Raw genomic sequence first — 431,204 nt, 5'->3', positions numbered from 1 at the left:
AAAGGGCAATCTGCACCAAGCTCAACGCATGAATTCCAGTCTTGCTGACCTTTTTATGTTGGGGCTGGGGCTTCTTTTGTCTTCTTTCTCAGAAATATGTTTTTCTTATTTCAGCAAGATTATTCAGAAAATTCAGGTAGTATTTGTCTAGTTGCTCACTTCAGAATATGTGCATGCATAGCAAGCTCTATTGTGGATGTGCCCCCAAGGAGTTAACGCTTAGCTAGTGGTAACACCTTGTTCTAACAGTAAGCTAACAGTAAGCTGAAACCCCAAACATTTTCTGTGCAAGTCTAGCAGGTATGTCACCTGAAGGACACTGGATTTGCGCAGGGTGTCTGCTAAGCTACCAGACTATGCTGGAAACAATCCTTGAAACAAACTAGTGGGAACATACCTTTAGGTGGTTACAAATTTTAGCTGCTTCTTAATGTATCAACATAGAACATTCCCCACACTCTTAGCTGCCGCTAACCCTGTAGACTTTTCTGAAATAGACTACACATTGAGTCTCTCACTACTAATTACAAAGTTCAGTTCCCCTACCCTATCCTATCCTGTTTTGCTTTATTTTATTTTTTGATACAGGGTTTCCACTCTGCAGCCCTGGCTGGCCTGGAACTCACTAGGTAGACTCACAGAGATCCACCTGTCTCTGCTTCCCCTAGTACAGGAGTCAAAAGTATATACCAGGTCAATTGTTTTTATAGAAATATTTATATATTTATGGGATATTTTATAGAAATATTCCATTTTACTAAAAGTAATCAGGAATTTACAGCACATGCCACTTTCTTAATTCACGGATTAATTGAGGAGGATTTACTGTGACTGGGGACTCTGCTGAAGTCTTTATTTCTGAGAGCATTCTAGAAGGATGTTGTCTAGTGAGTGCAAACTTTATATCCACCCTTGATTCATACTGCTAACTGTGGGTCATGCTGTGAAAACAAAAATTAGCTTTCTTCTCCAAAATCTCTGGGCCCTCACACCCACACATAATCTAGACTCTCAGCTATTCTTTACTTGTACAGATCAACCAAGAGACAGCCAAAGCTTTAGAGATGCATTTGTTTTTCTTTCTTTTCTCTGTGTGTGTGTGGTATAAGTATGTGTTCACGTGTGTGCACATGTGTAGATACAAGTGCATGCATGTGCACTCAAGTGTATATGCTCGAGGTCAGTAGGCGCTGTCCTCAAGTGTGCTTTCCCTTATGTTGGCACATAGGGTCTCACTGGACCCACAACTCACCGTTAATTTGGCTAGATGGTCTGGCCAGCAAGCCCCAGAATCCTCCTGTCTCCTCCACTTTCCCAGGGCTGGGATTACAAGTGCACACCGCAGATCCCAGCTTTGTATGTGTGTGCTGGGGATCCAAGCTCAGGTTCTCAAGTTTCACAGCAACCGTCTTACCTACCGAGCCACCACTCAGACACCTGCCCGTGTTTCTCAGGACACACACAGGACCTCCTCACACTGCAGCTGTGAACACAGAGACTGACTCTGCTGCTCTGAGAGGATGTCTAGGAGCTGGGAGTGTCTAATGGCAGCCAGGGGAGAGGTACTTCCTTATCAAGGATCTTAGAGTCTTACTGCAGGCTCAAAGCCTTACAGACTTTGAAGTGCTAGAGGGTAGGGTTAGTTACTGTGGACTTCAAAGAGGCCTGTGATCTGTCAGAGTTAATGTGGTAAGCTCTGGAAAGGACATTCAAATGGAAACCAGCACACCTACACAACCCATTAGGTGGCTATGCAAACCTAGTAGTGCCTTTGGCCTAAGGGCTCACAGCTACTTGAGGAATGGCCTAAAATCTAGTTCCTGGATAATTGGAAGCAGGACTCCCTTCCCCGAGACTGCCAAGTCACCTTATCTCCCATATTTGACTTTTCCTACAAGACCAGGATAATATCACTTGTTACAAAGCCTATGGAATTTCAGTGACAATTAAAAGGGCCCTTGGGCTATGTACTAATTGCCAATTAGCTGCAAATGGATTCACAGTGGCAACGGAGCCCTTTCCAGTCCTACCTCATGATCACAGCTCCATGATTTTTACCTATCAGTTCTCTTGACTGACTTGCTTTCTTGGTACCGAGCCACACTACTATTTTTACAACAGGAGGGGAAAATGCATAGGCTGGACCACATGGCTCATCATGTGTGAGTGAGCACGCACCAGAGGACGCTGGGGCAGTTTGACAGCATGCGTGGAATGTTTGCAGATGTACAACAGATTTAAAAGGGAGAACAGAGGTAGGAAATACATGGTTTCTACGACAAGGATAGCTCATCCGTCAACTGATTTCTCCAATGAAAACCCCACTATGTAGGGCTGGGGAGACAGCTCAGTGATTAAGAGCACATACTGCTCTTCCTGAGGACCTGAGTTTGATTCCCAGCACCCAGATCAGGTGGCTTACAAGAGCCTGTAACCCCAGATCCAGGGGATCTGACACCTCTGACCTCTATGTACACACCCCCATAGGTATAATTAAAATAATAAAAATACATATTCAAAAAAGATGTGCACTTTCTTTTAGCGCTTTAAGACATACTTTAAGCTGTGGTTTCTGACATTGGAATTTAGATCAAATGTTAGCTGTGTTCAAGGGATAAGCTTGGGCCCTCTCGAAACACTCACATAAAGTTGGTCATGGATGTTGGCTCCATGTTTCAGCAAGGTCTCCACCACTGGCATGTGCCCATACTGACTAGCAGCCAACAGGGCAGTGCCCCCATCCTATGGAAGGAAAGGACATATACATTAGATATGGCGCAATGTGTATTTTATCAAGAACATTTTCCACATAGAATTGGAAGAGAATAGTCCCAGAGATAATAAACTCATTTTCCTTCCGTCCTTTTCCTTGTCTTTATTTTTTTAAAAGACTTATTTTATTCCTTGTTTGTACATGTGTGTCTTTGTCTCTCTGCGAGTGTATATGCCATGTGTACATGGGGGTGCCCACAGAGGTCAGAAGAGAGTGTTGGATTCCCACAGTTCCAGGAGGCTGTGAGGCACCGAGCATGGGTGCTGGACACTAACCTCTGGCCCTCTGAAGAGCAGCAAGTGCTCTTAGCGATGGAGGCATCCAGCCAGCTCTCACCTTTTCCTTATGACCATCTTGAGGACATGAGCATGCTGTACACTTGGATAACCTGCCAGGGACATAATGAAGCCATCTCACCAGTCATTATCACCACAAACCTACCAAAGGATGTACCAAAGGAGACATCATCCACTCGCCTCTCAACAGGGGAAGTGCAGTGCACGTCCAAGTATGGCGGCTCTGTCTCAGAAGCGAGGCTTCCGACCAGAGGCCCCTTTGGCAAACATCGGCTTCTGCTTTGGAGCTCTTTGGCTATAAGCCACTGAGTTAAAGGTGCTACCCATCTACAGCCATAGTTTTCATGGGACAGGTTATGCCCCCATTAAAAGAGCAGATGATGACGTCTCACTGTCTGACTCAGGGTTTTCCTTTGAACATGTGCCAGTTTGTCTGGGTCTCTTTTAAAGCACGGGGCCTAAGACTAAGCGTGCTCTAATGTGGAATGGGGCATCCCTTTGTTCCGCCAGCCCCACTTTTATCTTTGCGGTTGAAATCAGACCAAGCACTTATGCCAAGCACACTGTGCCCCTGACTCACGGAGCCATCGATGGCTTCCTCGAGCACTAGGTAAGTATCTCTTCCCACCTTGGATTTATGTTTGGTGTTCAGTGCTGTGAACTGGGATGTGGAGATTTAAGCTAATTATGAGTAGTTCAACGACATGTAACTTAACTGCAGATATTAATTATGAATATGATAGTGTAGCTTCTAATTTGGGCTTAGGTTTCTTTTTGTTGTTTGTTTGAGTGATTTTTTTTTTAATTCAAAGCAAATTCTACTTTCAGAGGGTCTGGTTCAGAAGATACTGATGAGGCCTGGAAAACAAGCCTTGAACTAGTTGAGTGGGTGTGACAGGCAAGTGACAGGTAGCCTTACCTGTAAAATCTCTGCCACAAAGCTCTGTGTTCATAGTGAAAGTGACATTGCATGTATGGCAGGAGCTCGAGAATGCACGCTGAGGGAGGGAGGGAGGGTGGAAGGGGACTTGTGGTAAGGAAAAAGGCTGAGACAGCTTTAAGAGTGGGGAATGGAGAGGAGAGGCTGAGACTGGTAGTGGCAAGACCTTGCTCAACTGCGGTAATCACTATTGCCCTTTTGAGGCTCTGTCCTGTCAACTTTCTGCTCTCTCTGCCCGATGAGGTAAGAGAATAATAAATATACTGGCCATGACAGAAGGACCAGTCTCTTTTATTAAAAACATCCTCAGGCTACAAATTTCATAACTTAATAACAAGAAGGTGATTATTAAAACCAAGTCAGTTTTGGTGACAGATTCACATTAAAACTCACAACCTCCTGATAGTCCTTTCTTCCTATGGAAAGCTCTTAGGACCCCTGCAGTTGACCTCCTGGAGTCACAGACTTACTCATCCTGGGCTCTGTGCTCTATGGAGCTGTGGGAACACAAGCGGCTGCTTGCATAAAGGCTTTGATTCAGTCATAACTTAAGCAAAAAGGAGGCTGATTTAGTTCTACGGTGTTGAGGTTGAAGTTCAGTGCACTTGCTACCTTAGTTGCGATGTACATGATGTGTGTGTGTGTATGTGTGTGTGTGTGTACATACACATGTGCATGTGCTTGTTTGGATAGCACAGCTTGTGCACAGACTCACCCATGTGGAGGCCAGAGGTCAATACCAGGACATCACCCTCTATTGTTGCCTCACTGTAGTCTTTGAGACAGTCTGTTACTGAACCTGGAGCTTATCATTTTTTTCCCTCCATATTTATTAACTTGGGTATTTGTTTCCAGGCCAACATCCCCCTAACCCCTCCCCTCCCTTTCTCTATAGGTGTTCCCCTCCCCCTCCTCCCCCTTTACCGCCCTTCCCCCAACAATCATGTTCACTGGGGGTTCAGTCTTGGCAGGACCAAGGGCTTCCCCTTCCACTGGTGATCTTACTAGGCTATTCATTGCTACCTATGAGGTTGGAGCCCAGGGTCAGTCCATGTATAGTCTTTGGGTAATGGCTTAGTCCCTGGAAGCTCTGGTTGGTTGGCATTGTTGTTCATATGGGAACTTGAGCCCCTTCAAGCTCTTTCAGTCCTTTCTCTGATTCCTTCAACAGGGGTCCCGTTCTCATTCATTGCCGTATTCTGGCTGTGTCTCTCAGGAGAGATCTACATCCGGTTCCTGTCAGCCTGCACTTCTTTGCTTCATCTATTTTATCTACATGTATGGGCCACATGTGGGGCAGGCTCTGAATGGGTGTTCCTTCTGCCTCCATTCTAAACTTTGCCTCCCTATTCCCTCGCAAGGGTATTCTTGTTCCCCTTTTAAAGGAATCTATCATTTTAACTACAATGGCTGCCTTCAGGATCCTCATGTCTCTCCTGCCCCTCACCCTCAGAACAAAGTTATGGACAAAGCATGCCATGGTCCCTGGCTTCTATGAGTGGCAAGGATGTGAACTTTGGTCTTCGTGCTTATGCGGCAAGCATTCTACTCCACTGAGCAGCCCGGGCCCTGCTATTTCAGTTTTACAATGAAAAAGATAATTAGTAAACTTATGTGTGCTTTGTATTATGTTATATTACGCTATGCTATTCTATACTGTACTATATTATATCATATCCAGTATGTTTTAAGGAATGTACATAAATGTACTAAGGGTTTTTGAGAAAGTGGAACTCTATGTAACATCTGGACCATTTGATAGTGTTTCATTAGGGAAAGACCCAATGGGAACTCCCTTGGCATCTAATTATTATATACAATCAATTAAGAAAATCTAAGATTTTCCAACATGGGCTAAAGTTCATGGAATAAAGTCCAGGAATTAATATAACAAGTAGACCTGAAATGAGCTGAAAGTGACCAGAATCTTATATCAGCTCAAAATTTCCTGTTATAAACCATAAAAAAAAATCATGTAAACACAGCACTCATCCTGTTTTGAACCATGCTTTCTTATCTGAGCATGAAAAGTGAGGATGAAAACCGCTTTAAAGGAAGAACCATAGTCCCTGCCCAGAGCTGCCTGACCCTGAGCCCTACAGTCTGACCTCATGTCTTTCTGAGGAGAGCCCATGAGTGCAGGCCGCCTGCCAGATGCCATCCCAGAGAACCCAGGCTCACTAGGACCAGGCTATCCCTCTGGTAACTCCCATCACTGTATTGGAAGGAACGCAGACAGAGTAGAACACAGAAATAGGGACTGGACTGTTAGAGAGACACCCGGTGAGCGTCCTGGTTAGCGTCCTGGTTGGAGACACCAAGCTTGGCGTCCCTGAAGAGAAATCGGATGGTGCAGGGGAGAACTTCAGGCATTCCCCTTGAAACTCTCCCAGTGCAAAGCTCGGAAGGTCTCAAAGACTGACTAACCCTGAACCACTACAAAGAACCCCGAGAAAGCCACTCCCGTAGGCTTCTGAATCTTCCAGCAGGAGAAGCACACGTCTGTGTGACAGATAACGTGAAAATGAATGGCATGATTGTCGGAGGTTCCCAACGGGGTGTGGACTCAAGACCTCGGGGGTCCCCAACGTTTGTGATTCAACTCAAGACCCAAATTCTCTTACTTTAGTCCGACATTCCGTGGATGCTCCGAAACCAAAGAGAAATCTCACAACATCATTGTGGCCTTGTTGGGCGGCGAAGAACAAGGCAGTTGTACCTGACTGAGAGAGAGAGAGAGAGAGAGAGAGAGAGAGAGAGAGAGAGAGAGAGAGAGGCGGGGAGAGGATTGCTTTAAAAAAACATTTAGCAAAATTAATTTTCAAACAAAACAGATACTTCCTAGCTCCAAGAGGGCCATATTTGATTTGCTGTAATTTTCTTTCTTTTTAAAAACTTTATATTTGTATGTGTGGTGTTTTGTCTGTGCATCTGTCTGTGCACCACATGTGTACAGTGCTTATGGAAGACAGAATAGTACATATTCTGAAATTGGAGTTACGGACCATTGTGAGCTGCCATGTGGGTGCTGGGAATTGAACCTGGGTCCTGTGGAAGAGCAGCCAGTGCCCTTTCCACTGAGGTACAACTCTAGCCCCAGGAGGCAGGAGGCTGAAGCAGCAGGAGTGAAAGTTGGAGGCCAGCCTTGGCTACAATAGTGTGCCCTATCTCAGAAATTCAAACCAAGCCAAAACAAAACAACGAAACACCACAGTGGAAATGTCTTCCTGCAGATAAATGGAGGAGTAAGCGGCACTGTCTACAATGGAAGATTGTTTTGATTATTTAGCTTAAAAGGAAGGAAAGTAAGACATACCACAGGGGTGTAAAATGTAAATGGATGGAATGTAAAGATTCGTTGCTTGATATCAGCCTGTCCCACAAGGACAAACACTGCTAGCTTCTACGATGGTGTCTGAAGAACTCAGACTCATGGCTACCGACAGTAGGGAGCCAGTTGCTAGCAGCTGGGGAGGGAGGAAGAGAGAGTCCTTGTGTAGTGAGCACAGATTCTCAGCAAGAGTTACTGAGCAAGATGGCCGCTCAGTGGTTGTGCACGCAGCTCTGAGATTGAGTGCACACCACCCTATCTATGTATTTAAAAGTGGTTAAGATGAAAACGGTTAGGACAGTAAACTTTATGTATATTTACTCCAGTAAAATAATTAAAAGAAGACTGATGAAGGGGAATATTTGACAGGAGAGGCAAAGAGACCACAGTGATGGAGAGCTGTAGCCACAGCCATGGAATGTGGTACCACCATCTCTCAAGGCAGCAGAGAAAGACAGCCACCCTGTGGGCTCTAGCAGGCATGTCCACCCTTGATACCTCAACACCATCATCTACAGAATCCATGCATGGGAGAGGTTATCCTGGGGTACGTGTGGCTCAGATGTGCCTGCAGGGGAATAAGACCTGCCTACAGTCTGAATATAGATTTCCGGCCTCCATATCTTCAAGGTAATGCATTCCTGTTGTTTTTAAGCTGTTCAGTTCATGATGATCTATAATGGGGATAGACAACAAATACACTCGGAACGGTGTTTGGGAAAATTATAAATCAAAACATGGAAGAATTCTGGAGAACTGTGGTTCCAGAACTTAGTCTCCAGAGTAGAAAGCAATTAATGAGGAGGAAAAAAAAAGAGAGAGAAAAGAAAGAAGAAAGGAATAAAAGGAAAGGAATGGAAATAATTCTCCTATAAATTATCTAACTGGCGGTCAGAGCAGAAGTGGGTATAAAATATTTCTCAAAAGTGGAAATATTAATCAGTAACTGTCTAAGTTCACATTTTCAGCCATCCCAAACATAGTATTTTTACCCTGTGTGATGGTTTGTATATGCTTGGCCCACAGAGCAGCACTATTTGGAGGTGTGGCCTTGTTGGAAGTGTATCACCGTGAGTGTGTGTTTTAAGACCCTCATCCCAGCTCCATGGAAGCCAGCCTTCTCCTGCTAGCCTTCAGAAGAAGATGTAGAACTCTCAGTTCTTCCTGCATCATGTCCACCTGGACACCGCCATGCTCCCGCCTTGATGATAACGGACTGAACCTCTGAACCTGTAAGCCAGCCCTAATTAAATGTTGTCCTTTATAAGAGTTGCCTTGGTCATGGTGTCTCTTCACAGCAGTAAAACCCTAATGAAGGCAGCACTTCAAAGTGACTTTTATAAGCCCACTCAAAGACTGGTGCCGAATCATAGGGTCACGTGAATTAAATTATCCTAGCTCAGCAGTGGGCAATGTCTGTCATTTGTATGAAGATGCTCATTATGGGAGCTAGCTGGGAAAAGGGGGTCAGCAGCAGGGATGGGAGGGGACGAGAGAGGGAGTGAATGTCATAATGATACACTGTATGAGGGATTACAGAAAGAAGGAGGAGGAGGAGGGAGGACGCAGCCCATGACTTCCACAGTCTGAGCTTTGGGTGAAATCAAGACACTTCTCCAGGCACTGTGAGACACACCCCCCACCCCCCCCCCCCCACCCCCGTTTCCACAGCTCACCTGGAACCTATGGTAATAGATTCTGACTTAGCATGAGGCTAAGGGTGGACAGCAGGTCCTGTGGACCGTACTGATCATTCTAAGGCAGGAGCATGTGGGATGGGGAAACAATGCCCACAGAGAGCTAACACCTTTGCAGAGTTAATCCTCTATCTCCAGCTGTGTAACACCACCTGGCCACTCCCAGAGCCCGCCTGGAGCCATGGGTGGTTCCCTCCCGTGATTCTCACAGATGTGAATCTGCAGTGCCTGTGCACTGTTCTCTGAAGGCTGCTAACTTCTAGAACATGTGTAAAGAGGTTTTGATGAAGAAACCTGGGCAGAGTCCAAGACTTGCTTCCAAAAAAGAAATCTAGAAAATACCCAGGATTCTTTCTGGTGTTTTCTTTATTAAGAAAAAATATTTATGGTGTTGGGGATTTAGCTCAGTGGTAGAGCGCTTGCCTAGGAAGCGCAAGGCCCTGGGTTCGATCCCCAGCTCCGAAAAAAAGAACCAAAAAAAAAAGAAAAGAAAAAATATTTATTTTTCAGTCGATTTTGATACATTAACTAAAAAATGACTATCACCGTGATTTGAGCTAATTTTTATATAGATCAGTCATGAACATGAATATAGTAATCCCTACCTAGTAGGATTTAAACTTTACTCTGAAATGTGAAATCAGTCTTCAGTGAACACTCTTTCTCTCCTGAAGCCCAGTGCTTCAGGCTAACTTCCTGGTGGTCTCCATCAGCCACGGTTCCTGGGTCTCTACCATGTCTGCTGTTCAGAACCGTTGGCCTCCAGCTGGTCTCTCTAGCAAGCTCTATGTATTTAAGAAAACAAGGTTAGGCATGTTCTAAGGAACTGTTCTGAGGCTGCAAATGGATTAACAGGGGGACACAATGTTTCAAATGGATTAACAGTGGGACACAGTGTTTCAAAGATTCCTGATGCAGGCAATACTTTGGGGCCTCCCTTTGGTTTGGTCTTTGCACTGCCCGAGGCTGGCACGGGCTGGGAAAACTGGAGGGACTGCTGAAGCTTCTGTAACATCCTCATGTGAGACACAGTTTGTGTCTGGACTGCATGTGAAATCCCCAAGGGCTATTGTTCTCAGGTCACCAAGGTTTCCATCTGCTGGCTTAGTTGAGCCACTAAATGAATGAATAAATATAAAACCACAAAGCCACACGCTAGCTAGAAACCCACAGTTTCTCTTCCTCTGCTTTTCTCAGGAAGGTTTCGGTACACCGTGGACCCACGCTTTGGGATCAGATTTTTCAATAAGCAGATCTGGGCTGAATTTTTTTTTCTTAGAGAAAATCTGCTTTTCATTTTAAAGTTACAGTAAACAAGGACTGTAGAGAGAGGAAAAGGTGAGGGTAATTTTAAAATATTCTTCTAAATGGGTTTAAATATCTTTATCCCAGATGGGAATTTTATTTCAGCTGCTGATGCGAAAAGATGGTCTGAAACAATGACCTAGTTATGCAGACTGCCCCAAAGACTGTGAGAAGACCGGTTGTGAGGTCTTCACACTGCTGTCTCAATAGTCCAGCCCCACCGAGGCTGAGGGCCATAGCCTGTGGGGTGTTCTTTCATGGTCTACAGACAGGGCCCATAAGGCTTAGAGGTAGATGAGGGATTATTGGAGGTAAGGCAGATGGCTGGATCAGGGCGGATGAAGCAAGATCAAGAGCCCACTATGGTTAGGAGCTGTCCCTAGGATGCCCAGGTTCGAGTGACCAGGGACACTTGTCTGCAAAGCTCTGTAAGACCAGGTCCTGTGTCAGCTTGGGAACATAGATGGTCTCCTCAGATAGGACTGTGTTAAAATGCCCCAGCCATCTTGCTGCTTCAAGTACCCTGACTGGACTCTGGTGTGACCACGCCCCCAGGTTCGCGCTTGTGATGAGAGCTCACATTGTGTGAGGCTCACATTTTACTTCAATGTCACCCTTCAGGACTTTTTTGGAGAACTTACTTAATACGTGGCCAGGTGGAAAACAGCTTTGTAAATGTGGTTTCATTTACAAATTGTTCATTTAAGCTTCATGAATAGGTGGCAGACAAAAAAATACAGGACATCTGGGAAATTCCTATAAATTCCATGGCATCTCACCGCAAGTGCTTTTTGTTAAAGCCAGGTGGGGAGGCTGAGGAAGGGGAATCATGAGTTCAAGGCTCCCATGGGCTACATAATGAGTCTGTGTCTCAAAAACTTTTCTAAGTTTCATTCATTTATTCACTGAATAAAAAATGTACTCATTCATGGTGGAGACAAAAATGTATGACTGTTTAAGGGTGGTGCCTGGTATGGATCAGATATGGTCTGAATGTGTCTTCCAAAGAGTCAGTGCTAGGAGCTGAGTGTCTAGTGTGGGGATACTAAGGCTTGGATCCTTTAAGACATAGGCGACAGAGCAAGGTCATTGGGTATGTCTGTGAATGTGTTCATGCTGAACTCTTAGAGTGTGTTAGTTCTCACAAGCATGGGTTGTAAGAAAGTAAGAGTGCATTGTGCCTTGTCTCTTCTGTACATGGTGCATATGCATCTCCTGAATCTTAGATATTCAGTCCTCAAAGTTATAGGTTAAATGAACCTCTACTTTAAAAAAAAATATCCAGCATCAGTTATTCTGTTATAGCAGCACAAACAGATGAATACAGCTGACAGTGGTACATTCCCAGAGCTTATTTTAGGTTAAAAACAAACAAATAAAAACAAACAAATAAAAAAACAAACTCTGCAATGGGCTCTGGTATAGGAACAAAGCAACTGCGACTTCTGTCCTCAGAAGCAATTTATTACCATAAAGTGCAAAGATCTCTTATCCCGGATATGTTTAATCCACAGGCATAGCCTGACTTACCTCTCTCTGGAGGTTGATGTCTGCTCCCTGCAGAACCAGCTCCCTCACACAGTCTATGTGGCCAGCATAGGAGGCAACCATGAGAAGTGTGGTGCCATGCTACATGGAGGAGAGAGAGGAACAGTTATGCCCTCGTGGCAGATAGGGAGCCCAAGAGGGACCGCAGAGATGCTTAGCGTCACACAAAAGATGCCCAGGTGACAAATGGCATCATCACTAGTGAGTGATGATGGGGATTGGACGGGAGCAAGCAAATGGGTAGGTGGCCAAGGTTGGAATTCGAAGGATACAAATTCACTTCCATGCATCAGCTTTAGAAACTGTCCAAGGAAAACAACACTGTTGCATTTCAGCCAGCAGAGGTACGACATTCTCATTTATGACTCACACAGAACGATCCCTGATCCAGACCGCTGCAGGATGAGTACTCTATGTTACTCTATGGTTTGGAAAATTGTTTTATTTTTGTCTTATACATTTACAACGTAAGTTGATCATTTCCACCCAGACCTTTCCCTCTCTCCCTTCAGAGTCCCATTTCCCTTCCCCACACACATCCCCTGCGGGCCCCTGCCCTCTGCCATCCCTTGTGCTGTCACTCATTGAACCCAAGCACTGCAGCCTGCTGAATGGCTCTGTGGGCTTGATTTTGTGCAGGTCTGTGCAGGTCACCACTGATGCAGTGAGCACAGGAATGCAGTAGCCACATCAGGTCCAGAAGACGCATTTGAATCTAAAAGCATCTTAAATTGTTTTCTTGCTTTTTGTTGAAGCCAGGTAGGGAGGCTGAGGAAGGGGAATCATGAGTTCAAAGCTCCCAGGGGCTACATAATGAGTCTGGGTCTCAAAAACTTTCCTAAGTTTCATTCATTTATTCATTGAAAAAGAGTTGGAATTTATTTAGAAAAGATTTTAAAGAAGATTTAAGCATGGGAGATAAGGGAAAGAGAGATTCTCAGGAAAAGAACAAATCACTCTCAACTATGGACATGGGCTTCTCAAAAAAGTCGACCAACTTCTATTTTATTTTACTTTAAAAATCTGTTTTGATGTCTTCTTTGGCCCTTCACTGTTTAGCAATGTGTTAGTTTCCATGAGATCCTGTAGCTACTGGAAATTCTTTTGCTGTTGACCTTAACTTTTATTGCATTGTGTGGTCAGATAGGGTTATTTCATTTTTTTCTGATTTTTTAAAGGTTGTTTTGTGTCTCAGAATGTGGTTTGTTTTAGAGAACTTCCATGTGCTGCTGGGTAGAATGCATATTTGATGTTTGAGTGGAATGCTTTGTAGATGTTTGGTGTGTGATGTCATTTAATGGTAGTTTCTCTATTTATTCATTTGGTCGAGCTCCTTTTCTCCACAGTCTTCAGGACCTGGTTGGCAATTTTACTATCACTATCTTCTTCTTGAATGTGGGAAACTTTTATTTAGAATGGAAATAGGGGAATCATTGGTGCTGTGGTTTGAATGTGGCCCTTCTAAATTCATGCTGGGATCTAATTCCCATTGTGGTGGTGTTAAGACAGAGGCCTTATAGAAAACGGTTGAGATGTGAGGGACTTGCCTTCCACGGGGGATTAGTGTACCTGTGAGGAGCTCAGGAGTTATGAAGAGCGGACACCAAACCCGCAAGCACCTTGGTCTTGATTTCCCAGTCTACAGGTTATGACCAACACATTTCTGCTGGGTATAATAAAATACCCAGTCCAAAGTACTTTGTTATAACACGTCAAGAGGACTCTCAGGTTAGAGCCAATTTGTGTAAACAGGCTATAACACCCTTTTACATGAGATGTAAGAAAAAATATCTCACAGGTCACACAGCTCTCAAAAAAAAAAAAAAGTCAACTATGAGCTGAAGAAAGTACCAAGTATGTACTTTGGATATTTAAAAGAGAAAAAAGAGGCTGGTGAGATGACCCAGTGTTTAAAGAAAGTATATTGCTATTACAGAAGACCCATGTTTCTATAGCTTCAGGGGACTTGACCCCACCTTTTTTTCTGGCCTTCAAGGGTATTTGCTGTCATGTACATGGAAGGAAAAATAGCCGGGTGGTGGAGACAGAGGCAGGTGGATATCTGTGAGTTCAAGGTCAATCTGATCAACAGGAGGAGTTTAGAACAACCAGGACTGTGCAGAAAAAAATCTCAAAAAACAAAACAACAACCCCAAACAGGAAAATAGCCTTAAAAATAAAATTGATCTTTAAAAGAGAAGAAAAAAGCTTTAGTTTGATCTGTTTTAAAGAAAAGATGAATAAAATAAATAATAAAAATATGCCTTTATAGATAATGTTTAATTCCATACCATGATCAATTGAAACAAAGATTGGTTCCATAGAGAAGGAGCATTAAAAGGTATAATAATACAATATACATTTCCCTTATATTTAAAACATAGACGCTTGACTGAGTTTTGGATCCTGAAATGTTGAGAGTATTTTATTCTATTGACTGAAGTTAAAAAATATATTTCAAGACTGACTTGTTTTGGACAAAGTATGTATAAATGCATGTAAAAGAAGTAAAGCTCAAAACAAAAGACAGCAAAATAAACACATTAATAAGTTTAAAAAAAGATTGCAAGAATCTTGTAAACTCAGTTAAAATCTTGGTTAAATAGTAGTGACAGCCCCCGATCAGTCACCACCAGAACAATCCTGGGATGCAGATTCCAGGCCCAGGTGTCCCAAGAGAGCAGATGCCTAGCCAGGACATTCCAAGAGGAACAAAGGCCTGCAGTGTCTCCACATATGTCTTTGTCCCCCGAAGCACTGACTGGCCTCTCAAAGCAGCAAGCGGTCTGAAGCACCATCCTTCACACGTGCTCCAAATGTTAAGAGACTGTTTTCCCAGAAACCTTCTGACTAAGTAACTACTACATTCATTTTACAATTTATCTCATTTATTGTTGTTACTCTATGTGTATGGTGTGCATGTGCTGTGGGGAGAACATCGTGGAGCACACATGTGGAGGTCAGATGACAACTTCCTGGAGTCAGTCCTTTCCTTCTGCCTTCTATGGGTACCTGGAATCAAACTCGGCCTTACAATCAGGCTTGGGTGGCAAGCACTCTTACCTGCTGAGCCATCTCACTAGAGGGGCTAATTTATCTAATTAATCTAAGAGGGATAATTTATAAACATATTCATTTAGTAGTCAAACGTCTATTCTGAATCTCACTGCAGGTACCGGGAAAGGTGGGTCTGTGAGCACAGCAGGGTGACTTTCAGCTGGAACTCAGAGGGTGTCACAGGAGTGTCTGAACAGGAATGACTTTAAAAAAAGAAAAGAAAAGAAAAAGAGGAAAAGCAGTTACCAGCATGGTCAGAGGCAAAGACCACAGGCAGCAACTAGTCCTCTACCCCATTATTCTGGTCAGTGTGGGGCAGGAATTGGTCCATTGAGACCAGAATGACAGTTCACAGATGCCCAGAGTCCTCTGTAAGTCTGGGTTCTGACAAAGAACAGATAGTAAGTATATTCACATTGGGGTAATCTGAGGGAATTTAATAAAGGAACTATTCAACAAGAAGTGGTCTGGCAGTGTAGTTCTGGGGCTCTGTGACTGGCCAGGCACAAAGTACAAAAGTAATGTAATAAATAGGTCTGACAAGTGTGAGAGCCAGCGCCAGGCTGACCGGGGAGCCCGCTGGCCTCTCCACCTTTCCACTCGCCTCCACCGCTCCACTCTCCTCCACCTTTGGCTTCCAGTGGATGCTTTATTAGCCAAACCGAAGGTCAGAGGGAGGGAGGCTTCTGGGGCATTGCTTGGGACTCAGATTCTGGACCCAGGAGCAGACAGAGGAAGAGACAGGAATGGATCGGGATGTCCCTGGTAACCCAGTGAGCAAACTGGGGCAAATCCTTCCATTTCTTTCTTGGACTGCTCGTGGGTTTCACTTGCAAATTTGTTGTCAGAGCTGAAGATGACATACCCTGCCTCAAGGAGAACAGTAAGTCTCCTTGAGAACATTTTGCTTCAAACTACAAAACCATCTCCTTATTTGAGGACCTCCTTGTCCCCAGGGATGTGGTGAAGTCTTGCTAAACACAGGGACTTGCTGGCTGGTAGCTGGGGAAGGGAAGGGACTTTTGGTGGGATGTGACCTTGGTAGTGGCCCCTGTTTTATTTCCCTTTCTAGCTCACCACTTTTTGGAAAAAGGGTATCTTCCCTTTTTCCAAAATGAAAGGACAGAAGGCTGGTAGAGGCTTCAATTTCTCAGTTTTTGTATCATGTATTAAAACCACAACTCCTACAGTCATGGGAGCCCACATGTGCTCTGAATTATCCTCATCTTTTTCTTTTTGACAGTTGTGTAGTAAACAGCCCTTTTATTCTTGGAACTCGCCAAACTGCATCTTAATGGAAGTCTCATTCACAACGCCAGAGGCCTCCTGTTCTCTTCCTCATTATGTTTTTAGGTCCACCACTGTACCTTAGGATTCTTGGAAAAGGTGAACACAAGCAAACACAAGAACAAGTGCACAAGCGAGCGAAGGAGCGTATTTGCAAGGAGCTCATGCCTGAGGAGTGCAAAGGCGTGCTCTGGGCATGCAGGTACCACGCCCTCCATACACTGTCTCTGCAATCCACGTCCACACGACCACTGTTTAATAGCAGTCTCAGCAGGGCCAGGTTTCCCCTCTTTGCTGCCCAGAATGCAGCGTTGGCAAGCGGAGTTTCCTTCTGCAAGATCGGAAAGAAACAGGATCTTAAAATAGAAGTCAGAGATCATGGCTGCTTCCATGTACACACATAACAGTGTTCTGAGGAAGGCGTTTCCAGGACGATCATCTGTAAGGCTGCCCTCCTCTCCATATATGAGGCTGTGGAATTCCAGGCTGTGAGAGGGATTTTAGTTACTGTAGATCTCTGAGCCCAAAGTTGTCTGCAGAGCAATGCTCTGACACAGCACAACCGACGCCTTACCTCCCCTAAAGTCTTGCCTTCCTGCCTCTGTTGGGTCTTTGTTCACAGTTTCCTTTAAACTTGAAATGAATTTTTCCCATCCTAGAAGGACAAAGTTCTGCCCAGATGCCATTTCCTTTCCAGAACATTCAGAATAACTCTTTCCTTGTATGTGAAGCAAAATCACTTCCTTTCCTTACCCCCAGAAGGAGATTAGTGGCACCTTCTTTGTGTTCACAACATTTTCTAGCCAATTCCAGCTATTGGGGTAGGCAATTTACTTTCTTTCCACCTAATTTTTTCCCCCCTTCAACTGGAACTTGCCAGAAGTGCTGGGTGAGAACTAGGGTCTTTGGGCAGAGAATGCTATTTTGTATCTGAGTCCAAAGTACTTGGGCTCATGGGAGTCATTGTCTCCTTTTGCTTTAGATAGAGATCAAAATACATGCCTTCAAGTTGAGGGGGGGGGAAGAGATATTGAAGTAGACTAATAAATAGGCACTACTGTTTTTTTTTCTTCTGAACTGAAACACTCTTGGAAGAAAACTCAGAAGGCTCAAGAAGTAAACAAACTTAAAGATCTCAGGAAGTTCCTAAAACTTACAAGATTCACATGACTTCTTCCCCAAGGTTTCAAGGTATACTAATTGCTGAGGAAAAGAAGCTCTCTTGCCAGCTGAGCCCCTGCCAGTCCTGCTGTTCAGGGAGCTCCAGGGAGGCAGCTTTCTAGGACTGTTGCCCATACTGGGGTGGGCTTTTCAAGGATGAAGCTGCTATTCAGTCACTCATGCTCTTATAAGCAATCCCCGTAATTCATTGGTTCACTACACTAGACCTGGGTAGAACTCTTTCTTTGGTCTGTCCTCAGTCTCCAATGTGGGATGAACATATGCAGGAAAGGTATGCAACACTACTATACCATAAATGCTAATAGTGCTCATTTTCTTTATGAAGTTAAAGTAATAAAACAAATTATATTCCAAGTTTTAGTACTATGACAGAATGCTGCTGCTCTCAGGACATTTTATGGTATTCACATTATCTAATAAAATGATTTGGGGAATGTGTAAAGAGATCACTCTGACTGCAAAAGCCCATTTAAAAATATCCTTTAAATACAGTCACATGCCGAATAACATTTTGGTCAATGACAAGCTGTTTATACCATGACAGTCTCCTAGGATTATATTGACGAATGACACTAGCTGTCTTAGTGTTCATCTTAGAACCATCTAAGACCATTTATCAAATCATCTATTCTGGGACTGTAAAAGGCAATCTGGTTCCCGGTTGAGCTAAGGCTTGAAACCCCGTGACCCTCAAGGGATGATAGGTGTTTTGCCTGACTCCCAGGAAACCAGGCTGGTCACTGGCCCACAGCTTTCCACAGATTTGTGACCATCAGTCACGTAAGGGCAATGCCCCAAGCCCCTCCACAGGTAGAGGACATGACGTAGGCACAATACAGATCTCCATTATAACGAGGTACCCAAAGGCCTGGAGGCTTAGCCAATGAACTTTCCTTCCCAGGCACCCCTCTCTGCAAAAGGTATTTAATCTCAGGCCCACTCTGAGAAGTGGGGTACGGTTTTACTCATCCACTTTCCGCCATGACAATACATGTCTTAAAACCATGGACTGCCTCTTTTCATCGGAATCCGCCATGGGGAGCCACAGGGAAGCTCTTCACTCACAGAGCTACCATCTAATCTCCCGTAGAAGACTTCCCTGCACTCCCAGCCACGCCAAGCTAAAGCCCACCACAGAAGCCAAGAACTCTCCCCATGGGACCAGCCAGAGCTCCCCTTCTTTCCCCTTCGCCCCGGACTAGATCCAGCCCCGCAGGTCCCTACTCCGTTCTCAGCAATTCTGCAGCATTCAGTGGGCACCTGGATGCCCAAGAGCCGGAGAACCCCACAGCCGCGGCCTCCTTGCAGGCCAGGGAAACCCCACTCTCCTACCCACCACCCCCACCATCTCACCTCCCACACTCCCACCCACACCGCTACCCACACCCCCACACCCCTCCCAGCCAGCTCTGACCGTATCTCATACTTCCCCACCCGCGGCTTCTCTACAGAAAGGAACTGAGCCCTGTGGTGGAGCAGACACGGGACCCACACATAACCCTACAATCTATTACTAAGTGAAGGCTAGCAGCCATGTGGTCGTCCCTCTTAGCTGTGATTTGATTGTCTGCGGTTATAGTTACCCCACAGTCAACTCTGGTATGAAGATACAAGCAACCCCTAAGTGTTAAGTAAACACTGTTTTCAGTAGTGAGCCGACGTCCGCACTCTCTTTCCTGCCCGGGATGCGCTCATTCCTTCGTCCAGTGTATCATACTGCATGTGCCAGACATTCCTGCCCTCTCTCACTTAGCCACCTCACTGGTGATTCTGACTGTGCTGTGTCTGGGCGGCTCTTACTTTACTTGGCCACAGCACCCAAAGAGCAAAGTAGTGAATTTTATTACAGTATTCCATTATAATTGTTCTACGGTATTAATTTTTGTCACTAATCTTTACTATGTCTAGTTTTAAAACTTATCGTAAACATGTATAGGAAAACAGAATATAAAGGGCTTATAATTTCTCGTGGTTATTTCTTGAGGGAGTAGTAGGTCTTGAATAAAGGCCTGGGCACCAAATTGTATTAAACACAGTGCTTCCCTAAGGTAAAAGGACAGCACCGTTACCCTAGCTCCTCGAGAGAGCCACGCGCAGTGAGCATGCAGTGATGACAGACGATGACAACGTCCGCTGGCGCAAGGGTTTCATTTGAGGCCTTTCAGTGCAGACAAGCCAGTGTGCGGTGCCAACCTGATGGAGAAGCGAAGTGGAGAGTGATAGGCAGATTACGAACATGCTTTGAATAGTTTCCTGGCTCCCTCCGGGGTTGGGGGGGGGGGCTCAGATCCCAGGCTAATCATTTGCCTTCCCTGAAGGCATACATTTGACTCTCCTGAGAGTTCAAGCTAACCTGTGCCACAGTGCTCACACCAGAGCCTCCTACATCTGCCCCATGTTGTGTCTAACTTGTTGCAGTTGCTGCTACCCTAGGGAAGCCATAGCAGGCAGGTTTGGTATGAATAACAGATCATGAGATAATGCCCTTCTAATAGAGATTGCACAAGGCCAAGGTGACGCAGGGGCGGGAGAACTGAGTGGATGCTTCAGAGCCATCATGGAGTACCTGCAGGCTTTTCCTAAAATGAGAACACACAGGCACGCACACAGGCACACACACAGGCACACACACACAAACACACACACACACAGAGGCACACACACACAGAGGCACACACACACACACATACACACATACAGGCACACACACATACAGGCACACACACACAGAGGCACACACACACACATACACACATACAGGCACATACACACATACAGGCACACACACATACAGGCACACACACAGGCATAGGCGCACACACACAGGGACACACACAGGCACACACACATATACACAGGCACACACAAAGGCACAGGCACACACACAGGCACATACACACACACATACTGGCACACACACATACAGGCACACACATAGGCACAGGCACACACACACACACACACACACACACACACACACAAGAATAACATTTTTTTGAGTGACTTTGCTGCTTCACTTGAACCATGAATACCTGGAGAAACCACCTGTAAACAGCAAATGTCTATGGTCAGAGCGAGCTTTGGGGCCAGGGCCTCTTTCTCTCTTTAGGGTGGTTTCTCTCCCTGGTTAGACTGTTCAGACTAGTTTCCAAGATGCTAGATGATGAGTTTAGTAAAAAGCTATAAACGTTTCATTCCCCACAGGGCTCGATTGTCTGAGAGGCAGAGGACGGTTGGATAGAGCAAGTGATCTGGGACAGAGGCAGAGGACGGTTGGGTAGAGCAAGTGATCTGGGACAGAGGCAGAGGACGGTTGGGTAGAGCAGGTGATCTGGGACAGGGAAGAGGACGGTTGGGTAGAGCAGGTGATCTGGGACAGGGAGGAGGATGGTTGGGTAGAGCAGGTGATCTGGGACAGGGAGGAGGAAGGTTGGGTAGAGCAGGTGATCTGGGACAGGGAAGAGGATGGTTGGGTAGAGCAGGTGATCTGGGACAGAGGCAGAGGATGGTTGGGTAGAGCAGGTGATCTGGGACAGGGAAGAGGATGGTTGGGTAGAGCAGGTGATCTGGGACAGGGAGGAGGATGGTTGGGTAGAGCAGGTGATCTGGGACAGAGGCAGAGGAAGGTTGGGTAGAGCAGGTGATCTGGGACAGGGAAGAGCTAGTTTGGCGTCTGAGCCACTTCCCAACTCTGTGTCTTAAGTGATGTCATAGAGTCTCCTGATCCCGGTAAAACGGGGGCAGAGATAACAATACAGGGCCTTTGTCCTGCCCTGGAGAACTAAATGAGACAGCACACGAATATGTACTTTGTGTGTTCAAGAAGTCCTATCTACAAGTGCACAGCTAGGGTTTGGTATGCTCGTCCAAGCAACTCCCATACTTTCTCATTAGCATGTGCCAGGGCTGGGGAGCCATCAGAAACAGAGATGCAGTGTAACATTGACCTCTGCTTACAAAGGGTTTACAGCCTCACAGGAAAATAAACCCAGGCAACAGGCCCGATCGATCGTAGAGGTTGAAGGAGGTGTGCAACTGCTCATGGTGAAAACTGGGACCAGATAATGGCCACTGCTGCCTGATGGCTGCCCCAGCATCACTCCCAAAAGGGCAGAGTGGAAGCTGTGAGGAGGACAAAAGGAAAGAGCTTATGGGGGTCAGGGGACCAGAGACCTAGGGCCAAGCACACACACAACTTAGACTGGGAGTCAAGGGTCTGTTTGGAGGTGAGAAAGATCTGCCATGCATTTAAGGAAAGTTCCAGTGACTCGTCATGGAGACTGAGTGAGGAGCTCGACGACACTGCGGTGTGGAAGGCAGGAGAGCATGCTGGGGGAATGCAACGGGGACACTGAAGACATCTTAGGAAGCAGAGTGGAGAGGGTAGTGACTCCTAGGCTTCTGGCACTGTGGCTGTCGCTTAGGAAACAGGGGAGTGACAGGTTTTGGACATGCTAAGTTCCAACTGCCTATGGCGGCATCCCAGTAGAAATGGGAGTGTGCTCCCCAGGCAGGCGCTGTGGCCGCACACTGAGTACAGGCCAGGCGTCTTGAGTGAACACTTATGAAGTACACATTCTGTCCCACACGGTATGCTGTCTGCAGAGACCCCACTTAATCCTCAGCACAGCCCAGAGAGATGGGCGCCATTACGTGCCTTTCAGACAAGGCAAGAGAGAAACGGCAAGCCAGACTTTAGCGCCCAACAGGCTGCTGCTTCTGGCTGCCCGCTTTGTGAACCACTGCACTGTTCTGCTGTCCACAACCTCTTTGGTAGACAGAAAGGAATAAGACTGCGGTGACCTCAGTGACCCTTCTACTCTCCCTCCAGTCTCCTTTATTGCCAAGGCAGAAAGTTCCCCCAACTTTCTTTTCATTGGGGAGTCTACAGAAACCACAAAGCTCGGATAAGTCCCAAATACCCTCTCTCTGCACAGAACCATGAAAGGTGTGGAGAGGGCCAGGCAAGTCCTACAGCCTTTGAGGGAGACATTGCATCTCTCGGTCTCTCTCCCCCTTCTCATCTTTCCTTTATCTCTCCTTTCTCCTTCTCCTCCTGGACTTTCCAGCCATACAACTGTACACGCATGAATCTCTATTAAAAATAAAGGAAATAAAAAGACGACACTTTAGATGGATGAATTATATGCCAGGTTAAAACACTTACTTCTGTTTATTTATTTTCCTGTGGTTTATCTATGTAATTGAAAAGTAATGGTGGGCTGGAGTTCCTTATGAGGTCATGTTTGGGGGGCTTGGATGAAGCACATGATCCCTGTGCTTCTCTAGCTTGGGCATGGCTGGCTTCAGCTATGATCATAAAACTCAGTACTGAGATATTTCATTTTCCTTGCTAAGACTCATTCAAGAAAGTTCCAGAGACTTCTACTGAGCTGGCAGTGATGTTTTCTCTAACCACAAACTTTCCTCATCCCCAGCTGAGTAAGGCTCTTAATCTCAGCCAATACTTGAGTAGTTGAAATAGAAGTTTTAAAGCTAAAAGCTGATGTACTAAAATCAACGGACCTTATTGTACACACACACACACACACACACACACACACACACACACACACACACCCTCACCACTACCACCAAGAACAATACAAAACAGTGAAAAGTCTGAGTCTTACTAGTCTTACACTGTGTCTTAGTTATCTTTCTACTGCTGTGAGAAAATACGACGACTAAAAGAAACTTGGGGAGGGGACTATTTAATCTATACTTTCAGTTAACAAGTCTGTTGTTGACAAGAGTCAGGATGGGAACTGAAGCAGAGGTCATGGAGGAGTGCCGCTTACTGGCTTGCTCCACCGGCCTTCTTATAACATCCAGGACTACTTCCCAGGAATGCTACACTCGCAACGGACTGGGCCCTCCCTCCCACATTAACCATCAGTTAAGAAAACGCCCTTCCCACAGGCTTGATGGCAGACCAGTCTGGTGGTTCCTCATCTCGATGACTCTAGCCTGTGTGTGGTTGACACAGAACTTGCCTGCACACAATGAATATATGTGTGTCTATTTCCTAGGTCAGCGCAAGTTGCCAATCACCAGTTAGGAAAGGTAGATTTCTGGAGGCAAGTTGGCACCTGAGGGGAGCGGATGTAAGTAGGGCTGGGGTGGAGCTCAGTGGGAGAGACCCTGACTACCCTATGCAAGGCCCTGCTGTGACTGCAGACAGTAGAATGGCATCATAATGGAGCTTGGAAGGGGCCCACGAGGTTCAGATGCACACAGCCACATGCAGTGATCCCAGCTCAACACCAAGGGCACAGACTGTGATGTAATGCCTTGCCCTCCCTCACGGATGCAGCCAACAATGCAGTGTGGGCTTTGGAGGCCCAGGGACCTGGTGTAGAGGGTGGTTCTGATGCTTTCATGGGGAATCTGTGTTTACTGACCCTGAAGGTCCTTGCCCCCAACTGTTTATTGACGTATCAATAAAGATACCAGTAGACAATGGCTGAGCACAGGGCAGGATACTGAGAGTTAGTGGGAAGGATGAAGGAGAATTGGGTGGACTCGAAAGAGGAAGGAGACACAGTAGAGGCAGAAGATAAAGCCATCCAGCCATGTGACTTTTCAGGTAAGCGGCCACTGGCCACTTCCCCGACTGGGCCTGGGGTAGCAGGGGAAGGTTTAAGAGTGCCCAATCATTAAGTTAGCCAACACATTTTAAGAATAACTGGTGTGTATGTGTGTTTTCGATCCTTGGATCTGAGATAGCTCCTGGGTGGGTGTGAACCTGCGACCAGTCAGGAGCACAGAGTGGTGTAGACAAAACTCCTGCAACAACTTGGGCTGAAAACAAAAAGGTTAGCCCTGGCTCCCAAGTTAAAGTTAATAGATGCTCGGTGAAGTCATTAAAGAGCACAGCGTGTTGTCAGCTGTATTCATTGCTGACTCTGGTATAATGTTAATCTCATGTGAAAATAACGTCTAGGCCTGGGGGTTCTCACCACGGTTACCGAGTGTAGATGAAAACCGTAGAAAAAGAAGCATAGTTTAAAGGTGAATTACTCACAGAAAAGAAATAGCTTAGGGTACAAATATCTTAAAAATTCCCTAAGTGTTTCAGTAAACTATCAGCAGTTATCTGAGCTGGGTGTGTCTTAACACACGTAATCTGATGGGGGTGGAGGAGGAACAGCGCTAAGATAGTCTAGACTGGCCTGACGCTTCCTTTCCTAGCAGAGTGTTCTCTCTCTCTCTCTCTCTCTCTCTCTCTCTCTCTCTCTCTCTCTCTCTCTCTCTCTCTCTCTCTCTCTCTCTGCTCTACCTCCCCTTCTTGGTAGAGGCAGGCTCTTCTCTCGCTCCTGCACAGAATGAACCCATTTGGCTTCCAGACCACTGTCCTTCCATTCAGGTGCACAGATCTCTGTTCCTTCAAGACTCTAGCATCTGCTTTTTAAAAATTATTTCTTTTTTTTTTGAGATTATAATATTCCCACGTAATTTCCTCCCACACCACCCCCTCCTTGCTCTTTGTTCTCTTTCAAATTCATGACCTCTGTTTTCATTAATCGTACAATACATAATACATAATACAGCCTGGTTTTCTGTAATGGTCTAGGTCAGGCTAGATGCTGGAGAGGATATACAGGATCTCCAGCCCACTTTATAATCCTCTACCTCACCTCACCCAGTAGCTGCCACCTAATCTGCCAGGCAGCTTCTGTGTGTGTGTGTGTGTGTGTGTGTGTGTGTGTGTGTGTATGTGTGTGTGTATGTGTGTGTACATGTGTATGCATGTGTGTGTGTATGCGTGCATATGTGCATGCCTGTACATGTGTGTGTGCGCGCATGTGCATATGCATTCATGTGTGTGCATGCATGTGTGTGTGTGTTCGTGCGTATGTGTCCTGGCTGTTATTTCTCAGATGCCATCCATCCTTTTCTTTGAGGCAGAGCCTTTCATTGGCCGGCAGCTCTCCAGGACACCTGGCTGACTGGCCAGCCACCCTCAGGGACTGCCTGTCTCTGTCTCTGCTCCCTCAGTGCTAAGATTACAAGCCTTTGCCACATGCCTGGCCGCGGATAGAACTCAGGTCCCCATGCTTGTAAGACAAGCCACCGCCCCAGCCCAGAAGCTTCCTTCTCACTTACCCCAAGTCCGGAACAACTTATTTTAGAAAACGTCATGCCATGCTCAGCTTCCTTCCAACTGGGCTTCAACTTCCCCCTTTCCGTTAGTCCCCCTGGAAGAGGCCCCATTTTTCATCCCTCGAGAGCTCTCAACCTTCCTAATGCTTCGACCCTTTACTACAGCTCCTCATGCTGGGCAGACGACCAACCACAACATTATTTCATTGATACTTCATAACTGTAATTTTACTACTCTCATGAATCATAATGCAAACAGTTTTGGAGACAGAGGTTTGTCTAAGGGGTCACAACCCACAGGTTGAGAACTGTTGGCAGCTTCATCTCTGTCTCCTGCAGAGATCACCGCGTTGCAGTTGTCCCTTTTACTTCCGCGTTGCAGTTGTCCCTTTTACTTCCATTCTGATTAAAACACAATTTGCATACTATATGATCCTCTCAAGAATGCATTATTTTTTTTTGGGTTGGGGTTGGTTGCACAGCCATCACTACTATCCATTCAGAACCTTTGATCGCTCTCCACAAGGAAACATCATACCCACTTACACAGTAGTATTCCTCCCTGCTCCTATCCCTTACAACTACTAATCTACTTGGGTCTCTATGGGCTCACCTATTCTAGACATTTCATTTACGCACAAGCACACAGTATGTCTGGCTTCTTTCACTTACCCTGCGTCCAAGTTTCCTACATTGCAGCATGCGTTAACAGCTCACTTCTTTTGATTGAATATCTGCGTTGTGCAGTTACATTTGGTGTCACTGTAACAAAACACCTGATGGAAATAACTCAAAGGAGGATTTATACTGACCTTTTAAGACAAGGAAGAAGGCCAGCCAGATGGCCAGCAGACAAAGGTGCCTGCCAAGTCTGATAACCTGAGCTTGGCCCCAGGACCCACAAGGTGGAAGGAGAGAGCTCCAACTGCAGGCTGTCCTTTGAACTCTACATGAGCATGCGTGCACCCTTCCCTACACAGCACGAAAATCAAGAGGAGAGACACCAGAGCTGTCTCTTTCTGTCCTGCGAGGCATCAGGGAGTGAGTGGCAAGCTACAAGAAAGGACAACAGCCTCACTGAACACAACTCAGCCAGCACTCCAGCACCTCGATCCCAGACTTCCCCATCTCAGCCAGCACTCCAACACCTAGATCCCAGACTTCCCCGTCTCTTAGAACTTAAGCAAAAACGTGTCTGTTGTTTAAACCTCCCAGTCTGTCATTTACAACACAAACTGTACCATCAGTCGATGGACATCTGCAGTGGTTCCAGTTTTGGCTATTACAAGCACCATTGCTATGACTGGGTATACCTGGTCTTTGAGTGGACAGATTTTCACTCCCACCGGGTACGTATCTAGGAGTGAAATTACTGGATCATGTGGTGATTCCACGTTTTAAAGTTTTAGAAGACAGACCAGACTTTTTTTTTTTGGTTCTTTTTTTTGGAGCTGGGGACCGAACCCAGGGCCTTGCGCTTCCTAGGCAAGCGCTCTACCACTGAGCTAAATCCCCAACCCCCAGACTTTTTTGAAATCACATTTGAGCAGGAAAGATGACTCAGAAGTCAAAGTGCTTGCTCTGCCGGTGTGAGGAATGACTGTCCACACACAGTTATGGCCTCGGAAAGGGGGGTCTCCCAGCAAGCTGGCTAGTAAGACTAATGAGAGTCGTGTCTGCTTGAGAGGTTTTGCTTATTGGATAAGAGGACAATGCAATCAGGTATGACTTTTGACACTGACCTTGGGCTTCCATGTACACCAGTACACATCTGCGCTCACACCCAGACACATGCCCCCCGCCCCTCCAGGGCAAACAAGCAAACACGATACGGGCACACATACAAAAAATGGGAAAACGAAGTAAACATGACACATCATATTACATCCCTCTCAGCAATGTACAAAGGTCCCGACTTCTGCACATTCTCACCAACACATTTGCTAATTAGTCATCCTAGTGGTGGTAAACAGGGTTGCAATGTGGTTTTGATTTTCGTGTCCCCAATGGTTAGTGACATCCTCAAGCCCTGCTGACATCTGGATCTGCCTGTTATCATTTAAGGATGCTCTACCATCGTAAAGCAAATAAAGAGTTTCCTGTACTTGTGGGCTCCACCTACTTTTCCCTTTGCGAGCTATGCAATCTTGCTCGGCAAGCCACCAGTGGCTGCTTTGTTATGAGATCTAGTGGTCCTTCTCACTCTTACTTCACATTCCTGGAGGTATTTAACTCCAAGGTCTTCATTTTTACTGAAAGACAAGAGCCTTGGCTTGATTAATGACACATGTTTCTGCTGTTTCTCACCCATCTCTGGTTGTTTGTTCTCAGTTTTCTGAGAATCAGGATTCTCTTATTCTGCTCATTCTAAATCATCACCATCGTCATCGCCATTGTCATCGTCATCTAATGTGTGGCATGTGTGTATGTGTGGTGCCTGTCTGCTCACAAGCTAAGTTTGGTCCCCAAAAGACGTGTGTTCACACAGCGTGCTTAGTGTGCGTGTTTCAGAGGTCAAAGGTCAATGCCACATGTCTTCTACTGCTCTCCCACTTTCTCATAGACAGGGTCTCTCAAGGAGAGACGCTCTAGCCAGTGAGCTGCTGGACTCTGCCTGCCTTTGGCCTCCCACCCTGAGCACTGAAGTTACAGCCTGAACGAGCCATTGAACCATTGAGCTGCATTCCCGGTTCCTCATTTTAAATTTTGATCTTCACAGAGTAACGGCCCTGAGTTCAGCTTGTACGTAATTCTGATCATTGCAAAATCTCATCTCCGTTGGCTAAATTCCCACTGCGGATATCATCAGCACAGACTCCCATTTGTGCTCTAGCTGTATTCCGACCAACATTTCACCACTGTCTCTCTTGCCTTGCCTACCCACGAGTAACATCGGTTACTAAGTTCTGCCACCTGAGACAAATCTTAAGTTAGTAGTCTGATTCCTTCCATTCTCCTTGCCTATACTCTGACCTGAATCCATTTCTTTCAATTTTTAAAAATTTTAATTATGTTCTTATTAATTCTCCAAGGATTTCACACAATCTATTGACTATATTACATACACCCCAACTCCTCCATCTGGACCTCCGGACCCACTAGCTAACCATAACATCCTTCTGCTGTCATGGTCTCCCTACCCTGCCTCTTCTCCAGCGGGAGCCAGTGTCTCTCTGACATGCACATCTCATTCAGTCATTCCTCTGCTCAAAGGAAGAGGCTGGGCTTTGGAGTTTGATGCACAGGGATTTTAACACCATAGCTTTATAGCTACAAATGATGAGAGGATTGTTAAGAGAGAGAAAATATAGAGAAGAAAGTAAAGGAGGAGGAGGAGGAGGAGGAGGAGGAGGAGGAGGAGGAGGAGGAGGAGGAGGAGGAGGAGGAGGAGGAGGAGAGCACATTAGAGTATCATTCCAAAGGCCTCCCTAAAGACTGGTTCAACACTAAACATTTTAAATATTCAATCCACTTGACTATTGTTTTTATTAAAAACCTTCCAGCCAGGGCAAATCGATGAATCCAACTTTCATCCTGAGTGTGGGGATTAAATGGAACGACTTTAATGAGTGAACTCTTTAAAAAGACAGGAGTCCTTTGGCCACGGAAGTCTGATGATCAAAAGTACTTCCGCCCTGCAGATGGAGAGCTCTGAGGAGGCAGCGGGTGAGGGAGGATCCTGAGGGCCTGCCTGCTTGCCTGGGGATGCTGTAGGGCAGCCCTGACCTCCACCCGCTTCTCCCCAGCCGCGGCCTGTTACTAAGGCGACAGTCCCGGCCGCCCCTCGGGGCTCACTCGACCCTGGCGGAAAGCTCGGAAAGCCGCAGCGAAGCGCGCGGTGGAGCCGCCCGAGCCTGCCCTCCCGGCCCGCGCTGTGCCGCTCACCTTGAAGGACATCCTGCACATGTCCGCGGCGACACCGCCCGCCGGTCCCCGCAATCTCGGCCTGCCCGCCCGCCCGCCCGCCGCAGAGGGGCGGCCCCGCGCGCTCCCGCGGTCGCTGACAGACAGGGCGGCGCCCGGGTACGCGCAGGGGCGGCCAGGCTGGCGCTCGCACACCGCCCCCCCCCCCCCGCCTGCCCTGGCTGACTCTCCTCAGCCCGCGGGCACACAGAACAGCCCGGGCTCCGCGTGCGAGCTCCGCGTGCACTTCCACTCTCCACACTCACGTCACGCTCCTCAGACGGCTTCCACATACAGAGTTCTCTAGACTCAGCGTCCAGAAGACTCTCCACACCAATGCCACGCTCCACAGACAGCTTCCACGTAGAGTTCTCCACGCTCCACGCCTAGGATACCGTCCACACCAATGTCATATTTCACACTGAGTTCTCCACACTTTGCACCCAGCGTGCACTCCACTCGGACATCCTATCCCCTTAACTCCCTTCCCATAAAACATGTACACACTGTGCGCATAAGCACCCAGGACAATGTCCACACTGTCTCCCACACCAGTGTCCACGCTCACACGGGATCCCCTTCACACAAGCATCACACTTCACATAGGTTTCAGAGAGTTCTTCATAGACACAGCTTCTCACGCACAAAAGTTCTCCACGTTGCATAATGTCATCCTCTACACTTGTGCCTCACGCCATTCACACAGGTCCTCCGTGCAGAGTCTGCACCCAAGATGCCCTCCCATGCACACCAACACAGCTGCTACACAGGACGTTCTCCACACTCGGGTCATACACCATCTCCTCACGTATATCCACACTCAGACACCTGCCCTACACACACACTTTCCAAATTTCCTTCACGCTGTGCTAGCCCCTCACACACAATCTCCTCAGTCGTAGCCACACATGTTAGTCCTCGGACACAACCAAGAGGAACCTTGTCTGTATGGCTGACACTCAGCCTTCATTACAGAACAAGCGTCTGTGGTATTTTAAAATGAGACTTTAGGAAGGATCGATGCACTGTTCCACCACTCTTCCAAATGGCTATTTTTATGTTCATTTTCTCCTTCTTTTTCTCCCCCCCCCCAAGATTCTGTGGGTGTCCCCCCGCCCCCTTTTGGTATTGTCGGTGGCAATGTTCTTGAAAGAAACCTTTTGATTGCATGAGTAGTGAGTGTCCTTTCTGGAGTAGAAAGACACTATTTTATTTTATTCTATTTTAATAACATTCCTTTCCTGTCCATATGCTGCACACCTGCCCACTTTGTCACGCAGACCATTGCCTCTTGGGACAATTAGCAGTAGGAGGGTCACTTTTAAAATTAAAAAAAAAATTAATGTAGAAAAGTTAGAAAAAGAAGATTCCAATGTAAAGGTAAAGGTGTCTGTCTTCCCCTATAACACTGTGGCTCACTCATTCACTCATTCATTCGTTCACTCACTCATTCATTCATCCATCTATCCATTCACTCATTCATTCATTCACTCATTCGTCCATCCATTCACTCATTCATCCATCCATTCACTCATCCATCCATTCGCTCACTCATTCATTCATCCATCCATTCACTCATTCATTCACTCATTCATCCATTCACTCACTCATCCATCCATCCATTTATTCACTCATTCACTCACTCTTCATTCATTCATTCTCTTTTGACTTGTGTATTCCTCCCTTTTCTCAATGGCATTTGTGATGAACATTCCATTTTAAACTCGTTAAAAATACAAGTACAAATAAAATTTTGAAAATTGAATTCTGAAAACGGAGACATTTATTCTCTTGGAAACTTCCATTTGTCCATTCTTGCTGTTAGTTCTTGCACTAATAGAGTCTTTTTCAGAAAGTTCTACCTCTGTCTGGTATTTTTCTCCAAACAATTCAAAGTTTCAGATTTTTGACCGATTTTGCATTGATGACATTTTATTTTATTTTTCTAAATTAAGAACGGCTCAAACTTTCCCCTCTGTCTTGTATATCTGGATAGACAAACACACTTTCACGTTGCTATGTTGCAGTATTGTGTAAAACAGGAGAGGCTGCGCCGGCACGGTTTGGACGGACCCGTGGAGAAATGCAGAACAGGCATTTAGTTCTGGAACCTAAGCACCAGCTGGTCTCCTTAGGGAAGTCCTGGGTAGTGAAGGTCTTAGGTCATCCCTTAGAGATGACCGTCAGGGCCTGAAATGGAGCGCCTTTGCTGATGGGAGATTAATTACTCCTGTTTGGCTGTAAGGACCTTTTCCCTTCCAGCACCACAGGCCTCCTGTTGACATTCTTCCCGGCAGCCTCTGGCCAGGGTGCTGATGGGTCCTTTGTCAGTCCCTGGAAAGAATGTGACTCGCAGGCAAACCATGCACCTGGCGGACGGGATTCTTCCTGTTCCAGCCCACATACCTGGCTGTGTTCATCCTCATAAAACAGTTCCCAGAGAGAACTGCCAGGCCACCATCGGGCAACCCCACCCCAGACTTTAGTAAGGACCCATGCTGAGCCTGACATGGGAGGGAGTCCGTGCTTGGCCCCCTTTCTTATCCATGTAAGTCCACTTCCTTTCTGGCCCCCAGAAGTCATGTGCTATTTTTGGAGCCTTGGGGAAAGGCCTTTCGAATATCGTTAGCTTTGGTTTTGTCAGGGATTTGTTTACCTTTCAGAGTCTCATGAACCTCACCCCTCCTTCTTGGAGAGTTTTAAAACTTAATGAACCTTAAGGAACCCACCTCTGGGATGGAATTTTTTTTAAGTGGAGGGACTCTGGTGTGTGACAGGAGGGGCGGGCTACATATCAGACACCTATACATGATAGGGCGGAGCTGAAGGTCTTTACCATAAGATTTTGTGCAGTTGGAAGAACCATGCACTTGGACTTTCCAGAACTGTGAAGCAAATAAACTTCAGCCCTTTATAAATTGCTCAGCCTTGGGTATTTTGTTATAGCAACAGAAAATGAGCAAAGGCAGGGTCCGTGCCTCTTTTTCTGCCCAAAGCTTTCTCTGGCCTTGGAACCTTGTACACATGCAGGGTTTACTTGAGGACATGGGACAGATTCTGATTTCTGAGACTCGAGGGAAGGTGTTCTGGGTGGTGTTGGTATGTGTCTATGTGGATGTACTTCTGAGTCCTTTCCTTGATTCGGAAATATGTTCAGGAAGAGATGATCCTAAGTGGATATGACACACCTGGGATTGTCACACCCTGACTTCTGACAGGTGCCACATACTGTACAAACTTAAGCATAGCACAGGGAACTCACTGAGTCTGAAACACGCAGCTATTCCCATGAGAGGTGGCAGGCAGGTGGGATAACTTCCCAGGCCCCACACCCTTTCTCCTTCTTTTTTATCTGCCCCAAATCTGTCTATTGGAAGATATGGCACAAATACAGAATGTGCCGCTTACAGAAAACCAGTGAAGAAACTCCATGGCTCTGGGGATGTCAGCTTTGCTCTCATTATCACTGTGTCCCAGTGTGTCCCAGGGGGTGCATTCCACCATGACAGATTTGGGGGCACCAATCTTTGGCAAGTTGGTTACATGACCTCGGAGTTCTTTGATGGATTTCACTTAGTAAGGAGTCTAGATGAAGTCATGCAAGTGGGGGGTCTGTCAATTGCTCCCGTGTTCAGTTCTATGTGACTGATTTACATATTTTCCCAAGTGTGGGTTAGACACTTTTTCGATGTGGTCATCATAGTGTGGATTCTTCATATCCCGGAGGGAGATTGGGACACCTAGTTGGTGCTGAAGCCTCACCAGTTTTTCAGTGTGTTCCCTCTCCTCACAGAGAAGGTACTTGGCAAAGTCTTTGAGAGTCACATCAAAGTAGCAAGACATGAATGGATACACAAAGCAGATATCCCTGTTGTCTTGCAGCAGCTGGCAGCCTTCAGGCAGTAGTTCCAGAACAGAGTTGAGGGGAGCACAATTGTCAAGTGATGGAGTCCACACCCATTCTTAAGTGGCTGCATCAGGGGTTGGAATCTGAGGCTGCCTTTCCAACAGTGTCCTCAGGGAGAAAGAATTTATATCAGGGTGCTGATCTTTAGAACCAAAGGCCACACAGGAATTTCTGCCATTACTTTTGATCATCTCGTCAATGAAAATTCTCAAGGTTGATTATATATGATATATAAACTTGGATTCAAACTGCCACATTACAGAGGGTGTCTTGTAATATCCTGAGCTGCCATTTGAAAAATTGACCCGGAGTTTTTTTCTAGTAGTGTAGCAACATAAGAGTCACATGGGTCCCACCATTTAATAAGCATGATAGTGGGCATGTTTTCCTCTGGCATTAAACACTCTTCCAACGTCTTCCTTTAAGGGGTTATATCTAAAATTGGATATATTGAACTCACAGTTCTGCCTGCCTCCTGGGAAGCCTGCTGCCACCCAGGACAACTAGGGGAGACACTTTCAATCCCCCATCTGTTGCCCCACCCCCAGCAAATTCATTCTGAGCTCTATCTTCCAGTTCACACCTCTACCCTGCAATTGTGGATCTGCACTCTATTCCCCAGCCCACAGCTCTGCCTACCTCCCATGAGGCCTGCTGCCACCCAGGATAACCAACCCTAGAGGCCTGCTACTCCCAGGTACTGCCAGGCCAGCCAACAGCAGAGACAACCAGATGGCTAAAGGCAAGTGCAAAAACACACAATCAACAAAGTCCAGTGTAGTGTAGGACCACTAGAACCCAGCTCTCCTACTACAGAAAGCCCTCAAAATCCTAACACACTCGAAGAGCAAGACTATGACTTAAATCTCATCATATGAAGATGATAGAGAACTTTAAAGAGAAAATAAATAAATCCAGAAAGGAAATACAGGAAAATACGATCAAACAGGGGAAGGAAATAAATACAATTGTTCAATACTTGAAAATGGAAATAGAAACAATAAAGAAAACACAAACAGAGGCAATCCTGGAGATAGAAAACCTGGGAAAGAGAAGAGGAACTACAGATGCAAGCATCACGAACAGAATACAAGAGATGGAAGAAAGAATCTCACGTAGAGAAGATACAATAGAAGAAATTGGTGCATTGGTCAAAGAAAATGCAAAATCTAAAATGTTTCTAATATAAAACATTCAGAAAATGTTGGACACTATGAAAAGACCAAACCCAAGAATAATAGAAATAGAAGAGGGAGAAGATTCCCAGTTAAAAGGACAAGAAAATATCTTCAACAGAATCATAGAAAAAACTTCCCAAAGAGAGAGAGGACTATAAATGTATAAGAAGTTTACAGAACATCAAGTAAATTAGGACCAGAAAAGAAACTATTGGGAGTCTCCATGTTGACCCGGATGATCAGGAGAAAGGAGGCTAGAGTTACACACCAGAGTGTTGTTTTGGTTCATTGTTTCAGAATTAGAAGTCCCTGATTGGCTGGCTCCACTTTTCCTGGGCCATGGAGAGGAAGAACATGAAAGGTAAGACTTGATGAAACCAAGTTGTTCACCTCATGATCTCCAGGGAACAGGAAGATTTAACAGGAAAAGGCCAGGGCCAAAATTCTCCTCAAGAAAGAACACACAGCACAATAACCTCTGATCCAATTGATAAGATATAATTGCCCACCTAAACATGCAAAGCCCTGTACACACCCATCCCTTAAGACTATTTATAACAACCTGTAAATACACAGAGTGGAATCTTAACGTCAGCATCCATGTTCTCTCTGCCACTTCCAGCCTCCTCCAGTTTCCCGCCCTTTCCATTCCAGTCTCCTCTTCCCTCAAACTTTTCTCCTGCCCATCCTTCCTTCTTGTCCAATGACAAGCTTTGTTCTATCTTGCACCTGCCTACACCTGAGTGATGACATCATCCCACAGGGGAGCCCTTCATATCAAATAGCAACCAAGACAATGTCCCATAGACGTGGCCACCAGCCAATTTGGGAGAGGCAATTCTGTAGTTGAGGGTCCCTCTCTTCCTAGTTGACAACCAGGATTAGCCACCACAGTGTCTCTATTCAGCCAACATTTTAGGGTCATTCTGGTCACAGTTATCCCTCTGGGGCCATGTGAGGCTGTCACTGGCCTTACATTGTTCTTTAGCTTTCCTCTGTGCCTTCTCCTATCTTCACACCCTTTATATAGCATGAAGAGAAAAAGTACTCCCTAATAAATGACTTGCATGTTAAAGTATGACCCAGAGTCTGCTTGCCAGGGAACCCAGACTACAATAGCTTCTTTCTGAAACTTGACAAATATCTCAAGTGTAGGCCTGTGTACTAGATCCACTTGCTTCAAGTTTTACTTCAAACAGAAATGACTACAGGGTTTTAAATGCTCAAATAAAGTAACTTTTATACTCCAGAGTGTAACCTGAGTCTTAATGAGATGCTTAAAATAATTTAGAAATTTTAATTTTCTTTAATAACTAAAACCAATGTCCTTTGGGAGGTGTCACAGAACAAAGGTAGCTAACATTGTGCTCCTGCGACTTGGGTGCAGGGCTGCTATACCTCTGAATGCCTTTCGATCTAAATGCAGACATAAGAAAGAGCAAATCTGGATTAGTAGGCTTTGGTGGTGGATTTTACATGTCAGCTTGCTTTGGTAATCCAACTATTTGGTTAGACAAAATTTTAGATGTTTCTGTAAAAGTCTATCTTAGATAAGACTAACATTTAAACAAGTGGACTTTTGAGCAATGCTGATGGTTTCCTGTAACGATGGGCTTCATCAATCAACAAACAGAAAGAGGTTGGCCTCCCCAGGTCTGGTGGTTTGCTAGACACCATAGACTCATGTGTGAATGCTTGGCCATAGGGAGTGGCCCAATTAGAAGGTGTGGCCTTGTTGGAGTATTGGAGGGAGTGCGTCGCTGTAGAGGAGGGCTTTGAGGTCTTTTATGTTCAAGTTACACCCAGTGTGGTGTAGTCTCCTTCTGCCGCCTAAGGATTAAGAAGGAGAACTCTTGGGATTGGGGATTTAGCTCAGTGGTAAGGGGCTTGCCCAGGAAGGGGAAGGCCCTGGGGTAGGTCCCCAGCCCCGAAAAAAAAAAGAACCAAAAAAAAAAAAAAAAAAAAGAAGGAGAACTCTCAGCTCCTCTAGCACCAAGTCTGACTGCACGCTGCCATGTTCCTTACCATGAGCATCAACAATTGAGCAACGGTTGATAAATAGACCTCATGAAACTGCAAAGCATCTGTGAGGCACAGGGCACTGCCAATAGGACAACACAGCAGCCTACAGATTGTGAAAAGCTCACGAGCAGAGGGCTAATCAAGAAAATATGTGAAGAACTCAAAAAGTCAGACACTAACAAACCAAATAACCCAATTAAAGATGGGGTAAAAAGCTAACCAGAATTTCCAACAGAGGAAAGAAGTGCCAAGAAGCACTTAAATGTTCAAAATCCTTAGTCATCAGGGAGATGCAAATCAAAACAACTCTTACACACATCAGAATGATTAAGAAATGAAAACTCAAGAGATAACACATGCTGGTGAGGATGTGGAGCAAGGGAAATACTTCTCCATTGCTGGTGGGAGTGCAAACTTATACAACCACTTTGAAAATCAATTTGATAGTTTCTCAGAAAACTGACAATAGTTCCACCTCAAGACCCAGTTATACCACTCCTGGGCATATACCAAAAAGATGCTCCAACATCCCACAAAGACATTTATTCAACTATGCTCACTACAGCTGTAATCATAATAGTCAGAAACTAGAAACAACCCAGATGTCCCTCAACTGAAGAGTGGATGAAGAAATTGTGGTACATCTATCTACACAATGGAATGCTATTCAGCTATTAAAAACAAAGACATCATGAATTTTGCAGACAAATGGATGGGACTTGAGAATATCATCCTGAGTGAGGTAACCCAGTCCCAGAATGATATCTATGGCATATGCTCACTTATAAGTGGATGTTAGCCATAAAATATAGGTACCATGCTAACTCCACAGACCCAAAGAAGCTAAACAAGAAGGAAGGCCCACAATTGAGGAAGGTTGAGTCTCACTTAGGAGGAGGAATAAACTAGTCAGGAGAGGCAGATGGAGGGAGGGGAATGGAGTTCAGGATCAGGTGTGGGGAAGGACAGGATAGATGGCCATGAAAATGAATAGAAATCTGCAACCGACAGGGGTGAGAAGGTGAGGGAGAATCTCACTTGGGATAAGGGAGGTACCCAAGAATCAATGGGTGTGACCTTAACTGTGATTCACAGATATTGAGGATATGGGACCTGAGGAGGCCACTCCCATAGCCAGGCAGAACCCTAGTGGAGCAATAGAGACACCAAGCTACCCACAAAACTTTCAACCCAAAATTTATCCTGTTTACAAGAGATGCAGGCACAAGGGAGGGAGCAGAGACTGAGGGAATGGCCAGCCAGTAACAGGCCCAACCTGAGACCCATCCCATGGGCAAGCACCAATCTCTGACACTATTAATGAAACTCTGCTATGCTTAGAGACAGGAGCATGTTGTCCTTTGAGAGGTTCCACCCAGAAGCTGACTCAGACAGATCCATACTCTTATGGAAGAATAGGAGGAAGGATTGTGAGCCCCAAGAGAATACAAACTCCACAGGGAGATCAGCAGAGTCAACCAACCTGGACCCTTGGGGTTCTCAGAGTCTGTACCACCAACCAAAGACCATACATGGGCTGGACCTAGGCATCCCTGCACATCTGTAGCAGATGTGCAGCTTGGTCTGTATGTGAGTCCTGAGCAACTGGGACAGGGGCTATCCCAAAAGCTGTTGCCTGTGCATGGGATATGTTCTTCTAGCTGGGCTGCCTTGTCTGGCCTCAGTGGGAGAGGAAGTGCCTGTGCATGGGATATGTTCTTCTAGCTGGGCTGCCTTGTCTGGCCTCAGTGGGAGAGGAAGTGCCTAGCTTTGCAGAGACTTGAAGTGTCAGGGTTGGTGGATACCCAGGAGGGTCCCACCCACTCAGAGGAGTAGGGATGACCAGGAGAGGGGCAGTGAGAGGGATGTAAAATGAATACTACTGTTACTGCTACTGCTACTGCTACTGCTACTGCTACTGCTACTACTGCTGCTGCTGCTGCTGCTGCTGCTGCTCCTCCTCCTCCTCCTCCTCCTAATAGTAATAGTAATAGTAATAGTAATAGTAATAGTAATAGTAATAGTAATAGTAATAGTAATAGTTTGCTGTAATGCGAAGATCCTCAGTGAAGGCCTACTCTGCCTCCTGGCACTCACTCCTGGCTGGACCAGGATCCTGTAGAACCCCACCTGCTCCAGACTGGTGAGAAGCAGCATCTAAGCATCCTGAGAGGGAACAATCAGAGGATGTGGAACCATACCTAGATCCTAGAATACATACCATACACCACCACTACACTCTACCACTACCAAACACCACCACCACTATACACCACCAAACACCACCACCACCAAACACACCACCACCACCAACAGCACCACTACCAACCACCAAACACCACAACCACCACCACCAAACACCACCACCACCAAACACCACCACCACCATATACCACCACCACCAAACACCAACACCACCAAACACCACCTCCAAACACCAACACCACCACCAAACACCACCACGACACAACACCAATAAACATTACTCCCAAACACTACCACCAGCAAACACCACCACCACAATACACCACCACCATACACCACCATCATACCCCACCAACAAACACCATTCCCAGACATTATCACCAAACACCAGACCCACCAAACACCAGCAGCACCAAACTCCATAGGCTAGCTGAACAGACATCATTGGAGTGTTGTTTTTCTTAACCGAACAGCAGCTACTATAGAACCCACTGGCTCAACTCACACAGAGCTGAGGACAGGGGAGGAAGCAGGACTTGTTGTGAAGTGTCCTCGAGCATGTCCAAAATGTATGGATGGCACTTAGATGGGCAGCTTTCATCAGAATAAAAGTTGTGGATTTCCAGAACTCACCCTGCCACATGCTGTGTGGAGGTGCTGAGTTTCGATCCTCTCTCCTTGTGGGTTTCCCAATATTCAGCAAGCCTTGAGATAGGGCAGTGTGAAACTGACATTTTCCCAGGTCAACATTACATGACAAGGCTGCTGGCAGGGGTGAAAATTGGGTGAATAATCAGTAACTTCAGGATTAAAGCCAATATTTACTCTCTTTAAATTTAGTTTCCCCCTCTGTAAAATGGGGTAATGCTATTGCGTTTTGGCCCATTATAATGATTAATAAGTTGCATATGAAGTGCATAGCTTACACTGTGCCTGATGTAGTTATTATTGATGTTATCATATTATGCCAACAATGTCAATCAATAAATTAGTATATGCATGAATGGACAATGATTTTTTTTTTCTTTTCTTTTTTTTTCGGGGCTGGGGATTGAACCCAGGACCTTGCGTTCCTAGGCAAGGGCTCTACCACTGAGCCAAATCCCCAACCCCGGACAATGATTTAATATCCCCACCCATCCTCAGTCTGATGAAAACAATACTTTGTAGGGCCTTTTAATCATAATTTTTGTCTAGTGGAAATACCACTTCTGATTTAGCTATTTCCCCTCTGATTACTAAATCAGTCTCTTAATAGATTTTCTTCTTTGACAATCTTTTCCTTTTATCATATAATAGATGGGTTTTGTGTGCACGGGGAGGGGTGTGTTTTAGTGTTTGTGTAGATGTGTGCACGCAATGTGGATGCTAGAGGTTGAGTTCTGGTACTTCTTCAATTTCTCTCCACCTTATTATTTTTTTTTTTTTTCGGAGCTGGGGACCGAACCCAGGGCCTTGCGCTTCCTAGGCAAGCGCTCTACCACTGAGCTAAATCCCCAGCCCCTCCACCTTATTTTTGAGACAGGGTCTCTCACTGACCTTGGAGCTTGTTGTCTGGCTAGCAGTGAACTTCAGAGATCTGCCTGCTTCCCATGAACCTGTGCTGAGATTACAGATGTCACATCCAGCTTCGTGTAGGGGCTGGGACTCTAAATTTGGATCCCCATGCTTGTGTGGCTGGTGCTTCCTGAACCATCCCCCGTCCCTCTACTATATTATTGAAAGTGCTTTTGTTAAAAATTCTGTTGGGATAACTATTTTTGTTAGTTAATAACAGTTTTATAAACCCTTGGTTGCTTGTTGAAGCAGTTTCTCTTGTTTTGAGTAGGATGTCAGAATGTCGATATCAGACAAGGTTCTCAGTTTTATGAAGTGCTAGTTCTGGTATGACTATCTATGAGAATCCTACCAGATTGGCATCCCCCGCACTCCCACACAGGGAAAAAGAAAACTACGTTTTCATAGAAGGGCTTCATAGATGGTTCAGCCATTCCCTAACTACTGAAGCTCCTAAGCTCTTTGAATTTTGATATAGTCTAGTGATTTGTATTATTCTACTAACTTTGATTTAAGTCAATGCTCAATTTAATTCACTTTAGTGGCGAGAATTAATGCTACTCCCTGCTTTGTCACATGCCTTGGAGTTTAAAATGTGAGGTATTGACTCACGGGTCCCACACAGCCGGATTCTATGAACGCTGTGACTCAGAAGAGTGAGCAGCGGGGTAGATGCCAGCCAGAGGAGCCTTGAGTTCCTGCGAGACGGCTGGATTGTGCCTGGAGTGTTTGATTTTCATCCAGACATTTGGAACTATTGTCTAGCTCTTAGCTTGCTTGCCTTTTAACTCTTGTTTAATCAGAATCCAGGTTAAAAGCTGGAAAGCACCCTATCTCTAATCTGGCCCTTGGGAATGAAAGCATTTACTATGGATGTGCCTAGCAGTGCCGCCCAAGTGAAGCTGCCTTCCGCATTCCACTGAAGTCTCCAAGTCTCCACGGAACGGCGTTACTTTTTATTGCACTAGGACCCTGAGTGTTCTCCAGAAAATCTCAGTCCCTGAATTTTACCATGTTGCCAAACCCATAAGAGGCAAAAGTCTAGCAGACATGCACAGCAAACTTAGTTTTAAGTTATTTAAGAAGTTAGTATTTGTTTTGCTTAATCTCGAGTTCGACAAACATGATTTAAGAGATGCCGAGGTCTGTCCTGTGGGACACAGGACTGGGAGACCCCGTGCTACGGAATTTCTCTCACAGCTTTACATGGGAGCAAGAAGAGGATTTAAATTTAATTTTATGGGAAAATATATTTCATCTTATTATAGGAATGCAGGATTTAATATTCTCATTGGTATTACCTTCGGGGACCTTTGCTTGATAATTATACAATAATGCACTAAACTATGCTGTAGAGAGAGTGTAACGCACGTGATGAGGAGATTCAGTCAGTCAGGGCCTTGGGGGCACTCCTACAGCCAGACCACACCTAACCTGAAACCCATGAGCTGCACAGAGCTGCACGGAGCTGCATGGAGCTGCATGGGGCTGCATGTGGCTGAGGATTTCTACAAATATAAACAAAACTGTAAACTGGCTTAAAACACCGATTTTTTTAAAAAAAATTATGAACTTAAACTTTCTTATTATTATTGTTTATTGTGTATTTGAAGCATACTCAGGTACTAAGGCATACACGAAGAGATCAAAGAACAATTTCCAGTCCTCTCAGGACCGACTTTATGGGTCCCAGGGAGCAAATTCAAGTCATCAGGCATGGTCACTGAGTCATCTCAATGGCCCTCAAGTATGAACATGATAGAGGTTGAACACACTTGGCAGAGGCAAGATGGCAGTTTAAGGTTATGGGGACTTCGGTGAGTCATTCTCTTTGCTGCTCCAATGCTAAATCCGGCTCCTTATACATGGTAGGTGTTCACTGAATACTTTTTGAATGGATTAACTAATGTTCACGGGTTACCCACAAATCCACAAATGTCTCAATTATAGAACCAGAGCTCTTGGTGCACTTTTCTCTAGTGAGGTTTGCAGCCCCTTGTTCTCAGGTTCTTCTCTCCTTTAGGAATCTAAATCATGTGACTACTAACTTGTGAGGTCACTGGGTGGGCAACAAGGAAGAATATCACGCTATTTCCACGCGACAGCTCCTGCTTGGGAAACAGCTGCCAGGGCCTCAAAAGGGAAGAACCCTTTCCCTTCAGATTTCAAGAGTACTCACCACCGTGGAACAGGAAGAGAGGGCTGGAATTGCTAAGGGGCCAGGACTCCATCTTTGTATGAGTGTGTGTGTGTGTGTGTGTGTGTGTGTGTGTGTGTGGGGTGGGTGAGGGTGGGCTCTGGAATTCTTTTTTTATAGGATATTTTATGTATTTACATTTCAAATGTTATCCCCTTTCCCAGTTCTCCCCCTCCCACTCCCCTGCCCCTGCTTCTATGAGGATGCTCCCCCTCCCATCCACCCACGCCCACTTCAACACCCTGGCATTCCCCTATACTGGGGAAATGAGCCTTCACAGGACCAAGGGCTTCTACCCCTATTGATGCTAGACGATGCCATCCTCTGCTACATATGTGGCTGGAGCCATGGGTCTCTCCATGTGTACTCTTTGGTTGGTGATTTAGTCCCTGGGAGCTCTGGGGGATCTGGTTGGTTGATATTGTTGTTCTTCCTATGGGGTTGCAAACCCCTTTAGCTCCTTCAGTCCTTTCTCTAACTCCTCCATTGGGGTCCCTGTGCTCAGTCCTATGGTTAACTGCAAGCATCCTCATCTGTATATGTAAGGCTCTGGCAGAGCCTCTCAGAAGGCATCCATCTCAGGCTCCTGTCAGCAAGCACTTCTTTGCCTCACAATAGTTTCTGGGTTTGGTGGCTGCATGTGGGATAGATCCCCTAGTGAGACAGTCTCCGGATGACTTTTCCTTCAGTCCCTGCTCCATTCTTTGTCTCTGTATTTCCTCCCATGAGTATTTTGTTCCCCCTTCTAAGAAGGACTGAAATACCCACATTTTGGTTTTCCTTCTTCTTGACCTGCATATGGTCTGTGCATTGGGTATTCCAAGCTTTTGGGCTATTATCCACTTACCAGTGAGTGCACACCATGTGTGTTCTTTTGATACTGGGTTACCTCACTCAAGATGATACTTTCTAATTCTATCCATTTGCCTGAGAATTTCATGAAGTAATTTTTTTTAATAGCTGAGTAGTATTCCATTGTGTAAATGTACCACATTTTCTGTATCCATTTCTCTGATGAAAGACATCTGGGTTCTTTCCAGCTTCTGGCTATTATAAATAAGACTGCTATGAACATAGTAGAGCATGTGTCTTTGTTGTATGTTTGAGCATCTTTTGGGCATATGCCCAGGAGTGGTATAGTTGGGTCCTCAGGTAGTACAATGTCCAATTTTCTGAGGAACCACAGACTAATTTCTAGAGTGGCAGTACCAGCTTGCAATCCCACCAACAATGGAAAAGTGTCCCTATTTCTCCACATCCTTGCCACCATCTGCTGTCACCTGAGTTTTTTATCTTAGCCATTCTGACTGGTGTGAGGTGGAATCTCAGGGTTGTTCTGATTTGCATTTCCCTGATGACTAAGGATGTTGAACATTTCTTTAGGTGCTTCTCAGTCATCCGATATTCCTCAGTACCCCATTTTTAGAAAGATTTTATATGTATACATATACATACACACACACACACACACACACACACACACACACACATATATATATATATATGATTGCACTGTATCTGTCTTCAGACATACCATCAGGCCATCAGATCTCAGTACAAATGGTTGTGAGCCACCATGTGGTTGCTGGAAATTGAACTCAGGACCTCTGGAAGAGCAGTCAGTACTCTTAACCACTGAGCCAACTCTCCAGCCTATCTGTCCCCCATTTTTTAAAATAGGATTATTTGGTTCTCTGGAGTCTAACTTCTTGTGTTCTTTGTAGATATTAGATATTAGCCCTCTATCAGATGTAGAACTGATAAAGATCTTTTTCCAATCTGTTGGTTGCCATTTTGTCCTATAAAATACCTTGATGTGATTCTAACCAAGCAAGTGAAAGATCTTTACAACAAGAACTTCAAGCCTCTGAAGAAAGAATTGAATATCTCAGAAGATGCAAAGATCTCCTATGCTCATGGATTGGCAGGATTAATATAGTAAAAATGGTCATGTTGCTGAAAGCAATCTATACATTCAATGCAATCCCCATCAAAATTTCAACTCAATTCTTTATAGAGTTAGAAAGAGCAATTTGCAAATTCATTTGGAATAACAAAAATCTCAGGATAGCAAAAACTATTCTTGACAATAAAAGAACTTCTGGGGAATCACCATCCCTGACCTCAAGCAATATTACAGAGCAATTGTGATAAAAACTGCATGGTATTGGTACAGAAACAGGCAGGTAGATCAATGGAATAAAATTGATGACCCAGAAATGAACCCACACGCCTATGGTCACTTGATCTTTGAAAAAGGAGCTAAAATCATCCAATGGGAAAAAAGATAACATTTTCCACCAACAGTGCTCTTTAACTGGTGGTCAGCATGTAGAAGAATGCAAATTGATCCATTCTTATCTCCTTGTGCAACTCTCAAGTCAAAGTTGATCAAGGACCTCCACATAAAACCAGATACACTCAAACTAATAGAAGAGTAAGTGGGGAAGACCCCCACACACATGTGCACTGGGGAAAATTTCCTGAACAGAACACCAATGGCTTATGCTCTAAGATCGAGAATCAACAAATGGAACCTCATAAAATTGCAAAGCTTCTGTAAGGCAAAGGACACTGTTGTTAGGACAAAATGGCTCTGGAATTCTTAAGCAGAACAGCAGAGTTTAGCCTCATTTAAGACAGCACAGCCACCTCCACCCCCAACTCTTCCTTCTCAAAGAAATGCAGGCTGAGCTACACTCAGGCACAGCCATTTAGGGGGCACAAGTGATTTTAATGTCTTTTGTGAGAGTGTGGGATTCTTTGGCTGAGGAGGCGACCTTAAACAACGAGTGGGAGTATCTGGGTGAGAAATCCAAGAGATCTCATTAGATGAGCAACATTAGCAAAGCTCATAGAAAAGCCATGATTGGTTGATTGACAGCTCTAGTCAAAACAGCTTATCACATTGGTCTTCGGTTGGGTCGCATGACCATGGTGTGTCAATCTCAGGATGAACTTGCCTTAATGCTCCATCGGCAAGTCCTGTCAGTGCTGGGGCTCTGAGGGTGACTCAGAAGTCAGACATGTGGCCACACCAGGGACGAGTCATGATCCTCCAGAGTTAGCAATGAAACTGGGAGCTCTGAGTAGAAAGTGGATAAGCCTACAGCTGTTTCAGTGTCCCGAAGGAGCCTGGGACAGTCAGTATGGAGTGGTCACAGCAGACCACCTGGCCAGAAAAGATGAGGGTAAGGACCTCTGGTGCTCTGAGACTCTGGCAAGGTAAAAACCGATGGGTAGCAGAGGTGATGTCTCATAAAGGAGACCCAAAGACACGTAAGAGCAAGGAAAACTTCTGGTTCTGAGAAACTGGGATTTGAAGCAGGCTTCTGGATGAACATTCAGACACAAGGGTCAGATGGATCTCTAGAGCTGCATATAGTAGGCTAGCTTTCACTGGAGGGAAATGAGGTGCTCATGTTACATCAGGGAGGATCTTGCTATGTAGCTCAGGTTGGCCTGGAACTCATGGTTAGCCTCTGGAGGACTAGGATCACAGACACATGGCATGATGCCTGTTCTCAGTCATCTGTATGCACTGTGTAATGGTCACTGCAGTGAAACCAATGAACGCATTTATGACTACTCATATTGCACTTTTGAACTCAAGAACTTGAACCCACTTATAACCTCGTGTTTACAACCTTTGACCAACATCTCCCCACCCTGATAAGCACCAACCACTGTCTTACAATTCTGTGTGTTTGACATTTTAATAATTGCATTTATAAAGCTGAAGGCGGTGTCTTATTTATTTCACTTAGATAATGTTTTCCAGTCCCATCCATGTTGTTCAACTCTTCTTTTGGTGGCTGAATAAGACTCCATCGTGTCACTATGCACTTACCACGCCGTCTTCATTCATTCTCACAGCAAGCACATGGTTTGAAGAAATGACATAAAGAGGACATGTAACATCCCTAAGTTATGGGAAAAGATGCTAGGATACTCGGGGAGGCAGGGTAGGGCTCACACTATAACATACACTTGTAACTCTATGGCCTGTGGGCCTTATTATGACAGTATGGACCAAAGGCCATGTGGGGGGACATGACAGTGACCACAGACATCAGGTCACCTAACCTGCACAATGCCCCTGATCTCACTGTCTATTTTAGGAACAACACCTGAAGCACACAGGGACTGAATGGCTGCCTAAAACCACACAGGTCTGAGGCAACTGTATATTTGATAATAAATCCCAGCACAGGGTTGCTTCCTGCTTTAATGCTTTGTGTTCCTGAATGAAACACACACACACACACACACACACACACACACACACACACACACACACACACAGTCTTTGCATTTTCATATGCCCTAAACAGCACCATAGCTGGGTGGCTGCCTAACCTCCACGCTGTTAGAATCTACCTCCCGTCGATAACTCCAAGTTATTACTAATTTCTATACTCCATCTTGGCTCCTCTGGACCCAAGTGAGCAACATCCTTGGCCCCCTTACACGGCAGCTCAGCTCCTCTCTCCTGTCCACATCTCCTTCCTCCTTCCCCGAGGTCACAAGCCTGGGAAAACTCTCTCCCCTCCCAAGCTATTGGCTGCAGTATCTTTACCAATCAAAATTAACTGGGGGCAGGGTCCCGGAAGCTACCTGCAGACCCTCTTGTGCAAACTGATTTGGGAGAACCAGTTAGCACTAGAATACAAACAGACACAGGCTAGGGCACACAGCAAAGTCAGAAGCAAGATTGTCCCAAGACTGAAGTGCCAAGGCAGTGGTTCTCAACCTGTGGGTTACGACCCCTGTGGGGGTGAACAACCCTTTCACCTGGATCACATATTTACATTATGATTCATAACAGTAACAATGAAATACGTTTACAGTTGGGGGTCACCACAACATGAGGGGCTGTATTAAAGGGAAGGTTGAGAGCCCCTGTGACCCTCCAGTCACAGGGAGAAAGGAGGGGGGAAACATCTACACCTGTCGTTCACGCTCCTTGCCAAAGCTTCCTCAGAGATTGAGCTGCAAAAGTGTCCTGGCTAGAGGACATTTTAATTTCAGTGGCAGGGACTGAGCTCAGGGTCTTGCTTTCGTTAGTAATTTTGAAGACACGCAGCGTCAGGGACTATGGCGTGTAGTACTAAATGGAGGGTGTGGGTGTCACCCGAAATAACCTAATGACACATTTGTTCTTCATAATGAGTGAGTCACGGGTTTACTTCTATCAAATTTGTATTTTTAAAGCCTCCTTATACTGTGTCTCTGTGTAGAGACAGCTAAATTAGTAGGCGCTATGGTGAGGTAGGCGAAACAGAGTTCACTTAAGCAACCGTGTCATTTCATTTGAGTTGTTTAAACTTGGGTTTAATTACTCATGCTGAGCCGAGGGACTTGGGCTCACGGGGACTTGGCTTCATGCTTTTAAAGGGGTCACACACTTGTCATTTATACAAGCTGGTGAATAGGAAAGATTTAAATTAGATATGATTTAACAAGTACTACCCAACCATTGACAAATGGTTTTAGAGCTTGTGCTCTTCCCACGCTGCCTTAGTTCTGAGGCTGGAAGGTCGTTTACTGAGGTCACTTAGACCAGTGTGTTTTTAACATCCCAGGGAGAAAGACCAATAAAAATAAGGTCCAAGTTGCTGGCGGCCAATATTTTGTAACCTACAATATACAACTGGTTATGAGAAAAGTAGCCACGTAGCTGGGTGGCAAAGGGACACTAAGTTGCTGACACGTTCACAGTTAGGTCTTGCAGGTTTCTCACTGTAACGGTTGCATGGATGGCCACAGACAGGCACAGCCTGGCTCGCTCTCGCAGGCCATGGCTGCCACCAGAACTACGAAAACCAGCTTCTCTGATGGTTGTGTAGTATCTTGCTCACTGTCTTAGTGGAGTTTCATACCTGATAATGACTTAAACAAACGTTCTGCCCAGTGGAAATGCAACAGAGCAGTACTTTCTTGGCAGACCAAAAAAAAAAAAAAAATCCCAAAAGATACGAAATAGAAGCTTAGATCCACGGTAAGACGTGACACAGCCAAGGTGAGTCTTCAAAGGAGCTCTCCAGAGGCAAAGCACATCTCCAAGATTGCCCGAGTGCTGGGTTTGCCTTGGAGAAGTTGCAGAGAAGCAGTTAAAGAAGTTTGGGGAATTGCCCTTTTTGGCGCTGTTCTTGATGCCTTGGCAGAAAGCACCAATAAGTTTTTGTGTTTTTTAAACTTGGAATGGAATTAATAGAACAGCTAGACAAGAGCAAATACAGGGCATGAGACGCAAGAGATCAAATTTTCCTTTTCCCTAGATACTTACCCAGGCAAGGCCAGAGAAGTTTAAAAAAAAAAAGATAATAATAAAAGAAAAACTCAATTTTCTTTTCCCACATGCACTATATGTGAAACATTAAAACATAAACATGGGATTCTGAGATTTTCCAGTTTCCCAGAAGAGTCTGGGAGTAAAATTCCACATTCCTCAAAGTGTTCTGTCACTTCTGATACTTTATAACTTGTGAGAACAAAGCCTACAATGATAGTAGGTGATTCTGGTAAATTCGAGTTGGGGGTTAGGAAAAAGGTAAGATTTCGTGTGTCTGGGTTATCCATGATGCACTAACTCCCCATCCACACTGGTGGCTTTTGAGGGTCGGGAGATGTTTGGTGGTTAAAGTTCTGAAATAGTGAGGATCCCAGAGCCCTCCAAATGCTCTCTCACATAGGGGCTGCCCTCTGAGGGCTTGTGGGGATCTGTGGCGTCCAAGAAGACTGCACTCCGTCACAGGAGGACTTACAACTTGGGATCAAGTTCCAAAGGGGAGGTCTTCTGGAGGACAAGAGGATCCAGAATCCAGCCATGGGGTCTCAGTGGCTGAAGCCCCACGGTCCAGGTCACGCTCGGCAGAAGAAGGAACAACACAGGGACAACATACATTCCGAGAGGCCTGGCTCACAGAGAGGCAACAATGCGATCCTCACTTCCCTTCACGGGGCCTGTGATTTAGTGAACTAGTTAAATGTCCAGCCACGGACCAAACCTTTAAACACGGGAGATCCTGGAGGCTCTTCAAGTGCAAACTCTCTCTTTATTTGGGCCTGTTTGAAAGATTCTCATCAAAATTCCTGCCCTGGAAATGATGTATTTGGCACCCAGAAATGAGTCGGTATGGGATGGTTGAGTGTGAGATGTGAGTGTTTTCACTCTGTCGGCCATATAAACTCCTCAGGAGCATTCAAACCCTAAAGCCTAGGATGACGGGAAATAGGAAAGGGCTGTAACAAGATAATTTTAGAAGCTATTTACTAATTTCACTTAAAATCTTTGGCAGATTAATTAGTGACTTCTTGTCAAGAGGAGGTGTGCCCCATTCCTTAAACGCCCCAGAAAGCCCTAGCAAGATGTCCTGATTTTCACCCATCTACATAATGAAAGTAATGGCTTCCACCCACTTGCCTAGCAGGGTAGCTCTAGGCTGGTAAGAAGAAGGTGCCGTTGTAAAGAAATGGCACTGTTACATAGGTGTAGGCTTTCTTTCATCTCAGAACTGCAGCTCTCAGTAACACACACCAAGAGTGGAAAAAAATGAACCCTCCAAATAGCAAATGTATAAAATTACCTCTTCTGCCCAAGCACATATTTTGAATAAAAGCTGAACTGGAGTGTGCAAAGCAAGGGTTGGAAGGAAAGTCATGGGATAGGAATGTGAATTCTTCACAGGACTTTTGGCAGAACTAACTACCAGGGAGTGCCCTAACGAGAGGCACCATTGTCAAGGTTCCAACCGAAGCTGGGTTCTGCCTGAAGTGAGAGAAAACACTGGGGCAACCAGGCCTAGAATTCCACTTCGTGTGCTTAGCACTGAGGATTATGGGCTCGGAAGGCTCTGGTCTATCACAGGTCACAGGTTAAATGAGGATCTCTGCTCCATAAAGCACCCTTAGGTCCAGTGCCCTGGAGTAGGGTTGCCCACACTTGAAAGGGAGCAGAGGGAGACCCCATGGCTGGATTCTGGGATGCTTTATGGTTATGAGGACTCAAATAAGTCTCCTGACTTTGACCTTCTATATACACAGACAAAAGAGCAATGCTGGATCTGTGTTTTCTGATGCCCAGTACCCAAGGGAAGTCCTTGGCTTTCAAAATGGCCAGTAACAACGCCAAGGGCTTTTCACTCACCTTCTTTGTTTGACCTGTAAGGGTTTTGGTTCGGCATAGAGAAGCAATCATTTCCCACCAGTGAAAAGTCTGCACTTACAGTTATGTAGATCTGCAGTAACTTAGAGGAGTGTTTGCTGAGAACTTCACTTGGTGAAATTCTCTTGAAATAGGTTATAGGAGAAGAGCAAAGTTTTCTACTTTAGAAAACATTGTTTGGTTTGTGTACAGAGAAATGTATGTGGCTTTTCATGCAGATGTGTCATTATATCTCATTCTCGATCCCTCTGTTGCTTTCCAAACCCTCCCTACCCCCTTACTCCACACGGTATGTTTTTGTGACACATACATTCCTTTACCCTCTCTTGTCCTTGACTCTGTTCCCCGTTTAGACCCTTCCTCTGCTTCTATAGTCGCCGTTCACAACCTCAGATGCATTAATACGTATAAGCTGAAACGTAGTCCTGTATCTGAGAGAGAATGTGATCCTTCTGATTCTTAGTTGTTTTTTTAACATAGAGACTGACGTAACTTCATTGGAGAGACTCTCTTCGGTTCAGACTCGATCTTAGAGAGCCTGACCTAAGGTTGAATTCAAGGTAACTAACCTAGCAACAGTTTCCAGGCTACCCCCCAGCAACACCTGTGTCTAGCACTAGTTTCCAGGTTACCCCACAACAAGACCTGTGTCCAGCACCAGTTTCCAGGTTATTCCTCCACAAATCTGCACCTCCAGGTCATGAGCCTGCCCCCCTATACTTCACTTCCTAACAACCACCAATCAGGAAAAGTGTAAAACACCAGCCAATTATGTTAGAGGTCATAATGGCCCTCTAGTCAGATGTGTCCCAGGCTATATACCTGCTTCTTGCCTCTATACATGCTTGTCTAAAACTAGGCTCAGGGCTCCACCTTCCTGTTGTTGGGAGCCCAAGCTCGAGCTTAAATAAAGAAACCCTAATGAGCTTGAGTCGGTATTGGCACGCTGGTGGTCTTTTTGGGTTTCCTGGCATACCACACTGAGTAAGATCGGGCTGTGTAAATGCACACAGTTCTGTGTCATCCAGTAATGGCTATCAAGGCTGGTTACAACGAGTGGTGCAGCAGTGACTAAGGGCGCACTGGTATCCTTGTGATATACATCTCAGACTCCTTTGGAGTTCAATTGCAGGGTAACTGACTTTTATTGTGACTGTATCAGCTTACATTTCCACGAGCAGCATCGGTTTCTTCTTTCTCTACATCTTTACCAACATTCCTTGTTGTTCCATTCTGCATGTGTGGGGGTGGAGGCCGGTGTCAGGTCGGAGGTCAACCACAAGTGCTGTTCCTCAGGAATCACTCTCCTTAACCCTGGGAATTCACAAGGCTCCGCTAGCTGCTAACCAGAAAGCCTCAGGATCAGCCTGTTTCCACCTCCCAGTGCTAGAATTCTAGTGCACACCATGATGCCTGCCTTGTTTTACATGGGTTCCGGGAGGGTCAAACTCAGGCCCTCACACTTGCAAAGGCAAGAACTTTACCGGCTGAGCCTTTCCTAAGCCCTGTTATCTGGACCATAGCCATTCTGGCTGGGCTGAGATGGAGTCTCAGTCTTTGTAATTTGCATTCCCTGACAGCTAAAGATGCTGAGAATCTTGTCAAGTGTTAGCCATTTGTATTTCCTCCTTTGAGGCCTGACTATTTGTCCATTTATTAACTCAATAGCATTCTTTCAGCTATTTTGCTTTTAGAGTTCTTTATAGATTCGGGATATCAATCCCATATTGATGTATAACCAACAAAGATTTTTCCCTCATACAGTTACTGGGCAGAAGCTTTTTTGGTGATCTTGAAGTATCTTTCTCTTTTGACGGCATGGTTTGCATCAGTAGGGATCCAGCCTAAAGCCTTGAGTATTGGGGCAAACATTTTACCACTGAGCTACGTCTCCAGGCTCAGGAGCTGTCATTTCATGCAAGCCCATTTTTCTGTTCTTGGGCCTTCCCCTCTGCTATTAGAAGGCATTGGAAAAGCTCTCCCTGGGACTGTGCTCACCATGCGTTGTCTGTTTTCTTTCTGTATGGCCAGAACTTTGGCTTTCATTGGTCTGATGCATTTCAACTCGGATTTAGAGCAGGCTGAGGGCGATGGATCTAGTTTCATTCTTTCATACTAGATATCCAGTTCGCTATGCGCTAGTTTTTGAACAGACTGCCTTTTACCCAAAGTATGCTTTTAACCCTGTTGTCAAAGATTAGCTACAGCTGTGTGGGCTTATTTCTGGTCAGGTGTCTGTTTCACTAGTCCGTGTGTCTGTAGTACTTTGTTGTTTTGAGACATAGTTTCAACATGTAGCCAGCCTGCCCTTGAAGTCTACATCCTCAGAAGTGCTGGGATTGCCAGCCTAGACCACTATGCTCAGCTACACTGTTTTCTTATTTTAAGAAGACCTGAAAGATGCTTTCCACCTTTGGGTTTGTGATGTAGCTTAGCGCCGGGATAGCAGCATCTGTTCATTATGGTTTCATTGTTACATTTGCCTTCTGGAGGCCACAGGTGTGTGCTCGGAACAAGGAGCAAAGCCTTCCGTGTTGCTGTTTTGTTTATATTCTTCTCCCTGCTGCTTAGCAGTGCTGCCATTGTGTTTGATGAGGGAAGGAGGCAATTTTCACAACACGTTCCTTCAGAAATCAAACCATTAGCAAGTAGCAGTTTAAGCTCCTGTTCCATAGTGTGGAAGTGTAGAAGAAGGCAAAGAAGAGAAAACCCAAGGTTCACTTACAGAGCATCTGCTATGCTACACTGTTGCCCAAATGCTAACATTCAAGGAGCCTTAACTAGTTTGATTAGACCCAGGGAGTCAGTCTCCTTCATGTCTAAGTTCTTGACCTCAGGGAAATGCTTGAGAACAATAGTACCCAGCTTCATTTCCATCTGAGTTCTGAAAGACTCAGAAGGGCCTGAATCACCTCTGACATTATCTAAGAAGCTGTTTTCCTCATATTTCCTCTCAGTTTCAGAGTTGTGGCTTTTATGTCTTTTGAGTTAATTTTTGCGTATAGTATGAGGTAGGAGTTCATCTTGGCTCTCGCAGGTGGATATCCAACTGGACAAGCACCCATTATTCACAGGATTCTTTTCTCACACGACAGCCTTGGTGTCCTGTTGAAAACTAAGTGCTCACGACTTAAAGGTTTGTTTATGGACTCAATTGTGTTCAGTTGATCTCCAAGCTCCCTTACCTGTTGCCTTGGTTACAGACACCTTGTTTTAAATTCTGAAGTCAAAAAGTGAAGCTCATACTTCGTTGTTTTCAGGATTCCTATGACCTACTGGGTCCCCTGAAGTTTCATAAGAATTTTAGGATTCTCATGTCAGTTTCTGAAAAAGGTGAGAGGGGGGGAGAGAGAGAGAGAGAGAGAGGGAGAGAGAGAGAGAGAGAGAGAGGGAGAGGGAGAGAGAGAGAGAGAGAGAGAGAGAGAGAGAGAGAGAGAGAGGGAAGGAATTTTGATAGGGATTGTGGTTCAATCTGTAGACTGCTGTGTGAACAATCACATCTTAATATTTTATATGCCAACCCATAAATATAGAACTTCACATTCACAGATATTCCCCAAATTGATGGATGATGTCTTGGTGTGATGCCAATTTTGGTTATCACCGGGACACACCTTGGAAGAGAAAGTGTTAACTGAAGAATTGCTTCAATCATTGGCCTGTGTGTATGTGTGTATTGGGCATTTTCTTGCTAACTGATGTAGGTAGGCTCAGCACACAGTGGGCAGTGCCTTCCCTCAGCAGGTGGGCCTGAACTGTACTAAAAGCTTATGAATGTGAGCTTGCTAGCAAGCCAATAAGAAATGTTCCCCCAGGTCTGCTCTTCCCGTTCCTCCCTCCATATTCCTGGCTTCAGTCAAATGATGGGCTGTTACCTATAGGATGAAAAAAACACTTTCCTTTCCACGTTGCTTTTGGTCATGGTGTTTATTCCAGGAAGAGAAAGCAGACTAGAACATTTGGCTTACCTCTCCTCCCTCCAATTTACTGACTGTACGAAAACAATACAAATTCAGCCCAAACCGTGTTCTGAGTCACAAACCCTTTCCTGAGCTACTGATCTGTAGTAAGATGTTTGCTGTTGGGCACTAGCAGCACTAGCAGCCCCTGACTCCAGTTACCCACACACCCATGTAGGTGAGACCCAGCTCTTCACTCCATTTGCTAAGCTGTGCTGCTCAGTAGGTCACATGGTCTAAGTACATTTGTGACTTATTGCCACCTTGTGATGAGTTTATAGGATGTTGCTTCCTTGTTAGTCAAGGTCCATCTGTATTAAGATCCCCTGAAATATCTTGGAAGATATCAGTTTTTATAGAACAAATATTGAACTTTTTAATTTACTTTCTCCCTAGGGCTTCTATTCTCTTTGATGCTATCATAAAAGAACTTTTTATAATTTCATTTTACTAGTGCTGGAGACAGGATTGACTTTGTGCATTTTCATATCATTTCCTTTTTGTTAGATATTGCAAATATATGTCAAAATATATTCTATACGGTTGTTCTTATGGCCTAATAACATTGAGAGGCTTATAAACATAAACAAACTAAATAGCTTCAAGGAACCATTAGGTCAAATGTTTGCCATGTCCCAGAGAATTGCAGGGCTGTAAATCTCAGGACTATAAAATGTAGAGGAACTACAGACAAATTATATATTGGAGTCATTTGCTGAGCACTGCATAAATTCCTCCCCTGTAATGTAAGATTTTTCACTTTACCAAGAGTGTGTTGATTTCATGAATTCTCTCCAACCCTCAGCTTTACACTTAATGATCTTAATCGGTTGACAAGCGAGAAATAGGCCTTACTGGTTGGTGTTTGCATCTTGGTTCCCAGGAAGAGCAGAACTCTAAACTAGCTATGTCTATTTGCTTTTACATTTTCTTTTTATTAAATTGGCTCTCTTGGGGTTGGGGATTTAGCTCAGTGGTTAGAGCGCTTGCCTAGGAAGCGCAAGGCCCTGGGTTCGATCCCCAGCTCCGAAAAAAAAAAAAAAAATTGGCTCTCTTAGCCCTGATGTTAGCCTTTCCTGTGGTTTTTTTTTTTTTTTTTTTTTTTTTTTGAGAGTTGCTTTATTTAAAGGCATTAGTCACTTGTCACTTACGGAACCCATTTTCTCCCACACGCATGTGTTTTCTGCCGGTTAAGACGCTGTCTGACATGCACATTTTCAATCAGTTCTTATGGCCTCTCTTTTATATTAGGTCCATGAATGCCTTTCCCTGCCTCCAGAACAAACAAACAGAAGATTAAATAGGTCACATAACTATTCCAGTGGGGATCTGCTAACCATTATATATAATATATATACTTTATATCAGTGAACTCTCTCGCCTTCAGCTCAGTCCTTTTGAGTTTTTGTGTTTTTGTTGTTGGTGTAGTGGGTTTTTTGTTTGTTTTGTTTTTGTTTTTTTCAACACAGGGTTTCACTGTGTAGCCCTGGCTGTCATGGAACTCGCTCTGTAGACCAGGCTGGCCTGGAACTCAGAGATCCTCCTGCCTCTGCCTGCGGAGTGCTGGGACTAAAGGCGTGCGGGGTTCATTTGAGTTTTTACAACAGAGTAAACACGAAATTGTGTGAAACCAGAACAAGGTGGCAGGTTTCCGGTGTGGCTGCTTCCTGGTTTAGACAGTCTTCACTGTACCCTTATAGAGGCGAGAACCAGCCAGCACACTCTGATCTCTTATTTTTCGTTCGTTTCTTTATTCATTTTGGTTTGAGATGGGGTTTTGTCAGCCCAGGCTGACCTTTGACACCCGATCCACCTGCCTCAGCCTTCCGTAGTGCTGGGTTGCGGGTGTGTGCCACCATGCCTTTGGGGCTCGATTACAAAGGTACTGGTCACATTCACCAGCACCACCCCCTCGATATATTTATCTGATTATTCCCTGGATATAAATCTGTGCAAGTGGAATGACTCGAAGCGAAAGCATACTGCAAAAAACTCAAAAAAAAAAAAAAAATCCTTCTTTAACTAAAAACTTCACGGTTGACCGTAGGGTTTCAGCCTATGAATCTGTTGTGGGGAGGTTCAGGGATGTTCACACCACAGCACCTCTCAAGTGTGCAAGCGCAAGTGTTCTCATCCCTGTATCCAGGCAGTGGTGTTTCTCACGTCTTGCCTCTTTCCCTCCTTCTCTAGCTTCAGTCCTGGGACACTTGGCACCCTTGAGCATGCTGGCTTCCCCATCAATAGCACCTCCTCTAATACCTTAGAGGGCCTGTGGTGAATCCAGTGTTGGAGAGTGTCCAAGTCTCAGCCTTAAGGGAGTAGTAGTACCTGGACATCTAAAGAATTTCACGCGAGGTACCTTCCCTGCGAACCACAGCGAGCATCACTGGGTTGTGGTTTGGATATGTACTTTCCACCACTGCTAACTCAGCGAGATCCTTTAATTCCAGACTCAACCCGTAGCTGTGCCGGCAAGACAGAAGAATGGGCCCACAGATCAATGCTCGACTGGGAACTGTAAATGTCTTTGACGAAAGTTCTACAGGCAGTGGCAGTTTCCTGCAAGCCTCTCAGAAACTGGAGATCTCAGTATTTGGAGAGCACACACCGGTTTGATTTCTGATCTGGCTCTTAGGACAGTCGGAGGAACACCCGGTCTCCTGGATTTGGGGAGCCTGGAAAGTTTGCAGCTCGCAATATCTATGCCTGATATTTCCTGACCCCGCCGTTGCCAGCGCAGCCGCAGGTTCCGCAACGCGGAGCCGCGCCCACGCGTCGGCCTCAGCGCGTGGACAGAGGGGCGCGGCCCGGGGCGCCGCCTACTCCTGGGGCTGCTCGGGCGCGCAGAGAGTGGCAGCCTCCTGCTCCGCGGTGCCATCCCGGGCACAAGCAGGAGACCCAGCGCCGCGGGATGGCGGTGGCTCTGGGCTGGGCACCGCGACCTTCACCACCGCTGCTCGAGCTATTGCTGCTGCTGCTGAGGATGTCGCCCTGCTGGAGCGTGGTGGCTCAGGACCCTCCGGCCGCCCGGCTCAGTCTGCACCCGCCCTACTTCAACCTGGCCCAGGCAGCGAAGATCTGGGCCACCGCCACCTGCGGGGAGCGGGGCCTGGATGTCTCAAGGCCCCGGTCTGAGCTTTTCTGCAAATTGGTGGGCGGCCCCACTGCACCGGGCAGCGGCCACACCATCCAGGTACGGTCAGTCCCGCACAGATAGAGGGTGATTGGTTTAAGAGTGGTGATTAGTTCTCTACATGGGCCAGTCACTGAGGCCAAAGGATGGATCTTCTTTTCCCAACTAGATCTAATGACCTCAAGTGAATGGGGCCGAGCTGTCCCAAGGCCAGACTGACTGGAGACCTTGTGACCTGGGCGCAGTGCTCCGTGTATGAGCCTATGACAGCACTGACCTGGCCACATGCCACTGTAGGTGGATGGGGTAGGCAAGGTGAGGGCGAGTGAAAGTTGTGATCAGTTTCCAGCTTGCAGAAGAGGAAGTCTGAGGCTTCATAGCAAAATTTCCATCCCCGACGGCACCTGGCTATCCCAGGACAGACGGTGGGCTGTCAGTGGCGGCTGTCTGCCAGACTTTTCATATTTGCAACCTTATGCCTAGGAGACTTCGGTAGTATTTCTGATTATATCCCTGGTACCTCTTCACTGTCAGCAAAAAGATTCACCTGATGGGCCAACAAGCAGTTCTGGGGGCCAGTGAGACTTTCAGTGGGCGGGAACACCGGCAGTGAACACCTGGCAGGAAAGAGGGTGCGCGGTTGCTCCAACTTAATCAGTACCTGCTGGTGTGCCAACCCTCACATCCAGGCCTCATCGTGGGCTGGGAGGCCTCAAAGGTGAAGGCCAAGAAACAACACTTGATCCTAGGATGGATGTGAGCATTTGAGTCCAGTCCTAAGTCCAAATTCTCTACTCCAAGCTATCCTTTCTCCTGGAAGTCCCACGGAGGAGAGGAAGTATTACAGGAAGTGGGAGTAATTTTGGAGCTTAAAGTGTCTGGGTTAGTGTGTTAGACAGTCTTGACTGGCACCACCATAAATGACATACAAGAACTGCTATGTGGTAGATGCAAATTTATTTATAAATTATATGTGCACGTGAACATGTTAACATACTGTGCACATTTCATTCCATGGAAAGAAAATCGAGAAGATAAATCAATGATAAAACAATTTTTATCATATAGTGTAAACATGCAAAAAGGGAACTAAAAAGACAGCCGCCACGAGGATACTTGTAATTGTCTCCAATGGGCTGCACATAGGTTTGCTTTAATTATCTGTTATTACGCGTGTACACAAAATGTAACTATGGAATTCGTTCTGACACATTTAGTTTGGTATTGCTGCTCAATGATTCCAACTTGGTTTCCAGTGGGCTCAGTGTCCTACAGGTTAAAGCAAGTTTTTCACACAAAAAATTCCGATGGTGGCAGACAGAGGAGCCCTAGCCAGTGGGTGGGTGACAGGCTTCTTGCTGTCTACACTCACTAAATCACACACTCAGAATTCACTCAGGGCTGCGCTTCCCAACCCCAACCCCAGTAAAAACTTGGCTGGTCATGGCTCCTCTTACATGCTATTGCCAACGTTTTCTACCAGGGAAAACCACGTTTTAATGTTTCAGACAATCTGTTCAAAAAGCACTGGCAGTTTTCTTTCGGAAAAAAATTAAAATACAGTAGAAAAACTTGTTTTACATTTAAGTAAGTGAAAATATAAGACTTCTAAAGTTAATGAATTTCTGGCTTTGCCACAAGAGAGGCATCCATTGCCAAACATTGTCTATCAGAATGCTTTTACCTCCGTGAGGCATGCAATTCCTTAGAAAAGTGTTGACTTTCCCACATACCATTGACATAAGACGCCTATGTTGATAAAATAGAGGGCCTGCCTTTATTGGTCTGTAAAGCAGCTCATGTCCACCAGATCCCTGCTGCACCCAGATGTCATCCCAGACAGTTTGGGATTTGGGGGAAATCCATGTAATTCTTTCAAAAAGCATTTTACTGTTGTGTATTAATTATCAAGACAATGGGCTTTAATTTTCACTCCTGCAAATCACATCCATATGTGAGCACCTTTCTTCCCTTCCCTTCCCTTCCCTTCCCTTTCCTTCCCTACCCTTCCCTTCCCTTCCCTTCCCTTCCCTTCCTTCCCTCCCTTTCCTTCCTTTCCCTCCCTCCCCAACCCCTTTCTGAATAGTTCACCTTCTACTTTCCTGACTTTTCTTAAAATTTAGATTCACGCACGAGGGAGAATGTGGGAGATTTTCTCTCTTAGTCTGGCCCGTTTTATTTATTTGTTTCCAGTCCTGTCCATTGTCCTTTGGATAATATGAGCTTTGTATTACCACCACCATCACCACCACCACCATCATATTTATTAATATTATTATTATTACTATTATTATTATTATTATCATTATTATATGGGGATCTCCCATCATGCACCCTAATCACACTCACCTCCCCGTCTCCCTATGTCCATTCTCCCTTGTTACCCTGCCCCTAAAAGGACACAAGTTCATTTTGGGGTGTCCATATACTCATTGGAGCCTGGTCAGATTCCTAGTGGCCAGCCTACCAGGAAGGATGCGTCTTTCTCCACCAACATCACCAGAAGCCATCAGCTGAGCAGAGCCATGTGGTGGCTGCTGAGGGGCAGAACCAGCTCTCCTGCCCCACACCACTGTGGTCAAATAACACGCTCTTGCAGTGGTTCTCAACCTTCCTAATGCCGTGACCCCTTAATCAGTTCCTCATGTTGTGGTGACCTCTAATCATAAAATCATTTTTGTTGCTGCTTCATAAGTAATGTTGCTACTGTTAGGACTCGTTTTGTAAATGTGTTTTCCGAGGTCTTAGGTGACCCTATGAAAGAGTTGTTCAATCCCCAAAGGGGTCACGACCCAGAGGTTGAGAACTGATTCTCTGCTGAGAATATTTACCACACTTTCTTCACCCATTCATCACCTAGGTGTTGGTGGACACCTAGGACATTCCACACCCTGGCTATTGTAAGTACGTGAACACCAACATAGATAGACGTGCAGGGCTTCCTGTCATACGCTAGCGTTTCTCCTTTGAGTATCACCCTGGGCTTATGGTGCGGTTGCACTATGAAGTAGGTTTATTTACTCCTGACTTGAGGAGCCTCCATTCCGGTTGCCACAGTGGTCACAGTGGTTTCTACTCTCACCAGCACTCAACAAGAACTTCTCATTCTAGGAGTCCTCATCAACCTATCTTGTTTCCATGGTACCCATGTTGATTGGGATGGGATGGAGTCTCAGTGAGTGTTGATTTGCATTTTCAGACAAAGGTTGTCAAACACTTTTTAAAAATCTATTTATTGGTTATTTGTCATTTGGGAGGAGAGTATCTCCTCAGTTTGTCTATTAGTTCGGGCGTTTGATTATTTATATATCCTGGATAGTAATCCTGTACTGGTTGAATTGCTGGTGGAATTTTTCTTCCATTCCGTATATGTCCCTTCGCTCCATTGACTGTTGTCTGGGATGTGTAGAAGCTTTTTAATTGTACACAATCCCATCATCACGCCAAGCTCTTACTGTCTGGCCTACTGAGGCTCATTTAGAACGTCGTGGTTTATCCCTGCACCTTATGTGCTTCTCCCTGAGTTCCTGCATCGGTTCCAAGGTCTCCAGCTTCCCAGGAGGGTCTTCGAGTCACTCGGTTTTAACTTTTATCCAGGTGAGAGCTAGGAGCTACTCACGGCGCCTACGGGTCAGCATCCAGCTCTCTCAGCACAGCGTGTCACAGCAGCTAACTGGTCTTGAAACCTGGCTGTGGTTGCATGGGTTTGTTTGGGGAATCCTTTATTTTATCCCATTAGTCTGTTTCTTTTTTGGCAATGGTTCAATAGGTTTTGATTACAATGGCTCTGTTGTATAATTTGAACTGAGGTGTTGTGGTATCTTCAGTATTGCTTTCTTTAAAAATTTGGATTGCTATGGCCATTCAGGTGTGTGTGTGTGTGTGTGTGTGTGTGTGTGTGTGTGTGTGTGTGTGTGTCTGTGTGCATGCGTGCTTTCATATACAGTTATTTCTAGTTCTGTGAAGAGATGTCTGTGGGATTTTGATAGGGATCACGCCGAATCACCAGATGGTTTATGGCAGCAGAGAAAATAGTGTTTGTTCTGCTCACCCACTAGCACGGGGTTCTCTCCGTCTTCTGGCGCCCCCTTTGGTTTCTTTCCTTGGAGCTGCATAGCTTCATTGCAAAGCTCTGTCACCTCTCTGGCTATGTTTATCCCAAGGGGCTGTGTAGGCGTCTGTGAATGAGGTTACTTTCCTGATTGATTTCTCAGTCTATTCATTATTGAGGTATAAAAAGCTACTGAGTTTTATATGTTGATTTTTTTTATACCGTTCCTTTGCTAAATTTGTTTGTCAGGTCCAGAAAGTTTTTGGTAGACTCTTCTAAGAGTAGGATCTTGTCATTTGAAAATAGAAATAATTCGACCTCTTCCTCTTTCATCGGCAGACCATTTATTTATTTATTTATTTATTTATTTATTTATTTATTACCTGTTTGTTCATTTATTAAGTACTTCATTGAGTAAAAGCGTTAACAGTGGACATCCTTGTCTTCGTCCTGACCTTAGACACCATGATTTGAGTTTCCTCCTGCGATCTGATGCTGCCTCAAGGTAATGTTAGATAGCATGTATTATGTTGCGTCACGATGCTTCTGTGTACTTCCTTCGGAAGTTGATTTTTGTCAGGCGATTTCATGCTTCTGTCTAGATCATCGTGTGCATTGTTATTAATTCTATCCGGGGCTGTGCTTTGTCGCCACTTTGCGTTTGTCGAGCCATCCTTGCATCCCTAGAATGCAACCGACCTTGTCATAGTGTGTGGTTTTATTAAGTGACTGCTGGATTTATTCTGCAAATATTTTGTTGAACTCTTTTTTTTTTTGCATACATGTTCACCAAGAACATTGGTTGACAGTTTTCTTTTGTCAACTGTCGTCCTTATTTGACTTAGGTATCAGAGTGGAAGTGGCTTCATAGTGGACACTAGAAGAGTGCTTCCCTTCCCTGCTTGATGGGAAAGAGTGGAGATTGTTGATGCTGGTTCTTTGCTAAGGCTATTGTAAGATCCAGCAGTACGTACTCTTGATCCTCACCTTCTCTTTGTTGAGAGACTTGGTATCGAACTGGTCTCATTATTTATATTATATGTTTAAGTTTTAAAAAAATCCTTCTTGGGTGTTAGAGAGATGGCCTAGCTGTTAAGCACTTACTGGTCTTCCAGAGGACCTGGGTTTGTCCCCAGAACCCACATGGTGGCTCCCAGCCATTATCACTATGACTGTGCCTGCTGTGTCTAGTGACGTTTATTTTATGAATTGGACACACCAACATTGGGTGCCTATACATTTATAGTCACCATGGGGTGACTGTGCCTCTTCTATTATTGTCTGACATCTGCTTTGATGGATATGACTGTATAGTGGCAGCTGCTTGCTTCTGCACACTGGTCGCTTGGATATAATTTTCTGTCCTTTTTCTCTGTCTGTATGTATCTTTGCTGCTATGTTTTCTGCAGGCAGCAAAGAGTTGGACCTTGGATTAGTGCAATGGCTCAGTGCTAAAAGCACTTGCTGTCAAGACTGGCACCCTGAGTTTGATCCCTGGTACTACATGGTATAAGACAGAATTAACTTTCACTAGTTGACTTCTGACTTTCATGTGTGCACTGTAGCATGTGTACCTCTCTCTACATATACAAATGAATTTAATAATTTTTTTAGAAAATGGTTGGATCACTTTTGTTAGTCCACTCAGAGGTCTATGTCTTTTTAATTTGATAATTAAGACTATTTATAATCAGAGTTAGGATGAAAATGTGTGTGCTAAATTCTCTCATTTTATTGCTTTTATGCTATTTGATTTTTTTCCTAATCCTTATTAGAGTACAGTTCATCATTGTGAGGAAGTCAGGCAGGAATTTGAAGCAGCTAGTCACATTCCAGAGTCCAGAGCAGAGAAAGAACAAATGCATGCCTACTATTATACTAGTCAGGATGGACCCTAGGGAATGGTGCTGTCCATAGTGGGCTAGGTCTTCCCACCTCAGTTACCATAATCAAAATAACCCCACAGACATGCTTACTAGATCTAGATGATGCCTCATTGAGACTGTCTTCCCAGATGATTCTAGGTTATATCGAGTTGACATTTGAGAGCTAACCGTCATAGGGACTAACATTTCCTAAAGCCACAGCTTGAAAATGGCTCTTGTTACTGCATCTGCTTTTACACTGAGACAAGCAGAGGGGTTCTTGAGGGCCATTATGCAATCTCTAAATAAGCTATAGACTTCCTTTTCTGTTTCTTTCTGTATGGGTTTCCCAGGATGCCTTCTCTTGCTCTCTTTCTGTCCCTGTGTCCCCCCACAGGCAGTCAGGCTGTGCCCTCTGTCCTATAAGCAGTCTCTGGGTCTCTCAGTGTCCCTCTGTTTACCCTTCGGTGTGTCCTTCAGTCACCAGTTTTGGTGAGAGGCTGACTTCCGGCTGTTTTGATTCAGAACTGTTGAGAGATAATGGGAAAGTGCTGTCTGCTGCTTTGGATCCGCCATCTTGACTCGTCCCCTTGAATCATTTTCAATGCTTCAGCATGAGATAACTGTGAGCTCTGCATCGTTAGGAGACATACACTCATGTTCACTTCTCACTCCAATCTGGGGTTGCATCTTCTCTGCTATTTAAGGGAGGAGAATCCATATTTTATTTGGCCAGGTTTTGTGTCATGGTCACACACTAGGCTGGTAACCCACCTTCTCTCTCAGACACTCAAAACTATTAAAAGCAAGTGATCATCTGACTTGGGGACTGGGTGAAGGCCCCTATGACAACCTGTATATTAAATAGTAGCAAAACTGAGTTTTTCACTTTAAAATAACTGTCTCCTGTAGCTTGAATATTTAATTCTTAAGGACACTAGATTGCTTGCCACGCCAGCATTGGAGAGAGTTGTTCTAGTTATGGGTAGAGCAGGCATGAAGCGAAAAATTCACCACAGAGATCCTTAACTGTGGTTCTCCCCAGATTTGCCCACAGAGAGCCACCACATGCTCCCCAAGTGGCAGTGTTAGTGATGGGCCACTTGGCCCTGTTGTGTGGCTGCCCAGAAAGGATACTTTTCCCGGGTTTGTAGGACAGGCTAATGTGCATGGGCTATGACTCCCAGAGAGTAGGAAGTGGCTTCTCAAGTTCACTCAGCAGCCTGTGGCTCTAGACCAGGGCATGACTTCATAAAGACTCCTCAGTTTGGTGATAAGCTGTACTTGGTAGTTTCCTCCTCAAAGAAAAAAATGAACTGAAGTTGCCTTCTGCTCCAACAGTTGAGGGACCCAGGAATGTAGATTACTTGTGATAGGAGAGAAGCATATTTGGAGAAGGGAGAAAAAGCTGAGCTCTAGAGGTTGGACTACTGGTCACATTTCCCCAGTGTGGGCAGAAATTCATATGGATTTGTCTTTCAGATCATGAGAGGTGGCTGCACACAGGTGGAGAAGGTAGAGAAGGACTGGGAGATTATGACCAATCTGTTGTTTGTATCTGAATGATGCTGCACTGACCCTGCTTAAGCACAGCTGGAGATTGGAAGGAGAGGGGTTAACTAACAGCTCTGTTTCTTGAACTTTCTAAAAATAAGTTTGTGAAGCCAGCCAAGATTTAGAATTTCACGCCAAAAGGCTCTGTAAAAATTAAAGTTGCAGAAGTGAGCAAAGGCCATGTCTAAAAATAGAACCTGGTCCCGTGGTAGTGGATAATTTTTGGTAGTGCATCTATAACAACAAGGCTGGTATTTTAACGGTAGCCCCGGTCAAAAGGCAGGGTGAGTAGTGTTTGTGCTCTTCCTGGCCCTGAAGATCCCATAAAGAAGGGTTCAGATTCTCACTGTTACTCAGATGTCTGAAGTTTTGTTTGGAGAGATTTCTTTGATCCAAGGGTCCTGTCCATGCTTTACCACGAAACCTGCAGTACAGCAAGAACTTAGAAGCCATTGACCATTTGATGGGGATGGCGTTAAAGGATGTCAGCAGTTAACCTGACAGGTGTATTGGCTTTGCATGGTCCCTTACCTGTGAAACCTGGGGATGTTACATACCGGACAACAACAATGACAACATGGGAATTGAAATTGAAAATATGGCCTCAAGTGCAGAGGCCGAGATAGCTCAGCCATTAAGCACACTTGATGTTTTTCCAGAGGACCCAAGTTCAATCCAGCTCCAGGTGGGTAATGCCGATAGCCACTGTGGGCACCTACACTCCTGTACATATACCCACATACAGCCATACATCCTACACATGATTGAAAAAATAATAAAACTTTTATAAGATTCTGAAGAAAATGTGACCTGAGAGTTTTAGGCTAACTTGACATAAACACTACAATGTCAGGGATGGTGTGCACAGATGTGTCAAACATCCTGAATTTGCACAGTGACAGGTCTACTTGCCTGTTATCCTTCCCTGCATCCCAGTGTGCCTCCCGCAGAGCGCTTGTGTTGACGTGGATGACAGAGACACGCGCTTGCACACATGGGCATGGGTAAGAGTGGCGGTGCTCGCTCTTTGCTACAAACCACAACTGAGTTTCAGCTGCGTGTGTAACTTGGTGCCAACGGCCATAAACAGGAAACTGAGTCACACAAGCTTCTGTTTATAGAACTATTGTGAAAGAGAATCATTTGTTAACAGGGCCTTTCCTTTCATTCACATAAAATCCTTAAGTGAGGGCTGGAAAATTTAAGACATTCACTAGGTCCTTCTTGTAACAATGATAAAATTACTTTGACAATTCGGACAAATGACCTATACATTTAAAGGTGACTGATAGCTTTAATTAATTTACTTTTTTATTTATGAGTGTTTTGCCTGCATATATGTATGTGCACCACATATATGCCCGGTGCTCACAGAGGCCAGAGCGAGCATCAGATTCTCTGAATCTGGATTTCCAGATGATCGTGAGCCACCATGGGGGGCACTAGGAATTGAGCCCCAGTGCTCTGGAAGGGCAGCAGCTCTCCAGCCCATCTTTATTTAAAAAGAATGTCCCTAATATCTTCCCGTGCTTGTCGAACTAGTCGAGTTTCAGCAGTGAAAGCCCATGCACACAGGGAAGGGACACAGAAGTGTTTTCCCTCCGTGAGTTGACTTGACGGACCCGACCAGTGGAGACACATGCTCCCACACCAGGCCAGAGCCATTTCACCTTGTTCCTGAGCAAATCTCATGGAGCTAATGCACCTTGTGGGTTGCCTAAGCTACAAGGGCCCAGTCCTTGAATGAGAAGCTTGCCTTCATGCTCTGAACTACTGTTGAGAGATGGGATTAGCGAATCTTTGGGTCACAGAGAAGATACCACTCATTGCAACCCCTCACTTGTACGATGGCGTCTACCACTGTTTCAGAATGTCAACTGAAGTGGAAGCTTATGGTTTCTTTGGAAAGTCAGTTGTGTCTGGTGGTGTTTGCTAAGGCAAACATGTGAAGGAGTGCTTTCCTGAAGCAGACACAGGCGAAGGGATGTTTTGCTAAAGCAAGCACGAGAGAGGTCATGTGACAAAGGACTCTTTGCTAATGGCAAGCATGTATTGGTTCGCCTTACATAGAGTAGCTGAACTCCATTTGTCACATTTGACACCATAGAGAAAAAAATAAACCAAAAATCTTCTGGTGGTGGTCTGGAGGCTTCTTGCCTCTTCTGTGGACTTGGGCTGATTGGCAGGGTGATGTCAGCTGGTGCACACTCATGGGGAGTTTTGCTAAGACAGACTCACGTGGTGCTTTGGGAGGACAGGCGATGTTTGCAGGGAGTATAAATTGGACTTGATGGACAGCGACAGGCTTAGCTTGCGTAGCTGGCTTCGCAATGCTTCTTTGCTTTATTTGCGAAGTGTTTGCCAGTGGAGCGAGCTGCCGCTGCTGACCTGTGAACTGAACTGCTGACTTCCTGACAACGCAGATGGGATTTGCTCCAAAGAACCATTTCCAAACAGGCCCACTGCCTGTATCCTGATAACCTTTCTTTCCCACTACCTCTGCTGGGTGGGGGGCTAGAAGGGAGGGTAAACCAGCATTAAAAGTAGGTTTGGAAAAGTGAGGTCTACAGTCGGCACTCTGTCTGGTGTCTCTACTCCACACATGAAAACTACTTCTCTTTTTTCAATTTTTGAAACACGAGTCCTTTCCCATAGTTTTAGCGAAGTGTAATTTAAATTCTATAAAATGTATCTATTACAATCCTTTAGGTCGCATCATATAAATAACTTAGCTTCAAATTCCAGTTATGCATAGGTTGCTGTGGGGTTTTGAACAGATAGGGGTTCTGAAAAAGCTGACGTTAGCAATTGCTTATTAATTCAGTGGGGGCAGGAGCAGATCCTGGGAGCCCCCCACTTCCTTGTTTCTGATGACTCCTCTGGTATCACATGCTTCAGGGAGGGTAGCCCTGGAATCAGCTGAGTCTTGCAGGTTGTATCGAATGTGACATTTGGATACCAAGGGCTGGATTTCGACTTTAACTCATCCATTCATCCACAATTATTAAATGGTTAATTATTCTGCATTCTGAGCTTGGAAAGAGACTCCAGACATACAGCTATCCTTAGATGGTTCGTCCTTGTAAGATCCAGTTTTCTTGAAACTGCAGGGAACTGCTTTGATGGGTGTGATGTCATCGCCTCTGTCATTTAGAAGCAGGTGACAGAGCAGTTCAGATGTGAGTTTATTCTAACTGCACCAGCTCCTCCTGACCTCAGAAAACCTGTGTCACTTAATATAAAACAGCATTCATAATAATAGCTCATATTTATGTGTGTGTGTGTGTGTGTGTGTGTGTGTGTGTGTGGTAAGAATATATATATGTGTGTGTGGTGTGTATGTGTCTGTGTGGTTTGTTTATAAGTGTGTGTATGTGAGTGTGTATCTGTATTTGTCTTTCTTTGTGCTGTGTGTATATGAGTGTGTATGTGTGTGTGATATGTGTGGTGTGTGTGAGTATGTATGGGGTATGTGAATGTGTGTGTGGTATGTACATGTTTGTGTCTGTGTGGTATGTCCATGTGTGTGGTATGTTTGTGTGTGTATGTGATTGCGTATGTCTGTGTGGCATGTGTGTTTATATGAGTATGTGTCTGTGTGTGTATGTGGTATATGTGTCTATGTGTGTATGTGTTGTATGTGTCTGTGTGTATGTGTCATGTGTGTTTTTGTGTTTGCATGTGTGTTATGTATGCATATATATGTATGTCTCTGTGTGGTGTATATAGTGTGTGGTATGTGTGTATATGTATACATGTGTAAGTCTGTGTGTGTGGTGTATATATGTGTGTATGCGTGTCTGTAAGTGTGTGTTTCTGTGTGTGTACATGTTGTTTTGGTGTATGCACACTTATATCACAGGAGCCTGAGGAGGTCAGATGTGACCTCTGTTGTCTTTCTTTGTCACTCTCCTCCATATTCCTTGGAGTCAGGGTCTCTCCCTGAGTCTGATGCTAGGCTGGCACCAGCAGGCATCACTGACCCTCCTGTCTCCTCTCAGCACATGCGTGAGAAGGCAGCTTCTCAGCTCTAGTCTGACCTTTTGTCAATAACGTTCAAAGATGTAGAAGTGTTTCACGAGGTGCAGAGACTGTTCTTAGGTAAGACTTCCTGACGGCAGGCTTGTTTGTCATAGAAGTCATGTAAAAGGTTTATTAAAATTCTTTTTATATTACTGTGTGTATGTGTGTCTGTGTCTGTGTCTGTGTGTGTGTCTCTCTGTGTGTGTCTGTGTGTGTGTGTGTGTGTGTGTGTGTGTCTCTGTGTGTGTGTGTGTGTGTGTGTGTGTCTCTGTGTGTGTGTGTCTATGTCTGTGTGTGTCTCTCTGTGTGTGTCTGTGTGTGTGTGTGTGTTTGTGTCTGTGTGTGTGTCTGTGTGTGTGTCTCTCTGTGTGTGTCTGTGTGTGTGTGTCTCTGTGTGTGTGTGTGTGTGTCTCTGTGTGTGTGTGTGTGTGTGTGTGTGTGTGTGTGTGTGTTTGTGTGTGTATATGTGTGTGTGTGTGTGTGTGTGTGTGTATATGTGTGTGTATGTGTGTGTGTGTGTGTGTGTGTGTGTGTGTGTGTATGTGTGTGTGTGTTTGTGTGTGTATGTTGTGTGTGTGTTTGTGTCTGTGTGTGTGTGTGTGTGTGTGTGTGTGTGTGTGTGTGTGTGTGTGTGTGTCTGTGTCTGTGTGTGTGTATGTGTGTGTGTCTGTGTCTGTGTGTCTCTCTGTGTGTGTGTCTGTGTCTGTGTGTGTCTCTCTGTTGTGTGTGTTTGTGTCTGTGTGTGTGTATGTGTGTGTGTGTGTCTGTGTGTGTCTGTGTCTGTGTGTGTGTGTGTGTGTGTGTGTGTGTGTGTCTGTGTGTGTGTGTATGTGTGTGTGTGTGTGTGTGTGTGTGTGTGTGTGTGTGTGTGTGTGTGTGTGTGTGTGTGTGTCTCTGTGTGTGTGTGTGTCTGTGTGTGTCTCTGTGTGTGTGTTTGTGTCTGTGTGTGTGTATGTGTGTGTGTCTGTGTGTGTGTGTGTGTGTGTGTGTGTGTGTGTGTGTGTGTGTGTGTGTGTGTGTGTGTGTGTGTGTGTGTGTGTGTGTGTGTGTGTGTGTGTGTGTATTGTGGTCGTCAGTTACCGTCTTCCACCATGTGAGTCCTGGGAATTAAACTCAAGATGGTCAGATTTGGTGACAATCACCTCTACTCACAAGATGGTCTGATTTGGTGACAATCCCCTCTACTCCCAGAGCCATCTTTTGCTGTCAGAATGTGCACCACTTTATGTGCTGGAGAGACTTGGTTCACTGACTCATTCCCAACAGCAAATGCTTCTGCGCCTTCTACAACACAGCAGTGTAACATTCGTTGCCTTGGAACAAGGTAATAACTAGTTCAGATACAGCTTGTATCTAAAATCTGAAGGATATATTTTGCATATGATAAAATGACATTTGAAGAATTAATTTTTAAAGCTAATTTAAGTGGCAATAATACCTTTTTCCAGCTGACGAGTTGTTTCTGGTTGTCATTTAGGTATTTCTGGGTCCATTTGCCCACTGAGGAAAGGATTTAGCAGGTGGTCCCTGAGTAGTTTAAATCAAGGTCTAACTAAAAGGGGCCTGCCTGCCTGTGTGTGCAAACTCCTGGCTGAAGACGACGATGGAGAAGCTGGAATCTACTAGGGCAGGGCTGCATCTGCAGACAGCCTTTGCCTGCTTTGCAAGAAAGGGCATCCAGGGCATGGGTTAGAACTAGAATTCTCTTGCCAACAGGGTGGGAACTGCCTAGGGGAAGCCAGCTCATTGAGTCCTGCCTGCCCTAGTTTTCAGCCTGTAACATTATAATCTCTCGGTGAGGGTCACGTGATCGGAAAACACACGTGCAATTAATGAACAGGTGCTAGTTAGAGACACGGGTTTTCAGCAATTGTCTGTGCTCACCATTCAAAGTGAGGGAGAAGCTGGTTCTGTTACTCCGATGCCATCATCTCACTGTGCAAAGTTTATATGATGGCATCAGTAAAAGGGCAGATGGGAAGGCATAGGCTGATAGTCAGGGCCTACGTAATGCAAGACTGTAATGTAACACACTCTGGTGCGGTATTTAGTGATGCCAGGCACTGGCTGAATGCACCTTGTGTGTGTGTGCGTATGCGTGTGCGTGTGTGTGTGACTGAGAATGTGTGGTAAGCATTTAGCTATGCGTGCAAACCAGCAAAACAAACACACACACGCACACACACTCCTAATGTGACACTATAGAACAGAGTTCTCTCCTTCCACCTTTACGTGAGTTCTGTGGTAGAACTTAGGCTGCCAGTTTTGCACAGGTAGCACCTCTATCTGTTAAGCTGCCCCTCTTATCATTCTGTTGACCCCTTAATCATCATAACCATTTATTGAAATCTATGAAGGAGCCTTGCCGGACATGTGCATCCTACCCAAAAGGATTCTGGAGCACAGAGAAGTTAAGCCACATGTCTAAGAGCACACAACAAGTATGCGGTAAAGCCAAGGTTCAAACCCCAGTGACTAAGGCTGGAGAGTCTGCGCGTTGCCCACTGTGCTGTGCACCTCTGTGCCGGTGATCATGCTTTCCTTGGTGCTCAGCTGAGCTTTGCACCCTCCAGCTGATTCCACAGCACCTCGGAGCCGTTTCTATTCAAATCTCCTTCCATGTTAGCTCCAGGTTCCCCGAGGGCGGGACTGTTTCTTCCTGCTCCCAACAGTCTTTCTTGTGGCAGCTTGTCTTAGGTGCAATGTTCAAAGGGCAATGCCAGCCTACAAGTTTCCTGCCAGAGCAGCACCAAGTTTCAACAAGGTGTGTGTGTGTGTGTGTGTGTGTGTGTGTGTGTGTGTGTGTGTGTGTTGTTTGGAAGGCAGATGTTTCGTGAACTTTCCCTGGAGGGCACCAATGACAGACTAAATGACTCCTCCCCAGTCTAGTTTGATGAGCCAGAGAGTTTACTGGGTCCGCTTGTAGAGCACGGGTAATGGCCCCTAAGCAAACACCCACTGCAGAGTCTCATCCTAGCAGAGGTGATGACTTCCTCGCACTGCAGAAATGGACTCCTCCATCCGTTAGCCTTCCACCTCAGTGTGGCCCCGAGGCCGCATGCAGAAGGGAGCAGTAGGAACCTGAGATGAGGGAACACCGCCAGGCCTTCTGGATTCTCACCCCACTCTCTGGAAGATGGTGATGTTGCTGGTGTGGCCTTGGTGTTGGGCTTCAAAGCAGAGAGAGGCTCCTGATACATCAGTGGAGATGGACGTCTAGGGCTGGGCTTCTGGAAGCTGGAGGAGGCACAGAAGGAACCTCTTCCTACAGGTTCAGGGGCAACACAGCTCTGTAACATCTTGAGTGTGTTCCGTTGCCGTTCCAAGCCAGCCTGTGAGTGCTTTCTATATAGCTACTGCAGCTTCAAACCACGCCTGTGGTATTTTTTTGACTGGAAAGCAAAGCTTTTGCCTTTAAGGGAGAGTGGAAGATGGGGACAGGGTGCTAAAGAGGCCCTGGGGGTGGAACGAAGGCCACTATTTTTGTTTGTTTGTTTTTAGATGTTTGTAATCGGACTACTACAGATGTGATTCTTACACGGAGTGAGGAAGGATCGTGGCTGAATAGATGCTAAGTACCATCCATATTAGGAGTCTTTCTCATAGATGAGGCGCTCACCAGACTGGCCTACTTGGACTAGTTTGGACTAGTTCACAAAAGCAGCTGTGCACCAGCCTAGGCCTCTGTCTGGAGATTGTCTGGCTGAAGCGCCTCACACACACCTCACACACACCTCACACACCCTACACACACCTCACACACACCTCACACACACCACACACACACACACACACACACCACACACACACACACACACACCCCACACACACCACACACACACCACACACACACCACACACACCCCACACACACACACCCACACACACACACACACACACCCACCACACACACCCCACACACACCCACACACACCCCACACACACACACACACACCCCACCACACACCACACACACACCACACACCCACACACACACACACACACCACACACACACACACACCACACACACCACACACCACACCCCCCACACACACACCCCACACACACACACACCCCACACACACACCACACCCACCCACACACCCCCCACACACACCCCACACACCCACCCACACCCCCACACACCCCCACACACACCCCCCACCCACACACCCCCCCCCCACCCCACACCCCACACACCCCACCCCCACACACACACCCCACCACCACACACACCCCCCACCCCACACACACCCACACACACACCCCCACACACACACACACCCCCACCCACACACACACCCACACACACACCACACACACCCCCACACACACCACACACACACACCCCCACACACCCACACACACACCACACACACACCCCACACACACACACACACACACCACCACACACACACACACACCACACACACACACCACACACACACCACACACACACCCACACACCCCACACACACCCCACACACACCTCACACACCCCTCACACACACCTCACACACACCTCTGTGAAGACTTCCTTTGTGCAGGATTAAATGAGTTTACCGAGGCTGCCAAAAGGAATCCACAGACCCGAACCTGAAACAATGCAATTTGGTTTTCCATGGTTCTGGAGGCTGGGAGTGTTGTTGGGGTGAGTTCCTCAGGCCTCGCTCTCTGGCTGTGATGTTTGGGACCCAATGTGGGTGACAAATGTCTGAGGTGAGTCGCCCCACTCCTTAGGTTTTGCTGTTGCTGCTGTTTTTTTTTTTTCCAAACCGACTTCTTAGTTTCTGTTCCTACTTTCTTCTGCTTCCCCCATGGGCCATAAGAAGGGCCATAAAAAGCCTTTTGGGAGCATCTTTGCCAGTGGGCAACTCCTCCTGCCACCTGACCTTTGCCTGGTGCTACTCCATGGAGGAGCATTGGAATTAGCACCAGAACCTTCTTTCTGTTTTAGCCTCTTGCCCACATAGTCATGGGATTGAGATAGTCATAGTGGTTAGCTTCATTGTCCCAACTGAGCACCTTAACACCTGAAGGTGGACAAGAGCTGATGATGTCTTTTGAGGTGACGCCTGTACCACAAAGATCGGTACTATCTGGCAGTAATGCTCGTGCATGCATTTATATGCACTATCCATTTGCTTCCATATTTAATAAATATTTACTGTCAACTTCTGAGAACCAGATGTGTGGGATGACCATAGGGTCAGGTAAGACATTGCAGAAGAAGGCAGAGATGGCCCCTGGACTAACATACTGGGGAGATGGTAACCAGTGAGTGAACAGAATGACCACAGGTCATCGCTGAGCTGAGGGCAGAGGAGTCCACTTAAAGGCCGATGGCAGAAACCCAGGGCACAAAGGGGAGTCAGGCGTGAGGTGAGGGAGTAAGTTCTAGGTAAAGGGGCAGCAGAGGCCTTGCAGTGGGAATGCATTCTACTTTTCCTAGGAACTCGGGATGGGATGTATTTTGAACATTATCCCGAGTGAGACTTCCCAACACTTCATCTGGCTTTGTGTGCGTTTGTATTGTTCCTGGTCTTTGGGAGAATTTGATGAATGTTGAACCTGAAGCAGGATGAGTGGGAGCATTGAGGGACTGGAGACAATGGGAACGTAAATCAGAAAAGAGTATTTTATAAGATTGGAGTAGAAACTGGAGATGGAGCAGGGAGGAGTCTGACTGTCCCCAAGGACGGTGTCAGGCTCCAAGCCGGCCAAGGGTTGGAGGTCCAGCCCAGCAAGTAGCCTACCAGGCAGATCCAATCAGGGCTTCCAGCCGAGCGATAACAAAGAAGGACCCAGGTTTGGGGCAGCAAGTGCCCAGGCCCAGGAAACCTTTTTTGACTAAAAAAAGAACTAAACAGAAAAGGTGTGTTGTAACCAGGAAATAACCAACTGTGTTTTTGTTTGTTTCTCTTTCCATTCTGATTTGGCCTTAATAAGTAAGGAAAATGTCGTAGTTTGGGCTTCCATTACTGTGAAGAGACCACCATGACTGTGGCAACTCTTATAAAGAAAAACATTTAATTGGGGCTGGCTTACAGTTCAGAGGGTCAGTCCATTATCATCACGGTGGAAAGCATGACAGCATGCAGGCAGGCATGGTGCTGGAGAAACTGAGAGTTCTACATCTGGATCCTTAGGCAGCAGGAAGAGAATGAGACACTGGGCCTGACTTGAGTATCTGAAACCTCAAAGCCCACCTCCAGTGACATACTTCCCCTAACAAGGCCACACCTTGTTACGCTCTATGAGCCAGTGGGAGCCATTTAAACCACAACAGGAAGTTAGCACCTGAGAGGTCATGGGGACCAGGGAGATCTGGGGTGAGTGTGAGAGGCACTTCCTGGCCAGAGCAGCCAGTAGAGAGGAGAGGAGAGGAGAGGAGAGGAGAGGAGAGGAGAGGAGAGGAGAGGAGAGGCCTCTGGGGAGGCACAAGAGGTGGGACAGGAAGGTTTGCACAGTGGCAGAGAAAGCAGGTCCAAAGTAGTTAGACTGCACACTCTAATAGGTGACCTTAGCAACTGGACATCTGTAAGATCTAGTCCATCCCAAATGGAAACTATCACTAAACTACAAATTAACATGTAGCTGAGTAGTGCATGTCAGTTAACTTATTAATTATGTCAATGGAGAATGAATGCTTGCCTTGTGTCAGGTACCCAATGACCTCAGGACATTTACAATCCAAGAATTATCATAGTTCTTAGAAATCTAAGTGGTTAGTGATTGAATAGGTCACAGATACGTAAGAGAGTGCAACATATGTACTCCTTACTAGGGGAAATCTCCCTGAAAGGAGTCTGATGTTGCATTCAGTGTGTTCCTTGGAGAAAGAATAGCATGTGTAAAGGCCCTGGGGCAGCAGTAGCGTCTAAGCCAATGAAGAAATAGCAAGTGCGAGGGAGGTACAGGTGTTTATGTAAAGGTTGTGAACCGGCCATAGAGATGGGATACAGCATGTGGAACACAGATGGCTTCTCCATAAGCTGTAGGAGGGAAGACAGGCATAGTGGGCTCAGCACAGCGCAGGGAGGTTATGGATTAGGACCAAAGCAAGTTAAATGGGTTCATGCACTGGGAAGAGAGAGAGCATGGGGAAGCAGGGAGGGTGTATGCTGCAATAACTCCAAGGAGGCTGAGAGGGAAGACGGGCAAAGTATCTCGGCATAGACCCCTAAGGACGCTCAGTCAGGAAATCTATTGCCAGTTAGCTGATGCCTCATCCCAAATGCATGCCCCCCTCCCCCATGGCAGACGGCGAGGTATCAACCCCAGACATCCTGTATCCTGTTGTCTTCTCTTTTCTCCCCTTCTCCAGTGCCCAGCCTGAGCCAACCCTTCCTGGGTTCCTCGTTTGGCTCCCCGACTTGAACAGACGGTTCCTTCTCTTTGTATCTCAACTACCCAGTGATTGTCTCTACCTTCCACTTTTATCTAGGAATGCAAACTATGTCTGCATAAAGCACAAGGTGTCCACCTGGCTTATAGATGCTTCCTACTGCCTTACCGTTACCAATGCAGTGGCTCTGTGACCACGGCCGTCAGATGTTCCTAGTGTACCTGTGCATCAGTCATGTTACTTCTGTGCTTTTCAGACTCATTAGCAGAAAAATGATTGGCAGTGCATTTGAACAATTCTGGTCTTTGCTCTCACCTGAGATGTTGGTTCTGTAAGGCCCGTGCAGGATGCTTGAGTCTGCATTTTCAGTGAGTACTCAATTGGTTCCCATGGTGGTGTGCTCATGTACCTAGCAAGTGCTTCGTGTATGGAACCACATCTAACCCTGATAAGCACAGCACAAGATTGGCAGGACTAACAAGCTTAAATAAAAGGGAAGCAAAGCTTATAGGGGCTAAGCAAACCCGTTAACGTTCCACAGTATTGCAAGGGTCAGGATGTGAACCCCCACCTGCTATGGTTAGATCTAAAATCCCTCTGAAGGCGTGAGATAGAGGTTTGCTGCCAGCCGATGGATTCTAGGGAGATGGTTAGGTCATGGTGGGCTATACAGAGGTGATGTTCCTGGTTTAGGACTCTGCTGACACTGACGGACAGGTTCTTAGGGTTGTGCTCTTAGGAACAGATTGTACTAGTTGCTTTTCTTGGTGCAGTTACAAAATACCAAACAAACAAACAAACAAACAAACAGAGCCTGGAGAGAGTGAAGGAGGGCTTACTTTTGCTTTAGTTTGAGGGTACAACATCATGGTGAGGAGAGAAAGCATGGTGGCAAACATGAAGTGCAGAGAGATGAGTGCTGGCCCTCAGCTTGCTTTCTCCTTTTTAATCCAGTCTAAGAGCCTGGCTCATGGAACAGTTAGAGAATATGATTTCCTGAGGAGACGAGACACAATTGTCTGTTCACCTCAGACAGGAACTGATGACAGACCAAGCAGTCATATTCCTAAAGTTTATGGTAATGAACCAATGAGTTTGCTGGAGTTGTAAGAGTATGGGTAAGGAGCCACTTACATGACCAGGGAAGCTGTGTCACTGAAGGCCCACTCTACCACAGGTGACAATCCATGTGAACTACAAACACCACCCCAATAACAGTGTGCAATTGCACCTCAGACACACCCACAGTCTTGTTGCCTAGGAGATAGAACCAGTCAAGTTGTCAATCACATTCATAAGGATTCATCTCGTTCCCAGCCATTTCTCTCTCCCTGCCATGCCTCTTGGCTTCCTGGTGACCAAGAGGTGATCAGCTTTCACTCTTGCATTCACGTGCTCCACTCCTCCTTGTCTCAGGCCCAAAGAGTTGGGACCAGGTGACCATGGACTGAGACCACCAAAATGGCGAGCGACAATGGTTTTTCTCTGGTATTTTGTCACAGCTGTAAGAAAGCTCGCTGACATACCTGTTTTACTCCAAAATATAGACCTCTGAAATGACCTAGAAAGAGCCACGCCTCCACCTTGCCTGGAATTGGGACTACATGCACAAAGCTTTTGAATTATACTTTTGCATGTACTTGTTTATTTTTTTTAAAGTTTTCCTTAAGTATTTAGAACCAACTGTGAGCCCCTTGTTTTCACTGTTATTCAAATCTCTATATCCAGGAGCCTGGCATAGCTGGGAGGTAATATCCCAGCCCCGGGTGCTGTGTGTGAATTGTGCAGAGCCACAGTATGTACTGTACAGAGTACATCATACTGTACTGTACATCATGTACTCTGTGCTGCGAAGTCACCCCTCACTCCACACTATGCAAACATTTAGGAAAATGACTCTAAGTGCTTGCCTTAACAATTGTAACCACTCCTGTGTGCTTTGGTGCCTCTCAAAGGGAACAGGATCTTTGCAAAGGGGGGAGTCTTAGACTTGGAATCGTCTCACTGCAAAATATTCTCCACTTATCTTAGTTTTGGGCCCTGGAGACACTGGAGCTTCCAGAGTCTTGGAGAATGATGGGTTGGAGTAGAGCCCTGGCAGTGTGTGTGCATGGCACGTGACGGGCTGTTGATGGATGAGTGTGGTTACATGTTCTTCTTGCCAGGCTTTCTGTGCCTGATATGAGGGTGAACGTGTAAATGCTGCCAGGCAGGTCTCCTCTCTGTGCACATCTGGTGGTGGCAGGTACTTGGAAAACAGCTTAATTGCTCTTCAGCACCGCCCCACATTCCATCCAGCTCGGAGACAGACTTCTTTGATGGAGCTGCAGATGGTTCAGTCAGGGAAGGAGTGCGCAGTCTTGGGCTGTGTGCGACATCTCCAGAGCTCTGTGCAGACCCTGGTCCCAGCACGTCCAGGCCGTGTGGCTTCAGGGAAGGCCCTGCAACTCTCGTTCCCTCCGTTTTCCCACATTCGGGGTTCATGTGCTTTGTTACAAACCCCGGAGTGCTGTGGATACCAAGCCAGTATGTTGTGGCTCTGTGCTTCAAGTCTCACACATGCTCGTGTCATCTTGCTTCTAGTGTTGTCTAGGGAAGTGTGGTGATCAAATGGCTTCTCCGGTCTCTCAGCAACTTCTTTCAAAGGCAGATCTAACCATTAGCCTTATCTCTCTGATCTTACTCCAGCTTCCAATGGTTTAGATTTTTGAGCATTTTAAATGAATTGAGCAAAGGAATCAATGTCCAAACAAACAAACAAACAACCCACAAAGTTCTGTTGGGGGTACTGCTGGAATCGGGATCGTTAGTGATTGTTTTATGTCAATGTAGAGCATGACCTACCAGAGGCTATTTAGCCTCAGACAACCAAGAGTGTTGGGTGCTAGCAGAAACTGGATTGCCATCCTGAGGAGGGAGACGCCACTGCTGAAGCAGCGTTTCGTGACTGTGGGTTTATCTCCTGGGGGCCTCCTAGGCCGAAGCACTGTACTACATGGCTACTTATCTGAACAGTCCCTCTCCTTTCTTTTAAAACAGGGATTAATTATATTGTATTTATGTGTGTGGCTCTCCCCACACTGTGTGTATGATAGTTTAATAGCACAGTCAACATGCATGAGCTTGCTACCAAAACCAAAGGTAGAGCCTAAACAGTAACCTGTGTGGCAGCATGGGCCCCCATTTCCACGTCTCCCGTCTCCAGGAAACCACCATCCTGAGTTCTTTATTATTACTTGTTTCCCTCATTTCCTTCCTTCTGTTTTGTTCTCCTTCTTGAGTCAGGGTCTCATTGGGCAGCCCAGGGTGGCCTCAAACTCACGATGCTTGTGCCACAGCCTCCAGAGCCCCGGATTACAGGCCTGGGTCCCCATTCCCACTGGCTTATTAGAAAAAGCATTTTGTTACATCCGTATATATCCCCCTAAGAATGTTGTACTTCGATATGCAGACGTCTCGTTGAACATGTCTGTTTCATGGTTTATACAGCCACCCATGATGTGACCACACCACTCTTGAATGTCCTGCTTTCCTGTATCTGCACAGGTTAGTCTCAGGAGTTTACTCTTATGAACAGGCTGCAATGCAGATCCTGACATGTGATGCCATGGGATACGAGCGAGCTGTTCCTTCCAAGTTATGAGCTCAGGGGCTGCACTGCCTGCTCTGTTCTAAGTGTGAACTTACTGTCGTAGCGATACCAAAGCAGCTGCCCAAGGCTTGACCCCAGTTCACACCCTTACTAACTCACTCACACGCTCAGTAACTCACACTCTCAGGATACCCTTTAGTACTTAATGTCACCACGTTTTAAGGCTGGGCAGGCTGAGTGTGTGTGACGTACTATTGCTTGCAGCCTGCTAGAACTGCTACCGGTGGTGACCTATTACCAAGCATTTCTTCTGTGAGAGTCCTGTTCCCATTTCTGCCCCTTTTCCTGTTGAACTATTCGCACTTCTTTTGATGCTGTGGAAGGGTTTGGTATATGTTTGGAAATTCAGGGATATTTTGTTTCCTGTTCAATTACTAATCCTGATGATGATGATATGATGATGGTGATGATGGTGATGATGGTGGTGGTGGTGGTGATGATGATGATGATGATGATGATGATGGTGATGATGGTGATAATGGTGGTGGTGGTGATGATGATGATGATATTACTCCAAAATGTGGAGGCTTAAATTGACAGTAGAAATTCTTCCCCACGAGGAGGTACCTTACTGCTCAAGTCTGGCAGCCTGGGTTTGATTCCTGGAATCTACATAAAGGTAGAGAAAACCAATTGCCTAGGGTTGTTCTGTGGCCTACACACTCGTGCACGCACTGTATATGTGTAGGCTGAAGTGACAGGCTGCAGAGCAAGCCACACACAATCTCTAGCCTCATATCCCCAAGGCGAGTTCTAGAAATGTATTTAATATTAGAAGATAAACATCTAAACACATGACTCAGCACACAGGACGGTGCAGCTGTAAGCCACCAAAGACCCCTGTTGTACACAAGGACATCTGGTGACACACCAGGGCTGAGTTTACCTTGGGAATCATTGAAAATGGCAGAATCACCACCCATTGGCTGCAGCATACCTCTGAAGAGGTGGCAAGTGCAGTTTTGCTCCCTTCCCCTCTCCTCCTTCATGCTACTTAGACTTCAGGATAACTTCCTCTGTGAGTCTATGCGGTCCATCCCTGGTCGGGAACCATAGACCTTTGACCAAGTTAACATATTATCCAAACACAAGGAAGACCAACAGGGTTGGTCTTTTGTGTTGAAAAGAATGAAGGAGAACAAAACCAGAATCAAAACAATCAGTCTGTCAAGTTGGGGGTTGGCCACTGGAACACCAGGCGCCCCCTGGGAAACAGACTACAGCTTGCCAACTGCTGTAACTGCTTCTCACTGCCGCCCTCCAGCCAGCCCTGCCCTCCCGTTGATCTATGGTGTCTTATCTCAGTACTTCAGTCAGTGTAGACGGACTGGCCCTCATTTTTGCCTCAGGTTGGTGGTTCTATTTGGAACACTCTCTTGTTTGAAGCTAAAGACTGTTTACAGGAGACCACTCTCACAGCAGCGCAAGTGTCGTCTTTTCCACTGTGGACTGTGTACTCAGCCTTCGGCTGCGACAACATTCTGTATTCTGCAGAGGCACCTGCTGTATGCTATGGCTTTCTCCGTGTTCATTTGTGCATGTGCGTCTCTACTGGGATCATGGGAGAGAATGGACTACGAAGACTTCAGTGAGCGTGTGAAGGAGAATATATCCTTGCATCCCCCGATTTGGAAGGTTCTTTGTAAAGAGTTGTGTAGGTCGAGGAAAGCAGACATAAAAGAAAACAGTAACCTGACTACAAACAGCGGACCTGGCTTCAGACTAAGTGGAGAGTGGCTTCTATGAGGGCATTGCCAGGCAGGAGTGCAACAGCCATCTCTAACTAACACAGGATGGCCTGCTTGGGCTGTTTCTTCTGCTAAACTGATGCTAAGACATTCCTTGAAAAGATTTAGAAGACCTTTTCTTCTCACCAGGGCCAGTTCTGCGACTACTGCAATTCTGAGGATTCCAGGAAGGCACATCCGGCCATCCACGCGATTGATGGGTCTGAACGCTGGTGGCAGAGCCCGCCTCTCTCCTCCGGCACACAGTACAACAAAGTCAACCTCACCTTGGATCTGGGTCAGGTGAGTGCTGCTTTTGGTTGGCCCGAGGGTATTGGTTTGGATCTCTGTTTCCATGACTTCTGACAGTCAAACACATACTTTAGTTTAATCCATTCATTGTTTTCAGTCCACGACGTAGATTTGCTCCCTGTAAGGCCCAGGCCAGCATAAGTCACAGGCAGATCCTCAGCCTTGTCCTGGCTCAGTTGGTTAAGTACTTGCTGCACAAATGTGAGAACCTGAGTTTAGTCCCCTAGAATCTACATTAAGAAGCCAGGAATGGTGGCTGTAATCCCAGTGCTATGGAGGTGGAAGCAGAGAATCCCTGGGCTTTGCTGGCCAGCCTGCCTTCTCAGCCAGCTCCAGATCCAGCGAGAGACATGGTCTCAAAATATAAGATAGAGAGTGATTAAGGAACAGCTCCAGTGTTGACCTCTGACCTCCACACACAAGAGCACATATGTGTATACACACCCTCACCCATATACCTACATGCATACACATACATGAACCCTCACAAGTCTATAATTGTGAATAGTTGCATTGTAAGAGTGTTTTTATTGTTATTTTAATTGTGGCATAATGCAAATATAAGATGTATTGTGCTTGCCATCTGAAGTGTGTTGTTCAGTGGCATTTGATAGATTGTTGTGCAAACACCATCACCACCTTCCAGAGTCTTCATCCCCACACCTATTCCCTTGTCTCCCTCACTCTGGACATCCACTGTGCTATTTTCTGGGACCAATGTCTGTAGGGATGTCATGTAAGTGACTCATATAATATTTGCCTTTTTATGGCTAACTTATGACCATTAACCTAAGTTTGTACTATATGTCAGCATTTCCCCCCTCTCCCAGGCCAAATGAATAGAATTCCGTGTATTTTTATCCACCTTTGTATGTTTCTATTGACGGACACTTGGCTCACTTCCAGCTTTGAGCTATTGTGAATAGTGCTGTCAAACATATGGGTGTGGTAATTACATTTTTGTTGCATTCACTTTCCTGGAAATCCTGATTCATGGGATATTGAATACCATAATTTGGGGCCTTATTTGGCCAACTGGTTACAGGAAGGCAAGCTTAGGTCTATTCTTCTGTGTAAGCTATGAAGGCCCCAAGATGGCTGCCTTTGCTACATACATATGGTCAATCCCCTGGCCCCTGAGAAAGGCGACATTGTGACTATTATAGATGTGACTCCATTGGATGACTAACAGTGATTTCTATGAATGCATTTATGGTTCTATAAGCTGCTAGATTCAAATGGGGAGGTTTTCTCTGATGAGAGGAGTTTCCGATGGGACTGTCCCTTCTGAGAGAAGACATTTGACTATGAGAGATTTTCCTACTAGCCAGGAAGGCGAAAGCTGTCAGGTTGTGAACTTGCCTGGAGACACCCAGAGGCAAGGATTTGAAAGTAGGCTCTGGAAGCTGAGAGCAGCCTCCAGCCAACAGCCCTCAAAGAGCAGAGCCAGCCAACAGCTTGATTGTACTTTCCATCTTGAGCAGAGAACTTGGCCCAGCCATGCTGACTCCTAAGTGGTAGTTTGATAATAAACGTGTTATTTTAAGGCATTAAACGTAAGGTACTTTGTTATGCCCAAGAAGAAAATGAATACAGCCTTTTCTACAGTTTAGTTTAGTTTAGTTTAGTTTAGTTTAGTTTTTCAAGACAGAATTTCTCTGTGCAATAGTCCTGGCTGTCCTGAAACTTGCTTTGTAGACCAGGCTGGTCTTGAACTCACAGAAATCCACCTGCCTCTGCCTCTGGAGTGCCACCATGCCTGGCTTATTCTACCTTTTAAAGAGGGGGAGCTCATACTATTCCTTTAACATGTATTTATTGCACTCCAGTAGGCACTTGGGATATATCACTAAATAATACACAGTAAGCGCAGGTAGTGTGCTTGGAGCTGAAATGAGTAGCAGAGGCCTGGAAAAGCAGAGCAGATTAAGGGCTTTGTGAGGTTCAGAGACAGCTGGACTGTAATTGGCAGCCTGTCTTCAGTTCAGAACAGAGTTTATTGAGAATGTGTGGCAGGAGCAGAGTCTTGAAGCATGAGCAGAGTCGTGAAGGACTTTGTCATGTGTGTAGTTGTCTGTCACCCAGACAAAGGGAACAGCGCTACACAGCCGATAAGCTTGTGTGAGTGCTGCATGGAGGAGGACTGAACCAGGAGGAGGTGGCAGTGGGGCCAGAGGTCAGAGAAGAGCAAACATGCCCAAGCCTTAGCAATGGCTTTGGCTTGAAAGCGAGACCAGGATCAGATACGTACCTTAAAGTCACTTTGGAGAGCTCTGTAGAGTTTGTAAAAGGAACTGGATGGGAGAGAGTTACCATAACCCATGAGAAAGATGCTGTTAGTAGCCATGGCGGTGAGCGATTGGATACCAGCTATGCTTAGATGACAGAGCCGCCATGATTTCACTGTGGGCTGCAAGTAGAATTAGCTAGAGGATTCGGGGATGATGTCTTAGGATTATGAGCACCACTGTTGACTCAGATGTCAACTGGAAGACTGCATCTAGTGCTGCTGTTTGGAATGCTGTCTCGGCGAGGAGTAGACATTGAATATGGATTCATTTAGTTTTGGCCCCTACCCCACAGCTGCTGTTGGTTTGTGCTTTTCATCAGCTCTGGATATATTTCAATTTTTTTTATTTTTTATACTTTATTTTTCTTAGCTCTGGATAGTTCAAGCCATTGTTTCATTGAGCAGTTCTCAGCATGTTTCCTTCTGGAATTCTGATAACTAATGTTAGCTTTAAAAAGTGTGTGTGTGTGTGTGTGTGTGTGTGTGTGTGTGTGTGTGTGTTGGTGCATTTACCACATATATGCTCGTGTCTGCAGAGATCAGACCCCCCCCCCTCAGGAGCTGGAGTTACAGGTTGTTGTGAGACACAGGACATGTGTGCTTGGAACTAAACTTGGGTCCCCTGGAAGAGCAGAGAGCAGTTCTAACCACTGAGCGGCCTCTAAAGCCTCCAAAGGCTCACCTTTTCCTTTCTATTCCCACCTTCTCACCTCTATCCCCCAATCTCTGGTGACATAATCATTCATATTTTCCAGTTGGCTTCTTCTCTATTTGTTCCAGATGAGGCGATCTGCACTGTTCTGTCTTCAAGCCCACAGATTATTTTGTGTTTGCCTCTGTTATCTCTCAGGTTTCGCCTCCTGTGTTTTCACTCCCCTGGTACTTGTTCTTTGTTGTATGTTTTGTTTATTCTCGGAGGGTTTTATGTCCAGAGTATTTATGTTCACTTATTGGAACGGTCTATGACTATCACCCGAAGGAATTTCTCAGATCATTCTGCTATGTCATTCATTGTCGTCTTTCCCGGTTACGATCCTTCCCTGGTGCGGTGGGGACTTTCTGCCGTATTCTAGGTCTTTGGATAATTATGTTAAGAGATTACACTGGGCTCCACTTAAACCTTATTTAGCTGAGCATCTTCACTGTGGTGTAGGTCCCATGTGCCCTTGTGAGCCATGGTTCTAGTCGTAGTCGTTTTCAGAGTTGTGCAGTGCTGCACCAGTTGGCTTCGTTCACTGGATATCAATGCCTCCTGCTTGGTGCCACTGATGTGGGGAGCAGAGTGAGTTTCTTGTTGCCCAGTTAGTAATGGGTCCAAAGCATTGGGCATTTGGGGGCACAGAGTGCTTTCTCCCAAACCTTTGTCTGAGACAATGGTAAGGAATCACGAGCATTTAGACAGTGTTCAATTCCCAAAGTGGATGAAAATCAGGAGAGAATAAACCCAAGGACTGAGTCTGCCACTCACCAACACTGCGGAGCCAGAGCAAAGGGGGGAATCCATCAAGAAGCCTAGCCTGGGCCACAGGTGATGGAGGAAGTCAAATGCGAGATGTGGTGTCCTAAAGACCGAGAAAGAATGAGACATTAGGATGATTTCAGGTCGGCAGCATGAGTCCAGTAACTAACAGGCAAAAGGACTGAATATAGTAGATGCCACTCCATAAAACACGATATAACAATGGTCAGAAAGTCTGCAAAAACAGCCTCTCAGCCTCATCAGTCGTCAGGGAAATCCAAATCAAAACCTGATAAAGGTCAGGGGAGGTGGGGTGTTGGCAAGGGAGACAGGGTGTCAGCAGGAGAGATGGGGTATTAGCAGGGGAGACAGGGTGTCCGCAGGAGATGGAGTGTTCACAGGAGAGATGGGTGTCAGCAAGAGAGTGGGGTGTCAGCAGGGGGGTGGGGTGTCTGCAGGAGAGATGGGGTGTTAGCAGGGGAGACAGGGTGTCAGCAGGAGACAGGGTGTCAGCAGGAGAGATGGGGTGTTAGCAGGGGAGACAGGGTGTCCGCAGGAGATGGGGTGTTCACAGGAGAGATGGGTGTTAGCAAGAGAGTGGGGAGATGGGGTGTTAGCAGGGGAGACAGGGTGTCCACAGGAGATGGGGTGTTCACAGGAGAGATGGGTGTTAGCAAGAGAGTGGGGAGATGGGGTGTCAGCAGGGAGATGGGGTGTCAGCAGGAGAGATAAGTCTTAGCAGGAGAGATGAGGTGTTAGCGGGAGAGATGGGGTGTTGGCAGGAGAGATGGGGTGTCAGTTAGGAACATGAATTGCTCCTCCAGAGCAGTTCTCAGCTTAGGGGATCTGCAGCTCTTTTCTAGCCTCCGTGATCACTGGTGCCAACATGCACATACCTCTTCCCACATAATTAAAAATAAAGTAAATCTAAAAACCTAACTACCACTATAATTCTTTATTCACTCACTTTATTCAGTCTCTTTATTCTGACTTAGACGGTTATAATAAAGACTTTGATAGTAGCAGTGTTAACGAGTCTGGAACCCATAGACACTGTCTGTAGAAACGCAAAATGGTGTAGCCGTTTTGGAAACTTCACAAATCTAGCACATAGTCACCATAGGACTCAGAGGTCTCACTTGTAATTTGTGCCCAAGAGAAACGAGTATGTGTGTCCACAGAAACGTTGCTCATCCGTCGTGACTGCACTACTGCTCATAACAGCTCAGAGGTGGAAGCAGCTAGAAGCTCTACCAGCCGGTGAATGAGGGAGCCAGATGCATCGCGTCACCAAGTGGGCTGTTATCTAACTCTAAGAGTTATGAGATCCCGATGAAAGCCACACAGGCAAGTCCAGAAAACACCCGGTGGGTGACGGAAGCCAGTAAGAGGCCATGTGTCCTGTGCCCCCGCTTGTGTGAAAAGGCCAGATAGACAGATCTAGAGAGAGAGAGGAATTACCTTAGCTGCCACCTGGGGCCGGGGCATCTGGAGACAACTGCAGCATGACCACTACTAGGTCAAAAACAGCTATGCCACGTGCGAAGAAAAGCAGCTCTCAGTAGCAGGCTCCTGTGCAGCCAGCAGCGAGAGTAAGGAGAGCAGCTGCTGTGGTGTGCGAATCTGTCAGGTCTCATCAACACGTGTGCAAAAAACTAACAGCGGCGATGTGCTAGTCAACGTGCTTTTGTTCCTGTTGTGTGCACAGCTCACCCAAGAAATACTGCTAGAAGTAACTAAAGATGTATACTGCGCCCTGAAAATCGGAAGGTATTTTCCTGAGGTTTCTGAAATGTTATCTTCATTCAGGTTGGGCCTAGTTTTATGGTAGAAGGGCCTCCGTGTGTTGTGGTAAGCGGGGTGGGGCCTCTCCTGACAGTACCTCACCATTGGTTTGCATGTGATTTAGTCACGGACAGATCCATCATGGGTCCAAAAGCCGTGACCCTGACTCAGTTGTGAATTAGCTTTCCTGAAGCATTTACTCAGATTCCATCAGTAGTGACCAGGGTTTGTGCACTGTGTCTATGTTTAGGAAACATCTGAGTATGTGGTCCAGAGAGCCTAGACCTCAATCCAACTGCCTTAGCCTCCCAAAGCTAGGGCTACAGCCACACAGCAGTGTAAGTCATGCAAACACCAGTGTGAGTCATTGACACTCGAGTGCAAGCCATCCACACACCAGTGCAAGTACAAACCATCCACAAACCAGTGTGAGCCATCCACACACCAGTGCAAGCCATCCATGCACCAGTGCAAGCCATCCACACACCAGTGCAAGTACAAACCATCCACAAACCACTGTGAGCCATCCACACGCCAGTACAAGCCATCCAAATGCAAGTGTGAGCCATCGACATGCAAGTGCAAGCCATCGACACACCAGTGCAAAACATCCACACTCCAGCGAAAACATCCACATGCCAGGCAAGCCATCCACATACCAGTAAAAGTAAAAATCCACCCGATGGTGCAAGCCGTCCACACACCAGTGCAAGCCATCCATGCACCAGTGCAAGCCATTCACACTCCAGTGCAAACCATCCACACACCAGTGCAAACCATCCACACACCAGTCAAGCCATCCACACACCAGTCAAGCCATCCACACACCAGTGCAAACCATCCACACAACAGTGCAAGCCATCCACACTCTAGTGCAAACCATCCACACTCCAGTGCAAGCCATCCACATACCAGTGCAAGCCATCCACACACCAGTCAAGCCATCCACACGCCAGTGCAAGCATCTACCTGTTAGTGCAAACTATCCACACACCAGTACAAACACATACTAGTGCAAGCCATCCACATGTCAGTGCAAGGCATCCACACACCAGTTCAAGCCATCCACACACCAATGCAAGTCATACACACACCAGTGCAAAACCATCCACATACCAGTGCAAGCCATCCACTCTCCAGTGCAAGTACAAATCTTCCAAATGCCAGTGTAAGCTATCCACACGCCAGTGCAAGCCATCCACACAGCAGTACAAGTACAAATCTTCCAAACCCCAGTGCAAGCCATCCACAGGTCAGTGCAAACCATCCACACACTGGTTGAAAACCATCCACACACCAGTGCAAACCATCCACACACCAGTGCAAACCATCCACACCTCAGTGCAAGCCATCCACAGGTCAGTGCAAACCATCCACACACTGGTGGAAAACCATCCACACACCAGTGCAAATCATCCACATGCAAACGCAAACCATCCACACGCCAGTGTAAGCCATCCACAGGTCAGTGAGAACCATCCACACTCCAGTGCAAGCCATCCATGCACCAGTGCAAACCATCCACACACCAGTGCAAATCATCCACACACCAGTGCAAACCATCCACACGTCAGTGCAAATACAAACCATCCAGATGCCAGTGCAACCATGTCTTTTGAGGCCCTGGGAATTGAACTTGGGGCTTTATCCACACTGTGCTAATGTCCTTCCATGGGCTCCATGCCTCTTCACTTTTTACCTGAGGCTTTCTCTCAGGAGGAATTTTAACCTATCAAAATGATTCTCACCGACATAACCATACCTGTTGTTTAAAAGGCCCTTTTAAAAAGACCTGCCTTTTAAAGCTCCCCTTTGATGTACTAAAGAAACCCTAATTAAGACACTTACGAAAACAACATAGCAACAAGTTAGAGGTTTGCAGGTGTCGGGCCGACGCCAGTCATGGAGTGCACGTTCCATGAAGGCTGCACGTCCTCCTAACTTTTGGTTGGCCAGGAGCAGCTCTGTACTGTGGGAGCTGCGTGGCCTATAGTCAGCCTTCCCTGGCCTGTGCTTCATGTCCTGCTCTCCTGCTGTGTGGCACTGAGCTGCTCTGTGCCTCAGTTTCCTCATTTGTCAACGGAGGCAATTCTCGGAAAAGCTTAAGATATGGAAAAGTAACAAATTATATCAAGCTGAACATTTTTCCTTTCTCCTTTATGTTGGAGCCATAGGGTGTTTCAGGAAGTGTGTGCTGTATGAGTCCTATTTTATGCCCCATTGATACGATGTTTTCTTAGCCATCAAAGTGCCATCAAGAGGCTGGATTCCACCATTTAAAGGTCATGTTAATATCTAAGTGCTAGGGCAGTGTGAGTTCTGATGTGTGATTGGAAAATAAAACGGCCACTGGCTTATCACAGCCAAATGGCCTTCTCTTAACTTGTGAAGTTTGACCGAGATGAACTAAGGTCGGTTTGTGTCTTAGTTAGGGTTTTGCTGCTGTGAACAGACACCATGACCAAGGCAAGTCTTATAAAATACAACATTTAATTGAGGTTGGCTCATAGGTTCAGAGGTGCAGTCCATTATCATCAAGGTGAGAGCATGGCAGCATCCAGGCAGGCATGGTGCAGGAGGAGCTGAGAGTTCTACATCTTCATCGGAGGCTGCTAGTGAAAGACTGAATTCCAGGCAGCTAGGGTGAGGGTCTTAAAGCCCACACCCACAGTGACACACCTCCAACAGGCTACACCTCCTAATAGTGCCACTTCCTGGGCCAAGCATATACAAACCAACACAGTTTGACAGCTTATGTTTTAGGTCAACGCTGATTTCTTTGTCTCCCTCTGGACTAATTGGTCATCCATTCTTCCCCCACCACCATGTGTGTATGTTTTGTTTAAACAATATTTTAAATTCTCTTGACAATTTTATATTGGCATCTGTTCACAGAACATATCTGGATTATATCCAGCTCATTCTCCCCATTGGTTGCTGTTTTTTTTTTTTAACTGTGTTTTTTGTTTGCTTGTTTTGTTTTTCTAAGTCAGTACTTGCAGGTCTGATTGTGAAGGGCAGCTTTGTCCTCCCAAGCCGACACTTCCTGGGCAGTTCTGTATTGTGGTGTTTCCTGGGGTTCTACAAGTCTGTCCCGTTGTGTGTTAATCATAGGTTTCGGGTTGTATCTTACGGGAAGCTTTGTGTTGTCTGGCCAACTACGGTCAGTTTGTTTTAAAGTTTAAAGTGAAATGTGGTGTTGGGCTATTGCAAGCAGAATCTTGGGGGCTCGGGGACACTTGCTTCTTCTGGACACCCTGGTGGACATGTCTGTGAGAAATAGGAAGGTAACATCATGGGCTTTCTCCATGAACTCCTGACACTCACTCGCCTGTACCCTCCTCTAGGCTGGGGTCAAAGGAAATATGTAGAAGACATGAGGCGTTGGCCCTCCATGCCCCTGAAACAAAGGGAGCTTGGATGTCGTCAACAATTGACTCTTCGCTGGGATGAGAGAGTGTCTAGAAACCACCGGGAGCAAGATGTCCTTGTTTTCTGGAAATTCACTTGAGGAAGGCATTTAAAGCATTTCTCTACCCATTCGTACTAAAACTATTGTCTTAGGGTTTCCATTGCTGTGAAGAGACACTATGATGAAGGCAACTCCTATGAGGACAGCTTTTAATTCAGGCTGGCGTACAGGTTCAGAGGTCCAGTCCATTATCATCAAGACCAGAATATGGCAGCATCCAGGGAGGCAAGGTATAAGCAGAGCTGAGAGTTCTACATCTTTATCTGCTAGTAGAAGGCAGACTTCCAGGCAGCTAGGATGAGGGTCTTAAGCCCACGCCCACAGTGACACACCTACTCCAACAGGGCTACACCTCCCAGTAGTGCCACTCCCTAGGCTGAGCCGAAGCATCATAGCACATGAGCTATTAGCTTTCCTCTCAGTGTGATTCTTGAGACCAACTCATAAATAAAATGTCTATCCAAGTCTTCATCTCATACTTTAGAGAGGACACAAACTGATTCGGAATAAAGGGGGCCCAAGGCCCTGAACCTTTTCCAAATGTTCACACGAGACAATGTGATCACATTTAAAAGCAGGCAAAGGATGTGGGTCTGGGAAATGGCTTAGTGGGCAAGAGCTCTTGCTCTACAGGTATGAGAGCATGAGTTTTAATATTCAGAACTGGAATTAAAACAAAACAAAACGAAACAAACAACGAAACTGCAATCAGGCACAGCTATACTGGCTTGCCAGCCTAGTGAAAACAGTAGGCTTCTGTTTTAATAAAGGATCTTGTCTCAAGCTATCTTAGTGTGGTTTTTACTGCTGTGAGTAGACACCATGACCAAGGCAACTCTTGTAAGGGTAACATTTCACTGGGGCTGGCTTACAGGTTCAGAGGTTCAGTCCACTATCATCAAGGTAGGAGCATGGCAGCATCCAGGCAGGCATGGTGCAGGAGGAGCTGAGAGTTCTACATCTTTATCCAGTGGAAGCCAGGAGCAGAATGACACCCACAAGGCTAGGAGAAGGGACTCAAAGCCCACACCCCCAGTGACACATTTCCTCCAACAAGGCCACGCCTCCTAAAGTGCTACTCCCTGGGTCAAGCACATTCAAACCACCACACAAGGCAGTGAAGTGGTACAGGAAAACACCCAGTGCCAGTCTTTGGTCTCCACATGTGCACCCTGTCCCTACCAAAGTTATCTAAGAAGCTACGATTAAGAGGGGTCCCACCTCCAGCTGAGGAGAGCTAGTGACAGTTGATTGATACTTAGAGATGGAGAGTCTGTTTTCCTTTTTTTAAGAGTAAAGGACCTAGTAGGTTAACTGTGCTTCAAGTAGATGGCCCCAGGCTCTAGAGTATACAGGCAGCATTAATTAGACTTGATTTTTTTTTTTTTTAAAAAAGAGGGCACAAAGTTAGGCAGACAGTGAAGGGAGGGTTGACTTTGGAGGAATTGGTGGAGAACAGATGAAATGGCCAAAATACACTGTATAAAATTTTCAAAGAATTAAAAGTATTTTCCAAAAGAACAAAGAAATAGTATTATAACAACTTCTAAGGAAAACCAAGTCCCGGGTCCTGTTCTATGAGCAGCACAAACCACAAAGGTTCGATGTGGGTACAGGGCCCAAGCGAGGGAGAGTGGATCAACATGGACATAGCATCTAGGATTCTTTTCTTTTGTCCTTCTCAACTTTTGTGAGACTTGGGTGAATGAATCCAAGCCATTCTTTGTCAGTCTGGAGTCTGTTGTGGGAGAGGGAAGCCTGGGTTAACGTATGAGTCTCTCTTCAGTTCGAAGATTTGAGAATTGAGGTTGCCGCAGATATTTTGACAGATGAGGTCAGTCTGAAGAAGCCAAGCTGGACCCTGCGTCACCTGAAGATCAATGGCCTCTGTTTCCACCTCATCTTTCTGGGTTCCTTATAAACTGTCCAGAATATGGCTTCAGGAAGCCAGGGACGCCATTGCTCCACTGTGCTCTTTCCTGGCCTAGCATCTTGCCCAATGGTTAGCCTAGAATAGATGCTCAATAAACCTTTGCTGAGTTTGTGCAGAGTGAACGAAGGTGACTCTGGATCAGGTGTCACTTTCTCGGTGCAGAAACAGTAGAAAAAGCAGGTTGCTGCGAGTTGAATCTCTGGACACGGGAAGGGGAGGCCCGATTTTGCTCTGCAATTGGAGGGTTGGTTCCACTAATGATGCTGGGTCTTTGTGACATCTTTTAAGAATTATGTAGCTTCAACAAAATTAGAAAGCATAGATCATATTTGGAACACCTTGCTGTTGATAAATATGCTATGAAATTGCCCACAGAGGGGGCATTTCTGCCACAGAGAAGAGCAAATACGATCAATGGCAGCTTCTGAGGGCCAGTGTCCCAGCACGGCTGTCAGTGCCCCAGGTTTCTCTATTCTCTGTCCTCAGCCACACTTGTAAATACTGCCGTTCTTTGGTCCTCAGAATGGAGTGTAGGACCTCAGAGGTGCTAGGCAAACACCCCACCACCTACTGCCATGTAGTACACCCCGGTGCCTTCCTCCCAGGCTGAGGAGGCTGGAGCTGTTTATGCAGCCGAGAATGAGTTTGAATCCAGCTGCCTCCACCTTCTGAGTGCTGGGATTACAGGTGTGGTGGGGGTTGGAGCCCGAGCGCTGTGCACAGAATGCAAAGAGTTGTATCCTCAGCCATGGCTCGCTGCTTATGGTCCCTGGGGTCTGGCTTCTTTCCGACGTTGCTGTGCTATCTTGAATTGACTCTTGATATCTTTCCACAGTGAGTTCACCAGTCTCTTAACTGATCGCCCACTGATTCTGCCCTCGGCTCACCTGATTTTGCAGTTGTCTAAAGGTCAGAATCCCAAATGGTGAGATGAGAACTCGGCCATCTTTCTAGAGTCCAACTACCAGATCCTCATGGCTTCCAGCGGGAAGTAGAGACGGGAACTCACCATCAGGCACACCTTGAATAGCATTTTCTGGCCAGTGTTTTCAGAATAAAGGGCAATTATTAAATTAATAAAGGCCAAGACTTAGGAGCCCTTCGGAGTCTAGATGCTTTCCACACAACTATAAATTCCAGCACTTCTTTATCTATTTTCTATTTGATGACATGTCTTTCTACAGTCACAGATTACTTGATTGAAAAGGTCTCTGTCTTAGGGTTTTTTTATTGTTGTGAATAGGCACCATGACCACAGCAACTCTTATAAAGAAAACATTTAACTGGGGTTGGCTTACAGTTTCAGAGGTTCAGCCCATTATCGTCATGGCCGCATATAGGCAGACGTAGTACTGGAAAGGAGCTGAGAGTTCTACATCTTGATCTAAAGGCAACTGAAGAGACTGTGAGCCACACTGGATATCATTTGAGCATGAGACCCCAAAGCCCGCCCCCCACAGTGACACACTCCCTCCATCCAACCTCTTAACAGTGCCACTCACCATCGGCCAAGCAAATAAACAGTCTACAGGACCATTCCCATTCAAACCACCACAGTGGTTCCTATAACTAGCACTACAAAAATAAGATACAACAGAAAATGGACTAAATATGTTTTCTGTCCAAACGCTCAGGGGCTCAGGGGCTGTGAGTAGGCAGCACGGGTAAAGTCTGGGCTAGGAAGAAGAAGCAGTGCTCCGGAATGAAGCACTTCCTTCTGGAATTCTCTCAGTCCTACACCGAGAAGCTGAAGTGATAAAGTGGTCACTGGAGGCCACTGTGATCTCCTTGGTGACTTCCCAGAAGGTCCTGCCTCACCCACAGTTAGGGGTCTGCATTTGGTCCCTTCGAGGACAAGGCCATTGTGAAGTCAGGATTTTTCTGCTGAGGAAAGGTGAAAGCTAGGGTGTAGTAGTACCTGGGAAGCCTGTGGTCCAGGGTGTGGCACCAGGAGGGAAGGCCCCTGGCCACGGAGTCAGCCCACATCTTACAAGGCTGCAAATGCTACGATTACAGTTCACACAGAGAAGAGAAAACCCAAGGAAAACTGCATTCTCTGTGCCATTAAAAGAGCAAATCCTACTTCTGCGTAATCGAGAGGACACACGTACACACAACTGTGTGTGTTGGGGGGGGTGGTCGGCAAGGAAGGAAATGCAGGCTTTTCACATTTACTTTTTCAAATAAAATCACTTCATTCTAACTAACTCATAAGTAAAATTATCACACAGTAGGCTTAAGGAAGCCACTTAAACACTTGCCCAGTAGCAAAACTCACTGAGTTTCCACACAGAATGGCCACACTGAAGCCTAGAGCTCTGATTAACAGATTTTATGCTTTCCCTATTAGTTACATTTTTATTGTTTTTTTTTTTTTTAAAATCATGGCAACAGAAAAACCAAAGCAACAATGCGTTTGAAACTAGCAAAAGAAGTAGTTCTATATCCCTCTCATGGCCTGTATGACTTTTGGCCTGCTTTCCTCCATTTCTGCAGCGTGGTCCTGCCCTCTCCTATGAAGAAGTTATTGTCTTCTCCCCTCCCCACCCCCTTTCCTCTTCCTCTCCTTCCCTCCCCTTACTGCCTCTCCTCTTTAAACATATTTTAAATTATATTTTTGCTTTTTTGGCGTGTGTGCGTGTGTGTGCGCACATGTGTGTATGTGTGTGTATGTGTGTGTGTGTAGGTGTGTGTGTATGTGTGTGTGTGTGTGTGTATGTGTGTGTGTGTGTGTGTGTGTGTGTGTGTGTGTGTGTGTGTGTGTGTGTGTGTGTGTGTGTGTGTGTGTGTGTGTGTGTGTGTGTGTGTGTGGGGGTGTGTGTGTGTGTGTCTGTGTGGGTGTGTGTGTGTGGGTGTGTGTGTGTGTGTGTGTGTGGGGGTGTGTGTGTGGGTGTGTGTGTGTGTGTGGGTGTGTGTGTGGGTGTGTGTGTGTGTGTGTGTGTGTGTGTGTGTGTGTGTGTGTGTGGGTGTGTGTGTGTGTGTGTGTGTGTGTGGGTGTGTGTGGGTGTGTCACGGTCAGAAAACAATCGTGGGTCAGTCCTGTCCTGCTACCACACGATCCTGGTGACCAAATTCAGCTCATTAGGATTGGAGCCAAGTTGCTGTTGCCACTGAGTCACCTTGCGAGCTTACCTTTCCTCCTTTTGAGATGGGGTCATACCTAGGCTGGCCTAGAACTCACAGTGTAGCTCAGGCTGGCCTTGAACTCCCAATCTTCTTTGTCTCAGCCTCCCCAGTGCTGGGATTAGAGAAGGAAAGTTACCATGGTTTTAGGAAGAGTCCAGGCTACTGTGCTAATGTTGGGTGTGTGGGAGTGCCTGGAGGTTGCCCTGAGGCATAAAGCTGGAGCTGGCTGGGGTCAGGGTGTCTAGGGGGCTAGTGATGCTCCTGGAGAAGGGAGGACTCACTGCCGATGGCTCGAGTCCTGTGTGTATATGCGAGTGCTCTCTGAGCAGTGTAAAGCACTGGGCGATAGAGGTAAGGAGACTACCTCCTCAAATGAGCCGAATGGTTATAAACACAGCTCACCCCACAGTTCGGGGACTCGGTGCAGACGGAGCGTCTTCCCAAACATGTAGTCTTTAAAAGGCTTATCATCCTTGGCACAGAATGGCCACTTTTAGGGATTTAGCTGCAGAAATAATTGAGATAAATACTAAAGTGTTTGATCTAGGATATTTATTCTAGCAGTGTTTGTGATAGTAAAAACTGGAGACAATCTCAATGTACAATAAAGGGCCATTCACACGCCATTTAAATGATGCCACAGAGTGGGAGCCAAGCTGCTGAGTGTATACATGTGGTACTGTAAAGAGATGGTGCAGCTCCTGGTTGACCTGCAGCAGCACAGTGCAGCCAGCTAGAGCGTTCACATCCCCCCCCCATGTCCCCTTGTCTCTCACAGTCCTCCATGCTAAGCAGGCTCACACCGTCCTCTCATCAACTGCTACCACTATGTATGGAGCTCCCAGAGACATGGATGGGGAAAGCAAAAGCAGCCAGAGCTGGGGGACTCCCTGCTTGTCCTGGTTAGGGATGTATGTAAATGGTCAGACCCAGGAGGGTTTGGGCAGCTGAAATCCAGACTGCGGCTCTGTAAAGGGTGTGAGGTAGGCAGAGTAGAACGGGGAGCATAGGAGTGGGAGTGCATATAACCTATGCATGTTCGTTCTGGGGACTGGCTCTGTAATGCCCAGCACGGCTTTATAAAAGTTGAATACACAGCTCTATTGTTTGTACATGCTCAGTACAGAGGCACCGTTCCCCCAAGATTTGATAGTTTTAATAATGGCTGATTGAATCTGCAGATGTGGAGCCATGGACACAGAGAGCCAAGCACATTTGGAATAGGTTGGTCTGGCTTCTCGCCTGGGCTGCTCAGTTTATCCTTATTGGTTACTATGACTGCAGCATAAGAGTTCCAACTTCCAAGTGAGCAAGTCTTAGTTGTAGACACAGTTCCCTTCTTTACAGCCTCCACAGGTCCCTCTGCCCAGCCTCTGGGGTCCTGGCCCCCAGGGATCTACACAAAGTAATGAGGACAAGGCATTCTGACCGTTCATTCCACTCGCTCCCTCTGCTCACCTTCTCAGCGCTTCTCAGTGCTGGCCCTGACCCCAGCTTTGTTCTGGCCACTTCATCATCAGCACCTTCGAGCCCTGGGTAGGGAATCCTGGTGTCTTCACGCTGATGGCTCCCCTTAACAAACGGGTCTGTTGATGCATTTGTAAAGTGCACTTGCTGTTTTGCTTGGTCAGGTCTTCGTGTAGAAAAACTGCGTGAGCAGCAGCAGGGAGCGTTTCTGAGTTACCTTAGGAAGCACGGTGTGAGTGCAGGGTAACACTTGAGCTGTTGGCTGACTGGAGCTTGTCGTTGGCTTGCTTCTGTGCAAGTGGGTTGCCGCAGAGGAGCCAACATTGAGTGGAATGTCTTTACGAGGAATGTGCCAGGTCAAACATTTCCTTTTACAGTCTTCAGGGGATAAAGAAGCTATTTCCATTCAGCTTTCTCTTTTTCTTTTTAAAAATGGAGTTGGTTGCGTGCTTAGCAGTGGTTCGTAGCCTGTAGGTTACAACCCTTTTGGGGGGGGGGTCACATATCAGATATCCTGTGTAGCAGATATTTATATTATGATTCATAACAGTAGCACGGTTGCAGTTATGAAGTAGCAGCGAAATAATTTCATGGACAGGTCCAGCGTTAGGAAGGCTGAGAAGCGCTGGTTAGTATGTATTAGTGTGTATTTGGTATGTAAGTGTGACTATGCATGAGGATGCCTTATGTAAGTTCTTTTTCTACACCACGGAGGTTCCAGGGAGCAAACTAAGGCTGCAGGCTTGGTGGCTGGTACCCTCGCCCACTGAGCTATCCCACCAGCACATCTCTCTTTAAGTTGATTGTTTTTTTGGGTAGCTTTTGAACTGCTTCCCAGGTATTTTTCTCTAAAATGATTCTGTTCTAGAAGCAGCAGGAGAAGGTCTGTGTCTGAAGAGATGGTAAGTATCCACACCCGTCCCTGGCGAGCACACCCTTCACAGCCAGGGGCTATCTGAGGACTCTACCAAGGGCCTCAACTCCCACCCTCTCTACCTTTAGCCTCATCAGAAATAAAAGAAACATTTTGTTCCACCTTCCCAGTTCTTTTTTGAATCTATTCATAACCAAATAGAGATTAAAGTGGTCCTTACAGATCAATTTCTTCAGAGGTCACAGAGTCTGGTTCCTGATCCAACAGTCTCTGCACATATGACACACTTTCTTTAAACCATGGAATGTTGTCCAATGCATTGCTTTGGATGCGTGTAAATGTGCTATTGTATCTAGTCTGGTGTGCGTGGGTAACATTATTAAGACCCCATCCATGTTCATCCATAGGATTCTTAATTCATGGGTTTGAAGTTTCCAGGGTTGACATTTGTGTGGCCATCAGTGAGATGACATTTCCACATTCCCATATTAAATATGGGAATTAAATATAGTGTTGCCTGGCTATAAAACATATTCAAGTATAAATGTCCTACACCAAAAGTTATACCAAGTCTTTAGAACTGGTATTGCATTTTCTAAATAGGCATCTCCTGAATAAGGATTTTCCTCTAAGCCTCAAAAGCACAGGGCCCCTGCAGTAACTCTGAGAGCCTTATATGCCATGCTTGCAAGGGGGTGGCATACACCAACATTGAGTTTTAGGAGAAATCCTTTCTTGCCTAGAGCGTTTGGGGTACAGCAACAAACACGGCACCCATAAGAAGATAGGCAGAGGGCTGAGTTTGACCCAAGAAGAGTGAGGGGATAAGGCCCTAATGTGGATGTCTGGGGCAATGAAATTTTTGGGGTTCAATAGCTCACAATAGGCCCAGACTCTTTTGCAGAATGCCTAGCTACTCGTTAATGTTTACCCGTCCTCAGATGCAGAGCTCACTCCCTGGGTAATGGGGCTGAGTTGGGTTTGCTCTATGCTGCTTGCTAGACAGACAAGGTTTCTTCCCACTCAGCCCCTTTCTCAGCCAATGAGCCGGGAGATTAAAAGCTGCTCCTACACCCACTGGGGTGCCTGGAGCTAATTATCCCCGGCTGCTGGCTCCAGTTCCCCATCTCTCCCACATCCTATGTGGTGGGTCTGTCTAGCTACCCTGCCCACCTCTTTGGCTCTTTTCTACTCTCTGGTCTCCTTCCTAAGTAGAAAGTCCCACAGCTGGATTCCAGGCAACAAAACTCAACTTCTGACCAAGGCTCAGCTGGGCATAGCCCCACTTCTTCTGCCTCCCATTTTGCTATGACCTTTCCTACCCCAGAGCTTCCTTACACTTTTCCTACACATTGTCCTGCCATGAAGAAGGCCTTACAAACTCCAGGACAGCCAGGTGGGAGCATCCAGGACACAGGTACTGTTCAGCTGTCCCCTAGGATCTCCTTATTACAGTGGAAGTGGCTTGTTTTATGCCAAATAAACAGGATCCCTAAGTCCTGGCTGCCTACCACCATTGCCCTCACCCAAATAAGAGCAGCCTGTGTCCTGGCTTAAGACTGTAGGTACCTAATGCTTCTGCTGCAGTTTGGGGGTGGGGGGGCAGGATAACCCAACACACCCCACATTCTCCAGGTGAATATTTAATTGTTTTGTGACTTTTTTTGGATTTCGCACAGCACTCTTTGAAGCACAAGAAGCAGACATTGAATCAGAGAACAAGGCAAAGTCTGAAGGTTGAGTAGAGTCAGCAGACATCTTGGGGCTTCAGTTGGGGTCGGTTTGAGTTGAGGGGGAAGTGAGGTTCTGAGGGGTTTTCTGCAGGTGTCCTACAGGGAAGCAAACCACAGAAAGAGATAAGACAAAAACTCGGTGCAGATTGACTTCATCAGGCTGGATCACACTTCAGGGAGTCTAAGAACAGGTGGTTATTCCTGATGTGTTTAAGTCCAGCATAGCTTGGAGAAAAGCTTTCTGGAGTGACGCTTTTCTCTTTGTACGAGGAGGTACAGTCACTCTGAAACTCAACTCAGGGCTTCTTTTCCTCCAGAGGAGGGGTTCTACAGATATGCTGCCTGTACTAGTGTAAGGGCCTAAGGGTCTGGCTTGGTCTCGGTCATTCAGATGACATAAAGGCCATTTGGGCTATTTTTCATCTCTGGTCCTGCTTGTGGAAGCTTAGGGGAGCCTCCAGCTCTAAGAGTCATTTAGATTACTACCTATCTCCCATCCTGGTTGTGGGAGCTGGATATGGCCTGGCCCAATGGATCACACAGATGGCCAGGCTGCTAACCACTTCCAACTCTTAGCTCTCTGGATGGAAGGACAGGGTTTTCATCTTTCCCATCGGAAGACTTATGTGCTTAGTATTCCTGGTTTCTCTGGACATCCGTGGGCACAAGGACCTCCCTGCTCTACTCTCAACAAGGCAGAGTGAGCTATCAGTAGACACCGGGCACACAGCTATAAAGTTTATGTGAGAAGTTGGCTGGAGGAAGGAGTGGTTGCCATGCTGTACTATGGAAGAGACATGGCGGGAGACAGAGAGAGAAGGGGATTGAACTGGTCCATGGCCATCTGAAGCTTCCTGGCTGGGATAGGATGGAAGGGTGGGGAAAGGAGTGTGAATGGATGGAAGGAGAGGTTTTCTCTTTTGAAATGGTAGACCCATTTGAAAGCTAATGTATGGATCCAAGAGGAGGCCAAGAGACTGAGACTAAGCATAGCAGGAGAGGAGCTTTGGAAAGGCAGGTTCTCCCTCCCTGGTCCAGAGGGAAGCAAGGCTGCTGTGCAGATGGTACTGAAATCAGATTTGTGTAAGAGAAGATGTAGGGGGGCCATATGCACGCGTGTGTGTGTGTGTGTGTGTGTGTGTGTGTGTGTGTGTGTGTGTTTGATGTTACTGGTGAGAAAGAAAAGATAGCTTTCAAGAGTGGAAGAAGCAGAGATTCCCAGGATGCTGCAAAACCAAAAGGGTCAGGACCCAGGAAGCTGCACAGCCAGCACCTCAGGCAGGAAGGCCAGCGTCCATCTTCAAGCTCACTGCTGAGGCTGGAAGCTGTTTGCTGCCACTTGTCCTGATCACTTACTTAGTCTGGGTCTGGATACTGGGCTCTGTAAGCTTCTGCTGGGATCAGGCCTTGTCCCCAGAAGCCAGACAGTGCTGCTCTCTGCCCTCCTTCTGTAAAGAATCTTTGGATCGTTTAGTGCCTCTACCCTTTTGCGTTCCTTGCTCTAGATGCAAAGTCTTAGAGGGAGACCTTCGTGCAGTGAACCTGAGGCCCAGGTCTAGGTGCCTTCCTTCCTTCCTTCCCTGCAGGGGAGCTGGGAAAAGTGGCAGATGAAGCACTTAAAGTAGGAGACACCATCTGTTCACAGAAACATTCAGGTGGCAGGAAGGACAATCAGCTTCTCAAAGTCAAACAGAGGGAAGACGAATGCCTGGAAAATGGCCCCTCCCTGGCTAGACTGGCAGTTGCTGAAAGAGCCTGTGTGGAGCCCACACCCCCGGAGGACAGCCTCCTACTCCCAGACCTTGGCTGCAGTCTTTCTCAGAGATGGCGAATGCTATTATGGCTTGCCATTGTGATGAGCATTAGGACAGTCTTGTGGCATACACCTGTAATCCTAGCACTTGGGAGGTAGAGGCAAGAGGATTAGGAGTTCAAGGCTATCCTGGACTAAATAAGAATGGAGTCCCCAAAATAAATGAACTAAATGAGTCTCCTTTATGGCATTTGAGGCTAAACCACCCCTCTCTTGGGGTTCATATTCAAGAAGTAAAGACAGTAAAGGTCGCAGGATGCTCTACGAATATTTGATCTCTAGCTGGCTGGTTTGAAGTCAGACTTCAGGTGACAGCTGGTTCTCAAAATAAACATGCTGGCTAATGAAACTGAAAATGCTGAGCTAGCCCCCAGGGCCGCCATTATGCCCTCTAGAAACACACAGCAGTTAGTCACAAAGCTCTGAAGCACTGGAGCTATCTCCAGACCGTTCATCTCCTTTGCTTATTGAGGCTCTCTGAGGGCACACCTATTCACAGTGACCACACCACTCTTGAGGAAGTGACCCATTCATCCCTTATATAATGGGAGGAGAAAGGCAGCAGCCAGAGGTGCAGAGTGGGGAAGAGGGAGACATTGCTGGAGAATGCATTGTCTCAGTTGGATAGGAAGAATAAATGGTTAGCATTTGGGGTGATGGCTGTGGATTAACTTAACTCAATAGTTCTGAATTGTAGGCTGGTGGTGTGCCCAATGGGAGGGTGCTTGTATGAAGTCCTGTCTTTAACCCTCAGCACTACAAAAAACACTGTTGCTAGCATTGCTACTGCTGCAAGTCCTACTGAGTCAAAGCTGCGTTCATTTATTATGGTATCACTTTGTATCCTATTACTAATTAAATTTGTTACTACCCAATAAAGAATAAAACTAGACAATTAGAGAAGGATTTGGAGAATTGACTGGTAGCAATTAAAGGCAGGTGGGTCTCTTTGCCTTGGTAAACAAGCCAATGCCATTTCCCTTTGTCATGGTTTGTTAGGTGCGTTCTCAGGAGCTTAGCTCAGTGCCTTTGTCAAATGTTGTACTGACTTCTTTGTAAATTAGCAAAACAGAAGGCAAGCATGAACAAATGGGGCTTCATAAGTGCCGTCAGGCTCCAAACACAATCCTACCTGACAGGTGAAAGTTGCTAGAGGGTAGGATAAAGCCCAGGGCGTACTATAGGATGGGGCTCAGAGATCCTGTGTGTGCTAGTAATGTTTGGTTGCTGTGGTAGTGTACCGTGACCAAAAGCGACTTAAGGAAATGTTTATTTTGAGTTCCAGAGAAGAAAGCTGAAACAGCACATGTCTAACCACAAATAGAAACCAAGAGCAAACCAGAAGTTCAGCAGCAGTGTAAACTCTCAAAGATAGCTGTGATGAACCTTCTGCAGTGAGGCTGCACCTGAGAAAAGTTCTACAATCTTGTAAAACAGCGCCACCAACAGGAAACAGTGTTTAACTACATGAGCCTGTGGAGGCATTTCCCATTCAAACCACTGAACTAGGTTTTATGGGTCTTCATCCAACTCAGGATCACTATCAAATCTACCTGCAAATGTTGGTTGGTGCGAAATGTTCTCAATAGCAATTTGGGCTCAAGTTTACACTTTATGGGAGTAATGACTAAATTCATAAGGACTGGAAATCCTGCTTTAAGCTGTCAGTTACCCCCATGTTTTAAAAATTTGTCAGTATGAAATATTTTTTTCTTCCTGTATGTATGTGTATATGCTCATATGTGTTTGTGTCTGTATGTGTGTATGCTCATGTATGCATGCCTTTGTGTGTGAATGTCTGAATGAGAGTATGCTCATGGTATGTGTGTTTGTGTCTGTACATGTGTATGTTCATGTGTGTATATGTATGTGAGAGTGTCTGTATGTGTGTATGTTCATCTGTGTGTGCATGTGTGTGAGAGTGTATGTTTGTATGCTTACATGTGTGTGTATGCCCATGGTGTGCGTGTTTGTGTCTGTATATGTGTATGCTCGTGTGTGTGTATGTGTGTGAGTGTCTGTATGTGTGTATGCTCATGTGTATGTATATGTGTGTGTGTCTGCTCATGGTGTGCGTGTTTGTGTTTGTATATGTGTATGCGCATGGTGTGTGTGTTTGTGTCTGTATGTGTGTATGTTCATGTGTGTGTATGTGTGTGAGAGTGTATGTGTGTATGCTCATGTGTGTATGCACACATGTACGTGTATACACTCATGGAGTACATTGGGCAATGTTGCGTGTTTTTCACTACCGTTTTTCTCTACTTCATCTTTTGAGGCAGGATCTCTCCGCGAACTCTGAGCACACTGAGTGGCTAGTCTGGCCAGTGAGAGGCAGGATCTCTCCGTGAACTCTGAGCACACTGATTGGCTAGTCTGGCCAGTGAGAGTGCTCTGGGCGCCCTCCTTTTTCTCTCTTGGCTAATGAAGCTCCTGGCCATGCCTGACTGATAGAAAGTTAGCTCTCACTGCACCCTGAGCTCACTGACTGACTGATGAGAGCTCTAGGATCCTTCTGTCTCTGCCCTCCCTTCATCCAGCTCTCGGGCTGTTGATCTGCACACACATGTACGACTCTTACACGGGTACTGGGACTCTGAATTTAGGTCCTCATCCTTGTGCAGTAGGCATTCACTGTCTGAGCTGTCTCCTCCGCTCCCCAGTATAAAGTTTAGATGTAAGGCTTCCATTTTCTTCTTGCTGATTATTTTCTTCTTGGTGACCCAAGCCTTCCCAGTTGTTTTACTGAGACATGTTCCATCTCCATTACTGGCTGGCCTCCAGCCTTCAGTGCTGCTCCTGCCTTTGCCTTCAGAGCTGGATCTGCAGGCGTGTACCACCGCGCCCAGGGACCCCTTTCTTCAGCTTTGCTTTGTGCGTGTGCTAGTAGCGGGAACTAAACTCGGAGCGTGACAGACAGGCATGTTGTCACTGAGCTGCCTGTCCACTCTGAGCCCCATGGCGTTCCTCTTCACTGGAACAGATTTGTTCTTTAATCAGAACAGCTGGAGTGTGCTTGTCTCCTCTGGAGTGGAGACCGTGGGAGTGCGGTACAGGAGACCAAGTCCCAATATTTACACTAAGTTTGGTTTAAGATTTTGATTTCTTAGGCTTTTGTGGTATTTTTCAAATTCAAACTGACACATAAAATACACACATTTCCAGATATGTGTATATATAGTCATATATATGTGCATGGATACATATACACTATACTATATTCAAGTTGGGATATACATACATATCTCAAACATCATGTCTTTATGAAACATTCAGACTGTGCCCTCCTTGTCTGTGGTCATTGTAATGTGGACCAGTCTACTAGACGTATTTATTCTAAGTACAAGTTAGTTCCCATTGCCATGTTGTCCAACCAGGACGTTATAGAATCTTAACTTTTCTCTTCTTCTAGCTTCTACCCAAATTTTGTTGTCCTGCTAATTCAAATCTGCATTGCTTAGAAGGAGTGCAGAGACCTTGGAGAGGTTTCTCTATGCTGGGCAGGTTGGCATTGTGGAATGAAAGGTAGAAGAGGACTTGTAAGAGGTTTTACCAAAACACCTAGGAAGCCTCTGGTGGCCTGCAGTCATCAGCAGTACAATGGGGTCCTCTCAAAAAGAGATGCTAGGGTTGAGCAAAAATGAAGCTTGAATAGTCCTGGAAATGATAAGTTTATGAAAATGTCCATGTTTTGGGCAGATACACGCTGAAGTATTTAGCAGCAAGCGTCATGAAGTCTGTTACTTTCAAGGAATCAGACTCCTATGCGTGTATGTCTGTGCGTGTGCATGTGTGTGTACATGTTACGTGCACATGTGTGTGTATGTATGTGTGAAATATGAACGACTCATAAACCTAAGTGAAGGACGGATGAGCGGCCCTCGCACCGTTTTTTGAAATCTTCTGTAGGTTTGCAGATGTTCAAAGTAAAGCGTCAGGGAAAGTCGTTATTAACATGCTTCTTCATGGAACAATATGCTCATTAAATTCACTTATTAAATCAGTGCATGCACTCATTAAATAAGTATCCAAGTATGCTGCTCTTGAGGCTCACTTTGTGGCTGTTTGCTTGCCAGTGTCTGCCTCCTGAACCCAGCAGCAGTAACATAGCTTTTCTTTTAATTGGTTAATACATGCCTTCATTCATATATCCATGTATTATTCTGTCCGTGGCAGATTCTATTCATTCACAGCAAATATTCAGTCCAGGAGTTGAGTTAGTGACCGACTGAGGCAAGCTGTAATTTCGGTGGCTTTGAGAAAGACAAGGCTCAGCTTCTGCCTTACCTCATCCACTCACCTTGCAATCCTCTAACGTCTACAGGCCTTTCCATTCTCTTGTCTGCTTTACCAGAGCATTGTTGAAAAGGCTATCGTGGATCTTTTTAAGTAGACAGAGCCCAGCCAGCTTTACTTCGTTGCAAAAGCATTTGGGAGGAGATTACAAGTCTCTAACTTTGCCATTTCCCTCCCAGCCCTTATCTTTGCCCATCAAATACTTGCTGGACAATGCCCTTTGCCCCCGGCTCCCCGGCCTCTCTGCCTGTGCTGTCTGCTTCTATCCATGAGTCTCAAGGCTGACCTGTGTGCTTTGAAGTAGTTTCAGTTGGGGGAGATCAAGTGGCAGGGAATAGGAGAGGAAGCTGTTTAATGGAAACAGCCAGTTAGAAGCTTATGGTATGATCAGTCTGGAGAACGCAGACCTCTTCTCCTGGCTTACCATGCCTGAGGCAGTTTGTGAGCACCCAGAGACCACTCACTGCTGGGCGACAGCAGTTGCAGGTGTGTATGTCAGAGGGGACCTGCAGCTCAGCTGCAGCACTGTGCACGTGTGGACAGCAGGCTTTCAGAGTGTTGGTGGTAGACCCACCAAGCCATGCCCGTGGACTGAGAGCCTACCTGTCACCAGGACGCTTGCACATGTGCATTAAGGAACCTCAGAATCAGGTCCCCAAACAAAAACAGAAGGGACACTTTTTAAAGTGGAATATCCTGTCTGCTTGGTGTTAAATGGTGGTGGATAGACTTAGTATGCTTGTTAAGTTAGATCCAGGTAATAAGGTCCCGGAACAAGCCAGTGGGCACCACCCTATCTGCTTACTGAGATGTCTCTCTCCTTCCCGTGCCCATCTCCTCCCCCGACCCCCAGTGTGTCTTGTGTAGCCCAGGCTGGCTTCAAACTTCATGTAGCCAAAGATGACCTTGAGCTTCTACCTCCTGGTTATGTGGCACTGGAGCTTGAAGCCATGGCTTTAGCTGTTGCTGTATGGTTTTCAGACCACCTTGTAGTTCCGGCGTTCTGAATCAGGCAGGGTTTTCCCCTGAGCAGTGGTAGACAGTTGGGTTATATGCACCGCCCAGGTAAATATTATTTCCCAAACTGCAAAGCACAAGGTGGAGGAGACAGATCAAGCTGGGACTTGGGACTTTCAGTTCCTGCTATGACGATCTTCCTTCCCTTGGAGAAATAGTAAAAGGGCCTCTTACCATGAAAGGTAGACTCTATATGGAGTGGTGTCTCTCAGAGTCGGGCGAGAGCCTGTGGGGGTACCCCTGAGCACTGGTCCTTTTGGGAGGTCCATATACCCTGAGGACCTCATTTTTACCATTAAGGATCTAACTGGGGTAAGATCTTTTTCAAGTATTTCACCCAAACCAAAACATGTCAGTAGAGATTGAATGCAGAGGCAGATACGAAAATCCATTTGTTTTCCAATCTGTTAAAGGGATTTGCAGAAACAGAGCACCGCCAATGTTCTTGCTAGAAAAGATAGTTTCTTGTAACCAAACAGCATTTGTCTTCGGCACCTCTGTGGGGACCTGACGGAGCAGGTGAGGGAGTGAAGAAGACACAGAAAAGCTGGGATCGGGCAGCTCCTCAGGTGGAGAAATGGCAGCACCCTGAAGCTTGGCATGGTCATTGTGTGGAGTGGGACAGAGACGTGGGGTCATTGCACACAGATAAATGGTGGCAGGGCTGGTGCTAGACAGCTGGACTGAGGAGGCAGGTGTGGTTACTCCAGGTAGGAGCAGTCTCTGGGGGGGAGAAGTCTTCAAGCCCTAAATACACTGGGGAAGAAAGCTATGGTGGGCGTTTCTACGCACGATCCACAACCCCACTTGGATTCCAGATGAGGGATTTGTCATTCCTCTCTGAGCCTCCGGGAGGGGCATGAGGTGGGGTAGGGTTGGGGAGGCTTTGCTCTCTGCCCGTGGGTCTGAGGTTTAGGCCTCGCCCACGTCACCAGTACATCTCCATCCAGGACCTCACTCAGAGCTTCCAATGGAGTGGGATTCCTACTTTAAATAAGTGATCACAGGGGGAACAAGAATACCCTTGGCAGGGAATAGAGAGACAAAGATTAAAACAGAGACAGAAGGAACACCCATTCAGACCCTGCCCCACATGTGGCCCATACATATACAGCCACCCAATTAGACAAGATGGATGAAGCAAAGTGCAGGCCAACAGGAACCGGATGTAGATCTCTCCTGAGAGACAGCCAGAATACAGCAAATACAGAGGTGAATGCCAGCAGCAAACCACTGAACTGAGAATAGGACCCCCATTGAAGGAATCAGAGAAAGAACTGGAAGAGCTGAAGGGGCTTGAGACCCCATATGAACAACAATGCCAAGCAACCAGAGCTTCCAGGGACTAAGCCACTACCTAAAGACTATACATGGACTGACCCTGGACTCTGACCTCATAGGTAGCAATGAATATCCTAGTAAGAGCACCAGTGGAAGGGAAGCCCTTGGTCCTGCTAAGACTGAACCCCCAGTGAACGTGATTGTTGGGGGGGAGGACAGTAAGGGGAGGAGGATGGGGAGGGGAACACCCATATAGAAGGGGAGGAGGAGGGGTTAGGGGATGTTTGCCCGGAAACCGGGAAAGGGAATAACATTCGAAATGTAAATAAGAAATACTCAAGTTAATAAAAAAAAATAAGTGATCACATATATGCCTTAAATTTCTCAACTTTAATTGTTAATATGGTATATGTCGATATATGAATCCACGTAAAAGATTTTGAGGGTCTACTATAATTTTTTTAAAGTATAAAGGAGTTTGGAGATCAAAAATATGAAAAGGTTTTGTATGAACGTTTGGGCTTCTAATTTAGAGTTTGAAATATTAATATTAGATACTATTCCTCAGACTTGAACTCACATACACACATATACAGACATATATACACATATGCTTTCTGCTATTCTATGTGGAAAGTGCTTCAAACTCTTACGGTTGTTGTTGGTTACCAGTATTTTGGTCCCAGAGACTGAGCCAAGGCCTTGCATGTGTCTTGATATTAAGTTACGGCCCAAGGTCTTCTCTCTCAGTACTTTTTCCAGGAAAGAGGACCCCACAGGGTTTGGGTCTTCTCTTCTCCCTGAGTAGATGAGTCCATTATCCTGCTGGTTTCAGTGGCCAAGCTAATGGCAGTGGGGTAGCCTGCTCAGAAAGCCACTAGGGATCTGTTCCTTGGGATGCAGTGGGGGCAGAGGGTTGGAGAACAGGGGCTGTCTTTGTTCCTTAGCATGACAGAGGATTTGTGTAAGCCTGTGTTCTGCTGTTATCTCTCAGCATCCCTGGAGTGGTTGCACTTGTTTTCCTCTGTCCTCTGTATCCCTCAGGAATGCAAGTCCCTTGAGGAGAATGCTGCACTTGACTGTAACTTACGCACATCTTCCTAATTATGTACAGATGGCTTCTACTATCTAACCTGCTGTAGGTACTTGTCATACTGCATTGCCAGGGACTACAGACAAGAATGATGCGATAGCCTCCACCCCAACGTTTCTTGATCCTTGGCTGAAATTTTGGACCCAGAATCACCAGTTTGGTGACCTGACTGTAGGACTGTAGAACTCAAGTTGCAAAGCAGATACTTTTTGAGGACGGGGAGAGGGGAATAAACTACAAGAAACACTGGCTGTTCTCGGGCTATACGTTGGAGTTTAAGGATTAGAGGTGAAGAGAGCCAGAGCCCAGCTTCATTTCCTTCTGTGTTTGTGTCATTCTGCTCATAGGCAAAGAATGAGAATAAACAGGAACATTGGTCACAGGGAGAGCAGCCAGGGAATGAGGAGGCCGTGGAGGTGGCACCAGGAAGGAGGGGCACCACTCCACAACAGCTGCATAGGTCTCAGTCTGCAGCTCTGATCTTTCCCATACCTGGAGCCACAGGCTCTGGCACTCCTAAGAGAAGTTCTGAGCTGTCCCACTGGTTCTTGGTCCACAGGGGACTTAGCACATTATTCTCAGTACTTGCCACCAGGCTTCTGATATATATAGATGCTATAAGGCCGTGCGGACTGGTTGATATTCAGTAATTAGATATGGTTAAGACGTACCAATGGTGGTGACCACATGTACTTAGAGGAGAAGGGAAAAAATGGTTGATTTTGACAATAATGAGCTAGAAAAGCCACTCCTGGGCAAAGATGTCCACCATGCAGGCAGAAGTAGACTCTGCATCTTGTAGCCTTGGAAACCAATGTCCTATGGAAATAGTCAAAGCCACAGACAAAGTGACTTTAATCTTTCCTATTTTGAAAATAGAATTTTCTATTGAACCCAGGGCCCTTTGCATGCTAGGCAAGTGCTCTACCACTGAGCTATACTCTCAGTGCAGATAAATTGTATCTCTCTTGCCTTTTTAGCTCTTCCATGTGGCTTATATCTTAATCAAGTTTGCGAACTCTCCCCGCCCTGATCTTTGGGTCCTGGAACGATCTGTAGACTTTGGAAACACCTACTCACCCTGGCAGTATTTTGCTCGTAAGTAATCTTGTCTTCTGTGCTATGAGGGGCTTTGATTATCTGAAACTGTCTAAGACTATGGATTGAGTTTTCTAAAAATAAAGGTGTCTCAGTGTGACTAGGTAGGGCTCGGACCTAAGTTGTTATCAAAACAGCCCAGTTTCTCAGTCATGTATGTGCCAATTCTAAGGCTCCCACATGCAGAATGGGGGTTGCAACTCCATTCATAATAATTTTGTTCCAACTGGTGGGAGGTGCCTTATAAGTGAGTTGCGACTTATGTTCTTCTCCTTTTATGAGGAGTTAGGAACAAAACTCCTGCCCTCGTGAATCCTGGGCTCCATGTTACTGATTTTGAACCTGTAATCTTCGCTATTGAAGTATTGTAAGTGACTCTGGACCACATGATGAATCAAGGTGGGCAGCACTTTACCTTATATGGTAACGTTGTCCACTTGAGACAGGGAGAGTCAGCTGTGGTTCCTGGAGGGCGCTTGAACTGAAACAGCAGGTACTTCTCTTTCACGAATTAAAAACTTCATCCTAAGCTTTCACCCAGACGCACAAGAGTTCTTGATCCTTCTCTTCATCTCTCTTAGGGAAACACAAGGCATTGGACGTGACCTAGCAGAAAGAGATGTGTCATTTGATAATGTCCCATTATTTCCTTTCTAGATTCTAGAGGAGATTGTCTACAACAGTTTGGGCAAGAAGCAAATATGGCTGTCACCCGGGATGACCAGGTGCTATGCGTCACAGAGTATTCTAGAATCGTACCTCTGGAAAATGGCGAGGTAAACAGCTTTGGGAGGCTGTAACACCAAAGACTCAAGAATGAGTTGAGTTGGAAGTTGTGTTTAGGGCCCTGGGTTCTCCCCAGGAAGTTAGGGTTTGGGATCCAAGGTCCAGAGGTCTCAGAATTCTCGTGACAGACTTAGAAGGAGGTTGGGTCCCTGGAAAGTGAGACCTATCCCTCCCACCTCTTGGTGCACTATTTCCAGTAAGACTGTGGGGGAGGGTTGCAGGGGTTGGGGGTGGGGTTAGGCAACAGTGCTAAGCCCACCTGGAAGTGGACATAGGTGGGGACAGTCAGGGTAGAACTCCACGGAAACTGTGAATACAGGAATATAAACAGACTTTCAAATCAACTCTCTTAAGGTGGGTGCGATCTCACTCAAGTAGCTCTATTCAGTACCATCAGCTGGTGAGCAGCTTATGTTTCAAAGCATCAAGGCTGGGCTCCCATCAGCTGAGCCATGAAATCCTTAGCCATTGTTCTTGTCCACGTTTTCAACATCATTTAGATAAGTAGTTCTCAACCTGTGGGCTGAGACCCCCTCTGGGTTGAATGACCCTTTCATAGGGTCTGTACATCAGATACTTTCCTTATGCTTCCTTTTGTATGGACAAAATTACAGTTACAAAGTAGCAATGAAAATAATTCTTTGGGTGGGGTCACCACAACATGAGGAACTGTATTAAAGGGCTGCAGCATTAGGAAGGTTGAGGACCACTGCTCTGTTGATTACGTCAGTCTTGGTTTTTTGCTGCAACTCGACAGAATCCTATCACTGTGTTTATGGACATAACGATGCTCTCCAACATTTCATAGTTCACCTCCACAGCCACCTGACAGAACAGAGGTGTAAGAAAGTAACAGCTTCTCAGAGACTAGGTTTAAATGTAGAACTAAGAACTAACAACACTGTTCTGACTTATAAACTAGATGCTAGACTACCCTGGCACATCTGGGGCTTTTTTGAGAATCAGGCACTCTGGGGTGTATGTTACTTTTAGTGTTTCATTGCTACATTTTGAGCAAAGGACTTTGCCCTTTATTTTCTTTTTTCTTCCTTCTTTCTTTTTCTTTTCTTTCTTTCTTTTTTTTTTTTAATATAGATTGTTGTATCCTTGATAAATGGTCGTCCAGGTGCAAAACATTTTGCTTTCTCTGACACCCTGAGGGAGTTTACGAAGGCAACAAACATCCGCTTGCGTTTTCTGCGAACCAACACCCTCCTCGGGCATCTTATATCCAAGGCAGAGCGAGACCCCACCGTCACGCGTCTGGTGAGTCCAAAGCGCCTAATCGTCTGGCTAATGTTGCTTGTTTTCTTGTTGAATAAGTTAAATTCTTCCAAGAGCCTTTCCCAGTCAGCGATACTTAGGCAGAGGTGTGGTTCCTGTATAAAATAGGTACAGCTATTTGCAGAAAAATCAACCAGGCCTGGTGGTGTAGGCCTGTAATCCCAGCTGCTAGAGAAACTGATGCAGAATTGCACGCACAAGGCCTGATTAGCCTGCAAAATGAGTCTGGCTAAGACCAGCCTGGGCAATTTAGCTATTAATCTAGATCAATAGTAGAAACCTGGGTTCAACTCCAAATAAAAGAAAAATTGTTATATCCGATAAATGGTTATAGTGAGTCTGATATTGGTGCACATGGGGTAATTCTTGCTGTAATCGACAGCCCCCAAATGTTGAGGCTTAAGAAAAATCAAGGTTTGTTTCTTGCTCGTGTCACCCTCTGCGGGTCAGAGGTTGGGAAGAGCACATGGTGGTGTGGCTCCTGGAAGCTGACGCTTCTGTTTTCTGGCCTGCAGTATTACTACAGCATAAAGGACATCAGTGTCGGTGGGCGGTGTGTTTGCAATGGCCATGCGGAGGCCTGCAGCGCTGACAACCCTGAAAAGCAGTAAGTGTGGCCAGACTCCTCAGCTCACTGTGAACCAGCTAATTGTTTGCATGAATATTTACACCCTGTTACAGACTCTGGGTTCTAGACTTCCACACGAATGTTTCAGAATCCACGGCAAGGTGGTGTGTGTGTGAGTGTATGAATTCCCTGTCTGCCAGCTCTTTTTTCCTTCCAGACTACCGGTGGGTCTGTGGCAGACATGACTGAACAATCATAGCACCCTATAGGTAATATGGAATGCTGTTACCAAATTCTCAACCATGCTGGACAGCCACTAACAGTTTTTACCTACAGTTTGATTTGGCATGTACCTCTTATAATTTTTAAAAATTATTATTTTTATTTTATTTTTCATTTTCTCTTGTGCATAAATGTTTTACCTGCATATATGCCCAGTGCCCGAGGAGGCCAAAAGAGAGCATTATATTCCCTGGGACTGGAGTTATAGACAGTTATCAGCCACCTGTGTGCTGGGAACTTAACCCAGGCAGGTCCTCTAAAAGAGCAGGCAGTGCTGAGCCATTTCTCTAGTTCCTGCTTTTTGAGTTTATTTAATTTGGGGTTTCTGCCATGTTTGACAGTTTCTACCTCAAGATGGGCTTGGCAGGGAAGGTGGAAATGCACGTTAGGGCTTGGCTCAGGGGCACTCACTCCACCACCACCACTTCCCTCACAGAAATGGCTTCCTGGTCTCCATGATAGAGGTGTTGACTTAGTCAGATAGCATCGGTCTCACTTAAATTCTACCAATAGAGAAGAGGTCAGCGATAATAATCTGGTGCTAAGTACTTGTGAAATCTACATGTATGAACAGGAAGCTGTCCGTCCCCTGCTTGAGGCAGCCTAGTGACTTGATGGAAGCCCATCTTGGACAGTCAGTGACACTGGTTCTAGGTAGAACAGTTTTAACCAAAAGTGTTTGCCATCCTGATCTTGCAGCATGGATAGCGAGAGGATTCTGGGCTTTCAAGCATCAAATAAACAGGGCTCTGCTCAGGTTCATGGCTGTTCTGCCATGACCTAAGCAGTCAGTTGTTTAAGAGAAAAATGACTGTAGCTATTAGGACTACATCAGATGGAGATGTTCATGAAAAGGCCTCTATCTCTCTTGACTAGGTCTGAAACATGTTTACCATAGATGCAAGGCCAAATGCCACCTTACCTTTAGACTGAGAATCAGTACCACAGGGGCTTGGGTGTGCCAGCATCAGTCAGACAGAGGCCAGGCTTCTTCCTGTGCTATGCTCAAAACTTCTCTATGAATGTATTTGGTCCTCGCGTTCCTCGGTCAGTGTCACTTAGATACTCTTTCCCACCAATGTATGCCAAGTATTTCATTGCTACTGAGCTGAGACTGTCTCTCTGCTGAGAGCCCATGGGGTCTCCTGTAGACAAAAAGTTGGTGCACCCTGTGAGGATTACCCTGTGTTATTCAGATGCTGATTTCTCTGCCCCAACATCTCACTGCAATCCAGACACACCATTGTAATGTTTATTTCAAGCATCTCCTGTTTTAAGATTGTGAAAAAACATTCTGCATTTATTCTCTGACTTGTCAATAAAACTGATCAGCCAATAGCTGAGCAAAAGAGAGAAACAGGGCTGGACTTCTGCCAGTCAGAGAAAGAGGGGGGGGGAGAGAGAGAGAGAGAGAGAGAGAGAGAGGAAAAGGAAGAAGAGGAAGAAGAAGAGGAAAAGGAGGAGAAGGAAGAGGAGGAGGAAGAGGAGGAGGAAGAGGAGGAGGAGGGAGAGGAGGAGGAAGAGGAGGAAGAGGAGGAGGAAGAGGAGGAGGAGGAAGAGGAGGAGGAGGAGGAGGAGGAGGAGGAGGAGGAGGAGGAGGAGGAGGAGGAGGAGGAGGAGGAGGAGGAGGAGGAGGAGGAGGAGGAGGAGGAAGAGGAGAAAGAGGAGGAAGAGGAGGAGGGAGGAGAGGGGAGGAGGAGGAGGAGGAGGAGGAGGAGGAGGAGGAAGAGGGGGGGGAGGAGGAGGGGAGGAAGAGGGGAGGAGGAGGAAGAGGAGGGGGGAGAGGGGAGGGAGGAAGAGGAGGAGGAGGAGGAGGAGGAGGAGGAGGGGGGGAGGGGAGGAGGGAGGAGGAGGAGGGAGGGGAGGAGGGAGGAGGAGGAGGAGGAGGAGGAGGAGGGGAGGAGGAGGAGGAGGAGGAGGAGGGGAGGAGGAGGAGGAGGAGGGGGAGGGAGGAAGGAGGAGGGAGGAGGAGGAGGAGGAAGGGAGGAGGGGAGGAGGAGGAGGAGGGGAGGAGGAGGAGGAGGAGGAGGAGGGAGGAGGAGGGAGGAGGAGGAGGAGAGAGCCATGAGGAGTTGGTCCTAGAATACTCCATGGGAAAAGCATCTGAAGCAGAGCTAAAGCATAAATATTAAAAATTAAAATTAAAACATAAACATTAAAATGCAAGTATCCTGGGTTTTTCTTTTTTTTTCTTTCTGGGAGGTAGTCAGACTAGATGAGAGGTTAGAGATTAACAACTGCTCAGCTATGTGTTATAATCATGTAATATAAAAATATAGTCTCTGTCCCAATTATTTGGGATTAGAGAAAATCTGTCACACCTTTAGAATGACTGTAACGGCCTCCAGCTATCATGCCATGCCAGTTTAATCCACGTCAGCGCCTTTGCAGACAGTGGAGCGGGAAGGATGCTACCGTCTATTTGGGGTGTGGCTCTTTGGTCATGCCACTCTCCAGCTGCCTGTCACAGCAGGGTTGTAGGGCCCTTGAGAGGCCCAGGCAGCAGCCTGTTCCACATGGGTTTGAGTCTTCCTTCAAACACAGAGGGATGATTACTCAAGGGTGGCATTCCACGCCAATGCCGAGGGCTGAGATAGTGACAGGATTGTAATTTTTAACACCTTCGCCTTGACAAACAATCTCAGCTATGTGCCCTGCATTAGAGCTGGGGCAGTGTGTGGGAGAAGCCTAGTGCTCAGAGAGCTTTCCCGTTGTCTCTCTGCCATCTCCGAGCTGGAGGATAGGCTGAGCGTCGAAACCTTAGAGATTCTTTTCCAAGGGTCGCTCCAGGTTTTGGTGAAGAAGTGATGCTCAGAGCACCCCAGGGCACTAGTACCTCTTGTTCACTTATTTCTATATCTTATTTGTTTATTCATATTGTTTATTGGCAGTCTCTTCTCGGAAGACCAGGCTAGCCTGGATCCTGTATATCCTTCAGCCTCCCTGGCGGGGTGACTATAGTTGTGAGCCATCATGCCCAGTGTGGTTCAGTTATTGTGACATAATGTGGTCGAGGAGAGAGAACTGGTGCCAAGGACGTTACTCTCTGTGCATCTTAGTTTTACCATCTGTGCAATAAAGATGATGGGGGAGGGGCTGACACAATGTATACAAGTTCCTTTGTTCTTGTATTTGCTTGTGTTCCAGGTGACCCAACAGTTGTGTATGTGTCATACATCACAGGGGTTTTGGTTTTGATTTGAGTGCCGGGGATTGAACTCATGCCTTGTGCATGCTAGACTAGCGGGAACAATGGATCCGAATAAAACCTTTACCCTGGCACTGGGGATGTAGCTCAGCTGGTAGAGTATGCACAGAGCAAGCATGAGTCTCTGGGTTGGGTCTCTAAGATCACATAAACCCAGGACCCACTATCCAGCAATGTAGCATCTACCTGTAATCCCAGCACTTGGGCGGTCGAAGCAGGAATATCGCAAGTCTTCCTCAGCTTCTGTCAGCTCGAGGTTCATCCGGGATAAATGAGGACCAAGCTCCAACAAAGCAAAACATCTAAATCAAACCAAGCCAAACTACTCTTCAACTCAGGATGCTAAGGCAGGAGGATTGCTCTGAGTTTGATGCTATACCACCACCGCCGCCACCACCACCACCACCATTTTTCAGTTACCAAAATATGCTTTGCTTTTATTCTCAGGTTCCGATGCGAATGCCAGCACCATACCTGTGGGGACACGTGTAATCGCTGCTGTGCAGGCTACAATCAGAGGCCCTGGCAGCCCGCTGCTCAGGACCAGCACAATGAGTGCGAAGGTGGGTGCTGGAGTGAAGCTGATGAGCTCTGTGTTCAGAGGAGAGCAGCCCTCTCCTCTCTACCTAAGGACTGATGGCAAGTGTGCCCTGGGTCACAAAGAGAACAGGGTCGTGTCAGCTTGAGAGACTCAGTTCTGTTGGTGATGAGGTACCCCCACCCCTTTACCCTTCTTGTATGTTTCAGACTTCCAGTGGATGCTAAGATCAGGGATAGTGGAGACCCTGGGGTGTGCTGTATGCTTTCCTACTCACACGGTTATGAGAATGCTGAATTTATAGATTGGGCACAGTAAAAGATGAACAGTGACTAATAATAAATAGCACTGTGAAGACAGCAGATTGTAATAACTGACCAGAACCGCCTTTATTAGGTAAATCAGAAGTTAACAAGAACCTAAGAAGCACTTGCATTGACCCGAAAGCTGATATCATCACCAACAGGAATCCAGACACCTCTTGGGCTGGGCACAAAGGACCATGAAAGACAGGCTTTGCCTGTGCTGTGCAGCCAACAAGACACACAGTTTGAAACACAAACTGTTTACTTCTGCGACTCTCTGCTTAACATCTGTAGACTGCAGGCAGTCATCTATGAAAATGTTATCACTGATAAGAGGGAACTGACACAAGGAAAATATCAGAAGTAAGGGGAAAGTATCCTGAGTTCAATTATAAGAAGAAAAAAAGAATTATTAATAACGTACAAGATACTTTCCTATCTGGATAGGCTGAGTGTTTTAACATGTCGGTCTTCCTTTTTAGCATTCTTTGAAGCACTATCATTGAACCCAGGACCTTGGGTGTACTAGGTAAATGCTCTGCCGCTGAGCCATTTACCCAGACGTCCTAAATGCCACGCGGCTGCCTTTGCTGTTTCTAGGGTAGCAGATGGACTGTAGTTGTCTTGAGATGAAAAAATAAGAGAGCGATGGTTAAACCTGACGCATAGTAGGGCACCAACTCAGAGTAGGAGACCGTCCTGGATTAAGTCATGTGGAAGGGGAGAGAGACCAGACAAAATGAGGAATGGCAAGAGCTGCTTTTAACAGCTGTAGTAGAACATTTTGAGAGGTGGTAGAACATTGGGAAGTGGTGATTCTGACAGACAAACCCCAGCTCATGTGCCTTAGTTACTCCTTGGGTTATTGTGATAAAAACAGCAACGAAAGCAACTTAGAAAGGAAGGCCCCTCCTTACACCTTCACATAGATAACCGAGCTCTGCCGTCAACTGTATCGTTGAGCTGTTACGAACATTTCAGTCACATAGCTCAGTGGCTGTGCTAGGCATGCTTTGACTAGTCAAGGTTAGTTTACGTCCTGATCCTTTTGACTGACGGTTTAGATATTTTTTGACATTCTTCCCCAATCACTGAATTCTTCGCTTTCACTCCTGGTGGTGTTTAGTATCATCGGTAGGAGTTCAAGTCAATACAGTGAGGGTTGGGTGAGGGCCACTGTGTGCCTAGGACCAAGTTCCATCACAAACAAAACACACACAAGCCCAACTTCACGGGATGTATAGTCGGCCAAGTGTATCGTTACCTATCTGTAATTACATATTAACCTAATTCCTAATTTTCACCATTATACATAGTCTTGAAATTAAAAGTTTGGACCAATGGCTGAGAGTGTAGAATTTGGAATCAAAGGCAGGCCTGACTTCTGGCTCTTTTGTTTATGAGCTATGGATCATCTGTAACCTTTCTTTGCCTCAGTTTTCCTATCTGTGGTATGGGGACAGTGGCACCTACCTTAGAGAGTAGATTAAATACAACAATTCACATAAATATATTTCATGATAAATAAGGAGCTGGACCATAGTTTATGGTAATAGCAGCAGCAGCAGCAGCAGCAATATTCTGCGTACCTGGATGACTGGTGTTGGAGTCATCACTGTTATAATTATACGTCTTTTTGAAAAGAGAAACCTTTCACTTACTATCAAACAGAAGCAGCTGTAAAGTACATAAAAGCATATATAATAGTCTTTGTGTAAAAAAAAAATCCCTGTAATTTTCCACAGAGTGTCCCCGGTATTTCAGAATAGACTTTATTGTGGGCCACGAGCAGAGATCCTGTCTGGGAGTTCACTGAATGTCCCGTTTGACCAAGAGTGCTTTGTTCCAGCCTGCAACTGCCATGGGCACGCCGTGGACTGTTACTATGACGAGGCTGTGGCGCGTCAGCAGGCGAGCTTAAACAGCAAAGGCGTCTACACAGGTGGAGGGGTCTGCATTGACTGCCAGGTGAGACGGCTCTTCAAGTAGACAGCAGCCTTAACGCCCATCTTCACATAGATTCTCGTGGGCGAACCAGTCCCACACTTGTGTGAAAGGATGAACTCAAAAGTACAAACACAGCCAAAGGTCCTCTCACTCCACGTGTGTAAGCCTTTGCATAAAAGGCCCTAAAACAACTAGACTTCATGTGGACAACTTAAGTCTTAATCCCTACTAGATATATAAAGTTGATTTGTTATTAAAAATGGACCTAAGGTAAAGTTAGAGCTATAATGATTTGGAAAAGAAATACAGAATCCCTGTGAGATTCAGAAGGTGAGGGAAGTGGTCCTCAGCTCATGGAAGGCTGTAATCATGAAAGAAGGAGTCAGATCTCACTAAAACTAAAAACGTCTGCTCACCAAAGACCCTGAAGAAAACAAGTGGGCAAGCTGTAGACAGGGAGAGAATATTCACAAATGGGAAGTCTATCAGACGGTCAGTAACCACAGTGAATAGAGACAGGCAACCCCCAATTACACGCAATGCTGAAACAACGGCGGCCTCTTACAAATTAAGTTTGCGAAGGACCAATAAGCTGCCAGCCAAGGCTGTGCTCCTTCAGTCAGGAGGGAAATGGCGATCAAAGCCCAGAGGTGCATCTCCACCTCTCACCCAGATGGCAATAGTTACAAAGCTCGAGATGTGAAACAGCCATGCATGCCATCCACTGTCCGTAGCAAGACAGCACGGTATACAATGGCTATGGCAAAGGCCCAAGAGCCTATAAAATACAACAAAACGTACCCCTCTCTACACTGTGATAAACCCTACTCTTAATTTATCTATAAGAAATAGAAATTTTTGTTTTCAAATCATTTAGAGCAGATAGTGTGGAAAGAGCTCCAAGTGGAAGTAGCCTTGGTCATCAGTGGTAGGATCGAGACCAGCCCTTCCTTGTTTGAGTAACAGGATACTAAGGAGCAAAGAGGACCTTGGATTGATGCTGTTACAGCACTGAGAATCTTACAAGCTTGTGTTACATGGCAGCCATTGGCATGGAATTCTGGAACGAATTAATAGGGAAAAATCAGCAGTGTGATTGGCTCTTAGGTAGGGGGGCTGCCTGTGAGGGGACGTGGGAATATTCTGAGGCCATGTGTTCTATACTAAGATAAAAACCTGAGTTTTTATTTATTTATTTATTTATTTATTTATTTATTTATTTATTTATCACATCCCAATTGCTGCCCCCCAGGGTCTTCCCCCATAGACTCCCTCCCTCCATACCCCTCCCCTTCTCCTCTGAGAGGGTGGGGTCCCCTGGTTATCCCCCAGAAACTGAGTTTTTTATTTGGGTATATTTGTCTGGACTTACTTGGTGAATGTGTTATTAAGAGTTTTGTACATATCAAATATACTATGTGATTAAAGGACAAAATCATTAGCATATATTAAAGTCCAGTTAGTTAAATCTGTGGTTCGGTGTTCAGTGGGAGGTGTTTGGTGCCTGAAGCATTTAATCTATAGGTGGGACCTGTATGTTCACTGTGAAACTATAAATTTCCATAACAACACTGAGCAGAAATGAGGAAGGAAGGGCTGAGGGAATGACTTGCTCGAGTCACCTCCTTCTTGACCTTGGTTCCTTGAGGTAACATTGATACGAATAGGGTAGCAGTAATGGCGAAGACTGCCACTTACCCACTTATCGGGGTGCGGTGTTCTTAGAAGTATTCTGTCTCTGTTAGCCAAAGTGAAGGTGAACCTTTGCTCTGAAGACAGGGCTTTCTAAGGAAGGCCTAAGCTTGTTTCCTACTTGTTCACATACATGGCGAGGTCGATAAAGTGCTGGTCTCCTGTTCTGGAACTGTCTCTCTTGCACATGTACACCTGTTAAACATAGAGACAGGATCCAGAATCAGAACACATGGTTCTATCCTGCCCCAAATCCAACACACAGAAAAGGTATTTAAAAATAAGAATGCACCTTCGTTCCAGAATCCATTATAAAATGAAAGCGAGGAAGGACTCGTGTTTGAAAAGACCAGCAATTCCAAAGGACAAGGCCAGTCAGCTTAGTGGTCAGTTTTGGGTTTGTTGGTAAAGAACACATATCCCACAGCAAATCCTGTGGCTGCTTCCCCCACTCCTGTTCCCACAAGTGGGATATGAGAATCATCTCAGAGCACACAAGAGGCTGTCCCTAGAGACCTTCACACAGTATCCGTCAGTTTGTACCACTGTAACAAAATACCTGTGACTGGGTAGCTCAGAAAGAAGAAACTTACTTTCCCACAGTTCTGAGACCATGAAGTCTAAGACCAAGATGCTAGCAGGTTGCGTTGTCTGGTGAGGCTCTGTCTTTGCATGGAAGGCAGAAGGCTAAAGTGGCCAGGTTCTGCAAAGCCTCCTTCTATTGGCCTTAATCCACTCATGAAAGATGAGCCTTTATGTCATTCACATCTCAAAGTCACTATCCCTTAACTCTATGGTTAGGGTTAGGGTTAGGGTTAGGGTTAGGGTTAGGGTTAGGGTTAGGGTTGGGGTTAGGGTTAGGGTTAGGGTTAAGGTAGGGTTAGGGTTTATTACTCTGACCACTGTATTTAAGCCCGAATTGAGATTCTTATCTTGAAGAGGAGGCAGCTACCAGATGTTCACCATTGGTATTGAACTATTTTATTTCTTGGGTTTCCCATTTGAGTTATTGGGTTAGGTTGTGACATAGTCAAAGTAAGGTGGCCAGTTTCCTGAGATCTGGGATTTCCTTGAGGCTATTGGAGTAACAGAAGGATAAAAGGAAGGAACAAGATTTCAGGGTAGCTGGAGGAGAAGTGGGCTAGGAGAGGGCCAGATCCTTCCAGAAAGGCATCAGAGTCTAGTTCATGTGGAACTCTCCTAAGGAAAATGAATTTCCTTACAACAATGGACCTTCGGCATGTGCTTGAGGTTCACAGGCATAGAAGATAATAGGGTACAGTCAGGGAATTGATTGCAAGAGACGGAGTTAGCGTTTGCCTAAAGGTCCAAACATGCTGGAAGAGCTCCCTGTGCAGGAATGGAGACCTCAGACAATCAGAGCAGAGCATGGCTTTTAGGCGAGCACCTCCACATGTCTCACCCCCCTGGGTCTGGAGATGACACAGCTGTAGTGTTTGCTGTACAGGCACAAGGACTTGGATTTGAGCTGTAAAACCCCTGTGAAAAAAGTAGGTGCTGGCTGGAAAGATGGCTCAACAGATAAAGGCGCTTGTAATTCAAGCTTGAGGACCTGAGTTCGATCCCCGGAATCCACAGTAGAAGGGAAGAACCAACTCTGGAAGGCTGTCCTCTAACCTCTCTCTGGGTTGAGGCAAAGCATTGGCTGCGGGAGGCAGACTTTTTTCTGCAGAGGATGCCATTGCACTCACCTGGTGTCTGAGAGTCTCCTCTGATGTTAAGCCTTCTGCAGGGCAAGCACAGCTTCACCCCCACCCCAATCCTCCCAGCAGGGCTACTTCCTACAGACTTCCACTAAACCTGAGAAGCCACCTTGACTCTTGACTCCTGACCTGTCTTGTTCAGCCAGGACTCTGTTGTCCATAAATGCAATAGTATGAGTTGCCCTCAGACTGTGGAGGTCCTAGAAAACCACTGTTACTCTAGCTGTAGTGTGTAGCTCTCATGAACTGGGGCAGAGAGCCAAGGCTGCCCACCTCAGAGAACACTTCTCATGACCTACTCTATTGGATTGCAAGCCAAGGTTAGCCGGAGGTCCTCTTTGGTAAGACATAGTATCTACCCTGCAGTGGAGTGGAAGGCTGATCGTCACTTGGATGGAAGACTGGGTGGGGTCCAGCTGACTCTTCTTTGCTCATAAGGTTTCTGGTGTGAACGTTGAGCTGGAGAGGTAGGTAGCCAGCATGGTTTTTGACCTCAGTGCTAAAGGGGATTCTAGCCCACAGGACAAGAGTGGTAAAAAACCAAGCGTCTGAGATTAATGAAACCCTGCTGGGAAAGGACACAGACTAGGCCTTTGTTCTCCACTGTGTTTCTGTGCAGGGTCCATGGGGGTCACATTGAATTCGGTCTTGTTGACTTTGCCCTTTTGTTCACAGCACTCCCACGTGCTTTCCCACATTAGAGGGAGACAGAACTAAGCTTGACCCATGGCTTGTATTTCTTGAAAACTGAGGGTGTGTGCTGGGTAATTGATTTTGTGGCGACTATAAGGGTTAATTAACCCTGGACTCGAAAATGCCACCCGACTCAGAACTGAGCTCTGCGCATGCGCATGTGCGTGCGCTTGCACCTCATGCCCGCATTGTCCAGTCACACAATAGAAATGTCCTGGAATTGGTTTCATGACAAAAAAACCACAGATGAAACCAGAATGAGTGCAGACAGAGATCTCTATGCCTTCCTTCTAAAGTTGGAAAAAATATTAATTCTCGTGTACATCTCATTCTTGAGCAATGCCGGGAGCGGTGGCGATCCAGTCATTGGTTCCTCTGAGCAAAGATAGCTGTCCCTGAAGCTATGGGACATGGAGGGGAATTTATTTTTTCTTGCTCATATGTCAAATTCGTTGAAGCAGTTTTGGTAGGAGAGGGGAAAGCCAGGCCTGCTCATTTATTGAACCTTTCCTTGTTTCTCTTTCCCATGTGTGCGGTGGGGAAACCAAGGCGAACTCAGTGTCCTGTGACACATTTTGGGTCCTTTTCTATGACAGAATTATTTCTGTGGTGGATTATCACAGAATAAAGAGCGTTGGGTTTCTCTGGTACTTTTCTCAATAGCACAACACTGCGGGCGTGAACTGTGAAAAGTGTGCGAAGGGTTACTTCCGGCCCCATGGAGTTCCGGTGGACGCACTGCACGGATGCACCCGTAAGTCCCTTGTCGATTTCGTGAGTATGACGGTATCACATGTATCTAGGCAAGCACTTAATTTATTGGGTTGGGCACTATTAAATCTGCAATAAATGTTGCTTCTTCGGTTTTCTACTGGTTTGACATGTTTCTATGATCGCCAGTAATTCCAACTTTGTCATAATTAGAATCAAAAACTGTAGTAATAAATCCATAAATATTCATAGTGTTTAGCTATGGTTGAGTGCTTACTATGTAGGAGAGATCGGCTGAGCCAATGGGCATTACTAAGAAGTGTGGGGCAAATCTGCTTTATGAAGCACAGTGGAGAGCTGGTCCTTTGGTGGTTTCTTTCCTCTTAGCTTGCAGCTGTGACCCTGAACGTGCAGATGACTGTGACCAGGGCTCAGGCCGCTGTCATTGTAAGCCAAACTTCTCTGGAGACTTCTGCGAGACGTGTGCAGACGGATACTATAATTTCCCCTTTTGCCTGAGTAAGTATCCAGTGTAGAAGAGAGACCTCCTTTCTGTCCCACAGTCAGCCTTCCTGTGAGAACAGTGGTGGACATGGAGGGTATGAGGAGCTAGAGACAGGACTGGTAGGTTATATTTACATGAAGGCATTTCCCTTAGTTGGGAAGACGTAGTTTAGAATTGTGTTTAGCTTGGTGTGGTACCATAGACATTGCCATTTTAATAAGTCAAAGGCCTCAGATTCTGGGAAATTCACCTTGACTGTAATCCATGAGTATGACTTAATAGACCTAGCATGTCACTCTTCCAGGGGCTGGGGGACATAAGGAGCATTTTCGCTTTTCTTGTACATCGGAGGGCAAGCAATCAGGGCCTTTGCTTCCTTTTCCCCATCCCACCCCCCGCCCACAATGATGAGAGAAAATCTTCATGAAGTGCGCGCGCGCACACACACACACACACACACACACACACACACACACACACACACGGGATGCATATATATTCTGTCTCAGAAGAAGTGTGATGCATTCTGTCTTGGAAGGAGTGGAGACTTGGGACCTGTTCCGGTCTCCATGTTGCAGTGTGTAACTGTTGGCCCAGAGCAGTCACCTTTACTGTGGGGATGTTCCTACTTTGGATAATCGAATACACTACAGGAAACAATGCCTGAAGCCAATGACGCTGTTTCAGGCCCTTACCCATTCAGGCTGTGACTGTGGGATTAGAGCAGAGCAGTAACTGCCCTGCTATTTTAGTGGGGAAAAAACAAGAAGGCACTTCAAATTATTTTTATGGAATAAGCAAAAATCCAGGGGAAAAACTTAGAAGAAAAGTTTTTTTTAAAACTACTCTCAATTTTAATTAAAAAAACAAGCAGTTAAACTTATGTTTAAAATATCTAAATTCTACTTGTGTTTAGGCAAAGCTACTCCTTGGACACAACTGTTACGAGTGACTTAGTGATTGTAAGCGTGAAACTTCATCCATGTCTGTTTGCTGATGTACAGGAGCAGCCTGGCTTTGATTAGGAGGCCTACTGGCCATAGAGTCCAGGACGGTCCTGGAATAAGTCTCTACATGTTGGATTTCACTGAGGGCGGGCTTTGTACCTGCTCAGTGTGATTCAGTGCATGCTACTAACTCCTTAATCTTTCTTTGTGTTTTAAAATAAATTGCTCTGCAGAAATTCCAGTCTTTCCTGACTACACTCTGAATCCAGAAGATCCAGTGGCTGGCAGTATAAAAGGCAAGTGGCATCGTTTTGGTTTAATGTCAATGAAAATATTATGTTCCATTCACTTTCTGGCTTCTGAGTGTACTGCCAAGCCCAGTTGAAGTTCTGGAGTTCTGCGAGGCTTTTGCAGACGTCTCCTGGCCATTCTTGATGGCAGTCTGTCTTTTGAAAGGGAACTACCTAATGCAAGAACACTGGATAGAGTTGGGATTATAGATTACAAGTTTGCTCAAAAACCTTTCATAGTAGCCTCTCTGTCCTGCTGGAACTCTCCCACCCATAGGAACTGAGTGCAAGTTCTCTATCTGGGAAGTAATACCAGGAAGGAGCAGGGCACAAGAGAGAAGGGCTGGGAGGGAGCCACCACACAGATGCATTAGCCAGGCCTGTTATGGTACCTGGGCTGCACACCCCTGGACCATATCAGGAGATGAAGCGAGACTTGCTTGGATGAAGCCTGGGAGGCAGTGAGCTTCGTTATCCATACCTGGGGGAAAGCTGCTTCCACAGTGTGGCCTGCGGAAGGCTGGGGAGCACCGCAGCCAGAAACAGGTGCCTTGGATTCAGAACAGCAGGTGTGCTTAGGAAGCATCCTTTGGGGTGGAGAAGTGAGTAGGAGCACAGGATTCGGTGCAACACACGGAATAATCATTTGTTCCACAAGTTTCCAACTGTCACTATCAAAACACCAATCTGGTTTCTAAAAGCTTATTAGTGCACCAAGAAAAATTCTCATAATTCTTAGAGCTTCTATTCCTGTGGGTTTGCTGGGATAGAGGTGGGGACTCAGACACACACACACACACACACACACACACACACACACAGAGTAAAATTACGGTTCCATTATTGTGCTAGTTTGCTTTCTGTTGCTGGACCAAGATGTCAGATAAAATCAAGTTATAAGGAGGAAAGTGCATGCTCTGTTGGCCTTGTTGTTTGGGGCATGTTGAGGCACAGTACATGATGGGAGAGGCCTGTTCACCTCAGGGCAGCCAGGAAACAAACAGGAAGAAAGAGGTGGGGTCCAATTTCTTCTTTGAGGGCACATCCCAGTGACCTCAATTCTTTTAACCCTGTCCTGCCCCTTAAATGTTCCACCACTTCTGAATGCCCAGGGGTACTGGGAAGCCTGATACCTGGTGCTCATGACACTAGGTGAGGGGTCGGAAGGCTGTGTAATCCGAGGTGTGTGAGCATCAAAGCCCCCATTCTGCATCTAGGCAGGAATTCTGCAGTCATATGGTAACGCAGGCTCTGTGGAGTGCTTTAGGGGAAAATATGTCAGAGGGTAAGGCTGGGGAAAGTGAGGTTTACAAATTGAAATAGTCTTGCAAAGAGGGAGAGCAGAGCCCTTCCTTAGGACAGGATGCCCAGTAAGCAGACAGCACATACGTGTGACATCATGGTTAGGAAAAGAAGAATGGCTGGGAAGGGAAGTGTCAGACTCTTATGGCAGCCTTTGTCAGCTATTGTGAAAAATTGGTATTTGGAATGAGATAGAGTTCTGCACAGAGAGGCCTTGCAAGTAAGGCACCTTACAGTGCTGTGCTGAGAATGAATTGCAGGGGAGAAGGGCAGTGCAGAGACCCAGTGGGAGGCTACCACAGTCATCCAGGAGAAAATGGTGGCATCTGAGACCATCATTAGAAGCATCAGTGGAGGCATCAGTGGAGATGACAGCAGAGGGGCGGGTGCTGGATGTCCCCAGAGAGAACCATGGTGGATGTCTGCCACAGAGAGAGCCGGCAGACCTTGAAGAGGGATTTCTACAGTGGGGACAGACTGTGTGACAGAGAGAAGAGTCCAGACTGGCTCCAGGGCACTGGGCTGTACACATAGAAGGGAGAAGCTGCCCTTTATTGAAATGGAAAGGCTACCAACCAAATGTGCTCTGTATGAGTGGGAGTAGCCCAGGCAGGGGCAACCACGGACACTTGTGGGAGCATTTTGTACTCTGGTAGTTTCTTGTTTGCTCTGTGAAATCAGAAGCAAATGTGTTGGAGCAGGGAATGAGGAAGGCGAAAAGGACTTGGTGTGGAGGAGGAAGGCAGGAGAGTCATCCAGGAGTGTCAGCTTAGGAAGCGTCACAGGAGTGCCAAGGTACACCAGGGGGTCGCTCAGTCAGCCTTCTACTCCACCCACTCCTGACTCCTCTGACCAAGCCAGGGAGCTGTGTGTCAGTGAGGAAGGTATTGTTTCATGCTTTGGGCATGTGGACTGGAGGTGGTGGTTACACTGGATGAGGTGTGTAATCCATTTAGTGTGGAGGGAGGGTCTGTGGCAGGATACCCATGGCAGGACTCAGCAGGCATTTCCTTAAACGTTTGTGTATTAACTAGAATGGAACTTAGAGCAGAAACACTGGGAACAAGAATGTTCAGGTCTTCCACTGATAGCCCGTTTACAGTAGTCGATTTGTTACTCAATTTCTTCTCTCAGAGGAAGCTTGTGATAACCTCAGAAAGACGGGTAATTGAACCTGGAGAGAAGCTCAGATGTCTGCCACAAAATGCAGAGAAACCTTGAAACATGGCCTGGTGGACATTGAGTGTTAGCAGTGAAGTTGGAGAATTCAAAGATACAGTGATCCACTGTGGGCTGCTGGCTTATTAGTTCATTTTAATTATTTATTTTTATGTTTATAAGTCTATATGAATTTGTGTGCATGTGTATGTTTGTGCATGCGTGTGTTTGTGTGTGTGCATGCACACATGTGTGTGTGTGTGTGTGTGTGCGTGCGTGCACACTCTCCTGTGCATGCATACCTGGAGGTTAGAGATTCACAAAGGCTGTGTGTCTTTCTCAGTTGCTCTTTACCTTACTTTGAGACAAGGTCTCTTTCTGAACCTGGAAGTCAGCAATTTGGCTAGCGTGACTGCCAGCAAGGCCCTGGGATCCTCCCATCTCATCTCCCAGCACTGGGAGTGTACGTATGTGCTTCTGTGCCTGGAAGTTTACATGGCTGCCAGGGTTCAAACTCAGCCCTCATGCTTATGTAGCACACACTTTACTGACTGATCTACCTGCCCTGTTAGTCCATTCTAAAAACACCAGGTTTGGGACTTGATTATTGGCAGAGCATATTAGAAGTACAAACATATAAGCTACTAGCACAAGCAGAGCGCTGGATGAAGCTGGGCTCCTTCTACCCCTGAGAATTCTGAAGGACTCTAGAAGAATTTGTGTTCTCATTTATAGTAGTTCTTAACCAGACATGTGCTTTAAGATCCAGTCCTTTAAAAATAGGCACACACATACACACACACACACACACACACACACACAGATACACACCCATATACCCCTCACATACACCCATGTATACACTCCCACATGCATATACCCCTCACATATACATATATACACACATACACACATATGCACACACACCCATAGCACCCCCATACACACATACTTACACATAATACACACATGCATACACCCCACATATATACACATATATGCATACACATGCATGCACCCCTCACATAAACCCATGTATAGACCCACATACACATGCATATACCCCTGCACACACACACACACACACACACACACACATACATATACATAGGCATACAAAACCATAACCCCCCACATACCCATACTTACACACATACATAATACATACACGTGCATACACCCCAATACATATGCATACACACATGCACCTCCCACATACATGCACGAGCACACACACACACACACACACACACACACACACACACACACACACACACCCTCCCCTACACTTGCAAGTTCAACATGTGATTTTCTGGGAGGAAGCTCAGGTCTGCATTTTGGAGAGTTGTGCTGACTTATGGCCTCTCCTTGTTGAGAACTACGTACTGCCTCAGTTGGGAGAAAGTCTTGTCTTAGTGGTCACTGAGCTTTGCTATGAGGGATCAGATAGGAATCTGGGCTTTGGGGCTTGATGGATTTTGTCACATGTCCTCAACTGCTGTTCTGAAGGGATCCATAGGTGATATGCAAGTGAAAGTGCTTGGCTGTGTTCTAAAAATATTTGTTTTTCTGGAACTGGGGCATATTTAGCTCTTACACAAAAGTTTACAGAGCTCCAGGACCATGATAGAATCTCTGAGAGTGCAATTCTCCCCCAAGCAGAAGTGTTCTTCTACCAGAGAATGCTGGAGTGCATTCTACCTGTACCACAGCTAAGACTGAGACAAACACACGCGACACAAGCAGTTGACCAACTGTATCATCTGCAGACCTACTGAAGATCAAAAATATACTTAAAGAATGCATCTTGCGGGATGTCTTAACGGGCAAAGTGCTTGCCATGTGAACAGGAATCTTCATGCCTGGGCCCCTGGACTCTGTAGAGCAGCACATACACTGTAATCCCAGTGTTCCTCCGGTGAGACAGGAGTGGGGTCAGTAGAACCCACAAAGCTCATGGACCAGCTTAGTACAAGCAGAGGAGATGAAGCGCTGTCTCAAAGAAGGCAGAAGGCAATGACTAACCTGAGGTTTTCCTTTAATCTCCGTACCTAGGGCAGCACAGATATACCATCCCACACAGCATGCATACACATTATATACACAGCATACACACAACATACACAGTATATATATCCCCATACAGCATGCATACACATTATATATATGTGTATATATATATATATATCATCCCACACAGCATGCATACACATTATATACACACCTCCTCACACCAATGTTATTAGAATGCATTTATATTGTTTATACAGAATTGTTGTCATTAGTTTTAATGCCTTAGAGAAGTCTATGTCTTAGGTATTTTAAGCAATCTTGCTGTCATTTAAAGTGTAGGGAGGAAATACACACATGGGTTGTATTCAAAGGCTACATATACTGTGTCATTTGAGATGAAGAACTTGAGCATCTAGGGACTTTAAACCCTCGAGGGTTGAGGGGATTCCCCCGTTGGTCCTAAGGAATGACTACACTTAACCAGTGATTCCAGACGCTGGAGAAGAGATTTCAGTCAGGGCACTCTGTGCAGATTTGACTGCTCTTAGGTTCCGTTTTATCTCACAGCTGGATATTACTAGGGTTTTCCAGATGGAGGGACATACACACTTGAGCATTATCACTAGGAAGCAGATGTGTCACAGACACTTGTCTAAGGGATCCCTTTAGAAGTGACCAAGGGAGGTCTATTATTCCCTTGGAGTGTATGCTCAAGGACCACAAGTGTACAGATATCTCTAGTCTTCCAAGAGCAAGGATCAGTGAGAAGGAAAGCCAAAGCATTCAGAGCCCACATGTCTGGGAAATCAGGGCAATCTGGGCTGACTCTAGAGCAGCTCATCAGAGCTGCAGACAGGCCCAGACCTGTTTTAGGGGAAAATTACTAGGGGAGAATTCCTAAAGAGATTATGAAAAGGTCTGCAATTCCCCATCCACTTTGTAAGAAAGAGCTGCTTGCTATTGCCAAGGTCCTAAGTCAGTCCAGTGGCTGGGGCTAGCAGGTGTGTTAAACAGGAAACACCCCCAAGGGACTGGGCAATGCCCTCTGGTTCCTGCTTTCCTGGGGGCACCCCTTTCCAGGCTGGACAGGTGGGTTGGGGCCATAACTGAGGGCTTGAGACTTGGAAGCCGTGGCTTGGAGAGAGATGGACTGTGATAGCTCTATCTGGGGGCTCTGCTGATGAAATAGAACTGAAGGAACAGTGTGTGCGAGTTAATTACAGGCTCGACTCTGCAGCAGTCTCCATTCACTCAGCTTTGATGACGTGAGGCCCACTGCACAGCCCCTGCTCCCGGGAGCTCCCCACCCACAGGAGACATGGACAGGTGGGCAGTTAGAGGAGCAGAAGCTAAGACCCGTGAGCGGGAAGAACCCAGAGCTAAGAGAGCAAGAAGGTCTCTCCTGCAGCTAGGTGGCTGGGGGGGAAGAAGGAAGGGGGAAGGGAGGGGCATGTAGGTGGGTAGGAAGTTCTGGCTTCCCCAACAGGGGGGAAGACATTTGAGGTGAGTCTTGGAGCATAAAGAACAATTGGCTAAACAGAGAAGCAGTGAAGAAGAGGCATAGCGGGTAGGGAGGGGATGACAGGAAGACCCCTGGGCTGTACTGTGGAGAGGGTGGAAGAAGTTGGGGGAGCAGGGGACTCTGAGGGGATGAGAGAAAGCTGAGTGGATGGATTCAAATATGCAATTTTGCAGTTCACAGCCAGACCTCACGGAGGGGCACCATCACTGCTAGCAAACAGATCTGTATCTTTATGATGGTAATCTCACAGCAGCTGACTAGAATGCATCTTGAGGAGATGGTGGCCTGGGATATTTTAAAAGCTCTTCTTTGTCGCAAGTATGGAGGGTTTTGGGGGTGTATCCTGAGGCTCTGTGTCACCACCACGGTACTCAACACTGGAAAGTAATTTGAAAAGTAGGAAGTCTGACAAGATTGCTAGTGGAGTAGTAGGGTGAGACGGGGTGCAGAGGCTTTGCCATGGCTCAGGGCGAAGACACTTGCTGCCAACCCCGATGACATGAGTTTGATATCTGGTTCCACAGGGCAGAAGGAGAGAACTGACTGTGTGTCTTTCACCTCTACACATAAATAATAAATAAATAGTAAGACTGAACACCGATCACTTCCTGGGTCCCCAAAATAAGACACAGAAGGATGAGGCTCTGAACTGTAAACTCTGGTAGGAGACGAGGATTCAAGGGACTTTTCTGAAAGGAAATTGCTGTGACCTAGTGGATGGGGATTTTTTTTTCTTTTCTTTTTCTGTTTTAGTTATAAATTGGGATTCCCTGAATTTGGATGCTAGGGAAACTCCAAGTTCCTCAAGTCTCCAGTGTGTAGTTTAATCCCAGGGCTGTAGTTCACAGTGAAATGTCCCCTTCATGTGACCTTCTCAGCCTGAAGAGCTGTGTCCTTGGGCTCTTATGAGATCCCAGTAAGAAGCTGGCAGGGTGGTGCTAGGTCCAGTCTCAGCTCCAAGCTTCTCTCGTCGTGAATGTGCTTTTGGTCCATCAGTTCTGCAGAGGAGGGCAAGCTTGGTTCCATCCTCCTGGACTCTGTAGTAAAGTCAGAGCTAACCCAGCACAGGCAGATTAACAGGACAACAGCGTCACATTTCAGTGTCTACACAGCCATCGACAGAAAGAACGAAGACCCAATGAAAGTGTCAGGTCCCCAGATTAGTAGAGACGCTGCACAGAGAACAACAGATTGTGGTGTCTGACAAGACTGGGAGCCTGTTCTGGGGTGGGCCTGTTCTGGGGTGGGGAGCTGTGAGGCAGCGGTGAGGAAGCACAAAGGAAGTAAAGAAAGACAGGATCGACTTCTGCAGAGTTGTTTGCTCAGATTGGCTTCCGTCAGCCTCTGGTCTCTGGCCTTGAGAATGTTCTTTCTTGGTTCAGAAGGAGTACCCTTCTCGTGGGAAGTTATCTGGCCTGCTTTAGGTAAATGAGGGAGACAGTCCGTCCTGGAGCTGTCGTCCAGAGCATTTGACTCAAAATCATCAGTGTACCAAAGTGGCATTATTTGCAGTTCCGTGTCCGCAGGGAATGCATTTCAAAACTCACCACCTCCGACACCCACATCTGCAGAAGTTTGTGCCTTATGTAAAATGACACATTATTCATGTAAGCTATACGCATCGTTCCATGTTACCACATTACTAAAAATATCTAAGACAAATGCTATTAAGTTGTTAACACTATATCAGCTGTTCTCCTCCTGTGGGTCTGAGACCCGTTTGGGGGTTGAGTAACCTTTCACACGGGTCACCTAAGACCATTGAAAAGCACAGATATTTACATTACAATTCATAACAGAATTACGGTTAAAAAAAAGCAATGAAAATGTAATGTTTGGGGGGGGTCACCGCAACACTAGGAAGGTTGAGAACCACTGATTTAGGGAATAATAGTAACATAAAGTCTGAGTATGTTCATTACAGACATGATTGCCTCCTGAGTGATTTTAATCCTTACTTGGTGGAGTCTAAAGGTATGGGGACTGCCACTACAGAGTCAGCTCCATGATCTGAACCCCCACTCCCAAAGCTCTTCTTGTCAAATTAAACAACTGTCAGCTGTAAGCACGAACAGTCAGGGGTCATGAAAATACTGTACCGTTGTTCTGATTTCCTCTCGTATTTATTTCCAATCATTACATTAGACAAATGATTCTACAAAATTGTCATTCACTTTTCATCTGAAAGGTTAAGGGTTAAGGGTTTAGGGTGAAGGAGAAGAGGGAGGGCCTAGAAAATTTGAGATCATTATCTAGTTTTAACCCTTGCAGAGAATTTTTCCATCGTACACGAGTGGTTCCTTTGTGAGGAGAAGAACTCAACTGAGTCTCTGTGTCAGCCAGTATAAATTTAGGAGTTAATAAACAGATAGATTGCAAATGTTGCTGTTTGCGGTTGACCTGGATATATACCTTAATCTAGAATAGACCCTGACATTTGCTTTCAAAATTGTTTTCCGTTTGCATCTTTAGTATAATAAAATAGAGATGTTCACTTTTGAGTCAGGCATACTTGGCCACACATACTGTCTTCCTGGCCCTGTGACCTACAGCAAGTGAGCATTTCTGAGTGTCCTTTCCTTTCCCTTTGTCCATAATTAGTATTGTGATGATTTACAAAAAAATTTTTTTCCCCAGACAACAGTGTTAAATTACTGTTGAGACCTGGAGAAGTAGGTGAGGATGTACCTGCCTTTTAGGTCTGATTCCTGATTGAGTGATTTACCCTCAGCATAGACTATTAACCCCTTCCTGTCCAGGGCACTGAGGGAAAGAGGAGGGGGCAGCAAATCTGTGTAATGCTTTGAAATGGAGTGGGGCAAACCATGAGCTGTGTCTGGCTGTGTGTCTGGCTGTGTCTGGCTGTGTCTGGCTGTGTCTGGCTATATCTGGCTGTGGCTCTGACTTCTGACCATTGGCCACATCCCCTCATTGGGGATGGAGGAATGTTTCCTAGTCAATCCTTTGCCCAGCAAGACTGGATGTGCAGAGGTTCAGACATAGGCCAGGTAGATGAAACACACCAATGTGCCTTTTTGTCCTCCTGGCTGCCCATTCCTTCAACCTACTCCAGGGACCCAGGGACCCAGGGACTGTAGCCCCACTAGTCAGAGCACATGGGGCACATGAGTGTCTGGGTTTGGACCTTCGAGACTGGAGCAAGGAACTGCAGGCCAAGGTGACCCTGCTGAGAGGGTCGCCCACACCAATTCATTGCTGGGTTCCTCAGTTCCTATGTCCCAGTGTGGACTGCCATCCATGCAGCTAAATGTTATTCTCTCTGGGTTTCTGTGTGTGCTGAGCACAGTGGGACTGTAGTACTGTCAGGGTCAGGGTAGCAGAGGACCCTAAAACATGAACCCAGACCAAAAGGGGTCAAGGGCTCTGGCTCCCCTTTCCTCCCTCTCTCCCAATATGGCCACCCACCTTGGGCCTTGTAAGGCTTTGTGATGAGTGCATGGGAACTACCTTATTCATATTCCTTTTTGGATACCCACATAGTTGGTCCATAAAGGGGGCCCCCTGCAGGGCTCTAACTGTAACCCATAGGTGCGTAGGCTGGCCAACATAATATGGGAAACAGTACTTAGCCATCTAGTCTTCTACAAAGCTAGCCTGGTCACCCCTGAATCATTGTTGATGACCACTGGCTGGTTGTCAACGATGTTATTTGACTATAGTGTGTAATACCTATCTTAAAAGGCTCGTGCTTAACTCCGTTACTCATGTATTCTCAATGGAGTCAAACAAGAAGCTCGTTTCTGAGAAGTGTCATTTCCTGGCAAATACCTGATGGCACCTGGGTCCATATGGTGGCAAAGGATCCAAGCTAACAGGGCTTTCACTCCTCTGTAATGAAAGATTGCTACGAACACAGTAGTTTAACAACCAGAGGTCTCTCCTTCAAGTCCACAACCTGCTGGCAGCTCTGCTGTGCTTGCTAAGGGTCTATGTGGGTAGAGGGATTCTCTCCATGTGACCCTCCTCCTGGAAGCAGCCTGGCTGGGTTTCTCTGTGGTGCTCTTGGGACATCCTAAGGGTGAGAGCAGAAAGCTGAAGGCCCGTGGCAACCTTGGCTCAGAGGTCTCAGGCCAATGAGCTGCCTCAGACTCCTGTTGCCTCCCAGGGAGAGAGTTCTAAAGCAAAGGGAAAGACAATCTCAGCTGAGATGGAGACTGAGAAAGCAGAGGGGGGAGGGAGGGGTTCTGTTTACACAGACGGGAAGACCTAGAGACCTTCTGAGGAGTAGGCATGCGCATAGACACTTGTAAGGTAGAAAGCTGTTGGGCAGGACACACAGGACACTCCAGACAGAGGATATTACATCTGAGCAAAGGTCCCGAGGCGGGCACGTATTATTAGGTGTACTGTCAGCAGCCTTGTGGCCTGAAAGCTTCCTGTCTGGGACGCTGTGTAAAGCAATCCCATGGAAACCCGGAAAGCCAAGTTTGGCACACTCCGAGACTGTCAGTGAATGCACAAGGACCTGTTCAGTCCCCCATAACCACACAGAGAGCTGGGTGCCGTGGCACAGGCCTGTCCTGGCTAGGGTCTCTCGCTGTGATAGAACGCCATGCCTATAAGCAACTCGGAGGAAAGGGTTTCTTTCATGTTACGTACCCAGGTACAGTAACTTGGAAGGTGTTCTCCCAGAGATGTGAGACGATCGGTTGTGGCAGGTGTCTGTGCTGCCCCGGGGTCCCCAATGTGACTTGTCCTATCCACCCCCCACTCAGTCCATGGCTGAGAAAAGGCAGTGGAGGCAGAGCTGATGCGGGAGCCACAGAGGGGTGCTGCTTACTGGCTTGCTGGGTCTGCTTTCTTACAGAACCCAGGGCCACCACCTGCCTGGTGTGGTCCCTCCCACAATAGGCTGGGCTTTCCCACATCAATCATTAATTAAGAAACACATCATGGGCTTGCTCACAGGCTGGTTTGACAGGCACTTTCTTAATTGAGGATCCATCTTCCCAAATGATTCTAGCTTATATCAGGTTGACAGAAAAGTAACTGGCTAGATGCCTATCCTCTGAGCCACAGTGAGAGAGATGGCAGGCAGGGATAGTCAGTCTGTGGAGCTTCCAGCCTGTGAGTTCAGCCTTCTTGGTGAAGTTCTAGACTAAAGACAAACTCTATCTCAAATGAAGGGTGAAGGCATCTGATAAATCTGCGTGCATGGGCACACACACACACACACACACACACACACACATACACACACATGGACACACACACATACACACTCACACACACACTCACATACACACTCACACACTCTCACACACACACTCACATACACACACACACACTCACACACACACACACACACACACACACACTCACACACACACTCACACACACACTCTCTCTCTCTCACACACACACACACACACTCTCACACACACACACACACACTCACACACACACACACTCTCACACACACACCACACACACACACTCTCACACCACACACTCACACACACACACACACACACTCACACACACACACACACACACACTCACATGCACTCATGCACACACACCACATACACACCACACACCACACACCACACACTCACATGCACTCTCACACACCACACACCCACATGCACCTCACACACACACACATACACACACACACCACCACACACCACACACTCACACACACTCATATACACTCACCACACACACACACACACCACACACACCACACACACCACACACACACCACACACACACACCCTCACACACACCACGACTCACACACACGCACCACACACACACTTACATACACACTCACACACTCACACATGCACTCACACACATTCACACACACGCACCACACACACACACTCTCACACACATACATACACACACACTTACACACTCAAACACGAACACACATAAAAGAAAATGTAAGTACATTGAATTAAAAGTTCTATTACATAGGAATCTGTTAAATGAAGTTCTTCTGTACTAGCATTTAGCTTGGGAGGAAAAGAAGCCTTTCATAGGTGTAGATGTTGAGCGACTGTGATTACTTTACAAACCCAGTTCCACCCTGGGATGTTTATAGGCGGTACCTATGACCTTTCCAATCCTTATTCTAGTTCCCTTTACAGTGATGTCTTAAGGGTTAAGGAGGCTGGCTAGCCGTAAATCTTTCAGTCTCTATTAATGGCAGTAACCTGGGAGAAGCGTGAAGTGGTCTCTCTGACAGTCTCTTTCTTTGCAGGGTGTGACTGTAACTTGGAAGGTGTTCTCCCCGAGATATGTGACGATCGTGGCAGGTGCCTGTGCCGCCCTGGGGTTGAGGGTCCCCGGTGTGACTTCTGCCGTTCGGGGTCCTATTCATTCCCAATATGCCAAGGTAAGAGGGTAAGCCACAGAGATGCTGATCACTGGTTCCCAGGGTGGACTCCTGAGGAAGCAGATAGCCTTTCTGTCAGAGCACCATAGCCCGTGGTTTAACCTGCCTTGTATACAGATGTGACATCTACTGTCCCCTGAGACCGTTCTTTTCCCACTCTGTCCTTCCTCCTCTATGGTAGTCAAGTGCCTGGGCTGGGTAGTGGTCACCTCAGGTTCAAGTCCTAGCTCTGAAGAGTCAGTGGTGCCACAGTTTAGGAACCTGCCAGGTGGACAAGAGAAGGAGACAGGACTGAGGGTGCCACCAGACTGCATGTCTCAGCAGTCCCGACCTTTGCTGAAGTCCTGGAGGATTCCTATAGAGCCATTTGTCCACACTGGAGCACGAGAAGCAGATTCTAGTATCAATGGAAGGACCAGTGTCAGAAGCCACCAGGTAGATGAGCTTTGTAGAGAATGAAGGCCAAGCCAGCAAAACCATGAGGCTTCCCCTTTCCCATGTCCTTCTATGTAGGCTGCTACCGAAGGGTAGAGCCCACGTTTAGAGTGGGTCTTCAAGGCAGTCAAGACCATCCCTTACGGACTCGAACTGTCCCCATTGTTGTGAGGGCCACATGTGCACTGATGTGCCGAGTTTCTGGTACTGAGGAGTGTCTTGTTCAAACACGGTATTCTTCCATCCTGCCTCTGCTCCCTCTTCCTCTACATCACGTAGGAGCCTGTGATCCTCTCCTAACGTGTCTGCTTGCCATGCTCCAGACCCCTCTTCTTCTCCTCACTCTGCTCATGGGCCACTCTCATTTCTCCGTCTCCATCTCTGTCAGCCACAGAGGGCCTCAGCTGTCCCTTCCTGGTTCCTGGGTTACCTGGCAGGTATGAGGAGAGGAATAAGGAGAAGGCAACCCTTTCCCTCTCTACCTTGACCTGAAGCAGATGTACACTCAGAAGTGAGAACATGAGCTTTTCCTATGGGAACACAGGTGTGCCCGTCTGAATCCCGATCCAGTGCACTCTGGGTCAAACTGCTTTTGGAGTTTGCTTGGGTAACTTTGCCCCTGTACACAGTACCAGTTTCAGAGAACCATCTCCCCAGTGGTGAAGCTTTAGAGCACGTTGCAGGCTACTTCCTCTGTTGCTTTAAGCCTCAGTACGTGAGGAGCTGAGGGGAGGGAACTTGGAGGTAAGGCTTCCGTTTCAGACGGCCAACACGGTCCCAACCTACAGGGACGTACCTGTGGTGTAGCTGAGGATGTGAGATGTTCAACTGCACCACAAGATCAAAGCTCCTAGATAGGACCACACTGCACATAAACCCTTCTTTCCTCCTTTTAAGTTGACTTGAACGTTTTGTCTCAGCAACAAAAAAACTGACTAACGCATTTTGCTAACTTAAACTGGTAAATAAGAAGATGACTGGAGTTAGTCAATCAAAGGGGCGTGGCCTTCATCCACATCATGCACAGTAACTGAATACAAGCCTAGCAATGTCTGGGGCCAACGGTGAGAACGGGTGGGTTGTTTTATCCCGTGGTCCTCTTCCAAGCGTTAGAATGGGTCTGTGATGGAGAAGTGTCCTGTAGCTGGCTGTCTCCCACTCTCCTTCCCGGAGTATGAGGTAGACAGAGAGTTCTCCAGTTACTTTTCTATAAATCCACTGGAGTACGTGGTATTCTCATTTAGTCCCCATCTTTTCAACAAAAACAAAATAGTTGGCGACTGAAACCATCTCCTCCCCTCTCTGTGCAACTCTTGTTAACTCTGGAAAATCAAAAGGCACACCCACAAAGATTTACACTAAAGAGATCAGTCCCATGGGCGTGGGATCCTGGTGGGCCAAACCTGAGTTCCCACATCCATGGAGGCAGGAATAGCATAAAACACAGCTGAGCCTCATGGGAGAAGCCAGAAGGACAGATCCCCTGAAGCAAAACTGGGTGCCACAACCAAGCAATGATAACCGTGTTAGGTCCTCAGTGGTCTGAGGAGGAGGTACAGTCCTTCTGTACCCCAAGGACTTGGCTCTAACTGTGGTGTTTTCTTCTTAAAAAGCAATGTCTGACCCTGCCATAGCCGAGCATATTAAAAATGTTGCTTATTCCTGTTTTAAGAGACTGGAGTCAGAGCTGATACATATGTAAGAATTTATCGTCCTGAGTATTTTCTATTGCACTTTGTTTGCATTCTGCTTCCAAGGCAGTGGTTCTCAAGCCATGGGTCCTGACCCCTTTGGGGGTCAAATGACCTTTTCCCAGGGGTGCCTATGACCATTGGAAAACACAGATGTTCACATTTTGTTTCATAAAGAATAGCAAAATTACAGTTATGAGGTAGCAATGAAAATAATTTTATGGTTGGTCACCACAACATGAGGAACTGTATTAAAGGGTCATAGCACTAGGAGGAAGGTTGAGAATCACCGATCTAAGGTCTTCCAAAGTCTTTGGAGCTCACTGGAAGCATCAAAATGACAAGGCTCACCGGAGGCTTTGAGGGACAGGGCTAGTGGAACACTAGCAGACGGGTCCCTGCTGTGCATGTTTGTCCTTAGCTCCTGTTGGCCCCTGACTGTGGGTCCAAGTGGAGAGAGAGAGGGGCTTACAGAGATGGGAGGTAGACTTGATGCTTTCACTCAGCCCTCTTTTCTGCTCCTTCCTCTGTTATGCTCAGAATGTGAGGGCGGAGGGGGTGTGGCTTAGACCTCAGCACTCAAGCGCCAGTCTTGATCTTGTGTTTTCTCTCAGTGGAGAGAAGTGTCTGCTCATGTGGTCCACCTTCCCAGAATCCCGCGATGCTCATTAAATAACTGTTGTTAGACTTGGATATGAAACCAGCTGTTTATTCCAGAGGTGGGATCCAAGTCTACCCTGCAGTTTGTTACCTCAAGTTTGGAACATTCTGGAAGAATCTGAGTCTACAGACATTCAGTTTCTGTCCTCTTGTGCTTGATTTCTTTTAAAAAGATAAATTTTGTATCTATCGTTAACTTGTACACATGTTTGTGCCCTGGGAGTTGGCTCTCTCCTTTCACTGTGTGGGTCCCAGGGATCAAACTCAGGCCACTGGGCTCTGTGACAGGTTCTGTGATTGACTAAGCCATTGCACTGGCTTTTTCTGTGGTGCCTGGGATTAAACACAGGCCATGAGGCTTGAGTAGCAAGTGCTTTTACCCAATGAGCCATCTTATGGGCCTTTAATGGTCTTTTTCTTTTAGAGAGAGGATTACTAAATCTATTGTGTTTCTGAATTAAATCAACATTGCCCTAAATGCTACATCACATATCTTTGCTAAAGTTGGTTCTTATGCCTTTGCCCTTTATTGCTTTAAAGATGTTAAAGAAAAAAACTTCTTTAAAGTGAATTTTAAAACAACAACAACCCCAAAAACAGAACCACTTCTAAGTTGTTCTTGAGACTGGAGACTTGGAGTTATGCTTTTCATTAAATTAATTGATTCCAGACTTTGGAAGTACGAGACCATATTGTTTTATTTTTACTTTGATTCACTCAACTACCCTGTAATTTCATTTCATGGAACCAGATCACCAATAAGAGACTGACGTACTAGACTCACACGTGTACTTGTGTTCAGTTGTGCACTCTGTCGTCAGGCACAGCACACGATGGTGACTTTCTGGGTCGGCGACAGCCGAAGGAAGGATAGCTCACCCTTTACTTTTCCTCCTCTCATTTCTGTCTCTCTTCTCCACCCTCTTCGTTTTTCTCTTTGTCTCCCTCCTTTCCTCCTCCTGTCTGAGCTTCTTTTCCTGGTTCAGTGTGGTTTGCTGGTGCAGAGGATACAGGGGTAGGGTGGAATGTGTGTGGGGACAATGGTTTTCTCTGACCATGAGCTGAAGGCCCATTGCACTGAAGCTTCCCTTAAACCTCAGCCACACCGACCTGGGACTGGCGCTCCAGAAGACCGGGGTCTGGGATGCTCAAGGGATGGCCCTTGGAAAGCTGTCAGCCACCCGGCAGCAAAACAAAGGTGCATGCTAGACCCAGAGAACCCCTGGGAGCCAAGCTTTGTGCAGCTTAACCTCAAACTGGCCCTTCATTTTATAGGCCACTTTTTCCTAAGAAATATCTAAGGTGGTTAGTTGGGAAGGCTTAGGATATCCTAAGGTTTATGTCCAGATCCAGAGAAGTGGATTGTGATATGTGTTGTGGGACCTATTGTTGGCATTGTGAATTTGACTGGTAAGGTACCAACCTATTTTCCTAAAGGAAGACCCCCAAATCCTAGGCAGTAAAAGCATTGCTTCGGTAATGAGGGGCTCTGTGTACTTGAATTTGCTTCTTGTCTGTGTTGTGCTGTGAAGGTGGAGAGGGTGGCTGCCTTAGTGGTACCATGTAAGGGTCATGATAGCACCTATCAGGAACATGTCCAGGTCAGGACTCATGCTAGGATTTCTAGGGCCATTCACATTTATTTCATAGACATCTGCTTGGCATTCTATGTGGAGTAGGACTGTCCTTGGGGCTAGGAGACAGGGGACAGCATGGTGGCCAAGCTTCCTGACCACTTGAACTTTTGTTTTTACAGGTCCGGTAGATCTAATTTGAAAGTTCAATATACTCTAAAATATACTTTGAAAATTATTATCATTGTTGTGTGTGTGTTTGATGAGTGTGTGTGTGTGTGTGTTTGATGAGTGTGTGTGTGTTTGATGTGTGTGTTTAAGTGTGTGTGTATAAGTGTGTGTGTGTGTGTGTGTGTGTGTGTGTGTGTGTGTGTGGTAGCATGCCAGGGAGTTCATGCATGCAAGGGCATTTGTATGAACATCAGGGGACAAGTTTGCAGACAACTATCTTTCTGCCTTTACATGAAGAATTGAACTCTCTGGTCTTGTGTGGCAAACACTTTATCCCTGAGCCATCTTCCTGACCCTAAATCAGAAGTTTGTTGGCCAGAAACCAAGACATTTCTGCATCAGATTTCATGTGACAGATCATAGTCAAAATAGATGTATATTACAATTTTTGTTTAAGACTTGGGCATGGGGCTACATGCTTTTTTTTTTTTTTTTTTTTTTTCTATTTTTCGAGCTGGGGACCAACCCAGGGCCTTAAGCTTGCTAAGCAAGCATTCTACCACCGAGCTAAATCTCCAGCCCCGGGGCTACATGCTTTTAATCCAGTCACTTGGGAGGCAGAGGCAGGTGAATCTCCAAGTGTTCAAGACTAACCTGGTCTACAGAAAGAGTTCCAGGCCAGACAGGACACACACACACACACACACACATACACACACACACTCAAGTCCCACCCCTAAGATGTCTCATTACGTATAAGCAAGTATCTAGGGCATTTGTGATCCAAACCACAAGGGGGACTTAGTCTGTGTTAGTTTTATATACCTTAGAAATAGAAATATTTTAGGCCTAAACAATGTTGAATAGGTGGTGGTGGGGGAGCAAATACTTCAGACCCAGACCAGAACAAAGAAGAGAATTAGACTGGTTTGAAAGCTTCACCGTGTTTCCAAGAGTGTAGTGGAAGGGCTGCCAGGGTTGGGGTTTGGAATTTGGCAGTTCTGAGGGCGGCTGGAGTAAAATGAAAAGGCACCATGGCAGATGGAATGAGTCATTTAAAATAGCCCTGTGTTGGAGGTCAAGCCTTTGTTTTCCACCGCATGGCCTGGAGCGGCCTCTGTGGCCCTAAGGGCCAGTGTCTGTGCTGTCCACGGAAAGCAGCAGAGCTCTCTGTGCTCCAGGCAGCTGCCTGACTCTTTGAAGCTTGTTTTCCTGTTTGTACTCAATCCCCTAAGGCAGGAGAAGAAGAGAAAGCCTGAACTGGCCAGGCTTCGCAACCCCAGCAACCCCAGCAACCCCAGCAACCCCAGCAACCCCAGCAACCCCAGCAACCCCAGCAACCCCAGCAACCCCAGCAACCCCAGCAACCCCAGCAACCCCAGGCGTGGGCACATTCGGAGAGATTTATTGTAAGGAATTGGCTCGGGGGACTGTGGGTACGGGAAGGGCTAAAATCCACAGGCTAGGCTGGCAGCCTGGTGCGGAGCTGGCCCCCTCTTAAGGTCAGAACACAGGTCTGGAAGAGCAGTGCCTTTCATTTAAGGAAGTGCTCTGAAGTCGTCTCCTTTACCCAAGTCTAATCTCTTCTAAAACATACCTTCCCATCACTACCTCACCTGGTACCTAGCCAGATGTCTGGGAACCATGGCATAGCCAGAGCAGCTTATAAACTGCCACAATCGGTCTCCTGTTGCCATGACACTCACATGCACGTCTCTACGCCACATCCTCTCTCTGAGTCTGCTTCCTGGACCCGTGCCTCCTGGTTGTGGGAGAAATAGCATTGTACACTGGGCACACGCAGGGCATGCATCCCAGAGGGGTGTGTCCTGCGTGAGTCCTCTTCCCACCAAGTTGACAGCTATGATTACGCTATCCCTTCCTTGATTTTTTTTTCCCTAAAGATACTTTGCAAGGCTGAGAATTCAACTTGTGTTGTAATTCTGCCAGGCTAGGCTGAAAGCTGGGTCCTCAGCAATCTGCCTGGGGAATGCGGGAGATCCAGCCTTCCTCTGGGAAAGACACAAGAATTGTGGGGCCATTTATGCTGTGTGAGCTGGGCATCAGATTCTAGAACTCTTCTGTGCTGCCTGCACAATGAGGAACAACCAGCCAAGGCCATTTTATTCATTAGCTGCAAAAGCCAAAGGGAACCAAACCCTACCTCAGTTATCAAATCCTCACTTTATACATCTTTGATCAGGAGTCCACAGGGGCAATGTGTTTGCTTCTGTGCAGTCCCATTAAGATGCGTTCATCACTGATCCCTTCACTGAAGGGTGAATGGAGTCAACAATGCTTTTATAGATAGGCTAGAAAGCCAATTCCAGAAGCCCCCAAACCAAGTCAAAGAACAGTCATCAGAGTCTGCTCCTGCAGAAAGCAAGCTAGCACTGATAACTGATGAAACCACATTGATAGTGTAGGTGATAAATTTAAAAGGAACCGAAGTCTGTATTTGATTCCAGAAAAGCAGATCCAGAAGGGACACACACACATGCACATACACACGCACACGGAGGGAGAGGTTAGTTTACACAGTCATGCTTTTTTGACTGTTAAGCCTAGGATCTGTAAAGAAAGCCAGGAGCTAGAGACTGCTATAGCTTGAATCTAAAGGCTGTCTGTAGGCAGAACACCTTTAAGAGAACCTATCTTTTTCCTCCAAGGGACTTTGACTGACTCAATGAAGTTGGTTCACATCATAGAGTCTACATTTTTGTATGATGGAAGGGGTTATGAGAGGATCAGGCTAGCCCAGAATTTACTGTATAGTCCGTGCTGAGCTGAAACTTTCATGAATTCTCCTGCCTCTGCCTCCCAGGGTGTTGTATACTCTGTCTAGAAAGTCTATCAATCAGAATGTTAATCTCATATAAAAAGTGTTTGTAATGATGTTGATACTGGTGTTTGAGCAAACATCTAGCTACCACAGCCTAGCCAAGCTGACTCACGAAAGCAACAATCACAGAGGCTGAGAACATTTCTCTAGAAACTTAATCTCTACAAACAGAGACTTGGCGGGGCCACAGGGTCAGGAAGGAACGTTGGTGGGGACATACAGTATCCATGTCCTTGTTCAGGTAGCTCCCGACAGCAGGTTGTGAGCATTAGGCAAGTTTCTCACACACAGCTCGGTGGGGAGAGGACTCTGGCTATGCATCACCGATTCTTTAGTTCCTCTTCTGGAATTTTAGCTCTTTGAGATCAGGGATGCATGTTTTTATATTTTCCCACAACACACACCTAGCTGTGCGACCATTAAATGCAGTGGAATGCCAGTTGCTGTCTGCTGGAATGATGGGGAGGAGGGGGTTGGTGGCACGTTCTCCAAGCTGTCACTATAGCCTGTTGGACTCCCAGGCCACTTGCTTATGGGGAGAGCAGCCTTGTTCACTCCCTCAGAGAGAGAGTTTGACTGCGGTGACAGCAGGCCAGACACATGTTGGGACTGTCATTCAAACTAAAAAGCCCCTTCAGAGTGAGTCCCCATGCAGCTCTGGCCACATCCTGCCAGAGAATGACAAGAGAAGGCATGGTCTCCATCTTGCTCTCTCAAGACTCTTTGCCTTAAAGTTTAGTTGTGTGTCTCCTAGATCCCAAGGCTGTCTATGTACACAACAAACATCAGACAGGGGACTCTACCTACGGCGGTTCTCAACTAGGGTGGGAATCTGGTGACCTTGCAAATGAAGTTGTCTCACACATACGCATGCACACATGCACAATTGATTTTTTAATATATATATATGTATACACACACACACACATATATATATATATATAATTAATTTTTTACTGAGCACACTGAATAAAAACTTGGCAGTCAGAAGTGCTAAGTCATCGTACCCATTTATCCAGTATGGAGTAGTCAAAGGACACATGTGGGGAGATAGAAATTGGAGTAGAGACATCAGAAGGAGCAAACATGGAAGGACTCCTCTGTGCCAATAGCTTCCCATCTTCATGGCTGATAATTCTCTAATGACTACAGGAGATAGATCTGTTATCAACTCCACTTTACAGGAGGACAGGCCGAGGTCCAGTGAGGCTAAGCAGGTCACTCACACATGAGTTTGACCCAAATGAGTGCGATCCTACGGTGGCAGGGAGGCGGGGAGGAACCCTTTGCTTCACAGACTGATTTAGTAACTTCGAGAATACCTTTTACCTTCTGAACTTTACCATGTAACTGTGGGATTCCGTGAGATTGTCTCTCCAGTTCCTTCCAGACCTTGTAAAGATGGGAGACTCTTGGCAGTAAGAAGTTAGCCAGGCCATTCCTGGCTTCCTCTCCCAGCAGTAGGGTCTACCCAGTCCAAAGGGGCGTGACACCGGGCAGCGGCAGACCTGTGAGAGACCTGTGCGTAGACCTGTGAGAGTGTAAGTGCAGACATAGGAACCTGACACAGCTGGGGTGGGGCAGGCAGAACCCCTCCTCTCTGCTCTGCTTGAGTATTTGCTCATTCAGACAGAGATGCTGCCACAGGACAAAGGACTCTGGATGGATTTCCCGACCCATTCCCCGCCCAGCCTGTGTAACCCTTTCCATGATGGTTTAACTACACTAGACCATGAGAAAATGAATATGAAGAGAAAAGGAAACTGAGGACATTCGCAAGCTGGTCCCAGTGGGATAGTTTGATCCCAGTGGGATGTGGCATTGACATCCACCCTCAAGTGACTTGTGTGTCTTGTCACCTCTTCCTCTCTTCTTCCTCCGAGTGCCATTGTTGAACATGAGCAGGGCCCCCTGAACCCCCCTTTTCCACCGTCAGTCTTGCTGAGCATGAAACTAACAACAGCAACAAAACCATTGTCCTCGTAAGTCCTGACTGTGAGGGGCGTGGTTTACCTGTCAAGTATTTAATCCTTAGACTTCAGGACCAGCCCCATGTAAGGGAGGGGAAACCGAGGCTTAGCGCAATCAACGACGTGAATCTGGAACTTGAATCTGCGTCTTTCTGGCCCTACCTGAGGGCGCCTGTCCAGGGCTCTGCCCTATGTACTCTAATGCATGCCCAAGTCTGATCCGCTCTTTCTTGCAGCTTGCCAGTGTTCAACTAGTGGATCCTATCCAGTGCCCTGTGACCCGGAGACTGGCCAGTGTGAATGCTTGCCTGGAGTAACGGGGAGGCGGTGTGACAGGTGTCTCTCCGGAGCCTACGACTTTCCCTACTGCCAAGGTAAGGAAGCCTGCGGCATGTTGGCAGCATGGTCCTCATCTGAGTGGGTGCAGCCAACCTCTTGGAGAAGCCTGATGAGTCTTCTCTACACTGACTCAAACCACCCTAAGTATTTGGTTCAGTCTTCCGTAGGCAGTGTTAGTGGAAGCACGGCCATCAACACACTCAAGCCCAGAGACAGTCAGTGCCCGAAGAGAACGACTTTAATAACCCATTCATAAAACATCTGGGCTTCTCAGTCCTCTGCATCAGCGTGGTCAATGTGACCTCACAAATTTGCCCTTGCATTGTTCGACGCCCCACCCAGCCCCTGTGCACCAAGGCTCATGCCTCTGTCCTAGTGACTCTCGGTGCTGATGTGGGCTGCATAGGATCTTTGCTGTAGGCTGAGAGGGACCAGAGCTGTGTTCTGGTCTTCTCCTAACACAGACACGAGCCACCTGCATTCCCCCAAGCTCTTTAATGTGGCAGCCCCAGGCCTGCCAATAGCTCCAGCCTGGGGATTTCAGAGATCTTTTGTGCTATGGAAGGAGGCAGTTTGTAGAAGACTGACCCAGACTTTCCATCAGAAAACTGGTCTTTGTAGGAACCCTCTGGTTCCTGGGGACACCAAGGGTGAAGCATCCAGAGCTGGGTAGGACTGGGTAGAAGAGAGGATGACATTTTCCACAACTTTCCTAATCAGAATTGTCCAGGGCAGAAAGTGTAGACAGCTACTGCAGGGCTTCCCCTGAGAAGGCCTGTGGTCCTCGTGAGGTCACCAGGTCTGTGAGTGCTGGGGCAGAGGCAGAGTAGCCATAGCTGTAACTGAGCTGGACAGTGACACAGGCCATGCCACGGGAGGAGCCCAGGGGTGTGGTCACTATGGAAGACAAAAGAAGAGAAAATGAGGTGTGGGCTGCCACAGAAAGAGGGGGGAGAGAAGGACATCATGAGAAACGGAGACAAACTTATAAAGAGGAAACAGGCAAAACGATAAGGGACAATTTGTAAGGATATATGATCCTGTTGTGTATATGTACCATGGCGAAAACTAGCCATGGAAGCAGGCTCAACCAGGTTCCTGTCAGTGCAATACCAAGACATTGCAAGTGCTCAGAGATAGCCTCTGCAGGGAAGGCAGGAAGGCACATCAGATGACATCACCAAGAACTTCAGTGCACACACGGACAGGGAGAATTAAAATTTCCCTGTTTTATGTTGACCTTCTTTTGAATGGATGTTTTAGTTATAACATTTTTTAAAAGAGGTGCAATATCGCCCTCTTCTGGACAATTCTAAAGATGCTCAAAATTTCAGTGTAACCATCACCCATTAAGAAAGGAGGTTTTGCAGGGAAGTTAGGGAAGGATCTGGGAGAAGTTGAGGGAGGAGAGAGAATATGATCAAAATATATTACATGTAATTCTCAAAGACAAATTGAAATATATATTAACAGTAAAGGGTATCAATCATTAAACACAGAAAGGAAGTTGTGTTCCTAGGCAGGGCACAGTCACTGAGTGACAAATGAGTCAGGGCAGACCCAGTATCACAAAGATCTCCTGGCTTGTCTTAGTGTGAGTTACACATGGTCTCTGTCACGTATCTCTCAAAAGCATAGATGTCAGTGCACTTTTTAAAAAAGGGGGGAATTTAACAAATGTTGCAGCATCTAGATCATCAGCCAGACTTGGTAACACTTCTGAATCTCCTGCAGGGTCCAGCAGCGTTTGCGATCCAGCTGGGACCATGGACTCCAGCTTGGTAAGTAGGGGCCTCTGTGAAAGGTCATGGCTACCCTGTGGAAACCTCCTGAAATTAACGTAAGACACAATTTGCTTAAATTGGGCAACCTCATGATTTTAAATTCAAGATGCATATGTATTTGTTATTAAAAAATAGTAAGGTTTACTTAAATTTCACATCCTGGAGTCCTGCAATTAGTTTTTCCTGGAGGCTACTTACAGAGGACTCAAGTTCAGTTCCCAACACCCACCCACATGGTGACTTACAGCCATGCTTAAGTCTAGTTCTAGGGGATCACGTGCCTGCTTCTGGCCTCCCTGGGCACCAGGCACACATATGGTGTGCATATATACATGCAGGTAAAACACTCAAATGCATCAAATAAAAATACCCCCTCTTTTTTATTACTTTTAATTTTTTTTTTTACAGTCCAGTATTTTCCCCCTCTGGGTCTGCCCTCTCATGGTTTCTCATCCCATTCTTCCTCTCCCCTGTCTATCCCTCTCCGCCCCTCCTCCTGCCAGGCCTCCCCACTCCCTGGGGCCTCGAGTCTCTCCAGGGTTAGGTGCATCTTCTCTTAGGCAGTCCCCTGCTGTATATGTGTCAGGGCCTCTTATCAGCTAGTGTACGCCGCCTGGTTGGTGGCTCAGTGTCTGTGAGATCTCGGGGTCCAGGTTACTTGAAACTGCTGGTCCTCCTATGGGGTCACCCTCCTCCTCAGTTTCTAAGAGTTTTTCCCTAATTCAACCACAGGGCCCCTGGCTTCCTTCTCTTGGTTGGGTGTAAGTATCTGCATCTGTCTAGGTCAGCTGCTTGTTGGGCCTCTCAGAGGACAGCCATGCTAGGCTCCTGTCTGTAAGCACACCATAGCATCAGTAATAGTGTCAGGCCTTGGAGCCTCCCCTTGAGATGGATCCCAATTTGGGTCAGTCACTGGACCTCCTTCCCCTCAGTCTCGTCTCCATTTTTATCTCTGCAGTTCTTTTAGACAGGAACAATTCTGGGTCAGAGTTTTTGACAGAAGCAACCCATCCCTCCACTTGATGACCTGTCTTTCCATTAGAGGTGGGCTCTACAAGTTCCCTCTTCCCACTGTAGGGCATTTCATCTAAGGTCCCTCCCTTTGATTCCTGACTATCTCTCACCTCCCAGGTCTCTGGTACATTCTAGAGAGACACCCCACTTCCCACCTCCAGAGATTGCATATTTCCATTCTTTCTGCTGGCCGTTAGGGCTTCTGTCCTGTCCCACAATACCCCATCCCAATTTCTGATCATGTTCCCCCTTTCCCCTCCATCTCTCCTCTCACACCCAGGTCCCTCCCTCCCTCCCTCCCTCCCTCCTCTGATTGCTTTCTTCTCCCAAGTGGAATTGAGGCATCCTCACTTGGGCCCTTTGACTTGTCTCCTGGGTATTCTGTACTTTTTTGACTTCTATCCACTTATTAGTGAGTACATACCATGCCTGTCCTTTGGGGTCTGAGTTACCTCACTCAGGATGATATTTTCTAGTTCATCCATTTGCCTGCAAAATTCACCATGTCCTTGTTCTTAATAGCTCAGTAGTATTCCATTGTGTAAATGAACCACATTTTCTGTATCCATTCTTCTGTTGTGGGACATCTGGGTTGTTTCCAGCTTCTGGCTATCATAAACAAGGCTGCTATGAACATAGTGGAACACACACCCCTGTGGCATCATGGAGCATCTTTTGGGTGTATTGCCCTAGAGTGGTACAGCTGGGTCTTCAGGTAGATTATTTCTAATTTTCTGAGGAACCTCCAGATTGATTTCCAGAGTGGTTTTACCAGTTTGCAACCCCACCAACAATGGAGGAGTGTTCCTCTTTCTCCACATCCTTGCCAGCATTTGCTGTCACCTGAGGTTTTGATCTTAGCCATTCTCACTGGTGTGAGGTGAAACCTCAGGGTGGTTTTGATTTGCATTTCCCCTGATTACTAAGGACTTTGAACATTTCTTTAAGTGCTTCTTGGCCATTCAAGATTCCTCTGTTGTAAATTCTCTGTTTAGCTCGATACCCCATCTTTCGATTGGGTTGTTTGGGGTTTTTTGGAGGTTAGCTTCTTGTGTTATTTATATTCTTTGGATATTAGCCCTCTCTTGGATGTAGGATTAGTAAGGATCGTTTTTTGTCCCAATCTGTAGGTTGCCAAGTTATCCTTATTGACTATGTCCTTTGCCTTATAGAACCTTTTCAGTTTCACGAGGTCCTATTTATCAATTCTTGATCTTAAAGCCTGAGCCATTGGAGTTCTGTTTAGGAAATCCTACCCCCCAATCCCATGCCAATGAGTTTGAGGCTCTTTCCTACTTTCTCTTCTATTAGGTTCAGTACATCTGGTTTTGTTTTGAGGTCCTTGATCCACTTGGGCTTTAGCTTTGTGCAAGGTAACAAATATGGAACTATTTTCATTTTTCTACATACCGACTGTCAGTTAGACCAACACCATTTATTGAAGATGCTTTCTTTTGTTCATTGCATATTTTTGGCTTCTTTGCCAAGTGTCCATAAGTGTGTAGTTTTATTTCTGGGTCTTCAATTCTATTCCGCTGATCTACCTGTCTGTCTCTATACCAATACCATGCAGTTTTTTTTTTAAATCACTATTGCTCTGCAGTAGAGCTTAAGGTCAGGGATGGTGATTCCCCCCAGACGTTTTTTATTGTTAAAAATTGTTTTTGCTATCCTAGATTTTTTTGTTTTTTCCATATGAAATTGAGAATTGCTCTTTCCATGTCTTTGAAGAATTGTGTTGCGGTTTTGATGGCTATTGCATTGAATCTGTAGATTGCTTTTGGTAGAATGGCCATTTTTACTATGTTAATCCTTCCAATCCATGAGCATGGGAGACCCCTCCATTTTCTGAGGTCTTCTTATTTCTCGAGAGACTTGACGTTCTTGTCATACATATCTTTCACTTGTTTGGTTAGAGTTACACCAAGATATTTTATATTATTTGTGACTATTGTGAAGAGTCACACTTTTCTTTCTCAGTCCATTTTTCATTTGTATAAAAGAAGGCTACTGATTTGTTTGAGTCAATTTTATATCCAGTCACTTTGCTGAAGTTATTTATCAGCTGTAGGAGTTCTCTGGTGAAATTTTTGGAGTCACTTATGTCTAATATCATATCATCTGCAAATAGTGGTATCTTGACTTCTTCCCTGCCAATTTGTATCCCATTGATCTCCTTTTGTTGTCTGATTGCTCTAACTAGAACTTTGAGTACTGTATTGAATAGATATAGGGAAAGTGTGCAGCCTTCTCTAGTTCCTAATTTTAGTGGGATTGCTTCAAGTATCTCTTCATTCAAATTTATATTGGCTATTGGTTTGCTGTATATTGCTTTTATTATGTTTAGATATGGACCTTGAATCACTGATTTTTCCGATACTTTTAACATGAAGGGATGCTGTATTTTATAAAATGCTTTTTCAGCATCTAATAAGATAATCATGTGATATTTCTTTGAATTTGTTTATATTTGTTCTCAGCTGCTTTGGAATACCACTTCCCCTCCCTTTTCAAGTTCAAAAGACTCTTTAAAGTAATCCTGGGCTTTAGTAAATCCCTTGGCTTATCTTTCATGGTCAAAATTTATTTCGCTAACAAAGCTTTGCTGAAAACACACATTTGAAACAGGTCTTGACTTCAAAATGCCAGATATCGTTTGATTTTCATTTCCAGGGTTACTGCCAGTGCAAGCTGCATGTTACAAGCCCTACATGTAGTGTCTGCAAACCACTATATTGGGATCTGGCCAAAGAAAACCCCCGTGGATGCTCAGGTAAGCTGCCCCATGTATTCTGCCATATCTTTCAGAGTCCTTGCTTCTTTATTTTTGCCTTCTCAGTAAATATATCATTCTCTCAGATAGTTTATCCCAACCAGTTCCCCTCCTCTCCCCCATTCCTTCTAGCTCCCCACCACCTCCCTCCTTTCCCAGATTCACTCCTTCTCTGTTCCCTCTTTAGAAAAGAACAGGCCTCCAAGAGATAACAGCCAAGCAGGACAAGCAAGATACAATAAGACGAGGCAAAAAGGCCCTCATATCAAGGCTGGGTAGGGCAACCCAGCATGAAGAAAAGAGTCTCAAGAGCAGGCAGAGAGTCAGAGAGACATACCTGCCCCTGCTATTCAGAGTCCCAGAAAAACACCAAGCTTATCTAAATGACATATATGCAGAGGACCTGGTGCAGACCCATGCAGGCCCCGTGTTTGCTACTTCAGTCTCTGTGAGCCCATGTGAGCCCTGCTTAGTTGGAAGTGGGGTGGAGTTTGAGCAGAAGGGATGGGTTTTGGTGGGCTATGTTAAGAGAGCTCTGTGTCAAACCAATTCGATTTGTTCAACATGTTGCTTTGGTGTCCCCCTGCCTCCATTCAGGGCAGAACTATCATTTTCAAGTAAAGATTTATCTATACTGTTTCCATTTGAATTTTGTTGTTTGGGAAGGCAGCTTCTTGATAAATACCTTTGAACTCTTTGCTTTTATAAACCACTCTTTCTGGATAAACTTTATTTTAATTTTAATGCACACAATATAACAATGACATGAGCCTACTGCATCTTCATTTTGTACAATTATTAAAGCCAGGATACCAAGTAAAAACACCTAACAAGAGGTCTAAGTGAAATGACCAATCTTTAGGGAACATCAACAATGACCTTGCCATTGGGGACATTTATAAACTCTGTGCTAGAATTGCCACAAGCTAGCCATCACTCTAGACGGATCGTGTTGATTGATCTGTCTACTGGCCCCAGAAAGCAATCCTGATCTGGGCCCAGCAGTGCAGGCGAATGTTGCTTAAGTCCACAGGAAATCCAACCACATGAGTTTTGTCGTAGGCATGTAATGTCCCTAGAGCCAGGGAACTGTCCTTGTATACCCCCTGGATCATAGATACCCTCTTTACCTTCACAGAGTGCCAATGCCATGAGGCAGGGACAGTGAGCGGGATTGGAGAGTGTGGACAGGTAACATGGGGCAGCTTTCCATGTGATGACTGTGGGTTCTGCAGTGGCTGGCTGTGGGATTGCTGGAGCATGGTACCAGACCCTGGCTAGTCGTCGTGAGCATGGGCATACTTTCCCAATCCCGGCTACCCTGCCTCCTGTTGTTTGATGAGCCCACTTCCAAGCCTGAGGGCTAGTGAATCCTGTGTATCAGATGCTGCTGACCAGGTCACTGTTCCACAGGAAGACGGTGACTGCAGCTGCAAAGCTCATGTAACTGGTGATGCTTGTGACACCTGCGCAGATGGATATTTCTCCTTGGAGAAGAGCAATTACTTTGGCTGTCAAGGTAAATACATTTGGCAGGGCTTGGGCAAGCCAAAATGCTAAAGGACAGAGGCTGTCAGAATCCCCGCCATGGCTGTCTGCAGCTGATTTTCAAGGATGGAGCTCAGACATTCTGTCTCGAGACCTTGGTGGTGACACCTGAAGGGAACCCCAAGTGGTGCTGTTTCCACTTCTCTTCTACCAGGAACACTGTTGCTTCATTTACAAACTACATATGTGGGATGGAGGGTGCGTGCTAATATTGACTAACACTGAGACTTGGTCACCTTGAAGCTATATTTCATATTAGCTAAAAAGTCAGATACTTAGATAGAGGCTTGTGTTAAATAATGAAATTCCAGAAGTGGGTGGCCTACAAGGCTACTCTTCACTTCCACGTGGGCCTCCTCATGAAAGTTATTTACAGCAATGTTGTTCCGTGTGTGAGTGAGTGAGTGTGTATGAGTGTGTGTGTGTATGTGAGTGTGAGTGTGTGTGTGTGTGTGTGTGTGTGTGTGTGTGTGTGTGTGTATTCATGTTCATATATATGTGTGCCCTGTGTAGGAGGTCCATGTCAGGTACCCCCTTCAGTTAATCTTCATTTTCTTTTTTGAAACAGTGTCTTTAGTGAACATGGGGCTTGCTAATTTGGCTATCCCTAATCAGTAGGTCCCAGGGATGCTCCTGCCTCTGCGCCATCCGTCAGCACTGAGATTACAGCGTCTGCTGTCCCTCTTTCCATGTCTGTGGGGAAGCACTTGTCTGACAGAGCTCTCCTCCCAGGCTACTTAGCCAGGCTTAGCTCTGGAGCTACCATCCCCTCTGACTGGAGAACAGTGTACCCAGCTGCTGGCCCACAGTCGCACATCTTGAAATTAGAGGTAGACCTGTGAGGAGACGGGTCACTTATGTTTGAGACATCCCTGCCTGATATAGGATCTTCACAGGAAAGACGAAGCCCAGACAGCGCTGAGAATACCAGAGTCGTTCTTCTCTTGGGGAGGGAAACATCTGTCAGGGAGACAGTTCGGTAGTAACCCCAACTGTTTCTTGACTTTCAGGGTGTCAGTGTGACATTGGCGGAGCGCTCACCACCATGTGTAGTGGGCCCTCGGGAGAATGCCAGTGCAGAGAGCACATTGAGGGGAAACAGTGCCAGAGGTGAGTCCTCTTGAAGCTTCTTACACACTCGTGTTACCAAGGCCATCTCCCCCTTTCCCGTGTGTAGTAATCCTGGGAAGGCAGATGAAGCAGTCAGTGTAATTGGAACCTTGGGCATGTGAGCTAATTAGAATAGGAGATTACAATGTTCATAGAGACCAGTTCTGTGGCCTAAACTACAAGCCCCCTGCATCCCAAAGTCCCCACGCTTCAAGTGGACAATTGGAAGAAACAAGTAAACAAGTAAATCATTACAAAAACAAAATGCAAACAGTTTGCAGTGTGCCCACTGGAGGCCGAAGCCTCTCTACAAGCCACAGCGAGGAAGGGCCAAACACAGGGGCCAGCTCCGTTTTCCCAAGGGGCATCCCACACTTTCCCAGGCTTCTAGAGCAGTGATATTCAGTTCCTGCTTGTGTCCCTCAGTGAGGGAGTAGAGACGTCAGGTGAGTTAGAATAAGGTGTGCAGGAAAAGTCTCGAAACAGAGGCTATGGAAAGGAAGCTAAGAACAAAAGCAGGAAGGGCAGAGACTGGGGGCAGGGTAGGGTATATGATATGTGACTCTGGGAGAGGTTGGGGTCTATGACAAGTGACTCTGGGTGTGATGATCCAACTGTAAGTGTTTCCTCTGTGGAAGGAAATTGAAATCCAAACTCTTTGGTTTTCAATCATATGCCAAAAACTCCAAAAAAGTGTAAAGTTCTCAAAATCTCAAGCACCCTCTCCTCCTGTTTCATCGGCAGATTAATTAAGACATTCTTTGATGTAGTTCTGAGTGCTGCCGACTGTGACTGTCCCTCAGTCTCTCTATTGGCCCTTGTGGCTGGGCCTTCCGGCCAAAGCTACATGGAGAAGCACAGGAGAAAATAAAAGAACCCAACAGAAGTGAGCTACCCACCTACAGATGAAAACAGCGATGTTTCACACTTTAGCACACAGGAGAATACCTGGAAATACTGCCAGTGCAGCCTTTGGTGTGATAGTGAGTGAAAACCACAGTACAGCGTGATAAACCAGCCAGTGGAACCCCAGCCTCTCTGTCCAGATGGGCAGACCTGTGTCCCTAGGACCCAATCTTGTCAAATATCAGCTCAGCCATATATCTGAGATTGTTTAGATTTTCTTATGTTTTGAAGGCATTCACTGTTCTCTAATTTTTATGATCATAAATGCATATTTATTTTAGAAATTTCAGTAAACTCATTCAAATAAAAAGGCAAAGATAAATCTGCACTGCCCCTCTCCAAGATAACCTTGTAAAATATTATTGGTTTGACTTTATTTACAATTAAAACTAAGCCTTTTTATGTAAATTTTAAAATCAACTTATTTAACAGTACATATCATTAGCATTTTCATAGCATTAAGAAATCCTCAAAATATTAATGCCTGCAAAGTATTTTATAACTTATTTGCTGTATAGTTTTGGCTCAATCATGTTGCTTCCACATAATGTGTTAAACATGTTTGCAGTAATTCTTTTAGAATGGATCCTGGATGAATTCTGAGGCGCTGGAGAAAAACACGCCTACGGACCTTTGCAAATGCTGGAATGCAAGCAGCTCTCACTCTGCTCACAGTGCAGGGGCGTGGCTGCCCTCGCTGCGCTCATAATGCAGGGGCGTGGCTGCCCTCGTGCAGGGGCGTGGCTGCCCTCGCTGCGCTCACAATGCAGGGGCGTGGCTGCCCTCACAGTGCAGGGGCGTGGCTGCCCGCAATGTGCTCACAGTGCGGGGGCGTGGCTGCCCTCGCTGTGCTCACAATGCGGGGGCGTGGCTGCCTTCAGTGCAGGGGTATGGCTGCCCTCACAGTGCAGGGGCGTGGCTGCCCTCGCTGTGCTCATGGTGTGGGGTCGTGGCAGCCTTCTCTGTGCTTACAGTGCAGGGGCGTGGCTGTCCTCACTGTGCTCACGGTGTGGGGGCGTGGCTGTCCTCAGTGCAGGGGCGGGGCTGCCCTCACAGTGCAGGGGCGTGGCAGCCTTCACTGTGCTCACAGTGCAGGGGCGGGGCGTCTATTTCTGTTGCCTGGTGGATCTTTTATGTCTCTAAATCCATTAAGTGTTATCCTTTTTACAGATTTGCATATTTATTGGCTTGAAGAACTCTTGAGTAGTTTGAGTGTGGAAGCCACTTAGCATTGGGTGTTTTAAAGCTTTCTTTATGACTGCTACAATTGGACTTGCCAAAGGAACTCATCCATTAACCTATAAATGATTCAGACAGAAAAGGCACTTGTTGCCAAGCCTGACCACCCGAGTGGGTCCTCAGGACCAGGACCCACTCAGTGGGAGGAGAGAACCAACCCTAGCACGTTGTCCTCCGCCCGCCACAAGTGCACATCCATGTACACGTGTGCACACATGCATGCACACAAATAAACACATAAGAATATGATAAAGTTATATATATGTTTACTAAATACAGTATTATAGCGTGATGCTTATAACAGTGCTTGCCCATAATTATTGATGTTTGTAAAGTATGTGAGTGTGGGAAGATGGAGGGAGAGAGCAGCTATTAAATTTTATTAATTGTTGGCATCCATTAGAACACAGTAGGGGTATGTTGGAGACCTCATGACTTGTGCTAAGTGACTTCCTCAATTTAGTGCTTGGGATGGGTGGGTGTTGGGTGTGCTCTGTGCCAGCATTAGAGCAGGGGTGGGGACAGCCTTCCTCTGTTCTGAGTTAATGGGCTTAGTGAGTTGGCCGTGTTCTTTTGGCAGCATCTATTAGGGAAGATATTCAGCTTACCCACAGACCTAACTCCTCATGTCCCTTTACTTGTGATTAACAAAGGCCTGAAAGTAACTACTACTTCCCGGACTTGCACCACATGAAGTATGAGGTCGAAGATGGCACTGGACCTAACAGAAGAGACCTACGGTTTGGATTTGATCCCCTGGTATTCCCTGAGTTTAGCTGGAGAGGATATGTCCCAATGACCTCCGTGCAGGTATACAGTCAGAGGGCTACAGCTCACTGCTGGACACCCATATATACCCAGAGCACTCTAGGGTCTAAGAGCCCCGCTGCCGCCAGGGCCTATTCTAGGATTCATTTTCTGTAGAGCACTGGCTAGGGTTGCCTTGGAAGCCAGGCTCGGGATTTAAGATAGGGCAATATTTTAACTAAATATGTACTTGGATTTCATAGTTACTTTAATTTGACCACTAAATCATAAAATGAAGGAACCAAAGAAAGATAGTATTTGTCTCTGGAGGCTTTTCATGGATAGAAATAAATTTCTTAAATGATATTAAACTTTACTAAAACATAGAGAACATCTTTTACTATAATGACATTTGTGGAAAACAAAAACCAAGCTGGCTTGGAGGCTTCTAAAATAGCTAGCCTCCTCCTCCTCTCCCTCCAGCAGAGGTCCACAGCGTCTAGGCCCTCAGTCCTGCTGCCTCAGCCTCCTAAGTGCATAACATCAGCAGTGATTCACCTTCCTGTGAATCACCTTCCCGCTTGGCGTTACTGGTTTGGGGCACTGCTTTTTAAAATCCTGAATTCCTCTGCGTGGGGACTGAAGTAAAGGATGAGCTTTGGTGCTGTTTGGCTTTTCCGTCTCCTTCCCTCCGCTACCCTCTGCTACTCCCATCTGTCTATCTTGCCTTAATGTAGAGTAAGAGATGTATACATTGTTCTTTACTTATAGCACTTATATAGAATGTATAGCCCTATGTGTAGAGTCACTAGGTAAGTTTTATCCTCAGAACTTCTCTTTGAGGCTGGTCTCCTAAACTGCTCTGAGGTAGATGTGAGCCGATGACTGGGACTAATGGAGTCAGAGAGAATCTGGGCCAGGCCACAGCTCTCTCGGAGACCCCATCCACCTAATGATGTTTTTGCCTGGCCAAATTCTCCCCAATGAAGTTATCTCTACCAAACAGGACTGCAAGGCCTTTCTTCCCACGCACACCAATTCAGTTTCTTCCTTTTCTTTCTGAGACAGGGTCATATTATGGAACCCTGGCTAACCTGGGGCTCACTATGCAGATCAGACTGATCTTTAATTCATAGAGCTCCGCCTGCCTGTGCTCCCTGGATTCTTTCATTAAAGAATGTGTGCATTCCCACACTGTGAACCTCCCCACCTTGGACCATAGCTGGATCTGGACATGTGGCTTGTGGTTCTGAATAAAAATAACTTATGCTGAAGAGATGGCGTGGAGGTTAAGAGCTTTCACTGCTCTTGCAGAGGACCTGAGTTCAGTTCCCAGCATCCACATGGAGGCTCACAAGAATCCCTAACTCCAGGTCCAAGGGATCTCACGCCCTCTTTTGACCTCCATGCACATACACATATGCAGGAGGAATGCTTATTAGCATACAATAAGTAAATCTGAATAAATAAATGATAATTTACTCGCATTATCTGTTCTTAGAGAGTATTGTGAAACCCCAGAGCTTGGAGACACACGAGACCTCTCTTATAGTTCAAAAGCTAACATTGTTTCTGGATAAAAGCTTGAGATAAAACTTCCTAAGGCAAAACAGGCATATTTAGTTGCATCCAGGTTTTTATCACAGATGCTCTGCTCCCCCACTATTACTGCCTGTGTCTGTGGCCATGGGATGCCCGGTGGCCTCTCTAATGTGGTGGCGTGAAATGTCATGCTTCCCTTTCCTTCTCTATCTTCTGCCTTTGGCTTTCTCAGTCAGCCATGGTTGTCCCTGTTGCTGTGATCCACCTTATATTCCAATCTATCTTCCTGGTTACAAAAATGTTGAAAGAGAACCCCGGCTGCTTCGAGGGTGCATTTCACTGTCACTAGAATTGTTAATGGTTTTGCTTTCTTGGTAGGGCTCTATTTCTACCCAATTACTAGGAATTTATTGAGTATGTATGAGTATGAATTTGTGTGTGCGTGTGCGTGTGCATGTGCATGCATGCGTTCATGTGTGTATCTCCGTGTGTCTTACAGAGCTAACAGGGAAACATAAGTCACTGTCTGCTGACACTTCTTTGCAGCCACTCCTCTACACTTCATGTTATTTTGGGGTACTTTTCAGAATGAAGTAAAGGTAAGACTGACCGTGAGGAAGGCAAGCCTCTCCTTGTTCCGGATTATTCTGAGGTACATCAATCCTGGAGTGGAAGAAGTATCCGGCCGTATCACTGTTTACTCATCCAGGGGGAAGTCAGGTAGGCAGCCTCAAGCCTCTTTTCTTACCTGTGTTGTGGTTTTGCCTTTTAGAGACAGCGTCTCAGGACATAACCCCAGAGTAGCATGAGCCTCTAAACTTGGCTTCGCCTCCTTGCAATTGAGAAAGGATGAATAGAATATTCCTCTGGTTTTTGCCAAGTCTGTCATCCTTAGAAAACATGAAGCCCATGAGAAGATCTGATTGGACAGGTCCCTTGCATGCTTTTGCTACCTTAAGTGTCTCCAGCTGTACACTGAATACTGAAAGCTAAACTGTGTAAAGCATTAGTACTGGCTTCTAGAGAGATGTCTTAAAGAGTTACTTATATTTCTGATAGATGCCTCTCAAAGCAAAGAGATCACCTTCCCCCCGAGTAAAGAGCCAGCTTTCGTCACGGTCCCGGGAAATGGCTTTGCTGACCCATTCTCCATCACACCTGGAACATGGATTGCTTGTATCCAGGTGGAAGGAGTCCTTCTGGTAAGACAGGGGTCTGAGCACTGAGGTCTTTGAATGTCCTGTTCCTGAGGACAATGCAGGGCCCACAGGAAGACCGTGCAGTGCAGGGGCCAACATCAAGATCACATGTAAAGGGATCACTGCCACGGAAACCACAACAACTTTGGCCCACAGAGGACACAAAAACTTACTGAAAGCTACGCTTTATATCCTTTCAGTCAACCACTCTTGGACAAAAATAATCTATATATCTATCTAAATGTAAACAAACTATAATCCAGGATCATTAGAATGAATGCAAACTTTTTATAAGCACATGGTCCTCCCTGCCTTTCAAATGTTGTTTAATATTTCCATTATGAAGCAGGAAGTCACCTAAAATGCTCCCCTTCCCCCAAGCCATGCAGAGTAGCATCAGAAGAACCTAGATAATGAAGAATTACTAAAGAGATTTGGGGACTGCGAAGGCAAGGGACAGGCTCCAGGAGCCAGGGCTGACCCAGCACTTCCTACTGTCTTACATCTTACCTCTCACCGAGTCAAGAGTCTTATAGCCAATTGGCAAAGGACCCCTCATTCAAGGGAAGCCAGGGGAGCCGTGAGGGGTCTCTCTGAGGACCCCCTCTTTGTCCACACACCCCTCCGGCTTGCTATAGCTTTGGTGACGTCTTTGGCACCAGTTTGATGCCATGTGCTGCTTTAGGCAGGAAACAGAGCTGGTCCTTCTTCGGCTGCTCTCACCTCCCAGCCTCCATTGCTCTTCCTGAGCAATAGGAACAGAACTTACTCCTCGCGTGTCTTCTCCAAGTATCTAACAAAAAATGAAGTGGAGTGCCACCCTTTTGCCCTTGCACCTTCTTGGCAAAGATCTTCATGTCTGAAGAAGTAAGACAGAGCACGCTTTGCAGACGTTAGAGGTGGGGGAGAGGAAAAGCCCATCAATGCCACGCCTGGGTATAGAGCTAGACAGATGGAAAGATTATTAACCTAGGGATGGGCAGATGCTATGCTGGCTAGTCTTATGTCAACTTGACATAGAGTTATCTGACAGGGGGGAACCTTAATCAAGAAAGTGCCTCCATAAGATCTGGCTGCAGGGGATTTTCTTAATTAGTTATTGATGGGGGAGGGCTCAGCCCATCGTGGGTGGTGCCACCCCTAGGCTGGTGGAGCTGAGTTCAATACGGAAGTGGACTGAGCAAGCCAGGGAAGCAAGCAGTAAGCATTACTCCTCCGTGGCCTCTGCATCAGATCCTTCCTCCAGGTTCCTGTCCTGTTTGAGTTCCTGTCCTGACTTCTTTAATTATGAACAGCAATGTGGAAGTGTCAACTGGAAAACCCTTTCTTCCCAAGTTGCTTTTTGGCCATGGTGTTTCATTGCAGGAATGGAAACCCTAAGACAGACGCGTAATGACACGTAGCTGATAGCCCCGTTCCGATTCCATTTTTACTGAGCATATGCTATACACCTTTACTGGTTTGGGACCACAGAGTAAGGAGCAATTATGGGATGAGCTCAGGGAAATAGCTTCTAGAACAATTCAAACTCATCCAACTAGGAAGGCCATCGAGTCACCTGAGTCACAATTTCCTTTTCCCCTGCTAAACATTTCTTCCTGAGGAAAGAAAATGCCTTAGAGGTCACATAGGAGTTTCCCACTCTGCCTCTTTCCCTGTGCATATATGTGGTGGGGCCACAGATCCTGAGATCACTAAGCACTATTAAGCTATCTGAGTTTGAGCTCCTAGAACTCTGCTCTTTCCTGAATGCTAGTTTGCATTTGCTGCAGGCTTCATTTGGTATGTTTGGAGGGACATGGCTACTCTTTCATTTGCTGGGACAGGCATCAGGGCCATTCCAGTCTGAGACACCAGCATCACACAGCCTCGCTTTCCCCACCATGGCCCATGCATAGGGTTGGAGCCGAAAGCCACATCAGTCATCAGTAGTTGATGTGAGGAAGACAGCCAGCATCTCTTCACAGCATCATAATGATTGGGTTCATCACCTTTGATCATTTTGGGGAAGGGATTATAAGCAACGCAGAAGAGATAGTAACATTTCCTTGGATCTGAAGATCACAAGTATACATCCTGTGGGGCACTGACCTCTCGTGTGTGTGTTTGTGTGTGTGTGTGTGTGTGTGTGTGTGTGTGTGTGTGTGTGTGTGTGTGTGTAAGACCTGGCGGGGAGGTGCACTGTGGATTCTGGCGAGCTAGAGTGAAGAACAAAAGAGTTGATCTGAAGTTGAAATTCACCAGGGACATCTCTGGGACATTATTTACTTCACAAAATCATTTCATCATTGTATCACCAAGGTAGGCCTGGTAGAAGGTGACTAACACTCCCCATGGTCTTCGTTTGCTAGGATTACCTGGTGCTGCTTCCCAGGGACTACTATGAAGCATTCGCCCTGCAAGTGCCAGTCACAGAGCCGTGTGCCCACACAGGATCTCCCCAGGACAAGTTAGTATGGGGAGGAGGGTGTAGCCTCAATGCCATCAGGCACCTCTGAATGAGCTTTGAATGTGAAGGCTCAGATGGTGGGCCTTACAATCCCAACTGTTACAGGATAGCCCTACTGATAGTTTCGTTGTGATTTGTTTGTTCTGAGTATTACTTGAGTAAGAATCCCCAAACACGTTGCATATGGGGATGCTTCAGCATACCCCAAAGTCATCTAGACGCCATGCATCTGGTGAGAGGAAGAGCTTAAAATAGAGTGCATGTTCTCAGACCTTTGTTCTTCCCTTTGTGGTGTGGAGAACTCACCACTCCATGCCGTTGATGTCCATGTACTAAGACTTGGTTGAAAGAAGGATACAAGGATGCCTAGTGGCATGACCACTGAGTCCTTGCAGCACGCCGTATCATGCTCCCGTGATAACAACTGTCTTTTGTTGTCGTTGAAGTTGTCTGCTTTACCAGCATTTACCACTGACCCGATTCTCCTGCACCCTGGCTTGTGAGGCCACACGCTTCCTGATTGATGGAGAGCGGAGACCCTTGGCAGTGAGGCAGCCCACGCCCACACTCCCAGCCATGGTGGACCTCAGTGGGACAGAGGTGGGACAACCTTTTACTTCCTATTAAAGCTGGCGCTGCCTCTCCATTTGTATCTGCTGAATGCTTAGCCAAGGTTGCTTCTCGAATCCCAGAGAGGAAGAAGGGTTTCTCAGGGATATTGACTGATGGGTATGATATGATATGAACTGGGGCTGAGTTGCCGTCCACAATGAGCTTTGCTGAGGCTTTCTTTGAGCTCCTTTAGATGTAGCAACAACCATGGGACATCACAGGGCCGTTTTGTTTACCTGACTCCCAGCAAATGCTTTCCCTTGGATGAGACTTAATCCTACAGGCCCTCAGTAGCCCTGTGAATTACCTTATAAGGAACAGCATTTCCTTGTTGCCCAACCCTGTAAGCTAAGCACTTTGTAGCAGATGAATCTGTAGAGCTTAGAACCTGGAGCTGCTCCAACCCAAGGCATCTATCTGCTCATGGCCTGGAGGACATGTTGGTACGTGCTGGGGCATCGAGTCTCCTCCTGCAGTTCTCCGAGCCACATCCGCAAACCTAAGAGTTTTGGTAACACATTGTGTGGTATATCAACAGTGAGAACACACATCACAGCGCCCAGACTGAAGATAATAAACGGTAGCCCACCCCTTCCCCACACTTTCATTAATGTTGTCTATTTTGATCTTTTGAAGAAAAGACTTCTTTGGGGTGTAAATTATGTAAAGTTAAAATATCTATGGCTCAAATTCTTCCTAAATCTTTAGATGCACACATTTTATAAAGGATGTTCTTACATTTTAAAGGTAACGGCTAAAGATACTAAGATTACTTCTTAGACTTCATTTCATTTTGTTAGACTTTTGATTTATAAAATATACTTATTGTACTAAGTAAAGCAATATAAGTAAACACAATTAAATATAATGAAAAACTGAATATTCTTCACTCTACTTCATTCTAAAATTAACTTTTTTCTGATCATACTGCATGTGCAAACACACATGTGCAAGTGTGTACTTGCATGTACATAGATGTAACATGAGAAAGAACATATATATATAGTGTTGCTTATGTGTGTGTTGATAAGACAATAGGGAGGTCTGGACAAGGTGGACCAGCGCCTAAGAAACATATAAGCTTATGTTAATTAAACTTAAGTATAACTTATCTCTCAGCTGCAACCCAGGGCCTCAGCATTCACCATGTGCAGGAACAACATGGATCATAAATTGTCTTTGTCATTGCAAAAAGACTATTGTGATGAAGTTCAAATTTATAGAGTTAGAAGGAGTACTAATGATATTTTAGTTCCTTTCCTGTGAAACAAGGAGTCCTTTTTATATTATTATCTGCAGATTTACTGGCCTTGTACATGAAACCCAAGAGTTTTTATTTAAGCTTTAGGATCACTCCCAAGGTTTTGTTTTTGTTCTGTTTTTACCTGTATTAATTACTTTGCTTCATAATGAGACCAAATACTCAACACAAAGCAACCTAGGAGAGAAAGGATTTACTCTGGGTTTGGCTTGGGTGTGTAGTCGGCCAGGGCAAGGAGCCCATGGCAGCATGGCTGTCTGGTGCCAAGTGGCTGCCGCAGCAACAGGCTAAGGCTGCTTGCTCACATTTGGACAAATCAAGAAGCAGAGATAGGACAATGACGTAAAGTCATGCTAGAATTCCCAAGTCCTGCCCTCTAGAGATTCATTTCCTGAATGAACTGGCTAGGCCCCACTGGGCCACAAGCAGGAATGGCTCAAAGAGTAATTAATAGTCCATGTCCAATCTGTAACAATTCTCACTCTATATGCAAGAATTACAAACTCAAAATGAATCCAAACTCAGGCCAAGCACTGGGGGAAGGAGTCTCATCCTGTGCTGTTATGTCGCTTGACCATCTCTGTAGTGCCTTCCCAATTAACTTACCTGCATTGCAGAAATAGTTGACCACTGGGCTGGAGAAGATGGGTCACTGGATAAATATGAGGATCTGAGTTCAGATCCACATAAAGCCAGATGTGGTAGAATACATCTGGAATCCCAGTCCTCCTACAATGAGAGACGAAATAGAAATAGGAAAACACCTCAAATCTTCCAGACCAGCTAGCCTGGTGCATACAGTTGCAAACAGCAAGAGATACCATCTCAAACAAGGTAGAGGGTAAGGACCAACACATGAGATTGGTTTCTGACATACACACACATTACAGTAACATCTTGTCTTATGATGGAGATAAAAATGTTTACATGTATTATTAGAGTGTACTTCCTACCTCCAATTGTACCATCCCACCTTGTGGCCACCTGGTCTACCTTCAGTCTCTTGATGCTGCAATACATGTGGCCTACAAGTGGGGTAGTGCTGTAGTGGGGTCTCTCACCATAGGCTCTTCCCTCTGTCTGATGCTCTTCTCTTTCTTCCAGGTATGTTTCTGTTCCTTGTCTTCCATGCTCAGCTAAGCCAATGCTTCCTCAAGGAAGCTTCCTACCATCTTCCTGACGAGCTCAGTCCTTCTGTTCCCATGGCACTTCCTGAGAGAATTTGCCACATGTGAAACACACACTGTAGCTACCTAATAATCTAGTTATCCGAGAGTAGAACTCAAGTCTGCATATGTCCTATTGGATGCTCACTACCTGGATGGTGGACTGGCCATGGCAGGTATTCAGTCACGCTTGCTGGCCAAGAAATTTGAATTCCCATCTGACAGTAGATGGTAGTTTATCCTTCTGGACTTTTACAAGCAGCAGATTGGTAATGCTTCCCTCCACACCTTTACCCAAACTTGGAACTAGCAAAGAGAAGCTGTGTGCTGCGGAACCATCTGACATTAGGTCCTTTCAAGTTCCCTGTTAAAAATACAAATAACACCATCAGCAGACAACACATTTCCATTCTTTCATTTCATCAGGAATTGGTTTTGCCATCAAATGTATTTTAAACAGAAATCAGTCCATAGGCGTCACAGTGGGATGACAGTACACACTTAGAAGAGAGCTGTGATCAATGTCACAGCCGGTGAGGACTTGTCACTGGCCTGTGTGTGCTGAGTGTTCAAGTGAGACAAAAACACTTTCATTTGGCAATGCCTGGAGAGAGAAGCTGGTAGCAACTTCTCTACCAGGGCCTGGGCAAGGCTGGACTTTCCTATGCAACAGTTAAAAGTGGGTGCCTGGTGCCCATCTTCCTCTGAGGGAAGCCTTTCATTTTATAAGCGATAGAGAAACTTGTGTGAATCTAGGAGCTGCATGGCTCAGAGCTGTTCTGAAGGAATAGTGTATATACGGTGCCTGAAGACTAGAAGGTACCCCATTTAATTAAGTGGGGGTAAAGCTTGGCTGGGCTGGAGCTTTTTGGTTGAGGTGGAGTCCACAGTGAGGGATGGATGGAGTTCTTAGAACTTAACCTGGTTAGCCTCGCTGGCCAGCCTGCTCTACGTGGGTATCTACTGTGTGTCTCCCCAGGTTGAAACTACAGGCAGGCTCACCACAACCATCTGACATTGGTGTGAGCTCTGGGGATCCCCACTCTGGTCTTCATGCATGTGCAATCGGTTCTTTACCCACCAACATCTCTCTACCTTAGAATTTTCATTTATATTATAGGTTGCTAGATGGCCATTAGGGAAATAAACTATGTATGTACGTAATGATAGAGGCACGTGAAACGCTAGGCTGGAATGGTAGCTCCGTTGGTAATGTGCTTGCCTTGGAAGCATGGGGACCTGAGTTCAGACCTCCAGGATCCATGGGAAAGAAAGTTGAATGTGGTGCCATGTACGTGTAAAACCAATACTGAGGAATAACAGACAGGTGGATTGTACCGGCCAGCCAAAGTAGCCTCCTTAGCAAACTCCAAACAAATAAGATAGCTCTCTCAAACACACACACACACACACACACACACACACACACACACACATACACACACACACACACACACATGCACACACACACACACATGCACACATGCACTCACACATGTACACACGCACCCATGCACTCCGTGGACAGCCTTTGAGGAATGATACCACGGCTGGTTTCTAGTCTCCATGTACATGTGACACAGATATATCTTTACACACACCAAGAAAAACGTAAAAATAAATAAAACAGCACACCATGAAATGCTGCTGACTGAAAAAGAACAAGTCAAGACAAAACAATCCGGTAAAGATTATAACCATCAGGGCTTCTGATGGTGTCAATCTGAGCTGTACATGCTCGCCGCACATCCATTTAGCCCTTGGAACTGTTGAGAGGAAAACTGATCTTGTCCCCGTTTTATGTAGGTCACACAGCTAGTGTAAGCTTGAGTTGGGACCACAGAAGGGCAAGTCCCACTTTCCCCAGAAAGGTCCAGAGAGCAAACATATCCTGCTCTGTGCACCCTAAGGTCTCTGTCATTACAGCCTAAAGTACCCCTGACTTTTGACTCATAATAGTTCTTCTTAAAAGTCAAAGTGGGAAGCAGTGTATTGCCCATAGAAAAAACAGGGCTTGAAAGTCTAAAAGCCAAGTGTCATCCTTCTGGGGGCAAGAGGTGTATGTGCTGCCTGTATGTGTTTTTATTTGGATAATTAGACATTTCCCTCTTGAAGTAACAGATAAGAAGTCACCAGGCAGGTGTCCACCCTCCTGCTGTCTGTTGGCTCTCCCTTTTAACTTCAAGTTTGGGAGTGTTTGTTACCTTAATACAAGCAGCAGAAGCATCCCTGAGTGGAGTCGAAGTCCTCAGATGCGGCGTTGGTAGACCTAGATAATAAAAGTACAAAACGCCTCTGACATTCCAGACAAATGGTCATGCAACATTTCTCTGGACTCAGGATTTTAACAGGGCATCCGTTCCTTCCTCTGCATTGCCTTTGGAGGACCCCATGTTTTACCATGCAGACCTATGACAGCACTCCGGGGTGTCTCCTCTTTTTTACCATTGTGTCTGCAAACATGTCCAGTGTTTCGAGCATCTGGATGACCACCTGTCTACTTGCCCTCTCTGGCAGGTGGAATTGCACCTACGTCTGCGGGTCCCACAGATTGGCCACTATGTGGTCATGTTGGAGTATGCCACGGAGGTGGACCAGCTTTTTGTGGTGGACGTGAATCTGAAGAGCCCAGAGTCTTCCTTGGCAGGCCAGGTGAACATATACAGCTGCAAGTACAGGTAATCAGCCCAGAGTCCCCAAATTCCTCCACCAGGGAAGTCTGCCTGGGACTTGAGTGATTAGTGCACTGGACTTCTGAGGCAGCCTTTGAAAACCAACAGGCAACTCGTTATAAGGTCCAACATTATCCCCAACCTGGTATTGGGAGCCTTTCTGTGGGCATCATTGTGAAACTGTATAATGGGTCACCTCTCCCTGCACGGCCACCTTCAGAATCCAGCGAATTAGTGGTTGGTGATTGCTGTGTGCAAAAGCAATGGTGGAGACTCTCAGATTTACCCTAATAAAATTTTCGCCCAAGAGTGCTAATTGGCAAGGGCTTACTGGAAACGCTTTTCTTTGCATAATATTTCAAGAGCATTCTTTAATTAAAGAATCAGCACAAAGGATATTTGCAGACGAGACTAAATATAAAATTAATGACACCGGAGCTGTAGTCCCTTGATACAGAAAGCAGAAAGCTCCAGTAAACACACCATTTTGCTGGTTTTTTTAATGTTGCTTTGTGTCAAACACAAGATAATGCGAAGAAGCTGACCATCTCCCTGGATATGAAATGAAAAAAATGTATGAGAAGAGTCGATTTTAGCAGTGAAACAAAACATGGGCACTTTTGCGAGCCTTGACCAATGCCTGCTGATTTAGTTATGCTCCTAACGATCCCAAAAAGCCATCGCTGAGTACTTTGTTTCTGGAACAAAGATCACAGGAAAGGAGTCATATTTGGATTTGTGTGTGGCGTTGAGGATCAAACCCAGTGCCATGTGCATGCTGAGCAAGCCCTGTCCCGCTAGGCCCGTATCCTCAGCTCTGTATATCATATATCAAGAGCATATATGCACCTACGAGCATACAATGGTTCTAGGGTAGTTCCTCAGAACCATTTGTCACCATCTGAAAACGCGAGTTTCGCCTACAGTTGGTATCAGTATCACTGTAAAGTGTACCCCCCAACGGGTAGGCCCTCATGTGCTGGAGTCCTGGGTGTGTCGGCCACAGGCTTCCTTCAACCTGTATCCATCCTATCTCAGCTTCTAGCTCAAATTTTAGGCCCCTTGTACCTTTCAGATCACAGTCTGAAAGATGTCACATGTCAGTCTGAAAGACATCAGGGTCACATGTGCCATCCTGCCTGGCACGGCAGAAGGATGACCAAACCAAAGAGAGAAGGGACCCTTGCAGGATGCCATGCAGGTTTTATGGTGAGCACTGAGGGAGATTGCACAATGTTCTAGTGCCATTAGCACATGATAGGAAGTAAGCACGTTCAGCAAGCCCGCCATTAGAATTCTAGGATAGCATCGCATTAGACTACCACTACCTGCTTCATACTTAGCCGCTCCCAGGAAAGTCCCGTTGTACAGTTTTACTTGGCCAAGGTATTTCCTTTTTTTATGCTTCAGTTGTCAACAGGGGTCAAGTGAAAGCGAACTGACTACAAGGGTGGGAATCGAAACTCCAGGAATTATTTCTCCCATAGAGGCCTAGTTTGAAGGAAAGGCCTGCTCAGCACTGCACTGTCTCCTGCTGAGGGTTCAACGACCCCCTGAGTGTCTCAAGTGATTTCTAACCACTTTGTTAGAAAGACCTCAGCAAAAGAGTGACAGGAGCCCCACTTTTCAGAATATTGAGGTGATAAATCAACCCTTTTCTCTGTAGTGACATGATCCTTAATGGATAAATCAGTGGCTATCTGTTTCTTAGAATTTTTAAAGGATGATGATAAAACTAAATGCAAGCAAATCCCAGGATGACGGACTGCTTCAACTGCACCTCCGTGCCCACTGTCAAGTCTCTGTATATGACCCCATCTGGGCCTGACTCTTTGCAGATTTAATCTCCTTTTAGTCATCACCCAAATACCCTTGACTAAATTATGTCATGTGTTCATTGTTACGTCATATCGTCTTCACCTGCTCCTAGTTCCATTTTATATGTGTCCAGAGGAAATGGCCCTACGCAGGCTTCCAAAAAAGCATGTTCACCACCAGAGCCAGATTCCATGTTGCAAAACTGTGACGTTTTAAGAATGGTTTCGAATTTGTCTCTCACCTGATGGAGTGGAAGGTGGGGACCAGAGGTAGAAGTGGGAAGGGACTAAGGAAGAAAACAGACTCAGACTTGCAGAAAGTCTGGCTTGCCCGTCTGTTAGTAAAGCCAGCTGTGCCCACTGATGGGTGTGGGAAGGTTGTTGGTAGCAATTTGAACGACGAATGGTCCAACAAATAAATTTCTGAGAGATCGAGGCTCCACTCTAGCCACCTTCAAAAGATCACAGTGGTGAATGCCTTCCAAAATTTGGGGGATCCTCCAAACCATAGTAGGCTGCACCCCCTTGACTTCTCATGCAGGAAAACTGACTGGTTCGCCCACTTATCAAGAAGGAAAGCAGAACGGCGGCCAGTGGCAAGGAGATGCCGATGTCAGGCTAAGAAAACTGTTCTGTTTGCAGCATTCTGTGCAGGAGCGTGGTGATTGACAGCCTGAGTCGTACAGCTGTGTATGAGCTGTTGACGGATGCAGACGTTCAGCTCAAGGTGCACGCGGCCCGTTTCCTTCTGGTATGCCTTCACCCAGCCCACCGAACTTGCAAAGCCTTCTTCTGTAAATTCAACTTCTTATCCTGAGCCTTCTTCATGTCACCTCACAAAGTTCAGCCATCATATATGAACGCATCCCACAAAAAACAAAACAAAACAAAACAAAAAAAACCAAAAAACCAAAAAAACAAAAAAAAAACAAAAACAAAAACAAAAAAACCCCCCAAAACAAAAAACAAACCCACATTTTTTTAACTTTCACTTATCACTATAGTAAATGAAGTACCATTTATCGTATTTTCTACTTTAGTTTTATTATGTCTGGGCACAGAAATGACACTATTTTTCACTTCATTTCTGTCCGTTTTACCATCCTATATAGTTTCTTGGAATGCTTGGTCAGGTGTTTAAACTTTGTAACTGGTTATGTAATAGTACCCTATGTTTCAGCATGGGTTTATTCAGCTCATTAGGTATATATCCTTAAGATTTAAATGCCAGCTGTGACAGATAAATGACATTCATGCCTACCCATGTGATGGCGGAGCTTGGCTACTGAGCGCAGTGGAATCTGCCTAGGAAAGGACTGTAAAGATTTACGTAACTATCTCAGGGGACCGAAGATTACCTAAGTGTGACGCAGCCTTCCGTTACTGCTGGCAGTGAGCATGCATCAGACTCTGGGGAATGCCAGGGGGACTGTGCTTTAAATATTTGTGCCTAACCTAGCAGGAGTAAGTAGGTAAAAGCTTCACATTTAAGGAGTAGTTTGAAATAAAACTTTAAAAAATGATTACTGTGATAGAATGGTTTTCCTTCACAAATCTAACCTCTTCACTTTTGGAAATTATGCTGGGATTCAGTTTAAGTGTGGGTTTGCCCTTTCAACAACAGCCCAAGGTCACTGAAGGTCAGGCTGACTAGAATGGGGGCTCCATGGGGGTAGGACAGTGTCCATCTCTGCCCTAGAGATGCCTGGAGTCTCAGTGATGGTTCATACATTTTTGTTGTTGTTACTACTGAGCCACCAAGCTGATAACTTGACTTTGAATGCAATAAAAGGCACTTTAATGGCTGAGTTTCTTAAGTGACCCCAAAACTAGCCACAGGGACAAATCCTTCAGCGTTGGTGTGGGCCAAGGTCTGAGACATCTTTTACTAAGAAGGGCACTTCTCCAGACAATGCCAGGTCTTTGAACAGCATGCTCCCTGGCTTCTCTGTTACTTCTGAAGCATTTCAGATATCAACCTTGAACAACAGTAGCCCCAAGTCACAGAGAAAAGAAGGTACCAAAGCCCACTGAACAGATTTGATCTTGAACATTGCTCTGACTCTGCTCTGTATCTGTGAAAACATTCCAACCATGATGTGGTCAGTGAGCCTGTGCAGTAAGAAAAGGGATTTGCTGCCTGTGGAGGTTTACATGCTTGCCATCCTGCAATTTCACTTCTTTAACGTAATAGAAATTTTCTGGATGAGTTCTTCACTTAGTAACTGCTTTTTAAGAATGTGCAGGAGCCATTAGTTTTACCAGTCACAGTTGTGTGTTTTTTACTTATTTTCTTTTTTTTTTTTTTTTTAATCTTTAATTAACTTGAGAATTTCTTATTTACATTTTGAGTGTTATTCCCTTTCCCGGTTTCCGGGCCAACATCCCCCTAACCCCTCCCCCTCTCCTTCTTTATGGGTGTTCCCCTCCCCATCCTCCCCCCATTGCCGCCCTCCCCACAACAAACACGTTCACTGGGGGTTCAGTCTTAGCAGGACCAAGGGCTTCCCCTTCCACTGGTGCTCTTACTAGGATATTCATTGCCACCTATGAGGTCAGAGTCCAGGGTCAGTCCATGTATAGTCCTTAGGTAGTGGCTTAGTCCCTGGAAGCTCTGGTTGCTTGGCATTGTTGTTCATATGGGGTCTTGAGCCCCTTCAAGCTCTTCCAGTTCTTTCTCTGATTCCTTCAATGGGGGTCCTGTTCTCAGTTCATTGGTTTGCTGCTGGCATTCGCCTCTGTATTTGCTGTATTCTGGCTGTGTCTCTCAGGAGAGATCTACATCTGGCTCCTGTCTGCCTGCACTTCTTTGCTTCATCCATCTTGTCTAATTGGGTGGCTGTATATGTATGGGCCACATGTGGGACAGGCTCTGAATTTACTTATTTTCTTGACAGCATCACATCTGCATCATACCCGCTGAAGAATTCTCAACTGAGTATTTGAGACCTCAAGTCCACTGCATTGCCAGCTACGGGCAGAGTGCCAATCCAAGGTGACGCTCTCTCTCTCTCCTTCCTTTGTCAGCACTCTGAACAATACTGCCACGTGTATAAGGCTGAAACTTTAGGCAGGCTGGGAATCCCTTCTCTGAAGTGTTAGGGACCTTGACTGTTTTGAGTTTGAGAGCATTTATAAATACATAGTAAGATATCTTGGAGGACAGACCCAAATCTGAATATAAAGTGGGTTATGTATCACGTACAGCTTTTTTCCACATCGCCTATAGGTAAGTTTACATGCTTCTGCTTGGATTATGATCGAACATGGGGTCACCAGTGGGATTTTCTACTTGGTGCTGGGGTTCCACAGTCCCCACCCCCCTACGGCTTCAGATTTTGGAGCATGTGGGGTTTGGGATTTGGGGTGTTCCACATCTGCTCAACTGTAAGGCAAGACACTAGTGTTTAATGTAGGTTATTAAAAATAGGAGAGCCACAAGCTGGAGAGTTGGCTCAGCAGTGAAGAGAGCTGGCTGTGTAACCATGGCAACCGGAGCTGTACATCCGTGTAACGAGCTGGGCTGAGCATCCTGCACACACCTGCAGGCCCAGCCCTGAGGTGGGCATCGACAGCACTGCCAGGGCTTGCGGGCTTCCAGCCAGGCCAAGAAGGTGTGAGCCCCATGGTCAGGGAGAGACCCTGCCTCCAACACAGACAAGGTGGAGGTGACACCTCATGTCCTCTTCTAGCTTCTGCTCATACATACATGCATTTACACCTTCATATGCATGTATACATGCACTCATACGCACAGATACATATATAATTTTTTTCGAAATTTTAAGAAAAAGAAGAGATGATCCAGCTAAGTCACTCTCCTCAGCTGTCAGTTTCCCACACTTCCATAATATATGTCATGGCACAGACACAGACACAGACACAGTCAGGGACCAGGGCATGGCTATGCTTCGTCCTTAGGGGGGCGGGGGAGGTCTGCCAAGTTCTATCCTGAGCACTCACCTTGTTCCGATCCTTTAATCTCTGTGTCTAGTCTCTTCTTTTGAAAAACCACAAAAATAATGACCCATCTTGGAGCTGTGATATCAGCACTGGCTAATTAGGGCTTATGTGGAGCTCTTAGGGGTGTTGTGTTGCTGTAGTTCCAAAGATAATTAAAAGGTTCATTCATGAAACCTTGTGCATATGGTTAGGGCTATGGAGCTCAGCACACTGTGCATATTTGGGACTGTGGAACCCAGCACACTGCATGGTTGGGACTGTGGAACCCAGCACACTGTGCATATTTGGGACTGTGGAACCTAGCACACTGCATGGTTGGGACTGTGGAACCCAGCACACTGCATGGTTAGGGCTGTGGAACCCAGCACACTGCATGGTTAGGGCTGTGGAACACAGCACACTGCATGGTTGGGACTGTGGAACCCAGCACACTGCATGGTTGGGACTGTGGAGCCCAGCACACTGCATGGTTAGGACTGTGGAACCCAGCACACTGCATGGTTGGGACTGTGGAACCCAGCACACTGCATGGTTAGGGCTGTGGAGCCCAGCACACTGCATGGTTAGGGCTGTGGAACCCAGCACACTGCATGGTTGGGACTGTGGAACCCAGCACACTGCATGGTTAGGGCTGTGGAGCCCAGCACACTGCATGGTTAGGGCTGTGGAACCCAGCACACTGCATGTTTGGGACTGTGGAGCCCAGCACACTGCATGTTTGGGACTGTGGAACCCAGCACACTGCATGGTTAGGGCTGTGGAACCCAGCACACTGCATGGTTAGGGCTGTGGAACCCAGCACACTGCATGATTAGGGCTGTGGAACCCAGCACACTGCATGGTTGGGGCTGTGGTACCCAGCACACTGCATGTCAGGGCTATGGAACCCAGCACACTGCATGTTTGGGACTGTGGAACCCAGCACACTGCATGGTTGGGGCTGTGGAGCCCAGCACACTGCATGGTTGGGGCTGTGGAGCCCAGCACACTGCATGTTTGGGACTGTGGAACCCAGCACACTGCATGGTTGGGGCTGTGGAACCCAGCACACTGCATGTCAGGGCTATGGAACCCAGCACACTGTGCACATTTGGGACTGTGGAACCCAGCACACTGCATGGTCAGGGCTATGGAACCCAGCACACTGCATGGTCAAGGTTGTGGAACCAAGCACACTGCATGGTTAGGGCTGTGGAGCCCAGCACACTGCCATTTAAGCTGTGAAACTAGGACACTCACATACATTTGCTTCCCGTCCCTCACATCAGCATTTGTACACAGAGAGGATGGTGTTTTTACATTGATCTCGTTTATTAACTAATTTTTGTCTGGGGAAGGAAGTGTGAAGGTTTTTTCTGTTTAACCACCTGAGTAGAGCATGTGCCTGGCATGAGCTTGGCCAGCAGGCTGCACTAACACTGTTGTACGGAGCTCTCTAGGCTCCACGCTTCCCTTGATTGCTTTGACACTTGGTGCGTGGTCAACGTCTGTTCCTTTGCCCGTGGATATTATGCAGGGGTTTGTTTTTGTTGTGGGAATAGAACCGTATTTTAAAATGTTCTGTTTTTTTTTTTTTAGTGCTTCCTGTGTTTCCCTGGCCCATGAAACTCCTCCAACAGCCTTGATTTTGGATGCTACGAGTGGGGGCCATTTCTCTCCCTTGCCTCATGAGCCTTCCTCTCCTGCAGATGTTACTAATGGAGTTACTCTGAAGGCACCACAGGTAGGAACACCCCCCAGTGTGAGACTGTGACATCCCCTCCAAGCAGTGCCCATATCCTGGGTGCTGGGACTTGTTTGGGAAGCGCATTTTCAGGTCCTGCCCCAAACCTCCTTTATCCTGGGCTCTGGAGTGGGACCAGTCGTCTGTGTTTTTACCCGCCACCTCCAAATTTGGGAACATCCACTCTCAGCTGTGGATCAAAGTAGGAGCCTGGTTAGTCCAGACTGTGACTACTCTCGCCCTCCCCTTCTCCTTCCACATGGCCACTCTGCAAGTTTTCATAGCCCTGAGGAAATGCTGGCTTTTGTTTGAAGGCCAGACTTGGGGAAAAGGGATTTCTTGGGACCAAACCATCACATACTCGGTCTGGGAGCTGAGGGCTGAGGGTAACTGAAAAAAGCCAAAATGAAGTCCTGGCTTTGTCGTCATATTAAAAAGTTGGTCTTGTAACTTGCAGTTCTCGATCAAAAGATGGATAGATTTTTTTTTTAAACCTTCAAGACCAAAGCTTTTTTTTTTTTTTTTTTTAAAGCATTGCTAATCGTCCTGTTGTCTGAGTTCCATCCCTGGGCTGTGGTAAAAGGAGGGAACAGGCCTCCACATGCATTCCATGGTACTCATGGCCCTCACCCTAGTACACAAATAAAGTGTCTGAAAGATGATGGACTCCCCAGTTGCTCCGTGCTATGCAAAAAAAAGTTTTTAAGAAATACAAATATTGGGCTGGGGATTTAGCTCAGCGGTAGAGCGCTTACCTAGGAAGCGCAAGGCCCTGGGTTGGTCCCCAGCTCCGAAAAAAAGAACCAAAAAAAAAAAAAAAAAAAAGAGGGTGTAGTCTTCAGGAGACAGAGTGTGGCTCTGGGCTCTATTGTGCTAAGGGAGACAGAGGGGAAGAAGGGTGCAGCCCAGAAAGAGGCTCCTTTCCCCATCTGCTGGAGCTTGTGTGGCTAGAACTTTCCTCCGACACCAAGGGTGAGTTTCCTTACCAGCTTGCAAACAGGACAGGGCAGTAATTGCTATAAACCATAAAGATTCACAGACTCCCGAGAAGGAAGCAACCGCAGAGGAGTTCTATTAGGACAGCCACGACCTCATAGCTTGAGATGGGGCAGCAGGCCTGCAGGCCGGAGGAAGGGCTTCCTCAGGAGAGATGGCCATGATGGATAGTATACCTGGGGGTCCCGAGGGAAGAGGACAGGCACTTCAGTTAACAGCATGCTGGGAGAGTTACAACACACCATAGGGCCTTAAAGGGAATAAAACAATCTTTGGTTCCTAGAGCCAGGGGAAGCAGTCTTGTTCTTAGAGTCTTTGGCACGTAAGTCCTGCTGCATGGGACCTGGCTGCACACTAGCAGTCAGGAAGGCACTGAGGAGAGTCTGGCTGTAACTCAGGGCAGCAGGGGATGGGGTAGCTTGGCCTGCAGCTGTACTGTGGAGGACCTCTGCTATTTAAGAACTGCAAGGCCTGAGCCGCCTTCAGCTCTCTGCAGGGACACAGAGACTGAGGCGTGTGACCTAATCTGGGGGCAGGGAGTGCAGGAAGGTTTGTCATGTGACTGAAAGCTTCCTCAGGGACGGAAGCAGACTCCTTTATACCCATGTACTGACTGAGAGGCACGGCTGGCAGCATGCTTGGATAGGCCTTTGGCAAACATAGTGTACGTTTCTGTACCCAGGCATTTAACTGCTGTGTCATGTGTTTGAGTTTGATAAATACACCAGTGTTCCAACACGATTAACCAAACCTACTTCTCTAACTCTCAATAGATGTGGGATCCATGCCTCAGTTTCTCCATTTTGCAGGGGAACATTTGTTCTGTATCTGTCTTTGGCGTGATTACAAATTAAATTATGGGTGTTCCTCTTCCCATCCTCCCCCCATTGCCGCCCTCCCCACAACAATCACGTTCACTGGGGGTTCAGTCTTAGCAGGACCCAGGGCTTCCCCTTCCACTGGTACTCTTACTAGGCCATTCATTGCTACCTATACGGTTGGAGCCCAGGGTCAGTCCATGTATAGTCTTTGGGTAGTGGCTTAGTCCCTGGAAGCTCTGGTTGGTTGGCATTGTTGTACATATGGGGTCTCGAGCCCCTTCAGCTCTTTCAGTTCTTTCTCTGATTCCTTCAACGGGGGTCCTGTTCTCAGTTCAGTGGTTTGCTGCTGGCATTCGCCTCTGTGTTTGCTGTATTCTGGCTGTGTCTCTCAGGAGAGATCTACATCCGGCTCCTGTCAGTCTGCACTTCTTTGCTTCATCCATCTTGTCTAATTGGGTGGCTGTATATGCATGGCCCACATGTGGGGCAGGCTCTGAATGGGTGTTCCTTCTGTCTCTAGTGGCTGGCATTTTAAACACATAGCTTGTTTTAGTTTTTTAACTTGTTTGTATTGTTGCTATAGCAGGATACCAGAGGCTGGGTAATTTATAAAGAGAAGATGCTTACTTAGGTCATGGTTCTGGAGGCCAGAGAGTACAAGATCAGGTAGCCATCTCTGGGAAGGACCTCTTTGCATAGCTTACCAATACTGAGGGTGCCACATGGTGGGAGCTTGCGCTGCAGTTCCAATTGGTCGCTTGTTCAGAAGAAGGGAGGCAAAGATGGCTGGTGCTCCCTAATAGCCTACTCTCTAATGACTGACCCCACCCCGGGAGGGAAGAACTCACTGTTGCAAGGCGATGTTCATGAAGGCTCTGGCCCATAATATAACTGATTCTGTTAAGTTCTGCCCATCAAGACCAGGAGACTTAGTGAGGGAGGAGGAAAGGCTGCTTCTGAGTGAGAGACAGAGAGGGGCAAAGAGTGAGAGACAAGGAGCTAGAGAGACAGTCAGAGCACGAGAGTGAGAGACAGAGAGACAGAGAGACCTAGAGACAGAGAGTCAGAGAGTGAGCCATGGTGGCAGGGACATTTTAAAGGGTGTGCATGGCACATTTAGCAGCTGGTGATGACATGGCCCCTGGTGCTGAGTCACTGAAGGCAGGGGCTGAGGTAAAGCTGCGATGCAGTCCAAGTCCAAGAGCAAGCTGCATCACTTTCTGCCGAGGCTCTTCTGGTCTGTCTGGGGCTAGGGACACGCAGGCACGGCTGGAACAGTTTGGAATGCTGGTCAACCTGGGGTTAGCCACTTTGAAGCTGTCTAGGATGCAGATTTTGAGGGAACAATAAGAGTTGGCAGGTCGGTGGAACAAATATACGTTGGGGCTGAAGATAAAGTTAAGGAGTTTAGGGGGGAATTTATTCTTAGATGTACATTTGAAACTTTTAGGCCCATGGTCCTCATAGTTGAGGGAGTGGTGTCCCAAGTCCAGGGAAAGGGGTGATGGTCATGAGGAGATCCCACCCTCAGGAATAAACAGAATATAATTATCTGGAGTCCATTTGACCCATTGAGAGGTAGATTCAAGTTGATTCGCTGAAGCTTACTAGGGTTTTTTAAGTTTACAAAAGGAGACGTTTTTAGATATGTTGGCATCACCACTGTTTGTGATCCGTGCTGAAGTCCACACTGTAGAAAAGGCAGCAGACTCACACCTTTGGGCCACAGTAGAAGCCTGGGGACCCAAAACGATTTTAGGTTAAAAGCAGGAACACTCTTACCTCTATCCAGAAGACTGTGTGTACATAGATAAGACAGATGACATTGGCACAGTGAGAAGCACTTTTAAGTCTATATTTAGAAGGCAACCAAAGGGAATTTAAAATCTTGATCGTGTGACTAGGCAGTGCTTAACACAGCTAGGTTAATAGCTTATCAAAATGGCACTGGTTAATATTACAACTCTGAATTTTTGAAGCCTTAGTGTAACAACAGCATAGAGAGGGAAGGAAATCTGGACCATTTTTCACTTTTTTATACCATAAGTCACTTTCTTATGCCTTTTAGCCACCTTAAAACATCTTCTTAGACCCTAAAACATTTTCTTAGATCCCCACAACTTAAGCTTTTACATCCTCAGATCTTACATAAACTTTATACCTTTTTTCTATCCAATTACTTTCCATGAGACATAGGGTGATCACTGAGAGCAGCTGCTGTGAAGTGAGTTCCTTTAAATGAAGAAATGGTAAAATGTGTCACTGAAATCTGTTCTGTAGGATTACCTCTTTTCAGAGTCTGGTGGCAAGGTAAACTGTGTCTAGACCTAGGAACCCGTGTCTAGACCTAGGAAACTGTGTCTAGACCTAGGAAACTGTGTCTCGACCTAGGAAACTGTATCTAGACCTAGGAACCCGTGTCTGGACCTAGGAACCCGTGTCTGGACCTAGGAACCCATGTCTAGACCTAGGAACCTCTGTGTCTAGACCTAGGAACCCGTGTCTGGACCTAGGAACCCGTGTCTGGACCTAGGAACCTCTGTGTCTAGACCTAGGAACCCGTGTCTGGACCTAGGAACCTGTGTCTAGACCTAGGAATCCGTGTCTAGACCTAGGAAGGAACCCGTGTCTAGACCTAGGAACCTGTGTCTAGACCTAGGAACCTGTGTCTAGACCTAGGAACCTGTGTCTAGACCTAGGAAACTGTGTCTAGACCTAGAAAGCTGTGTCTAGACCTAGGAACCTGTGTCTAGACCTAGGAACCTGTGTCTAGACCTAGGAAACTGTGTCTAGACCTAGAAAGCTGTGTCTAGACCTAGAAAACTGTGTCTAGACCTAGAAAGCTGTGTCTAGACCTAGGAACCCGTGTCTAGACCTAGGAAACTTGTGTCTAGACCTAGGAAACTTGTGTCTAGACCTAGGAACCTGTGTCTAGACCTAGGAACCTGTGTCTAGACCTAGAAAGCTGTGTCTACCTCTAGGAAAGAAAGTGAAGCCCGAAGCCTGACTCTTATACAGGAAGAGGACTGCAGAGGCAGCGGAAACCTTGGTTGCTGCTGTTACACTGACAAATCTGTCACTAGCCTAGTCATCAACCTCATCAGAGACCTGAGAAGGATGAACTTCACCAGGGTAAACAGGAAGTGCAGACTAAGCAGCTTCCAAACTGATTAAACCAACAGAGACTTACAGGCTGCCAGGACAGTCACCCCAGGTTCCTCTGTGGTCGTTGGGGCAGAGGTCCCAGGCAGCACGAGTCTTCAGCTGCCAGACCCAGAAGATCTGACAGACTTTCTTGTGGAGGAAGAGTTTGGTGGGACTGTCCCAGTGTCCTGCTTGTCCACAGTTTGGGCAGGGTCTTGGTGGCAGGCAGGGGGAAGGGCAGTTTTCTACCCCAGGACTGGCTTTGCCACATTTAAAGCAAGCTCCAGGTGGAGTTCTTCTGAGCCTATCATCTTCTCCAGAGGAGATCAGGGGTGCTGCTTGGCACTTCTATCACAGGGAGACTTTTTTAAATTATATATTAAATGCTCTATTTAGCAGGCCTCTGAAAAGTTTTGAGGACCATCTATCTATTAATTATACACAGACAGACAATCTTAGCTTGTTTTTAGTTACTTGTTTTAGGCTTAACTTTGAAAATATGTATGAGGCTAAATCAAGCTTATTCCTGTAATAAATTATGTTAGTCTTGGCTTGAAAGAGCACTTCTGAATGCATTAAGGACTTGATCGTTTACAAGGTGGCTGATCGCTAATTGCATGTCTTAGTTATCTTTAACAATATACAGTATAGTTTTCTAAGACCAGGACTTTGCATCACATCCCCTTTAGGTTTAGTTTTGTATCAAAGCTTTTCTAATATCAAAATAAAGCTTTCAATCATAGATGCAGTCCATAGAGAGACTGGCAAGTTTACCTGTCATTTTATGGTGCATGATTACAAAATATTGACAGGTTTTTCATGGCTTACTCATCCCGATGGCTAAAGCTTGAAGTGAGCAAAGACAAGGGGCTAGAGACATATTACTGTGACCTGAGTCACCTTAGGAGTTCATGAATCTTGACTATCAAGTATACCTTACTAATTATCAAACATATGTTGCTACTTACCTTAATTCTCTAGCATCTTAGTGTTGAAACAGTTAGCAAAGACATAAGTGTTAGGTGTAAATCTCTAAGTCAGCTTTCTGTAACCTGAATAGATCTTTATAGCCTTAAAACGTCATCGCCATATAGAAAACATTGTAAATCAGAGTTGAATTACATATATAGTATGCTGTAGCAAATATAACCTTATATTTTTATCAGCACACAAAAGTGCATACCAATCCGAAATATTTGTAGATTCCTTAGTCTAAAAGGCGAGACAAGATAAGCAGCTCATTAGGACTAAGGAGCTTCACAAGTGTTACTTTATACCATGAGGTCATCTGAAGAGGGTGGTTAAGTCACAAGGACATACTCTTTAACCTCCATATACAGGGCTCCCAGCCACGTGGCTGCTTACATCCTGATGAGGTCATTCACCAAGGTAGAGAAAAGCCACACAGCTGCTATTTAAAAACATGCTTTCCTAGTAGATCTGTCTGTCTATCTATCTATCTATCTATCTATCTATCTATCTATCTATCTATCTATCTATCATCTATCTACCTACCTACCTAGTGGATCTATCTACCTAATATTTCTATCTATAAAGATTTTTTAATGAATGAGAGTTGAATCCAAGTTAATGTACATATACACACACATCCTAAACAAGAGTTGTACCCATACATAGATTGCTAATTATAAGTCTTCTGTTATAAGTTTAAAGCCAACATTTGTTACAGACAATAGATTTTAAACCATACCCAATGAATTTACACGTCCTGACATAGAGTTTATAGCATAATCTCAAGAGATTTTTTTTCTGAGAGCAGACCACAGAGAAATTGTAAAAAACAAATGGTTTTTAAGAGTGGAAAGTAGAACCTAAGAGGTAAGAGACTTTGGTCCTTTGGTGGCAAAAGTTGTTAAATCTGAGAGAACTCGGAAATCAAGTGTCCCAAGTTTTGGCCATTGATCTTTCCTGTGGCAGAGCTGTTGTAAAAATTACACACATATGCACCCCCACACACACTCATGCACACACACACACACACACACACACACACACACTCACGCACACACATGAATCCTTGGAGGGAGGGAGAGAGAGGGAAGGAGGGGAGAGAGAGAGAGAGAGAGAGAGAGAGAGAGAGAGAGAGAGAGAGAGAGAGAGGAAATGATGCCATGTGGTGCATTCCAATTAGCTCCGAAAGAGGGCTGAAAGCTGAAGCTACAGGAGCCAGGACAGTGCAGGGGAAGGGGAGAAGGGGGAGCCAGCAAGTGTCTTTAATAGGGAGAACCATGTGTATAGAAGGCCTGAGATGTGAGAGAGTTGTCCACCTGGTAGAAGCCCCAAGAGTGTAGAAGCTGACTCAAGGAGCGAGAGACACTTACAGCATAGAGCAAGGAGAGGAACTGCTAAAAGACAAAGAAGGACAGGCAGGAACCCCACCTGTCCAGAAGCTGCTGGACTTTAGCAGGCAGCTCCTAGGAGGAGGCAAGGGATTCACAAAGTATGGACCCAGGAGGGCACAAAGGGAGACAGAGTGGGTAGCATGGAACAGGAGGAAACATGGAAGAAGGAAAGAGTTCCAAATTGCTGCCCGTGGGACTGTGGCTCCTGAGGGACACAAGAGAGGGGAGAGAGCAGGTGAGAAGGAAGAAGTCCCAGTGGGTGCTGGAGGCCAGAGGCTCAGCAGGGTGCAGAGCAGAGCCTGGAGAAGCACATCAGGTGCACAGCAGGGCAGAGGGAAGCAGCAGCAGAAGAATTAAACGCTAGAATTTGGAATTAAATTCACAAAGAAACCATCTGTACATACCTTAGGAGAGTTAGACCAGCAGCTTGGTTTGCGGTGGACACTGCAGGGGCGAACAGGTATGTGCTGGTGTGTGCATGCTGCAGCTGGCCTGCTCCTTTGCTGCTGCCTCCCCTCTCCTCAGGTCTGACTGCAGCTCCTGATTTGCAACAAACCTACAGATCCATCAACCTTAACTCAAAAGACAGGATGTTTACACAGTGTGGGGGTGGGGGTGGAGGAACAGAAAAAACAAAAGCAAAAACAAACCAGAAACAAAAACGAAAAAACAGAAACAGAAACAAAAACAGGGCTTGGTGTGGAGGATAAAGAAATAGTGAATGGGGAATTTTTCCCTGTAGGAGTCCCTAATAGTGTTGGGATCCAGGCTGCTGGGCTACCATGTTTACTGACTGAAGTGTTATTGAGGCCATCATGATTGCAAAGGCAGCTAAGTTTAGAGGCCCTCAAGTCAGGTGCTGAGTAGAGCAGTTAGAGACTCTAAGAGGCATCCTGAAGGGGAGCTGGAAGGCACAGATGACACAATTTCAATGGGTGAAGAAGAGGGGGAGGTCTAACGCCTGAAGTCCAAGTCATTCCCAGGACTCAGGGAATTACAGAGGGAAGCAATGGCATTCAATGGAATCACCTCAGCCAATAGGGCCCAGGGTAAAAGCCCAAGGAATAATGACCCCTGGTATCAGGACTTTCAAATGAAGTCAAAAGGCAGAAGCTGAGCTTTAAAAAAGAACCACAAAGCCTCATCCAAGAAAATGGTCAGAGGTGGGGGTCATCTGAGAGGGACAGGTATAGCCTTAAAGACCATGGCTGGGTTACCTCTGCCTCCAAGAATACCAGAGGGGTGGCAAACACTCAAAGGCCACTTCCTCAGATCCAAGGAAACATCTGTGCCAACCAAAGGGAAAACTTACCAAGTTCCATCGTTGGGTAGGGTGTGCAACAATAGGTGAGCCAGAAAGTGGTCCGTTCCAGGTGGGCTGGAGCATGTGATAGCTCCCAGTGTGGTTCTTGTTAGGGTCAAGACTCGCTGAAGGAGGACCCCAGACTTAGACAGAATGCAAAGACAAAGAACATTTATTTATTCTGCAGAAGATACCAGCATGCAGGGGTCAGCCACTCATCAAAATGGCAAACAACTAAGGAGCTCACAGGCCCCCTTTATGCAGGGCTAGGGGAATTTTCTGGAAGGATTAGGTAACCACTAATATGATTATTGGTAGGGGGCAAAGTGGTGGCATTAGTACAACTTTGATGGCTACTAAGTTAGTTTGTCTCTATTCGGTGAGGACTTGAAGAATTTCGGAAGCCACCTCAGTTCTGGCCTTGTTGTCTCCTCCAACCAGCTGTCCCAGAGCTGTCTCAGCTCTAGACTTGTCCTTTTCGTCCAGTGTCAGGACCATTATTGATTATTGTTCCTGGCTGCCCTGATGAACCTTGTTCATTTTCCTGGCAAACAGAAAATGTTCATTTCCAAGGTTTTTGGACCTCTCATCCAGACCCCCAAGTAGAGACTGTGTAGGTACCAAGACATCCTACCAAGTCACAGGCAATGTTGGAGTTTATGTACCACAGTACCTTGGTGGCTCAGGGCAAAAATATGCTGCAAAGAACATACCATGCAACAGATCTCACGCAAGAGATCGATTGGGCAGTGGGAGAGAAAGACCACTTCTGTGAAAGAGAGAGAGAGACAGAGAGAGAGAAAGGCAGAGAAACAGAGAAACTGAGAGAGACAGAAAGAGAGACACAGAGAGACAGAGACACAGAGAGACACAGGGAGAATGAGAGAGATGGACAGAGAGACTAGGAGACAGCGCTGTGTGACCTTGGGGATCTTTTGAAGGATATGAGGCATGTCACATTTGATGGTGGCGATGGTGGCTAATGGCGCTGAGGCGCTGAAGGCAGGTTGGGACTAACAGTGAGTTTTGGTGGAACCAACTTTAGCAACATCTCATGTCCTAATTATTCAATGCTTTTCAGTTTTTTCTCTCCCCACCCCGCCCCTTTTTCCTCGTTAGAATCAAGTAACCCTGAGAGGACTCATACCACACCTGGGCCGACACGTCTTTGTCATCCATTTTTATCAAGCCGAGCACCCGGGGTTTCCCACTGAGGTGGTTGTGGATGGAGGAAGACGGTGGTCAGGTGAGCATCCATGCGCAGGCTCCAGGATGTGTGCCTTACCATCCCAGCAGCCGCCTGACAGTGCCTCTCCCTCCCCAGGTTCCTTCCATGCCTCCTTTTGTCCCCACTTACTTGGCTGCCGGGACCAAGTGATCTCTGAGGGCCAGGTGGAGTTTGACATCTCAGAAGCAGATGTAGCTGTGACTGTGAAGATTCCAGATGGAAAGTCCTTGACATTGGTACGTTCAACTTAGCCTTCAGTTTGCTCCTTGGTCAGCCATTGCGAGTTAGGCTCCTGGCTATACTTTCTCCAAGGAATTAACTTTACTTATGGAAAAGTTGATTTGCGAGAAAGTAAGTGTGTGCGCTTTACAAACCCATAAAGGTGAAACCGTAGGACAGTCTAAGCCAGGAGGATATGAACAATAATGTAAACACACACCCATCTCCCTCCCCCCCGCTTATTCCTTGCCCCTACTAGTCCCTCTCTGAAGCTTTTACTGTCCTCACTGCTTTCTCTCACTTTCTCCTGTGTCCCATTAGTGGTTTTCCTTAACCCAGTGTCGATATGAGCTGTGCCCCAGGTTCCACTCTGAGACCCCTGTGTCATTTATCCATGGACACCATCCATGCCCAGTTCTCTGATCTGTGGGAACAGTAGCCATGTTCCTGAATTCACCCTGGATCTTGCCTGAAGTCAAGGCAGCATCTGACCACCAGGAGCCCCTCATACTCTGTCTGACCTGCTTCCGGGGCCTCTCGTGCTGTTTGTTTTATTGAACCTGCTTCACTATGGTTCAGGTGCCTTGCTGTTTTCCCTGCCTCTCCCTGGTCCATCCACCTCATTCTGGTTTATATGCCCGGTAATGTATAGAAGGAAGGGTTTATTTGGGCTTCTGGTTTCCACAGGATATATACCCATCCTGGAGAGAGGCACAGTGACAGGCAGCAGGCATGGTGGCTGGAGCCAAAAGCTTATATTGTGAACCATAATCAGGGAACAGGAAATGGAGTGGGGGAGTGTACACATAAGCTGGGTTCTCAAAGCCGACCTCCAGTGATACAAATTATCCCACAAGGTCACACCTCCTAATCTTTCCTAAATAGTGCTACACAAGTTCAAATACACGAGCTATACAGGTCATTCTCATCAAACCCTGCTGGGTCTGCAACTTCTGTTTGCTTACCTTTAAAAATACAAAGCAATGATCTCTGAAGAATGAGAGAGACCCAGCCACCCCTTATAGGCCCTGGTCAAGATGCCTTGAACCAACTGCTGCTTGACATTGCGATTCCTTATCCTAGGAGCAGGTGCTCCAAGAGCCAACTGTGTTCCGTGTTTCCTAGCGACGTGATGCTACTTCAGCCTTTACCCCGCCTCCTTTAGCCTGCCTTGGGTTTGCTGCTGCACTTCCTGCATAAGTCCCATCTTGCTGGCATTCGAAGAAACAGGAAAGGATGTGGTTCTCTCCTTCACTGTCTAGTCACAAGCGTGGCTGCTGTAAATCTAAATACAGGTGGATGGCTTTGTTTTAGGTCCGGGTTCTGGTGGTACCCGCAGAGGATTACGACTACCACACACTTCACAGAACATCAGTGGACAAGTCCTCCGAGTTCATCAGCAGTTGTGGAGGGGACAGTTTTTATATCGAGTAAGTGTCATTTTGAGGGAGGGCTCTGCTCTGGCTCTGGCTCTGGCTCTGGCTCTGGCTCTGGCTCTGGCTCTGGCTCTGGCTCTGGCATGCATGGGGCGTGCTTGCATTCCCAGCCAGAGCGAGGTCTGGAGAGAGACTGGCCTGGAGTCTGCCCTCTTCTTACCAGCTAGGAAAGTAAGAGTGAGTCTGGGATCTCAGGAAGGTGATGTGTTTCCTCTGTGCGTGCCACTCTATAAGAGACCTTGCCATGTGCCGTCTGGACAGGGAGACGGCACTCAACCCTGAATACAGTAGAGGCCTGTGCTTGACTTGGAATTAGGGACCAGTCAGGAGACTCTCTTGCCCTTCGCTCTTTGATGCTGTATATCCTCAGAGATGCCACACCAGGTGTCTTCCACTGACAGGGACATAGCCCAGACCTCCACTCACCTCTGTAGTGGGGACTGTGCCTTCTGGGTCCTGTCTTCTCTCATCCCTGAGTGCTAAGAGCAGGCTCGCCCCACACAAGCTCTGCTGTGGAACCCGGGGTCTGAGATGCTTCTACAAGGAGCCAGGGGCTCCAGAGGCCCTGAAGACAGACCGACTCCTCCTGAACAGTGACAGCAAAAGCAAAGGCCCCAGAGTCAACCCACTGTGTTCTTGTCCATACCTTACTCCTCATGCTCGGGAATATCGCCCGATAGCTACGGTGCCTCAGCTGCCTTATCTGTGAAGTGGACTATGACCCAGTTAGTCGGGTGGTCGTGAGGTTGAGGTGTAGTGGGAGCTCCCACCTTGTCCTCACTGTCTTTCCACAAGCTGTGACTCATGCACCACACAGTCCATCCCGTAGCTCTTCCACCACCGAAGCTCCCATTGGCTATTCCCATGATGTCCTCTCCTGGAGCAGATGTTGGGGGAAGGGTGGCTGTCGCTAGCCGAATCAACAATGGGGTCGTTTTACACTTCCTCCAAAGCTCAGTAATCAGTGTCACCCCAAAAGATGCTACCGGGTGGAACTGGTAGGACAGGGAAGCTGGGGGTGGACGCACTCCAGGTAATCACCATGAGTTATTTTGTTCCCACAGTCCCCAGGCAGCCTCTGGATTCTGTAAGAATTCTGCAAGGTCCTTGGTAGCCTTTTACCACAATGGTGCTGTACCCTGTGAGTGCCACCCTGCTGGGGCTGCCGTCCACCACTGTAGTCCTGAGGGTGGGCAGTGCCCCTGCCGGCCCAACGTCATCGGAAGGCAGTGCACGCGCTGTGCAACAGGCTACTATGGATTCCCACACTGCAAGCGTAAGTGAGCACCGCCAAGCTTCTGAAGACCCTTCTAGTGCTCATGCATGGCACGACTTCTCAAATGCCACCGTTTGGACACTCCCCCGGGGGCTTATGGCAAGGTCCTGATTCAAGAAACCTAGCCTGGGCCTAAAACTCTGTCTTTCTAATAAACTTGCAGGCTATCTCATGCCACATGCCTACAGACTATACTGTGAGCAGCGAGGCTCTAGGCTGTGAATGTAAACATGAACAGGAGGGTATATAGGTAGCCTGTGAGCGGCTCCTTCCTGGCAGAAGCACTTTCAGGCTGTGTGGCCCAATGAAGCCTCACTTTAGATAGGACATTCAAGGCCTCCCAGACCTATTACTCACTAACTTAGAGACCCTTGCGTTTTTACTTAAGAACTACCTGATGCCCTGGGTCTGCCCATGCAGTAAGTGGCAGTGAGAGGCACAGGCGTGCAGATCACAAGGGGACCAGTCTTCGAATAAACAGAAACAGTCTCACTACGGCACGATGTGCTGACCCTGGACCCGAGTGCTCTGGGAGGCTGGGGAGTTGCTTCACGATGTCTTGAACTTGACGCCTTCTAGAGCCTTCTGATGGACAGGAGGCCCATGATAGAGTAGGGGGGGCAGCAGCTGGTCAGTTCATGGAGTATATAACCTGCAGCCAGTTACTTCGGCTGCCCGTCAGTTGCTATGACTGGTTCAGATCACCATGGGCAATTACGTCCACACAGAAGGGAAGGAAAAACATTTCCCCAGGACTACTTGGGAACTTAGGGAAATCCCCATGGTTTGTGCAATCCAACGCTCATCCAGTGTCTCTTTATCCCTTGGCAGCTTGTAATTGTGGCAGACGCCTTTGCGAGGAAGTGACAGGGAAGTGTCTCTGCCCACCCCACACCGTCAGGCCCCAGTGTGAGGTCTGCGAGATGAATTCCTTCAACTTCCACCCTGTGGCTGGCTGTGAAGTCTGCAACTGCTCCAGGAAGGGCACCGTTGAGGCAGCCATCTCTGAGTGTGACAGGGACAGCGGGCAGTGCAGGTGAGCTATGATGTCACGGGACGCCCGGGTGCCATCTGCACACAGTAATCCTTGTCATTCTTCTCTTCCCACCTGTGCACTGTGCTGGCATCAGGGCACAGCTTCCCGGCAAGGAGAGGTTTTGGTGGGCAGGTTGGTCCATGCTGACTCAGGGCAGTAGGCAGAAGCAGCCCTACCCATATATTCCATCATGTCGTCATAGGAGGATCGTGCTGTATGCATGTGCCATGCCTCACGCTCTTCATGGTTGGCTTCGATTGTTTCTAGATGTCGAATTGTCTGGAAACGGACTTACAATGTAATCTAGACAATCCCTCTTGACTCCCTTCCCAGGTGATTGATTCTAGACTATGTCAAGTTGATAAAATTTAACCATCACAAGCCTCCAAAGCAGGATTTGTTGGGAGTAGGGAACCAGGCGGGGTTGGCCGTCCCCAGGAACCACTATGGTTCAGTGCACAATAACCAAGAATGGTGTCTGCATTAGTCATTTGTTAAAATGCCCAGCAAATGTAAGTTAAACGCGTTCTCAGTTTGGGGACACAGTTCATTATTCCAGGGAGAGCAGGGTGGATGGGTCCTGAAGTGGCTGATCCTGCATAACTGCAGTGAGATGTGTAGCGACTGACAGTCTCCACCTGCTTTCTGCCTTTTACTCAGCACTTGGGGGCAGCAGGGGCCTCACACCTCATTTAACTAGATAGCTTACACTCCACATGCCTAGGTCTCCTGAGTGACCCCAGGTCCTGTCAACTTGACAATCCACCACCAGAAGGACAAAGTTCTCCAGGAATGTTGCTGGAGGGTTTGGTCGAGAGAGCTAGGCTTCCAGTAGAGAGTGAAGACCGGTGTCACTGTTCCCAGGTGGCAAATTTAATCTCATCAGAGCTGGGAAGTAGGCACAGAGGAAAGGACTAGGATTCAGACCCCAAGAAAAGGCTGGGGGGAATTCAGTTGGGGTTTTATAGCGGGAAAATGAATGCACCCAGTGCGTAGGCCAGTCGGGGTTATGTAAGAGAGGGCAAGATCGGCAAGGAAACTGAGTCAGCCTGGACGTCTGCGATAGATGGATAGACTGAAAACACGGGTACATACACATACTAGATATCATTCAGCCATGAAGGAAAATGAGGTTATACCATTTGCAGGTACAAGGACGGAGCTGGAAAATACAATATTGGATGAGGTGACCCAGGCTCAGACAGACAAACTGCACACTTCCTCTCATGTGTGAATCCTAGCTTGTGATGTTTATGTGAGACAGACAGACAGACAGACAGATAGACAGGGTGTGGGGGTGCATGAGATGGGAAGCAAGGTACTGGGAGAGAGGAGTGGGGAGGGCAGCAGATTCCATGAGTGGCAGTGGAAAGCGATCCCTGCAGAGGGAGGGCACAAGCCGGCAGGGATTAGTGAGCGGGATAGGACTGGTGTGGGGGAGCTTCCAAAGTAATGATGAATGGAAATGCCGTAAGAATCCCTCTGTGACTTTATACATTAACTACTAATTTAACCAAAAATGTACCATCCAGCCCTCTCATCTTCACACACACATCGTGTATGGCTGGGGGTCTGGGCTGGGACAGGCTTCAGCGGCCCCAGCTTGAGGGCAGATATATTACCATCCTATGGCTGCTCTGACAGATTCTTCCTCAGACAGAGATCTGAATCCAAGGGGAAGCCCTGAGGAAGAACCTTCGCTCCTGGGGCTGCCAGCACTCCTCCAGTCTCTGTCCCATCACCAGGTGCCATTTCCCTCTTACGTCTCCCTCCATTAGGCTCTCTCCTCTCTGTGATCATACATCATCTTTATTGCTATAAGGACAGCAAGCAGGCTGGCTTCATATCCAGCAAACTCTAGGATCTTAACTACAAAGAATTATTTCAGATAACAGAACACCTGCATGCACCTTTGGTGGCCATGGTTCAGCAGGCCCTTACAGCAATGGTTCACTTTCCAAGAAAGAGCGCTTCACTGTGCCTTCAGCCGCTGCCTGGAGCCTGCCAGCTCCTTTGGGTGGGGAGACCTTGTAAGGAAGTTGAGAGGAAAACAAGTCATGAACCATCCCAAGACTTTAAAACCACAACCGTGAGTCCCGACTGAGTCAGCTAGTCAGTCAATAATCAGGCATGGGCCTCTTCAGGATGTCTGGGCTTAATCATAGGAAGCTTAGGAACTGACAATCAGTGTTCAGACAGGGAGAAAAGCCAACGTACTCACTCAAAACCTAACCGTTGGTCATAAGAGCCTTGGAGTTTCCCAGTACTGCTGACACGGTGTGGGGAGAGGAATTTGAAAACCTTAAAACCAGTTAAATCAGCATAGATGATAGATGGGTGCACCACAATATTTTAGGAAAATATCCTGAGAAATGTTAACAACCCACTCTCAGCCAGTGATCACTTAACTGACTAGGAATTTCTGAACGTAGAAGCAAGGACTGCATACTTATGTGGCAGGAACTCCACCCACCGCGCCGCCTCCCCCTCTCGTGAATAATTTCTGTATAAAACCTGGCATCAGGGAGGACTATGTTTAGCACTACCCAAAGCTCAAGCAAGAGGACGAGTTGCTGATTCCTGGGGTTTGCAGCCAAAGGGGAGAATACATCCCCAGCAATGCAAGGCTCGCTGGGAGCCCTACAAGCAGCCACAAACTACAGGGCTTAAAAGTTGGCATTTCACACTGCATTTGCTGCTGACAGACTATAACGCTTGCCTTTTCCACCAAGTCAAGCATTACAGATACTAATCTATTTTAAAATGAGTTATTAAATAATTGTAACCACTTGTAGTAGGATAATTTTTATCCCAGTATAAATAGTGTTATCATTTTAGTGAATTTAGGAATAACTTATTGGAAGCCCAAAACTGAATTTCCAACCTATTTTTATCATAGTGTCTATCACAGATAGTGAAGATATTAGCATATTATACCTAGAAGGCCTCCCGGAGTCCCGGTTCCCAGTGCATAAAATAAAATTTGGCAAAATCATCTTTGACTTTCCTTCTAAATTTATACTTATGTTGTTGTTCAATCCTTGATTGTATCAAGGCAATACTGTATCAACTCTAGGCTGATATTTTGGGCAACTGTGATAGACTGCAGTTCTGACACTGTGCTGTTTGGACACAGTTCTGTTTTTGTTTGTTTTTTTGTAGCAGTATAAAGTAGCAGATGTGTAGATTTAATGAAACACAATAGGAAGAGAAATACGTTTTTACCTGCTTTAAATCATGGAAAATGAATACTATTTGGCTCCCGAAAGGCTCCAAAGGGTTAAAATATTCTCACAAATAAGTCTGTCAATCTGTGGAAGATACAGGCAGTGGCGGTCCTGCTTTTAGGACCTGCCGTGTTGGGGATCACCTTAAGATGGATGATGGAGATGTCCCTCCAGCACAGATGATGTCCCTCTACCATGATGTCCAGTGAAGCCAGATGTCCCATGTGCTTTTCAGTCTTTCTCAGAGAAGCCTGTTAGAGTGGTGTCCACCCCAGCTGCTCCTCATAACGACCAGCCATGTGCAGGGATAAAATCCCAGGAGAGACTCGGCATTCTTGACACGAAAGGGCTTCCAGACGTGGCTAGCAACATAAGTCCCTTGATGACTAATAGAATAATAGGGGTATCAGGCAATGTTGTCACCAGGGAAGGTGGGGATCAGAGTTCTTGCACGTTCCTTCTGTTGTCCTTTATGCCCTGTGGCATCTTTTTCTGATCTCTGCAATGATCCCTCTCAGGCTGTTTCCCCATCCCCTGTCCTCAGTGAGGAACAGCGCAGTCTGAGTTTACAGCAGGGTTTGTCCTGCTTCTGCCCCTCACTGGGTGACCTTAGGCAGACTGCTCCTCCTCTCTGGCCTTCATTCTTCTGTAAAATAGGGCCCTCTAACCCACAGAGCATCCATGTATATGAGTGTATGTGTGTATAAATATATGTGTACACATACATATTTGTATATATTACATATAATTGTATATATTTATACCTGCATATATACATACACACACAATTATATATCCTGTGTAAACACCCTTAAGACAATACCTGGCATGCTGACATGCACTTAACACCCAGTGACTACAGCATCATTGGTATTGATTAGGGCCATGGTTGTCTGCTCTCTCTTTCTGTGCTCTGTTTCCCTGAGACCCATCCCTTCTCCTGCTCTTCCTTACCTCCGCTCCGGTACATACGCCCCTTCTGATCCTCACTGGCTGTCCTTCCATCTTCACACAAATTAACCCACCTCCTCGGTTCTCTGACTGACTTTCTCAGGACCAAGCCCCTCAAATTCCTAGGGCTCCTGTATTCTCCCATACATAATGAAAATATTTTAAGGGTTTCCTATTTGACTTGTTTGTGTATATGCATATGTCTGTGTATGTGTCAGCATGAGTGTGTGTACATACGTGTGTGCAGGTGTGCTCAGAGGCTAAAAGAGAGTGTTGGATCCCTTGGAGCTAGAGTTACAGTATTTGTGAACCACCTGACATGGGTGTTGGGAACAGAGCCCCAATAACTATGACTTAACAGTAAATGCTCATAACCACGGAGCCATCTCTACAATGAAGTAATAATTTTAATGATATAATGAAAGCACCTTCTTAACTGATTTTAATTCCCAAACTCTAAGTCGGTGTGACCCCCATATCATTATTGTACCTTCCAGGTTCTTTAAGCCTTCTCACCTCTTAGACTTAAAAATAATCTGCGTGACAATGGCGGCCTCTTTCTTGTCTTTAATATACTAAGATTTAAGCTTGGTTTCCCTGTATCCTGTCACATGTCACCTTCTGTCAAGGGACAGACTCTCCCCCATCTGTCTGTCCTTCCTGCTGACTATGACCCTCATTAAGTCGTTGGGGCAGCCTTGGTGCTCGCTCCTGACGGTCTCCTCCTTCCGACTCGGTTATTCACTCATCCAAGTAAGCAAGCAGCTAGCCAAGGAGTCTAGTCGGTACCATGACAACAGAGGAGAAAAGGGAAATGTTTTCTCTGAAGTCTGCTGATCATCTCTTAAACCGAGTTAGAGTCATCCTGACCTTACACATCTTTCTGGGGAGACTCTGGATCCCTAATTTAATAGAAATATGCTAATTCACAGGTTTTTTTGGATTTTAACATCTGTTTCCTTCTGAATTCTGTCACTAGTACATAATGCTGCTCATGAAACTCGAAACAGTGCTGATAAATTCAGGTTTCTGGTTCCTTTGTCTTTCAGAATCTTGAAGTTGTTGATCATACCTAACATTGTACATATTTATGCATACATTGTTTTGCACATTGTGATGTGCCTATGCTGTATATAGTGGTTGTCATGGTATATACCATAAATACCGCATTAAGCATGGTAAATTCAGATTTTTCTCTTTTTCTGGTTGCTTTGAGAAAGACATTGTTTTTTTCCCTTCTTATCTAACTCTAAATTTTACCTTGACTACCCTTCTCTCAGCCTTCCTCTCTGCCTTCTCAGCCTCCAGGAATCAGTGTTCTGTGTTCAACTTCTATGAGATCTACGATTCTAAATGCCATAGCTGAGTAAGATCATGTCGTATCTGACCTGAATGTATGGTTTAATTCACCCACCCAGTGCCCTCCTGTCCACTGTACTGTACAACTGACATGACTGGGAGGTATTCCACTCCATGTATATGCCTCGCTTTCTTTATCCTCATCCACTGAGGGGCACACAGCTGGGTTCTGGCTCTTTGGCAGTTGTAAACAGGAGTGCAGTAGCAAGGGCATGACGCTGTCTCTATGGCACACCACCACCATTTCCTTTGAGGATGAGCCTACAGTGTGGTTTTTGGTGAATGCTTATACTGGTTTTCACTGTATACATATATGTCTCTGTTTTATTGTTTGGGCTTTGTGTAAGGTTCTGTCTTGGGTACAGTGACTCAGTCACATTTACGTTCTAATGGGGAAACCTAATTTATTGTGCCAGCTCGTGGTGAGTACCACGTTGTGTATGGAATGCTTTGGTGATGTGATTCTCCACGCAGCATCAATTCCATCATACCACCCCTTCATCAAAACCTTCCTCAGCTTCCTAACCATGCAGAAGCAAGATCCAGCCATGAAGGCTAGTCTTCCAGAGCAGTCTGGTCCACACTAACTGTAACTTCCCTCCCCGCCTCTCCTGCATTTCCACCTTCTCCGTAAGCTTTCCACAAACCCACTCCTCCAGCCATGAAGGGCCTCCACTCCTCTTCTGCTGCCTTCCAATTATACATGTCCTTCAAGGATTTTTGTGCTGCAAACTGAAAACTCACAAAGAGAATGAGATCCACAAGTTACAGAGATGGCCCCACCAGTTTTAAACACAAGCAAGCGTAATACTTAGTCATCCAGTCTCTTACAATATTACTTAATTTCTTATATCTCCAGGTCTTCAGCAAAACTCTGCTGAAGACTGGCTTTGTCACCCTTGTCTCCTCCATGTCCCCGGCCCCCAGTAGAAACCATCACTAATTCTCAGATGGGTGAACGAGTGACATGCTAGACTTGGGACTGTAGATGGATGCTGGCATTGGTGGGAACTGTGGTACTGAATAACAAAAGACAGCGTTCTCCCGGTGCATCTGACTGGGCTTCCTATTATCCCTAAGGCTGCCCTGCTGTTCTCCAGCTGGTAGCAATGAATGCAATCCTCCTGCCTCTGCAGTGCAGCTTGGGTTGCAAAGAGGCTCCTTGGAGAAATGTGCAAAGCCAAGCTGACTAGAGGTTGGATGCTTAGAAGATACTCAGCCAAACTCTGGAGTTCCTTTGTTCTTCCCGGTCGTCATGGCACCACCCCAGACTTCCTTGGTTACTTGATCTTACGGAGGATTCAGAAGCTCAGTGGTGCAAACACTGTGTTGTTCTGGAACACAGAGTCTATGTTCTTCAAGTTCTGCTTAACTTGTCATCCCCATCTGGGGTGGGTGGGGACCAGGTCCTAGGCCACTGTCCCCTTTCTTACGTCTCCCCCCATTCTTGTGCTCTCAGCTGCCTTGTGCATGTGCAGGGGACACAGAACTAGGTCCGGTGTGACAGACTTGGCTGCCCATCACCCCCTCTGAGTCATCAGCTCACTGGGGTCCCAAAGTCAACAGGCTGATAGAGGGAGGGAGTTGGGGGGTCTCTACTTCAGTTTCCCTTCTGTCTTGCCTGACCCAGCCCCTCCCATAGCTATCCTGGCTGTGACCAACAAACCTAGACTATAACTAAGGCACATCCATCACCGTGCCTTCTTCTTCTAGGTCCTACCATAGGATCTTGTTGTGAGTGGAACATGAATGGACCTGCAGAATCCAATATGGCTGAGCTTTGAATGCGAAATGTACCCTGCAGGCTCATGTGTTTGCACACTTGTTTGTGAAGGTTACGGAATCTGTAGAAGACTGGGCTTCACTGGAGGAAGTAGGCAGATGGAGAAAGGCCTTGAAGCTTTATAGCCCAGCCCCACGTCTCTTGAGGTTTCTGGCATCTTTTTTGACGTGATACCATGTCTTCTCACTGTAAACCCTTTCTCCCTTAAGTTGCTTTTTGTGGAGCTGTCTTACTGTAGCAACAGGGAAAGAAACCATGGTGAGTACCAAGAGGACAGAATTCAATTCAACATACCTGACTGTGGTCTCTAGGAGCCGCAAGTGCCCACACAGGTGCACGTTTTATTGCATGATGTTTGGCTACAAGCTCCTTGGTTTCTTGTTCAGAAATACTCAACCATATCTAATCTGAGACTGAAGGCATTCACTGTATGAGTTGTTTGGCACCAGCATTAAGTTCATGTAGCCTTGGGCCAGAGCGCTGCATGTTTGCTGAAAGAAACATCCTGGACCTTAAGACAAGGTCTACTTCATAGCAACAGTGCTGCTCCTCTTCCTCACATAGTGACATGTGGATGTCAGCACCTCAGGCATAACCTCTCCCTTCTGTGGCTGTCAGCAGCCACCTCAGCCACTGTGTCTGTGTGATTGGTTCCCAGCGGTGTCTGTTCTAGCACAGTGAAGGTGGCCTTCAGAACCGTGCAGAGTGATGACAGGATTGGTTCCTCTATCCCTGTACAGGTGCAAGCCTAGAGTCACGGGGCAGCAGTGTGACAAGTGTGCTCCTGGCTTCTACCACTTCCCTGAGTGTGTCCCCTGCAGCTGTAACAGAGATGGGACTGAGCCCGGAGTATGCGACCCAGGGACTGGGGCTTGCATGTGCAAGGTGAGACAGGTCACGTGCCAGGAGTTCTTCAAGAGAACTGACCCTGATGTGTTCTGTAATGTGCTAGCATTTCATACTCATTGTCTCCTTTCATGGGGATGATTGACGGAAAGTTCTTCCTCACCCTTTGGAAAGGCCCCAGACCCCTTCCCCTCCCTATGATCATCTGTTGATGTAGATAAATCTTTTCCAGAAAAATCAAAACAAACTGTTTTCCACAGCATCCAGAAGCCCATAGCTTCCTTGTGATTTGTTCTTGGATAAGGACCTGAGGTTATCCACCCTGCTACAGGGCCCACTGGCCTATAGGTGGGGTTCACATCCTAGTGAACCCCAATTGCTCTCCTCCAGCTGTCAGCCTTTATGGCACTGTCTCTGTGCTTCCCAAAGCTGGAGAGTGTCTTACAGGACTCATTCTTCAACAGGAAAATGTGGAGGGCCCCCGGTGTCAATTTTGTCGAGAAGGATCGTTCTACCTGGACTCCGCCAACCCAGAGGGTTGTACCAGGTGCTTCTGTTTCGGAGTGAATACTGACTGTCGGAGTTCACACAAGCGAAGAGCCAAGGTACGTGGAGGTTAGTCTTTGGATATTGGTCGGTATTGGCAGGGGCTGTGGAATATTGTGTGTATTGATGGTTCACAGTACCTAAGATGACTTACATCCATCTCCCAGAGTCCTGGGCGAAGCTCTCCTTTTTTTTTTTTTTCTATCCTGAGTTCATCTATGTGACCGGTTGCCTCTGCCCAGCCCCCATGCTTCCGATCGCCTGTCTTCCCCTGGCAAATCTTCACATCTCTCACAGTTTCCCAGAATCCTCTTTCTTCCAGCCAGTGTCCCACCTCCTATTTCCTGCCTCAGCTCATTGGCCATTGGATTTTTTATTGACAGATGATGCTTGTGAGAGAGTCTCTCTATACCTCACTGCTTCTTGGCCTCAGCACGCCACAGATATCATCGCAATTGCTTCTCAGATCATCAGGTCTTTGATAAGCGCCACATGCTCAGGATGCCTTCTCTCAGCACGCCTTGTCACTGTCGATATTGCTGCGCTTGGTTTCTCCGTAGCATTTAACCCTTTGTAACAAATCATGCCTTTAACTTAAGAAATCATTCTTTCCCTCCTTAATTGGTAGAATGTGAGCTCCTTAACACATACCAGGGCCTAGGACAGGATTTGGGACATGAGAGATGCTCAGAAAATAGTCATCCAGTGATGGAATTTGTTGAATTGTAAAGATATGATAAAGTGTCCAGACGGACATCTGGATAGACAGACCTTCAGGGTGAGGGTCCACAAGCACATTAATTCTGTCACCACAAAGTGACATGCTATGTCCTTGAGCCCTCCTACACCTGAGGAGCTCTCCAAGAAATCATTTGTCTTCATAGAGTCCCCGTTATATGGGTATAATCATCATATATCATTATCATTGTCCATTACTAATTAACTGATAATTGACTTATGTGAAGATTAGGGAATTGTTCTGAAAGTTCTCCTCCACACACCTGCTGCCTTTCTGGTCTCCGGTTCCCATCCTGAGGCTAACCAGGTAGCCTGATAACCAGCATCTCGCAAGCCTACAGAGCAGGTGTTTGCACACATCTGGGTAGTGTGGACATGCTGTGTGCATGTGTAGGCCAGATGTCGATGCTGGTGCCTTCCCTTACGGTGTTTCACCATACATGTTGATGTGAGCTTTCTCTCTCTGAAACCAGAGCTTGCCGGTTCTGCTACTCTAAGCAGCCAGCTTGCTCTGGGCCGATCACATCTCTGCTTCTTGAGGCTTGGGATCACAGGTGAGCCGCCCTGCCCGCCCAGCATTTATATGGGTTCTAGGGATCAAATTCTGATCCTCACCCCTGTGCAGAAAGCACTTTAGTCTCTATGCTTCTCCTCCAGTCCCACAGAATATGTATTCATGATGGTAATAGCACTTTCTCCACGCTCTCTTTACATTCTTCCTGTTTCACATTCTTTCTCAAATGTCTTATCACATCTTAAGTTTGCTTACTCCGTGTAGTCTGTGTGTGTGTTCATGAAAGGGTGTGTGCATATGCATGCTAAAGACAGAGATTAATGTCAAATATCTTTTTCTATAATCTCCACCTCAGTTTCTGAGCTAGTCCCTCACTGGCCTGGATTTTGCTAAGGCTAGACTGACTGGTACCCTTCTGTCTTCATTTCCCAAGCACTGGGACCACAGGTGTATATCACCTTTTTATGTGGATTCTTGGAGATCAAACTCAGGTTCCCATGCCTGTGAGACCCATGCTTTACCCATGCCTATGAGACACATGCCTTACCCATGCCTATGAGACCCATGCCTTACCCATCCATGCCTATGAGACTCATGCCTTACCCATGCCTGTGAGACCCATGCCTGTGAGACCCATGCTTACCCATGCCTGTGAGACCCATGCCTTACCCATGCCTGTGAGACCCATGCCTGTGAGACCCATGTTTACCCATGCCTGTGAGACCCATGTTTACCCATGCCTGTGAGACCCATGCCTGTGAGACCCATGCTTACCCATGTCTGTGAGACCCATGCCTGTGAGAGCCATGCCTTACCCATGCCTGTGAGAGCCATGCCTTACCCATGACTGTGAGAGCCATGCCTTACCAACTGAGCCATCACTCTAGCCATCTCTGCCGCTTTTTAACTTCATAAAACTAAGACTTTTATCAACTCTATTAGTCCATGAATGAGTAGCAGCATGCGTACTGTTTTATGTGATATTGTTTTATACATTTTACTGCTTCCTGAATGGAGGTGGACTGGTAAGAAGAAAAAAATTTAGTTTGTAAATCTGTTCTATAGCCTCCCTTCTCAGCCCTTGTAAAACCAGGAAGCTTTATTCCTAAGCCATTCCTCATCTGGTCTTTGTCCCTCCAAATAGAGCTGGCTTCCTTGATGACAAACAAGGAAATGTTGTATTCTGGCTACTGTATTCCACAACACATTTAAGAAAATGCTCCTTTTTTTAAATGTTGTTCTAAACCTTTTTAAAGAACTAAGTTAATTCTTCGACAATTTTATACATGCATGGAATGAGTTCTGATTATTTCTTCCCCTACTCACCCCTTTCTTCCTGTCCCTTTCCCAGACCAATGTCCCTTGGTTTTGTTTTGTCAACCATTTAGTTTACTAGGGTCATCTGTGTGACCGTTGAATGGTAATTCCCACTGGAGCCTGACTGAGTCACCGGTGGTTACACAGCTAAAGGCAGTGACTGCCTCTTTCCATGAGTCTGTCTGTAAGAAATAGTTTATCAGGAATGGCCCCCTGCGTCCCTCCTCTATCCTTCTTTACTTATTGCTTGTGTATGTGTGTCTGTGTGTGCACCACGTGAGTGCAGAAAGGGCTACTAATAGAGATGCTGGCACTGGGCTTGCAGATGGTTGTGAGAGTGATGTAGCCAATCACGCTAAAAGCCACATTGCCGTGCTCCAGTTTGTAGACATGATGGGCTGGCGTCTGGAGACAGCAGATGGAGTTGATGTCCCCGTGTCCTTCAACCCCAGCAGCAACAGCGTGGTTGCTGATCTGCAGGAACTGCCGTCCTCAGTCCACAGCGCATCCTGGGTGGCACCTCCATCCTACCTCGGTGATAAGGTAACGACGGTCTGACATCCTCCTGGGCTCTGACCGACGGTCTGACGTGCTCCTGGGCCCTCTGTGGCCTCAGCTGCCACTTGGCACAATTGTCGTTTCCCTAGAGGGAGGAAGCATGTGGAAGTTCAGGTAATTAACGTTTAGAAATAAAGTTAGGCAAGAATGAAGAAGATGCCCTGCCTCTCGCCAGGAGGAGGGCTGAGAAAGGCCCTCGTGTGTGGTCCACATACAGTAGATCCCAGAAAGGAAGTCCTCCACATCGGGTTTTGTTTTGTTTTGTTTTATTTATTTATTTATTTTTTTTGATTTGTGCTTCCTGCCAAGGAATTCTCCTCTAGGGAAATATAAAACCATTTAAATAATGTCTGTTGTAAATGGGCCAGGTGCTTTCAAACGCTCTGCCGAGAATTCTTTGTTTTAAAGTAGAAAGGTCAGGAGAATACAAGCTAAAACGTGACCGGAGAGTATATGAAGAAGCACAGGACCTGTGGCAGTTTGGCTCACACAGCAGAGTCGGTGTATTTAACGGCGCTCTCCCAGGATCTTATGAGTGAGCCACATGCATGATCATGGCAGACCATGGCTATGATAGAGTTCAGAAGTTCAGGCCCTGCGTAAAAGCATAGGCCTCAACTTAGGCACGATAGGAGATGTGAGGAAGGGTGGGTTGAACAAAGCCCCAGTTCATGGGATGCCATTAGTTCATATTTGGTATTAAATTTCTGGTGTCTATGGAGGTTCCATTATGTAGGCAAAATTGATAAAATGTCAGCCATGGGAATTAACTCAATGTTCATGAGTTAACTCAGTATTGGCTCTAGATCTCTAATTCTGGGAGAAGAGCTGTGAGCCCTGATGGTTTCATTGCTTCTCCTGTATGACCCTCTTTGGTCATTTGCTACTGTGCAGCAGTTTAAGGGGACAAGTGACTGTGTTGTGCAGTTTCTCTGGATCAGGGATCCAGGAGTCGATGGCCCAGAGCTTCCTCTGGAGTTACAGACAGGGCTGGTCATTGTGGAGCTAAAAGGTCCACTTGCTAAAGCTCCTGCCATGCTTGCTAGTAGGCTTCTGTATCTCACTCTCTGTGCCCTCCCTAGACCAGTGGGGGAGCCTTTGTGTGTGGCTGGCTTCCACAAAGTAACCAAGGAAGGTGAGTGAGAGAGAGAGAGCTAATGAAAGAAGTCAAGACAGAAGCCATAATCTTACGAGCCAACCCTAGAAGTGGTGGAATCTCATTTCTGCTTCATTCTGCACATTGACTTATTGGAAATGAGTCACTGAGCCCACACTCAAGGAGAAATAGCAACGTTTCACTTCTGTATGAGTTCTTTTCCTGTTACTACTTTTGTGACCAAAGGAAGAGGCCATATAATGGCGGGAGGAGACATGGCAGTCCGTGGTTAGAGCTGGAAGCTGAGGGATCACATCTCCTACCACACAGAGAAAGCAGAGAGTGAGCTGGAAGTAGGCGAGGCCATGAGCTCTCCAAGCCCATGCCCAGCCATAGCATTTCCCACAGCAGCAAGCCTGCACCTCCCGAAAGTTCCCCAACTCCCCAGTAGTCATGGCAATAGAGGACCAAGCATCCTAACACACGAACCCATCAGGGACATTCCTAATTCAAGCCGCTACAGCTTCTAGGAGGATTATCAGAATTCATGCACTTATTTTAAAAGCCACCCAGCCTGTCAAAAAGACTTTGCTTAAAATCCATGAGATAAGCCTAGATGTTCCATGGAATGGGGTCTAGACCCTGTGACTACAGCTCTGGGCTGTTCTATCAGCTTGCAGGCCCTAGAAGAAGGTCCAGCCCACGGACTGGGATCCCAGAGCAGCTCCCCAGCTCTCCCTTGGAGCAGCTCTGGGATGTTGCACATGCTCAGATCACTCCCTATCCCCAGCTGACAGCAGTGGTGGGAGGGACTGGGGCAGAGGTGAAGTGGATGACAGGGAACTGTGACCATTCACTGCCACTAAGACCACACTGTGTTGACCCAGTCTTTTGTCTGAGGTAGCAGTTGACCATGGTTTCTCACTCCAGGAAATTTATAATAGCACAGGCAATAGTCACCATTTGCTTTCAAGGGATTTTTTTTTTCTGGAAAATTTATTTTTCGAGGCTTATTTTGCAACTGATATACCCATTTCTCCCAGTGAAATAATAGTCATCATGGGAGAGAGGTAAAACAAAAATATTTTCTTGTTCTAGTATGATTGCTGGTTTTTCCTTCAAATAAAAGTACATCCTTAATTCTTAAAGACTTTTATTTTTATTTTTAACTTAATTTTATTTTATGTCCATTGGTATTTTGCCTGTATGTATGTCTGCGTGAGGGTGTCAGATCCCTAGGAATTGGAGTTACAGACAGTTGTAAGCTGCCATGTGGGCGCTGGAATTGAACCTGGGTCCTCTGAGAGAGCCAGTGCTCTTAACCACTGAGCCATCTCTCCAGCCCCTACAATCTTAATTAAAAAAACAAACAAACAGACAAAAAACCATGTTCATATTAATGTTTCTCAGGAATGTAAAAATAGCATGAGGGTGGTGGCCTGTTCTCAGTCCCACCTTCTAGAGAGCACCCAGCCTTGCCAGGCATTCTGGTTAGTGCCAGCCTGGTCGTGTCCAGTGTAGATGATACTGTTCATCCAATTTCAGGTGTCCTCCTATGGCGGCTACCTCACCTACCAAGCCAAGTCCTTTGGCTTACCCGGAGACATGGTTCTTCTGGAAAAGCAGCCGGACGTGCAGCTTACTGTAGGTATTAAGGCGTGGCCCGCGCAGCAGGAAGCAGGAAGCAGTGGTCACCACTGGGCTGTGCAGAACATTAGATTGAGTTGTGTCTGAGGTTTTGAAGATGCTCACACAGAATGTTTAGAGCACATGGCACGCCTGCCCGAAGGATTCCTCCATTCCCCTTGCAACGTATTTGGCTATACTTCACTCTGGAAACTGCCCCATGTCTTACGGTTTTATCTTTCAGTTTCAGCTCAAAAAATGATTTGAGCCCATTCTTTGTGGCACCCCTGCGATACAGGACAAAGTCTGGAATGTGAGTTAGGGAGCCGTAGCCTGAAGCCGACTCTGTTTCTGCTTAATTTGGAAGCAGGGCTGCTGGAGATGGAACCCAAAGGCTCACGCTTGCTGGGCAAACCCTGGAGCTCGGTCCCCACCTCCACGTCTGCATCAGATGCTAAGCGGGCAGCTCCATAGTGGAAATTAAGCAGCAAAGATTTTAGACTTGCATAAGGAGAAACTGTTATGTGATGAGAGTGCTGTCCCAGCTGGGCGGGGTTTCTATTCTGTATTTTACAGCAACCTCGGAGCTGAAGCTTCTGCTGTAATTTTTACTGCAGAGGACTTAACTGCACACACTCTTGGAATGTGCTGGGAGGTAGTGATCAGAATCTCACCTTAAATTTACCTTCAGACATAGAAATCATTTAGGCTCACAAGTTTTTTCCTTTGTTGCTTTATTTGAAACCACTGTAATTAAGAGTCTTGTTCCTTAGATTAAGGTTTGAAATGGCCCGTGAGCCTCGATAATGTTCTGTCCTCATAAATGGACAGCCTCAGGATTTGGAACCCACACAGAACGGCTGGGCTCAGTGTGTGACTTTGAGTGGGGCTGCCGTGCAGGGCACGGACAAGCCCATGCCGTTCTGCGAAGCCTCCCATAGCCACTGAATGGGATGGGGCAGAGGCTAAGAATGGAGGCCACATCCCACATTGGTGGGCCGGAGTCCTGGGCCCCTGTCTTCATCCATAAACTTTCTCTTCTTCCGGGTGCTAAGTACACCAGCTGTAGAGCTAGGCTCTGTTAACCCTTACTCCATCCCCACCCTCCCTAGCAATCTACCACCAAAGCAAGGCCCTATTGGCAGCTATGAAACGTACTTCCTACATTTACTATAAAGAATGACTAAAATAAATACTTTCCCCACAGTTTTAACATTATCTACTCATTTAATATGTATGAGCATTTAATCCACATGTCTGTCCATGCACAAAAGAGCACACCGGTTTCCCTGGGTTTTACAGATGGTTGTGAACCGCCCTGGGGACACTAGGGGATGAACTGAGGACCTCTGGGGAAGCAGCCAGTTCTCCTGACCACTGCTCAGCTCTCTTCCCAGCTTTTATTTATTTTTCCACATTTTAAAATCACCTTTGGTCAAGACCGTTTTTGTAGTTGTGGCAATGTACCTGATCAGCTACTGTTTACTTGTTTCCGTGTCACCGGGCCTCCAGAGCTGAACTGTTCAGAGACAGTTGTTTCATAGGCTGTAGACACACGGAGGACTCTGTTCTGACATCAGTAGGAACCTCAAAGCACCCCAGCTAAGGCACTAATGTATCCCTGCTTCCCTTTATCAGGGGCAACACATGTCCATCATCCATGCGGAGTCCAGTGACCCACGGCCAGACAGGCCACATCACGGAAGAGTGCAAGTGGTTGAGGTAAAAGAGGAGAGCAAGGGGGGTTTTGATGATTCCCCCGTTCTGTGTTTTATTTCTTTCATTCGGGTTTTTATGTACACCCACATGCACACACGCACATGCACGCACAAAGCGCAAACCTCCACCACATAATCTAGAATATAATATGCCACCAAGTGTTTCGTGGTTACATGGTTTTGTCCCCCTGCCCTCCAACTCTCTGTCTCTCTCAGAGCCGGGTAGAGCACAGCCTCCGCTATAGTTCCTTAGGTGACGTTTCCCCCTTGTCTAAGAAACGCTTTCTTATTGGCTTGAAACTTGCCAGGAAGGCCGGTCAGCAAGGTTCCTCCGTCTCCAACTCTTACCTATCGATCTACTACTCGTGCCTAGAGAAAGCAGAGAGCTCATGTTTCTTAGTGTTGGAGGGGTGGTTCAGTGGTTAAGAGCGCTGTCATTTTTTCTGAGGATCTGAGTTTAGTTTGCAGTCCTCAGACCGGGTGGCTCGCAACTTCCTATAATGCCTGCTGTAGGAGGTCCAATGTTCTCTGCTCTCTCTCAATAAACAGCTTCATGCATGTGCCTGGCATGCAGACCTGCCACATACACACAAGTAAATAATTAAAATAAACCAGCAGAGATAGAGACACACCAGAGAGGTTGCTTTCTTTCAATCACGTGTGTCATCTACAAACCAGGAAGAGACCCTCCTGATGTAGCTGGTACAGCCAGCACCTTGATGTGGGGCTTGGAGCTTCTAGAACCGTGACAGACTAAATGCCTTGTTTCGTCTGGCTAACAAAGTACAAAACTCCACCACGGGATCTAGAATCTAACAGACCATAGAGTGTTTGATGCTCACACGGTTTTGTTCGTATTGTCTTTTGGAGGCAGACGTGAGTTTGAAGGAGCTCAAGTGTCCCAATGTATAATGGAGACTCCAGAAAGAGAAAGGAAAACATTTGAAGAAGCAATCGCTTCCCTAACTTGATGACAGTCACTAATGTATCAGCGCCAAACCGTCACCCCTAAATCCAATAGATGGAAGGGGGTTACACAAGCGTGTTGTAATTCACATGCAGAAGACAGAGAGCTGCACAGGCGCCATGCCATCACATGCAAGGGGTCCTTGGTAACATGAGGTATTTACCTTATGAGTGGATGAGGTATTTAAACTACTGAAGGGGGACTGAAAACAATGGCTCAGCAGGTAAAGGCATCTGCCAGCAAGCCTGAGGACCCAAGTTCGATACCAGGAATCTACATGGTGGAAGGAGAGGACCAGCTCCTGCAAGTTGTCCCCTAAGCTCCACCATAGAGAGTAGAAAATTACAAACGGAAGGGAACAGTACAACAAAGAATTGTGTGCAAACTGTGTGCACAACATTTAGCTCAGTGATCTGAGCTATGAGCAGAAAATTCATGGCTAAGTAACTGCTTGATAAGAAGTGCCTGGTCTCAAAACGCATACGGCATGTGAGTCCACTGATGTGAGATCCCCTAAGATATTCCAACTCCTAGAAAGCGGGGTGTGTCTTTCCATGGCTGGAGTTTTGGTTTCCAGCACGAGCAAGTTTTTCAGACTTGTGCCACGTTGTGCTCACCGCTCAGATGACTGTGCTGTAGGAATATAAGATTAAAATGGGTACATTTCATTCCATGTGTGCTTTTTTTAAATAATAAAATTACACACGCCTATTACAAGTCAAAAATGATCTGAGGAGTCATGGATAGTGTCTCACACTGGAAAGCTCAGCACTCGGAGGCACAGGTGAAAAGGATCATGAACTCCAGGCCAGTCTGGGCTACTTAGCAAGACTCTACAGAATAAACAAAACCCCTCCAAACAAACAAAAAAAAAAAAACAAAAACAAAAAAAAAAAACAAAAACAAAAAAAACAAAAACAAAAAACAAAAAACAAGCAAACATTAAAAAGGAAGTGAATGGGGTTGGAGATTTAGCTCAGTGGTAAAGCGCTTGCCTAGCAAGCGCAAGGTCCTGGGTTCGGTCCCCAGCTCCGAAAAAAAGTAGAAAAAAAAAAAAACAAGCAAACATTAAAAAGGAAGTGAACAAAGTAGCAATCAATAAAACAAACCTGTGGGAGAGAAGACTGCGTACTGTCCTAGTTATGACCTTAGCCAGCATTACCTGATTTAGCCGCCTTTTCTTCCTGCGTCTTCGTCACTGACTCTATTCTTCCCAAATTAAAGTACATTTACAAAGGCATAGCCCTGGTCATGGAGACCCCTTCCCGGGATTAGCCTGGTGTGGCTGTGCCAGGAAGGACACCCCCAATCTTCCTCTGAGTCTCCCCCTCACCCCCCTGCATACATGCTAGCTGTCTTGGTTTGACCTGTTCTAGGACCCTCTCTCTCGAAGAGACCTTGCCTAAGAAAGCCTCTCCATTTGCCCATGCAGGGAAACTTCAGGCACGCAGGCAACAGTGCCCCAGTGTCCCGGGAAGAGCTGATGGCTGTGCTGTCCAGCCTGGAAGGCCTCTACATCCGGGGCCTCCACTTCACGGAGACACAGCGGCTCACCCTGGGTGAGGTAGGGCTGGAGGAGGCCTCTGACACGGGAAGTGGCCCCAGGGCCCATCTTGTGGAGATGTGTACCTGTCCCCCTGACTACACCGGTGACTCATGTCAGGTAGGCAACTTCACCGGGGTGGTATTCCCCACCTCCCTGCGGCCCCGCCCGTGTCTGGCTTTTCCTGGCTGCTGTCCAGCAGCGCGGCAGTGTTGGGGTTCTCTCTATCATCATCCAAGTGTGCTGGGACAGATCTGGTATCTCCCTTAGGCTACCTTCAGGGGTTCAAAACGTTCCAAAGGCATCACAGAGTTTTGCCATTTGAAGGTGCTTTATAGATGTAGAAATCAGAGGTAGGGAGGCTGTGTTAGCCCCCTGCCTGCCACCCCGCCACCCCGGCACCCTGGTGCAGTTAAATCCTGGATTCAGAAGGCAAAATCTCATTCCCATTTTCTACCTCTTAGGTCTGAGCTTTTAAAGTCAGCCTCCCATGATTAAAGTGTACCACAAAGTGAAACTATCTTCTATCTCACCCATAAATCAATGTGTTCTTTTCCTAACAAGAAGCAGTGTTAGTAAAATTAGGAGATAGCGGTGATGTTGTTCTGTGTACCCCACAAACCAAATGTACATAAAGGAGCAAAGCTCTTCGCTCCCCTGTGTTTTTCAAGCCAAAGAATATTTCCCTTGCTTTATGGGAACTCCTTTCCTTGTGAGTTAGTTCATAGGTTATACCTTCCATCGTCTTTCTAGCTGACAAAATATAGATAGCCCAAGGAAAAGAGGAGTGGATTAGCACCCTCCTGGCCAGGGTGTGGGCCTTTGCCTTGACTCAGCCTGTGATTTACAGCTGCTCTAATGTCTGGTGCTGTCTGCAGGGCCAGGTGGGTAGAAGGTGACGTCTGCCCCACCCCCCCCAGGAATTACAGAAGACTGCACTTACCCATGGAACTCTTATGCGCTCTCTCCGTGTAGGCTGACTCATGTGTGAAGTTTAAAGGTGGGGCCCCTGCCGCAGACAGCCTTCTTTCCCTGAGTCAGGCAGGCCCGGGCACTGCAGGAAGGGCAGGTATAAGAGGAAGAACACAAAGGTTTGCACGCAGCCAGGCAGGACACCCAGGGATCAAGATGCCGCCTACAGCGAGGTGGTCGGCCTGGAGCACAGGATGTCTGTGGATCTTTGGGGCAGCTCTGGGCCAGTGCCTGGGGTATGGCTCAGAGCAGCAAAGGGTAGCATTTCCTCAGCGTCCAGGGCAAAACCATCTGCAAGCAAGTTATATGGAGCTTAGACCCAGCCAGGTAATGCTCCTTTTACATTTCGTTTTGGGGTGGGAAATGTGTCCAGCTTGGTGGCGTTTAGAGTTAGGGTTATTAAGGAGTAGATGGGTGGGCTGGGGGAAGGGCAGATGGCCTCCCAGTTGCTGTGAGTGGCAGGGTTTACTGCAGTGCCTGACAGATTGCTCTCCTGAGCATTAACCACAAACCCTATAAACTCCAGCCCACCTTGGAATTCCCAGACAGCCAAGAGCCTGGATGCTTGTGGAATATTGGTCTACCATGAAACTCTGTGCCCTTTCAGAACTGGCTCAAGCCTGGGGCAAGAGTCTATTACATGTAGGCTTGCAAGTTTCACCTGGAAAAAAAATGACCCAGGAAGTATAACATGAGAAACACTAAGAGACACGACTAAGAAAAGCGGTCAAAGTTTGGGTTGTACCTCATAGACATGGTGCAGTTTGTCAGGCAGGAAACGTTCAGGAATTCCGTGCACTCCTTACATGCCCTGGCTGCTTACAGAGAAATAGAAATGGCTGCATACTTACGAGAAATGGAGCCTGCGGCTCATGACGTGGGCCTGGAAAGTAGATGGAGCATGATTTTGTCATCTGTAATATGAATAAATTGTTACTAGAAATTTTATCCTTAAAATGGCTTTGCAAAACGTCACCACTTATAACACCTCTTGGTGGATGTAACCTATTAGGACACATTGATTTTCATCTGGACTAAGTCGTCAGTAGCCTTTGAATACGTCTGTAAAATGTGTTTGCTTGCTTTGTGGAGGCACGAAATGGTTACAATTGAGTCACTGACAAGTACTCTGAATCACATGACTAGAAATCGGGCGGGGCATCCCCCCCACCCCGCTGGTAATTAAAGCACATCAAGGTGGATGATTTTGTTTTGATCGTGATAGACTGTTCTTTCCCAAGGAAAGCTTTCTGCCCAAGCATGGTACCTTCAAACGAGACCTGTTTGTTCATTTGGATAATTTGTTCCTTACCAAATATATAATTCTGAGCAAGTAGATGGTGTTAGCGTCAGCTGGCTGGTTGCAGATACGATCATCTCCCTTCCCTGGCTGGATTTCATTCAGATGTGTCTCACAGCTGAGCCAGCAGCAAAGAACAGTCTTTAATGCTTTAATTCTCCGTTAGACAAGCCTGTTCATGTACAGCCCACAGAGAAAAATTTCCAATATATCCATTTGTCTAAACATGGTCCCTAATCTCTTAAAGGAACATTACATTAGACGTTCTGTTCTGTCGCTTGTATGGTCTTTAGGAAGGAGTTCCTGGCTGGCACCTGATTCCTATATTCTGGTTGTCCACGTGCCAGCCTTTGTGGGCCCGGGCTGTATGACTGGCCAGTTCATCTCAGCGTCCCCGTTGACTGTCATTTCAGTCTTATGGACACATATGCTGTTAAGGACAATGAGACAGGTTGAGTTATTAATTCTTCCTGTTGCTTTAAAGATGGGAATCTGGGAGCTCAGAGCAGCAAACAAGGAGAAATGCCCAGTTTTAATCTATGAATTGATTAGCTCTGCCAATATAAAGACCTTATCTACCTATTGTCCTTCCCAAATGCAGGTGGAATTCTAAATGATTTTAGTGGGCACTGTAAGAATCAAATCATTTTTTTATTTATTCGTTGGTTTTTGTTTTTGTTTTTGTTTTTTTTTTTTTTGAGATAGAGCTTTACTCTGTAGCTCTGGCTGGCCTGGAACTCACAGAGATTCCCCCTGCCTCTGTCTTCCAAGTACTGAGATTAAAAGGCTGTTGGAAAGTTCTTAACAGAGTCTTTTAAACAGGACATAAGTCCATGGGAAAACGTTAACTTTTTATTCATATAAACACCAGTAACCCGTGTTTTTAGAGTGGAAGGAGACAGTAAAGAATTGACTGATGGAATATTGACCCTAAAACAAGACCAAACCCGGGGACCGTGAGGCGGGATCTCTGTATATGTGGTAGAAATTTTTCTCAAAAGTCTTGTATGTGAGAACTCAACACCTTCCTTCTACCCAGGCTTCCTGGTGACCACTGGTTAGTAAGTGTCACTATGATGATTTCAATAACCGTACCATTTTGAGTAGAGTCCATCGAAGACTCTATGTCACTCCACCTCACCCCTCACCAGCCAGAACCCATACTTAGGGAGGGGTGGGCTATCAGGAGAATCTTGACTTGAGTTGTTTGGTTTAGTTGTCTACTCCCGTAAGGACTGCAGTCCTGATCCTCTTACCTCCTATCTGTCTACCTCCTCAACCCCTTAATGGGCACATGGAGAGGGACCCATGTGTGGACAGGGGCCATGTACAGAGAGGGGCCCATGTGTGGAGAGGGGTCCTGTGTGGAGAAGGATCCATGTGTGGAGAGGGGCCATGCCCACATCTCCTTTCTCTGCTAGCTTCCATTCCCATGGTCCCAAAGACCTAGCACAACCTGATCAAAAGCAGCAGAGTGGCCTGGTGGTTGGTATCAGAAATCCACATAAGACCGGGAGAAAGAAGGTTTTTAAAACCCCGACTTCTTCACAGTCAGAATGGTAACAAGCTTTCAAAAATAATTCTTCTCTTCTCTTTGTATCGATTGAACGTTTTTTTGTTTGTTTGAAAATAGGGCTGTCGCCCAGGATACTATCGAGACATCAAAAGCTTCCCTGCGGGAAGGTGTGTTCCCTGCAATTGCAACGGACATTCAAATAGATGCCAAGACGGCTCGGGAGTGTGCATTGTGAGTAAATTGGTTGTCCCACTGTGTTGGCAGGCAATCTGTTCCTCATGCTTTGCCTGAGACATCAATGTCCCATCTCCCATAGAACCCTAAACAGATTGCTATGGCCTTAGCTTCTGAATCACCAGGCCGACTGAGGTATTTTACACTCGACTTCTGCCTGCTTTGTAACATACACTGTCAGAGAAGAACACCTATCTGAACAGTCATGAGATACCTTAGCTCCCATTTTCTCTGCCCCATTAAATATATTAAGAGGTGGATCAAAGGGCTCAAGTCTTGCCTAGATATAGTAACTCTGAGCTGTCAGCCTAAGACTCAGTTTTGTAGGGGTGGCATGGGTTTCAGGACGGACACTTGAACAGTAGCTCAAGAAAGCTATTACAGGTGCTGAGCATGGCAGAGTGCTTACCTAGTGCTCACAGGGCCCAGCACCATATGAACCAGCCTGTAGTCCCAGCACTCTAGTGGAAGCAGGACAATCAGAAGATGCCTTAGTCACTGTTCTGTCCTGTGAAGAGACACCATGACCACGACAACTCTTATAAGAGCAGGCATTTAATTGGAATTGCTCACAGTTTCAGCGGTTTGGTCCATCATCATCACGGTAGAGAGCATGGCAGCATGTGGACAGGTGCTGAGTAGTAGCTGAGAGCTCCACAACCACAGGCAGGCAGAGAGCAACTCTGGGTCCAGTTGGGCTTTTGAAACCTCAAAGCCTCCAACAAAGCCACTTCCTCCAACAAAGCCACACCTCTTAATCCTGGAATAGTGCCGCTCCCTGATGATGAAGCATTTTCAAATACATAGCCTATGGGGGCCATTCTTGTTCAAACCACCACAGAAGTTCAAGGTCATCCTTGGCTACCTGGCAAGTTGAGGCTGTCCTGAGAGCATGAGACCTTGCCTGGAAGGGAGGAGGAGAAGAAGAAAGAAGATTAAAAAAGAAAAAAGAATTAGGGAGAAGCGGGTACTGGAAGTGACTTATGACTCACCCTGCAAATACAAGCACCTATGGTTGCCACGATAAAGTGGGGGCAGCGGAAAGGTGGGCAGGTGGATGTACCAAGGAGGAGAAGGGATGGCCTCACCTCTCCATCCTCACAGCCTCAGGTCTTCCAGCTACTGTCCAAAAGTCAGTGCTCATAGGCTAGAAAAGGGTCTTACTTTGGGATATTGTATCAAATTCTCTGTAATAATATTACAGCATGATAGCACAAGTCTTTAATTCTAGCAGAGGCAGACAGATCTCTGTGTGTTCAAGGCTAGCCTGGTCTACATAGCAAATTCCAGGTTAAAAAGGCTATGTAGTAAGACCTTTTCTCAAAAAAAAAAGTTTTTAAAAATTAGTTTGTTAAGTAATTTTCATCTCCAAAGACCCTTTTTAGATTATTTGTTTATTTATGTTTAACTGTCCTCCATTCTTCCTTCCTATGAGACTTCTCCCTGTTTGATAGCCAGGACCTCCCCTGTGAAGGCAAAGACCTTTGGAAATTCCCTCTGACTCGCTTTGTGTAACATGGCCAGTATCTGCAGGGTCCCTGGACTGGACTGAACCTGCTCCTCACATCTCACGGATCTGCTTCAGCCACTAGTTGGGGCAGGCCAGAACAGGAGAGAGCCAGAGGGCTGCCTGATGGATTCTAACCTTATATGTTCAGACAGATGAAACGGAACCAATGGCTGTTTTCTAGCTCATAAGTATTCATGAACAAAAGTCTGTTGGATACTGCCTGTGTGTGTGTGTGTGTGTGTGTGTGTGTGTGTGTGTGTGTGTATGTGTGTGTGTCTGTGTGTGTGAGTCTGTATGTGTGTGTGTCTCTGTGTGTGTGTCTCTGTGTGTGTATGTGTCTGTGTGTGTCTGTGCGTATCTCTGTATGTATCTGTGTGTGTGTGTCTGTGTCTATGTCTGCCTGTGTCTGTGTGTGTGAGTCTGCATGTGTGTATATCTGTGTGTATGAGTCTGTCTGTGTGTCTGTGTCTGTGTGTATGTCTGTATGTGTATGTGTGTGTGTTTGTCTGTTTGTATGTGTCTGTCTGTGTGTATGTGTCTGTCTCTGTGTGTGTCTCTGTGTGTGTGAGTCTGTGTGTGTGTCTGTGTGTCTGTGTATATGTCTGTGTGTATGTCTGTATGTGTATGTATGTGTGTGTCTGTATGTGTCTGTATGTGTGTGTGTCTGTCTGTGTGTATGTGTCTGTCTCTGTGTGTGTGTGTCTCTGTGTGTCTCTGTGTGTGTATATGTCTCTGTGTGTCTCTGTGTGTCTGTGTATGTGTGTGTCCGTTTGTGTGTGTCTGTGTCTGTGTGTGTCTGTGTGTGTGAGTCTGTATGTGTGTGTCTGTGTGTGTCTGTATATGTGTGTGTCTGTCTGTCTCTGTGTGTGTGTCTGTGTGTGTGTCTGTATATGTGTGTGTCTGTGTGTGTCTGTATATGTGTGTGTGTGTGTGTGTGTGTCTGTGTCAGTCTGTGTGTGTCTGTGTGTCTGTCTATGTGTGTGTATGTTTGTGTCAGTCTGTGTGTATATGTGTCTTTGTGTGTCAGTCTGTGTGTGTCTGTGTGTCTGCATATGTGTGTGTATGTGTGTCTGTCTGTCTCTGTGTGTGTGTCTGTCTGTGTGTGTGTCTGTGTGTGTGTATCTGTGTGTGTCTGTCTGTGTGTGTCTGTGTGTGTGTCTGTGTGTGTGTTGTGTGTGTGAGTCTGTATGTGTGTGTCTGTGTGTGTCTGTATATGTGTGTGTCTGTCTGTCTCTGTGTGTGTGTCTGTGTGTGTGAGTCTGTATATGTGTGTGTCTGTGTGTGTCTGTATATGTGTGTGTATGTGTGTGTGTCTGTCTGTGTCAGTCTGTGTGTGTCTGTGTGTCTGTCTATGTGTGTGTATGTATGTGTCAGTCTGTGTGTATATGTGTCTTTGTGTGTCAGTCTGTGTGTGTCTGTGTGTCTGCATATGTGTGTGTATGTGTGTGTCTGTCTGTCTCTGTGTGTGTGTCTGTCTATGTGTGTGTGTCAGTCTGTGTGTATATGTGTCTGTGTGTGTCAGTCTGTGTGTGTCTGTGTGTGTCAGTCTGTGTGTGTGTCAGTCTGTGTGTGTGTCTATGTGTGTCTGTGTGTGTGTGTGTCTGTGTGTGTCAGTCTGTGTGTGTGTCAGTCTGTGTGTGTGTCAGTCTGTGTGTGTATGTGTGTGTGTGTGTCAGTCTGTGTGTGTCTGTGTGTGTGAGTGTGTGTGTGTGTGTGTGTGTGTCAGTCTGTGTGTGTCTGTCTGTGTGTGTGTGTCTGTGTGTGTGTGTCTGTGTGTGTCTGTGTGTGTGTGTGTATGTGTCTGTGTGTGTGTCTATGTGTGTCAGTCTGTGTGTGTGTATGTCTGTATGTATATGTATGTGGCAGAAGCGTCGCCTTCATCAAGAGTGGATGTTTGTCTTACCACAGAGCCACTGCAGAGATTAAGCCTACCTTCTAAAGACTGCCAGAGAACAAAAGGGACTTTTCTAGATTCTGTATGCTTCATGGAAGGATAACTTGTGGGACTCATACTTCGTTCTTCAACCAAGCAAGGTTTTCTTTTCTACTTGCTATTTCTATAGTTTTCTCTTTGCTTGTTCTAAAGGCTGCTGGGGCTCCCCCCAGGCAGACTACTCCCAGGAAACCCTGAGAATTTGCTGTCTGGCCAGTCCTGAGATCTGGGCTGAGCTCAGAACCCCCAGATACAACCCTTCCTCTGGAGAACCTTCTTGCAATGTGTACATCCTACATCCGCCCTGCCTATCCACCAGGGCAGCAACTGTGAGGCAGAGGAGCTAACTGAGCCTGGCATGAACTCCTGAAACCCAAAGCCCCCTCCAGTGAAACATTTCCTCTAACAAAGCCACACCTCTTAATCCTTCCCAAACAGTTCCACCAACTGGGGACTAATCCTTCAAACATATGAGCCTGTGGTAGCCATTCTCATTCAAACACTACCTGACCATGCTTTATGTAATTTTTAATTCCTTACAGGTTCATAAAGCATGGATTTGTTTAACTGTGTGTCTTTTCCATTAGAGACAAGCTCTATCCTCTAGCAATTGATTTTTCCTTACTCAGTCCCAGGACTTATTTAAGTCTTTATATCCATTATCTTGCCTGGTTCAAGCACCATGGTAGCATACAGGTAACTGTCAGAACTCAATCTTATTCAAGGTCATCTTAGTTACCAAATGTCTGTAGTACAGGCAATTGTCCCCACTTCTCTCTCTGTGGCCCCCCGCCCCCTGTGTGTGTGTGTGTGTGTGTGTGTGTGTGTGTGTGTGTGCACGCTCGCATACTTGTACTTGTATGTGGGTATGTGTGTATTTGAAACTTTGTTGTGAGGATGGAAATCTGTTCTATCTTCTGTCAGGCTGGGTGGTGGCGAGTCACAGAGATGCTTCCTTGTGGAGCACCCTCGGTAAGGCATTGACTTTGACATGAGGATAATTGGATTTACACAAACACAACTCCTTAATTCTCTGGGACTTGTATTATAAGGGTCTTCTGATATGATGTAACTTTCCACTGTTTTCACAAATTCTATGTATATTTAAACCTATTTAAAGTTTATTGCCATTTAGAGTATTGTAGTGAATGAATTATGAAGTAAAATAGGGTTAGTCCCAGAGAAGACCCTTTCTAAAAGGACAGGGAGAAGCCACACTTCCCAGGGACCAAGGGCAGTTTTAAATATTTGCTTGCTTGCTTGTTTGATTTCGCCAGAGTCTCGGAATGTAACCTTGGCTGGCCTGAAATGTTTTATGTAGACTTGGAAGGCCTTGAACTCTCAGAGATCTGCTTGTCTCTGCCTTCCAAGTGCATGCATTTATTCATGCATATATATATATATATGTATATATCAGCACATGTAGCCTACCTTTTGCTTTCTAAAATGCTCTCAACAACATGGAAAGTTCTCTTCTAATGGCATATTTAAGAAAACAATGCTTATATGTAGTCGTATGACAATAAAAATTGATATAGGAAAAATATAAAACTTAGATAAATGAAGGAACTTACCCAAGAGGCACAGCTGTGAAAGTGATATTGTGGCATAGGAACAAGATGAGCTTTCTCTACTCTACCTAATAAAAAGACACTGTGAAGTGTGAATGTGTGAGAGTGCAAGAGTGTGTGAGTGTGTGTGTGTGTGTGTCTGTGTGCAGCTGGAGGAAAATGCTAGTGTGCTTCCTCAGTACCATCTACTTTTCTTCTTGTTTGTTTTTTGAGACAGGGCCCCTTGATGGCCTGGAGCTTAGTTAGTAAGGCACAGGGATCTGCCATACCCCTCTCCCCAACTTGAAGTTACAAGCATCACCACCACAACTAGCTTTTAAAATATGGCTTCTGGGGAGCAACCTCAGGTCCTTGTCATGCCAGGCAAATATAAGTACTTTACGAAGGCTGAACTCTCATTCCAGCATCCCAGTATTTTTGTGTGGTACCAACAGCAATTAAACAGGAAAAAAAATACATATGGTTAACAGAATTCATATGATCATGCAGCCAGAGGACTCGAGTTATGATTGGATGGGATTAGGGGCTAGAATTGAAGTTCAGTTGTGCCAAACTCACCAAGCATACTTGAAACTCTGAGATTAGTCTTTAGCACTGAAAAAGATCTGTAAACTGATAATGACCTAAAAATGACCCATGCAATAGACGGCTAACTCATTGTCCTGTTCATCTGTCCCTAGAACTGTCAGCACAACACAGCTGGGGAGCACTGTGAGCGTTGCCAAGAGGGTTACTATGGAAGCGCCATCCATGGATCCTGTAGGGTTTGCCCCTGTCCTCACACCAACAGGTACAGTAGAGGCTCAAAATTGCACCCTGTAGCCTGGCAGTCGCACAGAACTGAGCAGATGGGAGAGGGCTAGCGGGCTAATGCAAAGTCCCTGCTAAAGGGCTGTGAGTTTTCTTGCAGTGATAACTGTGTTCTAAAATTGACCATAATGGTGGTCACTCAAATCTGTGGCTTTACTAAGACCATGGAATGTATACTCTGTGTGGGTAAACTGTATGGTATGTGAATAATATTTCACTAAAGCTGCGGTTCGGGTATGGTTTTTTTTTTTTTTTTTTCAGAGTGGCCTTCCTAGCCGCCCTTTGATTATGAGCCTAGACTTTAACGACTGAGCCATCTACTTTTTTTTCTTAAATGGGCAGACATGAATACAAGAGAAAAACCAAAACAAAACAAAAGCAATTATCAAACAGAAACCATCTTTTAAAATTGTTCCCCTTTGCCTTTTTCCTTTTCTTTTTTTCTTTTACTGCTCACTTACTTGGTGGTTTTACAGATTTCTTGGGCACCCATGATAGAGCCAGCTCTCAGTCTGGTTTTGTACTAAGGAAGTCAATATATATGGTGGATCTGATGTCCCGAGGTTTACCTGGTGTGGGTCAGGGAAAGGAAAGGTCATTATAACTTAGTAAGTAAATGTAAAAATTAACACGCAATAGAATATCAGACAGACATGAGACTATGTGACTGCCGATGAGTATCTGTGCTAGAGAGAGTGGCCAAGAGGCCATGGAGTTGGCTGGAGAGACATTAATCAAGTAGAGACAGCCATGGCAGCATCTTGGTCCCAGAAGGGAAACCCTTGTAGCATCTGCCCTGCCCTGAGGCCAGAAGGTACAGTCGAGGCTTACAAGCTCTGTTTGTGTTCTGGCAGTTACACAGAACTGAGAGCAGATGGGGGAGGTAGCAGGTTAAAGAGCTATGTTCACAGAGAGGCAGGAGGGCCTGAAGTGCACTAAGAGGAAGTTGACCCAAGTGGGCCTCTTTATTGGATGCACAATCTGCCAATCACTGCAAGGATGAGTTTTGTGAAGAAGAAAGGCTCCTCACGAGGCAGCCAAATGCAAAGACAGGACACGGAGCAAGCCTCAGACCCATCTTCATGAGCAGGGTTTGAGACCGTTTATGGAATAAGGAAGAAGCACTACTTAAGCATGCATCAAGGTGAGATGGGAGAAGGGGATTTATGTGACGAACTTCATAGGATGCTCATCCAGGAAGTGACAGCTTTGGCCTGATATGAAGGCTGGGATTTTCTGTCCCTTGATGTCAACAATGTCACCTAGTGGACCTTTGCTCATGTCTAAGAGGAGAGTCAGTGGCTCCAACAGAAGTAGCTTTGAAGCTCTGAAAACTGGTCTGGATAATCAGTAAACCCCATGAGTCAGGGTCGTTACCTCTACGAGCTCATGGCAGTCTCAGAATACCTTATCCACACAGGCCCACATTAGTCATTTTAAAGTAAACAAAAGCAAGGGAAACAAAGGGATTGTTCAGGTTTCCTCTCAGCATCAGGAGGGCTGGACATGAGGTTAAAGGCCTCGTCAGGGCTTAGATTCTATGATTCTTAAGCTTGAAGACAGTAGCCACCATCTGGGTTTAATTCCTCATGTAATGGAAGCTTTGGGGAAGCTCTGAGCCCTTGAGTGACACAATTGTAGCTGTCATTCAGGCCTGGTGTGACTGACAGACGGCAGATAGACTGTCACCATTTCTTCTCCTGTCCTCAATGGGCCTGGCATGTGGTGTAACAGCTAACGAAGGAAAGTAGTAATGGGTATGAAAGTCAAAAAACTGCCTATGCAGTGCAGGCTCAGCAAGAAGAGTGCTAAGCAGACCAGCTGGGCGTCAAATGAACTGGCCTCATATTCCTTCTCACAAAGTCACGCACCGGAGTGCTGCTTCTGCAGAGATCCCTATGTCAAATGTCTGCCTTGCCTTTCTATCGTGTTCGATTCCCATTCAGCCTGCCCTGTCCTATAGCGTTCTTTGTGCCTGCCCAGACTTGCACAGGCAGAGGCTGACACAAGAAAAGAGCAGGCGCCCCATAGGGCACTCGGGAGCTACTCGGGCTTGGTAAAGCACGTAGCTATCCTCAAAGCCAGCTCCCAGCTTCGGTGCGGCTGGGTTGCACATAGATCTGAGTTTGTCATTGTGATCGTTTAGTACCTCTTCCTCCATCAACAGAAACACCACTGAGAGACTTCACATGGTCCCTGAGGAAAGCTCTACACCATCCGCCCCAACAAAGGAGGCTTCCCAAGCTTAACCCCTCCTACCAGCTCATTTCCTTTGGTGTGCGTCAGTGGAGTGCTCCACAAATATAGACACTTTATAAGCCTAGATGGCTTTTTCATGGCTTTGCTGGGGACAAAGAAGATTTCTCAAATATTTGTCAGTTTAGAGCTAAAAGAAAAGGAATTGGAATTTCAGAACTTGATTAGAAAATGATGTAAAGCCACCAGCAAGGGTACCTCAGAAATTCCAGGGGGACAGAAGAAACTCTGTACTGCAAAGGCCTGGCCTGACTGCTAGGAGTAGGTTTTGCATAGAAGAAACTGGCAGAAACAGGGAGAGAATATTTGAAGGGAATCAGGGCTTGCTATTCTCCCTCCTGCCTAGACTTGTATCCCCTCCTTGTTATTCCTGGGGAAATAGTGTTGTAATCATCTCTTCCAGACTGAGGTACTGTGTCTGTCTCGAGGGAAGGAATGCATTTATCCAAGCCAGAAAGAAAATGCACGCCTGCATTCTGCCCACTTAGTCAGTGTCGGCTGAAGCTATTTATCCTGCACCCCAGCGAGTCTCCAGGGGCAAAATGGTCTCCCCACACAACTTTCTTCACTCCAGATCATCCTCACAAAGCGTTTCAATTCTCACTTCATGGAACCTGGTCTTTGTGATGGGCAACAGTGGGCCCATGGGGTTCTGTTTGCACTGAGGCACCTTTTCTGTCTCCCTCTAAGCTTTGCCACTGGCTGTGCTGTGGATGGAGGAGCTGTGAGGTGTGCCTGCAAACCCGGATACACAGGAGCACAGTGTGAGAGGTAGGTTTCTCCCTGCCCCGTGTGTCCGCTGCAGGTTTGTTGGGGACTGGGATCCCACTGAGGGCTAGGAAGATCTTGGGCAAAACACAAGACTGCTCAGTTAATAGATCATTTCCTCTATGCTCATGTTTTAGAATAAGAATGAGGAGCACACAGCACATAGGCACTCACACACAGACTCATAGTCTCCATACACACATACGTCAGCATGTGCCCCGGCCACATCCTCATTCCCACATACCCTCCCCATCTCTACACATCCTCCTCCCAGCATGCACCACTACATACCAGTCCTTCCCTACATCCTTATGTGCTCTTTGCATAACTCTCATCTTCTCCATAGGTCTATATGCCACTCCTAATGACTGCTTAAATACTGCTCCCCAAAATATCTGTATACACTTTTATTCTCATAGAAACTCATTCACGCATGTGCCCACACCCAACTGACACAATTCTATATACCCTTATCCTCACCAATAGGCTTATATATGTCTGTATATATAACTTTTAGTTATAATTCTAAATACATAATCCATAGCCTTATGCATTTGTGTACCTGTGTGTGCACTTACACACACACACATACACACACGCACACATGCACGTGCGCACACATGCACACATTCTCACAGTATATTTTGAACACTTAGGAAAGCCTATTTATTTCCCAGACCCTGATGCCTATCATAATGTTGGTCATGATATGTTTAGTTAATGCTCATGAAACAAAAGAATAATAGTAAATGCTGTGGAGGGACAAGTGTCCTAGAGATACACTTCAGTTTTTCACTGACAGATTCTCTTGAGTAGCTTCTCCATACTGGATGCTGTGCAGGTTGTGTAAGGCAAAAGTAGCCTCAGGTTCTAATAACCTACCATGCCTCTTCTCAATAATCACACGCATGAAGCACACAAAGTATTTGCTCAGCCTCCAGATCTCTATCCAGCACGAAGAGTCGATGCTGGGGGATGCATGGGGCATAGTCCCAAAACTGAGCTGGGTTGGGTTGAATCTGAAGGGACAAGGATCGAGCCTCGGAGAGCAAGGGAAAGATCAGCTATATGGAGGTGGTAAGGTGTGTGGGCTGGAGAAGGAAGGCTGGGCAGTTATTCTGGGCTCTGTGACATTGAACTGGGGCTCACATCTGGGAGAGGCTCTTCCTGGTTTAACCTCCTGTGGTTCTGTACAAAAGACAGAGTCAAAGATATCGGCAGGCCCCATGAGGCACATGTTTATTTGTGCAGATGACTTGAGACATTTCTAATGAATGGTTCTCTCAGCATATGCTACACTTGGCATCTCAATGCAAGTTACGGTTTCTTGATTAGGAACATCTCCTCACAAGTGCCAGGTGGATGACAATTTTTACATTAGACATGGGTGCACACCTAGGTACCTCATGGCACTATTTGTTAAATCCTGATTGACAATTAAGAAAATCAAGGGTGAGAAGCAGGAATGTACAGTGTGGAGAAGTCTACGTGGCCTACCAACAGTAGGCACAGAGAGGTTTTCTAGCTCCTCCTGTCCCCTGCTCGCCTCTTTCCCTCAGCCCCACAGAGCCATAGGGAGATGTATTCTCTGCCCCTTATTCCTGTACTAATGCCATCTGGGAAATCAGGGAGCATCACTTCAATCTGCTGTGCTTAGCTATGAAAGGAAAATAGAGAACCAATTATTTCTTGTAACCAGTAATGTATGCTTTTCAAGAATAAGGAAGAGTTAAATGTCCCAGTTCTTTGTCTGGCCTTATAATGGGTATGTTGTACTTTTGGTCTTTTCTGTAGAAACTTTAGATGTAGGTGAGGCATGAAAATAAAATATTTTAGATTGTAGCTCTTCTGCAGAAGAATGCAGGGCTGGTCAGCATGTAAGGCCTAAGAACTAGCACTTTACTACTGTGGGGTAGACGTGGATAAGCCACCCCAACTTTATTAATGGGGAAGGGGTTCTAACTGATTTCTTAATATAAAATTTGACATGTTTTATTTTTCTTACTAACTGATTTGAGAGTTGAAGCCATATTTGAGGCATATTTAAACTTTGAGTTTAGGACTTGAGTTCTTCCTGTATTATCTAGAATTAACAGTGGCTCGTGGCTCTGCTCTGGTCGATAACTCTACCTCCTTACATACTCTACTGAGTAATTAGTGTCAGTGTAGCTTACACAGCCTTGAAATCACACATCAGAAAAAAAGAGGAAGTCTTCCTCTGTGTAAACATTTGAAACTCCTAGATTTATGTCTACGAATGCATTGGCTTTAAATTAAACAATATGTAATAAAACCAAGTGTCCTCACTTCTGTGTGGATCACACCATTTATTCTTCTGCCATTAGGCTACCAGCATCTGAGTAGTCAGGAGCACAAGCATGTGAAGGGGAGGAGTGACCTTGTCTGCCTTTGCCTCCTGTCCTTACTAGCCTCATTTGTGGGATAAAAATGATGCCTTTTGTGAGGTGTTCATTCTTGCCAGCCTGTGTCACCTTCCCTGTTACCCAGCTGTGGTGTCTCAAGTAGCGAAAATAAGGTGAGATAAATGATGGGTTACTTGAGTATTTCTTAGCCTTTCTGTGTTTTGTGTAGGTGTGCACCAGGATATTTTGGGAACCCCCAGAAATTTGGAGGTAGCTGCCAACCATGCAATTGCAACAGTAATGGCCAGTTTGGCACTTGTGACCCCCTAACTGGAGGTAAGTTCAATGCACAGCCCTGTGGACCTGCATCTTAAAGTCACTATGATACACTCTTGCCCGCATAGCATAGTCTAGAGCTCACAAACTGCCCCATCTCTTGGCAGGTCTGGGAATGTTTGTGTAATAGTGGTAGATTTGAGGAATCATTTACTTCAGTTAGTTTTCTTTTTAAGTAAATTGTTTTAAAACCCCCAATGAGCCATAGCTCAATTCACTTCAGACCGTCTTTGATGATTTTACTGAGATGTTCTTTAGACACAATAGTTTTTTTGTTTTTAACTTTATTTTAGAGTTACATGTATGTGTCTGCCTGAGACATGAATGCCAGTGTCAGTGGGGGTGGGAGGCACAGATTTCTCCCTGCCCAGAACTGGAGTTATAGTTAGTACCTGATGTGGCTGCTGGGACTTGAAGTTGGGCCCTTGGCAAAGTAGCTCTTACCCACTGGGCTGTCTCTCTACTTGCACTCTACAGTTATTTTTATATCAGCTCTTTTCATGTGAATCTGAAGAAATTAGTCTTCTTTCTTAATTAGGATGTGGTCAAGTCAGAGGTGTGACTATTACATACTGTATGAAAGACAATTTGTAACAGTTTCTGTGCATTCATTCAGAAAAACTTAGGACAAAACAGAAGAATATTCGCTTCTTTCATAGAAAACACTGATATTACATATTAGGCACAGATATACTTAGGTAAACTCTCCTAAAGCAGAAATTATTTTTCTTGGGAGGTTGCTACGCCCCTTTTTATTTCTAAATAACTATTGGGGGTTTCTAGCTCACTACTGGGTGTACAGATGCTGAGTAAAGGACACAGAAACACTACAACTTATTAATAAGCTGGAGGTACTGTGCTGGGCAGGTTCTGAACTATTCTAATCCTTCCACCTGTTAAAACCCACACAAATGCCAGTCACTTGCCAATCTGGTGTCTCCCAGGCTGCTTCTGCTCCATTGGCCTATTCTCAGGGTGCACTTCTCTTGGCCACATGCTCCTGGTCTTCCTCTTTGATTACAGCCTCCTCCTCTCCCTTCACCTGACTCTCAACCCCTCACTGCATGCCCAATCTTATCTCCTATCCATCCTCTTTGCCCAGTCATAAGCCCCACCCAGCCACTTACTGACCAGTCAGGAATTAATGGGATGCATTCTTCAGAGTACGTTGGTTAACAAAGCATCCCAGTATCAGGTTACATTCTGATCCTGGGCACAGTATTCAGCTTCTGAATACACAGCTCACAAGATGAACCTCAACACTCTCTCATATTTGAGGGCAAGTTGAAGAACTAAGCCAGGAATGAACAGATTAAGGTTTATCAGATAACTGTCCCCCAAGCAAGAGACAAGCAGGCTAATGCCAGTCCAGAATAATTACTTCAGAGATTGCCTGAGACAGTGATTTAGAAGTTCAAGGCTGGTCTGGGCAACTTCTTGATGATTCAGCAGTTCAGAGTGCTTGCTGCTCTTCCAGAGGACCACAGTTATTCCCATTCAGCAGATCAGGAAGTTCACAGCTGTAACTGGCTTCTGGGAACCTAATGCCCTCTTCTGGCCTTCACAGATACCTGCATAGATGAGACATATACACACACTTACACAAAAATAAAATGAAAATAAACCCTAAAAACAACTGAAATAACTGAAGTAACAAGAAAGACTGATGATGTAGCTCAGAGGTAGAGTGTCTGCCTGGAATGTGTGAGGCCCTAGTCAGAGGCATGGTGACTCTGGGAAAGGCAGGAAGTGATGAGTTTGTGCCTGGCAATGAACTCCTTCTAAAACAGGCTTTTCTGGAAACCAAGTTAAAGGGCAGGTGAAGAAAACATTTTAATAAATGTTTCCTTTTTGTCCCTTGATTTTAGACTGTGTAAGCCAAGAACCCAAAGATGGCAGCCCTGCAGAAGAATGTGATGGTAAGCCTAAACCCCACCCCCAGCCTTCTCCACTGGGTTGTACACATGCTGCACCCACCCAAAAGCTCTCTGGATTATCAAATGAAACACACAGACACACACACACACACACACACACACACACACACACACACACACACACATCAGATAATTGCCTTTGATATGCCTTGATTAGCTCAATGGTTGGGCACTTCTAAAACTCCCCATGTTATCAAACACTCCCCTCCAGTATTCCTGAGTTAATGTCTTTAAAAATTGCTATTTCATCTCTGCTATCCCAAACCCAATCAGGTAAGTGGCCCCTTTAAATTTAATCTTTCTGCTTCCCCATCATGGTGATTCTCTGTCTCCCCCTTCCACTCAGTCCCTTGCCTGAACAATCTAAAAGTCCTGCCCTGTCTCCCTGCCCAGCCATTGGCTGCACAGAAATTCTTCATTATAAATTGAAGTCAGCTAAGGGGAGGGACCCTCAGGTCTGGAAGCAAGGCTTTTGGGAGCCAAAAGTAAGACAAAGCATTAGAACCAATCCCCAACACAGAGAGGGACAATCTTGGCTCAAATCCTGCCCCGTCAGCTCCTAGCTGTCTACCATCAACAGACCTCCTTATTGCTCCCAGACTCAGTTTTATATGGAGGACAGACACACAACACCCACCTTATACAACTTGTGGGGACTTTCTGAAGATGTCACATCCATCACTTAACATAATCTAGTCATCTGTGTGTAATAGCACATGTCTGTAAGCACATCTCTTGAGATGCTGAGACATGAGGACCACTAATTTGATATAGATTGGGCACTTTGTGGGACCCAGTCTCAAGAACAATCAATCAATAATAATCACTAGCAGATACTCTATAAACAAAGGATAAATACTATTGTTTTCCCAGCACACAAAATAAGCAACAAACTTCTAAGAGTCCCTAGTAAAAATGCTCACACACAATACAGCAACAGTGTTCTCTGTGCCTTCTCTGGGCTCCAGCCTACAGCATATTTGCCTTTTACCCTGGCCCCTGCAGATTGTGACAGCTGTGTGATGACGCTCCTAAATGACTTGGCCTCCATGGGTGAGGAACTCCGCCTGGTGAAGTCAAGACTGCAGGGGCTGAGTGTGAGCACTGGTGCTCTGGAACAGATCCGGCATGTGGAGATGCAGGCCAAGGACCTGAGGGTAAGCCTTTAGTGGGGATCCAGACCATTGCTCAGCGAGGATGGTTGTGCCTTGCTCTCCATTGGGCCGTCAGTTCTGAGACCCTCTGTGGATTCCCAAACCTATGGGTGCTCACGTCCCTAATACAAAATGGTCTAGGATTTTCTCAAGACCTAGCTTGTAAACTTTAAATCATCTCTAGATTACTTATAATAATTGATAAGTATAAATTCCATCCAAATAACTATTCTACTGCATTAAGAAATAATGATGAAAAACATTACTTCAGGTTCAGTACAAATACATTTTTTTCTCAAAATCTTTGGACTCCACAAATGAATGTTCCTTAACCAGGAATCAGGGTACAGACGATTCCTCCACTTAAAGCTTAAGTTTTTTCTTTCTCCCCCTGATACAAATGAAGAGTTGGTTTTCACTGGTGAGAAGCACTCGCTGACACATAGGCTAACATTCGTAAGTGGGAGCTCACTGCTCACTGAACGCTCCTGGGATTCCTTTTCTCATAGTGTTCAGTTCTGTGACTCGCATTCAGGAGACTCAAACACAGCCTTGTTCAAAACTAGTATAATTCCTCTTAAAACAGTTGCTGGAACTTTCTAGGAAAGTATGTAAGGCTATGTGATCCTTAGATGGTTTGTCTTCTAATGATCAGTATACTGAATTTTTACAAATAGCATTAGACTCTATAGTTCATTTACTTCTTCATGAGTAAGAGTTGCCTGTGGATGCCTTTCAAATAATGGGTCCATTTCACCCAAATGACCAAATGTATTCACTCCAATCATTCAGAAGTCATCTTCTCTGTCTTTAAGATCTGTTAAATCTGCAATGCCTAACCCCCATCCTCACAGTTGGTATTTTTTACCTACATCTTTCTCTCAACTATCAACTTCATTGGACTTTTTTCTAGCTCATCAATTTTTTTTTGTTTTCAAAATTTCTGATGTACAGTTTTATCAGTCAAGGCAGAAACATTTACTACTACTATTTTGATATTTTATTAACTGTCTGAGAATTTCCTAGAGTGAATTTGGATCATACTGATCCTCTTAATTCCTTCAAGATCCATGTACACCTTCCCATCTCTCATAACTATGTCCTTTTTTTGTTAAAAACAACCAGCCAGTTGACTACAGTGTGTGCTACTCCTGAGTGTGTGGCCACCACTTGAACGTGGTAGACTTACTCGGAGCCACATCCTCAAATAAAATGGACTTTCCCTGGTCTGGAAGCCAACAACTGTCAACATCTCCTCACTTGTGGTTAGGGACTCATGAGCTCCTCCCCACTCCATGCTGAAGTGTTGGCTGGCTTGATCTTGATCTTGTGCTGCAGATAGCAAGATATGCAGGAGTGTGGTGGTCCTACATATCCTGAAGAGAGTTTCAGTCTGATCTTTCCTGACTGATTCTTACAGACTTCCATCCCTGTTTTCCACAGTGGTTCCTGACTTAGGGGGAGCACGGTGATATAGGCATCCCATTTGTGCCAAATATTCAACTGACACTTATTCTCAGCACTGTGATCAGTTGTGAGTTTCTACATTAACTACCAACCATTGCAAAAGAAGCCTCTCTGATGAGGTCTAAGAGCTGTTTCTTTTTTTTTTTTTTTTTTCCGGGGCTCGGGACCGAACCCAGGACCTTGCGCTTCCTAGGTAAGTGCTCTACCACTGAGCCAAATCCCCAACCCCTAAGAGCTGTTTCTGTTAAGAGATACAAATTTTGTTCAGGTCATGGAGAAATCAAGTTGGTGCTGACCAGGAAGCTTCCTCCTTGCTAAGTAGCTCTTATAGCACTGGAAGGTTCTCTGCAAGCTACTGTGGAGAAATGTCATTAACTATCTTACCCAGCTGTGACCCTTATAAACCACAGTATGACCAGCATAGTAAGATGGGTCCATGGGTACAATAGTAGCACAAATATCTTAGCGATGACCAAGTGGTTGGAGGCTCATAGCTGCTTTGCTAAATCTAGCCAAGAACCAGACTGGGAGGCTCACATGCCTCAATGGTGGACCTACTACTCTTGTTCTAATAAATGAACATCTGTACTCTTGCTCATATATTCTTGTTTTCCTTTCTACATTCTGTAAAATAATTTGCTGTTCATTATCTAGTGTCTTATGGTTAAGACTTTACTAAGTTACAAGTTACTATGTTACTAACTTAAGCATTTAATATTGTAAAGAAATGAGTCCCTTAAATACTACTTCTGCTGTTTCCCACAGACTTTATGGTATTGTGTTTTCATTCTCATTCAGTTCAAAACATTTTCCTATTTTCCTGTGACATATGAATAACCTGTGAGTAATTTAGAAATATATTGCTTAATTTCCAGATCAGAGATTTTTTTGATGACTTCTAGTGTTGATGCATAATTTAATCTTTTTTTGGTCAGAAGCAAACTATGTAATAATTTAATGCCTTTGGACAATTGTTGAGGTTTGTTCCAGAGCTGGAATATAGTCCATCTGGGTTAGCGTTCTCCTTAGAAATAAGGGGGTTAGATGGGTATTCTGACAAGTGCTGGGGCCACAGGGTCTAAGTCAAGCTCTCTACAACACTGAGGGTTATTCTTCCCATTCATGAAGGCTGAGCACAGCCCAGAAACTGCTCAGTGTTCACTGTTGGCCACAGGAGAAAAGAGGCAGGCCATAGAAAACCCATTGGTGCTGAACAATGACACCCTTAACATTGTCACAATGTATGGTGAGTCCTGAGCCATAGACCCAGGGAACAAGGTTTCTAGTAGGGGCTGTAATAGTTATGAGGTCACTGGAGATGACGAAGGGTAGAGGGGCGGGAAAGGAACTCCCAGTGACTGTGTGAGCCTGCAGTGTTCAGCAACCACATCATTCAGAATGCAATAGGTCAAATGCACATTAGAGAAGTGAAGATGACAGGACAGTCAGAATGCTTCTTATGAGAGTATCCATTGGAATTAAAGAAATGAGACGAGGAGAACCTTACTGAAAGAGAGATGAAAAGACCCAGTTGGAAAGCCAAGGGCATGAAAAGCTCTGCTTACTCGAGTACAAGACTTGAGTAGATGAAGTAAAACCAAGGCATTGTGAAAGGGGCTTTGGGTAAAGCTTCAGGAGTGTGTGTATCTGGAATGAGCCAATTTCAGTGGCTCTGTTTGAGTAGAGAGAGTTAAAGGTCAATCTAGAAGAACGGCTCCTTTTCATCCCTTAAGGGAGTCAATGCCATGCTTTATAGGTTTAATATAGAGAAGATGTAGGAAAAACCTTTGTGTTATAAGAGAAAGGGAAGCTTCATGAGTTAATTGCCTTAATGATGTGGTGCTACACTGCTCTGAACTTCTCCACACAGATGCGTGCACTGGCTTCTGTCATTAGCATCTCACTGAATCTCAAGCTATGTCTGTGAGAACTGTTTTCATCTGGCAAAGCTTAGGAGCTAAGTAAGAACAGCTGCCTAAAACCACATCCCTAGGATGTCGTGGCTCTAGAAGAATTCAAGTCGACTCCAAGTCTAAAGGCCACTCTTTGCCCACCGTCCTCTCACCCACCGCTACCGGTGATGCCCCAGCTTTCCCCTCATGAAGTTATGGTCACCCATCTCACTGCCAAGTTGTCCAGACTCTGCGGCAGCTCAGTAAAAATGAGCTGACGTCTTTGAGTACTTTTGAGTACGTGCGGACCCTGCAGATTAGAACAGATTCACCTGCTAAGACACAGACAGACCTGGGGTCTGGTTTGCTCCACGTTGTCTCTGATATACCAATGACGGCAAGAGAACGTTTGTTTGTTTGTTTGTTTGTTTGTTTGTTCTGACCTGGTGCACTGTGCAGCCTCAGGAAATGCCATCCCATTTCCGTAAGAACCCAGCCTCTCATTTGAATTTGAGGGCATCCAGCTATATCAACTCAGAATTTCTCTACAGCCGGGACCGGAGTCTTTGAATTTAAGGGTTTCGTTTGGCTTTTTGTTGTTGTTTTCAGAACAGTTAGCTATAAGTACTGCTTTTCATAGCAAGGTAACTACGGGTGTTTTAAAGTGAGTATAGTTTATAATCTGGAACTAGATATACTGGGTAAGTAGCAGTATTTTCTGTTACAAGGCAAGGATGTTAATTCACATGAAAAAAAAACTCTCTTGTGGGTTTGCTCTAGTCTGGGTCTTCAATGCCCCCAGTGCCTAGGGCTGGGAGGCCTATTCCCCCGAGTGTAGCTTTTGGTGGAGGGAGGGAAGGCAAGAGGTAAAGGTAGATGACTTAGGGTTGGGTACATGCTCTCCGGGGTGTGTGGGGTGTGGGGGGGTGGGGTTGTGTTACCCGAGCCCCTTCTCTTACCTGGTTCCATCCCCTGGCTCATAATATGCTTCTACCATGAAGTGCTGATCCCTCAGGGGCCCAAAGCAGTGGGGCCAACTGGTCATGTCTGAAACCTCTAAAACTGTGGCCAACAGTTTTTACTTTTCCAATGATTATCTTAGGTAATTATTAAGTTGATTGTGGCGGTGGAAAGAGGGCCAACTTTATTTCAGGACTGTGCCTTAATTTACATCAGAAAGTAGACTTGTCTTCTCTCAAAGAATACCATGTTTGCACCCCACCCCCGTAAGTCCAGCTTTGGTTTTGTTGAGTGGGAACTCAGCTAGCTGGGTGGCGCCTGCTCAGAAGGGAGGTTTAGCTCTGTGTCTGTTTTCAGAACCAGCTGCTTGGCTTCCGTTCCACCATCTCCAGTCACGGGTCCAAAATGGACGGCCTGGAAAAAGAACTCAGTCATTTGAACCAGGAATTCGAAACTCTGCAAGAAAAGGTGATGAACTAAGTCAATTACCTTAGCATTTTCTTCCTTTGAGGATATTTTCAGTTTCATTTTCCCTTTTAATCTAAGTCACTGGTAATGAGTTTATTTTTCATGTAGGCGCAGGTCAATTCCAGAAAAGCACAAACATTATATAACAACATCGATCAGACAATCCAAAATGCCAAAGAGTTGGACATGAAGATTAAAAACATCGTTCAGAATGTGCACAGTAAGAAAAGTTACCCAGTCCAATTAAAACTTTTATTGCATAACCTTTGTTATATATTTTTGAGAGCTCAGCCTTAAGAAAGAAGATCCCACAGTGATACTTAAAGATGACAGGCTCCTCCACAAAGCTCCCAGAGCCCTCCGTTTAATAAGCTACGTGATGTTTTCCAGTTCTCCTGAAGCAGATCGCTCGGCCAGGTGGAGAAGGAATGGACTTGCCGGTGGGCGACTGGTCCAGGGAGCTGGCGGAGGCTCAGCGCATGCTGCGGGAGCTGCGAGGCCGAGACTTTAAAAAGCACCTCCAAGAAGCAGAGGCCCAGAAAATGGAAGCCCAGCTCTGTAAGACCAGGCCCGGTTTCGCACCTCCACTCTAATTAGCTTGAAGTACCAAACTCTAAGTGTGGTCTAGAGTGCCGGGCAGCAGGAGGAAAGTCTCACATCAGCAAACCCTGATGTTAGAGGCTGCGCACCAGGAATGGGGCTTCCCCTTCTGCCCCTGCAGCCTGGTCTTTTTTCCCAGGTTTCCAAGAGGCGTGAAATCTTATCACGGTGTAAACACCCAAAAAATAATTCTAAAATTCAAATATTTGTGCTCCCTCCCCCCACACACCTCTTTTTTTCCCTGAGGTGAAGAAGTCTCACTCTTTAGCCCAGGCTGGTCTGATTCTTCCAGCCTCGGCCTTCCCCACGGTAGGATTACAGTCTTGTCTTCACTAACAAGACAACCCGGCTACTGCTCTTCGGTACTTATAGCCGAACAAGGCAGTTCATGAGTGCACGTGACAGATCTACACAGGTAGTGCTCTCCCTTCTTGTTCCTTCCAAGGGGTAAACGTCATGGACTGAGCAACAATGTAGCTCTCTTTCTCTAGTTCTGGGCCCCTAGCTTCACTAAACTCATCTCTTAGGAAAACACCATAAATTATGTGTTGCAGTACTGAACCGAATCAGGACCTGGCTGGAATCCCACCAGGTGGAGAACAACGGACTGCTAAAGAATATTCGGGATTCATTAAATGATTATGAAGCCAAACTTCAGGACCTGCGTTCCGTGCTTCAGGAGGCGGCAGCCCAGGGAAAGCAGGCTACAGGCCTCAACCACGAAAATGAGGGGGTCCTAGGAGCCATCCAGGTGAGCCACAGGCAGGAGCCTCCTGCTTTCGTTAACGGTGGGGATGAAGGGAACCAGGAGAATGACCCGGAACCTGGTGAGTTATTCTACCTCAGACCCCCAGGCATTAAATGCAGGACTGGAGTCATTTCACTTCACTGTTACCAGAAGGTTCTGAGACCACAGACAGAGCCTCACAAACTACCACAGCCTGCCCATGGCTGGAGAGTAACTGAAGAATAAATTTTGCTGAGTAGATGAGACATTGATTATGTCAGAGTTAATCCAGTGTGTTTCCTAAATTTTCAGTAACATTTTGTGTCAGATATTATAGTAGTCACCAACACAGGCGTTTGAAACAATTATCTACCTGTTTATAGGGAAGAGGCTAAAGCACGGGTCACCTGCCATTGTGATGGTAAGGATGTAGGTAGAGCTTAACATTTCAATACACACATACTGACATGCACATGACAGACAGGCAGACAGACAGACAGACAGGCAGGCAGACAGATGGAAAGGCAGGCAGACAGACAAGCAGACAGAGAGGTAGGCAGACAGACAGACAGATAGGCAGACAGGCAGGCAGACAAGAGGACAGGCAGACAAGCAGACAGACAGACAGGCAAGCAGGCAGACAGGCAAGCAGGCAGACAGATAGACAGACAGGCAGACAGATTTTCTTTCCGGCATTTGGAATCATACCCAGGTCCTCCTGCTAGATGACTGTTTTAATATCAAGCCAAACCTCCAGCCATATTGTTTATATTTTTGATGGCAAATTTTTTCTACACCAAAACAACAGCAAAAAAACTGAAGAGTTATCAGTTGACAGGCCAGAATGGAGTTTCACGGATTGGCTCCAAAAGAGGAGGGAGCTGGTAAATGCAAATCTGTGTGTCCTTAATGGGTGACAAACCCAGCTCTCAGGGCTGACGTGACCTGTGCCATCCCTGACTCAAGTACCTCCTGTGTGCTCCCTGGGACTTGTGTGCAGAGAGGCCAGTGGCCTATTTCATATATCTAGTTAAAATCCTATGTCCTGTTCTCTAAGTCAGATCCTAGTAACATGCTCACTGGTGAGTTAGCCAGGTGTATGAGGGATCTCCAGCCACCATGACAGAGGATACCACGGTAACACAGCAAAACGCAGTGAGACTCCAGCCCCATGGTTTGTAGCAGGCTAGGCTGCTGTCAGCTTGAGGAAACCACTTTCACGCTGACATATTTGCTATCGTCCTGTGAAGATGTCTGTGCGTTCTGCTAATGTGCATGGCGGTTGTGCACATGGGCTCTGTTATTCTCTCCAGAGACAAATGAAGGAAATGGATTCCCTGAAGAATGACCTCACCGAGCACCTGGCCACAGCAGACGCTTCCCTGCTGCAAACCAACAGTCTACTGCAGCGGATGGACACGAGCCAGAAGGTAGCAGAGACCTTGGGTTTTCTAGAAACATCCAAAGCCATGGAATGCTATTGTTAGGGACTGTGCAATTGGCTAAGCTGTCTCTTTTTGAGTATACTCCCTTTTGCAGCTCTCTGGAGAAGAGAACCAATTCGGGGGGCTCTTTAAGTCTATCTGCATTAGCTCATTTCCTGCAATGATCAAGTCATCTTTGCGGTCACAAAAAAAGCGTTGAGATCCTATTTTAAGAACACCAAACATGCCTTCTTAATGGAAGACATTGAAGACTTGACGAAAGCTTGGCAGACTTCTTAGCTTTATGGGCATTTCAAAAGAACCTTTCGCAGAGTCCGTCTCTGGATCCTAAGAGGCCTTTCCATTTAGCAGAGCCTCACCTTGCTGATGAGATCGCACTCTATAAAACCTAATAAAGAGGGTGCCCGTGAGAGAGAAGACAGCCAAGATAGTTGCAAAAACCTCCGACTGCTGTCAGTGCCACTAGCTGAAGTAACTAAGGATGTGTTGATACGATGAGGGGTTGGGGATTTAGTTCAGTGGTAGAGCCCTTGCCTAGCAAGCACAAGGCCCTGGGTTCAGTCCTTAGCTCTGGGGTGGGGGGAGAGACATAGTAGCATTGATATGATGAAATGACTTAGCAAAGATAACTTCTCGTTAGAAACATCATTTGTGAAGGAGTTTAAGAAAATGGCATACATGATCATTGCTTGAATTTCTGTTATGTTTGTTTATTTGGATAAAAAAACAGGACTATGAAAGCTTAGCTGCTGCTTTAAACGGAGCAAGACAGGAACTGAATGACAAAGTGCGGGAACTCTCCAGATCCGGAGGCAAAGCACCCCTGGTGGCTGAGGCAGAGAAGCACGCTCAGTCTTTACAGGAGCTGGCAAAGCAGCTGGAAGAGTGAGTGCCGGCCTACAGAGGTCCAGATGTCATCAACCGTTCCCTGGGCGGGCTAGGACCCTGGAGCAGGGAGGAGGGCTGGACAAGAGCCAAAGAAAGCCCCACCCAGAACCCATAGGCCCAGTCTACACCAGACCTGCAGTGAGGCCTGTCCCTCAGACGGACGGCACAGCATGTGCCGTGCAGTAGTCACTGGGAGGGTGGCAGCACCAGGCAGAGAAAGGATGTGGGAAGGCCTGACCCACTCTGCATTATCTTCCAGGATAAAGAGAAACACCAGCGGGGATGAGCTGGTGCGCTGTGCTGTGGATGCTGCCACTGCCTATGAGAGCATCCTCAACGCCATCAGAGCAGCAGAGGATGCAGCCGGCAAGGCCGCCAGTGCCTCAGAGTCTGCCTTCCAGGTGGGTACCTGGAGCTGCACCGGCAGCTCGCTGGACTGGCTCTGGAGACAGTGCATTTGCTGACTCTCCCATGCATGGGACAGTGTTAAAATACTATTTATTCGATATCAGAGCTTGTTGTATGCACTGGACTGGAGTTTGGTCTTGGTGTGAATCACTTCCGCATTGATTGACTATTTGATATCAGGGGTGTGATTTAAAATTTATTTATACATCTAGATAGAAAATATACTGATGTTAATCTTGAAATTAAACAGATGCTTTATCCTGCCAAAGCACTTTTATGCCTTAATTAAAACCTGATATTTACCGAGAGAAAGATTTTTGGCATCAACTGGATCACCATTTTCCCTTAGCGCTTTGGTCTTAAATCGGGGCACATCTCTGGAGGCTTTGGGATCTTTGACGCACCATATAATATCCTATATATGGCCTAGGAAGAGGGAAGATTTTCATGTTCCAAAGCTTGAAAGCCTCAAGGCAGCTAGACGATTGCAGGGGTTTTATATGGGCTTTGCCATCTGTCGCCAGGGATCAGCCCAGCTCCCCGACCGCAGGTATCTACCTAGAATCCTAACCACATCATTAGGCAACGGTGTACAACTCATCCGTCTCACATCTTGTTCTTTAAAGATGAAAGATAAGGGATTTAGGGCTAAGGTCTTACTCTAGTGTCTGATTAAGGCTGGTAAGTGTTTTGCTTCCAGACAGTGATAAAGGAAGATCTTCCGAGAAGAGCTAAAACCCTGAGTTCTGACAGCGAGGAACTGTTAAACGAGGCCAAGATGACACAGAAAAGGCTACAGCAAGGTATGAGAGGGGCAGATGGCTGGGACCCTCGGGGGTTTTAATCAACCCGTGGGCACGCATGAGCGATCTGATGCAAGAGCGGGGTTTGAATTCTGCCGTCAAGAAAGGCTACCTCTGAGCTAGGATTTGTGTTCCTGATGTAGTGCACTCACCCAGTGTCCTAATGAGCCCCTATCCGTCATGCATGAACATGATTGGGCCTTACACAGATGAAGTCTTAAGAACCATAGCCTTCCTTGGCCTGACTTTGGAGTACACTGTGATCATGGCCGTGGGAAGCCACATATGGAGGTCATTAACTCCGGATCATTACAGCAACTGCTTCAAGGTGTCTTAGGTCCTAAAATCTTAGCAACGAAAAGTACCAAGAAAGAGTCAGTGCTAACATGGGTCACGAGAACATTTTAAGCATCAGTTTCACCTTTGATAATGTTTCATCTTTTATACTCATAAAAAAAGAATCAAATTGCCTTAACATGGAATATAGGTCATGGGGCAGAAGCTTTGAGACACAGGGATGGAAACCATCTGAGACTCAGGAAGCCCCAGGCTTTGAAAATGCTGCCTCTTGAATTTTTATGGCCTCTCCCAGGAAGCCACCGCCAGGCAGGCATCTGAACTCAGTTTTTTGCTCAATTTTAGAAATCAATCCAGCTCTCAACAGCCTGCAGCAAACCCTGAAGACTGTATCGGTTCAGAAGGACCTGCTAGATGCCAATGTCACTGCTGTCCGTAATGACCTTCGTGGGATCCAGAGAGGTAATCGTCACCCTGGTCATGGTTTCTTGGGAAGACCGTCTCAGCTCCTGACATCTTCCTACTTGCGTGTGCACCAGGTGATATTGACAGTGTGGTCAGCGGAGCGAAGAGCATGGTCAGGAAAGCCAATGGGATAACGAGCGAGGTCCTGGACGGGCTCAGCCCCATCCAGACGGATTTGGGAAGGATTAAGGACAGCTATGGGAACACACGGCATGAGGACTTCAACAAAGCTCTGATTGACGCCAATAACTCAGGTATCAGTCATCCTCAGGTCAGGATGTCTTCGCTGTTATCCATTGCTAAGAATTTGATCCATTTCAGTTCCTTTCTGGTAAATTCTGACCTCAAATTAGAATATTAGAAAATATAGTTTCATGTAATATAGCACAGGTGTACTGTTAGACCAGGGAGAATATCTCATTGTATATGTGTGTTTGTCTGTGTGTGTGTGTGTGTGTGTGTGTGTGTGTGAGAGAGAGAGAGAGAGAGAGAGAGAGAGAGAGAGAGGTATGCATGTGTTTGTGTGTACATGAGTATAGAGGCCAGAAGTTCATGTTAAATATATTCTTCAATTATCTACCTACCTACCTTTCTTTCTCTCTCTCCCTCTCCCTCCCTCTTCCCCTCCCCCTCCCCTTTCCTCCCTCCCTCCCTCAAGTTTCTTTCTTTATTCCCTGGGTCAAGGTCTCAGTGTATATCCCACATATTCACAATTGCCCTGAAATATATATATATATATATATATATATATATATATATATATATATATATATATCAGGCTGCCCCTTGACTCTACCTGCCTCTGATTCCTGAGTGATAGGATTAAAAATGTGTTCCATCATATACTATGTCCTTCCAGTCTCTTTTTAAAAATGTATGTGCATGCACATGTATATGTATGTGTGTGTATGAGCACACATCCACACATGCACAATACACACACAGACACTCATAAGGCATGCTTAGAATAGCTCTGAATGTTGGTCCTTGCCTTCCACTTGAGGCAGGGTTTCTTGTTTACTGCTGTGTATGCCACACGCACTGGCCTGTGAACTTCTGGGGAGTCGCTTATCTCTGCTCCCACCTTCTGATGGACAGGTGCTCACTGCTTTCAGTTTTGATATGAGTTCTGAGGATTCAAAATCAGATCATCCTTGAACAAAGGTGATTCAACCTCAGAGCCATGTCCCCATCTCCCTCCACTTATTTTCTGAGACAGGGTGTCTCACTGAAGCCGGAGCTCAAACCTGGAGATTATACAAATTAGCTGGCTAGCATCTTACACACTGCTGGGCCAGCTTCTTACATGGGTCTGGGGATCTGAACTCAGCTCCTCAAGCTTCCATAGCAGATAATTTACCAACTAAGCCATCTCCCCAGCCCCAGACCTACAGCTCTCTCTCTCTCTCTCTCTCTCTCTCTCTCTCTCTCTCTCTCTCTCTCTCCTCTCCTTCCCCCTCCCTCCCTCCCTCCTTCCCCCTCTCTTTCTGTAGAGTGGAAGCTATCAAAGGATAAGAAAAGATATATTTTCCCCTATATTAACCAAGGAAAAGAATTTGATACATCATTACAGGAATCTATAACGACTTTAGGACAGTCTTGCCTAAGACTGTGGTCCATCTTGTTTCTAGGCTTGACAGAACGAATATTCTGTCTTTAACCTTTTCTCAATGTACTGTGTAAAATTTCCGTTCTCTCATTTCACCAACAGTAAAGAAATTAACCAAGAAGTTGCCTGATCTTTTTGTCAAGATTGAAAGCATCAATCAACAGTTGCTGCCCCTGGGAAACATCTCTGACAATGTAGACCGAATCCGAGAGCTCATTCAGCAGGCCAGAGATGCTGCAAACAAGGTGGGTGTTCCCATGTCGCCACAGCTGCTGCTGGTCAACCCGGACCCTATTCAGACAGGAAGGGGTCTTACTTATACAAGAATTGCTGTCTGTCTTCTCTGAATTCTGATTTTTAAACATGAAGTATAATGACCTTTTGTCACCTTTCAAAATGTACATGACCCCTGTCCCCTTACTGGTGCTACATCAGGCAGCTGAAGCAGTCTCCATGCTTTGAGTTCACATAGGCAGGAAGAAGGAGTTTGTCTCCAGCCTCACTTTCCAAACTCTAATCACAAGGTTGAGGGAAGACTCTATGGTCACCTTTGTATACCACAGAGTATTTCATTTTGAAAGCACTGGAGTCCATCTTTGTTGAGGATGGAGGGCACAGGATCTTCGTGCCTGTGTCCCCAACACTGTCAGGGGTAGAGACAAGAGGATCACAGGCTGGGTGACTGCTAGCCTAGCTCCAGGTTGAGAGAGGCACCCTTTCTCAAGGGAAAAAGACAAGATCTGTAGAATGGGACATCTGACATTCTCCTCTGGCCTTTGTTCATGTTCAAGCCTGTGTACTGCACATGCATGCACACATACACACACACACACACACACACACACACACACAAACACACCTACATACACATGCCCATACACATATCCATACATACACACTCATCCACACACACACACACAACACACACCATACATACACATGCCCATACACATATCCATACATACACACTCACACACACACACACACTACACAGACCTACATACACATACACATACACATATCCATACATACACACTCACACACACACACACACACACACACAAACACCCCACATACACATGCCCATACACACATCCATACACACACACTCATCCACACACACACACACAAACACACCCACATACACATGCCCATACACATATCCATACACACACTCATACACACACACACACACACACACACACACACACACACACACACACACACACACACATACACTATACAAGGAATGTTTGTTGCAATATACGTTACATAATGTTTTTAAGAAAAAGCCAACGGTTTACAGTACTATGTTCTAATGAGCTGGACTCGTGCACATCACCCAGATCAAGCTACCATATAGTGTCCAGCAAAGAAAGCCAATTATAATAAAGGTATGATCATATATATTCATATAAAATATCTAAATGTGAAAAGAGAGCCATTATAACCGATAGGTAAGTAGGAGGCTGTGGGGAGGGGAGGCTGTGGGGGAGGGGAGGCTGTGGGGGAGGGGAGGCGGTGGGGGAGGGCAGGCTGCAGGGACAAAGCTGTTGGTTTTGTCTCCTTCTTCAGGGTGTGAGCCAAACGCAGGCTGCTAGCCTCCAGCTCTTACCATATACATAATACCTTCTGAATTTAAAAAGTACAGATGAGTTCACCAGGAGACAGAGAGCAGAGGCTTGGCAGGAGGGGACTCAGATATGTGGTTGGTCTCCTGGGGGGCAGATAGGAAAGGGAGTGGAAGAGAGCTGTGATGGGAGCTCATAAAGCAGGTGAGGTCCCTGGCTTCCCCATCACCTGTGTGAGATCCCAGGAAATACTTTAGAGCGCGACATAGAGCATGTTAGCATGAGCGTCATTCCAGGACTATTGTTGTTCTGATTGCTGGCGGATATCTGTTTCCTGTGGTTAGACAGAACCTGCCCGGTCTCAGTCAGACCTGTGCTGTTGCATGATTCTAGTGGACAGTTCATAAAATCTAAGTCTGATGTTAAGACGTAATGTTTGGGGACTTACTGCTTTGAGTCACATGTGGTTGGTAGATTTCTGCTTCATATACCTTCTTTGTTTCATTTTTCTGTGATCAGGGTGGGAGAACAGGACAGGGCACCTATCGTGAACCATGTAAGATGCGCTGCATAGAGCCTTAATGGCTGAGTATGTGCTCGCACGTGTGTGAAGGCCAGAGGTGCTCCTCAGTGGCTCTCCCCCTTAGGCTTTGAGACGGTCTTTCCTGAAGTTAGAGCTTGTTAGTTCACCTAGACAGCCAGGCCAGCAACCCGGGCTCCTCCCCTGTGCTGGGGATCTAGACTCGGTTCCTCGTGCTTGCATGGCAAACCCTTCATTGACTGAGCCATCTCCTCAGCCCCAATGCATGCATTCTTAGGGACCACATGTCTGAAGTGAATACAGGCATAGTGTGTAACACGCTCATCGGCAAACAATTCTGTTTTTAAAAGGGGTGATGTGTTAAAAAGAGGTGATGGCAGGAGGGTCACAGATTCAAAACCGTTCTGAGATGTGCCTGTGTGTGACGAGGTTAAAGTTAACCCCAGCCCATCTGGAACTCAGGCGAGCCTGAGGCCAGCCTGAACTGCATAAATCCTGTCTCGGAGAAACTATTTATAATATCTTAGTGTGTTATATTTAAGCATATGCAAGCACTGTCCTAAGTGGCCCATGAACATTAACTCCTCTGCACAAATCCCTATGTGGTAGGAATTACTGTTACTGTTACTGTCACCATTGTCATCATCGTCAGCCCGCCGTGCTGCACAGAAGGCTAAATTGACTTCTTCATGGCCCTTAGCCAGTGCACATTAAAAGTAGATAGCTCTGCAGGCAACTTCAAGAACTTACAACTTGGGTCCAAGCTGGGTGTGGTGGTGCAGCCTTTAATCCCAGCACTCAGGAGGGGAGGCAAGTGGATCTCTGTGAGTTTGAGGCCAGCCTGGCTTCCAAAACAAGCTCCATATGAGTCAGGGTTAACTTTAACCTTGTCATACACACATACACATGCATATACCCATGCATGCACATGTGCGTGCATGTATGTATATGCATATATGTGTATGTATGTACATGTGTGTGTACACATACATATATGTGTGTGTATATATGTGTGTACATATATATGTGTATGTATATACATGTGTGTATGTATGTATATGTATATGTGTGTGTATGTATGTATATATGTATGTATATGTGTGCATGTATATATGTATGTATGTATTTGCGTATGTATATAAAACACAAAAGCTAACTTGGGTCCAAGAGGCATCATCTGTCCTTGTGTTGCTAAGAGGTCTGGCTACAGAACCCCTCATAGTTGTCTGACACCTCATTTTTCCATCTTACCCCTCCTCGCAGGTTGCAATTCCCATGAGGTTCAATGGTAAATCTGGTGTTGAAGTCCGTCTGCCAAATGACCTAGAAGACTTGAAGGGATACACGTCTCTGTCTTTGTTCCTCCAAAGACCGGACTTAAGAGAGAATGGAGGCACTGAGGACATGTTTGTAATGTACCTTGGAAACAAGGATGTAAGTGTGGTTAGGACATTTCCTTGCTTTACTAACAAAACGGTTTTGGGGGTGCCTTGAGACTTGTGACATAACTGTGCCACTGCTATGTATTTGCTTGTCCTACGAAGACAGCCACAAACTCCACTACCCACCACCCTCCCATCTGTGCTATGGAGGTGCCTATGAGACCTCCTGTCCATCATGGACACGAGCCACCGATGAGAAGTCTTACCCAATGGTGTAAGATATAGGCACACATGTGTGTACATGTGAATACATACATGTTTACAATGTTTTCTCCCATATCTATGAGAACTAACAGTGGTTGTTCCTCACAGAACTGTGTCCTGTTCTCTTCCTGGGAAGGCACAGCCACAGATGCCTCCCCAACTCAGAGGGGTGGGGTCCATATAGAAATGAGGCCTGAAGCAAAACAAAGCCTAAACTCTCTACCCCACCCCCACCCCTCATCCTGAACTCATTGGTTAGGCAGCCATGACTGGCTGATTTAGTTCTTAGTCCCTCCTTCTGTGTATGCTTCCTCAGTCTAAGGGAGAGATGAGTACTGTCTGGGCTGAAATAAAAGTATCTAAAACATGGGTCTTGGGCTGAGCTCTCTATCATAAATAAATGTAATAGAATATAAAATATGGTTCTTGGAATTCTCCCTAGTTGGAGAATTCTTAGTTATCAGCAGTGGACATTTTATTGAATATTCTTAGCCCAGCAATGTTGTTAATTTTAACTACCTCTTCCAGCCTGGCCTACATGAGACCCTGTTGCAAACTAAACAAAGTGAGAAAAATATTGTATCCTAAGGGTCCTGAGAAGTGCAGCACACCAAGTATCTACATTTTATTCCCATTAAATGAGGTATTATAAATAGCCTATGTTCTAGAGCCCACAGGAGTGTATGTATAGGTTACATCAGTTGCTGTGCCATTTTATATAAGTGTCTGCAAAATTAATGTTCCCAGGGGTTCTAAACTAGTCCCCTTATTGATGGAGAGGGACAACTGTCCTAATTATGTGCTATATAGTTGATGTTTACGATAAACTAAAATTTACTTCTTAAATGTCCTGAATATGTCCTGAATGCTAGTATACTCTTAAAAATGGTCAAAATGGTCAGTTTTAGTATCTATCTATCTATCTATCTATCTATCTATCTATCTATCTATCTATCTATATTTGTGTATACACACACACACACACACACACACACACACACACACGTTTCTTCCTTGGCATTCTCCCATTCTAATAGAGAAGAAACACACATTCTATGACAATGAGGAAACATCATAGCTGAGGCTGCCACAGATGCTAAGAGAACATTGCATGACACCTGGGGAAGGGAAGTGGCTCACCCTTTTTACTGATGAACTCTAATGAGCAGCCAAGTGTGCTTGCCCTGTGGTAGGTGCTGGTAAACTAGAGACTGAACAATGGGAACAATGGGGACCGACCTCAGTCCACTGAAGGATGAGAAACAGCCCTGACAAGACAACTCAAGTGTTCTGTAGACCCATTAGTAAAAAATCATTTAGGATCCTCTGGAGGTGGACGATGAGAGTTTGAACAGATCTTAGGATTCCAAGTCCTTGTCACATATGTCTGTCTGTCTGTCTGCCTGCCTGTCTGAAGGCCTCACTGTCTTAATCCTCATGCTTAAACTCTGTTTTAAAACAATTTCTTCAAGAAATCCTAATGCTATTTCGCCTTGAGCAAAAAGAGTTCTGAGGAGGCCTTTATGTCTCCAGGCCTCCAAGGACTACATCGGCATGGCGGTTGTAGATGGCCAGCTGACATGTGTCTACAACCTGGGGGACCGAGAAGCTGAAGTTCAGATCGATCAGGTCCTGACGGAGAGTGAGTCTCAGGAGGCAGTTATGGACCGGGTGAAGTTCCAGAGGTACAGTTCAGCTGACCCTCGCTGCTCGTGACTTTGATCAGCCTCAGCCAACCCCCACTGACATGTGACTCCGCTTTTGGCCTATTGGCTTTGAGTTCTTTCATTTTCTTATATTTTTATTATCTAATTTTTAACAGAATATATCAATTTGCCAAGCTTAATTACACCAAAGAAGCCACGTCCAATAAACCCAAAGCTCCCGCGGTCTATGACCTGGAGGGCGGCAGTAGCAACACGCTCCTTAATTTGGATCCCGAGGACGCCGTGTTTTATGTCGGAGGTTACCCACCGGATTTTGAAGTAAGTATCGATGTTGTCTCACTGAGTAGAATGCTTTAACATTGATGTGGTATAATGACCTCATCTCTGTGTTTTAACTAATTCTATAAAAAAAAAACCAAAAAACGAATTAACCATATACTCTCAAAGCACACCCAGTAGTAACAGCTAAGGTGTAACTTTCTTCGTCCCGTGTTTTACGCTTTAGAGCATTAATTTCATGCACTGTGTTGATAAGTATTAATCTCATCTCCATTTTACTGATGAGCACACTCAGGCAGGGAGCACTGATGGCTGCCTGAGTTTAGACAGCCCTTGGATGTCAAAGCCCTGAACCACCTTCTTTGCCCTGGTGCTAGGTTCACTGTTGAAAGTCTCAGCACTACACGGTCACTCTCCCTTCCTGCTCAACTTACGGGAGCTTTGTCTTGCTTCTCTCACAGCTTCCTAGCAGGCTGCGGTTCCCTCCATACAAAGGCTGTATCGAACTGGATGACCTCAATGAAAACGTTCTAAGCTTGTACAATTTCAAGACAACTTTCAATCTTAATACCACAGAGGTGGAGCCTTGTAGGAGGTAAATGAAGTCTGAGGGACTTTGTTCCTAGGACTGGGCTGGAGGTGCACAGCACTGCCACCTTCCAGTGGTCGGCAGGTTCTTGGCGTGACAGTGCATTGCTGGGGCCAGCACTGCTCCCCCTGTGCGCAGACAACACCCACTGCTCTCCATCCTTAAGATTTAAATAGCATGCATCTTGCCCCAGTTTATATACCGAACTAGGTTAGTAGTTTTCTCAGCTTTTAAGAGCATGAATCGTTGGGACTATGAGATAGATCCATGGGCAACAACATGCATTGTACCAGCCTAAAGACCTGATTTTGATCCTTGAGTCCATGTAAAGGTTGAAGGAGGAAACCAACTTCACCAAGTTGTCCTCTGATCTCCACGTGTACCAGTGTAGCACACTTACATTCATAACACACGTGCATGATAATAACAAATATAATTTTAAAAAACGAATCTTAAATTTTTGGTGCCTCCTAGAACAAAAGACATGCTCAATATTGGATTATTCAGCCACATAACTATGTAATTAAAATGTAAACTATGGTAGTCTACAAAGTGAGTAACTTTTTAGGTACTTTGTCTTCTGAGTCTATTTAAAACTTGCTCTGTCTTGGTCAGTGATCTATTGCTGTGAAGAGACACCATGACCACAGCAACTTTTCTAAAAGTAAGCGTTTAACTGGAACTTACATTTGAAATTTAGTCCATTATCATCATGATAGGAAGCTCACAGGCAGGCCTGGTGCTAAACAAGGCAATGGGGACAGAGGCAGAAAGTCACTAGGCCTGGCTTGGGCTTTGGAAACCCCAAAGGCCACTCCCAGGGGCCTACTTCCTCCAAAAAGACACGCTTGAACAAGACCGTGCCTCCTAAGAGTATCACTCCCTAATGACCAAACATTCAAATATTTTAGCCTCTAGGAGCTAGTCTTATTTGAACTGCAACATGCTCTCTTCTGAGCTCCTAGCCATTCCTACAATTTAAAAGACTTGGGATATTCCCATCTAAGGAGAGCAAGCATTTAATATTTAGGAGAAGGTAACACTGAGAATTAATGAGTTCTTACATTTAAATATTTTCAGCTAGTTAGTCACTTTCTCCTAAACAGACATCTCTAGAGCGTTCATTCTAGAACATCTCATTCATTCGCTCTGTCTCTCTCTGTTTCTCTGTCACTGTCTCTATCTCTCTGTCTCTGTCTCTCTGTGCCTCTGTCTGCCTCTGTCTCTAGCTCTCTGTCTCTGTCTCTCTCTGTGTCTCTCTGTGTCTGTGTCTGTCTCTCTCTGTGTGTCTCTGTGTCTCTCTTTGTTTGTATCTCTCTCTCTCTCTCTCTCTCTCTCTCTCTCTCTCTCCCTATCATGAGCATAATATAACATATGTGTGCCCAGGTAGATTCATCCATGTGTGCACACGTGGAGACAAGAACTAGACAATAGAGTTTCTCTATAACTCCCCCTTATTTTTGAGACAGGATCTCTCTCCGAACTTAGAGCTCAGTAGGCTGGCCAGAAACCCTTAGGTACACCTGCCTTCCTTCCTTCTGCCATACTCACCTTTAATCTGGGTTCTGGGTATCAAAACTTGGGGTTTTGTGCTTTTGTATGCAAGCACATTACCTCCTGAGCCGTCTCCTCAAAGCAGTGTTTGAGCGCACAGAGAAGAAAGGCTGACCGGACATATTAACAGTGTTTCCCCTTTTCCTACAAAATTGTGTCTGTGTATTTCTTGTTCTGTTGTTTAATCAGTAACTTCTGGTTGGTGTTGACAGGAGAAAGGAAGAGTCAGACAAAAATTACTTTGAAGGTACAGGCTATGCTCGCATTCCTACTCAACCAAATGCTCCCTTCCCAAACTTCATACAGACCATCCAGACTACTGTGGACAGAGGTTTACTGTTCTTCGCAGAAAACCAGGTAACTTACACCAAATGTCCAGACACTACTTGTACACCCACTGTATCTAGCAGTTTTGGGGTAAGTGAACTGTTGTAAACAACCCATCTAGATTGGAAAATTGTGGCCATATGATGTTGGCCAGTCATGATTTCTTTCTGTTGAGGTGAATTTTGACAAGGTCAAAGGCTCAGGAATGTGAAGACTTGCCCCCAAAATGAGGCATGACTGCCTCTCTAGCCTGTTCTCATGCCGGTCTTAGACTGTGACAATAGCTGTTTTAAAGCAAATGAAGACTACCTAGGGTTCCCCAAATCTTGGTAGCTGGACTTCCTGTAGCTATGAGCTTGATCTGGCTCATGGCAGACTGTGGGGACCCTGTCTCTACGAGGCTGCAGCTTGACTTCCCAAGGCAATAGAAGCTTCCATATTTTGCAGTAGCCTGGGTCAGTGGATCATTCTTTGTTTTTAATATTTTTTTATTTTTGAGGACTTTATACTGTGTACAATAAAATATGATCATATCCTCTACCCCATTTTCCTCGCTACCTCCTTCAAACCCCTCAAATGGTCCCCTCCTAACTCCATCATTTTTTTCTTAATAATTTACTAAGTCCAACTGGTGCTGCCTATATGCATGGGGCCATCCAGTGGATTCTGGGAACTCTACCAAGGCATTCAAAGGAAGATGAATTCTCCTTGCCATAGCAACCATTAGTTACCAATATCAGTAAGGGATGGGGCTGGAGAGCACCTCCCCTACCTATGCTGTAATTTTGACGTAGATGATCCCTGAGCCTTGGTACTTAGTAGTGGGTGGTGTTGTTGAGAAAGATGATCCTTTAGAACTGAGCTCTTATCTCTTGTTCTTAACACCTTGACTAGTTGTGTATTACCAGCCTTGGCAAAATGCTTCTCTGACCAAGGCTGAGAATACCTAGGACCATGGCTATAGAATGCAGTTTGACTGTCTGAGCACTTAGCAAAATAATGTGTTGGAAAAAAATGATAATAAAGTTGACCTTCCAAGTGTGGGCTTTTGATCAGGATTATATATGGTCATCAGGGAGATGCAGATTACTTCTGCATTGGTGCAGCGAACTGCAGCTCTCCATCATTCCTGTCAGAATGGCTATCCTTGGGAATGCCAGTGACAGCAGGTGCCAGGTGACGTAGCGAAAGGGGTCCACATCCTGGTTGTAGAATAAAAAAGTGCAGCCAACTGTGGCGGTGTCTCAAAAACAAAACCCGAAATGTAAAACCGCTGTGTAAGCCAGCGATCCCAGAGGGCCAATCTTACGCTTCTTAGGCTAGGAGCATGCAGTCATGGTCATGTCCAGACGTGACTGCCAGTGCCCTCTCTCGGTTCAGGGAGAGTGGAGACGAAGTTTGCTCTGGTTTTTTGCACTGGGTCTTTGTTGGTTTGACCCCCAAAACAAATCTTGTATGGTTGCTCTCACAAGTGGAGTTCCAGAAAAACATCCCAGAGGAACAGTCTGCAATGGGATACATGGTTTGAGGTTTTACCACACCCCTGTCTGCCAGGTAGGAACCAAGGCTCACCTCCACTCTTCTTTCTGAGCTTGGTCTGGTCCCTTAGCTCTGATGGTTTGAGAGGGTCGCAGTCAGCATGAAGGCTGGAGAGAGCTAAGTGGGAAGCCAGCATCTTCAAGGCACTTACATTCCACACCAGGACCCCCTTTTTCCCCAGAATGCTCGGGATGTGCATTGTTCCACATTTTGGACTGTTTTCAGTTTTAGAATATTTGCATACATAATGAGAAATCTTGAGGGTGCTCAGTGTTCAGCTTTTTCTACTCTTGCGTAGTCCAGGACCCAACACCAGGAAAAGGTACTGCCCAGGTTCAGGCTGGGTTTTCCCACACCAATTAAACCAATCGAGACAACACCACAGATGTGTCCAAAGGCCAAACCAATGTGGACAGCCAGTCCCTCATTGAGACACTCTTCCAAGGTGATTCTAGGCTCTGTCAGGTTGAATTAACGCCAACCATCCCAGGACCCACGTCTAACATGAACTCCATGTATACTTTATAAACGCACATCGTATACATGTAGGCCAAAGATAATTACATGCGATACACTTTTAACAACTTTGCACACAGAGCAAGGTTTGCGTATCCTAAACTATCAGCACTGTGGTGCTGGGCTGACGCTGGAACAAACTGTTTTAGATTTTGAAGCATTCCCATTTTGACTTTGGTGTTTGGGGATGCTCAACTTGTTTTCCATTTTGAAGTTCTTAGAGACTAAGAACCAAAAATAGTATGTAGTCTGGAGGAAACTTACATAACACCGTTGTGTAAGAGAATCCTTAGGGCCTCTGCTAAGGAGATTCATATAGCTGCTGCTACCTGGCTAAGAGTGGATGACTCTCCAGGGCAAGGTTTTAGAATTCACACTAAAAGCCTTTTGGATGAAGACTCAGGCCCCGGATCCCACAGGGAGTTCTTATCATAGGGAATTTGGTAACAGCAACCACTTATTCCATGGCCAAGAAACAGTGCTGACCCGGATGAACCAGATCCTGCCCTCTAGAGGGGAATGCTGGTATTGCACAGAGGTGCACTGCCAATCAGAGAGCCACTGCTTCCTCACAATCTGAGTAGTATAGAGGGGAAATGAAGCAGCTCAGTGTCACAGTCTTGAGTAGAAGATGCTTCCTCTGAAATCTGATGGACACTGAGAAGGTGACACTGGAAGAGGATCCAGCAGAGACAGGGAAGGGAAAGGCCTGGCAATGAGAACGTGCAGGGATAAAAGGTGGCCTATGTGGTTAGGGTGTGGCCAGTGAGGCATGATGAGAAGCAAAGTGAAGAGGTGTCCAGTGCTTCGAAGCATCTGCTGGGGGGTCTGAGTTGTCCCTGGGAACAAAGGGAGTTAGTGTGCTCACTGGCAATTGCAGAAGGCTGCCCTGGCTGTACAATGGTAGGTGATCTGTGGGGAAACAGGGAGGACCACTGCAGGAGAGCGGGGGAGGACCACTGCAGGAGAGCGGGGGAGGACCACTGCAGGAGAGCCGGGGAGGACCACTGCAGGAGAGCCGGGGAGGACCACTGCAGGAGAGCGGGGGAGGACCACTGCCGGAGAGCGGGGGAGGACCACTGCCGGAGAGCGGGGGAGGACCGCTGCAGGAGAGCGGGGGAGGACCGCTGCAGGAGAGCGGGGGAGGACCACTGCAGGAGAGCGGGGGAGGACCACTGCAGGAGAGCGGGGGAGGACCACTGCAGGAGAGCGGGGGAGGACCACTGCAGGAGAGCGGGGGAGGACTGCAGGAGAGCGGGGGAGGACCACTGCAGGAGAGCGGAGGAGGACCACTGCAGGAGAGCGGAGGAGGACCACTGCAGGAGAGCGGGGAGGGCCACTGCAGGAGAGCTGGGAGGACCACTGCAGGAGAGCAGAGGAGGACTACTGCAGGAGAGCGGGGGAGGGCCACTGCAGGAGAGCGGGGGAGGACCACTGCAGGAGAGCGGGGGAGGACCACTGCCGGAGAGCAGGGGAGGACCACTGGAAGAGGGATATGGCTGAGGTTGTGGTATGAGATAGTTAAGGGGAAATTCCAGGGTTCGATAGGACTGATTGGATGAGGAGGGAGGAGATGACTCCATGCGTGGCTCTCTGGTTCTGGTTGTGATGAAATAAAATCAGGATGCTGACTGGCATGACTGAGTTTGTCCTGAGTGCTGAGCACTGATATCTCACACTACTAATAGAAGTCAGCCATCGTCTGCCTCGTGGGTGTGAGGTCTCACAGTGCTTATCTCCCTGTTAGCTCAGGAGGCACCTGAAGCTACTGGCACCAAGAGCATCAAGAGTCACTGGGCATCAGAGCATTCCTCTTCTTCAGCCAGGCCTTCTAGTAATCTACCTTTTTCCGTACTCCAGGATAACTTCATATCTCTGAACATAGAAGACGGCAATCTCATGGTGAGATACAAACTAAATTCAGAGCCACCCAAAGAGAAGGGAATTCGAGACACCATCAACGATGGGAAAGATCATTCGGTATGGAGTCTGTTTATTTGAATTTTTGAAATTAGTCCCCCCCCCATCAAAAATAGGCAAAATGATACACAAACTCCATTACAAGATGAGTTATTGACTGTGGGTGTGCCCTTTACAGTTCTGAACATCTAGCCATGAAATTTAATAAATATAGAGTATGTGTAAATTATGTAAACCACGATAGATTTCAAATGACAACATTTCTATTACAATGAGGCCATTTCTACTATGATGTTCTTAATGCTACCGTGGTCCCAGAGGGTAGCGAGCACAGTTGAGAACCACTGTTTTAGTAACTTGGAGAGATGACTCAGATTGTGCTCAGAGCTTCTCAGAAGCTAAACAGACAAAGCTAGGTGAGGTAGACCTGTTGTCCCAGCAGTTCGTATGATACAAAGTTAGGTAGATCCCTGGTGTTCATGGGCCAGCAGTGTCAGCCAGCAAAATACCTCATCTCAAATCAGAGGTCAATGATGGCCAAGAAGCAGTACCTATGGGTGTTTTCTGGGCTCTGTACACATGTGCACACACATGGATGGACATGGAGAAACACAGACATGTAGACACACACAGATGTTTTAGTATCAAACCTTTACCACACACTGCTACTGGGCAGTCGTCTGCCCATGTGTGTAAACAAGTCCACAGGAAAAGGAAGCCGCAGTTACTCTGAGACACTAGAAATAGGTTTGTGTTTCCTTGCTGGCTGATTTGTTCCCATTCGTTTCAGATCTTAATCACAATTGGAAAACTACAAAAACGCATGTGGATAAATGTGAACGAACGCAGCGTGCGAATCGAAGGGGAAATATTTGATTTCAGCACATATTATTTGGGTGGAATTCCAATTGCAATCAGAGAAAGGTGAGGTGATGTTGTGAGGTTTATATTGGAGAGGGGAGCCACTGCACCATCCTGCCAACCTGCTGTGCTGCATTTTTATTAACGTAGAACACCTCTTATGCTGGCAGGGCTTGCTACCAATAGGTCTAGGCTCCCTTGTTTGATATTAGCCCAAACAGTAAACTTTGCAACACTAACAATATAGTCATGAAAGAAAAATGGATTGTAAAAATTGAATAATGGGACTGGCTGTCCAAAATGTGGGAAGTCGGACAAAATGTGTGGCACCTCACTATCCATTCTTGTTACTCTTAGAAGGACAGAAACCACAAAGAATCCAGCTGGGTTGATAAGGGTCAGGAAAACAGAATTTAGGCTGTTGTTTTACCCATTAAAGAAGCCAGAGGACACATACAGAATAAGGACATCCATGCAGAGAGGAAGGGGAGTGGGGGAAGGAGAAGGAAGGAGAGAAAAGGGGAGAGGGAGGGAGGAGGGGGGGAGAGGAGGGGTTGTCTGTGTGAGAGTTAGCTTCCAAACAAGAGGCTACCCCCCCCCCTTTCTAGGTAAGTTTATTTGTTTTCCTTGTTTTAATTCAAATCACAAGAGCAGAGAAATAAGCCAAGGGGACAGAAGCTGTGAAAATATTTACCTGACCTTTGGTTTCTTCAGAAATGAAATGCTAAGCAATGCTTATCTGGGCTTGGGCTGTCTTGGCTGTCTGGTAAGGGATTTGGTCATTCAGTGAGCCCCTGCAACGGTCCCTGATGTGGATCACTGGGACGGTGTGGCTTAGAGGATCTCAAGAGGCCTCTGCAGGGACAGCCACACAGCTCTTCCCAAGGAGCCCAACTTAGTGGAAGGGCCCTGAGGAGATTTGGGACTGAGACACGGTGGCGCCATGGCTGCGTTGAGCAGCTTTGCTCTGTGGAGTCAGCCTTCTGGGAATGAGGACCCAGACCTTTGAATGACTTGAGATTATAATCAGGGGTCACATATCTGCTAATCCAATCTACAAGTCCTTCCTGATAAGGCCAGGGGCCTGACACCAAGCAGGACATCTTCTCCTGGGACAGTGACAGTCAGCCTGGGATCTGATAGATGCTCAATTCAGCATCACTCTCTCCCTCATGTCTGCGGACTCCAGCCAGGGAACTGGATAAGCTTTTGTGGGAAGGTGGGCCCAGGGTATGAGCATCTCCCACGCAGGAGGTCATTGACTTAGGAGTACCTGCCCCGACATAAGGAGGTTCCTCTAGCAAGTGAGTTCCGATCGTGAGTCCTGGAGAGAATGTGGACATCTAGACCCTCAGCTGACCTAACACAGAGGGCGTGAACATATCCGTAAAGACGCCAGCCCCAGAATTTGAAATGAACTTTCCTCCTCTCCCAAGGTGCAAGATGTTTTTATAAAGTAATTAAGCCACAGTGCCAACAAGGCTGTGCTTTTCCTTTTAATGAAATTTAATTTTATGCATGTTCCTTGTAGTCTGCTGTTTATAATGAATTAGACTAAAGGCAGACACCTTTCCGCTTAGATAAATGAAGCGACCTTAGGGATTTATGATGAAATCAGGATTGGATTTTCTTAGTACATCATTTGATTAAGAAACATTAATATTTGCCTCAGTCAGTTAATGCTTTACATGAATCCAGCGCCACACAGATTAGGAAGTGAAGTCAAAGAGGCATGCCAGGGCACCACATAGGGAGATCTGTATAGAAATCGTGTTCCCTGCACAAACGTGAGAACCTGAGTTCAGTTCTCTAGCACCCATATTAACACAGAGGCTCACAACCATCTGTAAGGGAGTCTGATGCCCCCTTCTGGCCTGCAGATGTATGTGCAGCAGAGAACTCATACAATAAATAAAATTTTTAAAAAATTAAAAATAGGGGTTGGGGATTTAGCTCAGTGGTAGAGCGCTTGCCTAGCAAGCGCAAGGCCCTGGGTTCGGTCCCCAGCTCCGAAAAAAAAAAAGAAAAAAGAAAAAAATTAAAAATAAATAAAGCTAGGAATGGTAGTATTGTGCCTATAGTCCCAGTGGTAGATGTCGGAGGCAAGAGCGTCCCTCGGATTTCCTGGCTAGCCAGTCTAGCTGAGTTATTGAGCCTCAGTTTCAGTGAGAGACCTCGTCTCAAAAATGAGGTGGAGAGCAATACAGGAAGAAGACATCCATTGTTAACCTCCGCCTGCAAGAGCACATGCGTACAAACCCGTACCCACGAGAACATGTACACACACGTACATGCATGCACCACACAGCCAGAAGAGATGGCTGGGATGATGGTAACAGAGTATTCGGTAGGGGTAGCACGTGCAGGGCAAAGGCTGACGTAGCCAGCCAGTGTGTATAGCAGCACTGCTGAGCGCAGCGAGCCCTCAGGGTTCCCTAAGCGCCACTTGAGTGTGTTACATATACCAAGTTAGTCACACTGCCCACGCATGGTGCAGAAGCGCAGGTCTGCATTTATACAGAGAGGTACAGAGAGGTAAAGTTGCTGAGGCAGACGCAGAACTTGAACCCAGACAGCCTAGCTGCAGAGCCCACAGCCCTCACCCACTCCTGAAACTCTTGACACGCCTGTGTGTTCATGCCTGCATCCGACATCCTCCCCAGCTCTTTCCTCACAACGATGGCGTGCTCATGTAGCGTGGTTGGCAGGTAGCAGATGGACTCAAACCTAAGGATTAAATCAGCCCTGTTTTTCAGAATTTAATAAAACTAAAAACTAACCGTTTCTTCTGAGTTCACACGGCGAATAAAAAAAAAATAGGGCCTAAAGGTTTTCAGCACATCCCTGGCTCTCAAATCTCTGAGAATTTGTTTCTACAGCACCTGCAGTTTTCAGCCTATTCATTAGACTCTCTATCCTCTGTGAGGTACCAGAAAGCCAGCATCTCAGGGGAGCCCAGCCTCACAGGTCTCCCTTCCACTTCCTATCCTCAGGTTTAACATCTCAACGCCTGCTTTCCAAGGCTGCATGAAGAATCTGAAGAAAACCAGTGGGGTTGTCAGGTTGAACGATACTGTGGGTGTAACCAAGAAGTGCTCAGAAGACTGGAAGGTAAGCAGGATTCAGAACTGTGTGACAGATTGCGTCTCAGAGGGCTCATGGTACTGTGCCGAGCTGGCTTCATGCACTGAATATGTAAAGATTACCAGCTATACACACAAAACCTTACAGATGCTCAGTTACTGATTGTGTGGCCGAGCACAGAGGGGGTCAGTCTGAGCTGCACTAATGGTGGCCGTCATTTCCAGGGAAGGGGTGTAGTTCGAGAGGTCATATCTGGGCATCCAGGAAGTGAGTATAGTGCCAGTCAGTTCCATGCTTGCCTTTCAGCTTGTGCGAACCGCCTCGTTTTCCAGAGGAGGGCAGATGAGCTTTACAAACTTGGACGTGCCCTCGACTGACCGCTTCCAGCTCTCCTTTGGGTTTCAGACCTTTCAACCCAGCGGCACACTACTCAATCATCAGACGCGGGTAAGGCATGGTGTGCAGTGTGCTCACGGCAAGACAAAAGCCTGGCTCCACACTTTCTGCCAAAAGCAGCAGAGAGATTTTGAAGGATGAGGAGTTGGGCGTTTTATCTGCCGTCACAGTTCCTGCACGAGCAATTCTCCACCTGAGGAGATCCTGAGAGAAATCTGGCTAGATGGCACGTAATCTGTAGAGTTTGGTTTGTGTGCATTGAGCAACCCTTTCCATTCTTTACAGACACGTGTTAACATGAATTATAACAGCTATAGGTGATAATGTGGTTTAGGAAAAGATTAAGATTTCTCCTTACTATTTCTTTTTGATTACATCTTCCAGAGAAGGTTCTTCAGATTCCTTTACTGTAGCAGTTACTGCAGAGATAATATTTACCCTGGGAGAATTAGAGAAAACGGGGTCTTGTGTTCTCTCTTGCGCTGGGAGGTGGGCTTGACAAGTCAAGTGCTCACTGTGTAAATCAGAGTTGGTGTTTGGATCCCCTGTGCCCATGTGAAAACCAGTGAGCATGGCAGCCTCCCTACAATCTCAGGTCAGGGGAAGCAGACAGGGCATCCCCATAGCAATCTGGGGCTTAGCCTCCTGAGATAGAATCAGCCAAAATAGCAAGCTCCAGGTTCAGTGAGGTGGTGTCTGTGTATATAAGGTAGACAGCAGTCCAGGAAGACACCCGAAGTCAACCTGTTCCTCCACATACATGTGCACCCATCATATAGGCATGCACAAAAGAGAATCATACAGAGGGAGAGAGACAGAGAGAGAGACAGAGACAGAGACAGAGACAGAGACAGAGAGACAGACATAGAGAGACAGAGAGACAGAGACAGAGACAGACAGAGAGAGACAGAGACAGAGACAGAGAGAGACAGAGAGAGAGACAGAGACAGAGACAGACAGAGACAGAGAGACAGATAGAGACAGAGACAGAGAGACTCTGGTACTCTGTTCCACAAGAAGATGCCCTCTACAGCCTCAAAGATATGAGTCAGCTTAGAAAGCCACTGATAGGAAGAACGGAACTTTTAAATAAAAGTGCTTTTGATTTGTTTCTTTAGGCTTCGTTGCCAATCATAGCAGATACTTGGTATCAGATCTAAAAGACGGCAATGGCTAGCTCTATGGCTATGCTCAGAGCAAAATCTCTTGCCATCTGTTATCTTGTTTACCAGTCTTTGTAGATTTTTAAAACGATTCCTAAAGAGCCATGTGCCATAAGCCAGTAGAGGTCATCTATCCAAGTTGGATACTTTGACCTGGTGTTCATTCATTCTTCCCTCCTCTATCCCATATGTCTCTCTGACTTTCTGTGTCCCTCTGTCTCTGTCTCTCTGTCTCTCTGTCTCTCTTGGTGAGTGTATGGGCCAGAGGACACTTCATGTAGCATTCCTCAGGAGCCATACCTTGTTTGAGACAAGGTCTCCCACCAGCCTGGGCTCACCAAGTAGACTAAGCTAGCTAGCCAACAAATTCTACAGATCCTCCTATTCCTACCTCTTCAGGCTTGGGATGATAAGCATTCACCCTGCACCCAGCTTTTTCTATGTAGGTTCTGGGTTCTGAACCCTTTGTGGGTCAAAGGTTTGGACCTTTGTTCTTGTGTGACAAGCATTTTATTGACTGAGCCACACCCCCAGCTCTGACCTAGCACTTTTAATTCTTAACCCTTCTTTCTTCTGTCATGCATAAATACTAGCTGGTATATAGTCCACAGAATGATCAAAAGCAGTTTTAAGGATTAGATTAGCACCAAATTAGAGCAACCCAGTGCTGTAGAGGGAGTCTGGAAATATCTTAGGGACATTGCTTTCAAGTTCATAAAGAGTTAGTTAAGAAACATAGTCTATCCCATTCAACAGCAGCAGAAGCCATCACTGGCTGTAGCCATCACAGGCTCTATCTGTACTGGATAAACTTCTGCAGATGAGAGGTTAACAGAGAACCCACATCTTATGGAGAACTTAAGAAATTAGACTTGATAAAAGGAACTGAGTGGAAGTGAAATAGCAAACATTCTGATGATAGATCTAAGTTACTCATTAACTGAAAAGGTTGATCATCTTGCCAGTGTTTGGATGAGAACAGGTTGGCATGGAAAATTGGGCTTCCTAGAAATAATGACCAGAACATAAAAGATTCATGGAAATCACAGGAAAGGAGTCATCATTGTAACCCACGTAGGGGGGAAATCCTGAGGAGGATGAATCAGCTCCTTGCTGTAAAACTTATGCAGAAGAGAATGAATTCTGACAGAAACAACTTCAAAATGACAGTAAAAATAGGGAAAAATGATATGTGGTTTAAACATTCTGTGCAGCTGATTAGAAAATCAAATGGACCGAATGAAAGTAGATCTAGAAAAAGACTAATACATTCATCAGTGTTGAAGTAATTTGCATAACATTTTTATATTCACAAACAAGAAGGCAAACCATTTAACAAGCATCTTTTGATCAAAAGAGTGAAGTCAAAGCATTTGGGCCAACCCCCCTGACTGTGATGCCTAGTTTTGTCATTTGTCATCTCTAAATGCAAACTGTTGACGGTGTATTCTGGGATGCTTACAGACAAGCAGCCTGCTGGTCACCCTGGAAGATGGGCACATTGAGATGAGCACTAGGGACAGCAACATCCCAATTTTCAAGTCTCCAGGGACCTACATGGATGGTTTACTGCATCATGTATCTGTAATAAGTGACACCTCAGGGTGAGTGGTTTGTGTCTGCTGCCGGGGTCTATTCAGTTCAACGGAGTTCTCCAGTACAGCTTTGCAGAGTATCTGTTCCCGATGCTGATACTAGTTGGCTATTCTGTGTTAGCATTTCCCTAGTTCTGTACTGATTAAATCAAATCAGTTGTTAGATGTGGATGTATGGATATGTGGATATGTAGATATGTGGATAGATAAAAATTCAAAATGGACCACATGTCCTAAATGTGTGAGATACCATTATAAACCTGCACATTGAACAGTGTGGATGTGCCTCCAAAAATGTAAAGAGACGGCTCACGTAAGAGTGCTCCATTGTGATTTTTCTATCCACAAGTTTAAAAACAAATCAATTGTATGAGAATCCTGGATGCTTGTTGTTCTAGAAGATAGAAGAAAGCCAGAAGGTACAATTAGCGGGAAGAGAGGCTGAGGTACCAGACCGTGTGGTATCTTCCTGTGAATGTGAACTATATTGGTATATTCATGTTGCAAAACTTCCTTGCGGGGCTAGAGAGAAAGTGCAGTGGTTAGAGAGCACTGGCTTCCCTTTAAGAGGGCCCAGGTTCAGTTCCTAGAGTTCACATGAGGGCTCACAAGGTTTCATCACCCCAATTCCAGAGGATCCTTCTGGCTCCTAAGGCATGAGCACATATGAGGGGCACAGAAAGTCAGTCAAGGCACACATATGCATAAAAGAAAAAGAAGTAAGCCTTTGAAAATTGCTTGAGCAAACAGGTCTATTGTTTAACTAAATGATTATGTATAATATACATGAAAATACTTCTTACTCTAGGAAGTAATTTGGCTTGACTGTTGGGTGGCGTAGTTGAGTCGAAGGCAGTAGAGTGTTGCCTCAGAGAGTGGGTGCTGCTGCTCTTGTTTGCTAGAGGTCTCACCCTTGTCTTGCTTCTCTTCATTTTCAGTCTCCGCCTTCTCATCGATGACCAGGTCCTGAGAAGGAACCAAAGGCTTCCTAGCTTCTCTAACGCCCAGCAGTCGCTCCGCCTTGGAGGCGGTCATTTCGAGGGTTGTATCAGCAATGTTTTAGTCCAAAGGTGGGGGATCTTTTTGTCTGTGGTTATTGATAAGAGCCCACCCACCAACAGAGTATCATACCTACCCAGTTACTGGATCAGATTTGTCAGTGTTATGAATGGCTTTCATTCCAAGTATTTCTAAAATGCGTTAAAAATCAACAAGCCAAAGCTCCTAGCAGCTTAGGGCTTGGAAAAAGATCTAATGAAAATTAACTGTCTGATCATGGCCCATGAAAAAATATTCACACTGTTTGGTTTCACTTTAATCCATAACATTTGTTTGGGTCAGCTCCCCAAGGCTTTTAAGGTGAAAGGATTTCAAGGGTTTGTGCAATCCTGGACAGACTTTCAGTAGAGTGGTATTCAGAATTCCACTCATATAAGCTTTAAATGTTATCTCGAATTCAGAGCATGTTAGATAAGGACCCCTATCCTGTAGCGGTGGGACGTCCTGGCTCTGGCCGGGAACCTTAGGCTGGAACTTGCAGCCTCCCTAAATGACACCATTATCCCTCTGACCACCCCATCTGGCATGAGGGTCCTGGGCCAAGATGATCACAGTTCTCACTCCTAACCATTGCTGATACATGCTCTTGAGCATGTGGGCCCATGGCTAGAGCAGGGAATAAGAGGAATGGAGAAGCCAGGGAGGTGGTTAACTGTAGCTTTATCAGCAATCCCAGTCACATGGACCTTTCCATAATCCCATCCTGGTGCTACCCTGATGTTGACCATCATTTCTGTGCCATACCATATCTACCACTTGCTTCTCAGCACATTTGATTTCCATGTTCTTGTATGATGCCCATTTTAAGAAAAAAACAAACAAACAAACAAACTAGTATTCCAGCCCTGTTACACTTGAAGTCCACAGAAGTTTCCAGAGCCGATCTATCATGCAGATGCAACTTGAAAAAGTGAAAGTTTGTGTAGGACTCGTGACAGTGAGTGAGAGTGTTCCTGTAGGACTCATGACAGTGAGAGTGTTCCTGTAGGACTCATGACACTGAGTGATAGTGTTCCTGTAGGACTCATGACAGCGAGAGTGTTCCTGTAGGACTCATGACAGTGAGAGTGTTCCTGTAGGACTCATGACAGTGAGAGTGTTCCTGTAGGACTCATGACAGTGAGAGTGTTCTTGTAGGACTCATGACAGTGAGTGATAGTGTTCCTGTAGGACTCATGACACTGAGTGATAGTGTTCCTGTAGGACTCATGACAGTGAGAGTGTTCCTGTAGGACTCATGACAGTGAGTGATAGTGTTCCTGTAGGACTCATGACAGTGAGAGTGTTCCTGTAGGACTCATGACAGTGAGAGTGTTCCTGTAGGACTCATGACAGTGAGAATGTTCCTGTAGGACTCATGACAGTGAGTGAGAGTGTTCCTGTAGGACTCATGACAGTGAGAGTGTTCCTGTAGGACTTATGACACTGAGTGATAGTGTTCCTGTAGGACTCATGACAGTGAGAGTGTTCCTGTAGGACTTATGACACTGAGTGAGAGTGTTCCTGTAGGACTCATGACAGTGAGTGAGAGTGTTCCTGTAGGACTTGACACTGAGTGAGTGTTCCTGTAGGACTCATGACAGTGAGTGAGAGTGTTCCTGTAGGACTCGTGACAGTGAGAGTGTTCTTGTAGGAATCATGACAGTGAGAGAGTTCCTGGTCTCCCACCAGGCAAGAGTTTGGTCATAGCTTTCATTTTACCCTCAATCCAGGTTTTCACAGAGTCCAGAAGTCCTGGATTTGGCCAGTAAATCTACCAAGAAGGATGCATCCCTAGGAGGCTGCAGTTTAAACAAGCCACCTTTTCTTATGTTGTTTAAAAGTCCCAAGGGATTTAACAAGGGCCGGATTTTCAATGTTAATCAGGTAAGTGTCAAAGCCTTACCTTTACTTCTCCTGACCCCACCTAGAGGGAGTGATGGGAAGGGAATTAGGCCATCACTCAGTCTTTCGTGCCTCCATGAAGTGGCACCACAGGGTCATCACCAGTTTATGGGAACCAAAATGATAGAGCCAGTGCCTGGGAGGTGGCTGAGTCCATAGGGTTATACAGTCATTCTCAAGCATGAGGACCGAACTCAGATTCCCAGCATCCATGTGAAAAGCAGGGCATAGTAGCACCATCTGCAGTCCCAGCACTGAGGAGGTAAAGATCCTTGGGCTCCACTGGCCTCCACTGGCCAGCTGAACTGGTGAGCTCCAGGCTCAGTGAGAAAGCTGTCTCAAAAACCATTGTGGAAGCAATAGAGGAAGGCATGTGATGTTGACCCTTGATGTCCACATGCTCACAGATGCTCACACATGCTCACACATGCTAAAATACATACACACTAAAATATCACAAAGTGATTTTCTCTTCAACATTTATTTTGTATCTTGATAAAAATTTGGCAATTTTTGCAGTTTCCAAAGAAATGGAACTCTAACTGGACACAAGTGAGTTCATCCTGGGAGTGCAATACCAATAAGCCCCTAGTTAGGAGACAATGGGGGAAGGAAGGTGTGTTACTTGTGTCTGATAATAACATTGAGGCTCCAAAAACTAAGAAATAATGGGTCTTTGACTGGGGAAGCAGATGTCCATCACAGTAGTACCATCCTGAGCATGTGCAGTTGAACACCATGCTGCTCCTTCCTATATCCTTTGTCCAAAAATAGTAGACCGGAAATACCCTCTGTAGAGAGGACTTGCTTTATAATGAGGTCATCCTGAGAAATGCTGACTCTGGGTCACGTAGAAGAGAGGTAATATAACTCGCTGTATTAAACCAGCTCCTTGCAGTTTGCTTTACAGGGATGACCTAGTTTCATTTCTGCGGCTGTGTTAAAATACCCTGGTAAAAAGCCTCTTACGGGAGAAGGGAATATATTTCAGCCTACGATTCCAGGTTATAGTCTCGCCGTTGTTTGGAAGTTGAGGTGGGAACTTGAACAGCTAGTCATGATGCCTCTGTAGTTAAGAACAGAGAGAAATCAATGTATGCTTACTTGATTGCTTGCTTGTGATCAGCTAGATTTCTCCACTCATATATGTCAGGACTCTTTGCCTAGGGAATGTTGCCACCCACAGTAGTTTGGATCTTCCTATGTAAATTAACTTAAGAAAAATTCCCACAGTCATGTCTACAGATGGACACATTTTAGACATTAATCTCTCATTAAGACTTTTTCCATGTGATTTGGGGTTCTGTCAAATTGACATTTGAAAAATAAGCATCACAAAAGCCTTATCTGAAACAAATAGAAGCTCCAAAAGGACTCTTACAAGTATTTAAAGCTACAACATCTTACTCCCCAACCCCTACCCAAGTCAAGATGATTGGCCCTAAAACTACCTGCCTATCCGCTAACAGACCCCAGCTTAGGTTCTGTAGACAACAGCTTTTAGATACTTGTATGTATTGGTAGCAGGTCTGGTGATTTTTTTTCTAGACTGCATGGGCTATGCCCTTCGTATAGCTCCATAAATGCCACCTTTGTCCCCAGGGAAACCTCTATTTCAAGGTATCCACATTCACTCAAGCCCAGGATGGCTTACCTGGACTGCATATTTTAAACCCACAAGGAGTTTTGAAGTCACAGTGCTCAGTTAGCTCAGAGGTATCTGAAGAGTTTGCAGGAACCTTCAGGAGATTCTCATGTGCCCCCAAGACCAAAAAGAAGTGATGTTGCTAGCATGGAGGAGTGTGACCACTGTCATGAGTTAAACGCAAGCTTAGGAATTAAGGAATCACTTGCTCTGAGCTTGGTCAACAGGGTGACCTTCCTGTATCTGACCGAGGTCACAGTAAGATAAATGAGCAGCCTTGACCCCCAGGCATTGTACTAAGCCCTCGTGTGGATTTTCTTACATCACTGCTCACATTTACAGAAAAGGAGTCTCAGGCTGGGACTGGTGAGCCATATTCTACAAGCAGAAGGTAGATGGTGGAGGTGCATTCTCTTAGAGCAAGCTGCTGGGCTGCAGGAAGAGTTCTGCATTGAGTGCTTGCCTCAGTGTGGGACCCTGACTCCGTCTCCAGTAGCACTCAGCTTTGAGCATGCCCACTCCAGTGCAGTTGACATTGACCGTGTGCTGCTCACCCAGCTGTACTGCCAGCTGCACAGTGATTATTAACGGATAGTACTGAATAAGAGATAGTCTGCACTGTTTAGAAGGAGTACACTCCATGAGTGCTCAGGTTGTTATCTTACTGTGAAGCAAAGGCTGCCGCTAGAATTGTCCTTCAGAAATGAAGTCATGCATTCTGTTTGTTTTAAGCTAAGTCAGTCTGACAGCAGAGGACCTGGTGAGGAGGAAATGGACTCTACTAGTGTTCAGAAGATAGAAAACATTTAATTCAGACAATGATTTGATTTGGGGGAGAAGGGAGGGGCAGGGGACTCCTAGGGTGTCCTGTCTAGATTGCAGACTACATGGCAATGCTGCAGAGAGTTTTATGGAGACAGGAGGGCAGGTATTTGGAGAAAGAAGAAATAGAGGAGTTCGTGGCATTTTGAAGGTAGGTCTTCCAGGTAGAGACAATTGGTGGAACTGTTGGTATTTCCTAGGGGACCTAGGCAGGTAGGGTATCATGAGGGGCATTGTTCTGAGGGACATTAGTGAATGTATTACCTAACTCTTCCCTCTTCTGTGCAAGCTCCAGATGAGATATTTTATTTCTTCCTTGAATAGTCTGTCAGTGGACAGAATATAACAAAGCCTATGAGGTCTGCTGGACCCCTGGGTCAGACTGTCTGGGTTTGTGCTGGCTTTATGCACCGTCTAGGTATGATCATTGTCCCATGCGATGGACCTTTTTACTCCGTGTAAATGAAAACGAATACTGGTAAACTCTTCTGATGCCACCGTGAGGGTTAGGTGAGGTAGCACACACAACACACCTAGACGGGGCCAGATACAAAGCAAGCACGTGCACATGTGTTCCTTCTTACTGTATACAGAGTACAAAGAACCCAAATGGAAGGCCACGTTGTGCTGCAGGGCTAACAGAGCAGAGCTGTGTCAGGATGAGTGGTTGCTGGTTCTGCAGGAGCCCAGGGCTGGGAGACACAATGGACTTTGCATGAGTATCCTCTGCTCTTCCCAGGGCTTCTGCCACTTTAGCACTACTCTGCCAGCCGAAGAAAGTGGAAACTGGGCAGGCCCAGATGTTAAATTTCAGATTAGTGGGTGCGGTAGGGGGTGGTGTTGTTTCTTTAAAAGAAGCTTTTCTAAGAATCCCTGGTCAGCAAGTTATATGCCCAGAATTCTCATTAAGCATAGTGTCACCCCCAATAAATGTGTTCTCCAAGTCTCTGCTGGCTTGAAAACCTGATAAGCCCTGGGAACTATGGTAGACTAAAGAGGAGTGTGAATCTCACGCTGACGCCAGGTCAGGCTGTGACATAGCACGACTTGAGCATTTTCAGTAGTCAATATCACGCTGTTGAAAGAGCGCTTTAAGCTGCTCAGGGGGTTAAAGCGTATTAAGCTAGCAGCAGCCTGCATGATAGCATGTCACAGGAAAATTATAGACATAAGGAATCAACCTCTCTGATGGGCATGACCAAACATCTCTATTAAACAACGTGCAAGCTTGGGTTGCTTCTATTTAGTAGTCTGGTCCCTATTCCCCCAGAATCTAGTGCCCCCAGGTGTGTGTGTGTGTGTGTGTGTGTGTGTGTGTGTGTGTGTGTGTGTGTGTGTGTGTGTGCATGCACACATATGCACACACTCGCATCTGTACTGCTAGACAAGTTCCTACTTCTGGAATACTTCCCTAATCTTTCCTTTGGAGACTATGTCTTACTAAATTGCTTAGGCTGGCTCTGAACTTGCTGTCCTCCTGTCCCCTTGAGAAACAGGACTTTCAGGCCTGGCTTTGGTATATCAAGTGTACTTTCTGGGGACCATATCTGTCTGGGATGGGGTTGGAGAAAAACTCCTGATAATGAAGGAAGTTTTAGGGACGCTATTTATGATTGGTTCCAGAAAGTACCTGTGATATTTTGTCACCTGACAACTCAGAATTACCTGAGGAAAGCCTCATTGGAGGTCTGCTATCAGGTTCACCTGTGGGCACACCTGTGGCAATTGTCTTGCTTGCCTTAACTGGTGAGGGAAGAACCAACCTAAACTCGAGGGGCACCATCCCCCGGCTCGGGATCCTGGACTGCATCAGAGTGGGGTGTGCTAGGTGAGCAGTGAGCTTGCTCGTAGGCTTCTCCTGGCTGTGGGTAGGACATGATCAGCTGCTTCAAGTGCCTGCCTTGAAGGCCCCTTTCTCTCCTCAGTTGCTTTTGTCAGGGTATTTTATCACAGCAAAAGATAGGAAGCTTAGATCCCACCCAGAGGATAGCCCAGCAGTAGGTGGGACATGAAGCTTGACGCCCCATCCTCGTCCCCCTACCCTGCTTCTCTCTGCTCTGTCTCGCTTGGTTGGTTCTGAGAAACACTTGCTTGATGAATGGTGTCCATCAGGGGAAGGATGTTTTCTGCCTGGGTTTCTGTCTGTTAGGACAGCGTCTTTCTTTTATCAACTGCTCTTCCCAAACAGCACCCCCTCAAGAGTAATGACTCTAGATCGAGGGTTACAAGTTCATTCCTGAGCCAGTCCTGAGTCTTTACTTTGGCTAAGAAGATCCTCATCGAGCTCTGAGCCCTGGGGCCCAGACCTGGACTCTGCTGCAAGACAGAGGGGCAATCCGGAGACTCTCTGCTTCTTCCTCCAACTTCTCTGGGCCCATCTAGTGCTCAAAAGTTGAAAGCGTTGTCCAACACAGGACAATTTTCTATGACATCATCGATGCTGATAGCAGTGGAGACAGGTCCAGTGACCCTGTCCCTTTGCTCAGCTTAGTCTTTCACTTGCTCTGGAAGGGGAGGTGGCAGGTTTTGGCCTCCATGTCCTACTCTGGCTATAGATGCTCCATGCTGGCTGTCTGCTGAGAACATTATGGTTCTTCTGATGGTCGGTGATGGGATGGAGTACTGGGTCCCTATAGGCTGCAAATGCAGCCGTTTCCCTAAAGAGGCTGCACTTGTATAAGGCTTGAGTTACATGTATCCCCTGAAAAAGGAGGTAAGAGAAAATGGATATGAGGACTCTCCAAAGCCATGTCTTCTAACCTCATTCATAACTTCCTGAAGGAAAAGGCCCCCCAACTCACAGCCACATGGACACTGGGTTGGGTGGCTCTGCAGGAGAGTAAAGAAGCTGAGAATAAGTTCTCACCTTCTCTGTGTCTCCACACAGTAAGGCGCACTGGAAGGACTCTTGGGGGTGGAGGGACTGTCTCTTCCCACTGGGGCTATTTGCTAAGCCTTCCATTTCCTGCTGATTTCATATCTTAGACTCCAGTGAGAACTGACACTGGGCCAGGCAAGCACCATGTCCTTTGGACGGGCTCCTCACTGCCTGTCCTCTCTCTCTCACAGCTGATGCAAGATGCACCTCAGGCCACAAGGAGCGCAGAGGCTTGGCAAGATGGGAGGTCCTGCCTACCACCTCTGAACACCAAGGCCTCTCACAGAGCCCTGCAGTTTGGAGACAGCCCCACCAGCCACTTGCTATTCAAGCTTCCCCAGGAGCTGCTGAAACCTAGGTATTTCTCCTTTTCTTTTTAAAAATGTATCTTCTGGTTCCATCCAACACCGTCTGAGAACCGGCTTTCCAGTCTCTCCCAAGGAGGTCTAATCCCATGACATCATGCTCATGAAGGAGGTGTTGTCAGATTTTTGGAGACAGTCATCTGCATAAGGCAGGGGTGTGGGGGCTGTCATGTGCCCTCCCCTCCCACTACAGATGAGACAGACATGCGGCTGCTTGGCTGCTCGCTAGGCTGCCGCTGGTACTCAGGACCTAAACAATTAGCTTAGCTGGGAATTGAAGGTGTTCTAAAAATAAGGCTGTTATCCCACCCCCAAAGCTATTCATTATTTATGTGATAAATCACCTTTCTTCTCTTTAGTTCTGTACTGAATAGGAAATCATTCTCTTAGGTAGCCCTGGTGCCAGATTCCTAGAGAATGCCGTTAGATTTTTTTTTTATGCTAACGAGTTGCATCCCTGTCAGTGGGGAGGGGCTGAGCAGAAATGCTAATGATGTCAGAAGAAAGAAGGAAAGCAAGGTTTGTCCTTTTCAGGTGTCTTGAAGGAGACTTGAAGGGAAGGCTGCCAACCACTCCTTCAGACTTTCATTTTGTAAACAGAGGCAGAGGGCTCTCAGGGCAGAAAGACCAGCTTGAACTCTGTCTCTCAGCCTTGCCCAGCTATACATTGGCTGTCATATACCAGTTCAGCTTCTCTGTGATATGGGTGCCAGGATGGTTTGGTTAGGCGAGAAGTTTAATGTGGGAGAGCTTGCGAAAGGTGGTGGGGGGAGGAGCAGGCATAGGCTGAGAGAGCCTGAGACTGGGTTGGGCCATTTGTACAGAGTGGAGCCGGTCTCAGGATGCAGCATAGCCCTGAGGAAGCCATCTTATCCTGCAGGGGCCCTGAAGCAGAGACTACCTTAGAAGAGTCAGATTTGGGCATAAAAGTCTGTTTTAGTATGCCTGCCACTCTCAACCGACCCAAGGGGACCCAACCTGGGGACCCCTCTGTGTCCCTGCAGCAGGCCTTCTTGAAACGAGCACATCTTGGTCACCTTTGTACTCAGTGTATCTTTTCTAAATTTATACTTCCTTTCTGGGTCTGCCTGGCATTTTAGAGACTGGTTGTATCTTGCTAGCCTTCACTTTCTCGTTGGTTAAAAGAGGGTAATATTGATTTCCTGACAGTGAAGACAGTTAATAGTTTAAATGAGGTTGGCCCTTGGAGTCCACTCAATGAAGCACAGGATGACTCAGGTTTGATGGTCAGAAGAACCTGAAGAAAAATTTTGAGCAAGAGGTTTTTATGTCTCCAGTGACACCCCTTACCCCCATGGAGCGTCTAAGAGCCTCTCATTTGCTGAAGTTGGGCTTATAGAAGACCAGAGCAGGAGGGGATGGCCTTCCATCGGTTCTTCTGATGACATCATCACTTCTGGGAAGGGAGGCCCATTGTCTAGTCCTGCTCCCTTGGCCATGCTGGCCTTAATGACAGCAACTGCTCGTCTGAAAGAAAGGGCATCTGTAGATGCTGCCCTGACTGCCCTGTCCCCAGCCTTCCCCAGGTTCTTCTCTCCCAGCTCCCCGTGCCCCAGCATTTTCTCCCTTCCTACATTCAGCATGGTGACTTATCTGCCTGAGTCAACCCTGATGCTTTCTCATCCAGGGAACATTTCAAAGGTAAAGTGTGGGGTGGGGTGGGGTGGGAGGGCAGAAAGGTAATCGCTTCAGCATCAGTGACTTTTCTCATCTTTGTGACAAAAGCAACCTAAGAAAGGAGAGTCCATTTGACTCCAGCTTTGAGGGTCCGGTCCACTGTGCAGAGAAGGCAACAAGAAGATGAGGTTGCATCACACCCAGAGCCAGGAAGCCGAGATGGGTGGCTGGTGTGTCGCTTGCTCTCTTCTTTTCATTTAGTCAGGGATCCCAGCCCAGGGGTGGTGCTTCCTACATTCGGGATGGAACTTCCCTCCTCAACTAAACCCCTCTGGAAGATGCTGTCGCTGTCGTGCTACAGGGTGTGTGTGATTCTAAAGCTTCACGTTTCCAGTCAAGATTAACCGGGTAGCCACATTCATGTTTGCGACTGTAGCCTATCCCAGTCCCGACCGTTTGAACAACCGTGCGTTTGGGGAGTTGTCAGCTCCTACATGTGCTACTAGCCTCACTCTGATTTGTGTTCTTGCTATGATTACACAGCCCCCCAAAGCTGGGGCCGTCACATTTGTCCACCAATGAGTGTATCATATCAATGAACTCCTGAGCCTCTCCTCTCTCATCCAGCAACGAGGAGTCACAGCTGTGAATCTACTGCTCCTCTTTGAAATGTTAGTTAGTCTTTTCTGCAAAAAGATTACCTTAAGAAACAGTGTGGAAAGCAAATGTCAAGTCCAATCCCAGAGCCCACGTATGCAAAGTGCTGTGTGCCCTGGAGTGACCCCAATGTTCCTTTAAGTTGGCACTGGCGACAGACAGGTCAGGAGAAACATGGAGCCGTGGGCCATCTGGATGACCCCATTTAGCAGATGTGGGTTCTCTTTCATGCATCTTAGCCTGGCAGTGTTGGAGTTAACAGTGTAACGTTCCTGTTCGCGTCCAGATTTCTAGATTATTCGTTTCCTCATTAATTCAATTTAGTCACTGTTTGTTGGGCGTGTGCTGTGAATAGGCTCTGCTCATGTAGTTACTAGCAAGATAAACCTGGTCCTGTCCTCCAGTGGGTACTTGGACATGAACCCAGGGAATGGGTATCAACATCTCTACTGCCTTTTCAAGCTGTGCCTCACTGGACTTGTTGGTGGCCCTGCACCATAGAAACAAATTCAAGAGGCAAACTTCCATGGCTGTATTCCCAGGGCCGGGCACTGCGCCCTCTGCACACTGAACACTCAGTAACTGTTGTTGAATGATTACACAGTTTGGATGGATGGTTTGGTGGATGGATGCATGGGACTCTTCATATACAGCAAAGCTTGCTTAGCTCAATCTGAAAATGATATGAAACCATCATACAAATTAATGCTAGCTCTCAATTTTTGGCTACATGATATTTTGTAATTCCTTTTCCAGGATAGCTGAGGTCTGGGAGTCAGAGCAATGGGGAGAGCAGGAGAAGGTGGATCTGTGCTCCTGTGCCTTTGTGTTAACTGTGTCCCATAGAGAGAAAATGCTCATCTGACGCCCAAGTCACATTCTCATTATCCAAGCTGCTCCCTGGTCCTCCTCCAGCTTCCCTCCCTGTGAAGCTCTGCAGACAGAAAGCATGTTTGAGAGTCAGGGGTGCTGAGACAGAAGTAGAAGGGCTGTCCAGACACTAAGCAAAGGAAGGCTGGATTGCTGCTGGGAGAGGTAGAGTCTGTGTCTCACATGAGGAGCTTTACAGACGGTTTGTGCAATGTTATGAATGAACTCAACCCTAGTGAACCGGACACTCAGAAGTGGGGGACATGGTAATTTGGGTGAATTTGCATAATTTTAATGTTCATTTTTAAAGTCCGAGCATGTTCCTTCTTGCCATATGCTAGGACCTATACCACTAGCTAAACTTGCCATAGACAATCTGAGCGATTCTTAACATAGTAAAGACACTGTACACGACACTAATAACATCTAATATGCTCTGGCTTCCGGAAGTCCCATGTCTCTGGGAAGTAGGCTCACCCTCACTCTTGTTCTGAGATACAGGAAACTGAAAGTATATATTTCCCTTCATTGGCCATTTCTTTCCTTTTTATTTTGTTTGGGTTGGGTTTTTATTTTAAAGACATGACTGCTGTATCCTCTAGGTAGTCCTTGTTGGCATCAGACTCATAATCTCCCTGCCCCTAGGCTTCTGAGAACTGCGGTTACAGGCCAGCATGCCCAGGTCTCGTTTCTTGTCTCCTTCTTTCTCCACAGGTCACAGTTTTCTTTGGATATACAGACAACTTCCCCCAAAGGGCTGGTGTTTTACACAGGCACCAAGGACTCCTTCCTGGCTCTTTATGTCGCAGAAGGCCGTGTTGTCTTTGCTTTGGGGGCAGGAGGGAAGAAACTGAGACTCAGGAGCAAGGAGAGATACCATGACGGGAAGTGGCACACGGTGAGAGCTGGGTCTGTGTAACAATAGTGTGAGCATGTAAATAAATCACAATCCAGAATGATCCAGGCACTGACAAAGACTTAGTGTCTCAAGCCCGCCCTCTTGTAACAGATTACAGTCAAAATGCTAAATCTATTATGTAGAATGTCTGTCTGTATGTACACTAAACATGAATGAAGTTTGTGTTTAGGCTTGAGTCCTATCTGGAGATATCTCATTGTGTATATATGAACATTCCAAAATCAGAGAATAGACTTTAATACCTATGATCCCAAGCATTTCAGAGGCAAGATCCCCAGTCTGTACTGTTTCAGTGATCAAAATTAAAAGTCCAGAATATTACTAGGAGCCCCACAATATGCATAGGAAGAGCCTCTGTGGTTAGAGGTGTTGAATGCCCAGCATCTTGGGACAAAGACTGTCACACACACATGCACACACACACACACGCACATGCACACGGGCACACACCATGTATGGATGGCAGTCTGAATGTCAAGGATGACTTAAAGCATTGCTTCTGTGATCCTCTCTCCAAGTCCCTAGGCTGCATGGTTCCCCAGCCCATTTCTCATCCCTACACACAGGACCACTACTCTCTGCAGAACCAATTTTTAGACCTGCAAGCTCTTCTTCCTCTTCTTCTTCCTCCTTTTCTTCCTCCCTTCCTCCTCTCTCCTTGGTATTCTTTCTCATAGCACAAGCAGAAAGCCGCCTCTCACTGCACCCCAGCATCCCAGCTCTTGCCCGAAGCCACCTCAGTTAGAAGTACATACCATAAAGTTGAAGGAAGCCATGTTTTTCTAATGATGGAACTGTTAATTAGAAAACATAGGTGACCTGGTAAGTTTCATTCATTAATGGTCAACAAATATTGAATGGGCTGCTGTCTTGGAGCACATAAGCAAACAACCATGCTGAGTCTAATGTTGGATACTAGTCTTTCGGGAAAGCGTTAGATCGAAGTTAGACTACATGGAAGTCAGAGTAGAGTACCACTGGAGAGACAGTTGTGAGGAAAAGGGTCCTGGGGGAGGGGGAGCAACCACCATGTGAAGTCATGGGACTGGAGCTGGAGTTAGCTCACTGAGCAGATCACAAAGTTATGAGGGAGAAGATTGGGGCAGGGGTGGTTAAGCTCCACAGGCCAAACTAAGGATTTGGGATATTGCTAGCTGAATGTATGTAAGTATGCATGAATGCATGCAAATATAAATATACATATTTAAGATGGCTAAAAATGTAATCTGTCTTGAAGATAGCAAGCACTCTACTGTTGAAGTATGGGGTCTCAGTTGCTTATGCTGACCTTGACTCTGTTGCACTCCTACCACAGCCTCCAGATTGCTATAAAAGATCACCAAGCTATGCCTTTAGGCTTGGCCTCTTTTTAAATCTGTGAGGTAGGATCTCACTGTGTAGCCCAGGCTCCCCTGGAGCTCACTATGTAACCCAGACAGACCTAGAACTTTTGATCCTCCTGCATCAGCTCCAGTAGCTTGGATTAACAGGCATGTGCCACTCTGCCCAGCTGGGACTTTGGATTCTATTCAAGTGTCTGAGAAGCTTTTGAGGTGTCTTACACTGGTAAAGCCCAGCACAGAAATAGTAGTAACCTTTACAAAGTCTCTTTGGCTGAAGAAATTAGACTGGGGCCAGACAGACACTGTTGCCCTTACCTAGAAGGCCATGGTGAGAGGGGGCAGTGGGGTTGGGGAGCATCCTGAAGGAAGAGCAAGAGGGACAGAGCAGGAGGGGTAGCCTGTGAAGGAAAAGGAGGAAGCCAGTGTGGCTTCCTTCGATCTGGCCCACTAGTTGGGCTAGTGGCAAGGCAGACAGAGGGGAGGGAGATGGAGGAAGGAAAGGTGTTAGTGAGTGAGTGACTGAGCTGTTTGGGGACAATTTAGACCTCTCTGGTGTCATATGCCTGGGAGTCTTTAGCTAAAGTCCATCACCATGATAGCAGACACAGAATCAAACTCGTAACAGGGAGAATGCTTGCTACTCGTGCTGCAGGAGACACGTCCGGTTTCTGCTGCTCCAGGAGCCATGCCTAGGCTTACCGTCCCCTCAGCTCTGCACAGACTGTTCAGACCTTTAGTCAGAATCTGTGCCCTTGGTTGTCCAGCCCTTGTTTACATTTCTAGATCCGTTGTATCTGTTGAGCGTTCCATTTCAAGCTGGTTACATAACCACTTTCATGTCAGCTGTTCAATGACTCAGTCTCACAGAAAACGCTCACGCTGACAAAGAGAAGACCTTCCTCTTGTAAGGCACTAAAAGGTGGATCTTTTCAAGTTTCCTGTGACTACTGGTAAAATCTGGCACCAGTTGACAGAGGTACAATATTGATTCTTCTCTTCGTTCTAAAGGTGGTGTTCGGACTTAATGGAGGAAAGGCACGCCTGGTTGTGGATGGGCTAAGGGCCCAGGAAGGCAGTTTGCCTGGAAATTCTACCATCAGCCCCAGAGAACAGGTTTACCTGGGGTTGCCGCTATCAAGAAAGCCAAAGGTAAAGCTAGAAAACAAGTTATTCTCAGTGTAGCTACAACTGCTATCATTGCCTGAACCATTTAAGACTCTAAATCCATTAAGTGATTGTTTGATATGTCCAATGTTCATAAGAGGAAGTACCCACTACATTTCCAAGCCTATGTATAAGGTCCAGGCTGAGACACAGGCATTGAAGAAGTGACGGTGGGCTTCTCTATGGCCTTAGAAACATGATTCTCTTAGCTTCTCTTCCAGAGAAGGGGACCAAGGTGTGTGTTGGTTGTTTTAATATTTTATGTGTGTGGGTATTTCGTTTGCATGTATGTATGTGCATCACATGTGTGCCTGGTCCCTGTGGAGGCCAGAAGAGGGCATCAGATTCCCCAGGGACTAATAGATGGCTATGAACTGCCATGTGGATGCTGGGGGTTAAATCGAGTCCTCTGAAAGAGTAACCAGTGCTCCTAGGCACTGAGTCATGTCTGCAGCCTGTGGCCGAGGTTTTGCGTTAAGATGATGTGTCCCAAGCTGTGGCATTCTCTGCCACATTTGCAAAACAGTAGCAGAAGCATGCACTTCCTATTTTGCTGCCTATCAGCTTGCTGTTGACTCGAGGTTTACTTTAAAGGTTTTTTTTTTTCTCTTTTATAAATGGAAGCCCAGTGTCCTTTATCATAAATAGTAAGTTACCACACAACTCAGTCCATGGAAATGAAGCAGCATCCTCAGTCTAGCCGGAGAGCCTGAGCTGTGTCTGTGAAGAAATCAAGATGGCATAAGGCATATTCTCATTGGCACAGCCAACGTGTTCCCTTTCTAGTCAGAGGGTTCCAAAGAGTCTTGAAGCTGCAGAAGATATGTGTGCAGAGAGAGGACGATTGGTGGGTGAGGGCCTGGGCTGGATCTCCAGCCACAGATGGGAAACACAAAGGCAGATGGGTATTTACGCCCACATATGCACCTTACTGTCCTTCGGGGTCTGAAATGATAGTGTAAGCGTAAGACTCAAACTTATGGCTATGGGACAGTTGAGAGTCCTCCGCCACTAAAGATGAGTTATAACTCACTGCTCTTGTCAACTTCAAAACCCCTCTGTGCTTGCTCTCCCTGCCTCTCCTCCCACCCTTCCCAGGTGCTGGCCTCATCCCGTATGCCTACATATGTGACCTTCCCCATACCATCATAGGTCAGTGATGCTGTGAGCAGCTCGGACCGAGGATACGTCTTTCTGTCCCTCCCTTGGGACCTGGTGTAACGTTTGCCTGCACTGAGATAAGAAGGACCCAGACTAAGCATCAGGCCTGGAAAGAGCTGTGACTAAAGCAGGCCTTGCACCAGTTTAGATTTTAGTGTTTCAGGGTGACCCAGTCAAAGCTGGGATAGCCCCATAGGGTACAACTTGGCCCACTCTTTGAACTAAAGCCACAACAAGGAAGAAAGCATGGCTTCCTACTATATGCATGTGTAGAAACTTTGCTATGTCTATCATGAATGACTCATACCATATATGATATGCAATATGGTATGTATGGCATATGCTTAGGTGGATCCTTACTGTTAACACTGAACTTTTCTACAACCTCTAAGCCTATTTTCCTTTCAGAGAAAAACCACAGAGCAGAGAGACCATGCAAGGATATGATTAGGTTATTCTTTTGACCCGGCGAGGCAGTTAAAGCACTGGCTGTTCTTCCAGAGGTCCTGAGTTCAATTCCCAGCAACCACATGGTGGCTCACAGCCACTTATAATATGATCTGATGCCCTCTTCTGGCATGCAGGTGTTCATGCAGATAAAGCACTCGTATACAGAAAATAATAAATCTTTAAAACAAACAAACCCCAAACCTTGTTAATCACAAGGTACAGATAGTAGCATCTGTTTACAATGTTGTATCTAAAGAACATGTGGGGTAATGGATTTTATGACATGGTCTCTTGGCCCAGTGGCTTTGGGCCTGTGACAAGACAGGACATCACAGCAGGGAATGTTTAATGGCGCAAAGCTACACACCTCCAGGTGGCTGGGAAGCAAAACCATGAGGGAAGGACCAAGATCTAGTACCCTCTGGGATGAGCATGCTGCCAGTGAGCTCATGGCCTCCTAAGGAGTGTGTAACCTTCTAGAGATGCCAGACAGCAAGCATGGCCTTTGGGACAGCTGAGATCCCAACTGTAGGAATATAATATCCAACAGTGCTTCTGCACAGCACAAGTGCAGCCAGCCCTGGGGATTCGCTGTTGGGTCATGGCCTGTCCTATTGTGTCTGCACTTGGTTTCAGTACAGAACTCTGTTGTCTAGTGTAATAACTATTTATTAAGGAAAACGGTATCATGGGGAAATGCATGGGGAACTACATTAAGTACTGTCTCATTGCCGTGTCAGCATGCCTGATGATAGCGACTCAGGGGAGGGAGGGTGGTTTGGCTCTCAGTTCTGAGGCACCGTCCAGCAGGGGCGAGGATGTGAGGTGGCTGGCACACGGCACTCACAGCCAGAAGCAGGGATGAGCGAAGAAGTGCAGCTGGGTTTCTATTCTGAAGACCGGGGGACGATGCCACCTACGTTTGTGGTGGATTTCCCGTCTCAGTTAACTTCATCTAGAAACCCCCTCAGACATGCCCAGTGACTTACCTGTGAGATGATTCCAGATCCCGTCAAGGTGACAATGTGAGCCATCATAAAAACTAACTTCTGAAGAGGCCCATCTTCCACTGCCACCACTTAACATTGCTACCGGCACCACGGGCATCTCTAAGGTCACTACCACCCCAACCCCAGACTTGATTAAGTGACCCCTTTAAACTCTAACTTCCCATCGAGCCTCTGGTTTACAGGTTTCCCTGGACACTTGACAGGAAGCCAAGGGCAACAGTCAGGAACCCCTGACTCTCTGAAGCAGGAAGAAGACATCTTCTAGAATCTTCTTCCTTTCCTAAGTCACATGCCCTTCACCTCAGCTTCTCTGGGAGCTACACAACATGAACTTTTATCCTCTGCTTCCTTACAGAGCCTCCCCCAGCACAGTTTTGTGGGGTGCCTGAGGGATTTCCAGTTGAACTCGAAACCCCTGGATTCTCCTTCTGCGAGGTTTGGGGTATCTCCCTGCTTGGGTGGCTCTTTGGAGAAAGGCATTTATTTCTCCCAAGGAGGAGGCCATGTGATCCTAGGTAAGGAGCAGTTCATGTCTCTAAGTCAGAAGAACTTTGCCCTCTTTCCTTAATTATGGTGTTTTAACTGTTTTTTTTTCTTTTCTTTTCTTTTGAAGCCAATTCTGTGTCCTTGGGGCCAGAGCTTAAGCTCACTTTCAGCATTCGCCCACGGAGTCTCACTGGGGTCTTAATTCACGTCGGAAGTCAATCTGGACAGCGCTTAAGTGTGTACATGGAGGCAGGAAAGGTATGCAGCAGGAGGCTTCCGTGGGAGGGAGGGAGCCAGAGCCCCTAACAGTCTGAAGGTCGGTGCAGGCAGAGTCCAGTGTTAGACCACGAGACCTGGTTTGGAGATTTTAACTTTCCATGTTTTTATTAGCAAGTCATTATCACCGTATTCTCTGCTTCATCTGTAAAACTGGGAAACCTCGAGACGTACCTTCCGCCCTAGACCATGGCCAAGTTCATCTGTAACTTCACGGAGAAGGCACTGTCCATGGTGGCCGCTGCCATGTCTTACTCAAAGCCTCTATTGGCCACATTTTGGCACTACATCAAGGTTGAGCTGGTTTCCCAACCCCTGGTGAAATCCTTACAGCTATTCAGAGCGTGAAAAATACAATTCACAGTGCCAAAGCTGGTGGCTTCAAACACCTTACAGTGAAGGAAGCCGTGCTTTGCTGAACGGTTTGGTGGCCACTGAGGTGTGGGTGTGGTTTTACATCGGAGAGATCATAGGCAAACGTGCGTTGTTGGCTATGATGTTTGAAGACCAATCTTTAACTTCCGATTTGAATTCTTATTTGAAGGTTTTTGGACCATGTATAATGAGACTCCCGTCTGAATAAAATACTAGCTGTGGAAAAAATAAATTGGGAAACGTCAAACAAAATTCTGGATTCTGGTGACACCACTTAAAGGGTCCTGAGGTTGATGCTTAAACTTCTTTGGGCCCAGTTTCAGTGTCTACAGAATACAGATAATAATTCTACCACCGAACTGAGCAGGCTGGACCTTGCTTAGCTTCTAAGGTCAGACCTGACTGGATACATTCAGGGCAGCAGGGCTGCAGGCAAATGTGGCCAAGTCTCAGTCCTAAGGCTTCGGTAGACCCTGAAGAAATGCCACGCAACACCCTGCCCATGCTTACACCCTGCCTGTCAGCCTCGGGTCATACCCACGCCTGGGCCCTGGGCTATGGAGTCCACACTGGACCCGTCGTCCTCTCTGTGCAGGTCTTTGGCTAAGCTGCTTGCTGGCTCCCACACCATCTCCCCGTCTGCATGGACTCTTCCCTCCCTTAATGCTCTCGCTGCCTTATGTCTCCATCACTCACAGACCTGAGCCAATAACCTATTTCTAATGACCATGGTATATTTCTTTAAAATGAAATTCTTCTAGGAATCTTCTCTGCAGCTAAGGCCCGAGTCAAAGAGGAATGTTGCACTGTTCTCTTTCATTTTGTTCTCTATAACTTATTAAAACTGGGGCAGTGTATCCCAGATGGCAATAAAACAGCTCAAACCACTACAACACCTTCCTTCCCATTTCCGGAGATCAAACCCAGAGCCTCTGACACTCAATGCAAGGACCCTATTTCAGGGCTACCCCCCTGGTCCCCAGCCCCCAATGTCATATTTTGGAAGTTTTATTGTCATTTAATTATACAAAATTATGTGTTTCCCTCTGACATTTCTGTGTGTCAGGGTAATAACTTTAGATCAGATTTACCTGTGAGTCTCTCTTGGCCCCTCCTACTCCTCTCTTTTTAGTTTGGGGGAACCAGTGAGTTCAGCTGGTTTTGCTGACAGGTACATGGGTGAGAGTCATTTCCAGGAGCACAAGCACCTTGCCAGCACCTCCATCTCCAGAAAAAAAAAAAAAAAAAGACACTCTTCCCTTAGAAACCGACAAGTGCCCTTAGATCCTCATGCTGAAGCTGTAGAGAACACACGGTCACTGACTGTTGAGAGAAGGATATTAGGGAGGGTCTTCAGAAGACAAAATCAAGACTTGGTGACCTTCCTAACTGTGGGGACACTGGTTAGCTCAAAACCTGCTTGAGAGTAGCCTGCCCTATGACGTAGTAGGCAAATCAGATGTAAACGACGTATAAACACCTATTTTAGCCTTCTCATTATATGCACTTTGACTCAACCTTTAGAAGATTCTGAAGGAGTCCCTAACCTGGAGAGTGGGAAGGTGGGATTCTGCCAACAATGTACCATGTGCATGATACATGCATGTCCTGTCAAATATAACCTGTAGCTTAATGTCCAGGATGGGAGCCTTCTGGTCTGCAGTGCACTAGGGGTTGTTATAACTGGGAGCCTTCTGGTGTGCAGGGCACTAGGGGTTGTTATAACTGGGAGCCTTCTGGTCTGCAGTGCACTAGGGGTTGTTATAACTGGGTGGCCTTCTGGTGTGCAGGGCACTAGGGGTTGTTATAACTGGGAGCCTTCTGGTCTGCAGTGCACTAGGGGTTGTTATAACTGGGTGGCCTTGCAGCAAGTGTGAGCCTCGCCAGCATTTTTAACTTCCACACCTCAGATGTTTTGGTTAGCAGTCATGAGGAGAGTGGACGGTGTTTGTCAGGAACCTCTGAGGACTGATAGAGGAGGGGCAGAGCCCATTGCTCTTATCAGGAATCCTAGTCAGGGCCTGGGCTTATCATTTGGCTGGTTTGCCTGGGAGAAGTATGAGGGAGAATTCTTTGGAAGCCTCAGGCACTGTATGGTCACTTGGTACAGGAGTCAGAGGGCCAACATCTAACATGATTCCTGGCTGCCTGTGTGCAGGGAAGACAGCAGGGGATGGCTGGCTCCGTGTGTTCTTCTGAAGAAAATAGCCAAATGCATATGTGTTTCAGGTCACAACCTCTGTGAACAGTGATGCAGGTGGAACTGTGACATCAATTACACCAAAGCAGTCTCTGTGTGATGGACAATGGCACTCGGTGGCAGGTATGACACTGGTAACCTTTGTACATACAGGGAAACCCTTTGACCTGTGTTTGAACTTCTCAAAAGCAGCCCCAGTCTGTCCACTGGGAGGGTTGGGCTATGACCAGCCCCCACCCCACCCCCAGGTTTCTTATCTGTTTCAACACAACTGTGCCTAGATTGTTTCCCAGCTTTTGTCTCTGACTCGAAGAGTGTGCTAAGTTCGGGGTACGGAAGGTTTCCTCACCCTGGCCCGCCCAGAAAACTGAGAAGTTGCTTTAGTCTTTAAGGAAGGAATAACATTGCGGCTTGCATTTTGAACTATCTGCTTCTGAACTCCTTGGGAACAACAAGAAGAAGCCACGTTTCTAGGGGTAGACAGATGACTCAGTGGGTAAGAGCTAGATCTTCTAGAGGGTCTAGTGTGATTCCCGACGCCCACATGGGGTGGGTCACCACTACCTGTCCCCTAAATCTGGGAGGTTCGTGCCCTCTTTTGGCTTCTCAGGCACTGCACTCACAAACATATTCACACAGACAGTCAGATAGACAGATGCATGTGCATATGTACACACACACACACACACACACACACACACACACACACACACACACACACACGCACTTTACAGAAGAAGCCAGCTTTAAGTTCCTTCCGTCCCTTACTCCTGTGACTGTGGGCAAGTTACTTTAACATACACATTGCCTCAGTTTCCTCATTTGTAAAATGAAGATAAAAATGGTGTCATAGGTTTGTGAAAATTAAATGAGGTAGTTAGTGTGTATGAAGTGCACAGCCTGCATCTGATCCATAGCAGCGTTCAGTCAGCACCCAGTTTTACTGTTGGATTTTCAAGGATCATTGTTAGTTTTTAATAATTGTTACATCTTAATCCAAACTATTCAAACGGAGCGGTGCTGTAAGGTGAGCGTATGCTCTCAGAATCTGTTGTTCTAGTCATAACTTGTGGGTGTTGGAGAGCCATGAGCCTGAGGCTAGGGATGTAGCCAGCTGGTAGGACGCTCACCTCGTGTGCATGAAGCCCTGGCTCTGATCCCCATGGACCATGCATGGCTGTGCTCACCTGGGATCACAGCACCGGGTCGGTGAAAGACGAGGACCAGAGGTTTAAGGCTGGCTAGAGATGCATAGTAAGTTTGAGACCAGGATGAGACCTTGTTAGCAAGTAAGTAAGAAACAAACAAACTTTTATCTTTTCTTGGCCTTTTGGCTAAGATCAAGTGTAGAGATACCTGAGTCTGTAATAACTAAAATACCTTTTTGTAAAACGTAGTGCTTTCTTGGCTAATTTGAAAGCTGTCTTTCAGTTAGATACACTTATCAAGATGGGAGAAAGATGTGTTGAGGGTCAAAGTTTGTAGGGACTGACCCTGGCCTCTTAAGTAGCTGTGGTCAGATCACATGAACGTGGCTTCAAGACACAAGAGACCAGGGCCTGGGTTTCCTCTCTTATGTGAGCAGGATAATGACGTGGTCTTTGTGTATTCACCGTGTGTATGTTCGCGTGTGTGCAGGTGTGTGTGCACACACCCGTGGAAGCCAGAGACCAAAGTTCGTTCCTCAGGTGCTAACCACTTTGGTTTCTGAGACAGGCTTTATTGGCCTGGAGTTCACCAATGTGGGCTGACTGGCGAGCATGCCTTGGGGATCTGCTCATGCCTCGGGATCTGCCCATGCCTCGGGGATCTGCCCATGCCTCGGGGATCTGCCCATGCCTCGGGGATCTGCCCATGCCTCGGGATCTGCCCAGGGGATCTGCCCATGCCTCAGGGATCTGCCCATGCCTCGGGGATCTGCCCATGCCTCAGGGATCTGCCCATGCCTCAGGGATCTGCCCATGCCTCAGGGATCTGCCCATGCCTCAGGGATCTGCCCATGCCTCAGGGATCTGCCCATGCCTCGGGGATCTGCTCATGCCTCAGGATCTGCCCATGCCTCGGGATCTGCTCATGCCTCGGGATCTGCTCATGCCTCGGGATCTGCTCATGCCTCGGGATCTGCCCATGCCTCAGGGATCTGCCCATGCCTCGGGGATCTGCTCATGCCTCAGGGATCTGCCCATGCCTCAGGGATCTGCCCATGCCTCAGGGATCTGCCCATGCCTCGGGATCTGCCCATGCCTCGGGATCTGCCCATGCCTCGGGATCTGCCCATGCCTCGGGATCTGCCCATGCCTCGGGATCTGCCAATGCCTCAGGGATCTGCCCATGCCTCAGGGATCTGCCCATGCCTCAGGGATCTGCCCATGTCTCAGGGATCTGCTCATGCCTCAGGGATCTGCCCATGCCTCAGGGATCTGCCCATGCCTCCGCTGCCATGCCTCAGGGATCTGCCCATGCCTCAGGGATCTGCGCATGCCTCAGGGATCTGCCCCTCAGGGATCTGCCCATGCCTCAGGGATCTGCCCATGCCTCAGGGATCTGCCCATGCCTCGGGGATCTGCTCACCCCACCTCCCTGGCACTGGGACTGCAGCAAAGCTACCTCCACACTTGGCAATTTTTTTGTTTTCAGGTAGTCTGAGAGCTTGGACTCAGATCCTCACACTTGCAAGGCAGACATTTAACCAACTCGGCTGTCTCCTCAACCCCATGGGGTCATTGTAGGGATCTGATTTAGTGAGGGCTGCATTTCTACCCAAGGCTGAGCAACTGCCTTCAAACAGTCCCCCTGAGGGTCCCATGGGAAAGACAATGGTTCAAAGGCAATGGTGACACAGGGGTGCACTCATCAGAACTAACCAGCTTCCTTTCATCCAGTCTCCGTTAAACAGCACATCCTGCATCTAGAACTGGACACAGACAGTAGCTACACAGTCGCACCGCTTTCCTTCTCACCAAACAGCACCCGAGGGTCACTGCACGTCGGAGGTGTTCCAGGTAAATAAATCTAGTCCCAACTTGTACAGCCATGTTAGAGCCCAGGGGCTCTTGATGTCTTCCCATCCCAACAGCCAAGGGTCCAACACTTGAGTAAAGAAAAGAGCATTCCTGGTGCCCAGTGCAGGGGCAAGGCCCTTTGCCTCAGCATCTAGGCACATCTCAGGGTAACGCAGGCACGTGAATGCTGCCTCCTCTGGTCCCAAGCCTGTCATTTATAACCCTCCCTTAAGAGGCTTCATTAAGTCAGAAGCCTATGTCAGCAAATAAGAAAGAAAGCTGACGAGAAATAATGGTTTCTCTTCCCCAGGCCCTGAGTGACCGTTGAGTCCAAATGGGAGAATGGGGCAGGTTGAGACAGTCACATTAAAGACTGAAATGTTGCCTGGAATGGGTCCTTTTATTCTTCCTTGTTTTATATCCTTCAGAGAGTCAGCTCATTAGTTTTATAGTCCTTTCATAACCCATAAAAAGTAGCAGAGTTGAGAGTTATGTTCTATTGATTCGAGCTGCAGGAGTTCTTTCTCTAGTGGCAAGGGACAGCTTTGCTGCCAGTATATCACAGCAGGCAGGAGGTCTGAGATGGCCAGGGGCCGAGCTCTGGGGTCTCTGGATTTCTAATAATATTCTTAACCCCCTCCCCCACATGTGATCATTTCTTGGGATGAGCTATCCATCGAGTGTCTCTTCCTTTCTCTTTCAGACAAATTGAAAATGCTTACACTCCCTGTGTGGAACTCATTTTTTGGCTGTCTGAAGAATATTCAAGTCAACCATGTCCCTGTCCCCATCACAGAAGCCGCAGAAGTCCAAGGTTCTGTCAGCCTGAATGGCTGCCCTGACCACTAACCCTACACAGCAAGATTCACCTTTGGAAGTACCACCAGCCAAGTGTACCCCTCCCCCATCAAAGCCATCAAGCCAGCACAGCACACACTGACAGAGCAATGTCATTTTGAGTTCCAACCACACAGACCCATCACTCTGTCTTTCAGTGACACATATGCATTTTCTATCAAACCCCAATTCATGAAGAAAATGAGCAAATTGTCATTCAAACATTCGCACAATGCTTTTGTTAATATTATTTTTCCACTAAGAATCAAATGCCTTTTAGAGAACCTTTTTCCCCAATTGCTAAAAAAGAACATCTTGTTTAGAGCACTTTATGAATACAAAACTTTAAAACATTTTAAATCGCTACAGTTCACTGGGATTGAATAAATGTGATGCACTCTTCAAATTATGATGTTTTACCAGCAAGGAAAGCCAAGGGCTGACGATCACTGATAATTAGATTAATTCTTCAGCACTTGCTCAAGGTGTTATCTGCTACGTGATTTCCTACAAATAGTTAGCGAGTGCGTGCTGGGAGGTTATTTGCATGGCTCCACGTGTGAACTACAGTAAAGTTGAATAAGTAAGTTCTGCCCTTGGGGGTGTGCACTAGACACATTGGTCCTCATAAATCAGGAACTAACAAGTTGAAGTACTGACCTCACTAATACTAGCGAGGCTCACCAGCTCCCCAATCCTTGCCTTCCCCAGTCTTCTACAAACCAGGTCCCAGGTATCATCAGTGCCCTGAGAACCCAGGCCATCTAAGTAGAGGGGCTAAGATGAAGTGTGCGCCATAACTAAAGCTTTATGTATCTTTCTGCGCACACATGGAGGCCAGAGCTCAGCATCGGTGCCTCCCTCAACCTCGTTCCACCTAATTCCTGAGACAAGGTCTTTCACTGAACCCAGAGCTCAAAATCATGACTGGGCTTTGGTGCCTAGACGGTCTCTCCAGGGTCCTCCCACCTCCATCCCACAGTACTGGGGTTACAGATATGTGCCTCGATTTCAGACAGATGCTGGGGATCTGAGCTTGGGTCTCCATGCTTATACCCATTAAGCCATCTAGACAGCTTGATGACAGGAGCTTTTATGGCAAGCCAACAGGAGCCAGCCAGGAGGAATCACTTTTAGATTTATCTACGAAATAATGCACGATACAACAGACCAACATTATTACCCAGAGCCACTATTTTCCATAACAAAATAGAAATATTGGATATAACAAAATTGGGCATAGTAAGGAAAATTGCGTATAATCTATATGTTCTTCTTATAGCTGCTTCTGAATTTGAGTTGCAGTCCTGTCCTTGCATGCTCTTCCCACCACAGTCCTCCCAATACTTCCCCCCAACTCCAGCTGCACACCACTGGAGTGTTCTTCTGCAGAGGCAGCTACTTCCCGACTACAGCAGATGGTTAGCGGAAGCAGACTGGTCGGTGATCTTTAGGGACACTAACTATGCCAGCTCTCAGGCTGAACTGCCTGGCTGTAAGTCAGCTGCTTCAGAATACATTGATTTTCAGATGAAAAAAATAATTCCCATTGGTGGTCTTGGCGTCTGCTGGAAGCCCCTCTGTGCTGCCTATCAGCGGCAGGTCTTCACGCCATCTCTCTCCTCGGTTCTCCATGTTACCCAGCACTCATTAGTGCTGGATGCTTATAAGCAATTTGTACACTCATGGTGGGACAGCTACTTCTTTTTAATTCATTTTTCACTTTTATGCACATTGATGTTTTTCTTATATGTATGTCTGTGCACCATGTGTACACAGTGCCTGCTGAGGCCAGAACAGGGTGTCAGGTCTCCTGGACGTTACAGATACCTGTGAGCTTCTATGTGGGCACTGGGAATCGAACCCAAGCCATCTGGAACAGCAACAAGTGTTCTTAGTCACAGAACCAGCTCTCCAGCCCTGACAGTTCTTTATTGACTAATTGCTGTGAGTTTTCTCTCCCTTCTGTAATAACGACAAAGAGAACAGCCACCCATCTGGGTTTGCTGAATAAATCCCAGCCACCAATGTCCAGCAGAATCCAGGTGGATTCAGCCAGGGGATGTCACTGTGGCTGCTGTCCAGTTAGAGGTATGTGTTCCCTGTGAAGGAAGTTTCTGCCCCTGCAGTGGAGCTCTTGTGGGGACTGTCAACACCCAAGCACAGTACAAACACAACCACAAATGGGGAGTGCCTTGGCGAGCTCAGCAGGGACATCGGGCCAATCTCGGACCTGGTCAGCATGAGGACACCTGGTTCCTGCTGTGGTCTGGATAGTGAGTCCATCAAAGGTGCAGAAGTTCTGTCAGGGACTGGAGGTGCTGTGAACTTTTATTAGGAAGTGGAATTGCGAGGTCCTTAGGTCACTGGGAGACACTGCCTAGAAAGTGTTCTGGGACTGCGCCGTCCTTTCTGTGCTTCCGGCTTCGATCTGTGGCTGCTCCACCTGACACAGCCTCCCACTACGGAGGGCTACCGCTGACATTACCAAACTGAGCTGCTGCAGACAGCATGCCCTCCAACTCTGAGGGGAATCCTCCTCTCTAAGAAGTCTGTTACCTCATTTACCTGTGGTAATTCACACCTAATGAATACAGTTCCGTGTGAAGTTTGGAAACAGCTCATCTTAGGAAGCAAAACCATCAGATGCTTAAAGAGCTACCACATGCCATTATGAGTCTGCTCCTGTCAGCAATCCTCAGGGTACCTGTTGACCTCACTCCTCCACATACAAGGCTCTCTGTAGTTTGATCTCAGAGACAAACAGCACAGGGAGCGACAGAACTTTCCCTTCTAGGCAGAAGTGGTCTCAGCCATAGAGAGCACTGGCTCAGCTCCTTCAGCCACTCTTCCCCTAGTGGAGAACACAAAACCCAACCCCTGCCCCATCAACCAGACTTCTTCCAGTTCCCAAGTTCTCTGTCCTTGTTTGCTTTCTGTTGCTGTGATATAATTGACCAAAACCAACCCGGGGGAGGAAAGGGCTTGGCTCATGTTTCCACCGTTGAGGGTGCTCTGGACGGGGATGGAGGCAGAGGAATGTTGCCGGGTGGCCTGCTTCCTCTGAGTGGCTCAGCTAGCCTTCTTATCCAAACCTGGCCCACCTGCTAAGGGGATAGCACTACCCACAGTGGACTGGGCTTTCCTACATCAATTAAGAAAATGTCCCACAGGTACAGCCATGGGCCAGTCTGATCTAGGTAATTCCCAAGCCACTCTGGAGTGTATTAATTGACATCTGAGTTCAGGTATGGTAGAGTCGCCCTGAAAACATTTAATTATTTTCTAGGAGTGATGACTGTGACCCAGCACATGAGTGAAACAACTTTTAAAACTATATTCTTCCACTGAATGTAAGTGGTATATGTATTCATTAAGGAGAACTTAGAACTATGTATAAATGCATTAAAAATCATCCCAAGGGGCCAGAGAGATGGCTTAGAGGACGAGAGTACACACAGCTCTTGCAGAGAGATGGCTTAGAGGACGAGAGTACACACTGCTCTTGCAGAGAGATGGCTTAGAGGACGAGAGTACACACTGCTCTTGCAGAGAGATGGCTTGGAGGACGAGAGCACACACTGCTCTTGCAGAGAGATGGCTTGCAGGATGAGAGTACACACTGCTCTTGCAGAGAGATGGCTTAGAGGATGAGAGTACACACTGCTCTTGCAGAGAGATGGCTTAGAGGACGAGAGCACACACTGCTCTTGCAGAGAGATGGCTTGGAGGACGAGAGTACACACTGCTCTTGCAGAGATGGCTTAGAGGATGAGAGCACACACTGCTCTTGCAGAGAGATGGCTTGGAGGACGAGAGTACACACTGCTCTTGCAGAGAGATGGCTTGGAGGACGAGAGTACACACTGCTCTTGCAGAGATGGCTTAGAGGACGAGAGCACACACTGCTCTTGCAGAGAGATGGCTTGGAGGACGAGAGTACACACTGCTCTTGCAGAGATGGCTTAGAGGATGAGAGCACACACTGCTCTTGCAGAGAGATGGCTTGGAGGACGAGAGTACACACTGCTCTTGCAGAGATGGCTTAGAGGATGAGAGTACACACTGCTCTTGCAGAGAGATGGCTTAGAGGACGAGAGTACACACTGCTCTTGCAGAGATGGCTTAGAGGATGAGAGTACACACTGCTCTTGCAGAGAGATGGCTTAGAGGACGAGAGTACACACTGCTCTTGCAGAGAGATGGCTTAGAGGACGAGGGCACACACTGCTCTTGCAGAGAGATGGCTTGCAGGACGAGAGCACACACTGCTCTTGCAGAAGACCCAGGTTTGGCTCACAACTGCCTGTAATTCCTCCAGTTCCGAAATTCTTTGCTGCTCTCTGTGAGCACTGCACTTCCATGCACAAACTTCTGTTTACTTTTTCTTCTCTCCCCCTCTCAAAAATATAATCTTTAATAATTGCCTACAATCTGACACTTAGAAGTCTGCTTACATTGTTATGTGTCCGTTAATCTTTTAAAATGAGCATGTATTTCCTTACGAGTGTCCAATACACTTCCCCTGTGATTTTAGAAGTAGGCCGTTTCCAGTCTTTGCAAAGCACTTCATTTCACCTGCTAAAACTTCTATAATGTAACCATCATGTAATGTAACTGTTTCTTAATTGCGAATTTCACTATTTTTGAAGTTGTAAGCAGCAGTAAATGAAGATGTCTTGTGATATAAATTTATTCTCATGATAGTTTCTTAGACATGAATCCAGTAGTCAAAGGACATGAATGTTTTAATGGTTATAGTTAGTTATTGCCAAACTGACTCCCAAAAGAAAGATCTCTCTTCAGTAAGATACATTTTTAAATGGTCTTAGCTCTTGAGCTCCCCTCCCAAGGTCTTATGGGCCATCACACCGAGAGCAGCCCTCTGAGCAATGCAGCCCTGGTAGTCCAGCACGACCCCATCACCTTCTCAGAACACACGGCTGGTCGATGGGATGCTTGACTCTGAGGGACAATTCTACAGATGCCGTAAGAAAATGCAGTGCTACTGCAGTCCCTAGAACTGGCTCAGAGTCACGATTGAGCAAGCCAGGAGTGCAGAACAGGTCCTGTTCTGAGGTCTCTGTGCCACTGCCAAGATCAGACCGTTTTTTAAAATGGAGCCAGACACCACAAGAGGATTTGGACGCTGAGCTGTTGTTCTCTCTCAGCAGCCCTGGTGTTGTTCTCTCTCAGCAGCCCCGGGCTTCACTAGGTCCAGCTGCCTTCTCCCCTGGTGCGGAAGTTTGCATTCACTGTGACTAAATTCTCACCGCAGGTCTTTCAGGCAAAATTCCAGATTTTAATATATTTTTCTCCTCTGGGTGTGTGTGTGTGTGTGTGTGTGTGTGTGTGTGTGTGTGTGTGTGTGTGTGTGTACACATGTGTGTGCTGCATAAGCACACCATTACACACACATGAAGGTCAGAGATAAGCAGCAGGAGTTGGTTCACTGTGTGGTTCCCAGGTATTGAACTTGGGTCATCACGCTTGACAGCAGTGCCTTTAACCTGCTGATCCTTCTTGCCAGCCCAAATTCCAAAATTTTTAACTGTTAAAAGCCCAAGAATCCGCCCCCCTCTTCAACTGCCTTGGTTCCCAACAGAGAAATCCAAAGCAGAATTTGGATACTACAGATATTTATGGGGTAGTGTGTGAGGATTGGTAGGTACATATGTGTAGTGTGCAAGGCTCAGCCCAGGGTAACTCATGTTGCCACACTTAGTATTTCCTAGAAATGGGTCTTCCAAGCTCCATCTAGGTCATTACAACATATGCAGTAGGTGGCTGGAAAATAGTGTCACGTGATATACTGCAGTGTCACATGATGTACTGCAGAACATAAGGACCTACCCCCAACCATCCCCCTTCTCCCCTCTTCTCTCTCTCCTCCCTCACTCCCAGCTCCTAGCATAGTGAGCACCATTTCACTCTCTAACACATGAAATAAACTCTTTAGCTCCTATGTAAGACTAAGATAAAGAAGAATGTGTGTGTGTGTGTGTGTGTGTTATTTTCCTAATGTCCTCCACAAATGGCAGCATTTCATTCCTTTTTTACAGCTGAATACTATTCCATTTTGTAGCTCTGACATATTTCCTTTACTTGTTCATCTATCACTGGACCCTAACTGATGCCTTGGCGCTTGTAGATGGAGCAGCAGAGCACAGTGGATGCTCTCCCTGGCATTTTCTATACCTTGCCCCTCTCCCCTTTGGTTATCAAGCCTAGTAATGGGTGTGCTAGATCATATGGCCATACCGTTTTCCATAGATGCTGCACTAATTTACACTGAGTGGCAACGTTCATGAGCGCCCTTTTCTTTCCACCCTTTCCAGCCTTCATTTGCAAATTGACTGTAGTCGTTCAAGTTCAGTGATCATCACTTACCTGATGTGGGCAGATACCGAGCCACGGCTGAGTCCTCTGCGACTGTTCCTCTGCCTTGCCAGTTGTCTTTTCACTCTGATATTTTTCTCTTCCAGAAATTGCTTAGGTTGTTAAAGTCCTGTTTGTGGGACGATGTCACAGGTGAGGCAGGTACAAGATAGAAGGAGGCCTGTCATTGGATGAGAAGGAAGGATGGGTAGGAGAAAAGTTTGGAGGAAGAGGAGGAGACTGGAACAGAAATGAAGAAGAGACAGGAGGGACAGGGAGAGAAGCCGGGGCAGGACAATATGGCAGGTGACGTTAAGATTCCGCTCTGTGTATTTACAGTTGTTATTAATGTTCTTAAGGGATGGATGGTACTGGGCTTTGTATGTTTAGGTGGGCAATTATATCTTATCAATTGGGCCAAAAGTTATTGTGTTGTGTGTTCTTTCATGTAGTGATTTAAGTGTAAGAAAGTGTGCAGCGGCTGGTCTGGGCCGCCACAGAGCTGGGATGTGTGTTTCTGGCATGGAGACCTGCCTTGGGAACTAGAGAGGTAGAGAGATTGCTGACGGCTCAGAGAGAGGCCTTCAGCAGTGTGATATGGGATGGAGCAGAGCGGGTGAGACGCTTTGCTGACTGAGACTTAAGATATCCAGCAGATATCTTGGAGCACTGCAGTGTAGACCTAGTGGGGATGAAAGACTGCTATATTTTTTATATTTTTACAACAACACCTGCTTGTCTATTTTTGGTTTTGTTACCTTGCTTTGAGATTATTTCCTTATACTGATATATTGAAGTGTGGTCTGGGTTTTCTTCTAGAAGTTTTATGTCCTTTGTTCATTTTGAGTTAATACTTGTATGCAGACTTCTAATCAACCTTCTGTACATCCCAGCACCAATTGCTGAAGAGACTATGGCTCGTGTGTACATCTGAAGCATCTTTGTCAAGCACCTGGCTATGGTGCGTGGACTGTGTCCTGCCCTGTGTGCTGGTTTTTATATCAGTGCCATAGAGTTTGGTTAGATAGCTCTGTAGAGTGTTTCACATTATTAAATGCCTCCTGCTTCGCGCCTTGTGCTCATGAGTGATTTTGTGATATTTGGTCTGCCATGATTTCTTACTCACCTGTTCCTCTCCCTCTGTCCCTCTCTCCCTCTCCCCTTATCCCATGAGAGACACTGGCAGCTGTGTTGGTGGGCTGTGGTGGATGGTTCTAGTTCTTTACTCTTCTAATAATATAACTCACCCCGCCTGTAGATGCACTCCAGAACGACATCTTCATACTTGACAGAGAAGCAGAAACACACTTGGAATGTCCCCATTAACTGTCCTCGGAACCACAGCAATTGTTCTCTTAAGGAGGGGACAGTCTTGAGCTGACCAGTGCTGGTTCCTAGAAATTGTTTCCTTCCATTCTCAAAAAGGCATCGGTGGCCCAAGAATGTATAGATTCAATTCCACATGGGTTTTGAGTGTGTGGTTATTCATGCTACATAAGTCCTAGCTATACTGAACTTTGAGAGTTGCAGTAGAGAAAGGTCCTGAAACGCTGGAGTCTCTCCATGAGTATGCAGAGGGCTGGGTGCACACTGATTAGGTTCTCTCTCACCAGGCTTTTGTCAATCACTTGGTAAGCTTAATTATTCCACACTGAGATGGGTATCCCTGAATTGAAATAGAGCTATAAATAGTAGACCCTGAAATAAAGTCTGTAGTATGAATATATTTATAAATCCTGGCCGGTAAACCAGGAAAGGGAATAACATTTGAAATGTAAATAAAAAATATCCAATAAAAAAAAAAAAAGAAAAAAATAAATGCAGGGTTCCAGTGCAGGGTTCCTTCCTGCCTTTGACCATTTATGTTCCTGAATGAAACACACACACACACACACACACACACACACACACACACACACACACACACACACACCTTCTACATTGTAATATGCCTTAAGTAGCACAATTCCTGGGCCTAGTCTCCGTGCTGCTAGAATCTACCTCCCCTGATAATTCTGAGTTATTACTAACTTCTGTGTTCCATATTGGCTGCTCTGACCAATGGAGCAGCCTCTGGGCTGTGTTCTCTTGGCCTTTTACATGTGTTCTGCTTCTCCCTCAGGCACAGCTCCTAAGGCATGAAGGCTCCCCCTTGCGTGTTCTTATCCTTCCATGGTGGTTTCTGTGTTTCTCCTTCCTTCTCCTCATGGGCCCGAGCCCAGGAAACATAAACCCCACCTCTCTCTTCTTCCCAGTTATTGGCTGTTGTCATCCTTATTTACCAATCATAATTAACTAGGGGCAGATTCCCAGAAGCAATGTCCATACCCTCTCATGCAAAGTTTTTGGGGACCCAAATTAACATCAGAATACAAGCAGCTACAGAGTCTATTCAAAAGACCAATCTCAAGCTTTTGATTATTCCTCCAACAAATAAACTTCCTCTAAAACAAAGCCTGCAGTTTGGGACACAAGTGGCAGGGCCTAGCTGGCCTTCTACTGCAATGCTGATGGCAATGTCACTGAGAGGGGAAAAACACATGGGAGGGCTTCTGGGTCAACCAAAGACCAAGCCATGACAAGCCAGCTCCCAAAGGAACTGTCTCCTGTTGCATAGTTCTTTTTCTGAAGTCACTGGAACTTGAGCTATTCATTGATTCCTTGAGCTGATAATTCCAGCTGAGGTTGAAGCACACAGCCTTTTTCTCTTGTAGTTTGGAATATTCTAGAATTTTGAGGAACAGAGCTTACCTCTGTTATTTCACAAGCTGTTTCTTGATAACTAAGTGAGAATACATCTGTAAACTGTGCTGGAAAAGTATTACTATTGTTTCTACTGTTCACAACACTTTATCATGGGGTCAAAGGTTAAATCAGGTCTGGGGTATAGCACACTTGATAGAGTGCTTGCCTAGTGCTCATGAAGTCCTGAGTTCAGACCCTAGAACTACAGAAACCAGACATGCCTATTATTGTGGCTCTGGGGAGATGAAGGCAGGAGGATTAGAAGTTCAAGGTCAACTTGGCTTCATATCAAATTCAAGGCTAGGGGGTATTCATGAGACCTTGTACTCAAACCTCTAAAAGTTAAACATGAAGAGTATGGCCATCAAAGACCTCGTGAAGATGTATCCTGACTTCAACTTGATCTTTCTCTGACCTGCTCTTCTAAGGAACGAAGGAGGAAGAACGTTGTCCCCTGGGTGTGCTACTGATGTCTACACATGCAAGGTAGACTTGAAGTTAAGGAGAAACCTTAATAGCAGCTCCTATGTCCAGTTCCCCATCCCATCTGCTTCCCGGCGTGTCACTGTGACTTTCAGTGACCAGCACTGGCCTTTCTTTGACTGCACCTTTCTCTGGCTCATGAATTCAGCTTTATACACCTGTGCCACAGGTCAACTATGTGAGAGATTAAGGCCCTAAGTGAATCCCCTCAGGGACGATACACAGAAACTTGTGTCTTGTTCCTGTAATCCTTCCAACACACACACACACACACACACACACACCATGCTGGTGTACCAATTCTCCAAGTTTATACTCCAACTGCCTTCAGTGATACCTATCGTGGCAACACTCCATGGTGGGTTGCCCCTTCCCCTTTCTCATGACTGCTGTTCCTTTAACCTCTCAAAGAAACGACACACTCAGGGTCTACTGAGGGGAAGCCAAGCCTATGTAGCGTCTACAGAGCAGCTATCTCTCATCCTGGATTATATATGTAATGTAAATAATTTCTCTAAAGACAGAGAACTCCGAAGATTCCTAAGGTGGCTCCTGCTACCTAATGTCAAATAAGCACTGAGGTCATCACTCCTATAATTCCCAGGCCAAGTGAAGGCAGACACATCATGCTAACCACAGATGAAGAATAGTCTAAAGGCTTCTGGAAACACGAAGCGACTTATTCCAGCACCTTCGGTTCCACGTGGTAGAGTTGGCTGTATCCTCGCCTTCTTTAGCCCACACCCCTCTTTTTTTGTTGATTTTTTTTTTTAATCTGCAGGGAGGCAGAATGAAATGACAACAATTTACCATTCTTAATCTGGTATCATCTGTCTGATTGAAGTGAGGTATCTGGCCAGCCATTTGAAGATTGAGATAAAGACAGAATGTTAGCTCACATGATATATCAAGATTAACTTGAGACATTTGAAGATTCAAGTGAAATAAAATCATGGAAGTGCTAGAAGAAAATGACATTGGATATGATCAGAGGAAACTTGGAAGGCAGGACGATGTCAAGGCAGAAGGGAACAGGGCAAAGGGACAGTAGCTGGACCTCTCAGCTTGTATGAAGGCTTCTTAATTGCAAATATCCCATACCTATGTACACAGAAAGTGAAGAGAAATTTAGTTCCTCCCTTGTTTCCTTGAAAGGCCAAACCAGGAAAAGGAATAAACATAAGAAATCAGATTTCTATGTGGCAAGAAATGCAGTTAAATAAAACACTGAGAAAATATTTGTAAAATGCAATTGAGAAAACATTCATATTTTCATGTGTTGAGAACTTTACATAACCGTACACATGGCTTGCAGCACTGACTTCAGAGGAAGGGGCAGGACAGTCTCAAATTCCAGGCCAGTCACTCTAGAGAATTCTATACAGTGAGGACATGAGATGATAAAAGTCTCTACAAATAAAGAGAATAAAATTACCAAGGACAGGCATAGGACCACAAATGGCCTCTAAGAATGAGACAGCCACCATCAATCTAATCTAATTAATAATCAAACACGTGCATCGAATGTGAAGTTGTCATCTGTAGTATGGCCTGTGTTATTAACTAGTGTGATAAATAAACAAATGCACAGGGAGCATTGTTGTACATCAACAGCCTTCTGAGGGGAAGAAAGCATCACCGTGGCAGTAAATACAAAACTGTAGATGTGCCTTCTGTTTCCACACAGGCCAATCTTTTTTTTTTTTTTTTTTTTTTTTTTTTTTTTGAGCTGAGGAGGCCTTGTGCTTGCTAGGCAAGCGCTCTACCACTGAGCTAAATCTCCAACCCCCTTTTTTTTTTTAAGACAGGATCTCACTGTCTAGCCCACGTTGGCCTCGAACTCATAGAGATCCACCACCTGGCTCTGCTTCCTGAGCTCTAAAGGTATCACCACTAGCCACAACCATGGGCAACAACTTGACAAGTTGTTCATGGGGCTGGAGAGATGGCTCAGAGGTTAAGAGTACCAGCTGTTCTCCCAGAGGTCCTGAGTTCAATTCCCAGCAAGCACATGGTGACTCACAACCATCTGTCATGGGAACTGATGCCCTCTTCTGGTGTGTCTGAAGACAGTGTACTCATAGACATAAAAAGAAAAATTAAGGGGTTGGGGATTTAGCTCAGTGGTAGAGCGCTTGCCTAAAAAGCATAAAAGGCCCTGGGTTCGTCCCCAGCTCGAAAAAAAGAACCAAAAAAAAAAAAAAAAAAAAAAAATTAAAAAAAAACTAAGATTTTTAAAGTGGGGGGGGAATAAAGTTGTTCACGCTGTATTGCTTTGCTTGTTTTGTTACATATCAGTTTATGGTGTGTACATATATGATGTCCACTTAAACTGGAAATAGCATGTCCTGGGACCTCTCAATGAGCGAGCAAGGATGCTTAAATGGTAGCTCACTCTGTGTAGATCTCCCCGAAACAGAGATTACATCTCCCTTTGTCCCTGCTTCCATTCTATGCTACCAATGTGGGTGTGTGTTTTCTGACTTAATCTCCAAAGTATATCCCATCCCTGGTGCCTAAGGCCAGTTTATATAGGGAAAAACCACCTGCATAAACTCCAGCTTTCACCAAGAATCTCCATCAGAGACCCAGCTGGTAATGAAGCAAAGAGGGGACCAACCGTGACCTGCAGAGGGTCCCTGACAATTGGCCGTCTGCAAGTGGACGAGTGAGCCACATAGCCAGAGAGCCTGACACTTAGAGCACCATGCTGTGGCTCCCATGGAAACACGGAGACAGGCAGAGTGTGATAAGGACCGGTGAGTGCTCATTCCGTGTGCACCGTGTACTTGGTGCATGGTGATAAAGCTGCATCAAAGAAGTCCACTCTTTGAAGAAACATGAAACTCAAGAAGGAGGACCAAAATGCCAATGCTTCACTTCTTCTTTAAAAGGGGAACAAGAAAACCCTTGGCAGGGAATAGGGAGGAAAAGTTTAGAACAGAGACTGAAGGAACACCCATTCAGAGCCTGCCCCACATGTGGCCCATACATAATCAGCCACCAAACTAGATAAGTGGATAAAGCAAAGAAGTGCAGGCCGACAGGAACCGGATGCAGATCTCTCCTGAGAGACACAGCCAGAATACAGCAAATACATAGGCGAATGCCAGCAGCAAACCACTGAACTGAGATCGGGACCCCCGTTGAAGGAATCAGAAAAAGGACTGAAAGAGCTTGAAGGGGCTCGAGACCTCATATGAACAACAATGCCAACCAACCAGAGCTTCCAGGGACTAAGCCACTACCCAGAGACTATACATGGACTGACCCTGGGCTCCAACCTCATAGGTAGCAATGAATAGCCTAGTAAGAGCGCCAGTGGAAGGGGAAGCCCTTGGTCCTGCCAAGACTGAACCCCCAGTGAACGTGACTGTTGGGGGAGGGTGGTAATGGGGGGAGGATGGGGAGGGGAAGCTCATATAGAAGGGGAGGGGGAGAGGTTAGGGGGATGTTGGCCTGGAAACCAGGAAGGGGAATAATAATCGAAATGTAAATAAGAAATACTCAAGTTAATAAAGATAAAAAAAAAAAAGAAGAAGAAGAAGAAGAAAGAAACAAAGGGCGTCAGCCAAGAACTAACCCAGGAAGAGGCTATAACCACGCCTTTGGATTTTCCTTCACTGTGGTATTTCTCAGCTGCCCAGCTTCTCCAGCTGAGCTAACGCAGTGTTGTTCTTTCAATGGGTAATTGTCACATCGGCAGGTAAGGTTGGCCGTAAGTGATAGACCCATAGGTGGTGACCAGGTCCTAGAACACATGTCGGGAGTGAGCTTGCCCTGGGCAGCCGGGTGTCCTGTGTATGGGAGAGGTCCAGAAATATGTATTTTAATAAGTATGATTCTTATGCTGAGTGAATACAGAAAGATACAGCGCCGGAGGATTAAATAGTCTCACTAGACAGAACTTCACTTTTCATTCATTCCAGATAGCATTCCCTAGAAAACGATCCTATTACTAGCATCCAAATCCAATAGTGCCAGAGTAGTTTAGGACAAAAACCCAGATTCCAGCAGCCTCAAGCAAGTCCTCAAGCACAATTTAAAGAGAGAAGCAGTGGGGAAAGCAGGGCAAAGCACATTTATTCAATGAGACCGAATTGGAAAAGACAAAGGGAACAAGCAACTCCCTGAACCCTTGGTCCCTCCACAGGGCACTGGTAAATTGAGGAAGAAGGAGGACAGGCAAAGGTACAATAATTAAACAGTTCTTGCGTGATTGGAGTCTTTGTGTCCCAGTTCTGGTTCTGCAAGGTGGTCCATATTACTTATGGGACAAGATTTAGTCAGAAGATGGCTTCTGTTCCCAGACATGGTCTCACCCTCATGGGTAACTGATTTCATCCAGGTGTGGGTGGGGGTCTGAGGGCTCTGGCTTATAAGGCTGTGCTGTTCCTGGACCCTAAAGTGATCACAAGCTTCAGACAGCAGCTTGCCACTGTGCCGTTAGCCCCAAAGCAGAATAAGACAGCCTGGAGAGGGGCTCTGTGACTACTATGGACCTGCAGAGACGAACAGGCTGGCTGCTTTGAATATGAAACATAATTGTGGGTTTAAAACTCTCAGTTCTCAAATGGTGGTGCCAGCTGGGACGGTTGTAGAACCTTTAGGAGGCAGAGACTTGGAGAAAGTTGGTCACAGGAAGTGGGCCTTGAGGCTTTATAGCTCATTCCTACTTTCTATACCCTCTGGGCTTCCTAATTGTGAGCATGTTGTGACCTTGTGACCCTGCAGCCTCTGCTCCTCCCAACACACCTTCCCCACCGTCATGATATGGTTTTTAACTAGAAGCAGAATAAAGATTTCTTCTAATTGTTGGTGGTTACAGCAAGAAAAGTGACTGATCCAGCAAGCAGCCAGGAGTCAAAGAGAAAAACATACAAAGTAAGGATAGAGAAACCAGGATTCTTGTCTACTTTATGGCCCCAGTGAGGTGCTTCTTAGCGGAATCATTGAAATCAAAGCAACTACTTCACTGACAGAAGCAGCACAAGAATCTAATGTGGCCTTAGAATGCCAAGCGGCACCAACTTCCTGTGCTGCTACAACCAGGGGACATCTACTGGTGTAACACAGGAAATTTTAGGGAATCCCTTGTACTTCCCAATGTCAGAAGCTTTTTTTTTTTTTTTTCTTTCATGGGAAGCAACTCTTACCATCTCAACAGACTAAGGAAGTACCCAAGTTAAGTTGTGTGAGACGTAAGAGTAAAGGCCACGGGGAATGAGCATCACAGGCAGATGGGAGGAAATGAGCAAGTACACAGAGAAGACAGTGTTGAATCACACAGAATGCTGGGATCCTGGGTAGAAAGCCTGACAACAGGGAGCATCATGGGGGAGAGGAGCTTCTAGGGGATCTGGACTATCCCTGACATCCCCCACAAGGCAGCAAACTAGTTAGAAAAAGGCAGTCGGTTGGTGCCTTTGGTGAGAGCAGTTCTATGTAGTACTGCTGGAGCCAGAGGCCAGGTAACCATACACCAAGGCAGGTAAACGGAAGGTGAGAGGGTTCAACAGTCTGAGCTCATTAATCTTTGAGAGGTTTGGTTACAGTGTGAAGAAGGAACTCCGAGGATTTAGGATCAAGGTAGATTTGATTTTGCTCTAAGAAAGTTAAATGTGCTTTGTCTATTGGGAAAAAGTTGGCTTCTAGAACAAAGATTTTTAAAAGAAAGAAAGAGAGAGAGAAGGGGGAGGGAGGGGGGAGGGAGGGAGGGAGGGAGGGAGGGAGGGAGGTAGATTTATAAATAGGTGATAGAATGGGAGTGAACCTGGTAGACTCTGGGAGGAGGTGACCTGGGAAATGGGCGAGTGATATCTCTTGTTCTGCTTCTGGAGGAGAGACAGGGTTCAGAGAAAAGGGCGGGGAATGTAGGATGCTGCTGTATCCAGGAAATTAGGAGAGTGGGTTTTCTGGGGAGGAGGGGGGAGGGAGGGGGATTGCCAGTGTGCATTATGTAGTATGAACTGGCCAGGAACAAAGGTAGTGGTTACTGGATAACTTGAAAGTTTAAATAACACGTAGGTGGGTAGAGGGAAAAAAAAAAACTTGAGAATTTAAAGAATTCTTTTCTTTTCATTTTCCATTTTATAGGAGTCAAGAATGGAGTTACTGTTCCTGTAGTTTGCAGTTCAAGTAGCTTCCCCGTCTAGCGGTCCCCCAGATTACACGGTATAGGCAAGGCCTCTGGACAGTTGTCTTCGGTGCAGATGTCTACATCCAACCCAGAGGTCTGGTCTTGAGTGAACCAGCAACTTGTAATTACTAAAATATTCCTGCTGGGATACAGAACCCCGACCTTAGCCATGTTCAGGGAGGGGTCTTTTTCTAGTTCCCCAGTGAGAACAATTAGGCATTCCTAAGAGATAGACACTTAAATTTTAATTTAAAAAATGTCTTTAAAATACACGGAACTTTAACTACAGTAAATTCATGTAGCTTTCTTTTTTAAAGATTTACCCTTTTGTTATGTATAGATGTGTGTGTGTGTGTGTGTGTGTGTGTGTGTGTGTGTGTAGATGGAATATGTACATGAGTGTAGATGCACAAAGAGGTCAGATTTCCCAGAACTGGAGTTACAGGCACTTGTCAGATATGGGTTCAGGGAACTGAGTTCAGGTTCTCTCCAAGAGTATAACATACTCCCACATGCTGAACCATCTCTCCAGCCCCAGGAGCTCTTATTTTAAAATGTCTTTTTCCTAGCTACTTGATATACATGTATGAGTATATCACAATGAAATAAAATACAATGAATATATGCAAATACAGAAAATTTAGATTCAATAACTTTTGAAAAATATAAAGTATCCTTTCCCATAAAACGTTTGATTTTCTGCAAAGTCAAGTCTCTTTCAACTACTGTTCTTGGTCACTCAGGAGCTACAGCACAGTGCCTTTCACCCACCCCAACCCCCCATCCCCCCACCCCAGTCCCTACCCCCATCCCCCCCCCTTATACCACCCCACCACCCCACCTCATCCAACACCCCCACCCCTCATCCCACCCCACCTCCCACCCCTCATCCCACCCCACCACCCCTCATCCCACCCCCACCTCTCACCCCTCATTCCACCCCACACCCCTATCCCCATCCCTCATCCCACCCTCCCATCCCCCCACCCCTCACCCCCCACCCCATCTCATCCTCCAAACCCCGACCCCACCCCTCATACCCCCCCCCCCCACCTCCACCCCTCATCCCACCCTACTCCCTTCCCACCCCGGCTCAGATCACACTGACAGCCACCATGAGGGGGCTTGCTTAGCTAAAGCAGCTTTCCTTGTGGCATGGTATGTGCTTCCACCCAATTGCCCCGGCCCCCATGTACTTAACACACTCATATTGAAAGCACACGCAAAGTGAGGGAGTGTACCCAAATGATGTGACCTTCATGGTTACTTTTGAAATGTGGGAGGTGGAAGAACACTCAATTGTCTCGGACAAGGCCTCCATAGGCCTCCCAATCTTATCAGCTGCTTTTGACCTTGGCCGTTGCCTCCACTGCACAGAATGTGAGGAATTGAGAGAAATAGGCTTTCATCAGGCTCCGGGTATGCGCCGTGCCGCCCCTCCCCCTATTCCCTCTGATCCTCCCTCAGGCTGACTCTTGCCTCTGTCCAGCAGTGGTTTTCAACCTTTGGGTCATGACCCCCAAAAGACCATGAGAAAATACAGATATTTACATTACGACCCATGGCAATAGCAAAAGTACAGTTAGGCAGTAGCAACAAAAATAATTTTACGATGAGGCCACCACAAGAAAGGTTGAGAACCACTAAGTGTAAAGGAGATTGGTCTCTGCCTGCCCAGGTCCTCATTCAATTTGTTGTGTGCTACAGACTCTCTTCGTAAAGCATTTGCAAGGTCCTAGCCTGAAGTGCACATTAAAAGGCTGGGCTTTTACCTGAAGCTCTTGGGAACGTGTGAGCAGAGAACTCCTGGGCATTGTCACTGGCATCCCTGAGGGCTGGTGCAGTGGTGGCAGCATGTACAGGTGAAAGGGGGAGGGGAGAGGACACGGAGTAAGCCCACTTGCAAGTTCCCCTGATGCTCTTCCTACAGCAAGAGGAAGTACTTAGCTAGCACTGGTAGGTCACGCCCCACTACTTCCGGTGTTCAGTTTTTCTGTTTGTTTTCTTTTCATAGAGATGTGGCCTTGCAAAGCAGTGTAATTTGGCCTTCTCTGCCAGAATCCAGTTTGCCTCTGGCGATTTGCTACAGTGGGTAAGTCTATTGTGAGGGCTCAGACAACAACAGATGCTTCAAAAGGTGAGGGTCAAACAAGGGTCTAAGGTCATGGTAGCCGGCCGCCATTGATGGTATTCGCCGCTGCGAGCTTTCTCCTGTCAGCCGCAGCTTCCCTTTGTTGCTGTGACGTGTGCTCCTTTGCTGGTGCCATTACTGTATTTTTGAGTTCTTGAAGTTCTTGAGTTCTCTGAAGTGGGGCTCTTTCATTTCCCGAGTGAATCAGTTGGGGAAGAGGAAGGTCTGGGCTTCGTTTCAGCAATGAGCTTGATGTCTGGCCTGGACTACCATGAACCACCTTGAATGGTTTTCTATAGAATTGAAAACTAACGGGGTTGGGGATTTAGCTCAGTGGTAGAGCGCTTGCCTAGCAAGCGCAAGGCCCTAGGTTCGGTCCCCAGCTCCGAAAAAAAGAAAAAAGAAAAAAAAAGAAAAGAAAACTAACAACATGTACGATCCAGGTTCACTTCTCACCCCAGGATATAAAGAACACAGGACTCAAACCTTAGACACAAGGAAGGTGAATTCGCAAAGATGTTCTATACTCCAAGGGAAGCTACAGTAGCCCTAGAGACCCTGGAAGGTGTAGGCCGGGCCTGGTGCCTTGAACCAGTCAGAAGCGCATTGGGGCTATGGGTACCATCAGCCCTGCCTCAAGATTAGCTCTGGGAGGCAGAGCACTTTGCCGAAGCCAGGTCCACTGACTTCACTGCAGATGTTATCCGTGCCATGCTGAGAGGGCATGACTGAAGTGCAGTGGATACTGAGAGCGGTACAAAGTACTAGTTTGATTCGGCTGGTGTTCACATGAAGGGAAGCTCTGGGGACCAAGTTTAGACAGATCTTAGCCTGTTTTTTTATGTCTGTTTTTGCTCTGTTCTGTTTGTTTTGTTTCTAATTTATTTAGTCAGAGGAATTGGGAGTGCCAACAGCTACAACCTTTTTAAATTTTTTTTTCAGTCGTAGTGGTATTCAGTTACCAAAACAATGATTTCTTATGAGCTGGAGCAAAGCCACCCACCCTGTGTGTAATTAGTGTGCATTATGCACCAAGAACCAGCTTTAAATTTTCATTCATTTACGACAACTATCTTATAAGGCAGGGTTTGTGGCTTTTAAAAATAAGGACTGTGGTATCTTGCCTATGTGAGAGGAGGAGACACTGCACATCCTTAAAGATTAGTGTGGGCGTGTGTGTGTGTGTGTGTGTGTGTGTGTGTGTGTGTGTGTGTGAGAGAGAGAGAGAGAGAGAGACAGAGAGACAGAGAGACAGAGAGACAGAGAGACAGAGACAGACAGAGACAGAGAGGCAGAAAGACAGGGAGAGATAGGGAGAGTGCGCATGCTATGTTGGTGCCCATGGAGGCAAGAAGAAGGTATCTGAGACGACTGAGCTAGAGTTACTGGTGGTCGAGCCACCCATATGGATGCTCAGACCTAAACTCAGATCCCCTTCGGGACAGTAAGTGTTTGTAACCACTGAACCACATCTCCAGCCCAGACACTGCACACTTTAAGGAAAAATCTACATAGCCTTCCATTTCAGTTTTTTCTTTAAAAGATGGGAGTGCAGGGGCTGGGGAGATGACTCCCATCAGTAAAGTGACTGCCACACAGGCATGAGGACCTGAGTCCTGCTAACACCCATGAGAAAGGATGGGCGTGGCACACACCTGTAATCCCAGTGCTCGGGAGGATGACGCAGAGATGATCTATCTGTAGGCTGGCAGGACAACCAGGCTAGCTAAACTGACAGGTTCAAAGTTCACGTAACACCTGCCTCCAAAACTAACGTGAGAATGAGAGTGAAGGTGTTTGATGTTGCCCTCTGCACATGCGCATCTGCACATGCACACCTGCACGTGCGTGCACACAAAGGAGTTATACGCAGGGGATGGGACTACGCCGTTGACGTGGGAAAACTCTGATAGGACTTATTTACTGACCGCCAACATCTCCATCCTCTTCCTCTTTACTCGGTTTATTTTCCTCTCCTCCTGCCTTTCTTCCTTTTCAGGCTGGATGGCTGCCCTCCTTGCTGCCCTGGACTTTCCTTCAGCCTTTGTGTATTTCCATCACCTCAGTTCCTCGCGTCTCCTAAGGCTGCTCTTCATCCACACATCCCTGCTAGGTTCTTTGCAGCATCACCAGTAGAGAAGCTTAGATGTTTGTACTTGGAGGTTGAGCGCTACTCAGAATGAGGAGGTTGAAGCTTCCTGGACTTATCTAGATCCTTGGAATCTTGCTTTTGGTTCCCTTGTAGGAAAGAGATGAGGTTTTCTCTGTCTCTCTTGAAGGGTCTTGCTCATCTCTGCCACATCTTCAGCACACTGACCTTCTTGGCAATCCCCCTTTCAAGACTGCACAAAGAACACTGGGGGGCAGTTTTGTGATGTTTCTTAGGCTCTCCTGTGCTGTGGTCATTTTTACACAGTGAAGTGCAGAATTGCCCTGTACCTGCCAGGCTCGTCAATACCTCAGCTCACACAGTACTGACCTGTGAAGAGCCCCTCCCTGGCTCTGAACCTCCCTTGCCCCTGACTCTGGATCAGAGGAGCAGGGTCAGCTAGTGATGGGCATTTGAGGTGCTGTCGTAATGCTGTTAATTATTGTACTAGCCTGAGAGCATCTGTCCCTTTGGTGTGATGCAATGCAGAATAATTACCCTGGGTAAAGCCCTCAGGTGGAAAGGAGGTAGGTTTGTAACAGAGGAGATTAATTGCAGTCTGCAACAGCCATTCTCTGGTTTTGGACTCCAGCTGGGTGTCTCTGTATTTCACTCATTATTTTCATTTTAGCGCTTACAGAAATGGAGACGTCACAGAAGAGCAAACACTGGCTCCCACAGTAAAGCATTGCTTGTCCTGTTCCCATCCATTACATTTTTCTATGTAAGTTGCTTCCTCACAGTGTCTTGGGCATAGTAAATATTCACTGAAGGAAGGATAGGAAGAAACTGCGCATGGGAGAGAACTTAAATGCTAAGATTTCCAGACCTAACTCTTCCTAGCACCACTCCTAAAGGCTAATGGGAAATTGATCCATTTATCAGTAGATGGAAGACTTTGAGAGAAAGCAGAGTTAACCATCTATTTGGTGCAATGTATGGAAACAACTTACTCTCTCGGGTCTCCAGGATAAGTGCATTCAGCACAATCTATGGACTCATAAGAATGACTGTCAGATCTATGCCCAGTGCCTCTGTGGATATTTATAGTAATAGAAAGGAAAAAGAAACTTATGGTTACAGAGAAGACCACTTTCTAGTTAGAAGAGCCAGATGTTGATACAGCACACTTGTTGACTCCCTTCATCATGCAATGCCAGGGAGTGATCCTTCCCTCTAAACCTGTGTCTTTATGGGTGCTCATGGCCCTGCCACTTATAGTAAAGACATGTACAGTAAATAGAGCACTAGTCGCTGCTGACCCCTGCCTGTGCATCTCATTCACACCAAAAGGTCAGGTTGAAAGCCAGAGGAGGAAACTGAGACTCAGAATAAGCCCCCAAAGTTACATGGCCATTCCTTATATAATTAGATCAGCCAGGGGGTTCTGACACTAACATGGGGATTTTGTTACACTTGGAGACAGCTAATGTCCTAAAATAAATGGAGATCACCCTGAGAGCCTTTCATGGGTATGAGTCACACACACTCCTACCCAACTCTAACTTTGGACTTTCCCACCCAGGACTAATGTTCCACTGTACTGCTCACCCCAGCGTGAGGACCAGACCACCATGAGTAGCTCTGCCATTGTAGAGTCTGCAAACTAGTCCATGCTAAGCTTGCCTCCTGTGTGCCTTGCCTTCCCATGGAAACCACAATAAAGGCCCTCATAGCATGCTCCCTCCTCTTGTAATCTTGAGGTACTACAAGCTATCTTTTCAATCATAGATTTGCCTTCCCATGCCTGAATACAAAAGCCTACTGTTGAATTAAATGATCTGTCGGGATTTCTACCCTGCCTTTGATCATTCTGTTCCCAGATAAAAGACATACACCTTTTATATTTATAAAAATATACCCTTTAGTGCACTAGAACTGGGTAGAGATCTGCCCTCAGAGCTGTTAGAATCCACTTCTCCATCAATAACTCTTGAGTTATTACTTGCCATATTCCATCTAGCCAGCCCTCATGGCCATGTTTTCATGATTCACCTAACCCACGGCGTCTTCTCTCTCCCCCTTCCCTCTCTTGCTTCTCCTTTTGGTCTCTCTTCAGATCCCAAGCTCAGAAACCCAAACCCAGCTCTCTTCTGCCCAGCTACAGGCTGTAGACATCTTTATTCACCAATCAGGTTAACCTGAGTGGGGAGGTTACATTAGTATCTCTGGGGGTCTATGTGTGGATTCTCTCATGCCTGGGGGCAACTAGGCCTTGGGGCCCAGGATTTTTTTTTTCTTTTTTTTTCCAGAGCTGAGTACCTAACCCAGGGCCTTGCGCTTGCTAGGCAAGCACTCTACCACTGAGCTAAATCCCCAACCCCGGGGCCCAGGATTTAGCATTACAATACACTGCAAAAGACCAAACCTCAACAACCTACATTTTATTTGTATGATGTGTAGATGCATATATATGTATGCCTGAACATGCATGTGTGCATGTGGTAGGGTCTTTGACTTGCCTGAAGCTCACTGGTTTGGCTAGGCTATCTAGTAAACCCCAGGGGTCTGTCTGTCTCCTGTCCCCCTGAGGGGATTACAAGTGTGTGTCGCTGTGCCCATCTTTAATCTTTAACATAAATTCTGAGGTCAGACTCAGGTTCTCATGCTCACCCCTCACTTTGCAACTGACCCATCTCCTCAGACCCAAGTCCTCAGTCAGTTTTAATATGTACCCCCAGCTCAACCTGGCATTAACATCCATCAAAAAACAAATACAAACAGTCAAACAAAAACCCCACAGAACTAGTGGCTGGAGAGACGGCTCAGTGCTTAGGAACACACATTCTCCAGTCTCTTCCAGAAGACTGAGTTTAAGTCCCATCACCTACCTGGGGTGGCTCCCAGCCACCTATAACTCCAGCTTAGCGGGCATCCAACACCTCTGGCCTATGCAGACACCTGCACTCATGCACATACCTTCCACACACACATATGATTCAAAGTAAACATTTAAAAAGCAGGCAGTACCATTCAGAGAAAGCCTCACACTTTGTTTATTGTTGGTTGGTGGTCTCAAAGACAAGGCTTCAAAATTCATGTTAGCTTCCCATCAAATACCTGAGATAAACAAATTTAGAAAGAAAACATGTTTAGGTTGGCTCAGTTTTAGAGGCATAAGTTCATGATGGGTAGGCTCTTGCTTTGGGCCTGTGGCAAGATAGTATAGTATCTACATGGTAAAAGACATGAAGTTACACACACACCACACACACACACACACACATACACAAACACACACACACACACACACACCACACACACACCACACACACACAACACACACACACAACACACACATAACACACACACAACACACACACACAACACACACCACACACACACAACCCACACACACCACACACACACACACCACACACACACAACACACACACACACACACACACACACACACACACACACACATGGACCAGGTAGAAACAGATAAAGGAAAGTAGCTAGGTCTCTGAAATCCCCTTTAGGGCATGTCACAACCACCTAAGGACCTTTTCCCAGTGTGAGGACTGGGATTTGAACTTGGGGAGAAACTCGGGATCCAAACCAGTTGAACCTAATGATGAAGAGAAGAGTAACGTGACCCACGAGGACTGTCCAAGGACCGGAGAGCAACCATTCCTCATATACCACTTAGCTTTGATGGCATCGAGGTGGTGAGAAGAAGGTAGTAATGTTAATTTACATAATTATCTAAAGGGCTTAGGAATGGTTGTGAGAAAGAAAGCTGTGCCTCCCCTCTGGGCAGTCGGCATGTGGCACGTGTGCTTTAGAGCGTTTCCCAGCTCCTAGACAGGATAATTGTACAGTTATTTATTGTTGAGAATTTCATTCATATATACAGTGTATTCTGATCATATTCACCCCCTCCTCTCCCTTTCATCAACACCTCTTCCTTCCAGATCCTATTTCCAACTTCAAATCCTTTGTTTTGTAGATTAACAAGTCCAATTTGTGCCACCTTTATACTCCAGGGTATAGGGTCACCCACTGGAGTGTGATCCACCTATCTAGGCCACACCCCTCTCTCCCAGCAGCCTTCAGCTGCCATGAGTATCTCAGCTGGAGTGGGCTTTAAGACCCTCCCTCTCTGGGTTGATCCTGTACAGGAAATCACAGTTAGGGGTTCATGGGTGCAGCAGCCCTGTCACGTCCAGAAGTCCCTGCTTCACAGTCGTCCTCCCTGTCCTCTGGCTCTCACTGTCTCTCTTCCCATCTGAGCCTGGGCAGAGGCCAGATGCAGACAGCTACAGTTGTTCTCTGTGCTCTGACTCATGAGGATTAACTGATGTCAACTACAGAAAGAAAGTTTTCTGAAGGGGGCTGACAGCTGTTCTCAAATATTGAGAATGCAATTTGATACCATGCCCATTTAACAAGATAAGAGTAATAGTTTCTTCCCTCGGGCCTGTGAGCTTCTCAGCCACAAGTTTTGGGCCAGATATTCAATAACAGTCATAAGTGCCCCCCCCACCTTAGCACAGCCCCTAAATCTAATCAGAAACCAGTTAGTTACGCCATAAAATTCCTCTGTTACACTCATGGGTATATCTTGCTATGTGTGCTGGACAGTTTACTGTCAGCTTGACACAGTTGGAGTCACCAGAGGGGAGGAGCCTCATTGAGAGAATCCCTGATAAGGTCAGACTACATGCAGGCCTGTAGGGCATTTTCTTAGAGAGGACCGGCTCACTGTGGGCGGTGCCATCCCTTGGCCGGCGGGCCTGGGTTCTGTATGAAGGCAGGCTAAGGAAGGGCTGGGAGGAGAAGCCCTGATCGATTAGAGTGTAAAGTAAATAAATTAATTAAGAAGAAAAGGAAAGCAGGCTGAGCAAACCATGGTGAGCAATCCAGTAAGCAGCACTCCTCCATGGCCTCTGCATCAGCTCTTGCCTTCCTGTCCCGACGTCCTTTAGTCATGAATGGTGATTTGGAAGTAAACACTGAATCTCCCTTTTGTCCCCAGTTTCTTAGGGCCTGGTGTTAGCCTTAGGACTCAGACATTACCAGTGGATGATATCTGTTACATCAGGAATAAAGTCAGCTCAACAGCTAAATCAGCATGCTTACAGCAGATAATTAGACTTCATTTGGAAACAGTAATTACCAAAATAACTTTATTCAGCCTGTGTCCCCTCTGTTCCAGCTCACAGGACCATGGGTTTCCTGGACGATTTTTGTCCTGTCACCTTGTTAGTGAGAAGCAGCTAGCGTTTCCCTGAGTTTAGTGCTTCAGCTCTGATCCTATAGCTCTAATCCCTTCTTGTTTGAAGTGATTTCTGAACACAGGCAGAAAAGCAGCGTTTGGCTGTCCAAATTCCTAACATTAAAATACCACCCAAGCCCCTCACTTTCTGTCAGATACACTTTTCAAAGGAAGCGTAATCACCCCAGTATATCACCAGCTTTCAGTGATCTGAGTCACACATCTAGCAAGACTTAGCTGTCCATATTGAGCTCTGAGTGTCACTGTTAATACTTCGTGTCTAAATAATTGATTTGGGGGTGTCTGTGGGGCCTGTCCAGTGAGATACTCTGCTAGACAGCACACCTAGCCCTTCTGTACTTACACAGGCTTCTAAGAAAGGATAAAGTACAGCAGGCATATTCTTTAGCCTTTATCACCATAATGAATTACCCCACACAGGCTACTTATGAAGAATAAGGAGGTTGGTTTCTCTTGGTACACAGTCCTGGAGGTTCAAGTCCAAGGCTGTGTGTTGTAAATGCAGTGGTGAGGCACACGTATCAAAGACATGCTCAGACCTCAAGTCAGAATAGAAAGAGAAACTGAGCTGCTGTCTACTGCAGGGGCATGCCCCCAGGGACTTAAGGAGCTCCCATATGCACCACATTCTAAAGGTAACTGTCTAAAGGTAACACTTTTGACCTCTGGAGAGTACTCATGCAGCCAGAAGCAGCTGGTCAGGCAAGTTGGAAGGCCTTGCTCCTGTTGCTGTCAAATTACAAGAAAGAATGAGGTGGTAACAAAGTCCAGTATGGAGTGCCCAGGCTGGACCACCCCTGCTCTCCTCATAGATTTTCTCATCTGCTGAATCCTACCCATCTCCCTCTTTTGTGTCTCTATGTCTCTCCCAACCAGACCTCCTCAGCAGAATATATGCTTCTGCTTGTCCCAGATGCTCCTATTTCTGTACAAAGTATTGTCCCCTACAGTGCCACTCAGGCCACGCTCCTGTGTGTCACTCGTCGTCATTCCTGCAGCCAGTCCTTTCAACACTGCCTCTTGCTGTTCCTCAGCTCTGTCCTAGATGAGCATCCTCACTAATCGCCCCATGTCAGGCTGTCCATCTTTCCCAGAGGCCACCCTAGCCAGGCCCCTGCGTTAGTTCTAGCTCTTGTAAGTCATTCATCCCATGGCAGACTACCGGAATTTCTTGCCCCTCCACCCCCAGACAGATCATGTCTGTCAAGACTCTTTATCAAGAGACAAATTGTTCAAGGCATGCTACAATGAATATGCCTTTGTCATTTATTTTAATCAGGTGAAAGGAGAGAAAGACTTGATACTTTCCTGGAAAAGGAATTTCAGATTGCCTAGGGATTATAGCAGTCGACAGAAGGAAGAGTTTGCATAGCCGGTTTTTATGTCTCTATGGACTCATGCTCACTTAGATGCTATTGCACTGTGTGCGCTGCACTGCGAAGCTGCACCACTTAAAAGCTTTTGTTGTAGCGTGTTTTGCTGTGCATTACTAGAGGGTGAACTCAGGACCTCCTGCTTGCTAGGTAAGGGTGCTGCCAGAGTTCTGTCTCCAGACCCCTTTCTTCACCCTTTCATTTGAGACAGGATCTCACTGAGTTGCCAGATTGTCCTCGAATTTCTCATATATCCCAGAAAGGTTTTGAACTTACGTTACTCCTGCCTTGGCCTCCTGAATAGCTTGTATCTTGCTCAAAAGTTTTTACAAACTAATCAAGACACTGTCATTATGAGCAGGGACAGGCTCATACAATCTGGAACAATGAGGCCTTCATCCCAGTGTTGGTGAGTAGTGACTTCACCCTGGTGTGGGTTGGGAATGATATTGTAATTAGATACAGTGGGGTGTGGGTGTATATAGTGAGTGCGTGTATTGGTGATAAACTATAGAGAGCTTTCTCTCCTAGGGCCTTATCTCTTGAGAAATGTGTGGGTTAGGAGTTATAAGTATAGAACACAGGGTTCAGTAGCCTAGGTATCACTGGAGTGAGTGTGCCTCCTTTCCCCTGCTGTGCTTTCTTGACAACTCAGGTGTTGGAAGGCCTCTCCTAAAGCCAGCTTGATGCAGTCTGACCATGCCAGCTGTAACTGAGCAGGTCCTGAGTGGGCTTGACTCAGAGTTAGCCTATCATGTACCAGGCCAGAATGCTTGCCAGAATACATCAGCACTCTGAGGCCACAGAGGGGACAAGCAATAGAATGAGATTTTAGTCATCCATCTGATGTCTTAGACTTCAATGGAGGTTAGGCAGAATTGGATCCAAGTTTCTGAGAAGTAACCTAGGCAACAGTGGTCACAGTACACGTCAGAGGGTTGTCTAAGTGGGAGGCTAATCACGTAGTGCTCAGCCGTGTGGCCTTCAACATGAGTGATTTTCGGGTTAACAGAGAGCAGAGGAAGTGAGTTCGGTTTTGTGCTCCCCACCTCCCAACAGCTCCCTCTGTCTCTCTTATTTGGGCAGCTATCTCATATCCCAATAGTCCTAGCTTCATTTAGGTTTGGATCCTCCCTCCCCGTTCGCAAACATTCCAGCCTTAAGGCCTAAGCTGGTATTTCATGGCAACTCTGTGGCAAACATGCTTTTGCTTGGTACCAAGTGGAGGCCTGGCATTTGTTTGCCTTTTTTATTCTGGTGATGAACTCTGCCTGTCTTGATGGATGACTGAGGCCTGTGGTCTCAGGCTCCAACAGAATTTGAATAACTGTTCCAGTGGCCTGGTGAAAATCACAGGTCTTGCAGTTTCCCTGTTCCACTTTTGCTTAAGATGTGTAAAGTTTCTCTTACAGTAAAGCACCTTCTCCTTACATCAAGGCCTCAGGACCATGGTGTCTCCACCCTAGTGCACCCATCGTGCTACACCCCGCCCTTCAGGCCCCCTGCCTCCCTTCTCTTCACCCAACTCTGTAGACTTGCCCTCGCCTTCCCACTGTAGCTCTGTGCTCTTCCGTAGCCATTTTCATGGCTGACCCTTCAGCTTTTGAATGTTAATTTGAATTATCAGTATCCGCTAAAGATGCACTCTACTGCAGGGAACAAAAATCCAGGCGAGCTGCATGTAGCATTAAAGAAATCAAAGTTTGATTGTCTTCATTCAGACATCTTTTTAAAATGGCTTACTTCCATCAGTGCTTTTTTTGAAAAAAAAAAAAAAACTTTGATGTTTGAAATTTTTATTTTGTGTGATGAGGGGAAGGGGGAGTGTGGATGTCACAATGCGATGAAGAGGTCAATCTGACCTTCTACCATACGGATTCCAGGCATCCAACTCAGGTCATGAAGGTTGGCAGCAAGTGCCTTTCCCTCCTGGGCCACCCTGCCAGTCTTACTGCAGTCTTTCTGCGGTCTTACATGCACGTCCTGACAGGTAGCTTTTTGACTTGCTTCAGCTTCCCAGCAACACCATCACGGACCCAGCCCGTCCGAGATTTCAGCTTTACCAACGTCATTCATCCTCACTTGTGCTCTTGGTCTCAAAATGGTGGCTCATTCATTTCGTTTGAGGAAAGGAGAATTTACAGATTGAACTAAGGGTCCTAAGTTGGGGAACATATCCTGGGTTATGCAGATGGGCTCAGTCTTTTTGTATAGACCCTTAAATGTGGGCTTTTTCCTGTGCATGAACAAAAAGAGCCTTGGAGACAGGGCTGGTGGGGTAGGAGTGACACTTGTTGGCTTTGAAGATGAAAGGAGAGGCCACATGCCAAGGAACGTCAGTAGACTTTTAAGCTTAAGTTGTCTCCTATTGTCTGGTCGGGGGGACTCGACTGGGTTTAGTAGATGACCTGTGGTGGGTTCTGGGTGACAGGGCCATGGGAGGGTGACTGTGTATGCTTAGTCACTAACTTCTGTAGTTACAACAGCAGCCGGTGATAACTAAGAACCAGTACTATCATGTACCTTAGCACGACATTCCTCCGATTCTCTCCCTCCTAAGGCCTCTCTGGTGGACCCAGCCCCACACCTTTGAAACGGAGCTTGCATGGCTACAAGGAAGCACATGGCCATTTTCCAGACTATAAAATAAACAATTCCTTTTCTCGGAGTTTCTGGGTTAGGACACCCAAACTCAGGTAAGATAGCCTTTTTATTGGCTCCAGGGTTCTTATATTCCCCTATTACTGCACCCAGCTTTCGACCAGTCTAGAATTCTTTTAGGAAGGCTAAGCTTCCTACTCCAAGCTTCTGGGAAGTTTACAAACTGTTAAAAACCCATATCTTCCTCAAGTGAGTAATTAACATGTTCTTCATGGGTTTCTGGCAACTTAAGTATTATGTGATCGTTTCAAATTACATACTTTATTAATGACTATTTCTAAATGGCATTGTGATTTATGCTAATTGGAAGAGATTCATCACCTTAAAGAACCGTGCTATGTTTGGTATGCAGCTCAGTTGGTGAAGTGCTTAGTGTGTGTTTGGCAAGCACAAAGCCCTGGGTTTGGTCCCCAGCACTACACCAAGCAGGCTTCTGATAGTTCACTCCTGTAATCTCAACACTAGGGAGGTAGAGGCAGGAGGATCAGGACTTCAAGGTTATCCTTGGCTACATAGCTTGAAGCCATAGTTTAATCTCTGGGAAACCTGTGTTGGAAGAACAGAACCAACTCCCAAGTTGTTCCTTGACCTCCTCGTGGCACCATGACATGGGAGAGCATGTGTGTGTTCACGTAGAGGCTAAAGATCACTTCAGTGTCGTTGCTGAGACAGTATTCACCCTGTGTGAGATGAGGCCTCTGACTGGCCTAGAACCACTAAGTGGGTTATGCTGGCTAGCAGCCAGCCACAGGAGTCTGCCTGCCTCTGCCTCCGCAGTGCTAGGATTACAGTGCCTGCCATTTTTACATGTGTTCTGGGAGTCGGACTCAGGTTCTCTCACTTGTAAGGCAGTCAGTTTACCAACTGAGGCAGCTCCCCACCCCTGCTCGGATGTTAGTGATGGTGTCTTGGTGTGTACCCCAGGCTAGCCTCCTTCAGTCTCCAGGTGCCGGGGTTACAGGCTGGCACCCCAACCCCAGCCTGTTCATCCTTTTCCTGTTTGTCCCACTGTGCCTTCTGGGACATGCACTGAAGTGTACTGACATAGTTTACTTTTTGGCTTTGTTCTCTGTTACATTAAAAGTACTTAGCTGCATATAAGCACTAAATTTTAAAAATTGTGCATAAATCCCATGCCTCTTGAAACAATTTTATTCAAGTGAAATGCAAGCTCTTAGTCAAAGTCTGGCTGTGTGAAGGCCACTGTGCTCCGAATCTGACCAGCTTGAAAGGCCTAGCTGGAGTACAAGGGAGATCTGAGGAGGAAGAGGAGCTGGCAGCCAGGTTGCTCTGTGCAGACAGCCAAGAAAAGAGATTAGGGGCCTGGTTCTCAGGGACAGTAAGGATATATGACTTTTGCTTTAACACACAGAAAAAAAAGAGAAAGAGACGTTCCTATGGTAGATGTTTCAGAATGAAGAAGGTTGCAGGTGCAGATTATGTGGAATCTGTTCACTGTGTTACAAGGAACGTGCTTTCAAAGACGTTAGCCTGCTGCTTACTCCCAACCGCCCTTAAAGGAGTGATGTTACTGACATGATCGAATGTGCGTGAGTGTAAATGAGCTTGCCTCCTAACCAGGGCAATAGGCATGACCTTGGGCTGGTCACTTACCTGTGGTGTCTCTTGTTCCTAGTGTATATAAAGCAGAGGACAGTACCCACTTGGTTGTCATGGAGCTGTCCTGATGGTTAGATGAAAATGGCCTGTTCAGACTGTAGCTGACGCAGATGGTAGCCTGTTCAGACTGTGGCTGATGCAGATGGTAGCCTGTTAGACTGTGGCTGACGCAGATGGTAGCCTGTTCAGAACTGTGGCTGACACAGATGGTAGCCTGTTCAGAACTGTGGCCGACACAGATGGTAGCCTGTTCAGACTGTGACCGACACAGATGGTAGCCTGTTCAGACTGTGGCCGACGCAGATGGTAGCCTGTTCAGACTGTGGCCGATGCAGATGGTAGCCTGTTCAGACTGTGGCCGATGCAGATGGTAGCCTGTTCAGACTGTGGCCGATGCAGATGGTAGCCTGTTCAGACTGTGGCCGATGCAGATGGTAGCCTGTTCAGAACTGTGGCCGATGCAGATGGTAGCCTGTTTAGACTGTGACCGACACAGATGGTAGCCTGTTCAGACTGTGGCCGACGCAGATGGTAGCCTGTTCAGACTGTGGCCGATGCAGATGGTAGCCTGTTCAGACTGTGGCCGACACAGATGGTAGCCTGTTCAGAACTGTGGCGATGCAGATGGTAGCCTGTTCAGACTGTGGCTGACACAGATGGTAGCCTGTTCAGACTGTGACCGACGCAGATGGTAGCCTGTTCAGACTGTGGCTGACACAGATGGTAGCCTGTTCAGAACTGTGGCCGACGCAGATGGTAGCCTGTTCAGACTGTGGCCGACGCAGATGGTAGCCTGTTCAGACTGTGGCTGACGCAGATGGTAGCCTGTTCAGAACTGTGGCCGACACAGATGGTAGCCTGTTCAGACTGTGGCCGACGCAGATGGTAGCCTGTTCAGACTGTGGCCGATGCAGATGGTAGCCTGTTCAGACTGTGGCCGACACAGATGGTAGCCTGTTCAGAACTGTGGCCGATGCAGATGGTAGCCTGTTCAGACTGTGACCGACGCAGATGGTAGCCTGTTCAGACTGTGGCTGACACAGATGGTAGCCTGTTCAGACTGTGACCGACGCAGATGGTAGCCTGTTCAGACTGTGGCTGACACAGATGGTAGCCTGTTCAGAACTGTGGCCGACGCAGATGGTAGCCTGTTCAGACTGTGGCCGATGCAGATGGTAGCCTGTTCAGACTGTGGCCGACGCAGATGGTAGCCTGTTCAGACTGTAGCTGATGCAGATGGTAGCCTGTTCAGACTGTGGCTGACACAGATGGTAGTCTGCAGGAAGCAGAGGGCAACTGAATTGCTGGAAGCGGTTCTCTGACCTGCTGAGCTGCCTGCAGGCTGTGCAGTGCGCTTCAGGTCCCCAGCTTTGTGAGCTGTCACCCATGCTGGGCTGGGCTTCGGTGACATAGCCGTCTTTGAGTCATTCGTGCTCCTGTAGTAATTCCTTTAAGAAACTCCAGTGAAATTCTTTGGCTCACCAAGTTGGACTTTGGTGCTCTCCTTCTTGGTTCTGTTGTTGGCTCAGCATCCAAGTCCGTGCTTGTTCACAGCTCGGTAGGAGTGATGTGAACACAGCACATTGCAGCAGGACAATGATGTCCGTGTGCTCAGATGGTCCCTAGATCTAAAAGTAAAGCCTAACTGTGTAACTCCTATAGGAGAACACTTGTTTAAAGTTAAGGTTGCATTATAGGAAAGTCGCATAGTTGTGACACCAAATTATTCAGAAAAGAAACTGACTGATTGCATTTCATCGAAATTATTCTCATTGAAAGGGGGGAAGGCAGGCACAGACTGGGAGAAGGAGTTGTAAATTGTTGGTCTGAAGATAGGACGGTAAACAGCATATGTAATAGCTCTCAGTGCAGTAAAGCACTAGGTAGGGGCCTGAGAACTAGCTCAGTGATGAAAAGAACTTGCTGTTCTTTCAGAGGACCCAAGTTCAGTTCCCAGCACCCATATCTGGTTTCTCATATCCAACTGTGACTCCAGTTCCAGGAGATCTAGTGCCCTCTTCCAGCTTCTTCAGATACTTGCATGCATACACACACACACACACACACACACACACACACACACACACGCACGCACACGCACAATCGAACCCCCAAAACATCAGAGTTGAACAGACAAATTCACTTATGTTTTTCATGTCAGTTAAGTATGTGAAAATGTTCTCAACATTATTACCCAAAAGAAATACAGAGAGTGACCCTACAAGGTGGGCACTGCACACCTCTTGGGCATGCCAGGCCTTGGTGCATTTGGATGTCCAGCTAATCCAGCATAGAAATTTCTGTGCCACTGTTGGAGATGGAAATGATTCACTTAGGAAGATGATTGGCAGGCTCTTTGGCAGTTACGCATGTACTGATCATATAATCTATTCACCCTGATAACCAACCATAAGAAAGGATGTAAATGTCTATAGATACAAATGCTTAAACATCCAAGACAGATTTATCTGTAAAAGGAAAAACTGAAGGAGAGCCATGGATACATGAGTATACTGTAGTATATCCGTTTAATGGAGCACTGCTCAGCAATAGGGGTGAGCTATCGGTCCGTGCTCCAGGTTCGATGCTCATGCTGAAAGAAAGCCATACGAACACTGTAAAGAGTCCGTCCTGTAAGAGTCCATTGATATGAAAGTCCAACTTACAGCGACAAAGCAAATGGGTGGCATCTGGGGACAGGTTAGGGCTTGGGGACAATGGGACAGAGGGATGACAGAGCAGCTATGGAAACTGCTGAGGTGATGATGCATATGTTCAGCGTCTTGATGGCGGCTATGGCTTTCCTGACTTACACATAGTCAAAGCATGTCAACTAGGTGCTTTTCAGTCTGGGTGGCGTGTTCCCTGTCGCTACACAGGAGCTTGGTGCAGGTCTTCCCAGAGCCCAGGAAGTGCTGAGGTTATCTGGGAAGGGTCTCAACCTTCTTATGCTGTGACACTGTAAAACATGCCCTCATATTGTGGTGACTCCCAACCATAAAACTATTTTTGTTGCTACTTCATAACTGTAATTTTGCTACTGTTATGACTCGTAAGTGTAAATATCTATGTTTTCCGATGATCTTAGGCAAACCCTGCGAAAAGGTTGTTAGTCCTCAAGGGGTTGCAACCCACAGGTAGAGAACCTCTGTTTTAGAGTCTCGCCTCTGTGGACATGATGTCATATTCTAAGCACAAATAGGTCACTGTGTCATTTTCCCCAGGTTTGACTCAGAAATTCATTGTAAGCATAGATGATTGTGAAGTTAACTTGGCTGACTAAGGTCTCAGTGAATAGAAGAAAGTATGTTTGAAAGTTCTATTGTCCAACTGAAGTACTGTGGCCATCCATCTGTTAGCAAATACAGATGGTCCTACCCACAGTGTGTCCATTTTCCCCTTTGTGTGTATGCATATGTGTGTGCTTTTGCATGTATATCTATGTGTATATGCATGTTTACATGTGTGCACATATATGTGTGTGCTTGAGAGTGGAGGCCAGAGGACAGATAGCCTTAGGTATTGCTTCTCAGGTGATGTCCAAGTTGTTTGTTCGAGACAGTCTCTCACTGGCCTGAGCTCACCGAGTAGTCTAGGTCAGCTGGTCAGTTTGCCTGTCTCCTCTTCCCCAGTGCTGAAATTGCAAGTGCTCCCTGCTACACACCACTTTGTGATGTGGGTTCTGGGGACTGAATGGAGGTCGTTGTACTTTCAAGGTTGTGGGACAAAACTTTTCCTGGGGGAAAGGAGCAATACACATGCCTACTCTCCCCAGATAGGAAACTCATGACACATCAAAGTATACCCAAGTATACCACTCAAGTGACTCTTAGTGAACAATGTGTTTTCGTGGGGTTGCTTACAGAAGTATGGGTGAGGGGTCACTTACATGATTAGGGACAACTCAAGGGCAGCTATGTCACCACAACCCACTCCCGGATGGGTGACAGTTCACAGAACTGGGAGCCTGGAGCACACTGCACAGCTTGCAGGCAGCTCAACGTGTTAGAAAGTGACCTTTCCAGGTGCCTCAGTTGGTCTAAACCCCGCTCCAGGCAGCTTGGCTGGTGCTTGCTTCTTGCGGTCAGCTGGTCTGGTCTCAGCTTTTCTCTTCTCTGAGACTTCTTTGCAGCTTAGCTTCATTCAGTCTGAGAGGAATGCTCAGTTTTTATTGCTTACTCTGGAGGGGAGGGACCTAGTGAATCTGGTCAATTTCAGGGACTTCCTAAAGCTATTTTGAGTTGGTTGCCTTCCTGTTGAAAGAGCTTCCTTGCAGGATGGGACATTATAATCTGGGAGGAAACTATTCTCCAACAGCAAGACAAGCACTTCATCAGGTGAGCTATCTCCCAGCCCCACAATGTTTCTGTTGTACAGTGGTACAAAACAGTGTGTGTTTAATGGGAGCCATACCTCACAGTTTGCATTTTGGTTTTTCACCATGGTTTTTCATCCTGTGCTGTGGATAGTCAAATGAGGCTTGGGGGTGGCAGCAAGCCACAGCTCCCAGTTAGCACATGATAACAAAGGGAGCCAAGTTGTATTCTGCAGTGCGTTGTGTAGCTGATGGAATTGTCTTTACCTGGTCTTAAAATAGGGGGCATATTTAGTCATTTATTTGTGATGTCCTAGGTGTATGTGTGCAGTAGTGATCAAACCAGATGTGTGGTGCTTTCTTTCCAAAGCTTGTAGAGAAAGGAAATTTAAAAATAAGTGCACAATTACACATTACAATAAGTTGAAAAGATTACAGATGCAAAGTGGCAGAGAAAGCTGCCGGGTAATTTCAGTTCTCTCCAGAAACAAAAAAAGGCGTTGCTCCAGTGCCCTCTAATTGTAGCTGCTTTTCTGTGCTGTGCCTTAGTAGTAATTATGCCGGCTTGACATTGTCAGGCTGTGAGTGGGGCAACCTGCCTGACAAGCAAGGCCTGAACGCTCTCTCGAGAGCTCCCCCCGCCCCCCCGAGCTACTGAGTCACTGCAACTTGCCAGAGCCTGCTGCCAGCCACTTCAGCCACTTCAGGTGACTGCGTGGCTCCCGGACACACAAGGGCCAGCTGCAGAGTCTGACCTCACTCAGCCACAGCCACGGCCAGGGCCACAGCCACAGCCACAGCCACAGCCACAGACACAGCCACAGACACAGCCACAGCCACAGCCACAGCCACAGCCGTGAATGTCAGCTCACTCTTCAGAGGAGAAATGACGGCTTTGTTTCAGAGTCCATGCTTATTGCCTGGCTCCCTCCCTGCCTCTGGCCCTTCCACAACTGTATTTGTCTTTTGGAAGAGCGATCTTGCCACCAGCCAAGAAAAGGCAAGTACTGTGGTCGCCCCTGAGATGTCTCAAACCACCGTTGTGACAAATGACTTATCAGGAGGAATTGGTGTTTCCAATTACGTTTGAGGTTTCTGTCATGGCATCAATGGATGGGTTAAATTTGAAGGAGTTGAAGGAGTTTGCAACCCCAAAAGAACAACAATACCAACCAACCAGAGCTCCCAGGTACTAAGCCACCACTCAAAGAGTACACATGGAGGGACCCATGGCTCCAGCTGCATGTGAGCAGAGAATAGCTTTGTTGGTACCAATGTGAGGAGAAGCCCTTGGTCCTGCCAAGGCTGGACTCCCAGTGTAGGGAATGTCAGGGCAGAGAGCTGGGAAGGGGTTGGTGGTTGGGTGGGGGAACAACCTTATAGAAGCAGGGACAAGGGTTATAGGATAGGACATTTATGGACAGGAAACCAGGAAAGGGGATAACATTTGAAATGTAAATTAAAAATATCCAATAAAAAATTCTAAACTGAGTCAAAAGAGATAAAAAGCTTTGGGATATAATATAGACAAGATATATAAGGGAAATAATGCATTCAGACTAGAGTCTAGGATGGGGAATCACTGTGTTTAGTTGTGTGTCCTCTGCTGAGCCCACCAGCACCCCACAGTGAACTTCAAGCCCACGGACATACAGAAGGCCCTGGCTAACCTTGGTGGGCCACAAAACAGAGCAAACAGACAACAGTGTCCCGGAGAGAGGGAGCTGTGGGCATGGGGTGCTGCTAGTAGGGTCATGGAAGATGAGGTTCAGTCTGCACACTGTACATATGTAAAGTTAGTTTTGAAGGTAATAAAAAGGACGTTTTCACTGTGAATTTCTCTGAGCCATGAAAACATTTTTTTTTTTGGTTTTTGTTTGTTTTGGGGTTTTTTGGTCTGTGCCATTTGTGGAAAGTTCATCTAAAATTTTTAACACAAATATGACATGTCAAAAGATTCCCAAGGAGGATTGGGTACAAATGTATCCATTAATGTTACGTTAACATAAAGTATCTGCTATGGTATGACATTTCCACAGATGCTCAACAAACCCCTGTAGTATCCATAACCACAACTGCCAAAAAGAGTTAGAACCTGACTTTTGTCTGTCTGTGCAGCGCAGGGGATCAAGCCCAGGGCCTGGCACTTGCTATGCTGCTCAGCTGTGTCCCCAACCCATAGCCCTCCTTTATACATCAAGTGACTTAGTAGACAGTTGCTTTGTGGACATTGAACTTGTACTTGTTTGACATGTATGAAAATGACAAAAGTGAAATCACCATGAATTTCTGTTAAGACTCATGGGAAGCTCAGAGCGCAGCCGTCCAGATGTGACGTTGGAATGTCATCCCCCATTCCGCTTTTGCTGCTGTGAGTGAGATAGGAAGTCAAAGTTCACTTCCCATAAATATTTGAAGAATGCCACAATTAGCAGTGGTTATTCTGGGTAATTGTTACACTACACAGCATAATCAAAGCCAAAAACCTTTTAAAAATTAAACGACAACCAGTTCACTTATCTTGGGAACCAGGTTAGAAAAAAAAAAAACTCCATTTGCTGTGTGTTTTGAGGGATCCTGTGATGACACTGATTGTCAAATAGAAAGCCTCATATCAGTCAGAAGCAAACTGCTAAAATTAACACGGTTTTTCTGTCTGAGACTTGGCTGGACAAGTTTCACTTAAAAATATATATTTATATATGCATATATTTCTATATATATTTATATGTATATATAAATATGTATAAACACATTTGTTTATATACACATATATGTACATATACATATATTTGTACACACACACACATATATATATGTATGTATGTGTGTACATGACTGTACATGACATAGATGTGTGGGTATACATGTGGAGGAGAACGTTTCTATCTAATTCTTCAGAGCTGGAGTTACAGTTACTTGCAGGATGCTTGCCCTCTTACATAAGTGCTGGGATCCAAATCCAGTCTTTATGACCGTTCAGCTGGTGCCTTAATGGCTGGATCATTTCTCCTGTCTCTTGGGGAAACATTTATGCTATTAGGTCTGTGAATTCCTAAAAGGTTCTGAAGTTGTAGAAAGAAAACAGCAAGAGATAAGGGAAGATGGGAAGGGGAACACCTTTATAGAAGGGGAGGGAGAGGGGTTAGGGGGCTGTGGAAAGGGAATAACATTTGAAATGTAAATAAGAAATACCCAATTTAATAAAAATGAAAAAAAGCTGGGACACAATCTGTCCATGCAAAACGTTTTCATGATCAGTCCTTAGGTATCTCAGCATGAAACATAGAAAGAAATGTAAATACATATTTTTTCACTAAACAGCACTTTGCTTTTGTCCTTAGTGCCCTCCTCTGAGGTAAGACAGAGACGATTGCAGTAAGCAGAGGCCCTCAGACTGCGTCTGTGTGATCAGTAAGAATGGCAGATGCTGTAAGAGCGCTTGGGAAATCTGTTAGGAACTTTAAACAGAAAACAAACAGATCTTTGTACTTGTCTAGGGATTGGGAGAATCAAAGAGAACTTAAACCCAGGGCGTTCCTCAGCCTGATTTGATACCACATGCTTCTCTACAGGATACGCAGGGCTCATGCCCACACTGACTGAGGGAAACAGCAGCCTTTAGGAAGTATCACTTGGCCCAGGGTCAAGGCTTTAGAAGCCTGTCACTGTGCTGCTGCAGTGGACACAGCCTGCTGTGCTGTGCTTCCATGGCTATGGTGCTCGCTCACAGAAGCTATGAAAGGCCTTGTAGGAGTAGACCTTGACCTTGGTTGCACTAAGTCATCACTGGAGAACTTGGCAAATGCTAATATCTGCTCTCCACCCTCAGAGATCCTGATTGATTCACTGTCGGCTGCTGGCCCAGATGTCAGGGATTGCAGAGTCTGAGGATGTTCCAAAGTTTTCTCAGGACACTGATTCTAGTGCCCTGTGTAGGGAGATTTATATGGTCACTTCTGCAATTAAGACCCAAAATGCTTCTGTCAACCTGAAAGTCTCCTTTGCACTGCGTCATCTTGACATATCACCCACTCAGCTTGGAGCTGTTGTCCTCAACCCGCACGGTGGCTCGAATGACCAGTGTTCTCCATGAGTTTACACATGTGCACACTTAGTCCCTAGGTAGTGATGCTGCTGGGGGGAGTTGTGGAACCTTTAACGTAGAGCCTTGCTCGAGGAAGTGTGGCACTGGGGCTGGGCTTTGATTGTGCAGTCTTACCTTCCTGTTTTCTCTCTGCTTCCTGTTCTAGCTCTCATGTCTGTCACTGTCAACCATGCCTCCCCTCCAAGATGGACTCCTATCCCTCTGCATAAGCCAAAATAAACACTTCCTTCCATAAGGCACTTTTGGTCAGGGTGTTTTCAGTCTGTCATGTCCAAAGTGTTCTAGAAATGGAATCCTTCAGTGGGAGCTCTTTCAGGTTGACTTCTTATCAGTATAGTGCACTCGAGGCCCGCCATGTCGTTGTGATGATCAACACTTCATTACATCTTACTGCTAGATGTGCTGTAGTTTGGGATGACTATAAAGCCATGTGGTTGTTGACTTGGAGATTTCTGTGTTGTTGGACAGCATGCCACTATATGCCTAGCTTTAAAGAAACGACTGCCAACGTTTTCAGAAGTGACGGTACTGTTTTGCATCAGTACTGGCTATCTACAGGACATTCACTTTCTCCATATTCTTGCCAAATTTGGCACTGTATTTGTGTGTGTGTGTGCATGTGTGTGTGTGTGTATGTGTGTGTGTGTGTGTGTGTGTGTGTATGTGTACCTGAATATAAAATGTGCAGCCCCAAGTCTCAGTCCCCCAAATCAGAGATTGCCAAAGACAAGGTTTTCCTAAGAACTGACATTTGTGATTTCATGTTCTCAAACATTTGAGAACTATTTTATCCAGAAAGACCAGGGCTTCAACTCTATGTTTCAGGTCATAGGTGAAAGTCCTCTAGGAAGAAACTGGATTTCAAAGATACTGCCTTGAGCCACTTTAGGACAGAGAAACCATTTGTTTTCTTTGAGGAAGGTGGGGACAGAGATAGCTAAGGCAGGATGCTGCAGGGTTGTACACATGTTGTAAGGGTTTGCTCTTAGCTCCCACAGAGCCTTAGTTTGGGTTGCCATTGCTGTGATGAATCACTATGGCCAAGGAAACTGGGCAGGAAAGGGTTTATTCAGCTTATACTTCCACATCACCGTTCATCATTGAAGGAACTCAGACAGGGCAGGAATGTGGAGTCAGGAGCTGATGCAGAGGCCATGGATGGGTGCTGCTACTGGCTTGTTCTTCACAGTTTGCTAAGCCTGCATTTTTATGGAACCCAGGATCAACCCAGGAACGTCAGCACTCGTACTTGGCTGGGCCTTGCACACAAGAACATATAAGAAAATGGTCTATGTTTGCCTACAGCCCAGTCTCAGAAATATTTTCTCAGTTGGGGTTCCCAATGGCGGCAGTAGTGCTCATTTAGGAGCCACTCGACCAGCCCTAGGCTCTTCCTACATGCTGGCTCTCTTTGTATTTATAATGCCGGGAGCAGGGAACATTATATTCTATATTGTAGATGAGGGAACCTGGGTTCCAAGAAGGCTGTTCATGGCTATTCCATAGGACTAGTCATTGACAAAACTGTTTTCCCTTCTGAAACCCCCTGCTTATTGTATGTTTTATACTCTAGTAATTACTTACATGCTTTTAGAAATTCATGAGCCTCCATCAAAACAAAAGAAACAAAGGAGAAGGAAATTGAGGAGGAAGCAGCAGCAGCCACAGCTGTAGTGATTTATATATATGTGAGGCTGGGGATGTGACTCCATGGTAGAGCACTTGCCCAGCATGTAGAAGGCCCTGGGTTCCATCCCAAGCCCTGCAAAAGACATGGATGGATGGATGGATGGATGGATGGATGATGGATAGATGGATGCATAGATAGATGGCTGTAGATAGATAGGTGGATAGAGACAAACAGACAGACAGAAAGGTGTTGCATATCTCTGACCATCTGTTGGCATTTGTATGACTGATACCTATCTCTTACTGAAGTTGTATTTTGAGTTGTTTCTCTGGTATAGCTCTGGCATTTGAGCTGTACACACCTCCCTGGTTCTATAGAGGAAGAGCATGGCCTTCTGAAAGATTAAGCTATGTACAGTGCTAACACTGATCTTCATCCTGCTCCCTGAGAACCTATAATGATGGGGAACTAAGTCACACCCTTTGAGTACACATGCGGCCTGTGTCCATTTCCACAGCTGCCTTCACTTGCTGACGTGAAATACCTGTTGTTTCTCAGCCTCCTTCCTGAGTCATCTTGGATGGTTGCCTTGATTCTCTGTGACATAATTGATATTTTCATGGCACACCCAGCCCACTGGTTCTATGCTGTTTTCTGTGTTTGCACCCCAGGTAAGTTGAGAGCCATGGGTACATGGGTCTGATGAAGTGGTTTCTTCTCTTTCCTACCCACATTTTAAACTGAAGCCTCTACCAAAGGCTCCTAGGTTTCCTGGACCAGAGTGGGGAAGTCCTCTGGAGACTAGTGAGGCGTCCACGGGAGGGCGAGCCAAAGCAAGCTTAAAGTAGAGGGCTCTATCCCAGAGAAGTGAGAGCTGTCTCAGACATAGAGCAATACCTGACATGCTGGCCGGGGGTGATGACAAAGGCCACCTATTGTCAGTCATGCTAATTTCTCTGGATGGGGCCTGTGGAACCACCTGTCTTAAAACAATCATTCACGGAGAGAATGGCAGAGTGATTTTTTTGCTGCTGCATCTGATTCTCACTGGTCAAAGCTGGTTCTTCTGAAGTCAGATGTCCTTTTATTTCTGTCATTTGGTCTTTTAGTTGCCTCTAGGAAGTGCTTCCGGTAAGGAGAAGGGAAGGAAGGTAACAGGTTTTTGCCCAGATAATAAGCCTCTCTGCCATTGTAATAAGCCAAACCAAGCCCAATGGAAAAGTATAAAAGTGGATTTGTTGGGAGCAGCTCCTAGGCCAGTTCACAGCCCCAGAGAACAAGACCAGAGAAGTACCACACTCAGGCTGAGGTGAGGGCATTTGATAGATCCTGGGCAAGGAGTGATGGCATATCAGCCAGGGGCTGGGATTGTCCCACACATGTTGTACAGCTGAACACCTGGGTGGGCACACCTGGGTGGGCTGGCAGGTTGCATCAGCTGTTGGAATTGGGTTTCTTGGTACTATTCCGTTGTTCAGAATTTTCTAGTACAGACAGGGTTGGACAGGAGGAATAGGGGTTCCAAGATAACAGGTGAGCAAGGGGCTCCAACAGAACAGACAGTTACATCTTCAGGTCGGGGGAGGTAAACATTTCTGTGGCAGGGACTGGGCTCCAAAGCACACAAGGCCCATGGAATGGGTACAGGCACAGCTGGCCTGACCATGTCGGAGGCTGCATTTGTTGATGACAGCAGGGATGGGATGACAATGGGAAGGCAGGTCTCTTCACTGAGCCAGCAGCAGGACCCCAGAGACAAGTGGGGGGAAGCTGGGGGTGGGCACAAAGCTGAGCTTTAGTGCAGCATCCTATCCAGTTCTGGGGTAAATGATAACAGTGGAGCTCTTGATTGCAAGTTACAGGATCAGACCCCAGCTTCAACATGTGTTGGATATGGAGGTAAGAGACGTTAGTACCTGGAGGATGGACTTGGAGAACAAGCAGTGATCATTGCAAGAGCAGGCAGCAGAGAAACTAACTCAGTGACACAGTAAGAGAAGGACAGTAAGAGGGACAGTGAGGGAGGGACAGTGAGGGAGGGACAGTGAGGGAGGGACAGTGAGGGAGGGACAGTGAGAGAGGAGGGAGGGACAGAGAGGGAGGGACAGTGAGGGTGGGACAGAGAGGGAGGGACAGCGAGGGAGGGAGGGACAGTGAGGGAGGGAGGGACAGTGAGGGGAGGGACAGTGGGGAGGGAGGGACAGCGGGGGAGGGACAGGGGGAGGGACAGTGAGGGAGGGACAGTGAGGGAGGGAGGAGGGACAGTGAGGGAGGGACAGCGAGGGGAGGGACAGTGAGGGGAGGGAGGGACAGTGAGGGAGGGACAGTGAGGGAGGGACAGTGAGAGAGGGAGGGACAGTGAGGGAGAGAGGGACAGTGAGAGAGGGACAGTGAGGGAGGGAGGGACAGTGAGAGAGGGAGGGACAGTGAGGGAGGGACAGTGAGGGAGGGAGGGACAGTGAGGGAGGGAGGGACAGGGAGGGAGGGACAGTGAGGGGAGGGACAGTGAGGGAGGACAGAGAGGGAGGGACAGTGAGAGAGGGACAGTGAGGGGAAGGAGGGACGGTGAGGGGAGGGACAGTGAGGGGAGGGAGGGACAGTGAGGGAGGGACAGTGAGGGAGGGAGGGAGGGAGGGACAGTGAGGGAGGGAGGGACAGGGAGGGAGGGACAGTGAGGGAGGGAGGGACAGGGAGGGAGGGACAGTGAGGGAGGGAGGGACAGTGAGGGAGGGACAGTGAGGGAGGGAGGGACAGTGAGAGGGAGGAGGGAGGGAGGGGGAGGGAGGGAGGGGGAGGGGGAGGGAGAGGGAGGGAGGGAGGGAGGGGGAGGGAGGGAGGGACAGGGAGGGAGGGACAGGGAGGGAGGGACAGTGAGAGAGGGAGGGACAGTGAGGGAGGGACAGTGAGGGAGGGAGGGACAGTGAGGGAGGGACAGTGAGGGAGGGAGGGACAGCGAGGGAGGGACAGAGAGGGAGGGACAGCGAGGGAGGGAAAGACAGAGAGGGAGGGACAGCGAGGGAGGGACAGTGAGAGACGGGTAGTGAGGGAAGGACAGAGAGGGAAGGACAGTGAATAAAGAGCCAGAAGAGAGCAGACCAGAGCACACCCCAAGCCACTCCTCAGACTCCACAGGCTTGCTTCTGAAGTAGGACAGAGGCTTTGAGTTTGTGATGGATTTAACTGTTTCCTCTCTCCCCTCTCAATTCACCTTTCTTCCCATCTGCCCTTATTTGGAAGTAGAGTCTTTGCCCGTGTCATCAGATTAAAGTGAGGTCTAAACCTAATATGGCCTCAGGAAACTGAAATCGGTAAATTTCTGCCCCTCAGGCCACACAATGTGTGGTATATTTTAGGGGTAACCACAGAAAATGAGCACAGTGCTAGGAAGCCAAGAAAGAAAAGGAGGGAGGAAAGAAAAGGCAGACCTAGAGCTAGCTAGTTAGCTAGGTGATAGACTCATAGACTATAGATGGATATAGGTCATAGATGATAGACAGACAGACAGACAGGCAGGCAGGCGGATGGACAGACACCCACTATATTGTTGAGCTCTGCACATTGCTAGGATATGCTGCCACGCTCATTTCATTGGCACAGCTGGTCTTGTAGGCACAGCTGATGCAGCCACCCAGGGCTCTGTCCTTAGACGCTTCCAGCACGCGGCTCAGTCCCTGCTGCTCCAGTCTCGATGCTGAAATTCTTCATAATTGTTTAATGAAGGAATTGTTGTTTTCCATTGCAGAGTCCCACACATTGAGTGACAAGTCCTGTCATTGGATGACATGGCACTTCTGCACATTAAATAGACTTTATCTCTGTTTGCATTTGGTAGTGACAAGATAGAAGCTGAGACACAATTAGGGTCAACAAACTACCCAGAGCTGCATCCAGAGCAGAGCCCTCTTGTGCAAAGACCTTTACTTTCAGCCCTCTTTGCAGATTCTATATCTCTCGACCCTGTCTAGAAGCTGAGATTTGCACAGAGGGAGGTAAAGGCCGACTGACTGGCTGTCACTCAGAGTGACATGTGGGAACCGGCCAGCATATCTGCATGAGCCTTGTCCCTGGTCACCTGGCCGGGAGGTACTTCCCTCATCCCATCTGGCAGTGCAATGGCAGGTTACTTTGTCAGTGTTCCTGTCAGGAACGTCATCCAGCAAAAGCAGGGCCGGACCCCAGGTTACCTTGCTTGAGTTCAGATAGAACTGTTGAGCTCAGGCCCTTGAATCGATGCTGACGCTTGGTCATGGTCACTGCAGTCAACCAGTAGACCTCTTCCTTGGTTCTGGACCTAGCCTTGCATTCTCCCACTGTAGCTGAACCCTTTGTTCCATGGGGTATTCTGAAGATCTCTTAGCTCACACCCATTCTCCCCCATGTTTGTGTGTTCAGTGGGCATACCAGCCTTGTCTTGTTCCCTTGATGACTTAATGTGGCCAGTCTGAGATTGGTTTAGGGGTTGCCATGTGATACAAACAGAATCAGTCAGAATCCCCATTAAACAGTAGCTAGAAGCTGGAGCTTGGTCTCTCTTCCTTTTTATAATGGAAAACCATGCAGGATGGTGGCTAAGGGGAGAAAGACAACTAAATGACAGAGGGTAAGACATAGATGTTAAAGACTACTATTTGACAAGATTTTAAATGATGGTTATTACCTCCTGGCACCAATAGAGACTGACTTGACTGACCAGTGGTCATTTAGACTTGTGAGGGCTTGGGTGGTGAAGAAACTCAACTGTTACAAAGGCGGCCCTTGTCTGCCACACACGGCGGCTCTAGTGCCATTCTCAGAATGTCGTATTTACAATGCTTAGGGACAGAAGTACTTCTGGCATTGGAGGCAAGGTTGCCATGGTTACTGCAGGCAGCTCCTCCATGTCCCAGAGGTCAACATCTGGTGTCTTTCCCTATTGATCTCCATCGTAGGTCTTCAGATGGTTTCTGGCTAAGTCTGGAGCTTACCAATCGGGCTAGACTTGTTGGCCCTCAAGGCCTTGGGACCTTCTTGTCTCTGCCTTCCCAGTGCTGAGGTCACAGTCCTGGCCAGACTCCTTTGTGTGGGTTTTTTGGGGTTGAACCTAGTTTTCATGCTTATCTGGCAAGTACTTTACTGAAGGAACCACCCCTTGCCCCAGTGAGTTCTTTAGAATAAAGGAGTACCCTGTCACCTGCTTGCTCACTATAGGAGAGTAATGTCAACCCAGGGAGAGAAGCAGAGTCTTGGTGTCCCTTAGTGAACATCTGTCTCCAGCTGACCTGCCTCTGTATCTTCTTGGCACTTTCCTGGCCAGGTAGCCCAGACCAAGGCACAGAAAACGCTCACAGTTCTCTAGCTCATTTCAGGCTGCTTGTCTCCAGAGCAACTATCCTCTCTGAGGATTCTGGCGTTTCTGGAGCACCGCTCAGACCAGGCCCTCTGTCTGGAATATGTTTACTACCTGCCTCTACGTTCATCAAGCGCCTGCCAAGAAGCCTCTGATAAACCCTAAAGTAGATTAATCACGGTCTTCCGAGTCCTGGGAGTACACAGTATAGATCTCCGGTATTTGACTGTCTTATAGTAAGCCGTCTGCCGCGTGTTTCTTGCCTCCTCCGAGACTAGAAACTTCTCAAGTCTCTGGGTTAGATCTTGCTCACTCTTGCCATAGCTGGCACATAGTGGCCCATGTCCTAGTGAACAATGCAATTGAGAACAACTGGTCTTGGCCGAAGGTCAGCTATGATTGTCTTTTGCTTTGTCTTTTGAGACAGGGACAGGGTCTCCTGCTTCACACTCTTAAGTTTTAACACACATACATGCCTTATACCCAGGACTCTTTATGATGCATTGGACCAGTAAGCCATCTGAAGTCATCTGGGACAACCCGTCATTTGTATTTTGTATCATTCTTGAGTGACCCCTGGTGCCTCTGTGCCTCTGCTCAACACCTGTGTGAAATGAGCCTCTTCAGAGTTAGTTTGTAAATGTGAGTTTCCGGAAAGAAGCTGACTGACTTTTGACTTCACTGACTAAGCAAAGTGTGGAACATTGTGGGTCCAGAGTCTGATTACAATTTTTCTTAGTTGTCTTTAGCCCCTAAAGAGCCACTTCTTGTCTTTATTCCCACCACCCCGTGTCAGACCTAAGACCCTGACTGCAGGTTGAAAACCTTTTGGAATGTATTAACTAACAGTGCCCTAATTCTCCTAATTCTCCAAAAGGCTACGAGACATCAGATAACTTCTGAGGTCTACAGCTGAGATTTCTCCACTGTGTACAACCGATACTCTGTTTCCACAGTATATTTGCAAAGTGACTTGTGACTACCCCTCTTCTGTTACTCTAACTCCATGGAACTACGTTGGTGTTGGAACATAGAACTGTGTGCTTCTGGGGCATATCACTCCTATCTGGCCCCAGAATAAACTTTCTTATTCCCTCTGAGGTGTGAGCTCTGCTTTTTGAATCATGGATAGTTTACATGTTACATGTGTTTCTGAGTTGAACAAAGAAAACAATGGGCCTTAGCAGTAGAACTGCTATTTGCATGTGGCCGTCTTATTTCCGGGAACTGTGGGTAAGGGACTAGAAAATCTACTCAACAGGGGGAGGGAGTCACCTTCTAGACAGCAGACCTCCCTCCTTTTCAGAATCCTAAAGGAGATAAGACTGTTCCTTAGAAGGCTTCAGGTTTGGGGCTCAAGGGGGACTATTGGGTAAGAAATTATTGGAAGTTATTAGTGCCGTAGGCATAGAGACAGCATGGTGGAGACTTTGAGGAGAGCTTGGTCCCCTGTGGCAGAGGTGGGTGGGGCAGTCCTTCTTACAGGTTTCCAGGAAGGGGCTGGGTTCTATGCCACGACTGACAGACTGGTGTGATGGAAGGCGGGAGTCTTAGCCTGGGCAGGACCTGGACACAAAATCAGCTGAGGGGACAGGGAGAATAAGAATCTAGAGAAAGAAGTTAATGGATGAGCTTTAAAATGAATGTGGCTTTGGCTAACATTCCCGAGCCCACAGGGTCTTTGTCCTTTGGGCTGGTTTTGGAGGTAGAGAGAGAAGCCAGAACCTGTGGTGTGTGGGCCTCTAGGGCTCGCTCTGTGGGTATCAACCACACTTTTATTTTCTCTTGATCCTCTCACAGTATACCTTTGTTCTTCCTGTTTGTGTCTCCGAGGAGATGGCAAGGTGAGGAGGGCGAGGAGAAGTGAAGAAACTTGTATTTTTAGCCCTGACACAGCAGAATGTTCTGAGACTTCTGTTATAAGCACATTTAAAAATAAACGTCAAGACTTGGGAGTGAAGTGATTTCTTAGTGTCCACATTGTCTTTCCTTCTTTAGTGTGGGACTTATCTTCTGCCCTGCTGACACCTGAGTGGGCTTCCTTTAAACACTAGACATATGAATCACGTGCCAGCAGCACACCCCTCCTGCTGGTCTCATTTGGCTCATGCTGACCTAGAGCTGACAACCTTAAACTTCTGTGCCCCCTGCCTCCACCTCCTGGAGTGCCAGGGTTACAGGTGTTCACCACAGTGCCCTTAGTGCAGCTCTAAGGATCAAGCCAGGGCTCTGTGCATCCAGACAAGCACTCTACCAGTGGAGCTGCATAGCCACCCTCCCTTCCCTCTTCTTCCCCTGCTTTGGTGCTAGGGATGGAACTTAGGGCCTCCTGTACTCTAAACCTGTGCTCTACCGCTGAACTCCACACCCAGCTTCAGAGTGGACAGACGGTTAAAACATGCTGTGAACCCATTCATAGATTGAGGTCAGAATGTGCAGCCCCATCTGGAGTTTAACAACATAACCATTTACCTGCAAGGGCATGAAAGTGACTAGCCTGCTTTCAGTTCCATAGATTCTTCTGTCCATGTGATACTGGCTAAAGACATCCCGAGGACAAAGATTCCATGGGTATTACAGGGCACTGATGTTGGACAAATGACCTCTTTTTGATTGGCTTTAAGGCCTACTCCACAGGAGACACGTGCTTATCCATAATCTAGCCAAGAACAAATAGTTGAGGAACACACAGGCCCCAGGATGAAGTTACTGCTATTATTCTGCTAAGTGTACATAGTATCAAACTGCTTCTAAATTCTATTCACATTTTGCAACAAATGAATGGCTTTCTACATCAGTCTCTTTGGTATGAGCTTTCGTAGGGCAACTCTTACAGGAGTTGTCTCGATTTGCTAACAATCATCCCTGTTCCTGATACAGTGGGAACACTTGAGGAATATACCGTGGAAACCAAGGGGCGAATTCCTCTGCTGCAGGATTTCTGTGCATTGCACTGATAACATGGCATTACCTGCAAAGAGAGATCAGCTGACACCTTATCACAGGGAAACTTAACCGTACAGCCGAGATGCCTGCATTGCTACCCAGAAACACATGCACATGCACAAGCACACACCCACACACCCACACATGTCATGCGTGAGGTGCTATTCAATTTCTAATGTGTCTTTTCCTTACAAAGATAAGGGAGCATGGTGCAAAATATTTTAGGTACATTTGTGTTAAATATCGAGAGACGGCCAGGCAGTTGGCATAGCTCATTTCTGGGTGTACCTGTGACGATATTTCCAGTCATGAGTAGGGGAAAGAACCTGTCTTGAATGTGGTTGACACAGTCCAACAGGCTGGGTGGGTGGGGCAGTTAGATTAAAAGAGGAAGGAAGAGGAAGCCAGTTAGTGCGAACATTTATTTCTTTGAAAACATGAAGGGGGGGGCAAGTATTTCCTTTGAATTATTTCTCTCAGACATTGCAACAGCAGCAAAAAGCCACTTTCCACAGTGGTAGCAGCCTGCCTGCATGCATGAGGCCCAGTTGGTCTCTAACACTACTAAGGGAACAATGTCATATATTACCTGCTCCTGACCAAACCCTTCAGACACAGTCAAAAACAATAATGGGGCTAGACATAGGTCGTTGGCAGCTGAATATCTATGGTGCCCCCATTTTGATCCTCAGTATCAATAAGACCTGTGGGTGGCACAGTCCTGCAATCCCAGCACATGGAGGTAGGGGCCGGAGGGTCAGAAGTTCAAGGTCATCCTCACTGCATAACAAGTTCGAGGCTTGCCAGAGACATAGGACACCTCCCTGTCTTCAGAAAGAAAACATATTATAAAAGCAGGGACTGCTCAGATCCAAATGTGGATTTTTTTTTACATGTTTAGTATACTGTGAAGATATTAGTACTTCTTTCTTGGACTGCATTAATAATAGCAACTAATAGCAATAATGTTGGTACTAGAAATAGTTTGGCTTAAACATCTCCATTTGATGCATCTGGGTTTTCAATCTCATAGATTTTCTTTGTGCTGGATATTTCAAGATAATACTGCTGACAAGCAAAGAGGAGCACTGTTCCTCGTCAATGACATGTCTGTCATTCAAGGGCTGGCAAAGGGGCCCTCCCTGCTTGAGCTATTGAGCTATGGAGGGTACCATGCCAGCTGGAGCAAGGGCTCAGGCTTCTTCCAGTTTCCTCCCTTGCCAGGGACCAGCCTCAGCCTCAGCATGGAGAGGGGATCTGAGAGAAGGGGTGTCTGGGAGTGTCGAAAAGAACATCTCATTGCTCTCTCGCTCTCTCTCTCTCTCTCTCTCTCTCTCTCTCTCTCTCTGTGTGTGTGTGTGTGTGTGTGTGTGTGTGTTTCTGTTTTTCTCTAGACAGCTTTTCTTGCTATTCTAAAAACTCTTTGGTTGAGACAGCTGTCTCTGCTAGTAAAAAGTCTAAAAGCTATCTGGCTAGCACATGGGTTTTCTGACCAAAGTCAGAAAAACTGCTATAAAAATTATTGGATCTCCCTACAAAATCAGAAATCCTGTTAAGAAAAAATTCTTGAAGAGCTGTTTTTGCTCTCCAGAGAACTCCAGACAGCTCAGCTCTCACTAGAGAAAATTCTGAAGAAATGCTATCACTTTCTGCTAGCTCATCCCCTGCAGACTGAGAACCCAGTTTTTATTTAGGTATCAATTTGTTCATTTATTCTAGGTTCCCTTTTGATTATTTTATGAATCCGTATCCTGTGACCCTAGCCCTTTGATTCAGCAAGCACACCTTTTAACATTGCAAAATAACTCTGAGACCTACCAGCCTCTGTTATACACAGATGCTAAGTTAGCTGTGTGGGACCCTGTCCCAAAGTGACCCTTTCTACCACACTTGTGCCTAACCTTGCTGTGTCTCAGACTGACCTTGATCTAAGGAATCTGCCTGCCTTTGTTCTTTTAGATTCATGAAATCCCTCATATAATTCACAATACATCCTTATATTTTTGTATAGTTGAGAAATCACATATTTTCAAACTCATGTTTTTAGGGTTCTTTTCCACAGTCTTAAGGACGGTTCTGAAGGTTCCAACATTTATCATTTTGCTAAGACATAACCACACCCTCAACTCCTGGACTCATGCTGTTTCTAATTCTCATGGAGTCATCAATGCTAAACTCCTCAGAGGAGTGTGAAAACATGTATACCGTTACACGGACAAGCCTTACACTCACCTCAGCCATCGACACTCGTGGAGGCTCACACCGGGGCCTCTCAGGGCCTGGGGCAGGGACCATGTCACTCTGTCCCCACCAGAGCACTTGGTACTCCCTTATTCTATAGAGATGGAATATGCCTTTCTGGTGTTTATTAGGGATTTCATTTGGGGACAGCACAAAAGGAGGAGCCTGGAGGGGATGACTTCTTGTCCTATAGTCATTTCTCTGCTCCACAGGGCTGCTTGAGTGACATGCATCCAGCTAGAGAGACAGCCGAGTGGACCCTCCTGGCGTCACCCACATCCCCTCCTCAGAGACAAGCTAGAGAGAAGGAAGAGACTTGCCACACAGCTTCCTCGTACTGGGCCTTGAGCTGACTTGCCTTCTAATTACTAACAGCTCACCCAATTTTACCCACACCCTCAGCCAAGCAACAAGGCTGTGAGCTCTTCTACCCTCCTTAGAAATCCACATTGAGGAACTGATTGCAGATTTATACAAAGATAAACAAAGACACTGTTTCTATTGTTGGCTCCACCCAAAACTGTTCTGCGGGACTCAGAAACAACTAGGTTTTCTTAAGTAGAATTCTTTGTAGAATGCTGTCTTCCGGTTGTAACAGCCATTGCCATCTTAATTAGAGCAGCTCTGTGGACACTCCCTCATAGAAGAAGGGGGCAGTGATGATCATTACACCTGTACTTGAGCCACTACCCCCTACCCACTTTTTCCCAGAATTCCCTCTTTTGTATGTGATTCTGTCCGAGTTGCAGTGTCTCCTGGTGCCAGGAGATGCTAAAATAACATGGATCATGGAGGCTAACTGAATGGGGGACTCCATGTGCAGTTATGGGGAAGTGACTCTGCTGATGTGGCCACCAAGCATCCACATGGCTGAGGGGAGGATGGAGGGAAAAGCTGAGTGTTTGGCCACAGGGTTGGAGCTCTGGATACCCTCACTCTGGAAACCCCCTACATGAACCAGTACATTTGTTTCTCCAAGGAGACTGAGTCAGAGGTCTCTGTTATTGTAACAACACCACCAAGGCAGTGTGTGATGAAATAACACTTGCAGTTTCATTCATTTCTAGACTGGGGGTAGAGGCAGCACTGTGGAACGTTGGCCGTCAGAACAGCATTAAGGGTTTGTAGAGAAGAAGTGAGCCGTTTCTTCCAATTCTCCCTTTCCTCTCTCCCTACCTCCTCAAGTGCACGTGGGCAAGTCCTGTCTGGTGAAGTCAAGTGCACCGAAGGCTCTGTTTGCAGGAGAGTGTATGAGTCCCATGCTGTCAAGTGTAAGGCACTGCTAGTGTTAGTAGTCTGGATTTTCCTTCCCGTTCTATGTAGTTAGTATAGTATACATCATGGCCTTTTAAACATCACTGTGAACTGCTCTTGTTGCTTATCAAAGATAGCGGTCAACCCTAATTCCCCACCCGCTAGGTGTCCTTGCGAGCCACAGCTATATAAGTGTTCTCTTGGGATTTGGGAGCCTGCTTCTGAGTCCCTTGTACTTCGAGCAGTATTGAGGATTGAGCCTCCAGTGTCATAATGGGGAGCAAATCGACTGCTGAGCGCCAGCCATCATCTCAATCCTCATCTCTCACCACTGAGCACATTTGCCCGTGTCTGTCTATAATGCAAAAACTAGCGTTAATCATTGCGTGTCTGATTAAATCCTGCTTTGTATGTGTCTAAGGTGTGCTGCAAGAAACTGTGAGTTTCTCCCTTTGCTTATGCTGGGGAGCTGGACAACTTCTGTATCTCACCCCAACTGTCCAAGAGTGTCCCGAAGTTTGCAGAACCCATTGTGCCCAGCCCTTGAGAGAAAACTAGCCCCAGGGATAACTTTGACCCTTCTGATTCCTTATTAACTGCACCCTCCCCCCAATACAACTTGTGTCATAAATAACTCAAAATTCATTTTTTGTCTCCCTTTCCCCAGCTATAAATGCAATAGAAGACTGTCCCCTTCCCTAGGTGGGAGAGGTACAGATGCCTCCCACTTTGACATTGTCCTCTTGGCTTGCCTCTCTTGTTGCCTGGATTGTGCAAGGACTTCAGTGGATGGGCTCCACCTGTCCAGAATCCAGGCAGTCTGAGCAAGGAAGGCCTTGGCCAGGCTGGTCAGCACTGATGCCGTAGATGCTATGAAGCCAGGAGCCTCAGTGGACTTAGTGGGCTGTGCAGTCCCTAACACCTAATGGCTTGCCCATCAAAATGTATACACACACGAGTGTGTTAAAGAAAGCCTGGCTTCTGTGTCATTTGCTCTCTGCTGGCGCAGTGGATGCATAGCCCTCAGCATCCATTCTTATCAAGGATGCCATTCAGGTCTTCTGGAAATGTCATTACAAGACACTAAAAAACTGAAGTCTGAATGTCACTGAAGGCAGTGACAGTGCTTACAACTGAGACCAAAATTAAACGGTCAGTTTGTAAAGTCCTTTCAGCATAAATGACATGTTTCCTAAATTAGATGGTACCATTTCCAGGTAGACATGCATTCATTTTTTATTTTAGTATTTAATATTTTGTATTCCAACTTCTTGTTAAGAATTTGTTAGCCCAGCATAGTATCTGAAAGTGCAGTTACCAACCCAGGGCTGAAGCAGGAGACTGCAGTGAATTCAGGGCTGGTCAGGGATACAGGGGAAAGTCTCAGAGAATTAGCGTGATTTTACAACAGTCGTATGGAGTATTGTGCTTGAGGCATGGGCCTGCTGTCCTAGTTAGGTGGGAGGTCAGGCCGGGTGACTGAGCCCAGGCGTTCCAGGCCAGCCTGAGCAGAATAGTGTGATCCTGTAAGAAAGGAGAAAGAGAAGGCTACAGCTAGGCACTGACCACAATGGGCATTCCTCTTCAATTTCATGGCTGAGCATGAGATAGGAGTTAGATGGTCTTGTAAGGAATGCTACAAGTAACAAAGCTAATATGCAGGGTGAGTTTAAATTACGGTGCACTTGTGTGGTAATTTATACGTAGCTCGCTATAATGTTGGATGTTATTTTTGGAGTAATGTCTTGATCTGAGTATGAATGGTTTTGAGCCCTTTAGCGGTTAAGTCTCTTCTAATTGAAGTGAGCGAGTTCTTAGGGAAGATAGTCCAATTTGACATTCGCACAATCTTAGTTGTCAAAGTATTGTTTAACAGCTGCTAAAGTAAAGGGGAGAAGAACATTTTTAAAACCCACAAACCGATTTCTCTTTTATGTCTAAATGGTGCATGCAGAAACCACCAGCTCACCGTCAGAAGTGAGACTCTGATTAAATTATCACCCTTGGCGTTTTGCTGACATTTGCTTATATAAAAACCACAGCTTTTCTGTTTCACTTGCTCGGAAGTATAGTCGTCAGGGTGCTGAGAACACACCTTAACAGCTTACTTCTTAGCGTTTAAATATTTAGCTACGTAGCATATGGATCCCTCTCTCTATGTGTTTCTAATGTTGGTGGTGGGCCCTAGCAAATGGTCCGGGTTCTGGAGGCCACGCCCCCGCCGCCCAACTGCTTGAGGATTGGCTGCTTTGGGCCTGGGGGAGGGGGCTGGCTGGGATCCGGACGAAGTTGGGGGTGACTGGCACTGGACTCCCAAGGGTTCTGACACGCGTGGACCAAGCCAAAGACACCTGAGTGCCCAGCCGCGCTCAGTAGCAGCGGACCAGGAGTTCTCTGACCCTGAGTCAAGCTCTCCCGCCCTTCCCAGTGCGTCCGAGGTCCATCCTATCTCGGAGGGTTGGGCATTGGGGCCTCGCGTGGGTGTCCGCAGCCTGGCGCTAGCCTGGGGGCCTCTGGGGCGGGTTCCGGGGCCAGAGGGGCTGCAGGAAGCGGAGGCAGCTCCGGACGCCTGGATCGAAGCGGGCGCAGACACCCGAAACGGCTGGGGTGGCCGCGAGCCGGCTGCTGAGTAATCCCGGGCGGCGGGTGGGGGCGGCCGGGCGCCCACGTTCCCCGCGCCGCAGCCCGGCGGCGGCTCCGCCTTCGCGTCCCTCCCCGCCCCCTGCTGGCTGCTGTGCTCGGCTCCCGGCAAGTCGGACAGGGCTCGGGGAGCGCGGGCCGCTGCAGCCGCCTCCCGCACCTCGCCTCGGCCCGCGCCGGGCCTCGTGCGCCCATGGCCGGCTCGGAGCAGCAGCGGCCGCGGCGGAGGGAGGACGGCGACCCGGACGCGGCAGCGGCGCCCCTGCAGGACGCGGAGCTGGCCCTGGCTGGCATCAACATGCTTCTCAACAACGGCTTCAGGGAGTCGGATCAGCTTTTCAAACAATACAGGTGACCCGGGCTCCCCGACTCTCTGCCCTGGCTGCGCACACCGGGTGGTCACCTCGCGACCTGCGGCTGCCCTCTTCCCTGCTCTCCTTCGCTTCCCAAGGCTTTATCTGCAGCCTTTGCCCTGAGCCTTGGCCCCATCCTCCTCCCCACCCCATCCCCCGCTGCTCTGACCCTGCCTTCCCTGCCACCGCAGTCTGGTCTCACTTTCTGCCCTCCGAGGGGTGTCCAGTGTTTTTCTGCTGCTTTCGAGCTGTCGCCTGGTCTCCCACCGCGCCTTGGCTCGGGGGACTGATGCATTAGAGGCAACAGCGAGCCTAGCACTTGCTGGGTTGGGACTCTGGCTCTCACGCTGCCCCGGCAGCCTTTGTGACCTGAGCACCCTTGCCAGGTCCTTGTGTGGCGCTCTCCTTTGTATACCCTGGTGCTTTCGTTATTTAAAGACTGAGTAGTGTAATTGTCGCTCTGTAGAGGAACTTGAAACATTTCAGTCCAAACTCTGACCACCCATCTCTGCCTCATCCTTCTACAGTCAGGATGAGTCCTGATGCCTTTCAAGAGAGCTGATTTATTAAGAATTATCTAGTAAGAAGAAAATAGAGGGATTTTTAAAAGTACAGAAGAATGAAAGGGGAAACACGTGTGTTGCTTTAATTTTTGTTTGCGTTTGAAAAATTAAGCTCAAGATCTAAGCCCTGTTGTGAAAGAAGCCCTGGGAACTCAAAGCTCCAGGTGTTCTGCCTCAGGAAGCAAGCTGGCTTACCGTGAATGTGGGCTGGCCGTCAGATGCCTAGTCGCTGTCCTCAGCATGTTTAAGGGCGGACACCGCATAGTTTCTTGAGACATAGTTTAGATTGAAATGAGAGAACCCCAGTGTAGTTGTGATGAAGTAAGAGTGTGTTGATAATGGGGAATGCTTAGACTTTAAAGAATGGTGATTTCCACCAAGCCCAGTCACTCCCGCAGAGAAGCAGGTATCTTACAACTAAGAACTTTCCACGAGATCTGGTTTACTTTTTGAGACAGTGTACAGTTTGTAGCTCAGGCTAGCCTTGATCCTCCTATCTCAGCCTCCTCAAGGCTAATATTACAGGCTTGCACTCCCACACCTTGGCCCTATAGCAGACTTACTTTTAAGTTAGCTTCTTCTTACCTTTGTGGTCTGAAAATGAGGACAACTTAAGAATGTCTTATTTAACACACACACACACACAGTTTGATTTTAGCTTCATCAAAGGCTTTGATGGAAGATTTTTTAAAAGTTAACTATGTTATTGCTTGCTTATGGGCTTTAATTAATTAGTTAATTAAACTTTTTTTGAGACAGGTTGTCACTGTGCATCCTTGGCTGGCCTGGAACTCACTATACAGACCAAGTGGTGATGTTGCTGTCACACTGAAAGCAGGAAACCTAGCTGGTGATTCTCAACCTCTGGGTCACAACCCCTTTGGCAAAACTGTCTCCAAAATATTTATATTACGACTCATAGCAGTAGCAGAATTACAGTTATGAATTAGCAGTGAAAATAACTTTATGGCTGGGGGTCAGCACAGCACGAGGAACTGTGCTAAAGGGTCACAGCATTAGGAAGGTGGAGCAGCCCTGCCCAGGTCTATGGGATGCCAAGAAAGGGCAGATGAAAGGCTGGTGCTCTGCATAGAGCAGAAATGCATCTTGAATGGATGTTTTTCTGTAGGGAAGAAGACCGGCAGTGTTTAGCTTGGAGAATAAGGAAGGAACAATACTGTAACGTGTGCTTGTTGTGAAGCACACGTTCACGCACATCCCCCTCTTATGTTCTTACTGCTCTTCCCCAGCCAGAGACTGACTCTAGCATCCACAGGGTCCATCACCATGTCCGAAGTCAGACTTGGATCTCACGTATTAGAGATCTGCAGCTGGCCCGGGCCTTATTTCCAGCATGGCTACAAGGGCGCTGTTGGGATGAGGGGGAGAAGGCAGGATGACTGACAGCATTATCCTGTCAGCTTTCCCTTGCTCCATCTGCTGTGTTGGATGGTGGAAAGACCTCGAGTTCCTCCCGCCTCCAATATGTGCTGCTCTCATCCACGTGCTGGGAGGCGCAGCTGCATAGTTGGTCAGAGACTGGCATCCAGAGCTGGGGTTCCAGACCTGGCCCTGCCCTTTGTGGATGCTGATGTTCCAGGTTCTCAAACACTGCTTCAGTGACTATAAAATGAAATAGTGGTAACAGTATCCATGGCACAGGGTGACTGTTTGTTAAACGTGACTAGGAGAGAGCTGGGGACAGGGATGTAGCTCGGTTGAGTTCTTGCCCACTGTGCATGAAGCCTTGGATTCAGTTCCTAGCACCACTTAATTGGGTATGGTGTACATGCATTCAGTTCCAGCATGTTGGAGTATGGGCAGAAGGATCCACAGCAGAAGGCTTGAGGCTGGTTTGGGTTCCATAGTGAATGAGGCCATCCTGGGATACAGGAGACAGATACTGTCGGCCTGTCTGTCTGTCTGTCTCCCTGTCTCCCTCTCTTCCTCTCTTCCTCCCCCTGCCCCAGTATTGACAAGATCCAAGGTCCCGAGGAACCTGACATCACCTGTGAACACAGTGAAAGCTGTGCCAGCTCAGTGCTGATGCCCTCACCACTACTTCAGCACCAGGCAGAAGGCCCCTGCTGTGCAGATAGCTCTTATATATGTAATTTAATTACTTACACTTTATTAACTTATTTAGTGCATGGGGGCAGGGTGGGTATCGTCACGTGGAACTCGGAGATCAAGCTGAGCTCCTCAGGCTCAGTGACAAGCACCTTTACCACCTGAGCCATCCTGACAGTCTCCGGCTTTTCTATGGAATGCTCACCGCATGTACTAGCTTCATCTAAGGGCCAGGGGATGCTTTAGGAAACCTCTCTTAATTCTTTTTTCTGTCACCATAGTAATTGGGCTGCTGGAAACTCCACATTGACTTCCTGACTGTGTTTGAGTGTCCCGTATGTCCACATAGGAGGGAACGAGATTGCTAGCCATTTTCTTCTCATTGTCTTCTGGGTGACTCATGCTCCCCTTTCTGATAAAATGCTCTCCTCAGATGAGCAAAGAAACACTGTCTATCTAGCATTAAAATAACTTACTTTTAGAGGTCATTTTCTCATGCTACATTAAGAGGAGACTTTTCATCAGTAGGCACTGCTTGTGCGATGGCCACGTCATAGAAACTGCTTACAGTGAAAGCCATTCTGGATTGTATAACACAGATGTTGTTCCTATGAGGATTAGAAATATCTGCACAGTAGAGACCTTCTTCTGATGTGTCGACAAGACCCTGGTTGGAGGTTGCTAACAACTGCTCCTTCTGCAAACGACAGCACTGACGCAGGACAAGATGCCTGTGCTTGGTGCTCAGCCACTCGGAGCTGTTTCCACAGAGACCAGAAGAGGTTTGCGCTGTGCTATGAATGTGGTTCATGTCTCTCAGGTCCATTGAAGTTCCAGGCCTGACTGTTGGAAGAGATGGAGCCTTTACAAGATGATTAGAGGCTTGGCATTTTTGGAAGGAGAACCTTTAGGAGGTGGGACCTAGTCAGATGTTGTGAGGTCATTGGAGGCTTGAGGTTGTTTCTCTTAATACCCTCTGGAGGTCCTGAGAAGTCTGTCACAAAAGGGGTAAACCTGCCTCTACCATGACATATGACTCTTTACTCCTAGAAGCTGCCTTCATGTATTACTGTGTACCCCACCCCCCAACCCCACCCCTTACTATGGCATCAACTGATCCTGGACTTTGAACCTCCAGAGCACTGAGCTTTAGGAAAAGTACTGTATATGTATCCTGGGTCAGGTATTCTGCGATAGGAAAAGCTGGCTGGCTAACGCCTTGGGACTTTGCAGCTTTGAGCCCAGGGCCATGTTTATAAGTTCATGTTACTCCCGTTCTCAGAGCTCAGTGCTCTGATGCAGCAGCCCACATACTGAGCTGGTGTTGCCTTTGTGACACATTCAAGCCTTGGGGCAGGTGATGAGACACACTTGGTGAGGGTGCAGGAGAGAGTGTCAGTGCTGTGTCATGCACCAACCAGTGAGGTAAGGAAACATGCTCACAGGTCATTGGTGTGTGCACCAGCAGGTGGACTGTGTCCAGCCCAGCCAGAGGACATTGTACAGGGGAAACGCCGTCTGAATTTCATGATGAGGCAGGAGTGAGCCAGTTGAAGGAGAAGATCTGGGGAGATCTGGGGGAAGCTGAGAAGGAGAGGTGAGGCATGGTGTGGTTTAAGCTGAGTCAGGGAGAGGAGTTGGTGGATACCCAGTTAGGGGCAGACATGCAGGGTCGAGACTGCAGTTGCCTGAGTAGCAGCTGATGATGCGTGGGTGGTTTATTCTGCCTTTGCTTCCCCTCTCCTGTCTTGTTCGTGCTGCGAGTCAGTGCTATCTCCTGGGGCTAGGCGTCCACTCACTGTCCCTGAGACATCGTGTGCTTGTGATGCCATGTCCACAGTCGATTCCTAATTTTGTCCTAGAGGCTTTTAACCGGAGGGCTGGTAGGAAAGGGGGCAGACATGACGCTGAGGAGGATCTGGGGGCTCCAGTGAGCTTCGTCATTTCCAGAAGCCATACCGGATGCTAAGCCTCCTCCCTCCCCGATGGCACCAGCTCATCCCCTGCTCACTCGCCATGTTTTTTACTTTTGTGGACAAGGTCTCATGTAGCCCAGGCTAGCCTCACACTTGCTATGTAACAGAGATCCAGACTGTCCTTCTGATCCATCCCTATCCCTCCTGAGTGGTGAGGTGACAAGCACGCTTCACCATGTCCACTTTACGTGGTGCTGGGGAGCAGACTTAGGGCTGCACGCATACCACGTGGCCATTCTGCCAATGAGCTGCGTCCTGCCCCTCTCCTGGCCTTTTTTTTTTTTTTTTTTTTTTTTTTTTTTTTTTTGACATTTGTAGGTCTTACTGTGACAGTATTGCTACCAATTTCTGGATGTGGATATCACTAAAATAGAAGGCATATTAAAGACTATGCTGAGGGTGCATAAAATTCTTCATTCAACCCAAGTGTGGCAAACAGTGTGGGCATTGGTCCTTAACCAGTCACCAGTGACAAGTGTGCACAAATAAGTAAGGATTTGGTAGAGAAAGAAGGCATAGCTGAGATTATGAATTCTGTTTTCCTTTTCCACTTTATATTATAAAATGGCATTTATTTTGTAATAAAAATGTCTGTGTGTTTGCGTGTACGTATGTCTGATGTGTGTTCAGACCCTCGGTGCTCGGCACAGGTATAGAGCACGCTATGGAGCCCTGTGTGGCGTGGCTGTGTTTGAGAGCACATCCATGTGGACTAGGCTTACTGCTGTGGGGGTTACTGGCTCTGATCCAGGGGTTGGGAAAGTATGGCCTACAGGCCGTCCGGCTTTCTGTCTGTCTTTGCAGATACAGTTTTATTGGACACAGCCACACTCCTGTGATGGTCACTGGCTTGTAGCTGCTTGTATATCACAATTTCAGCAAAAGGAATGTGTGAGAGAAACTATAGTGCTAGCCTTCATCAAGTCTGTTGACCCCAGGAACAAACCATAGACGTCCTTGGGAAAAATCAAAGTAGGAGATCCCGGGCTGCTCGGGTCCACGCGTCTTCCTTGCCAACCGTGTCAGATCACGGGACGGCAGGAAGCTGAGGGGATGGGTGTCGTGGGTGGTCTGGGCCACTCAGCGCTGCTTCTAGAGTCTGGGCAAATGTGTAGATGCAGAGACAAAAGTGGTGTGTGAGTGTGTGACATGTTAGTGAAGGAAGTCGTCCATCGGTTCCTGCCTTCTTCCTCTCAGTGGTGTGGCTGTCAGGAGGCTCATCTCGACTTCCTGACATAATTTATGAAAGTGTCCTGATTAAATATTCCTTCAGAATTCATTTAGCTGAAGTGGGATTCTTTTAAAAAATATAATTGCCCAGAGAATAATGGGAGGGCCTAGAGGAAACTAATAATCCCTCATCAGTACCCACCCTCCAGAGCCTTGGCATGAGTGCATTCCCACATGCACGCATGTGTAACACACTCAGTTGAACAGATCACAGTTAAGGATGCACCTCCAGTGTGCATCCTCTTGAGCCCCGCCCACTGTGTTAATGGCCACGTCAATTAGATAACATTCTTCCTCTTACTCAGTGGAGTGAAGCTGTGTGAAGTTAGTGCGGTTTTGATGAGGCTAAGAAAATGAGAGAGACTTTGCTAGTCTATTTTTTGAGATGAGTTTTTTTTAGTTGAGTGTATATGTGGTTGGTGTGTGCACATGTGAGTGCAGGTGCCCCAGAGGCCAGTAGAGGGCATCAGGTTCCCTAGAACTGGAGTCGCAGGTAGTTATGAGCTTCCTGGGCTGGATGCTGGGTAACAAGCTTGGCTTTTGAACAAGGACAGTACTTACTCCCAACTGCTGAGCCTGTAACAGTTACAGAAGAGAATCCACTGAAGAAATCTGTTGTTGGGGTGAGTTCTCCAGGCAGTACATGAGCCACTTCCTGCCACTCAGGAACTCCTCCCCAAACCACCAGATCCTGGCTGATGTAAGAGCTCCTGTGCTCTGGCCCCATTTCCCAGCCTCCCTCCCACTACCCTTACCCTATCGTGCACCAGAGTAGTCCACATTATCCAGGCTGTTGGGGGCTTTCCTGTGCTCACTGGGCTTCTAAAATCCTTACTTTATCTTTTTCATTTTATTATTTTAAAAATTTTATTGTCAAAATAATTTTCTTAATCTTTATGTCTATTTAATTTTATTAACTTATTTAATTTATTGCAATTGTACTATATTTAATAGTTATAATTAAATTACACACCTATTTTTGTCGGTGTATGTCACAGGTCAGAGGGCATTTACATTTGGAGTTGATTTTGTCATGTGGGTCCCGGGGATTGAACTCAGGATGTCAGGCTTGACAGCAAGTTCCTCTACCTATGAACCATCTCTCTGGCCCTGTCCTTACTTTCCTCCTTCACTGTGTGGCCTTGGCATCCTTACTTCTTGTCTGTAGGAAAGGACTTTGGTCATAGAGGCCTTCTGTGCACACAGGTTCTGTAGTGTTGCAGTCTCCTGAGGCTAGAGAAGTACTAAAAGCTCTTCCCTACCAGGCACTCTCTCCTCCCTCTGGCAAACCTGTGTTGACAGCAAGCCTGTTTCCTCAGGCCTCTTCTTCGCCCTCCTGAAGGCATCTGTGCAGAGCCCACAGCCCGGTTGGTCTGCTTTACAAAGGCCTCTGCAGAGTTTATCAGGACCCCGGACTCTGCATGTGGCACAGCCAAGCCAGGCTAGGGACAGTGTCCTGTGTCCACCATTGCAGATGAAGGCAGGGAGCCTGAGGAACAGCCAGAATTCTCATTCATCTCAGTAACCCTGTGCCTCTGGGACATGCTAAGAACCACAGACATGGGCTGGAGAGGTAACTCAGCGGTTAAAGGCTAGGCTGACAACCAAAAATACAAGAACATAGAAATTAAGATAAGGAAGACAGCAGCCCTCACTCAGAAGTTGCCAGAGATCACTGGATACGTGATTGAATACTGACTCATACATGATACATGATTTGATACATGACTGAATACTGGAAACCAACAGCACCAGAGCAGGCCACTGAGGTAGCACAGAATGGGGATGTGTGTGCTGCACCAGACAGATGACCTGAGTTTGATTCCCAGAACCACAGCAAGTTGGAAGGAAAGGACCAACCCACAAAATTGTCCTCAGACCTCTAAATTAATAAATCTTGTTAATCTATATGTCTACTTAGTTTTTTAAAAGTATTTAATATACTAATTATAATTAAATTATACACATACATGCATGCATGTATACATGCATGAGAACTCACATACACTCACACTCATATATACACTCACACATACACTCACACCCAAGTATATACATGCTCATACACACATACATATTCATACACACTCTATACACACACTCACATAGATACATACAGACACTCACACATATACTCATACACTCACAGACACCCCCACACAGACACACACAGTCTCAGTCTGTCTCTGTCTCTCTTCCCCTCCCCTCCTCTCCCTTCCCCTCCCCTCTCCTCTCTCTCTCTGACAATAAAATTTAAGTCTCCTTCCTGGCCAGGGCACAGTGCCTTTGGGAATGCTACAAAACTCCCATTCCTCACTTGCTGTAGGCTGCTGTAGGCTGCTGTAGGCTGCTGTAGGCTGCTGTAGGCTGCTGTAGGCATGCCTACTGACCCAATTTGAGGCACCCCAGAACAGCCTTACGACTTCAGTTCTACCTCCCATAAACAGGGTAACTCTGGTTTAGTCTTTCCCATCAGTGCTTTCCACATGCCAGCCCTGGGCTGAGGAGGGTTGGGGAGCAATCATGGGAAACACAGCAGCACTGAACGTTTATCTCCCATAAACCAGTCAGTTTGGAAATGGAGCCTGAGTGTCACCCACAGTGGCTGGGGCAGAATTCTTGGTGGCTGTGCTGTGACAGCAGGCCAGCCTTTCCTGGGAGCTCTTGTGTCTTGCACATAACCATTTCAGGGCTATAGGGCTCTGCTCCTCAAGGGTGAGTAAGCAGACAGACAGCTCCCAGACTCTAGGAGTCTGTCCTGATTTTCATAAGCAGTCAGTTTCTGGGGGAGCCTGGTATGACTGTAGTTGTGCGTTTTAGAGCCATGACTCTTGATGGCACCAGACCTGCACCCTCTTTGGATGGCAGACAGTTTATGATTCTCCCTTTATGGTCTGAAATGAGATTGACAAGTGTGGTATCCTACAGTATGTAGTCAGAAGCTGCTGCTGTGAAGAGATTTGGATGTAAAAGATGAGAAGCTTTTGCACACAAGTAGAGAGTGACAGGACCATGCACTCTAACAGCAGGAAGTTGCAGCACGTTGCTCTGTGTTAATAGAAAATGGGGTGATCCTGACAGAGGGAGACTCCTGGCTGGGAAGGGAAGGAACCAAAGAACACGGCACTGTTGGCATGGGCCAGGCTGCCCTGCTCAGGGAAGTGTCAAAATAATCAAGTTCCCGTTTAAGTACACGGGCTGTACCCTGACCAAATGCCTTGGCTAACACTTTGTATCTTGAAATCCCATCTCCAGTCAAGGCTATAGAAGCCCACCCTCCTAGGCATTCAGCGTTAGATGATGAATTGGAAGGGCTTTGTAAGGCAGTTGGCCATTCTCAGTATCTGAGTAGAGTTAAAAAATAGAAGAGACAACAGTGTATGCTGCTCTTGTTGAAGACCCGAGTTCAGTTCCTAAAACCCATGTGAGGTGACTCACAGCCACTCAGAACTCCATCTCCAGGGGACCCGACAACATTTTGTGGCCTCTAGACACCTGCATTCATGTGCACACACCCACACAGCAACATAAACATAAACATATACACATGATTACATTAATAAAATCTTGTTTAAAACAGTCCCCAATCTTCTTAACAAAGTTGCTAAAACACATCAGAACTTGGCCAAAAATAAAAATAAGTAAATCGAATAATTGCACTTCTTGGTGTCTAGTATTCATGTCTTCAGTGATGTATGGGATGTTGAATACATTAAAGGAGGTTGTAATATACTGCATAAATCCCAGCATATGATACAAGTGAACACACGGTAGTGGTGCTGTGATGTGTATCCCCTAAAACCACAAGCAGTTCTGCTGTTAGGAACACAGTTTCCAAAACCGGGGTCAAACCCTGACAAAGCCTGTCTTTGGATGTTGTGATGAAGATGGTGGACTCTTTGCACTTACAGTTTCTACAGCCTTGAGATAAACCAACCATGGATTGAAAATACCTGACGGAAAAGAATTCCAGAAATTTCTAGAAGACAAAATTAGCATTTGCTATGCATCAAGTATTGTGCTGAATTAACACAAATGGAGCAGTGTTGTGGCTTTATATGATTATAGGTAATCTCAGTGACTGGAGGCTATGGAGGGTGTGCATGGGTTATCTGTACACACTGAGCATCTGAACCATGAGGGCCTGGCTAGTGTCCCTGAAAACCAGGGACAGTCCTATTCCTTTCTGTGTAAATAGAAATCAGTTCAAGAGATAAAGCAGTTTTATATCTTCATAATCAAGAGATACTAACACTAACACATGGCATTGTGGGACAGAGTCCAGAGAGCTCGCACACTGCAGCACGGCGTGCGTCTGTGGCCCTGTCCCACTCTCTGATAGAGCACACACTGCAGGATAGCTTGGATCAATTCCAGGTCCCACAGGTTTCTAAGTCATGAGAAACACTGGGACTGGGAGGCTCAGGACAGGCTTCCTTGTCTGTAGTGAGGCCAGGGCTGTGACGAACACCACAGCGCTCGGGCTTCACTCACAGGCTGCAGAAGCAGGAGACTGCCCAAGCGGAAGCTGTGGCTGTGTGGCATAGTGGAGAATGCAGAACCTCAGTCCCATCTGTAGTCGCAGGTACAAGTTTCCCTGGGGCAGGAAGAGCCCCCAAGTTGAATCCCACAGGTTTGTCATCTGAAGCACCAGTTTTTCGTGGTCACACACATGCTACTTCTAGGTCCCAAATAGTTCCTAGAAGCATTGTCAGCCCCAGTTCTCCTGTCCCTTACTGGGCACATGCAGAGCCACCTACCCAGTGCAGAACTAAACTGCAGCTCCTGGGCCTCTGTAGCCTTAGGGTCTGTTTCCAAAGCCTAGATTCTCTAAGCTGCTGTTACTCAAGTCTTCTCAGCTTTGAACCTCGGGTACTGACTTATCAGTGTTCTCTCCAGATATCCAGCAAGCTTGTTAAGATGTCCACTGTACAAATTAAAACACGGGTCTTTAGAATTAAAAGGCCCACATCTCCAGAAAGGAGGACATAGTTGTTCAAAAGCTACATAGCTTTAAAGGACCACTTTCTCACATGTGGGACAGACAGGAGGCCTTGTGGTGACTCTGCCCTTCTTGTATTTAGAAGCAACTGGCAGGGCCCCATAGTACAGAGCACTTCTGTTCCCATTCTTAGTATGACATCAGCTGCATGTTAGCTCAGCCTGTTCTCACAGGTTCCCTGCACATCAAGATTCCTTGCTGGGTGGGGCATTTCAGGAAAAATCTGTGTCTGAGCCTGAGACTTCTCGCTCTCAGTGAGTGAAGACTCACCACATAAATACCACATCTGCTTTAGGACTGCGTCCTGCCGTGACTGTGCCATTTCCCCCTGAGCTTTACTTTAGTACAGCTCACCATAAGATTGCCATCAAGGACACACAGATTCGAAAAGCCTTATCCTTGATCATTAGTAAGTCTTTCTAACATCATTTGCATCCAAGTTCAGGTTGAATTTGCGAACCGATAGAGACTCCTTAAAAAAGCAGTTGATTAAAGTAAAATCTGCTGCGTGGCCTCTTTAGGGTTTTCCCAGTAGGATGAGTCACTGTGAAAGGCTTCAAGTGGCTGTTTTCCATCCCTTATTCTGAGCTGCGAATTGCAAAATCTCGTTATGCTGTGTCAGGGAAATTGGTGGAATATCAAGAAATGAACTTGATACTCTTCTGTCTTGCAAATCCCGCTCATCATCTCTGGTTGAAACCAACCTGAAGAAGGGGTTGAGATCCTCAGATCTGTGCGGTGGGACAGGACTCTAGAATGGAGCTGCCTGGAGACCCACATGGCAGTAACTGAGTTCCACGTCACAGTCAGTTTCACATTCGTTTAATTACTCAGAAAAGGAGTTCTGTTGACATCTGAAATGCCATTCGCGTCAGCTGTCAACCCCATATGTGATCCAATTTTTCTGTTGTTATTTCCACATAGATGATTGATGATACACTTAGTAGCTTGAGTTATGGAGATTGCAGAGTGAGCGAGCTAGAAATCACTTTCTTAAAGTAACACAGAAGGAGAGAAGGGACCATGGAAGTAGATGTGGTCAGCTCAAGGAGCTTAGCTGAAGTTGGGGCTACAGAGGGGGACAATTCGTTCTTGTTCTGGAACAGTCACCATCGGTGAAATAACACGAAAGTGGGGGGCACGGATGGGCTGCACAGCCCTCTCATGTCTCGGGCCTGGAGTGAGCCTTGAGAGAACATAATGAAACTGAGGAGCTCTCTTCTGAAGAGAATAATTTTAGACTGCAAAGCAACAGAAACTCACCACAGAGCCATTGATGTCTAGGAGATGATGGTGGAGAAATTTTCAGAATAATGAAGTAAACACTGAGATGCCCTACTGAGATGGTCTCAGTGAGCAGCAGACACCTGCAGAGCTCAGACTCCATCCCAAGGAACCAACCTAACAAAACTTATTGTGCAGTGTCTAGCTTCACCTTCAACTGAGAGAGAGAGAGAGAGAGAGAGAGAGAGAGAGAGAGAGAGAGAGAGAGAGAGAGAGAGAGATTGAGATTGAGATTGATTGATTGATTCCCAAAAGATTTAAGTGAGTTTTTATTTGGATCAACAGGTAGATTACCTTGGTCGGTTTTGATGCTTTTTTTAAAATTTTTACTTTACTTTTATTATTTTGTTCATATGGACGTTTTTGTTTGTGTGTATGACAGTGTACTGTGTGTGTGCCCGGTGCCTGTGGAGGCCAGAAGAGGGCATCAGATTCCCTGGTGCTGGACTTACAGATGGTTGTGAGCCGTGTGGGTGCTGGCCATCCAGTGCAGGTCCTCTGGAAACGCATCTGTGCTCTTAACCACAACTCCCCAGCCCCAGACTCTGAAATTTTAGAGTTCTGGTGGGAAGGACTGCAGTTAGTTGGCACATGTGGCTTGGCTATCACCTTTGGAAACTAAACATCAGTCCTATCTCTGTGTGCTAATTGCAGTGGATAGAAATGATCCAATCCCTTTTCTACTCGTATGTCTTAGGCAAAGAAGAAGCAATGGCTATGTATTTGGAAGGTGTTTAGTACATGTTAGTGATTTGGGAAAAATACATGATTGGTGTTTTACTCCCAGACTATTTTCAGAACACAGCAACAACTCTAAATGACCATCAGAATGTAGCAATAATTGAACGTGAGTGAGACCTAGAGGAGCCTGAGTGGAGTTTTGCAGGCTTGTACCTACGTAGCAGATGGCTGCTCTTCCCTTGTAACTGTTGGTGGGTCAAGCACAGCAGTGAATGAGGATGAGGTGGTCAGTAAATGCTCACTGTTGGGCTGCAGAGATGGCTTGCTGAGGAAACCACTTGCCACGCAAGCATGGCGGCCTCAGTTTGATTCCTGGTAGCTCACATGTAAAAAAGCCGGGTGCAATGGTGTGTGCTGGGAGGCAGAGAGACGGGGAGTGGGATCCCTAGACTTCAGTAGCCATCCAGTCTAGCTTAATCAGTGAGTTCCAGTACAGGGAAGACTTTTCTAAACACATACATGAATGGATGGACAAACAGACAGACAAGAACGGAAGACTAGCACTTGATACCTGAGAGCCTCGCCTGAAGTTAACCTCTAGCCTTTATCACACCATTGAAGAGAATACCCTCCCTTTGCTGGTGACACACGCCTTTAATCCTAGCACTCAGGAGGCAGAGGCAGATGAATCTCTGACTTCAAGGCCAGCCTGGAGTAGACAGCGAGCTCCAGCACCTCCCCCCATGCCCGGTTGAAATGAAATGAGAAGATGTCCTGTCCTCGGTTGAGTGGTCTTGGCTTCCTTGCTGGACATCACTTGGTCAGCAGCCCTGGAATGGATTTCTGGGCTTTTATCTGCCCCATGCTTTTATAGTCTGCCTCTGCTGTTGGCTGCTTGCTAACTGTAGTTCACAGGGAGATGTAGGAGGAAGAGTGTGGCATTCAGCTTTGTGCATGTAAAGATTGGTCTTGACTGTTTGGAGTCAGAGATGATGTGATTTGAGATGATTTTTTTCTGCAAAGACATCCCCTTGGCATTTTAGCAGCGAGTGTGCTGTTTGTAGATGACCTCCTAGCAGCAGTGACTCTCCCAGTCCGTGAACGTGGGGCGTCCTTTCCATCCACACACTGGCAACTTCTTTAATTTCTGTCTGATATGTTGTCTAGATTTCTACAGACACGTTTTCCACTCGGTTAACTTTATTTCTAAGTATTTTTATCTTTTTGGTGCTAAGTCAGTGGAATTACTTTTTAAATATCTTTGTAAGGTTTTTTATTGTCAATGTATATAAATGAAACTGATTTTATGTTATTTATATCCTGCAATTTTGTTAAATTTTTATTATTTCCAACAATCTGGTGGAATTTTTAGGGTTTTCTACATGTAACATCATGTCGTCTCTGAATAGCAATAACTCCACTGTTTTCCAGTGAATGTCTTTCATTTCTGTTCCTTACCCTTTTATTCTGGCTGATGCTTCTAGTGCTTGTTGAATTACCATTCAACAATGAAGGTAGACATGCATAGCCTGTTCCTTATCCTGGACCAGAGTTTTCAGCCATTCACCATTGCATACAACGCTACCTGTTAGTGTTTTGCAATATTTCTTGAAAACACAAAACAATTACAAGTTTCTCGTTAGTATGATAAATTGTATATGCTAAACCTATTTGATTCTTTAAGTGTTTAATCAGTATAATTAGGTAAAAGTACAAATTGATACCTCTCAATTGTTTTAATCCTAAAGCTGTTTACTCTAGCCTTGTTTCTGGGATACTTATATAAACATCCAGGAGCAACACCTGTCTCTTAGAGTTCAAACCCAGGGCTCTGGAATACTAGCTCAGCAGTTGAGAGTGCTAGTTGCTAGTGCTTGCAGAGGGACCCACACTGTGCTCTCAGCACCCATAGCAGCTCACAGGGCATGGAACTCCAGTTCTACGGGATCTGATGCCCTCTTCAGCCTCCTGGGCACTTCACTCATACCCACATTAACACTCTCCTGACAAAACACAGCAGAATCTATAGAAGTGTATTTTTTTAAAATAATTGAAACTTCAACATTATTTCCATTTATAAGTTAAATATTTATTGACCACCTGTTGGGTTAAGATCATCTTGGCTTATCCTGGGAGGAAATATAAGTAAATCCAATGTATACCCTGCTTTCAAAGACCCAGAAGATCCACACTGCACGCACTTCGAGTCACATCATGAGAAGAGGCATAGTGGGTGTATTATCCAGCTTAGGTGGCCTTAACAAGATGCTTGTGACTGGGTGACTACAGAGCACATTTATTCCCCAACAACCTGGGAGGCTAGGGTCTGAGATAGGGAATTAGCATGGCGGGATTCAACGACAGCTTTCTCCTTGGCTTACCAAGGGCCACCTCCCTGAAGAATCCTTATGTGGACTTTTCTCTGAGCACCAGGTGAAGACAGGGCAGGACTCTGCTCCTCTGACTTCGTTTGACTTCAGTTTCTTCATGAAAGCTCTGTCTTCAGATACAGCCACACTGGGCGTTAGAGTGGTGGGGGGAAGGGAATAGGAGGTGGGGTGATGGCAAAATGTGGGCAGAGGGGACACAGTTCATCTCACAGCCACAGGGATACGGATCTGTGTCACTTTTGGAGGACCTTGCTGAGTGTCCCCCCTCACCCTTCCCTGTGAACCTGTAAGAAGGGTGCTGTCAGTTAGCAGAGGAAGGGGAAGACTCAGGAGAATTGAGTTGTTTTCTGGGGCCCATCAGTCAGTCAGTCAGTCAGTCAGTCAGAACTTGGACCCAGAGCCTTGGAAAAGGGGACAGAGTAGGGAGGGGTTGTGAAAAGGGGAGTGAAGTGGCCCTGTGGCTGCACAGAGAGCTATGGATTGGAAGGGACTAAGAAGTTGACATGTGTCGATTAGGGGACTCCTATTATGTGCAGACATACCAGTCTGTAGCTTTGTCCCTGGGGAGGTAGGGAGCTTTGTCCCTGTGGAGGTAGGGGGCTTTGTCCCTGGGAGGTAGGGAGCTTTGATGGGTTTTAGTAGAAGAGTCATGTAAATGTAAGAACTGGATGATAGAAAGTGAATTCTAGGTTTCAGCTTCTAGGTTCAGCAGGCATAGGCTGCCAGATCTTACAGTGCAAGTTGGGTCCCAGTACCCACACAGTAGGACAAAAGAGCTCTCCGACACCCACCCTCCTGATACAGTTTATACTTTACGAAGTTGTTGGATTTTTAGGCTCATTCTGGTGGCAGAGCGCATGTAAGCTTGGAAGGAAGCAAACACTGCAAAGCCCAGGTAGAGCGGGCCAGGGACGTGTGGGGAAGGCTTCAGGAAGTAGGCCTGTGGGACTTCTTTTGGGTTTCTATTTGATTTGGGGTTGTCAGGGGCAGGATATAGGAGGATTTCGGGATCTGGGTCACCATCTAGATGATACTATCTGGGAAAGGGAGAAAAAAGGAACACAGGAAGCCAGGCAAACTCGAGTCATTGAGTAACAGGAGTTTTGTGTCATTAACTGGGACACGTTACACCAGCGGCTGCACACTCCTTGGGATAGAAGTGCATGCTGGAAAAGAACTTGAGTGTCCCAAAGCACATCAGAGACCCTCTCTTCATCCCACCAGGATGGGGCCACCAGCAATCGATGCATTCCAAAGCCAGTTAAAGCAGACTTACTATAAAAATGAAACAAGGGCCAATGAGCCTTTTGTTGTGACTTTGGTGTAGGGCCAAAGCCTGCCTTTTGAGTTTGAGGATAGATTTTCTAGTTGGCTTTTGGTCTGAAACCACACCTGTCATTGTCCCCAGAGTCTTAGTATCATGGTCCCTAAAGTGGTTTTGCAAGCCTCTTGGCTTTCTCCCTCTCAGCCTAACCCTAAAGCTCTCTTGAAAGCCCTTTCAATGTGTTCCAAAGCCTGTAGTTATTTTTTACATGCTACCATTTTGTATCCCAATTTGCATCTGTTTCGACAGTAAACAATGAATTATATAGTTGCAGCCACAAGGACAAGGGAACGAAAGCTTTTGGGAATGATCCCTAGATCATTAGCCAGTAATCCAGGAGGAAAGCCAACTAGACTGAGCACTGAATAGGTGAAGGACATCTATTTCTCTCCCTCTAATACTGGTTAATACAGAGACTTAAGGGATCCAGATTAGCTAACTGGATTTCTCCTACCCCCACTCTTCGTGTGTATGTGTGTGTGTGTGTGTGTGTGTGTGTGTGTGTGTGTGTGTGTGTGTGTGTGTGTGTGTGTGTACAGTTGTACTCATTCATTTGAAAATGGTAGTACCATATTTTTCAGGGCTGCCTTCTAAATTACTTGCTGTGTGTATGATAGTTACACAAAAAGGAACTAGAGTTTGCAGGAAGTATTATGTAATGGTTAATTGAAAAAGGGCCTGACAGCGAGATCTCTCAGTGAAGTAGCAAAGTAAAATCAGTTGAATAGAAGAAAGAATGAGGTCTGAGGATTGGAGTTAGTGGAGAGAGAGGGCTGCGAGTGTTTGCTTCTGAAATCCAGTTTGCAAATGTAATTTCATAAGGCACCGGTAAAATGCCCATGGCTTCCATAAGGCACCGGTAAAATGCCCATGGCTTCGAGTGAGCCCCCAGCCTCTGGTGCTGCCAAAAGCACCGCTCTCTCCTGCCGTCCATTACCGTAAGAACCTATTCCCCAGTGATGGGGTCAACCCTGAACAGTTAGCACAGGGCTGACAGTGGCTTCTGGAAATGCTTGGCTCCACCGGGCAGTGGGCTTGTGTCTGGCAGAGCTCCGGTAGCTGACTGGCTGTGGAGAATGCCCAAGGCATGCTGACAGTTCCAGAGAAGCCTTGGCAGTGCTGTCTACCACACCACACCACGAGATTGAAAACTGCATTGTTGTAGTCTGTCTGTGAAGAGTACTGGACGCCCTCTTTAAGTTAGGAACAACGGGGCCTGCTGGGACAGGTCAGATACCTCGTTCTCACGTTTCCTGATTTGCCTATGCTACTCAACTGTTACAAAGAAAAATTAAACCTTGTACTACTTTTGGCTTTTATGTGTTGAATGCACATGTGTGCATGTGAGTGTGGAGGCCAGAGGTCAATCTCAGGTATCCACTTAGAGTTTTCAGACAAGGCCTCCCACTGGTCTACTTTCCCTGATAAGGTTAAGCTAGCTGGCCAGCAAGCCTGAGTGCTGTAACCTTAGTGTCCAGCCTGGCTGGCTTTGACTCAGACTCAGGTCCATTGTATTTTCCCTTCAGAACCCAAGCACAGTTGCCCCTGGCAGCCAAGTGCAGTGTGTGCCTTTTCCTCTCCCAAGAGCCTCCATGTCCAAAGTTGATATGCATCTTGTCTGTCTGTATTTTGATTTCCCCATGTTTCTAATCATAGACACCATATGGTTCTCAGTTTTAAAAATACATGATTATCTACAGTGGTTTGCATTTTTATTTATGAAATCTAACAATGTTGATAAATATAAATCAAGTGTAAATTGCCTTTATTCTGTGGTTTGTTTGCTGGCTGGCTTTTAGACAGGGTCTCCTGTAGCTCTGGCTGGCCCAGAACTTGCCGTGTAGACCAAGCTGACCTTGAACACACAGAAATGTGCCTGCCTCTGCCTTCTGAGTGCTTGGAATTGAAGGCATGTGTTATGGTTCCTAGCTGAATTATCATTATTTAACTGTGGGATAAAATGCTTCACCGCTTGTGTGAAGAACTTATTCTAAGAACTAGATGGTTACCATTTCCTGAGCCGTCTCTGCTGCTTCAGTAAACATTTTTGTGTCTGTGAGTAAAACATGGCTAGCCATGGGAGTGTCTGGCTGAAGAGTCAATGCTCCTCTATGGTGGCAGACCTCAAAAGTGTTATAGATTATTTAATAATTATTTATTATTTACTACTTACAATTTATTACCATCAGTAAATTATTTGCAAATAGGTTTGTATTATTTGCTAATAATAAATATTAACAAATAATAAGTAAGTTATTACTTGTAAATAAAGTGTTTTACAGATTATTGGTTTCTTTTTAATCATCTCACATATGTGACATGATTTTAATTTTGAAATGTAAAAAGATTACCCAAGAAGCAATATGTTCTGTGCATTCCTACTGCATAGATAAAATATAGGCCCAATGATATTTAGGAATTTAGGCATGTTCAATTAGTCAGCCATATTTTGTATAAAGTGGGAATTTACCATGGCACAAAAGACTTAGGTTTACAAGGCAGACCTAAAGTAGTATAAAATGCTGTGATTAGTGGAATTATAAAGTGGTAATCCAGTTCCGGTGGTAGAGTATAAGACTGGATTAACCAGTGGCAGAGCAGGCTGACCCTGGCGCTAGCTGGCTGTCCAGTCTAACAGAACAGTGAACTCCAGGTTTAGTGATAGACCCTGCCTCGAAATCATATTTCAGTGTGTTAAAGAAAACACAGTATCGCCCTCGTGCCTCCACATGCATATGCATGGGTGAGTGAGCATACGTGTGGATACTGCATATGTGCACACACTTCTGGGTTCAATCCCCAACACTGCCCGATTTCAACTCGGAAATGACATTGAAGCCATTAAGTGTCAGGAATGACTAAAATTAAATCTGCCCTGTGGCACTGCTCTTCATCCAACTGTCTTAAACCTAGACACTGAGGGACTGGAGTCACAACTGCTCAACCCAAGGGAAGGTTGGTAAAGTTAGTAAGGGCTCCTCCACCCAGGGGAAGGTTAGTAAAGTTAGTAAGGGCTCCTCCACCCACGGGAAGGTTAGTAAAGTTAGTAAGGGCTCCTCCACCCACGGGAAGGTTAGTAAAGTTAGTAAGGGCTCCTCCACCCACGGGAAGGTTAGTAAAGTTAGTAAAGGGCTCCTCCACCCACGGGAAGGTTAGTAAAGTTAGTAAGGGCTCCTCCACCCACGGGAAGGTTAGTAAGGGCTCCTCCACCCACGGGAAGGTTAGTAAGGGCTCCTCCACCCACGGGAAGGTTAGTAAGGGCTCCTCCACCCAGGGGAAGGTTAGTAAAGTTAGTAAAGGGCTCCTCCACCCACGGGAAGGTTAGTAAAGTTAGTAAAGGGCTCCTCCCAGCCCAAATAAATGGGATGATGGTGATCAGTAGGATGGATGGAGAGACAGGCAGATGGGCAGACAGACAGACAGACAGATGATAGATATTGAGAGGTTGAGACTGATGACTGCTTGTAACCAGATTTGCTGGTGTGATCAATTTTGGTATGAGTATGGCCCAGCCTGGATGTAGGCAATAAATAATACAGGAGACATCTTGGGAAAATTCAGATTTCTCTTTTCCAGAGTTGAAAGGCAGAAGGATGGCCAGAGGAGGAGGCAGGTGGTTACTTAACTCCACACCTTTGCCGATTGACTACAGAGCCTACTTTGGGAAGGGAAGAGGGCAATTAGTAAGGGGCAGGTGGTTGTAGGGATGTTAGCGGTCTGGCAGAGGTGGCATTGGCACAGGGAAAGGTGTCTCTATGGAGCACTGTTTCTGAGAGCAGTCCTGGGTTAAGTTGTGGAGCCCAAGATGCTGTTACTGGGACAAGTCAGGAGAAGAACAGAGCATAGCACCAGGGCACAGAGAAGAAAGGCCCATGAGAGGCCAAGGGCTGAGATCTGAAGTTCAACCTGGGAGACGGGGTTTGGGGGTAGGGTGGGGAGGGAAGTATGCGTGTGTTTTGGATTTGTAGTGAACACAAATCTGTATGCCAGCATTTTTAACCCCAGATCCTATCAGTTGCCTGTCAGATCTTGCTAGTCAGAGTATGGCTTGAAGGTATTAACCTCATTTAGGGTCTTGATATACAGTGAAGACCTCCAGGCCCTCCACCTTAGTGAGAATCTACAAAAGGACTATTTTCCTGAAATGCAAGCCATTCTGCCCTACATCTCTGCTCTTTTGTGACTTAAAAGAAAAAATAAACAAAATTAATTGTGGTCCTCGCTCCTGGAAGGCTTCAGTGAGTTCCAGAATAGCACCTGGGGGTCCTCATAGCATGGCTTCAGGGTTGGTGGCCTAGCAGTAAGCATTTGTCACTGCTAATGTTCCCACCTATAACTTAGTGTGAGTAGGGAAAACATAGCGTTTACTTTCTGGTTGACTGGACAGAATAACTGACAGCAACACCTTACAGGAGGAAGGTTCTGCCTGGGTCAGAGTTCTTAGTCAGGGTTCTATGCTGTGAAGAGATGCCATGAGCAGGGCAACTCTTATAAAGGAAAGCATCTAATTTAATTTAGGCTTGCTTACAATTTCAGAGGTTTAATCATGGTGGGAAGCATGGTGTCTCTCAGGCAGACATGGTGCTGGAGAAGTAGCTAAGAGTTCTACATCCCTATGTCCAGGCAGCAGGAAGAAAGTGACCCTGAGCTTGGCTTGGGCTTTGGAGACCTCAGAGCCCAACATGAGTATATGGGCCATTTGTATTCAAACCGTCTCACCGTTTGCAGCAGCAGGCTTCCTGGCAGTGGGGGTGTGAGAATGGGAATCCTATATTGCTGATCAAGAGGGAGTCGCTGGGCTGCATCCTGTATCACCCCTCTCACTGACCAGAGTTCCTGAAGATTCTGAGTCTCCTAAAACAGCACCTCCTAGTGAAGACCATGTGTGCCAATATATCAGCCTGTGGGTTCCAAACACAAGAACCTGAGAACTTCGGATCCCATAAGCCGGGCCTGTGAGCTTTGCCTCTGCGCCCTTTATCCCCTGATAGCTGTTATCACGGTCAGACTCAGCATCCTCTGCATGGGTGCTGGGCTCCTTCTGCGTCTCACTTGTCAATATGTTGATCAGGACTTCTCTTTCCCAGGGGTTATTGTCTTGGTAGCAGGGGTGGGGGGCAGCTTCTCTGGCAGTTGTGTGTCCCACAGTGATGATATTCTGAGCTGTGGAAATGTTCCTGTTGACTGACTCATGTGCTGAAGTGGAACAGTCTGTCCCATCTGCTCCTTACGGTTAGGATTATGTCATCACAGGAGAGGAGGCAGCAGGCTATTTGCTTTGTTGATGAACCTGAGGATAGTTTTAATATTTAAATCAGACTTCTTGTGGGTACCATTGTAGGTATCTGCTATAAATAAAGCTGTACCTTATTTACTACACTGCAACACTGCAAGTTTAATTATATATATATTTTCAGTATATAAATTGAAATTATAAAATATATTATTTTTATTATTTACTCTAATTAAAAATATATTTCAAACTTTAAATAAATTTAATATATATAAATAATATTTTTTTTCCTTTTCTTTTTTTTCGGAGCTGGGGACCGAACCCAGGACCTTGCGCTTGCTAGGCAAGCGCTCTACCACTGAGCTAAATCCCCAACCCCTATAAATAATATTATTAAATATATTTATATTTAAAAGCATTTTTAAAACCTGTGTGGGTGTTTCGCTGCATGTATGTCTGTGTATCACTTGTGCCTTGTGTTCTCAGAGACCAGAAGAGGACATCAGATTCCCTAAAATTGGAGTTGTAGATGTGAATTACCATGTGGATCCTGGGTTTTCTTAGCTTCCAAGCCATCTCTTCAGCCCTTACTTAATAGTTTAATTAGAAAGTTAGATATACAGGTAGGTGACAGGTAATTTAAAAATAATACCACAAGAGCCCTTATTCTAGTGCCTCTAATAGTCCTTGGCACATAGAGGTTCTTAAACAACCTTTGTGAGACTTTGCACGAGAAACTAGATGACGTGCGTATCAGCCTTTAACACTACAGGAAATCACCTTGCCGGCCGTTGATCATAAGCAACATTGTTCTTGTTTACTTGTAACTGTCTTGTGTAGCTTATCATTTTAGCCTGTTGTTTTGTGTTCTGCATTTTTAAAAAGCCATAATGACAGGTGACAGGTGTGCTTGAAAGTTTCAGACTGCCTCCCTTTCTGATTTGCTTATGTATCCGTGTCAGGGCATGTCGTCCATCGGGCTCACACGTGTGACTGAGAGGCAGCTTATCTTGCTCGTAGTATCACACTTCCGTGATCAGCTCAAAACTTTAAAGTCTGCCTTCTCGGGCACTCTAGAGTGAGTTTCCCTAGTTAGGACTGTGTTTTTATAAGAAGTGGGTTAATAACGTAGTGAGTAGACAACTTATGTAACAATCCACACGTGTTACCCTCTTCTCCTGAGCTGCTCTGCAGTTCATTCCTTCGGGGTATACTCTTAGAAACGTCAGAGGTGGGGGAAGGGAAGGAGAGAGAGATTTTCCAAGTTTGGGCATTAATTTCCCTGTCCCAGTATAGATGTTCTGGCTATACCTTTGAGTGCACAGGGATAAATAAGATGTTTCCCACACATCTGCAGGGAGCAAAGCCCATTTGAATATGTTTTCTTTTTGCTTCAAATAATTTAGATTTTGTTTTGCTTTTTTTGTTGTTACTGTTTTGTTTTGAGATAGGGTCTCAGTATATAGCCCTCACTGTGTAGACCAGGCTGGCCCCTAACTCACACAGATCACCTGCTTCTGCCTCTTGAGTGATGACATTAATGATGTTCGCCACCGTATCTAGCCTGATTTTCACCTCGTGTAGTGTACCTGATGCTTTACTGGACTGTGTGGCTGTCCCCAAGTACCAGTTCTCTAGTACATTGAACTTTTGCCACTGTATGCATGTATTTAAAACCTTAGCTTAAAGTTTTAACTTCAGAGACGCTCATAAGTTATGAAATGTCATGTATACGACTTGCCTAACTTGAATGTGTACTTACTGTCACTTGTTCTGGGGGGGAAAAATCAAAATATACATGTCACTCTTAGACTTACAGCGTGTCTCCTTTTCTCTCCCCTTCCATTTCTTTCCCATTCTTTCATCTTCCTCCTTTCTTTAACTGTGTCTTTTAAAAATTTTCTCTATATTTTAATTATTCATGAGGATGTTCATGTGGCACACACAGCACACATGGAAATCAGGGAGCAGCTTGTAGGACTAAGTTTCCTCCTACCCCAAAGGTGCCAGGACTGAATTCAGGTCAAGCTTAGTCTTTACCCATTGAGCTGTCCTGCCATCCCTTGTGTATTTCTGTTGCAAGAGAGCAGAGCGCATTCAGAGGAAAGCCGTGTGTATTGTGGCAGGAGCAAAATCAGCCCTGCATGCTTGTGGCTTAATTGGGTAATTAATAATTGATAAAGCAACTGAAGAAGGGGATGCCTACTGCTAGGGTTTAGAGTCTTCACATATTGTTAAAAAACTAATAATGTTATATTAAAAACAGGGCCAGTTGAGGGACTTGATGGAAGAACATGAGTCTTTAAGCCGGGCTTGGGGGAGACAGTGCCGCTTATTTTTTTCTTGGTAAGCAGTGCTTTTGGTCATTCTGTCAACAGTTCACATTGATAAACAGCAAGGACTGCATGTATGACTGCATGTATGACTTGGTGATCTGATCATGCCTCTGCTACAGTAGAAATGTGAAATTTAATTTAATTGCGTGGCACAAACAAGCCATCGACTTTGGAAAATAAGCACATTGCATGTTTCCAGGTGCATTCTGAAGTTCAGTGGTGAATAACCTGTGTGACAGTGTTACAGAGCCATGTGGACAGTGAGCGGCTGGGATGGCACGTCATACACATGCCCTCCTCCTGGGGTAGGCCATTGTTGTAAAATTATAAAAGTAAAATGCTGTCTTTTACCCCGCACTAGATTACTGCGGTGCCCCAAGATATCTGGTAGACATCTTCATCTCAGTCAGCAAAGCACCTCACGCGCTCTGCTCCATCCCATTTCACACTGCCAAAGGCTTCTCTCTGAGCCTGGCAAAAATCTCTTTACCTATCCAGTTCCCAAGGCAGGTTGCTGCCATGCCAGAAATATCTGGCATGAAACATATCAATTCCGTGGCAGCCCAGTGCCTCCACCACCACAAACCCTCTTAAACTTAAATTGCCACATGAAAGAACACACAGCCTAATAACCTTTGATCCAATTGATAAGATATAATTGATTGATAAGATATATAAGATCTATACACATCCATCCCTTAAGAATATTCACAACAACCTGTAAAGGTGTAGAGTGGAATCCTAACATCTGCCTCCATGTTCTCTCTGTACTTCTCTCCTCTGCCAGTCTCCTCCTCTTTCCTCAGACTTCTCTCCTGCCCATCCTTCCTTCTCGTCCAATGACAGGCCTCGTTCTATCTTGTACCTGCCTTCAGCTGTATGACATCATCCTACATTTCACCCTTTTGTCTAACTTTTCTCTAAAATATAAGCTGAGCACAACTTTAATTTTGTAATTAAAAGCATAAATACACCTAATACCCAGTCCAACATTTTATCAGTTAAACAGAACATTTAGTTATCCATTCCAGCTAAAGAAAGCCTTAAAATCTGTTATATCCTGGCTAGCTTGTATACTATCTGATAACTATCTAATAAAATATAAATATGTATTTTCAAAGTTTAACAGCCTGATAGACTATGAGACTGTACTCAGTCTTCAACCTCCTCAGAAATCTGAGAATGACCAAATATCTATACACATAGGAAGCCTAACACGGCTTCCAGAACTGAGAGGTTGTAGAGACAAATCTCCACTAGCACAGCCCTCTGTTTGTAACATGTGAGTGCAAGTCTTCAGCCTTCTGGCCCAAAATCAACTGACAGACTCTTGAAATGCAGATTTTTGAAGGGCTGATCACCCTGTCTTGGCAGGGTTTATCAGTCAACTATTCTGCATAAGGTGTCTCTATTTGGACAGTATTAGTCTGCAGATGAAACAGGCAGTTTCTGCCCAGTGGCTGCCTAGCCACAAAGTATTACCTCACCTGGATGGAGAGATGCTCAATTTCTTTGTTAAATCCGCCAAAGGGGAACTGTTAGGAGCAGATATGTCTCAACAAGAGATAAATAACTTTAAACCTCATATTTAGTGAATTCCTGACATTTTTGAAAACCATCTGTCTATATAAGGTAATCTGGACTTTGTCCGTTAACCCTCTTATTACCTGGAAAGTACTCTAACAAACTCAGAGCCACGGATTTGCTATTTGGCCCTTTACTCACATGTGTAACCAACTCAGAAGTTTGTAATGGCATCAATAGAAGGACTGGCTCTAAACCTTGTACTTTTAAAACTTTTTAACAAATAAATGCTATACCAAAGCACAGATATGGTTTTAGCTTAGTATCCAAATGAGATTATGACTGTACAACTCAATCTAGCTAATTTCTCCCTGTTAAATTACAACCATTTCTAGGTTCCTCATAAAAACAACCTTAGAATAACCACTTTCAGCCCCCGAGAAGTCCAGGGCATTGGGGCGACGACTCTTCTGTAACTTCTTCAAGCTGTACGTGGGTGTTGAGATATCCCTGGGAGGTAGGGGGTAGGAAGAGTGAAGCAAGTGCTGTAACCTGATGTGTGTCCTGACTGGACCCAGCTGAGAGTCCTTGAGACCAGGAATCCAAGTAGGCACACTCTGTAAAATACAACTCTCAAGACAAAAGTTTAGAATCGAGATATCTTTTTGTTTGATTCTCTTGAATCTAGTTTTTCACACTCTGTGAGGTTTCCAGAGCCTAGTCACTGTTTTTAAAAACACAAAAACAAAACCTTTCTCCCAAAATACTGTGTTCCTTAGTCTGTAATGAGAAAAGCTTGTATCTTGTACTCTCCCCCAGAATAATAATATAACTATAAAACTCAAAGTCACACCCATTATGAAGATTAAACAATTTTAAAGAAGGAAGTAAGTTAAACAATAGTGTTAAACAATGAGCCTGATAGGCTTTTGTAATCTGTCATATCAGGAAATTAACCCAAAATTCCCGTGGAACCCACGATAAATATCAAAAATATCCATAAACCCTCACTAGCCAGTATCAACGAGCCATATGGCCTTTAGCGGGGTAATTCACAAAACAAACTAAAACCTTCTATCAATTCCAATATCAATAAGCAACTTGTCATACCAGCACTTTAGCCCAAAATATATCAATCTGTCAAGCTCTCTACCCGGAGCCACAGATTTTTATTTAACCTTAATAACTTGTAGATATCACAATTCTCTACTTGGAGCCAGTGACTAGTTTTTCCCTCAGTTCTGAACCATGGGTGAAAATCCCCACATGATTCAGGTAATCTCTGTACTCTCCTGAAACAAACCTAATCTAATAATACCTATCTTTAAGAAGTAGCTTGTCTAACTAGGATTTCAACCCAAAATCCCCGTGGAGCCCACGTTAGAAGGAATATGAGTATCCTGAAAGACTTTCTGAATAACTTTATTTTAAAAGCATTAATCTCTGGAGTATATTTTGAAAAATACTATTTAAACCTTTAGGTTGGATTCTGTCGGTGTTGGCATTTGTTTGTTTTTTTGTTTGTTTGTTTTGTTTTGTTTGTTTAGGATGGTTTCTGTCTGTAGCCTTGGCTGACCAAAACCACACTGTAGTCTAAGCTGGCCTGGAACTCAGCATCACCAAGGGCTGGGATTACAGGTGAGGGCAATCCCACCATATTGCCCATACTGTAAGCCATTGCATTATAAAATTATAGTTACACATAAGGTATGAGTGTACAACTATGTAGTTAGGATGTGTTTGAAAACTTAAAGACTTTACAATTTCACTGTAAAGGAGACTGGCTCCTAGAGCTGCCGTGTGATGTCCATTTAGGCTATATTTAGCCTCGTGGGTAAGGACTGTTCTTTTCAGAATGACAGCATCAGGGAGCTCTTGGGAGAGGCAGGAAATCATTTTAAGCAATTTATGTGCTCCAAAGACTGGCAAGAAGGAATCCTCTCAGGGCTAAGGACTTCTGTTTACTTAAAATACTTCATTATTCCTCACTCCCCTCAGTAGATCCCCTCAGTAGACCTGCTCTCTGCAGACACTACTTTAGCTAGCATCTTTACTCATAAACAGTATTCGAGCACAGGAAGATGCAGAAACAGCAGTGGATGGTGATGGGGGAAGATGCAGAAACAGCAGTGGGTGATGGGGAAGATGCAGAAACAGCAGTGGACGATGGGGAAGATGCAGAAACAGCAGTGGATGGTGATGGGGGACAGAGCTTCCTCCAGTACCAGACCCAGGATTTGTGTTCGTTCCCTCATCCACTCATGCACTTACTCACCCCAGACCCTGGCACGGCACCAGGCTGGTGCGACATGTTCTGAAGGGTGAGGGCTGAGCAGAATAAAGATCCCAGAGGAGGCTCCTACCCTCATCCAGGAGACCAGGAAAAGTATGGAATGAGTGTTCGTGTAGAAGCCTGGAGGCTGAGCAGGAGCTGTTGAGGAAGGAGAGGACTTGGCCAGTAGCCTGTGTGGGGATGCTGTATGCCAAAGCCCTAGGCCGGAGAGCAAGGCATTTCTCCTGGCCCAGCGTGAGGTACTAGAGATTTAAAGGTGAGCTGGGTATTTGAGTGACATGGTCATAGATCTGCCTTCTTAGAGTTCATCTAAGGCTGTGAGGAGTAACTTGCCACAGTCATCTGGTTTGAATAGGCTTGGCCCCCATAGATTCCTGTGTTTCAATGCTTGGCTGCAGGGAGTGGCTTTATTAGGAGGTATGGCCTGTTGGAATAGGTGTGGCCTTGATGAGTGTGTCAGAATGTAGGCGGGCTTTGAGGCCTTCTATGCTCAAGCTCCATCCAGTGTGGAATTCCAGTCCTTCCTGACTGCCTTTGGATCAAGAGTAGAATTCCGGGCTCCGCTGGGACCATGGCTGCCATGCTTCCCAGCATGATGATAAGGGACTGATCCTCTGAAACTGTAAGCCGGCTCCCAGTAAGTGTTTGCCTTTACAAGAGTCGCCTCAGTCATGGTGTCTCTTCACAGCAGTGAAGCCCGAGTCATCATCCGTCATTATTCTAATGATTGATCTTGAAGGTTTTTCAGTTGGCATATAATATTGGTGGGCATTGTGGAGTAGTTATGACTTGATGCCTGTACACTGTGCATAAGGGACACCCGGGTAGTTATCCTTCATCATGCACATCACAGGACTGCACTGCCCACAACTCTTGTCTGGAGAAAGCAAACATCAAAGGCCTACTTCTGCTTATTGAGGTGCCATCGCATTGGAGCATCCGGGCTTATCCTGCTCCTCTGTGGGGAGGAGGTCCAGAGTCCTGTTTCTCACATCCTGTTGGCCCAGCCTGCTCCAAACTATCAGTGTCCCTGTTCCTAGCACCAAACAGATCTTGATCACACCTAACCCAGCACATCTCCCTCCAACCTCTATGTCCTCCTCCTCCTCCTCTTATGCCTCCTCCTCCTCCTCCTCTTTTTAATAACCACCGAGTCCAACTGGTGCTGCCTGCATGCACATGGATATAGCACCGTCCACCAGGACCTGGGCAACCTACCGGTGCCCATACACCAGTGGGGACATTCCTCACAGCAGCCATCAGTTGTCAGTTGTCCCCAGCTAGAGGTGGGACCTGCTGAGCTCCTCCCATGTCCCTATTGGAATGCTGGCTGTCTGCCTTGTAGCAACCGAGGGTCCATGAGTGCAGTAGCCATGCCATTTTACAGCATCCCTACCGACTCCTCAGCTCTTACATTTTATCTGCCGTGTCTTCCCCCGTGTCCCTGCAGCTGGGGGTAGCTTTGGTAGATACCCACTTAGGTTGAATTCTTTGACGAGTTATGACTGCTTCCCACCGCAAAAGGAGCTTCTGTGACAGGTGAAGAGCAGCGCTCCTCTACGGGTGTGAGCATACTGGGGAAGCAGCTTGACGGTGTGACTGCCTGGAAACATGACAACAGTAACTGTCCCTGAGACCTAAGACAAGGCCGCCCATGGCACTTTGACCAGGTTTTTGTATCTGTTGAGCATTAATTCCGTCTTCTGGAGCGGGTCACGCAAGTCCAGTCAGAAAGTGGTTGATTATTCCCGTAGTACTCACACCATTGTTGCCCAGTAGGTGTCTCTGGCAGGCTCCACCCCTAGAAAAGCCTGCTGGGACTTTTGTCCCCCAGTGGCCTTAATCACCTCAAATCAAGCTTGGAGATGTTATTTAGTTTTATTATCTGCAGCAGGCTTGTGTGTCCAGTTTGGTCTCCCAGTCACTGTGTAACTGAGTACGACCTTGAACTCCTGAGCAGTGGTGATCACGCACAGGGCCTTGCAGCATTCTGTCAGCTGAGGTGTATTTCCAACCCTAGCGCTGACATTTTAATCCTTCCTCAGAAGTGGACCATGCATTTTTAAAGGTGGGATGGTGACGTGGGCGGGCTCCAGAGTTAGACTGTGTGCTTCCGTCTCTCGGCATCGGAGGATGGAGCCTAGTGAGTGGAATGGCCATCACACCACGGTGATCTCATGTTTTTAGGATGTTGTCCTCTGGTCCCTGTGTGGTTCAGAAGGGACATGCTTCAGATGCTGCCCTGCTGGAGCTCTCTAGAGATGCTAATGAGTAAAGGGAGGATCAGGAGTGCTTTAAACAGAGATGCTTTCAGAACAAATTAGTTTTTCCCCCTCTGAGTATTTTTCTACTACAAATTAAGTTAGAAAAATTCCTTCTAAGTGGACTTTACATTGAATGTTGTTAGCTGCCATCGGAAAGGAGACATTTTCTCTGTTCCGTTGGCCTAGAGTCTTCCTTTTTCCTAACTTTTACTCATTTGTTGTGTGTTAGGGGTGTGGGGACACGCCACAGCATGCTTGTGGAAGTCAGGGACACCTCGAGGCAGTCGGTTCTCTCCTAACATGTCAGTCTTAGGGCTAGAACTCAAGTTCCAGTCTTGGCAGAAGGTCTTTACCTGCTGGGCCCTTTGAAAATGGCTGTAGTGAGTATAAACCATGTTTCTGATAAACTCTGGGATGAAGATTGAGACCCTGTGCTGCTTTGGGGATGTTGACCCCCATTATTTAATTCACGCTGGGGGCCTTTCTCCAGGTTGGGCGGAGCAAAGCCTGAGAGACTTCATCAAGCCTTAAGCCTGACAAGGCTGTGCGCACTCACAGATCCCTCCTCACACATGAAGAGGCTCTCCTCGGCAAGCATCTGTCAGATGGTCCAGCTGGGAATGTCTCCACCTTCCCTGGCCGTCTTGGAATGAGTGTCGAGGATTTGTGTAGTGCTAGGTGAGCATTCCGGGCTCTCAGACAGTAGCTGCCCGCATGCTTCCTTTAGGGATGCTGCCCCACCATGGGGGCTGGCTGAGGCCCCCATGCTAGCATGGTAGCAGCTTTCCCACACCGTGGTCGGAGAGCTTGAGATGCAGGACGTGACAAACTGAACACAGGTAAGCTCGGTGGGGTGCACCAGCTTCCAGCTCCCACCTCATCAAATTCCTATCATAAATCCGTTTATTATTGTTCTTGACAGCATTGTGCAGCCAGCTTAGTAAAGGAATCATCTTCCGTTAGAAACAGAAACTTTGTTTAAGGTGCGACTTAGCTAAAATCATAAGAAAATGGCTGTCGTGTTTGAGAGACTAAAGGCTTATTGGTTGTCCTCCCCTTCCTTCAGTCCGTCCGTCCTTTAAAGAACATGCGTAAAGTTCCTGTGTCTATTGCCTGCAGCTGATATAAAAACGAGCTCTCCACCAGTGGAAGGGGAAGCCCTGGGTCCTGCTAAGACTGAACCCCAGTGAACTAGACTGTTGGGGGGGGCGGCAATGGGGGGAGGGACGGGAGGGGAACACCCATAAGGAAGGGGAGGGGGAAGGGGGATGTTTGCCCGGAAACCGGGAAAGGGAATAACACTCGAAATGTATATAAGAAATATTCAAGTTAATAAAAAAAAAAAAAAAAAGAAAAAAAAAAAAAAAAAAAACAAACAAACAAAAAAAAAAAAAGCGAGCTCTCTAAATCATTTGCTTTTATTGTTTAGAAAAAAAATCAGACAGGGACTGGAGAGGTGGCCCAGCAGTTAAGAGTCTGTATTTCTCTCTGGGCCCACAGAGCACCAGCGCTCACACATCTGCTTACCCTGCAGACAAACTGTTTACACAGAATTTAAAGTAAATATTTAAAAAAAAACAGGAGGAGGTACCTTGGAGTGAAACCTCCTATCCGAGTCTGTCCCTGTACTCTTTGGGTCTGGTCTTCTGCTAGCCCTGAACCACAGATGGCTCCTGCTGGCCCTCAGCTTGGCACAGAGGCAGAGTCTGCCTGCGTTCTGACTGTCAGTCCATCTTGCCTCCCCTGTTGAGAGCTGCAGAGGCCACAGCCAAATCTCAAGGAGCGTTTGGAGCTAGCACACTGACTGAGCGGCGCCTTGTCCTTCTGAACGGGGAGTAACTGTGGGGGTGTCCATGCGGTGTGTGACACTGGCACTGTGCAGGCTCGGCTGTCCGTCCCCTACCCCCACCACACACACTTTCGATTTTATTTTTATTTTTAAATATATTTTTAATTGAAATAATCACATTCGTTTCCTTCTCCCTCCCCTTCATCCCTTTAGCTACTCCTCCCGCCACCACTTCCCACACCCACAGCACTCTCCAGTGATGGCTTCTTCTTCTGTTGTTAATGTCACATGCGTATGTGTGCACAACTATGTAAATACCACATACTTACTGGGAAAACCCTTCATTTCTTTGTCTCAGAAAAGAATACTGTCACTCTGTTCACAGCACTCCTGTTTCTACAGTGAAGGACTTTGACCAGTTTTAGCTCTCACTATTCCCGTCACTACTGTATTTTTTTTACATAGTCTCTTGTAGTTCAGGCTGGTTTCAGACTCAGTGTAGCAGAGGGTGGCATTAAACCCAGACCCTCTCCATCCCCCCTTCCCCTCCTGAGTGTTGGGATTCCAGGTGTAGCTGTCATCTCCCCTCCGTCTCCCTCTCCCTCCTCCTCTCCCCTCCCCATCCCCCTCTCATTTTAGATGATACCCTGGTTCCATTGCAGACTGCTGGTCTCTTTTTGTTGTATGATGAAGATTTCAAACTGGCAAAATATATACACTCTACTCTTTGTCTTAAAATCCTTTACTCTGTTCTGTGGCTGTGCACTCCAGGCTCTTCTTGCACCTCATCTGGAGCCTGTGTGGCTTCTTGTGGAGGAGACACAGTGTTTGCAGGGTATTTCAGGAGTGCTGACGACCCACACGGCTGCTAGGCATGAGCACAGCTGGGCAGGGAACATTGTTTCTCAACTTTGCAGGGGACAGAACTAGGGAACAGGGCCATTGTTAAAGACTGAATCTATACACTGAGTTTGCATGAATTCCTGCAGTTTGTATTCTGAACTGGCTTGGTGGGTAAATGCACCAGCTGCTTTTCCAAAGGACCCGGATTCAGTTCCTAGCACACACAGGGCCTCATAACCATTGTAACTCAGTTCCCTGAGCTCCAGCTCCCTCTGCTGGCCTTCTCAGTCACTGCATGCATGTGCTGCAGAGATATGAGATATGCAGGCAAAACATAATCAGAAAATAAAAAAATAAAGGAAAATGTTATTAATTAGTAAGTCATTGGTTTTACTGTACCTTGTCCTGTATCACAAAACTGTGTCTCCACTATTGTAGAAAAACAGAGCCTACTTGTCCTGTATATATACCCTCAGATCTCTGGATTCATTTTAAAATCCCCAAGACATGTTTTGTGTAGGGACATGTGTACGGCCAGAGTTAAGTAAATGAAGTAAGTTACTGTTAGGTCACTTGAGGTATGTGACGTTAAAGACTGGGTGGAACCTGGGCGGACTGAGCCTTGCTGCAAACAGGGCTGACAGGACAGCAGTTGTTGTTGCATGACTTTTGTTGTTAATATAATGGTCATGTATTTGCATAGTGAAAAATTAGTGACTTTTTTTTATCAATATTGAAGAGCACATGGCTTCGTTTTCCTCTTACACAATTTATGGAGATCTGGGTGTGCCTGGTGTGCCCGTGCTGCATGGTGGGTGGGCAGCACCTCAGGGAGGGAAAGCACCTCTGCTGGACAGCTGCCAGAATATTTTCTTCCATTTGAATGATAAGATGGTAACGGGAAGGAGACTTGACGCCATGAATAATTAATCCCTGTGGCTCTCAGGAAGCTAATTTTAGCCAAGATCATGAAGCAAAAGTAGCAGTGGCTGAGCTCTAGTCAGGGGATGGGGAAGCAGAGCGGCCATCGCTGTGTTGAAATCCATCAAATGCATCTGTCCTTGAGAGCAGGGACCTCACTCCCTCACTGACCCAATCCTCCAATGGTTGCAGGATGCAGTTAATACAGGAACTAAAAGCCTGTGCCACATCTAAGCTCTGGGTAGTGCTGTGGACCGAGAATGAGCAGCGTATGTTTGGAGGGCGCTGTAGACGTGACACCTCCCAGATAAGGTTAGGGTCTGAGTGCTGCCTTGGGCTTGACAGGTGAGCCCACCTTCCTGTTTGTTGCTGCAGTTGATTTAAGCATCCTTTTCGGGGCGGGGGGTGGGGAGCAATTGAAGGCAGCCGTAGGGTGAGCAGAAGTACAGGTAGATGGGGAAAAGATACTAGGAGAGGTTAGCATTCAAAAGAACTTTAACTGTGGAGTCTTCCCCAGCAACACAGCCGAGCATAGCCCTGCAGGAAAGGAAGGAGACACGCGTGGCAGTCAGTCTGTCTCATGGCCTGCGGTCGTGTCCACGCAGGTGGTTCTTCAGGCAGAGGTGGGATGTCAGATGGACGGGGGCTTACTTTCCCTCTCTTACATACACTCATGCACTTACACACACATGCACACATGTGCTCCACACAGATACACAACCCTTTTCACATCGGGCACAATGTAAATTTTAGCGGAGGGTGGGATAGTAAGTTTTTACACCACTTCTGTTGTTAATACAATGGCCATGTGTTTGCATAGTGAAAAGTTAGTGACTTCTTATTATTATTGAAGAGCACATGGCTTCCTTTTCCTCTTACAATTTATGGAGACTGGACTTTTGTATTGGCTTTTAGGTTGGATCGAAGACTTGATGTTCTTGTGTTTTCTGGCTCACTTAGCACTGGCTTGCTTTCCTCTTGTGCTTACTACAGGATTGGTGATGCCTGTGTGTCACGATTGGCAATTAGTGGGTCCTAGGAAGGTGTTCTCAACCTTGGGGTGGTCTACAAATAAGACTGACTTTGTTAGGTGTTTTCTGTTTCATTCGTTTTGACATAGGATCTTGCTTATGGCTGGCTTAGGTAAGCCTCTGTTGTGGTCCCAAGTGCTGGCACTGCAGGCCTGCACCCCCACCCTGACCCCTGTATGGCACTGCAGGCCTGCACCCCCACCCCCACGCTGGCACTGCAGGCCTGCACCCCACACCCACACTGGCACTGCAGGCCTGCACCCCCACCCCCACGCTGGCACTGCAGGCCTGCACCCCCACCCCCACACTGGCACTGCAGGCCTGCACCCCCACCCCTATGCTGGCACTGCAGGCCTGCACCCCCACCTTTATGCTGGCACTGCAGGCCTACACCCCCACCCCCACGCTGGCACTGCAGGCCTGCACCCCCACCCTGACCCCTGTATGGCACTGCAGGCCTGCACCCCCACCCCCACGCTGGCACTGCAGGCCTGCACCCCACACCCACACTGGCACTGCAGGCCTGCACCCCCACCCCCATGCTGGCACTGCAGGCCTACACCCCCACCCCCACACTGGCACTGCAGGCCTGCACCCCCCACTCCCACACTGGCACTGCAGGCCTGCACCCCCCACTCCCACACTGGCACTGCAGGCCTGCACCCCCACCCCCACACTGGCACTGCAGGCCTGCACTCCCACCCCGCCCCTGTATATGTAGAGCTTGGATCCAGCTTGACACTTTAAGAAGCAGGTCACTCCTTCCTTTGCCATGGTCTAGCAAATCCACGTATTTCTCTATATTTACTGTCAGCTCCATACTTGCTTTTGAAGAATCAAGGATGAAATCTCTCCTGGGGTAGAGCCAGGACGTACCTCAGCTTGTCAGCTTGGTGTGATTCTGTCTGCCTGCTTACCTCACATCCTGTTTTTAAAACACCTGTAAAATAAGATCCAGTGAAATATTTTTGTTTGTTTCCTTAACAGAAATCATAGCCCACTAATGAGTTTTGGAGCGAGCTTCGTCAGCTTTCTGGTGAGTTGATATCAAAAGAGACGTTGCTGTCACGAAAACAAATTGACAGCGATGCCTGCCTGCCTGCCGGCTGCATAGACACACTGTTAAAGACGACCTGGAGTTATTGCCCAGTAACTAGCGTCTGGGAGATGAATGTTCTCACCCGAGTATAAAAATAAAATGTGTGGGGTTGGGGATTTAGCTCAGTGGTAGAGCGCTTGAGGCCCTGGGTTCGGTCCCCAGCTCCGAAAAAAAGAAAAAAGAAAAAAAAAATAAAATGTGTATATATGATTTTTTAAGAGGGTTATAGTTTCTCCCAACTTGACTTTTTTTGGAATAAAAATCTAATTGAAAGCCTTCAAAGATTACGATTATTGTGACGAGAAAACCTCAGTAAGGAAGGTTATCAGAGCCTAGAGGATGAATTTGTGAGCCGAGCTAAAGCATTCTAATACTTGAGGGTGGACGAAGTGAGTTACAGTGGTTTTCTCAGTCAGCTGGTCGGTGTAGGGGGATGCTTTTGTTTCTCCGAAATGCTTGTCACATAAACTACTTTCATACATCATTTTAAAAACCCATAGAATTGCATAATGGAGAAAATGTACTGAGACAAGACTAAAGGGAGGGAAAGCTCACATTCAGGAGTGAGAACAGAGGGCAGCCGGTTGTGGCCAGCCCGCCTGGTCCTTGGCCAGCACTCGGTGCTGGGTTTTCACGACAGCTACTGGTCTTCTCCTGTGGGGCATAGGCTTTAAGGCCTCCGCTTTGCAGGCAGGCTAGCTCCGTACCTGTGGGAGGTTGGCCTAGGTGGGGATTGTACTGTGTGTCTGTGTCTTGGTTACTTCTCCTGTGGCTGTGATAAAGTACAAGCCAGGAGCAACTGAAGGAAGAGTTTGTTGTGGGGCAGTTTGACCTTAGAGTCCATGATGGTTGGGACTGTATCAGGGGATGACGAGTGCTTTTGTTTAGCTCACTCTCTCCTTTTCATAGACAAGATCCCAGCGCAGGGGATGGAGCCACCCACAAGGAGCAGGTTCCAGCCCAGTTAACGTCATCAAAATAATACCCCACAGACCTGCTCAGAGGCCTGTCTCCCATGTGGTTTTAGAGCTCATCAATTTGAAGTTGAGACTAGCATCACAGCACCCACGGGACTGTGGGAGAGGGCATGGAGGCAAAGGCAGAGGGTCTTGGCTGAACGGTGTGGGGAGGAAGAATGGAAGTGAGGTCATAGCAAGGCTGAGATTTCAGCAGCTTAAAGGAAGGAGAGCATGGCTGGGGCAAAGGTGACAGGTCTGATTTGGCAAGGATGAGAAAGTCAACTAGTGTCATACCAAAGGAACCTTAACTGTCATGCCTGCCCAAGAGAGAAGGAAAAGATGTAGACACCAAAGACACCAGCAGTTCCAATAGGGCTTCCAGAGAGCTGGGTGTCCTGCCCCTGATGCCTGGTCATCCCAGACTTCAGTTCTTTCTCGGGTGTTTGTGCCTGGAAAAGGCAGGAGAAGCAGAAGTTCAAGGTCATCCTTATCTGCAGATTGACTTTAAGACCAGCATGGGCTACATGAGAGCACTTTTAAAAACGGAACAGCCAGCCCACTGTTGTACTGGGTGTGTCACAAGTGCTCACTGGACATTGAGGAGTGACTGTAGCTAATGCATGTGCATTCCTTGCAGGTAAACACACCCACAGGAGTTCCTGTCCCTGCAAAGACTGACTTCCCATTGGCATTAACTAATTGTTCTTTTACTAGTATTTTTGGTTCAATAGTTAAAGCCAGGAATCAATCAGCGGATAGAGTGAACTTTTGAAAGTGACACTGTTAAAAAAATTAAATTTAATAGGTCAATCAAAAATGATAGAGAATTTCTATGTTTGAGCTTTAAAAGAGTATAAAACACAAGGACATTCGCCACCATATAATTTTTCATGCTGGAATAACAGAGACATAAAGTCTTATTTTCTACTAAGATTATAGGTTTTCAGTGACTAGAGTGTCCTGTAACAGTGTGACCCTTTACCTGAGAATCACTGAGGTGGTTTTTCTAGTTTGGCATTTTGAGGTCACAGCCTGAGGCTCCCATGCCTGCTGATTCACCAGTGCTTTCTCTGTTCCCTGTAAGAACGCCATGATGACATTCGAGGAGGAGAAAATGCAGTTGGCCTGTGATGACTTAAAGACTACGGAGAAGCTGTGTGAAAGCGAAGAGGCCGGAGTGATCGAAACGATAAAGAATAAAATTAAGAAGAACGTAAGTGGATTGGCTTGTGGACCACATCCTGTCTGTAGGGCATCGTTCTCTGACTTGGGTTTGGAATCTAGGGTAGGACTGAAAATAGACACTAATTGTCACGCCTTCCAGTTAAGTACTGTGTCTCTTCGAATTGTAGAGGCCCTTGAGTCATTGTAGCCAGCTCCTGCCTACTCTTAGAGTGTGTGTGATAGTCTTAAATATCAACTTGCCACCACCCAGGATCATTGGAGAAGAGACCCTTAGTTGAGGGATTCTCTGGATCAGGCTGGCCTATGGACATGTCTGTGGTGGATTGTCTTGGTTTTTAATATACATAAAAATATCTAGCCCATTGTAGGTGGAACTATTCCCTACGCAGGGGCCGCTGAGCTATACAAGATGGGAGCGAGCCAGATGAAAGTTAGACAGAGCGAATGTGCAGTGTGGAGCGTTTGTGTCTCTTAGCTTTAGACCGATGTGGTGTGACTAGCTGTCCTACATTGTTTCCTTGATTTCCCCTCCTCGAAGGACTGCACCTGAAATTGAAAGTTGAATAAGCGCCTTTTCCTGGAGTTGCTTTTGTGTAGGTTACTTTATCTCAACAACAGACACGAAAGTAGCCCAGCTCTATGGTGGAGGCTCTTGAGGTGAAGGTTTCCTGGGTGTGACAAACAGGCAAGGGCAGCAGCCAGCAGAGCAGTCACACATTGGCATGTTCCCAGAATCCAGCTGATGACCTCAGCTTCCCCAGGAATTGCTGGCCTTTGGTAATAATCAGAGTCTCAGGAAGCTCGCAATCCAGGCTGGGAGAGAGCTCACCTGTGACTTGCTCGTGTGTATGAACGAGCACTTGAGTTTGAACCCACATAGAAAGCCAGGTGTGGTGTAATCCCCAGTGTTTATAATCCCAGCCTTGGGGAAGTCACCCGAGCCTAACCAGTCTCAAAAGCCAGGTGTTGTGGTGGGTGCCTCACTGGGAAAAAGCACTTGCTGCCAAGTCTGACAGCCTGGGTTCAACTGGCAGGGCCCACAAGGTAGAAGAAGAAAAGTAGCCACAAGTTTTTCTCTGGCCTCTACATGTGTGCTATGGTGTACACACATGCATAGGTAGGCATGCATGCATGCACACATATAAATGAAGTTTAAATAAAAAAAACAAGACAGGATGGACCGTGTCTGAGGAGGAACCATGCCTGGCATTGTCTTCTGACCTCTACACATACATGAGCACACATGGGCACAAACACACAAAAGATCATAATACACATATTTAGAACTTGCTTTCACCATTCTCTGCTACTTGCATGAAGCTCTTGAGCAGCAGTCTCCTCCCCCAGTACTGCTCAAACTGCCTAGGTTTCATATGTCACACCTGTGTTTTCATATGTCACACCTGTGTTTTCATATGTCACACCTGTGTTTTCATATGTCACACCTGTGATTTCATATGTCACACCTGTGATTTCATATGTCACACCTGTGGTTTCATATGTCACACCTGTGTTTTCATATGTCACACCTGTGTTTTCATATGTCACACCTGTGATTTCATATGTCACACCTGTGATTTCATATGTCACACCTGGGGTTTCATATGTCATACGTGGGGTTTCATATGTTATACCTGTGACTTAACAGTTGGTTGTAGAAGGGCCCAACTTTCCCTCTGTCTGGTCAGGGAGTCCTGAGTGGTGGAGCAGACATTAGCGGGGCCATATCTGAATTACAGGAGAGAAGTACCATACCTGCCTTTTACGTGGGCTCTTGATGTAGAGCCGAGCCCATCATCCTGTATATCGAGCTCTTCTGCCGCTGAGCGTCCCCCAGAACCATTGTTTGTCTCTCATCTTTGGATCTTCCTAAATGCCATCCCCCTGCTTCCAGTACTCTCCTGCCTGAGGCTAGCCCTGCCCGGTTGTCTGCTGGAGGTTTCCATAGTCGGACAGCAGAAGCGCTGTACTTGCTGTTACACAGTAACAAAGTCTGTTTTCCCACTCCATGCCCGGATATCTGCACTCATCCCCACCAGAGCAGTGCTGACGCCTGAGATGAGCCTTACGGTGTGTAAAGTGCTTCCTACGCACCAGCTCAGCCCTGACAACCCTGCCTCAGAGATACTATTGCTGAGGTAAAGGAGAGTGCAGACTGATGCTTTTCCTATCCCAGTGACTGCTGGAGCTGGACGTGGAGCAACAGAGATCACGATGGGCTATGTTAGGTTTAGTCAGACGAGGGGAGATGGTCGTCCTGCTGTATTTACCATAGACACTGTTGACGTGTATTAGAACATGTCATGTCTTACAGCACTGTACAGCTATATACGTGCAGTCGCTTCAGATAGCCTCTTCTGGAGGCATGTACTGTCACGGTGAGGTGTGTGTCACGGTGAGGTGTGTGTCACGGTGAGGTGTGTGTCACGGTGATGTGTGTGTCACGGTGACGTGTGTGTCACGGTGACGTGTGTGTCACGGTGACTTTGCCATTCCGTTTAGAAACACTCATGTGACGAAGGCCAGCATTGAAAATATAATTTGACTTCTTGCTTGTTTTACTTACGTCTCTTAAATTTCAGGTGTGATCTCTGACTTAGTCAGCGGTCGTTTCTTGCTGTAGGATGTATTCCGACTACCGGATGGATATGTAGGATTCTCTCATCCTCCCGTATCAGTTAGACACCGTAAAGGATGCACCCTGCTGTCAGTTCCCTGAGCACAGAGGGCTGTAAAATGGCCTTTCAGGATTTGCTGTGTGGAATGTAATATACACGAATATCTTTCGTTTTACATTAAATGAAAATTTATATTATCTAAAAAAAGATGAATCCCTTACTAGGTTTTTTTCCTTTGATTTTTAAATATTCTTCATAAATTCCATTTTGAGCACTCACAATGTGAGGTTAAATTACAATGCTCTCTAGGACCACAGGTCATTGGCAGAGTAGAGGGAGGGAGCATGGACCCCGAGCCTCTGCTATGACTTGGCTTTGGCTTTGAGTGGCTCCCAGGCTTCACAGTTCCTGTGGGAAATCATTCTGTCCCAGTGCAGCTACCCGTGCAGCTATTTGGAGGCTGTGCTCTCTTTGAAAATGATTTATGACATTCTCTTCTCAACACAGGTTGATGCCCGGAAATCCACCCCCTCCATGGTCGATCGACTTCAGAGGCAAATCATTATTGCCGACTGCCAGGTGTACTTGGCCGTGCTGTCCTTTGTGAAACAAGAATTGTCGGGTGAGTGGACACAGTTCTTAGTGACACTCGCTGGTCCGCGGTGAGTGGACACAGTTTGTAGTGACACTCGCTGGTCCGTGGGCACGTCAGTGTTCCTCTTTTCTTTTTTCTGTTACTTAGACTTTGAAGACTAAGCCCGCAGTGGCAGTGCTTTTGGGGGTCATTACTGATTTATTACTTACGACATGGAAACCTGGGTGCTTAATGTGTGCACAGCAGAGTCGTTTCGTCCTGAAGTCTGCTGTACAGTCAGTCTTTCTTAGAGAAATCGCTGATGTTGTTGATGTGAAGGAGCTGTGTTAGTGCCTTGCCCATCAGGTTGTACATATTGTTCTTCAGAATGAAATCAAACTGGTTTGGATTTCAGATTCTTGCGAAATTGTTTTGAGCTCCTGCAGTGTCAACTGTATCAAAAGGGACTCTGCACTGTGCTTGAGAGCCTGGTATCAGAGTGAGCTTGCCAAGGGGTGCACTACACTGTCACTGTCTAACGAGGGGTGCGCACTACACTGTCACTGTCTAACGAGGGGTGTGCACTACACTGTCACTGGTATAACGAGGGGTGCACACTACACTGTCACTGTCTAACGAGGGGTGCACACTACACTGTCACTGTCTAACGAGGGGTGCACTACACTGTCACTGTCTAACGAGGGGTGTGCACTACACTGTCTAACGAGGGGTGCGCACTACACTGTCACTGTCTAACGAGGGGTGTGCACTACACTGTCACTGGTATAACGAGGGGTGCACACTACACTGTCACTGTCTAACGAGGGGTGCATACTACACTGTCACTGGTATAACGAGGGTTTTACACTACACTGTCACTGTCTAACGAGGGGTGTGCACTACACTGTCACTGGTCTAACAAGCGCTTACACTGTTCTGTCATTGTTCTGCCCAGAGAACTTTTCTCCAGCCTTTTGCTTCTTTCATTTTTGGCTAAAATGAGTTCAGATGTGTCTGCATAGCAGGCTGCGAGACTCAGTCTCTGATCTGGCGATGTCTTTTGGATCCTGACAGCAGGAACCTGCCACTTGGCTAGACGGGATGTACAAAGTCATACTCAGAAACACATTTCCTCTCAAGCCCTAAATGACAAGGACATTTTTCCTGTGAAATATACCGGAAGTCCTTTTCTTCCATTCTTCTGTTTCCATTTCTGTTTTGATGCTGCTTCTGTTGAAAGGAAATTTTACTGTTATTTTGACGCCTAACGTTTGAACTTGCAAACACTCATCTTTTATGATGTGTTTTCACTGTTTGCTCCAGTCCCTGCCCCAACCCCCAGCCTCTGGTCTCCTCCCCTCAGCAGTTCCTAACAGGACAGCTCTAACGTGTTGAGGGATCAAGATGAAGCTCTTCTGTAAGGCAGTACAGAGGAAGTGTTCCCGCCCACCCCAGGCCTGCCAGTCAAACTGTGCATGATGATACTGAGGGGCTGCTTCAGGCAGGAGGAGGGAGTTCTTCATCTTCTGTTGTTTTGGCATTCTTTTTCTGATGCTCAAGTTCTTGTGAGGAGCTCAGGTTAGCCACTAAGAAAATGCTTCTTGAGCTGGAGAGATGGCTCAGCAGTTAAGAGCGCTGACTGCTCTACCACAGGTCCTGAGTTCAATTCTCAGTAACCACATGGTGGCTCACAACCATCTGTAATGGGATCCGATGCCCTCTTCTGGTGCATCTGAAGACAGCTACAGTGGACTCATATCCATAAAAAAATAAGTAAATATTCAAGGAAGGAAGGAACGAAGGGATGGAGGGAGGGAGGGAGGGAGGAAGGGAAAAGAAAAGAAAATGCCTCTTGCCAGGCGTGATGGCCACACCTTTAACTCCAGCACTCTGGGGGCAGAGGCAGGCAGATCTCTGTGATGTCCAGATCCATCTGGACTAATGCCAGGACAACTAGGGCTACAGATAATGAGAGCCTGTCTCAAAAAGTTTTTAAAAAGGTAAAAAGAAAATGTGTGTTGATGTACAAATCCTAGCTACTTGGTGGCTGGCTTCACCGGGAGCACCCTGTGAGCCCAGGAGTTCAGGACCAACCCCTGCAGTAAAAGAGTACCCCTCTCTCTGTCCTCCCCGTCCCCACCCAATTTTATTTTATTTTTATTTCTGTGTGTCTGGGTGTGGTTATGCACATGTTGTGTGAAGGTGCACTCAGAACCAGAAGAGGTACCAGGTCCCCCAGGGCTGGAGTTAGATGTGCGGTGAGGCCTGGGGTGCTGGGTGCCGGGTGCCGGGTGCCGGGTGCCGGGTGCCGGGTGCCGGGTGCCAGTGCTGAGCTGTCTTTTGAAAGTGCAGTACTCATTCTTAGTCACCAGGACTTCTCTCCAGCCCTGAGATCCTGCCTCATAACGGCTGGAGATTACTCATTAAAAGGGAAGGGTCAAACAGACGCAGCGATGTGTTAGCACATAGCCATGTCTACTGCTGTATTCTTAGCATTACGAATGCTCAACTGTTTTTCTCTCCTTCCCAGGGAGGCAACCACATCTTCCTACTTTGTCACTGAGTTCTGCTGTGACATTTTCTCTGTCGCTCAGTCTGGTTGCCTGTGCCACCACCTCCTTGTAGCCTCACAGGACAGGTTTCTCAGACCTTCCCTGACGTGCTCCCTGTGGCCAGTGTCACTAGCCCCATTGACCTAGGTACACTTCAAGCACTTAGCTGGCCTGTGTCACCCACAGGATAGAGCCAATCCCTGTCAGGGGTGGCAGGTCAGACCTGCCCCCTCCTGGCATTCCTCAAGGTTCTTTGAAAAGGCTTGGAAGCTTGTACCCTAGTTCACACTGCCCCGTCTAGAAACACCTCAGCCCCTTTGCGTTCCTCTCATGCCCAGTCAGGTATGCCCCAAGCCTTCCTCTTTCCTCGTGGGTCTCATGGTGGCCTGGGTGGTGAGCAGCAGGTACCCTCTTGGGGCCAGGTGAGCAGCTGCCACCCCGCGATCTGCGTGCTCATTTCTGAAGCTGCCTTCGTGTCAGACATAAGACAGGGTAGGAACTGATAGTGCTTCTGCCCATGCATTCTGTTCTTCTTTGGTGTCTGGCCTTCTGGGATGACAGGTGCTGATGGCCAGAGATGAAGGAAGGTGGGTTTTAGCCTGAGGAAATTCATGGTGACTGGGGTAGGGGTAGGGATGGGGGTGAGTAGGTGAGTCCTCAGGAAGCCTGGGACCAGCAGACAGGGTTACAGAGGTAACACCAGGCACAGGAGGTTCTGACCCAAGGGGAAGGCCAGGCAAGGGTCTCTGGTCCTGTCCCTCTGTGGTTATAAAGAATGAGGCAGATGGGGAGCAGGGCTCTGTGCTAGCCTCTAATCCAGCATTTTGGAGGCTGAGGTAGAAGCCAGGTCAAGGCCATAGCACAAGGCTGCTCAAAACCAAAACAAATGAAACAAAACAACAACCGCAAATTGGTCCATTTCCTGTCTGTCTCTGATGCATGATTGGTGCCGCTGCCCAACGTGGGTCAGCGTGCATTCTGTGAATGAAAGAGAGGAACAGAGGAGGAGGATGCCACTCAGGAAATAAGTTGCCAGTGGAACAGTGAGTCTATTAGAAGTTTCCTGTCTGAGTGTGAATTCACCGGGGGAGGTGGGCTGGCTGGTGACAACTAAGTTGCCTATTGTGGGGCCAGGAATATAAGTCAGGGTAAAGTGCTTGCCCTACAAGCTTGAGGACTGAAGTTCTATCCCCCAGAACCCTCATGTAACACTGGGCATCTGGGCATGGGGGCTGTGATAGGTTGTGATAGTGTTCCTTCCTCCCAGCTGTGATGGGAAGGTAGAACGGGTAGACTTCTGAGGCCCACTGGCCACCCAGTCTCATCTACTCAGTGAGCTCCAGACTCTTTCCAAGGAGGTAGACAACAGTCCTGAGAAACAATACCAAGGGTGTCGCCTGGCCTTCATGAACGCATACCTGCTCACACCCCACACAACCATGTAGACACTAGATATGCACATAAATGCATGCACATGTGCGCATATGCACACACTTTTCTATATTTTCTTCAAACTCTGTTACCTGGGTCTCAAGAAGGATGAGGGTTACTGTGACTGACCCTTCATTAGGGGCTCCCCTGCCTCTTTAGGACACATGACTAGGTGAGGCCTAAGGCAGATGCTCTTGCCATGAAAGATGGGTGCTTTTGTTTTCTCAGGATTCCCACTCCTGTGTGTGGTGGGATATCCTGAGGCCCCTCCCTATTTCCCTGCTGATTGATGCTTGGCCCTCATAGGGTAGGACAAATGCTCTGTGGTTTCCTGCTCTTTCTGCCTTCTCCTCTGGCCCAAAGACTTCGCAGTGGCTGAATGCTATATAGCTGACCGTTCAGAGGACCTGGCAGAAGGCCATGCTATGTGCACACGTAACCTTTGCTTTGTTGACTGAGTTCTGTGTGGATGGGAACAGATAGATGTTCATTGGCTGCCATTGCTCCTGCTTCTCTCCTGCTCCTTTGCTGATCTAGATCATTCCAATTCATCTTCCTGAGCCTGTCCCCTTCCTCCCAAGTTTCTGTAGCTGGTCGGCTTTTCTCTTGACTGGACTTGAACCCATGGCTCGAAGTGTCTCCCACTGTACTCTGCCTCTGCCCTGGCTTTGTCACACACCTGTTCCCTCTTCCCTGCTGTCTCATGTCGTAAATCAAGATTCTGTTCCCTTTGATAAGGAAAATGCGAGGTAAAACAGAGCTGTGTGTTCCTTTCTCAATTTCCAGATGAGGATGGAGGGAGGAAGGAGGAAGGATTTTACTTGTTACATGGGGTGGGGGGAATGCTGAGGAAATAAAGCAGAGGATTCCACCCCTAAGCTCAGGATTTGTCTGGCAGGACAGCGTCTGAGTGAGAGAGCATATCCCTGCAATAAGTGCTGTTAAGTGGAACAAGATGTTGCAAGCAAGCATTAGTTCCATAATGTGACATTTAGCCAGGCCTTGGATATTGTGTTTGACATTACATTTATTCATTTGGTTTATGCAAGGAGTGGGGAAATGCATGGCCCAGTGCCTGTGGGATCAAAGGAGAGCATGTAAAGGAGAGCATGTAAAGGAGAGCATGTAAAGGAGAGCATGTAAAGGAGAGCATGTAAAGGAGAGCATGTAAAGGAGAGCATGTAAAGGAGAGCATGTAAAGGAGAGCATGTAAAGGAGAGCATGTAGGATTCAGCACTCCTTCCCACCAAGTGGGTCGCTGGGATTAGACCCAGGTCCTCAGGCTCAGGGCAGGAGCCCTTCCTCCCCTCCCCTGCTTTCCCTCCCCTCCCCTCCCCTCTCCTCTCTCCTCTTTTCCTTCCTTTCCTATATATTTCTTCCCTCCCTCCCTCCCTCCCTCCCTCCCTCCCTCCCTCTTGAAGAGTTTGCGCCATCAGCAGTAGCAGAGCCCCGCACAGTTCTTACCTGTGGCCATGCTCAGGACCCTGCCTGGAGCTAGGAAGCGTGTAGTTGGTTCCGAGGAGCAGGTGAGGCTCAGCGATAGCCAATAGCAGTACGTTTGCACGCTCTTGTCTGCTCTTTTCTTCTTTGCAGCTTCTTGCCAGCCGTCCTGTACTGTGGTGTGAATGCAAAGCTATTGCTGCATTTTGAATCCCTCTCTCCCCTTCTCTTCACAGCCTACATAAAAGGTGGGTGGATCCTTAGGAAGGCCTGGAAGATTTACAATAAGTGCTATGTGGACATCAACGCCCTTCAGGAGCTGCATCAGAAGACGCTGACAGAAGAGCCCTTGTCTTCTGATGCTGCGAATGATAACCACATTGTGGCGGAAGGGGTGACTGAGGAGGCCCTAAGCAGACTGAAAGGTGCTGTGAGCTTTGGATATGGCCTTTTTCACCTTTGCATATCCATGGTGCCCCCAAACCTGCTCAAAATCATCAACCTGCTGGGCTTTCCTGGAGACCGCCTACAGGGCCTTTCTTCACTGACGTATGCGAGCGAAAGTAAGGACATGAAGGCCCCTTTAGCTACGTGAGTAGCTATATTGCAATGCTTTGGTAGATACTGTAGTATTGGAAATAGGTAGACAGCACTGTAGACTGTAAAAGCGACTTCAAGGGAGGGCTGCTTGGTTGATAATGATGCTGTGCCCGCCATGCAGTTCAAGGAGCCTGTTCTCGGCTGCTGGTGACAGATCATTCTGTCCTGATCCTGTATTTGTTAGTTCCTTACATTGTTATGTGTGTGTGTGTGCGTGTGTGTGCGCATGTGCGAGTGTGTGTGCGTGTGTGTGTGTGTGTGTGCGAGTGTGCGTGCGTGCGTGTGCGTGTGCATGCATGTGTACACATGCACCTGTATGTGGAGACCAAAGGACAACCTTGGGTGCCATCCTTAGAGAGAGGTTCCTTGAGACAAGCATCTCTCGTTGGCTCAGAGCTGAGCTGTAGTCTAGGCACCCCCAGCACTGAAGTTCTAAACAGGTGCTACCAGGCCCATATTCTTACGTGGATTCTGGGGCTTGAACATACAACCTCATTCTTGGGGAGTCAGTACTTACCCAGTTGAGCCATTTCCCTGGCCAGCCCCAAGCCCAGTGTTTTAAATTGTGAGCTAACCAATTGCCAATGTTCAGTGACTGTAAGTTTTTCACCTTTCCCACAGTCTTTCAGATCTACATTTCTGATTTTAATTGATTTGAGGTCAAATTTTGTGTGGTTCTGAAATTTTTGTTCTTACAAAGAATGCAAAATTTGAATCTTCCTTGCTGATTCTAGTTACTTGGTATAGTGTGTGTGTGTGTGTGTGTGTGTGTGTGTGTGTGTGTGTGTTATAGTATATATAGTTTAGATATCTCCTAGTATCCCTATAAATTGAGTCATATGTCATATTAAAATAAAAATGATTTAAAATGTTTTCTTTAAAAAAAAGGACATGGTTTTAAATTGTCAATCCGGGGCCTGGAGACACGGTTCAGCAGTTAAGAGCACCTGGTGCTCTTTTTTTTTTTTTTTTTTTTCTTTTTTTCTTTTCTTTTTTTCAGAGCTGGGGACTGAACCCAGGGCCTTGCGCTTGCTAGGCAAGCGCTCTACCACTGAGCTAACCCCAACCCCACACCTGGTGCTCTTACAAAGGACACAGGTTTAGTTCCCAGCACCAGCTCACAACCTCATGTGTCCCCAGGTCCAGAGGATCTGATGCTGGTCTCCATGGGCATTGCACAGTGCAGTAAATTTTGATGTATGCAGACAGAACACACCCGTCCACATAGAAAGAAAGAAATGTTTAACATTTTCATCTGGAAAACGACTACCGTTCTCATTTTGAGCTGTCTGACCAGGTGTTGGTCCCGTTTGACAAGACACAGTCTTGGTAAAAATTCCTCCCTACTCTATGATGTCACACAAGACCTCGGTAAGAGACAGGTCTATGGATGTTAGCACTGAAGGGCTGGAAGTCATGTAACAATCACGGAGACAGCTGTGCCCCTCACAGTCTCTAAGGTGTACAACCGGTGGCCTTTACTAATTAGTATTATTAACAAGTTTGTAACTTGTGGATATTTCTTGCTTATGGCTTAGTATTGTTTTATGTTTATCCTAAAAACAAGGGATTGGAATCAGTTCTGCAGATTAGTGTGTTCTCCATAAAGGCGTTAGCTTTCCTGGTACACTAGCTGCAATGTCCACATGGAGTAGCCAATGTGCGGGCTATGCCTGTGCGTGTTTACTAAAGCAGATCTCAGTCGTGACTCTGCTGTTTGCCTAGTTTATTTCAGCTTAACTAACTTGAACTTGGATACTTCTAAATAATTTTTTATAGTGTTTAACATCTTCAAAGGCTGGGAAAGGCCTTTAACCTGTCCCTCGTAGGTATTTTAATGAGTATATGTAATATGTGATTGTGGATTCTCCATTTAAGTCCACACTCTGTGGCTTACACCAGAATGCTGTTGTAGTTAGTCTCTGACGCTGTAGTCCTTGCTAAGTAGACCAGACTGCCGGGAACACACAGAAGTCTGCCTGCCTTTGCCTCCCCGTGCTGGGATTAAAGGTGTCTGCTGCTTGTACCTTGAATTTTATACACACAGCAGGAGCCACAAAAACGTAACAGCTTTTATTATAAAGAAACAATAAAATGATGGTGACCATCTCCATTCTGGGCGCAGGGTGTGTGAGGATAGAACCCAGATACTTCTGTTAGTAACAGTACTGCTGGGAGCCTCAGAAAGTCATGTGCTTCTCGAGTCACAGAACAGGGGACTGTTGATTGACATCTCGTGCTATAACGCATCAGTTTCCCAGATAAAGGCAGAAGTAAAAATGGGGAAGCACTCGGATTGTACTTTCTGGAATATCACATAGCGATATTGGGAAAAGCCAGTTTTGGAAGAGCATGTACTAATTTTTATTTTGAGAACAGAATCTGTGAAGTCTTGCTCAAGGACCCCCCCTCTTTCTGTCTGCCCGCAGATTAGCCCTGCTGTGGTACCACACTGTGGTCCGCCCGTTCTTTGCCTTGGACGGCAGCGACAACAAAGGGGGCCTGGATGAAGCTAAGGCAATTCTCCTCAGAAAAGAGTCTGCTTACCCAAACTCTTCCCTCTTCATGTTTTTCAAGGGACGGATCCAGCGGTTAGAGGTATGGTACCTTTTTAAGTGAACTTCTGACTACCATGCTTTTCTGCTCAGGGCCACTGTATATGTACTGGAATGCCATTGGCCCGGGAACTTTGTGTGTCCTGGTGACAACTTCAGGTCACAGAAAGGATATCACAAAGAAGGATAATGGGATGATCCACGAGGGCTGATCACTTCCTGGGATTTCTCCACATGAGCCCCGGCTGCCCCTCTCTAAACCCAGACCATGCCCTAGCTGGGTAGGGCCCCACTTCTCTGCGTCTTTCATCTTGTTCAGGGGCATGAGGACTTGTGGGAAAATGAAAAGGTTGCAGAGACATCTGAATGAAGGTGGCTGCTCTCACTGCAAGAAGCACCCGTTGTCTTACCAATAGTTTTCACATAAACCGCTTGGGAGCGTCATAATCTCTGCCCTCTGACTGCGTGCACCTCCATTGATCAGAAGTCAGCCTCAAACAACCCCAGATGGATGATGGGGTTTCTGCTTGTGCGGTGTTTCCCAGGCATGGGATGGTTTGGTTCTCTCCTTTCTGTTTGGTCGCTTTCCCTTGGTTTTGGTGGTGTTACAGCATCGTGGTATTACAGTGTCATACAGAAGCCATCTGCAGTCATCCCTTCTCCTTCATGCAGTGGCCCTTACATCTGAGCACTGTAAAACAGCCCTCCAACTCTGGTTCTCCCTGTACAGAAGGAACAGGGCCTTGCGGTTCTGTAATTTTTACTGTTTTGTGTGTGTGTGAGAATACTGGAACTCATGTGCATACATGCGTGATGTGGGGGCCAGGGCCTTGTGCTATGGCATATGTGAGGAAGTCAGAGGGCACCATCATGGAATCAGTTCTTCTCGAGACTTGAACACCTCAGTGCAAGCGCCTTTGCCCACTGAGCTGCCCCTGCAAGGCTTGGCCTTTCTGCTTGACTCTGCTGCTGGGAGGAAGCACTGGGAATTGAACCCAGGGCCTTGTACTTGTTAAGCAGGTGCCCTACCACTGAGCAGCAGCTCAGCTCTCCAAGCCCTGGGTATTGTGCACAGATAAAATATGTTTTAGAAATGGCTGTGTAGCCCCAGTTGGCCTGGAACTCACAACAGCCCAGGCAAGCCCTTAACTCACTTTAGTCTTCTTGTCTTGGCTCCCTAAGTGTTGGGATCACAGGCTTGCCTCACCATGCCGAAATGTGAGGTCGCCCTGATGATTTCGTTTGTGGAGCATAGTGGAATGCTCACACTTGATCCCTTAAGCTCGTGGCAGGGAGTCTCCACCTCAGTGTCCTGAAACTTTTCCTCTGTGCTCAGGCTCGTGAGCTTAGGAATGGAGGTCTCCTTTCTCCTCCTTTTCTGAAAATGTCACTCTGCTCTGTGGTGACTGGGAGGTGAGTGACCCCCGTAAGCTCATATGCCGTAATATTTGTCCCCATTTAGAAGAGCTATTTTGCAAAGATTAGAAGACATGGCCTTGTTGGACGAAGTGTGTCTCTGGAAGAGGACTTTGAGATTTCAAAAGGCCGGTGTCTTTCCTAGTTAGCTCTAGGCTCCTGTGTGCTGAGAGCTCACATCCCTGCCACTATGCCTTTGATCTGCCACCATGGACTCTCACCCTCTGAACCACAAGCCCAGTTAAGTGCTTCCTTTATAGGTTGGCTTGGGTGTGGCGTTTGTCACAGCAACAGATAAAATAACAGGAAAAAGTGATCTAGCCCCTGTGGTCAGGACCATTTGGTAGCCTTCTTGTCTTTCAAACAAGGGACTCTGGGCCTACCTGTAGGGAGCGATGTCAGGTTACTGCAGTTCCTCTGTTCCCTCAAGTTCATGCAGGAGAAAATAAGATTGAGGAAAACAGAACACGGTGAGACTATCTTCTCCCAGGGTCGTTTACAAGATGGAAGCAGGGTACAAAATGGGGTGTGTCTGTGTGTGAGTGTATGTGTCCCTGTGTGAGTGTGTGTGTGCGCGCGTGTGTGTATGTGTGTGTGCCTGTGTATGTGTGCGTGCCTGTGTGAGTGTATGTGTGTGTATGTATGTGATTGTATGTGTGTGTCTATGTGTGTGTGTGTGTGTGTGTGTGAGTGTGTGTGTCTGTGTGTGTGTGTGTGTGTGTGTGTGTGTGTGTGAGTGTGTGTGTGTGTGTGTGTGTGTGTGTGTGCCTGTGTGTGTGTGGGTGTGTGTGTGTGTGTGTGTGTGTGTGTGTGTGTGTGTGTGTGAGTATGTGTGTGTATATGTGTGTGTGTGTGTGTGTGTGTGTGTGTGTGTGAGTATGTGTGCCTGTGTGTGTGTGTGTGTGTGAGTATGTGTGTGTGCCTATGTGAGTGTGGGTGTATGTGCGTGCCTGTGTGAGTGTGTATGTGAGTGAGTATGTGTGTGTATATGTGTGCATGCCTGTGTGAGTGTGTGTGTGTATGTATGTGATTGTATGTGTGTGCCTATGTATGAGTGTATGTATACCTGTGTGAGTGTGTGTGTGTCTGTGTGTGAGTGTGCCTATCTATGTGTGTGTGCCTGTGTGAGTGTGTGTGTGTGTGTAAGTGTGTGTGTGCCTGTGTGGGTGTGTGTGTGTGTGTGTGCATGCCTGTGTGAAAGTGTGTGTGTGTATGTGAATACCTGTGTGTGTGTGTGTGTGTGTGCCTGTGTGGTGTGTGTGTGTGTGTGTGAGTATGTGCATGCCTGTGTGAGTGTGTGTGTGTGTATGTGAGTATGTGTGTGTGTCTATGTGAGTGTGGGTGTATGTGCGTGCCTGTGTGAATGTGTGTGTGAGTGAGTATGCGTGTGTATATGTGTGCATGCCTGTGTGAGTGTGTATGTGTATGTATGTGATTGTGTGTGTGTATGTATGTGTATGTATGTGATTGTGTGTGTGTGTACGTATGTGATTGTATGTGTGTGCCTATGTATGAGTGTATGTATACCTGTGTGAGTGTGTGTGTGTCTGTGTGTGAGTGTGCCTATGTGTGTGTGCCTGTGTGAGTGTGTGTGCATGTGTGTATGCCTGTGTGAGTGTGTGTGTGTGAGTATGTGAATACCTGTGTGTGTGTATGTGTGCATGCCTGTGTGAGTGTGTGTGTGTGTGTGTATGTGTGCATGCCTCTGTGAGTGTGTGTGTGTGAGTATGTGTGTGTGCCTGTGTGAGTGTGTGTGTGTGTGTGTATGTGTGTGTACCTATGGATGAGTGTATATGCCTATGTGTGTGTGTATGCATGCACATGTGCAGGAAGGTATGCACATGAATGCTAATACTTTTGGAAGCTAGAAGCAGGAAGCTAGATCTCCCTGAAGTAAAGTTCCAGGAGGATAGGTGCCACCTCACAAGGGGACTGGCAGTTCAACTGTGTCCTTTTAGAGCAGTGCATGTCCTTGTAACCTCTGAGCCATCTCTAGCCCCTTGATTATTTTTAAAGTGTTAGGGACAGTCTGTATTTTAATAAACTGTCTTTGTATTTTTTTCTAGCTTTTTTTCTTTAAGAAATACAGATTGATACATTTTCCATCTTGTTCAGCATTAACAATCAAAATTGTGTGGATATATATATATACATATACATATACATATACATATATATACACACATACATATATATATACACACACACATATACATATACATATGTGTGTGTGGTTCTGTGTTTTCATACTTTGTGAGTACTTTCATAATTAATATAATGTGATTGCTTAGTAACATGACTTTTTTTTTAGTATTTAGTCATGAATTGCCTGGCTTGATTCCTGAGAGCCAAGTAAATGTCCAGTTATTTATGTGGATATGCAAACATTTCATAGACTCTTATTTTGAAAGCATTTCTTGAACTCTTGCTCATACTTGTGACAATGTCCTGCATGAGAACCTTGTGTTTCATGTTTGAAAGTAGAATTCCTGGCCTAGTCCTACTGTGCAAATTTATTAAACTATCAAGGGGAGTCATTGTGTGTTGAAGGGAAGCTGTTGATCCTGGATCCCTTCTTAGAGTATCTGGTATTCAAACCTGTTTCTGAAGGCAGCTCTAAAGAGATACAAAATGTCTTGATCCAGAGACTCCTGTTTAGCAGTGTCTTGCTTGGATCAGGTGCAATGTCCTTCCTCAAGCCATGTGAGCGAGGTCTGTTCCTGGATCCCCTACCTTAGCAAGATCAATGCAAGCTCGAGTCCCTTCTGTAAACTGGCATGGGATTTACATGCGACCTTTTTACACATTCTCCATGCACTTTCGTCTCCAGCATAGTTATAGTACACCATGCAAATGCTTACTAAACGCTTGCCTTACTGCACTGTTAAGGAGAAAAGTGTGCACAGGTACACTTAGAATGCATGAGTGTGAGTTTGAATGGATCTGCAGGTAGGACCCACAGTGCAGAGCCTGAGGGTACAGTCTGTGTGGGGATTCTGATGTGACACTAGAGAGTCCCATTTCTTTACAGACACACTTTACGTCAGCACATGGTAGTAAAGAGCTGAGTCTTTAAAATGCAAATGCATTTAAAGAAGCTGTGTACTTGTGGCCAGGAGACTTAAAATGAGTGCACAGGAGAACCCCAGCTAAAGCTGTGCCTAGCGGGCCCCATCACCACAGCCCTCCAGCAGCCACAGTGCTTACCTCATGAGAACAGAGTAGAAGTTTCAAGGGCCAAAGGGTCATATGGAAGAAGTTTCAGTGGACCCCCCCCCTTTCAATAAGTATTTGCTTTTATTTTATATATGAGTGTTTTGCCTATGTCTGAGTACCCTATGCGTGCAGTTCCCCTGGAGACCAGAAGAGGGCATCAGATCCCCTCTGGAAGTAGAGCTACAGAAGGTTGTGAGTGAGCAGCCCATGTGGGAGCTGTGGGTCAGGGTCCTCTGGAGAGCCACCAGTGCTGAATGACAGAAGGCACCGTCTCTACACCGTGTGTCATGAACTGCCTGACTCTATTCCTGAGAACCAGAAACAGCCTGGACACCTGAGCTCACTGATAGTCGAGTTTAGGCCCTACAAACAGACTGCTTACATGTAGAAGTCTTTGTAGAAGTGCATACAACACACTTGAGTACGGCACACACATGTACTGACATAAAGTCCGTGTAGCTGGAGCGATGGCTCAGACATTAAGAACACTGGATACTTCTGTGGGGACTAGGGTTAAGTTCCCACACCCGCGTCAGGGAGCTCACAGTCCCCATAATCCTTGCTCCAGGAGATCGTTTGCCTGCATCTGGCCTGCACAGACAACTGCATTGCATATATGTGCACATGTACATGTACACACACACACACACACACACACACACACACACACACACACGGAGAGAGAAAGAGAGAGAGATGAATGAATGAATAAGTAAATGTTTGAGGGGATACGACAGACGCACAGACGTGCCCTGCTTCTAGAACCTTCGATGTGCGGCCATCAGGAGGTGCTGGGATCTGTCTGTGGTTGGTTTCCTGTGAGAGGGAGGCGCTGCTCTGCCTGTCTGACCTGCCGTCTTCTGAACTCCCTGCCAGAGCCTCCTCCCACTGAGCAAGGCACAGTGGGGACACCCACCCCCAGGAGTGCCAGCAGGGACTCCTTTGGTGTCTGACCTTTACTCATGGCACCTGGTATCCCAGTCAGCTCCTTCTGGCGGGTGAGGACGCGCTGCTTAACCTCTGGTCTCCAAAGCTCTGCATGGGAGGGTCCCGCCCTTCACACACTGCCCACTGGGCGCAGTCCCTGCTGGCTGTGCCTCTTTTCTTGACTCAGTCTTGCAGACGTCATCAATAGGAGCATGTCCTGGTTAGCTGTGATTACCAACTTGACACAGCCTAGGAGGAAATCAGCATTGATCGGCATATCTGTGTCCATATCCGTGCGGGGCGTGGTCGTCTTGATTGTCGAGTGATGTGGGAAGGTGAGCATCATTCCTCTGTGGTTGCACTGCAGCTCCCTCCTTGAGTTCCTGCCTGAGCCCCTCGGTAATGGACTGTAACCTGGAAGGGTGGACCAGATGAGCCCTGCCCACCCCACGCTGCTTTTAGTCAGATGCTGTAGCACAGCAGCAGAGGGGAAAGCAGGAAAGCAGGGCCGCTAGCGGTGGCTACAGCACATTCACGCCACGCTTCTGTTTTACTTAATTAATTTTACCCTGGCGCTGCCCCAGGTCAGTGCTATTGTTTAGCCCACTGGCTTATGATTGTGGTAGGGACCGAAAAATGGGTGTAGATCCCTGTCATGGTTCATTCATCAGATCGGGAAAAGAAGAGACCTGTGGAGGTCATGGAGCAGGGACCAGGGCAGAAGGCCCTCAGTCACTGCCGTTATCAGAAGCCTCTGTTGAAGGGCAGCCTGCGTCCTGCGTGTGAGCAGCATGCCCTGTCATCATGCTCTAATGTTGTTATTTATAGGATCAGGAAGAGGCAATGCGGGAGGAGAGCTGATTCCCCAAGTCATTGCTTGTCATCTGTCCCCCAGCCTATGTACACTTCCCTTAATTACCTTGAGGAAAAAACAGGACAACCATTTATTCTTAGACATACAGGAAGCGTTATTGATCTCATCTGATGTGGGGGAGGTGGGTAGACACATCTGTCCTGGGAGCCGAGTGAGATGAGAGCATATTGTGTGGTTTAAAGAAAACTAAAATTCACTGTCATGAGAGGATAACAGGAACCCACGTTGTTTAAATGAGGTGTGTTTGCTGCTTTCTTTACCCCTGCTGGACAAGCGGGAGAGCTGGCCTCCATCTCTGGGCTTCCTAAGCATGCCTAGAGGACGGGCTTGTGTTTGCTGCGTCCACTGTGGTGCTAGGGCAGAGTCAGCGTGCACTGTCGGATGCCCTGATAGTGGTGCTACCATCTCACCGCACAGCAGTGCCAGCGCTGAGCCCGTCAGTCGTTACAGCCATCTCACCGCACAGCAGTGCCAGCGCTGAGCCCGTCAGTCGTTACAGCCATCTCACCGCACAGCAGTGCCAGCGCTGAGCCCGTCAGTCGTTACAGCCATCTCACCGCACAGCAGTGCCAGCACTGAGCCCGTCAGTCGTTACAGCCATCTCACCACACAGCAGTGCCAGCGCTGAGCCCGTCAGTCGTTACAGCCATCATCTTACCACACAGTAGTGTCAGCGCTGAGCCCGTCAGTCGTTACAGCCATCATCTTACCGCACAGCAGTGCCAGCGCTGAGCCCGTCAGTCGTTACAGCCATCTCACCGCACAGCAGTGCCAGCGCTGAGCCCGTCAGTCGTTACAGCCATCTCACCGCACAGCAGTGCCAGCGCTGAGCCCGTCAGTCGTTACAGCCATCTCACCGCACAGCAGTGCCAGCACTGAGCCCGTCAGTCGTTACAGCCATCTTACCACCCAGCAGTACCAGCGCTGCGCACGTTACAGCCATCTCACCGCACAGCAGTGTCAGCGCTGAGCCCGTCAGTCGTTACAGCCATCTCACCGCACAGCAGTGCCAGCGCTGAGCCCGTCAGTCGTTACAGCCATCATCTTACCGCACAGCAGTGCCAGCGCTGAGCCCGTCAGTCGTTACAGCCATCTCACCACACAGCAGTGCCAACGCTGAGCCCGCCAGTCGTTACAGCCATCGCTACAGTGTGTCCTGCCGTATGCGCACTTGTATCAAGCAGCTCCTTGTTATACACAGACACAGACACATGATGCACACTCACTCACACACACACACACACACACGCACACACATGCATGCACACATTTAATTTAATTTTTACTTTATTTTTATTTATTTTGTTTTTTGAGATAGGCCTTCTCTGTGAGTACCACTACTGCCCTGGAACTTGCTCTGTGGACCAGGCTGGCCTCACAATCACAGAGATGCTTCTGCCTCTGCTTCCCAAGTGCTGGGATTAAAGGTGTGTGGCACCACTGCCCAGCTTCACATACCTTTATTTTAAGATAACAAAACTAATAAAATTTTAAGATTAAAAAAATAACATCCCAGTTATGATTAATCTAATCTAATCTATTTTATTTAGGTCATTTGTAGCCTGTAACACGCATGCACACATGGAGTTTCATGCATTTCACATACAAACCTGATGTTCATATGTGTTGACATAGTCTTTAGAAATGACCAGCATGTAGAAAGACTATTGCATGTCCCTTGTGTTAGTCCTCTGTCATTTCTTGTTGATCGGCCCTTATCGCTGGTACATTGTCCGTTGCTTTCCAGTGCTGTGGTGACAGTGAGTGCTGCCACTTAAGTGACTTAGCATAGTAGTTTTCTTTCTTTCTTTTTCTTTTTCTTGAGTGTCTATAGGTTATAACTTGAGGTGTTGTTAGAACTGCTGTGTAATTCTTGTTACAGAAGAGAGATTCTATTTAGACCACATGCCTCCGGCTGCTCTCCACTGCGGTAATTTGTACATGTGGGTGAAATAAGATGATGTCATGTGGAAAAGCTAGACAAAAGCCCATGCAATTCTGTGGCAGCAATATTTTGTACCCTCCTGCTGCTGGTGGTGTGTGTGTGTGTGTGTGTGTGTGTGTGTGTGTGTGTGTGTGTCTGTGTCTGTGTCTGTGTGTCTGTGTGTCTGTGTGTGTCTGTTTCTGTGTGTGTTTGTTTCTGTGTGTGTGTGTGTGTGTGTGTCTGTGTGTGTGTGTGTTTCTGTCTGCCTGTCTGCCTGTCTGTCTGTGGTGCCAGGGAATGCATAGGGACATAGATGGAGCCAGAGGCTGATGTCGGTCTACCTCAACACCACCACCTGTTTTGAAATAGTCTCTCACTGAACCTGGAGCTCAGACTGAGCTAGGCTGGCTGGCCAGTGAGCTTCCGGCCTCCTCTCGTCTATACCTCCTGAGTACTTGGGTTACAGGCTTGGCCAGCCACATCTGGCTTTTACACCGTTGCTGCTGATTGAACTCAGATCCTTCTGGTTATGCGGCAAGCACTTTATCGAGTCAGCCAAGTCTCCAGGTCACTTCTCTTCTGCCTCTCCTACACCCCTAGTGTAGTGTTTCACCTGCAGGATGAAAGTTTGAAGATAAAGGGTTGCATGTGTTAGAAGACCCAGCCCTGTCAAAGCACTGTTCTTTTAATTACCGTCAGACCCTGAGCAGAGTCCCAGTACAGGCCTAAAACTGCAGCTTGAAGACTGGGGTGTCTCTCAACAGCGGGGTGTGTATGTGATGGCCCTGGCTCTGTCCCCTCTATTGCACACACACAAAACTACAGCAGTGCCCTTCTGCAGATGCAGGCAAGCTGACCTAAATTAAGGGAACCAGGGTAGCCAGAACAGTCTGGAAAAAGAAGATCAAAGTTGGAAGACTTTCTGCAGAGTAATCAAGATGGTGTGGCACTGATGTAAGCGTCAACATAAGGATCAATGAGAAGGAAGCCTCCTCTTTATGGTCAGCTGACTTTTGACAAGGGCACCAAGAGCAACGGCCAAAAAACAAAAAAATGTCTTCAGCAGTTGGTGCTACAACCACCAAATACACGGGTGAAAGAATTTCCCTGGACAGCTATTTCATCTCCTACATAAAATTCACTCGCAGACAGGCAGCTTTAAATGCAGAATCTAAAATCACACACCTCTTGGCTTAGGCAGTGGTTTATATATGACACCAAAAATAATACAGCGACCACAAAAAAAGGTGGTCGAATTGCAGCCCAGTGAAGCACTAGTGTTCTAAACACTGAGGGAATGAAGTGACAGCCTAGACTAGGAGAAGGACTTTGTAAGTTACATATTCAGAGAAGGACTGTGTCCGGACATGGTATTTAAATTAAGAATAAAAGGATAAATTACCCAGTTCGGGATTGGCATGGGTTCACTGGGAGACTCAGCACTTCTCCTTGGCCCACAGTGAACACTTGTCAAGCTGCAAAGGGCAGATAAGCCTTTAAAGATACTTGGTCTTGAAAGTCACTAAAACTGTCCATCAAATCCTGTGAGAGGGAGGACTTCACACCTGCCTGGCTATGTGTAGCAACACTGCCAGAAACAGCAAGAAACATGGGGTTGTGGGGAACTGGAACCCTCGCTCATGGCTGGTGGTGATGCACAGTGGGACAGCTGCTCTGAAAAGTATCTGAACATGTCCTCAGAGTGTTCAGCGGTTCTTGGCATACTCATGAGAAATGGAAATATAAATTCCATATTCCTTATTATCCTTAATAGTAAAAAGGTAGAGTGGAGATCAGTGTCTGTCAGCAGGAGATAGGAAAAGCACATGGTACATCCATCCTAGCCTGTCATCTAGCACTAGAGAGGAATGACGTGTATAGGAGTCTGGATGTGCTGCCAGTGGTCCGTGCTGGTCCATGCTGGTCCGGGCTGGTCCGGGCTGGTCCAGGGAATGCAGTTAGAAGATCACTGAGGGTGTGTGGTTACTGACGTTCAAGAGGAAGGTGAGGAAAATGGTCTACATTGAGGAGGTGATGCTTGTGCAACTGTGAGTTTACACAGGTCCTTAGCCAGCCCCCTGATGACATCCTTTCATGGTGCCGTTACGCAGGGACCACTTTGAGGTCACTTTCCTGATTATGCCCTAGGTCAGTTTCTTTCAGTCTCATCTCTGGTATCTCTGTTCTCTGTCTACTTGCTCATCTTGAATCCCAATCTTCTGAGTGCTGCTGTAGCTTCATTCATAAACCAGTGTATTCATGATTTCTTCATCTCCTGAGCTAACTTTCGCCGTTCTATTGGTGTTCTCCTGCCAGTTGTTTTTAATTCTTTGATGTCATCTTTAACATGAAACATTTTTTTTCCAATTTTTGCTTTTTCTCCATTATGTCAAAAAAAGCATTCTGGTGTATGGAGAAAGTGCTGATTGGGGTAGTCTGCAAGGACGTGGGCAGGGTGTAGCTCCTAATCTTGGCCTTGTCTAGATTAGTTTACCTTGTTGTTATTGTGTGCGTACGTGAGCGTGTGTACGTGAGCGTGTGAGATTGTGTGTGTGTGCATGTGTGTGCGTGCACACATACCTGCCATAACACACATGTGGTGGTCAGAGCGTACACTTGTAGACTTGGCCGAACTGCCAAGGCAAGTGCTTTTACCTGCCGAGCTCTTGGCTGACTGCTGGCCTGCAGTGATCGCATGTGCTTATCTGTGTGAAGACGACTGTCCCAGCAGATGCCAGCCGTCACCATCACACAGGCAAGCAAAAGCATTGAGTGTGTGGTGTCACATTTGGACTCATCAGCGTCCTCTTCTACTTGAGTTGAGTTGTGAGTCCCAGGAGGAAGCATTCTCTGTCACACATGCTCCCCAAGTCACACGCTTGACTGTTGCAAGAACAAGGGAATCCTGTACACGATGCCCATTTTGGCTCCACTTCTGTTAGTGGACAATTTGGTGACTTCTTTTCCAAGGGGCTTTGTACTTACCCAGGTAGAGACCAAAGAACTGACTGCTCTAGCTGTTTTCCACACACAGTCAGGTGCTTAGTACCTTTGATGTCATAGACCCGTTCAAGGATGTCATGAGAAATATCCCCTGTCCACAGAAAAACAGTACAAATGTGTGACAGGGTCAATCATGACCGGAACTCAAAGGACAGAGACAAGTGGGTGGGCAGTCACCAGGAGGTCAGGGAGAGAGCAGCTAGTACCCAGATGTGCCCTGAGTGAGGGGAGCTTAGAGCCTGAGGCCGACAGAGCTGGCCAGTTTCAGTGGTTCAGTCTTCAAGTCCATATGGCCTCCAATACAGTGTTGTCCTGCTGATGCACTGGGTGTGTTTGCCACCTGTCCAGGCACAGGCTGAGGAAGGCCAAGGCAGCTCTGATGCTGAAGAATGTGGGACCAGCTGTGGAGTGATATTGTCCACTGATTTCATCCCTGTTACCCAGCCTCAGAATGTCCTTGAATTCTCCTGTTCTTCTCAGTGCTTTCTCTTCATTGGAGAAATGGCAGGAGTCAAAAGCTCATAAGAAACAGATGAGAATTCTCATAGAAATTCTCATCTGTGCATTCACATGCCACCAAGAGTGTCGCTGTTATTGGTTGAAGATCCTTGTCAGGATGTCTACAGACCTGACGAGCAGCTGGTGGCTACAGGTCCACCACAGTCTCTCCCTTGTCCAAACACTGTTTGCATTGGATGTAACGTCCTTGTGTAGAATTATACTAATGTCTGAGGAACTTCACTACTGTCAGTCTCCTAGAGGCTACAGTACTTTCCTAATGAGCCCTGCTCTCGCCCTTCTTGCCTTGAGTCTGTTCTTAATACATCTGTCTGAGCGACTCACAGGTAACACGTAAAGTTTAAATCCCATCATAAAAACAAGAGTCTGGGCCAGAAACAAGCTAAGAGACCTTGCTGCTCAGAGGTCTGGATTGGTCCCCAGAAGCCATGTTGGTGGCTCATGACTACCTGTAGCTCCACATTTGCAGATCTGCTGCCTTCCTCTGCCCACATCTGCACACATGCACACACGCCACACATAGGTACATATACTAAGAAACTAAGTTACAGGCCAGGCATGGTGGTTGGCCTGTAACTCAGAGATGATCTACCTGTCTGTGTCTCCCAAGAGCTGGGATTCAAGGTGTTCACCACCACACCCAACTTAATACAGCATTTTAAATGCTATTGTGTGAGCCGGTAAGGCTTATTCCAAACAGCCACTCATTGCTCAGCCTTGAGAAATCACTCCCTAGCGTTTCTTGTATTGAGGAAATAACTCGTAAAGCCATTTTTAGTCCAAGGCTACCTAATGTGGATTTTTCAAAGCCATAAAATTAAAAATCAAAAGTTCCTTTCCCATTTTTTGTGAAAATGGCATAATATAACCCTGCAGCAAGCCATTTCTGTCGGCACAGCTTGGTAACGCCAGCCATCATCAAAGTCCAGACCAAGGCAGGCCCGAGCCCTTGCCTTGCTGGCTCTCCGTAATTGAACTGATGCTCACAGCCTGAGAAGAGAGCCATTGTCCTATGACTTGGTTGTCTCAGTGGAAGAGCCACAGGAGAACAGCGGAGGTGGGGTGGGGGTGAGAGCGTGGGGTTTGAAGAGCTAGCTTGACGGTAGACCCTGGCCTGCTGTATTCAAGACCCGTCCGTCCCCTCCCCAGAGCATAGCAGCCAGGAGCACAGACCTGCTTGGTGCCCTGGGACACCCAGGAGAAAGGCAGCGGCCGGAATAACTGAACTGTGCTCTGGGCACCCGGAGCGCGGCGGCTGCTGTCCACGGTGCTGCCTGGTAATGGCCCTGCCCCACTTGCTGTCTATTACCTTGAGAACAGACTCAGCAGTCCGTGTGGTCCTTTGTTTCCATTTCCGTTTGTTTTTCTGTCTGCTAGTGTAGGCCGCCAATATTTGTCTCAGAGTCTTTGTTGCTGTTGTTTTAAGATTAAAAACGTAGCCCAGGCTGGCCCGGAACTGGCGGTATAACAGAATGGCCTTGAATTTTGGGGAGTCTCCTGCCTCTCCCTTCTGAGTGCAAAAATTAGAGATGTGTACCACCAAAGCTGGTTTATGGCGTTCTGGGGGTGGGACCCAGGCCTTCATGCATGGCAGGCAGACACTACCAATTGGGATATGCCTTCAGGTGTTTTTTGCAACACAATTTTTTTAGTGCAGTGTTGGGCTGCAGTGGTTAAGAGTGCTTACCGTTCTGGATTTGATTCCCAGCACGCACATGGTGGCTCATGGCAGTGGACCTGACATCTCTGCAGCCTGTGGGGTCACTGCACACATGTGGTGAACAGACACGTTTAGGCAGAGCATTCATACAGTGAGGTGAGCATAAAGAAATCTGTAATAAAGACAGAAGGCGCGGTCTTGCTCAGCACTGGGGCTCCTACGCCAGCCTACTTCGTGTGAACTCTTCTGGCCCAATTATGTGTGTTACAGTTTATTGTAAAATTCAGCTGTGAGACTCGTCTCCAGTTGAGAATAATTCTCCATCCCCTGTGCTGTGGTAGGTATTTTAATTCACTGTAAAACCCACCATAAATTATTTTCTTGTTTTAAATTATTTTAGTGAAAAATAAGGGGTAATATATTTCTGCTGTTTAAGCAAATTCCTGAAGAAATTATTATGGTAGAGCTCAGGCTTATTTAGAAATCACACTGGCTTTTGGGGAGGGAATTTTAAGCACACACATACCATGTAGGATCTTCAAGTTGTTTCTCAGATGAGAAAGAGAGGTCACAGTCTTCACGCTTGTAACTTTTACAGGTGAATGGCCTTTGTTTCCCAAGTGTGTGTGACAGTCTGCAAGCCAGATATCTCAAAGCCCTCTCAGTGAGGGTGGAGACCCAGCTTGACATGTCAGCAGCCATTTTGTTTTTAGCTGCCATCTTGTGCACTGGGTAAACCAGGTAGGCATTGTAAACCCAACAGAAGAAATAGCCAGAGCATTACCTAAGGGATTCATGCTGTGCTACACGTTCTTTTTAAAGACTAAGTCTACTCGGGTTGACGGCAGGTCACACTTGTCTAGCTTAGCCCATGGATCCGTTCTCCTGTCTCCTTGGCTGGCCAGCTCCTGCCCCCAGGACCTGGACAGCCACCTTCTGCACAGTGCTATATTTATTTATTCAGTTTGAAGCATTTTCTACATTGTATTCTCTCCCACACTGAGCTAAACAAAACAGGGTGTCTGCAGGGTCTCACCCCCTTTGAGGCTCTAGAAACAAACCGTTCCTTGACTCTTCTATACGCAGCAGTTACCAGCGTTCCTGGGCTTGTGCCACATCCTTCTAATTTCTGTCTGAAGCCACCCCTCCAATAGGTGCAGGTGATAATCTCCCTGCTCTCAGACTTAATCTACATTTGCTGTCACTCAAGAAAGCCACTTAGCAGGTAATCAAATCAGAATTTAAATACGAGTTACTTGACTAAGTTGTTTGAGAATACGCCAATGTGTGCCCATCCTGGAGAGGCGTGGGGACAGCAAGAGCGACCGTGTGATGTCAGTGCTATTTCTTGGCCCCCATCCTCCTTTCTCCATGTCAGAAGTCTCATTTTGACTGTGTTATCTAGGTCTAGACACCATTGCTGCCTGGGTGCCGTTCTGTCCTCCGGAGACCAACGTAGCTTTGCACTAAACATGCAGCTGGAGACAGCCTGGTCACAGCGACCCACTCAGAATTATCCTGTGTGCGAATGCACCATGTCCTTAACTGGGCAACTAGCAGAGTTCACAGTGCTGTGGGAGTGAGGAGAGGAAAGAACTCTGGACAGAGGGACAGTTGGAGGCAGGCACTCCCTCAAACGCTTGCCTTCACACTCACCTGTGCACACCCGTGCACACCCTTTGTGAAAGGGTTTTGTTACAAAGTTGGTGTCTTACCTGTGGTATGAGTCCCCAGTGGTCACATTGTCTTGATGTCCCCTCCAGTACAAGGTACATCATTTAAGCACAGGCAGAGTGACAAAGTGAAAAGTCTCTGTGGCTTCCGGCCAGCGTTCACTGAGGGTTTGAAGGTCACAGCTAGAGTTCTTCTGACAACAAAATGGTGTGCCACTCAAGGGCAGTCATCTGTCAGGCCGAATATCTGTGAATGAACCATTGAGCCCACAGGCTTCCCGAGTCACAGGCTCAGTGACCTTGGGGCCTTCTGCAGACCTCTCCCAGGACCCTTCTGTTGTCTGTGCCTGGCTGCCTTGGAGGGAAGACCTTGGGATGCAGGAGAAGCAGCAAACAGCAGGCACAGACAAGAAGGGCTGGGGAAGAAGACACAGCCCTGTCCCGGTATGGGGAGAGGGTGAGTGGGAGGGGCCATCTGGAGCAAGGAAGGAATGTGCAGAGCCACCACCCACAGAGCTAGCCTTGGGGTTCCCCGGGGGCAGGGCCTTTTGTAGATGCCTGATAGAAAGGCACTTCCTGCCTCTTTAATGAGTCTGGACATTTCTGACTCTTTGATGCTTTTTGAGAGTTCTTATTACATCCTTAGTCTGAGGTTAGCAAACATAGAAAGAAATTTTTAATGGAAAGAAAAATCAGACGTGCAGTGGTTCCCACTATACATGGCCATGTGTTCCAAGACCCTCAGTGACCACTGAAACCACAGAGAGAGCCAAATGCTAGATCTACACTTTGCCTATGCTTACTTACTCAGGCCACTTAATGTATACATTAGGCAAAGAACAAAAGTCGGGTCAGCCATACTCTGTGGTAAAAATGACAGTGATGAGGTGGTGTTGCTGAATTCAAATAACTACTCAGGTTGTCCCAGTGGTGGCGGCAGTCCTCCTCGCTACCCGGCCCAACATTCTGGGTTTCTGAATGACAGACACACACACACACACACACACACACACACACACACACACACACACACACAGAGGGAGGTGGGCGGGAGAACGAGAGAGACAGAGAGAGAGAGAGACAGAGGGGGGGGAGGAAAGAGAGAGTGCTTTTATATTTTAATATGTCTTGAACAGTTCAAGGACTGGGCTGCTTCCAAACCTCCACGTGGCTAACACACTCCCGTCTGATATTCCTGAGTCATTACTTGTTAAAGCCTAGATTCCATCTTGGCTGCCCCAGTCCCAGACCTGCATCCCTCTTGGGCTGAGTTCCCCAGACCTCCATGAGGGCTGTGTTCTCTGTCTGGCGCACCTCAGGCTGTAGCCTCTACTCCCACCCCCACCCCCCGCCCCCAGCATGGCAGCTCTCCTCTTCCTGCTCCTTCCTCAGCCCCTTGCCCAGGAATCCTAAAGTCCCGCCTCTGTCTCCCGGCCCAGCCTTGGCCACTGGCAACTTTATTCACCAATCAGAATCAAGCAGGAATAGGGCCCCTCACTGTCTCACATGGGGACCACATTGATATCATACTTGCAGCATCAGACCAGACCCACAGCAGTGTGGTCTTGTACCTCTCAAGGTGTCTGCCCGTTCTGTATTCTGTGTTTAGACAGCAGTTGACCACTGGGACCACAGAAAGTGGAATGAACGGTGGGTTTGGGGAGGGAAGTGACAGGTTATCTCTCCACTGGTGAAATGAGCCAACTCAAGCCAGATTATATTATACCAAGGCAGGTTTATTGGGAAGCTGTTCCTGGGCGGGCAAGTTGAAGGTTGGGGACAGGGTATGCCAGGTAGGGACTGAGGGATGCTGGAAGAACCGGTGGCCAGGTCTGCTTCCATGTAAAATATTCACCTCAGTCCCTTGTCCTGGGGTCCAGAACCAAACAGGGAGAGCTCTAGAGCCAGAGATATGTGAAACTGACGTCTGGTGGCTGGTGGGTTCTGCACAGCAGTGGGCAGATGCACACACTGCAAGTGAATGCACACACTGCAAGTGAATGCACACACTGCAGGTGAAGTCTGGAGCCGCAGAGTTCTGAGTGTGACAGATGACACCAGTGACCAGAGGCAAGTGTACCCCACTGTTGAGTTTAGAATCTAATCATCCATCGTCCAGTGGGATGGAGGGACCAGACAGGGCAAGGCGTAATGACAGTGGCTTCGATGGTTATTCCTTCTGCACTATGACTGAATATTCACCAGAAGACAGGATATGGCCTTTGGGCCTATGGAATGTGCCTGGTTACAATGAACTAGATTGGCAGCCAGTTATGATACAGTGAAGTCTACATACATGAATGTAGAGAGACTAATGTGGGTAAAATGTGGTGAGCTGGGCCCTCACTGGAAAAGTCACTGCCTAAGCCAGGCCTTGAGGTGCACACCTGCAGTCTCAGCTGCTTGGAAAGGGCAGCTGGAGTCAGGATCATGGGATTGAAGCAGTGTGGACCACAGTGGGACTGCCTTGTTAGGTTTTCTATTTCCGTGAGGACCATGCCAACTCTTATAAAAGAAAACATTTAATTGGGGCTGGCTTATAGGTCAGAGCCCATTGTCATCGGGGCAGGAAGCATGGCAGCGGGCAGGCAGCCGTGGTGCTGGAGGAGGAGCTTAGCGTTTACATGGGGATCCACAGGCAGCAGAAAGAGAGAACCACTGGGCCTAGCTTGAGCTTCTGAAACCTCAAAGTCCACCCCGTGGTGTCACGCTTCCTCCAACGAGGCCACACCTCCAATAATGCCACGCCCCGAGAGTCTTTGGGGGCCATTTTTATTCAAACCACCACAGGGACCCTGTATCACAAAATAAAAACAGGAAAGAAAAAGGGACTGATGGGCTGCTGGAGGGCTAAGGCACTTGCACCCCAGCCTGCAGTGAGTTCGATCCCTGGGGATCATGGTGGAAGGTGAGAAGCAACTCCCACACACTGTCCTCTGACCTCAGCGGGTGGCGGGTGTGTCGTGTATGTGCACACACACAAAATAAGTAGAAACAGGTTTTTTTTTTTTTAAGGAGTTAATGTGCTGAGGTTAACTTCATAAAGCAAAGTGGCACATTTTGTTAGCAACCCTTAAAAGCAGCTCTCCTGTACTGCTTGCTTGGTCTATTGAAAATTGGGGCTCAGGAAAAAGCTAGTCAGGGTTGATGATGGTGATGCAAGGCTGGGTCATAACCATCATCCTGCTTTTCTTTTTCTCCTCAGTGTCAAATCAACAGTGCCTTGACTTCCTTCCACACTGCTCTGGAACTGGCTGTAGACCAGAGAGAGATCCAGCATGTGTGTCTGTATGAAATCGGTAACTATGAGAATCCATGTCTGTCTGTATGAAATCGGTAACTGTGAGACTTCTACTGGCCCTGGTGTTACATTTACAGTAAGCCGTGATCAGCATGAGAGCTGCAAGCTGCCCCCCCTCCATGCTGTTAGAGTCCACTCTCCTAGTGATACTCTACGTTATTACTTCCTACTTAGTGTGTTTCATCTGGGCTGCTCATAACGCCAACCGGCCAGCCCTCAGGGCCATGTCTATGACTCACCTACCCATGGCAGCTTCTCCTTCCTCCTCCTGCGCATTCTTCCCCTCATGATCCTCCGCCCACCCCAAGCCCATGAAACCTAAACCCCATCTATGTCTCTTCTACCCCGCTATTGGCTATTGGCATCTTTATTTCCCAATCAGAAATAACTTGGGGCAGGGTCACTTAGCTATGTGCTGCCAGTCTCCAGGGCCCAGTATTAGCATTAGAGCATTAGAATGCAGGCAGCATCAGGCCAACCCCTACAAGCTACAAGTGGGCATCTTCTCTCCTTGTGGGAAGGCAGACACCGCGCTGTATACTGAGGATCTGGTCACCCTGACTCTCACACCAAGGCCCACTTTTCCTTGCTACCGTCCTTGGTTTGGAGACAGCAGACAGTGTAGTGTGGGATACTCTGGTGCATGTTAAAATCCAAGGCTCAAGGCTCTTGAAAAGTACTGCCTAGGAGGAAGCTGGAGCCTGCTTCTTTTAGCCGTCTGTTTCCGGACCTTAGGTGTGTTTTGAAACTGTCTGAGCCACTCATGTCCAATGAAGGGACTGTATTTTAATTAGACTTTTTTTTTTCGGTCAACTTGACCGAAGCCACTTCAGTGGTCTGGGAAGAAGGATCAATAGAGATCGGCTTGTAGGCAAGTCTGCGGGGGCATTTTTTTTGGTTAATGGTTGATGTAGGAAGGTCCAGCCCATTGTGGGCAAGCCAGTAAGAGTATTCCTCCCTGGCCTCTGCTCCAGTTCCTGTCTACAGGGCCCTGCCCTGGCTATCCTCAGTGATGGGCTGTGATCGGGACCTATAAGTCAGGTGAACACTTTCCTCCCCAACTTGAGAGACCTTTTGTGTAAACCACACCTAAAAATACATAGCACCGGTGCACAGGCCCTGAAGAACAGGCTCCATCGCCAGCCTCCTACACACAGCTGGACACGTAGCTTTGAGGTTTCTAAAGCTCACCCATGTGTGAAAACAGGAGGGACTTGGTACTTAGGAATGGGGCCCAGACAGAACTTAGCACATCTGTTCTTCCACAAGGACTCAGTGACACCATCCCTAAGTCACACACTTAGGTATAAGCATAAAAGGAAACACAGTCCTTACATAATTCTAACCAAGTTGTTTTGGGCCATTGTGTCCCAGAAGAGAAGGCAAACTAAGGCACAGGGCCTCCTTTGCAGAGCCAGTGGTCACATCCAGGTGGGACCAGGTCGTTGGCAAGTGAAAGGCCTTCTCTGGTCAGTCAGCTGCTCTGTCTTATGGGGACATGGACACCGGGAGAGTGTGTCTGCCTGGGATCCCCTCCCTCTCCTAGGTCGTTACTGAGAGCAGCTCTGCTGGCTGCCTACACTCAGCTCTGACCTTGGCACTTTAGAGATTTCAGAATCCTTTATGGAACCATCTCTCCATTTGCTGAGAAGAGTAAATACAACTTTGGGCTTGGAATACTTTTTAAACAAAACACTGTATTTTGGCCTGATGTGTCACAGATGAGAGATGAGGGCAAAGGACAAAAAATGATGGATTGGTGGGAACCAAGTGAGCTGTGAGCACAGCTGCAGAGGACAGGGAAGAAAAGCAGCAGCAGATGACACCTGCCAGTCAGGCCCCAGGTCCCCTGTCACTTGCCTCCTGTGCATACATCTAAAGGAGAGCACGAGAGAAAAGATTGGGAATTATCCAACAAGCAATACTATGGTGATGCCTGTTATGGTTCAGTGAGGAGACGGTGTATAATCCAACAGAGAAATGCCTTAGAGCTAGTGTACTGAGCTCAGTACCTTAGAGCTGGTGTACTGAGCTCAGTACCTTAGGGCAGGTGTACTGAGCTCACTAACTTAGAGCTGGTGTACTGAGCTCAGTACCTTAGGGCAGGTGTACTGAGCTCACTACCTTAGAGCTAGTGTACTGAGCTCAGTACCTTAGAGCTGGTGTACTGAGCTCAGTACCTTAGGGCAGGTGTACTGAGCTCACTACCTTAGAGCTGGTGTATTGAGCTCAGTACCTTAGGGCAGGTGTACTGAGCTTGCTGCCCTACTGTGTTGGTCTAAGCTCTTCCGGTAGCATGCCCTGTTCACTGTCTTGAGAATGGTGTAGCTCTCGGTCACAGGGTAGCTTACGCTGAATGTGCTCCTTTTGTGAAGCTGGTGCAGCATGATTGAACTCAACTTCAAGGATGCATTCGATTCCTTTGAGAGGCTGAAGAATGAATCCAGATGGTCCCAGTGCTACTACGCGTATCTGACAGCAGGTGAGCGACTGTCCTGTGTGTGGGGATGGAGAGGAGGAAGCAGATGGCATTTTTCAGATTCCCCCTCGTCAATGTTGGATGTAGCCGATGCTGTCTGGTGTGCAGCAGTGGGTTCTTTTTCCACCCTAGGATGACTGGAAAAATCTGGATCCTTCCTGAGGTTCTTACTGTCATTAGTAAAAGGACTTAAGAGTAGAGTCAGACAACGAAGTTGGAGGATAATTTATTTGAGTTGAAAAGAAAAGCCCAGCTGTGGACTAGCTGCGATTCTGCCAGGCGCCCAGGAAGGTCGAGGAAGGAAAAAGGACACGCTGCTTGAGAGATGTTGACACAAATGTGGGACTCAGAGACAGGCAGCCACTGGTAGGAAGGGGAGCTGCAGAATGAAATTAGGAGGCCCAATGTGCCGGAGTTTAAAAGTTGCCCAGCCTCTCTCCAGCATCTGACTCGGGAGGAGAAGGGGCCGCTAATGCCTTTTTGAGGTGAGACCCTGCTGAGCCTTACCTTCTAGCAGTGAGTAGGGGCTACACACGTGGGTGAGGATCCCTGAAAGAGAAGTACATTGTCTTCAGGTGGCCCCAGCTTCCTAGGGGTGGTCCTCAACCGAGGCCTTACCCTTCAGCACTGGGGTGACTCTTAAGTGGACGTCTCCACCCACAGCCAAATCCTGTTCTCTGCTGTAACCAAGTAACGGAGGCAGAAATGCCCAGAGACGAGGCCTCGCTTGATGCCAAGAAGTCTAGGCATGACCAATCTCCACACCCCAGTCGGGCCTGTTTGGTCCTTAGGGAGGCTTCACCGTGAAGCTGTTTCACTCCCACCAATCTCTGCACCTCTACCCACCCCTCCCCTTTCTTTTTCTTTATTGTGTTTTTAACAATTTCTTTAAGATCGATTTATTTGACATGGGTGAGTGCTGTTTCTATGAACACCAGAAGAGGAAATCATACCCTATTACAGGTGGTTGTGAGCCAACTGTGGTTACTGGGAATTGAAATTGGGACCTGTGGAAGAGCAGTGACCAGTACGCTTAGCCTCTGAGGCATCTCTCTGGCTCTGGTGGTTCTATTTATTAGAGTTTTAAAGTGTTCTGCAGAATTGGACGTGTCTTTTTCATTATGTGAGAGGTTTTAGTCTATGCTGTGCTCACAGAATTCACAGGATTGGCTCAAACCCCATTTTTCCAAGTCATAAGAGAGCTCAGAGCTCCCCTACATTGCACAGCATCACACCAGAGTCCATGGCGGGTGTGGCTTTTGCTTTGGAGAGCGCTTAGATGACATGGTTAGTGTTGGGCTGCCACCTGGTGGACAAAGCTGTTATCTCTCTGTGAGCCACAAAATGTCGGAGGTTCTGTGGACATTTATAGATTATAATCATAGTCTATAATTACAATTACAGATTATGGAGGAGCAGAACTGAAGAGACAGGAAGCTGTAGGCTCCTACCTTCGAGCGACCTCTGAAGGTCTTCAGGATTGCTCTGCATAGGCAACCTCAGAAGTGGTTTTCTTACTTAAAACTCAAGAGAAACCCTTGTCTTAGTGCTGGGAACCAAACACTGAACCACATTCCCCTGAACCACATTCAGAACCGCTGAGTACCACAGACATCATCATAAACACCCCTGTGCACATTTGGCTTCAGTGGGACATCGTCCCCGTTTAGTTCCATTTCCTTGATTCATCTAAGACAGGGTCCAGGTCAGCCAGGCTGTGTGACCTTGGCATCTTAAAGATCCTGTGAAATCGCATCGGCAAGCAGTCGGTGCACACGCCTCCCTTGTGTCTGTGTGCCGCAGTCTCTGCGGGTCTCTCACGCCTCTGTGTGGTGCTTATTGTTTCTGAGATGCAGGGTGGCCTGCTGTTGTCTCACACTTAAACAAGTGCCAGCATCTTGGATAAAATAAGAGCTACTTACTGGTAGGTGTTGGCACGCCCAACACTTCAAGAAGTGGTCCCGTCTGGAAGGACGGATACGGAAGCCAGTGGTTGGTAGGTGTTGCTGGTCCTGCAGTCAGCGGTGGCAACTGTTTCGTGGTGTCGTTTTTCTTGGGCATGTGAGATTGCTGTATGACCAAACGCTTACTCCCCAAATGTTTAGAAATGTCCGGCCACACCAGTTGTAGTTGTGTGAGAGTAGAGTCCTCATTTCTGTCTCTACAGGGGGCCGTTGGAGGGGCCGGGTATGAGCGCACAAGGAAAGGAGTGCTTGGTGAGGGAAGAGGCCTTGCGGGGTTATGTTTGAACTGCTGTAAAGGAAACTGAGCTGACCAAAGGGACAGGTGTCCAGCACCTAGCATCTGGTCCCCTCTGGTGCTCTCTAGGGATGGAGCCCACAGCACACACCCTACTGTTCTCTGCAGCTCTCACTGGACCGCAGTGCCACTTGGCTGCCACCATCGTGCATTCCAGAGCTTCCAGAAGGCCACCATTTCCCCGGCAAAAGTCTAAACACTAACATTACCTCCTCCGCCCTACTCTGCGTTCTCTTTCCAGTCAACTGCCCTGGGCCTCATATGTGCACAAAGCCTGGTCCACACTGGCCTGTCCCAGCGTCTTCTTCATTTTTCATACTGAGTAAAGCCCCATTCACTGCACGGCTCGTGCCTGCCATGTCTGGTTTACCTATTCGTCTACAGTGCGTTACGCATGTGCGTGTGCGTGCGTGTGTGTAGTGAGAACACTGATGTACAGATGTCAACCGAGCCCTGGCTTTTGGCTTCTCTGAGGAGATCTGAAAACAGGATTGCTGGATCTGATCCTCTTGGTGCAATGTTTCAGAAACATTAAAATTATGTAAGGATTGTGTTACCAGAAAAGCGTGTGACTTTGGGATGGTGTAACTGAGTCCTTGTGGAAGAACAGATGTGCTAAGTTCTGTCTGGGCCCTATTCTTAAGTACCAAGTCCCTCCTGTTTTCACACATGGGTGAGCTTTAGAAACCTCAAAGCTACGTGTCCAGCTGTGCCGCAGGAGGGACGGCTGCAAGGCTGCGCGGTCTAGGGACAGATGTTGAGTACTTTAGGTGTGGTTCACATGCATGGCCTCGCCATTCTCGTCAGCTTGTCTTGGCCACTGTCCTGTTGCTGTGAAGAGACACCATGATCATGGCAACTCTCATAAAAGAAAGAATTAAACTAAGGGGCTCGCCTACAGCTTCAGAGGTCATCATGGTAGGAAGCATGGCGGTGGCAGGCAGGCATACGCTGAGAAGTAGCTGAGAGCCGTACATTCTTATCCATGGGCAGCAGGCAGGGCTGGGGCGGGGAAGAGGGAGAGAGGAGAGAGTGCATCACAGGGCAGGGTCAGCTGGATTGTGCCATCCTTTGGACATAACCTGTGGATGTCCTTTCCTGGAAACCATGGAAATGAAGTTCTGATGTCTTGCAGTTTGTCAAGGAGCCACTGGTGACGTGGATGGGGCACAGCTCATTTTTAAAGAAGTCCAGAAGCTATTCAAAAGGAAAAATAACCAGATTGAACAGTTCTCAGTGAAAAAGGTATGTATGTCAGAGCCTGTCAGCATGCCAGGACATATGATAGACAGGTGGAATTAGCACCTCCCCAGATGAGTGTCCTGTCCTGTTCAGTGTCTCCTCCTGTGGCCTTGCTTTGCTCTGAGGAGAAAGGCTGCACAGAACTAAAGCATGGTTGTTTTTGTTGTTTAATGAGATATCCTGGACTCTGATCGATAATGAGCCCTCCTGGAAGGAGGAAGTGTATGTCTGAAGTGCAGATTACTTCAGAAGAAGTTGGTGGAAGCCCTGAGAGGCAGATGGCCCTGCTTCCCATGACGGTGACATCACATTTTGATGTAATAAAGACAAAACATGGTGTTTCAATTATCAGTAGAAATCTCAGAACTGTGGGGGAGTGTCCCCCTGTGGTTCCTATTTCTGATGCTAACATACTGTTGAGTGACCTCGTGACCTCAAGTGACCTTGAGTGACCTCATGACCTCGAGTGATGGCCTCCTTTCTCAAAGCTTCACTTTTCCTTTACTTTTTGTTTTATAAATTTTCTTTTACTCCACTAGGTTTTTGAAGTTTAGTTAGCTTTTATTAGATAAATAATAAGATTTATTCCAACATAAAGTAGATGACAGAGGCTGCAGAAATAGCTCAGCTCTTAAGAGTACACACACTCCTGGTTCCCAGCACCCCTGTCAGCCTGGCACAGTGGTCTCTATCTCCAGCTTCAGAGGATACAGCACCACCTTCTGACTGCGACAGGAGCCTTCATTCAAGTCTACCCAGGCGGATGCCTGCACCTTCTCTCTCTCTCTCCCTCCCTCCGTCCCTCCCTCCATCCCTCCCCCCTCCACACACACGTAAAATAAATGAATTACAAAGGTGGGAATGTGGCTCAATACTGGGACATTTTCCTAGCATGTGAAAAGTTCTGAGTTTGGTTCTCCTGTCAAAAAAATAGATGAATTCATAAATAAATGATAGTACAGAGTGCAGTGAGCCCCTAAGTAGATGAAGGTCCACAGGACATGATGGAGGTGTGTGCTCTGAGCCAGTCACCCAGTCTTGGCTGAATAATGGCTATGAGATACAACCGTAAGTAGATTTAAAAACTACATACCATTTGTGATGTGGAGAGGCTTTGTAAGGGAGGGCCAATCACATTGACCTTGCTCTATGATGTGGATCCAAAGTGCAGCTTGTTACTTGGGTTTGCTTTTGAAGATCAGGGCCTAACACTCTGAGAATTCCTTGCAGGCTGAGCGATTTCGGAAGCAGACCCCAACCAGGGCGCTGTGTGTGCTGGCATCCATTGAAGTTCTGTACTTGTGGAAAGCCCTTCCCAACTGTTCCCTCCCCAACCTGCAGAGAATGAGTCAAGGTAAGCATCTCTGTGCAGTCCAGTGAACCATCGGGGCAGCTCCCCCCAGTCTGTCTCTTGACAGCTGCCTGGGAGAACACACGTCTGTCATGCTGTGGTAGATGATGCAACACCGGCAACAGGAGTAGGACGCACTGGTATAGACTTCAATGAGACCCTTCTCAAAAGACAAAAAGAGGAAAATGGCACCAGTCCTAGCAAGTCAGTGGGTGTGGGGTGGTGAGCACACACTCCCAGTGAAGGGAGGAGCATGTATGTAAGTGTGCTTTGCATACATGCATGTAAGTGTGCTTCGCATACATGAGTGTAAGTGTGATTCTCATACATGTGTGTAAGTGTGATTCTCATACATGCATGTTAGTGTGCTTCACATACATGCATGTGAGTGTGATTCACATACATGTGTGTAAGTGTGATTCTCATACATGCATGTAAGTTTGATTCGCATACATGTGTGTAAGTGTGATTCTCATACATGCATGTAAGCGTGATTTGCATACATGTGTGTGAGTGTGATTTGCACACGTGTGTAAGTGTGTTTCTCATACATGCATGTAAGCGTGATTCGCATACATGCATGTAAGTGTGCTTTGCATACATGCATGTAAGCGTGATTCGCATACATGCGTGTGTGATTTGCACACGTGTGTAAGTGTGCTTCTCATACATGCATGTAAGTGTGCTTCGCATACATGTGTGTAAGTGTGCTTCGCATACATGTAAGTGTGATTTGCATACATGCATGTAAGTGTGATTCACATACATGCACGAAAGGGTCAGGGAGCAAAGTATCTGGCTCACTGAGCTAGGGCAATGTGCACAGCTTGGTGTCACAGTAGAACATTTGCAGGTCCTTATACTCCTCCTCAGGTCCCCCGTCAGTGCAGACAGTTCTGAGCTCTGTGTCCATATGTAGTTTGCCTGTCTTTGACCTGCACAGAAGTAGAATCATATGAGATGTACTTTGAGGTGTACTGTTTCCTTCATGAAGCAGTATGGCTGTGGCATTTGCCACATGGTAGCCTTTACTACTAGACCATTCATTTTCCTTGCTGAGTAGTATTCCATTGTGTGCACATTAGAACTGCTCTTTGCTTCTCTGCATTCCTGTTGATAGACATTTGAGATGTGTTTGAAGCTATCGTGACTAAAGCCTCTTATTCCTACAGTAAATATGTAGCCATGTAATTAAAGGCTACAGTTTTTGATTCATATAGTTGAAAATATATAGGCCTATAGGTCATCTTGGTAAAACCATATTTATTACAGTAGGAAAATTCTCTGGGGAGAACAAAGTAGATGTTCATATTCCGTGGGTCTCTGTTAATAATTAACCAAAACATGGAAGCTTCTAAAGCCCTAGGAGTCGACGTGTGAGCAGCCAAGCGCTCAGAAGGCTGGCAGGCAGCCAGTGTTCTATAGTGATCTAGCAGGCTCACATCAGCAGTGACTTGCCCTCTGACCCTAGGAGCTAACCTCAACCCTGGCTCTGAGAAGCACATCGAACTGAGTATCCGCCATGCCTTTCTGGGAGTTTGCAGAGGCTTAAATCACACCTTTGCGAGTACAGCATCGAGAGGAAAGCATGGCATGAACCTATAACCCAACTCCTAAGATCAGAACTAAGGCCAGTCCTGGCTACACAGGGAGCCCCTGTAGGGATTTACAGTAGGCAAACTCCAGAAAAGATGGTCAGCTGCTCCAGAAAGTTCTTGAGATTTCATGAGCCACACCCCATTATTTATTGAATCACAGATTTTTTAGACAAGACTTTATTATAGGTGTTCTCTCTCTTTCTCTCTCTCTCTCTCTCTCTCTCTCTCTCTCTCTCTCTCTCTCTGTGTGTGTGTGTGTATGTGTGTGTATGTATGTACGTGTTTGTGCATGTATGTGTGCACACACATGTGTGCACATGTGTTTAGAGGCTGGGAGATGTCCTTGGCTGTTACACCTGAGAATTGCACCTGTCTCCACCCCAGGTGCTGGGGTTTCTAGCACCTACCACCATGCCATGTCTTTCCTTTTTAATGTGGGTTCTGGGGATCAAACAATGGGCCCTTGCCCTTTAACTAAATGACCTCTCTTCCAAAGTCAACTCTTATTTCTTTAAAACAACAAATATCTCTACTCTTAAAGGTCAAATGTGCTGTTTTGAGTCTTCCTTGGTGCCTAGTACAGCACAGTATATAACCATAACCAAGTTTCTATTACATGGCTTCACAGTTGGTGTAATGCAAGTTTGTACATTAAACCTTGAAAAGGTTTGAGATTCACATCAGAATTGTTCACACCCCTGTACACACATGTGTGCATGCACGCGCGCGCGCGCTCGCACACACACACACACACACATGCACACAGGTCTGCACCCTCCTTTACACCCTCTGACCCCTCACACATCCTGTAACACTGTGAGGTATTTGTTGGCACAGATGAAGTGGCTTTTTCCAGTGCAGCCACCGAAGCCTCGGTGCGTAGAGCGTGGGCTCAGGCTCGCTCACAGCGCCTCCCAGAAGAGCTCTGTCACTGCCCTAAGCATTCCTCCCCACCTCCCTCTCCTCCTCCTCTCCTGAGCTCTGCTAACTACGGATACTTTCCTGTCCGCACGACTGTGTCTTTTCCAGAACATCATGTAGTTGGAAAGATGCAGGCGGTGCCCTCTCAGATCAGCTTCCCTCTCCTAGTGAAAGTCGGAGCCTCGGGTTCTCCAAGGGTTGACAGTGTTTGCTGAGGAGTGCTTCAGAGAAAAGAGATGCTGTGGTGGCGCATACTCACTCCCCACAGTGCTGGGGATGTGGAAACACTGGCCAGTGCCAGACTCTAGAGGCCCTGTCTCAGAAAACAAGGAAAGTAGTGTCTGCAGAGTGACACTGAAGATTCATGTCTGGCCTCCACACACGTGCACCTGCACACACGTGCACCTGCACACACGGGCACCTGCACACACGGGCACCTGCACACACGGGCACCTGCACATACGTGCTCACACAGAGAAAGGTTAGTATTTTGCCTTTCTTTGATTAAGGAGAGTCAGTAGTAGATGGGCAAGGGACAGCTTCTAGATTTGGGGGGCAGAAGTATGAACCAAACAGAGAAACTGCAGCTGGCCTTGGTGACACTGGGTTCTAAGTAGGTGTCTTCCCTTCCTTCACGCTCCTTCTCTTCCAGCTTGCCATGAAGTGGATGATTCATCTGTTGTTGGATTGAAGCATTTGCTCCTTGGTGCCATACACAAATGTCTCGGAAACTCACAAGATGCTGTTCAGGTAAACATGTTGCCATGGCTACACGGTAGCCAAACTGTGGGTCCTGGCACCTGAGCTTGTGGAAGAGGAGGAGAGAGCAGCAGGAGAAGTTCTCTCGCTGCCACAGGACTCTGCACCGTATACTGTGAATGGAGGGCCTGGTGGTTAATGCAATGTTCCTAGTGTAACTGTGGAGTCTTAGCGTGCTCCTTTCTGTGAGGACTGCTCTTTAGCCAGGGCAGGGTGTCAGCTAGAGAGGAGGAAACAAGGCCTGCGAGCAGTGAGCCCTCACAAACAACATGGGGTGAGGGGACGTTAGGGTAGCTTGTATTCACCAAGTTAATTTTCTTCTCTGTGACAGCTAATGGCTGCTGTGCAGGGCTGGAGGAAAGGCTGAAACGTTGTCGCCTTAGTCTTTGGGGAGAGCATCTTCGAAGGGAGTGTTTTGTTTTATTTTTTGTCTAGCTCAGTTTCAGGCTGCAATGAGGTGAAGTATCATGGAGGAGAAGACAGGCAGAATTCCTTCACATAGCAGAAAATAAACTAGAAACAGGATGTTCTCTTCTAGGTATGCAGCCACCAACTTCTGTCACAGGATGTGCCCCCACAGATATGCCCCAGCCACTGACTTCTGTCACAGGTTGTTCCCTCACAGATATGCCCCAGCTACTGACTTCTGTCACAGGATGTCCCCCCACAGATATGCCCCAGCCACTGACTTCTGTCACAGGTTGTCCCCCCACAGATATGACCCAGCCACTGACTTCTGTCACAGGATGTCCCCTCACAGATATGCCCCAGCCACTGACTTCTGTCACAGGATGTCCCCCCACAGATATGCCCCAGCCACTGACTTCTGTCACAGGATGTCCCCCCACAGATATGCCCCAGCCACTGACTTCTGTCACAGGATGTCCCCCCACAGATATGACCCAGCCACTGACTTCTGTCACAGGATGTCCCCCCACAGATATGACCCAGCCACTGACTTCTGTCACAGGATGTCCCCCCACAGATATTACCCAGCCACTGCCTTCTGTCACAGGATGTCCCCCCCCAGATATGCCCCAGCCACTGACTTCTGTCACAGGTTGTCCCCCACAGATATGCCCCAGCCACTGACTTCTGTCACAGGTTGTTCCCTCACAGATATGCCCCAGCCACTGACTTCTGTCACAGGATGTCCCCTCATAGATATGACCCAGCCACTGACTTCTGTCACAGGTTGTTCCCTCACAGATATGCCCCAGCCACTGACTTCTGTCACAGGATGTCCCATCACAGATATGCCCCAGCCACTGACTTCTGTCACAGGATGTCCCCCCCCTACAGATATATGCCCCAGCCACTGACTTCTGTCACAGGTTGTTCCCTCACAGATATGCCCCAGCCACTGACTTCTGTCACAGGATGTCCCCCCACAGATATGCCCCAGCCACTGACTTCTGTCACAGGATGTCCCCCCACAGATATGCCCCAGCCACTGACTTCTGTCACAGGATGTCCCCCCACAGATATGCCCCAGCCACTGACTTCTGTCACAGGATGTCCCCCCACAGATATGCCCCAGCCACTGACTTCTGTCACAGGATGTCCCCCCACAGATATGCCCCAGCCACTGACTTCTGTCACAGGATGTCCCCCCACAGATATGCCCCAGCCACTGACTTCTGTCACAGGTTGTCCCCCCACAGATATGCCCCAGCCACTGACTTCTGTCACAGGTTGTCCCCCCACAGATATGCCCCAGCCACTGACTTCTGTCACAGGATGTCCCCCCACAGATATGCCCCAGCCACTGACTTCTGTCACAGGTTGTTCCCCCACAGATATGACCCAGCCACATACTTCTGACACAGGATGTTCTCCTTCTTAAATGCGCCGGCGGCATACGTCTTATTCACGTGACTGCAGTTCAGACGTGCGCTCTTCCGACTTTCTGTCACAGGATGTCCCCCCACAGATATGCCCCAGCCACTGACTTCTGTCACAGGTTGTTCCCTCACAGATATGCCCCAGCCACTGACTTCTGTCACAGGATGTCCCCCCACAGATATGACCCAGCCACTGACTTCTGTCACAGGATGTCCCCCCACAGATATGACCCAGCCACTGACTTCTGTCACAGGATGTCCCCCCACAGATATGCCCCAGCCACTGACTTCTGTCACAGGATGTCCCCCCACAGATATGCCCCAGCCCTGACTTCTGTCAGCCACTGACTTCTGTCACAGGTTGTCCCCCCACAGATATGCCCCAGCCACTGACTTCTGTCACAGGATGTCCCCCCACAGATATGACCCAGCCACTGACTTCTGTCACAGGATGTCCCCCCACAGATATGCCCCAGCCACTGACTTCTGTCACAGTTTGTCCCCCCACAGATATGCCCCAGCCACTGACTTCTGTCACAGGTTGTTCCCCCACAGATATGACCCAGCCACTGACTTCTGTCACAGGATGTCCCCTCACAGATATGCCCCAGCCACTGACTTCTGTCACAGGATGTCCCCCCACAGATATGACCCAGCCACTGACTTCTGTCACAGGATGTCCCCCCACAGATATGCCCCAGCCACTGACTTCTGTCACAGGATGTCCCCCCACAGATATGCCCCAGCCACTGACTTCTGTCACAGGATGTCCCCCCACAGATATGACCCAGCCACTGACTTCTGTCACAGGATGTCCCCCCACAGATATGCCCCAGCCACTGACTTCTGTCACAGGATGTCCCCCCACAGATATGCCCCAGCCACTGACTTCTGTCACAGGATGTCCCCCCACAGATATGCCCCAGCCACTGACTTCTGTCACAGGATGTCCCCCCACAGATATGACCCAGCCACCGACTTCTGTCACAGGATGTCCCCCCACAGATATGCCCCAGCCACCGACTTCTGTCACAGGATGTCCCCCCACAGATATGACCCAGCCACCTGACTTCTGTCACAAGATGTCCCCCACAGATATGCCCCAGCCACTGACTTCTGTCACAGGATGTCCCCCCACAGATATGCCCCAGCCACTGACTTCTGTCACCGGATGTCCCCCCACAGATATGCCCCAGCCACTGACTTCTGTCACAGGATGTCCCCCCACAGATATGACCCAGCCACTGACTTCTGTCACAGGTTGTTCCCCCTCAGATATGCCCCAGCCACTGACTTCTGTCACAGGATGTCCCCCCTCAGATATGACCCAGCCACTGACTTCTGTCACAGGTTGTCCCCCCACAGATATGCCCCAGCCACTGACTTCTGTCACAGTTTGTCCCCCCACAGATATGCCCCAGCCACTGACTTCTGTCACAGGATGTCCCCCCACAGATATGCCCCACCCACTGACTTCTGTCACAGGATTTCCCCCCACAGATATGCCCCAGCCACTGACTTCTGTCACAGGATGTCCCCCCACAGGTATGCCCCAGCCACTGACTTCTGTCACAGGATGTCCCCCCACAGATATGCCCCAGCCACCGACTTCTGTCACAGGATGTCCCCCCACAGATATGCCCCAGCCACCGACTTCTGTCACAGGATGTCCCCCCACAGATATGCCCCAGCCACCGACTTCTGTCACAGGATGTCCCCTCACAGATATGACCCCACCACCCACTTCTGTCACAGGATGTCCCCCCACAGATATGCCCCAGCCACCGACTTCTGTCACAGGATGTCCCCCCACAGATATGACCCAGCCACCGACTTCTGTCACAGGATGTCCCCCCACAGATATGACCCAGCCACTGACTTCTGTCACAGGATGTCCCCTCACAGATATGCCCCAACCACTGACTTCTGTGAGCAATGTCACCTCCTGAAGTCCCACTGCCCTGTGAGTTCAGCTGATGGATCCAGCCATGGAGCATCCTGGTCATCCAGTCCCTCCTCACTAGTGCCAAGCTGGGACCAGGTCTTCAGCAATGAGCCTTTGGGGCTGATTCTACCCAGATAGCCTAGGCGTACCTGGAAGAGCATTAGGTTTTCCCACTATAGTGAAAGGGAGGCTTTTTTTCTTTTTTCTTTTGGTTTCTTTGTTTTGTTTTGTTTGTTTGTTTGTTTGTTTGCTTTTGTTGTTTTTTAACTAAGGCTTTGTTCCTGTTGTTTTGGTTCTAGGCATTGAACTCAGGGCTTGATTCATGTCACATATGTTTTTACCACTGAGCTGTATAACTCCAGGCCAGCCAGTTTAAAAAACAAAAAACAAAAACCACCTACCAAACAAAGTTCTAAAAGAGGTGATATTACATTGCCTGCCCTTTGAAATCGTTTCATGAGTTTCATGTATAATATAGGAGACTTGGTCTTTAAATCATAGACTATGATATACTCTGTTGAATTTGAAATTAATCCTTGAATGTAAATCGTCTTAGTTATTGCATAACTCTAGGTAGCTATTGTAGATTGCATACATGGGTAGTGGGAAGATGGTGGTGAGAGGTGGACTTTGGCCTGTGAACTGTTTCACGTCTTAAGATGGGGATGTTTCTACCTCTCTAACGGACAGAGTTTCTGCAGGCCAGTAGACCTTGGCGTGTTGGCATGTTAGGTTGCCGGTGTGTTTGTGTTTTGGGGGACTCTTTCCCAGCAGCTGTGGAAGGCTTCAAAGCTGCAGGTGGGGATGCAGTGACAGGCAGGAGTTTACAGCGTGTAGGAACAGGGGTGCAACTGGGATAGTCACATTGACAGAATTACGTCGGTTTCAGACAGGCATTGGGTTTTCCCTTGGCCACAGGTCCTAGTTCACTTGTGTTTAGATGATGTGGCACAGAAATGAAGTTATCTATGGTGGGGGATCCTTGGGAACTGATGGGAGGAGGTGGAAGGGGAGAGGGCCGGGCCTGGGGAATGTGTTCAGATACACCGTGTACTTGCATGGCTACGGTCTTATGAACCCAGCGCAAAGGAGCATCTACAGGGAAGGAATACAGAGCAGTCGAGAAGAGATTTGATCTAAAAAAGGAGAAATCCTCCCAAGGGCTGTGGCGAGCTTCACTCCAAGAGGAGAGGAGCTCTTCCACGTAACATTCTGCGATTCTCAGTTCTTCCAGCGAGCTGCTAAAGACGAGTCGTGCCGTCAGAATAACTCGTACGTCCAGCCATATGCCTGCTATGAGCTTGGCTGTCTCCTGCTAGACAGAGCAGAGGTAAGAGGTCCTCTGTGTGGCTGTCTTCAGCAGCCGCATTGTGCTCACAGCAGCACCAAGCACCCTTCACCTAACCAGAGTCCCTTGGTTCTTTTGCTTGCCTTGGTCTTATGGGTGAGTGCAGGATGCTGACACTGCTTCTCACAGAGGCAGTAGTGGCCACACTGGACTCTATTACAGCCGTGACTTTCCATGCAGAGCTTCCTTTGTGTGGGGAAAAGTCGCTGTCTTTTCGGAATACTGTGCTGGGGTGTAGTGTATGAAGACGAGAGCTGTCATGTGACCATGGGTCTTAGTGTGTGCCCCCAGTCCAGTTACCAGCACCAGACCGACTTCCTAATCTACACAGTGGGATAAAACAAACAGCTTGCTGATTTAATGAGAATTGTAGTGAGGATGTGGTGCTGGGGAGATGGCAGGTAGTGGACGACTTGCCTCCCACATGGGAGGACCCATGGAATCCTGAGAGTCATGTAAACACCAGGTATGGCAGCACATGTCCACAACTGCGGTGCCAAGAGAGGGGAGGCAGAACCCCGGGGCTCCCTGGAAAATCTCTGGCCTCCAAGTCAAAGGCCATGGAGAGAAACTGTCTCAAACAATGGGTGGACAGACACCTCAGGACATCCCAGGTTATCCTCTGACCTCTACACACTACAGAGAGTCGCCTCAAATGCACGCACACACACGCGCGCACGCACGCGCGCACGCATGAAGACATGAGTTAGCACAGTGGGCAGCAGAATGGTTTTAGTTATAGTCAGGATTCACTAGGGCCTGAAACAGCTCAGATTCTCTAAGGAAGAGTTGTAACTACCACGCGTTTGGGTTGGGACTTCAGCTTGCATTCTTAATTGTAAGGGGATGATTAGTCCTCAGCTGTGTCCTCCACAAATGGACGTGCAGACCTTGCTGGTAAGACAGTGCGTTCTTCTGTTCACAGACTGTAGCAAGAGGCAGAACGCTACTCCTTCAGGCAAAGGTAACTGCCCCCTCCCCCGCCTCCTCCTGGCTGTCCTCACCCTATTTACTGTACACCTGCGGCTGAAGTCGGGGACATTTGCGAGTGTGGTTCCATGTGTTAATAATTCTGGAGAGAGGTGGCTTAGCCACCACAGTGAGTACATGGCTTTGAAACGGCATCTCCAGGATGTGCACCACAGGCATGCCTGGTGCCTTCAAAGGCCAGAAGAAGGTGCCAGATGCCTGGAACCTTAAGAATGGCTGTAAGGTGCTTTATGGGTGCTGGGAATCGAACCTAGGTCCTCTGGAAGAGAAAACAGTGTTTCTAACTGCTGAGCCCTCTCACCAGCCCCTCCTATGGTTTTAAAGAACTTTCCCAGAGTAGCTTGCTTTGAACTCAATTTAAGACTAGTATTTCAAGAATAACTTGAGGGAATTTTTCCAAAGAGAATTTGTAATCCTACCTTATTCTCTCAAGAGGTGGGATTACAGTTTTATATACCCTGCCTGAGTATTGGGGAGGAAGAATATCAAGTGGATGTGAAGCCCTGTAGGAGGGAGGGAGTTATGCAGTGGTGTGAAATGGTGTATGTGTGTGAGCCTATGCAGTGGTGTGAAATGGTGTATGTGTGGTATGTGTGGGAGCCTATGGCACCCTGGGGACCGGCTCAGCCAACAGTTTACGGTCATCTTTATCTGGTCCTTTCAGGAGGATTTTTCTGGCTACGACTTTGAAAACAGATTGCACGTCCGTATCCACGCTGCTCTGGCCTCTCTAAGGGAACTGGTCCCTCAGTGATAAACTCCGAGAGACCCCCTGTCCCCTCCACCCAGGGTCAGCACTGTGAAGGCAGAGGAGAAAGCTCTCTAGATGATCAGCTTTTCTTCTGGAGATCGCCTGTGCCAGGGATGTGTCCTGGTGTCACTGACATACTGAAGACTCCTCTTTTAGACGTGTAGTGCGGAGTAATAAAGATGACCAAATGATAACAAGAAGTGGCCTGGGAGGGGGTTAAGTGACCTTGTTCAAACACTTTAGTTTTGTGATTTATTATTTTTAAATAAAATCAAACTAACTATTCAACCCTGTGATCTTGTAGGAGCGCCTACATTAGGCGTAGATCAGAGTGGGCTCAGTGAAAGCTGTACCTGAGAAATTGGAAACAGTACCACACACAGCATGTCTCTTGTGTTTAGATAAAAATCAGAGTGTTCTAGTGTTTCACTTCATACTGGAAATACTCCTATGGCAATTGTGGAACAAACACTCTTGTCTGGGCATGTGGCCTGTGCCGTGGTCTCAGCACACAGGAGGCAGAGGGGAGCAGGGTCTCTGAAGACGCTCTCATCCTCTTACGTGTGGTGAGTCTCGGTACAGCAGTGGCAGCTGACGTGCTCTAGTTACTCATGTTTCGTGGGGCGATGACTAGAACGCAGACCTCAGGACCGTGAACTGAATACTGTTTTATATGAAACATGTAAATAACTAGAACACCATGCTTAACATATAAAGATCTAATGCTATGCAGCTCAAGTTTGTCCCCAGGAGCTGGGAGGTCAGGAAAGGGCTTGCCATGCAAGCGCAAGAGCCATGTTCCTGGTCTGGTGCCCATAAAAGAACAAAAAGTAGCCCAGCAGAAGTATCATCCTAGCGCCTGGGATGCAGAGGCAGGAGGAGCCCTTGAGCTCCCCTTCCCGAGTTCACTGGCAAAGCTAAGTCTTAGTGAAACAGTGAGAGACCCTGCCTCAAAAGATAAGGTGGAGTGCCTAAGGAGGACCGGACCCTGACCTCCAGTCTCTACACGCATACACACGTCACTCCTACACACACACATACACACGTCACTCCTACACACATCCTCCCCAGATTGTAAAGGTTCTCAAAAGGGAGGCAACAACACAGGAGCACAGAAGGTAAGTCCGCAAGCCCGTGCCTGCCGCCAGTCCCGTCCAAAAAGCAAAGTGGTAGTTGGTCAAATAGCTCTATATTTTAGGAGTTCTGCTGTGAAAATTACATGCTTCTCAGCTTTTAACAACCCTTTAACGCAGCAGTTCTCAACCTGTGGGTCCCCACCCTTTGGGGTTGGGTCAATAAAAGACATCCTTCTTATCAGATACTTAACATTGCAATTCATAACAGCAGCAAAATTATGGCTAGGAAGTAGCAATGGAATACTTTTTTGGTTGGGGGTCAGCATAACATGAACCGTTTGTTATCAAAGGGCTGCGGCACTAGGAAGGGTGAGAGCCACTGCTCTAACATGCATCTCACAAAGCCTGTAGTTCCATAAGTGTGGTTTGTACCTGAGACTTTTGGTGCTGACGGATCTGCAGGGTTGTATGTTGCCAGAATTTCACCACTCCCTCTCTCCTCAGGTCATGGACTATTGAAGAGAAATCACTGTTGTGGTTTAATCCTCCACTGCTGGGATTTACTGGTGGTTCATTGCTGGGATTTACTGGTGGTTGGCTGTACTTTGTGCTTAGTACTACACGGCTGTGGTTTTGAATAAACACCTTGGTCACTTTTAAGAACCTTGCCATGATTTGGCTGTCATCTTTAGGCTTCTACCTTTTAACCAAGCTTTCATTTAGAGTGTAATTTGTCTGCATAGCCTACTGTCTGAACCACGGGCGTGTGTGCTGTCAGCATGTTAATACTCAGGAAGTAAAGCAGGAGCTAGTCAGCTGGAATATTGTCCCACGTTATCTTCTTCTGTCACACTGTATCTTTAGTTTGATGTGAAAGGACGGTGTCCTACTTTGGTGTTTCGTATCCTTTAGTGGTGCAGTCCTTGCACAGGAGGCCTGGGCTCTGCAGCCCTACACGATTCAGTCTTGGACTGAGAAAGCTAAGGTGTCTTGGACTGAAGTTCCTCCTCCCTGCACCGTCTGCAACATTAACTGTCCCTTCTGAGTAGACCCCTGATGAAGTATTCTCACTGGCTTCCTGATATGGATCATGTATAAAACACAGAAGATGACAACTGTGTTCTGTGGCTGAGTACATCTGAGAAGCTCGGGAGTTCTGAAAAACACCAGAACCTGGTAACTCGAGAGAAGACTATCATCAATTTTAAACCCGTGACTGCTACCACCATGTTCTCTTCTTGCTTCTGTCAGGATCACAGAACCTTCTGAGTCCTGAAGGTTTTACTTTAGTTATTCTTGTTTGAATTTTTAGTCTAAGCTATTACTCCATATTCAAAGGTTGCATAAAGTCTCTACTTTCAAATGCAGTATTTGTAGATTACTTTAAGGTTGCTCATATTTCTGCCACTGAGATTCCCAGTTTCAAACTGCTCTATGCTCTTGCCGTGGGCTCTTCCAGTGTGTAAATGTCAAATACATTCTGTATTGGGTTGTGCCTTTGATGAGAGAGATTTTATGTATGCCAAACACATTTGTATAATTTGGCAGACTTGAAGATGATGGCAAAGTAATATACTTTCTGGCTGTTTTTATCTTTATGAATTCAGTTAGGTATCTTTATTTTTTAATTTAAATTTATTTAGTCACTTTACCACCCAATATTAGTCCTTTCTCTTCTCCCATTACTCCCTTACGCAAGTCCTCACCCCACCATTCCACCTTCCCCTTCTCTTCTGAAATGGGGACGTCCCCCTGTGCATCCCCCCCAGGGGGGCTTATTTTAACACATGGAAGGTAAGATTTCTGGGTAAAGAATTATAACTTTCAAATGCCACCAGAAAATAAAATATTGTTAGAGATTTATAAAGCAGTTCATTACTCAGTTTAGACTTTATTTTTGCCCACTAAAATTCAACAAAAAAGCCCGAGTTTTAATACAGCCGTGTGTACCCATGTGTGAGCACGCACGAACAAACACACACACACACAACAATGTTGTGTAAACCTTTTGTAGTTGATTTCCTTCTTAAGCAAATCACAGTAGCAAACACTCAAAATATGGCCTTTTCTCTGTGAAGACATATTTGTGCTATTGTGTCTTGAAGTCTTGCTTACTGGGTGGGAGTAAAACAGCTCTTGCCACAAAGACAGTAGGAAGGTTTATTTGGAACCAAATATGAGTGACTATGTCCAGATTACATGTAATTGCATATGCCACCATAGACGTAGTTACAGGAACTTTTATCGTTACAACACAGAACCCAGTTACAAATCGGTTGCTTTGGTGGGGATACCAGGTAAGTATCCCACAAACTGGTGGAATCTACAGGAGGTTTCAGTGCTGATGGCATGGTTAACATCTGTTGGAAAACTCCATGGCTGCTTTAATACATTCCACATTTTCCCTGTCCTACACCCTAAAGGATGTTAAGTCACATAGAGGAGGGCAACAAAGAGCTAAAGCGACTAAAGATAGCCTGAGAGAGTTTTGGCCTTTGATTTGCAGTACACTTCTCCAGTCAAGACTCTACTCCGTGAGCCGCAGAGACTGCAGCACAGCTTTCCGGAGAACTCCAGTCCAGAAAGGAAAACAAGTCTAGATCACTACAAGAAAATGTGGCAGAAGCTAGGGCTAGCAGGTGCAAAAAGACAAAAGGACAGTGGGGACAACAGGGTGAGAAGCTGGTTCAGAGCAGACGCAGTCCCCTTTGGACCTTGTGCAAGAGAATACCCAGGAGTACAGTGCATCCCGGTGAGTCCAGCAAGTCCTGGATGGCTTGGGTATGAGATGGGGCTTGTTCCTAATTAAGGAGAAAAGCAGCTCCAGGATTGCTGCCCCTACAGGCAAGCTTTCTCAAGAGGAACAGCCCTAGGCTGTACCTAATTCCTTTTTGTAAAAAGACTCAAGAAGGTCAATAGGAGTTCGGGGCAGGGGGAGGTCGGGAGGAGGTGTGTGCGTGGAGAGGG

At 46.6% G+C, this 431,204-nt stretch overlaps 3 protein-coding genes and 2 pseudogenes across 6 annotated transcripts in view; 4 read left to right on the top strand and 1 right to left on the bottom strand.

Annotated features, from left to right (window-relative positions):
• The window catches only part of Ankrd29 (ankyrin repeat domain 29), a 52,508-nt gene extending 23,007 nt beyond the window's left edge, over positions 1–29,501 (bottom strand). The window contains exons 1-5 of one of the 3 annotated variants that reach the window (XM_032885804.1): positions 29,408–29,501; positions 16,455–16,565; positions 11,873–11,971; positions 6,634–6,732; positions 2,644–2,742 (exon numbers count right to left, since the gene is read on the bottom strand). In XM_032885804.1, coding sequence (XP_032741695.1) covers positions 2,644–2,742; positions 6,634–6,732; positions 11,873–11,971; positions 16,455–16,565; positions 29,408–29,428 — 429 coding nt within the window. In that variant the 5' untranslated portion in view covers positions 29,429–29,501. Of the gene's footprint in view, positions 1–2,643; positions 2,743–6,633; positions 6,733–11,872; positions 11,972–13,459; positions 13,565–16,454; positions 16,566–29,407 lie in introns of those variants that run through there. The other 2 variants (XM_032885805.1, XM_032885806.1) reach the window with 2 other exon arrangements.
• Positions 29,502–57,446: 27,945 nt separating this feature from the next.
• Positions 57,447–286,066, top strand: Lama3 (laminin subunit alpha 3). 2 transcript variants are annotated; one of them, XM_032885613.1, is made up of 75 exons: positions 57,447–57,810; positions 82,121–82,273; positions 110,902–111,019; positions 111,677–111,795; positions 112,901–113,071; positions 113,605–113,696; positions 117,595–117,710; positions 119,840–119,958; positions 124,710–124,800; positions 125,145–125,276; positions 126,443–126,505; positions 138,730–138,864; positions 148,444–148,581; positions 150,281–150,327; positions 154,018–154,117; positions 155,256–155,308; positions 155,531–155,636; positions 156,676–156,775; positions 159,574–159,730; positions 161,797–161,929; positions 162,269–162,411; positions 164,760–164,857; positions 165,304–165,457; positions 170,414–170,574; positions 173,028–173,136; positions 175,283–175,380; positions 177,927–178,071; positions 187,818–187,944; positions 188,023–188,162; positions 189,460–189,575; positions 190,646–190,857; positions 191,689–191,893; positions 199,954–200,098; positions 200,524–200,664; positions 203,556–203,717; positions 206,374–206,472; positions 208,093–208,176; positions 210,572–210,802; positions 214,588–214,701; positions 220,399–220,508; positions 223,475–223,555; positions 226,145–226,251; positions 228,120–228,170; positions 229,194–229,345; positions 234,019–234,129; positions 234,238–234,349; positions 234,520–234,687; positions 235,284–235,480; positions 236,770–236,886; positions 237,632–237,786; positions 238,049–238,190; positions 238,898–239,000; positions 239,643–239,759; positions 239,837–240,016; positions 241,474–241,616; positions 244,747–244,917; positions 246,663–246,814; positions 246,952–247,114; positions 247,537–247,670; positions 249,431–249,575; positions 253,461–253,580; positions 254,311–254,444; positions 257,375–257,492; positions 257,772–257,912; positions 260,489–260,628; positions 261,558–261,689; positions 263,391–263,544; positions 269,099–269,265; positions 273,152–273,335; positions 275,708–275,848; positions 278,840–278,999; positions 279,098–279,228; positions 281,851–281,944; positions 284,704–284,823; positions 285,527–286,066. In XM_032885613.1, the coding sequence occupies exons 1-75, from the start codon at positions 57,529–57,531 to the stop codon at positions 285,670–285,672; spliced, it is 10,002 nt and encodes a 3,333-aa protein (XP_032741504.1). In that variant the 5' UTR covers positions 57,447–57,528; the 3' UTR covers positions 285,673–286,066. The 2 variants fall into 2 exon arrangements, with proteins under 2 accessions (XP_032741504.1, XP_032741505.1); XM_032885614.1 differs by lacking the exons at positions 57,447–57,810; positions 82,121–82,273; positions 110,902–111,019; ... (33 more) ...; positions 208,093–208,176; positions 210,572–210,802 and adding an exon at positions 211,730–211,981.
• On the top strand, positions 279,292–280,228 carry LOC116884881 (annotated as a pseudogene).
• Positions 283,136–283,285, top strand: LOC116885040 (annotated as a pseudogene).
• Positions 286,067–340,852: 54,786 nt separating the features above from the next.
• On the top strand, positions 340,853–427,449 carry Ttc39c (tetratricopeptide repeat domain 39C). The gene is made up of 14 exons (XM_032885466.1): positions 340,853–341,392; positions 377,136–377,184; positions 379,291–379,419; positions 382,517–382,631; positions 388,243–388,597; positions 391,036–391,204; positions 409,579–409,672; positions 412,049–412,156; positions 415,548–415,657; positions 416,885–417,008; positions 420,177–420,274; positions 425,298–425,402; positions 426,346–426,384; positions 427,075–427,449. The coding sequence occupies exons 1-14, from the start codon at positions 341,235–341,237 to the stop codon at positions 427,162–427,164; spliced, it is 1,743 nt and encodes a 580-aa protein (XP_032741357.1). The 5' UTR covers positions 340,853–341,234; the 3' UTR covers positions 427,165–427,449.
• The last annotated feature ends 3,755 nt before the right edge of the window (positions 427,450–431,204 follow it).

The sequence above is a fragment of the Rattus rattus genome, chromosome 15, assembly GCF_011064425.1.
Source record: "Rattus rattus isolate New Zealand chromosome 15, Rrattus_CSIRO_v1, whole genome shotgun sequence".
NCBI lineage: Eukaryota > Metazoa > Chordata > Mammalia > Rodentia > Muridae > Rattus > Rattus rattus.
The sequence above is the reverse complement of the archived record's forward strand: the minus strand, read 5'-3'. Positions and strand labels throughout refer to the sequence as shown.

Excerpts from the sequence above, each read along its gene's own strand:
- Ttc39c (XM_032885466.1), top strand. The coding sequence starts at position 341,235 with ATGGCCGGCTCGGAGCAGCAGCGGCCGCGGCGGAGGGAGGACGGCGAC. Across the intron at positions 377,185-379,290 it reads CGAGCTTCGTCAGCTTTCTG|AACGCCATGATGACATTCGA; the intron begins GTGAGTTGATAT and ends GTTCCCTGTAAG. Across the intron at positions 426,385-427,074 it reads CGCTACTCCTTCAGGCAAAG|GAGGATTTTTCTGGCTACGA; the intron begins GTAACTGCCCCC and ends TGGTCCTTTCAG.
- Lama3 (XM_032885613.1), top strand. The coding sequence starts at position 57,529 with ATGGCGGTGGCTCTGGGCTGGGCACCGCGACCTTCACCACCGCTGCTC. Across the intron at positions 239,760-239,836 it reads CCTTCGTGGGATCCAGAGAG|GTGATATTGACAGTGTGGTC; the intron begins GTAATCGTCACC and ends CGTGTGCACCAG. Across the intron at positions 247,671-249,430 it reads GAGGTGGAGCCTTGTAGGAG|GAGAAAGGAAGAGTCAGACA; the intron begins GTAAATGAAGTC and ends TGGTGTTGACAG.